A 509,892-nucleotide genomic window follows, 5' to 3' on the forward strand; every position below is an offset into this window, starting at 1 on the left:
ATATCCTGTGCAAATATTTGAATTAAATCATAAGGAACTTCGTTGGAATTTCAGCTTCTTGTGTTGCCAAGCCCGCATTTTGCCATTCTTCATCAGTAAATGCCCCCAGGTCTGTCTCCTGTGCCTGTATATCAACATGTTAAGCACTAGTGTGGAATCACGTTCTCCTGGATCCATTTTGGACCTAGTAGGCCCTGTGATGCACAATGAAAATACAGGCCTGTTTCTGTTGAACACCTTACAATGTCGAATTAGCGGGGCCTTGAAGAAATGTCTATTGTGCTTGAAACGCATTATGTTGCAAGGCTTGCTAAACTGACGGCCATCACAAGACACCACCGCATGCTAGCTTGCGAAATCCTCACTGCTAAAAGTACTAAAGTATGCACTTATGGTTCCTCTTTCTCCACATATAGATGTATCACAAGACATTCAGAGGACATTGTGCAAGCTTCTTGTCTATGATGCTAACCCTTATATGAAGCATCACGTGTGCTATATAGAAAAAAATCAATCATACGTCAATATCAAGAACCAATGAAATGTGTTAATGTGTCTGCTGTTTAATGCTATAAAAGATCATGCATTACCTCCTTGTGCAGACTGTTCGAGCTGGATTTAGGCTGCTCAGTCTCCATGTACATGTATTTCTTATTATGTCTTATTAGTTCTTATTAAAAGTTATCTAAGGAAGAGGGGCTGGTCTTGGTTTGTGTCCTGAATTGTCTGGATCTGAAATACTCTGACTTGGCTTCAACACTAGTAAGTGGTACAAGGATATCTTGTGTCCCTCCATTTCTGGTGTTTATGCATTCCAAATGTGGATTTAAGATATGTGAGGGAGCAAATAATGTTATGGGTCATGAGATCTCCTTATTTGTTTAGTCCAATGTTATCATATCCTTGTCCTAGCATAGTAACCATCTGCAATAGGGTTTCCATCCTAAGTTTAACGTGCTATCGCATGGCTTGTAGGGTTTTTCCAAAGCCCTCAGTACCGTGGTTGTGGGGGGAGATATGTAGGAACCTACCTCCCATATAAAAAGGGGAGTGGATGGGTCTTACCCATTGCCCATTTTTCAGCTGTGAAACGGGGATCGAAGCTTGAGGCAAACATTCAATTTTAACAAAGCACTCTAACTTTAGCCATTGAGCAATAAAAAATACATTACATAATTAGTTACACGGGCATCACTGATACATTGAGAACATAGTTTCGTATTCAATCCTGTTTTTAAATTGAGTTTAAATTTGACACGGTAACTTGTCATGTGTATCATTTATTGCAGAGGCTTTGTGGATGTCCCATTCAGAAAATGTTGGTTGTGTGGCTCAATGGCTGTTAAGAATCCATCCAGACTGCAAATGTTTTCACAAGTTTCACTAAAACTACAGCGCTGTGGCACTGACATTTCACATGCAGCACGATCATAAAAGCGACTTTGATTTTAAGTATGTTAGCTTCTTCAATAATTTTGGAGAAATGCATCTGCAGAGCACAATTCTTTGGCCATGAGCAGAAGCATCCAAGATTATCACGACGGTGTTGTATTCACAAAAATACCCTTTAACCTCTAAGGTTGTTCCATTAAGGGGTCTGTAAAAAGTTTCTAGCAGACACTGATCATACCTGTATGGAAAACCGTATTGAGATTCATTAAACTACAAATGCAATCTCCACATACAAAAATAATGATCCCAAAATACAAAATATATAGAATTACAGATGGGCTAATTGTAAATAAAAAGGATGTTTTCCCTGAGGGGTTCTGAATAATATCAAAATATGACAGATTTCATGTTCCGAATGGCCCCCATTTCCTCTATCACTTCTCTTATCAACTTTGCATCCGTAGAAAAGAAATTGGTGAATCATACAAAACATGGGCCCACCAGCTTCGGCCCTCGCCCTGTCTTACACCGGATGTCCCAACTCCTGTCCCCACTACTCTTTTGATATACCTACACCCTTGACTCAAATTAAAACAAAAAAAACCTATAGCAGGCATCGTGGCATTATTGCCCCCACCCCATCAGCATTACACCCCCAATCTAATCTCAAATATAAAAAAACGACCTGGTCCCCTGCCACCAACCATATCACCCTCAGCACTTACCTTCACCTTCCAAAATTATGAAAAAAATGGTAGCATCTCAACCCACCAATTCCACCTTACCTTTAGAGAAACTATCCCAAGCCGAAATACAAAAGAACTATTACTAGGTGTCCTGTCAATCTGTGCCTTCACTGCCGGCCAAAGTTATGCTTTCTTTCTGCTATCCGTGGAGCAGAGCAGGCCCTCCGCTGACATACTTGCAGACATCCATGGCAGCTTACATTTTCCTATCAGCCAGATCAGCAGAGAACTGCATCTCCCAGCAATTTGCAGCAGTTGGCAGCGGAGGAGTGCTACCCCTGCTGTCCTGCCTCCTTTGGGTCTTTGGAGACCAAAGAAAGGCGGAAGAAACAGGGTGAGACCGCCAGCCACCATTTTGTTCTGCTCTGCTGTCTGGAGACTCAGGCAAGTGCCTTCACTTATGACATAACAACAATGTAAAACAACTTTTATTAGCCGCTTCTGCGTTATAGCAGTAAATACAGGGATTCGGAATCAGATATTCAAGCTAGTGGCTCTTGATCAAAAGCAACATGCATAATCATGCAGTTGTCTTCATGTGTTGGTTTCCGAGACATGTTGAACATCAACGGCTTTTTCAGAACCATCAATGCAAATGCAATTTGTCCAACAAGAAAGTCGTTTTTTTATTTTATATATCAATTCTAAAAGTTCCGTTAGTAAGATATTTTTTTTTGAAAAATGTAATTACTTCAATTTATTTAGACTAAAATATGGGTGCAGATAAAAGGGGGCGGCGAGGAGAGGGCACGAGAGAAAGAAACGCGTATGGGAAAAAGAACAGTAGAGCATCTCAATGGGGTTGACCATAATTTAAATAGCTTTATATGCCCCATTGCGGCTTGGGCCTTCATGTATGGTTTAAAGGCAAAATTACAATCACTGTCATTTTATGTAAACATTGTCTCTTTTCTCCAAAGAAAAAAAAGATTGTTTAATATTTCAGTGATTCGTAACTTCAGTCTGTATTTCCTGACATCTTAAAACAACTACAGCAAGAGAAAAAAAACTTGTGAAGAACTACCAAATACATGACTCTGTAATGTGTGAGTAGGTGAAGCCCCTCAGTCATCTATCTATTCAAGGTGTTTTCAAACAAAATAGAATGCCACCGTCCATGTCAGATTCTATCAGGTCTGGTTACGGACACCTTTAGCCCCATTTAAGACCTTCTGTCATAAATTTTTCAAAAAGGTACATGAAGAAGCACAGAGCGTGAACTTTGGACCAGCCCTTTCAGCTATTGGCTTTTATGAGTTTTTCAAGGTTTGACGTTGCTTGGATGGGCAGTCCATCAAGGCGATGGTATTTCTTGGGTGGTTATACTGCCAGTTGTCATCCTGTTATGTTTTGGTGCTCGTGCTCGAGTAGTCCTGTAGTCCGACTATAGCCTATGTGTGTTCTTTGGAGTATTTACTTTCTTGACACAATTACATTTATCATTCTGGTATATGACTTGTTTTTATCGAGGGAGTGCGTGTGCTTGGATTCCTTTGACTTTCATAAAGGCAAAGTGCTATTCAGTAACTGGGATGGAGTGGGGTGGATGTTCATCACCTTTCCCTTACTTTTCTGCAGGAGTTTGTCACAATATGTAGATATCTGTCAATTGTGCAATACTCTTTTCCTCCATAGGGAGGGCACTGCTTTCTGCTTCTTCTCAATGTTCCACCATTTGTTTCTGCACAGCAGACATGGGAGTTAATGAGGATTTTCATCTCATTGTTATGGCACGCTTGGTCAATAAAAGTGCCTGACTGGTGGCCTTTGTTGTGTCCTTGGCTTTCCTGGGTTTAGGGTAGGCACCAATTTCAGTCTAGCAGTCACAGCTGAAATCATTGTCAACACCTCCTCCCAAAAAGGGTGCATACATCCATATCATATGCAAAAAGTCCACTGGTGAGTGCCAAACATCCAGGGCTCTGGTAAGGAGTAAGGTAGGTTCTGTGTAGGATTATAAACAGGATGAAGTCGAAACTTGTGCTTCAGGAGACTGTTTGGGAAAATACCAGAGATTACTACCATTCTCTATCATTCTAGGCACGTTCCTAATTCTCCTCGCACCAGTCCTTGAGTGCCTGTAGGACTGACCCAGTATGGCTGCTGTCACGGTCAAGTCATTTGATTAGCGGCTTTCTTTGTTCACAGAGGAGATACATGAGCATGTAGGCTTTCTTAATGGGTCATAGATAATTTTATGTCATGACCGGAGGCTCTTATTATGCATTCTTCTCTTACTTTATTTAGAACAGCAGCAGTCAAGAACCACAGTTCCCAAAAGGCTTAACAACAGGCTAGCCAATGGGAGCACAAAATTAGTCATGTATTGGACCAATAGGGAGCCACCACAGGCCATAGAGTACACCCTTGACTGCAAGCAGCCCTCTTTTCTTGCTGCTCGCAGTCAAGATAAGTACTCTCATTATTTCTCTTCATATCTGTGTTATTGCAATATTGGCTATTGTTAGTTATTTTTGTTAATATTTGACTTGGTGGTTTTTCATTAACGTGTTTCACTCCCAACGCTGTTTCCCGTTTCCAAGGCGTCCCACGCACCTCTCTGGATCCGTTTCCAAACGCTGTCCGCTCTATTGCATCCATCTTCTGAGGAATGCTTTGCAGCGCGCTTCACGCCCGTTCTACTTACCGCTCCGTGTCCTCAGGGCTTCCCTCGGAGCGTGTTCTGCTCTAATTATTGCCTTTTTGACCACGTCGCTTCTCTGTGGTCGTTCCACCCTAATTCAGGGGGCGCGGCCTCTCATCTCTTCCACGTTTCCTTTTCCCTGGTCTGTGGTGCTCATAGCCCCACCCCTCAGGGGAGTGTTTTCTCCTGCCTAGGAGTCTCTCCTAGTTAACCCTTTCCTAGCCAAGGGTTTTTTCCTCCAGTTTTTCCTTCAGTTTTTTCTCAGCGTTTTTACACTTTGGCACAGGGACTCTTCCCTAATAATTTCACAAAAAATATTATTTTTCCCCCTTTTTCGTTTTGGCTATATGGATTCAGATAGTTCTCCTGTCATGCCTGAATTAAATGAGGACGAGGAGGTTTTTAAGCAAGATTTGAATATTTTTATTCAGTCATCGGTAAAACATGCTTTACAAGCTTCCATGGAGAAAATATATGAAAATACTGTTAAATCCATGGTGTCCAATTCTCTGGCCCATTCTGCGGGGGAAAGCAGAACATGTAAGCAGTCTATAAATAGGCCTTCTAAAGGCGCTGAAATGAACAGTGAGGTTGCCTCACAACAGATTGAGGACTTGGTTCCTCTCAGGCCTCCTGCTAAGGAGGGGAATACATAAAAAAATCTTAACACTTCTTCTACCCTTCATTCCAAATGCAAATTGAAATAAAAAAATTCTGATGACGCGCCAAAAGAAATAGATATTTCTCATATTTTGGACACAGATGACATGGATGATTTAGATCATTCCGACATTCCTGATAATTTTTCAACCACCTCTCCTCCATCTAAACATCTCAAACTTTCTCTCACTGATGCTTCCTCCAATATTGTGGATTCCAATGGAGTTCCAATGTTTGACCCCACTCTGATCCATCACCCCAATTCCACCGAGTGGCTTCCTTCTGCTCATGTGGGACAATATATTTTGTCCTGTCTTCGTCTCCCTTTGGACAAGCAAACTCGTGCGAAACTTAGATCGGAGTGTCCAAGGCCTTCCCTAGCTTCCAAAATTACCGCCACCCCCTCTATTGATCAGTCCCTGATAACTTTCTTCACCAAATTTGGTAAGGATCCCCGTAAAGGGGTTGACAAGGCCTGGACGACTTGCCAGGACAAGCTTCTGGAAGTGGTGTGTCTTCTTGCCCGTATTTTCGATCTGGTGGAATCAGCCAGAGTGGATGATTCGTCTATCAACCCTTCAGACCTTTACCTCCGGATCCAAAGAGCTTTCTGTCTCCTAGCAAATGCCAACTCGGCGATCACCCACGAGAGAAGAAAAGGTCTTTTACTAAAGTTGGACCCTAAGCTGGCTATTCTAGCCTCCCTGGATCCCGGCATGCAGGCCGACGGAAAGCTTTTTGGTGATTCTTTCATCAAAGACCTCAGTCGTTATGTCTCTACTTTCTCTTCGCTTGACAAAGCACAACAATCCTTGAAAAAGGTATTGAATCAACGTGTTTTTGCACAGGCTGGTAGAGCAAGGAGCCGCTTTACCGGCCGCACTTACCGAAACCAAGGTACAAGAGGCTCCTTCAACTCTAACAACCAAGAGTACAAACCTCAATTCTACCCTCAAAGGAGCAGAGGCTTCTGCAATCGTGGACAACGTTATTCCAGATCCAATAATTCACAAGGTAAGCCGGTATTCTGGCCTTCCTGTGGGAGGGCGTTTACAATATTTCCTCCCAAAATGGCGGTTAATTTCCTCAGACCCTTGTATTCTAGACACTGTTCAGGGTTGTATCACATCAAACTTTATTCCCCTCATTTTCAGTCTTTTCCTCCTCCTTCTCCAAAATTCTCTCTTCTGATGTCCTCTCTCATTACTTCAGAGGTTCAGTCGCTCTTAGACAAAAATGCTATCCAACCCTCACCTCCCTATCCGTCGGGATTTACCAGTTCCCTCTTTCTGGTTCACAAAAAGAACAAGAAACTAAGGTCAGTAATCGATCTCAAATCATTCAACCACTTCATAGTATACCGCCATTTCAAAATGAAAACTATACTCCACCTCAGGGACATTTTACTTCAAAACGATTGGCTGGTCAGACCAGACCTTCAGGACGCTTATTTGACTATTCCTATTCATACTTCTCACAGGAAATTCTTACAATTCCAATGGCTCTCAAAAACATATCAGTTTTCCTCCCTTCCCTTCAGCCTTTCATCTGCTCCCTGGTATTTCACAAAACTGATGAAACCGGTAGTGGCTCATCTCAGATCTCTAGGTATCAGACTCAATCTACCTCGACGACATTCTCATCATGCATCAGAACATGTCTTCTCTCCTTTCACATCTCCACACCACAACTTCGCTCTTCATGGACCACGAAAAATCCATGGTTGTCCCTTCTCAACAAATAGAGTTTTTAGGATTTCAAATAGATTCTGTTTTAGCCACCCTCCATCTTCCTCCCTTAAAAGGTTTCTTCGATCAAAAAAGAGCTTTCTCTTACGCTCCGAAAATATCTAATTTCACTCAGATCCCTTGCAAGAGTGGAAGGTCTTCTTTCTTCCTCAATGCAGGCCATTTTTCCAGGCCCCCTTCAATACCGCGCTCTTCAACGCCTAAAAATCCTTCACCTTCGCAAAGGTCTTGCCTTTTCCGACCTCATATCTCTGGACGCAGAATCCCGGATGGAAATTCAATGGTGGATATCCCATTTAGATGTCTGGAACGGCAGATTTATCTTCCCCTCTGTGCCCGATCTTGTATTAGAATCAGAAGCAAGTCTGGGCTGGGCCGCCCATTGTGGTCCAATATCGACTGGTGGTATATGGTCCACAGAGGAGTCCAGATTACATATAAATTGTTTAGAGCTTCTTGCAGGTTCCTTTGCGATCCAAAGCTTTACAAAAAACAGGGCCCAGTGTTCTATTCTTCTTCGCATGGACAACATATCCGCAGTACTTTACTTAAACCATCTTGGAGGCACCAGATCCAGACCTCTGGCTCTGCTAGCCAAGAGCCTTTGGGAATTCTGTCTATCCCACAAATTTTCCCTTCTAGCAGAATATCTTCCAGGCTCCCAGAATTATATAGCGGATTGGCACTCCCGTCATCTCAAGGACACCAGCGATTGGAAACTGCATCCGTCAGTCTTTCCAAAACTTTTAAACAAATGGGGTCCCTTTCACACAGACCTCTTCGTGTCTCGACTCAATTCCCAGCTTCCGCTCTTTTTCAGTTGGCGTCCTGATCTTCTAGCTATGTCTACAGACGCTTTTCTTCAAGACTGGTCCCAGTCGCTCAACTATGCCTTTCCTCCTTTCATTTTCATCAACAGGGTTCTAGCCCAGGTCAGATGTCAAAAAGCTTCTCTGTTCATCGTGGTTCCCTTCTGGCAGTCCCAGGTTTGGTTAGCTCCTCTTCTCAAATTATTGACAGATTTTCCTCTACTTCTCCCAGTTTTCCCATCTCTCACTACTAGATCCATCCGGATCTCCCCACAATCTAATTCTCAACAATTCGTTAACCCTTTCAGCTTGGAGGGTCTCGGGATTGCCCAACAGACCTTTTCAATTTCGGCAGAAGCTTCAGAACTCATTAGTAACGCCTGGGCTCCTGGCACAAAGAATGCCTACAGATCTGTCTGGTCTCTTTGGTCAGGCTGGTGTGTGGGAAAATGTGCCAATCCCTTTTCAACAGATCTAAACTTAATCATTGACTTTTTAGCGGCCCAGGCAAGTTCAGGTAAGTCTTTTAGAACTATAAATCTCTATAGATCAGCTATTTCCATGCACCATTGTTATATTAATGGCAAACCAATTGGAGAACATCCTTTAATCTGTCGCTTTTTGAAGGGAGTAAAATTGTCAAAACCACCGGCTTCCAAATACTCTTATATTTGGGATGTATCCCTCGTATTGAATCTGTTTCTTGCTTGACCAGATAATTTGAGCCTTTCCTTGAAAATGCTTTCTGCTAAACTAACAATGTTGCTGTGTTTAATCTCTATTAAACGAGTCTCTGATGTTAAAGCTTTGGACGTTTCTTCACGACAATTCATGCCTACGGGTGTTTTATTTTAAATTTCCAAACGCACCAAAACCAATCTTCATTCGGTCTTCTACCCCTTTTTTCCTGACAAACCAAAACTCTCTGTGGGTCTCTGTTTAAAGAAATATGAGAAAAGAACTCTTAACTTAAGAATGTCCTCTTCCCACCAACTTCTAATTTCCTTTCGTAGGTCCCATAAACCAGTTTCTTCAGCCACGTTGGCCCGTTGGGTTAAATGGGTTATATCCTTAGCGGGTATAGATATTTCCACCTTTGATGCCCATTCTTCCAGGGGAGCCATGGCTTCTAAAGCTTTTTCTTTGGGCTCCAGTCTAGAGGACATTCTCAGGTCGGCCGATTGTTCTAATGATAATGTTTTTAAAACTTTTTACTGCAAACCTGTTAAAACTGCAACTTTTTTGGTAATTGACAAGCTTTAAACTTGCATAATAAGAGCCTCCGGTTTTGACATAAAATGCAGATTTTCCTAGTAAGTTATGATGGAAAGTGTTCATTTTATTAAAGACACGGAGGCGAGTATTATACGGCCTCTATATTTATTAATACGTATTTTTTCTTTCCCTCCCAGCGACTCCATCATGACCTCCTTCATCGGGATGATTCCAGTCTGTCTACAGCCTCTTCTTCCGACGTTGGACATCAATATTCTCCATTCCTGCTTCCTCAAGAACTTCGTTCTCCTCCAAGTTTTGCCTGGCTTATTTCCTGTGTTCAAGACTTTCTCTCCTTCACTTTCGCTTTGGCAATTATAGGACTGATTTTTCCTTTGTTTCATGACTCTGATCTGCTCACGCAAGAAAAGAGGGCTGCGTGCAGTCAAGGGTGTACTCTATGGCCTGTGGTGGCTTCCTATCGGTCCAATACATGACTACTGTTTTGCTCCCATTGGCTAGCCTGTTGCTAAGCCTTTTGGGAGCTATAGTTCTTAACTTACTAGGAAAATCTACATTCTAATCCCTAATCAAAGTAGCTGATATGCAATATTTAGCTGTGTATGTATGAATTTTATGTTGAAAAACAACAAAAGAGAACTCCCTATCATACCAAGTCTATCCCTTTACCTGCCTAAGGGGGTCACGCTATGGTGTTAAAACGACTCTCACCCACTGGGATTCCGAGTGGCATGTTGCATTCTAGTCTTGATGCCTAAGGTGTCTGAACAGGTTCAGTTTGGTAACCAAGGGAGTTCTTTGGTTATTACGTGGGATACTAGATTTAAAATAGTTGATTGTGTCCTGAGGGTTAATTTTATTTTCAAAGGTCAAAGGGCACCCTGACAAGAGTTGAAAACAGTTTGCGATACACCAAAGGGAAGGAAAGGTGAGCAAACCTTATATCAGTTCCTCCTCTTTGGAATATAGAGCCTTTTATGTTCACCACTTACAACAAACAGTTCATCTCCTTGCTCTTTTTCATAATAGTCTTCTTTGTGGGTACAGTCTGAGACTGCTAATGCAGTCTTTTCATTAAATAGGCTTTACTCCTAGCTTTCATACTGTTGTAGTCCTGGGAATGGCTTCTTTATTGTTTTTTCCTTCTAGCACAACTGAGTGCAACATACACAAAGTTGCATATGAATTACCAAATGCATCCTCTAACAAAATGTCACAACTACTGGTGTTGCTAATGCTTGTTTCAAGATGTAGTTTGCTTCAATGTCCTCTTTATATTTACATTTGCAAGTGTGTTATGTACAGTGTACAGTCCATTAAAGAAACTAAGATGGCTCCACAATTGATTTACATCCATGGGACATGGATATGAACTATACATTTATACAGTAGCTGTCCTGTCACAGGGCATCCCCCCTCCTATGACCACAACCCTTGGCTTCCTCTTCAATTACTTTATTAGGAAGTATCTTACATTTTGGATATTGCTTAAACTTATCTTGTTTCTCTTTAACCTTAAATTCAGCAGTCACAAGGGGTAGTCTGTCGCCTAAATGTCTATCACATTGTTAGAGTGTCAAAAAGCTCAATGATTAGGCACTACTTTGGACAACAGATGGATTATTTGGCTACTCAGTCAAAGGGATATGGTGGAATCATGTCCCTACATAACAAACTATATTCGGAGGCAAAATAATTCAGTCAGTTGCTATTTGTGCACCATTTTATGACATTAATAAACAGAAAAATAAGTTTCACATGTAGCATAATATAAATAAATGTGCTCTCTGCAATATCAAGGAATTTCTTAAAAACCACACACACACTTAAAAAAATTTTTTTTTTTTATTTGTGATAAAAAAGTGAGAATTACAATATTCTATTATTAAAAAAAGTATCTTCACGAGGCAGTTTTATCTGGAAATATATTCTTCCTGAGATACTCCATCCAGGCTTCTTTTGTTGAAAGGGCCATTGAATTCCATTCGAAAAGAGGAATCTGCAAGAGACCAAAGTTTGTTTAAGAGAATTTTACAGAATAACTGTTTGGAAACCATTTATTTTGGAACTATATGACATATTCCCTTGCAACCCGCATAATATGAAACTCACAATTAATATGGTCATTATAATTTTCGTCCTGATGTTAAAAGTAGGTCACCTACAAAACATGTATTATTTACTGACTGTAGCTTTTGCCAACAGCAAACAGAAAGCAAACAGGCTGCTGAAGGCATAGTCCAGCGATCACTGTATCCTGCATTGGCTCCCATTTCATACACATGGTGTGTGGATCTGTCTCCGAAGCGTTTAGATTCAGGAACTACTAAGCAGCAGAAAAGGAGGAATTCACAGAATACTTAGCATCCAGTGCTCCTAAAACAAGATTTACAGTGGAACACAGACATCACTAAGCCTCCTTGACACTCTAGGTAGATTGGATGATTATTCAAGGTCTAAATCAATAGAGGTGTTGTACGGTAAATGTAGGTACAGTGCAACACAACTATCACAGTAAATAAAGATATCAATCCTATATAATATCTGCAAAGCCCTAATGTGCAAAGAGTTTGGGACACACCTGAAATTGAAAGGCATGGCATAACGCAAAAAAGCAATAGATAAGTAAGCCCTGCCTGCCTAAGAGGAACTGTTTGCTCGCTATTTGTCCGAATCAACTGAGTTTTGGGGCACTCTTCCCATCCGTGATTTTAAAGCATTCTGGCTTTACATTCTGATTTTACAGTTTTTTTTTTTTCAAGTACCTGGTATGATTCTGAGGTATTAAAGAGCAAGTTACTTACCTTTGTTAATGCTTTTTTTAGTGAATAGTGTGAGCACAGATTTCTCACCCTATGAATAGTTCCCCAAGAGTCAAACTGGATCTCGAAATTAAAAAGCAGTACACCTGACTGCTCGTATTGAGATCCAAACAATGGAGTCTCTCCTCCTGTTTCGAGGGGTGATGTGAGGCAAAGAATGTAATAAGTGGGAAAGCCTGCCAGACACGGAAAGCAGAAATGCAGCTCGAGTTCTCAACACCAGCTTATATGAAAAATAAAAATGTATAAAGCAGCCGGGCCAAGAGTGCCTGAAGCTTACTTGTGTGCTGATGTTATCACGATGAGGAATACCGTATCCAGGGTCAAGAGACGTAGTGGGCAACTGTGCTTTGGCTCAAAATGGGGTGCACATTAGAAAAGGGAGAACCAAATTCAAGCCCCACTTGAGCATCACAGAGGACTTTGGCAGAAACATATGTTGTAAAACTTTAAGAAATCTCATCACAACAGGTTATTCATACAAAGAAGGCTGATCATGCAACTTTAAAAATGCTGAAACAGTTGACAAACAACCTTCAACAGCTTTGTTGGCATGCACCGTGGGATGTTGTTCTGCTCCCGTATATAGGGACGGAAGTACGGATACATATATGTCAGCATCCAAAGTGTAGGCTGTTACTGAAAGAAGTGGACTCTTTTTGGAAATATGAGAACACTCATCGCACATAATTGGAACTGCGCTGAATTATTCTAGATGAATGGTTGCTGCTTTGGCTAGGATGTACTTAATATCCAGAGCAAGCCGTGAGGAAGTCCTGTAATGGGACGAAACACGTGTCGGCTGAAGTCTTCAATCATTGGTTGAAAATATGCAAAGACCTAATAGCGTAAAATCTTCAATCATTATTTAAAATTGTGTATAAGCTGTTAGTTTGCTCTTATTGTTTGAAATCATGCAATTATATGAAGTTACAAAAATATGAATGTGAACATTTGTGCAGAGTATTTCTTTCTAAATTGACTTAGTAAACAAAAGAAAAAAATGATTTACACTATGATGTCTAAGAATTGATATTTCTTACCTATACCTTTTTGAAAATTCATAGACAAGCACCTGGCTTCCAGACCTCAAAAGGAGAATCAACGACCTCAGGAGGAAGATACAAGGAAACTAGCTGCCTCTGTTCAATCTCCAAGCATAGAGCTGCAGATTATGGGGGCCAGGTGCAGGACCCTGTCCTACTGTTGCAACTGTAGATCAGAGGTCTTCTAAGTGTGGGTGTGCTACCCCTGGGGTTGCATTAATGTAGTCCCAGGGAAGGGGGGCTCAAATGTGTCTGCAATTAGTTGTAAATTAATGTGGAGATGGGGTTCAAAGATGTTGCTAACCAGAATAATATATTGTATATTTTGTTATGTTTTTTTCTCCTCAAGGTAACTGCATGTAAAATAACGCACACTGAAAAATAAAATATATATATTTGCAAGTTAAACTAATCTGTTATACTCAGGTGTGTGTGTATATATATGTATATATGGAAAATGTCACTTACCCAGTGTACATCTGTTCGTGGCATTAGTCGCTGCAGATTCACATGCTGTGCACATCCCGCCATCTGGTGTTGGGCTCGGAGTGTTACAAGTTGTTTTTCTTCGAAGAAGTCTTTTCGAGTCACGAGACCGAGGGACTCCTGCCATTTCAACTCCATTGCGCATGGGCGTCGACTCCATCTTAGATTGTTTTCCCCGCAGAGGGTGAGGTAGGAGTTGTGTATGCTAGTAATTGTGCCCATGCAATGGAGTGAATGCGTATGTACATAATGAAGTTTTAAGTAATATATTTACAAATGTACAAATGTTTAAGATCTACTTCTAAACAGCTACAGACTCCCGGGGAGGCGGGTGGGCGCATGTGAATCTGCAGCGACTAATGCCACGAACAGATGTACACTGGGTAAGTGACATTTTCCGTTCGATGGCATGTGTAGCCGCAGATACACATGCTGTGCATAGACTAATAAGCAGTTATCTCCCCAAAAAGCGGTGGTTCAGCCTGTAGGAGTTGAAGTAGTTTGAAATAATGTTCTTAGTACAGCTTGACCTACTGTTGCCTGTTGTGCAGTTAACACATCTACACAGTAGTGCTTGGTAAATGTATGAGGCGTAGACCATGTTGCTGCCTTACATATTTCGTTCATTGGAATATTTCCCAGAAAGGCCATGGTAGCACCTTTCTTTCTGGTTGAGTGTGCCTTTGGTGTAATAGGCAGTTCTCTCTTAGCTTTAAGATAGCAGGTTTGAATGCACTTAACTATCCATCTAGCAATGCCTTGTTTTGAAATAGGATTTCCTGTATGAGGTTTTTGAAAGGCGATAAATAGTTGTTTTGTCTTTCGAATTAGTTTTGTTCTGTCAATGTAGTACATTAGTGCTCTTTTGATGTCTAATGTATGTAGTGCTCCTTCAGCTACAGAATCTGGCTGTGGGAAGAACACTGGTAATTCTACCGTTTGATTCAAGTGGAACGGTGAGATTACTTTTGGTAAAAATTTAGGATTGGTCCGTAGAACAACTTTATTTTTGTGTATTTGAATAAATGGTTCTTGAATGATAAATGCTTGAATCTCACTCACTCTTCTTAGAGATGTGATGGCAATTAAAAATGCAACTTTCCACGTTAAGTATTGCATTTCACAAGAGTGCATGGGCTCAAAAGGTGGACCCATGAGTCGTGTTAAGACAATGTTGAGGTTCCATGAAAGAACTGGTGGTGTTCTTGGTGGTATAATTCTCTTTAGGCCTTCCATAAATGCTTTTATGACTGGTATCCTAAATAATGAAGTTGAGTGCGTAATTTGCAGGTAAGCTGAAATTGCCGTAAAATGTATTTTAATGGAAGAGAAAGCTAGTTTAGATTTCTGCAAATGTAGTAAGTATCCTACTATCTCTTTTGCAGATGTGTGTAAAGGTTGAATTTGATTATTATGGCAGTAATAAACAAATCTTTTCCACTTATTTGCATAACAGTGTCTAGTGGTAGGTTTTCTAGCCTGTTCTATGACATCCATACATTCCTGTGTGAGGTCTAAGTGCCCGAATTCTAGGATTTCAGGAGCCAAATTGCTAGATTCAGCGATGCTGGATTTGGATGTCTGATCTGTTGTTTGTGTTGTGTTAACAGATCTGGTCTGTTTGGCAGTTTGATATGAGGTACTACTGAAAGGTCTAGTAGTGTTGTGTACCAAGGTTGCCTTGCCCATGTTGGTGCTATTAGTATGAGTTTGAGTTTGTTTTGACTCAACTTGTTTACTAGATATGGAAGAAGTGGGAGAGGGGGAAAAGCGTATGCAAATATCCCTGACCAGTTCATCCATAGTGCATTGCCCTGAGACTGATGTTGTGGGTACCTGGATGCGAAGTTTTGGCATTTTGAGTTTTCTTTTGTTGCAAATAGATCTATTTGTGGCGTTTCCCACATTTTGAAATAAGTGTTCAGTATTTGGGGGTGAATTTCCCATTCGTGGATCTGTTGGTGATCCCGAGAGAGATTGTCTGCTAACTGATTCTGAATCCCTGGAATAAATTGTGCTATTAGGCGAATGTGGTTGTGAATCGCCCAATGCCATATTTTTTGTGTTAGGAGACACAACTGTGTCGAGTGTGTTCCTCCTTGTTTGTTTAGGTAATACATTGTTGTCATGTTGTCTGTTTTGACAAGAGTGTATTTGTGGGTTAATATGGGTTGAAATGCTTTCAGAGCTAGAAACACCGCTAACAGTTCTAAGTGGTTTATATGAAACTGTTTTTGATGAATGTTCCATTGTCCTTGGATGCTGTGCTGATTGAGGTGTTCTCCCCACCCTGTCATGGATGCATCTGTTGTTATTACGCATTGTGGCGCTGGGTCTTGAAAAGGCCGCCCTTGGTTTAAATTTATACTGTTCCACCATTGAAGCGAGATGTATGTTTGGCGGTCTATCAACACCAGATCTAGAAGCTGACCCTGTGCTTGTGACCATTGTGATGCTAGGCACTGTTGTAAGGGCCGCATGTGCAACCTTGCGTTTGGGACAATGGCTATGCATGAGGACATCATGCCTAGGAGTTTCATTACTAATTTGACCTGTATCGTCTGGTTTGGATACATGGCTTGTATTACATTTTGGAATGTTTGGACTCTTTGTGGACTTGGAGTGGCAATCCCTTTTACTGTGTTGATTGTTGCTCCTAGGTATTGCTGTGTTTGACACGGCAGAAGGTGTGACTTTGAGTAATTGATTGAGAAACCTAGTTTGTGTAGGGTTTCTATGACGTCATTTGTGTGTCGTGAACACTGTTTTTGCGTGTTGGTTTTGATTAACCAATCGTCTAGGTAAGGGAACACATGTATTTGCTGCCTTCTGATATGTGCAGCTACTACTGCTAGACATTTTGTAAAAACTCTTGGTGCAGTTGTTATTCCGAATGGCAACACTTTGAATTGGTAATGTATCCCTTGGAATACAAACCTTAGGTCCTTTCTGTGTGAAGGATGTATTGGTATATGGAAATATGCATCCTTTAGATCCAGTGTTGTCATGTAGTCTTGTTGTTTGAGCAGTGGGATTACTTCTTGTAATGTAACCATGTGAAAGTGGTCTGATTTGATGTATGTATTTAATATTCTGAGATCTAGTATAGGTCTTAGAGTTTTGTCTTTTTTGGGTATTAGAAAGTACAGTGAGTAAACTCCTGTGTTTAGTTCTTGTTTTGGTACTAATTCTATTGCCTCTTTTTGGAGCAATGCTTGAACTTCTAATCCTAGAAGATTTATATGTTGTTTCGACATACTGTGTGTTTTCGGTGGGACTGTTGGAGGGAATTCTCGAAATTCTATGCAATAACCATACTGGATAATTGCTAGTACCCAAGTATCTGTTGTTATCTCCTCCCAATGTTTGTAAAATTGGCTTAATCTTCCCCCCACAGGTGTTATGTGATGGGGATGGGTGACTTGTGAGTCACTGCTTATTTTGAGGACTTTTGGGGCTTTGGAATTTTCCTCTACCTCTTTGGAATTGTCCCCCTCTATATTGCCCCCGAAAACTTCCCCGCTGATATTGGCTTTGGTAAGTGGGCCTTTTTTGTGATGTTGTGGTTTCTGTAGGTTGTCCTCGAAACCCTCCCCTAAAAGGTGTTTTGCGAAAGGTGCCTCTGCTCTGCGGGGAGTAGAGTGCGCCCATGGCTTTTGCCGTATCAGTGTCCTTCTTGAGTTTCTCAATAGCAGTGTCGACTTCCGGACCAAACAACTGCTGTTCATTAAATGGCATATTTAGCACGGCTTGTTGAATTTCTGGCTTGAAACCTGACGTGCGGAGCCATGTGTGCCTTCTTATTGTTATTGCAGTATTTACTGTCCTTGCAGCCGTATCTGCTGCATCCATTGAAGACCGTATCTGATTATTAGAGATACTTTGTCCTTCTTCCACCACTTGTTTTTTGGAACTCCTTGGGTAAATGTTCTATCAAATGTTGCATCTCATCCCAGTGCGCTCTGTCATATCTTGGCAAAAGCGCTTGTGAATTGGCAATGCGCCATTGGTTTGCTGCTTGTGCTGCAACCCTTTTGCCTGCAGCATCAAATTTGCGACTCTCTTTGTCTGGAGGTGGTGCGTCTCCCGAGGTATGAGAGTTTGCTCTCTTACAAGCTGCCCCGACAACTACTGAGTCTGGAGTTAACTGCGTTGTAATATAAACAGGATCTGTTGGCGGTGGCTTGTATTTTTTCTCCACTCTTGGAGTTATGGCTTGGCCTTTAACAGGATCTTGAAAGATTTATTTTGAATGTTTTTGCATTCCTGGGAGCATAGGTAGTCTTTGGTACTGGCTATGAGTGGAGGTTAGCGTGTTAAACAAGAAGTCATCCTCAATTGGTTCTGAATGCAAGGTGACGTTATGGAAAGCAGCTGTCCTTGCGATCACCTGTGTGTAAGATGTACTGTCCTCAGGAGGGGACGGCCTGGTAGGGTACGAGTCTGGGCTGTTGTCCGATACTGGAGCATCGTAAAGGTCCCATGCATCGGGATCATCTTGACTCATGGCAGTATGAGTCGGGGAGTGCATCAGTGGAGGAGTTGCTACTGGTGATGTGTGCACTGATGGTGGTGGAGAAGGTGGTGGAGTTGTTTTCTTTGCCACCTTTGCCTGTGGCTCCTTGTCCTTTTCGTGAAAGGCAAGTTTTCTTTTTATCTTAATTGGAGGAAGAGTGGTTATCTTCCCTGTGTCTTGATGAATGTTGAGCCTCCTTTGAGTATAGTCTGGCTCTACAGCTTGAAGTTCCTCTCCAAATCTATGTTTTTTCATTTGGGAGGCCAATCCTTGTTCCTCTGTATAGGAACCTGTTTTCGGCTCCGAGGCTGGATGTTTCGGAACCGAAACTTTTTCGGAGGTCTTTTTAGGCTCCGAAGAAACCTTTGTAATTTTCGGCATGGTGGTGTCTTGATGCCGAATTTTTTCGGTGCCGCTGTGACGGTGCCGAAATTTCTCAGAGCCGATGTCTCGGGTCCGAGATTGCTGTGTGGCGGTATCTCGACTGGAGTCGGATGACTTCGACACCAGCGTGCCCTTTTTCGGTGCCTTGGCTCAGTCACCGCTTGTTTGGGTTAAGCCATGGCCTGTTGGCGGTGGCGTCCCCTGGGTTTATGTTGACTTCTCGTGAGTCTTATGTTTCGACGTCTTACTCACGGTTTTTGGCGTTTCTTCGGCCTCGAGCTCTTCCGAGTCCGACTCTTGGATAGAGAAAGCTTCCTCTTCTTCCTCGAAACGCTCTTGTTCTGTCGGCGTCGACGCCATCTGCAGTCTTCTGGCTCTTCGGTCTCTTAACGTCTTTCTGGACCGAAACGCTCGACAGACCTCACAAGTATCTTCCTTGTGCTCTGGGGACAAGCACAAGTTATAGACCAGATGCTGATCTGTATACGGATACTTGTTATGGCATTTTGGACAGAAGCGGAATGGGGTCCGTTCCATCAGCCTTGAATTCACACGTGGCCGGGCCGACCAGGCCCCGACGGGGGATCGAAAAAACCCCGAAGGGCCACCGGAACTCTTCTAAACTCGGTGTTGATCTGTTGTAACTAACCCGATACCGAACGCAAACAATACCGATGTTTTTTCCGAGATTCTAACTAACTTTCTGACCCGAAACACGGAGCGAAAAGGAACACGTCCGAACCCGATGGCGGAAAAAAACCAATCTAAGATGGAGTCGACGCCCATGCGCAATGGAGTCGAAATGGGAGGAGTCCCTCGGTCTCGTGACTCGAAAAGACTTCTTCGAAGAAAAACAACTTGTAACACTCCGAGCCCAACACCAGATGGCGGGATGTGCACAGCATGTGTATCTGCAGCTACACATGCCATCGAACATATATATATATAAATATATATCTATATATATATATATATATATATATATATATAACTGAGGGTGGGTTGGAAGGGATAGGGGAGGGGATGTATGCAGAGTCACAGAATTAAACCCTGATTGGTGCAGTGAGGAATATATATAAATTATATTTTTAAATTGTATTACACAGTATAAAATTGGCTGCAGCAAAATGATGTTTAAGATAAAACAGGTTATTTACAAATATACATTTTAGTACTAAGTAACAAGTAATCATACTGTATCTACTGGAAATATTGTATAAGGGCCCATTAAAATTACACACTCCAGAGCTCTGCTGATTCAGCCCTTATTTTATCTCTTATGCCGCCCTGAAGCTTCAAGTAGCTCAATAACACCATAAGTAGGGCTGAGGGAAAGGAAGAAGAGCAGGGGATGGTGGGCAGGGCTTGTAAGGACACTGGAGAGCAGGAAAGGAAGTAAGGAGCGTGCAGGGGCTGAGCGAAGGAATGAGCTGGAAAAGGCAAAGACAGTGGGGTCAGCAAGGAGGAGTGAAACAAAAGAAAGACCAAAAAAGACTGACTGAAAAGAAAGGCTTCAAGAATCTAATATGGCATAAAAGGCGGCAGTAAGAGAGAAAATGCTCACATGAGCAAGGGTGAAAAAGGAAACAAATACAAAGGGGAGGGAAAGAGAGGAGAGTCACCATAAGTAAGCACTAATATGAAAGAGGAGGCAAGCAGAAAAAGAGAGCAAGAGGAAACAGCACAAGTGAGGGAATGAGAGAAACAGGCATTAGTGCAGCAGGTGCTGTGGGCTCTGGGGCCACGGTGTGAGTAGGCACTGGACCCTAGTTATGGCTGTCTTACTATGAAAAGGCATACAGGGCACATTTTCCTTGTTAGCATTAGTGCCCAGGTCACCCTTGCTGCACACTGAACAGGGCCCCAGCACTGGGAAGTATATATGTTTTTTTTTCTTTTCTGTCACCTTGTTTTTATTGTAAATTTTGAGACACATCTTAATTGTTACAGCATTAAACTTATAAGTCTGCTATCAATAGGGATAGCCATTAGTATTAACATTTTCACAAAGTTTTGAGCAGACATGTGTCAATATATTATTTCCTTCATTCGGTATCAACCACAGATAATATATCCTTGTTATTAATGACATCGTAACATACATGCAATTTCTTGTGATCTTAGTCCTCAGCAGTGCCTCTGGTAGACTTAAGTGCAAATACACAAAAATTAAAAACATATATAACTTCCAGACATAAAGGTTGGTCATCGAGAGGGGTAGCAGTGGTTGAGCCAAGAAGCGGCTCATCGTAAGGAGCAGCGGAGTGTCCTAGACAGATCACATTGGTAAACGGTAGACTGCACTATGTTTGGAAGAGGTGTAGTGCTCGTATACGGGTGGGGCACGCTTAGAGTGGCAACCCTTGTGAAAGGAAGTGGACCCCAAATAAAATCAAAGCCTTTCCTGGTCTCCTTCGTTATGTCTGTCATGCATTTCATTGTGAGTGCTTGCCAAAAGAGAGCATGCAACTGTGATATAGAAGGGGCCTCTGGTTTCTTCCAGGCTGCTGCTAACGCCATTTTGGCTGCCCCAGGCATAACCATAGAACAGAACGGTCACCAATGGTTTGGTTTTTAAGGTCTGGGGGACGGAGGCCTAGAAGCACTAATTCTGGAGTACACGGTATTGAGTATCCTAAGATTTCTTTAATTTGGGCTAATATTTCTATCCAGTACGGTCGGATTGTTAGACAGTCCTACCAATTGTGCTGGAAATCTCCGAAAAGGCCACATCCCCTCCAGCAATGATCCGATGTATTCAGAAATATTTTCCGTAGTTTTGTGGGGTATAAATACCAATTATAGAGCACCCTGTACTGTGCCTCTCGCGGGCCTATTGATCGATTGCATTTCATTATACCTGCCCATAATCTCTCCCATTGCCCCTCAGTAATCGGTTTCCCTAGGATGTGCTCCCAAAATGTAACATAGGTATGGGTGTGTGTGTAGTGGATTGTAGTAAGGCATAAAGGAAGGATATGGATCCTCGAGTGGTCCCCGCTTTTTTTAAACAAAGTTTCTATTGGTCGTAACTCTCTAGCTTCTTTTACTGATGGAGTAAGAACCCAATGTTTCAATTGATTATAATGATAGATCTCAGTGGGTGGTAAATGAAATCTGCAGTAAAAACTCTCAAACGTCAAAATCTCCCCTCTATCGAACATATCTGAAATAATTAGACATCCAGCCTCTCCCCATCCATCGAAGGGACCTTGGTGTAGTGCTGGTTAATAGGCCTCATTGTAGTGTATGGGTGTATAAGGTGATGGAAATGTTGTTAAGTTATTCATGTTGGTTACTTTGTCCAATACTTTCAGAGTGGTAGCTGCCGGGTTCTTAAATATGCATTTTTAGGGTAGTGTCCTTTGGGTTTCCATAGTACATCCCAGATTGTCCTCCCTACTACAGCCCAGTCCATGTGTAGCCGTTGTTTCTCAGAAGCTTTGAGGGACCATTCGGTTAGGATTCTTAATTGTGATGTTCTGTAGTAGTCTGCAAAGTCCGGTAGCGCTAATCCACCGGCCTCTCGTGGGCATGTCAATAGTCGATGTGACAGGCGAGCTCTACGACCCTGCCCAATGAAGTCTGTCACCATGGTGCATATGGCTGGTAGAAAATCTTTCTGTAACTCAATAGGAAGTGCCTGAAAGAAGTGCAAGATGCGCGGTAAAACCGTCAATTTAACTGCATGTATGCTTTCTATCCATCAGATATAGTGGGGACCAGCGTTTAAGATCTGTTTTAAGTTGTCTTAAAAGGGGAGGATAGTTTGCTTTATATAGGTCTGTAGTTTTGGGGGTAAGTTTTATGCCGAGATATGTGATTTCTCTGTTCGCAGTTTGGAAAGGAGATGACGCTGTTATATTTACCATTTCCATTTGAGGGACAGTTAGTTATATTGAGTGTGTAAGATTCATTGAGGTTCACCTTGAACCCTGCCACTGACTGAAAAAGTTGGAGTTCAGTTTGTAGGGCTTGGAGAGATGTTGCGTGGCTAGTAAGGGACAAGAGTACATCATCTGCGAAGAGGGAGAATTTACGTTCTGCGGACCTAAAAGGGAGCCCGCAGAGCAGAGAGTTTCCTCGTATTCTTGCTGCAAAAGGTTCTATGCTCAAGACAAACAGCAATGGGGATAAGGGGCATCCTTGCCTAGTGCCGCGTGATAGTCGGAAAAGCTCTGATGCTATCCCATTTACCAGTACTCTGGAGCTTGGAGAGACGTAATTGGCTCGAATCATATTTATAAATCGTTCACCAAATCCAAATTTGCGTAATGTCTGAAAGAGGAAACTCCAGTTGACTCGGTCAAAGGCCTTTTCTGCATCTAGGGCCAAAAATGAATTGGTATGGTTTTAATATTGGCCTTCTCGATTAAATGTATCACCCTCAGATTAGCATGGGTCTGCCTGCCCTTAATAAAAACCGGACTGGTCTGGATGTATTAATTCCGGCATGAGATCTTCAAGTCTGTTAGCCAAGAGTTTGGTACATAATCTAGCGTCTATATTCAGTAGAGTAATTGGCCTGTAGGAAGCACAGAGTTGTGGATCCTTCCCGGCTTTCGGGAGAACGAAGATCAGGGCCTCCTCCATTGTCAGAGTCACAGTCTGGGATTCTGCAATGTAATTATTTAAGTTTGTTAGGTGAGGGACCAAGGGCCAGATGTAGCAATTTCCGATTTTGTGAATCGGAAATTGTGAGTCAGTGCGACTCGCAATTTCCGATTCGCAAAATTGGATGCAGTACGGTGTCTCAGACACCGACTGCGAGTCGCTATGAGGTCGCAAAGACCCACCTCATTAATATTAATGAGGTGGGTCGCATTTTGCGACCCCATAGCGAGTCCTTGCACTCTCAGGCATGGTGGCCTGCTGAAGTCAGCAGACCTCCATGTCTGTGACTGCTTTTTAAATAAAGCAGTTTTTAAAATTTATTTTGCAGCCCGTTTTCCTTAAAGGAAAACGAGTTGCAAAATAAAAAAAAATAATGAAACCATTGGACCGCTGCCTGCTCTGAAAAACCCTTATTGGCAACATTCACAAAGGGGAAGGGGTCCCATGGGGACCCCTTACCTTTTGCGAATGGGTTACCACCAGTGTGACACTGGTGGTAACTGCAAATGCGCATTCGCAGTCACAAAGCAATTTAGCATAGCGATGCGAGTCGCAAATAGGAAGGGGACACCCCTTCCTATTTGCGAGTCGCATTCACAATTTGCGAGTCGGTACCGACCCGCAAATTGGGAATGTGCATCGCAAAAGGCATTTTGCATGGCGCAAACTGCGATTTTTGCAGTTTGCACCATACAAAATGCTTTCTACATCTGGCCCCAAGTCTACACTGAATGTCTTGTAGAAGTGTGCATTAAATCCATCCGGACCCGGGGATTTACGAAGTTTAAGAGTGTTTATTGCGGCTTGTACCTCCTCCTTGGTTATGTGCCCATTTAAGATATCATGATAAGCTGGGGGTACTTGAGGCAGGGATATGGTTTCTAAGTATGCCGTTTGAGCGTCAACATTCATACAGCAGTATAAAGCATTTTATAAAATTGTTTAAAGGTTTCCACCTTTTCTTATTCAGTGTGATGAGTTGCCCCCCCAAAGGTACCCTTATTTGGGTAATATATGTTTTCTCCTGTTTGGCCCTTAGTTGTCTCGCCAGCTGTGTGCCTATCTTTGTACCTTTTTCGTACGTAGTTCTTTTTAGTCGGAGAAGTGTTAACTCTGTTCTATTGGAATATATGGCTCTATGTTTACCTCTCAGGGCTGTTACTTTAGTTTGAAGAGGGAGAAATGGCGTGGCTTTGTGTTCTTTTTCTGTTTGCCTCAATTCCTCTTCTGAAGTTATGCATTATTTGGTCCTTTGTTGGAGCACAGTGGACATCAGAGATATACATTTACCCTGAAATACAGCCTTGAATGCGTCCCAATTTGTAGAATGGGATGTATCCAGATTGCTACTCAACTGAAAATATTCCCGGATTGCTTTGCGGATTTCGTCTCTAAGGAGACGGTCTTGTGTCAATATAGCTGGATGGTACCATTGGCATGTCCTCATCAAGGGGCCCCCATCTAGCAGTATCTCTAAAGGTGCATGATCTGAAACAGCTATGGGGTGAATGATAGCTTGTAAAATAGAGCAATTCAATTGTTGGCTGCGAAAGATATAGTCTATTCTCGAATATGTTCTGTGCGTATGAGAAAAAAATGTGTAATCCCGTGTTGTGGGGTAAAGCTCCCTCCAACAGACCTAGTTGATGGAAACTCGACTTGGTATTTTTTTTTTTTAAATGTACCAGCATGTGTCCGATGCAGGTGAGTGCTGTCATTGGTTATATCCCAAACCATATTAAAATCGCCCATCATAATAATGTCTCCTTCAACAAATCCCCCCAACAAAGATAGGAGAGAGGGTAAAAACTCTAACTGGCCTGTGTTTAGTGCATAAAGTGTTACAATAGTGCAGGTACGGCCCTCCAAGTTCCCTTTGACCATCAATATCCGCCCTTCCTTATCAGATTTACTACCTGTAGTTAGAAGTTTTATAGAATTATGGAATAGAAGCGCTGCCCTGTTATGCTTATTGGTAGCTGATGATTTTTAGATTAAGGGATACATTTTATGCCGTAGCCTATGGTGCCACTATATCTAGGCATCTATTGAGAATATATTTCCACATCTGTTGTCTCTTCGCAGGGGAATTCAAGCCATTTACATTCCAAGTTAGGGTATTAAGGACCATACTAAAATATACAGTAAAAGAGTGCAAAATATAACCCCTCCCAAACCGTTTCCGACCACTCAATTCCGCTACCCCCATTCCTCCCGCTGTCCCACTCCCTCCTCCCCACCTCTCTCCACCCATCACTCCCCGACCATCCAATGAACTGTATAAAACATAACAGAAAAAAACAACCATAACTTAGGGGTGTAGATCCCTTATGAACTTTCACGTCCATTGACATGATAAACTGAGTGAGCGTTTTGGCACTTAGCCACTGCTGTAACCTGCAAGTTCAGATGGTTTATTTACATCCGAGTTTATTGTCGGAGTGGTTCTTCATGTGCAGTATTTCAGCCATTCCGTTGAGAGCCAATTTAAGCTTGTTACGGTGCATAGTTCATACATGATTACATTGTTTTAGTTATTTATTATGTGATCCATTGGAGTAGAGTTCCACCAGCAGTTTATCTTTTATTGTCTTGTCTTTTCTTCTGCTGACTACGCCATTCTCCCAGTGATGTTTTGGCTGTTTGAGTCAATGGTAATCTGTCGATACAGTCTCCCATCTCCTATGGTGTTGTTCGGGATATTACCAGCACCAAGGTGGCTTCTTCAAAAGATGTACAGTGATGTTGCTTATTGTGAAATTCAAAGGCTATGCCAAAGGGATATGTCCATCGATATTTAAAACGATCCTTGTGCAGCGCCATTGTTATCGGTTTGTATTCAATATGTCACGTTAACGTGGCTGTTGCAAAGTCATTGTACAGGAAGCACGTTGCTCCTTGAAAGCTGATTGTTTCTTTTGTTCGCACAGCTCGAAGAATTTGTTCTTTTAGTTTAAAGGAGTGAAGTATCACAAGTATATCTCTCGGTTTCTTACTATTCCCGGGGTACTGAGATCCCACCCAATGTACTCTCTCTAGCCAGACCTCCTGTTGATCTCCTCCCAGCACCTTAGAGAACAGTCCAACTATGAATGTATCTAGATCCGGCCCCTTCACTCCTTCCTCCAGGCCCTTCAATCAAATGTTATCTCTCCAGGATCTATTTTCCAAATCTATACAATTAAGTAGAGCCATCTGTAATTGTGAATTCAGGTTATTCGAAGCCTGCTCCAAAGGTTGTAAACAATGTTCAATATCTTGGCATTTTGTCTCCAAATCTTTTGCAAGCTGGCCTACGGAGTCTATGTCTGTTTGGATAGAGAATAGGCGAGTGTTAATCTCTAATTTGAATGAATCGAATGAGGCAGCTATATCTAATCTAAGTTTGTCCCTCAGTTCAGATTTAAAGTCACGTAGTGAGGAGAGTAAGTCTTCTTTAGTGAGAGACATGGTTGCGTTTATTAGAGAGTCTCAGTCAGTCAATTTTGCTGTCATTGTAGGGAAGTAATTGGATAGTCGATTACCATGATTCTATTTGGTGCCATATAGACCGTTATTCCTCCGGTTTAGGGAAGATTATGCAAAGGAGCTACGATTAGCACAACGCCTTGCTTTCTCTCACAGTATTTAAAGGAACCCCTCTCCCACTGGTTTCTCTCCTCACTTGAGGTTCCTTCTCACATATTTATGACTTACTGCCCCTTTGGCAGCAGTGTAAATCTTGGAATCCACATCTTTAAGATGTGTTGTAGCGATTCATGGAGGCCGCCATGTTTAAGTCCGGCATCTCGTGGTTAGCTGTTTGGAAGTCCATGTTGACTTGTTTGTGGCCCCATCGTCCCTTTCCATTGTTCTCCATATCTGTCACTTCGCAAGTTTTGTGTTCTTTTTTAGCTTCTTTCCCTAGCTTGCAGCTACTTTCTCACCTTATTTGATCGCCATCATGGCAGGGCCTTTCTTTCCCCGCACGTGTTAATAACTTCAATATTTCTGTCTTAGTCTGTTTTATTTCTTGTTGCCCCTCTATGCTGAAGCACTTTTGTGGCCAATTATGTATCTATTGCTTCCCAGCTTCCAGCAAGCGAGCTCTCCGTATTGCGCTTTCCCACCTCCCCTCGCCACCTACAGCTGCTATCTCACCTCATACACCCACTGTTAGTCTCCGGCAGGACGGGACAGGGTCTCTCCTCGCTGGTGAGTGGCTTCATTACTTCGGCCTTGCTCTGCCTTGTGTCGTGGTACCTTCCTGCGTACCATTTTTGTCTGCTGGTGTGCCGGTTCAGCTTACGCAAGGGCTCCGGGCGTGTTCGCCAGCCACTTCGGGGTAGGCCGCTCAATCGTTGCCATTGTTTCTGGGTTGATTTTACTGATGCTCGCTTACTGGTTATAGCATATTGCTTCTGTCTTTTCGTCTGTCAGCTGATGCGAAAATCGTCCGATGTCATCGGATATGCCGCTATCTGCAGGTTTCAGTGGCAGAGCCACTGTGGATCATGTCCACACGGCCATGATGGCTGGCCACGCCCCAATGTATTTTTTTATTTTTATTTTATTTTAAAAACAAAGCAGCAGAAAGCCTTCTATGGGCATGAGGCCTATGAGTGTTAGCCCAGAGCTGACAGCCTGCTAGCAGGCATTATTGGTGCTGCAGGCCCAGAATTACGGCTGTTTTATTATCCTTCCTTGCTTGCATTAGTGGCCCAATGCATACCTGATGGGCTAGTGTTGCTTGAGACCTTGGAGAAATGGACGAAGGGAGATAAAAAATGTGGAGGAAGTGGGCACCCTTGGTGCAAAAGGAAACAAGGCAAAGGAGGGGCAACAAGTGGGAACTGATTTTTTCCCCAAAAGGAACAGAAAGCCTGTTTCAAGGCTGAAGTGATGGTCAGGTATGGTGTGGAAGAAGTCAAAGAAGAAGAGGACATAGCCTGCTTCTTAGGCCCGTATCCTTTAATAGTGCAGCAGATGTCATCACATTGAGACCGAGGAGCGCAGGGGCTCACAGCACCCCAATTATGGGAGTAGAGTTTTAGGTAAATTCTGGTTCTGTTTGATGCATTTGCTCTTTTATAAATCTCATATTTAGTGTGGATTATGAGCTGCAGAAGAGCATCTCTGAAATAATCTCATAATTCCCACCCTCTGCAATCAGGCCTATCCCTCCCACATCCCCATTCCTTGCCATAATGTTTTGGAAGGGGCATGACCTCAAAACATTTTGCTTATGGTGGGGCTTACAACAAAAACGTCTGAAGATCTTTGCTGTAGATCCTCCTGAAGTGACAGTTTGCTCAGAGGACAGATGTTTACGCCCAGACATTATGGATACCTCAACCTCCTGGCCCAATTCAGAGTCACTATGAGGACTTGAGCCTGGTCGGCCTTGATCTTCTTCCAAACTTTAGCCAAGAAAGCTTGAGGCAAGAAAGCATAAAGGAGCCCTGAGCTCCCCTCTAGACAGAATAAGTCTCAGAGACAGAGCCTGCCTGGGAACTTAAATGCGCTCAGTGGTGAAACAAATTGAGCAAGGATTCTGCATAATGCTGGAAAATGGCCTGCACCACCTACTGGTGTAATTGCCATTCTTGATCCTCTAGGCATCGCAAATGAGTTTGTCTGCCCTGGTGTTTAGAGATCCTCACCATGTGGTTCACAATCAGAAAAACACCCAAGCGAGTCAGCCACTTCGAGAGGAATAGAACCTCTTCGCCCAGTACCCAAGACCCTACTTTGCCCTGCTGATTGCAGTACCACATGACAATGCTGTCAGAGCATTTGCACTGATGGATGGTACAAAGGCCTTCAACGCCAAGCAGATCGCCTGCAACTCTAACAAACTGATACTAAGATGGTTTTCTGCTGCAGACCAGAGTGATCTGATCCCCCATCTTACCTAGATGGTCTCCTCAGCCCAGTAGTGATGCGTCATGACCACCCCGCAGCTTATCCAACAGCAAAGTAGGGTAAGGAGCTGGTCTAGCAGCTACCTAACGAACATCTTTCGCGTCCTTTGCAAAACCTGGATTGAATCCGAATGGTTCCCCTCGTGCTGTGACTAGTGGGCCTTAAGAGCCTACTGCAGAGGCCACATGTGTTCATCTAGTGTGGTTGTCTAACAAGATGCCGATAGTCGCAGAACCCGCAATGCCATCCTCACTGAGAGCCATGACAGGGGCTGAAAGATTGGGATCATAGCCTAAATGTCTGGGACTCTAAACCCTGGGGGACATACTGTTTTTTATTCAATTTATTTTATACATATTTCCTTGTGTTCAAACATGGCAGCAATCTTGTTTTTTTGTCCTGGCCAACAGGGGCGGCTCCTCTGTTAGTTTATTATTATTTTCTTCTAAATGAGCGGGCCACGGGGGTGACGAGTGTGCACTCCCCCTCAAAACGCATGTGTGTTTGGCCGGCAGTCTCGGGCCGGCCAAACACACATGCGCACAGGACTCTCTCCAGCCCGGCAACACAGCTGAAGGGTTAGAGAGAGCCTGCACAGGCTCCCAGTCTGTGATGGTTGACCTCAAACTTGAAACTTTATTACTGACTAACTCTGCTTATTTTTCGCTGGTCTATTGCCCACTTTAAACCACTTTTATATTCTTAAAAAGTTACTGGAAAAGATCAGCACATATGCTCTACAAAACAATATGCTAACAGTGCTGGGTAATTTTAATTTTTGCCTGGAATTGCTATCGGAAGGCAATGCTGGCCATTTAAAAATCAAGCATGAAAATTCTTAACCTGAATTTAATTAATTCTCTTACCACTCTTAAAACAGGTCACTCGCTTCATCCTATCTTTTTTTCTCTATGGAAACATTACTCTAGGTGTCTCTATTTAACCCCTTCGCTGCCAGGCCTTTTCCCCCTCCTGTGCCAGGCCTTTTTTTGCCTATTTGGGGCAGTTCGCGCTTAGGCCCTCATAACTTTTTGTCCACATAAGCTAACCAAGCCAAATTTGCGTCCTTTTTTTCCAACATCCTAGGGATTCTAGAGGTACCCAGACTTTGTGGGTTCCCTTGAAGGAGGCCAAGAAATTGGCCAAAATACAGTGAAAATTTCGTTTTTTTCAAAAAAATTGGAAAAAGTGGCTGCAGAAGAAGGCTTGTGGTTTTTCCCCTGAAAATGGCATCAACAAAGGGTTTGCGGTGCTAAACTCAGCAGCTTCCCAGCTTTCAGGAACAGGCAGACTTGAATCAGAAAACCCAATTTTTCAACACAATTTTGGCATTTTACTGGGACATACCCCATTTTTGCAATTTTTAGTGCTTTCAGCCTCCTTCCAGTCAGTGACAGAAAAGGCATGAAACCAATGCTGGATCCCAGAAACCTAAACATTTCTGAAAAGTAGACAACATTCTGAATTCAGCAAGGGGTCATTTGTGTAGATCCTACAAGGGTTTCCTACAGAAAATAACAACTGAAAAAGAAAAATATTGAAATTGAGGTGAAAAAAACATAAATGTTTCTCTACGTTTTACTCTGTAACTTTTCCCTGCAATGTCAGATTATCGAAAGCAATATACCGTTACGTCTGCTGGACTCCTCTGGTTGCGGGGATATATAGGGCTTGTAGGTTCATCAAGAACCCAAGGAACCCAGAGCCAATAAATAAGCTGCACCCTGACGTGCATTTTCATTCTATACCGGCTATACAGCAATTCATTTGCTGAAATATAAAGAGTAAAAAATTGCTATCAAGAAAACCTTTGTATTTCCAAAAAGGGCACAAGATAAGGTGTTGAGGAGCAGTGGTTATTTGCACATATCTGAATTCCGGGGTGACCAAACTAGCATGTGAATTACAGGGCATTTCTCAAATAGATGTCTTTTTTACACACTCTCCTATATTTGGAAGGAAAAAATGTAGAGAAAGACAAGGGGCAATAACACTTGTTTTGCTAATCTATGTTCCCCCAAGTCTCCCGATAAAAATGATACCTCACTTGTGTGGGTAGGCCTAGCGCCGGCGACAGGAAACACCCCAAAGCGCAACGTGGACACATCCAAATTTTTGGAAGAAAACAGGTGTTTTTTGCGAAGTGCCTACCTGTAGATTTTGGCCTCTAGCTCAGCCGGCACCTAGGGAAACCTACCAAACCTGTGCATTTCTGAAAACTAGAGACCTAGGGGAATCCAAGATGGGGTGACTTGCGGGGCTCGGACCAGGTTCTGTTACCCAGAATCCTTTGCAAACCTCAAAATTTGGGTAAATAAACACATGTTCCTCACATTTCTGTGGCAGAAAGTTCTGGAATCTGAGAGGAGCCACAAATTTCCTTCCACCCAGCGTTCCCCCAAGTCTCCCAATAAAAATGAGACCTCACTTGCGTGGGTAGGCCTAGCGCTGGCGACAGGAAACACCCCAAAGCGCAACGTGGACACGTCCAAAATTTTGGAAGAAAACAGAGGTGTTTTTTGCGAAGTGCCTACCTGTAGATTTTGGCCTCTAGCTCAGCCAGCACCTAGGGAAACCTACCAAACCTGTGCATTTCTGAAAACTAGAGACCTAGGGGAATCCAAGGAGGGGTGACTTGCGGGGCTCGGACCAGGTTCTGTTACCCAGAATCCTTTGCAAACCTCAAAATTTGGCTAAAAAAACACATGTTCCTCACATTTCTGTGGCAGAAAGTTCTGGAATTTGAGGGGAGCCACAAATTTCCTTCCACCCAGCGTTCCCCCAAGTCTCCCGATAAAAATGATACCTCACTTGCGTGGGTAGGCCTAGCGCCAGCGACAGGAAACACCCCAAAGCGCAACGTGGACACATCCAAAATTTTGGAAGAAAACAGAGGTGTTTTTTGCGAAGTGCCTACCTGTAGATTTTGGCCTCTAGCTCAGCCGGCACCTAGGGAAACCTACCAAACCTGTGCATTTCTGAAAACTAGAGACCTAGGGGAATCCAAGGAGGGGTGACTTGCGGGGCTCGGACCAGGTTCTGTTACCCAGAATCCTTTGCAAACCTCAAAATGTGGCTAAAAAACACATGTTCCTCACATTTCAGTGGCAGAAAGTTCTGGAATCTGAGAGGAGCCACAAATTTCCTTCCACCCAACGTTCCCCTAAGTCTCTCAATAAAAATGGTACCTCACTTCTGTGGGTAGGCCTAGCGCCCACGAAAGGAAATGGCCCAAAACACAACGTGGACAGAACATATTTTTTCACAGAAAACAGAGGTGTTTTTTGCAAAGTGCCTACCTGTGGAGTTTGGCCTCTAGCTCAGCCGGCCCCGGGAGGGGGGGACAGAAATGCCCTAAAATAAATTTGCCCCCCCCAGCCCCCCCCTCCCCCGGGAGCGACCCTTGCCTACGGGGTCGCTCCCCCTGCGTGACATTGGCGCCAAAAAACAAATCCCAGGTGCCTAGTGGTTTCTGCCCCCTTGGGGGCAGATTGACCTAAAATCGGCCAATCTGCCCCCAAGTGGGGCAGAAATGGCCTAAATACAATTTGCCCCCCAGGGGAGCGACCCTTGCCTGATGGGTCGCTCCCCATCTCGAAAAAACAAACAAAAAAAAACAAAAACAACAAAAAAAATTGCCCTGGTGCCCTGAGGGTTCTGCCCCACCCCTGGGGGAAGTTAGGCCTAATAATAGGCCGATCTGCCCCCGGGGGGGCCGAAATGGCCTAAAATAAATTCCCCAGCCCCCCCCCCCCCCGGGAGCGACCCTTGCCTACGGGGTCGCTCCCCCTGCGTGACATTGGCGCCACAAAACAAATCCCCGGTGCCTAGTGGTTTCTTCCCCCTTGGGGGCAGATTGACCTAAAATCGGCCAATCTGCCCCCAGGGGGGCAGAAATGGTCTAAATACAATTTGCCCCCCAGGGGAGCGACCCTTGCCTGATGGGTCGCTCCCCATCTCTAAAAAAAGAAACAACAACAAAAAAAAAAAAACACAAAAAAAATATTTGCCCTGGCGCCTAGAGGTTTCTGCCCCCCCCGGGGGCATATCGGCCTAATAATAGGCCGATCTGCCCCCAGGGGGGGCAGAAATGGCCTAAAATAAATTGCCCTCCACCCCAGGGAGCGACACTTGCCTAAGGGGTCGCTCCCTTTGCGTGAAATTCACGCAAAGAAAAAATTCCCTGGTGTCTAGTGGTTTCTACCCCCCTTGGGGGCAGATTGGCCTCATCAAAATAGGCCAATCTGCCCCCAAGGGGGGCAGAAATGGCCAAAATATAATTATCCCCCAAGGGGAGCGACCCTTGCCTAAGGGGTCGCTCCCCACCAAAAAAAAAAAAAAATGAAACATTAAAAAAAAAAAAAAAAAAAAAAGGTCCCTGGTGCCTAGAGGTTTCTGCCGAGGGGGGGCAGAAAAGGCCTTCCCGAAAATATGCCCCCCCTGGGAGCCACCCTTGCCCAAGGGGTCGCTCCCTTTTGTCAATAACAATAAAAAAAATCCCTGGTGTCTAGTGGGGTTTCAAAAGCCGGATTGCAAGCAATCCGGCTTTTGAAACCCTCGGAGAGACTTCAAAGGGAATTGAAAGAGAAATGCTTTTGCATTTCTTTTTCAATCGCGCTGGAAGCAGAGCTTCCAGCGCGACGAGGGAGGCCCCTGTGACTAATCAGCGCGCGCTGACGTCACAGGGGGGGGTGGGTGGGGTCGGGGGTGGAAGGGGAAGGTCTTCCCCTTCCATCCCCGACATGGGGGGGGAGGGGGGAGTGCACGGGGGGCGCGCTAGCGCGTCCCCAAGTTCCCCTGTGCCATGGACGAGATGATCTCGTCCAAGGCACAGGGGAACTGTAGCCTTGGACGAGATCATCTCGTCCAAGGCACAGAAGTGGTTAATTAGAATGGAGTGACCATCTAGCTGTCTGATTAAAATTCCATTAGATTGAAATGTTTAAAAAAAAATAACTCCACGTTATAAAAGATAGAAACTGGAATAAATGTTCACGTCATGTGTTCATCTGTCAGTTATATTTTAAAGATCCTCAAACATTGGTAAATTATCTTTGGTTGTTAGTGGCACAATTTAATGGTGGGCTGAGGGGTGAAATCGGGGTAGCTCCACTGTGTACGTATCTAAAAGACCAATGCTTTGCTGGTGAACAGATGATATCATGGGTGGTTTGTGAACTGGCATCTACACCGCCTTAGAACAAGAAAAAACATACATACTGGTAAAAGCTTAAGGATAAGCAGCCAAAGATTTTGGGAAGCAAGTAAAACAGATGAGTAAATGAGGGGCCTAAAGGAAAGATTCAAGGTTCAGGTTGGAAAGTTCCGGCCCTGATGTACAAGTTCCTTTCCTTTGCTAACGATATATCTGGTAGAGACATATTCTAGTTCCAAATTCCTTACCTTAGAATTTTCCCCCAGGTGTAAGTCTGGATCTGGAGATTTTTTCTTGAAGCAAAACCCTTGCGTGTCAGTAGGTGGCGTTGGTCGACTACGCGAGCGTTGTCATTGCCGTGATGATGTCGGGAGTAGTACATAGACCCCACCTCAGCACAATAACGTCAGTTTCTCTTAACGACTTTCCACACCAAAGCGCAGAGCCGAAAGAACACTGAAATTGGTGCACCAGAGCAAAGGTCATGAGTGGGAAATCCCTGTCCCAAGAAATCAGTTTGCAAGTGGGGAGGATGGGTGGGTCGGTAAGGAATCTGCAACTAGAATATGTCTCTACCAGATATATTGTTACAGAAGGTAAGTAACTTGTACATCGAATAGAGAATTCTAGTTGCAGATTCCTTACCTTAGAATAGATACCCAAGCAGTCCCATCCTCTGAGATGGGCTGCGAACCAAGATCATACTAGAAGGTCCTGCAGGCAAAGACCAAAGTAGCCGTCCCGAAGGACCTGACTGTCAAGGCAGTAATGTTTAGCAAACGTGTGCAGGGATGCCCACGCAGCTGCCTGGCAGATATCGAGGACAGGAACTCCGTGTGCTAACACAGTGGAAGTAACAGTTGCTCTGGTGGAACGAGTGCGCAAGCCCTCAGGGTGTTGCGACTTGGCCAAAGCGTAGCACATCTTAATGTGAAGTACCACCCATCGAGAGATGGTACGTTTTTGCACCGCCTTCCCTTTCTTCGTACCCAAATATCCAACAAAGAATCGTTTGTCCTCCCGGAAATCTTTAGTACGATTGAGATAGAACGCCAACGCTTTTTTTGGATCCAGATAGTGGAGTCTCTCCTCCTCATGAGAAGGATGTGGAGGTGTGTAAAAAGTAGGCAAGGTGATGGACTGGCCTACATGAAAAGGCGTAACAACCTTGGGAAGGAAGGAAGCCTTAGTGTGCAACACCACTTTGTCAGGGTGCACAGACACGTATAGGAGCTTTGAAGAAGGAGCCTGAAGCTTACTCACTGTGTGTTAAGAAGTGATGGCAAGAAAAACAGTCTTGAAAGTGAGTAGCCGTAAAGGGCAATTGTGCAGCAACTCAAATGGAGTACACATTAAGAAAGTAGGACAAGATTGAGGTCCCACTGAGGCATGATAAATGGAGTGGGAGGAAATAAATGGGTGAGACCTTTAAATAATCGACTGACAATAGGAGACTTAAAGAGTGAGGGCTGATCAGGTAACCTAAGAAAGGCCGAAATAGCTGATAAATACCCTTTAAGGGTGCCCAAAGCAGAGCCCTGCTGGGCTAAAGAAAGGAGGAACAAAAGAACCTCAGAAAGAGGAGCAGAGAGGGGATCAACAGTTGTTGGAACACTATGCTACAAATTTATGCCAATGACAGGCATATACCACTTAGGTGGTGGGATGTCTGGCTGCCCAGATAACGTCACTGACTTCGTGTGGAAGGTCAAAAGCCGTCAACTGCCGCCGTTCAATCTCCACGCATGAAGGCGGAGATCGGACAGGTTCAGGTGGAGAACTGTCCCCTGCTGCTGCAACAGAAGATCCTCCCGAAGAGGCAGTCTGAGTGGAGGATCGGTGGCCATGCTCAATAGCTCTGGATACCATATTCTCCATGCCCAGTCTAGAGCCACCAAAATAACTTGGGCCCGGTTGTTCCTGATCTTCTTGAGAACTCTGGACAGAAGTGGTATAGGCAGAAAGGCGGAAAAGAGGCCGGAGTTCCACTCGAGACAAAAAACGTCTCAGAGCGAGTGCCACCTTGGAAACTCCAACGTGCAAAACGGCTGACACTGCGCTTTCTCTGCTGAGTCAAACAGATCTAACCAAGGCTCTTTCCACTGCTGAAAAAGACCTTGCGTACCTCCAGATAGAGACACCATTCGTGATCAGCTATGCTTTGACAGTTGAGTTCATCTGCTTTGGTGTTCAGAGAGCCCGCCAGATGTTGAACCACCAAGGTAATGTCCTGATGTTCCACCCATGTCCAGAGGCGTAGTGCCTCCTGACAAAGAGTCCAGGACCCTACTACGCCCTGTTTGTTGCAGTACCGCATGGTGCTAGTGTTGTCTGTGAACACTTGCACTTTTGAAAGAGTGAAGAAATGCTTTCAACGCAAGCCTGATCGCCCAGAGCTCCAGAAGAGTGATAGGGAGCCCAGAGGCCTCTGATCTCCGCCTCTCCCATGTGGCCGCCCAATCCCAGAAGTGACGTATCTGTCACTATGGAGAGATCTGGCTGGGGAAGGGAGAGGGATCTGCCTTGAACCTAATGCAGATTTGAAAGCCACCAGTGCAGATCTTTTGCAGTCCTCTCAGAGATCTGGACCATGTCGGAGAGATTTCCCTGATGCTGTGCCCACTGGAACTTCAGGTCCCACTGCAGAGCCTGCATATACCATCTGGCAGATGTCACTAGCAGGATTCAGAAGGCCATGAGACCCAGCAGCATAAGAGTCAGTCTCACCAAAACCCAAGACAGAGGCTGAAAGATCGGAATCATAGCCTGAATGTCTTGGACTCGCTTTTCGGGAGGATAAGCCCAAAACTGCAACATGTCCAGAAGAGCTCAGATGAAAGGGAGCTTCTGATAGGGAGTCACGTGTGACTTCGGAACGATTATAGTGAACCCCAGGGTGTGCAGGAGGTTCGCCGTAGTCTGAAGGTGTTGGACGACTTTCTGGGGGGAGTCCGCCTTCAACAGCCAGTTGTCGAGGTACAGGAAGACTGAAACGCCCAACCTGCGCGGATGGGCTGCAACCACCACCATCACTTTCCTGAACACTGAGGGGCGCTGGTAAGGCCAAAGGGGAGCATGGTAAATTGAAAGTGCTCGTGACTTACCACAAATCGTGGGTAATGTCTGTGGGCAGGCAGGAGGGGAATGGGGAAATAAGCTTCAAGCAAGTCCAATGCTACCATCCAGTCTCCTGTGTCCAAGGCAGACAGGACCTGAACCAGGGTGAGCATTTTTTATTTCTCCTTCTTGAGGAAGTAATTGAGGTCCCAAAGGTCTAGGATAGGATGTAAGCCCTAGTCCTTTTGGGGCACCACAAATGTAGCGAGAATAACAACCACGACCTACTTCTGGCGCAGGGACCTTCTATATGGTTCACTTGGCCAAGAGAGCCAACTTCCTGACGGAGAAGTGCCAAATGATCCTCCGGGCGAAGGCTGACTGAGGGAGGTATGGCTGGTGGGGCAGATTCGAAGTGGTGGGAGTAGCCCCTTCCAACAATCTGCAAAACCCACCTGTCCATAGTGATGGATTCCCAGTGGGGCGGGTGATGGCGAATCCTGCTGCCAACTGGATCGGAGTGAGGGATGAACTAGGAGGGTTTGGAGGCTGCAGATGGGCTGGCCAGACCTCTGGTTCCCTGTCCCACAACCATGTGGGATTCTGCGTCCCCAGCCACGCAGCGGCTGAACAGCATGGGTGGCACGGTGGCTCGGATGGGGACGTGACAGGGAGCCCCTTCCTTGGCCATGAAAGGCTGACTGTTGGGGGTGAGGGGCAGTGGAAAGGCCGAGTGACTGAGCCGTAGCCCGGGAGTCCTTGAACCGCTCCAAAGCTGAGTCCGCCTTGTCTCCAAAGAGACGGGAGCCATCAAAGGGAATGTCCATAAGAGTCTGTTGGACATCCCCTGATGTACACAACCAGGTGTGGCAGCTCAAGGCCACCGTTGCCGCAACCAATCTACCTAGAGAGTTGGTGGTGTCCAGCACACATCTGATCGTGAACTTTGCCGCATCCCTCCCATCTGTGATAACCTGGGAGACGATAGCATGGGCCTCCACCGGTATCTGCAGCAGAGCCTGCGCGACCGTATCCCACAAACACTGGGTATACCGGTCCAAAAGGCTTGCGGGTTCACTGACTGCAGCGCGAGACTGGAAGAAGAAAACATCTTCTTCCCAAATTGTTCCAGCCTTTTTGATTCCTTTTCCAGGAGTGCGGAAGGGAATGACCAAGGAAGAGGAAGCCTGGATGACAAGGCTCTATAGCGAGGGGTGTTGGGACAGGAATTTAGGGTCGATCGGGGCGGGCTAATGGCGTGCAATAGTCCTGTTCACAGGACCCCTGTGTTGGGTCTGGACCAAGTACCCAACAGGACATCGGTGAGGGCTTCATTGAATGGTAGAAGGGGCTCAGATGTGGAAGCACCTGGCTGAAGAACCTCAGTCAGGAGATTTGACCTGACCTGAACAGTAGGCAGCTCAAGGCCAAGGACCTCAGCCACCCTATTGACCACCATAGAATAAGTCTCTCCCTCCGCCACAGCCACGGTAGGAGGAGGCAGCATGCCAGCATCTCAAGACATGTCCAAGAAACTGGCCTCGCTCAACTTCTGTGCCCAGTCCAATTTAGGGTCATCCTAGTATTCATAAGGGTCAAGGGACCTCGTCAATTCTTCCCCGAATTCGTACTCATAAATTTTTTTTAAAAAAGGGTCAGAATCCGACCTGGGGTAAACAGAAGACAGACAGCATCGGCCAATGCCATTCCGACTCAGAGTCATCAGGGATGAGGATTGGGTTGACGTTGATGATGGGCACCACCGACATCAGGAGCATCGACAATTGAACCGGCGCCGGCGAAGGTCTCAATGGTACAACCGGCACCAGTGTGGATCCGAGAACTAATCCAGAGGGGACCTCGGTGGCCAGAGCCGAAGCCGCCGGCACGGAACCCGAAGGCCCCTCTACCGAACCCCTTGGGTCCAAAGGCACCATTTTGGGGTCTGCCTGCCCAAAAATGCGGTGCATAGCCTCATAAAACTCTTTCAACTGGGCAGGGGTTGCTCTGGCTCCTGGAAACTCAGGGAAGCGTGGAGCGGACCCAGAAGCAGGCCCCAATGACGGAGGCCTTGAGCATCAATGCTCCTCCTGTGTTGCATCAGCCGATCAACGGGGTGAAGTCGAAGGGTGACGGGATCTCTGACTTCTTCTTACCTTGTCCCGAAGACTTTGAGGAAGAAGAATGGTGGTGGCCCTTCAAGCAGTCTCAATACCTTCCCCTCGAGCGAGACTGGGACCTAGGCGTAGTCAAGTGCCGGGCTGCCATGAGCTTGAGGGACTGCTTCCTCAAGGCCTTCGGATGTATGGCCCGGCACTCGGAGCACGACTTCAGGTCGTGGTCGCGCTCCAGGCACCACAAATAGAGCCGATGCAGATTCATCACCAATATCATGCGGTGACAGTCCTCACACGATTTGAAAACAGTCTTCGGGGACATCCTTGACCCACCAAAAACTCACCCAAAAACTTGACAAAAGGGTCAAAATTGGTCAAAAAGAGACCAGGGTAGGTCTCTCCTGATCAGCGCATAGCACGGAAAGAAAAGAACTGACGTCACTGCGCTGAGGCAGTGTCTATGTACTACTCCAGACATCATCACGGCGACTATGACGCTAACGACACCCGCAGAGTCGACCGACACCACCTAACTATACGCAAGGGTATTGCTCTAAGAAAAAAATCTCCGGATCCAGTAGACGCCTGGGGGAAAATTCTATGGTAAGGAATTTGCAACTAGAAGTCTCTATCAGATGAAATTTGGTCCCATTGTTAATGGCAAAGACGTTAGTGGTGTATATAAAAATATGCAGTCTAAAAAATATCAAGTGGTGGGTCCTCCACAGGCTCCCGATAGAAAAACAAATCACCTTCAAGCTATTCACCCACACGTACAAAGCCATACACAATGTCAAACCGGACTTCCTGAACCACTGTGTCTCCTTCCACACCCCCGCCAGATCCCTCCGCTCTGCCTAGCAAGCACTGGCCACCATGCCACGCATATGAAAAACCACCACAAGTGGAATGTCCTTCACCTACCTTGCTGCAAAGGGTTGGAACAACGTACCCCTGCACCTCAGGCAAAGCCCATCGCTCACCATCTTCAGGAAGAACCTCAATACGTGGTTCTTTGAATGAGGCTCTGTCTGTCCCCTCACCTCCCAGCACCTTGAGACCCTCATAGATGAGTAGTCGCACTCTACAAAAACTGATTGATTGATTGAAAGTGGCTAGTAGGACCCGTAGAGATGCTCGCCTGGACAGTGCAAAGTGTCTTAAGAATATGAATCTCCTAGACACCACTATGGCAGGACAGGCAGTCAGCGATCCAGATCAGGAAGAGGTATATACGGCACCCAGAGGTAAACAGTATCTTCAGGTAATATTAAAGGGAAGAAAAAGCAAATACGTGGAAACCCTTGAATAGGTCCAACTTACTGAAGGTATTTTCTTCTTGTAATGCACTGGAGATTACTACAAGGGAAAAAGATCAAGTGGCTTTCAGGGACTCTTCATCAGGGAGGGAGGTTACAAAAGGTAATTTTACTTCATTTGTATTTATTGATTTGGCAGTTAAAGCTGAAAACATGCTTAAGGTAAAAGGGTTGAGGATAGTGCTTGAAGTAGATGTGGTGATACCTCAGCCTAAGCTGCCTCTATTAGTAAATCATGCAGGCCTTAACTCGGAACAAGTAAATCTGGTAACTGGAGCGGAAGGCTTCTAGTCCAATCCTTGTTTTGTGGGATATAGGCAGGGCAGCCTAGAGGTAACAGTACTGGCTCACTCCAGAGAAGGAGTGGGAGAGGCGATCCCACTTCACAACAGATTTGCTCATCTAAACAGCGATCAGGAGAGCGTCTCCTTGTATGTCTGTGTTGGTGTGGGTGGGGAGGGGGGGGATTTGAAGGGCGGAGTTGGGATTAAGTGGATGCCTCTCCCGCCAGACTGGGTGTTTTCTCATGGAATATACATGGTTTGGAAAATTTAGTTACAACAACTGATCGTACTTGTATATATGAGGAGAATATGATTATATGTTTCCAGGAGACTTGGCTGGCGGGACGGCATTTACATACCTGCTGCCCAAACAGATTATATGTTTACACAGGCCTGATACGTCGTGGCATATAAAGGTTGTGAGGTGGTAAGAATCATGGGCAGTGAGCACTGGGGTCTGAAAACAACTCTTTCTTTTGTCCCATATGGATTTGGTGATCATGATGGAGGTGTCCTTCCCTAAACATTGGACTACCAGAATAAATTATAGATATATTGCGCAATTAACACAGTATTAGGTGACCAAGAAACTAGGGCTTGGTGGGGAGACGGGCAGTAATGATTTGGGCAAGTACTCTGAAACTATTATAGATGTAGTCAAATGCCTGACACCAATAAGTAGAAAGTGTAAGTTAGAGGTTAAGGAGGATAAAAGTTGTTGGTCATCTACACAGCCCTGGTTTGATAAGGAATGCTTAGAGATAAGTAAGAGGCTGAGGAGAGCTAGACTGAAGAGGTGTCTCCCAGAGGCCTCAAAGGAAAGTGAAAGGTAACATTTTTATAAAGGAGTATGCTGCTCTGGTCAGAATAAAGAAACAGGATTTATATTGCGCAAATTAGGATCTTCTGATTTGTACCATCCAGGCTAAAGATATGAATACATTTTGGAAGATAATCCAGATGGGGTGAAATTAGTCAGATGAATCCTTAAGGTGTATGGTCCCGCGAAGTGCTTGGGTGGTCCCTCTAAGTAACGTATACTAGGCGAGGGAGGTCACAGTGAGAGAAAGGTGGCCTAATCCAGGAGAGAAGCTACTGGAATTATTTTCCAAGCAATCTTTAGTGAAACTGATATCTTCCCTTAAACAAGGCAGCTGGACCGGAAAACCTATCCGCTATCACTAAAAAATCTAACCGTAAATGGTGGGCTACTTTTTTCTCCAAAGCATTTGTCTCTATAACAAAGACGTGTATCTCTCCGTCCAGTTTGAAAGGTGCAATGATCAAGCCTATACATAAAAAAGGAGATGAATGTTCGAAGTAATTTTCACTTGATAAGTTTGCTCAATGTAGGAGCTAAATTGTACTCCAAGGTAATATCAATGTCACTAAAGAATTGAATTGAGTGCAACAATAGACCAATGGAACAAGGACGTTTTCAACAAGGGCACTCTACGGCTGACCACTCCTTCTGTCTGTGGGCACTTGGGCAGAAGGCAGTAGAAACTACAGGGAATCTCCTTTGTTGCCTTGTAGATTTTAGCTCTGCATTTGAAATAGTGTACTCTAGTATTCTGTGGGATAAGCTCTGACATTTGGCAATTCCCAGAAGCTCACTTGCAATACTCTAGGAACTGCACTATCAGAACTGGGTGCAAGTAGAATTAGATCTATCTGGGGCACTGTCGAAAATAATTTCACTGGGTAATGGGCTGAGGCAGGGTTGTGTTTTGACCCCCACGTTTTTTTCAGTATATCTGGCAGATCTTTTCCGAGTCCTTGATAACACTAACTCATTCTCGCCGAAAATGGGGGCTAGACATACATCGTGCCTCCTTTACGCGGATGACCTGGTCATCTTAGAATTAACTAAGGAAGGCCTCCAGAGGAAACTGGAAAGTTTTAACAGGCACTCCATAGATAATGAACTAAAGGTTAAGCTCCAGAAAACGAAAAATAATTACCTTTAGGAAAAACATAAAACCATATAAGAGGCTATAGAGGCTATAGATGGAGGAGGTTGTAACCTCATAAATATCTAGGAATGGGGTTAACAATAAAATTAAGATGAGCCTTACACAAAGAAACTGTGGAGGCTGGTGCAGTATTCACTTTAGGAGGATTTAAGTAAGATTAGTTTGATTAGTAACATCTAAAAACATGTTTGGAGGTCCTATTTTGTCTCCGATTTTATCTGCTTATAATACTATGATGCCAGCTCAATGTTTATATGGGGCTGAACTGTTGACCTTAGGTACAGAGGTAAATTGGGAGAAGTGTGAGGGCAAATGCCTCAAAAAGCTGCTAGGGTTACCTAAAAGCACAATGTGCCCTGCGATAAGACTGTAAGGGGACCTGCAGTCTTGGAACTTCCTAGCCTATGAAGCAACCTTGTGCTTTTGGCATAAACTTTGAACCTCAGAAACCCAAAAGATTTCAGCCTTCTTCGTTGCTAGTGAAATTGCAATGAGTGAATTAAGATAGGCGGTGCAAGTCAGAAATAGATGAGTAAAACTTGCTGCAACACTAAAGGTGGGGAAATTCAGTGTCATGAGGCAGTGGTTTCCAACCTTCTAACTTCCCTGGACTTCCACTTTATCATTACTGGAACCTGGGGACCCCCACTGAATCATTATTGGAATTCAGGGACCCCCCTCCCCCAATGAGTCATTACTGCCAGCCAGGGCCCCCGGCCATAAACACTGCCTATGATTTGTAATGCAAAACAATACGTTAATTAAACACATACACAAATGATAACACATTTTATTTCATTTTCAAACAAATATAAATAAAGTAAAAAAAAAAAATTTAATAGGAAGGTTGGAGCTTTTCTAAATTCAAATAAACGCCCCTGAACTGCTCCCACAAATCAATCTGAGGATACTAATTTTTAGCCTTCACTTTCAAATTCCTTGACATTTCCAATACATTTAAAAATGTTTGATTGTACATTTAGCCACCTTATTTATACACATTTGATTAATCTGTTAGTATTATTTAATTTTCTAAGCAGTCACGGGCCCCCTGCGGAGGCTCTGCGGACCCCTAGGGGTACCCGAACCACAGGTTGGGAACCACTGTCATGGGGGATTCCCACTTCTTGAAGGGAGAACAGAAAGTGGCTTGTAGGAAAGAATCTAGAGTGGCGGACCTAAGATATGTTGTAAGGAAACCATAAGCCACCAGTGAGCTGGAGTTCTGCAATAACCACAGATGTACTGCTGTTTATCTGCATTTCCAATTCCCCAACTGCAGATGCTGTAACTTAAATTTCAGGTAGCCTTGAATCTTAAGGGTCTTAAAGTGTGAGGAGTTGAATGCAGGTTACAATCTAGATAGGAAATAAGTTACTTACCTATAACTGTAGTTCTCCAGTATTGGAAGCTTTCATAGATTCACATGCTTGAATACTTCCCTGTCGTCGAGATGGGAGTCCCCGGTGGAATGCGTAAGATATGCTTAAATGTATACCTACATTACATTCATTAGGCCTTAGTTTAGCAACCTATCACAGTCATTTTGTAAAATGGACCCAAACTCAAAACTCAACCAATCACACTGCACCACCCCTTAGAACCTCCTGTGAGGAACTGCCTTCCCTCAGATTTTCCGAGCATAAGTGCTGGAATAATAAAGAACAATTAGGAGAGAGAAGATGAGCTCATCAGGGGAGGCAGGTGGGCCACATGTGAATCTATGAAAGCTTCCAATACTGGAGAACTACAGTTAGAGGTATGTAACTTATTTCTTACTCCAGTATTGGAACTTTCATAGATTCACATGCTTGAATATGAATAGCAAGCAGTGACTAGCACATTTTCTGTATTTGTAAGAACACCTTCTACCATGTAAAAGATAGTATCAGCATTTAGATAACTGCATGTCGGAGAAATAAAGATATTTAAACATATCTATAGAAAAAAAGAAATATATATATATATATATATAAAAACATTTATTATACACAGAAGCTCACTATTATACAGAAAATGTGGTATTAAACAGTAGAAGCGGATGGCGGGAACAGAGAAATAGTTCACCTTCATCGGAACAAATGCCTAAGGAATGCTTGGCCAACCACTGCATTACGGAGCGTTTCAGCATCCAAACAATAATGCATTGTAAAAGCATGTGTCCTTCTCCACGTTGCAGCTCTGCAGATGTCTGGTAGAGACATGCCCGAGAACAGTGCACAAGAAGTGAAAACCGCTCTAGTTGAATGGGCACGCACTATCGTGCCCAAAGGTCGACCAACCTTTTGATGGCAAAAGGCTATCAGGTTCGAAATCCAATTGGAAATGGTCTGTTTAGTGACAGGATGCCCTCTTCTGGGCGCACTGAAGGTTACGAAGAGTTGGTTTGATTTCCTTATTGGCTTTGTTCTGTGTTAGTAGAACTTGAGACATCTTTTCAAGTCAAGAGAATGGAGCAATCTTTCTGCTTCAGTTTGAGGTTGTGGAAAGAAAGACTTCAGCACCACTGGCTCATTAATATGAAAGTCTGACGGTACTTTAGGGATAAATTTAGGGTTGGTATGCAGGATAACTCTATCCCCAATGAATTGTAGAAAAGGCTTTTGAATTGTAAATAGTTGTATTTTGCTGACTCTGTGAGCAGATGTTAGAGCTAAGAGGAGTGGTACTTTCCATGTGAGGTATTTAATGTCTGCTTTATGGATGGGTTCAAATGGTTCCTTCACCAGCTGACCCAAACCTGTATTAAGTTGCCAAGCTGGAGGAGGGGCTTTAACTGGAGGAAAAGATGGAAAAAAGACCCTTCATAAATTGTTTTATAAGTCTATGAGACCAGAGGGATGGTTCTTATGATATTCTTCTGTATCTAGAAATGGCTGCCAAGTGAACCTTGCTGGATTCATGGGCAAGACTTGAGCGTGCTAGATGAAGTAGGTAATGTAAGATTTGTTCCAGAGTGGAAGAAAGGGGGTGAATGTTCTTGGAGACGCACCACAAGCAGAAGCGTTTCCACTTTAATTGGTATGTCTTACTTGTGCTATCTGCATGCGCTTTAGCCAGGATGTTCTTACAGTCGTTAGGAATATCTAAGTGGCTGAACTCACTGAATTCAGTAAGGTGCCATGCAAATAAGTTGAGAGACCTGGGATCCGGGTATCTCACCTGGCCCTGATTGATGGTTAGCAAATCCAGAATCGGTGTGATCCTGATGGGTAGACACGACGACAGCAGCAGTAGCTCAGTGTACCATGGTTGACGTGGCCAGGCTGGAGAAATTAGGAGTATTTGACATGGCTCTGATTTGATTTTGCTGATCACTCGTGGGAGTAGAGGAATCGAGGGAAAAGTGTAAGCATAAATCCCTGACCATGCTATCGAAAAGGCATTTCCCCACAATTCTAGTTGGTGATGCCAGCTTGCATAAAATCGGCATTTTGTGTTCTGGGACATTGCAAACAGGCATATTCCATCCATCCAGCGTCTCCTGATTCAATTACCATTCGTGAGGAGATGTGCTTAATCTGCTCAGCAAATCTGCATTGGTGTTGTGTACTGCTGGGAGGTGCTCTGCCTTAATGTGCACCGAATGCTGAATGCACCAAGTCCAAATGGTCTGTGCTTCTTTAGATAGCAGATGCAACCGAGTTCCCCCCCCCCCCTTGCTTGTTGATGTAGTGCATGGTGGTCATATTGTCCGTTCGGATAAGCACTGAAGAGCCTTGGATTCTTGGAAGGAAGACCTGCAGAGCCAGGTACACTGCTCTGAGCTTGAGGAGGTTGATGTGAAGAGTAGTGTGAGAAGGGGGCCATTCGCCACTCACTTACAGGTCATGCAGACATGCACCCCATCCGTCCATTGAAGCGTCCGTTGTTATAGTTAGCGGAGAGACCTGGGTTAAGCAACCTAGGCCTCTGGGAATATTCCCGGGTGTTATCCACCAATTGAGGGAAGCTGACATACGTGGTGTTACATGTATTATGTCTTTGAAGGAGCCTTGTGTCTGCTTCCATTGCTTGACGAGCTCCTCCTGGAGCGGAAGCATACAAAGGCGACAGTGGGGAATAAGATTTATGCAAGACGACATCATCCCCAGTAGTGACTTGTAGCGTCAAAATGAAAGAGACTTTCTTTGTTGAATTCTCCCTGCTAGCTTGACGAGCTTGAGTTGTCTGTTCACTGCTGCATATGATTTTGTTTGGACCGTATCCAATATGGCGCCCAGGAAAATTATTCTTGTGGTTGGCTGAAGCTGAGACTTTTCTCGGTTGAGAGTGAGGCCCAATTGTCTGAAAAGTCGTAAGGTCGTCTTGAGAGAAAGGCATAGTGACTGGATGTCTGAGGCTTTCACTAATCAGTCGTCCAGGTATGGAAATATTTGATGTTGCTTGCGCCGTCTAAATATGCTGCAACAGGGGCTAGACACTTTGTAAAAATTCAGGGAGCGGGCTTGAGCCGAAAAGGTAGCACCTTGAATTGAAAGTGCCGGCCGGCTACCATAAATCTTAGGAACTTCCTGTGTTTCGGGTGAATAGGTATGTGGAAGTAGGCGTCCTGCAGGTCTAAGGAAGTCATGTAGTCAGCTCTGTTGAGAAGCTGCAAGACGTCCTTCAATCTCACCATGCAGAAGGACTGTTTTTTCAGATACTTGTTCAGCTCCCTTAGATCCAGGATGGGTCGCCATAGATGAGATTTTTTTCTGATTAGGAAGAATCGAGAATAGAAACCCTTTCCCTTTTGCGAATGGGGCACCTATTCTATCGCTCCTTTGGATAACTCCACCTCCTTTTCTAGGATGAGAAAATGGAGACGTGTTTGATGTACTTGGGAGGGAGGCGTCCACGGGGGCATACATGTAAATTCTAGAAGAGCACCGAAATGTATTATATCTAGGACCCACATGTCATTCGTTATCTGACGCCAACGATGAAGGTGGTGCTTTAGTGAGGAAGAAGAGGCAGCTGGCCACTGGAGCTTGTCATTGCCTGCGGGAGGGACCTTTGGCTTACCTCCCTGACTTTCCTCTGTGAGGAGTCCTGCTATATGCTGCTGCCGGCAGTTGTCTTTGGTGATATTGGGGTCTGGAGGGTAGGAAGTTATAGGAACAAGCTGGGTACCTGTATTGCTGGTAACCTCCACGAAAAGAAGACTGCCCTCTACATCTGGCACCTCGAAAGGGTGTTCGCTTATATTGCAGGGCGCCCAACGATCTGTCAGTATCTGTGTCTGCCTTGACTGCCTGGAGGGCGTTGTCGACATCATCGTCGACAAGGGCTTCTCCATCGTATGGAAGGTCCAGAATCTTCGTTTGGACCTCGGTCCGAAAGTTGGTGGCCTTAAGCCATCCTTGGCGCCTTAATATTGCTGATCCAGCCAATAGCCGAAAACCCATAGCGGCAATGTCTAACGCACAATCTCTTATTTCTGAGAATGTGCGCTGTCCTTCCAGTAGAATTTTCCTGGCTTCAGCCTTGCTAGAGTCTGGAAGGTCATCTAACGAGTGAGTGATGTCCGACCATAGCTGCCTATCGTACCTTTCCACGAGCACTAAGGAGTTCACTGCGCACACCACAATGGCAGTCATGGAGGAGAACCTTTTCCCGCTGTTATCAAGCCGCCTACCTTGCTTATCGGGAGGTGGGGTCAGAAGCGCAGAAGGGTTTCTCAAACGTCGTTGTGCCGCTTGGGAAATCACTGAATCAGGTTTCGGATGCCCTGACAGGCAGGCAGGAGCATCATCTGTTGCCTTGTACTTTTTATCCAGCTTAGGCAAGACCGCTGGCACCGTAGCAGGGTTACACATTATTTTCAAAACCTGATTCCACACATGGTCTATAATAGGGATAGCCCTGATATCCTTCCTATGAGGCTCCTTAAAATCATACAAGAAACAATCTTGCTGGGTCATTGGCATTTGCAGTTCAAATCGTACAGCCGCTTCCACCAATAAATTATGAAAAGTACCAATATCCTCTGGAGGGGACTCAACAGTAGCTGGCTCTGGGGAGGCAGGAGTTGGCAACACATAATCGTCCCATTCATCCTGTGCTGAAAGTACTTCCCCATCTTCATCTTCCTCATCTGACGAAGTATGGGCTTGCAGATTTTGTGGAGAAACCTGCGTTGGTAGGATGAACTTGCAGGAGTATTCAGGAGTATCGGAGTACTTGGTGCGGTAACCACTGGCTTGGGAACTACTGCAGGCTGTGGACGGAAGCGTTCTTTATAATCTGCTAGCATGGCTTGCAGGTCAGAAACCAGACCGGAGGATAGGCATACCATTCCCTGCTGCTGTAGAAGAGGGATTGGATCGCAGTAGTGCTGGTCATAATACAAGTCATGGTCAGAATATTCCTTGCATTTACATGATGCAATTGTGATGGGCTCCTAGCCACACCATATTCTCCGTCATCATCATCATCACCATCCAAGAAGCGTGATGTTAAAAGTCTTGACACCTTACTTGGTGATGTTATGGAAGGCGTTAGATGAGATTTGGATATCCTTTTGAGTGGCGTATGCTCCGACGACTGGTAAAGAGGCAATGAAGATGGTCTTTGCCTTTTTGTAGGCATCTTCTTGTCCGTCAACAGTAGAAGATCCGCTGAAGTCAATGAGAAAGAAGCCCCCAGAAGAATCGTCGACAGGAGCATCGACAACAAAAATACTATCGACGAGGACGTCGTCGGTGGAGGCATCGTCATCGGGACCATCGACATGAGATCAACCGTTGACAGAGGATCGTCAACGAGTAGAGTCCTAGTGACGCGATGGTTCGCCCTGTCGACGAGGATGAAAGCGTCATCGACGAGGATCCTGACATTGAAATAGTGTCTATAGTAGATGTCGACATTGAAATAGTGACTAAAGTAGATGTCACTGATGATACAGTCGTCGACGAGAACACCGTCGACGATGGTGCCATAGACGGTGCAGATTCTGGCTTCTTGAATTTATGTTTAGTTTTCAGATGCAGTGTATACGGCTCAGAAGAAACAAGTTACTTACCTGTAACTGTAGTTCTCCAGTATTGGAAGCTTTCATAGATTCACATGCTTGAATACTTCCCCATCTTCGAGTGGAATATAAAAACTAGGCCTGAAAATGTATGCACACAATACATGGACTAGGCCTCAATAGAATAACCCATCATCGTGGGTTTGTAAAATAGACCCAAACTCAAACTTGAATCAATCAGATTGCCATATCCCTTTAGAACCTCCTGTGAGGAGCTGCCTTCCCTCAGATTTTCCCAGCATGAGTGCTGTAATAACAAAAAAACACTGAGCAGAGAGAAGGTGAGCTCCCCCAGGGAGGCGGGCGGGCGAACCGCATGTGAATCTATGAACTCTTCCAATACTGGAGAACTACAGTTACAGGTAAGTAACTTATTTTTTACTCCAGTATTGGAACTTGCATAGACTCACATGCTTGAATAAGAGTAGCAAGCAGTAACTAATAAATTTTCTGTATAAACAAATACAGTCCATACCAATCATCAGGGAACGTGATCATTAGACAGTTAAATGCAAAGCAATAAAAGTAAACCTTTTTAAACATACATGAATATGCAAGAAAGGTATGTTAATACTGCACAGAAAATGTGATATTATATCAGAAGCAAATAGTGGGAAACAAACAGCTCACCTTATCTGAACAAATGTCTAAGAAATGCTTGACCCACTGCAGCATCAGAGTGTCTCAGCATCCAGGCAGTAATGCTTCGTGAAGGTGTGCGTTGTTCTCCATGTGGCTGCTCGGCAGATGTCTGGCAGAGATACCCCAGAGAAGAGTGCACAAGAAGTGGACACTGCTCGGGTAGAATGTGCACGAACCTTAGTGTCCAGAGGTCAACCAGATTTCTGATGGCAAAATGCTATGGCACTTGAAATCCATCTAGAAATGGTTTGTTTAGTAACAGGATGCCCTTTTCTGGGCACACTAAAAGCTACAAACAGTTGATTGGACTTCCTGATCGAGGATGTTCGCTGCAAATAAAATGTAAGGCATCGTTTGACATCCAAGGAATGCAGCGATATTTGTGCCCCAGTCTGAGGCCATGGAAAGAAAGTCTTTAGCACTACTGGATCATTAATGTGGAAGTCAGATGGTACTTTGGGAATAAACTTTAGGTTTGTCCGTAGGATGACTTTATCATCTGTAAACTTCATGAAAGGTTCCTGGATGGTAAAGGCTTGGATCTCGCTTACTCTTAGAGCAGATGTTAACGCTAAGAGGAGCGCTACCTTCCAGGTAAGATACTTAATGTATGTTTTATGAATAGGCTTGAATGGTTCCTTCATCAACTGACTCAGGACTGTATTCAGCTGCCAAGTTGGAGGAGGTCGTTTGGCTGAAGGAAAGGATCGGAACAAACCTTTAAAAAACTGCTTGATAAGCCGATGAGACCAGAGGGATGGTCCTTTGTATAGTCGTCTATATCTGGAGATAGCAGCTAGGTGAACCTTAATGGATGCATGCGCGAGACCACACCCCGCCAGATGGAGAAGGTACAGTAAGACCTGCTCTGGAGCAGATGTAAGTGGATGAATGTCATTTGTAGCTCACCATAAACAAAACCATTTCCATTTTAAGGTATACATTTTACTAGTGCTATTGGCATGTACTTTGGCTAAAATGGTGTGAAAGTCAATGGGAGTATTTAGATGACCAAATTAATTGAACTTAGGAGCCATGCACATAATCTGAGAGACTTGAGATCCGAATGTCTCACTTGGCCCTGGCTGATGGTGGTCCGGTATAGGTGCTAACCTGATGGGAGGACACGAAGACAGCAACAGACATTCTGTGTACCACGGTTGACGTGGCCAGTCTGGAGCAATTTGAATTATCTGGCAGGGCTCCGATTTGAACTTGCTGATGACCCATGGAAGAAGAGGTATCGGAGGAAAGGCGTAAGCATAAATCCCTGACCATGCTATCGAAAGAGCATTTCCCCATGACCCTGGTTGGTGATGCCAGCTTGCATAAAACCGGCATTTTGCGTTCTGAGACGTCGAGAAGAGGTCAAGGTTTGGTGTTTCCCACTTGCGAAATATTGCGTCCAGCGTTGTCTGGTTCAGTTCCAACTCGTGCGAGGATGTGCCGAGCCTGCTTAGTGAGTCTGCTGTGGTGTTGCTGACTCCCGGAAGATGCTCTGCTTGTATGTGCACCGAATTCTGAATGCTCCAGGTCCAGATGACTTGAGCCTCTGTGGACATCAAATGAGACTGAGTTCTGCCTTGTTTGTTTATGTAGTGCATGGTGGTTGTATTGTCCGTCCGGAGAAGCACTGATGAACCTCGGATTCTCTGCAGAAAAGCTTGCGGTGCAAGGTACACAGCTCTGAGCTCGAGGAGGATGATGTACAGGGTAGCATGGGAATGGGGCCACCTGCTGCTGAGTTGAAGATCTTGCAGACATACTCCCCATCCCTCCATCGAAGCATCCGTTGTGATTGTAAATAGAGGGACCTGAGCCAAGAATTCTAGACCCTCAGATGTTTGCCGGTGTTGACCACCAATGGAGGGAGTCAACCATCTTTGTCGTTATCTGAATGATGTCCCAGAAGGAATCTTGCATCTGCTTCCACTGTTTGTCGATATCTTCATGAAGAGGGCGCATCCGAAGGCAACAGTGTGGAACTAGATTGATACAGGAGGACATCATCCCCAGTAATGACTTGAACTTTCGAACTGAAAGAAACTTTTTTCTTCGAACTGTATCTGCTAGGGTCAGAAGCTTGAGTTGACGTTCCTCAGCTGGGAATGCCTTCACTAGAGTCATGTCCAATATAGCACCCAGAAATACTATTCTTCTGGTAGGCTGAAGCTGGGACTCGTCTCTGTTGAGAGTGAGACCTAATTGCCGGAAGAGACGTAATGTGGTCCTGAGACAGTGGCGTAGGGTAGAGATGTCTGGAGCCTTCAGCAACCAATCGTCCAGATATGAGAATATCTGGTGTTTGAAACGTCTCCGATATGCTACAACAGGGACTAAGCATTTTGTGAAAATCCGGGGAGCAGATTTGAGTCTAAAGGGTAGGACTCTGAATTGAAAGTGCCGGCCGGCTACCATGAATCTTAAAAAATTTCTGTGTTTGGGGTGAATGGGTATATGGAAGTAAGCATCTTGCAGATCTAGGGAAGCCATGAAATCGCCTCTGTTGAGAAGCTGCAAGACATCCTTCAATGTTACCACACAGAAGGATTGCCTCTTGAGATATATTTGTTGAGCTGCCTCAGATCCAGGATGGGCCTTCACAAACAAGACTTCTTTCTGATGAGGAAGAAGGGACTACCTCTATCGCTCCTTTGGATAACATGACCTCTATCTCCAGGATGAGAAGATGCAGATGTTGTTGATGCTCCCGGGAAGGTGGAGTCTCGGGAGGCATGCAAGTGAACTCCAGCAGGTGACCATAAGTGATGATATCTAGAACCCACTTGTCGCTTATGATCTGCCGCCAACTTTGCAGGTGACGAGTCAAGGAAGGAGAGGCGGCCGGCCCCTGGAGGCTCTCATTGCCTACGCGAGGCGTCCTTAGACTGTCTTCCAGACTTTCCTCTAGGAGAAGGCCTGTTGTATGCTGCTGCCGGAGGTTGCCTCTGGTGGTACTGGGGTCTGGATGATTGGTACTGGGAGGAGTAGGCTGGATAACTAAAAGATTGGTAGCCACCTCGAAAGGAAGAGTGCCCTCTAACCCTGGCTCCTTGAAAAGGAGTGCGTTTATACTGTAGCGACCCCAAAGACCTGGCAGTATTGGTATCCGCTTTAACTGCCTGAAGGGCATCGTCGACATGCTTGCCAAGCAGGTATTGGCCATCGTAAGGGAGGTCCAGGATCTTGGTTTGGACATCCGGTCTGAAATTTGTGGCCTTCAGCCATCCTTGACGTCTTGAGATGGCTGAACCAGCCAGTAGCCGAAACCCCACTGCTGCAATGCCAAGGGCCCAGTCAATCACCTCTGCAGACGTCCGATGACCTTCCATGAGGATCTTTCTTGCTTCCGGCTTGCTGGAATCTGGAAAATCATCAACAGAGTGCGAGATATCCGACCACAGCTGCCTGTCGTACCTGCCAGGGAATTTACGGCATGGACCACAATGGCAGAGATAGAAGAAACCCACTTTCCGATGTTGTCAAGGCTCCTTCCGTACTTGTCAGGAGGTGCCAATAGAGGTGCTGAAGGGATTCTGGAGCATCTCTGGGCAGCCTGAGAAACCACTGAGTCCGGTTTTGGGTGACCCACCAGACAAGCAGGAGCGTGCTCTGTTGCTTTATATTTTTTGTCCAGCTTTGGTAACACCGCTGGCACTGTCACTGGGTTCTTCATTATTTTAAGCCCTTGATTCCAGACATGGTCAATAATCGGTATTGCCCTGACCGATTTCCTGTGCGGCTCTTTGAAGTCATACAAAAAGCAGTCCTGCTGCGTAGATTGAATTTGCAGCTCAAACCTCGCCGCAGCTTTTTCCAAGAGGTTATGAAAAGAGCCAATATCCTCAGGAGGAGACGGTGCTGAACTAGGCTTCTTAAATTTGTGTAGAACTTTAGGAGGTGGAGTAGCCGGTTCAGAAGCAGTCTTTTTTGCTGCTTTTTTTTTGTGTTTCTGCACCTGCTTTCTTTTTCTGTGGAGAGCCATGACTCCTTGCAGAAGCCCCTGCTGTCTTTTGTGCTGTTTTTCTAGGTGGCTCTTCAATCTCAGAGCTTTCCTGTTTTCTCTTCACAGGTGTTTTAGGGGCAGAAATAGAAGAAGAGGCACTGTCCTCATCAGAGGCAGAGTGTTCAGTCTTACCTCATTGAAGCCACAACAGCAGGGGGCCCTCCCTGTCCTTCAGGGTCTTTGTAGAAAATGTTCTGAAGATTTTGCAGTCCTTAGTCTTGTGGCTGGGGTATAGGCAATAAATACACTCCTCGTGGATCCTACACATATAATCTTTTCTTTGAACATGAGGCACAGGACCTGAAAAAGCCTTTCCTTGGTGTCTCTGACATGGCAGCCAGTTTGAAGCACCAGAGAAGAAAAGAAATGTCCAAATGTCAAATGTCTTCTGAGAGAAAATGTTGAGCAGAGCTCAAAGGAGGCTCCTCAGCACAACATGCGGTGGAAAGTCTGAGGGAAGGCAGCTCCTCACAGGAGTTTCTAAAGGGGTGAGGCAATTTGATTGGTTCAAGTTTGAGTTTGGGTCTATGTTACAAAACTACTATAATTGGTTATTCTATTGAGGCCTAGTCCATGTATTGTGTGCACACATTTTCAGGCCTAGTTTTTATATTCCACTGGGGACTCCCATCTTGACGACGGGGAAGTATTCAAGCATGTGAATCTATGAAAGTTCCAATACTGGAGTAAATAGTCTTTAAGGATTTTTTTAGGGAATCTGACCCTTTTTGAATGCCAGTTTGCTTTTTCTCTGCAGGGCTGTGGATTTCTGAAGAGCTCTCAGATGACTTTTTTGAAACCTTTTTAGTTGGTTCCTGAATATCTGAGCCCTCATTTTACCTTTTGACAGGCGTTTTTGACAGATATAGAAGAAGCACTATCCTCATCAGAGGCTGAATGGCCAGCCTTACCTTTTTGAAGCCACAACGCTCTCTGTCCTTTAAAGTCTTTGTAGAAAACTTTCTACATATTTTGCAGTCCTTGGTCTGATGACTTGGGTATAAGCAGTAAATGCAATCCTCATGTGGATCATCCACATATAATCTCTTCTTCAAACAGGAGGCACAGGTTCTAAAATGGCCCTTTCTTGGTGTCCCTGACATGACAGCCAGTTTGAAGCACCAAAGAAGAGAAGAAACTTCAAATTCTAGGGAAAAAGCTTCTGAGATAAAAAAATTTGAGCATAGCTCAAAGTAGATTCCTCAGCACGACGTGCGGTGGAAAATCTGAGGGAAGGCAGTTTCTCACAGGAGGTTCTAAGGGGTGGGGCAGTGTGATTGATTGATTGATTGACTTTAGCATTTGGGTCTATTTTACAGAATGACTGTGATAGGTTGCTAAACTAAGGCCTAATGCATGTAATACATTTAAGCATATCTTACACATTCCACAGGGGACTCAGATCTCGAGGACGGGGAAGTATTCAAGCATGTGAATCTATGAAAGCTCCCATACTGGAGTAATAATTGTTCCTGTGACTTGTGGTCTTCACATTTTAATGTACACTTTTTACTTGATTGCTTGCATTTTTATAGAATGTGTTGTCAGTTTTTAAAACCACTTGTCTTAAAATACAATGTCAGTTATCGTAATAAGGTGCTGGTATTACTGATGAACATGGAGTTTTTATATGTTGCTTGTGCACTAGCAAAATGTTTTAAAATAGACTTGGACTAGAAGCGTTTTACGTTCATGTACTGTATAATCTGCCATGCCAGGCTTTTGTGGAAGGCACCTTCGATGTAGTAAATATGATTTTTTGTGTGTACCCCGATGTCCTTTTTGGGTGTATTGTGGGGTCCCGAAAGTAGAATGTACTACAAACTGTGTTAGGATTGGTGGTGGGGGTATTTTTAACCTAGTGGTTATTTGTATGTATGTGTTGTTTTATAGACATTTGTCTAAACAGTAATAATAAAGAAGTTTTGGCTGACTAACTTCAAAAGACCTAGTACATCAAACAACTGGTTTACAAGGGAGTGAGCTAATGCCAAATTGCACACCATGAAACTTGAACGAAAATGAAAGAACAGTCACAAACTAGATGCAAAAAATAATTATTCCGTTCAATTAAAAATGTGTAAGAACCTGAAAAAAGACAGTGGAAAAGTTACTTATACTTACCCTATAAGCATCTGTATGTAGTCCTATAGATTAATGCTCTGCATACTCCTGCCATCCAGTGTTAGGCTCGGATTTATGACAATTGTTTTTTCTTGAAATAAGCTTTTGAGTCACAAGGTGTATTGTGACTCCTTTGTTGTTCTACAGTGTGCATAGGCACAGACTCCATGTTAGATTATTTAAGCGCACAGTGGATGAGAATGTATTTGGAGTGTTGAGTGAGTCTAGCATGGTTCACCATGCATACCGTGCAGCGCCAACTGAAAAATAAAAGGAGACATCTACAATCACAAGCTTCTGGAGAGAAGTTTGGGCACATGTGAATCTACAGCTGCAAGCAGATGCTTACAAGATAATTCACATTTTCCAATCGTAGCATATGTGGATGTAGATACAGAGGCTCTGCGTAGACTGTAAAACACTGCCCTACATAAATAGTGGCTAGCGAGTAGATATACACAAAGCCCTCAAAATGTTCCAGCCAACCATAGCCTTCTGGCGGGCTTAGAAGTCCACACAGTAGTGCTTGCTAAAAGCATATGGTGTTGACCAGGTGTGGCTTCTTGTAAGGGGAGTGCTTGCAGCTCACTTACGGTGACGAAGAAGGTTACCTTCTTGGAAAGAACTGCAAGAGGAAGGCGTATAAAGGTTCAAAGGGAGGTCCTATGAGCCTTCATCAACACTAGAGCATACCAGTGACCTTCTGCTTGTGAAAACTGCCTCGCACAAGTAGAGCCTGGTGCACAGTGAGATGGAAATGCATAAGGCCATCATCCCAAGAAGCAACATCACACATCTGACCATGAAGTAATAATTGGGCTGAAAAAGAGGCAGTAATTGCTTAAATGCTAACACTCTGCTGTGGTGGTGGGTGGTTAGGCTTTTCCTGTAGCTGATTTCAACACAGATTGCAAAAAGGTCTGATCTGTTGAGGTTGAAGGTGGGACTTGGTAGCATTTATGGTGACTCCCAACCTGTGGAGCAGGAAAATTGCTGCCTGAGTTTGCTAGGGTTTGCTGTCTGTTGCCACTCTTGATCAGTCAATCATCGAGAACGGGAACGAGGCAAGTGCCCCCCATTCACAAATGTACATTATAACTCGATGGTACTGGGAGGTGGATGGGTATGTGTATGTTTAAGCAGCAGTCCGTGAAGTAGAGTGCTATCATGTAGTCGCCTTGTTGGAGCGGATGGATGATGTCCTGCAGGGATGTCAGATAGGCCTGTAAACAAATGCAACCAGTTGGAACATTCCCAAGGTACTAGATGGCCCTGAGGGAGCCATCATTTATGGAACTGAGGAGGTACACAGTACATACCTTTTCCCTGGTTGTGTAGAGGCACCTTCTCTATCAACCATGTTTGGAGGTGCGCTTGTACCTCTTCCGCATGCAGCCAGAGATGGTCTTGGCAGACGATGTGTCTGCGCGGTGGAAAGTTGGCAGGGGCTGTAAGAAGTTCTAGGCAGAAGCCATAGCAAAGCACCACTAAAACCCACTAGTCTGGATGTTATTTCTTCCCAGTGAGAGAGGAAATCTTGTATTCTCCCCTTGAAAGTAACAGATGAAGTGTTATTGTGGGGGGCAGGTGGTAAGGTTGGGTGAGTCACTGCTTAAAGGTGGAAGCTTCTTTACCACAGCCACCTCTAACCTTTCCCCTGTTTCCACTGTTCACATCCCTGGTGTAATTCCTGCCAACCTGCCGGTGGAAGGTGTGCTGCTGTCTTCGATTTGGAGTGGGGAATTAGCTTTGGCTCCTCCCCTGGGCTACTATTTGCGAAAAGTGCCTATTGTAGTTTTCAGTACATTCATGGACTTAGTGATTTCATTGTGCTTTCTTATTTTTCTAGCATCTTGTCAATATTGGGGCCAAACAGGTGCTCCCTGTTTAACGTGAGGACTTCAAGTTTGAACCCGGAGATGCAAGGTCAGTCGCGTCTTCTGAGAAGGATGCTAGTAATGTCCCTCGTAGCTGTGTCTGCAGTCAAGTGTGTAACGAATGTTAGCACTCCAAATGGTCTTGCCTTCAGACACTATGTTTTGCCCCCTTTTTCTGCACTCATCTGGGAGGTGTTTGATGAGTTCCTGTATTCCTTCCCACTGAAACCTGTTGTTCCTGAAGAGGTGTCTGTTAGAAGTGCTATGCACCAGTGTGTAGCTACCCCTTCTGATGTTACTTTACACACAGCATCTATTTGGCTTTTCTAATGGAGCAGAGGGACATCGCCTGTGTCATCGGTGAAGGCTCTTTGCATGGAATGTAAGCCAACAAAAAGTCTCGGGAACCTGGCTTTGGATGTAAATGGGAACACTGAGTGAGGGTCAACACTTTTCTTCTACCCTGGTAGTCACCACCTTACCATGCTCCTCAAAATTATCTGGGGCAGATTAAGCAATCCTTTAAGCATAGGTAGAAAATGGACCGTGCATTCAGACTTTGGAACAGTCTCTACCAAGAAGTTATCTTCCTCTTGCACTACTTTGTGGTGTCTACCTCTGGATGACCTCATGGTAGACAAGATGTGTTATTTGGCGGACATTACATAACTGGATATTGCTCCAATTCAGGATTTCCCTGGTGGTCATCACTGTAGTATTCCAAAGGGTCATCAGCTGCACCTGAGTCTAATTGCTGGACCCCACAGGTGACTCTGGTGGAGGAGACTATGAGCACAGTGGTGTTGATGGTGGCAAAAGAAGCAGTGGTGGGAAACGTGGGAGAAAGGTTAAGCCCCTGTGCTTCTTTAGCACTGGGTTCAAAGGGGGTCTTTTTTTAAGGCAAAGCTTCTCTTATGAGGAATTGTCTCTAACAGTAGAGCTGGTTCCACCAAGGTTTTCCCAGGGAAGAGACAGCTAAAGAGATGCTGCTGCCTGATGCAGAGTTAATTTAAACACCTAACTACAACTATAATTTCACATTAACCCTTGCATATAATCATTGGTAAAAAAACAAAGGCTAAAGTGACGATACTGTTAGATGGAAATGTCGGTGCAAACATAATATTTTAAGATTTAAAAAAACACTGACATTCCTCAGTTTTAGTTTACTGAGCTAAATAAGACTTGTGCCCCAATCATGGCCAGTGTTACCATTTCAAATTACTTTTCTGATGATATCAGTGATGTCACTGAACATGTCTTAAATGATGATAAGCAGAGATTGGTGGGGGTACACATTCTAGTTAGCTCAGTAAAGTAAGATATTATGACCATACTCTGCCTCAGCAGGCTGTCAGCCTTAGGCTGCACACAGCCTTCTACCATGCATGGCGTGGGGATAAGCGGAGGGCCTGACCAACAGGCGACCAACCCACCATTGTACACAGCCTTTGGATACACACTCAACCACCCCATGCTCAGTAAATTTCCCGTGTACACCCACTCCACATTGTTTGGTAATTCATTTTCCCAATCCCTCTGAAGTCCCATGAGATCGCAGCTACCTTTAAATTTATTATATTTTGAATTTTGGGTCCATGGGGTCCCTCTCGGACTCCCCACACCCGCAAATAGGGCCTGGGCTTTTCTTAACTATTTTGAGGACAGATTAGTTCCAGAGTCTGCAACAACATTTCTGTTCATGTAGCGGTCAGCCAAATAAAGCTTATGCTTCAAACAAGCCTAACCCAGCCATTCTGCCTCTAACACTGCCTAACATTTCCTATTGAAATTGCAGGAGGAAACTGTGTTTTGGGACCCCCCACCCCACAAACGCACTTTTTCTCAGCCTCAGCTTGATGCACCACTCCAAAACTTTACAGGAAGGAACTGAGGTAGATGAATTTTTTTTGGGAAAGTTTAGTGAAGTCAAACGGAGACAAAGTCCTGCATACTCCTGCCATAGTGTGTGGGGCCTGAACAGTTACCACGTTTTTCTTCAAAGAAGTACGAATCACAAGACAAGTTGTGACTCCACCCTTGGTACACAATGCACCAGGAACTCCCTCCACGTCAGATCATGCTCTGCTACTACTTCCTGGAGCCTTAGTGACTCCTTGAGTTGGAAGTGTTGCCCACTTACCACAAATCAAAGGTATGGTGATGTGCTTGGGTTAATCTGAATGTGAAAGTATGTGTTGTTCAGATTCAGTGCTGTCTAATGGATGAAGTACTAGGATCTGCTGGAGGCAGCCAACCTTTTGGGGGATGACAAAGTAAGCAGAGTAACCTCTTTGTTTTGTTTGTGCTAGTACTGGTCCAATGGCACCCTTTGAAACCCCTCCACCCTTTGAAACTCCTCCACTAGATGGTGGGAGTGGTCTGAGCTTATGATGTGGCAGTGGGGTGGGGGGGTCGGGTTTGGAGGGATAGTATGGAATTTAAGGCAATAGCCTTCGCCTACCATGTAAAAGCCCCACTGATCAGAGGCGAAGTGCTTCAGTCTTCCTGACAGGTGCAATGTAATTGGGGGAATGGGTGGAGTGTCACTGCTTGCAAGCGGAGGTGCCCCTAGTGAAGCCACTTCTCTGCCTCTACTACATCCATTTCCCCTTAAAAAAATCTTGGTTTGCTGGGGGTCCTTAAAGGACTGTTGGTACTGTTAATATGGGGGTCTGTGATGGTTTAGTACTCCGTGGTTTGTTGCCTACAAAAGGCAGATCTGGGATTATAGGACAACAAGGCAGACATGAAATTTGCAATGTCTGTGTCCTACTTGATTTTGGTGGAGTGTTTTGCCCACCTGGAGCCAAACAGATGCAAATGAGACATTCAGGAGGTGCTGTTGGACCTCAAGTCTAAACACTGATAGCCTGAGCAAGGCATGCATGCAGGAGATGCTGGTGTTGATCCTTCAAATGGGAGTATCTGCCACACTGAGGACACATCATAAGTTAACATTGCTCATGGTTTTACCTTCCACAACTAGCTCCTGTTCTCATTTTTATGAGCCTCCGGAAGTTCCTTCACCATCTTTATTCCCTCCCAGTGGTAGCAGTTATACCTAGAGAGAAGACCCACAGAAAAGGGAATGAGCCAATGGGTAGTTGGGCCAGGCGGTGCACGTTTCCCTACTGTCTCAATGCGCTTGGAGTCGTATCAGGTGGTGAGGCCTGCCCTGTTGCTTGTGCTCTTGCAAGCAATGTTTAATGTGGATTTTCAACCAGGAGTGCAGATTTTACCTAACTTGTTTTAGGCTGAGTACAGCTCATTTCCTTGTTGCTTTTTCACAACAGGGCAGTAGGTTTCTTTCTGTGCCTGTTGCCCTTGTGATAATACACACTCCGCAATCTTTTATTCATTTTACGTTATTTTGTAGGTTTTATACTATTCCTAGAGCTCACTTTTTCTCCCAATTTAACTTCCATTTCGAGCTGGACATAACTGGACATAACCCTCCGTCGTTGCTGCCATGGGACCACGGAGGAAACAACTCCCCCCATTGCTGGACACGAAGGCAGGGAACCCCCATTGGCTGTGTACGTCGGGGGCGAGGGGTCACTGCACATGAGCACAGGATCACTGCAGACATACATGTCACAATATTTTTTTTTTTATTATTGTGACATGCATATGTCGGGGACATGAGTGTTGAGAAAAATATATTCCCATGTATGTACCTATAGATATGGAACTTTAGTTCCAAATCTCTCCTCCATTATCTGAATCCCAGTAAGCTATTTATTCTTTCCTCTTACCAAGACACTTGCTCCTCTCATTCATGGGTTGACTCCACTCCTCCACATTACTATTCTAGCACTTCTCCAAGACTTCCCTGCTGACCTTTCTGACACCTATGCCAGCTGTGCAAACAAACCTTTCCAAACCAGGTTGTTAAGTTTAGCTCGGTCTCACAGTAAGTTCAGCGAGTCAGCAACCCAACCCCCATTTCCTTAGGGTCCACCTGTTGTCTGTTCACTTGTCTCTGCTCACACTGTAATATGTATAATGTTACTCTGTGGTCTTGAAATTGTGTATATGCAGCATTACTTTTTGCATACACTTGTCCATGTTGGGACTGTCCCCTCCTGGGGTTCTGCTGTGACAGCACTTTTAAGCATATATACCTGCCTGACTTAAATGTCTCAGGGCAGAAGATGCCAGCTTGTAAGACGTAACACTGGGATGTGTGTCAGCCTTCTGCCTTGGCTTGCCACACATCTGTTCCGGAGCCTTGCCTGGTGTTTGTGTTTTCTTTGCGTCACTCTGAGGAGGGTTGGAAAAGTAGTTTCCCTAACAATGAGTGGGTCAGACATGGATGGGGACACGCTGGTACACAACACATATCGAACACATACACAACTGTCATTATGGTGCCAGTATTCATTGGCAAACGTATGCTGGTGCCACAAGGACTGTACAATCATACTTGTCAACTGTGTCCATGTATGCACATTGCAAGGGAACCTGTACAGGTCATGTTGTGCATCGAATTGTGTGTGTGACTCAGTACGTGCATGTGCGATGCAATTGGCTGGGTGAGGTGAAAGGAGATGTAGTGGTTGTGTCAGTATGTGTGCCACATGCATATGGTGTGGATGTTGTGTATGTTGTGCTTTGTGCTGCTGCAACATTCAGGTGCATGTTGTTGTGTAGCGGTCACGGTCATGAAGTGTGTAGTTGTGCTTGTGTGTGCATGTGTTTGTGTATATGAGTTTGTAGTTGTTTCTGTGACGTGTGAAGATGCAGTGTCAATAGTGTATGTTGTGTCATGTATGCATGTCAATGTGTGTCTGCGGCATGTACGGGTTGTGCTGTAGTGGAATGGCAATGGATAATAGTGTGTATGGTGTGTGTGATGCATGGGGACACATATGTCAAGGGTAGAGAGAGTGTGTGTGACTTACCTGCATTCCATGGCCACTGGCCTTGTTTGATGTCCATTGGGTCCAGCGATGTCCTCACTCCGTCAGCAAACTGCCGGCAGTACACCACCTGTACAACTGTTACATCTAAATAGGGCCGGCGGGAACCCACCTGCCTGACGGCTAGGAAGAGCACTTGACGTGGTGGTCTGCGGCTCAACCACAGTACATTAAATACGGCGGAAGGGACGCTGTCAACCCGACAGTCCTTTTGGGCCCACCACCACGGCAGTTTAGCCCTACCACCACCAAGATCTCAGTCAGGCCAAGAGTCTCAAATACTTGCAGTGTCTGAAAACTGAACCTCGCTGCCATGCTGCATTATATATGTCACTCCCTAAGGATTATAAAAGATATAAGGGTGGTGGTAAACTGATAGTCTTAAACTGCTTTTATTGTGTTTCTCGTTTTATTTACTTACAGCTGCATTTTAACGGTATGTTTTGTTGTTGCACTTTTATGGCTATGCTTGCCGAATAAAGTATTTTTGACTGACTGACTGACTGCCCCACTGATATACATACCCTCAACTTGAACTCGGTGCTTCTTAACCTGATTGTTTTGGGCGGCCGCTGTATCACCACAAGTTAGACAGTATTGCCGTCCGATGGTGATGATTTGCCAGGGTAGAGTTCAAGGTGAGTATCCTCTTGGGAAGTAAGGAGGGAGTATTGTCTACTGAGTCCTCCCCTGGGTCTTCACCTTCCCTGGAGGGCTCATCACAGGGGTCTTGCGTGGAATAAGGGCTTCCTTCTTCAGAGTCGGTGTCCTATCGCTTGGGTGGAGGGGAACGTGGGTCTAGTGGTGGAGGTGTTGTAAGTAAGGGTGAAAACAAAGTTGGGCTGAGACACTGACATTTTGGTGGGGTTGGGTGGTAGGGTGCTGTCGATTTCAGGCTACTCTTTGATGGCCAGATGCTATTTCCTCAGGATATAGATCAGTCCTGAAGCTGGGGCATTGGCAAGAATCCTGTTGTGGCTGGATGTGTAAACAATTTAATCTGTCTTGCATCAAGGACCTCCTAAAGTTTCTCAAAGAGCGACTCCTCAGTTGTGTCCAATCTCAGTAGCTGAGGAGCTTTCTCCATCAATTTTTGGTTGGAGTATGACTTTTTGAAGTGCCAAGGCCAAAGCAGAATTCAAGATAGACATGGTTTATGATGCCTTTGGATGGGACCTTCATTGGTGTCAGCCCTGCCTCTGGAATCCAGAGCATCCCAGTTGGAGGAGCCAAATCCTAACGGTTTTTGCAGTTTTTGACTTTGCTCAGGGTTTGAAGCCACACTCCCTCAGGAGTGTATCTCTGACTCAGCTGGAGGGAGTTTTGTTGCGCAAGACTGGCTTTGTGGCACCTGTTGCAATATTGAGGTGCGAAGGAGTTTACCTGGTTTTCCGGCATGGGGCTGGCATCTGTTTCACCAGCGACTGAAGGAATTCTTGCTCCTCTTTGGTGTAGGAGACCTCTTATAACATGGCCTTTGGACTCTCTCTTTCATGGCCTGCTAGAATGCTAGAAGGCGCAGGCTAAGGTCTCGGTTCTGAAAACATCTGGGGTCTCTGATGACCATTGGTCCTGGATTTTGTGGTAAGCCCACATTCTTTCCCTCAGGTACAGGAGGGTCTTCCTGCAGCCACAGGTGCAACAGGCTTCGCAGGGGGTCCGGCGACAGGCCCAGGTTACAAAACACCATGCTGGTTGCTCTAGGGGTATTTGGTATTAAACCTTGGGCAGAACTCAAAAAGGATATTCATTCAGTACCCTTGCCCTATGGGACTTCAAGAAATGACCGCAAACACCAGAGGTTTGTCAAGGACTAAGGCCAAAGGCTGGGTGCGATGAAGCCCAATAGTCCTTGATCATCTGACCTGAGATCCCGGCATGGCAGGCAGATACTACTGACAGCACAACAACACTCTTGTCTAGGAAGGGGGGGGGGGGAGGAGCACCTGAACATCCAAGTCCGATGGCAGAAGAAAACAATCTAAGGTTGTGCAAGTGTCCTGGTGCATTGTGCATCAAGGATAAAGTTACGGCCAAAATGGCAAGTGACAAGGCAATTACCTGAGCACTGTCCTGCTTAAAAAAAAACAGAAACAGAGCCGACATTGGCAAGAAAAAAATGGCTAACAGCGGGTGACCCATTCACACATACTGCCCATAGTCATGGAGGCTGACCCAACTTTTAATTTACGGTCAATTTACCTAACAACAAAACAAGGCTAATGCAAACCCTTTCTCACCTATACATGATTATGCATTTTCTTTCAGAAAACATGATACTGGCACACGGCAAAAGCTGTCTCTGGGCTAGACCCCAAAACAAAAATGAATGATTAGATTGTAGTGATGGATGGGCGGCAGACTTACGAGTGGTGACAATAGCTTGGAATGCAAACCAGTGGGTGCTCAACATAGGCAGTTGTGTAATACTCATTTTTTCTTTGACAGAACCTTGATTTATTTCCAATGCTTCCTTGGTAACTCTTATTCATGAACTTAATGTTAAAATGCATTTCTATGCTGACAAAGCTTTTTCCAAGCACCTAAAAAAATGTCAGGGGCTGCAGACCTCAACCTGCACAATTGTATTTTTCACACAAATCAGTTTACGTTTGGATCTGAACTGTGTTTATAGCCAGTGACATGTTTCATGGCAGTAAAGCAAGCTTGAAGCCATCCAATGCTATACCCATGCTTCATAGCTTTCCCAAGCGAGTGGAAAAAGCAGTCCTTTCCCAGCCTTTGCAATAAGTGTATCATGCTGTGGCAGGGAGCAAAGATTTATTCCTTCTACTGTTTCAAAGGTGATGCGCCGTCCCACCATCTGCCAAATATCCCAGCTACTGGAATTTCACTGCTGAAGGAGCTTAGCCCAATAGTAGAAAGCAGGAAATGCTCTAAATGTGACACAAAATATGTTAAACCAATACGTGTCACTGCAATGTGTTTAACAAAGATCATTCAAGTGAGTCGGCACCAAATCTTGGACTCCTTTTGCTTAAAGTGGGATAGTATGGATGGTGGAAAAGGCCACGCTGTTACTTGCACCCGCAATCAAAACTTGGACTGCGAAGAAAGATGTATACCCAGTCTGTATTGTACTGCAACACTTACATAGCAGTTTCAAGCCCTATGTGAAGCCCTAAGGCACTTGTCTAAATGGGCAGCCAGCAACGCTCAGTAGGGTGTGGGTTTGGAAGAGTGTTGCTTCTGATCCAGTGTGGGAAGTGTTTCAATGTCATGCGTGATGACCGCAGAGGTGCAGTTATTGTTTTGTGGGGTGCAGCGCTTATCAGAGTGATAGCTGAAAAAGTGAGGGACAGACACACAGTTTATGGTTTTCAGTAAGCTGGCAGATTTGAGCAGCTCTGCAGGTCCCTCTATGTTATTTATTATTAAATCATGGTCTGCTTAACTGGTTACTGCACTGGGTTGTCCAATCTGATATTGTGTTTTAAGTTTATGGTCCAGAACCTCTGAAATTCAGGAATTGATGATAGATCTGGTAGGATGGGGAGTATGAGGCCAAGGAGCGAGTCTGAAGGGTGACTATCTTTAAACTGCTATAAAGCTGAATCTGTCATCTCCAAAAAAACTGGAGGCACCTTCAGGAGAAACACTTTCACATCCCCAGAGCAACCAGTTGCATGCATCCAGGTGTGATGACGAATCACCACACCATTGAAGGAAGATATATTTATCTCTTACTATGGTGGCTGGGTCATGTGTTAGGGTGCAATGTCTGTGTTCCCAGTCATGTAACTGTCTAGCTTTCTAAATGTTTACATCAATTACATGGAGACATTGTCATAGAAGGCTTAGCATTGTGCTGTCTGTATTTTAGCACATTGGACTGAACAATTTTGTTGTGGAGTGCCTTAAAAGGGCAGACTATTATACATGTGGAAGTGTTGTCTTTTTGTGGCTCTAAGCATGCTCTGTTATAGTGGCCTAGTGGCCTTTTTTCTTTTTTATCTCTTGATATTCTCAATTTCTGTTGTATTATGTTGAGTTGCATTCTCATTGTATTGATGTTATCATTAATCTATGAGATGTATTTTTTGTGGTTAAACTTGGTGTGGTCTTTATCTGTTATTTTTGGTCTTGAGAAGTAGATATCGAGTTGAAGAAGGTGTGTATGTCTTGACACTTCATAATCATTGGAGTTCTTTCAAGATGGGGAGTTGTTTTTGGAGGTCTGGTTTTTATCCATTGTCTGTATGAACGTTTATTGTTGTTGTGGCTAAAGTGTTGTTGTTACTAGAAGTGTTGATCCTCAAGGTAAAGGTGCTGTGGCCGCTCCAACATACAGGGGAGTTGTTGGTTACTGTGGCCTGTCATCAGGGGACAAATATGACATGAAGGGCATATCCAGGAGAGTGGGTTGGGCAAGAAGAAATTTGTTGGCAGCTGAAGGCTGATTCTTCCAGTCAAAGCATTTGCTGATGTATTCTCGAATGCATATGTTTTGGTGGTTCATATGGTCATGGTTACTGTATCTAGTAAGAAATCTTTTAAGTCTCCACTGCTGGGCGGTGGGCTATCTATATTAAGGGGAAAGAACAGAGAATGAGAACTGGTGTGGAGATATCTTGTCAACAAGGGTTCATAGTAGCCCATGGTGAGGTTTTTGAAGCATATTATTTTTACTGATTTTCTTTTGTTTTCTTTTTTAATAAATCATGGCCAGTTTTCTTCCAATTTTACCAAAACGATTTTCGTTGATGATGTTAAACTCAGGTGGAATGGCTTCATGGCATGTGGGTGCAGAGTCTTCGCTGAGCCATGGATCTGTAATGAGGTGATGTCTGATGTGGTTTATGAGATTAGATCTTATAATTTCCTGGGGATTTTGTCAAGGATCTTGTGTTCAAGAGTAACCATTTTAGTTGTGTCTCTTTTCTCTTGATGCAAGGGTGCTTTTGGGGTGGGGGCAGGTCTGTGGTGTAGTTTGGTTGCAGCTTGGAGTGGACAGAAGATTGTTGGGTTAGAGAATTTTGAGGTTTGAAAGGTGTGTGTGTGTATTTGTAGGCATTTTGTGGAAGGTAGTGATGTTGTACTGTCTAGTAGCTTGAATGGGATTTGGAGGCGTCTGGGAACAAGGTGCGGTCAGGGAACCTATATATCATACGTTTGCTCCTTCCCCCGAGTTGAATTTTTTTCCTGCCATGTGACATTATGTATGTCAGTTGTTTGGGTTGTGGTTTTACAGTTAACATGTTGTTTTTGATAGGCTGTATGCTGTAGGCCTGATGGTTTGTTTTGCTGTTGATGAGGCTTCGTGGGCGATGTGGGTGGTTCAGTAGCAGTTATGTTCACCTTGTGAACGTAGATGTGAGGTGTGTGCATTTGGGATAGATGGTCTAGGGGTTAGTGGTAGATATACATTTTGCAAATGAGTAATTAATTGTTTCGGGGTTTGAAGGTGGATATGCAGAGTTTTGAGCCCTAGGCCCTTAGAGGTAGCACCCTTAATCTGACACACTTTAAATTTACCTAGTCACCCAGAATGAACACCCTGGAGTGTTTACAAAGGAGGAGAGCCCCAAGTGATCAGATGACCTGAACCAATGGGAACTCCATACCCTAGAACCCAAGGGAACCCAAGCCCTAGGACCGAGAACCAATAGGATCTTTAATTCCAGAAGGCAATAGAAACCCTAGGATTTACAATCAATAAAAATCCTAAGCTCAAGAGCCAATAGAAGCCTTAAGCTCTAGAGTAAATAGAAACTCTCAGGCTAACAGTCTATGGAAACACTTGCACTAAGCCCTACAAACCAACAAAACCCCTTGGATAAACAACCAATAGAAACAACAATCCTAAACCCTTGAAGCAAACAGAATGCCTCAGACCAACAGCTAACAAAACATTAGCCACACAACCAACAGAAACTTTGACTAACGACCAAAAGAAACCCTCAGACCAACAACCAAAAGAAACTCCAAGCCCTAGAGCCAATAAAAGCCCTAGCGGTCACACTAAACTTTATTAAAAATAAAAAATAAAAAAAACCTGAACATAATCGTTTTGTGACATTATCAATAAAATGCAAAACAGAGATTCAACACACTACCACCCAAAAGTGGCACCACATTGAGCAAATTTCTCTCTTCAACGACATTTTTGGTGTCCAATGAAATGTAATCAGAAATCTTTAAAGGGGTGAGGGGCAACTAGCATATGCAAACTTTGACTAATAAACTTGAAGCAGAGTACAAGAAACATTGACACACTGAGGTTGGCATCACAACACAAGGCTACAGACTGGATTTCACAACAAATGAGGGATGATTTTATTTGAATGGTGACTTTTTATTTACTCCACAGCTGACTATAGGGGGTTGTAAGCATGAGGTGGGAACTGCCATGGTGGGATTTAATGGAGAGATATGCTCTGAAATGACCCTTGTGAAAGAAATGTCTACATTTAAGAACTGTGATATCTTCAGAGTACAAGGAATCTAAAGAAATCAAACCAATAGTTCTATAGCATCAGTTAACCCGTATAGGGCATCTATGCACTTTCTTAAGAGAGGCAATTTAAACAAATGAGTCTTTAGAAGAAACAAACAAATGCATGTGTCTGGCACAGATTCTCTAGCAAGGCATTCCACAGAAGGCCGACAGAGACTCAGAAGCATCTAATTTAATAAAAGACGGCAAAACTTTCTGTTGCTTTCTAAACTGAAATCGACCTAGGTTTACAACGCAAACCTCTAAAGAAAGTAAACTGTTGAAAAATAAATTTGGACTACTTACCTGAACTACACGATAGCCAAGAATTTCAAGATGTCTTTTTTTCAGGAGGTATTCTCCTTTCAGGTGACTAGAGTTTTTGCAGAATGATTTTGTATCAAGAAACTCTAACGCAATTCTATTAGGAAAAAAAAGAAAACACGTGGTAACACCTGTACATCATGCTGCTATGTTATCGAGAAATCATATGCCCAATAACGTAATTGCACATTATCTGCACTTCATTTGACAAGCACTGGCAAAGAAAATAAGTCTGGGTTTAATGTGCTGACAGAAGGAGAAACAGTGATAGAACATTACTTCAAATTCTTAACATAATTCTAGCTGTACACTTATTCACCATTTCAGGTGTAATTCGACTTTTTAAAGTAAATAACTATTTGCTTATTTAAAAGTAAAAACAAACGAAATAATGCACAACGTGCATTTAAAAAGATAATAATGTAGGCTAAGTTTAAGTTACCTTGATTAACAGACAAATATAATAAACTTAAAATAACGGAATAAATTAATAAAACTTCAGAAGCATTAACATAAGATTTGCATTAATCTGTCACCATGGTTTCCTGTTTTATTAATTTAATATTAGCATAAGTCAGTATCTAACGGAGTTATTATTAGTGTGGGACTGCCGGAGTTAAAGAAAATGCCATTTAAATGTTAGCGGTCGCTCTGCTGGTAGGCAGAAATGGATTAGAAGTAATTTTTACCCAAATTAATGACGTTATTGTAGGAGTTGTGGTTAACTGTAATTGGCAACAGGTGCAATGACTATCAGTTTATACTGTAAATGTCTAAGCAGACCATTTAGCCTTGCTGTTTCTCATTTTAAAATTGTTTAAAAAGCTTTTTTTTAGCAATTTATCCGGCCTATGACACCAGGTTGTACATTTAGCTCAAATCACTAGGTTTCCAGCTGGACCTTAAAAAGCGCCCTGCTTTAATAATATCACCTCAAGAATTTGGAGCACATTTGTATCATTTACGGAGCCCCACTGTAACATCAAGCATCAGAGGCTGTGTTACAGACAATGTCCCGGGGCGTAACCAATGTTTAGCCCCTTTTTTTGCACCTTAAATCCTCCCCAGAGAACATTGGTATCATAGCAAGGGCCACAGGTTCTCGTGCAGACCCTTCTGTAACCTCGACCAAGTGGGGAGGGTCGGAGGGTGAGGGGCTGGGCGCAGGGGGGTGGGGGGGGGGGGGGCTATTGTTCCTTCACGATGAGGGAGGTGGACCAAAGTTAATAAGGGGATGCCTTTGACACTGTGGAAAATTTAGAGGCAGAAACCGGGGCGAAGCAGGCCGTTGGGAGGTGCACGGAGTGTATGCCACATAAGTGGTGTAGAATGCACCGCCCGAAGGTGCGCCAAGGAAGCAGGCGCAGAGGGCCCAGGGACTCCAGAACATCCTCCTACAAGTGGGTGCAGTCACACACTGCAAATGCTCTCCGCCCCCTAGGCTATTTCTGTAATATATTCTGTAATGATTACATACAGTTATATCGTTAGAATTATTTTGTAACCTTAATTAGGTAAAGAAACAGTTAATATACATAAGTTATTGAAATGCCAGTTCTCCCAATGTCATAAGACCCAGCTGTGCAAATGTGACTGGTTTTGTTATTGGTTTATGTCATCCTGTCACACTGTTATCTTGCTCTTTTCTATATACTTTGATATAATGTATTTGTCCAGCTGGTGACACTCTAACATAAGCAATCTGCATCCTGTAAAGCATTCCAGCCAAGACACCCCATCATCCCTATTCCATAGGCAATGGCATCACCTTTACCCCTTTATCAACACCCGGGGTGGGGATTCCCTTCTTAACTAAACCACTGGAGAATCAACGTTTCCTGTCACCTACCTTACACAATATTTTAGGGCTACAACAAAAGAATGGTAGCAAGGCATGGCTTGCCACTGTCAACCCAAAAGTTGGACTAAATTAATTAGGTCTCGGTGGTGTAGGAAATGCAGATTAGACAGAGGTCTCTTCTGCTCTGTGGACGTTACACCATTCTGGTTTTGTGATACCAGAAGCCAGATATATGGGACGATTCAGCTGTGTTTGGCAAGAGGTTATTTGTCTCTTACTAGGAGCATCAGTGTTCAGTGAAAAACTGAAAGAAACAGTGAAAGAGACACAGCGACAGCGTACCTGAAGTCTCTAATGTTGCCATTATCACCTTTCAGAGAGTGAAACAGAGACCCAGAGAAAAAGAAAAAGTGTTTGAGAGATTAAAAGTGATTGAAACAACCTGGAAGAGGGATATTACACAAATGGCAAGGAAGACAGAGTGTACATGCAATGATTGACAATGTCACTCATATGCAGATGTAAATAAAAGTTTAAATTAAGGAAGACATTAAAACAAGGTTTCAAAAACACTCTTGCCTATGTTTCACCTGCGTTAGATTAAGGGTAGGACAGCTCTCTTATACTAAACTCAAGCCTAATGTTTTCAAAACCGTGTTCTAAGGAATAAAAAGGTAATCTAAGATTTTGTGTTGGCTAATAGGTAATGTAGTTTGTAATGTCCTCTATGCACATACATATCTTTCCTGAGGTTCAGTGGAGACAAAGGTGGACAGAAAGGTATATGCAGAATCCTACTGTAGCTACGAAATGTTGACTCGCTTCCAAGGTTGATCTCTCTAGGACATGTACTACCTTTCAATTGCAGGATCCTCGAAATCTTCAAAGGTTAAAGGAGAAATGATAGAGGCCGCATAACGCACTGGTTATCACTAATCTTGATCAATTCCTGTTCAACGTTTCCACGACCCAGTACTTTTACAATGGCGTATAGCCATAACCCAGAAACGGGCACCAAAGTCCTTACCAGAGCAGTCCCATGCCCTGGGCAAACAGAGTACTGTAACAAGAAAGCAAGGGACACTGAGAAACGCAGACAATGGTAAGTAAATGAGGGATTATATGCATGTCTATCATAATCGTTCTAGTCCCAAAATATCAGGCAAATACACAAGTCGATTCATAGAAGCAATTTGCAGAAAAGTAATGACAAAAGAGCTTTGCCTCTTGCACAACCACTAATTATATTTCTCCACAAGACCAATACACTTCAGCACAAAGAAATGCCCAACCCATTATTAAAAGAAGCAGATAAAGCATTCTGTGTCTCGGCAAATAAACAAATAACAGTATTTGCAGCACAGAGTGTGACACCCAAAAGCACTAGGATAACACAAACGATGGTAGACCGTTAGGTGGAAACATACAAAGAAATTAGTCTGTTGGGATTACAGACTCAGGGGTTTTGGCCTCATCTTTCAAATTCAAGAAAAAATAATCAAAAGCTGAAATGAAAACCAAAAAAGAAGGCTAATGGGCAGTGGAGGACATGGGTATGACTGAAGGGAAAGACTGTAAGTGTAGTGACGACTGAAGGCTTTCTCCAATAACTCAAAATCATATTCCAAACAATCTTTTGCCCAAAAAGAGGATTTGCCCCTGCAGGCAGAGTAGTATCCCAAATCCATTGAATCCCATTTACAATTATAGTATATCTTATCTTTTATTAAGTACTTGATCCATCTAAGCATTCTTGCTTTGGGGCCTGTGACAGCTGAAAATCAACAGATGGCAGCTGTGATATTTAGAACGCAACGGTTCCACTGCAGGGATAAACATGTCTTTGCGTAAGAATTCTGGCAACACTATCAGCTGATGAGGTATTTTCAGTTGCCATTGAAGATAAAAAATAAAGAACAGACAGATCACTTGTAAAAGCTTGGACAACGTCACCCCTGCTTTTTCAGTTTATCTAACACTCTCTAGTAGATCAATTAAGTATTGTTGGATAGGTATCCCGTTTGTTGATCTCTGGAACAAAAAAATCCTTCTTAGCTGGAATTTCCGTAGCTTTTGAGGCGAAACAAAGCATTCTGCGAAGCTTCTGCATATGCAAAGTTCCCTTTGGCTCGACCTCTTGCTCATTAGTTATCACTTACTGAGGAAGACTGAGAGGACCAAAAGAATGAGAAAGAAACCAAACAGCCGTCAACTAGGCCTGACCAGGATTGCGTTCATTGTTGATTCCCCCAAATCCTTAATTTGACTAGGACAAAGACTTGTAGATGCCTCTATTTTAGCTCTGTAATGGTACCTGTGCCCTTCCTGAACAGGACAAGAAGAGGATTTCGATGGAGAAGGCTGCCTAGGACAATAATGATTTTCAAATGCACAAGAAATTAATACATATCAAAAAGCACATCAAGTGAACAGATAGGCTAGCTTCCATTAAACACTAAATAAATAGTTTGCCTTTCAATTTCTTATAGTTGTTTGATCTGTTAAACTGACAGCATTACTGCAATATTTTGCAATTTTTATGCATTTTTATTATTATAAGCATAGAGTTCTTTTAAATAAATCAAAGCATGTGCTATCATGGTAGAAGACAACTAATAGCATCCAAAATAGCGGAAAAGCATGTTAAACTAATTTCTGGCTTCTTAGAAGAACATAAGCTCTTACATCCCACTCAGATGGGTTTCAGAGCTCAACATAGTACAGAAACCGCCCTTTTGGCAGTGACCGAAGAAATTCGATAACGACTAGATACTGGTGGGTACGCAGCAATTATTTTATTAGACTTAAGTGCAGCATTTGACACAGTCGATCATAAAATCCTTCTTCAAAGAATTACTCAAGTGGGATTTGAAGGTACTATTTTTAACTGGCTTTCTTCCTTCTTAGAAGGTAGGTCATTTCAGGTTTTGGATAGCTCTTTTTTTTCCTGATATCCATTCCTTTAGCTGTGGGGTTCCTCAGGGCTCCTCTCTAAGCCCCACTCTTTTTAACATCTATATGTATCCCTTGGCTAAAATTGGGGAACCCTATGGTCTCTCTCTGATATCTTATGGTGATGATACCCAGTTGGTCTATTCTTTTAGCACCAATGTAAACTCTGATCAAGAAGCGGTATCCTCCCTCCTTACAGGCATCACTAACTGGATATCAGATAGTAAGCTCAAGCTAAATGATTAAAAAACTGAAGTAATGTTGGTGGGGAATTATTCCCTTCTTAAATCTCCCATCTCAATTCCAGAAGAATTTAAAAGAATTCCTCCCCCCAAAGGAAACCATAAAAATCCTAGGAGTATGGCTGGACTTCCGTCTATCGATGGAACAGGATGCAAAAGAATTAGCAGCTCTTGCTTCAATCTTCTAAGATTGCTTATAAATATTTTCAAATCTCTCCCCTTTCTCTCCAAAAGACTTATTATTCAAGCCCTCATATTATCCCGTCTAGACTATGGGAACGTGCTGTTCCTGAATTCTCCCATCTGTGTATTAAGGAGACTACAGATAGTGCAGAATGCGGCAGCCCGGCTACTCATGGCCATCCCCAGAACTGCATCGGCCAAATCAGCCTTAGTCTCCCTCCATTGGCTTCCTATCCAGCAAAGGATTAATTTTAAAGCTTTGTGTATGGTACATTTTCATGATAGGGGACCTTCTTTTATCAGGCGCATGATCACACCCTAAACCCCCCAGAGATCTTTTAGATCCTCATCTGCTCCTCTAATTAATCCCTGTCGTGTTAAAAAAACAAGATGGGGAGGTAGGACCTTCACATTCAAAGCAGCAAATCTATGGAATTCCTTCCCCCTATAACTCTGAATGGACAATACTGAACTCTCTTTTCGAGGTAAATTGAAGACTCTACTCTTTCCAGCATAAATTCTCACTGTGATGCCTTCGTCCTCTTTCAGCGCTGGGAGGCCTACAGGTAGCCATGTGCTTTATAAATCTATTAAACTAAACTAAACCTAATGCAGGAGTGATAGAGAAAGGGAGAGTATCTGATATTGCCAAGCCACGTTTTGTTCACAAGTACCATAAGTTTAAAGCCGTGCAATATAGATATCAAAAACACTGCATGTTATGGCCATCTATAGCAGACGATATTGCAACAGAAATTAAATATGGAAAAACCTTCAGAGATGTAGCTGTGTTTCAAGGACACATTAGTCTTGCAAAATCTTTTGAAGAAGGCCCACTATTAGACCAATGAAGTGAACAAAAAATGATGAATGGGTGGAATGCCTAAATTAATCTCAACCACTGGTCTTTACTCAGGGCTTCTTCCCAGTCTATCGTTTTTTCTGCCCTCCGTCCCACTTCAGATTAGAGCCAACTATACGTAAACCAGCTTTGTTCCTGCTCCAAGCGGAATTCAAACAAATTGAGACAGGTTTCACCCTAGTTGGGACTCTTCGGTCAGGCACAGCTTGGTTCCTGTGGCACAGTGAGCACGGGTCCCTTGTCTGGGTATACCCTTCACACTTGGTAGTTGCACAGAAGTAAACAAAATAGTGTTGAGTGCAATGCTTGAATTAATCTCTGGGCCCTGGTCATGCTTCAATCGATGAGTCCGCCCTAACTGCAAAACCATGTCCTCTCTGAACCGGAACACAAGCAACCACTGGGTTTAACAAAAGTGTAACAATTGTGAACATAGGACATTGTCTTGCATGATGGAAAAATCATGATATTTTGCTGAGGAAAAGAAGAATAAACGGGTTTCTGCTGTGAACATTTCAAAGTTACCAGCAGATACGATGGAATTTTGTTTAATCTTTATGTACTTTAGAACCCTAAAATTATTTCAGGATAGTTTACGTATCTCAAGTAAAGGCATATACTGAATGCTATTAGCACTTGCAATTACTAGAGTAAGGCAACTCGTTGGTGACAAAGGCAAAACAGAAGATTTTCACAACATTCAAATATTAATTCAATTGCTTTTTTTTGCTAGGCTGTTATTAGATGAAGTTCCCATGGATGTGATTTAGTTTGTCATTTTTCTCACATTATCTTGTTAAAGTTGTTTGTATTTTCTTATTTAGCAGTTCATTAACTGCACGGTATTCAAGTACAAAACAAAGTGTGCATGATGCGAGCATAATTGCCACCGCTCAATTAAGTGTCATTTTAGTCAAGACTTGCACACCCCGTTTCAGATCACAATAACAAATAAAAACTAAAGTAGGCAGAAGTTAGATGCTTTCTTCATTGCTATGGCCCTTTTGTATGTCTGGCTTAGAGACAGCTTAGCTATTTCAGCAGCCTCATGTAATGTAAATATTCATAAATAAAAAAGACATATGAATATACATACATATGGGGGCTTTTAGTCAGCTCTAGTCATTCACATTTTGCTTCTGCCCAACATGGAATACACCATGGGGCTGGGGGTCAGCCCACTTCAGCCATTTGCTCTCTTGCACTGAGTCATGGCGTTGTGTTTGATCACATGTGCACATCTATCTAGGCCCTAGTCCCAGCTGCATCCTCACCCTCCTTGTGACTACTAGCCTTTTTTTTTTTTACCTGTGACCACTACTGTGAAATGCAGTGTCTTAACCAGAAAGGCATATAGCATATTACACAATGTTAATGAATAAACAAAACACCCAAACTGTTTTCCACCACCTTCACGGTATCCTCCTTGCGGTGCTTGCAAAGAAGCTGAGTTACCAAACTAACAGCATTCATCAAATCACCATCACCTGCCATTCTGCACACAAACGCAACTGACACCAACAAATTCCAATTTTACGGTCTTGGTGCCTACTTTAGCACTGAGACCCGTCTCTCCTCCACATACCTAACATAATCAAAGAAATGTTACTAGATGGTTTCAACATCAATGTCTCTTCCTCTCCCAGTCTCTTATGCACCTCAAATAACAATACTATGGTGGCTTGAACCCTTTAATCTCCACTTCGTCCTAGAGCTTGCTTCCTCCTAAACTCATCTCCATGTAAACATACGCACCACCAACCTTTCAGACGAAGATGACTGGCACAATCATTTTAACGTAATATGGCGATTTTAAAATGAATTAAAATGTATTCATTGGAAAAATATGGTCAGTTCTCCTCATCAGACTTTATTTAACAGCTTAGTCTTTAATTGCTCACTGAATACTTCTTTGTGGGACCAGTTGTGAACTGAAGAGAAACCTTGGGATTTTTCCTGAGATGTTACAACCAATTGGCGACTGGCCGTGCACTCTCCTCAGCCACACCTAAAATTCAGTTCAATATTATGTGATACAAGAATCTTTTCTTGGAATGATTTATTTTGTGAAGATACGATTAAATGCATCTGCTAGAAAACATTTAGGGCCAGATGTAGGAAAGAAGCAAATTGCAAGTCGCAATTTGCTATGCAGAAAGGTGTCTCAGACACCTTCTGCAACTCGCAATGGGGTCGCAAAGACCCACCTCATTCATATTAATGAGGTGGGTCGCAGTTTGCGACCCCATTGTGAGTATGGGCACTCACGGGGATGGTGGCCTGCTGGAGACAGCAGACCACCATGTCTGTGACTGCTTTTTAATAAAGCAGTTTTTTTTTTTCCATCTGCAGCCCGTTTTCCTTAAAGGAAAACGAGCTGCACTTGGGAAAAAATACCGAAACCTTTAGTTTCGGGTTTTTTCAGAGCAGGCAGTGGTCCATTGGACCACTGCCTGCTCTGAAAAAAAATATTTTTTTTCCATTCACAAAGGGGAAGGGGTCCCGTTTGCGACTGGGTTACCATCCACTTCAAGTGGATGGTAACTGCGATTTCATTTGCGACCGCGTAGCATAGCGTTGCGAGTCGCAAATAGGAATTTTCCTATTTGCGAGTCGGAAATGCATTTTGCAAGTCGGATCCGACTCGCAAAATGCATTTCTGCATCGCGGAGAGGCTTTTGCGCCTCGCAAACGGCGTTTTTTGCCATTTGCGAGGCGCAAATCCTTTCCTACATCTGGCCCCATGTACCCCACGATTTTCACAGACACTTTGATATAGGGAATATCTGTTTAGCCATTTATCTCTTCATAGGTTACTATAAATTGCACCACTGCCATGTCAGAAACAGCACAGATTAAATATTACGTGAGACAAAATAAACAACTAAGATACTCCAGACTGTATTTTAATGAAATCAGCACTTGCTGAATGTATACCAGTAGATGATTGTGTTGGGTCTTACTTTCCATGTGTCCCTGCACCACCAGGTGCATGATGCTCCTTGGAATCTTGTTCTGTCACCTGGAGTTCTGGCATGACCGTTACACAAGCTGAAAGCAGAGGCCGACCAGAGTAGTCCCATACTCCTGATGGGATATCCTGATCTATGTACCTGTAACCTATAACTACAACTGATACTCTTAATTGTATCCTGATTAATTAATAAAGAACCAACCTGCCTGTTTGTAATGAAGAGTGCAGATTGATTACTGCACACCAGGGACTTTGATATGGATAACCTTCTTTTGCCAAAGAAGTCATCTGAGCCGGGGCTTTACACCAAAAGTAATTTGAATGTGCAGGATAGAGACGGTCACTTATTATCTATTGTGCTAAGAGCTGCAAGTGATTAGGTAGAACAAGCCCTCTAGCAACATAATTTATACAGTGTGCATAAGTAAGCAATGAACAACACAAACCATTTAATGTTTCAGCACCTCAAGCTCACCTAAGGACAAGTTGATAAGCAGTTAGGAGCCCATTAGGTTGTGCCAATGTTGAAAGTGGATCACAACACATCCCTTAATAAACTGTAGGGCTTGTACAGCCCTCCAGTTCAGACAGTTTGCAACAGAAAACCTCATTTCATACCTTCACGACATATAAATATAGATATATGAGTCATTCCACATGGATGCAAGGGACAAGTCTTGAATGAACCGAGGACAAAATTCTGTACTTGGTGATTGTATCAGGAAGACCGTAGCATAAGCAAATTGGGTCTTATGGGGCAGGAGGAGGGCACCCAGGGAAGATGGTAGCAGTCCTAGGTCTTGTCACAAAAGAAAATGTTACTTAACCTGTAAGCACCTTTTCAGAGCATCTAATGCTGTAGATCCACATGCTCTGCATACTCCTGCCGTCTAGTGTTGGACTTGGACTTTCCAACTTATGCTCATGGATACTGGCTAAACCTTATATTTTGTTTGCGCTCAGAGAGCGAAGGTAAAAGTGGACTGCACAGTAAGACCACTTTTGATCTGCCATGTGCATTTTAAGTTGTTAGGGACTAAGTAACAACGTACCATCATTGCCAGCTTCCAGAGAGGAGTGTGGGCGCATATGAATGTACAGCACTACTTGCTATGCACAGATGCATGCAGGGTAACATTTTCCATTTATAGCATGTGTACGCTCAATATTGTAACGCACACTGGCAAAAAGCAAAAACATGTTTGGTCTCAAAAAGCACACCTTGCCATAGTAGTACCTAGCATTGAACAAAACTACTTTGTGTTCTGATATGCTCTGTGTGAAAGAGTAGGTTGTGATTATTCACAGGGAAGCCAGATGATACATGAATAGAGAGAAAGAATTAGAATAAAAACAAAAGGTCTTGGTTAACGGCAGACCTAATTAGGGGCCCAATTCTTAAAGTCACAAAAGTACACCTATAGTATGCGTCTTTGGATTACTCCAGATTTACTTATTTAATGAATTCCCAAGACTTTACAGAGGTAGACCAGGGAGTCACAATCCTAGAAAATATATGTGAACTGTATTTTAACACGAGCAAATATGCATGTTGAAATTTGCTCATGATAAAATCTGTTGAGTATTTACAAGTTTACTTCCCTCCAACCACTTTTTTCCCCAACCCTGGAGGAAGTTTTACTGTTGACTATTGTCAGGAGTAAATTTCCACCCTTTCTCAGTATGGGAAAAGATTACAGAAGAGCTGGTGAAAACCTTTAAAACATGCAAGTTAGTATGTTTGCACACTGGTACCTTCAGCCGCAGTATGTAGATCTGCGGAAAGGTGGGAAAATATGGAAATTGCTAGTATCCAAGCATTATAGGAAAGGCTATTATCGGAGCTCTTAATATAATGAGTTTGATGTCATAATTTGTTGCCGCACTACATGGCACCAAATGGACAAGTAGATTTTGTTTTACAAGACAAGCAGATTTATGAAGCAACCTGTCTCATCAACAAGTAGATATTTTATTCTATTCCCCTGTCATTGGTATCATCAAAGCCTCATTTGAAAAATAAGCCAAAATTGATGTCTGCAATGAATGTCGAAAGTTTAGACCCCATACAACAAAAAGGAATTTATATCCAATAGTCATCAACATTCAGCAATGAACTGGCATCAAAATAATGACAGTGTGCAGTGTGTCTCAGTGGGCAAAGAAAAACCACAACCAAAGGTACCAGAGGGAAAGTAACTGATGTAACAAAACTCTCTGTTTATAAAATTCAGCAAACAGATTCAAATAATATGCCAATATCACAATGTAGTTAGGTTGTTACTATGTATGTCAACCCTCAATGCAATACTGGTGTCTCATCAGTACAAGGAGGATGATGGGACATATAGGCCAGAAGTAAAGGGTAATACTGGTCCAAGAGTCGGGTGACACATGCAACAGTAATCCCCCATGCCATTTGTAAAGCATATATATACTAATTTCAAGGGTAGCGATAAGCCTTGACGAGTGGATGAACTCCAAAATAGAGGTGATGTGGCTGGGTAGGAGGGAGCCATCCCCTCTTTTTCAGAAAATTGCATAAGTTGGGACAGTGAGGGAAGGATTCCCACCACTGCCTGTGAGGATGCACTGACTGTAAAGCAGTTTACATTCAAGCAGGTGCTAGCGGGCAGTCGAAGAACATTTTTGGAATATTGTTCTTAACAGAGTCTGGTCAACCATAGCCTGCTTGGGGGGGGGGGGGGGACACTAGTATTTCCACACGGTTAGGCTTTGAAAAGGTTTGCAGTGCTGACCAGGTGGCTGCCTTGGAGATATAGATGCTGTCTGGTAGCTCCTCCCTAACGTATGGGAGGTGCGGTAAGTTCATGTGTAGCCTTGGTGTACGTATTAATGAACTTGAAATCCACCTTAAAATGTCTGCATTATTAATGGCATGAACTTTCTGGGATTTAGCAGAAGTTACAAAGAGCTGATTAGTTTTGTGGCAAGGCTTAGTCCTTTTAATATAATACACAAGTGGCCGCTTGGCACCCGAAATATGCAACCCCCCCAGATTGTAGAAATAATACAGGTATCTCAACTGTCAGGTTAACGTGGAAAGGTGAGACTACCTTGGGCAGGAACTTTGGATTAGTCCTAAGCACTGTCCTGGCCTTGTGCACTTGAATGAATGGTTTCTGAATGACGAGTGCTTGCAACTCAGTGAGCCACCCGAGTGATGTTATGGCCATTTGAAAGGCTACCTTCCAGGAAAGAAACTGTAGGTTATTAGAAAGGCTACCTTCCAGTAAAGAAACTGTAGGCTATTAGAAAGGCTACCTTCCAGGAAAGAAACTGCAGGAAACAAGAGTGGAGGGGTTCAAAAAGCCCCATCTCTAATTCCTATGGGCATTACCCATTTACGTCCCTCTGTGAATGCCTTACAGGGATCCTGAAAAGGGAAATTTGTATAGGTTTATGAAAGATCAGCCCTATGGCAGGTGTAAAATATAGCAAATGTTGTTTACCTTGACTTTGAAGGGGTTGAGATGCAGTAGTGGCAAATTTCCTGGACATGGCAGCATAACATGCACATGTCATGAGCATATGTGCCTTATGTAATATCGTCACACACAGGGAGATTCAGGTAGCCATATACTATGACCTCAGGTGCCAGATTGCGCCTTGGGATCGGGGTGCCCAATTTAGCCATGTTGTTGTGTGAGAAGGTCTGACCTGATCTGGAGCTTCTCGTGGGAACTGATGGGCATCTCCAGGTCCATAGAGTATTAGGGCTGTTGGGCCGAAATTGAAGCCATTAAGACGAAGGTCACAGACACCTGAATCAGCTTCCTCACCATGCACAAGATGAGTGGAAGAGGAGGAAAAGCATACATGAATATCGCCGACTAGTTCATCCATAGTGCATTGCTTATGGACTGTGGGTACCTGGAGGTGAAGCTTAGGCATTTCACGCTATCAAGGGTGGTGATGAAGTCAATGACAGGGGTTCCCCACAGCTGGAAGAACATGTGGAGGACTTGTGGGTGCAGCATCCTTCGTAATCTTCAAAATCATTATCCACCCCAAGTAGGTGTTCTGCTAAACGCAGCTGGGGGAAGTAGAACTCTTCCCTCCCTGGGTTATATATATAATGCATGTCTGTAATACTGTCTGACTTTATGAGGACTACTTTGCCATACAATGGCTTGTATATAGATTTGAGGACTAGGCAGATGGCCAGCAGCTCCTGGTAGCTGATGTGTTGACCTTGGTGGTAAGGGATCCAAGTACCATGCATTATTATGATTTAGAGATGTTTACTCCACCCAGTGAGTGATGTGTCGTGGTAATGGTCATCTGCAGAAGAGGGTTTAAGAAAGGCCTGCTAAGTAACGGGGTGTTCCTGTTCCACCACTGCAGAGTGCGCTGAATGCTGGCCTTTAGCAATCCTAGCTGTTCTCGCTAACCTCTGCTTGTGACCACTGCCTTGTGAGAGATTATTGGAGCAGGAACATGTGTAACACTGTGTGTTGCACAACTGTAATGCAGGATGCCATCATACCCAAGTGCTTCATTACAGTTTTTACAGTTAGTGGAAGAGTGGACTGAAAAAGACTTAGCATCTACTGAAATGCCACCACTATCTGCTGGTGGGGATATGCTTTCCCAGTAACAATATGTAACATAAGGCCCTGTAAGAGCTGGATCTTCTGGTGCTGGAGGTGAGACTTCTTTCCACTGATGGTGAACCCTCAGTTGTGGAGTACAGTTAGAGACACAAGAGTTTATGCTAGGTATTGTCGCCTGCTTCTTCTCTTGATTAGCCAGTTATCGGGATATGGAAAGGTGTGGATGCCCTCTCTGAAGATGAGTGGCTGCCGTTTCCAGGAGCATGGTAAAGACCTTGGCAGTCATAGTGACTCCGAAGGGTAGAACTTTGAATACATAGTGTTGTAAAATTACCATGAACTGAAGGTACTGATGTGTGGAGGATGTGGGTATAGAATCAGGTAGGCTTGAGGGCTAATGCCATCATGTAGTTGGAATAGGGACGACTTCCTGCAATGCTGTCATGTGAAAATGCACCGCTATAATATACCTATCCAGTGGCCTTAGGTCCAGGAAGCCTTCCTTCTTCGGGATGAGGAAGTGCAGCAAGTACACGGCTTTATCCCATTGCTGTTGAGCTATGACCTGTATTGAGCGGATATGATGGAGCGCTTGAACCCCTTCCATACAGAGAGTGAAGTGGTCTTGACTGAGGATGTAGAGGTATTGTTTAATGAGGGAGGAATGGAATTCTAAGCTCCAGCTATGCTGAACAACTGCTATGCCTCAGTGGTCTGAGGCGATATCCTCCTAGCGTGGATGGAAATCCTTCTTTAGTCTCCACCTAATAGGTGCTGTGTGATTGGGGAGGGGATTGGGGCGGGTGTGGGGTATATGGGAACATAGGCATGTCAGTGGTGGGAACAGGCTCTTTGGCTCCTTTGCCACAGCACCCTCTACCTCTGTCCTTGCCACCCCTTCAATATCCTCTGCATGGGACTTGTGATAGGACCATGGTTGGCACTGGTAGGTTTACATCTGGCTTGGGAATGTGATCTTAGTTCCGTCCCTTATTTGGTGCCTACAAAAGGTGCTCCCAGGAGGACCTTTCGTCCTTCTTTACCATTTCCAAAACCTCCACCACTTGGAGCCCAAAGAGATATTCCCTGTTGAACTGGATGTTGAGGAGGTGTTCTTGAACATTTGGCGTAAACAATGAGATGCAAAGCCATGTGTGGCAGTGTAGCAGGATGCTAGTGTTTGCGCTGTGAGAGGGGGTATTCACTGCACCAAGTGCTAAGGGGATGTTCCCAGTACAAATAATTTTTCCCTCAGCGATTAGATCTGAGGTCGTCTTTTTGTTGTGTACCACAAGCAAATCTGGAGGGCCGTGGCCGCTAACTTAGAGGGGGTTGTTGAGAGAAGAGTTCAATTTCTTCTTGAGCCATTGCATGGCCATCGTTGTCCTAACTGGGTCTTAGAAGTTGTCTGGTGCCAACTTCAGCATGCCCATAGGCATTGAGGGAAATGAATGGTATAGTTTGTCTTAGAGAGGGTCTCAACACAAAAGTTGCACTCCTCCTATAAGATTTGCACACATGTTGGTTCACCCACTGAATGTTAGCAAGATATGTGGTGGTAATCGTTTGGTACAGATGGCTTAGCCGGGCATTGTTCTAGATCTGGGTCATCTGCAGAGGTAATAAAGCAATCACCACAAGAGTCATCCCTGTCCCCTGGGACAACGGGGTGGTTGTAAGGGTCTCTCTCCCATAAGGACTGCCTGGGTCAGTGCACTAACCTGCAAGAAGGTTGTAGTCGATAGTATCTGCATGGTGGTGATGGAGGTGGTGGGGATTACATGGGTATGGGATGTAGGATACGTAGCATTGTCCTTGCCGTTTTCGGACACTGGATGTTGTGGTGCATCAAAGATGAGCTCCTCATTGATGGTTAGCCTTACTTTAATAGGGATAGTGGGCAATGGTTGATGACTTTCCTGGAGGCATCTTAGCAGTAATCCTGCCAACCTCTGGATGTATGAAGAGATTTGCATGGCGCCCAGCTGTTACACCAGTCTTTCCAGGATGGGGGCCTTGGATTCTTCCAATATCAGTGGCAATGGGATCCTCAACTTAGCACTCTGCTCTCAGCATCGATTTAGACTCCAAAATATGAGGCTTGGTGCCCTTCGGATTGTGGCGGGGACAGGAGTCTATGACTGTTGAGGCTCGACACCCTTGCCTGGGAGCTTGCTTGGGTCAAAAGCCTTCTCTCAATGCCGACTGAAGCCAAAGGGCAGTGGCGGGCTGGAGGCTGGGATTTTCTTTCTGCTCTGCTTGAGACTTGATGCCCAATTCCTGAAGAAGTGGTCAACTTCAGTGTGGGGGCCACTTAACTGAGCTGGGTTTCATCTTCTTGCTTGGCAATACACACACCCCTTGGTGGCTTCTTGGTTTGGGGTAAAGCAGGTGTTGATGCCTTGGGCACCTCATCTTGATGACGGTCCTCGAGGGCTTCCAAGGAAGATGTCTCGGGGCTGGAAGTAGGTCGGGCTATTGGGATACAAGAGAGACATGCCTCTTGCTACGCTTAGCATGCTTGGGGCTTTGAGGATGGCTGCTGATACATTTTCAAGTGTACCCAATGCTGTTCACTTTGGTATATCAAAGTCTTCTTGCACCAAAAGGTGAGGGAGAACTCATAGGTCTTGTAGTCAGGGGAGAGGTTGCAAACACTGTTCTGCCCAGGGGTACTTCATGTTGCCCTCCAGACAAAATTGGAAGGATGCATGTTCCATCAACCACCTCTCAGTCTGCACGCTCCGGTGCAAGCTCCAAAGAGATAAATGAAGATTCACTCAAGTCGAAGAAAGCAACCAGGGTGTTGTGGTGAAGCGGTCTGTGGAGGTAGAGTAGTGTCTCAGTTGGGAGAACTGTTGAATGCACACCAACTGTGCTGTGATTGTTATTAGAGTGGAGCATTTAGACCCAAAAATGCCACAAGAGACATCGGTGTCCAAGTCATAGCTTGACAAGTTCAAACCAGATGGCAAAAAAAACACAATCTAAGGTGGGGTGGGTACCCATGCACTTTGTGGAGTAAGGGAGGAGTCACAACATATCCCATGACTAAAAGCTTCTTTAAAGAAAAAAAACGTAATATCTCAGCACAACACTATATGGTCTTAGTATGCAGAGCATGTGTGTCTACAGCCACACCTGCTGCTCACATTAATTCTCAAAGCAAATAAAATTGGGGTTAACTATAACCAGGATAAAAATGTTTGGAGTGAAACAAAGAAGAATAAATGGGAAGAGTAAACCTTTAATTTAGAAGTTAACAGCAGAGAAATGGCTGTTTTTCTCAAAATGGAAAGTTACCATCTTTAAGAGGGTACTTATGTTTTGTAAAACATACTAGTCCACGGTCCAGAGGATACATTAGAGCCTGTTAATAACACAATGCCCAATATGCATTAATAGAAAAAACAAAACGTTGTTGGAATTGCTTCTGCTACTAAAACATTTTTCCTGGTTAGAGTCTTTTTTCAGATATTATAGTTTCTTGTCATTCCTTTTCACCTTTGATCCCCCATATAGACTTTTGTAACACTATGTTCAAATGCCTGCACAAATGTCCTTTGCTGCCTTTCTTAGTATTGTACTCTGTACCCAGACTCACAACAAGCTCTTGACATTCCAAGGACTGGCTTCCACTCTCAAATCACTGGTGGCTCATATACACCAGGACTTTACTTTTGGGGACAGAGGCTTTTTCATTCTTAGATTCTGACCCAGAACAAGACAGAGAAAGGCAGAAAAAGGGGATGAATGAGTTAGAGAAAAAAGGAAAACCTATGACAAAGGGAAAAGGCAGTGATAACATGGAACTTGCAAGATTGCCTGACAGAGTGTCTGATTGTGGGTAAAAGAGGCATAAGGTGGATTTGAGGTTAGAGAGACTCAGTATTCGGCAAACCCGACATATGGCAATGTCGGAGGTTGATTTTTGAGAGGGTCTTCGTGCCACAGCTTTAATTAATTAATTTATTTATTTTTCAAATTAAGCACTGCCTAAATACCAGGTGCTCTCTTTCCACTTAACCCTCCTCACTCAATGATCACAAAACTACACGCATCTGATGGCATGTATACCAGATTAAGACTCTGGCTCAACATGAAATGCCAGGAAAACTTGATTTTCTGTGCCACAGCTTCAGACTGCGGTGTTATTTCCTTCCTCCTTTGAGACTTGCACCAACCTCCGCCGCGCTCAGCCAAAGGCCTGTGCACAGCATGGGGTTGGGTGGTTAGGTGGGTTCGCTGCGGGTCTGGCTGCCAGCCAAGTCTTTTGAGCATCTTTCGCTGCACATGGGTGAAGGCCATGCATGGTGCAAGGGTGGATGTTTATACGGGGGTGGCCTCAGGGCCTGGCTTCAGGCCTCTTTGGCTGTGCACAGGGGTGATTGAATTAACGTAAAGTAATGGAAATTACTATACATTAAAAAAACAAATCACAGAAATTCACTACATGGACGTTATAGTTAGGCTCACATTTTAAAAGTACAAAGCCACAGAAATTCACCAGTTATAGCGCGACTCCTGCAACAGCGAGTGCTCTGATTGGCTGGCTGTTGGAATATTAGAAATTAAATTGCCACCATTTCTGTTTACTGTGTAAAACTGGAGGTGTGGAAATGAAGTAAAAAAGCTATATAAGGAGGGCAGTAGAAAGGCATGCTGTTCCCCTAGATTTAGAGAGGAGGTGTCTAAGGAATAACTACTGTGAATATAATAAACGTATACTGTTTGTAACTATTTTTTTTTTTATCTTGCAGGACTCTTGCAGGATTGTGAATAGTAAAAATAAGTATATGATTTCTCAATACACAATATTAGTAGGAATGGATACTGTGATGACTGTTTTTGAAAGAAAGTGTGTGAGAGATAAGAACTGTGATGAATAGATGGTTAATTATTATTATTTTTTTAAATTACGATCTTGCGGTATGGTGAGAAGTAGAAAGGAGTAGGTGATCTGTGAATATACTGTGGTATGCACACTTGCTACTGTGGGAAGGAGTCTTTCTGGAGATGGTCTACTATTTACATCCATCAGCTTGGTAAGAGTTGCGAGTACAGTCTCTTGCCACATCCTACTATGCACACCCATTATCAGAGAGAGAGGTGTTAGCAGACAGGACAGTCCCTTGACAGAGTATATTATGCACACTTATCATCCAAGAGAGGTCTCAGCGGAGAGCTGAATTCTTTCCTGCAAACATTACAGATAACCTACTTCGCAGAAACTTTCTTGCCACCTGGCCTCATGACAAACAACTGCCACACTAAGAATTCCTTGGGTGGCTGAGATGACTGAGCGGGTGCAGAAGCCCCTGGCTGTTCATCAGAATCTGATAAATAAATTTTTCTACTGAAAGGAGAACAAGCCAAATATGCCTACTCTCACCAAAAAGACATTTTTCTACTGAAAGGAGAACAAGCCAAATATGCCTACTCTCACCAAAGCCCAAAAGTGAAATGATGCAAAAAGGATGGAATCTTCTTCTAAATAAAGACATCCATATGAACCATTCACAATCCTTCCTTAGGGTGTACTTCCTCTCTCAAGTGTCTCACGGGTGACTCGCGAGACCATAATTCCTTTATATATTCTATAGAAAAATACATAATACATTTTTCTACCTGCATCAACATATCTAATGTTCTATTTTGTTCAAAATTACTGTAAAACACTGTAATTAACTTACTTCTAAATGTAGTATCTCTCGAATGGTTCGCAAGAGCCAAACAGGAAATACAGCCCCATCGGATTGCGTGCTGGGGACTGGGCAACCGGCTCCCACAAGCGTTTTGTGAGAGCCATCACTTCTAAAGTAACTAAATATCCTGTAGTGAGGCCCTCTTGGACCTAAGTTGGTTTCCCATCTTTAGCTTTGTTTTACATTTCATATTGTACACGCTTTAGCAGCAGTGCTTTTCAGCACCAACATTTTACACCCTTAGCTTGCATATTATCATTCTCGGAATACACTGTACAAGTTGCTTGTTTTAGTTAGCCGTTTCCCGACACATAATCAGTACATTCTGTTCAAGGCTAGTAACACAGCACACAATATCTTAATGCTTGCGTGGCCTGTTCCAGGCAGCTTCTAATATGTAGGCATTTCATTGCATCAGAGCTGTGCCTCAAACAGTGTGGCTTTGATGATATAAATTATGCACTGACCTGGAAGGAGCAGAGGGGCACTCCAGCCACAACTGCCCTGGTACAAATGCGGTGTTGGGCATACAGCACTGCTGGATCTAATCAGCTTCCCAAAAGAATTACAATGCATATGACAGGATGGCTCCTGACGCTGTTCCCCAGGTATGGCAGCCTCGGCGAACCTCTTAAATCGGGCAGTGGGTTCACCCACTATGCTCTCAATATAGACGTAGGAACATCTAAAAATGATTTGCCATGCTTGGTTTGCTCTCTCACTTTACCATGTTCACAATGCTGGTTACTTTGATTTTCTCACTGCCCTTGTGTTCAATGTAAGGTCTACCCACAATGGCGTCTACATCTGTAGACTTAGGATCAGTAGAAACCTTGAATTTGCAAAAACACACTAACTGTAACACCAGGAACTGCATTTATCAAATCACTTGTCCTTGTGGTCTCTGGTACATAGGGATGACAACCAGACCAGTTAAGATCTGAATTAAAGGCCACCGCAGCACCATCAGTTGCCAACGGGCTGCTTCCAAGTTGAGTACCCATTTTATTGAGAAAATGCATACTCCTGATCACCTACGCTGGGTCATTCTTGAAACTATAACTAACCAGTTCACTAAAACAAAAATTGTTGGATGAGGAGCAGAGGTGGGTCTTTAGACACACATCAGAGGACTGAACAATGATATCCCCCCGGATAAATGTTTTTACTTAACAATGGGACACGGTTTTCCTTTTAAAGGAATGTTGGGATACCACCCAACCTACCCTTTCCTTTTTTATATACTTTTCATAGTAGATATTTTAAGACACAGCTAACTCCATGAAACGACTCTGACTGGGTGCCATTATTATTCTCCTATTGATGTTGGCTTGTCCTGACCATCCTTCGAATGTTATCTATGATACAGTTACACTTTTTAGGGGCACTTTCTTTATCTATGTTGCCACTTTTTTATTTCTATACCAATTTTGTATGGAAATAAACATATCTATATTAATGTGTGTCTAGCTAATCAGTATCTCCATTACTGATTTTTTTCCAATTATTGCCATGGGTTCAATCAGTCATAATTTCGTACCTGATTTAACATTTAAATCACACCTACATACTGACCGGGACCCTGTAAGGCAGTCCCAAGTGGGTTTAGTTGTTTATTAGTCAATTATAGTGCTCGCTTAACAGCTAGCACGGAACTCTTTAAGGCAGCCCCATGTGGGTTCTTTCATTTTGTCAGCCAATCATAAGTGCTCCTTCACCGCTAATGCTGTATCCAATCATTGTGCTCTCCTGCTTCAATGGAGACGTCTTAACAGATGCTGCACCGCTTCCCAAGTTACGTCCGGTTTCACAGCCAGTGGGAAGGTCCAAGAACCACAGCTTACATGGCAACAAATAAGTAGGACTCTAAGGGGCCCCCTTTTAAAAAAAAAAATTACTTTAGAGAACATCTCTGATGCTCTCTTGCAAACACAATTAGACGTGGCATGAGCCACGTCCACCTTGGTGAATGTACCCTATTCCATGGACAAATATTTGTTAATTCACAGTGATGTAGCCTTGGTGCTTATTTTGCAAGCTCACCTTACCTTTACTCCTTGGAGCATGTTCACCGATTGTTAACAGATTTATCAGATTTATCACCCGTAGGCTTTTATACTATACGAGCACCACCATGTGCACTGTTTCCTGCATTGATAATTCACAGCGATGCAGCCTCAGTGCTTATTTTAAGGGCTCAACTTACCTTTACATGTTTGCTGACTTATTTATTACCCATATGCCTCAACACTATACAGGCGCCACCATGTGCACAATTTCCTTCATTGCTAGTGGGAGCCGCCAGGTGGGAGAAAGCATTTGCGGGACCTGTGACAATGTGATCGCAGGGTCACAACTATTAGTGCTGAGAGCATTTAAATCAACATGAAATATTTGCATAATACATTTCAATCAACATGAAATATTTGTATAGTACATTGGATATGTGTTGTTTGAGCAGCGCTGCTGTCCTTGTAGCACAAAGCTGACAGGCTCACATATGTTCTTTGGGTGCAGTAGTCCCTCCTTCTGAATAATTATCTCAGTAACTATGAGTTATGGACAACCTTGACTCACACATAGACTATTACCATCCACATGACCAATTACACAGTTCACAGCATGTCCTCTTGAATACTCGGGCCAACATTCAGCTGTTAGCCTCAATTGTTTACGCAGTTTCCGTTTTGCTATATCTTGGAAGCCACCTTGGCTATTTACGTACGCTTTGTCCCCTTTGTTTGTTTATATTATTTTTCAAGTTTTTCAGGAGATGAACAGCCCGTGATTTGGAAAAAGGCTGGTTCCTTACTCTAGGAGGAAAAGACTACTGCTGTATGTTACTGATGCACTCTACCACACAACACTTAATTATTCTACCACATGACAATTATTCTTCTTGTAATGTGAAAGCAATAGTTTGGCATTTTTTCACTTGCAAATGTGCTCACCATCTGTGTGCATGTGGACGCCACTTGTGAATGACATGGGTAAGGTCCACTTAATGAATGTATTTGTTAGACCTGGTATCCTTGGTGTGGTCCCCCTATCTTTTTCACCTCTGCTTCCCAGGTTTTGACTGTGCTGGACTCTGTGTTTGCTGTTTTAAGTACTCTCAGCACTTTACCACTGCTGAACAGTGATACAGTGCAAGTGCTCCCTGTGTAAAATGTATGTGTGATTGGTTTATCCATGATTGGCATATTTGATTTACTAGTAAATCCCTAGTAAAGTGCACTAGAGGTACCCAGGGCCTGTAAATCAAATGCTAGAAGTGGGCCTGCAGCACTGGTTGTGCCACCCACCTGCGTGGCCCTGTAAACATGGCTCAGACCTGCCACTGCAGTGTCTGTGTGTGCAGTTTTAAACTGCCAGTTCGACCTGGCAAGTGTACCTATCCTAAAAGTGAAATAATGCCAAATTCGGATTTCACTGTTGCAAGGCCTATCCCTCTCATACGTTAGCAGGGGGGCTGCCTTTAAATACATTTTAAGTGCAAATTTCCTTTGGAAGCAGATAGAAATATGGAGTTTGGTGCCTCTGAAATCACAATTCAAAAATACATATTTGGTAAAGTTGGTTTTTGAATTGTTAGTTTGAAAATGCGCCTTTTAGAAAGTGGGCATTTTCCTGCTTACACCATTCTGTGTCTCTGCCTGTTTGTGGATTCCTGTCTGGGTTAGACTGACAGTTGGGCTGTTTGTGAATCCCCTCTGGACAGTGAGGCAAAGGGAGCTGGGGAGTAGCCTGCATATCCTGGTGGGCCATCTGAGCTAGAGTGGAGGGAGGAGTGGTCACTTACACCTGAATGGGCTGTACCTGCCCTCACACAATGCAGTTGCCAACCCCCTGGTGTGTGTCTGGGGCCTGGCCAAGGCAGGATCTTGTACACAACAGAGGCTTTTCTTTAAAGTTTGCCTACTTCAAAGGCAGAAAGGGGTATAAGTTGTGGACCCAAACCCCGAGACTTTAGATTTCTGTGAGATCACACTTGGATTCAAGAGGAACCTCTGCAAAAGAAGAGCTGAAGAAAAGTGCTGCCCCTGCCTTTGACTGTGCTTTGTTGGGCTATCCTGCAGTCGCGGCTTCTGCCTGTGAAAGGGGACAAAGACTGGACCTTGTTGTGCATTTCTGCTTGAGAAGAATCTTCAAAGGCTTGAATTTGACTTGCCTCCTGGTTAGAAGTCTCAGGGCCATCAAAGGCTTCCTCTGTCAGCACCTGGACTTTCTGCTGAGACTCCTGCCCTACCAAGTGGTATGCTATCCAGTTCCTGGACCCTTGAAAGGTGAAGCTGGCAGGACAAGATCTGAAATCCACGCACAGAACACTGTGCGGGGAAATTTTCGATGCACCATCTGCAACCCGGCTGTTAAATGACGCACCTCCGGCTTCGCGGCTCAAATCAACCCTCCACCTACATCGCTGCTGGGAGATCAATGCATCGCAGCTGGAGAAACTACGTGCAACACCTTGCAGCTGCTGAGAACAACGCAAACCCCACGCAGCACGTTTTTTTTACACCGTGTGACCAGATTTATCACGCATCGTCCCTGGGTGTCAAGAGTATCGTGAACCTGCATGGATCCGAGGTACCCCGTCCGGAAATCGACGCATCACCCTCTTGCAAGGTAGAAAAACAACGCATTGCTGACCTGAATGGAGAAGAAACGACACACGGCCTCACTTGTGAGTAAGGAATCAATGCATCTCTGACTTTTCCTGCGTACGCTCGCCTGTGCGGCTTTATTTTTGGCGCAAACTGGGTACTTTGTGTAAAATCAACGTTTTCCATTGTTTTCTATTGAGTAAGACTCCTATTCTTTGGAAAATTCATATCTTGACTTGTGTATGTTGGATTTTTGTCGTTTTGGTCTTGTTTGATTGAGATAAATATTGCCTATTTTTCTGAACTGGTGTTGTGTCCATTTTGTAGTGTTTTCACAGTATTACTGTGTGTGTTGGTACAAATACTTTACACATAGCTTCCGGGTTAAGCCTTTCTGCTCATGCAGAGCTACCAAGGGGTTGAGTGGGGGTTAATCAGGTGTGTTTCTCCTTTGCCCTGACTAGAGTGAGGGTCCTTGCTTGGACAGGGGGCAACCTGACTGCCAACCAAAGACCCCATTTCTAACAGCATTTAATTATCATGTTTTTGTTTGTGTTACTTTTTCAGGTTACCTGACATAGGGAGTCCATACACTAGTATAAGTGACACAAGGTTGTAAAGTATCCCCAGTTTGAGAGTAATCTTACTCTTAAGTGAACACTAGGTTATTTTGTGACCTTTTGGTCCTGAGGAAACACAACCTAATCCATAGGGACTACTGTGGTGTGAAACATATTGACCAACTCTATGAGGTATCTCTATACACAGATTTTTTAAAGAGAACGTTGGCACATTATTTCGTAGTCTTCTCCCCTTTTTGTTTTCAATCTTGACATAGGTACTCTTGTTTACAGCAAAAGGTTACTATAGTACGTATAGTCAATTTTAGCCTCACACTTTCCAGTCCCACACCATATCACACGTTAGGGTTGACATTATTCCTTGAGTTCCGGTTGCCACCATTCAAAAAGATCTCGGGCAAAGAGCCCCCTTTAGGACCGGTAGGGCATTGAAGTGCCGGCCCGACGAGGCACAAGCCTGATGATGAAGCATGCCACCTTTGGGTGGTTGACGGCTCTTGCTTTTAATTAGCGGTGTGCCTTCTCCTAATTGGGTTTGAGGAACACAATTTACGAAACAGTGTACTCAGAAGTTGTATACTTTGATTTGTTTCATCTGCCTAATTATCACAGGTCATTCTCTCTATTCAAGACTATGATTGTTTCAATAAATATAATCAAAACATATCTTGCATCTCTCGTGTTTCACCTGGGGATGCACAAGAAACAGAACGAAAGGGTAAGATCTGTTTCCACAACATCCTTGGGAGTCAAAGTGTCATGTTCAGGTTGCCACAATCAAATCCCACCCCAGTACAGTTAGGGGTGTAGGTGAGCCACAGTGAGCTAGCCAGGAATTGCGATGAAAGCTCCTGATGGTGTGAACGGACGTAGTCCCCCATATTAGGAAGTTCTGTAGTCCTAACACGCAGTCCTATTATCTTAGCAGGAACCATTTAACATGGCATCACCCACGTTCATAGGTCTGGTACTTATTTTAAAGGTCTCCTGAGTAGCTTTGCTTGTGTGCCCAAGGTGTCATATTCACCTTAAAACTGAGACTTCTGTGGTGTTAAGGATTAAATCCTCCTCAGCATTATAGGAAGTACCTATACTGGTCTATAGGTTGTTCAAGCCTGAACCTTTGAAAGGATACCCCAACTTAATACTTCCCTCTCTGAATTCCATATATTAAAATGGGAAATCCAAATGAAATTCCAGTTAACTGCAGGCATGCTGTTACAGCACTCTTATTGGGTACCTATTGAGGGTGGAAATGTTACCCTAGTGGTTGAGGTAGGATGCACACAAAACTGAAGTATTTTTCTCATGGGCCACTTTTCCTGTGAACTATGCTAATACAAATACATTTTACACATACCCAGCAGCCAACAAACCAGGCCAGTACAGACCATATTATGATTTGGAAATACTGTTAACATTCCAGGAAGATTGCAATTGGCTCCTAGGCACCTTGCCACATGTTTTAGAAAATGTTAGATTGGGTTCCCGCAGTAATGACAGGGCCACATGGTCAGTTCTAGCTGGCTACACACGATATCCTAACATACACAACTTATCAGTGGGCAATTTGCACCCTTTACATAATAATTCTGTTAGACAAACGCAGTTTGTTATGCGTACATTAACAGCTGCCCCAGCATGGGCTGCACAAGCTGTCCAGCCACAATTGGCCATGCCTCAGATTAACCGAGTAACTATCAATGCTATCATGTGTAAAGTACACACCAGATGGGAGGAAATTCCGTTCTGAATTGCTCAAACAACAAACCAGCTCGTGCTTCCCATATGGGACCCTAAGATAAACGTAGAATTATCACCATGTGATTGCCACTTGGAATGGTACCATAGACCACTGTGCACACTGGGTACAGTCTTTGCTGCAAAATATACTATAACTCACGGTACACCATCACTTGCTGTCTTACCAGATGTGCTAAAACAGATTCAATTTGAATATGGGGCTGCCCCTGCCCTAGACTTGGGGATGACATTAATAGGCAAGTTTGCCATAGTGTTCTAAATTATTTTTGGAAACATTAAGGGAGAAGCAGCAGCACTAGCAATTCACTAACACTTCGTGCAGGTTCCGTTGATAGACAAGGAGCGTGAATCATCAAAAAGATATTGGGGAAACCTATACATCTATAGGTTGAGATAATTTGGGGGCCAGACCAAACAAGCCACAGCTTAAAGGTAGTTCTGACAGGGACAAAACCAAGCAAGCACCAGAGTCTTCTAAGAAACACTAGGATAAACAAAGAAACAAAAAAGAAAAAACAAAGTCACAGGGAGAGTCTCCGCAACTTCCACAACAAAAGCCTCAACTGAAAAAGAAAGTTGTTGCAGGAATTTAGGCAAAATATACTTCACATACTGAGAAAGTAACTTCAGAAGAGCAGTGACTCTGCTAGACAGCGTGGCAGAGGTCACAATAGTTCACCAGAATCTTCAAGAGTTTCTGGATGCGAAAGCAACTAACAACGACATAGAAGTCAAAACCCCAGGTCTCCCCTCCTGACAGACTGTACAAATTGTACATACTGATTGAGGGTGACAAAGTGCTCAATTAAAGGAATATTCTGGGAAACTAACACTTACCTATGCCATTCTCTTGGCTGAAAGGGATCGGCCACCAGCGTTTGTTAGAGCACTCCCACAAGGGGAAGACGTAATATTACCATCTTTCTCGGCCCTTGTTCCTGCAGAAGTAAAACAAGTCGAGGCTGCAGAATGGGCCCTTGCACAAGCCCCTGCACTATACCGAAACCATGTGGACTGGGATAAGGATTGGCCTTATGTAATATCCATAAGGTCCAGCCCACAAGTGCAACCAAAATACCCAATTGATCATGAAGCAAAAGCTCCAGTGAGGGTAATTCTCTCACAGCTCGAGTACCAGGGAGTAATTGAACCCTGCATATCTCCAATGAATAACACTTTGTTGCCAGTAGCTAAACCGGAACAGACTTAGATTAGAAACATGTAAACAGTCACACATGTACATTTGCAATACAAACTTCACACAGTACGGCATTAATGAACAATATTGCTCAGAAACAATACAAAACAGTGGATATTTCTAACTGGATTTTCTGCCAAAACATAGTGCCTGAAAGCAGGGATCCAACTGCTTTTTTGTGCTGAGCTTCACTAAACCATTTTTGCCGGCTACATCAAGGGTATAAGTACAGTCCAGGACTGCTGCGGCCCACATAACATCAATATTGCATGATATTAATCCATGAGCATTGTCCAGTAGTGATGATTTATATCTCACGGATGATGAGTTAAACACACACCTAGCCAGGGTAGATCACATTGTTTTGGAATTTGCTGAATATGGCAACAAATTCCATTTCAGAAAAGCTAAAATTGCTTTTCTCAGCACCTTGTTTTCAGGATACAAGTTATCAAATGAGGAAAAGAGCCTTGCACCATTTCTAATAGAAGCGTGGCCAATTATGACCATCAAACACTATTAAAAAAAACAACACTTTTTATTAGGCTATTTCAATTTTGGCAGTACATACATTTCAGATTACGCACAACACATCTTATTTTCATATGACTGAATTTGCCCAGATTTAATTCGTCCAGACCTCTCAAGTAAACATTCGACACCAGAACATACACAAATTCTCAGATCACTACACACTAACATGCTTGCAGCATGGCACTTACATACATGTGTCAATAAAAAATAAAAAAATTGGGAATAATACTGTGTGCCATTGGCTTCACCTCTGTCACATTTAATGAATGTGACACAGGTACCAACTGCATATGAATTGCATCTGCATTCTAATACAGAAATTTGTTTTGCATCCACTGAAAAAATAGTGACTGAAGTACAGATGGCTGTCATAACTGAAAGACCACTGGCTCAAGGAAAACAAATAATTATTGTTACTCCTGTCCCAGCCTCAGAGGCTGTCACAAAAGCAAGCGTCGCAAACGTGAAAGCCTTACATCCTAGATGGATACAATGGACCACTTCCCTAAGGGCCATTAACGTAGACTATGTTTTTGACCCACACTGCACACAGAAGAATTTCTCCAATATGAACGAGAATACCCAATGCCCACTAACTTATTGCCTTTTGAACAGTATAAATATATAATATATACTCACGGTTCAGCTCAGCCTGCTATAAGCACCAATACTCTGTGGCTTGAGCAGCTATAAATGGAATAATGAGGGACAGAGAGCTCCACTGCACAACTGGCTGAATTCCCCACTCTTATAGTGTGTGATTCGTATTATTGTGTCCAGTCTTTCAATAAAAACTTGCATTACTGGTGACTAAATGGATGGAGAGACTCAAAAGGGAATACTATAAAGCATCAAGTGCCTTGGGGAAAGGTGGCAGAACTCAAAGACAGACTGCCACAGGCTCATGTAATTCCTTCACTGAGTCAGCATCATGTTGGAATACACACTGTAGGAAATTCACTGGCTGCTGAAGCAGCTAAAGCTGCAGTTAAGACTGCTACAGTAGCTACGATTATTTGTTCTTCTACAAGAGTACATAAAGAAATAATGGGTGCTATTATAGCTTCAGACAATGGAACTCCTTTACCAAAAGCATATCCAGTAAAATATTCCTACCACTTAAGTGCCCAAAACGTTCCTTTAGCTACCATTACGAGGGTGGGTGATCGAGTGATATTCCACAAAAACCGCATGCTAGAATAAATGAAAGGGTGTAGCATCTGCTCACGCTGGTATGGCAGGCACAGTCTCCCTGTTAAAAACGCTATTGGTGGCACAGTCTGCACAAAAACACAAGCAGTATGTCCTTAGTTGTGACATTTACCCAAAAATTAAAAAGCTCCACCATTGTATGCCCCCCACAGACACCCCTCATAGTTTCAAGCAAGCCACTACTATGCGTGTACCTAGACCACCGTGGCCCACTAAATTCGGATGGTGCATTTAAATACATTCTACTTGCTGTAGATTTTTGCTCCAGATTCCTCTGGGTGTGGCCACAGCGATCAGTTGACACTCGCACTGTTATTAAAGATTTGTGAGTCTTCCTCTAAACATATGCAGTACCTGCATTCCACTTGCACCAGGGCCCTGCTTTTGTCTCAAAGGCTTACAGGGACACCATGGGAACACTGGGTGTAGCTGTGCATTATTCCTTTCCATATCATCCTTCGGGAAATTCGACTGTGGAGAGGAAAGAACAAGGCTGAAAAAAATCTTTAACAGCAAGAGTATTATGGTCATGTTGTACTTCGAGCCATCACATGAAAGGAATCCAGAGAGCATTAGAAAATCTGCCTAGATGATCTCTGGGTGGTCGGGCCCCATGTGAAGTCCTGTTCGGTATCCAGATGTATGTCCCAGATTCGTGATGGTCCCAGCATATACACCTTTTGACATAAATGAACATTTCGTGGTCTTACAGGAACTCCAAGACTTCGGAGATGAGCGTTCACTTGCTCAGTGGCATAACATGTTTCAAGGTGCAACTAGCACCTTCTGGCTGGATTTCAAAGGCTGGGGATCCGGTTTGAGGAAAGATTGTGGTGAAGAAAGAATTTGGCACATTGTGCATCGGTTCCAGACCTAAACATTCAAGGTAAAAGAACTGATTTTGACACTGCCTGGTGGTTGTAAAGACAAATGCTTTGTCTCAATTGCTCAAGTAAAATTGCATCATGCACCCAATCCGTCACAGAAGGCTGCGAGGATGCTTGTGTAGCTCCCACCCCCCTCTCACTACCCTACACAAATAGATCTTCAAATATTAAAGAACACCAATATTGTTCCTCCCTGGCAGGGGGGGGGTGGCGAATGAACTTTTGTTGATTCCTGTTACCGCTGCACATTCAAGAAATACATCAGATGTAAGTCTACGGTTCTCTACTACTACTCGGGTCAATATTGTTGTTTATAATGAAACACCTATGGAGGCATCTACTAGTTCTCTTTCACCTATTGAGGCCCCTGTCTTCACGCAGACGGCTTCTGGTTACTGTGTCTACGTTAACATTGTTCTCTTCTGCTTCTTCTCACACTTCAATTCATGGTGTATGTGATTCCATTCACTGGTTAAAACACACTCATATGACCCGTCCGTGGCCCTATTTGTGGATTATAATTGCCTTACCTTTTCTACTGTTGTGGTTTGGATTTGTGACTGTTTTCTTCTTGCTTATAAATGTCCATCAGCTCACAGAATGCTCTGCTGTAGAACTAGTATTTGAGGTGTTGAAGCCTCAGTCATCTCCTCACAAACTGCAAAGAGGCCGGTCTCTTGTGGACATTTCCGACTGTTCCAGGTCCTGATGAAAAAGTTTGGGGAATGTCCTGTATGATATTTTTGATCCTACAGAGACTATAAAAATTACTTATGTTTTTAAAATTGCTATGGATGATGTGATAACCCCAGGTGTAATCTCTGATGAACGTGACATTAAAACAGTTTCTTCAATGCTAAGCTTGAATATTATAATGTATTTGAAAGTGAGGATAGGTATATTGATTTTGCTAATTCCAATTAAATGTTTTGTTTCATCACTACGCACACCTTCACCTATATAGAGCTAGTACCCCCCATACAGTTTTTTATCATACACAATGGGAACATTGCCTAACTACACCAGTGGGAAGTTCCAAAAACATATTTAGATAAATTCACATAATTTTCTGTGCACAATACTTCAGATCCTGTGTCTTATTTAAATTAACACCTTGAAAAGCAAGGAAAAATATGCTAACCCACACAAAATTAATGTATTTAAATGTGTTTGTTTCCTAACTAACAGGCTATGAATATTGGAAAAATAAATTTTATTTAAAGTGTGTCTGGGAAGCAAAAATCTGGCAAGCATGGCTACTTACACTACAGATGATTTTTCTGAATGACAGTGCAGCAGACCAGGTCTAGCAAAAATTAAATAAATGAGTGTGCCCAGTATTCCCTCAATTGCATGTCTTGAAAATTTGCAACATTCAGTAAATTACACTGAAGAACAGCTCAATTGTATGGTATGGAATGATATATTTAACTGTACTCTTTCAGGTCCCAACATGTGGTTATTGTGGCCAGTAGACACAAATGGTTATCATGCACGCATTTAAACTCCTTGCAGGGTTTTGAAGCAAACAGACTGGACCTCTGTTATATTCAGTCACAGCACTAAGGGTGGTCACAACTTATAGCGTGGGAAGGTTATGTCATCAGTAGTTGCAACATTCCACTTTATCTGCAGTAAAAGAGCACCTCTCTCCCCTCTCCAATGAGATGGATTTGCAAGATGTCTTGATAGGTCACCACATTCTAAAAGATTATTTTATGCTATTTACAATGAAACTTGGACGCTTTCACGAATTGAAGCTGCTGCCCGTTTAAGGCAAATAGATCAGGTTAATTTGGAAAAGGCATTGGCTGTTGATAATGGAATTAATACATTGTCAACTTGTATTTACACACTACATAGTATTGTATCTTCTGAAACTGATAATATACAGTATAACATGCCTTTTTTTTACAACATGGGCAAGTTAACTTAAATCTGTAATGCAGTTAAGTTGGACATTACAAGCCTTGAAATCGAACAGCATGCCCTGGAAGCATATGAACACAACAGAGTTGTTGATTCATTTCAATATGACACGTAAACAACAAATAGTGGCACAGAAAGAAGCAACATATACAATGCTGAACACAGAAAAAATGGAGAAGTTGCCTTTTACAGTAGCTGAAACACCATCAGCAGTATGGCTAATACATGGAGTTTTCTCACTATCAGTTTCAATGTTTCAGTTCACATCATGCTTGAAACATTTTCCAGTAAGCAGATATGAAGCTTTAGGGGAGCATTATACATGAGGCTTGGGAATTACCTTTCGATTACAGATATGTAAGTGGGGACAAAGAGTTTTTTCTCAGTGGAAACAAATGCAAAACTTCTCTAAGCCACTTCATAACACGTAAACAGTTGACATTGCACATAGCCTAAAATGCATCCGTGGTTGATTTTGCAGGTTACTTGAAGGGAGTACCAGTTTCTTTGATTCGCTCAGTGTTTCAGTTACTTTTGAATGGAAGTTATTCGATCCTGAATGATCAAGGCTGTTGTGGGATGAGAGCAGATGTCCCCTACGTGGTATCTGTTCTCAAACACTGACCTACTGTAATAACGTACTCTTTCATCCTGCACGTGAGATTAGGGTAGCTAGTTTGTAGTTTCCATTCGTACCTTTAATGGTATTTCGACAAGCTGAACAGGCAGAAAGCACTATTGCTTCACAAAAGCATGAGCTTACACCTGCCGGTGAAACGTTTGAATTACAAGTTGCAAGGCCATCCTCTGAAATACAAGCCTTGTTAAACAACAACTTTACTCAGCATTTTGGTGATTTGTGAGTCACAGCTTTAATGTGTCTACAACTGTGGGTGTTGTGCACTTTTTAAAGCAGTTCGGTCTGGTTTGGTCAGCACGTTCCAGACTATTATCGGAGTGATTCAATTTTTTATTTTCAAGTGTATTTGGAGGCATACGACTTGTGTCATTCCAGATTGGTGTTATTGTGGTTATACTTCTGCTGCTTCGTAATGGATGTCCCACCTCGAGGCCACATGGCGATGGAACTACCACAAGTCCAGCTGTATTATGAACACATGATACAGTACTTTGCTGTATGTTTTCTAGAAGAACTAAATGTAAACTGGTCTTTGACTTTCTGGACAGTATGGTTATATTGTGAGTAGTCTGTGTTCCGCTGTCTTTGGTGCCCTTTTGAGTGTGTAATGCAATTGGTACACTCTAGAACATGGTTCCACTGATGTACCCGTTGAGGATTCATTTTCGGCGGTGTCCTATAAGACTGCCATTGCTTCAGGATGCCCTTAGTGAGCCATTGTATAATGATATGGATGCTGCAGCCCCAGGATTCTGTACTTCTAGCTTTCCTACTCGACTACAGTACAGGATGCTACTACCCAGGCAGTGGCTGAGGATACTGACCATGTGTGTTCCTTTGGCTTGCTCACCGAGGCCATTGAGGTTCTGTCATCTGTGGAAGCTGGATCAACTCTGGATTTCATCGACAATATGGATGACATTTTGGAAGCCTCCACTAAATTTGGCCCTTGTTTTAAGTAAATTGTTTCCTCGTTTCTAACTTCATTTATATATTTAATATTTTACACGTTTTAGCTGCAGTGCTTTTTAGCAGTGACATTTTACACACTTTGCTTGCCTGATATCTGTTTAACATTCACACATATTTCAGAAAGACTTTGCTAGCTGAACAATAACAATAAAAAAATATTTTTACAAAATGTCTGAACACAGCATATATTATAAAATCATTCTACCATACATACACTCACAAAAATAAAAACATTTTTTTTTTTTAAAACCTCACTGAAAAAAGCAAAGGTTAAAGTAACGGTATAGATAGATGTAATATGAAAATGTTTTTGTTAAAAAAAAAAAACTTATACATTCACTGAAAAAAACCCAATGGTTAAAATAACGTTATAGTTAGGTGAATTTCTCAGTGACAATGTTAACATTTTGAACTAAAACACCCACAGAAACTTAGCTATAGTTAGCAGCACTAACTATAACTTGAGCCCCTGCTGTAAACTGCTTATGACCTCACTCATGACATGTTCTATGATGTTCTATGGCATCATTTATGACATCACTGATGATATAGAGATCAATATGTGTGAAAGTGACGTTTGGATGATGTCATCAGTGATGTCAAATGATGTCTGAACATGTCATGGGTGAGGGAATAAGCAGTGCATGACGGGGGTGCAGGTTAAAGTGAGTGCTACTAACTATAACTGCTGAATTTCTGTGTTTTTTAGTTCAAAATGTTAACTTTGTCACTGAGAAATTCAGCTAACTTTTATGTTACATTAACCTTTGGTATTTTTCAGTGAATTTTTTTTTTTTTTTTTTAAACAAAAATAGATATTTTTATTGCATCTAAGTTACTTTAACCTTTGTTTGTTTCAGTGAACATATGTGTGTGTCTATGAATTATATCACCCTGTAAGCATCTGTATGTTGCACGTAGTGCTGTAGATTAACATGCTCTGCATACTTCTGTCATCTAATGTTGGGCTTGAACGATTGCAACTGTTTTTTCTTCTAAGAAGTCTTTCGAGTCACAAGGTATCGGTGACTCATCCTCTGGTCATGGATGCACATTGGGGACGGACCCCATCGTCAGATTGTTTTTCGTCCAAAGGATGAGAGAAGGTATGAAGTAGTGAGTAGAACAAGAATAATGACCATGCATGTAGAAAAAGCTTAATATGAAAGTGAAAGATATCTGTAACAAACAGTTACTTCTGGGTGTGGGGTGTTGGCGCATGTGAATCTACAGCACTAAATGCAATGAAAAGATCCTTACAGGGTAACACGGTCAGTTCATAGCATGTGTGGCTGAAGACGCACATGCTCTGCACCGACTGAAAAGCAGTACTCCCCTACGTGGTAGCTATCTGGTAGATGGTGCAGAAGTCTGAAAAAGGATCTGGAGGACAGTTTGACCAACCGTAGTTTGCTGCCTTGCAAGAATGTCCTCACAGTAGCATTTTGTAAAATGTGTGTGTATTGGACCACGTGGCAACTTTACAAATATCCAATAAGGGTGTGTTCCTCAGAAAAACCATAGTAGCACTCTGTTTGTGGTGATTGCCCCGTGACAGGAAGGTAGTGTAGCTTTAGTGTAACAGGTGTAGACGCATTTAACAATCCACCTGGCAATCCCTTCCTTAGTAATGACCTGACCTTCATGAGGCTGTGAAAAGGCTACACATAATTGCTGCGTTTTACAGAAATACATATGAGCACGCTTGACATCAAGTGTGCTGAGTGCTCTGTCAGCTACAGAGTTGGGTCGAGGAAAAAAGACTGGGAGCTTGACTGTCTGATTAAGGGGGAGTGGGGAGACCCTCTTGGCTAAGAATTTAGGATAGGCTCTAAGAATCACCCGGTCATTGTGGACCTGAAAAAAAGAGTTCCAGCAATGTGAGGGCCAATAGTTCACTGATGCACTCAAGAGACGTGATGGCTACCTGGAAGGCACCTTTCCAAGAAAAACTGCAAAGGGTATGAATGCAGTGGCTCGAAAGGTGGCCCCTTAGGTGTGGCAACATTAAGACTCCAGACCAGAGCTGGAAGTACCCTTTGTAAAATGTCACGTTTAAGGCCTACATAAATGCTTTAATTACCACAATTCGGAAGAGAAGAATGTTCACTGTTCTGCACATATGCAGCAAAAGCAGCTGAACTGATGTGTAGGCTGACTGGGACTTTTTAAGGTGTTGGAGGTTATAAATAACGTCTTGTACTGTAAGTGCAGGAAGGTTTATGTGGTTTGGAGTACAATAGAAAGCAAACCACTTCCACTTAGCAACATAACAGGTGAGTCTAGCGGGCTACTAACTTCTCTGACTATGTCCATGCACTCTGGAGTTAGACCAAAATAACCAAACTCTAGAGCCTCAGGAGCCAAATCACCAGGTTGAGCTCCATGGGGTCTGGGTGTCCGTATTCGCCATGGTTTTGTGTGAGGAGGTCCAGCCTATTGTGGAGCAACTCTTGAGAAACAATGGATGTTTCAAGAAGGGTTGATAATCGTGGCATTCTGGCCCTTAGTGAAGCCATCAGAATGAGGGTGAGTGATGCTTGCCTCAGTGTCCTCACCACGCATATGGCATTAGTGGGATAGGAGGAAAGGCGTACACGCCAAAACCCCATACCAGTTCATCCATTGAACATTGGTCTGGACATTTCCCTGGACTACGGTGTGGAAACTGAAGATTGAGAATGTTATGTTTTCGTGTGTGGTAAAAAGGTCTTTTCGTGGGGTGCCCCACAGCCAAAAGTACGGGAGTAGAGCTTGTAGGTTGAGTTCCCATTTGTGGACTTGTGGAGCTCTTCAATGTCATTGTCAACTCCCAGAAGAAACTCTGCTAGGAGATGAACATGATGATGGATGGCCCAGCGCAGGATGCACTGCGCCTCGGCCAACAGTTGAGGGAACTGTGTGTCTCCTTGCTTTTAAAAATAGAAAATAGCGGTCATGTTGTCTGTGGCATAATGGCAACCTTACCTTAAGTCTGCTGGAGTAAGGCTTTGAGGGGTAGATGAATGGCTAACAGTTCCAAGTGGTTGATGTGTAGCCCTTGGTGATGAGGGGGCCACAGGCTCTGGACTGTCATATTGTTGAGGTGTGCTCACCAGACGACTGGAGGTGTATTTTGGCCACCTCTGGAACTGGATCTGTACCTCCTCTGCAGCAGGTTTTTGCTGTGCACCACTACAGGGAATGATGGGGGCTGGAAATGTCAACACTAAATCAGCCAGCTATTGATCACTGGTCTGCAAGGCTCTCCTGAAGCAAATGCATATGGAGTCTAGCGTGGGGCACTATAGGAATACTTAAGTCTATCATTCCCATAAAGAGCATTACCATGAGGACTTGAAGTGGACGGAGTGGATGAAAAAGAGGTAGAAGCTGTTGGGAAGCCTGTAACATTAGAGCTCTGCGGAAATCTTTAACCAGAACTGTGTTTAGGACTGACCCTAGGAAGGGTTTGACTTAGAGATGTTCCAAATGTGATTCTAAGGTGCTGACAGTGAAGCCTAGGTTGTGGAGGAGGGAAAGTGCAGGCTGCAGTGGGCTAGGCATTCTTGTCTGCTTGCGTGCCTGATCATCCAGTCGTCTAGCTAGAGGAAGATGTAATTTCCTCCCCTTTGGAGGTGAGTAGCTACCACCACTCACACTTGATGAAGACCATTGGGGCCATGCGGATGTCAACTGGCAGTGCTGACCACCTACCATGAAACATAGGTAGCAACGATGAGCTATATAAATTGGGATGTGAAAGTAGGAGTGCTTCAGGTCTAGTTTGGCCATGAGGTCGCCTTGCTGCAGCAGAGGAACAATATCCTGTAGAGTGACCATGTGGAAATGTTATGACAGGATGTATCTGTTGAGAGGCCAGAGGTCGAGGATTGGTCTGGGAGAGCCATCCTTCTTGGGAATGAGGAAGAATAGGGAATTGCCCTGGTTTTGACAGGGCACTGGCTCTATGGCTCCTTAGAGTAAGAGCACCTGAACTTCTTTGTGTAGTAGCAAGAAATGTTCTGGGCCAAAGGTAGGAGTACGAGGTGGAATGTTTGGCAAAGTTGAAATGCACTCCTTGTGGTCGCCGTGCTTGATGATGAATAGAAACCATTGGTCTGTAATGATTTCCTCCCGATGGGGAAGAAACCCTTTAAGTCTACCTCTGACAGGTGTAGTGTGATCGGTTTTGAGGCAAGTCAGTTTCTGGAGATAGTCTCCCTTACCAGGAGTGCCTCTGCCTCTGCTTTTGGAGCCACTGAAACTAAATGAGTCCCATGCTAAACTTCTGCCACCCTATTGTTGATAACCCTGGTGCTGCCAATGGCAGGACTGGGTTTGTTCTGGGGAAGTGGCTTAGACCCACCTCTTGCCTCCTGTTTCCATAAGGAGCCCCAGCCAGAAGCAACCTTGAGGGGACCCATCACCTTGGCTGTTTTCATACCCTTAACTGTTTCAAGCATGATATCAACCTGTAGTCCTAATAGGTGTTTCCCTTCAAGCAGCAGTATGACAAGGTGCTGTTCCAGCTTGAAACCACACACACAAACCCAACAGTTGGCGCTGGAGGATGACACCGGTTTTCAACCCTCTGGCTGCTATATACACTGAATCCAAGGTACAACTAATGGTAGTGTTGGAGAAGACTTTCCCCCTCCTCAACAAGTTCTTTCTCCTTCTTTCAGATGCAGGAGTTACCCCTCCATCTCTAACCAGTCAGCTCTATCATATCGGGAGAGGAGACCTATGGAATAGGTGAAGCATTAGTGCTTGGCCGCACTGACCATTACTCTATTTCCTTAGGCATTTATTTACTTATTCTCCTTGTCAGGAAGCAGAGCATCACCCTGTGGTCCTGCTACTTACCCCACATATTATATCAGTAATGACATCTTCTATGAAATCATACATAATATAACTGCAATAAAATTATTGATGAGCAGACTGTCGATGGCAGGGGCGCGAATTATAGTTACGTTACGGCACAAGTTATAGTTTCTTGAGATAAGTATAGCTGTTGAAAAAAAAAAATATATATATATATATGTATATATATGTATGGAAAATGTCACTTACCCAGTGTACATCTGTTCGTGGCATGAGACGCTGCAGATTCACATGCTTTGCACATCCTGCCATCTAGTGTTGGGCTCGGAGTGTTACAAGTTGTTTTTCTTCGAAGAAGTCTTTTCGAGTCACGAGATCGAGGGACTCCTCCCCTTTCGGCTCCATTGCGCATGGGCGTCGACTCCATGTTAGATTGTTTTCCCCGCAGAGGGTGAGGTAGGAGTTGTGTATTACAGTAATAGTGCCCATGCAATGGAGTAAACATGTATGTACATGATGTAGTTTAAGGTTATATATTTACAAATTTACAAATGTTCAAGATTAACTTCGAAACGGCTACAGGCTCCCGGGGAGGCGGGTGGGCACATGTGAATCTGCAGCGTCTCATGCCACGAACAGATGTACACTGGGTAAGTGACATTTTCCGTTCGATGGCATGTGTAGCTGCAGATACACATGCTTTGCATAGACTAGTAAGCAGTTATCTCCCCAAAAGCGGCGGTTCAGCCTGTAGGAGTTGAAGTTGTTTGAAACAAAGTTCGTAGTACTGCCTGGCCTACTGTGGCTTGTTGTGCTGTTAGCACATCAACACAATAGTGTTTGGTAAACGTATGAGGCGTAGACCATGTGGCTGCCTTACATATTTTAGTCATTGGAATGTTTCCTAGAAAGGCCATAGTAGCACCCTTCTTTCTAGTTGAGTGTGCTTTTGGTGTAATAGGCAGTTGTCTTTTTGCTTTAAGATAACAGGTTTGAATACATTTAACTATCCATCTAGCAATGCCTTGTTTGGAAATTGGATTTCCTAAATAAGGTTGTTGGAAAGCAACAAGTAATTGTTTTGTTTTCCGAATTTGTTTGGTTCTGTCAATGTAGTACATTAACGCTCTTTTAATGTCTAATGTATGTAGTGCTCTTTCAGCTACAGAATCTGGTTGTGGGAAGAACAATGGTAGTTCTACTGTTTGATTCAAGTGGAACGGTGATATGACTTTTGGTAAGAATTTTGGATTTGTCCGTAGAACTACTTTATGCTTGTGTATTTGAATAAATGGTTCTTGTATGGTAAATGCTTGGATTTCACTTACTCTTCTTAGAGATGTGATGGCAATTAGAAATGCAACTTTCCATGTTAAATATTGCATTTCACATGAGTGCATGGGCTCAAAAGGTGGCCCCATGAGTCGTGTTAAGACAATGTTGAGGTTCCATGAAGGAACTGGTGGTGTTCTTGGTGGTATAATTCTTTTTAGGCCTTCCATAAAGGCTTTAATGACTGGTATTCTAAACAGTGAAGTTGAGTGGGTAATTTTCAGGTAAGCTGAAATTGCGGTAAGATGCATCTTAATGGATGAAAAAGCTAGTTTTGACTTTTGCAAATGTAGCAAGTAGCTTACGATGTCTTTAGCAGATGCGTGTAAAGGTTGAATTTGATTATTATGGCAATAATAAACAAACCTTTTCCACTTATTTGCATAGCAATGTCTAGTGGTTGGTTTCCTAGCTTGTTTTATGACTTCCATACATTCTTGTGTAAGGTCTAAGTGTCCAAACTCTAAGACCTCAGGAGCCAAATTGCTAGATTCAGCGATGCTGGATTGGAGTGTCTGATCTGTTGATTGTGTTGAGTTAACAGATCTGGTCTGTTTGGTAGTTTGGTATGAGGTACTACTGAGAGGTCTAGTAGTGTTGTGTACCAAGTTTGTCTTGCCCAAGTTGGTGCTATGAGTATGAGTTTGAGTTTGTTTTGACTCAACTTGTTTACTAGATATGGAAGGAGTGGGAGAGGGGGAAAAGCGTATGCAAATATCCCTGACCAACTCATCCATAATGCATTGCCCAGAGACTGATCTTGTGGGTACCTGGATGCGAAGTTTTGGCATTTTGCGTTTTCTTTTGTTGCAAATAGGTCTATTTGCGGTGTCCCCCAATTTTGGAAGTACGTATGTAGTACTTGGGGGTGAATCTCCCATTCGTGGATCTGTTGGTGATCCCGAGAGAGATTGTCTGCTAACTGATTCTGAATCCCTGGAATGAACTGTGCTATTAGGCGAATGTGGTTGTGTATCGCCCAATGCCATATTTTTTGTGTCAGGAGACATAACTGTGTTGAGTGTCCCTCCCTGTTTGTTTAGGTAATACATCGTTGTCATGTTGTCTGTTTTGACAAGAATGTGTTTGTGGCTTATTATTGGTTGAAATGCTTTTAACGCTAGAAATACTGCCAATAGTTCTAGGTGATTTATGTGAAACTGTTTTTGCCGAGAGTTCCATTGTCCCTGAATGCTGTGTTGATTGATGTGTGCTCCCCACCCTATCATGGAGGCATCTGTAGTTATTACGAATTGAGGCACTGGGTCTTGAAAAGGCCGCCCTTGGTTTAGATTTATATTGTTCCACCATTGAAGCGAGGTGTATGTTTGGCGGTCTATCAACACTAGATCTAGAAGTTGACCCTGTGCCTGTGACCATTGTGATGCTAGGCACTGTTGTAAGGGCCGCATGTGCAATCTTGCGTTTAGGACATCATGCCTAGGAGTTTCATTACTATTTTGACTTGTATCCTTTGGTTTGGATACATGACCTGTATTACATTGTGAAATGCTTGTACTCTTTGTGGACTTGGAGTGGCAATCGCTCTTGCTGTGTCGATTGTTGCCCCTAAGTATTGCTCTGTCTGACACGGCTGAAGGTGTGACTTTGTGTAGTTGATTGAGAAACCTAGTTTGTGTAGGATTTCTATGACGTAGTTTGTGTGTTGTGAACACTGTTCTAGTGTGTTGGTTTTGATTAACCAATCGTCTAGGTACGGGAACACATGTATTTGCTGCCTTCTGATATGCTCAGCTACTACTGCCAGGCATTTTGTAAAAACTCTTGGCGCAGTAGTTATTCCGAATGGCAACACTTTGAATTGGTAGTGTACCCCTTGGAATACAAATCTTAGGTACTTTCTGTGTGAAGGATGTATTGGTATATGGAAATATGCATCTTTTAGGTCTAGTGTTGTCATGTAGTCTTGTTGTCTGAGCAGTGGGATTACGCCTTGTAATGTCACCATGTGAAAGTGGTCTGATTTGATGTAGGTATTTAATGTTCTCAGATCTAATATAGGTCTCAGTGTTTTGTCCTTTTTGGGTATGAGAAAGTACAGAGAGTAAACTCCTGTTCCTTTCTGTTGAATTGGTACTAATTCTATTGCTCCTTTTTGTAGCAATGCTTGGACCTCTAGTCCTAGAAGATCTATGTGTTGTTTCGACATATTGTGTGTTTTCAGTGGGACGTTTGGAGGGAATTTGACAAATTCTATGCAATAACCATGCTGGATAATTGCCAGTACCCAAGTGTCTGTTGTTATCTCCTCCCAATGTTTGTAAAAATTGCTTAGTCTCCCCCCCACAGGTGTTATGTGTTGAGGATTTGTGACTTGGAAGTCACTGCTTATTTTGAGGAGTTTTGGGGCTTTGGAACTTCCCGCTATTTTTTTGGAATTGTCCCCCTCTATATTGTCCCCGAAAACTTCCCCGCTGATATTGGCTTTGATAAGTGGGCCTTGCTTGTGAGGTTGTGGGTTCTGTAGGTTGACCTCGAAACCCCTCTCTAAATTGTGTTTTGCGAAATGTGCCTCTGCTCTGTGGGGAGTAGAGTGCGCCCATGGCTTTTGCCGTATCAGTGTCTTTTTTAAGTTTCTCGATAGCAGTGTCCACCTCCGGCCCAAACAACTGCTGTCCATTAAAAGGCATATTCAGCACGGCTTGTTGTATTTCCGGCTTGAATCCTGACGTACGCAACCATGCGTGTCTCCTTATTGTTACTGCAGTATTTACTGTTCTTGCGGCTGTATCTGCTGCATCCATAGCTGACCGTATCTGATTATTTGAGATACTTTGTCCTTCCTCCACCACTTGTTGTGCCCTTTTCTGGAACTCTTTGGGTAAGTGTTCTATGAAATGCTGCATTTCGTCCCAATGAGCCCTATCATATCTTGCCAGAAGTGCTTGTGAGTTGGCAATGCGCCATTGGTTTGCTGCTTGTGCTGCAACCATTTTCCCTGCAGCGTCGAATTTGCGACTCTCCTTGTCTGGAGGTGGTGCGTCTCCCGAGGTGTGAGTTTGCTCTCTTGCGAGCTGCCCCTACAACCACAGAGTCTGGTGTTAATTGCTGCGTAATATACACAGGGTCTGTTGGCGGTGGCTTGTACTTTTTCTCCACCCTTGGAGTTATGGCCCTGCCTTTCACAGGCTCCTGAAATACCTGTTTGGAGTGTTTTAGCATTCCAGGTAGCATAGGTAAGCTCTGGTATTGGCTATGAGTGGAGGATAGTGTATTAAACAAAAAGTCATCCTCAATCGGTTCTGCATGCAAGGTGACGTTATGAAAAGCAGCTGCCCTTGAGACCACCTGCGTGTAGGATGTACTGTCCTCAGGTGGCGACGGTCTCGCTGGGTAACAGTCTGGGCTGTTATCTGATACCGGCGCATCATAAAGGTCCCATGCGTCGGGATCATCTTGACTCATTGCAGTATGAGTCGGGGATTGCATCAGTGGTGGAGTGGCTACCGGTGATGTGTGCATTGATGGTGGTGGAGATGGTGGCGGAGTTGTTTGTCTTGCCACCTTTGCCTGTGGCTTCTTGTCCTTTTCTTGAAAGGCAAGTCTTCTTTTCATTTTAATTGGGGCAAGAGTGCTTATTTTCCCTGTGTCCTTTTGAATGTGGAGCCTCCTTTGAGTGTAGTCTGGCTCCATTGATTCTAGTTCTTGTACGAACTTATGTCCTTGCATTTGGGAGGACAATCCCTGTTCCTCTGTGTAGGAACCTGTTTTAGGTTCAGAGGCTGGATGTTTCGGAATCGAAACCTTTTCGGTCGCCCTTTTGGGCTCCGACGAAACTTTCTTTATTTTCGGGGTCGTGGTCTCTCGGTGCCGACCCGTTTCAGTGCCACTGTCTCGGTGCCGAACTTGCTCGGAGCCGCTGTCTCGGGCCCGAGATTGCTGTGTGCCGGTATCTCGACCTGAGTCGGATGACTTTGACACAAGCGTGCCCTTTTTTCGGTTCTGATGATCGGTCACCTATTTCTCGGGTTAAGCCATGGTCTGTTGGCGGTGGCGTCCCCTGGGCTTTTGTGGTCTTCTCGTGAGTTTTATGTTTCAACGTCTTACTCACGGTTTTAGGCGTTTCTTCGGGATCGAGCTCGTCCGAGTCTGACTCCTGGATGGAGAAGGTTTCTTCTTCCTCCTCCAAATGCCTTTGTCCTGTCGGCGCCGACGCCACCTGCAGTCTTCTCGCTCTTCTGTCCCTTAATGTCTTCCTCGACCGAAAAGCTCGACAGGCTTCACAAGTATCTTCTCTGTGCTCTGGAGACAAACACAAGTTACAGACCAGGTGCTGATCTGTATACGGATACTTGTTGTGACATTTTGGGCAGAAGCGGAATGGGGTCCGTTCCATCAGCCTTGAAGAGACACGTGGCCGGGCCGACCAGGCCCCGACGGGGATCGAAAAAACCCCAAAGGGCCACCGGAGCTCTTCAAAAGTCGGTGTCGATCTGTTGTAACTAACCCGATACCGAACGCAAACAATACCGACGATTTTTCTGAGATTCTAACTAACTTTCCGACCCGAAACACGGAGCAAAAAGGAACACGTCCGAACCCGATGGCAGAAAAAAAAAACAATCTAACATGGAGTCGACTCCCATGCGCAATGGAGCCAAAAGGGGAGGAGTCCCTCGATCTCGTGACTCGAAAAGACTTCTTCGAAGAAAAACAACTTGTAACACTCCGAGCCCAACACTAGATGGTGGGATGTGCAAAGCATGTGTATCTGCAGCTACACATGCTATCGAACATATATATATATATATATATATACACACACACACACACACACAAAGGTTGAAGTAATGTTATAGATAAGCGAAATTTTCAGTAATAATGTAACATTTAAAACTCTAAATAACACTGAGATTCACCAGTTATAGTTGCAGTTATCTCAAGTAACACTCCCCGACATGCACAGTTTTTTCATCAATACTTTCACTGCAAATACTGCAGTGATATTATCAATAATGTCATAGAAGATGTCATGAGTGATGTAATGTATCGGGTAATTAGCAGTGCATGTCTAATTTTACTTAACTCTAATATATTTTTTTCAGTGAATTTCTAGGAGTTTTTAAAAAAATTGTAAGTAATATTTAATTACCATACTTAAGTCCAACCCCTCTACCAGGCCCCATTGGCTAACCCCATTAAGGCAGCCAACCCTACATTGCGCAGGGCCTTTGTTCGTCCATGGTGACTGCGCAGGGCCTGGCCACATGGGGCAAACATGGGTTTCCCTGCCTACACAGCTGAGGGCAGGGAAACCTCTATGTTCCTGGGGGGGCCTCCTCGGAGCATAGCTAGTGAGCCGACCCTGGGGGATGGGATTCCCAGGGCTGCAGGCGGCCCTGAACGGGCAGCTGCATGCCCCCCTCCCCTTAAAAGAAGACATTGGGACCGGTGGATGGGAACCCCAAGGATAGCTGTGTGTTCCCCTCATCCCCCTAAAAAAAAGACATTGGGCTCCTAGGGATTGGGTCCCCGGGGTTGAAATCGGTCTGCAGAGGGAGGCCACGTGCAGCCCTCCTCCCCCCAAAAAACATTAATGCCTTGTCCACCAAGGTCGTGGCCCACCGCACGCAAGTGCTGGAGACCGCGCGTTTCTTTTTTTAAAAAATTGGTGCACATTTATTTTTTGTTTTTAAAACGTTTTTGGACACAGGCGGGGTCCCAACCGCCAGGCCTAGGGAGGTCAGGGTATCCCTACCCTGCCCCCTTATGTCCGTTTTTTTTTCGGATTGGGACTTTATACCAAATCACAAAGAGCTCTCTTTCTGGACCAAGATCTAGCTTTCTGCCAAATTTGGTGTAAATCCATTCTGCGATTTAGGCTGTAGCTGTGTCTAAAGTTCCTATGGAAAAATTAATGGTGATAACCTGTTTTGGGGCTCCTTTTTGTGTCAGCCTCCGCTTCACGATCACCCCAAAATTTCCATGCACAAACTAGTAAAAAAGTAGCACTTTTTTGCAAAGTTTTGTGGAGATTCGTCAAACTGCACCAACGTTCTTCACAACACAAAAAATGAATTTCCTATGGAAACTCTATCCTAACTATAACTACACAGTGGAGACCGCCACTTGGTAATAATGATATATATAAGAGTTTATTTTAAATGACTACCCTGTGTCTTTTGTACTTAACACTGATTGAAAGGAAATGTAATCAAGTTGCAATTTATTCAAATTGCGGATCTCTTACAATTTTTTTTTAAATGTTACATTTGCTCAGGCTGTGCCTGATTTATATAAGTTTAATGGAGTATGTTAAGTGTCAACAAATCAGGTCTTGAGATGTGTCTGACATTCATAATGTATGGTTCAGACTTATGATGTGTCTTGTCATATTTTGCCCACTGTGCCACTCGGACGAAGCCAGGCATATAAATATCAATCTTAGTCCTGCTCCAATATGCACAGTCCAACCCTAACTGAGAAGCCAGTGGACAAAAAACAACAGACTGGCTTGGAGCCCAGGTGATCACTAGTTGCTGAAATAAATGCACGCATCCGGTACATAAATGTGTTGCAGTAGCAGTCTTTTGTGTCATGGGCATGCCCAAATATTGGCCAAATGCTTGTTGCGCCACAGATCACAGGATATACCTCACTGATGGGGTTTAAGTCAGCCTAAACCGGCCTGGGGGCTGCTGGTGTTCCCCCTTCTGGAGGGGACCTGGACTGTCAGGTAGTGCTGGGCTGTTCTTACTGGAGCAAGATCAAAGCTATATTGCAAATGGCTGGTCTCTGTGTCTAGAGTGGCACATTGGACCAGGATCAGGGAAGATTTACATATCACTGGTTATTGTCCACAGAGGTGTTTGGATGAAAAACAACAGACTGGAACTCAGCCTTCAGCAACAGTCAGTGGCTGAGATTAATTCAAGCATTCAATCAAGCTTTTTGTTTAAGGATCAAATGTCTGTTAACATTATCTTTCTCAGCCAAGGTATGATGGGACTGCATCTAATGTAGTTTCAAAGTTAAGCATCTCTGAAGCCATTCAGAGGCATGTTGTACAATTTACTTTACCCTGGTTGACAGAATGTTATCAATATAGATCAAAGATATATAAAGTACTACATTTTGTTCCAAACCATGGCTAACAAACAAGGACAGATTCCAAGAAACTTATCTTCATTGTGATGTCAAGAAATAGTGCGTTTGACACTAAACTGATGAAACGCGAAACTCATATCATTCTCAAACCTGTATAAAATGTTCTTCTCTTTGCTCTGGTACCAATAACTTGATAACTTTGAGGCGCAAGATTCATAGGGATAAAAAGCAATTGTATCTGCACATCAGGACTGGGAAAAACACAGCAATTTGACTATGGATGAAAAACATATTTTTCATTGTGCGAAAATGTAGATGAGTTTCAATACTGTTAAAGCTCAGTGAGAATGTTTTACCTTCTGTATTATTAAATGAACATATGACCATATAACAGTTTAATTCCCAAAACATTCTACAGGAAATAATGTTTTTTTTGACCTACCAGATTGTTTTTTCTCAAGTAGAACAAGCTGCAACTATAACATTGTCTCAATACAAAGGTTTGCTATTTTTCTTGGATGTTAAATTTTTTTTCATATATTTTTTACTTCACACCCATGCCTTTGCTGTAAATGACGGGTATTACTTTTACAAATGTATAAGCCTTCAATCTACTGAATTGTAAAGGAAAGAAGGTAGGGTTGACCATATGGGATTTGATCATGGGAGCTGCAAATCACAGTCTACTTTAGTGGTCAGCGTTCAACTCATTGAGCCTTCTTGCTGAAAATTGTAGTAATGTTCACAACATGCCTCTGAAAAAGCTGCTGGGTTGTCAGAGTTTAGCACTGTCCCCATGTGAAATTGCCTGCGCCCATCCTTTAGCAAGAAAAGGGAAGCAAGCAGGGTTGAAATGTAGCAACTCAGCCTTTTAAGTTAATAACAGGGTGTCTTACAAAGAAACAGTTTGTAAGTGTGATAGTGCACAGGTATACATGACTGAATGATTTGCAGCTTTAATATTATTGATTTTAAAAGGCCTACACAGAAAATCGAGAACTGGAAGGGGAAACAAGCCATTGGGATAGCAGAAAATCACAGGTGAGAATAATTATGAGGCAGTCCCTACAATGGATTCAATATGGGCAACATCCAAATAACAAACGAACCCTTCTTGAAACACAGAAGAATGTTGCTGGAGTTTGACATGTTAAACCATATTAAGTGAATAAGACAGTTAGTGAAAGATTGTCTTATTCACTTGTGCCATTTTAAATGCTTTGCAAAGAGTGAATGAATGTTTATGATGGTATTGAGAGCTGGGAGGAAAATCCATATTTTAAAGTAGAACTGAGGCCTCGTAATGGTAACTGGTATGATAGCAAACCTCAGGTTCACAAAGTGTCTACTATACATTAGGGCCTGCACAGAATTTTACATACAAAAATTGGCATATGTTTAATAATTTTCCGTAATGGAATTGACGCACAATTAAAGAGATTACGCCACGTTGTGTAATAAGAGTGTGGTTCGAGGAGGAACTGTAATGAGAGATGTGCCATTCTGGTAATTTTTGAGTGTGAGCAGCAGTGTTTTTAACACGAGTGGTAGTTCCATTAATACTTGCCATCGTCAAATATTTCAGGGAGATTTATTTTTACTAGAGTGATCCATTTGTGTCACTTTTTAGTGCAGAACTACAAATTTGAATGCAAGCAGCAGTGTTCTGAATGCAGCTGGCAGTTTCTTTAAGGCAAGCAGTCGTCAAACATTTCAGGTAGAATTTTAACCTGAGAGGATGGTTCGGGCAGATTCTGACCGCAAAAGTATAAATCCAAACATGAGTAGCAGTATTTTGGATATAAGCAACCAGAAATCATCTTGAAATTATATTATTGAGTTTAATTGTTACCCAAAATAATTGTTCGGGAAATTTAAAGTGAGAGATTCATTTTGCTTAATTTTGCAGTAGTTTTGCGTAATTACACTACAGCAAAGTACACAAGTTTTGCACACCACTAATATAGGTACTGTAGAACGTACTTTATATGAAACCATCCATTGCTTTACATGCGCAGCTCCAGTTTCATGGATGTAGATAAATAGCTTTATTTGGGTTTTACATTAGTCTAGATTATATATTTATTGCATTTTTCGCATGCTACAAGTAGTTCTTATGGCACTTCATAAATATAACTAAAGAACGATCTTTTTCTCTGCTCTAATGTGTATACCAGGTATGTTGACCGCTGTACGACTCACTCAACACTTGAGCGTAAATATTTTTTGCACTCAATAAGGCACCCCGCACAGATCATTTTACAGTGTCTTTCCACAGTGCGACACCGTGGGTGCACAGACTGGAGGTTGTCTTATTTTTTGTCCTTAGCTAACTGCTTAAAATAAGAAAAAAACAACTTAATACAGAAGTAAAACTGTCTATTAACCTGGTTTACAAGACGTTTTAGCAAGTTATCATTTAATGGAGAACAATACTTGAACAAGCATGGAAACAAAATATGAACCTTTGGGCGTCTGGTGGAAGATCTCTGCTCGTAATAGATCGACTATCTGGTCCCCAATTTGTTTTTACTAAATCAGCCAAAAGTGTATTTCTGTCCATGTATGGCAGGGGTTTTTTGTTTCTATCGAGAACACACTCAAAATCTGCAGGAAAAAAGAATGAATACAGTTTAGCCTAAATTTAAATAACAAACTATTATAAAACATTTAGCTATACCATAAAACTGTTTTTAATCTAAAACATTTTTAGGAAGGACAACAGAAACATGAATCAGTTCTGGGCCAGTCATTCATCCATGCATGCCCTTGCTTATCTATCCATTCACCCAACCACTTGCTCGTTCCTGCATTCAATCACTGACCCATACACAAATAGCTGCCATGATTTCAGGTTGCTTATGTCTGACATTTTCATAATTTCAATGTAATTATCAGTGTCATTTCAAAGACTACGAGCGACACTATCTCGCAAGCAAAATCAAGCAATGAAGACGAGGGAAACCTATGAATATCAGAATTCAAACCCATTTGAGCAACAAAGTCTAAGATCCTAAAATTGCTGCAAAGCACCAGAATTGGAAGGGCACTGCGAGACCCGACTGTACCAAACAGGATGTGAGAGGCCATCCTGCCTGGGAATGAGCCTCATGCTCCATAACGCCCATTGCTGCCAAGTTTTCAGATTGCCTATATGTGACATTTCAATGGTTTCAGTGTACCTATGAGTGGTATTCAACTGCCAAACGTGTCACACTTAAAAGTGACACTTTCTCATGAGCTAAACCGAACAATGAAGTGCACGTAAAGACATGAACATTAGCAATTAGACCCTTCAGAGAATTTAGAAGTTCTAAAAGTATCTTAGCCCCGCTCCCACACTCTCACAGACAACGCCCCTATTGCACAGATCAGCTTGCTGGACTCACCTTTGCTATCAAGGTAAGTCCTCCGCGCAGTGCCTGACTGAGGCAGAGAGCTTCTTTGGCCCGTGTTCTTGTACAGGCAGGCAAGGGAACTTGTCAGCAGAGCTTCTGTAGTCTGTAAGTGGCTGCACCTCGCAATCTCAGCTTTAGTACTCAGCGTTTATTTTCAGTACGAAACAACTTGCCCCATTATATATTGCCCCCGTCTTATTCCAACAATTAGAAGCAGAGACTCAACATGGACTTTGTTGTCCCTACAAGCATTACGGTATAGTTCAATCATGCTTTATTTAGCCCTGTCTTTTGTATACTGATGAGGTGTACAGCTTATTTGCCATTTAGAGTGTCAAATGGTATTATCACATTATGCTGGTCTTTAGAATGATAAGGTTTTATGCTATCAAATGCTGGCACGAATACTACAGATTTATATCGCTTCCTTTGGGTGTCCATGACGTCTCACACTGACTCTCAGGCTGCGTTTCTGGTTGATGCACACTTCTCTGGCACCACACGGGGGGCCGAGTTGGCAGGAGTTTGCTGAATTGATAATGTTTTGCGGGCAGCACGTGTCGACAAGACTCGAGCAGCTGTTTTCTTTCGATTCATTCCGGCAGCCCCGGGGCGGCAGCGATGACTTCCTGGGGGCCAGGCCAGCAGGATTCTGAATGAAAATTAAAAACATCTTGTTGCCAGTCAATGACGCTGACCTTGTGTCACACAGTGCACTGCCAATGAGGATGGGGTCACGACGTGTGGGCTAGAGTTGCTGGCCCTACTCACTGAGCACCACCAGGGACCGAACTGGTGGCACAGTCAGGGGCACCGGACACAGAGAGGGTCTAGTTAAATGCATCCAACAACAACGAAAGCCAAGCAGTGAGCAGAGCTCTCAGCACTGATAATCATTGGATTTAATGTACCTGAGACTAGACAGTGACGGTCTGGCAGAGCGAGGGTTACCGCGGGCCTGCGTCATGAGAGGCTGTAGACACAAAACTCGACTCCGACGGCCACGTCCGTGGTCCAGTCTCGAACGGCATCACGATGAGAGGCTGCTGCACCAGTTAACTCTTGCACTGCAGCGGCCGCGGTCCAACTGTGGCCTGACTCGAGCGGACCCCTATGTGAGATGCACCATCTTGGCCGGCGGTGCGAGATTCACCCCGCCAAGCTTTACGAAACTGATAACTGCTGCTAGCTAATGTCGTGCCGCGGGCGGCCCGCACTATATAACGAGCCCTGTCTCAGCCCTGGCAATGTGGGACACATTGTTTCAGTCTCCGTAATGCCATCGTGTCACGTGAATGCCGAATGGAGCTCGGGAGCGCCGTTGAGCCATCTCCCAGGCCTGCAGCAGTCAGTCCCTGTCAGTCACTCTCTGTGGCTGCCAAGCAGCGCAGACGACACGCTGTTTTGTTTAATGTTAATTCTAGCACGCTGGCTCCACAGCTTCAGGAGGCCCTATAAATACGCAGCTTTGCATTTTATTGCAGTGATGAGGAGCACCACACTGAAATGCGTTAGTCTAACGCAAGATGCGTTGAACTTGGCAGAGCTGTACACAACCCCACATACTTCACCAATCAGTGACGAGGCACTTCCGCTTGTAAAACAACAAAAAGGCTATGTGACTGCTTATTTTTCCTCTCACAAAATATGCAAAGGGCACTGAATGGACAGCACCAGGCCACTCTGTAGGATTAAACATCTTTGAACCTTAAACATATTCAACCCCCTCCCTGCTGCTCCAACCCTGAAATTCTCCACTGATGTTGCCGACTGGCGAACACGAAATGAAAGAATGCAAATGCATGCTGGTGAGATGGACCGATTACAAATCAGAGCTACATTCAAGAGAACGCTTTCACAATTTCAACTCTTGGATGGACAATAAAAAGCAGAACCTTAGTGACACCGATCTTCATCTAGGCCCATGACATCTGACCCTTCAGACTACAACCTGCGATCTTTCTTATATAAAGAAATACATCATGGGTGTCTACGTTTTTACAACAATGTGCTTACTCATGATTGTGCTAAATAACAAATTCATGTATAAGAAGTTGTCTGTTTACTATTCTCAAAGTATCTGAATCCGATCATTAAAAACAATGTTATGACCAAGGAGGATAGAAAGAAATTCCATAATATAAGATACTGTTTCCCTAATCAATTATTCATCACAAAAGTATTCCACAACATATGATCAAAAGGATTTCCAATTGGTATCAAGATGAAAACAATGAAAGGCAACCCACGGAAAGTCTCAATACTTTTTGTTAAAGACACTCACCCACTCTGTTTGTGACATGCTTCATCATCAAGTCTCATCCTGGGAACTATAAATTAGGATGGGCTCAACCATATTCCAGGGAGCATAGGAGATATTTTCCTACTGGGGTCTTCTGAAAAATGCAAATACCTTTGTAACACCCAAGTATCCCTTTACTAATGGTTGCCCATGGTATAGAGAAAAACAGACGTAGTGGGGTATAATGACCCTAACCCTTTCTGGTGTTGACACGTTTCAGCATTTTATTATAGGCTACTATGGGTCCCTGGCTTTCGTCAGGCCTAAAAATATTATTCTTTTATCTGAGACCTATTGTCTCAGGAAAAAAACCCATAAAACTTAAAGCTTTCAATGTGTCTACTCACCCTGTACTTCTAGCTTTTATGAATATTTCAAATTGTGGGAAAAGCACCATGTGACATATGAAGAGGGGCTTGCTCCTATAGTCACCCAGTCATCAAGGGTGCCATGTTGCCCTTCAATTCCTATATGCATCCCGGTCTCTTTTTGTCTGCCCTACAAGGAGAGACCATTGTGCCTATAGGTGGGCAAAGCTCTATCTAACAGCACGGAAACAGTTGTTGGTCTGGAAGCACCAAGAAGAGGAGGAGCCAAGGTGTACAAGTACTGTGGGGATGGGGAAAGGGCTTGAACTGGAAGACTTACCCGATTTGGAGTGCCTGGTGAACGAGACCTAAGCTATCTATGAACTATATAAACAGTCTGTTCGAAATTGAAATACATTGCTCTTTACATTACGTGACTATGGTTACTTGTAAATGTCATATTTTCCTACTCTTACTAAATCTGCTTAGTAGATGCAGGCATCCCAGGCAAGACGTGAAGACCCCTGGTACCTCAGAGGGGAAGTAATGTCATTTTCTGAAGGTCGCTTGAGCCATGATGTTACCAAGGCACCTAGATGTGTTCTCCCTCGCCTCAAATAGCTTGCCTACACTGCAGAGGTTAGGGTGATCCATTTGCTGATTCTTTGTGGCTCACACATTATTTAATCAATAAATGAAGTTCCAGACTCAGATGACAATTTTAAATCAGAGTTTTCCTCCACATCTGCGTTGCCATTTTATGCAGGTCTCCATTTCCTACCAAGTTCACGTTCTTTTCCCCACTCGTAAAAAAATGTCACTATTTCAAGAATTACACAAAAGGTAAGATGTTGTAGTACACTCATCGTGTGGAATGTGTTGCTTTTCTGTCTCTTTTAGAGTGAATGACAAATCTATTCCAGTCAGCTATGAGAACAGTCTCACAGCATATTAACCCCTTTTCAGTGACAGTCAACTTGAATTATAATGTAAAAAGTTTACTGTGCTTGGTTGGAGAGAGACTTAACTCTGGAGTTACCAATTATGCCACAATCAGTTTTCCAACAAGTGATAAACTACAACTGGTGAAAATTTTTCTCAGCTTGTACTTCACACTACTCCACGCTTAGGCACTGTGAACTATCAGGCTAGGCCGGGATACACTGGGCAGCGGATTTATCAGTTGACATCTTTTCATTGCCTGAGTACCTTTTTAACCACGTCTTAGAAAAGTAAATCACCCTAAAACAACAGTGATCTCTTCTTATTTTCTGGAGGCACAGTGTCAATTCCATCAGTGGTCATCTGAAGCATGGTCGGTCAGAACTCACCTATGGTATAATAATAGGGCGTCATCACAGATATCCTTGCATAGTTCATTCCTCCTAGCAGCTCTCCCAGCAGTTGGCTCACTTGATGCTGCACTGCACTGAGGCTGCCATTACCTGTTCAAAATAAAGCAGAGTACTACTGACTCAAAGAAAATATATCTAGTTTAAGGGCACATTTCAATTCTGTATAAAACAAACGATGGGAGCAGATTTCAAAGACCGCTCAAGGAATAAGACGTCAACACAGGAGCAGGTGTCAATGTTGAATTTTTGCCCCTCTGACTTCCTGCCCGTTCACAATACTAAAATGTCAATCTACATTTCCAACCTGATGATATAATTATAAGAGTTTACAATGTCACTTTTCCAATTCATATTCTACCACAAAACACTGAAATATATTCCTATTTTGTGTTATAGTATTAGTACAAGTATAAAAATAGTTCTGAAAATTAAATGTACAAATATTTTTATATTTTTACAAAAAACAGCAATGTAAATATGTTAGGCAAACCAGGCTCACTGTCAATAAATCACTAAAATCCCAGATTGGGGCATATGTCCTTTAAACATGCTTTCTCAGGAGCAACTGGTCTGCAAAACACTTGTTCAAATAATTTAAGATGAACTCTAGGTGACTGACTGTTTTTTACGGCTTAAAAAAAAATCATGACAATCCCAGTTTTCGCTTACAGACACAATTTTTAAGGATACACAAAGAATTCTTAGATTTCAGTCCAGATTGCTGAGGAATGAGGACATATCAATTTTAAACATCTCCATGGAAGTCAAGAAATTGAACATGAGGTTTAAAGCACTGGCATGCCACAAGATACTGCATTTACTGTGTTTCTCCTGAAACCCTGCATTATCATATGTACAGACACCACGCCAAGCCGCTTTTACTGTCAAGATTGTAAGCAGCGTTAGGAATAAAAAGACAACTATACAACATATCTCCTGATTCACAACTTCAGAAGCCCAGGACTACCGTTCCCAAAAATCCAAACAATAAATTCTTTAAACTGTCGAGACACACAACCTGGAGGAAAACAAAAAATGACTAACTTTGAGTCTGACTAATTTCTTAACTTACACCTTCTTGCATTGTGATGAGCAAGACTGTCCTCGTTTTAACTGGGGGATTATTACAACAAGCATTTATGGCCTCTCTTGTTTGTTAAGGCTTCTTCCATCTGATTGCCTTTTCTTACACCAACTACTACTAGAGGGCCCGGTATGTCAGTAAAGGCAGGCCATTTTCAAATAGCCCAGATAGGCTTTGATTGGGGGCAGATCCAGTCATCTGCAAAGCAGATTAAAAAGACTGACCTACTTTATACGAGAGGTTAGACATGCTTCCTGGTCCCTAGCTAAAGTGGTCGTATTTCAACCTCCTGCACATTAATATACTCTAACTGCTTTGAAGACTCATATGTGACAGTATGAAAAGACTAGATGTTTTACCTTAGCACGTCCTAACATGCAATCCATTTGTATAATACTCTAGAACACATCTTCGCCCTTCAGAAGGCCACCGTTTTATTGTCTTGGATTACACTATCATTATTGTAACAGAGGACAGGTGCTACAACTTGACACATACTACATGGACGAAGCATTCACATGCCATGATGCCTATGTGGCTGTAGTGCCTTAGTGTTATGAACCGTTCGCTGTATTGCCTTGCCTGCAGTGTTAATAGTTTGCAGATTTGGTTTATTTCAGAACAATAGCTATATTTACATTTGTGCAGCATATTACAAATGGTCAACAGTGCCCTAGCTACTGGCTGGTATAAAGTGCATTATGGAGCTGTGAATGGTATTATTCTGTACTTAATTTGTATACAAACATAAGCATTAAAAATCTCCCACGCATTAGCAAAACTCCATCAACGGCTTATGGCATCCACATTTGAGCTTTTAGGGAGGATGACAGGAGTAAAACTGTTACTCTCAATCACTTACGTCCATTTGGCTTTTCTGGCAAATTGATAGCCACTCTAAAGAATGCCCAGATGAGAGCCTACAAAAGGATACTCAAGATCCCCAGACCAAAAAGGCATGCAGGGATACGTTTGGAACTAGATATGATATGCATGGATGTGATGTGTAAAATGGATATGATAACGTTTTATCAAAGTGTCAGCAGGGCAGAGGCATGAAGCCTCAGGGGGGCTTTGCAAGTCATTTAAAAAAATAAAACAAGTAGTTGGGCCATCTATCTGACAAAGGCCGAGGAACAGTTCAATCTGGCCCCTTCCTATTCTACAGACCCTGCTATCACGAAAGTGGAATTGAAGAAAAAACTGAAAGAGCTTGGCATGCAAGCTTCTAGAGCCAAAGATATTTTAATTGTTAGGGGTAATCATGGAGCTGGTGGTTTGTATGAATCGTATGCAACCACTAAAGGCAAGCCCTATCTAAAAGCACCTCTAGGAGAGCGAGCGTTCCAGAACATCCTGCAGATGTGCCTTTTAACCTTACCTGCCTGGGATTATCGGTGGAAGTGGAAAATTGCACAAGGGCACATGCATGAATGCACTCTGTGTAAATACCATACTAAATCGATAAAACATCTTGTATGCTTGTTGCGCTTGCTTGGCGTCTGAACGGCGCCTCCTGTTAAAACCTCTCTTCTTGAAACAGGGGGTGAGAACATGTAACGAAACTCTAAGCCTTATCTTTACCGCAGTTGTCCCCATGGAACTTGCCCGTTTTGGAAGATTCTTTCACAAGCTATGTTTAGCCTTACGCCAGGCAAGGAGTCAAACTAGCAAGGGTACCCGTGGAGGGAAGGGGGCCCTTAAAGAAACGCCTTTGACAAGATAGCTCCTGCCACCCAAGCCATCCCTCTCTGTCACCCAACGGCCCTAGATGACGAGCTGAGAGAGGCCCTTTATGCACAGCAGTTCCCTGGCTAGTGCGTATCTTGTTGCGCTGGTTCCGGGGAATGTTGGAAACAGGTCTGGGTCAACAGCCGAACAATTAGTTGGTGCCCGCAGAAGGTTGTATTACGGGTACTTGTGTAACAGCTTGTGTTTAACATCTGGGGACCCCAGGGTGGGGGGGATTTTCTGGGCTTTATAGTATTTTACTGTATTTATATAGAAGGTGCTGTGGTTAGGCATCAGCTTTGGCACCTGAAGGGTATTTCTTGCTGTTTATTTTATATTTTTCACTTTCATTATTTTAGTATGTTGTAATTATTTTAATAAATCAGGCAGTAAAGATTAATTCATTCATTCACTCAAATATAAGCTCGTAACTTGTTCTGTTCAAAATATCAATCAAAGGATTCAATAAAGAGCAGGCACATGCTCAACACTAAACTTTGCAGGGGAAATCCCCTCAATTACTCATCTAAATCAAAGAAGCACAAATAGTCTAAAATGGGAGCCAGGACGCACCCTTATTTGGCCCCAGATATACATCGAACTATACTGACAAGCCCAGCCCTACATCATCATTTGGTTTCCAATCTATCCACATGGACAGCAATTATCAATGTAAGCAAAAATGATGGGCTATCAAACTTATTCAACTGGAACCACAGAGGTTCAGTGGAACACTATCATGAAGATTAGGAACACTCTGGCAAAGACCCACAGATTTCCCAGCAACTGTAAGGGCTGCTACATTATTCACTGTGGGCATCAGTCAATGAAAGCCATCCAAGGTCTTCAAGGGCCAATAGGAACGTTCGGGCAATCGTGAAGGTGCTGAAGTATGTTCCATGTCAGTGGTTCTCAAACTTTTGACTTCTTTGGTCCCCCTCTTTATCATTATTGGAACCTGGGGACCTCCATAGAATCATTACTGGAATCCGCCCCCCTCCCAAAGGGGAATGATTTGAACCGCAAAACAATACACAAGAAATACAGAAACAAGCATTCCATCAAACACATTTTATGTAATTTGCAAACAAATATAAATAAAAAATTACAATTTTAATAGGCAGGTTGGAGCTTTTCTAAATTCTATTGAAGCCACACATCATTCATACTATATTCTGTTTGATGCACCTGCACCGAACACACAAATCAATCTGAGGATACTAAGTACATTTTTGGCCTCCAATTTCAAATTCCTTGACATTTACAGTATGTTTTAAAATGTTCAAATGTACATGAAGCCCCTTATTTATGAACACTTTATTAATATTATTTAATTTAGTCATGTGCCCCCTGAGGAGGCTCCGTGGACCCCCAACTGATCCCTGGGCCACATGTTGGGAACCACTGTGCTATGAGAACACATTCCTCAGAGACCTCTGCATCACTATCAAAAGGTAATTCAGAGTTTCTAAGTAAGTGTTTTTTGTAGGGATTCAGAGACCTTTTCAAGTCTTCTCGGAGTATCACCATCTTGGGTGTGGACATAAATAGTAGCATCGGCAATGCTGATCACCTTTTTTAGTAGTGCTTTAAAGCCATACTTGATAAACCATCAGGTTATTTATGAACTAATACTCCTATTTTAGAACCAGAATACTACCCCAAACCAATAGTTCCCACCTTTGCTCATAGCAAAGCACCCCCCACACTCACAAATTAAAGAAGACACTCATCATAAAATAAAGTAGCTGGTCACTCTACTGCACGTATTACCTCACACATCTCTTACTTCTCCATCTCCATCCCTCAACTAACCTCAAAAGGGCAACATCATCTTCTCCTTGGATTAAGTCAAGCATCAGATCTGAAAAAATAAAGAACTGTATCTTGACCTAAACCCAATTTTTATTATCTCAAACTGACTATCTTACTCACAAGTCCAACTAACAAGAAGAGGAGAGGAAGTAAAGTTGCTAGAACTCTTTCCCAGGGAGAGCAGTAAGAAGCCAATTATGAAACAGTTCATAGTGCACGCCAATACACGTTCTCTCAGAAAGGCTGTGTCAGATACCAGAGCCATGGGGGCAAGCAGGAGCAACTGGGACCCAGGCTTGGAGGCTGCAGTAGTTTGCCTCCTTGTCCCATCTTACTGTGGCTCTGGAATTTGGGAAAGTACTACACCTTCAGCACTTGACTTTATGGTAGCTATGGCAAACTGTTGCAGGCTTCTCAGGGGGGTTATTATGGAGGTAAATGTGGCTCAGCAGACACCCTGCACTATAACGTGACTCTCCAGCCCAGTGTTTACCTTTTAAAAAAGAAAGGTACTTTATTACACAGTAAAACTTAATAAGTTCTTTATTGCAGATTAATTAAAATCAACGCAACTGTAAACAACAAATAAAACCATCTGAGAGCCACTGATACAAGGAACCCGGTATCAACAGTCAATCATTAAAAACAAATAAATCAGCGCGAGCAGGGGGCAGCTTCAAAGTGCGTAACAGAGAGTCACTGTTGCATGCACCGTCGGCTATTCCAATACGCTAAAGAGCAGAGTTATCTGCTAGTCAGGGACATACTGGTTCACCAAATGAATGATGAAAAAACTATTATACCCTGGGAGCTGGGCCTATGCTACAAGACTTATTAACTGCATTAGGGCCCACTTTCAAGCGAACAGGTAACCCTGTGGGTTCACCATCATCGCTAAAAGACTTTGGGCCTGATTACAACTTTGGTGGAGGGGGTTAATCGGTCCAAAATGTGACGGATATCCTGCCCGCCGTATTACGAGTCCATTATGTCCTATGGAACTCGTAATACAGTGGGCAGGATATCCATCACATTTGGGACGGATTAACCCCCTCCGCCTAAGTTGTAATCAGGCTCTTTATGAACATCTAGCTCTTATTTGAAGATATACCACAGTGATTGAGCTCTAAACTGCAGTTAAAAATGTGCAGATTAACTTTAAAAAGTTGCTGTCTGACTGTCAAAACGTATGTTACCCTCCATGACCCACGTTCACTAAAGTCCCAGTGGTGCTTTAAAAGTAATATAACCACAAGCTGATATGTTTTAAGAATATAAGTGCAAGGTCTGCACTATAAACAGTATTGCATACGGGTTGAATTAAGATGTTGAGAGCAGCTTACTCACTTGCACTATGAATTTTGTGGCCCAGCAGGCAAGCTGAATGTTATGGCCATTTAAAGGTGCCAGTACAGCAGACCGACATGAGTTACTCTGAAGTGCCCTCAGTAAGGGACATATCAGCCGCTGTCTCAAGCGAGAAACCATTGGGCAAATAAACAGGAAATTAAGTACACTTTCTTCTAGGAGGCGCCCAGGCGACAGTTAGGTCTGACCAAGTTTGCTTCCAACTCTGGACTTGGTCCTTCGAAGGGAAATTGCCCAAACAAAATAAAAAAGAGTGTTGAACAGACGCAGTTTTATGATTAACAAGATACTGTTGTGGACACCAAGATCTGTAGGACTGAAAAACAGTTGTGCAGTGCCTCTTCTCAGCCAGGAGTGTTTTGGTGATGTCCTATTGTGCTGTTTTGAAGCCTTGTTAGTGATTTTTTTTAAATTAAGTAAAATCAATTTGTGAGCCCCATGCGCTGCCCAACTTTAGGGTGGCTAGTGTTCCTTGAATTACCAAAGGCCATGACATTTTTTGACTGGATGTAGGCTCCATCTCCAACCAGCACTGGGCAGCCAGTGAATCGCTGATTGCCAATCTGAGCTCCCTACAGAAGTTTAATATTGCTCCGTTCCTGAAAGCAGCTTGATCACAAATGCCAAACTCCTGTCTCACCTGTGCTTGTGAGGAGTGTGGGGGGGCACAAAAAATAAAGTTAAACAGAGAGGATTGAAGCTGGTTTAGAGTGGATGCATCTTGGCCTTTCAGTAACTCTGAACCATAAGTGTGGGACGGAGAAATTTGGCCCTGATAACCTGAAGCAGGTAATCCTGGGATGTGACTCTAAGCTTCTTCTGCAGTAATCCAATTGCAAAGCGTAGTTTCCGGGCCAACGCTCTCCTATGAGGTAAAGGATCATTACAGAATAATTTTGCATCTAAAAACACTCCCAGGTATTTATAGGCTTTAACCTGCTCCAGCTGCTTTTCAGCCACTTTCCATCTAAATTTGTTGTTGAGAACACGCGGGCAGGCTTAAAAACAGATGACATATTTTTATAATTGAGTTCCAGGCCCTGAGATTTAGTGTACACCGCCAGCTTGGTTATTAATCGCTGTAAGCCGATCGGGGCCGATTGGGGTCTGACTTAGTAGCACTATATCATCAGCATATTGTAGACAGCTCACTGGTTCCCCACCTAGCTTGGGAGGATCACACATAACATTGGACAAAAAAGGCGACTAGATCAGTTGTAGAGATAGTAAATAAAAACGGTGCAAGGACACATACTTGCTTGAGGCCAATGTGTGTTGCAATCTTCCAGGTGACCCTACCATCCTTGCTGATTTTGACTTGTGCTTAGGTGTCGGACTGCAGATTCACCACAACCTCCAACAACTTGGATGGAACTCCTAGCGTGGCCATCTTAGTCCACAAAAGATATCTCGGGACCCTATCAAATGCCGCTTTCAGGCCCACAAAGCAGAATTAAAGGTTGTCTCGTTTATTTACAGTTTTTTCGGCAAAGAAAGTTACTGCTAGGAGATTGATCAGTGTATTCAAGCCTGCCCTAAATCCTGTCTGGGTTTCAGAGATGATGTTTTAGGCTTTCTCACAGACTTAGATAGATCTCTTAATAAAATGGAGATGAAGATTTTGGCCTCTACATCAATAAGAGCGATTCATCTATAGTTCGCAGGATCAGTCCTGGTGACAGCTTTAAAAATGGGATGCAGGATGCTGCCTCTACAAGATGGGATGTAATTGGTGGAATATGCCAAATTAAACAGGGGCGTAAAATAGCTGGCCCAAAAATGTTTGATCATGTTTAACAGGGCATTTGGAATTCTGTTTGGACCAGGGGCCGAATCTGATCTCTATTTTTTTTCAAGTCAACTGTACTTGAGATTCCTTCAGCCATGCACCTTCTATAGAGGTCAACAGGGGTGCTACCACAGTGGGGCCACCGGCATTTGTAACAACCAGCTGTGTCATATTTGTTGTTGGGGGCCCCCCCCAATACATAGCTGTGATATGATTTAGCCAGTCTGCTTCTCAAACGCCTGCTGTGTATTGTGCAAACCTGTTGTTTGCCAGTGTGTTAATGTCAGCCCAAAAGGACTTGCTGTTTTTCGATCGGTATGACTGGAGGAGATATAACTGTTTTGCAGACCAGTCGGCTTTCCTATAACTTATCCTTAGGTTTGCGACTTTCTTTCTCACTGCTTGGCTATTTAACTTAACGGCTGTTTTCCGTAATTTACTAATCCCGCTGTTTAACTCATTTTTTTTTTCGAGGAGAGTAACTTTGAGAAGCAAACAATCCATTTTTTTTCTTTATTAAAATGTTGACCAGTGTTTGCTAAAAAAGTTCGCTATGAGAGCGGAGGACAAAATTTCCCACCACAGAAGCAATGGTGGCCCATAAATGATGTTCCATTGAGAAATAAAAGCGGAGATAAAAGACATAATAGCTAACACTCAGTCTCCTTGCCAAACAAGACACCACAGATTGTAAGTGCTCGGTGTCATGAACAGATAATTTGCATGAGGGGCTCTAGGCGGGGAAAGCGATAACTCCACGTGTTAAGGGAAATGGTCGCTCTCCACTCTAGCGGTTATGCTGTAATTCAACATCCATAAATGTGTAATCTATAATTGAACTGGATTTAGAATAAATCGTAGTGAAGGCTGCTGGTTAATCTTGCTGAATGCGCCCATTGAGTATGGAAAGACCTATGTTTGCGAGGGCCGGGGCACTTGCTGTCCCATGGTGGTTGACGCCTACAGAAGATGTAATAGTTGGTAGAATATTTCAAATGAGCTCATTTGGTAGTTCGTACTTGTCAGTGAATCAGTTTGTAATAAATGCATGTTTAAGTCCTCTGACAGCAGTAGATAGGCTTGGGATAAGTATACTGTAATGATTTGAGTAGTGCAATCAGAGCGTCAACCTTCCCCCACTTAGCTCTTATTTGGATGGATTTATACTTTACGTATTAACAGGCTGAAAACTCTGTCTGCCATTAAGGATGACGGATCGGTAAGTTTAACGCATTGTGCCCATGTTATGTCCAAGTCGATTTGTTCCTGCAGCCACTGGAGATAAGATCCAATGTAAATAGACAGAACACCCGAGGCTCTACCTGCTTTAGTGCGTTTTTTTTGCCCCAAGACGATGTTCCTTAAAGCCAATGACTGGAGTCGGCCATTGAGTCCAGGTTTCCTGGAAGAGGAGGATGTCAAAACTTTGTAGATAAGAAATGTCAGTAAAACTCAATACATCACGCTATCATATAAGGAGTGGGAGTCCTACCGTCCTTCACCAGGGTAGGTCTGGGGTCAGTGGCTGGGTTATTTCGAGGTGCTATAGGGCAGAGCTAGCAGTGTTAGACATGGAATGTGTCCGGGGTAACGTCAAGGGCAGCTTTACTTCAAGCACTGTAGTCTGCAAGGCACACGATTGGCAAGTACAGAGGCTAGTCATCATACCATACAGACACACTCAGACAAGTGCTACGGCTGCCACAGCATGGCCAAAAGGAAGACCTGCTTGTACAAACTTCAGCATTGCTGCAAATCATCCAATTCTGCAACAGTGGCTGTTTCAAAATAAGGAGCACACCAGTGAGGCTCTACACATGTCTGCTGGACGGAACCACAATAAGGGTCCAAACCAGCCTTCAGCTTCTCCTGCAGGGATGGCTTGCTCCATTCCCCCTTCTTCCAGCCAGGACACCTCAGGTGTTCTAGGGCAGAGAATCTGCTTTTGCTTCAGATTTCATTTTACGTAATGACCCCTCAGCTCATGGAAAGCTGGCTGTCAGGCAGACACAGCTCTGGGTACTCTGTGAAGCATCCCCTCATTTGTCAAAAAGAACTTGCAAAACAAATAGGTAAACAGCTCCCACTTTTATACAAGAAAGGAAGTCAGGGGATGTGCATTCTTTGCAATTTCAGAACAGGTTTGGGTCTGTTCTCCTTTCATGTGCCCTTCTCAGGCTGCCTTCCAGACTCCAATTTTGTCCTGAGTGTTGCTGCTCAGAGGTGGGTCATGTCCAGACTGGGGCAGCCACAAAAGAATCCTCAACTGACAGTGATCAGGAGGGGGGGGGGGGGGGGGGGGAGTCAAAAGGAGACACCATTCTAAAGGACCTTTCATATTCCGACAACAGGAACAGCAGCACCACCTTTTAGCACAACCATCCACTAAATGGCAGATTCAGAAAGACTACTCAGCAGCACTCTGAAAAGGAAGGAAGAAGTATGTTGCCTCTTTCTTTCTCCACTTCATTGTCTAGGTTCCTTCCGATCAGGCTCAGGAATGTCAGTAATACACTTCCACTGTCTGGGAGGGGAACCTCACCTCTATCTTGTCCACATGAACTGGTCAGGGTTTTCCAACATGGAATTCGCAGGCCTGTGTCACACTGGTTTAGTAGAGCACACAAGAACTGCGTACATCCACGTGGCTGGGATCTTTGTGCAATGATCCGGGCTGATCTGCAGCAGCTGAACCTTATACTAGTGGGTCAGTGGGCCTCCAATCCTGTGGCATAGGTAAAAGGTCTGGTCACACTAGGATTTCCAAAAACATGGTGTGCTGCTATCACAGGCCTACACGTATCAACCCGTGACAGGGACAGTAAGCATCTGCCATTGTGGAGAGTGTATTTGGTGCACCCCTCCAGGGACAGACTCTTGTCAAAGGGTCGGCCTAGATATTTGTGCACACATTAGAGTAGCTGGAGCCTGGGGTCAAAATCTAAAATTGGGCATGAAGGGCAAGTGACATGACTGTACATCATACACTGGATATTCTCTTCTCAAAAGATGGGGTCACACATGCGAACACACACATACACACACACTCATACACTTGTTCTGCTCCTATGACTGAGCCAGTCCCTCATCCTCCCCTTCTCTCAGTCTTCCAATTTTTCCTTCATACCTGATCAAACTCAGATGCTTCCGCTGATTAGATGAGATGACAGATGGCCATGTAGAAGCAGATGCCAAAAGAAGTAAGTACCAGGAAGGAGGGGGCATAAAGGAAAATAGTAGTGTAGGAGGAAGATGAAGTGTGAAGAGGAAAGGGTGAAGCAGGTGGGAAGACAATGTGTATGGAGGATATGAGAAGAGTGAAGAGTAGTGAGAAAGAAAGAAGATGGGAAACAGACAACAGCACAGAAAAGCAACAACCACGTCACACATGGATTACCAGATTATTCAGCCTCTAGCTTTGACCCAATGCCAAGTGACTATGATTCACCTTAGACAGGGAGCTACCCTCAAGGAATACACAGCCGAGAAAATCAAGATGAACTGAAGGGTCTATCTACTAATTAAATGGAAACCATTAAATCCCCACCACTTGCCCCGAAAGCAACTTTCGTAAGTAAGAAGATGGCAAACCCATTTCTGGCCAGCTTGATTGCACAAATTGCTGTATTTAAAAATCTCCACAGAAGTGGGTACGTCAGCCACTGTGCTACTGAAAGACACCATGCGGCGAGAAACCTGAAAGTATAATAAGGACCCCCATTGGATTCCAGGAGTGAAAGTAGGCAGCAATAGGAGAAATAAAACTAATCTAAGGAATTCTTGCACTTCCTTTTCCAACAGGTTCTGGCTTAGGCAGTATACAATCCAGGATAATCTTACCAAATGGTGACAATCGCTCTCCTAATGGTGGCACAAAGGAGATAAAGCAAGAAGACAATACCAGCAATGAAATTTCACTTTACACAGCTGACGAGAAACCCTCTGGAGAAGAAGAGGAGATATCCAAAAAATGAATATTAAGGTCAGAAGTCGCCTTTGAAGCTATAGGATTGGCAAAAGGAAGGAGATTAGTGTGAAAAGGTGCTACCATCTGTGATAAAACAGACAGAGTAATGCATCAAAAGTTAAGGTTAACCCATTGAAGGATAACAATTGATAATTTCATGTAAAGGGGCCCAACTTTTTAGCGAGATCCAATGTGTAAAAAAGAAATCGAGTGGAGCTGAAAGCTAAGGTAGAGATTTTGGGTAATGCGCTTTTCAAATATTCCAAAAGGATGAACAATATAGAAGAAGAAAATAAGTTACTTACCTGTAATTGTAGTTCTCCAGTATCTGTACCTTTAATAGATTCACACGCTTGAATCATTCACCATTGTCAAAGTGGGAGTCCCACGGTACTATAGATAGAAGTAGAGAAAAAACGTAATTATAAGTTAATGTTATAGGCCTTCACTTTAGCAGCCTAAAACCATCATTTAAAAAGAACCAAAGTCCAGCCAGTCAGGTGACAGCACCCTTTAGAACCCTCACCATATAGGCTCCATTCCTTCAGATGTTTTACCACAAGTGAGACATAAATTTAGTCTAGCAATAAGGGGAGCCTCTAAGGGGAGGAGAGTGGGTCGCATGTGAATCTATGAAAGATACCAATACTGGAGAACTACAGTTACTGGTAAGTAATTTGGACTGTTCTCCAGTATTGGATCTTTCATAGATTCAGATAATAGTTACCATTTTCAAATAACAACATTACCATGTTAAAGCGGATGCTTGAATAGGTTCAAGTAAAAGGTCTCACCTTATTGGAATAGATTGGGTAGCACTGCTTGTCCCACCACCGCATCACACTTATCAGAGGATTCGAGGCAATATTGTTGCATAATAGTGTGTCTCCTGGACCATGTTCCTGCCCGGCAGATCTGTTGGCCAGGCACACCAGGGAAGAGAGCTGTAGTGGTAGAAACAGCTTGGTAGAATGCACTGTGACCTTGCATGACTAAGGGTTTCCTGGTTGTGTCTGAGAGAACTGGATGGTTGTGGCGATCCATCTGGCTACGGTCTGTTTCGATACTGGGAAGCCTCTCTGTGGTGTCCCATAAGCCACAAACAGGTGGTTAGTTTTGCGCAGTAGTTTTGTTCTATGCAAATAGATTTTAATACATCTCTTTATGTCCAGTGTATGTGAAGATTTTTCTGCTGAAGTCTGTGGATTGGAGGAAAAAAAGTCTTCAGTACGACAGGTTTGTTCAGGTGGAAGTCTAACAGGGCTTTTGGTATGAAATGTTGGTTAGATCGTAGAGCTATGGTGTTTTGGGAAAATTGCAGGAATAGTTCTGCTCTCATGAACGCCTGGATTTCACTTAGACATCTCGCAGAGGTCAATGCTAGTAGTATTGCTGTCTTCCATGTAAGGTATTTCAAGTCTGTTTTATGGATTGGCTCAAATTGAGCTTTTATTAATTGACTCAGTATGGCATTGAAATACCAAGCATGGGGAGGTTGCGAATGGGAGGAAACACTGAAAAGTCCTTTGAGGAATTGTTTGCTTATCTAGATGACTGGTACTTTACTTTTCCTCCGGAATCGAGATATCGCTGCTAAATGTACTTAGATGGGTGAGTGGGTTAGTCCGGATGGATAAGGTACTTACCTGTAAATCCTAGTTCTCTTCCAGGGGTATCCTCATCAAAGTCATAAACATTGAATATTCCCGCCCTTCTGCGGGGACCCCGGAGCATATATAAAATACACACATATTATACATGTGTAAAACAGCAATGCAGGCTATAATGTTAAAACAGGCTAAAATGCTTTATTTCTATGATTTTTTTTTTTTTTTTTTTTTAATATTATAAAATTACAATAGAGAATAAATATCTACCCAAGCCCCCAAAACTTGGCTTAGGGAAGTAAGCAGCAGTAAACTCTAGAGAAAAAGAGAAAAAACTGCATTGAAAAACAATGGAGCATTCTTAGCCAATAGGCTGCATGCAGGTTAACACAGGAGAACCATAAAAACTTTGGCACCGTGCCTTTAAGACCCTGAGCACCTCCAGTATCCCACCATGCCTCAGGGGTGAAGGAAAGGTGACAGTTGGTTCACAGTTAGGTCAGTTCTTTTTTCCGGCTTCTTCTGAGAGGATCCTGGAGCATTGAGAAAAAGCGTAGAGAAATATCCCTGACCAGTCGATCAACAGGGCATTCCCTCGAGATCCCGGACGGTAGAACCTGGATGCGAAGTCTGGGCATTTCTTGTTTACTTCGTCTGCGAAGAGGTCCAGTTGAGGCCGACCCCATTGAGCGAAGATGTATTCTGCGACTTCGCCGTGTAGGACCCAATCGTGAGCATCCTCTAGGTGTCTGCTCAGAAAATCTGCTTCCACGTTTTGTTGACCTGGCAGGTGAACCGCTGTAAGTGACATTCCTCTGGCCAGAAGCCAATGCCATATCGCTTGGGACTCTCGAGATAGGGGTAGGGATCTCGTTCCCCCCTGTTTGTTCAAATAATACATCGTGGTTGTATTGTCCGTTTGTATTAGGAGAGCTTTCCCCTGAATTAGTGGTATGAAAGACTTGAGAGCCAGATGGACCGCTCTGAGTTCTAGCAGATTGATGTGGTACTGCTTTTCCTTGTCTGACCACAGGCCCTGAGCTTGAAGGGGACCCAGATGAGCCCCCCATCCCTGAAGAGACGCATCCGTTACCAGAGTGTCGGATGGAACTACCTGGTGAAACGGAGCACCCACTGACAGGTGAGGTCTGTGCATCCACCATCTCAATGACTGAAGTGCTACTGCCGGTAGTCGCACTCTGTTCTCCCAGCGACCTGTCCTTTGGCTCCAGTTGTTCTCTAATGCCTCTTGGAGGGGCCTCATGTGGAGTCTGGCATTTGGGACAATAAAAATGCATGATGCCATGGAGCCCAGCAGCGATGTCACCTGACGTGCCGTAGGTGCGTTGGCTCTCAACAGGTCCTGACACTTCCTGTCTATTGAGGATAGTCGTTCCTCCGAAGGATACACTCTTTGGAGTTCTGTGTTTATGATAGCTCCCAGGTAGTGAAGGTTCTGTGTTGGAATCAAGGTTGACTTTTGGTAATTGACCTGAAGACCTAGAGACTCGCAAACTCCGAGCACAATGTCCCGATGGCTTCTCACCTGCTCCGGAGAAGAAGCCTTCAGTAACCAGTCGTCTAGGTATGGATATATGAATATCTTGTTTTCGAAGATGCGCCGCTACCACTGCCATACATTTCGAGAAGACGTGTGGGGCAGATTTCAGGCCAAATGGCAGAACTCTGAACTGGTAATGCTGTAACGCTACTTGGAAGCGCAGGAATTTTTGATGTTTTGGAGCTATTGGGATGTGAAAATATGCATCCTGCAGGTCGATGGTGCACATCCAGTCTCCCTGATGTAGCTGAGGGAAAATCTGGTGAAGCACTAGCATCCTGAACTTCTGTTTCCTTATGTATTTGTTCAGCAGCCGTAGGTCCAGAATTGGCCTGAAAACGCCCCCTCGACCCTTCTTCGCCACCAGAAAGTAACGGGAGTAAACCCCCTTTCCTCTGTGCGCAGGTGGAACCTTTTCTATGGCATTCTTTTGTAGGAGGGCGAGAGCCTCTTTGCGCAGCAGGCTGAGATGAGATGGATTGCTTTTGGTTGGTGGCAAGTGTGGTGGAGGCTGTTTGAAAAGAAGAGAGTAGCCATGTTCGACAATATTGAGCACCCATTTGTCTCTTGTGATAGAGTGCCACTCGTGAAGATAAGCTGTAATACTTCCCCCCCACCGGAGTGGTGTACAGTGTCGAGGGAAGCGAGATCTCATTGTTTGGTGGGTGCTTTCGGAGTGGACTGCTGAGGTCTACTTGACCCTCGCTCCCTTGTGTTCCTTCGCTGAAAAAGAGGGCGTCCCTGTCGTTGCTGTGACCTTTGGGACCAGTGAGGGGTTTGAACCCTCTGCTGGAAAGGGCGCCTGTCATAAGGCCTGTACCTCCGCCTGAAATCTTTCTTTCTTTCCAGGCCCACTGCCCTCATGGTATCCACCTCGGTCTTCATGCGGGCCATTTCCTCGTCTGCCTGGGCACCAAATAGAGAGTTCCCGGCGAATGGGAGATTCAGGATGCATTGTTGTGCTTCCTGCTTTAAGCCAGTAAGCCTCAGCCAGGAAGACCTCCTTGCACAGATTCCATGCGCGTACCCATGCGCAGCTAAATCCGCCCCATCTGCTGCCGCGCTGATAACCTGGTTGGATACCAGGCATCCTTCTTGCAGGATCTCTTGGAAATCTTATCTGTCCTCTCTTGGCAATTTCTCTGTGAATCTATTGAGAGAGTCCCACAGAGAACGATCATACCTGCCCAGGAGTGCAGAAGCACTGGAGACTTTCATTGCCGAAGCTGCCGTCCCGCATATCTTTCTCCCCAGAGAGTCTAGATGCCTGCTCTCTTTATCCGGGGGGACCGTGGATGATGATGCCACCGAGTGGGTCTTTCGGGCTGCGGCTAATATTACCGAGTCCGGTGGCGGATCCTTCCTTAGGAACAGAGGGTCCTGTTCCGGAGCCTTGTATTTTTTGAGAATCCTAGCCGGGGCAGATTTGAGCGAGGCTGGGGCCAGAAAAGTGTCCATGGTTGGCTGCAACAAACCAGGCACTAGAGGCAGCAGCTTTTTTGATGTTGATCTCTGTTGTAGAGTCTCAAAGATGACCGACGAGGAGGTAGATGGCTCTGGAACTTCTATGTTTAGTTTCTGCGCTCCTCTTAGCAGCACCTCGTTAAACGTGGTAATGTCATCCACCGGTGAGACTCTAGCAGGTGGTGAATCTGTTAGGGTGGGTGAATAACGCCTGACAGATGATCCTGACGACGACCAAGAGGGTGATCTTCTTCGTGAACGAGACCTGGATCGTCGTTGAGAACGAGACCTGCTGCGAGATGCTGTAGCAGAGCGCCCAGGCCTCGCGGCCGGTTGACGAGGAGCAGAACGAGCCCGTCCTGCCCTTGCTGTCGGTGATGGCGTTCTTGGCAGGGAGGCAGTAGGCGAGTACATTCGCGAATATTGCGAATCTGGGGAGGCCGCTGGTCTGTTAAGGCTTTCCAGCTATCTTGGAGATAGATTGATGGGCGAGACATGCCCAGATGATGCCGCTCTTGACCGAGAAGAGTCGCTCGGTATGGAGACCACTGGAGATGGCGCGGCCTTGTCTGGCGTGGGGCGATGTTCTACTCCCTGCGGGACAGGTAAAACCTGTGTCGACGTCGATGGTTGTGTCGACGTCGAAGGGCGCCCCACCGGTTGCTCATGCCTCGACGTTGAGTGTCTCGACGTTGAGTGTCTCGACGTCGAACGGCGATCTTTGGACCTCGACCTGCTCGCCGTCATGTGCCTCGACGTGGAGCGGTGGGAAACCGACAGCGGATGTCTCTCATGCCGTCGTGGCGATTTCGACGTCGTGTCTCTTGACGTTGGGGGGCGCACAGCCTTTGGCGGCGACCGGGCATGCCGGCGATGGCTCGACGTCGATCGGTGGGCTGCCGTCGACGGAGACCTGCCCCTGCGATGGTGTTCCCTCGACGCCGTCTCCTTCGACGTCAGGTGTCTCGCCGTCGACGGCGATCTATGCCAGTGAGACGGTGGTAGCGACGACGTCGACGGGGAACAAACAGGTACTTTCCTACCTGCTGAAGTCGACCTAGCCATTCTCTCCTGAGAATGGCCTGCTGGTTGTCTGGGAAGTGAAGAGGACGATGTTTTCTGCCTCTCCTGAAGCCCATGCAGCCTGATCTTTTCTCTGTCTTTCAGAGTCCTCTTTGACATATTCTTGCAGTGCTTACAAGTGTCAGGACAGTGACTCTGAGGCAGGCACACTATACACAGAGAGTCTGGGTCTGACTGAGCCTTCTTCTTCCCACAAGCAGGGCATTTGACAAAAAGTGAAGGCATTTTTCTGTCAGGAAAAAACTGCCAAGCTCAGACAAAGATGTTATCTGTCGAATGAAAAAGGAAAAAACGCTTTTTCAAAGGATTTTTCTGAGAAAAAACTCAGAAAAACTGAGAGCTCAATGCTCCAAGATCCTCTCAGAAGAAGCCGGAAAATAGAACTGACCTAACTGTGAACCAACTGTCACCTTTCCTTCACCCCTGAAGCATGGTGGGATACTGGAGGTGCTCAGGGTCTTAAAGGCACGGTGCCAAAGTTTTTATGGTTCTCCTGTGTTAACCTGCATGCAGCCTATTGGCTAAGAATGCTCAATTGTTTTTCAATGCAGTTTTTTCTCTTTTTCTCTAGAGTTTACTGCTGCTTACTTCCCTAAGCCCAGTTTTGGGGGCTTGGGTAGATATTTATTCTCTATTGTAATTTTATAATATAAAAAAAAAAAAAAAAAAAAAAACTTCATAGAAATAAAGCATTTTAGCCTGTTTTAACATTATAGCCTGCATTGCTGTTTTACACATGTATAATATGTGTGTATTTTATATATGCTCCGGGGTCCCCGCACAAGGGCGGGAATATTCAATGTTTATGACTATTGATGAGGATCCCCTGGAAGAGAATTAGCCAGTTGAAGATCTGCTCTGGGGTGGAAGTAATGGGATGAACACCAAAGACAGAAACATTTCCTTTCAAGCTTGTATGCCTTATTAGTGGAATCAGCTCTAGCTTTGGAGAGGACTTCCCTGCAGTCTTCTGGAATGTCTAACTGAGCGAAATCACAGAACTCAGGAACCAGGCAGACAAGTGTATCGATGTTGGGTTGGGATGACGCAACTGGGCATTGTTCATGGTAAGTAAAGTTGGCATTGGTGTTAGTTGTATGTGGTCATGTTCTGAGACGAGGAGGAGTTACGTGAACCAGACCTGCCTGTGCCACTTGTGAGCAATGAGGATCATTCGACAATGTTCTCTTTTCAGTTTGTTGAGGAGCCCTGGAATTACTTGGATTGGGAGAAAAGTGTATGCAAATATTTTTGACCATCTTATTGAAAACATATTCCCCTACGTCCTTGATTGGTGATGGAAGCTTGCAAAGTATTGGCATGTCCGAATGATGTTGGTCGCAAACAGGCTGATGTTCAATATCCCCAAAGGTCGAAGATAGCATCCAAAGTCTATTGATCCAGTTCCCACTCATGGCATCTGGAGGTTGTCCTTCTGAGTGTGTCTGTTAATACATTGGTCGCTCCAGGAACATGCTCTGGCAGTGAGCTCCAGCAAGTTGATGTGCATCTCCTTTTCTATGCTGATCCGTTTCCCACTGACAGTGAGGTCCTGAAGGTGAGCGCCGCAACCCTCTAAGGAGGAGTCTGTTGTAATTACAAAGTCTGAAAACTGGGGGAGGATGTGAGACCTTGGTCAATGTTGCCAGTCTGAGCCACCATTTCATCGACTTTCTCCTGGTTAAAGTAATCTGAATGACATCATCGATCGACCCTTTGACCTGTTGCCACTGCTTATCTTGTTCCTCTAGTAGAGGACGCATGTGAAGTTGGCAATAGGGTATCAGAGGAATACAAGAGGGCTGCATCCCTAGGAGTGATGTGTAGAGTATCACAGAACAAGACTTTCTTGAGCCCCAGCAAGCAACTTGAGCAACGTCTTTGAGCCAGTTGATGTATTCTGTTCTCGTGTTGTTGGGATGTGAATGCTTTGTTTTGTATGGTGTCCAGAAGAGCTCCCAAGAAATTCAAAGTTGTTAGGTTTTGTTTGAGCTTCTGAAGGTCTAAAATAGAGCACCCGTCTCCAGACTTTTTCCATACCAGCAAGAAATGGGAGAAGAACTCCGTTTCCCTGAGTCCTCGGGACCTCTTCTATTGGATCCTTCACCAGCATGGAGGAAATATCTAGCAGAAGTTGCTTGAGATGAGGAGTTGATGTATTCTGTTCTGGGGTTGTTGGGATGTGAATGCTTTGTTTTGTATGGTGTCCAGAAGAGCTCTCAGGAAATTCAAAGTTGTTGTGGGATTGAGACATGATTTCTTTATGTTGACTGTGATACCTAGTGACCTGAACAGTGAGAGGCAAAGGGAAGTATGACTTTTTTTTAGCTTGTTGAGATGTGGCCACCTTTATAAACCAGTCATCCAGGCACAGGAATACCTGGATTCCTTTGTGCCACAAATTAGCTGCATATACGGGGTGCTGATTTGAGACCAAAGGGGAGGACTCTGAATTGGCAGTGGGTGCCAGACACTTTGAATCTCAGTTTTTTTCAGCGCTTTTGATAAACTGTGATGTGGAAGTACACATCCTGGAGGTCTAAAGACATCATACGATCCCCGTGACAGAAAAGTTGTAAACTATCCTGTAGGGTGACCATGCAAAAGGACGTTTTATTTGGTATTTTTTGAGCTTCCGAAGAACTAAGATAGGGCACCAGTTTCCTGACTTTTTCCATACCAGCAAGAAATGGGAGTAGAACCCGGTTTCCCCACGTCTTCAGGACCTCTTCTAATTGATCCTTCACCAGCATGGAGGAACTATCCAGCAGAAGTTGCTTGAGATGAGGAGGCAGTGCCCCTTTTGGTGAAACATTTGGGGGCTTGGTGATAAACTCCAGGGTGTGTCCTCGAGACACAACGTCCAGAACCCATCTGTATGTAGTTATTTTGGGCCATTGAAAATGGGATTTGCGGCCCACCAAGTTGATTGCTGTTTGGGGGAAGCAACCGGCACCATGAAAAGCTCACTGTTTCTTGGCACAATCTCTTCCTCTTGAGGATGGTTTTCCTCTTGTAGATTGTTTGTATGCCGCTGTAGGTGGCTGACAACAGTGTTGCGTGTATTATGGATGATAATGGCCTTGAAATGTTAACTACAGTTTGAAAGGTTGATATCCTCCTCAAAAGGAGAAAGAACCTCTTCCTCTTGCTCCTCGAAAGGGCTATCTACGGATCTACAGGGTGCCCAGGGACTTGGCGGTTTCCGTATCTGACTTGATTTCTAGAAGCACAGAAGTGGATATGACCACTGTAGACAAGGAGGTCCTTTCCATTATAGAGTATGTTCAGGATCTTGCTTTGGACTTCAGGCCCAGCTAGTTGTCAAAACCCTGTAGAGGAGACATCAATAGCGCAGTCTATAATTTCCACCACTGCTCTCTCTCCTTCATGGAGAATTTTCTTAGCTTCCAGCTTTGCATCTTCTGGCAGAAGGTCTAGGTATTGACTCATGTCAGACCATATTTGCCTGTCATAACGCCCTAGTATTGCTAGGGAATTGGCTGCTTTAACTGTAGTGGCTGCCATGGTAGAAGAACGCTTGCTGATGTTGTCCAGTCGGCGCCCCTCTTTATCAAGTGGTGTAGTGATAGGGCTTGATGGATTTTTTGAGTGTCGCTGACCTGCCTATGTTATGGCAGAATCCGGATTGGGATGGCCAACTAACCAAGCTGGGAATCATCCAGAGCCTTGTAATTCTTGTTGTGTCTGAACAACACAGCTGCCACTGTTGCTGGATTTTGCACTGCCTTTAATCCCTCTTCCGTTATAAAATCGACTATAGATATAGCTCTAATGTTTTTTTTTGACTCCTTGAAATCATAAGAAGCAGCCAGATTGTTTGGTGGTTAGGGGAAGCTGAAAACCTTTAGCTGCTCTTTCCATATTATTATGAAAGCCACCAATGTTGTCTGGTGGCGAGTCCACTGGTGGAGGCATAGGTGGTAATGGCGTTGAGCTTAAGTAGTCACACCACTCATTGGGAATAGAAGTAGTGTCTCTAATTTTCCCTTCTTCTCTGTCCTTGTCTGAGGAAGGTTGGTCATCCTCTGGAGGCTCTGCTACGGTACTTGCCAGTGTGGGTAGAGGAGTTACTGGTAATGGCAGAGTACGCAGTCGGGCAAGGGGTGTACTAATTTTCAGAGGCATGGTGGATGCAGACAGAGGTATTGAGGATGCCGGATCAGGAAACCTCTTGTAATAGTCCTGAAGCACATGTTGGAGATTGTTTACCAAATCCAATGGCATCTAGACTGATTGTCCTTGTTCCTGCGAGTCATTGGTGGAGTACACTTTGTTGTAATGCTGTTGTTCATTTGAGTAATATTGATCGTCATAATATTGATCCTCATTGTCCTCTTGGCACTTGACGTGGATTTCTAAGGGGCTATGTGAGACCCCAAAAGGTCACATCGTCACAAATGTGAGGGAGTAAAGGGCAGAACCTTACTAGGAGAGGTATGTACTAGCAGGATTGCCTCTGCAGGAGATGTCATCTTAACAGAAAGAATAGATGCAGAAATTAATGATGAGATTGGCATTGTCAGAGAGAGTGCAGTCACTGGTATTTTTAATGATGTCGTTGATGGGTCCCTCGTCGACAGTTGTCTGGTCATCGTCGGTGCTGTTGTTGTCTTCAACAGTTTGAGTGTCGTCAATGATGTCTTGGCAACTTTTATGAAGGCTCTCCCTGTCAACAGAGCCATAGTTGGGAGGATTTTAGAGGTAATGTTGGTTGTAGCAACCACAGCTGACGACAAAATCAGCATGGGAGACATTGCAGAGGAGAAAGTGGATGTGGCCATTGTAGACAAGGAGTTTGTGTTCTGGGTGAAGTCAATATATAACTCTTTGTCAGGGTCATCAGAGTGTTACCTCTTTTTGCCACATGTCCTACATGGCCTGAAGAATCATCTTTGGTTGTTTCTCACATCGTAGAGCAGAGAAAGTCTGGACCAGTAGAAATAACTCTGACCTGAAGAGAACCTTTTCAAAATGATCAAGGTGTGGAAAAAACTGAGCAAAGCTCAGTGTTATTCCCATCATCTGACGTGTGGTAGAAAATCTGAAGGACTAGAGCCTCTGTGGTGAGAGTTCTAAAGGGTGCTGTTGTCTGATTGGCTAGACTTTGGTTCTTTTTAAATGATGTTAATAAGTTGTTAAAGTGAAGGCCTTTAACATTAACTTCTACGTACGTTTTTTTTTCTACTGCTATCTATGGTACCGTGGGAATCCCACTTTGAACACGGGGAATGATTTAAGCATGTGAATCTATGAAAGATCCCATAATGGAGAATGCGCTGATTCACTAGGGATGAAATCTAGAGAAAGCAAATCCTAGGTGAACTGCAACATGCTGCAGCTCTTGGAAAAAAGGAAGATCTTAAGAATTGGAATTACCACTCTAATCTTGTACAGTCCGAGGTTTGGGAGGAATAAAAGTGATTAGTATGTATAGATGGATTTTTAAATGATTTATTAATTATTTAGGTCACGTGGAAACCTTGAGAGGAAGAAAATAAACCTGAAAATACAAAAGCTTTGCTCCTGGACTATATCAAAGTCGATGCACTCCATATTAAATCTTGATAAAAAATAATTTCAGAGCTCCTAGAGACACTGGCCCTCATAATCAGCAAAAAGAGCAACTTGGGGTAGGGGAGGGGATTTTGGTGGATGGAAATGGGGATGGGAAGGTGACAGAAAAGGAAACATAAGCTGCAGGCATGGATATGGTGTTTGTTAATCTTTGCGGAAGGGCAAGATGGCAGGCTTAATATTCACCTTAGATGGCAAGTACATTTGTCAAGGCAAATAGGCTAAAAGCAACTGTGTATCTTCAAGTGATACATTTACCTTATAGGTCAATAAGTATTTTTCACGAAATCTCCAGGATTCAGAGACCAGTTGTTTGGAGGCCACACCTGACTGGCTATTATTATCACAATGGCACAATATAAAAGTTTTCCAACATGACAAAAAAAAAAAAGCGTTCTGGCCAATGATGCAGATTTCTTACAGCAATATTCTTCTTATGGTGACACGTTATTAAAGCCCCTTCAAAGATTATCCTTTCTCTCAGTACAAATTATTGATCACCTTGGCATCTCAGGCTCTTCTGTACATTACTGGCAGTTATTAAGATGGTCTTCAAGTTATTACAAGGCTGCTTGGGTTAAAATCAAGTATTGCTTTTTGAGTTTGATTCAGAGCTTTATAATATCTGCCACATACTGTGGTCTATGTACCCAGGGATATCTGACTTTACATGCATATGTTTACAATCCTCAGATAAATCACAGATAGATTGATTTTATTTATTAGTTTGTACTGTATGGAGGCATCAATACCACATCTATTATTTCCTATCACATCCTGGTTGTAATAGCAGGTTTATAGTTAGCCAATGGCCGAGGTAGGGTTTTCAATACCATGTGGATGGGTTGAACTATTAAGTGAAAACAGCTTCTTGCCATTTTATCATAACGCACATCAAAGAATATCTGAACAAGTGAAGGGACTGCCAATATCATGATTAATTGTGATTAAGGCAACCTTATAGGAAGGTAAATCCAAAGGACTGTTTATTTGAGACTGGAGCAGTTTTAGTGGTAGGCATAAGGTTACATTGAGGAATGCAACAGAACCTTACATTTATCCACAGTAGGAAAAAACGATTTCGTAATCTCAATACCTTTTTCCCCCAATCCATTTCACAGTGTCTGACCCTGTGTTATTTCAATGTTTTGTCAATTTTTATGGCGGCATCTGCAGAGGATGGACAAACCTACACGATAGGCAGGAAGACACTGTTGTTCTAGTTGATTAGATGTGGGCTGGGCATCACCTGCTAAAAAAACAAATCAGTCAAAATGCCCCAGCAGCTTTTTTGTACTCATTCATCAACTCCATTTTCATTGGGAACTGTGCAAGCACTTTATATATGCAGTGATATGCCCCCTCAGTCTGCAATGGACTGCTTAATTAACAAGTTACTTACCTTCGGTGATGCCTTATCTGGTACAGATAGGATCTAGCAGCAGATTGCTTCCCTTAGAATTCTCTCCAGGCGCTTGCCTGGACCTGGAAATTTTTACACAGCAGTGCAATGCAGAATCAGCATGAGTGCCGAACAGGGGGGTGCCATTGAAGGGCATGTCTTCCACGGTGGACCGGACAGCCTCTGAAAAGCTAGAGAGGCGTAGCCAGGCATGATGGCACAGTGCTACAGAGTGAGCCATGCCTTGGCACACTGAGTCAGTGATATCCATACCACATCTTATGACAAACCTAGCTGCCTCTCACCCACCCTGCAGTGCCTGGGCGAGTTTGCTCCAGGTCTCCTCTGGAAGCAAAGGTAACATCTGAATCCCACAATGCATGGGAAAAGAGGCCCAGAATGCAAACACTGTTTATCGACCACAGGGCCAACCTGGCTAAGGAGAAAATGTTTTACCCACAAGTTTCCAGCCATCTGAACTCTGTCTAAAGGAATGTTAGGGAGGACGTTTGGGTCAGAAGAGGCCGGTCCCCAGGGGAGGGCCGGTGCCTATGAGCTATGGATCGGTCCTCAGGGGCCCCCCTTAGAAGGCTTAGCCCAGGCCCCTAATAAAAGATCAAGTAGTGCTTCGCTATGTGGGAGTACAGGCTCAATAACTGTTTGGCCTTGCTTAAGCACTGTTATCAACGGGTCAGTGGTCACCTCCACAAAGGGGAGTTGCAAATCTAGGACCGCAGCTGCCTACCTCTGCGAAGGAGAAGCGCACCTCTGTCCCAAGGCTGGGGGGTGGGAGGGAAGGAGGTCTGAAGCCGGCTCGGACTCAAGGACACTAGCCTCACTAAACTTCATCAGCCAACTACCCTCCAAAGGAGGCTGGACAGTCTCATCCATGGGGTTGCTAAACCTCAGCTCCTCTCCTTCACTTTTAAAAGCCTGTTTCCCTGAAGGAAAAACAACTAAGGGATTGATCAAAAGGAGGAGGGAAGATGTCTGAGCTGGGCAGCACCAGTAGTGCCGCACCGGACTCAATCTGGCGTCAGTGCATGGTCGTCTCAGCGTAGGAGAGGGTGATCAGTTTGGCATCGACCGGGACCGCCGATGGCTGATCGAACTCCGGCGTTGCATGTGAGAACCCCGAAGGGCTGTGCACCTGAGTCAGTACAAATCCAAGTATGGATCCAGAGGCCTATCAGATGTCACGGGCGAGCCCGCCAGTGTGGAGTCAGGTAGGATACCCCTCACCTCTTTGGTGCTATAAAGCACTCTGGTAGGGGCCCGAAGATGACATGAAGGGATTTGTAATAATCCCACATCTGGGCCAGTCACCCCAGCTCCAGAGAAAGCAGGGAGGCGCGGTGTGGACTCATGCGCCGACTCCTCAACCAGAGGCTGGGAAATGGGGTGGGAAATGCAGGACTTACTTGACATAGGGGAATGCTGCAGCTTAGACCACCTGTGTTTTGAAGTCTGGCCCTTCGATGTCAAAGGTGACATACGATCGCTGGCACAGCTCCTGGGACAAACTTGTGACCGCTACCTCGACTGAAGCAAGATAGACGACAATGCGGGGCCACCACTAGATGTGCCGCCAAGATCTTCATACGTTGTTCTGCAATGCCTTCTGAGAAGGACAACAGGAGCCGCAATTCCCGCAGTCGTTGTGTTTCCCAAGGCACCAAATACAAACAGTATGAGGGTCCGTGGCTGACATCTGCCTGCTACAGGACCCACAAGGTTCGAACCCCATGGACATGAGAAAAAAACGGGGCGCACTGTTCCTTAGACAAAAAGATTTTTTGTCAAGACAGGCCGAAGGGCCTGAGGAACTCCAGATCTGTGTTGTGGCGCAGAAAGGAAGGAACTGAAGCCAGCACGTCTAAGAGGGGATTATATGGACTCAGTCGACGTCACATCCGGTGGACGACGTCGCTACGGAGTCGCACAACACCCTCTTCCGACACGTAGAGGTACTGCTGGGGAAAAAAAAATCCTGATCCAGACTGGCACCTGGGGGAGAATTCTAAGGTAAGGAATCTACAGCTAGATGTCACTATCAGTTTTTGTACATTCAAATTGTTTAATTAAAAATATGTTTCTAATTGATTCAACATTATTGCATGGTATGGAAAGGAATTATTCTCCTACTACAAATTAATGGTATTCGCAAACAGACATCACTGAGGATAAATCCAGAGAAACTGGGTGTAAAAATTGTCAATGAGCATTGGAAGAATTGTTTGAATACAGAATATTTTTGAGACAAAGAATTTTGAAGAAAGCAAGTCTTCTGAAGAAATTCAAAACGGACTTCAGATTTCACTTTAAGTTTCTGAAATTGAGCCAATTTACACATAAAGCTTTAACCCCTTCTGTGCCCAGGACGTAATGGTTACGTCCTGAGGCACAGTGCTGCTGTGCCCAGGACGTAACCATTACGTCCTGTGCACAGAGCCCAGAGGGAGCGCTAGCGCTCCCTCTGTGGGGTTCCCCCCCCACCCCCCCAAGTCAGGGATGGAAGAGGAAGCCCTTCACCTCCCACCCCTGACCCCCCCAACCCTGACCCCCCCAACCCCCCCTGTGATGTCAGCGCGCGAGCTGATTAGTCACAGGGTCTCCCCCATGGGGGAGGCCCGAGGGGCTTCAAAGGGAAGGAAATGTATTTCCTTCCCTTTGAAGTCTCTCACAGGGTTTCAAAAGCCAGATTGCTTGCAATCCGGCTTTTGAAACCCCACTAGACACCAGGGATTTTTTTTTTCTGAAACTGTCAAAAGGGAGCGACCCCTTGGGCAAGGGTCGCTCCCAGGGGGGACATTTTTTTGGGAAGGCCTTGGGGCAGAAACCTCTAGGCACCAGGGATCTTTTTTTTTTTTTGTGATGTTTTCTTTTTTTTTTCAGGTGGGGCATTATATATTTAGGCCATTTCTGCCTATTTTGATGAGGCCAATCTGCCCCAAGGGGGGCAGAAACCAGTAGACAACAGGGAGTTTTTTTTTTTTTTGCGTCAATTTCACGCAACAGGAGCGACCCCTTGGGCATTTTTTTGGGAAGGCCTTTTCTGCCCCCCCTGGGGGCAGATCGGCCTATTATTAGACCAATCAAACCTCTAGGCACCAGGGATCATTTCTTTTTTTTTTCTTTTTGTTATGTTTTCTTTAGGTCGGGAGCGACCCCTTAGGCAAGGGTCGCTCCCCTAGGGGGCAAATTATATTTAGGCCATTTCTGCCCCCCTTGGGGGCAGATTGGCCTATTTTGATGAGGCCAATCTGCCCCCAAGGGGGGCGGAAACTATTAGACACCAGGGAGTTTTTTTTTTTTTTGCGTGAATTTCACACAAGGGGAGCGACCCCTTAGGCAAGGGTCGCTCCCTGGGGGAGGGGGGAATTATTTTAGGCCATTTCTTCCTCTCTGGGGGGTAGATCAGCCTATTGGGGGTAGAACCCACTAGGCACCAGGGATTTTTTTTGTTTGTTTTGTTTTACAGATGGGGAGCGACCCCTTGGACAAGGGTCGCTCCCCTGGAGGGGCAAATTGTATTTAGGCCATTTCTGCCTGCTTTGGGGGCAGATCGGCCGATTTTAGGTCACTCTGCCCCCAAGGGGGCCAGAAACCACTAGGCACCAGGGATCTCTTTTTTGCGCCGTCACGCAAGGGGAGCGACCTTGTAGGCAAGGGTCGCTCCCCGGGGGGTGGGGGGCAAATTTATTTTAGGCCATCTCTGCCCCCCCAGGGGGGGCAGAAACCTCTAGGCGCCAGGGCAAATTTTTTTTGTGTGTTTTTTGTTGTTGTTTTTTTAGAGATGGGGAGCGACCCATCAGGCAAGGGTCACTCCCCTGGGGGGCAAATTGTATTTAGACCATTTCTGCACCCCTTGGGGGCAGATTGGCCGATTTTAGGTCAATCTGCCCCCAAGGGGGCAGAAACCACTAGGCACCGGGGATTTGTTTTTTGGCGCCAATGTCACGCAGGGGGAGCGACCCCCCCCCAGGGCCGGCTGAGCTAAAGGCCAAAATCCACAGGTAGGCACTTTGCAAAAATAACCTCTGTTTTCTGTGAAAAAATATGTTGTGTCCACGTTGTGTTTTGGGCCATTTCCTTTCGTGGGCGCTAGGCCTACCCACACAAGTGAGGTACCATTTTTATCGAGAGACTTAGGGGAACGCTGGGTGGAAGGAAATTTGTGGCTCCTCTCAGATTCCAGAACTTTCTGTCACCGAAATGGAAGGAAAAAGTGTTTTTTGGCCACATTTTGATGTTTGCAAAGGATTCTGGGTAACAGAACCTGTTCAGAGCCCCGCAAGTCACCCCATCTTGGATTCCCCTAGGTCTCTAGTTTTCAAAAATGCGCTGGTTTGCTAGGTTTCCCCAGGTGCCGGCTTAGCTAGAGGCCAAAATCCACAGGTAGGCACTGTTTTCTATGAAAAAATGGGATGTGTCCACGTGGCGCTTTGGGGCGTTTCCTGTCGCCGGCGCTAGGCCTACCCACACAAGTGAGGTATCATTTTTATCGGGAGACTTGGGGGAACGCTGGGTGAAAGGAAATTTGTGGCTCCTCTTGGATTCCAGAACTTTCTGCCACAGAAATGTGAGGGACGTGTTTTTTTAGCCAAATTTTGAGGTTTGCAAAGGATTCTGGGTAACAGAACCCTGGTCCGAGCCCCACAAGTCACTCCATCTTGGATTCCCCTAGGTCTCTAGTTTTTTTCAGAAATGCACAGGTTTGGTAGGTTTCCCTAGGTGCCGGCTGATCTAGAGGCCAAAATCTACAGGTAGGCACTTTGCAAAAAACACCTCTGTTTTCTTTAAAAATTTTTGATGTGTCCACGTTGCGCTTTGGGGCGTTTCCTGTCAGGGGCGCTAGGCCTACCCACACAAGTGAGGTATCATTTTTATCGGGAGACTTGGGGGAACATAGAATAGCAAAACAAGTGTTATTACCCCTTGTCTTTCTCTACATTTTTCCCTTCCAAATGTAAGACAGTGTTTAAAAAAGACGTCTATTTGAGAAATGCCCTGTAATTCACATGCTACTATGGGCACCCCGGAATTCAGAGATGTGCAAATAACCACTGCTTCTCAACACCTTATCTTGTGCCCATTTTGGAAATACATAGGTTTTCCTGATAGCTATTTTTTACTCTTTATATTTCAGCAAATGAATTGCTGTATACCCGGCATAGAATGAAAACCCACTGCAGGGTGCAGGTCATTTATTGGCTCTGGGTACCTACAGTTCTTGATGAACTTACAAGCCCTATATATCCCCGCAACCAGAAGAGTCCAGCAGACGTAACGGTATATTGCTTTCGAAAATCTGACATTGCAGGAAAAAGTTACAGAGTAAAACGTAGAGAAAAATTGATGTTTTTTTCACCTCAATTTCAATATTTTTATTTTTCAGTTGTTATTTTCTGTAGGAAACCCTTGTAGGATCTACACAAATTACCCCTTGCTGAATTCAGAATTTTGTCTACTTTTCAGAAATGTTGCGGTTTCTGGGATCCAGCGTTGGTTTCATGCCCATTTTTGTCACTGACTGGAAGGAGGCTGAAAGCACAAAAAATCATTAAAATGGGGTATGTCCCAGTAAAATGCCAAAATTGTGTCAAACAATTGGGTTTTCTGATTCAAGTCTGCCTGTTCCTGAAAGCAGGGCAGCTGGTGATTTTAGCACCGCAAACCCTTTGTTGATGCCCTTTTCAGGGAAAAAAACACAAGCCTTCTTCTGCAGCCCCTTTTTCCAATTTGTTTGAAAAAAAACGAACTTTTCACTGTATTTTGGCTAATTTCTTGGTCTCCTTCTGGGGAACCCACAAAGTCTGGGTACCTCTAGAATCCCTAGGATGTTGGAAAAAAAGGACGCAAATTTGGCATGGGTAGCTTGTGTGAACAAAAAGTTATGAGGGCCTAAGCGCGAACTGCTCCAAATAGCCAAAAAAAGGTTTGGCACAGGAGGGGGAAAAGGCCTGGCAGCGAAGGGGTTAAAACCTGATTTTTTTATTTATTTATTTTTTTAACACCAAGGGCATCTGCATTTCAGTCTGGATCTTCATGATCTATGGGATTCTTTAGATCCTTTACAGTCTCAGAAGGATGCAATGGAGGAGGACTTTTCCTAGTAAGTCATATTCAATCTATCAGGAATTTGTAAAGCGCACTACTCAGCCGTGAGGGTCTCAAGGAGCTGAGGAGGGGGGGAGAAAAAGGGGGGCATGAGTGCTGCTACTGCTCGAACAGATAGGTCTTGAGAAGTTTCCTGAAGGTAAGGCGGTCTTTGGTCTGGCGCAGGTGGGTGGGAAGAGCGTTCCAAGTTTTGGCGGCGAGGTGTGAGAATGATCTACCACCGGTTGTAGTTCTACAGACGCGTGGGACGGTTGCGAGGGCGGCAGAGCAGAAATGTCAGGTCGGGCGTAGAAGGAGAGCCGTCTGTTGAGGTATTATGGTCCGGCGTTGTGCAGTGCTTTGTGAGTGTGGGTGAGGAGTTTGAATGAGATTCTCTTGTTGACTGGGAGCCAGTGCATGTTTCTCAGGTGGTCTGGGATGTGGCAGTGGATGTCCAGGATGAGGCGTGCAGAGGCATTCTGGATGCATTGCAGCCTCTTCTGGAGTTTGGCTGTGGTTCCTGCGTAGAGGGCATTGCGGTAGTCCAGTTTGCTGCTTATGAGAGCTTGGTTGACTGTTCTTCTGGTTTTGGTGGGTATCCATTTGTAGATCTTCTCGGAGCATGCGGAGGGTGTTGAAGCAGGAGGAGGAGATGACATTGACTTGCTGGGTCATGGATAACGAGGAGTCCAAGATGAAACCTAGGCTGCGTGCATGGTCGGTGGGAGTTGGAGCTGCTCCGAGAGTGGCAGGCCACCAGGAGTCATCCCATGCGGAGGGAGTGGAGCTGAAGATGAGGACTTCTTCAGTCTTGTCGTAATTGAGTTTGAGGCAGCTGCTCTTCATCCATTCAGCGATTGCCTTCACTCCTTTGTGGAGGTAGGTCTTGGCAGAGTCCTTGATGAGGGAGAGGATCAGCTGGGTGTTGTCGGCATATGAAATTATGTTGAGGTTGTGGGATCGGGCAATGTTAGCAAGCGGGCCATGTAGACGCTAAAGAGGGTTGGGCTGAGGGATGAACCCTGGGGTACGCTGCAGATGATTTTGGTGGCCTCCGAGTGGAATGGGGGGAGGCTGACTCTCTGGGTTCTGCCGGTGAGATAGGAGGTGACCCAGTCCAGGCCTCTGTCGCAGATTCCTGCATTGCTGAGGTGTGAGCGTAGGGTGTGGTTGCAGACTGTGTCAAACGCGGCTGAGAGGTCCAGGAGAATGAGGGCCGCAGTTTCGCCATTGCCCAGTATGGTTCTGATGTCGTCAGTGGAGGCGATGAGGGCAGTTTCGGTACTGTGGTTGCTGCGGAATCCGGATTGGGAAGAGTCTAGGGTGCAGTTCTCCTCGAGGAAGCAGGTTAGTTGTCTGTTGACAGCCTTCTCTATGACTTTTGCCGGGAAGGGGAGCAGGAAGATAGGCCAGAAGTTCTTCCGGTCCTTTGGGTCCACCTTGGGTTTTCAGAGGAGGGCGTTGATCTCAGCGTGTTTCCAGCTCTACGGAAAGGTGGCGGACTCGAAGAAGCTGTTGATGATCTTCCGTAGTTGGGGTGCGATGACGGAGCTTGCTTTGCTGAGGATGTGGTGAGGGCAGGGTTCAGATGGAGAGCTAAAGTGGATGGTGTTCATGATTTCGATGGCGTCGTCGTTGACGGGGATCCATAAGAGCAGGAGGTTGGTCGGAGGTGAATCTGTGGTGTTGGTGGTTGCTGGGGGGAGGGAGGGGGATCTGGGTGCTGAAGCTGTTGTGGATGTCGGCAATCTTGCTGTGGAAGTAGGAGGCCTGGGAGTTGCAGAGGTCTTGGGATGGCGGGATGTCGTTGGCATTGGAGCTGGGATTGGAGAGTTCCTTCACAATGTTGAAGAGCTCCTTGTGGCTGTGTGCGTTGTTGATTCGGTCTATGAAGGTGGTTGTCTTGGCGGTTTGGATGAGTTGGTGGTGTCTGCGGATGCTGTTTATGAAGGCTGTGTGGTTGCACAGAGTCTGATCTTGGCGCCACTGTCTTTCAAGTCTTCGGCAGGTTTGCTTAGGTTCGTGGAGGTCAGCGGTAAACCAGAAGGCCTTTCTGTTGGTGCGTCTGTTGGAGGGATCCGTGACTGGGACGAGAGTATTGGCACAGGTGTTGACCCATTGCCTGAAGTTGCGAGCAGCTGCATCAGTGTTGGTGTTGTCGATGGGTGGGTTCCTGGAGAGGGTCGCGATAAGTTGGTCTTCGGTGACCTTGTTCGAACTGTAGTGGGGGATCCGTTGTGGGTGGTGGTGTGTTGTGGGTTTCTTGAAGGAGAAGTGGATGCACCGGTGGTCTGTCCAGTGGAGTTCGGTAGTGTGGCTGAAGGAGACGTGATTGCTGGCAGAAAAAATAGGGTCGGTATTGATATAAATGGTAGGGTATGGATGCATTTGTGCCAGTTGATGCATTCAGTCCCTCTTCCTCCAAATTTAAGAAGGATACATTATTTTTTATGCTTCAGGTTCTATTGCCAATGCTCTTGTGAGTAATCAAAGACACTGAACTTAATAGCAGAAAGGCATGTATCCCCACCTACAAATAAAATTGCATTGGGAGAGTCTGGCTATTTGTGCATGACAGCTTTTGAGGTGGAATGAGCAACTTACCTTTCTGCTGCGATTGATGAAACAATTATAACACACTAATGAAAAATCTTTATCATACACAGTAAAAAAAAAAAATAAGACTCTGAAATATTTGAGGCAGACAGTGAAGCTTGAAGAGCTGTAACACTTAATGTTTCAGAAGGTACAAGGTTAGAGAGTTTAAATTCAAACTTTCCTAACAAAAATACTCAAGCTCAAGTCAGTCTGGCTACCTTATTTATTAGAAATTAAGTGTTTTACCACAATTTAGTATTGTATTTATATGAAAAGGCTGTTTTGTTTCCTCTGGGGGAAAGATTGTCTAGACATTTTACTAGATTAGGGGCAAATATTCCCCACAGTTTACAGCAATGGTTCTTAACCTGTGGACCAGGGACACCAGGGGGGTCCATAGCGTTTAATCTGGGCCTGCTTAGAAAAGGAAATAATAATAAATTAACAAAGTGTGTATAAATAAAGAAGCAAAATTGAAAATTGAAAACTTTAAATAAAACGTTCAATAAATGTGAAGGCACTTGAAATTTGGTGTTAAAAATTAAGTTAGTGTCCTCAGACTGATTTGTGGAAGCAGTGCAAATACTGCACTAGGGCCGCTGCGGCGCAACTTGTCAGGAACGCGGCAGCCCGCGGGGAAAGCCGCGGCTCGGATTCAGGGTCGCGGCACTAGGCGCGGGCCATTTCTCTGGCCGCCAGTTCCAGGGTAGGCGCAGCAGGATAGGAGACCCCGAGTCGGGTATCAATCCTTGCCGCGCTCAACGAGTTCAGCGCGCGCAGCATGTTTACCTGATTAAACACATCAGGGATTCCCTGGAAACCCTCCTTGCCACCACTTCACTTTTTACACGGCCAAAAGCCATATGTCTGCACATGGCTCATCTTTATGCATGCTTTTCCCCTTCCCAGCATGCTGTTCACTTACTCTCTTCCCTGCATGCATTATTTCCCTTTTCTTAGGAGCATGTTTTCTATTCTAGTTATGATCTTTTCCCCAAACCAAGATGGTGGTTTTACTACTTCCTGTTCTCCACTTCCTGTCTAGGAGTATATAAGGGTAATCTATCTTTCTTCTCATTGCGTTGCAACACTCCTGTGGTGGTAGTCACGCTCCGGCTGGTTTCCTCTTGTGGCGCCAGTTGTTCTTGATCTGTCTTCCGTCTCCAGAATTCCTGAATTCCAGAATCTTAAGTCCTAACGTCCTTGTGTCCTCCTTCTGTTTCAGGGAATTCCTGTTGGAGGTTTTTTACCCTTTTGGGGTTTTTCCTCTGGGACTCCTTCTGGAGGGCACGGACTGTAGTGGCTTAATATTGTCAAACAGCACCGTGGCTACCGGAAGGGGTTGCCCCTACCTCGGCCAGAGCAGGACTTGCAGGAACCGGGGCCGCTCACCACCTCTCTCCAACCTCGACGGTAAGCCCAGGGTGAATCGCGACAGAATTTGGCAAAGCCCCAACCTTCCCATTAAAATGAAAAATATAATTATTTCATATTTGTTTGTGAATTAAATAAAATAATTAATCATTTGTGTATTTGTTTGATGAATGTTTCTGTATTTTTGGGAGTACTCGTATTCCAATAATGATTCAGTGGGGGTTCCCGGACCCCAATCACGCCCCAAATGCTGATCACCTCTTTATGAAGAGGTAATGTTTCAATATTTTGTATAATCCTAAAGCTTAAAAATGTAGGCTCCCTAAATGTTACTACATCCATATAGACACAAAATAGTAGGCACTGCAATTTGAAGGAAACGTTAATGCATTTAAATGCTCACGCTAAGACTCTTACTTGGTAGCATTTAAAGACATAAACCATATTTTTAGAATGTATCTTTTAATTGCATCATGTGTTATGAAACTGCCATGAATGGCTGAAGGTATAAGGCAAGACATGGACTCTCTTGGCAGCTGTGTTAGCCTTTAAGACAGACAAGTTTAACTTTATTTTTTATTTTACATGGCTGTAGTTATCCTTCATATCTTTTCCTGTACAATCACACCAGTGGAAATTTGGATACAGAAGGTAAGTACTGCAACAAAAGTAAGCTTAAGTATCCAAATCGGAAAAGATCCCAGGATTGCCTGTGTTAGTTACCCACCTTGACGCAGTTGCTGCTGGCAGTAGCGATCATGAAACCAGGGAATCTGAAACTCTGGGCACTCCAAGCAGACAGCTCTGTTGAGCTCCATCAAGCGCAATCGTATCTTCATGTTTAAGCTTAATGGCAGGGCTGAATTTGGATAAAATATAAAATAATTATTATGGTCAGTTAAATGATAGTTTAATTTCCTCAAACTCTCTCTGCAAAAATATACATTTAAGCAGTATAATTATTATTGCAGGAAAACTAAATGAGATGCTCTATCTTCAACACGTTTTTTTAAAGTTAGAGTGCTACTCTTGTATACTTGCAAACTTGCAAGTAAACTCTATTCCATTTTTATATCTAGTTGGTTTAATGCTAATAAAATTAAATGTCATTTTTCTTCAGTCTGAGAGCAAAAACAGTGTTGTGGTGTTAGTAAATGTCCTGATGGATTAAAAGCAAATGGTTGCTGCAAACCAAAGTGAGAGTCAGTTTCTGGATCCCACTCACCAACCTTATTTAGGTGCAAAAATTCACCCTTCAAAAGGAGAAAAACATTTAATTCATAGAATGAGACACTATGGGATTTTGACTTTGTTAATGTAGTTACACATTCAATTTCGCATGGGTGAAGGCAAAGGGTAAGGTGGTGGTGGTTCACTTATGTTTGCTCATAGTTCTCTGCCCTGAATATATTCAGACATTTATTGTTACATGGTCTTTAATCCCAGAATCCAAGGCAGAACCATGCAATGACCATAAAACAAGACACAAGAAGGATTACCAACTTAGTTGAAATCACAATTGGGAGATCCATGCTAAAGCCAGAATAAGGACACATTTCATTTAAAAGGAAAACAAACCTAATAGCAAATGGCAGAGTCATTCAGACCTCACAAAACTTTAGTTTGAGAGCTGGACCTCTGCATATGTGACAGTACAAAGGACAAAGTGTTGCCAGACACTGGATAACACAACATATAATCTGCAACTTTGCAATCTGCAAAAACCTTCATAGCTGCATTTTTCTCTAGTTGCACATCTTTATAATTTTACAGTTGTATTGGAGGTATATTTGTATTCTTTGTGCAGCAGATTCATCTTGGCACATCAGTAGTCTATTGTGTCTTGCTTAATCGTTACTGGGTCAGGAGAGTAGAGGTCAAAGCATCAATCCATTTGACCTCTAAGTGGAAGACAAAAGGTGGACTTCAGCACTGAGTGGCAATAGAAAGAATCCTGTTCACCTTCCTCATCAGAATAGTTCACCCTGACTCCATGCTACTGTGAGCTGCCGAACCCTAACATGATTAGGTGAAGAAATTGAGAAACATAAGAACATAGAAAACTTGCAAAATAACATATTAACCTGGTTCTGGAGGCTATTGCAAACACAAGTTGCATCTTTTCCTTCAACTTAAAATTAAACACAATATTTAAATAAAAACTAAAAACAGGCTTGACTTTATGGGCTAAATTCAAGACAGACATGGCAAAAAAATAATTTAAACACATACTTTCAAGCTGAGTGTCCAACTTGGCTAGGAAGTTGATGTGAAATATTTCCTTGATTAGCTCCTCTGGGAAGTACTCTGCAACTGCCAAGGAGTAACCAAGCAGAACCAGGAGATGAGGATCAAGTGAACCTTGAAAATGAAATAAATAAAAAACAGGATACCCAAACATTATACATGTCTTTAAATACTGCAATTGTATTGGTAAAACGATTAAACAGGTCACCTCAGCACTATCCATTGGCACTGATAAAAACATATGCAAGCTGCGCTGTAGACAGGTGCTTTCATTCTTGAACCACACTGCAATCTTCAATATCATCTCCAGATATTTCCTTAGCTTACAGCTGTGGCTAGAACTGTGATCAGTTTAAAAAAAAAAAGATTTGATGAGTCACTAATATACTATTCTTCATAGATTCACATGTATGTTAAAATCATTCCACAACCTTACGTAACCCCTCCCCATCCCATAACGAAGGGAAAGTAATTCAAATAATTTATTGTCTGCAGGTTAAAGCAATAAGGCGATTAGTACCACCCCCTCAAACATAGGGTGTTCTCCCTTGCGGTCCTATAATAGGTGTGGCTTGCAAATGGTGCTATCTGACTGGCTAAGCACTGTCCTATCCATGCTGATACAAAGGCCAAGATTATCCCAAAATGCTTTCGAAATAAAGCCCAGCGTGCCATTAAACTTTAACAAATTATAAAAATTACTACAATCTAAAACTCATTGGAATGCAAGATGCCATTAGAGACGTTTGTGTTTAAGAAACAATGACAGAATTATATAACTTGGCTGGTACTTTCTTAAGCACACTTCCTCGGATTTCCAGCTTCTCTCACTGTCTCACTATTTCCTTTTTAATTCCTTTCACTAGGGCGTCCGACTCCTAATAAGAAAGTGTACTTGCATTGCCCTTAAAAGAAAAACTGCAGCAGCACTTTGAGTTGCTATTCCATATTTGTCCAATAATGTAAGTAGTGGTGGCAGACAGGCATGTCCTCTTTGGGCCATCTTTATCCATGAAATTAGATTCGTTCAATACATGCAGCAGAGAAATCCACCTTCATGAAGCACTTGCTGCACTTAATCCTCTACTGGGTCAATATAAATCAGTCTTGCACTCCAATAGGAGATTTCTGCAAGGTACATTCTCTATTTATTTATTTCTTCCTCACCTCTTCTTACTCCTTCAGCTTCTACCCTGGTTTTTCTGCCAACACTGTGACCCACCATTTCCTCTTGGGCAAAGCTCTAATTTTGGGGCATAATGCTCCTACATAAATTATTTGTTGTATCCAAAATGTAAACTCATGGCGGGACCTCAAATTTGAGGGCCACATAGGACGAAGAACCTTTAGGTCTGACAGAGACTTTGATTAGCCGCTACACTCTAGTCATTAAAAGCATTCGAAACATTTACAATACTCTATTATTTCTCTACACTATGTTGGTCCTTTAGTTTTTGTTAATCATTTTTTAGTTTTTTTAGGTTTGGTTGTGTTATTCCAGGCTAAGGTCAGTCAGGTACAACCATCTTGAGCATCACAATATTTGGTTATTTTCAGCTTTTCTCCTCTTTCCATCCTTAGAGGAAATGGGGATTTGGGGGAAGGCAGGGGTTTATAGGTTTAGAAGTAATGAAGTTTCACTCAAGCTTGAGAAACAGGTCTGCATTACCCCACAACCTCTAAAGCTTTTACTTGGTAGCAGTATCTGACTTTCAGAGTGTACAGTGAATTAAATGTTTTATTTCAGTCTATCATTAAACCGATCTACCACTATGCACAAGAGGGAAGATGGTGGTTCCTGAGAGAGTATGGTGAAGAAAGGAAACAATGAAGACTGACTCCACTTTAGTATGAGCTCTGACCCATACCTGCCTCGGTCCAAGTTAGTCACTTAAGAAAAATGCTAAAACAATGTCTGAAAACCAGATGAGCTGTATGTTGAGTGGAAAATCATTATAGGTGATGCTACTGCTTGAAATAAAGTTGTACTCTTGAGTTTATCGATTCCATAAACTCCTACATTAAGTGAGAGTAAACTGAAAAAAAACTCAAGGGCGAGCTCCGTCGTTAACATATTATGGGTCATGGCATGGAATTATTTCAAATGCTCTATATGATGTATCATTAATGTATTCCAATGCCTATTCGGACCTCATGTATTTTTCTCAAAGGAGTGATGATATATTGTATAAAATATTTATGCAACACCATAGCCAAACATTGTACAGAAATAGCATAATGAGCTGTTCAGAGCAGGAAAGATTTCACCTTACCCCCATGCAGATACTGTTAATAATTGTAAACATGTGAATTCAAAATCACAACAATCATGTTCAGAATTATGGAACAGTCATTTTTAGGTTGAGTGCGCAAGCGCTCTGATGTGCTGTAATCTATCTGGGCTTTTAACCATGCCCATCACTATTACTCGTTCATGGGCTTGCCTTTCAAAAACCATTTATCATTGGTAAATGCTTTAAGTTTGGGGCAGTTTTGTAACCACCTTGGCCATCGACCATGTTACATGGATAATTGCACTTTTGCCCATACGTCTGACTGCAAGCAAACTTCTTTTTTCCTTTTGTGTCTCTCCTTCGCTATCATACTCTTGGCGGCCACAGAGCATTGAATCAGCTTCCTTGTGTCAACTGTTTTACTTTTCATTGTCAATTTATGGAAGAAAAGTCCAGTTAGGAATTTTCCACATGAATAGCTCTAACTCGAGCAAATGTGAGACCCATTCCATTGCACAAATTTTATCTATCCCCCAGGGGAGGTGGTGGTTCCTGGGGCAGTGGGGAGGCTGTCGGGCTCCCCCCCCGATACACAAATAAAGCATTTTGCCCTGGGGAAGTGGTGGTCCTCATGGGCCACATCCCCAGAGTTTTCCGAGATTTAAAAAGAAAAATGCTTTTTAACCCTGGGTGGCTGCCTCTGGGTCCCAAGCACCATAGCTAAAGTGTCGGGCGACTCTGGCCCCTTTTCTTATTTTTTTATTTTTATTTTTCACTTTTTTTCTGGGACTCGGCTGAAGTCAAGTCCCAAGATGGCAGCCAACACTTCCTTGTTTAAGTGTTGGTAGCCAAGCATGGGGACAATTGGATCCGTGTCCCTAGATATCTATCTTTTTAGGGTCGAGCCTGCTTTGCATGCGCTCGCGCATGTGTAAAGCAGGGAGACTCTTTAGTATTTAGAAAAGGGCTCCGAGCCCTGTCAACTTCACGTCAGTGCTTTTTATTGGTTCGTGGGCTTCCCTAATTAAATCGGCTTGCTTTCATTAGTCAAAGGCAAGCATATGTCATGCCTTTTCCAGTGGCAAGCCCTCCTCGAACGCAGCGACCAAGTACAGAAAACATGCGAGGCTCGCTGTTTTCCATCAGGCTCGTGGACTTTTTTTTAAAACTAATTTACGAGCCTGATCTCGCTTGGCAGAAGTCGAGCGCTTTACCTACTTGATTTCACTTTTTTGGGTTACGTGCATAAATGCACTTTTGCCCGATAGGTGAAAAGTCGGGTTAGGAGTTTACAACGCGATCGGCTCTAACACGAGCAAACGCGATACCCGATGCATTGTAAATGCTTGTTTTAAACTATAATTTCTCCTAAACCACTGAACGGATTTACACCAAATCAGGAAATGCCTGCTTTCTGGACAAAGCGCTAGCTTTCTGCCAAATTTGGTGTAATTCTGTCCAGTAGTGTGGGCTACAGTCATGTTCAAAATCCCTATGGGAAAATGAATGGGGAAAATTAGTTTTACTGCCCCCTCTTTTCTTGGCCCCCACTTGAGGGATCACTCCGAAACTTTCAAAACAGCAGCTAAACTGAGCAAAGTATACATTTTGAAACTTTCGTGAAGACGCTGCATGTGGCGTCAAAGCTACTGGCCAAACAAAAAACACTCTTCCTATGGAAACTAGGTCCTAACTATAACTACCTACTGGATATGCTATTTACACTGTAAGCATCTGTTGACGGCATCTACTGTTGGCCTCGGACATTCACAAGTAGATAGACATGCTTATCATACGACTGTATAGCAGTACCTTCCAAGCTGTGGTGGATAGCTTGTGGATGCAACAGATGTGTAGAATAATGTCCTTAACCGGGTTCCAGATTGAGCCTCTGAAGGGGTTGCAGGTGGAATTTGGTGGCATATATATATATATATATATATATATATATATATTATATATCTATAGTAAAGCCCAATGGATGAACTAAGCACACCGCTACTTGCCTGTGCGTGAGGCACTGCAGCCTGCTGCTGCTCTTGAACAGCCAGTCATCAAGGTAGGAAAAGATGTGGATTCCCTCCTGTCGAGATGCACCGCCACCTCTGCCAGATACTTTGTAAACACTACTCAGGCTGTTCTGATATGATGTAGCAGTTGAGGGGCCTATGTTGCAGTGGTACGGCCTCTATGGCCACCATTTGTAGAAGTGTACGCCGCTTCTTCGAAGAGAGCTGCTTGTAGCTCAGCCTCGGTGACCATGGTCGTGCTGTGCAACAGCTAGTACCTATGTGTCGGATGTGATTTCCTGCCAATGGTGGAGGAAATAGTGTAATGTACACTGAACGTTGATGTAGGATTGGGGAGGATGCAGGGCATGTCACTGTTTGTCTCTTGTTGGAGCCCCTTTAGCCTCTATCCCCATTATTCCCTCTATAGCACCCCTCTACTCTATTCTCTGCTGACTTGATGGTGGTAATCCTTCTACTGCCTCTGGTATGAATCGGGTTGCTCAGGAGGGGTAGTTTCGCCCCCCCCTTGGTTGGTGCCTCCAAAAAGAGCACCTAAATGATGCGTCTGGAAACCTCCCAAGGATTTCGCTGTTTCCACATCATTTTTTATCTTTTCAAGCATCTCTTAAACCTGTGGCAGTGAAAAGGTGCTCCCCTTTAAATGAGAGGTTGATGAGATGCTGCTGCACCTCAGGTTTAAAAAAAGGAGAGAAAGGGGGGCGTGGCTTGGGGCGTCAAGATGGCGGTCAAACTCAGAGTGCTCTGGACCCCTCCGTCATCCGCCCGTAAAAGCCCCAACTTTCATCTGAGATGATCGCCCCACTCCACCCCCTCCCACCGGAGGTGCAGCGAAGGAGATGCCTGTGGTAGCTGGAAGACCCGGAGGGCAGCAGGGGCATTGGCCACAGGTTCGGGCCAGCCCATGACACCTGGTTGGGGCACAGGCCAGAGGAGGCAGTTCCTGCACAAGCGGTCCTGACCATAAGTGGCAGCCCGGAGAGAAGAGTAAGCCCGGTGGACATGGAGAGCGGGGAAGGTGCCCTGGCGAAAGAGACAACTGGTGGAGCAGGAGCACAGGCAGCGTGCTCCGCCTGAAGCCTGAGGTGGGTGGAGGCGCACCATAGGCCCGTCAGCCTGAAGAGATCAGCCTAGGCCACGACGGTGGGAGTGTCTGCCAGGCCCGGGTTTCTCTGGGCCCCTGGAGAAACGGCGGGGCAGCAGTGCACGCGGCCCAGGTACCAGGAGGTCGGATGGAGTGAGGAAGGCCTGGAAGAGGTGGCGGACCCCAGAGGCAATCCAATTGAGGAGGCCTTGCGTAAAACGACTGGTGCACCACCGTCTGAAGCATGAGGTGAGCGGGGGCACGGCTGGGGCTGGCGCAGGCCAGGGAGAAGGGCTTGGTTGCAGTAGATTTTGGGATCTGGTGTCAGCAGCGGAGCAGTGCCTGCTGAGGCCTGGAGGTCAGCAGACCTCCAGGGCCCTGGAGCAGAGGAGCGAGGCCTGGGTCCCCCTCCCATGAGGGGAACGCGGAGAAGCAGTCAAGGTCTGGGCGGGGCTGTGAGATGGGCACGGGCTGCAGCAGAAACCCCACTGACTGGTGCCTGGAGTGAGGTGTGACTGGGGGACCCTTGGACAACCAGGCCCTTCTCGAGCCCAGAACGAGAACCTGGATTTGGATTGTGGCAGGTAGCGATCCGAACCAATGGCAAGAGGTGCCGGACTGAGATGGAGTGTGCCCACGCCTGAAAGAGTTGGCAGGCAGGGAGACTGCCTGGAGGAGGTGAAAGAGCCAACCCACCCTGCTGAGATACCACAGGCGCGCAGAAGAGAGATAGGTGTGACCGAAGGTGAGGCTGAGAATCGGACCGCACACCGTGTGGACAGGGTTGCCCGATAAACAGACCGGAGTGATCAAGAGAGATACTGAGATTTGGACGACCCCTGGCAAAATAATCTATGTGAGGGGTGAAGTGTTGGGGAGCCAGGTGGCTAACCCTGGCGCTTGGCCTACACCCTCGAGAAGTTGATGGTCTTCAAGTAAAAGAGAAGAGGGGTTGTTGGAGTGTTTTTGATCCCCTATCAGCCCTACTATGGGGAAGGATAAAGATGGTAAACAACCCCTGCATCGCAACAGCGCATTGACCAATATGCCACCCACTCAAACCCCCAGGGGTGCGGTGCCTCGACCTCTGGGACTCCGGCAGTGGAGGGACTGGACTCTATCCTCCAAGCGATTCAATCCTCGCAACAAGCAGTTGAGATCAAAATTGGCAAAGTCCGTGAGGATGTTGGCCTGTTCCGGCAGGTCCTCTGGACGGCACTAGGCCATATCAAGGAAGCAGAAGACCGCGTCTCCACAATTGAGGATGAAATAATAGACTTTAAATCCAAGGTAGCTCAGTTGCTGACACGCACAGGAGAACTCCATCAGAGCCAAAGATGCTGAAACCGTTCCCGGCGTAACAATTTGCGATTTGTAGGATTTCCAGAATACGCTGAGGAGAACCGGGCAGCCGAGTTCTTGGAGGTGTGGCTCTGAATTTGGCTGATGGCGTCAAAACTGTCCCCTTGGTTTGCGATTGAGCGAGCCCACAGATCACTGGCGCCCAAACCTCTGCCAGGTGGGCAAAGGAGACCGATCATTGTCAGATTCTTGCATTTCAGAGATCGAGATACCATCCTCAGAGAAGCGAGAAAGCAATCTAATGTCCAGTGGGAGAACCACAAAATCCTGATCTTTCCAGATTACACAAGGGAGGTACAGAACAAACGGCTCTTGTACGAAGCTTTTAAGCAGAAACTGAGAGCAATGCAACTGTCATATATGCTGCTATTCCCTGAACGCCTCAAGATCCTTCTTTTTTGATACACCAGAAACTGCATGGGATTGGCTCACTGAAGAGCACCAGGTTGCCAGATGGGAGCCCCCCCTTGATTAGAGGGGCTCTCGGTCACTCAGACGGTATGACTCCTTGAGTGTGAAGCGTAGGTGGGGACGCACAAGGTCTCGCCGCAGGGAACAAAGTACAGAGCCAAGACTATCCGAGACTGGCCCTGAGGGACCCCTGACTCATTTGAAACCAATTGAAAAAGCCCGCTTGGAGAAGGAGCAGGACTTGATGATGCCAGAGGATGACCGCCTTAGCCAAACTCCCTCTCTAACCTGAAACAGCACAAACGTTGCTCCTGAGAAGCTACGAGGTGCTGAGGGGAGAATTCAAGGCCACTATCAGAAGTGGGATAGGTGCATCTATGGAGGGGTCCATCACTCCACACCTAATACAGACACTTTTGTTTGGGGGTCTCTGTTATGTTCTTTGGTGACAGATGCTTCAGGGATGGAAGTATGGAGTAGGGGGCAGCTGGGGGTTTGAGGGAACTGGTTTTAAAGTTTTGTTCTTGCTGTGTTTTAGCTATGTTAAAATTTTCCACATGGTCACATCACGCCCCTAGATCCACATCACGAGCATGACCCTCTGGGGGGGGGGGGACTTCCCATCCATGCCCACCCCCCTCTCTGGGACGCCCACACGCACAAAGTCCTAAAGGCATACACATACTGTTTCCTTACACGCTTCTGGGCTTCTTAACAAGGCCCTATTGTGGAACATTGATGGACTCCTAGACAAGATTAAGAGATCTGTGGTTTTTGGCGCCCTTCGCTGCTTTGCCCCCTCAGTAATATTGCTCCAGGAAACGCACCTTTTGGGCGCACACTGCCCAATGCTATCACACGGTGGCTATAATAAAATATACCATGAGGGTTTCACTAGAGGCTCTAGGGGAGTGGCAATTCTTATACACCGCTCAGCACCCATTGTGATCACTGCAACCAAGAGAGACCCACAGGGCTGTTACATTGCTGTATCAGGCATGCTCAGCGGCCAATCAGTTAACCTCCTGAGTGTACCCCCCCCCCCCGGGTCCCTCACACACTTTCTAGTGACCCTCCAAGAGATGGTGGTGCAACTTTCCCCAGGCTTGACACTCCTGGGTGGTGACTTCAACGCTGACCTGAGCCCAGAGATTGACACCACCAGAACACCCTCGGTGACCCGGACTGCCCAGGCCAAGCAGCTATTCAATTGATCAGAAGGGTTGGATCTCTGACGTGTAGCGGGTTTGGCACCCCAGAATGCGGCAAAACATGCATACATCAGTGGCGCATCACACGCATGCAAGAATAGACTTCCTCTTCATGCCAGCTTCTGATGTCCTTTGGGTCGGGCATGCAGAGATACTCCTGTATGGAATTTCAGATCACGCACCACTTCTGGTGCAGATGAATGACCCTGGCAAGGCTCAGCACCCTATGTGGCGACTAAATGCCTTGTACCTTCAAAATGCAACCTATGTCCAGGCCCAGAGAAAAGAAGTCACACACTATTTTGCGCACAATACTGGCTCTGTGCACTCGGCAGGTATACCGTGGGCTGCCTGCAAAGCCACCCTCCGAGGGCATACCAGGCATCTCCTCCGGGTGTGGAAACGGGCGAAGAACCAGCAGGTGGCAAACCTTGAGGCCTAGGCACTACGTCTTGAAATGCAACTCTCCTCTACTAATCACGCGGCCACCACCAGGCACAGATTGATTTGAGAGGAAATCCATCATCTCACACTTTAATCCGCCAAGCACATGTGGCATGCCTCAGTGGCGTGCATATATGGATGGGCGATAAGAAGGGTAAGCTACTGCACTGGCTGGCATCCTGGCCCTTTCTTGGTAGAATTGTCCCTGAAATAATTGACAACTCCAGTGTCCATTGCAAACCGCTCCACGATATTGCTCAGGGGTTTGTCAAGTACTATGCCGGACTTTATGCAGAACAGATGCAGCCCCTATCGGAGCTGGAGGCTCCCCTGTTGTGCGATATATCCTTTCCTAGCATCTCGGTTACAGGGAGAGAGGAATATGCAAGCCTATAGCTTTGGAGGACATTGGGGAGGCGGTGATGGCCTTGGCCATGGGCAAAACCCCAGGCCCAGACAGATTTCCGGCAGAGCTCTACCGCAAGTGCAGTGACCTCTTGGCCCCCCCACCTGTTGAACATGTATGCTGAAGCCGAGCGGACCGGGAGCTTACCCCTGGACCTCGATCGGGCCACCATTGTAGTGATACCGAAGTCCCAGACGCCCTCGACTTCCTGTGCAGCCTACTGCCCCATCTCACTCCTTAACACTAAAATACTAATTCTTTCCACAATACTGGCTAGTAGCTTGAAAAAGGTACTGCCCTCCCTGCTCCATCCGAACCAATGTGAATTCATGCTGGGTAGACTTATCAGGCACTGCCTTAGGCGGCTTCATGCAACGTTGGCCCATCGCCAATCTTCACCCCGCATCTAGCGCTACTCCTCATAGACTTTGAGACAGCATTTGATACAGTGAACTGGTCGTATCTCTCCCAAGTGCTCATAAAGGCGGGGACTGGCCCTAGGTTTTGAGGGCTAGTGCAACTTCTCTACTCTAACCGGACTGCTCGAGTGCAGGTCAACGGGTGATCTCGGCCCCCTTCCACATCCGTCATGGAACCAGTCAGAAATGCCCACTGTCCCTGCTTCTTTTTGCCCTAGCGATTGATCCACTAGCGAAGATCATAAGGGATGACCTGAGAAAACACAAATGATGGATGGATTGCGGAACCAATCAAAATTTCACCCCCTGTCACAGATCTGGGTTTAATCCATCAATTCTTTTGCTCACCATGCCACCCCAATTTGGACCCAGACATATGCAAATCAGTCTTGACCCTGTTCCCCTGGGGAACAGTCCAACCCGAACTGCCAGGCCAGGTCCTCCCTGGACCGGAACCAAGCATCCTGGGACCAGTTTCAGGGGATCAGCCTTCATCAGCCAGGCTAGCCTGAATCCAGTAGTACAGTGAGCCCAGGACCCACGTCTGGGCATACCCGGTGCACTTATGGTGACAAAAGCAAACAAACACAAATGATGGACGGAATGTGGAACCAATCAAACATTCATCCCAGTCACAGATCTGTGTTTAATCCATCAATTCTTTTGCTCAACATGCCACCCCAGTTTGGACTCAGCCGTATGCAAATCAGTCTTGACCCTGATCCCCATGGGAACAATCCAGACTGAACATAAGGGGAGACCCGATCATCAGGGGGTGGGCTTGGCCAACAGGATGGGAAGACCGCATCACTTTGTATGCAGATGACATACTCCTTTATCTATCTGCCCCAGCCAGTAGTGAGCCCCGGTGTCTGTAGTTCAGGGAAGATCTCAAAAGGTGGCAGGCCCTACCCCTTAATGTCCTGGGAAGAACTGCGCTGTATAAAATGATGATCCTACCCTGCTTTCTTTATCTTCTCCAGAACTACCCCTACCAGCTCCCCAATGGATGGTTTTGTGAAATGGTTGCAATAGTGCGACAATTTTTATGGCATACCTCCCACCCAAGACTCCACTTCACACTTGCCAAAGGGATGTCCGGGGGTGGGAGGGACTTGGAATGTCCAATTTATATCTTTATTATCTGGCTATGCAGCTCCTCGTGATTAATGATTGGCTGGTGGGCGGGTGGTCAGACCCAGCATATCTTTGGCTTCCCCAAACTGTTTGAATTGCTGTATGATGCCCCCTCCCGCGAGAGATTTCTGAAATGACAAGAATGGTATTTATAGGATGCAGGGCAGCACAGAGGGACAGGGTGGTGGTCAAGCCTCACCCAGCAAACCCCACTGTGGCGGGGAGCGTGGCGTCTCTGCACTGGAGGGGTTCCACAAGTGGGAAAATATAGGTATTTCCCTGCTGGGGGGATGTCTGGAGGGGTTCACACATGCTGTCCTTGCAAGAACTTCAGGAGCAGTATTCACTCTCCAAAACCCAATTTTATAAATACTTGCAGCTGCGGCATGCATTGGGAGCCCACTTCCAGGCTGGTACGGTCCTCCCTGAATTTAGTCCACTGGAGGCGAAAATCCTGATGGGTGGCTTGGGCAGATGTGGGGTGTCCCAGATTGATCGTACCTTGGTTACCAACACAGCAAAGCCGTTAGCGAGCCTCCCGAAGGGATGGGAGGATTGGCTGGGTCCGTTGGAGGAGGAGGATTGGCGCGATGCTTTGATGGTGCCCAAGGGTCTAACTATAACTACCCGCCTCTGGCTGGTGCAGACATATTATTTGCATACTGCATACCTTACCCCTGACAGATGAATAGAGCTGGTCTCCCACCGCATGCTAACTGTCCCAGCTGCTCTTGTCCCAACACAGACTTTTATCATATGGTGTGGGCCTGTCCACGCATAGCGGCATACTGGCGAGGAGCTCTCTAGGGTGCTGGCAATATGCGTTGAAATGGCCCGCTACCAGTCCTTTTGGGTGTCCTAGAAGGAATAGGAAATAGCAGGGCGGATTGTACCTTCCCGGGGATGGCATGTCTGGTGGCCAAGTGTGACACAGCCACCAACTGGAACGCAGAGGCAGCGCCAACGCTTGCCCGAGGGAGGCAAGGAGTGGACTGGTGTGCCCAGTAGGGGAAATTAGTATGAGACATGAGGGTGCCCACATACGTATAACAAAGTGTGGGGGAAATAGAGAGGGACAATGTGATGTTCATTAAGGAGTAGTCCTAAAATATGGTATGTCTAAGCTAATGTATCCGCAGACAAACTAATGTATTAGTGATATGCTCGATTGAAGCCCACTGGGAAAACTGCAATTGTATAATGTTATGGGCCTGTGGTGCAGATGTGACCTGTTGTTATCACGTTGACGCAATGAAAATCAATAAAATGGTTTATCAAAAAATAAAGGAGAGGAAGAGCAAGGCTTGGCGTTTAAGTATGATGCTGGTGTTGATTCCTCTGGAGGCTTTACCAACTGCATCCAACGCACAACAGATGTTGGCAGAGGAGACTATTTTGGTCTCTGACCCATTCTCTTCTCCTCTCTTCCAGAGTTGTTCCAGGAGATGTTTAAGGAGTTTCTCTATCTTCTCCCATTGTGCCCTATCATGTCTTGATAGGCGAACAACCAAAATGGTTATACAGCAATAAGTAGCTGCCCCCACCACCACACTCTTGCCCAAACCAAATATATTTTTACTCTCCTTATCTGGAGGAGGGGCATTGCCAGTTCCTAGGGTTGAAACATGCTTGTGGGCAGTGTGGTCAAGCACAGAGTCTGGAGAGACAGGTCACCTAATATATGCAGGATCACTGGGGGAGGGTTTGAATTTGTTTTCCACCCTGGTGTGACTACTTTGGCCTTGACAGCCTCTCTAAAATTCTCAAGGGAAGACTTCTGAATCCTCTTCAGCACAGGGAGGAAGGAGGCTGAGCATTTTCATTTTGAGGAAACTGTCTTCCTCTTGTACTACATGCATGTCCCCTTTTTGATATACAGCTCAGCTGCTGAATCACCTCAAGATACATAGCTGTCATCAGCAGATGAAGATCTTAATGGATATTGGTCTAGGTTAGGGTTTTCTGGGGGATCTATGTTGTAGTCAGCCCATGGGGGTCATCAGTGGGCCCCTCCCTTATTGGCTGGTCATAAGGCTTATAAGGTTCGTAGGGACTGCCCTGAGGACAGCATGGGTTGGAAAACCCCTGCGGAGTGTCTGGCACAGACAGAGGTGGATGGGTGGGTAGTGAGCGTGCAGGGAGAGTGGAAGGAGTATATGAAAGAGGGGCAGGGATGGTTTCAGCATCTCGGTGACTCTTAGGGAGAGGTTCTTGGGAAGAAGACATAAAAACGGGCTCTTCCCTGAAACTAAGATTCCACTTGTGAGGTACTAGCTCGGAAGTGGGTGGGTGCGTGAATGAGATCTCACCAGAGAGCGGATGAATGAAGAGGTGTAGTTGCCTAGAGTCCAATTCTTGTTGCAGTCTCTCCAATATTGGGGCCTCAAAGTCGTCACTGGAGGGCGGAGACAGACTTGTGTTCATCCTTCTTCCTGGGACCTCAGTGAGGTTTTGAAGTGAATTACTGCTTCAGTGACCAAGCAAGTCTCAGCATCAGTAGTGACTTGGGTGCCGATGAAGGCGTTGATGATAGCACCAGCCTGTGGGTGCCGATCATGTTACCAACATCGCAAAAAGTATTCAAAGGCTGAAGCACACCACCGGAACTGTGAACATCTTTGATCGTGTTCGAACAGAGGACTAAAGAAAGCTCTATCAAGACGCTAAATTGCCACATACAACCACTCCACTATTTGAACATGCCCAATTCTCAAGTAGTCCGATATTATCCTACAACACTATACCATTACAATATTTGTATGAGAATATTTATTTTGAACATGTGCCAAATCTTTGCTACTGTGGTGTTTTAAGCCATTCTCTGTAAAAACAAGTATTCGTACCCTATTAACTTTTGTATTTATGTATGTACTGTCAACAGGTTCTCATCACAGCCTCACTCCATCATGAAGCGCTCAGACGTCGACTTGATGTGTGCTAAGCAAAACCGCAAATAAGTAATCAATTCCCCTCAGGTTAAAGATCGCTCCGAGGGAGGTGGGTTGAAAATGTCAGTGGATTACTGGGACACATAATTCTACTGCTTGCTTTTGGAGACGCAGTGGAGGCGCAACATCAGCATTCACTTTACCAGGGTGTACCATCACACAGGTCCCAAGGGGCTCAGGTTAGTTTGCTTTGATATGGGACTTTAACTTTTCCCTACAGAGCGAGATCTCAAAAAGAGTTTAGATTGTAAATTGACCACATTAGTTATTTTTAGGTTTCCCATGTGCAAAGGAAGTGCCCTATCATTTTTTTAAAACCATAAAAAAAAACTAAAATGTTTCCTGCATGGTCTGCTTTCTCCAAGGCCTAGCTTTTACGTCACAGCAATAACAGGGCATAAAGATTGCTATCCTCCGACGTCCGTATTTGTTCTCCATTTAAAATTCGACATGCGAACTGTAAACAAAAAACAAGATGACCCCACAATACCACTTGGTACGAGCATAATTGTGCCCCTTCCGTAAATTACTTACTGGGAGGTAGTGCCTGTATGGATTTGTCTGGGAATCCGACTATAGTCGTTGAGTTTGGGCCCACAGGAGCAGCAGGACGGGCAGGATGGAGGAGTGCGTAGGGACAACAGAAAACGCAGCAGAAGGAAAGGGGTGCGGGGAGAAACCAACATCTTCGCTCTTAGTGCCGCAAAGCAAAACAGGTCCGGTTCGGTATCAGTCTGACTGCATCATCATCGCCTCTCCACCAGGAGGTGGAAGGGGGCAGAGGGAACGTAAAGGGTTCAACCTGCAGCAAAATCAGTACTGGAGCATTCCACCGTCCCCTACCAGCTTTAGGGAGGTACTGACAAAGAGATGGGACTAATCCGACACACGCCCCTAAGGTGTGCACTATGTAGTGTCGCTGGCCAGTGACGTAACCGGCCAGCCGACACTGTGAGATATGGGGGTGTTTGGGGTTATGCAATTTACTGTTTGTGGAATACCCGGATGTTCCGAGGGATTCCACCTCTTTGCGTGTTGTGTGTGGTTTGCTCCGTGGCCTCCGGCCTGGAGCTATAAAAATAAAGAGAGGCGTGGTCTGTGAGGGAGTCGCTGCGCTACGAGCACAGGGACACCGTGCTTTTGGGAGTTGTCACAACGAAGGCCCAACCTGACCACGCCGGCCTTTGTGAATATTCCGGAGTTGCGTGAGTTATTCCTTGCTCATACGCACCTCTCGCTCATCGTGTGTTGTAGCTCTTATAAAAGCTACAACACAACAAATTGGCGACGAGGGTGTGTGGACCCTCGCCCCTGGCTGTGCTCCGCAGCGGCCACGTGCACGACGCGGTGCTCGCGCGGCGGAGGTACGGTCTCAAGTAAAAAAAAAAAAAAAAAAAAAAGACAAACAAATAGAGCGCCGCCCGCCTAACACGTGGTGCTCGTGCCGGCTCTATTTGTGTTATAATCATCGCGTCAGGAGACAGAGCGGCGGCCCTGCATGACATCGTGCTCGTACCGGCTCTGATCATCATTCTAAAGGGATGTAAGTGTGGAACTTAGATCACGACTGCAATGGCAGCATTTGCCAAGGACCAGAGACCCCCCTCTAAGCTTTAATAAGGATTTTTTTTTGTTGTTGGTTGTCAAAAAATAATAAAAATAAAATAAAAGAGGAAATTTTAAAAAAAGCAGACTACAACAAGGTTTTTTTTTCTCCTCATCTCTGTGCAGATAGGGGAGTGTTGGAGGCACAGAAGAACACAACTGTGCTCACCACAAACACAAATACATCTGGTGCCTACATGGTAGGATTAAACCCAACTAGCCACAATGTCCCCAATACCTCCGGTCGAACCATTCATTGTAGAAGGAGCACCGTCTGCCCAGGCTCCAAAGTGGAAAGAGTGGGTAGAAAGAGTACTCCTATTTTTTGAGGCCACCAAAGTAGAAGATGACCAGAAGCGTGCGTTACTGATCCACATAGGAGGTAAAGACATATACAAGATATCAAAAAACCTAGTGGAGAATGAACCCAAAACATATGCTACACTGATAGCGGCGCTTAACAGACATTTTGAACCTATGGTCAACACGGACTATGAAAGGTTCATATTTAGACAAGCGAGGCAACAAATGGAAGAGTCAATAGATGCTTTCCACCTAAGGCTAAGAGAATTAGCAAGCACATGCAGATTCACTGATGAGCCTGAAGAGGTCAGAGGACAGCTAATCCAAGGGTGTGCGTCCCTTAGGCTTAGGGAGCGGATTCTCGAGGAATCTGGAAAATCTTTACAGGATATTCTGGAGCTGGGCCGCACTCAGGAGCTGTAGAGAGCCAGAGCTTCGCACATGGAAGCAGCCCTACAGCGTCCCATTAAAGAAGAGGTGACCAATGCGGTCACGGCACCTAGTAGTCGACCCCGACAAATGGGGAATAAGGCACGAACAAGGCAGTGTGGATATTGTGGTGGGGTGCCGCACAGGGCATCAGAGTGCCCAGCTCGGGGAAAAGTGTGTTCCAACTGCGGAAAGTTGAATCACTTCGCAAAGGTTTGCAGATCGAAAAACACTCGAAGTGCATCTGTCAACGTTGCACTCGAAGAAACGCCTCCCGAGAAGTCGGAGCGGGGAAGTGATATGGATGATGACGAAGCCGTAATTCATGTTGTACACTCTCTATTTGCCGTCCGGTCTACCAGCCATTGTCAGTCACAGCTTCCAAAGTGCCAGATCCTCATGGGCCAGCATGAAATTGTCGCAGTGGTAAATTTACTGGCTGCCGAGGAACACTGCGGGATGTCACCAACTCCAGCACTGACCAAGGCGAATGTCTAGGTATATGCTTATGGGCAAAGCACCCCTTTAGCTCTGAGAGGCATGTTCCAGACAATTATCACCCATGGATCACAATCCACACCTGCTAAAGTCTATGTGACGGAGGGAGGAACTGGTATGCTGTTAGGCTGCAAGGCTGCAGAGCAATTAGCAATTGTGACATTTGCGTTTAGCATTCACGAAGAGTCCATGGCCGAGTTGGTCGCCCGATATGATGGGGTATTCAATGGCATTGGGTGTCTAAAAGGCCGAGAGATTAAACTACATATTGATCACACCGTGCAACCGGTAGCCCTCCGCCATCGACGAGTGGCGTTCCACCTTCGACCAAAAGTGGAAAGAGAGTTGGCTAATTTGGAGAAAGCGGGAATCATTGATAAGGTATCTGGGCCCACTCCTTGGGTATCTCGGATTGTCGTAGCGAGGAAACCCAAACAGCCTGGTGAGGTGCGGATATGTGTGGACATGCACCTCCCCAATGCTGCCATAAAAAGAGAAAGACATTTGACTCCTACAATTGATGACATATTGGGAGAACTCAGTGGCTCTAGGTGGTTTTCAAAACTGGACCTCCGATCTGGATACCACCAACTGGTGCTAGCCAAGTAATCCCGTTATATCACGACTTTCTCCACACATGTGGGGCTCCGAAGATATAAACGTTTGAGTTTTGGAATGTACATGCAGAGGTGCAGAGGTGTTCCAGAATGTAATTCAGAAGCTGTTGGTTGGTTTGCCTGGAATTATCAATGTCAGTGATGACATTTTTGTCCATGCTCCTACCATTGCGGAGCATCACTCCAGGTTACAGAAGGTACTCCAGCGAATTCAGGATTCTGGACTTACCCTGCACCGTCAAAAGTGTGAGTTTCTAAGGGACAGAATACAATTCTTTGGATATACGTTTTCCGCCAGTGGGGTAGCACCTGATCCAGCCAAGGTGGACGACATCAAGAAAGCTCTTCCTCCTACAAACATCACTGAGGTGAGGAGTTTCCTAGGGATGGTGAACTATTGTGGCAGATTTATGAAAGATTTGTCTAACCTTACGCAGCCTTTAAGAACTCTCACCAAAGCTTCTGAGCCATGGCGATGGGGGTTCTACCGAGCAGATTGCTTTTGATAATATCAAAGATGCTTTGTCCAGCGAAACTGTTTTGAGATATTTCGATCCTAAGAAAGACACCAAAATTGCCGTGGACGCTGGGCCAAAGGGCCTAGGTGTAGTGTTACTACAGGATCAGGGAGAAGGAATGTGGTCTCCCGTTGCGTATGCCAGCCGGTCACTCACTGAAACGGAACAACGTTACTCACAGATCGAAAAGGAAGCGATCGCTGTGCACTGGGGTTGTAAGCATTTTCAGATCTACGTGTACGGCCGCCCGTTTGTGGTAACCACTGACCATAAACCGTTGCTTCCTCTATTCAATGGGACTGCTTCCAAGCCACCTCCAAGAATTGAGAAGTGGATGTTGCAATTGCAGGACTATCCGTGCAATTTAGAGTATCGCCCAGGATCTGAGAATCCGGCAGACTATTTGTCGAGGCATCCTAGAGCTGCCTCTGCTATAGAGGTTGAGGAAGTGCAGGAAACCGAACAGTATGTCAGATATGTCACCGATCGGTCCCGGCCCATGCCAATGACCATGGACGAAATTGTGCAAGCGACCACGAGTGATGAATGCTTGCAGAAGATTCTGGTGGCCATGCAAAATAATCAATGGACCTTTGCTGAACACTGAGTCTCAACGGATCATTGGGAGTCTGTACAATGTTAGGGATGAACTCACCACTGATGCTAAAGGGTGCCTCCTGAGGGGAAGTCGGTTGGTTATTCCCTCCTCCCTCACCTCCAAAGCTGACGAGTTAGCCCATAATGGCCACCAAGGGATGGTCAAAACCAAGAGCCGTCTCCGGTCAAAAGTGTGGTTTCCTCTTATGGATGAGCAAGTTGAGAGCCTGGTGAGATCTTGCAGGTGGTGTCAGGAAACGGGTGAGTCGAGTAGGCCTGTTCCACTCGAAACTGAACCTTCCCCGAATGGTCCTTGGGTCTCCGCTAGTTTGGATTTTGGCAGTTTGCCTGACGGACGCCACACTATGGTCATCATTGATGATTTCTCGAAGTACCCAGAAGTAGAGATCATCACTGCCCTCACTGCTGAAGTGGTGATTTCAGGTATCGAGAAAACCATGGCCACTCATGGTCTAATAGCTGAGATAAAAACAGACAATGGACCACCTTTTCAAAGTAAGGAATTGGCTGAATATCTGAAGATTACAGGGACCCGTCATCGCCGAATCACCCCGCGTTGGCCCCAAGCTAATGGTGAGGTAGAAAGATTTATGCGGACTTTAAACAAGGTGATTAGAATTGCCCTAGCTGGGGGTCAGGCTGTGGAATACGCAATTTTCTCATTTCTACGGAACTATAGGCAGACTCCCCATTCCACCACGAATCGAGCGCCTAGTCACATGGCATTTGGGAGAGCGTCTGTGGATGCTATTCCTCATCATCCTTCTTGGAGTCCTCCTGCCTTGACTCCACATCTTGTTCAGGAGAAGAGGCGGATGTCTAATCAGCGAGTGAGCCGTACTTGACGAGCGGTTTTGTCCGATCTCAAAGTGGGCGACCTGGTATTGCTTAAGCAGTCCCTGCCTGGCAGTAAATTTCGTATGCCTTTTGGTTCCGTTCCGTGGAAGACTGTTAAAAGAAATGGGTCTGCCGTTGTTGCCCAGCGTGGAACTGACACAGTGACTCGTAATATTTCTTTGTTTAAGAAGTTTCACTCATCGGAAAGCAATGGCGATTAAGCGGTTGGGGACACTGACGATGTTGTGCCGTTGTCTCCAGGACCTGCTGTTGAGAGTTCATTGTGTGATTCCGGTGATGCGTGAAGTGGTGTTCCAGGTTTGACCCAGTTGGAGCAGCCGATGGATGGACCCGCCCCGGAGTCATTGTCCCAACGCTCTGGGTCTGCCAGATATGGTCTGCGTAGCAATCCTTGTCTACCAATCCGCCTACGTGATCACCTGTGTGACTGATTGCTAAATGTGTTATGTCTTGTTTTCAGTTCTTGTATTTTGTGGAGGAATGTAGTGTCGCTGGCCAGTGACGTAACCGGCCAGCCGACATTCTGTGAGATATGGGGGTGTTTGGGGTTATGCAATTTACTGTTTGTGGAATCCCCGGATGTTCCGAGGGATTCCACCTCTTTGCGTGTTGTGTGTGGTTTGCTCCGTGGCCTCCGGCCCGGAGCTATAAAAATAAAGAGAGGCGTGGTCTGTGAGGGAGCCGCTGCGCTACGAGCACAGGGACACCGTGCTGTCGGGCGTTGTCACAACAAAGGCCCAACCTGACCACGCCAGCCTTTGTGAATATACCGGAGTCGCGTGAGTTATTCCTTGCTCATAAGCACCTCTCACTCATCGTGTGTTGTAGCTATTATAAGAGCTACAACACAACACTCTAGAGGGAACACTATTTCAATACAATCATTTGTAATGCAATCATGTGTCGCTTTTTTAAAAGAGTTCTCGGTGTTGTAGATACCATGTTTTTTCACTTGTGTGGGTTTTTTTGTATGCAGACGTGGTCCGCCAGATGTAAATATAAAGAGTGTTGTGCCGCGCTGCAACAATTAAAGGAGCTGTAATGCCTCATGCACTCACACAGGGAGTGTGGCGCAAGAAATAGAGCTGGCGAGTTTGGAACCATGGTTCTGGGTTCAAGCCATGGCCTCGGCAAAACATCACCTAATCTCTCCTGCCTATAAAAAATTAATATGTCCTTGTCTAATGTAGCTGGTATTCACGTAAAGCATTGAAACTTAAAAAAAGTAATTACATTAAAAACAAGCGTGCAACCACGGGGACCACACACAGGCACACTTGACTCCAGGAGCAAATGTGACCAAGTTAGCCTAATTTACACCCTTGTTTGAAGCAAAGGAAAACGGAAGCTTAGCAGAACACAAGCATGAAAGGAATAAGAAAAAAAGTCCCCTAAAGAAGTTTTCAGCAGGACAAAGCGTAAATTATACAGTAGTTGATCCCTGCTCCCAAAAAGAAAAAGGCGGGACAAAGGGGCATTGACCACTACTAGCAAGGAAAGATTTTTAAATGACACAAAAAAGAGCATATAAATTCGCTTTAGCCCATAATAAATATAGCATACTAAAGTATACCAGAGGTTGTACGCTTACGCTCTACCTAAAAAGGTCCTTGGGGGCAACGCGAAACAGTTTGCGAGAGAGTGGAGAAAGAGAGGAAAGTAACACAAGAAGGGCAGGGTAAGAAGGACACAATGGAGGCAAGAAGGTGCACAGGGCAGGGGGGAGAAGCTTGGCAGTGAGAAGGAAATAAGCATGCACATAAGAAAAGGCAAAACAGGACAGAAGCAAACGAGGGAGACAAACACAGAGTACAGGGTACAGGAGTTTGGTTGATGAGAAGAGGACACGAGGGCAGAAGTTGAGGCACAGAGCAACCTGGAATGAGGGAGAAGTACACAAAGGCTAGAGAAACAAGGATGGTGTGGAGTTAGGGAGTCTGGTGGCAGGGAAAAGCACACAAGAAAAGGCGCACGAGGGCAAAAGCAATAAATATCTCATTGGTAATTGGTGGAGAACGACAGGCACATGAAGTAGAAAGCTAGAAAACGCTAACACTCTTGAAATGAAGAAGCCATTACTGTTCACTTACTACAACTTGTTCTAGTATTGTTCTGTGGATAAGATCTTAAATCAACTTTGTGGGGAGGTAAACTTCTAGGCTCCAAAAATCTTTCGCTGTAGACTTTATCTTGGCAGCAAAATTAATTTAAGTTGAGTGTTGTCCTCACAGGAGACGGATTCCTTAGTGCTAAGGTATCTTTAGAACCAGCCAGCTATTAGGCATCTTGCAACCTTATCGGAAAAATATAACTAAGGACAAACTTACTTGTGTGTTTAATTTTGGAACAAGATATGTGTACGTGTTATGTCATTTTATTTGTGCCGGTGTGTATTAGTTCTGGGCTAAAGGCTTGGGGCGGAGTGCAAAAGTCTTTGGGGAAGAAGCACCCCTTAAAGGGCCAATTCATTGGCATTTTGACAGTGATTCTTCTGGCTCTGATGAAACAACCTCCTCGGTCAGGTTAATTACAGCCGGTGGCCAGTGAGTGCCCAGATGACAGACCCTATGTATAGTTTATGCCTCTGCAACCCTCACCTTCAATTTCCATCTGCATCAGAGTCTGGGTTTCAAGAATTAACAGACTTCACATTTCAGTGGGCAGACATTGGAAAATATATACTTCCCCCTTCTTGTTAAACATTTTGCATGATTAGGAAACACTGGGAGTAATGTTGTTCTGTTCGGCTCAGGAAGAGTAATTAAGAAGCAGAAAATGGACACCTGACATTATATGAAATAAAAATGGAAACATCAGAAAAGAAACCAAAAAAAAAAAAAATCAAGCCTTGCCAATAAAGAGGGTTTTAAGAAAAAAATAAAACCAAAAAGAAACTACAAACTCTTTGAAAATCACAAACGTGAGAATACCTATACAAAAACTTCTGGAGGCTAATTTAGAATGATTCAGGGTCGTTTTTTGATAGTGGAAAGAACACAACTGGAAAAGTCTGGATAAGTTAATTTCAAGGTTTCCAATATAATGAAACTGCATTGTCCCCATTACGTATAATATTTTAATTTTTTTTTTAACTCTGTATTCCAAAAGCAATTGAACGTCTATCAGTGCTTTATAATATAGTTTTACAAACCAAAAGAGATGGACAACCATGGGAGTGCAGACACAGGCAGCCATCTTGAACTGATATGAAAGTACACTTACAAACTTGACAGCCGCCGGAAGTGCACACTTGTGATGCAGAGAACTGTAAGCTGCGGAAACAGCCCGGAAGCCCAACCTGAGGAGCCGGTAGGCCTTGCAAAGTTGAGAGCTAGTGAGTAATAAATAACTACATACATAAATAAATAGCAAGCAAAAATGTGTAATGGATGCCCCCCAAACTCCTGTCACTGAACAAGACTATTTATTTTCTGGATGACACTGTTTCAGCAGAACGCCATCACTTATGGAGAAGGAAGCCAATGGCTCATGTCAGCTGACCCACTGCTCCCATTATGTATGCTGTGGTGGACGCAAGCAAAACATGAATTACGGCTGGTACGGATAAATGGGTGAAGAAGCTTGACTGAAAGCCTCTAAGGACAAATATATACATTTTTATTTAGTAAAATCAAAAGTCAGACCTAAAAATGCACCTTGAGACTAACTGTTAGACTCTATTGCATCATACTTACTCAGGTAAGGAGTGAACTTCTGAATGCACACCTCGAAGAATTCATCACCTTGAGGAGGATCATAATTTAGGACACAGTAACTGAGAAGAATGGCATACATTGAAGAATGATGGATCTGGACACAAAAATGAAATAAATGACATTCTATTAGCACACATACTTAGTAATATCTAAATATTCTGAAGCACTTTTAACAGTTTTTCACTAAGCAACAAGGAAATGTCATTTTTTGAGATTTTAATAACTGTGCATGATTATCAATAAAATGTACGATTTCTATAGTAAATTCTGTAAATGGCATTTCCTCTAGGAGCTGCCTGTGTTTTTATGCCAACTAGGGAACTCGGGCACAGGGAGAAAACATGACACACCAGGGAATTTAGTTAAGTGGAGAAGACACTCGCAGATCCTGGTTTCACAGTAAACCACATACATCCTCATTATGAGGTCTATAATTGTCGATAGGACCGTAACCGGTCTACCAGCCATATCAGGCATTATGGGGTCCACAAAATTAGAGGGGACCTGTCAGGTTTCTTCAGGAGATTTTAGCTGCTGTGAAAGCAGTCCAAATCCCTGGGGAAATATCAGGGAAGTATAATGAGAAATTATTCATGTAATTGGACGTGGGGTTACTGATTTCCCCCAGTAAATCTTTAGAGCTCAGGGGGCTGTGGGTGTTCAATTCTTAATCCTTGTTAAATACCCACCAGAGTTAAAGCCCCCCCCCCCCCAATTCTAATAAGTCCAGGGGTAGAGAATTAACAACCAATGCACTGGGGCACTCATTACAATACATCTATCACAACTACTGTACCGTAAGGCGGCTTACTGCTTCAACTCTTTTTTACTTGAACAGCCAAAACAGGTAAAGGGGTTGAAATTTACATAACATGCTGAGTCAACTACTGTTAAAATCACGTTTTGCAGTCGTCTCCCACAATTACATTTTATAACACTGACTAGATTAAAAGCAAGAGAATGCACCTGCCTTGAACAGAGCCATTCCTGTAAACTAGTAGATTCAGACATTTGCCTAGTATACCTTGCAAAGGGGTAGCATTAAGTAACAATGCTATGTTAGGTTATCTTGTAAGTCATTAACCCAGTAAACTCTCTTTGCATCTAATTACGTCTTACTTCCAATGTCTTTCTGAGTCTCATCATATTTTCCAGTGTCTTGCAATGCCATCCTGTATTTTCCAGTCTTCTTGTCCCATCGTTCTATATCTTCCCATTTGTCAGTGTTTTTCTGTCTCCCCCAATATAACAATATTTTCTATGCGATTACTTCCAATGACCATGCCTTTTGTGTCCTTCAGTGTTCCACGGTCTTTCTTTAACTCCCAATGTCTCCTCTTGTCTTCACATGATTTCGCATGTTGTCTCATGTCTTGAAGCCCTTATCACCCAATGTTTTCTGTGCTTCTCAGTATCTTCACATGCTCATCTCACTACATCCATGTCATACTGTATCTCAACGTCTCGCTGCACTTTCATATGTAAAGTTTATGAAAGACACTTACAGGCTGCTCTTCTGGAACACCTTCCTCTGTCTTTTTAATAGAAAGACTGAGCTTTATGCTGGGAATTGTTTTAGTCTTGTGTATTTTGCTTCTACCCTTGATATTGATTTTCTTAACTTCGTGCTAAAGTGACTTCTCTCAGTCGAAAGGCCTCACGTAAGCACTCCCAGGGAATACTACACTGACTATTTAGCCATACTCCTGCTTCAATAAACATTTAAGACATGTGAGGTACTGGACTACTATATTCTCAAACATTCTTGACCCTTATTTTATTTTCTAGTATCACCTTTGTCGATTGTTCTGGAAAGCTTTTCATCGTGCCCTAGGAACCACCAATCTGCTGGGAGAGGAGTTTGGCCTGCAGCTTGAAGCTTAGAAACCAAGGTGTTTGAAAGCCTAGGTGACAAAGGAAAATTATCACAGGGAACTTAGGCGAGATTATTATCCACCTTCTTTATAAGCATCCAGTCTGGCAAACCACTCTGAGAAATGGGCCAATAACTAATCCCGACCATAGGTCCCCTAACTTCTAGATATCCCTGCTGATTATAAAAAGGTGATACCATTATAATTTCTTTAGCAACACTAACAAACCAAAGTTGAGAATACGGCAGCAGTGGCCAGTCCTTTAGGGCAGAAGGGCCATGTCCCCCCACATTTTGGCCAACATAAAGAAAAACTGTCAAGCAAAACAAATGTCAGCCTTACAAACACTTTATTTTCACGTCAGGCAGCCAGGAGCCAGGCGTGCTAAATGTGAAGGCACTAGAGCTGAACTTTGACAGGCTGAAGATGTCACAGCCCTGTAGGCGTGAGCACTTCAGTCTGGCAATGCATCTCAAGGCCCTTCTTCTCGTGACAAGGGGGAAGCATCACTGATAGCCAAGTACCTGGGTGCTTCAGTTTTTAAGCCCTGAAGTGTCCGGGACTGAGCGTCTATCAGTGCCGCCCCGTCACAGGTGGGGTGGGGTCAGTAGTCTCTCTGACCCAATCCCACTCTGTGATGAGGTAGGGGATGCTGCCTCCTTTCCTTATTAGCTGACCCAAGGTTAGCCAATGAGAGGAGACAGCAGTCCCAACCCTTCTGGGACCACTGAGGCTTCCGTCCCCTAGATGGTACACAATGTAAGTGTTATGTTTTTTAATGTTGGTGCATGCATGATGTATGTATGAATATATGTGTATTTGTGAGTGTGTGCTGTCAAATGGCGTGCACTTGTGAATGGCAGACACGTGTGCGTGCTTGTGAGTGTGCATGTAGATGGGTGAGTGTATGAGTGTGTGTGTGTGTGGCCCGAGTGCCCCTCCCTCCCACTGGAAAACAACCTATACAGATCCTCTCATTGAGAGGAATGAGTTATGTAAAACGGATAACAGTGTTACATTGTTTTAATGGTCAAAAGGCAGACATTGCACTGCGTCAGAAAACACATTTACCATCTAAAGAAACAGATAACCACAACTGGGTGGGGACGGTAATTGGTAGCAGCTAAATACATTAAGGGGACACTACCTACGTACCCAACACCAACCCTTCAAGTAATTGCGGCGTGTCTATACTAAGAAGAAAAACTACCATTTACGTCTGCCTGTATGTGGACAGACCGTGTGGAGAGATCATTATTTGTGAAAATTAAGATCGCAGGCCAATATTAGATGATAGGTTCAGTATACCTCCCCAATACCCAAAAATAAGATTTTCAGTGACCTTACATAGAGCCGTAACTGAATTTGGCAAAACTAGAACATTTGTTGGTGAGGACTGGAAGCTGGCACTGGATACTAGCCTCAACAAGACTGGTCCAACAGACTTGAGTAATGCAGTAGATAGGGTGCTGATACATTACATATTTGCAGATCATAATCTGGTACATGCCTGGAGGGCGGGACATCCTGTAGAAGGAGAATATACAACCATTCCCTCAATACAAAGCATCCCGTCCCGCACAGGCTGTTTTCTAATAGGAGGCTCCCCACTGCATATATATACGCTGCCAAGGTTCTCGTGGGCCGGATTTCTGATCATTCACTGGTTAAAATCGGGCTGCCACAATATAAAACCCCGGAAAAAGCATACATTAAAAACACATATTTTCTAATATAAAGAACTGAACACTCAGTGTGTCGCGTTTGCATAGACGGCAGTGAGAACGACGTAGAAAGGGCAGATAATGCAAAATTTGGTGATACCAAGGAAACATTCAGTAGCAGAATGTTGTAGACTGGAGTAGTCTATTAGGGTACTGTGCAATGATTATCAATGAAACCCCACAATAGCTCTTTGGAGAAAACTAGAGGCAGAAAAACTAGACAGTACGGCTTTCTTCACTACAAATGAAGAGAAATCTTTCATTTGATTAAAAAAGGTGCTATGAAAGAGGTGAGTAGACAGTAAGCATGCTGACATTCCAACTGAGCCAGAGGGAAACACACCTAGCTAGCCCGGTTCCAGAGGGACCATTTAGCACCCCTACTATTCCCGAATGATATATTTGACCATTTGCAACCTTTTATGAACATGTATATAACTTCCAGCACATGCATTAAGGGCAAGTAGAAAGGGGATTACCCACATCAATAAAAGAAGGCTGAACCCTCTTAAAAGGTAAAATACTATAAATGAGAAACGTAGCAATATCAGGGCTGCCATCTTGTAAATCACCTGGGGAAGATTGATTGCCTGGGTAGTTTTACAAGACTGTCTTTAAAGAGGCAGACACTATGTGGCACCATGACTATTTCAAATAAAACAATAGAAATCCTGTTACTAAAAAAGTCAAAGACCAAGTGCAGTGTGGAAGTAAAAGGCAAACCTCTCTCCTCAAAGTTGATATCAAGATATTAGCTAAGATATTGGCAACAAGGCTGCGTATTACAGATCAGCCACAAGTACGCTTTGTCTCTCTGTGTTCCTCCAAAAACCATCTCCGAGCACTGGAACACCTTCTGTGGGAGTCTAGGAACTTGGGAGAAGAACTACTTGTTATCTCGCTAGAGGCTGGGAAAGGCTTGACCGGGTAAAGTGGGAGTATCTCTTTAGAATACTAGATAGGTTTGCAATGTTCCAGAAATTAATCACAATTCTCAAATGTCTATACCACATTCTGATGGCTGGGCTAAATTGATGGGAATTCTTGTTGTATGCTATTCACATCAGAAGGGGAATAAGAAAGGGTTTCCCCTTATTGCTACTTATGTTCCTTTAGCATTAGAGAAACTATTTGTAGGCCATTACTTTGACCGCATCCATTAAAAGGCGTTTATATAATTTAAAATCTTATAATATGCAGATTATATCTTGATAACCGAGATTCTTCGCACTTCAGACATCTGCCTCATCGTTCACCAGTTCCTACTGTCAGAGATGAGACTGGTTTGATTGATCAGAGCTCCAAGGCGATATCATGGAGCTTTAAAGTATCTATCTATCTATCTATCTATCTATCTATCTATCTATCTATCTATCTATATACATTCCAATTGAAATCTTCACTCATGATGCTTTTTGAAAATCCAGCAGTGTCAGTTGTGCAGCCACTGAGCAAACCATCTTATACTACCTGAGGAAGGCGGAAGCTGAAACGTTGTAATAGAAATATATTTTTGTTCTTTGGTGAGATCATCTGTTTGCGTCACTTCTTTCTTGGATATCTATCTATATAAATAAATATATAAATATATATATATATATATATATATATATATATATATATATATATACACACACACACACACATATATATATATATATCTGTAAAAAAAATATTTAACAAAGGGGAAATGTAGTGTCTTGAGAGTTAGAGATGACTGGACCCTTTTGGTTCCCCCTGGACTCTGTAGAACTGTGACGCAAGTGTTTGGGTGTGGTAAGTATATTTCATGTTTAAAATGTTGATTTCACACTTACACGCAGAGGAATAAAGATGTGAAAGACCGAGCTCCATGTGTGGCGTATTCATTTATGATTACCCAGGCTGGGGAGGAAGCTACAGCATCTTCCTTACATTTCTGTGATGGAAACTTCCAGAATCAGCATGAATCCACAAAATTCCTACTACCCAGCATTAGCCCACCTGGGCCGAGAAAAACGCTGCTCCACCTTTGTGAATGGGCTTAATGCCCTCGACAGGAACAGGTCAAACCAAGGACAATTGGAGCCCTTGCATGGAGACTCCTATTGACCTCGGTTGGATCTTTTCCTGTCGGCAGCACTAGGCTCAACCACACAAGCGTAGCAGCGTTTTTATCAGCACAAGTGGGGCAATGCTGGGTGGTGGGAATATTGTGGATTCCTGTGGATTCTGAGTGTTTCCATCACAGAAATATAGGGAAAATGTGTGATTTCAGGCAAGGTTTGAGGTTTGCAAGGCATTGTGGGTAGGAAAATCTCAGTGGATTCACAAAAGGCACATGACCCTGGAATCCCCTAGTAGTTTACTTTTCAAAAATATCTGTGGTTGGTAGGTTTCCATAGTTGGCAGTGGAGCATGGCCCCAAATCCCGCAGCTACCCCTAGTTTAGCTCAATGTTTGGGTTTTGCAGGGCATTGTGCATAAGAAAATGGTGTGGGACGCATGCAAAGCACACCACACTGGACTCCCCCAGACGTTTAGTTTTTAGAACTGTCTGGGTCTGATAGGTTTTTCCAGGTGGCAGCCTACATAAGCCCAAAAGGAGCAGCTGTTCACCATTGCAAGTGGGAAGATACGGGGACTTAACCAAAGTCTTGTGGCCCATTTGTAAAAACAAAACCCGAAAGAATCAAAGGTCTTCTTGTTTGCAATTGTGATGGGATGCTTTAGTCCGCAGGGGAGTAAAAAGACTGTTGAAGTTTTAGGGGTGAGGGTGGGGCCTGATTTTAGGCTGGGAAAGGCCCATCCCATTAATTTATTAAAAATATATATTGCTGCCATACAGAGGGCTTTCTGCCCTTTTGGGAGGAGGAATGGGGGTGTGCAGAAAGACTATTGACCCATTTACTTGGGGTGAGGGTATAGCCCTGCTCATGCTGGGTAGACCCCCAGCCCTATGTTAAAAACAAAAAATCACTGGCTACTAGTAGGCTTTCTGCCCCCTGGGGTAGGGGGCAGACCAAGGGTAATTATCCCAATCGCCCAAAAAAAGAAAAAGAAGTAATCCATGGTGTCTAGAGGGCTTTTTGCCCCCTCCGCCCTCCCCCATCCTCCTTGGTGCAGAGATAGGGGTAAATTTATACCATCCACCCCCGGGTGGGGCAGAAAGATGAAATGTTTTCCTGTGGTTGGTGGAGCACCAGCCCTTGCCTAAATGGTTGCTTCCCCACGTCCCTAGGGCCTAGTGGGTGGATCCCTGCTTGGGTATGGCCCTGTTGCAGAAATCACCAAGCAGGGATCCACTGAGGAATGGTACTATTGGGGCTTCTCCCTATTCCAATGACACCTCTCTTGTCTAAATTGTTGCTCGGGGCTGAGAAACCCCACTGAGCACCAGTGCAGTGAAACTGAAATGAGCTGATGAACTCACTTCACTTTCGTTTTCTATGTTATTATGTCAGCACACCATGCATGCTGATTGTCATCTCAATGGGAAAAACAGCCTTAGGTTCTGGGGAATCTCTTCCACAGCTCCCGAGGCTGATTTGGCAAATGGAAATCCCTCTGGTGCCCACACCAGAGGGATTTCCTGTCTTCGGTGCTAGGACAGCACAGTGCAGTCCTGAGCACACAAGGATTTCCCCGCACGCAAGTAGTTAAACAGCTTACCTTGGATAGCTTGAAATCAAGGTTGATAATTAACATGGTGTAAGCACACACTGAGTCAGGTGGACTAAGGTTGTCTCACATGGATCTTTATCATTTAGCACAGCACCTCTCCCAGTTAATATAACTTAACCCAGCGATTAAAGACCGCACACTATGGATTGACAGTGAGCGTTATCTTAGGTTCAGAGAAGGGGGTGGCTGATCTTTATAAATACAAACCACTCAGTAAGCAGATCCATGACCCAACAATTTCATCTATACAATTTAACCGAAAGGTTGCTCACAAGTTAATGGAGGTGGCCCAGTGGCTGAATAGGATAGCACCAATGTGAAATAATGCAGGACTCCCTATCGGGGACTCACCACTGATGTGGACATCCTGGCAATTGGCAGGTACTGAATCCATACAACACTTTATCCCAAACACTAATATGAAACCCTTTCAGTCGCTGAGAGATAAATTTGGCCTTAGAAATAATCAGCAGTTGAGAAACATGAAACTTGCACATGCACTTCGCAGCCACCTAGGGTATGGGACATTCATTGCACTGAACGCACCTCTCAGAACGTATTTGGAGAAACAGTGTAAACTAGGGGGTGCTGTATCAGGCTTGTAAGAGTTATTGATAGACTGTATTTATTCAGCCCTGATACAGGAAACAATTCCGAACCTTTGGCATACGTTTGAATGTGCCTACACCCAAAAGGGATGGACTACACACCATTATCTTCACATGACAGTTTGCTTAAGTATGCTAAAGTTTTCATATTTAAACACTACACAATTGGTTCTACTCCATCAAGGCTATATAAAAGTAATTGTTGTCACATAATAATTGGTTGTGATTCCGCAACTTAGTGAAAAAGGATGAATGCATGTCGTTTGACTCTAACTATAAATGATCCTTTTCGACTAGGACCTTTCGGTACGACAGGAGTTGTGAGAGAAAAGCATGAGACAATATTTACTGACATGTATATGTATGTTTCATTTGAAAATGATAATAAAAAACATATACTGCCAAAAAAAACGCCCAGTCCTTAAAGGCTCCTGATGACTTCCACTACCCATGATGTCTTGTACTGACAGGTGCCTCAGTCAGTTTTTTATAAGTGAAATATGATTCATTTTTGGGAGTTTTTAACCAGATATTCAAAATAAGGGGCTTGGAAAGAAGGATGGTCATTTATGATTTCAATAAGATTCTAATGAGGCAGAAGCAGGAAAATAAGTGAGTAACCGTTTTGTCTGCAGTGTAGAACTTTCCTTGGCAGTTCAAAGTTAAAATAGAGTAGCAAGTCGAAAAGTGTCACAACTTTGTGGCTCCTACGGTGTAAACTGTAACTAATAAAAATAACCAACTGAACTTTGAATAGTTTGTGCCAAAAAGGTTACTCAAAAAGTCAGCTTTTGCATTAGAGTCACTACAATGTCTTGAGAAAGTTTGGATGGATTTCCAATAGGAGCCTTACATATGCCTAAAAGGAGGACATTTCTCAGGCAGGCTGTAGTGTCTGCTTTTGTCTATTGGAATGGGCTCTATGTCTTCCTGTCATGGGTTTACTGGTCAATTACACAGGCCTATGCAGACTACAGCCAATGAGAGATGTCTGTTTTGAAGTGGTCTTGCCCTGACTAACTTGGCTGCAGTTGATACAGAGTTGGCTAGCTTAACATAAGGTCCTCGTTTTACTTAACGTCTAACGTCAAAAGTGTGTACTCAACTCTCTATTGAAGAAAAAGTGTTGCTGAAGAAAAATGGAAGAGCAATGGCCTGGTTAATAAGGAATTCAGATACTACTTTCAGGAAAAAAGAAGGCTCAGCTATCATCCTATCTTATTTGCAGGAAGCACAGCTTAAGGTTCAATGGCTCAAAGAGCTTGGAGTTCACTAATCATACAAGCTGAAGTGAAAGTGGCTAGAAAGGAAGCCTTCTAATAGCAATGCTGCAGAGAAACAGTGAGACTGTTCAAAGAGTGTACCTATTAAATATGATCACACCAAACTGCACTCCTAAGGAGGAGAGGGCATCCTTATGGGACGAAATACTTTCTTCAGACCTTCTACAAAGTTTTTAATGACTGAAACTTTGAAGGATGTTAGATTTGGACCTGTATTAGCAACAACTCTCAATAATTCCACGGGTATGAAAAGAATTAGAGGAAAGCATAAAGTAACATCCTAGACCAGTCAAAAGAGCTTTGCCAAACAAACCTGGTTGTAGATATTGTTTTGAGATATTGTGAAGAGAACTATTTTAAAATACCACCATCTGCAAACATTTGATGAAGATTATCATTGTCTATAAGGCATTATTTTTTTGAGCTCAGGAAATCTGTTGGTTGTTTTAAGATTCCTGACAAGTGAATTGATTTTACTGCTACCACCCTGGCTAAAATCCACATCACAATCTTTTGCAAGTTGAGCAACAGAGATTATGATCTTGTGCCCTCTTTTGTTTGTTCAGGTAGTATATGGCTTTTTGGTATCTGTCTGAATAAGAATCTTTATTGTAATCCGACAGTAGCAAAGCTTGGACAGCTAGGTTGACTACTGTTTCTTCTTCTAAGCGGTTGACATGGTGAGAATTCCCCTCCGACTAACAAACCTTGCATAGAAAAAGCCCTGAAATTAATGCTCCATCCTGAAGGTCAAGAATCTGCCACAATCATTTAAATTGGAGGTTACACCTGCTACAGGACAATTTGGAGCAAGAAGGCCCTTTTAAAGCACCACAAAAGAGATGGTTTTACAGATGCAGAGTTTGTCAGCCTATCTTTTCCCCTGAAACCAGTGATCTTCCAGATACTGCTGGAGAGGTATGATATGTAGTTCCACATTTAGGACAATGGAAATGTAGGAAGCCATGGACCAGAAAGAGATATGTCAGGCTGACAGATCTGAGGTATTCAGGAGAATATATGTCTTCCAGATTCATGACTTATGAAGGAAACAACTTTCTTTGTACTGTCTCCAATGCTGCTGCCAGACAAGATAGAACTAGGACGGTGGACATTACAAACTAGATTTTTATCTGTAGACCTAGACTGAGCAATAGAGCCCTTGCTGTTTGAAATGCAGGTTCTGCCTTTTATGAGCCTTTATCAGCCAGTCATCTAGGTGAGGAGGGATGACTATTACTTGAAGTCAAAGGTGGGTTGCTACTAGTGAAATGCATTTCAACACAATTCCAGGAGGATTTCATACCAAACCGGAGCACTACATATGTGTAGTGATATTCCTACTACAACCTTAGGTAGTTTCTGAGTTTCATTTTTCTAATAAAGCTAAGTGGAAGTAGGAGCCTTGTAGATCTACACTGGGCATCAAATCACTCTGCCTGAGCAGAAAGAAAATCTGATGAAGAGCAGCATACATTTTTTCCCCCTTCGATCCACTTGTTGGCCAAACAGATTCAATTTTGCTCAAAAGTCCTGCTTTGGACCTTTTTCTTTAGAAAATGTCTTTCCCCTGTGTAGGAAAAGGACTTCTTCATTTGCACGCGTCCGTAGCAGTAACAAGGTCTTTCTTCTCAGACTGACCAGCTGAAGCCACATTGTATGCTTTGGTGAAATAGGTAGTGGAGTTGCCTTGAAACGTAGAGTGTAGCCATGTTTCACACTAGTCACAACAACCCTTACTTTAGAGGTCTCTTCCCACCCTTCCAAATGTCAAGATACTGTTCAGCCCAACCCCCTCCTACTAGAATACCCAATGGGTGGAAGGTATTAAGCTACTGACAGCTTTTAGAGGGAGGACCCTCCGAGGTGCTGTCAGGTTTAGTCTGAGTGATTTTATCTTTAGAACCTCTTTGCTGATAGGACCCGGGTGCTGGTGGTGTTGAGGTTGTAGCTGATAGGACTAGAGAGAAAAATGGATAATCTAAAGGGCAGTAATGACAGACTCAGTGCTTGCACTGAGATTTGAAGAATTTTTTTGTCTCCGTGATCCACAGTCATAAGAGTCTCTGCCTCATTTGTCACCCTAACCATATCCTCCTATGTACGCTGATCAAATGAAGAGAAACCCGAGAATGGGAGGTTGAGAATTTTCAGTTGTGTATCAGGCTTCAGAATACTGAGGTGCAAAAAGGATGCACGTTGAAAGGTGATACAAGGATAGTGCCCTGATGCTGCTAACTCTGACTAACTTATGGCCGCTTTAATAACCTGTTTGGATACCAGTGAACCTTGATGTACCAGCTCTTCAAAGTCCTGAGTACAATGTCTTGAAAGGTCTTTGGCAAACGGCTTGGGACTATCCCAGATTTCCTAGCTATATCCTCCTAGGAGGGAAGTTTCACTGCCTGACTTAAGTACTGTAGCTGCTGTTCAAACATCTTATGAGCAATATCCATTTTTTTGTTCTCCCTATCAGGGTGTGTGAAAGTTTCTAGGGTAGAGACCTGGTTTCTCCCAACAGCTGGCACTATGACAGAATCCAGCCTGGGGCTTTTATCAGGAAGTCCAGATCTTGTTGAGGTGGTTTATATTGCTTCAGCAGATACAGAGTTCTTGCTTTACCAGTGGGAGCTGTAAGGAATTTCTCCTCTGCCAAATCGAGGAACCCAGTACCAGTGGGAGCAGGGGTATTGGTGATGCCCTGGGCTGAAGGAGTTTCATAATTGCAAACACTGAAGTTTGAGGGGCCTCCATGGGAATATTCAATTTTAAGGCTCCTCTCACCAGCACATTGTGAAAAATAGCCTGACAGACTCTTGATGGCAAGCATGCAGGAAATGTAAAAGTGGAAGAAAACCCTGAATCCCTGTCACATGAATGCGACCAAGCAAGTGACAATGAAGGAGATCTGGGTCACCTGCTTCTTGTAAGTGAAAAGTTGGAACCCCTCGAAGAAAATTAAAAAGTGTAAGAGGAAGAACATGACTACCAAGAGATTTTTAAGTTGACAGAGGCAGTTTCTCTAATGTTGATATATATATTGGGCATGAAACAGGTTTTGGAGAAGGGCGATTAAGTGGCTGCAGCAATGTCTGCAGTGGAACCTCTTCAGGGATGATAACACAAGGAGGCACAAAAAGCATGAAGAATTGCCTCTGCAGGTTTCTTTGAGAGTCTCATGCTCAGGAGTTAAGGCAGTAATTGGAAAGGAGGCACGTCAGTGGCAGCACTCTTAATGAATGTTGTAAAGGTGTGGAATTGACAGACTAGATCAACAGGAAAGGAGAAGCAATTGAGCATCTGGAATGCTTCTTTTTCAAGGAAGACGATGTGGTGTGCTCTAATGTTGAAGACTTGTTGGAGCACTGGTCAAGCCGGTTTTTGACAGTGAGCATGTTGGGTCTTAGGCTTTCGGTGGGGACTAAGAATGTCGTCCATGAGAATGACAATAGTGTCTATTGTTTTTCCACCCTTTTCTGTTCTTTTCTACTAGTATCTCTCAGCTGTAGTTTCCTTTAATTTTGCAGACTGTTGCAATTGACACAGATTATTCCATGGAGTACTGATCAGCTTGTTTTTTCTTTATCTTCAGACCCAAATTCTCCAATTTGCACACAGTACTAGCCGCTCTCCCGCTTGAAGAGTTCACTTTTTTTTTTTTGCGAAATTCACAATCCTTGGCAAAGTGAGAGGAAAGTAGATATGCTACACAATTGGTGTGGCTCTGAAGCAGTCTTCCTTCTCCTAGAGGAGGGGCACTTAAAAATAGAGAAGGCATTCTGACAGGAAACAAAAGCTGAAAAAAGGGGGAAAATGCTTTTCTTGGCTTGTCAAATCAGAAATATGTGAAGTAAAAGCAAAAAAGAATTTGGAGCGTATTTACCCAGAAAAATCAGATGCGGTAACCCCCAGTGTGTCCCAGGATCTGACACGCATGAGACAGAAACTGCGAGGCAACTGCCGGTACAAGATGTAATGGCAACTGCAAGCCCCTGGAGCATTAAAGGGGCAGGGTGTTTTTTTTGTTTTAAAGTGTTCTAATGCAAGCCTATCAGGCTGCACTTTTCATCATTATTCAAATGTTAGCAGCAGCTGAGGTTATGGATGCTGCAATGTAGTTTTGGAAAAGGTTTCTGGCACAGCTAGCAGTCTAAAATTCAGAATATCTTGCTAGGTATAGGCCTTTGAATGTTGCTCCACAATATTTGAACATGTTGGACTATGCACCTACTGTGTGGATATCTGAACAAATATATATAGCAATGAAGTGTTCAGGGATCATTACACTCAACAGGGTAACTATTGTAAAACTTATAGCAATGGAAGTCCTACAATGAAGAAAATTGTTAGAACAGTCATTGCTAGAAACAATAGGGGTCCAGTTGAAGGTAAGGTGGCATATCGTGTTTCCTGGTGCTGCTCTAGAAAACCTTACTTGCGAACGCCCCATAAGCTGAATTGTTTTAAGAATTCTCGTTCGCCTTGGAGGTAGGTGGTGATGTGTTTTGCATGGCTTCGTGCCAAAGTTATAAGAGCTGGAGTGGCCGGTACTAAGCGTACAGAAATTTTCTGGAGATGTTAATTTTGCAATTTTGAAGCCCTGTAGTAGGGGTGTTCTGCTAATTAGGTGATAAGAAGTTAAAAATATATCTTAAGCAGAACAGTACCTGAAGTTATCCCTGGTGTATGTACTTATACTAGAGGGTGTCACATTTTTCCCCCACAGACTAGTCTGGAAAACAGTGCCAAACATTCCATCTTTATCAATAGTTCAATGATCTAGTGAGGGATGGGAGTGATCATTCACTGCAGCAGTTCCCAACCTGTGGTCCCCGGACCCCCCTAGGGGTCCCTGACATATTCCCATGGGGTCTGCAGACCTGAGTTGGCAGGAAGGCACTTCTCCAACTGGGGCCTCTCTCTGCATGTTTTAAGATTTATTACTTCCTTTGTGCAACAGTTTTAAACACACTGGAAAGTTCTTTGTACATCCAGCAGCTTTCGGATAACTCTGGTGATTAATGTACCTGCTGAAGAGAGATGGTAGATTTGTCTAGTGGCAATTTTAAATCATCTAAGGATAGCGCAAATAATCAATATGGCATCTGCAAACCATGTGTATCATGCAAAGAACAGTACTTTATGTGCATAGCACAGTGGGTTACTGCTTTAGTCACAGAGATCCATTTATTACTGTGCAGTTCATAAGTAACAATCATAATCTAGCACATTGATCTATGAACTACCATGAAAGTGCTGCACGCAAACTGCATGGCACAAATTAGACAGTTATGTTTTTTTCCCAGTCTTTCATCATCCGTATGCTGCTAAAAAGGTTTGCAGGCTTAGAAATACATTCTTATTATTAATGTCAATGTAGCCACTGTGTTATGTTCCGAATCATGAGATTGTGCTTTTCCAGACCAAGCACTTTTAGAAAATGCCTACCAATATGGATGACATGTGAATCCTATACCTTGTAGTCCCCTGTAGAGTGCCCCAACACCTAGCACTGGCATGAGAAGTGCTATAAAACAAATGAATTACCTGTGAAAGAGGCTATGGAGGGATGAGAGGCCCTTATTGTTTTACTTCCTTTCCCCACCACATAATTATGTGAAAAAGCTTTCTCAGATCTTATGTGCCTAAAACATAAAAGCAGAAATCACTTGGAAAATGTAGAATCTAACCCAATGAGTCAGCGTTCCTAAATAAAACCAAACATTGAAAAGTTAGTCGCCGAGATGCAGTGCCAACCTTTCCATGAAAAAGTTTTTGATTTTTGCATATTTTTTCAATATAAAATAGGTATATATTTATTATTTGAATATTTGTTTAGTGTGTACTTGTTTTTATTTTTTTTGTGAATTACTGTTTTAATGTTGTAAATTTAAAATCGTACACATTTCTTGGGGGTCCCTGGCTTCCAGAAGTGATTCAGTGGGGGTACTCAGGAGTCAAAAGAGTGGGAACCACAGATTTACTGGTACCAGTGCTGTTTGAAGTTGGCTCTGGTATACAGTTTCAACTTACCTTTTTATTGACCTAATTCATATTAAAGAAACAGGAAAAAGACAAACACATGAGGTGTGATCACAAGACAAACACATTGACAGTGTGGCTAAGGGTTCTGTTCCTTCTCTATGCTTCCACAAATTAGTGCATTAGGTTTACAAAATGAACTTGGTCTAAAATTCTATTACAGTAGCCTCTACAGATGGAGAATAGAATGTTGGTATTGCTTGGTTTGATCTTGAGTGCAGCTAAATTTGCAGATATCTTAAGTAGCTTCCTCGAGTTACCTCTGTAAATAATAGTGTTTCTCTTTCAAATAGTACTTTTCTGTTGCATAAATATATTAAGACTTGTGAATAAATGGTGAAATATAGTGCTGGGGCTTCTCTAGAGGAGGTTATTTGCAGTCACAAATTACAGGCTTTCTTGGTGTTAGCAGGCTCAGGCTCTTTGTATTCCAGTATGTGTCAGTCCAGGAAATTCTGCAGCAAATCTTGAGAAGCCATCTTTAAAGAATGTAAGCTTTATAAGAAGCATTTCAATGTATTACTAAATTGTAGACCTGAACTAAACGTTCACAGTCACCTGTGCCATAGAACCTTAATCAAGGACATACAATCAATTTGGATCAGCCAGATCCCTAGACTGGATAAAGCGCCGAACTGGTTAATAAAAATGCACCCAAATTGTGCGCTGAGATTTTTCAGCCTCTCTATAGTTCTATAGCAAAAGGAAGAGCCCCCATTTAAGAGTGGGCGCTATGGAAAGGCACTATGCAAAAAAGATCTTTAGTATGGTGTGGGGGGACATTCATAGGAGTTAAATTCATCCCCTATCAGCAAAGAGGATTTAGAACCCACATTAGAATGGGGCGTCAAATCATGTGGTTCCCTAGCACAAAACTATATCCTAGATGACCACATTTATAGTTGCTTTGCTTTTTGGTTGGCTAGGGTATGCACCTAAGTCAGGCAGAACCCACCCAGTCTAGTAATGGAAAGGGAGTTACACGTCCAAGATAACCCATGCTGACCCCTCTTGGGAGCTTGGCACGAGCAGTAAGGCCTATCCCACAGGTAATGTGTAAAGCACTTGCACAACACACACAACACACGTGATGCACTATCCCCACCACAAAGGAAACACAACACCAAGTTATATAAAAATAAACTATATTTTACACAGCATCATTAGACCAAACACAACATGTCAGTAATATCTTTCTACCCAAGCAGTTGTCAGAACACTACGCAGTACTAATACTCTGCAGAAATCAGCAGCAGTCACATATAACACACAGGTTATTTATTATTCTGCAACATAAGCAGTGGTCAGGACAACATTGCTAGAAAAATGCACTTGTCATAAAATCATAAATGCCCATGCCAGGAACCTTAGAAAACATATGGCAAGTCACAAAAACATATCAGCCTAGCATGCCCACAAAAGGAACACTAGCAACACATATGGCAAGTCATAGGAAGCATAACATCATAAATGCACAGACCATGATAGAATCAAAAATGCCCCAATGAACATGTGTCACCAAAAGTACCTGGTTTGTATATGAAAGGCACCTCCCATGCCACGAGGAAAGATCAGGGCCCCCCGGCGCTCCTCTGCGCTAAATGGGGCTCCTCTGCACCCACCCTACAATGAAAAGAGAATGAGGGCCTGATGTGTGTGGGGGGAGTGTGTGTGTGTGTGTGTGTGTGTGTGTTTACAACACAGGGAGGTCAGCACCCTCCAGCCGAACGGGGAGACCTCTCATGGTCCCCTCCCGTGGTGGGAGTGCAACCGGCAGCCGCCCGCGTCCTTGCCACTTGGGGCTTCTTCCTCAGTGGCGATGTGGTCGCACTCGATCCAAGAGCACCAGAAGTGGATGCCTGCTTGTGCCCCAGGAGCACCTTTTGATGGCCTCCTGTATCCCGGGTGCCCCACCAGGAACGCTTCTGCTCCCGCCTTCATCTTTCCCATGCCCAGGGGGCACGTTACAGAGCACATTTGCAATGCGCTCACTTGGAACGCCAGGTCGCGGCGATAATCTTTTGCAGCGACGAAGCTCTCTAAAGGCGCCCTACCAAATAGAGAAAATCGCTCTCCGGGCGCTGGAGCCACTAAACAAGGCGTTTTAGGATAAATAAGTAAAGCGCTCCCCAGGTGCTATGACACAAAAATGAAAAGCGCTCTCCATGTGCTATGACACAAAAGTGAAAAGCGCTCCTCATGTGCTTCAGCAATGGAGTTCCAGAGGTTGCAAAGGACAGGAGCCACAGGCACCCAGCCTCTGGGGACACAAAGGCATTGAGCACTGGCCAGTAGGGCCCAGAAGCTGGCCAGAACAAAGGGGTTGCAGACAGTGGCAGTTCCTCCAAGTGACCAAGCAGGTCACTGGTCAGCACAGCAGCAGCAGTCCAAGGCGGTTCCTGGTGAGTCCCTCCAGCATTCTGTGTCCAGGTATAAGCATGTTTAACGTCCAGAGTGTCTCCAAAGTGTACCAAATTGTGGGGGGAAAATACCCTGTACTTATACTCAGTTTTGCAATGGTTTAACAAAGGAGGGGAGAGGAGGTTCCAACCAGTTACAACTGGTTCTGGGAGTGTGCCTCTCTCCTCCAGCACAGGCTCCAAACATCAGTTTGGGGGTAAACGAGCCCTTTGTGTGGGGATAGGGTACAGCCTTTACAGATGCATGAGTGCCCGCCTCCCCCTTCTCTCAGCCCAGGAAGACCATTCAAAATGCAGATGCACCACTGTGACACCTCCACCCTCCCTGTGTACAGGCGGTCTGAAAAGTATGCACAATGCCCAATTGTAACTCAGCCCAGACGCGGATTGGCGTCAAGCTGCAAAACACCAGAGTTATAAGCACAGAGAAATGCTCACTTTCTAGAAGTGTCATTTCTGTAATGATAAAAAATCCACCTACACAAGTAAGCAGCATTTCTTACTACCATTACAACCATACTAAACATGCCTAAGCTACCCCTCATAAATCAGACAATACCCCTTAGACATAAGGCAGGGCATTTCCAATGCAATCCTATGAGAAGGCAGCACTCACAGCAGTGAGAAACAAAATAGGCTGTTTGTCACTACCAGGGCAGGCCACACAACCGGGCACATGTCCTGCCTTCTACATACATAGCACCCTGCCTGAAGGGCTAGCTAGGGCCTACCTTGTAGTAAAAGGGGAGTTCTGGGCCTGGCAAGTAAATGTTCATGCCATGTCCCTGTGGCAGTACCCTGCGCTAGCAGCCCTCAGACACATTTGAAAGGCTATTTCTGTGGGTAGCGCAAGCAGAGCTGCAGGCCCACAAGTAGCATTTACTTACAGGCCCTGGGTATAGGGCTACCACTGTACAAAGACTTACAGATGAATTAAATGTGCCAATTAGGTATAGGCCAATCATACCAACTTTAGAAGGGAGAGCACCTGCACTTTAGCACTGATCAGCAGTGATAAAGTGCTCAGAGTCCTCGAGCCAACAGAGAGAGGTCAGAAAAAAATACGAGGAAGGAGGCAAAAAGTCTGGGGATGAACCCGCAAAAAGGGCCAGGTCCAATAGAGAATCAATGGGGTAAACTTGAGAAGCTTAGTATCACTAACTTATTACCAGGTTTGATTATGGAACCTGGAATTAAGTTCATCTGTGCATCAGGTGATGTTATCACGTTCTTGAAAAGGACAGCAGCAGTGCATATTGGCACCCCAGCTTCATATCTATCTAACTCCGTGGTTCTTAACCTTTTGACTTCTATGGACCCCCACTTTATCATTATTGGAACCCAGGGACACCCACTGATCTATTTTTGGAAACCAGGAACCCTCCACTGAGTCATCACTGGAAGTCGTGGACAAAACAATACACAAAAATACAGAAACAAGCATTCATCAAACACATACACAAATGATAACACATTTACTTTGCAAACAAATATAACAAGCATTTACAATGCAACGGGTCTCGCGTTTGCTCATGTTAGAGCTGATCGCGTTGTAAACTCCTAACCCGACTTTTCACCTATCAGGCAAAAGTGCATTTATGTACATAACCCGAAAAAGTGAAATTAACTATGTAAAGCGCTCGACTTCTGCCAAGCGAGATCGCGCTCGTAAATTAGAGAAAAAGAAGTCCACGAGCCCGATGGAAAACAGCGAGCCTCACATGTTTTCTGTACTTGGTCGCTGCGCTCGAGGACGTATGCGTGCCTTCGACTAATGAAAGCAAGCAGATTTTATTAGGCAGGCCCACGAACCAATAAAAAACACTGACGTGAAGTTGACAGGGCTCCGAGCCCTTTTCTAAATACAAAAGCGCCTTGCTGCGATACGCATGCGCGAGCGCATGCAACACAGGCTCGACCCTAAAAATATGTATGTGTGTGTATATATATATATATATATATATATATATATATATATATTTTTTTTTTTTAATAGGAAGGTTGAACTTTTCTAAATTCAATTGAAGCCACACATAGTCCATACTACATTCTATTTGATGCACCTGCACTATTCCCACAAATCAATTTGAGGATACTAATTTAATTTTTAGCCTCCAATTTTAAATTCCTTGACATTTACAGTACGTTTTAAAATTTTCAATTGTATATTTAGCCACTTTATGTATATATACTTTATTAATCTGGTAATATTTAATTTTCTAAGCAGTATCATCCTAATCATCTTTATGATGGCTTGTGAATAAACCCCCTGCTGAGGGCCTACTGCATTTAAATCTGTCTGAAAGCACTTTATAGGACTAGCCTGCTGATTTTGGAAATAAATCCCAGATATTAATAGCCTGGAGAGTTTATGCTTCAAAAAAGCTCATTCCCTTCAGCACTCCTAGGTTTAATAAATATTTGTTAGTTTTTGTTTGTTCAGTTAATAATATTAAAGTGGGGGCGTGGCCAAGCAACATGGCCGGCGGGACGCGCTCCTAGTGAGCTCGGCTTCCCGGCTGAATCCTTTGGTCATCCTGAGGAGCCTGAGGCGAACGGTGCCCCACCCCTGCTGTGGGACGGCGCACTGAGTGGTACGTAGCAGAACAGCCCCCTTTTGGAGGTCGCAGAGGTGGGTGCCAAGGCCATGTCTGCGGGCCTCTCCTGGGCCACATGCGAGGTGGCTGCCGGGCCCCGAGGGCTTCTATGGTGGCGGTGTGCAGGTGGTGTGGGCCACGCTGCCAATCTGGTCTGCCCAGGCTGGTGGTGGGCCTGCTGCTTGCGTGGCCCCCGGTCCACAGTGGAGGTCTCCGGGCCTTGGAAAGGGCGGCGGCATCGTACGAGGGTGCTGGTAGGATCGTCTGGGCCCGCCCTGGAGAGCCGTGCTGGGGCCTGATGGGGTGAGGCTGATGGTCGGCGCACACTGAAGCTGGTGCAAGCGCGGCAGCCCGAGCCTAGATTGTTTTTGTGACTTTTTGATCCTCTTGGCCCTGGACTCACCGAAAGTGTTTCTCTCTTGTTGGGGGGTACCTAAGACCTCTGCTTTGATAACACTGCGCAGTAGCAGTGTACAGTGGTGCCCTACAGCGGGAGGAGCAGTGGATCCTGTCCTTGCTGTGCCTTGTGCTCCGGACACTTTGCCATCTCATTGCAACAGTTGAAAATGGGACACAGTTTTGATCTGGGAACGCAGTGACTTGGTGCGGCATAGGCAGACAGAAGCGTCACAAGCTAACACCATGGAGCAATAAACCACTCCGGTGCCCTTGCCACAACGTCTGGCTAGACTGGAGGGGAGCTGAGATGGTTTGAGCGTGCGGGTGAATCCTGAGGAGCCTATGCTAGCGGAGCTTCTTGCAGCCATCCAGAGCTCTAGGGTGGCCCTGGAGGGCAAGATCGAAACGGTGGCAGTAGAAGTTAACCTACTCCGGTCGGACCTTAGGAAGGTGTCTGACAAGGTCAAAGTGGCAGAGGACTCTATTGTGGAGCTGCAAACAGAGGTGGGGGTCCTGCGGAAACAAATGGTACAGGCCAACACCACAGTCGGACGGCTGGAGGACACAGAGGGGAGGTCCCTGCGGAATAATGTCAGACTGCTGGGTATCCCGGAGCGTGCAGAGGGGTCCGCAGCAGAAACTTTTGTGAAGCATTGGATCAGAGATGTATTGCAACGGACCAGGCTATCCAGGGTATTTGTAGTGGAGCGTGCCCATAGGGCCTTTGTTGCACCTCCCCGGCCTGGCGCACCGCCGAGGGTTATCATTGCCCGTCTTCTGAACTATAAAGACCTGGACTGTGTGTTGCGGGCTGCCCGGGAAACAGACAGGGCAATATTTTGAACTGCAAAATATCCACCTATCCTGATTACACGAACAAGGTGCAGAGTTCTCGAAAGGGATTCATGGAGGTGAAGGCAAAGCTCCGTGCCATGAACATCGATTTATGTTCCTGTATCTGGCGCGCTTAAAGGTGCTTTCAGGTGGGAGGTCAAACTTTTTCGAGCATCCAGAAAGCGGATGGTCCAGATTAGAGGACTCGTGACGATGGTCAGCTGAAGGATACCGGAACTTGCGGGTCGGCTACAGACTCTACTCGTAGAGTTGAGATACAACAGGATGGGACAATGGCGGTGGTGCCTGCTGGATTGCCTGGGGGTTTGAATGTGGAGCTGGAGCGGGGAGCTGAGAGGGTCTCCGCACAAGTCTGATTATGTACTTAATGATCCAGGATCGCTGTTGCACCCTTGCTTGTGGGGCTTGTGTCAAAGTGGGAGAACCTCTCTGGAGGAGAGATGGGGCTAGAATATGGATAAGGTCCTGATGGGGCCTCACCTAAGCACTGGAATATATTGGACATCGGGGGTGGACTTATGACAATAGTGAGCTACGTTGGGTGGTATTCAGGCAATTTGTAGATTGATGCCGGGGTGGGGGGGGGGTCACTCAACAGCTGTGGTAGGACTTCAGATCTGGTGAGTTGGGATTTAGGCTGTTGTCCTGGCAGCATCTGTAGCATGGATTCATAGTATGGTTTGTTACGGTGTGTATATCCGGGGTGAGGGGTCGAGGGGTTTGACTGGCAAAGTTAGTCAATATTTAAAGTTATTCCAACAGTGCAGGTATAATGGCGAGATATGCAATGTGTACCTTTCCTTGTCTTCCCATGGTGGGGTGGGAGGTAAGGGGTGGCGATAAAGTGGGAGGGATGGAAGCTCAGTACCATTATGGGTTGTCAGATTAATATGTTGACGTGGAATGTCTTTGGGTTGAAGAGATACACCAAGCGCCAGAGGGTACACTCCTTTTTAACGAGACATAAGGTTCATATTGCCTGTCTTCAGGGAACGCAGATGACCGAGGAGGAAGCACAAAAACTGTCCAAGAAGTGGCGGGATCAAATGTTCTCATCCTCCTTCTTCTCTTATGTGAGGGGTGTGTCTATATGGGTGGCTCCAGGGGTTCCATTCACCCATGTGTATAGTGAAGTAGATGTCGAGGGTAGATATGGTCTAGTTGAAGGTATGTTCAATGGATCACCTATCATTATCCTTTACACTTATGCACCTAATACTGATGATCACTCCTTTTATACCAAAATATCAGAGATCTTGGGCTAGGCCTATTGTTTGGGTGGGGGATTATAACTGTATATTGAATGGGGAACTGGATCGCCTCCCGCCGAAGCTGGGGATTAAGCCTTTGATGGGAAAATCTCTTGTGGAAGTGATGATTCATTTAGGGTTATGGGACAGTTGGAGGGAGCTGCACCCGAGGGCAGGGAATACACTTGTCATTCCAGAACACATAATACACATACTCGATTAAATAGGTTTCTTCTGGGCGGTCTTAACAGCTCGCAGGTGCTGGATGTTACACATCTGGGTAGGTTCTTGTCCAGTGCTGATGCAATTGTAATGGGGGGCAGCTGCCACCAGTTTGGCACATAGTTGGTGTTTGCCTGCGGATTTTCTCACTGATGTGGGGTGTCGGGAGAGGGTGGGTGAGGCCATCAAAGGTTACATGGATTTGAATTGGAACACAACAACGTCTAGGGCTCTGGAGTGGGAGGCTATGAAGCCTGTAGTGCGGGGGTGTATAGGTACGGCGTGCAGGGTACGTAGACAATGGAGCAGGAACTTACAGATCTGGGGGAAAATTAGGGGATTTGCAGCAGCAGTTACCAGACACGAGAATGGCTGAAAGGGAGGAACTCCGGTTATACAAGGAGGTTAACAGTTTCTGGGATACCCTGAGTCGGGTCACACTTAGAGCATGCAGACAGCAACTGCATCGGGAGGGTGATAAATCTGGCAAACGTTTGGCGTGGATTCTGAAACGGGAGGTGGAGGCTCCTTCTATTGTGCACATTAGGAATACTAGTGATGAAATGCTCATGAAGCGCACAGTGATTCTGCAGGTTTTGGCGGAGCATCTGCAAGGGGTATCAAGGGCTGGTGCTGCACCCCCAGAGGATGGCGTTGGGGGGGAGGGGTTCTTGAAGCAGATACGGCTTCCGTGATTGGAATTAGAGAGAAGGGATGCTTTGGAGAGACTGCGATTACTGTGGAGGAGGTGAATGAGGCAGTTGCTGTTATGACCAAGTCTAGTTCCCCGGGTGGTGATGGTTTCCCTGTTGAGTTGTATCAGAAGTTTTCCTGGTCTCTGAGGGAGAGGCTCCGGAAGGTGTGCGAGGAAGACCGAGTGCGTAGCATGTTGGCAGAAACTATGCGTCAGGGCATTGTTTGTTTGATGCTCAAGCCGGGAGGGGATCCTGGTGACCCTTCCTCGTATTGCCCGCTTACCATGTTGAATAGCGATGTCAAGATACTTTGTAAGATTTTGGCCACTCGTCTCTGCGGGGTGATTCGGGGTTTGGTGCACGAGGATCAATGTGGGTTTGTTCCTGTTCGCAGCACGTCCTACAACTGGCGTCCTTTGGCACATGTTCTGCATGAGACTGAAGGTGAGGAAACTGAATTGGCGCTAGTGTCGTTGGATCTGAAGAAAGCCTTTGACACGGTTGAGTGGGGCTATGACTATCTTTTAGAGCTTTTGCAGGGCATGGGGTTTGGCCCCGGTTTCTGTGCTTGGGTGGGGTTACTGTATACTGCCCCCACTGCACAAGTACGTGTGGGGGAGAGCTATCGAACTCCTGGGAGATCGGTAGGAGCATGAGACAGGGATGCCCGCTTTCACCTCTCCTCTTTGCTCTGGCGGTGGAGCCACTAGCCATCTGTCTTTGAGAGGAGCTGGGACAGTGGGGTATCCAGGTGGGGCAGACCAAACATGTGGTTTCCTGTATGCGGATGATACATTGGTTTCTCTTCTGGAACCCAGTGTCTCAGTGCCGATGCTGCTACAGAAGTAGGATGATTTTGGGGTCGTCTCTGGTCTCAAGGTAAATAGGAAAAAAATCACTCCTGTTCCCCTTGGGGTCTCTTAGCGGTGTTCCACAGGCTGATTTACCTAGGGCAGGATTGTGCCCAGGTGGAAGTTGAGAGTTTACGGTATCTGGGCATATGGGTTATTCATACTTTGGCTGTGCATGATAAGCATAATGTTGAGCGAGTAGTTGCCAGCCTGGAACGTTCTGTATCGTTCTGGAACAGATTACCTCTTTCGGTAATGGGCAGGGCCGCTGTGGCAAAGATGGTGTTCTTGTCTCGGTGTCTATACCTGGTCCAGAACTCTCTGTATACGTTGGCTGCTCAGCTGTTCCGTCTCTGCCGGTGTTGCAGAGGGATCTTGAGGGGGAGGGTTGCCGATTACTAATGTTAGACAATATTATTACGCAGCACATTTGCAATATGCTGTCAAGTGGATCGCGGATACCGAAAACTGGGAGAAGAGATTGTTTGCAGTAATGTTGGATGGGCTGACATTGGTGCATATATTGATGTCGGGGGAGGGGGGTCGATCTGACCCCTCCGCTCCCTACTTGATCAAGACCACTGGTGGGATCTGGGAGCAGGCAGTTAAACATGTGCTCCACCTCGCCCCTTTAGACAGAGAGCTGAGAATATGGGATTTAGCACCCTTTCGGGACATGGAAAAGTTGATGTCTGTGGAGGCTTGGAGATTGGGAGGATGTGAGGTGGCTGGGGATCTCTACCCCAATGGAGAGTTCATTTCTTTTACTGAAGCTAAGGATTTGGTTGGTCTGGGCCCTGGTCAATTCTTGCAATACACAAAAAAGGAAAGTGTGGCATGTGAGATTTGGAGTGGTTTTCCGGTAGCCCCTAGGGCCTCTGCGGTGCTGAACAGATTGATTAACTGGGGTAAGGGGACACACTTGATCCCCCAGTTTAATAAAGCACTTCGGGAGGATCAACCAGGTGTGATAAGTGTGGGGCGCAGGGCGTGGGAGTATGACCTGGGGGAACCCATAGCAAATGCTGATTGGGATTTGGCTTTGTCTCTGGTGCGTACAGTGTCAAGTAATAATACGTTTAAGTTATTCCACTTTAACTTTGTACACAGAACATATCTCACACCCAGTTGACTAAACAAGATTGAACCGAGACGAAGAGCGGGATGTCCTAGGTGTGGTACACTTGGTGCTTCCTGCTTGGACTTGCAGGACGGTATAGGACTTCTGGCAGGAAGTGGCAGCGAAAGTTGAGGAGGTTTATGGACCGGGGTTGGAGGCAACGCCGATGACCTGTCTCTTGGGAGTGGTGCAGAGACCACATGGCCGGAGTATTCCATATAAACCGGCACAGCTAGCGCTGGTGTTGGCTAGGCACAGGGTAGCAATTGGTTGGGTGAGCACCCCGGAAGAACAAGTTACTTACCTTCGTTAACGAGGTATCTGGTAGAAACTCTATCTAGCTGCAGATTCCTTACCTTAGAATTCCCTGGCGTCAGCTTCGAATCCAGAATTGTTCTGCTGAGCAGTACCCTGCGCGCGCCGTTGGGGCGTTGTCGTTCGGATCCGCGTGCGTCGACCAGCTCCGCGTGCGTCGTCAGCATCGTTGGAGCCGTCTATGACTTCACGGTTGTCTGTATAGACACCATCTTGGCGCGCGTACGTCAGTTTTTTTCCCACAACTTTCCACGCCAGAAGCGCAGAGTCATGGAAGAACCAACAGATATGGATTTTATCTCTCTTATTTGACTGTTTGAAGTAAAAATTCTTACATACCTTTAAGAAAGGCTAAAATGCCAAGAACATTTATATATATATTTGTATAAAAATATCCGCAGAGCGGGGAGGCTCGGATGGGTGTAAGGAACCTGCAGCTAGATAGAGTCTCTACCTGATACCTCGTTACCGAAGGTAAGTAAGTTGTTCATCTGATAGAGACTTCTGGCTGCAGCTTCCTTACCTTAGAATAGATACCCAATCTATAACCCATGGTGGTGGGTCTGAAGGAGATTTTTACACTAGGAAGTCCTGCAAAACAGAACTGACAAAATGCCCCTCTCTTCTCACCTGACTATCCAAGGCAGTAGTGTTTCGCAAACGTGTGCAAGGAAGCCCAAGTTGCAGCCTGACAGATGTCCACCACCGGTACGCCACGTGCTAACGCAGTGGTTGCAGCTTTCCCCCCTCGTAGAATGAGCTCTCAAGCCCTCGGGAGGCTGCTTCTTTGCAAAGCATAGCAGATCTTTACACAGAGAATGACCCAGCAAGAAATGCATTGTTTTTGTACCACCCGACCCTTCTTTGCACCAACGTACCCCACAAAGAGTTGGTCGTCCAACTGGCACTCTTTAGTACGGTTAAGGAAGAACGATAACGCTCTTTTTGGGTCCAGCCAATGGAGACGCTCCTCTTCCTTAGAGGGATGCGGTGATGCAAAGAAGGTGGGCAGGGTGATATTTTGACCCAGATGGAAAGGGGAGGAAAGACGCACCTGTTCTGAGAACCACTTTTTCAGGAAAGATTGTGAGATACGGCGGTTTTGATGACAAAGCCTGTAGCTCACTCACTCTTCTGGCAGATGTAATTGACACCAAAAAGGCTGTCTTAATAGTGAGCAGCTGAAGAGGACAGTTATGCAACGGCTCGAAGGGAGCACACATAAGGAAGGTAAGAACCAGATTAAGATCCCACTGGGGCATAACGAAAGGCACAGGTGGGAACAAATGCACAAGCCCTTTCAAAAACCTCTGCACTATAGGTGATTTAAACAGAAATGGTTGATCGGGCAACTGAAGAAAAGCAGATAAGGCTGCAAGGTAGCCCTTGAGAGTCCCTAAGGAGGAACCCTGTTGTACGAGAGACAATATAAGCAAAAGGATGTTAGACAGAGAAGAAGAAAGAGGATCAGTAGACCTCTCTGTACAATATGAAACAAAACGTTTCCAACAGCAGGCGTAGATCGACTTAGTAGGGGGACGCCTGGCTGCCAGAATGACATCACAGACCTCGGGAGGGAGGTCATAAACCATCAACTGTCGCCGCCCAGTCTCCACGCATGAAGGCGGAGAGTTGGCAGGTTCTGGTGGAGAACCTTCCCTTGCTGCTGCGACAGAGGATCCTCCCGAAGAGGCAGCCAGATTGGAGGACTGATGCTCATTTTGAGAAGCTCTGGATACCAAACCTTCCGTGCCCAATCCAGAGCCACTAAGATTACTTGGGCCCGGTCATTCTTGATCTTCTTGAGAACTCTGGGCAGAAGTGGTATAGGCGGAAAAGCGTACAGGAGGCCTGAACTCCACTCGCGACGAAAAGCGTAGCCTATCGATAGCAAAACTGCTGACATTGCGCGTTCTCTGCGGAGGCGAACAGGTCTAACCAAGGCTCTCCCCACTGCTGAAAGAGTCCTTGCGCCACCTCCGGATGGAGACACCATTCGTGATCCTCTAAGCATTTTCGGCTGACCTCGTCTGCCCTGGCGTTCAGAGAACCTGCCAGGTGTTGAACCACCAGGGTCATGCCCTGCTGTTCCAGCCATGTCCAGAGACGTAAAGCCTCTTGACAAAGGGTCCACAACCCCACACCGACCTGCTTGTTGCAGTACCACATTGCGGTAGTGTTGTCCGTGAACACCTGCACCACCTTCCCTTTCACAACAGGAAGAAATGCTTTTAATGCTAGCCGGATCGCCCGAAGCTCCAGCAAGTTGATGTGGAGCCCAGATTCCGCCTGAGACCAGTGACCTCTGATCTTCACCTCCGCAGATGGCCACCCCATCCCAGAAGTGACGCATCTGTCACTACTGTGAGATCTGGTTGGGGAAGGGAGAGGAGTCTGCCTTTGACCCAATCGCTGTTCACTAACCACCACTGCAGATCCTTTGTAGTCCCCTCCGAGATCTGAACCACGTCGGTAAGATTTCCCTGATGCTGTGCCCATTGGAACTTCAGGTCCCAATGCAGAGCCCTCATGCGCCATCTGGCATGCTTGACCAATAAGATGCAGGAAGCCACGAGTTCCAACAGCCTCAGAGTCTGTCTCACCGAAATCCAGGATAGAGGCCGAAATGTCAGTATCATAACCTGAATATCCTGGACCCGCTGTTTGGGAGGATAAGCCCGATACTGCACTGTGTCCAGAATAGCTCCAATGAAAGTGAGCTTCTGAGAGGGAGTCAGGTGTGACTTCGGCACATTTATAGTGAACCCCAGCGAATGCAGGAGGTCCGTCGTCGTCTGGAGGTGGGTGACGAGAGCCTGGGGCGTAGAAGCCTTCAGCAGCCAATCGTCTAGGTAGGGGAAGACTGAAATCCCTGACCTGCGCAGATGAGCTGCCACCACCGCCATCACCTTTGTGAACACCCGAGGGGCACTGGTGAGACCGAAAGGGAGCACAGTAAACTGAACGTGACCGTGGCCCACCTTGAACCGCAGGTAACGCCTGTGGGCTGGCAGGATAGGAATGTGGAAATACGCATCCTGCAAATCCAACGCTACCATCCAGTCTCCTTGGTCTAGGGCAGACAAAAGCTGAGCAAAGTGAGCATCTTGAATTTCTCCTTCTTGAGGAAGAGCTTGACGTCCCTTAAATTCAAGATAGGGCGAAGGCCTTTGTTCTTTTTGGGAATCAGAAAGTAGCGGGAATAACAACCACTGCCTACTTCTGACATCGGGACTCTTTCTATGGCTCCCTTGGCCAAGAGAGCCGTAACTTCCTCACGGAGCAAAGCCAGATGGTTCTCCATCAGCCATTCATTTGTCGGAGGAATACAAGGAGGGAAAGACTTGAAGGGAAGGGAGTAGCCCTTCCGTATGATCTGCAGGACCCACTTGTCCATTGTGATGGAAAGCCAGTGAGGGAGATGAAAATGAATCCTCCCTCCAACTGGATGGACATGATCCTGCAGAACCATACTAGGAGGGTTTGGGCGCAGTGGTGGAGGGCTGTGTGGCGACCGACCTCTGGCCAGACCCTCTGGGTCTAATGGTACCACGACCACGTCCTCTTCCGGGATGCTGTGAAGCCTTAGGACAGTGGCTGAACTGGGGCTGGCGTGGTACCACGCCCCCTTCCGAAGCCTTGAAAGGGGTGAAAGACAGACTGCTGTCGTGCTGGCACTGAAAGGCCCAAGGATCTGGCCGTGGCTCAAGAATCCTTGAACCTCTCAAGCGCAGAGTCTGCCTTTTCGCCAAAAAGGAGAGAGCCATCAAAGGGCATGTCCATCAAGCTGGACTGGACATCCCCTGAAAAACCAGAAGAACGTAGCCAGGCGTGGTGACGAAGGGCCAATGACGATGAAATCGCTCTGCCCAGCGAGTCGGTCGTGTCCAAACCACACCGGATCATAAACTTGGCTGCATCTCTCCCATCCATGACAGCATGGGTGAGAGCGTCCCACATGCCCTCCGGGACCTGGGGCAGCACCTGTGCCACCGTATCCCATAAAGTATGGTAATAACGGCCCAATAGGCAAGAGGTGTTTACGGACCTCAATGTCAGGCTTGTGGAAGAAAACATCTTCTTCCCAAGCTGATCCAGCCTCTTGGATTCCCTATCCAAGGGAGCGGAAGGGAAGGCACCACAGGAAGTAGAGGCTTGGACAACCAAGCTCTCAGGAGTGGGGTGTTGTGTCAGGAAACTAGGGTCACTCGGATCGGGTCTATGGCGGCGGCCGACCGTTCTATTCACAGGAGCCCCTGTGCAGGGTTTGGACCATGTACCCAGAAGGACGTCTGTAAGGGACTCATTGAAGGGCAACATCGGCTCTGATGTTGTCACCCCCGGCTGAAGCACTTCTGTCAGGATATTCATCCTGACTGCCACCGTAGGCAAATCTAGGTCCAAGACCTCAGCTGCCCTACGCACCACCATAGCAAAAGAAGCACATTAGGAGGTGAGAGCATACCAGTATCTGGAGACGTATCCAGTCCACTGGCCTCCCCTAGATCCTCATACCAGTCCTGTTGTAAACCACATTCTACAGGGTCCTCAGACCCCTCCCATTCCTCTTCTGAGTCTGGCTGATCTAAATAATGCTCAGACAATGATCTGGGCCAAATTGGCTCCATCGAAGTCGGAGTCGACGTCATACGACGTCACTCCGGATCATCCAGAATAAGGATGGGTCTGCCACCGGTAGGTGCCGGTGGCGGAATCGTCGACGTCTTACCCGGCGCCGAAGGAGGTCGACTGTGAGGGACCGGCGCCGGTAGAGATCCAGTATCTAATCCTGGGGTCCCCAATGGTGCGGAGGCCGAAGCCGCCGGCGTCGAATCCGAGGGGGCCCCTGCTGACCCCGCAGGGCCTGAAGACCCACCAGAGGGTGCAGCCCGCTCAAAAACGAGACGCATGGCCTCGTAAAATTCTTTTATTTGAGCAGGGGTCGATCCGGTCCCGGGAAAGGGGGGAACACGCGGAGTCGACCCTGGCGACGGCACTGCGGAACTGCGCTCGGAACGTCGACGTTCCCTAGATGCCTCATCGGCCAACGGGCTAAGCGAAGACGGAGTCCGCTTGGACTTCTTCTTCTTCTTGTGCCTCTTACCTTCGGATGACCTCAAATGTGAGGAAGAGGACTTGGGGCTCGGGGAGCGGTGCCGCGCCAACTGAAGACGAATGTCAGGCCGCAAGAAGCTTGAGGGATCTCTCCCTCAAGGCCTTTGGCTCCATGGCCCGACAGTCAGAGCACGAGGTAAAATCGTGGTCCTTCTCCAGGCACCAAAGACAAACACGGTGCGGGTCCGTCACCGACATGGTGCGATGACACGCACCACACGGCTTGAACCCTGTCTTTCTCGAAGACATGACTTCAAACAGTCATTAAAAGCCTCGACAAACCGTCGAAGAAGGGTAGCTTTTTCCGGAACTGCGCTTAACTGGCGCGGAAGGAAAAGAACTGACGTACACGCGCAGAGACGGCGTCTATAAAGACAACCATGACATCATAGACAGCTCCAACGACGCTGCTGATGCACGCGGAGCTGGTCGACGCACGCAGATCCGAACGACGCCGCCCCGACGGCACACGCAGGGTACTGCTCAGCAGAAAAATTCCAGATTCGAAGCTGACGCCAGGGAATTCTAAGGTAAGAAAGCTGCAGCTAGAAGTCTCTATCAGATTCCATTGATTTCCAGTTGGATACGGGACTTAATGGAATGGGGTACAGCCGAGGAACAACAAATGCGCCTGACACGATGGGGATGAGAGGGCACCCACTGATGTGGCAGCTTGGGGAACCTTACTGGAACGATTTACTGGTGTGGAGGGACTTAAGCTCTGCAGTCAGTACAGAGGATGGGGGGGGGGGGGGGGAATACACATTGAACCTACTGAGCAGGTGACGACCAACCATGGTTTCGACATGTTTCTGTTTTACACAAGCTATATAATGTCTGGTCTCATGAGGATCTTGGCTGGGATGGGCGGGCTGGAGGGCAATTCTATTGCAGTGGTTGCGACTGTCTCTTGGCTTGGACTTCATTGAATAATACCCTTTGGTACTGTGTTATAATGATACTGTCATGTCTTGCAATAACCTGCACTGCATTGTATGTTTATTGTTGATTATAATTTTCAAACTCAATAAAACAGTTAAAAAAAATAATAATGAAGTGAAATTTGTGTGTGTTGTTTGTCCGTTGAAGGTAGGTTGATCTACTCTTAAGACTTGGTAAGGACTGGATGAAGGGGAGCTATGTCTTAATATGCAAAACCATCCAATCTTAAGATGGCTGTACTTTAGTTTTCACATCACTATACACAGAGCAGCTTCAGTGTTTAGTTCAAACAGTCTTGCTACACATTTCTGTGGATGCAGATACCTTTAACTGCAATTGTAACTGGATCAGGATTAACTGTTTTCTTTTTTTAAATCAGGCCAACTGTCTGACACAGGTTTCAGCTTGGCACAAAAGACATCTGAGTGGATAGATTCAGAATGCACATGTAGTTAGCGAATCAGTCAGTGTCAAGTGCCTTTGATAGGTTGACTTAGCTAAGGACTTCACACTTATCCCATTTAGTCCCTGCATGATAGTGGTTCATGTCTCATGGGGGCATGAGAGCTCACTTTCACAGGTTTGAGGTACAAGCCTGGAGGCCTCCACTTTCTTGTAAATGGGTCCATGATGATTTTTAAACGGCTTTGTTGAGTTGTAGTTACTCTGGTTGTGAGAACATAGTAATGGGGGGCAGAGAGAGCAACTGGATCCAGCATACAAGCTCCTTAAATGTACATGTACACAAGTGGAATAGTCAGTTCCTAAAACAATCAGAAAAGGAAACAGAACAGGCAGTAGGTCGGATGGGTCCGAGAAAGCAGATAAGGGGAATCTGATTGCTCAAAAGCAAGAGCCCTCACACACCCAGATGGGTGTAATTGTTCATCATTGGCAGCTCCTCATTGGGCTGGCACTACAATGCCCAACGGGCCCCATGAAGGGCTCTTTGCTGGAGGTCTTTTAAAATAAGATGCCTTGATGAAGTGTAAGTGGAGATGCTGTGTGTTTAGAATGGTGTAAGTGTGGTATAAAAATAACTAAGAGAGACCATGAAAGTTTTATTACGTGGGACCTCTTGTATTAAATTAAAACGAAAGGTGGCTGTGTTAGAGACAATGATCCGGTACAACTCACAGGAAAGTGAGAACGTCGGCCAACATATTTCATTCCAGGTAATGTCTCTGCAGATCTGGGCACATCGTCTGGATCATGTAACCCAATTTACCAATAATTGGGTTATAGTAGTTGTAATTAGCAACAATACCTAATCTCAAAACGTCACCCTCAAAGTGCAGGTTATGATACCTAAAATACGATCTGCAATGGAAAAGAGACAGAGAGTGAGAGTTGAGAACAAGGAGGGTATTTAGTAGGTCATACCCCATTGTCATATAGCAATGCATTAGGCGATTGTAGAAAATCCATGCCGTAGGTGAAATCATGCTTGTCAGTGAGGGTGCAAATACATATAAGAACAAACAAACAGACAAGTAAGCAGGAGGTAAGGGTGATCGATAGAGATCATTTGCGATAGCACAGTTTCAACTTCTCCCCGGTAGTTATGAACCTGAATCAGGCCAAGTGTGGGAAATCTGCACCTTCCACCTCATATCTTGAGCATCTGTCATCGGGGCGAACTCGTAATTTACGCAGGCTCACCGGTGTGTAATATAATCGATGAAGAAACTTATAATGTATAATGCGCAATCTACTACTCGAGGCAATGCGCCCAGTTTGTTGACAGCAGTACAGCCGTTGAGCTCGTCAGGGTGGCGTTCAATTCTTTGTCCCAACCATCCTGGGTCTTAGTGTCGCCCCTATTTGTTCCTGTTGCACCGCCCAATGTAGGATTGACACTAAATGACTTGGCCCTTTTGAGGTGAGCAATGTATGTAGTGTGTTAAACGTAGGGGGCTCTTTGGGTAAATCAGGCGTGATAGCTTTTACACCTTGTTGTAAGCAGATGAAAAGAAAGACGTCTAGAGGGGTCTGTGGCTTTGCAGCTAGCAATGTATCACAGTCCACAAATTGTCCCTCTCTATAAAGGTTGCCCCATGCGCGAACCCCGGCCTCTGTCAGCATATTATGACATGCGACTGGGAGGACGGTTTAGTAATGGATTGCCATAGCAGGAGAATAAAGCATTTGCTTACCTGCTCGTTTGCCCAGTCTGCACCACGCTACTTGTCTACACGCAGCAGTGGAGTCGGGGAGTGCAGTACGGTGTGTCCTGGGGCTTAGGTAAGCTGGGGATGAGATCAGGGCCATATACTCTTGTTCAATTGCTAGATGTGGCATGTATTTGGGGGGCCGGGGGGCTGTAACAACAGATAGCACAGTGAGTCTGAGCACATCCATAATATAATTCCATGTCAGGGGCTTCAAAACCTCCCCATTCAAAAGGCTGGGAGAGCATTTCCCATTTCAGCCGCAGTTGTTTGCCTGCCCCGGCCAGTCGAATCAGTTGTGTCTTGAGGATAATAAACAAATTGTGTCCCGGTGAGTGTGGCATTTAAGGAATAGATATAGCAGTGTCGGCAGAATGACCCTCTTCATGAGTGAGATGCGACCTGCCAGTGACAGAGGCAAGGAGACCCCGCAAATTACGCTATCTGTGATGTTTGTCAATGCAGTGCCATAAGTAGCGTGGAGCAGTTTGCTCCTATCTTGCAATATCTCTATTACTAAGTACCTGAGGCACAACTAGGGCCATTTCAAGGGATTTTTTTAAAAAATCTCTGTGTATTGGTGGTTAATGGAAAAACGTTAGATTTCTCCTAGTTAATCGTGCAGCACTGCAATGAGGCTGTCCTTAGGGTCTCTAAGTGTGATGTCATCCGCATAAAAGGATATTAAAATATGTCTGGTGCGGTTTCAGATCACTCCATCATGAGCGTGAATAAAATGGGCGACAGTGGGCACCCCTGTCGCGTTCCCCGATTGGTGTGGAACGGAGCCGATCTCAATCTGGCCACCTGTATCCGAGCAATGGGGTTGGTATAAAGCACGGTAAGCAATGACATAAATGCAGGCGGAAACCCCATCCGTACGAGTATGACCATCAAATAGTCCCACTCCAGTGAATCAAAAGCCTTTGTGGCATCAACAAAAATGGCTGTACCTGAGAGGTCCGGGTCAATACTCTGCAATGATGTAAATAGTATTCGTAAATTATGAGAAGTAGCTCTTCCGGAGATGAAACCTGATTGGTCTGACCTCACCAAAAAGGGCATTAAAAGGCCTAGGCGGTTGTCCAAAACGTTTGCTAATATTTCAACATCACGGTTGATGAGGGCCAGTGGTGAGTATGAGTCACAGCTGTTAGCTGGTTTGTTGGGTTTAAGAAGGGTGATGATCACAGCTTCTCGCACGGAAAGCGGAAGCATCCTATCTCGTTTTACCTCAAAGTAGACTGCCACCAGAATCAGAACTATAGTATTTATGGACGTTTCGTAAAAATCCACTGGAAGGCCATACGGCCCCGGGGCTTTACCGGACTGCAGCTGCATTATGGCTTCCCTGATCTCGTCCCCCTCAATATACGCAGACAAGTACTCTTCCTGCGCATCATACTGCCTAATGCAATGTCCTCCAAGTAAGCATCTACATCCATTGCTTGTTGCCTGGTCGAGGTGTAGAGCAGTGTGTAATATGCCTTAAACCCTGGATTATGTCAGTAGCGTCTTGCATGAGGGTGCCATTAGCATCATTTATTTAAAAAATAGCATGCACAGAGTGTTGTGCTTGCATCATGGTCGCCAGAGCACAACCGGGGGTGGTCTCCTCCCCCCGTACGCTTGAGACCGTGCATATTTGCTGCGATTTAGAACTTCCCGTTCAGCAGTTTCCTGATATAAATGAGTGACACTGCGCACCCATGGGACAGTAGCGCAGGAGAGGAACCAATAGTCGAGTCTGGACCAACTAGGACAATGTCCCTTCCCCTCTTTGGGGGTAGAGCCAGTGCCAACCGTCTAGGAGCACATGTCCCAAAAGAATAAGTTACTTACCTTCGATAATGCTTTTTCTGGTGGATACAGTAACTACCTGTGGATTCCTCACCTAAAGAATTCTCCCTTCGCGCCAGCCTCGACGGAAATTTCTTCTAACTCTGCACGTCGACGATGACGTCACAATCGCCCGACTCCACGCGGCGCCGTATGATGTCATCCAGGCAATAAGAAGCCCTTGTCGACGTGCAGACGTCAGTTATCACCATTTTTTACGTGCCATAGAGGCGAACAGGTTAAACCTAAAGAGTACATATTCATCCAGAATGAATGAAAATAGAACGTTTATTATAAAACACATTACAAATAATAGTAATGAATGCTCAATACGAGAGAGAAATATATATATGTATATATATAAACCAAGTCCAAAATGTCCACTTGAACTATCCTAATTTGCCAAGGAAATGTATATATAGGTATCACAACTATATACATGAATCAGCTATATACATATATACAAGACCAAGGATGCGCACCCAAAGAGTTCTCGGTTTGACCAGTCAGGCAACGGGGAGGTGGGTGGGACCGTGAGGAATCCACAGGTAGTTACTGTATCCACCAGAAAAAGCGTTACCGAAGGTAAGTAACTTATTCTTCTGATGGATACACCTACCTGTGGATTCATCACCTAAAGAATAGAGTCCCCTAAGCAGTATAACCTGCGGCGGTGGGTGCCCGAATAGTCAAACCAAGAAATCTTGCAGCACCGAGCTAGCAAAATGGCCATCCCCCCTAACCTCAGAATCCAAACAGTAATGCTTGGCAAAAGTATGGAGGGACGCCCAGGTCGCTGCCCTGCAGATGTCAGCCACAGGAACACCTCTAGCCAAAGCTGACAAAGCTGCTTTGGCCCTGGTGGAATGGGCACGAAGCCCCACAGGTGGATCTCTCTTCGCCAAAGAATAGCAGACCTTAATACATAGAATGACCCACCTGGATAGAGTTCTCTTGTGGACCGCTCTACCTTTCCTCTTCTCCACGTATCCAACGAAGAGCTGTTCATCCTGTCTGAACTCTTTCGTCCTGGTGACGTAGAAGCTCAGTGCTCTTCGTGGATCCAGCCGGTGGAGCCTCTCTTCCTCCTTGGATGGGTGAGGTGGAGGGTAAAATGTAGAGAGAGTAATTGGCTGCCCCAGGTGAAAGGGTGTAACAACCTTCGGTAGGAAAGCCGCCTTGGTCCTCAACACCACTTTGTCCTTAAAGAAAGAAAGGTATGGGGGTGCTACAGTGAGAGCCTGAAGCTCGCTAACCCTTCTGGCAGATGTTATGGCCACCAGGAAAACAGTTTTGAGTACTAAGAACCGTAAAGAGCAAGAGTGCATTGGCTCAAACGGAGTCCCCATAAGAAACGTTAAGACTAAGTTAAGGTCCCACTGAGGCATAACGAATGTGTAGGTGGAAACGTATTAGTGAGCCCCTTTAGGAACTTTAAAACAATTGGTGATTTAAAGAATGATGGTTGATCAGGAAGGCACAGAAAAGCATATAGAGCAGACAAATAACCTTTGACAGTGGCAATCGCACAACCTTTCTGTGCCAGATGGAGTGCAAATGACAAAATGTCAGATAAACCAGCTTTTAAAGGATCTAAACTGTTCTCTCCACACCAGCATGCAAATTTAGACCAACGATTAGCATAGATTGACTTGGTGGAATGTCCACCACATCTGGAGGGAGAGAAAAGGAACTCAGATTGCCCCGTTCAATCTCCAGTCATGAAGATGCAGGCTCTGGAGGTGGGGGTGTAGTATCTGCCCCTGCGACTGCGAGAGGAGGTCCACCCTGCAAGGGAGACGGAGCGGAATGCACTGAGAGAGTTGGAGTAGGTCCGAATACCACACCCTTCTCTGCCAATCCGGAGCTATTAGGATGACTTGAGCTCTGTCTTGGCGGATCTTCCTGAGAACTCGAGGAATCAAGGGTATGGGGGGAAACGCGTAAAGCAACTGACCCTTCCAGGACATCTGAAACGCGTCCCCCAAAGCTCCTTGCACCAGATACTGGAGGCTGCAAAACAGCGGGCACTGCGCATTCTCTTGAGTTGCAAACAGATCTATTTGTGGATATCCCCACATCCGGAAGATATACAGAACTAGATCTGGATGAAGACGCCACTCATGGTCGACTGAGCTGCGTCGACTGAGAATGTCCGCACGCACGTTCAGGACTCCGGCCAAATGATGTGCAACTAAGCAGATCTTGTGCTCCTGAAGCCAGGACCAGAGACAAAGAGCTTCTCTGCAGAGAAGATACAACCCCACTCCTCCCTGTTTGTTTATATACTACATCGCGGTCGTGTTGTCCGTTAGAACTTGGATTGACTGACCGCAAATGGAAGGGAGGAGTGCCTTGAGAGCCAGACGTACTGCCCGCAACTCTAACAGATTGATGTGTAACCTCTGTTCCCCTGGAGACCAAAGGCCCTTGATGTCCAGGTCCCCCAGATGAGCTCCCCACCCTAGAGTGGAAGCATCTGTTACCATTGTGGCCACTGGTGGTGTTAGCGAGAACGGCCTTCCTTGAGACAGGTTGTCGACCGCTGCACACCATTGAAGATCCACTGCAGTGTCTCTGGAGATCTTTATGGAGTCCTCGAGATCCCCTTTGTTCTGAAACCACTGCCTGCGGATGCACCACTGAAGAGCCCTCATGTGCCAGCGTGCATGAGTGACCAACAGTATGCAAGAAGCGAACAGACCGAGCAGACGAAGGACCTTGAGGACTGGAACTGCAGCTCCATTTTGAAACATTGGAATCAACGCCTGAATGTCCTGGACCCGCTGGGATGGAGGAAAGGCCCGATTCAATGTTGTGTCCAATACTGCCCCTATGAACAGGAGGCGTTGAGAGGGCTTCAGGTGAGATTTGGGTACATTGACTGAGAAGCCCAGGTCGTACAACAATTGAGTCGTCGACTGGAGATGGCACCGCACGAGCTCTGGAGTTTTAGCTTTGATCAACCAATCGTCCCGATAGGGAAACATAGCTATCCCCCTTCTTCTGAGCTCTGCCGCTACCACCGCCATCACCTTTGTGAAGACTCGAGGTGCTGAAGTAAGACCAAAAGGGAGGACCGCAAACTGATAATGCTGCGATCCCACCACAAACCGGAGATACTTCCTGTGCAATTTGAGAATCGGAATATGAAAATACGCGTCCTGCAAATCGACCGACACCATCCAGTCTCCTTCGTTCAACGCCAAAAGAACCTGTGAGAGGGTCAGCATTTTGAATTTTTCCTGCTTGAGGAACCAATTCAAAATCCTCAAGTCCAAAATCGGTCTCAACCAAACATCCTTTTTGGGAATTAGGAAGTATCTTGAATAACAACCCTGACCCCTCTCTTGCTCGGGAACCAACTCTATCGCACCTTTTGCCAATAGGGATAATACTTCCTGCTGTAATAGGAGAAGATGGACTTCCCAACATAAGGATGGGCGGGGAGGGAAGGTAGGAGGGAATTCCCAATAGGGAAGAGCGTACCCCTTCTTCACAATGTCGATGACCCAGGAGTCCGATGCTATAACCTCCCACATCGGAAGAAAATGGGCAAGTCTCCCCACTACCGGAGACAAGTGGACAGGGAGTGGAGGCGGACTACGGCTGCTTTCCTTGCTGCACGCCTCCCGAGGAAGAGGCAGAGTGCTGCAAGGTGGCTCCTCTCGTACGGACTCTGCCCCTGCCCCTGAAGGGTCTGTATGGCAGGGTAGAAGCAGATTGTTGTGGTCCTTGCAATCTTCCACGAAAGGAAGAACCACGTCCAAATCCTTTAAATCTCAGAAAACCCCTAAAGGAGGATGAGGCTGAAGACTGGAGTCCTAAAGATCTTGCAGTAGCTCTGCTCTCCTTAAAACGCTCCAGGGCAGAGTCAGCCTTTGTGCCAAAGAGCCTCTCTCCATCAAAGGGAAGATCAAGAAGTGTTGCCTGCACGTCCGACGAGAAGCCAGATGACCGCAGCCAAGACTGCCGTCTAGAAACTATGGTCGTGCCCATAGCTCTAGCCACCGAGTCTGAAGTGTCCAATCCCGACTGGATCACCTGAGTCGCTGCCGCCTGAGCATCCGCCAACAGCTGCAACATCTCCTGCGACAAATCAAGGTGGCCCTTCGCTTCTTCCATAAGGGCATGGATGTAACGCCCCAGTATGCAAGTTGCATTGGAAGATTTTAAGGCCGTACTGAAAGATGAAAATTTCTTTTTTGCAGTATGGTCCATCTTTGATTCCCTGTCCGCAGGTGTCCCAGGAAATGAGCCAGGAGAGGATCTGGACGAACAAGAGGCTTGCACCACTAGACTCTCCGGAGTTGGCTGTCTAGAGAGAAACACCGGCTCACCAGGCACCGTCCTATAGCGACGAGCCACCGCTCTGTTGAACGCAGCGGTGGACACAGGTTTCATCCAGATGTCCTTAATGGGGTCCAGCAGTGCCTCATTGAAGGGCAAAAGAGGCTCAGCAGAAGCAGAAGCCGGGTGCAAAACCTCTGTTAATAAATTTCTTTTGACTTCTGCAGAAGGAAGGGGAAGGTCCAAAAAGTCTGCAGCCTTCCGAATGACTGTGTGGAATGAAGCCGCTTCCTCAGTGATCTCACCAGGGGAAGCTAGATCCCATTCCGGGGTAGTGTCCAAGCCACTGGCTGCATCCAGTCCCTGGAAGTCACCAGAGGGCTCCAAAACTTCACCTTCCTCCAGGTGTTGTCTCGCATACTCTTCCTCCTCCAAAAGTCGATGAGCCAGACGTCTTGATCTAAGCCTTGACTCCAGACCTGGCGTCGATAAGGTGTCGGCCGACGCCGAAGATCTTCGTCGGCGCCGAACTTCAGATCCGTCCGAAGCCGGGAGCTCTGGCTCCACAGGATTCTTAACCGTCGATCGGATCCGAGGGAATCCAACGGCGCTTCAGGTGCAGCAGATAAAAATGGGGTGAAAGGTGTCGATTTATAAGACGCCGGAACGCCCAAATTGTAAGCCAGAGGGCCAGACGGACCTGCTTGACTTCCACCCGGCGTCATGGAAGTAAAAATGTTAAACATTGCGTTTAAGAATGCTGCAGGATCCGTTCCCGGATTCGGGAAAGCCGGGTATTGCTGCTGCTGCACCGGCGCCTGCATAGATGCTGAGGAAGGTCCAGGTAACTCCTGGCCAGGAGAACCTTCTGGCCTCTGGGAGGCTCGACCTCAAAAACTGACCCAGGTGACGTCGGGGTCGTAGGAGGCAGAGGGGCGACGGTCGGGCTAATCTCCCACGTCAGACGGCACCGAGCTGATGGAGAAGCCGATCTTGACCTAGACCGTCCCTTGCTCGATCGGCACCGAGATCCGTGACGGCGCCGAGAGTCACTATGATGGTGATGAGACCTCGAGGATCTCGAAGAAGACTCCCTCCGATGACGCCTCTCCTTCTTTTTCTTGGATCAAGCCAAGAACAATTTCCCCTCCCTCTCTTTAAGTGCCTTAGGGTTCATGCGCTGACAAGAGGCGCATGACTCGACCTCATGGTCGGAACTAAGGCACCAGAGGCAATTCTCATGGGGGTCGGTAACCTACATCCGACCCCCGCACTGGTTACATCGTTTAAAGCCGGATTTTCTTGGCTGCGACATCGTAACCGTCATTGGAAACAGTAGCTCCCTGTGAGCCTCAAAGAATTAACCGTTAATCGGGCACGGAAAAAAGGGAACTGACGTCTGCACGTCGACGAGGGCTTCTTATTGCCTGGATGACGTCATACAGCGTCGCGTGGAGTCGGGCGATTGTGATGTCATCGTCGACGTGCAGAGCTAGAAGAAATTTTCGTCGAGGCTGGCGCGAGGGGAAAATTCTTTAGGTGAGGAATTCACAGGTAGGTGTATCCATCAGAATTATATTGCAGAGATGTCGGGCTACCATACCGTGGGAAATAGAATAAATAGAAGAGGTAGTCATTCTATCTAGAGCAACATTAAGAGTTAAACTGAAGTCGCCTCCCCAAAGTGTATGTGTGGAGAGGATATCTGTTACTTGATTCCATAGCCTATCGAAGAAGGAAGGATCATCTGTGTTGGGGCCTTAGCATTTGACAACAGTGATGGAGGACTGGGCCTATTTGTCCCAAATAATAGTGTACTGCCCCTGTGGATCATTCCAGGCCCCCTGGGGTATATACGGTGTGCCTTTATGCACCAAGATGGCTATGCCCCAGAGTCTGAGTAAGTAGCAAACTAGCAGTAAAAGGCCCAGCACGTGGCAAACAACATGTATGTGCTGGCATTAAAATGAGTCCCCTGCAATAGTGCCAGATGAATATGATGCCTATCTAGATATGCAATAATTTGTTGTATCTTACGTGGGTCGCCACGGCCACTGAAATTCCATGTGAGACAATTAAGTCCTTCATTGGAGGAGTTAGCTTTGCTGTCAGCCACGTCTGTCATAGCCCACAATAAGGTATCATGACCCATTGGCAGGGTCAGAGGCAGGGGTACGGGTCCAGCCTGTTACGCCGGTGGGATATGAGTGCTGCAAGGAAGCTCATGCAGAAGGTCAAACATTTCAGCTCCATCCTACCCACAACCCACACTGACGGCCCATACCCGCCAGCAATCATCCAAACCTCATACTCCCAAATTAAACAAAGGTAAAGAAAGTAAATAAATCATAAATTCTGTAATTCCAATCATAAGATCTGACAAACATTGAATTTAGCTCTACAAAAACAAGTAGAATCAGGTAACAGAGGGGTATCCTCTGGGGGGGGGCGAGGGGTCATCTACAGAGCCGTGCAGCAGACCCTCGTCTAAGCGAGGGTTTCTGGGGGGATCCATAGACTTCCCTGGGACACTTGGTGTGAATAGTCTCCATATTTTACCAATGCGGCAGGCACAGATCTCATCTTGAAGCCTAATGATCTGTGTTACAATCATGTGTCTAGAGCGTCAGTTCGTTCTGTGGGTCTGGACAGGCTCTGTAGCTCGTGCACATGAGCAACTTGATGTGGATGATGGCCGCCGCTCTAGGATAGGGATAACTGATATTCTCTGATCATTCTGATTACAACATGGGTGATGAGGGCCTCGAGCATGGTGAATCCTGGTACGCCAGCGAGGCACCTCTCTTTAGATATTCTCCAGCTTGTTGTGGGGAAGTGGAAATGTGGTCCTTGGCCTGATGGTTAACATGCAGCCGTGCCGGACATAGCGTCACATATAGTATGTTAGCCTGTCACAGCTTCTGTTTTGATGCCAGCAAATTTCTTGCAGGTCTCTTGTACCACAATTGTGAAATCCGGGTATATGGACACCGTGTTGCCCTCAAATTGCAGTGTTCGCATTTCACAAGCTAATCGCAAGGTGACCTCTCTGTCCTGGTAGTTCAGGAGCCGAGCGATGATTGTACGGGAAGGGGGGAGCCCCCAGCAGAGGTCTAGTTGTCAGTGACCTATAAGCTCTTTCGACTATCAATAAGTTGGTGAATGAGTCTGAACCAAATAACATGGTAAGGAGGCCGTCCACTAATATCTCCATGCTGCCTGTATCAGTGGACTCCGGTACGCACAATATGCACAACTTATTCCTTCTAGACCTGGCCTCAAAGTGTTCATTCTTATTCGATATGATCCGCAGGGCTTTCTCCACGTTCAAAAGTTGTTCGCTTCCAGTACTCACTGTGTCTTCTACTGCTGAGAGTCTGATCTGCCTCCATGAGGCATCCAGCCTGCTTCTCCAGCTTGTTCATGAGAGCATCCATCCTAGCATGCATGTTGTCCATCTTATTGTCAACAGAGGTCAAGCTTTGTTGCCTGGCCAACAGGAATAGTCTTCATATCCCCCACATCTTTGACCTCTCCTGGTGCGTTTTGGTCCAAAGTATCCTGATCTGAGACGCCTCCCTGTGCCCAAGCAGACCATTGTGCATCAAATTGGAGTTCTATTTGGCAGCCATCTGTTTTACGCTTTTTGTCTTGAAGCAATGGCGGTTGTCTAAAGGATGACGGATATCCCACTCAGTCAGATGGTATTGTGGCGGTAGCCCCATATAGTCATCAAGTTCCACTGTGCCGAAAGGTATTTAGGAGTCAATGTTGAAGCTCCTCCGTCATTCTGGTTCTTGCCACACCTCTACAAGAGGACCACAAGAAGAACCAACCAGGGTCGAACTGCGATCAGTATAAATGGATCTATAGGTTAGGCAAAGTGCATCTCAGGAAGGAGGGGCCAGACATACATGTTCCGCTAGTACCCCAGTGGACGCAAAGGTGTCCAATGCATATCAGGTTGATTATCCACTGTAAATGTTCGTCAGAGCAGCGTTCTTTGGCAGCATGCAGGGCTCAGTAGTGTCTCTCCTATCTGGGCAGGTGTCTCAACTGCTGTGGTAAAGGTTATGCCTTAGGATGCATGTATATTAGGCCAAAAGCTGTTGATGCAGTATGTGGCCACCAAAACCAGATGTAGTGAACACAGGAGCTCCGCAGATACTTCTGTCGCTGCACCAGTAGGCTATTTGTCCTCCTTGGTACTGCTGCAGCCCCCGCTACGCACAAGGAGCAGATCACAGTTGCGGCACAGCTGAGGGCAGCCGAAGGCCCGAGCACCCGCGGCAGCCCCACCCATGCCCCTAGACATCCAGCCCACAGTGCCCCACCAGCCAGCCCCAGAAAGAACTCATTAGCCTACTCTCAGGTCCCGACTGCGACGCAGCCACCAGCAGAGTGCACAGATGTAGGCAGAGCATGCACTCAAAATGCCTTAATCTGTCTTGCTGGTCAGCGTTGTCCCTGGAACAACCCCAGCGCAGGGTCCCGTCACTGCAGCCACAGGCCTCACCGCCGCTCCTGGCAGCAGCCAATCACTCACCCTCCACCGGCCCATCTCTGATCATTGGTCGGTGTTTCTTTCCTGGGCTGGCTCCTTCGACCGTGGCTTGTCCAAATGTTAGCTAGGGAGCAGCGCTGGCCGTAGGTCACTGTCCGCTGCACAAGGGAGGCAGCCAGCCAGCCAGCCCGTACTATGGTCCATTCGCCATCTTGGATCTAACACACCATGGGCCACAGCAGAGCCCAAGCCTTTATTAAACTAATTTAGCAGCGATCAATAACAGCAATCTTCCTCTTGCGACGCCCAGGGGTCACAGAGACCAGATTGAGGATTATTAATAGGCTCCCAGAGCAGGCTTATTCAGGATTTATGTCCCAGACTGCCGAAGCCTAACAGCAGCTCTCTGGCGCCCCTTCCTGAGATTGGGTATGGTTGCTAATTATCACTACTATAACCCCAATCATTGGGTATTGGTGCTAATTACCATTACTATAACCCCAATCTAGTAGATTAGGTTACATGGTTCTGACGAATTACCCATATCACGCACAAAACATGTTGACTGACATTCTCACTTTCCTGTGAGCTCTACCAGATCATTGTCTTCAACACAGCCACCATTTGTTTTTATTTATAACAAGAGGTATCACGTATTAAGATGTTCAGGGTCTCTCTTAGGTATTTTTATACCACACTTATACCAATTTACACACACACAGCACCTCCACTTACACTTAATCATGGTGTCTTATTTTAAAAGACATTCGGCATAGAGCCCTTCAAGGGGCCTGTTGGGCATTGCAGCTCCGGCCCAAAGATGAAGCATGACACCCATCTGGATGTGTGAGGGCTTTTGTTTCTGAGCAATTAGATCCCCATGATATGCTTGCTCAGACCCATCCTGACCTCCTGCCTGTTCTGTTATCTTTCTGATTCTTTTGGGAACTTCATACACCACTTTTATACATGTACTCTGGTTGTGATCCAAGATTTACATGCTAGTCTCCATTGCATAAGGATCACTCCAGTGCAGGCAAAGAAGATTAAAAAGGGACATTAGTGACTAATGGTTACTGGCAGAGTGTTAACTCATGCTCTTCTTTGAAGAAGTAGAAGATGGTGAGGAGGGCTTCACTGTTATTTGATCCATCTCTCGCCAATGCAGTCTCAATGTGAATTATCAACTCGTGCTCTCACAGCAAGGGTTCGGAGCAGACTTAAATCACAAAACTTCAGCATGTCACAGTTCAGATATTGTCAATTTAGACCTAGACCAACCAAGTAAGATAATAATCAATCTTGAAGTTTTTTTTCTCCAAATACCAGAGATATCAGGGAAAGTAGCTATTGGTTTTAAGTTTGGCTGATGCACTCTTTCCATGATTTCTAATTTTGTGCTAGGACACAGATCTTAAAAGCATAGAGACTCAAGTCCATGCCCTGCTTACATCTTCTGCAAAGTATTTGACTGTTAAGGAAGGTGCCAAAAAAAACAATTCAGGTTCCCAGATGGCTTTTGAAATGAGGGTCACTCTCCATAATTTCCTAGGCATACTGAATCTCCAAGGTGATGGACACCAGAAGCTACTGGTGTGGGAGCAAATAATCCACTCCTATCAAGGGCATTAATTAGTGAGTTTGTGTAAAACTCATGTTGTTCTACTCTTGCCTCCTTTCATTATGGTATTTCTCCAAGAATGGAATGGTAATTATGATCACTATGGCACATGAACACAGATCAGGTACTTCTACTTGGCAGCATAAGTAGTTAGGATGGGGGGTGCACTACGGAAACCATTATTTGCCTTTTTGCTGCTACTTCCTGAAGGGAAAGGGGTTGGTCACTTTGAGTTTTAATTTTATTTCTGTAAATTAGGGGCATTGTCCCAAGCACAAGGCCAGCAAGAGTGGGTAATCTTTTGATGTCCCTTCTTCTGAGTTTTCAGCCGCAGTCCAAATCGAAATCTGCATCGATACTTTTATGTCTGAATGAGCTCTAGAGGATCCAAGTGAGAGCTTCCCTCTTTTCTCTTTAAAGAGAAAGCGACAGTTGGCCACTCCGGAATATTTCAAAGGATTGCTACCTTTTTCAGATGTTCTTCCGGTCTCCTGGTCTGTTTCGTAGTCATGCTGTTCTTTAATGCAAGCTATTTCTTCATTCAGAGTTTCCCAAGTTGGTTAGTTTTACAAAGGATTCTGGTGTAAGTCTCCTCAGTCGGTGTTGGACACTGGAACTGTTACCAGAACGGCTCTCCTCCTGTGGAGTCCTTTATAAGATACAGTGGATGGTATCATCAGGTCTCGCTATTAAGATGGCCTTCAAAAACTTTGAAACCATTGGTAGGTTAGATCTGCTGATGCATAATAAACCACTTGGGTACTATCCTTGCTACTCTTCCACCTACTTTCAGGTACCGTCCTCGACTCACATTGTCATATTTTGCTTGGGTATTGAACAGGAGTTGCCTGTAGTTCTGACCATTTTTATAAAAATGGTCAGGAAATGTAACAGCCAGAGCAATAAAACTGATATGGCTAATGAATATTACTGGTAAGAATTAAGCTGTAAAAGAAGCAAATGGGAATGATTGACTAGGATGGCTGTTTTTCATGTCTCAATGGTGGGTTATGAGAGAACAATGAAAAGAAAAAAAGGATAAGGGCAGTGGAATAGTTCAGGGTTCATGGAATACCTATAGAAGTTTCATCAAGACTCTGTGACCAAGATATTACAAATATTTTGGTTGCCTTTTAGATAACCTTATAGCAATAAACTAGTTTTTCTAAAGAACAAGCTACTTTCTTTTAGTAATACTCTTTCTAGTGCATACAGTACGTAACAGCAGATTCCTCACCTTTAGAATATCCAGAGGCACCAGACTGGATATGGAGAATTCTTTACAAGGCTCCTGAGTGATGAAAGATGCCTCTGTGGTGACTCAGTACAACCCCGGAAGTAACAGACCAGAACTGCATATAGGCAAGACCCCTGTATATTGACGTTTCTTAATCTTTTGTCCATCCGCACCTTCAGACGTGGAGCACTCAAACAAACTGTCAGTAAATATTGCACCAAAACCTAACTTGGGGCCTTATTATGATGGTCCAAAGTAGACTCCACAGAATGGGGAGGTTGAAGGGCAGTGAAGAATCTGCAGTTAGCTATCGACCAGAAATAACATTACCAAAGGTAACTACCTTGTTCTTCTGTTGGATACTTCTAATTCCTCACATTTAGAATAGAAATAAAAACACTAATACCTCCCAAATGTGAATGGTTTGAGGAGTGGGTCTCAAGTTAGGTGTCTTGCAGTACCAAGTGGACAAAGGGGATCTCCTTGCGGATCACACTGTCAAGGCAGTGGTGCTTTGTGAATGTGTGCAATGATGTGCCAGTCGCTGCATGATAGATTTCTAGCACTAGCGCTTCCTCTCACCATACTGTTGTAGCGGCCTTGGCCCAGGCCTTCAGAGATTTCTTCTTGGCCAGCGCATAACAAATTTTGGTGCAAAGGTCTATTTATCTTTATACGGTACTCTTGTTCATCACCTTATATTTTCTCCAGAGAATCCTACAAAGACCAGATATCCACTAAATTGTCTTCTGTGTGGTCAATGGAAGAAGTCAAAGCAGTTTTAGGGTTGAGCAGATGGAGCAGCTCCCTCTTTGGAAGAGTGATTGGAGTACGAAGTCTGACCACGTCTTTGGCACCAAATTTTCTGGGAAGAAGGAGGTGTAGGTGCAACTGCACTTATAGTGCCTGCTGTTCACTCAGGCAACCTGCAGAGTAGATAGCAACCTGAACAAGAATTGGCACTGCCAACTGGTCTCAGCAATCCCCAATGTATTGGCATTGGTGTTGTAAGTGTCAATCAGCCATGATTGGCTATAGTCCCTCCAACAATTAACCTTTGGACTGTTTCAAGTTGCTCAAAAACTGGGAGGATATGAAACAGTAAATGATTATGTAATGTAAAAATTAATTGTGCAGATACACATATAGATAAAAGGTAGAAAGACAGATATTGAGAGAGATAAAAGATAGATAGATGAAAGATAAATAGATGATAGATGAAAGAGACCGATATAGACAGGATAAATAAGATATATATAATAGATAAGAGAGATACATAGATTTGAGGAATACAATGGATATAAATATATATAGAAAGATACAACAGATAAGACAGATACAATACATAAGACAGATATGGTAAACAGTGAAGGACAGCCAGGTGTACAGACAGGTAGAAAAGCACACTGATAGGTAGATAAGCAGGTTGATAAGCAGGTCGAAAGATAAACATGTATATAGACAGATAGGCAGTTAAATAGTTAGACAGGCAGGTAAAAAGACAGACATGTAGCTAGACAGACAAACAGAAAGACAGACCGGGAGACAGACAGACAGATAAGCAGACAGACAGGTAATTAGGTAGACAGGAAGGATGCATAGATAGATGCATTAAAGAGTGATAAAAGATGGATAAAGAATAGACAGATTTGATATATAGATAATGTATGTGCCAACTCACCTATCAACGAACAACCCTTCCAAAGTAGGTGTTGAACACAGCGGGGAGAAGATGAATTGGCCGTGGTTGAGGAGAAGAAAAAGCAAGATCTCAACAGGATGTGTGTGGTGGTTGTATGTTACAATATCGAGATCAATATTATCGACCTGCACCTTCATGAAGTTCACAATACGGCCTACCACTATATTGTAAACCAGTAAGCATGTGTGAGGAAGTATAGATTTGTCATTTTAACCTCCACCTAAATAAATTGACAATAGAGTGTTAGTTATTAATGTGGCCTAGCCATTGGTTCTCAAAATTTGACTTCTGTGGACCACCACTTTATCATTACTGGAATCCGGGACCACCACTGAATCAGTATTTGGAATCTAGAGACACCCCCAATGAGTCATTACTGAAAGCTGGGGACCTAATCTGTTAATATTATTTCATTTCCTAAGCAGTCACGGACCCCTTGAAGAGCCTTTGCGGACCCCCAGGAGTCCCTGGGCCACAGGTTGGGAACCTCTGGTCTACGTCAAACAGCGCCCATGTGGGAAAGTCTAAGCGAAGAATGGAAAGGACACACCAGGATTCAAAGTGTATTTTGAAAGAAACTAGAAGAGCAAGAGGTCAGAACTTCGGGACTTTGCACATTAAATGCTATGAATGTTCCCTTTGGAGTCCAATAACTTTTCATTTCCATAAGATTGTATGGAATGTTCTTGCAGTGGTGTCAGCTAGACCCCGCTACTGCTGCATTAACCCCTTAGGTGTGCGTGACGGCCAATGGGCGTCACATGCACACCCTCTCTGGTGCACCTGACTGCCACTGGCCGTCACCAGGGAGGGCATTAAAAAAAATACTCTGGTGCAAAGCAACCCAGGGGCTGAAAAATAATTTTTTAAAAGGCAATTTAAAAAAAAAAAACGCAATGAAACTGACTGGGACATATATATATGTAAAGAGCGAGAGAGAGATCACTTTTTAATATGTGTGGTTTCCCTGGGGGCCGCGATCCACCTCCAGGGAAACAACACATGCATTAAAAAAAAAAAAAAGTTCTCTCTCCATATATATATATATATATATATATATATATATATATATATATATATATATATATATATAGGGAGAGAGAGAGAGAAAATCTAACAGGCAGCAATAAAAAAATGTTAAGTTAACTCTTGTGATTATATTCCTGCTAGAGAGAGTGAGATCAGACTTTTGTCTAGTGGCAGTTTTGACACCATAAATGAACGCAGAAGTTTTATATGCCTGCTGCAAATAAAAGAGTTGTCATTTATGTGACTAGCTGAGTGGATTAGTAAAGCCAGTTGTTACATCCGTTTAACAACAAATTAAATGTATGTGTGAGAGGGGCTATGGAGAGATGATGGGCAATTTTGCAAGCGTGTAGTGAGGGAATGCAAGAAGAAGGTCATAAGGGAGCACCAAAAATGACTTTCACACTGTGCGCCACCAGCGCTAAAGGTTGTGATGATGGGTATGTGGCAAGTGTCTTTGGAGAACCTGTTAATTGTGGGAAGAAGACAACATAAGGTGACTACCGTTATTTACTGTTACACACAACACACACACAAACACACCACCACCAACAGTTTGCAAACAGCATATCTGCTTTCTAAGAAGGACAGTGTTTTAGAAGGATGGTTTTAGCCACTAGCAGAGATGGCGTCTCATTGAATGACTGCTGCTCAAGCCTTTACTGAAGTTATGGAGGACAACTCTGAGGCAGGATCAGAGACTGAGATAGCAGCTACTGAGACAGCATCTGAAAGAGAGGACAGTGGAGCAGAATCCCATCTGACAACTCCTCTTCTAGCAATTCTGAGGGAGGCAATGATGGTGGTTTTGCTGCCCCTTCTCAAACACAGTCTGTGCAACGGGAGTATAGTAGCAGGTTAGAGCAACCCAGAGAGCAGACAGTTATGGCAGCAAGCAAAGACGTAATGCTCTCTTGGCAGCCCCTAATTTAGTTCAGCCTTAAAGTCTGCATTTCACTGGTGACGCTGGATGTAAAGTCAATACGGCCAACTTTTTGCCAATTGACTACGTCCATCTCTTTTTGGATGTTGACTTCCTTGAACAAGCTGTGTAGCAAACAAATCTGTGTGCCGAACAATCTCTGAGGGAGCATAGAGGCCCTCTAGGGCCCTGTTGTAGGGCACGCCAAGGGACTCCCACTTAGTTGGAGGAGTTGTAAATATTTTTGGGCTTTATGCTCAAAACAGGGATAGTGCAGAAACCAACCTTGCGTTCCCCCAAGTCACCTGAGAAAACGCTACCTCACTTATGTTGGTGGGTCAAGTGCCCATGACAGGGAAGGGCCTAAAACACATTGTAGGGCATCAAAATTATCTATTAAAAAAACAACCTGGTTTTGTAAGGGGGCACCTGGTCCCAGGCTCAGCGGCCAACATTTCTGAAAACGAGACACCCGGGGGAGTCAAGGGAGGTGTGGCTTGTGTGGATTCCCCAAAGTTTTCTTACCCAAATACCCTGAAAAGTGAAAAGTGTGAACAAAAACCCTTTTTCCTTCCATTTCTGTGATGTAAACTACAGGAATGTGCAGGAATTCACAAATTTCTTACCACCCAGCGTTCCCCCCCACTTGTCTCAATAAAAAGGATACCCACTTGTGTGGCAGGACCTAGTGCCTGCACCAGCAATGGATCACATCCCAGATGAACAGTAGTCCTCATGCAAGGCCTACTGAAAACTAGACCCTTCTATTGACCATTGTGTGATCCATCTTGTCGCAGACACTATGCCCAGGCACACCAGTGGGGTACCGTTTTTATTGGGACAAGTTAAGGAACAAGTGATACCTCCCTGGACTTCCCTTCGTGTCTACTTTTCACAAATGTATGGGTTTGGCAGGTTTCCCTACATGGTTGCCGATCCCGGGACTAATTAGTACACCCAACATAGTTATAATTTTCCCACAATAAGTATTAGGCCCTTCCCGGTCGTTGGCACTTGATCCCACCAACACAAGTGAGACATGGTTTTTCTGGGGAGACTTGGGGGAATGCTGGGTGGTAAGAAACTTGTGACTGCCTGCAGATTCCCGAACTTTTCATCACAGAAATATGAGGAAATGTTTTTTTTAGTCAAACTTTGAGGTTGAGGGCCAGTTTTTGGTGAAAAAATGTGCTGTGTCCATGTTGTGTTTTGGGCAGTTTACTGTCACAGTCAATAGGTCTACCCAAACAACTGAGGTACCATTTTTATTAGGAGACCTTGGGGAATGCCAGATAGAAGGAAGTTTGAGGCTCCCCGTAGATTCTAGAACTTTCCATCTCAGAAATGTAATGAAAATGTGTTTTTTTTAGTTAAAGGTCGAGGTTTGCAAGGGACTGGGTAAAAAAATAATGTGAGAACCACATAAGCCAGCTCACCCTGGATACACCTAGGTGTCTAGTTTTAAAAAATGTATAGGTTGTCTAGGTTTCCCTTGGTGTCAGCTGAGCTAGAGTCCAACATCTCGAGCTACCCACATTGGAAAAAAAAGGTTCAGTTTCCAGTGAAAAAATACGATGTGTCCATGTTGTGTTTTGGGCACTTTCCTGTCCCAGGCACTAGGTCTACCCACACAAGAGAGGTACCATTTGTATCAGGAGACTTGTGGGAGCACTGAATAGTAGAACACTTGTTATTATCTACTCAATTTTGCTGCATTTGTGCCTTTCAGTGTAAGGTGTGTATAAGAAAGATGACATTTTGAGAAATGTCCTCCAAATCATATGCTAGTATGAGTAACCACATATTCAGAGATGTAGAAATGACCACTCCTCCTGAACTCTATGTCTTGTACCCATTTCAGATATATATATGTTTCTTTGATACCCATTTTTCACTCTGCCTATTCTGCTATAGGAATTGGCCTATACTCTGTCCACTGTACCATGCAGCTCAGTTTTTGGCTCTGGGTACCTTGGGTTCTTGGAGAGCCTACAAATCAGATATATCCCTGCAACCACAAGGATCTAGTGGACGTAATGGTAAACTGCTTTTGTCAATTGGTCATTGTGACAAAAGTTACAGATGAAAACGTTGTTGCAAATTCCCATTTTTTCCTACTCATTTTCAATATTTCTTTACTTCAACAGTACTTTTCTCTGGCAAAACCTTGAAGGAACTACATATATAATTTCTTGCTGAATTCAGAATGCGGTCTTCTTTTCAGAAATCTATAGCTTTTCTGGATCACCCATGGGTTTCACACTGGTTTCTACCACAAACTGTAAGTAGGTTGAAAGCACCAAAAATAGGGAAAATAGGCTACCTCTCAGAGCAATGCCAAAACTGTGGTACACAATTAGGTTTTTGGATTCAGCTCTGCATGTTTCTGAAAGCTGGGAAGATGGGGACTGACACTCTTAGGGGGAAAAAAAGCAAACAATTTTACCTGGAGCACTTTTTCCCTCTTTTTCCTAAAAAAACTCAAACGTTTACTATATTTATTCTATTTTCTCAGTGCCCTCCAGGGGAATCCAGAAACCCGGGGAACCTTACAACCTGCAGAATGTTCGAAAAAAGGACACAAATTTTGTATGGATACCGTATATGGACAACATAAAGAGCCGTAAGCGCAAACTACCCTAAATAGTCAAAAGGGCTCAGCACTAGGAGGAGGTGGGGGGGTCAATTCTCTTTTTCTCAGAAGCAATTAAAATAACTGCAAACAAAACACACAACTTAAGAGAAAACCATTAAAGCTTAAATTAAAATGTGGTTACAAACTATGCATGAATGGGGCTCCTCATGCGTAATTGTTCTGTGAGACTGTGGTTTTCCCTGAAGAATGGCAAAGTTGCTGGGTCCTGGGAGGGATTTACAATGCTAACTCAAGTGCAGCCAACTCATGTGTACCTTTGTAGATAAACGCATAACTGTAATTTAAATCACAATGTAGCCACTCATTACAGGAGCAAGGAAAGCTCCAATTCATTTATTAGAGTAAAACGTTCCCAATAGCAGCTTTCATTATGTTTTATTTCTATGTACTTATTGGCTTGCAGCAGCAGTGAAGGTCATGACGTGCGAGGGGGCGTGGCCTGCTGAGCAGCGAGATGGCCGCTCTTTGAGTGTGCTCCGCCGGCCGGATTGAAATCCTTTAATGATCCTTAACATCGGGGCGAGCCCAAACTGCCAAAACCTGTATTAATGTGCGGAGGATGATGCGATGCAGATGGCGGCATGTGAATCGTTTTATTTTATTGCCTGCATGGACTTGGGGGATAGTGCGGTCTGAAAGCGGAACCGGCGGCGTCGTCTGACGGAGCTTCTGGTGGAGGAGCCTGGGCTTGGGCTGGGAGCGTGTGCCAGCGGCGGAACTAGAGCGGTGGCGAAGCCGGGGCGCGGAAGGTCCCGGCATTGTCGGGCTGTCCCGGGGATCTCGCCGGAGCTGTGAAGCTGGAGCGGCCCCGGGCTGCCTGGGAGGTAGGCTCGCGGAGCCGCGCTGCTGGCGGTGGCTCTAAGCGCGGGACGCCGTTAGAGAGTGCAGACGACGCCTACAAGATCAGGGACCCTAGATGGCGGCAAGAAGGGTGACATTTGGACTGCGCTCCGGCGGACGGAGACGCTGGGCCTGGGGAGGGGGTCGATGAGGCGGACTTTAGAGGTGGCAACCGCCATTTTGGGGCCAAAAATGCCGAAAACAGAATGAGGTGGTGTACTGCCATTTGATGGAGTTTGTTTTGACCAATGACTTTGTGTTTCACCACTGCGCATATTAGTTGCTCAATGTTCAGTTTAGCCGCCTATGGGCTTTGACATTGCATTAGTCATTACATTCTGTATTCTGCCTATTGGCTTTGACATGGCATTAGCCATTACTTTCTGTATTCAGTTGAGCCGCCTATGGGCTTTGACATTGCATTAGCCATTACATTCTGTATTCTGCCTATTGGCTTTGACATGCTGTATCCAGTCTAGCCGCCTATTGGCTTTGACATTGCATGCCTATTGACTTTGACATGATGTATTCAATTTAGCTGCCTATTGACTTTGACATGCTATTAGATATTCTGCCTATTGGCTTTGACATGATATCATATATTACATTTAGTATTCAGCTCCGCTGCCTATTGGCTTTGACATGATATCATATATTACATTTTGTATTCAGCTATACATTGCATTTTGTATTCAGCTCAGCTGCCTATTGGCTTTGACATTGCATTTGATATCTAGGTTAGCTGCCTATTGCCTTTAACGTGGAGTTAGACATTGCAGTTGAGAATCCAAGCTGTATTTTTCCAAGCTGTGTTTTTGAACCAAGATGTTTTTTTCACAGTAGACTAGACCTGATAAGAGAGGGTACATGGTGTTGTTCTCTCTGCTTGAGCTTGGGAACAGGAGTAGTCTTGGAGACCTGGCCAGTCTCCAAAAGGCTTGCTCAGTTTCCCAGGTCTGAGAGGAGGGGGCACACCTTTGTAACGAATGACACAGGCTGCAGAGATTCAGATTCGAACCTGCCGGACCTCGTGCTGGAGCTTGGCGCCAGCTGCCAGCAATCCCGTGTGGGTAGATGAATCTCTTTCTCGCGGCTGACAGGGGTCATCAGCTTGCAGACCTTAGAAAGATGAAGCTGTAGATAGTTTCCCACACGGTGAAGTATTTGTTTTGCTTTGCATTCAATATCTTATAAATATAACCTGCTGTGTATATTGCAAACTGATATATTTTGTTTGATTAACGCGGACTTGAAAGCTACTAATTCGTCATACATAAAAATTGGGGTTGGGGAAGAATTAACAACAATAAAAGTCTTCTTTGACCTCAGAAGTGCATTTCTGGTGTGTTATGTTAGTGCTTAGAAACTAAATAAGAGGAAAGCACTACAATTGGTACCAGAAGTGGGGTCGGTCATTAAGAGGTGATTAAGAGGGTGTTGACGAGTTGGTAGATTTCTAAGTGCACACTTTAAAAGTGTAATTGTTTTTGTTGTTTGGAGAATTACAGAAATTGTTTTTTTGGAGAATCACAGTAGCACGGCAGACCATGTCTGAGAATGCATGTGTTGGTAAACTGCCCGATGGTGCTAAGAAAAACTGTGAATTGTTTTCTGTTTGGAGAATTACAGAAGCACAGCAGACCATTTTTGAAAATGCATGTGTAGCTAAAATGCCTGATAGTGTTTTGAGAAATAATTTCTGTTGTACATATGTAGAAAAAGTGTCTTTTGGAAGTAATGATGACAGAAAGGTCTGGATACCTTTATCTGCTTACAGAGAAATGCAGGAGAAATGTAGGAAGTTGGAACATGAAAATAGGAATTTACGTGAGCAAATTAGCCCGACTGAAAGTTATAAAAAGGCTGTTTTTGAAGAATCTTTCTTGTCCCATTCCAGTAATGAGGGGGTTAAGACAGCTCCGAGCTGCACTGAGTTTTCGTGTGAGCCAGGGTTTTTGGCAGACAAAATGCATTCCTTAACTGATAACACAGACGAGAGAGACCAGAATGTGATTTACGAGTTACCGTTGCAAAATGCACAAGTAAAACCAAAGATTTTAGAGAAAGAGCCGACTTTCATTAGCTTGTTTGATTTTTGGAAAAAGAATAGCCCTCATTTGAGAGAAATCCTAACACTTTTGTATATGGTCACTGTGAAAAATTATATGCAGCTGCGCGCTTGTGATTTGGCAAATGAAATAATGCAGACTTTAGGTTTCTGCGCAGTGCAAGAAGGAAATACTTATGTACATGTAACTCAAGAACAAGGAAAGAAAATAGTGCCCCTAGCTAGAATCATACAATGGATTTGGTACTTGCAAGACAGGGCTAGAGTACCACAGGTAAAAGAGTCAACAATGAAGTTGAGTGCACCATTTGAATTCGTGTCTACTGAAGATAAAAAGCATGTTTGTTTTACTAATGATTCATTGACTGAAATGTTGTTTTCTGGCACCGTAGAAGGAACAGCGTTGTATAATGTGTGTCAGATTTTAAAGCAAGAGCTACGTGAGATGTGTCATTTTTATGCTGATTTTTGGTTCATTGCTAATGTTTTAGCACCTAACTGGTTCAATTACCTTGCAGATGTTAATGAGAAAAATTCAGAGAGAGAAGTGTACACCCAGAATTCTGCCTTAGTGGGGATGGCTAAGTGGGTGCCCCAGAAATGTGAACAGCTGAGAGAAAAAGCCACTTACAGGTGGGCAGAGATGAGAGAGATGCACATTCCCCTAGATTTGATAAAAACTGTGCAGCACGCACAAAAGCAATCTGTCATGCAAGCAGTCACAGAGCAGTTGGGGGGAGGAAAGTTACCAGAACAGAAATGGCAAATTGATCAGGTTTTAGGGAGAGTGATTGTTGCAAATTACCAAGGAAAAATCGAAATTATGCTGACACCTAGAAAATAATCTGATTCATTCATACAAATTGGAGACAGAATGGCCCAACTTGGCAAAAATGCAGTGAATGGAGGTTTGGTAAAGAATGAGTCTGCCCCAGCCCTTCTGACAGTGCAAGAAAAGGGAAGCTGTGGCGCAGCAGATAAAAACCCCAGTGCTGATGTGTGGTCTGAAGCCCCAAGTGACCCTCCAGAACCTGCAGAAAATATAACAAAGGGCCCCAAAAACGTCCTGCTGATTATAAAACAGGGAAAGAAAGAGAATGGGTGCAGTTTAAATGAAAAATGTTATTTGCAAGAAAAGTCATACTTGTTTCTTTTGCAGATCCTACCACGTTTCGCCACTGTCCCTGAGTGTGCTGTGTGGTCCCCTTTCCAGTGTGTGCGTGTGGGGTCGGGGAAGGGACCGAACCCCCAACCTGAACCTGGCTGAGTAAAGTGCCAGCACCATGGATCCATTTTGCGCAAACTGCGCCTTCAGTTCAAGTTCAACTTGTTTGATTGCATTCTTCCACTGGAACTAAGCTGTGTTTTTTTTTTTTTTTCCTTCTCGTATGGAACTCTGACTTTTGCTTACCTTCCAGCAAACCTTTCAGGTGGACCGTGCACCTTTACATGAGCAGAACTCATGCCACATCAAATTGCTAACACTGTTGAATTAGAGACTCACTCAGAGTATAAAAATTGCCCAGTCTTTTCTGTATAGATGTATCTGATGTGAAAGGTTATGAAATCAATGTGTTAATTCACTTCTATTGCTTTACAGGGATTGTTTTGATCATTCAAATGTGACTTGCTGATAATGTTTTTTTTGTGCTGATGTTTTTTTTGTTTTTGTTTGAAACAGGAGATATGTGAAACAAAAATTAATTGGTCAAAGGGCGGAATGTACTGCCATTTGATGGAGTTTGTTTTGACCAATGACTTTGTGTTTCACCACTGCGCATATTAGTTGCTCAATGTTCAGTTTAGCCGCCTATGGGCTTTGACATTGCATTAGTCATTACATTCTGTATTCTGCCTATTGGCTTTGACATGGCATTAGCCATTACTTTCTGTATTCAGTTGAGCCGCCTATGGGCTTTGACATTGCATTAGCCATTACATTCTGTATTCTGCCTATTGGCTTTGACATGCTGTATCCAGTCTAGCCGCCTATTGGCTTTGACATTGCATGCCTATTGACTTTGACATGATGTATTCAATTTAGCTGCCTATTGACTTTGACATGCTATTAGATATTCTGCCTATTGGCTTTGACATGATATCATATATTACATTTAGTATTCAGCTCCGCTGCCTATTGGCTTTGACATGATATCATATATTACATTTTGTATTCAGCTATACATTGCATTTTGTATTCAGCTCAGCTGCCTATTGGCTTTGACATGGCACTAGACATTGCATTTGATATCTAGGTTAGCTGCCTATTGCCTTTAACGTGGAGTTAGACATTGCAGTTGAGAATCCAAGCTGTATTTTTCCAAGCTGTGTTTTTGAACCAAGATGTTTTTCTCACAGTAGACTAGACCTGATAAGAGAGGGTACATGGTGTTTTTCTCTCTGCTTGAGCTTGGGAACAGGAGTAGTCTTGGAGACCTGGCCAGTCTCCAAAAGGCTTGCTCAGTTTCCCAGGTCTGAGAGGAGAGGGCACACCTTTGTAACGAATGACACAGGCTGCAGAGATTCAGATTCGAATCTGCCGGACCTCGTGCTGGAGCTTGGCGCCAGCTGCCAGCAATCCCGTGTGGGTAGATGAATCTCTTTCTCGCGGCTGACAGGGGTCATCAGCTTGCAGACCTTAGAAAGATGAAGCTGTAGATAGTTTCCCACACGGTGAAGTATTTGTTTTGCTTTGCATTCAATATCTTATAAATATAACCTGCTGTGTATATTGCAAACTGATATATTTTGTTTGATTAACACGGACTTGAAAGCTACTAATTCGTCATACATAAAAATTGGGGTTGGGGAAGAATTAACAACAATAAAAGTCTTCTTTGACCTCAGAAGTGCACTTCTGGTGTGTTATGTTAGTGCTTAGAAACTAAATAAGAGGAAAGCACTACAGGTGGCGCGGGGACTGGAGAGAAGCTGAGCACCGGCACGGAATCCCGTAAATGCTGAGGGCGCCCTGTGTAGGAGTTGGGAGCGTTTGAAAAAGGTGGAAGTGTTTGATCTACCCTGAGACATGAATAGAGCGCTCCGAAGATGCAGAGGTGAGGCGCCTGGGGGCATGTGAGCAGACACAACTGGGCAAAAGGTGGAAAGTTGATAGAAGGGACAGGAGCTGCGAGGACCTGTCCGATTGCCTCGTGTGTGCGGTGGTGCGAACGTGGGGTCCCCCTTCCGTCGACCTGCGCTGGTGAACGACATAATGGACATTGGCTTGCACCCTGGCAACAGTTTGGGTTAGTTGCGGAGAGTCAATTTAAAGGAACCCAGTGGAGGTACAAGCGGCGACATAGCGACTTGTTAAAACTAAATCAGTCAGCGCGGGCGCGGCGAGGGAGGCAGGAGTGCCCAACTGTGGCTACGTGGGAACGGAGGTGGCTGTGGAACTCAGCTAATAACTAGTGGCAGTGGTAGGTGGATCTCTCTGTGCCATGGGAAAGCACGATGCTAAACAGCCGAAGCTGAACTTTGATCATAAGCGCTCCACGCGCCAGGGAGAGTTGGAGCAAGGGCCCCAGGCGGCAGAGGGGCGCGACCTGGCCGCAGACGACCAGGGCGAAGATATGAGCACGTTGATGCTTGAGATGCGCTCCAGCCTCCGTAATATAGATACTAAACTAGACAATCTCGCCAGTCAGTTAGACTCTGTAAAAACCCAGGTGGCCACACACGAGACGAGGTTGGACACGCTTGAGACCCGCCAGTCAGAATGTCATGAGTTTCAAGTAGAAACAAGGGACCAGCTCCTGCACATGGACAAATTATTAGGAATAATCCATGCAAAGAATGAAGACTTGGAGGCACGGTCCCGGCGCAATAATCTACGCATCACAGGAATTCCGGAGACCACTGCCATAAATAAAATGGAAACATATACCCCTGAACTCCTACGCGAACTGTTTGATCCCAGCCTCTCGGTGGTGTTTGCGGTGGAAAGGGCGCATAAGTCGTTGGGTCAGAAGCCCCCCGTGGGTGCGCCGCCCCGACCCATAATTGCGAGAATCCTGAACTACCAAGACAGAGATTTGATCCTTAAGATGGCAAGAGAGAGAGGATCCATCACACACAAAGGAAATAACATCTCCTTTTACCCTGACTTCACCCCGGCGGTCCAGGCTGCCCGCCGGGAGTTTCTGCCTGCAAAACGGCTTCTCCTGCAGGCGCAGGTCCCGTACTCTCTCCTCTACCCGGCTAAATTGAAAGTGTCCTTCGAGGGGTCTGCCCACATATTCACGGATGCAAAGGAGGCGTTGAAATTCGCTAAACATGTGGGGCGCAAATCCGCACAACGCTCCAGGGACAATGTGAGGTCAGAGAACAGCAGGCTCAGCGACAATGAGTAAACGTCCATCCTACTTAATATCCCCTGTGGGGAACTGCTCCTAGTTAAAAGTGACTTCTACCTGCTAGAGATGGAGATGCACTTGTGTTTCTTGTTGTTCAATTTTGCTATCTGCTATTCTAGATAGATTTGATTACTAGGTTTTGTGCGGTGAGGATCCCCTGCAGATCTTCCGGCCACCCCGTTTCATGCGGGGGAAAAGCCGGCATTGCCACACCCCCTCGGGAATGTTCCCTTGCTTATTAAAATGTCTCTTTGGGGATAGGAATGGGAAGGTTAATCTACGACCCGGTTGGGGGGTTGGAATGGGTGGGGGGAGGTTGGTTTGGGCTGTTAGCTTGTTGTTTATTGCCAATATCTATTATATGCTACCTGTGTGGTGTCCTGAACGTACAGCCTGGTTATTGTCAACATGTCTTACTAAACTTTACAAGATGTTTGTGAGAAATGCCAAGAACGGATAAAGCCTTGAACTGTCTCACCTGGAATGTTAGGGGGCTCAACGACCACAGGAAGACTAGGTTGGTACATGCATATTTGGTGCGACATAGGGTGGATGTCTGCCTATTGCAGGAAACGCACTTGAACACCGCCCCTGCCCAAAGGCTGCGTCACACTAGATGGGTCATGTTTACTCAGCTATTTACTCCAACTATGCCCGTGGGGTGGCGATACTCATAAGACGCGGACTGGACTGGCGTGAGGGTGCAGTTCAATGTGACCCAGAGGGGAGATATGTTTGGGTACAGGGTATTGTGTGCGGTGTTTCGGTTGTATTCGTGGCTGTGTATGGGCCTAACACAGATTCTCCAGGGTTCTTCCATAAGCTCTGGGGGCAGGTGAAAACCACTTGATGCGATACAATTGTATGGGGAGGTGATTTCAATGCCGTACTTGATGACAATGTAGATAGAAAGGGGGCAGCTCGCACATTGAACCCGTTGGCGGGTTCCACCCTACGAGAGATAATGCTGGATGGCGCGCTGGTTGATGTATGGCGAGGTAGACACGGGGACCTGAGGGAGGGCACCTGTATATCGTCCTATAGAGGCGCGTGGTCCCGTCTTGACTTCTGCCTTGTGTCGCGAGATGTTGCACTGTGGACGTCGCAGGTAGAGCACATGCCTCGTACATTGTCCGACCATGCGCCCTGTATGTTGAGGTTGCTGCTCCCCGGGGGTCCTCCCCCGGCATTCTCTTGGCGACTCCCACCCCAGGCACTACTTGATGTCGCATTCAGGGAGGAGATACGGATCGACATTGCGGACTACTTTGAGCGTAATGCGGGGTCGGTGGACACGGAGGCGACTCTGTGGGAGGCCTTCAAGGTCGTTATTAGAGGCCAATGTATAGCCCGGCAGGCGGGGGTATTGAAGGCGATACGGAGCACTCTGGTAGCACTTGAAGCCGATATAAAACGACTCAAACGCACTTTTTTGGAGGATGGGAAGTCAGAGGCGGCGGGGCTGTTGAAAACTAAATTACTGGAATATGAAGAGGAGGCATGGAGGGAGGTCAAGTTTCTAGGGAAATATGGGGAGGCGAGGCGCTACGGCGAAGGAGGGAGACCGGGGAAGGTCCTAGCAAATATGGTTAGACCGCCGCGTCATGCGACATATATTCATGAACTGCGCACAACTGATGGCGAACTGCTTCATGACAAGGAGAACATTGTAGGAGCATTCTCCAAGTTCTATTCTCGTTTATACACTAACACTCAAGATGAATGTCTGGAAGGGCTTATATCCTACCTAGATTCCATTGCATTGGTATGGCTCAATAATAACCACAGAGAATATATGGATCTTCCAATAGACGCCGGTGATGTGGCACAAGTTATCAGGAGCCTGCCGCCTGATAAGGCGCCGGGACCTGATGGGCTTACAACAGCCTTTTATAAGGCATACGTAGATGAGCTGTCTCCCCGGTTGCTGGCTGTGTACGAGGAGGCCCTAGAGAGAGGGGTGTTGCCTGCCACTATGCGCGAAGCAATGATTATCACGCTGTTGAAACCGGATAAACCTGCTGACGATCTAAATTCATATCGGCCCTTATCTCTGATTAATGTAGATGTGAAAATCTTGTCCAAACTACTTGCGAATCGAGTGCAGCCAATGCTGTCGATGGTCGCACTCCCAGACCAATCCGGTTTTATACCAGGAAGGGCGACCTCCCACAACCTGCGAACAATCTTCGCTACATTACATTACCTGCACCCCGAAGTTAAAGCTGCCGCGGTATTTTTAGATGCAACTAAGGCCTTTGACACTATTGAATGGCCATATTTATTCCATATACTAAAAAGGATGGGTTTCAGCGCGCTGCTGCTTAGAAAAATTTGCCTGCTTTACACTTTACCTACAGCCAGAGTGCGGGTGAATGGTCTGGTATCTGCACCGTTCCCTGTCTTGCGGGGTACTAGGCAGGGTTGTCCTCTCTCCCCGCTGCTATTTGCCATAGCTATGGAGCCGTTGGCAGCGAGGATTAGGCAACATCATACCGCAAGAGGTATAGGATTCAGCTCTAGAAACCTTCTAATATCACTATACGCGGACGATGTGACTATCTCACAAATCCTGCGGACAACTTGGATCCCATCCTGCAGGAATTTGTTCGCTTTGAGGGGTTCGCGGGCATCTCCATCAACTGGTCTAAATCGGTAATCTTTCCCCTCACGGACGGCACTGCGGAGGTGCGCACTGAATACCCCCTGCGCTGGGAGGCGGAAAAAGTCAAATATCTGGGGATTTGAATTAGCCGGGATCTTCAGGAGATTTGGGGCCTCAACTTTGGCAGGGCTATGGTGTGGCTGAGCGAGAAAGTGAAATCATGGGCCTCCCTGCCCCTATCACTAACTGGGCGGATCGCGTTGACAAAAATGATAGTGTTACCCAAATTCCTTTATCTATTCGTAAATATACCTATACCGCTTACAGCACACTTCTTTGCCACTCTGAGGTCATACCTGGTTGAGCTGTTGTGGGCGGGTGGACAGGCCAGGGTAGCGTGGGACACGCTGGTGCTGCCACTGCGGCAGGGAGGTTTAGGGGCCCCAGATATTAAACTGTATGCCCTCTGTGCTCAGGCTCAGTTCCTACATTTTTGGATCCACCCTGTCCCTTTCCAGCCGCACGTGGGGGTGGAGCGGGATATGGTGGCGCCCATTCCACTTGGAGTGGCGATATGCGCTAAAGCAAAGCGCCCAAGAGAAGATGTAGATACGGCTAGGATGCTGCAGTGGGTATGGGAGGAGTTGCGTAGGAGGGCCGGAGTCCCGCTGGTGTATGCTCCATCGCTGCCTCTGCTGCATAACCCGATGCTGCCTTGTGTGGCTGATGGAACAGCTGGCCACCTGATTGACAAGATGAATCTCCGCACCTTTGCTGACCTTTTTCCCAATGGCAAGTTTATGCCTCCCCCTGCGCTGGAGGAGGGGGGTGAGGTGCCCTTTTCCGAATTATTCCTATACCATAAACTACGTGCGGTGTGCCGGACACTGTGCGAGGGGTTCCCTGACTCGCCGCCGATCTTTACAGCTTTGGAGGCGGTGGTGGGTTCCCCTTCTCCCCGTAAACTAGTAACTCGTATTTATCGCCATATGCAAAACATGACACCGGAGGTAGCGCCTAAATCTATGTTGTATTGGAACGAGGAGCTGCAGCCTGGGATTTCTGAGGAGCAGTGGGAGTTCTGCTGTGGGCAGCTTGCTGAGCTTTCGCCAAATTACAAGCTGCGTTTAATACATTTTAAATACCTACATAGGTTCTACAGAACCCCCATCAGCCTGAAAAGAATGAGGCTTGGAGAGACGGATGAATGCTGGCGATGTGGGTCGGCCTTGGCCTCTTTTTTACAGATAGCGTGGTCCTGCCCGAGGTTGAAAGATTATTGGTCTCAGGTTTTTGCATCGGTAAACCAGATAGTGGGCCGCTCGGATGTCCCTTCCCCCCTGCTTGGGCTACTAGGATATGTCAGAGATACTCCGCCAGAAATACGCAGGCTGCATGCATTACTTTTGCTGTTTGCTAAGAGACGGGTGGCGATTCATTGGGGTAGGCCGAGGGTGCCTGCGGTGAGGGATTGGCTGGCGGATGTAACTTACGGGCATACACAGCTAACCACATTCTGGGAATTAATGGCAGCTGCATCTAGACCTCGCGACATCTGGGATCCGTTTGTGAGCTGGGCCCGGGAACAACAGAGCCAGGAATAAGAAGGAGATACCATGAGTGAATGTTCCCTGGGAGGGAGGTGTCGTTGGGGCTATATCACACTCCTCGCTTCTCACATCATGGAGGAAATGACCTTAACACTAGCATGACCCTGACCGATACCCCTGTTTTATTTCGCGGCCGCCCTCTCTGGGCACTAAGGTAGAATGTTATGACCCTTTTGAGCCCCTGTGCCCAGTTTAGGTACTTGCAATCTCAATTGATATGACATGTTGACTATGGTAATAGGTTTCTTTTTATAGGACACCTAATTGCATACTATATGTAACACACTAACAATGATATCTGGCAAGTTTGTTTGTTGTATTTACTATAAGGTAAAATGCTTAATAAATAAAAATAAAAAAATAAAAGGTCATGACGTGCGAGGACTGTAGTATATCGTGCAGGTATGAGCTGTTTGGAACAGAATGCACTGTACTGTTGGCTAAGCTAACAGACTTGTATCTCCTCGGTGTTATGAGCTAAGGGGGCTGCAGGAAAGTACCGGAAGGGGGCCAGCCTCTGCAACACAATTTGTTCTTTAAAGCAGGAGTTTACAGCTTAGAAGCCAGGACCAGTAAACATGCTGCCTTGAGTGAAGTGCTGTAAATGCGAAATCCACTAAAAACTGCTTTTACCTCAAGTGGACACAGCTATAAAACAAGAGCAGCCCTCTTCAAACAAAGTACAGAGGATTCATACCACTTTACACAAATGTGGAGAGAAAACCAAAGCAGTTCTGGTCAGAAACAGACGGGCAGAAGGGCTGGGAGCAAACAGCCACGGTCTTCTGGCTCACCAGCCTTGTAGCTGGTGGCAGTAGAAAAGAGAACAACAAGATTTATACGCTTGTATACAGAAATGCAGCAGCTGAGCAGGACTGATCATATCAATTGCTTTTTGAGAAAAACCAAAGTAGTTCATGAAAAGATGTTAACATTGTGACCAGGGTATTTATACCATACTTGGTCCCTGCTCTCCAAGAGGGATAAACACACCAAAAGGCATAATAAATGCATGCAATGGACAAATGGGAAGAAACAATAGGAGAGCAACATCGGAGCCACCAAATGGGAAGCCTATGGGCGGGCTGAAGCCCACAAAGTATTTAACAACATGTCTTACAAAGATAGCGCAAGCGCAGTCTACCCGAAACCTAAACACTGTCTTGAGCATAAGTAGTGGCAGTAAACAGTGGTGTAACGGATCAAAAGGAATGCACTTAAGGAATAAGTTTGGCTCCCATTGTGAATGCATTTAAATAGAGAGGGTTAATCAGATAAACATAAAAAGGGCTGACAGATAACCTTTAACCCTTCCCACTGCAAGGCCTCACTGGGACACCAGTAGAACAAACAATATACATCTAAAACGTCTCACTTGCCGAATGTCGGTATGATGATCGCCATGAAAGGCAACAAATTTCTCCCCATGCCCATGCATAGATTGATTTTGACAAACGGTGCAGGGCTGCAGGAAAGATAGTAGCTACTGAGGCCAGTAGGTCAACCACATGTTACTGCCACCACTCAATCTCCACATATGAAAGTGTAGGTTGCAGAGACTCAGGACACTCCCCTGTTGCTGAGCCAGGTGGTCGGTCCTCACAAAGTAGTTGCCAGACCAGAGTTTCAAGTGCTAATGCCCAGGGGCTCTGGGTTTCATGCCCACGTGGCCCTGTCTAGGGTGGTTAAAATGACTGTCTCGGGCTGTGCTGATTTTCCTCAAAACTTGGCACAAGAGAAGTAGTAGTCAGTAAGCATAGAGGAAACACATGCCCATCACAGTTGATTAATCTCCCAGTGATTTGCAGGCGAAAACTCCAGTGTGAAGTAGTTTTGACACTGTGTATTCTACATGGTGGCAACGAGATCCAACTAGGGAGTCCTCACTGATCAAAGACAACCTTTACCACCTTCTTCTGGAGATGTCACTTGTGATCTGCCAGCCATCATCTTAGCTCGTCTGCTCTGGCATTTCGAGGGCTTGCTAAATAGTTGGCAATCCAAAATTATCTACTGCTATTTGGCCATCTCCAGAGACAAAAGGCCTTCTGGTAAAGGACCCTGGGCCCAATCTGCTGCCTCGTTGCAGTATCATATATGCCCTGAAGGATTGTATAAAGTTCTGAAGACTGATGTGGTGCTGGTTCACAGCCAGACACAACAGGCCTCTGATTACCACCCCCCTCGAGGTATCTCACTGTCTCTTCCCCAACCCTGCAGTTCTGAATCTGTCACAACCGTAAAATCTAGGTGGGGAAGGGAGTGTGGCCTGCCACAAATCAGGCTGTTACTTGTCTGCCACCGTAGAAGATCCTCAGAGGTCTTCCAGAACAACCAGCTTCTTGCTGGCCATGTCCCATACAAAATATGTGTACTTGACAAGAAAGCACACCATTTTCAAGGAACATGAAGTGAGCCTTATGAATGACAATAATGGCTCAAAAGAAGCTCAACAAGGTTAAAGGATCTCAATTAATACATTTGCATTAGTTTCAACAGTTTGGCAACTGTAACACTAGCACTTCTAATGCCTTTCACCCTACTACTGTGAAAGAGGCACGTTCTTCTACTGGCAGCACAGGTGGGGAATCCAGCTGTGTCTCTGGAGTTGTATCTAGCCCACTAGCCTTTCCCAAAATCCAGACATAGCCCATTATCATTATAGTGAAGCAGAAGAAGGTTGTCTGTCTCTTCATCATGTGTGTTACAGGAAACATTATGCATACTTTGAACTGCATCAGAGTCGGATCCAAACATGGCCTCTAGCTTCTAACAGTACTGGACTGAGGTAGAGGTCGATGTTTATAGTCTGTCTACATATTGACTGGCTGAGGTTTGTAATCTTATAGTGCAACACAGGCCTGGAGCTGGCAGATGATAGTTCTGGGTGGGAGACTGGTATAGGAGGTGGGTTATGGGCTGGCATTAGTGGAACCTGCATCAACACTGTCATAAAAGGGGCTATCATGGTCCCAGAGACATGAGTGGAAGCCTGAACCAGCAATGAAACTGGAATGGGAACAGGTCACAAGAAGTTAGTTTGCCACAAGGTGACGCCTAAGAGCAGAAGTCCAACTTAAGCCACATGAGGCCAGAAGCAGCTGGAAGTTGTAGTATAGACTTGTTGAAGGCTGCTATTTAATGTTGGGTAGATGACATCCTTGGAAATTCTGGACATGCAGAGAAAAAACAACTGTTTGGTATAATCCTTTGATTGATGCCCTTTTGCCTTCTCAACTGAGTTTGAATGGAGAGATGGGGTCAGGACTCATTTTGCTTTCTTGTGCTTAAGGCATGTTTGACTTCAACTTACCAGAAGAATTTGAGCAGGGAAAGGAACTTGCCTGGGACCATCTTCTACAACTAGATTGCGAGTGGCACTGTAACTTGGAGCTAGGGTGTTTTTTTATGTTTCAAATTTTCTTATATTCAGAGATGTAGTGTTTGCATTCTGCTATCAGATCCCCATCAAGGACATGAGAGAAAATATATTGTACAATATCAATCGGTTTCCAAAGGCCAAGAACCAAAGACAAGTCTTGCGTGTACATGACAGACTTTTGTTTCCTGTAGTTACTGCACAGCTTAAACCCTGTTGTTTTTTGAGGAAACATCTTCCCCTGCACTGTAAGGAAAATTTTGGAGCTACTGTAAAAATGACAATGCTTTCAACAGAGCTCCAGAAACGTAGTTGAAGGGCATAGAAAGAAAATGAATTACATCAGCACAAGGGTGGTACTTTTATGTGTCTCTGCACCGTCTATCACCATGCAGGAACTAAGCTGAAGAACTCTATGGATTCAGTATGGTGACTAGGAATATTCTAAAGGTGAGGAATAAGTGGTTAAAAGTATCCAACAGAAATAAAACATACTTTCTGTGCAAAAAGCCCATATGTCTCCATGATATAAGAATTTTCAAATTACATGTATGTGCAAAGATTGATTTTCCATTGGCTAAACCAAATCTGTAATACCTTTTGCAGCATAAAAAAACAAGCATTTGCAATGTATGGGGCTCGCGTTTGCTTGAGCTAGAGCCATTAGCATTGTAAACTCCTAACCGGACTTTTCTTGCCACATAAATTGAAAATGAAAATAAAACAGTTTCACATAACTGGACTTTTCTTGCCATATAAACTGCAAAGTAAAAGTTTCACATAAGCAAGCTGACCTGCACCATCAGTGCAAAGCAGACACACAAAGGGAAATAAAAGTTCACTCGTAGTGAAACCTATCGGTAAAAGTGCAATTATCCATGTAAAAAAGAGAAAAAGTAGTCCAGAACTGGACCGAAAACGTGGAGCCTTGTATGTTTTCAGTACTTGGTTGCTGCGCTCGAAGAGGGCTAAACACCAGAAAAGGCATGACGTATGCATGCCTTTCACTAATGAAAGCAGGCAGATTTTAAAAGGCAAGCTCACAAACCAATGAAAGAAACTGAAGTGACATGGGCGTGGTTTGGAGCCCAAAGAGAGATTACAACACGGGACTGAGCACTTTGCGCTCGCCCCTAAAAAAAAAAAAAAAAAAAATCAACAATGTAATAACTTGCAGCATATAAAGATCTGCAAATTTATGATACATTAAGTAAATATAGCAAATTAGCGTTTTGCAGAATTAACAAAAACAACAAGACACCTTCTCAATACTTATTTCAATTATTTTGCGGGAAATAAATCCACTAGATGAGTATTCCGTGGATTACGTTTTTATCCAAAAAAGTGAACGCTTTTAACATTTGTTTGCAAAAAAGAAAAATATACAAATCTACCTTTGTAGTAGAATTTTCCAATAATTTTTTTTTCTGCAGAGCTCACAGACTGACAAGTGAATCTGAACAAGGAGTAGAAATCTGAAGGTCATTCTATGACAGTGCTGTCTATGCATTTTGCTCCAACCAGAGATACATTTATACATCTAGATCCATATTTTACAGGATACAATATATTTTCCACTTTCCAAAGTTTAAAACATACCTGGTCAATATGCTCCAGCGTCACAGTCGCTATTCGGTCCAGGAGAGGAATGCACAAGTTATTAGATCTGGTGAGAAACAAGGACACTTCCACCACATTCTTCCACGTAATTTGGTCAAGCAGACGTTGAAACGTTAGCAATGTTTCTTTCAGAAGTATTTCTTCAAGCCAATCTCCAGATACATACTTCAGTTCTTCTATGAGCAGGTCCAAGTTGTCTATTTTCTTAACTCGCTCATAAGCACAGTTGTTCAATCTTTGCAGAAGCTTACCATACTCTCCAGATGTGTTCTGTCGTTGGGGATGATCATGTCGAACCCATTTAATGATCGCTGTGGCAAAGGCGTTTAAATCACTTAGGTTACTCTGTGGCAAAACCGTGTGTACCTTGGAAACGACTGCTTCATCCACACGTGAAGAAGGAAGCAGAGAAAGGACACGCACCAGCATAGACACATCACTGGGAACAAAATTAATCTCCAAGTGCCTGGAAGCAAAATAAGTCTTTCAGTATATATCCTTGTACATTAATGAAACAAAATACAATACAATATTGTCTGCAACAACAATACCACTACCTGTGTACAAATTAGTGCTATAGTGTTAGTGCGTGAAATTGGAAAATGCATACTGATTACATCACAAGGCACAGCAATAACCCTTTGTTGACCCAACGTAGATGAGGTACATGATCTAAACACCTGAATGTCCACATCTACAAAATATCACTTGTATACTCTTGGACAGACTGATATATCTAGTTGAACATTTTACATTCCTCAAGGTTAGCACTGTCAACTTCCTCCACACACACGGCCATTCACATAGATTCTGTGCAATAAATTGGCCGGGAAATGCAAAGACACCACAGGGCTAAAAGATTTTAGGTATGGCCACTTACAGAGACATTTCTCCCTCTGACATTTATCAACAGGGAGGACGTGCAGACTTCAAGATTTAAGTAATGTATGAAGCAATACAAGCAATGCTTCCGGCCTCAAGAAAACATAAGGGGGTTCTCCTTGGATGATGCAATGACACTTCAAGCACCGTCCCACACACAAAGGACCATCACAGCAAATCTTGCTAGAGTCCTTGGGCTCCAACGTGGGCAGCTCCCATTTTTTCCAAACATAACCATTACTGCAGAGAACAAGAGCAAACTGAATATTCGTCCAAATGCAACATTCCCTCCCAACCAGCACTCTTACTGTGAAAAGTAATTTCATAAAGAGGAGAGAACACAGATCAGCTCGCATGCAAATTCCCCTTCCCCTCGGCTTCTGCCACTGACATAGGTTTAGGTTGAAGCAGGGAGTCTAACCATCTGAAAAACCAAAGCTGCTGCAGTTAGGGAAGTGCAAAAACAACAAGGTGATGGATGGAATGCTTGAACTAATCTCAGCCACTGGCAACTGCTTGGGGCCACATCCCAATGCATCGTTTTTCTGCCCACTATGCCACCCCAGTTTGGACCCAGCCACAATTGGTCCCATGACCACTATGCTACTGGATTCAAGCTCACCTTTCTGATGAGGGGTGATACCCCGAAACTGGTCCCTTGATGCTCGTTTCCTGCCCAGGGAGAGACTGGCCTGGCAGTTCGGGCTGGACTGTTCCCATAGGGAGCAGGGTCAAGACTGATCTTCATATGGGTGGGTCCAATCTGGAATGGCATGGTGAGCAAAGAAATGATGGATTTAGGCCCAGATCTGTGAATCAGGATGAATGTTTGACACCGTTCAGCACTCCGCACATCATCTGTTCTTTTTGGATTTGTTGTCCTAAGTGGGAAGAATATCCCCAAAGGTGGGTTCTGTGCTCGCTATACCGCCGTCTTCAAGCTTGCTTGGTTGATGAGGGGAGGATACCCCAAAACCGGTCCCAGGATGCTTGTTTCCGGTCCAGGGAGGACTTGGCCTGGCAGTTTGGGCTGGACTTTTCCAATGGGCAGCAGGGTCAAGACAGATTTGCATTTGGCTGGGCCCAAACTGGAAGGGCATGGCAAGCAAAAAAACGATGCATTTAGGCCAAGATCTGTGACTGGGGGTGAATGTTTGACATTGTTCAGCATTCTGTCCATAATCTGTTCTTTTTGCATTTTATTCTTCTTTGTTCTTTTTGAAGTGAGGGAAGTGGCTCATGGCTTACCCTTGGATCCTCCACAATGTCTGAGCACTCGGTTGTCACAGATGCTAGGACCTACATGAAACACTGACTGGCATGTCTGCTGAAAAACTACAGCGCAGTTGAGAGACTTCCATATTGCGAACAGGGGTGTCAGAGCACCACAGAAATTAGAAAAGCCTTCCTTTAATTCTCGCCACAGCCATTTTGTTTTGGCCACAGCCTTTTGCGTAAACCTCAAACTGTCAGTCCATGCTCTGTCATCATGTCAACCAGCTCTGGTGCTACCAAGCCCCAATGGCCATAGTATTATGGAGTCGGCAGACAGACTGCATCTGCCCGCTTCCCAGTCAGGACCAGGAATGGCATGTGGCATGGAGGAAAGATGGCTGAGGGCACAATGAACAGTTTCACCAACGTGGAGACATTCACCCACCCCACAGGGCCTCAGGTTTGTCCCAGAAGTCAGGATGATACAAGATGTTCAAGCGTGGGCTGGACTCTAGTGAAAAGTGGCCTCCATCTCAGCCCCCCTTTTCAAGAAATTAGAGGCCGTCCAGTTTAGAGAAAAAAAACAGTTATGTTTACCAAGACCTGCATCACTAAAGAATTTTCCTTGGGTGTTGAGACCTACTGTTCATCGTATGATGAATGATCCATTCATAGCTGGATGATAAGGAAACCCAATTTTTTTTATTCTGTGTTATTTGACTATTGCCATTGCCAAAATAAACATGCTACTGCTGACCATCCTAACAGAAAAGGATTGTTTTGAAAGCTTTTCTGTAAGCCAACAAAGCTTTAATTATCTTTGTTTCCAGTGGCTGCTCGTTCTGTAGTTTGACTACCAGAAAACAGAAAGAGTGCCCCCCCTTTTTGAGCTTTCTTCTCTGCAGGGTGATCAAAGAGAAAAGGCAATGCCCTGACACATAATAGTGTCTCAACAGGTATAATTTAAAAACATAATTTACAGTGTAATGAATAACAAAACCAACCACCGGACAGCATTAATAGTGAACAGCGCAAGTGAAACACAACCAAGGCAAAACATTATGATAAATGGCATATAGGCTAGACAAATAAATAGATCTGACTCTAATACACAGGATGAATGTCATATAAATCAATTAAAATACATGTAATAGATCAAAAGAAGCCAAATTCAGCCATATCAGATGTCAACGCTTTGACCCCAGATAATTTCAGGGTCATCATCAGGACTGTAGATAATGGAAAATGCAGTGCTGGTAAAAGTGAGAGAAAAAAGAGATAGGGAATAGAATAGAAGGAATAGAGCTGGGCGAAATAAGTACTAAAAGAGAGGGATCTCCAAGTTGCGCCAACCTGGTATATAATCCAAGGAGGTTCAGATGGTGACGAGGGATCAATCCCACGTTCACAGTTAATCAATGAATATTACAGGGGGCATCAGATATGTATAAAGGACAACAAATGGCTCTATGGAGAGCACATCATCCTAATGACCTAAATGGAGAGCGGGAACTATTATCCACATTATGCCAAACACCTCAAAGGTCACCAAGGTGGCTCTGGCTCTATATTTGAGGAGGCCACATCGGGGGGCCAAAGGAGAGCCAGACCTGGACCCCGACTCGGACTCAGCTAGTAAAGTTAGCTTGTTTTCCAATCAATCGGCGTCAAGCTTTAACTGTGAAGTCAACTGCTGTAAAACCCAGGATATGGGTTTGGCATTTAAGCAGCTATTTTCTCTGTTTAGTGGTGGGGTTGGTAGGGGTCCAAAAGATGTTCTTCCTGGGCTGATGAATGACTCCATCCCCACCCCCCTGGCACACAGTTCCCTCTTGGCCATGCAACTTGATTTAACCCATACTTCTATGCGAGACCCTACAACACAGTCCCTTGCACATGTCATCGTAAATGGGCCTCCCACAGCCGGCACAAGACCAGGTGAGACTACAACCAGACCCTCTGCCTCAGGAGCATAGAGACAAGGCTGGCTCTGGCATCCTCTCAGAAACTTTGCTCTTCCAGATTTTAAGTGAACTGAAAACCCTGAAAATCTCGCCAGAAGAAGCACATCAGAGAACGGAATTACAGTTAAATTTAATTTGTAGCAATATACACCAACTCAACTCTCGCATTAAGGAGGTAGAGCAGTGATTTTCTGATCTGGAGAATGATCGCACTTCCCTAGAGCCATCAATTGTAAAATGTCAAGCAGATCTTTTGGACCTGCAGATCCGGTTAGACAACGCTGAGACCCGTTCACGCAGATTTAATCTGAGATTTACAGGAGTCTCTGAAGGACGTGAAAATGGGCAGATTGTTACAGACTTAATCACCGATCTTAACACACAACATGTTCTCTCAGAGCCAAACGATAAACATCTAGATTTCTTTATCATGCAGGCTCATCGGGTCCCTGCAGTATAGTCTCCTAATGCAAAATACTCTCAAACTATTCTAGTTAACTTCGATGACTTTTGCATCTAGGAACGCATGCATCTTGCAGCAGGCGATCAAGAGTAAAATACATCAGATCCCTGGTGACTTTGCTTTAAAACTTTTCTCAGATATGTCTGCTGCTGTTCGTCGGAGGAGAGAATTGAAGGGGATAATCCCTGTATTTCATAAAGCCGGTGCTCTGGCAGGACTTGTGCAACAATCTAAACTCAAAGTTTTTTTTCAGGGATACTCAAATATAGTTCATACAGTTGATGCTGCTAAGACTCTTGTGTGCTCAATTCAAAATGCAGATCGGCCAGGGTGAAGAAAAAACAAAAAAAAGCGGGAGGCACACAGTGTACCCAGATGGGTGACTTCTATAGAAATGATTCTTTGTTCTAGGTATAACATAACGCACCACCTTGGTACTAATATCCCAAGCCCTTGGCTGTCTATGGCGATTAGGGGGTCATGTCAAGGCGCCAGATTAGGGAAGAGGGGGCTCGGGTGGCTGGTGGTCTCGGATTGTCCAGATGGGAGGGCCCCAGGTGTCGGCCACCAAGGGGGGTGGGATTTAGGGGGCGGTGGAGGCACTAAGGGGGTACAAGATCCTTTTATACCAAACAAGAGTTTAGTTATGTACAATCAGGGGTGACTAAGCTTATGATGCCAATGATAGCACCTAATGCTGGCCAAGGCCAAAGCTCTTTGGCTGGTCTAGTCTATTTTTCAGGCAATCTATAACAAGAATCTAATCCCTTTACTAAGAATTGTCTCCTGGAATGTGAATGGGTTAAATAACAGGAGGAAGAAGGGTGCAATCGAAGAGCAAATAAATGCATTAAACCCCTCTGTAATTCTATTACAAGAAACCCATATTCCGGCAAACAAAAACAGGCTTTATTATGTTTAAAAGATCTGTAGATTTTAAGGTGGTTGCCGCAGCCCCTGCCGCTCACAGAGGTGCTGCAGTTTTTCTAGCCAGAGATCTCAGGGCTCGGGTTCTTGATTTTCTTACTGATCCTGATGGATGGTGGTGCTGGGCTCACTGTCAAGTTTCTAAGGAAAGATGTACCTTTGTGAGTTTTTTGCCCCTTTGACAGATGATCTTGGTCCATATGTGGAACTGTTTCAATCCCTTTTACAGCTTCCAGGCAAAACTATCATCGGTGGGGATTTTAACTTTCTTTAGGATCCATATATGGATACTTCTGTTAAGGGTAAAAAACAACAAACCGAAAGCTGCAAAAATCTTTAAAGATAACAACAAAGTTCTGTTGCTATGTGACCCTTGGAGAGAAAATGCCCCAAATAAGAGAGCATATACATGTGTCTCTAGCCAATTTAAAAGCACCCCCCGAATTGATTTCTTTTTGATTTCTAAAACAATGCGTTTTAAGAACCAATCTATATTGCATTCAGGTCTCTCCGACCATGCTACCCTTATTTTGGAAACGTTTTTTTCACTGGAACGTTGCACATTTCTACCTAGGAGGAGGGTGTTCAATCAGCAACTTCTCCAAGAGGAGGGGTGGGTCCAGGTCTCTAGAGTTGAAATTAGGAAATTTTTCAAATGTAATCGGGGTTCTTCAACTCCATCTATGGTTTGGGATGCGTTTAGGGCATTGTTAGGGGCATGGTAATTGCCAAGGAGGTGGCAGATAAGAGAGACAACAAGGTTGGGCTCTGGAAGCAGTAGTTCAGAGGAATTAGGATACTTATCTCCGATCTCCTACGGATAATAACAGAAAATCCTTTGAGCTCGCTAAATGGCACTGTCCAATGGTTTTGTGTAGGAAGGTACATTGTTGGGAATGGCAAGATACTGTAGACAATGGATACCTAATGTTTCACTTATCTCCAAACCACTGATGCAAATTACTACTAAAGACACTCCGTCGCCATTTCCATGGACGACGGAGCATTAACAATGTTTCAGAGAAATTTAGCAAGCACTGTATAATCCCCCTAATTTAGGAATATTCTAAAGATTTTCAACTTTTGGACACAAACAGGATGGTTGCACGTTAGCTGTATCAAAACAACAATATGGATACAGAAAGAGACACTGTGCTTACTTCTCTACCACACTTGATAAGGTGGCCAAAGGGCACTTGGCTTGCCTGGGTGCAGTTGCAGGAGAGGAGAGGCCACTGCACTCAAACGGGCCGAAATTGTGACATAAGGACACCCAGCACACCTGCATGCACCTCATTCTGAAGACAGTTTGCTTTATATGACGCAAACTCAACAATTAACAAATGTGAGATTGACAATTCACAGATGCAGCACACTCAAACCAGCGACCCTGCCGCCAACACCCGAAGGGGATGTGGAAACACCACACAATTGTGTATTGGTAAATGAAAAGCAGACCAAGGGTCACTTAGATTTACAAGACACCGAAATTAAGGACAGAGACAGGGACCTGTGGGTGAATAGATTTTGTTTTAAATGAAAGGATGGTACCACCTCGGCAGCTTGCACGGTTACTGCTTTACATAATAAAGTGGAGACATTTGGATTGGTTGAATTATCTGCACAAGCAGCCGAACTGACAGCCCTGCCAAGGGCTTGCAACTGAGCGCTGAATTGACTGTAAACCTCTACAGTGATGGTCAGTACGCATTCGGAGTAGCGCATAATTTTGGAAAACTATGGGCAGAAAGAGGTTTCCTAACATTTTAAGGAACAAAACTACAACATGGCATGTTGATTGTGAAATTGTTAAATGCACTGTCATTACCAAGAAGGGACAACATAATTAAATATAATGCCCATAAGAAGATTGTAGATGATCTACGGATATGAAAAGCATTCGCAGATGCAGTAGTCAATGAAACTGTTCAAAGTCGGACTTCATTGACCTATGTTGCTAGACCAGTGTTCACAGATCAGAAGGATAGTGGATATGGCTTTAGCAATAGCGGAACAGCATATTCACAAACGCAAGCCAGAAAGGAGGAACTGCCAAGGTGCCAGAAACATGGAGCTCTCGTAAATGGGTATGAGAAAGGTTAGAATGGTTACAGGTTTATGCGGCCAGACAGATAATTGTACCCTATTACATTGATAATGCAAGGACCATCACACTTGGGTCAGGATGATAAAGTAAACAGCATGAAACCACTTAGGGAAATATGCAGGGGTTGTGGAATTCCAAAAGCCCGACGCACATAAGATATTGTTTGGGGTCAAGGACAACAGGTTTTCGTGTTTATTTTGTCCTTAGGACAAGTAGGCCCAACCCCCAGCAGCACAAAGCCTTTGGCTGCCAATTTACAGTACCACATTATGGATCATAGAAGGGCATTGTCTGCAGTTAAGGTAATATTTGGGTCCATATGTAAACGCTGTTCAACCTTGCTTGTACGGTTCATAAATGCACAGCCTTTATTATTAGCGTGATCGCTCTAAGGAAATGTTGTAAGCTCCGACTGCACTGCTGAGAGTAGATCTATTATAAAAATGTGTACATATGTTTGCAAAGTTTGATAATATAAAGCTACTTATAAGTCTCCCAGAATGCTCTCTCATCAGATGCAAATATACGAAAGCATGGTTGATTCTTTGTTTTCAAAATAAAAGGTTCACAAGAAAAGGCAACTAGGAAAAAGGTTTTGCTAAACTAATGTGACATTTTTAGTACCATTTCTTTGAAGCATCATTTAGAAAAATGTGTTGATGCAAGCTAAAGTATTCATACTGGAAAATCAGTGTAATAATTTTTAAGAGGTTTGTGAGAAACATGAAAATAAACAAGCATTGGCAAAGCCAATAGGTCCAACACTGGTGATCAGTCTTTTGGTTTTGTCAATGCTTGTTTTATTTTGACGTGATTTTAGTATACCTTTATTGATGTAGGAGCTGCAAGGCCCACATCAATATAAAAAACATTGGCAAAAATAAAATAAAAACTTTGGTCTCAAAAAGCACACATTGCACAATAGTCCCAGGCACAGAAAAAACTACTTTGTGTGCAGAGATACTCCTTGTGAAAAAACAGATATTGTCACTCACAGTGAAGCCAGCTGATAGATAATTAGATAGAATTTTTTTTAAGACAAAAATGTTCTTGATTAACCTCAGACCCACTTACGGGCCCAATTTTTAAGGAAAGTCACTAAAGTGCACCCTTGGCATATGTCCTTGCATTACTACATACTTATGGCTCTCATGAATTTGGAAAAAGTTACAGAAGTAGGCCAGAACTTCTCGAAATATCTGTGAACTGCATTCTAGCACAAGCAAATATGCATGTGTTTATTTGCTCATGCGAATATCTGTTGAGCATTTACAAGTTTACTTTTCTCCAACCACTTTTTTCCCAAACCTGGAAGAGGCTTTACTTCTGCCCTTTTCAGGGGTAAATTTCCAGACTTCCTCAGTATGGGAAAAGGTCGGAGAGGAACTGGTGAAACCCACCCTAAAACATGCAAGTTAGTAGATTTGCACTTATTCAAAAGGGCATTCCATCTCTGGAACTATTGCTCACCGCTACTTCCAGCCCCAGTATGTGATCTGTGAAGAGGTGGCAAAAGAAGGTAATTGCTAGTATTCAAACCGTACTATAGTATGAGCCAAGGGATAAACAGGGTATTTATCAGAGCATTTATATAATGAAATTGCTGCCATAATTTGTTGCCGCACTAACTGGCACCAAAGGGACAAGTGGATTATTTTACAGGACAAGTAAATTTATGACGCAGCCTGTCCCATGGACAAGTAGATATTTTGTTAAATTCCACACCCCTGAAAGATAGCAAATAGGGTTTGCAAAAACTGTATGGTATGCTCGCAACATACTGCAAGCAAAGGAATACCGATCCCAACAGGGCATTTTGCACTCGCGGAGGTAACATTTGAACACCTCCAAATGGATTTAGTTTAATTGCATCCCACCAACAAGTATCAATACATTTTGACTGTAGTGTGCTTCTTTAGTAAATGGATTGAGGGATATCAAACAAAGATAAGTGATGCACTGACAACAGCAAAATGCTTCCTGAAACAGCTTTTCCCTCGCTTTGGACTGCCACATTATTTTCTAGTGACAATAGGGTGCATTTCGTCAATAAGGTGAAGCAGTTGGTGAGCAAGGCAATGAGCATTACCAAAAGTTTCACTGTGTTTATCTCCCCCAGGCAGTGGGTGCCATAGAATGAAGAAATGGTATCCTCAAAGCAAAAATAGCAAAAATATGTGCAGAGTCCACTTTGACATTGGTAGATGCTCTGCTCTTTTCGCTTAGGAGTATGTGAACAACACAAGACTTAGTGACTCTGCCAAGTTAATAACTGGGCGACCAATGGCCTGCTGGGGGGTTCTAAAGGCTGTGCTAACAATGCAAATAACAATGCCCTTTTCAGAGAATATTGTGTTGAGCTGCCCAAACATATTTCTGCTATTAACAAACAGGTTAAAGATGTCCTGCCATTGCAAAGACCTGGACACAATCTGCAGCCCGGTGAATGGTTAATGGTAAAGAACTTCCAGAGGTCTAACTGTTTGCAGCCCTGGTGGAAGGGACAAGTACAAGTGTTGCTTGTTACACAGACGGGTGTAGAGTGCTCTGGCTACAAAAACTGGATTCATGCAACACATGTGAAAAGAGCACCTCTGCCCCAAACCTTGCCACCACCTGCAGAGAAAGAGCAGTTCATCACCTGTGCACCTACAACACCACCACAGACCATAAAATATCCAGGACCTCGCTGCAACCTCCGATCAAGTCCCCTATCAAGTCCATCTTCTAACCCAGCCAACGGATGTTTAGTATCGGGTCCAGAGCTGACAAGTACTGGTGACCTCTCACCGCCTAGTGATGGTGAAGGGGATGACTTATCACCCTAGCAATCCTAGCGACCATGCTCCCACTGTGCAGTCTACCAGGGGCGCCTACAAACTACTTCCAACTAGCACATAAGCGCTTCTTCAGAGGGGTTATAGCCTGCTATCCTATACATTCGACAAATGCATTGTGGACTGCCTACCCAATATCTATAATAAACTGGATATGCACCAAGCCGCCGAACTTTAAAAGGATACTAAGTCGATTTAGATCCACCAACTCAAGCCATTGCCTCTACAATGAAGGGCATCAAGGACTAGGATACCCCACTTGCGATGACAATGCGTACTGTGACTCCATATATTTTGATGAGGAAAATATGACCATGACTGTGCTATATAAAGGGAAAATAAGAGTCACAAAGAAAGGAGAGTACTCTACAACATGTCACTATAACAATGAACAAAACAGATTTGATTTATAATTGTGCAGGGACGCTTCACAGAAAGCCTAATTTAATAGCATGTGATAATAAGACAAACTGTAAATACCAGCTGTAACTCTGAACTATTGAGGAGTGGGTCCCTTGTATGCGCCCTTCCAGAGTTTCCTTACTATCCAATGTACCTATTTAAACATTTACAGTGCCACAGAGGACAGGCTTTGGAAATGGTACTTACCTATGGAGTACTGTGCACTGATATACACCCACACATTAAGCTATAGGACAGTCACTGAGGAATTCTGTGATGAGGTAACATACTTGGAAGTAAACAATTATAGTAATAGAAAAATACCTCAATATATTTTGCCATACATACTGTCCTTAGGGGATGGGCGAAGCCAAAAGTGAAAAGAGTACAGAATATGTTGGATATAAATTATACATTTTTTCCAGCTCCACTACCGCCGCTCTCCAGAGAATCACCTCCGCCATGGAAAGCATGCAAGCATATGCGGAACACACTAGATATCCCACTCACTTCCTCTTGGCCCATTAAGTTGGGACAAGCGTCCCTGTGAAAGATAAGTGCATATGGTAATAAGAAATGAAGAACAAAACATAACACACATACAGGAAATAGCTAACAATTTACATGGCATGATAAGTGGAAACTGGGTTTGGGGACAATCATTATGAGGTTGGGGCTTGTTAATAAAAGACAGTGGGCCAGATGTATGCAGCCTGTTTGCATTTCTTGACAATCTGAACCAGTATTTTGGGCCGTTAAGAAATGCAAACTGGGCTTTTCTAATGTACAAGGCCCTTTAAGGAATCACAAATTGTGATTTCTTCCCTGTAGAATAGGAATAGGAAATACAAAAAGGGAATTCCTATTTGCATTTCTTATTCTGATGTACTATCCATTTCTAAAATGCGATTTGGGCATTTTGGAGATGCAGTTACCACCAACTTGGAGTTGGTGCTAACCAGGTGCAATTAAAAGAAAGCACTGCATGGTGTTTTTTTTCTTTTAATTGCAATAGGGCACATACATGCCCCATAGGCGTATGGGTGCTCTACAGGTGCTACACTATTTTTAAGTGTACCAAGGGGAGCCTTTTTCCCATTGCCATCCCTGGTTTTGCATTTCCTAAACAGCAATTTCTTAAAAAGAAATTGCTGTTTAGAAAATGCAAAACCGGCCCATTGACTCAAGTGCAATGGGATTTCTTAATACTAATTTCCTAATAGAGATTACTACTTTGTACAGTATCTTTGTACATAGCATTTTGCATTTCTTAAATAGCGATTTCTATGAAGTTGCTATTTAAGAAATGCAGAATTGCATTTTCCTACATCTGGCTCAGTGTTACTAATGATAGCCCAAATACTTTGTTGTAACCTCATACAGGCTTTGCCGGCATATGTGTATATGCTTGCATTCCCTGATCCCAGTCAGGAACAGTAATGATTTCTAACACCTTCCTGATGCAGGATAAGGTGATAGCCGAAATGATGGACAGACATGAGAAAATGGGGGGAGGGAACAAAATGTGGAACAAATGGAGGTTTGCGAAAGCATATGTGGGTAGCGTTCAACTGTTTGCACGCACTGATGATTCAGCTTATTCCATACATTACAATGGGAACCATTTTGTATAAATATTTGCGAGCTGGTTGCATCCTGCACATTGTGCTATGAAGCTCCGGGAGCCACATCTCTCCAGTTCAAATTTGCAATAAACTGCCTCCACGACCGAGCCTGTTTGTTGTCTCCTTATTTACAGTACTTGATTTGTGCATTCACAGTTGCATCATGGGTGAAGTAAAAATGGATGAAGTTAATTAGGAATCAACATACCATGATTGCCGTGGGACCACAGACAACTTAAGGATCTGCTTGGGGGAATTCAGACCTGGACCAATTCCTGTCCCCCTTAGTTTCCGATAGGAAACTCTGCTTCCTTTCGAATCACTAGGTTAGTTAAGCTTCAGCAGGTTAGTTAACCTAGCTACAACTGCGTATTTTACATCTGGTTTTGATGCAAATGTATCCAATTGCTTCCCCTGAACTACTGGAAAACTGAAGTCCAGTCTATTATTCTTTCTCGACTGGACTATGGGTAACTAGTTTTATTTTTATATGCTACAGTAACTAATTTTGTAGTCGCAAATTCTTCAGAATTTTCCCTTTTCTTCTGCAATATGCTTCTATGCTTACCAATCTTGTATTCTTTAAAAGCCATTTCTTTTTGCCGAGGGTGAGGGTGGGGGGGGTCCGACGACTGAAGCATGAAGTCAAATTCAAGGAACAGAAGAGGAGGTTGTTTTCTTTCATATTTTGAGCCAAAATATTGAAACCAACTTCCTTTAGCCATCCATAAACAAGCCACTTTTCTTATTTCCGCAACACTAGGTTTTACCCTGGGTAAGCACTTTCATGCTTTGTTAAACAGTTTTGTAACTTTTGCAACAATGTACTCTACAAACTTCATGTTCATTGGTGAATCGAACAACTCTAAAAGTGAAAACTAGCTTTACCAATGCTACTATCAGACACTGTCCTTTAAATATCTTAGGATATCAGGGGTCAAAGCAGGAAAAATAAGTTATCCTGGAGAAATCAATTTTCAATAGAACCTAGAAATGAACGGAGCCTCTTGGGATCCTAAGAAAAGCTACAGAGAACGCATGGCCTCAACTTTATAAAAATTAAATGACACTAAATGGTTGTATGACACAACAATTTAAAATGCAGCAATACAACATGTATGTCTTTACCACACATGCCTTTACCATGCATTTCCATTAGATAACATTAAATTAGTCTTTACAACGCTACAGTTACCATGATAATGTTTTTCTTCCACATTACACCAAAAATAGGTTTCTTAAAAAACAGGTAAATACTTGCATTAATATATATATACAATTTAGATTTAAATGAAACAAATATAAACTGAAATGCGCAGTGCAACACAAAAAAAACACAATGCACTGAAACACATCTAAACAACACACCACAACCCTACACCACTTAAACCTATGCAAGTCTATGCAGGACAATGCAACCATGTATAACACAAAGCAATGCATATCTATGCAACACTACTAAACATAATACAAGGCATAACACAACACCACGCATCACAAATGTTAACGCAGATCATAACAAATACTGCGTATCTCATCCAAGTCCTATTTTGACATTATGCAAATTATCACCACACACAACACTAATTTACATGTAACTATGAAACCTTTCTCGGTTTCCTCAACCCAGAGCCTGACAAACACTGGAAGTTCAAAAAAATATATTGACAAACTTCTCACAATAATAGTAAGTATCTACAGTGAACAACTCTGTAGAAAATATCCTTTACATACATGTTTTATCAAAAATAGAGGATTAATCTTCAAAACACCAGGGGGAGGAGCCAAAATGGCGGCCGGCACGGTCGCTTGATCTGAGCGCTCCGTCCCCGGCTAGCTCGAAACATCCTGGAAGGCGCCCCCGTGTCCTGGTTGCGACGGCCGGGACGGCGGCTCGACCGGGGGAGACGGGGCGCCCGATTTGAGCTGCAAGCGCCCCTTGGTGCGCGGGCAAGTCGGGGCTGGGACTTGCGAGCTCGCGCCGGGTGCGGCGCCGAGAAGGAGGAGCTGCGTCTGCGGCCCCGATCGCGCCCTTGCCTGGCGCGGCTGCCCCCGCTTCCGGGCTTGCTCGTGGCCGGGGGGGGCTGAAGAGCCGCGGCCAAAACGGACCGCGCGGTAGATTTTGCTGGGCGCCCCGGGGCGTGTGAAGCTGGTGCCGGCCTGAGGGGCTGGGGCGCCATTTTGAATTTCGCCGCTTTCACATGTTGCAGAGGAACGGAGAAGGGGCACTCCAGCCCGGCAACGAAGACGCACAGCGGCGGCGGCCCAGCGGGCTGCGGGGGACACCAGTGCAGAGTCAAAGGAACGAGGTGAGGAGGGCACCTGAGGAGGGGAGGAACACCAAAACTAAGCTGTGGGGAAAACCTCTTGGAATGCCAGACAACCCCCCCTCACCCCACCTCTTCATTAACACAAGAGTGCAAGATTGATGTGGTCCGTGTGCTCGGACTAATCAACCAGCACAGACTGGACGGCTGGGGCGGACCGTGGGCACGTGGCCTGCCCTGGACTCCCCTGCAGTGACTGTCCCTAGCTGCACGAAGCCCATCTGTGGCACCTGGCGTCCTGATCTGCGGTCCCTCCCGCGCGCCGCCACTTCTCCCGGCCCCTAAGCACTCCTCCCCTCTATCTGAGGGAGCCTCTGGCACCAAGCCCTGCCATCACACAGGAGGAGGCGAGTGTTCCATCCCAGCTTCTACACCCTCCGCACACTCCGGTGGGCCCGGAGGACAGCCCCACAAGAACTCAACGCCGGAATAGCGAATCAATTAATGACTGCAGCATTTGTCATTGAATACCCAGGCCACAATAAGCCTGAATAAGACTAAACTGTCCCTTGGCCTGGCTGGCCAATTTCACGCTCTTAACGCCAGATGTGTACTCCATGCCCAGGCCACTCAGTAAAAGTTTAAAACAACGAATCAGGAAGATTAAAAGTGCGAAATCACTGCAGATTGGGAGGTAATCTCAGAATAACCAAAATGGCCGGCAGAGCCAAATCAACCAAGAACCCAGACCGAACCACTCAAGTGATAACGCCTACCAACCAACAATCTAGCCCATCCCTACAGTCACTGGAAAACACACTTCTTGCGCACTCTGCTCAGTTCGAGAAAGTATTGCAAGCAATACTGGACACTAAGTCATCTTTGGAAGGCAGAATCGATGCAGTTGCGCAAGACTTGAACCTATTACGAGTGGATCATCGAAGCCTAGCTGAAAAAGTGAAAACAACTGAAGCTGAAATAGCCAACCTAACTCCAATAGCGCAAGGGAACCAAAAACAGATTCAGCGCATGGATGAGGAGTTGAAGATACTTTGGAGAAGATCGGAGAAAATGGAGAGCAGGGCGCGCCACAACAACGTGAGGTTTCTGGGCTTTCCAGAAAGTATGCACCCACCGGAATCAGAAATTTCCCTAGAGCAGTAGCTAATCAAGGAGGTGTTAAATGGGGCTCCGTCCAAGTTTTTCTCAGTCGAAAGGGCTTACAGAATCCCGGGCAGACCTCCGGCCCCCGGCCAGTCCCCCAGGCCATTGATTGCTAGGTTTTTGAACTACAGAGATCGAGACGCAATATTGCAACAATTCCGCAGTAAGGGCCCATTTAAGTATGAAGACTCGAACATTAACGCTTACCCAGACTTTACGCAAGAGGTGCAGAACCAACGCAATTCTTTTGTCAAAATCAAGCAACGCCTACGGGAACATAATATAAAATATGCCTTGCTCTTCCCAGCCAAGCTAAGGGTTGTGATGGAGGACCGTACCCATATATTCACCAACCCTGAAGATGCCTGGACATGGCTGCATGCCAAGGGCCTTGCGCACCCCCGGGAGGACGATGGGGGGGGGACGAGAAATGGCAAAAACCTGCTGCAAGGAAGCGATCCAAAAGGCGCACCAGAGGCCAGCCCAATGACTGGCAAGCAGCAGAAGAAAGAGCAAAAGTGCTAAAAGAGATGCCGTTAAACATGCAAAGTCACAGTACAACTACTAGAGGTCTTCCAGAGCTGGGATCGGACTCAGACACAGCCAGCTCCGCATCCACGATAACATGAGAACTAGGCGGGCCGAAGGTCACCCCAAGAACCGCTGACGAACTTTAAACTATTCGTACAGGCTCAGAGAGACTACCAGTGATGATGCTTGTAACTTGAAAATCCGCAGTGACTTTACGGCACCGACGTGACGCGGGGACAAAGTGCCTTCAACAATATGCATCTTTGATATAAACACTAAGCTAAGTGATTGGGGGCATAAGAGGGTGGTATGTGATGGGTGGGCAGGGCCAGAGGGAACAGACTTATGCCAAGGGGGGGCGCCTGACGATATTGGCAGACTAAGTCTGCGGCACGATGTGAGCCCCTTACAAGAGCCACATCTGTACGATATGAGAATCCCACTATGCAAATCCAACTGGATAAGAGTTATTTAACACATTTTTAAGTTGTGTAGTTTCACTGTAGTTGTAAGTAGTGTAGGGGGTTTAATTAGGGGGGTGGGGATCAACAGTTTAGTAGAAATGCAAGGACCGGAATTACTTAATGCACGAAATATGTACCTGCACCCGCTATATTTAAATATCAGCTACAGAAAGGCAGAGACCAGGCGGGCCAACTCTAAAGCCCAGACCCTCAACACAGCAACACATCCCCAGAACCCCATATGATGTCTTCCCGAAATAATACTAAAAACCAGTATATTATATTAACATGGAATATCAGGGGTCTTGGGGCGCTGAGCAAACGGGCTAGAGTGTACGCTCGACTTAAAAGACTAGGGGTGTATATCGCTATCTTGCAAGAGACGCACATGTTAGAGGGGGACCTACGCGACCTGCGCACGAAGTGGGGAGGCCAGTTGATAGGCACAACATACTCGGCCTTTGCGAGGGGGGTGTTGGTCTGGATAGCGGCAGGAGTTCCATTCCTCTTGTCATCACACAAGATAGACCAGGGAGGGAGGTACGTAGTAGTGGAGGGCAGACTAGACGGCAGACAAATGGCGGTGGTTGGGGTATACGCTCCAAACAGTGGCATCACGGGCTTTCTCACCACTCTCACCCCAACGTTGCTGTCCCACCCCATGCCCCTAGCCATCTGGGGCGGTGATTTTAATAGTACCCCATCAGCAGCACTGGACAGAACCAGTGCCTACCCGAGCGCACCAACTAATAGGAAGCCCATAGGTCCCCTGCAAGAATGGGCAAACGTTATGGGACTTCATGACGTATGGCGACTAGGCCATCCAGAGCAAAAAGAATATTCATTTTACTCGGTACCACATAGCACCCACACTAGAATAGACATAGTATGGGGTACTCGCGAAATAGGGGCACTGGTCACTGAATCTGAATACTTAGCAAAGACGATCTCGGATCATGCGCCTCTGAGAGTAACACTGAATTGGGGTAGGACACGCCAGGCAATCCCCACTTGGAGATTCCAGGCAGAGGCTCTACAAGATCAAGCATTCGCCGCAACATTGGGGAAATCTATAGGCCAATATTGGGAAATAAACGCTATGTCTGCAACAACTCGGGTGATAGAATGGGATGCCCATAAGGTAGTAGCACGCGGAGTATGTATGTCCACTACGTGGGGAGTGAGACGCTCTTTACAGGCGGAAATTAGCAAACTAGAGAAGGAGCTAAGGATTGCGGAAAAAGCGGTAGCACTAGGGGAAATCTCTAGCACTGTCCTCAAAGAAAAGCGCTCAAAACATAATGATGCAGATAGCAGGCTCCGCTGTCACGACTACAACTATTACTTAACTAGGTTGCAAATGGAAGGAGATAGATCAAGTAGAATGCTAGCATGGCTACTCCGCGAAGATCGACAGCAAGCTCCGATAGGTGCCATCCGGGTGGGCGCGCATAAGATGGCTACAACACAAGTAGAAATAAACGAGACGTTTAGGAATTACTACTCAAATTTATACACTAAACGCACCTCATGCACAGTTACACAACTTGAGGCTTTTCTGGCGGACTCCCTCCTACCCCAATTATCACAAACAGATAGAGATGCAATCGAAACCCCCATAACAACAGAAGAAATAGAACTAGCCCTTGCACAGCTGCCCAGGAACAAAGCGCCGGGCGCAGATGGCCTCCCCTCGGAATATTATAAAGCCTATCTACCCAGCCTGAAATCCCATTTGCTAGGAGTGTTCCAAGAGGCGTGGACTAAAGAAAGCTTACCTATATCTCAAAGGGAAGCTATGATAGTGGTACTCCCTAAACAGGGCCGAGACCATACGGATGTTAAATCTTATAGACCATTATCGCTGTTAAATACAGACTGCAAAATATTAGGAAAAATATTAGCTAATAGATTAGCTCCTCTCATGTACTCATTGATTCACGCAGATCAAAATGGCTTCATCCCAAAGCGTAACACCTTCCTAAATATTCGCAGATTGCTGAGTATAATAGGAGACACCCCCAAGATTGCACAAGAGGAAATGGCGCTCTCACTAGACATAGAAAAGGCCTTTGATACGCTGGAATGGGACTTCCTGATGGCCACGATGGCCCGCATGGGAATAGGCCCTAATTACATCAGTTGGGTCCGGACATTGTATTCTAATCCAAGTGCGAGGGTGAAGTCGGGCGGGATGATTTCTGATAGTTTCCCGATCTCCAGGGGGACACGGCAGGGATGTCCCCTATCCCCGCTATTGTTTGCCATAGCAATGGAACCGTTAGCGGCAAAAATAAGCCTCATGGACACGAATGGGGAATTATTAGGAATGGGTTATATCACATGGTCTCATTATATGCAGATGATGCTTTGATATATATCAGGAATGGTTGTGCAGTTATCCCATCTGTAATATCTTTATTGGCTGAATTTGGTGGCCTGTCTGGCCTTGTGGTAAACTGGGAGAAGTCCTGTGTGTTCCCCCTGGCAAAAAGGGCCCCCAACAATCAAGACCCCCCAGAGGTAGGGCACCTAAAGTGGTGCCCGACAACATTTAAATATCTTGGGATAAATATATATCATGTCACAGAAGACTTAAGAGACGGGAATTTGGGGAGGGCGCTAATTTCCATAAAAGGCTCCCTACAATTTTGGAACAAGCTCCCGCTCTCGCCACCCGGTAAGGTGGCGATTGCCAATATGTTGATTCTACCCAGGCTCCTATATTATTTTGCGGCCCTGCCGATAACTATTCCCAAAAGTTTCTTCGGCAATTTAAATACAGCACTACTGCAGCTCATTTGGGGTGGTGGCAGATCACGAGTGGCGCTAACCACATGGCAATGCCCGCTGGATAATGGTGGCCTGGGAGCTCCGAATTTTGAAAGATACTATGCAGCCGCACAACTTCAGTGGGTCCAATATTGGATCCACAGACCAGAGCAAGCAGAACCCAGGAGTCTAGAGCCTCGGCGGAACGGGACCCCCCTCATAAATTGGCTGACATCTAAGCCCCCCAAAGCGGTACTGGTCAACCCTTTGCTTGCAGTCGCGCATGCGTGTTGGGCTAAATATGTGCAAAAAGGAGCGGATAAGCTTCCTTACTCCCCACACATACGGCTAAATTATCTATTGGCGGGGACTGCAGCTGGAATGCAAGCTGCAAAGCTGTGGAGTGAAGCAGGAATACAGACAATAGGAGATTGCTTCGAAGACGGCAAATTAATGACGTTCAAGGCTCTTCAGGCCCTTACGGAGATAAATCCGGGTCAGTTCCTGACATACCACGCCGTATGTCACGAAATCAGAAAAATATGGGGGGTGGGCACTTCTGAACCAGAGATCTTCCCAGTGCTCCACCAGCTTCTACAACACAGTGATCAAACAAAAATAATATCCAATCTATACAGAATCCTCAACAAGACCCCCGATCCACAGGCAGGGAAAGCATGGGGTAGATAGAATGCAGTACTCCCCACCCCGATTCCACAGGCAGACTGGCCAAAGGCCTTGTCCCACATCCGAGGCGTGTCAAGGAATCCCAGATTTAGATATACCCAATTCAACTACACGCATCAAACATATCTTTCCCCAGCCAGAATAAAGCGCATGTTCCCCGATTCAGTACCAGTATGCCCAAGAAGCAAAACACCGTCAGTACCCTTCTACCATATGGTATGGGATTGCCCTATTATACAAACGGCTTGGGCGGAGGTGGTAAAGGAAGTATCTGAGCCAACGGGACTTGCACTGATAGTAGACCCTGGGTCCTGCCTGCTGGGATTGAGAAAGAGGCCAAAAAAACAAAGACACCTGCACAAATTTATAGACTTGGCCTTCTTAATGTACAAAAGTTTAATAGCAATACACTGGAAAGACCCCAAGGCTCCCGATTTGAAATCCTGGTACTTTCTAATAATACGTTGGGCTCACACTGAATACCAGGTACTAAAAAGAATGGTGCGCGAAGGGCGACAACACACAGGATGCTCCACTTGGGAGAATCTGGTAACAAAATTGGAGGCCAAAAACAATGAGATGCCTCCTTGAATGGGGTACATATACTCGCAATAACCACAACATAAATCTTCCTGCATCCCCCGCTACGGAAACAAAGCCCATAGGGCACCCAGGCACCACAGCGCATGCACATCATCTCTTTCCCTCTCTGTAGTAATAATAATCCATCAAATCTTCGTCACCACAGCACCAGCGACGCATGAAGAGCAGAAAACCAGGGTTGCTATCTGCACATACTAATCCGGATGGTGCCCTCATTAGGCAGCCAGGGAACTCACGCACGCAAAACAAGGCCCACACTGGTCACGAGCGAATGCCTATATTAAATAAATAATAAAGGATAAACCCATGGAGGGTGCAGTCAGAAATGATACTGTAAAAATAGAAGTGTTCCGTGATGTGTACATTGGGGGGGTTTGTGATTGTTAAATGTTCTAGATATTAGTTATTGTACTGGTTTATCCTGTGGTTGCAAATTGAACAATTTGTACTATAATTTTGAAATATAAAATCAATAAAAAATATTTTACAACAAAAAAAAATAATCTTCAATACACCATAAAAACTGATAACCAACAGTTTGTGTTCAGTGGGACAGGTCTAACGGAGAGGAGGAGACTAGACAGAGAATCATTCCAAAACTGCCATCAACCTACTTGTGTAAGTATTCCAAACAATTAATATACAACTCTTGACATTTCCTATATCAATAATTACATACAGCCTCATTACGGGTTTGGCGGTCCCACTACGGGCCGCCAAACTCGCAGTAGCATCCCCCGTCTGACCGGTGGGAACATTGCAATAGAGCGTTCCCGCCAGTCAGACCAGCAGGGCGAGATAAAGAGATACCACTCAGCTCCCTTAAAGGAGCTGGATGCTATCTCGCAACACAGAGCGGGCTGACCAGTAAAGCAGACAGTGCTGGGCAGAGGGGCCCCTCTGCTGCCCATGCCATGTGCAGTTCAGGGCCCTCCCTGTGGCTCCCAGCACACCCTCACCGCCAGCCTTTCCATGTCGGTGAAACCTGGCAATGAGGGAAGTTGAAATCAACTTGGCAGAGTAGAACTCTGACCGCTGTCATGCCGTCGGTAACCATGGCAGGTCTGCCCACCAGCTTTGTGATTGGGCAGTCAGGCCGCCCAGAGTGCGGCGGTCCGACCGTCAACGTGAGTGTGGCGGTTCTCAGACTGCCACAATCTTAGTGAGGCCCTTAATTTTAAACACACCTTCCTTCATCTGCTTCATCCCAATTATTTTAAGGAAACAAATTGAAGTACATCAGAGGCCTGGCTTACATCATCCTACCCACCAAAAAAAAGTAACAAAATGAGGAGCTGCTGACAATACCCAATAGCTCAAGGAAGAAATGGGTCCAAAAAAGTTTGGGAACCACGGTATCCATTATTTCCTCATTTAGTGCTAAACCAAGGATATGCCAAAGAAAAAACAGCCAAAATCTACCTTAAGTAAACTAAAAAAAAAAAAAAAACACACAGGTAAGAACATTTCCCTGATTAAACAACCATTACATTTTTTTTTATTTTACAGCAACAGATTAAGCAAATACTTTTCTAGCAGCACACTGTTCAAAAAACATTATTTTCTAAAAACTTCAACTATATTTTTGCATGTTTTTTTCTCAATACAAATGCAGAGAAACATTTGGTCAACAAAAACCGAAACCTCATCATAAAGTGAGAAACAAATCTTCAAAACAGCAGACGACACATTTATCAAACAACAAGTAATTACAATTCAGACCAAACCAAATTAAATAAATCTCTTTTGGTTCCAGGAAACACTTTTTTACTCAGCAAGTAATCAATTACATTTTCACACAACCAGGGTAAAGCGACTAATAAATATTTTTTTTAACCCATGGGTGTAGTGAAATGTTTTGTTACATAAAAACATATAAATTTAATTACTTAACAAATCACTAATACAATCTTTTTTGTAGAAAACAGAAAACTGAGACACTGTCTATGTTCTGTCACACCATGGAAACTGACTGCTAAAGTTCAATGATTACTTTTATTGTAAGAAGAGATTAACTGAGCCCAGGAGTCACTAGCAGCGTGTCCCATTGCAGAGGCAGAGTGGTTAAACTAGGTGATATGGCTGAAAGAACCATCGAATATAACCAGCCTGCAATGAAGATTGAGATTAGAGAAAATGTGCAGCACATTAACCACCAGCTGCCACCTCCAGCGAACCCTGTGGCTCAGTTTTGAAGGAGGTAGCCCAGAACATCCCTAAGCATGTTGGGAGTAGTATGCCCACAATCCCTAATTTGAGAAGAATGATGCAATGAAAAAAAAAAGATGAGTAACTCCATAAACCTACTCAGATTAACATTTCACAAGAGTTGAGACCTACAATGATGAACCTTCTTAAGGTATATTAACCTTCAGTACCGTCCATAACACAGTAAGCCATCAGAACAAACAATACTCAACATATACAGAATTTTTATTAGTTGTAAAAGCAAAAACAATAAACAAAAGGCCTAGTAAAAATAATAATTGATCTTATTTTTTATCACAGATGATAAACACCTAATGAAATGTACCCAAAGACCTAAACTCTTAAGATTTTTCTTTCACTTTTCCCACAAATATTGGGGAAAAATTAAAAAGATATCCTTAGTGGATGACATGGTAAGTAGTAGGCTACAATATAAACTTAAGAAACTAACAGTGTTGTGTTTTGTACCTCCTGAATGTGTGGATGAATTATACTCCTCAATTATACATTTCAATTTTTTTGTACCCAAAATGAAGATAAATTGGCAATTCTACATTACTTTGAAGACACATGGATTGGCCATCTTAGCAGGTCGGGTCAAATAGGGAAACAACATTTCCCAATTAAGTGGTGGAATTGTTACTCCACCTGTTTAGATGGAGGTTCAAAAACCAGCATAATTCCTTTAACCACAGTATTGGCAAATCTCACTAAAACAAATACCATTTCCTGGAACTTTTGAAAAAAAGAACAATTTCTAGGAAATTACAATGGCACAGCCAATGTCCCGTACTCTGAATCTACAAGTATCGAAAGTAAGTAAGAAATGTATGAGAGACTATTGGCCAGAATTCAGCAATTTTCTTCGATGGACGCTTCAGACTACCTCGACAGTCTTGCATTCATTCTACATTATTAAAATTAACAAGATACATCAGTGACTACTCTGTTTTACCATAATAGATTCATTCAAGTAGCATTTAAAACAATATATATATATATATATATATATATATATATATATATATATATATATATTAATCCTACCTGCAGTTGTCTTATCTCTTGAACTTTTGGTTATCGTATTCGAACAAACAGTAAACAATAATTCAAACCTTTGGCCACTTTTTCTTAAAAGTATCCCAAAAATGCCATAATCCAAGAAAAAAGGCCAGAAAATAAAAATGTTTATTAAAAAAATAGAATGAGAGCTTCTTATGAAAAAATAAAAACTACATCCAAATATGATCCATATCTACTTTTTCCCCCAGATTAAGTTTTTCCACAACTCTTTGAGCATCTTAAAAAAATGAAAAAAGGCTTTTTAATAAAATAGGTTTAAAAAGATGAACAATCTTTTTCTAAAATTTACTTAAATCTATATTGAAGAAAAACCAACTGTCCCGATGTGCGCATATGTAAATAATCTATATGTGGGATGTACAACTAGTTAAATAAATACTGAACATACTATAATTTTTTTTAACTTTACAACTACCCTCCCTCGTTCCATCTTTCCATCCAATAAAGATGCTAACCTATAAATGCGAAAAACCAAATTAGATTGTTCACACTTGAGTGCAGCTCCTCCATCTGTCCTTGACAGAGACGATCCACTGACTATAGAAACAGACCCAAAAATATAAAAAGAACATTTGTTATTCCAATGAAATCAGACAAAAAAAATACTGTAAAAATATTTTTAAAACTGTATTAATTTTAAAAAATTCTAACAATTTTACAAAACTTAAATTATGTAACTTGTTCAACAAATATTTTTATTTTGAACTAAATACATTAAAGAAAACATTTTTTTTAAATTGTATTTAGAATTTTTAAATTTCATAAGTAAACCGAGTTTTATTATAAAGTTTTAAAACATATTACTAAATATATATTTTATTACTGGAGTATTAATACACTTACCCACCCATTACCCTATCCCGCTCCTAAAAATGAATTTGCATATTTTTAATATAGTTGAACATCTAGTTCAAAACTCTACAGAGCAATTATGTTTTAGACTGATTCTCTATTTTAATCAATATCTTAATATTAATACACTTCCCCATACATAACTCCTATGTCCCTAACATCCCACTCTTAAAACTTGTTTTTCATATTTTTAGATTATATGCAACTATAAAATTATATTTCTACATCCCTTAACATATTTATTTAAAATTACTATTCGTCAATGCACTTTCCCACTCATAATCCTTTTAACCCTTATTTCCCACAGCTAAAAAACAATTGATCTATTTTTAATATATTATTTCAATTTCAACTCATAAAAAACGTATAACTATTTTAGTTTTTCTTTATAAATCACTAAACATACTTACCACTACTTACCTATATATACCATTAGGCGTTTTAAAGCCATGTGGTGTAAAGGCATATGAGTGGTAAATGAGTGTGCGGTAAAGGTACATCTGTTGTAAAGACTACATGGTAATGGTATTGGATGGTTAAGACTGCATTGTAAAGGCTGTTTTCCCATGCAACAGATGTCGTAAAATGAGCTGGGGTATTATTTATGCATTTCCTGAAGTCCAATAACCATTTTAATCATTTTTTCTTTTGCTACACACCTTCACTTTTTACTCCACTCGTGCTACATTCTCTCTTTATCATTCTACATAGAAACAAAATTTATATAGAAGAATGTTTAGGTTTAGTTTATTTTTTAGGAAGAGAGGTTAACTCAGGAACTTTTGGTGAGATGAAAAATGGCATCTGCCAAGGCCGAACATTAAACATAACATATTGTTGGTGCTAATCCCACCGCTGTATTACGACTCACACAGTGAAGACAAAAAAAAAAAACAGCCAAAAATCCAAAACTGCCAGGACACTGGAGGACAGAAAAGAGGCGGTCCCAACATCAGCACCGCCAGCCAGACAAAAATCCACCCACTAGATTACAAGCCACAAATCACCACAGCAGTTCTTCCATGGCAGAAAACCATTGGTGGTGTGAACCGTGGCGGTCAGAACTCATCAGTCAGAACACCACAATGAATTGGATTGTCTTAATACCCCACACCAGAGACATCCACACACCAGACGCACCTACTCACTGCACTATATAACACACCCCTACAAAACCCACAATTCTTTGCTCACTAAACGTCGTTCAGATACTCCGAGAAACCAATAACAGATATAGCACAAAAACACCATAGGCACACATACACATCTCACTCAGCACAACTATCACAATACACACATCACTAGCACACACAATCAGCAACGACCGTCTCCAACACACATCGCAGCACCCACACCTCACCAATTACCTAACACTGCACCCTTGCACTCAACACCCCCACACACTGTCTACACAACCACTACCATGTCCCCACAAAAACACCCATGGTTCTATGATGACGAGTTGATGGTCATGATGGATGAAATTGTCAGGGTACAGCCACACCTGCTTGAGGCACATGTGCAACAAACATCTATTGCCAGGAAAATGAAGTAGCGGCATAGGATAGTTGACAGGGTCAATTCTGTAAACAGTCATCCACGCACAATGGACATCAGGAAGAAGTGGAACGACCTACGGGGGAAGGTTTGTTCCATGGCATTCAGCCACCATAAGACTGGTGGTTGCCCTCCACCTCCTCCCCCACAGTTCACATCATGGGAGAAGAAGGTCTTTGACATACCGCATCCTGAGGGCCTGACAGGAATACCGGGGGGGACTGGAGTCTGGTAAGTACCCAAAATATTTATGTCACACAATTTGCATGCTTCTCCCCCACCCAACTCCATCCTATTTACCTACTGTAGCCACTACACCTCTCACCTAATCACTTAAAGCCCCTCGCTGCCATGGCACCTCTCCACTCAGCCTAACTTCCCTCACAGCCCTTGGAAATGCCACGTTAACTACAGGCTGATCAGATTACTACGACTCCCAGAATGCACTAACCCATCAGTGTGAAAACTTGTATTGTGCACATCACATCACTTGTCATGCATATGTAACTAATGTACTAGCTACACTATCCAGGTTGTTCTAGTGAGGAACAGTGCATGGCAATGACAGCAATGCAATGGCACACTCACATTAGCAACCAAAGCAAAACACAGCTTCAGCTGAGTGACCATTCCCAATGGTCACAGATCAAATATACCAAACCATAAATAGACAGACCTTGGTTGGAAAGTAAGATGGCAGAGTTGATCCACATGCACATCTATTTACAAGGACACCATGGTGCATTGTCCAGCTTTAATGTGTGACATCTAACAAGCCTGACTAATCATTATGTAACAGAGCTGAACAGTCATGTCCTATATCTGACATAATCAGATTGCATCTGCACAAAAACCTGTACCCGATTAGTATGACAGCTCTTAACATGGAGTAAGGAAAACAAGTCACAGAGTCGTATGTATAACTAAGGTATGCTGTGCAGCATCTGTCAATGTAATTGCAGGGAATCATGTTAATCCACTGTCTGCATCTCACAAAAAAGCTACCAAACACACATTCTAACCTGAATTCTGTGTCTCACTCCCTCCACAGGTAACCCTGCCATTGCCACCATGGAGAGAATACCTGAGACTGTCAGTCCCCCTCAGGATGAAGGCGTCTGTGAGGATAACACGCTTGGATGTCTGTACACTGACGAACAACCTGGCCCGTCTGGGAAACCTGGTCAGTCAACGACTCTCAGACTCACCCTGCCCACAACAGCTCCTCCCAGCACAGTTGCATCCACATCACAGGCAATCATTCGCCCCAAACCTGTGTCCCAAGGACTGTACAATCTATTGTGTGCCCCACAGTACAGGGAACCAAGTCTAACCTTGAAACCCTTACAATGATTGACCTCCAACCACTGTGAGTGAGCACACTGTGCCAGGGGCCCAAGCATGTGAGGGTAGGGTGCATAGAAGGGATGGTGTGGGCTAGAGGGTGGGGCCTAAAAGGGACACAACTGACCAGGAAACCATCTCCCAAGTGTTGGGGGCTTACCAAAGTTCCCAAGACAGGATGGCCAAATCATCACCATGTTGGGGGAAAATCAAAGGCTGCAGAGGGAACACCACCTGGAAGTCATGCAGCAGCAGCAGGCACAAAATGCACACATGGCTACCATTGCAGGGGTGTTGAGGGACATCAATACCACCCTGATTGGTTTCTCCACATACCATCAGACCCCTTCCACTAGCAATTTAACAGCTGCTGCCCCTTCAACATCTGCAGCAGCTAGTGGAATGGAGGTCCTGCCAGGTAAACCTCATGCCTCAGACACCCCTCCCTCTGTAGCTGAAGAAACCCCTGTAAACGTGGACGTCTACTCAGACATCCAGCTGGAGCAGATGCCAAGACCAAACCCACTGCCAGGAAGTGAACCTCTCCTGATTTGTCACCCTTGTGTGCCACAGATACACCCTGCTGACTGTTCACAAACCTAACTCCATTTCTCCATGGTACAAGGACAGTGGACTTGTGTAACCAACTGGTGTAGCAGCTACCCTGATGAATACATCAACCATGACTTCACTCATCACTTGTATTTTAATTTGTGCACTTCTATTGTCACTGATAGTATTTTGATATGCACAATAAATCACAATTAAACACAGCTAATGGGTACATGTCCTTTATAAAACATGTACAAAAGCCATGCTTGCCAACTGTGGTCTGGTCATGCCCCTCTGTATCAAACAGCCAGTGTAATAGTCAGACGGAGGTACCCTCAGCAAGAGACACATTACAACAGAAATGTCACAGGACAAATCCAGGTCAACAGAATGGTACAGTCAGTATTCCAGTCTGCAAATAGAGCATGACAGAGAGTAGCATCAGGATATAAGCCATAGTGTCATAAAATGCACATATACAGGTTATAGAAGTCAGGCTCATGATATACTTCCAACACATATAGATACTCTATACTACTGTCGTAGTTTGGACTCTTGCTCTGAGCAAGACTGCTGGTCTCAGGATGACAGTACTTTCGTTTGTAGGTGACTAAGTTTCTTCCTACAACTAGTTGTAACTGTTGTCCAAACCTTACCGGCTTACTAGCAGTACCTCACCAGAAACACAATAGTAAAAGGTGATTTGTAGCAGTCACTTACGCATGGACTCAAAGTAAGATCTCTCAGGGTTGTCGTGGTTAAACGGAAATTACCCTTTTCTCACAGATTTATCATGTCTCATACAAACAAAGGCAATAACACAGATGCAGTGAAGTTATAATAGTTTTTATTCAACATAACTGCAATTTGTGATAAGTTGCATGAACTGCAATGATTAGGATAATGAATATACCAAGCAACAGTATTGTGAAGAGGAGAGTCATTGTTATAAAGACCCCCACCATTATGCAATCTATGAAAGAAATGTATGTATATGTAAGAAATGGAATAAGCCCTAATACCCTAAGGAGAGTAGGTCTAACCTTTTACCTAAAAAGGAGAGCTGGGTTCGTTAAACCTAATCTGCCAAAACTGTGTCCATGAGAGGAGCCCACAACCCTTGTTACCTTGGAATGAGGTCTCTATCTCAGACTCCGCAGGGACACAAAGACTGGGTCAGTGTCAAGTTGACTGCAGCATCGGTATCAGCGATGGTGGCGATGCCCTCTGGTCGGAATCCCTCTGATTATCTGTCTAAAAGTGTGTTGTATTTATACAGATCTACAAGGTCCCCTGACATAAGTGTTATTCATAACAATAGATAACCGGCATGCTTGGGACAGCAATTAATATCAACAATCCCTCGAAAGTATAGAGAGGGAAAATCCCTAAGTGTGAATGCCTACTGTATGTTTGTCTTTCATGCTTGATCTTGACGCCTTGGCGCAGTGACACTGATAATAGAACCCATACCAAGTGGCCTAACTATAAACAAGGCCGCCATCTTAACGGAAATAAATAATTAAATGGACTAAGACAGAGCGAGCTAAGTAGGTTAAAAGTCACTGGGTGACGGGGCACGAGTTTACAAGCCTACGGCTAAGCTAACTCCTGTTATCCCGTTAAAACAAACTAGGATTCATTACACCCTCCCCATTGCCGTAACAGGTATGATGAAGGTAAAGAAACCTAATCGCTAAAACGCTGCTACTGAACTAAAAGCCACAAAAAAAAAACGAAAACCCAAGCTAAAAAAAATGTACTTAATGACAAAAAAATAAATGCTGTGTGTTAAAATTTGTTTAAAAAACATTCAGAGATGTTAATATCAACTATGACAAGTATACCAAACTTTTAGTATAATCGCTTGTTTTTAGAACCGGGAACTGGCAAGCAAATTCATCAAATTATGTGCTATATGCAGGATCTTGAAGAATGTCATCGAAGTCACCATTCAAGGATCTTAAAAATGAGTCAACATTGTCTGAAGTGAAATCGAGAGCTGGACGGACAAACGGATCCACAGAGCAGAAGTGAGCCATATTCATCTGTGTATCGACACTCGCTGTAGCGTCCTCATCCATGTTAGATCGTATAACAGAAGGCTCATAGGTGGCCTCACGGAGCAACCTCAGACTCAAGGGCCATGACTGTGTATGAACCATCATCGGGGACATCAGCAGTTCGTGGTCCACAGGAGATGTTGGTGCAACAGCAAGACAGACCATAGGCAGATGTTCAAAGAGACACCATAGGCAGCGGAACACCGGTTGTACACAGCAGAGTAGAGGCCGGAATGACAATGACCAGTCAAATTCCAGTTCCACCAGTAAAGGTGTACCGAAGATCCAAACCATGCGTTCACGGCACAGCGGGGTTGACGGGAGCGGCTCCATTGCTCTGTGTCGCTGGAAAAAAACAACCACCGCGAATCAGAAAAAATAGCAGTAGTAGTCAGCCAATTAAAGCCAAAATTATTGGAAAGCCACCAAACACACTGGAAAAGAGAGAATGGATGGCTGATGGGATGACTCCGAAGACAGTCTGGAAGATGGACACAAAACCAGACCCGACAGCCTTAAAGAAATGAACAATCCCAGTTGTGCTTGAAGCATTGAATATTCTCGATACCAACTCTCCAAAGTGTTTGGGGAAATCGATATTTAAAAGGGATTGTATCTCGGCTGATGATCTCGCAATCTGGAGAGCATACGTCTCTTTTGCGGATGTCAAGGCGACCTGTTTTTGAAACAATAGCGCCTTCAGTCTGCTCAACTTGTCATAGTTCACATTAATAGTATCAATGTGGGGCCACATTTCAGATACTTGTATCTCTCGTGTGGGGGGAAACAAAACATGGCCACAACACGTAACGACCTTCGTGACTGAGATTGCGTAGGCAATTCCAGGTCGCAAGCCGCAACAGCTGGCATCGCTCAGTAGAACATAACTCCCATTAGAAAGTACATGAAACACTGAACGAATCAAGGGGACGGGAGTACCCTTCAGAAAACAGGCCAAATTCGCGACCCCCGCATTGCAAAGACCGTGAAGAGACACCTGTTTGCATATCATGGAATGACAAACAGTAGTCTCACATTCACTTCCGCTAAGAAAGACCTCTTGTTCGCCGTTCAGACATCGATACTCAAAGGGCAACTCCCACTCTTCCTTAATAAAGCTATCTCCTAGCCGCTCATATCGTCCCACTGCAAGATGTTTCATGCAGTTCGAGAAACGAAAGGTTGAAAACGGTAAATTAATAATGCCATGTAAGAGCCAGATAGTTGAAGGACTCTCTGCTACCGTGAAGGGCACCTTATCTAATTTTTCTACTTGAAGCAAGGTGAACCGAGCCTCCCTTTTAGCCATTGTCTCTTGTTCCCTGGAAAAATTAAAAGCAGCGAATAGTTCACTCCCATTAATGTATTTCCATGGAATGTGGCCACTTCTCAGTGTCTGCAATGCCCAACCCAGCTGCATAATGGAATGTAGCTGTGTTTGCCCATGATATAACCGGGACAAATCAGTCTGAGTGATATCAATCGCAGATGACACTATATTCGACAGTGAATAAATCCAGTTGGACAGCGTGTTCATACCATTGTCGACAACAGCCAATGTTTTTTCCAAATTTTCCTAATCAAGTTGCCGTAAACGTGCAGCAGCCTCAATTTGAGAAAGTTTCCAAATTTCATTATACATAGCATATAAAAACCGTTTCGAGCGTTGTTTCCTAGGACCTAATAGGAAATCTTGTAATTCTATATTGTCAGAGTGTTCAGGTGTTGTTTAACCGCTGTTAAAGTGTTTGTCTGCACCCATTGCTGGCACAGCTTACCCACACTGTATGTTGTGATTATACCAGTATGTTGACCTGATAGAAAGCGAGGGTCTGGCCTATGAATGGAAAAACCCCCTGAAGAGTTAAAAAAACGCCTTTGACACTCTTCAGTGTCGGTGGGCCATACCAACCATCCCCCGGGACGGGAAAGTGAAGAATTATAAGCACCAGCCTTAACCAGTGCATCTAGCCTGTCCTCTGAAACATTAAGAAAGTGTTGCCAATCTCTAAATGTTGTCGGTGTAGGAATATTGGGCGTGTTTAGATCTTTAATCTTTGCTAACCCCAGACATGATGTCTGCTCAACAGTGTCATTCAAAAAAATCATTTGCACAGGAATTAAGCAAGCTCGAAACAAAGCCTCCCTACCCTGTATTTGCCAATCTTGTGTTCCCCATACACTCTTCAAATCGATAGTGTTCTACCAATATTCATAACCTTCAATCGAGAGTCGGGAAACAAAGGGATCTGAATAAATCAGCTTTGTATCTGTTAGCAAGAGTTTTCTAAAGTGTGTTGTAGGTAATTTAAAATAATATGATTCAGCTTTCTTCGTATCATGCCCAGAAAAGTATGTGAATTTGTCACTGTAATACTTTGGACTCCCCACCCGTGGTGTTGAACAGTGTTCCCATTGTGTGTAGTTAAAGAGAGGCCTATATCTAGTTGCACGGTGCAAGTAGTGATGTCCCCAATTATTATAGCAGAACATTTCACCATAATTGATTGTATAATCATATACATCAGTGGTTCCCAAACTGTGCGCCGCGGCTCCCTGGTGCGCCGTCAAAACTAGCCAGGGGCGCCTCACACAGTCTGGAAACCACTCGGAGGTGCTTTGAATCGGTAGCTTTTCCTCGTGGTATTGGAAAAAACACCCTGCATTAATTATTCTGACCAGCGGAGGGCGCCAAAGTACCATTAATAATATCCCTATGACAAAAGAACAAAAATAGTTTCCAATAAATGGTTTTCAGCAACGTGAAGGAGAGAATAAAGAAGACAAACGGTAAATAGTGTAGGTACAGGTACAGGCTGGGATTACGTTCCCCCACCCGCCAAAAAAAGTAACATAACGGGGAGCCGTGGCCAACACAGCCAATAGGTCAAAGGAGCCGGGGATCAAAAAAGTTTGGGAACCACTGATATACATCATCACTTCCAAAAGCGGAGTAGTCCTTCATTTCAGTTAGCATGGAATCAACTGTTTGGACATCCCAATCATCAGAGACAACATTAGGTGTAATAACATCAGACATAGAAATCTTGAACACGTATGGTATTTGAATTATCTCTGTAGGCCCGTATATATCGAACAGAACTTTGTCCCAAACAATCCCATCAGGAATTGGAATAGCTGTAATATTGACAGGGGACAAATCACGTCGGACCTTATGTGATGAATGATGTGGTGTTAAAATTACATCAACAGGCTCCACTGAGGAGCGATCAGCAAGATAGTGACCATTAATTAGTAAAAAGAAAACAGTCACAAAACCAATCCATAAAAATAATGCAATAAATGTCAAACAGAACCAGAGATAGTTCCATGGATATATCAAATAGTTCTTCTTAAGCCATCAATAGAATTTGCTACCTCTGGAAAGTTTGTCAGTCTCAGTTGAGGATGAATCTGAAGAAAAATCATCAATGCCTACAAAATAGCCAGAGGAAGTTTCCGCAAACACAGGACCCATCGAATTCTCATCCACTGCTCGTGGAAGTTCTTGATAGACGACGTTACCAGTCGTGGAAGTGTTTGTGTAAAATACAGCCAAATCCTGTAGCTGGGTGTTCTCCGAAGTTGTTACTGGAACCAACAAAAGTTCATTTTCCGCCCTCCCCATGGTTGAGGAAGTGTCTGGAACAGCAGCTGACATAGTTGCATAGTCAGTAGTAGTGATGGTCATCCTACTATGTAGAGGGATGTCCTGTTGGGTAGTGAGAGGGGAATCGGGAACTACCCAAGGGACCTCCTGGTCTACTGTGAAGAATCGGCCACATGGTGTAATTTGATGTCATCAATGGAGATGAATCTGTTTGATTTGGAACCAGACAACGGTGGAAGGATGACAGTCCTGGTGCCTTTTATCCCCAAGACTGGTACAGGTGCTCTGTATGCTGGACCAAACTCTTTTTTCACAGCGATCTTCTCACGAACCAGATCCCCAACGTTAGGAATCCAGCCAGTCGAAGTTTTCGCCAAGTCCCTTATTCCCAAGGTGGCAGCACTTGCAGATGATTTATCATCACGGAATTGTTGAAGCTCCTGTAAAACAGCGAGACGTTCTTTTATGTCAAATGGTGTTTCTGCTGCCACCACACCAGGGGCATCAAGATCGGGGACATACATAGCTGTCCCAAAGAGAACCTCATATGGAGACTTTCCCCCCAAGGACCGTCTTGGCAGGTTATTCAGTGCTTTCTGGACCCCCATATAGGTGATGTAACCAACTGCGGCCTGAACCTAATACTCTAGCTGTTAAGGACTGCTTTAGATCACGATTCCGCCTCTCCACGACCGAATTTCCCTCTGGATGGTATGGTGAGGAGTAATGGAGTTCAACACCCATCGTCCTCATGGTGTCCCTGAAAGCCTTAGAGGCAAATGCAGGGCCCTGGTCCGAATGGAATGCTGCAACCGCATATGTACCGATAAAGATCAGCAAATCTTTTATAACAGTCCGGGCGTCAGCCGACCGCTGTGGCCATACCCACAGGAATCTAGAACAGGAATCTACAGCCACTAAAATGTATTTGTATGCACCATCAGGTTGCAAGGGACCACAATGGTCCAGGTACACACAATGGAGTGGCTTGTCTGAAACTAAGAGATGTCTGCGGAGGGCGTTTGATATTTGAGCCCTTAATCTGCTCACAAATGTCACAGCAAAGGACATACTGTTTAGTCCGTCTGCATAGACCAGGCCACCAGTACCGTTGTTGTAGAATGGTGATAGTGGCCTGTATACCAGCATGTGCAGAAGCGACACCCTCATGTGCAGCTGTAATCAGTCCCAATCTTTGGTCTTCATTTGGGATCACTCGATCACCAACATCAGGAATCGTTGCAAAAGCAACATTCTGTGCACTGATATGATAGGTATAGTTCGTTGGGTATCCTTTCGGAAGAGTTTTGCCTGCAGCCGAGGCTTTAACGGCAATTAGTATTTCATTATCCAACTTAGTCCGAGAACGAGTCACTGCAGCCACAGAAGCCGTAGCTACTGATGCTTTGGCTGTTTCGTCAGCCAATGTATTACCGGCAACATGTATTCCTACACGTTGGTGCCCTAAAGTATGAACTACATGGACACATGGCAGCTTATCCTTAAGATCAGCCACCCTTCCGCACAAAATTTTGTGTTTAATGGTGTTCCCTTTAGAATCTCTAAACCCGTTCAGTTTCCAATGATTGAGGTATTCATTGTATGACTGGACGCAGTAATACGAATCACAGACGATCAAAGTCTGTGTTCCTGGCTCTGAATGTTCGAGCGCTAGAAGAAGAGCCTTAAGCTCGGTCAACTGGGCTGTGCAGTCCCCTAAGGTCTGAGTGTAGGTATTATGAGGATGGAAGACTCCGTCTTCCATTACCCCGCACACGGCTGCGCAAGCTGCAGAGTATTGATGTTTAGTACCCACAGCCGGTTGTGCCGATCCGTCAGTATAAATGATTGTATCATAACTGTCTATTGGCAATATGTGTAAGGGAGCGGGGTATTCCTGTTCATACTGGAGAAATTCTTGCGTCTGAAGTCTTGGATCAAACACATAATCAACATCAGTGGCGGTCAGAGACGTTGCCCATTGAATCCAGCGTGGATGTAATGCCTTAGCATTTGGAACGCTCGCTTTAGTGACAGCCTCTAAGGCCGGTACCGGGGAGACAACAATAATGCGCTTCCCCTGGGCAAGTGGCCTCTCCTTTATGACGGCCATCTGAACTGCTGTCAGAATTTTTTCAGTAGGAGCAAAACGTTTCTCTGCATTGGAGTACAAATGTGATTTGTATAATATCGGCACCGTGTCACCCTCATTAAAGGTGACATAGGTAAATCCAAGGGCACCAGCTATTATTCTGATGACCAAATTTGTTTTATTTTCACGTGTGTACAAGTGTCTAGCCTCCAGCATGTCTCGTATGTCCTGAAGGATGTGTGTGTGTTCAATTGTCCAACGTCTGCTAGAAAAATTGGGCTGAATTAAGTCATAAAGTGGCTTGACGCGTTCAGCATAATCTGGAATGTATGTTCTGCCAAAATTAAAGAAACCCAGTAATGACTGTAATTTCTTAAGCGTGTTCGGAGGCTGTAGCTGTGCACATTTTTCTAGAAAGTGCGGGGCCAGGCTCTTCCCCTCGTTTGATAGTTCATATCCCAGGAACAATACACTAAGATAAGCTATCTTGCTTTTCTTAAAGTTATATTTATATCCGAAGGCAGCAAATCCCAGAATTATCCGATCGACCCTTGCAAGATGAATGTCAAGGGGGTCATCCGTGAGATAGATATCATCCACAGAGGATAATGCCTCGGAATCAAGCTTGTGCAAGATTGATGTTACACGGGCCGAAAACAGCCCTGGGCTGTTTTTATAGCCTTGCGGTAAACGACAAAAGCGTTTCTAAGAGCCAAAGGAAAATGCACTTAAGTCCCTACTTTCATGTGCTAAATTCTGGCAGAAAAACCCATTCGATATATCCAATGTAGTTTTATATTTTTTACGCACTATATTATTGATCAGCGCTGTGCTGTGTGAATTTTGTATAGCATATGTGCGTGTATGACTATTCAAGTGTCTATAATCAACCACTATTCTATATGAATGATCTGGTTTCGCAACGGGAAATAGTGGATAATACAGGGCTCAATTACTCCCTGGTATTCAAGTTGTGACAGTATCTCAGTCACTGGAGTTTGCGCTTCATGTTTAACAGGGTATTGTGGCTGCGGGTGCGGTGTAGACCGAACGGGAATAACATGACAAGGAGAGTCCTTGTCCCAACCTACATGATTACGGTATAACGCAGGTGCCTGCGCTAAAGCCCATTCAGCAGCATAGGCATTTTTGTCTGCCTCCGGAACAAGATCGGAGAAAGAAGGCAAAATGACATCTTCCCCATGTGGGAGCTTGCGGACATGTTCAGGTGGGCCAGTCTCTTTCGGCCAAGAGGATATCACTAGTAAGTTCATCCCAGAATATTACACTAATAATGCGTTCCACGTCCCCCTCTATCTGAATTGTTAAATCATAAACCCGATCAGGTGGGAGAACGCGGCCATCCGCCGTCTCAACTGCGATGTAATCGCTAGTTGCTGTCGCATCCAGATGATCTTTCAGACTCTGGCGACATATCGTGACCTCTGCCGCGCTGTCCAACATAGTCACTGCCCACCTCTTGTTCCTCAACAGTGTTCTCAATACTACTGGCATTTTTAACGGTCAGTGCTGCCACTTTCTTCTTTTTAAATTGTGGCTTTTGCTGAGGAGTCTTTTCTTCTTTTTTAATAGTAGACTGCGGCGAGTCTTTCTTTTCTTCCACGTATTCCGGATGTCGATCTTGACGGCCCCCTCTCTCGCTACGTCTATCCGGTGAGTCCTGAAAGGAACGAGAAGGACGTGAATCAGTATATCTATCTGGAGTTCTAATGTTATCCCTATTGCTGATATTATACCTCCTTTCGGAGTACTCCGGATGTGGAGAATCAGCTCTTTTATTTCTCCCGTCTTTGAAATCTTTTTGTTTGTCCCAGCGCTTCTTAGAGCTCTCTTGTGCTTGCTTTGTACCTTCCTTGTGGGCGGTACTTGGTATGTCCAATTTTTTAGGTTTGGCTCCCAATCCATCCCATCCTATACTAGTATAGGTATCGGAGATTATTTTCGGTAGCTGTCTCTCTTGTTCCACATGTGGAGTTTCCCGGAGACGCTGGCGTATCGCCAGTGCCACGCTTCCCCTTTAATATTACTTAGTATGATCGAGGAGACGGCGTCAAAGTTACGCATCAATTTCATCCCCAGATCTAGGGCCGGTGCAGCCCCATGTTCATTTTGTATTTGTTTTAACACTTCCGGTAAATTGGCAAGTGTAGGGGTACCATGTGTGGTAGTATAAACGGCAGCGAAGACTGTACCCCAAGTGGCCCATTCATCCACCGAGGGAACCATCCCGAACGGCAAGCACATAGTGAGCAATCTATGTTTTTCCTGTGGCCCCGTATGGGGGAACACAGCTTCCAGCTGATTTATTTTCTGAGCAATCCAGAATGGTATTTTTTCTCGTTCCGTGGGTACTTTACCCATAATGGTATGCACTGTTTGTGGATTAATCCCAGTAGCCAATTGATATCCACCAGCTACTGGCGGTGCTGGACGCGCTGGTGTAGTGTTCAATGTTCGCATTACGAACTGAACCAATCGTCTATATAATGCCACTAATTCATTATATAATATTCTTAAATCTGCAATCGGCATAGTCTGTATGCCCGGGTGAGGCGTATATGTGGCAAACATGGGCCATGTAGGCCCTTCATTACTTAAAGGACCTAGCCCCACCCGTCGTAGTACATGTGGTAGGGCGCCTTCAAACCAGTTCTGATGCTCTTAATATGTGAGCGATATTTCATGATACTGGTATGCTTCGTATCTTACTGGTACATCCGCAATGTCATAAGTGTGAAATGTGTGCGTTCGTTGGTCAGCCTCAGGAAAGGCAACCCAACAGTAAAATGTTTCTGTTTGGTAAGCTTCAGTCGCTTCTATAATCAGAGTAACTTCCCGCCCTCTTCTGTAAGGCCATGCGCTAATAAATGTTGTGTAAGTGCATGTCTAGCATTCGCAGGAATGTCTATGGTATTAGCCATAGTCGGTTAGAGAAACCGAACACCAAAATAGGCGAAGTTTTTCCTTTTGTTAGTTCGAGCTCGAACAACCTATTGCCTAATTAGGTGTTACCTGTTTGGCTGAGGAGGATTCTCCCAAAGACCACGGAAGTCTCCGTATGATGGTACTAATGGTACCTGTCATTTGTGAGACAGTGATAGTCAGGGTAACCGTAAATTAGTGCCTAAACACCATCTTTGGTGGCGCCATGTCGTAGTTTGGACTCTTGCTCTGAGCAAGACTGCTGGTCTCAGGATGACAGTACTTTCGTTTGTAAGTGACTAAGTTTCTTCCTACAACTAGTTGTAACTGTTGTCCAAACCTTACCGGCTTACTAGCAGTACCTCACCAGAAACACAATAGTAAAAGGTGATTTGTAGCAGTCGCTTACGCATGGACTCAAAGTAAGATCTCTCAGGGTTGTCGTGGTTAAACGGAAATTACCCTTTTCTCACAGATTTATCAGGTCTCATACAAACAAAGGCAATAACACAGATGCAGTGAAGTTATAATAGTTTTTATTCAACATGACTGCAATTTGTGATAAGTTGCATGAACTGCAATGATTAGGATAATGAATATACCAAGCAACAGTATTGTGAAGAGGAGAGTCATTGTTATAAAGACCCCCACCATTATGCAATCTATGAAAGAAATGTATGTATATGTAAGAAATGGAATAAGCCCTAATACCCTAAGGAGAGTAGGTCTAACCTTTTACCTAAAAAGGAGAGCTGGGTTCGTTAAACCTAATCTGCCAAAACTGTGTCCATGAGAGGAGCCCACAACCCTCGTTACCTTGGAATGAGGTCTCTATCTCAGACTCGGCAGGGACACGAAGACTGGGTCAGCGTCAAGTTGACTGCAGCATCGGTATCAGCGATGGTGGCGATGCCCTCTGGTCGGAATCCCTCTGATTATCTGTCTAAAAGTGTGTTGTATTTATACAGATCTACAAGGTCCCCTGACATAAGTGTTATTCATAACAATAGATAAACGGCATGCTTGGGACGGCAATTAATATCAACAATCCCTCGAAAGTATAGAGAGGGAAAATCCCTAAGTGTGAATGCCTAGTGTAGGTTTGTCTTTCATGCTTGATCTTGACGCCTTGGCGCAGTGACACTGATAATAGAACCCATAACAAGTGGCCTAACTATAAACAAGGCCACCATCTTAACGGAAATAAATAATTAAATGGACTAAGACAGAGCAAGCTAAGTAGGTTAAAAGTCACTGGGTGACGGGGGCACGAGTTTACAAGCCTACGGCTAAGCTAACTCCTGGTATCCCGTTAAAACAAACTAGGATTCACTACACTACCAGGTAGAGGCTCCTCACATACCCATACTACAGCTACAAATTCACATATCCCATGGGACACACCAAGAACATGACAGAGGAACCCGGTACTTAATACATACACTAACACAGGTTCCATACCTGTAGGATTGTCACTCGCCTGTGTCAGTATAGTTAAGTTACATGCACCTTGGACAGTAAAGTCAGAACATAAACACAGCGGGGTCCCATGGCCATCACAAAGTACTCCACCCATTGTGAAGCGAGAGGCCATGATCCAACCTTCACACATGTGCCACAAACTTCACCTGAGGCATTATAAACCATTTCACATCCTCCTCAACCACACAGGTAAAAGAAAAGGACCAAGCATTTACCAATCCAACTGTATGAAGTCGAAACTATCAAGGTACCACCCCACTGAAACTAAACTCATTTTATCAGGTACCTGTCAGGTACTCCTCTCGGCAATTACCAATGGCTACTGACACTGAGCCAAACAGGATATAGCTAAATCAGTGAGTGGAAGGAAATGAGGATAGGAGATTGCACTTTGGCGGGTGAGTAGAGGAGGGCTCATTCAGATAGGTCCAGGCACCTGGATCTTGCATTCAGGAGCCCAAATGTTCGCTCGATCACACGCCTTGTTCTCCCGTGGGACTCATAACAGAGTTCCCCTGGCGAGGTTGGGTACCTCACTGGTGTCAACAGCCAAGGACGGCTTGGATAGCCTGAGTCACTTGTAGACTCAATGGTTGAACAACTCAAAAATGTATGTGGGACTGGCTATATTGTGATGACAAGAGACATAACTTACAAACACACGCTACAATGGAAACTTACCAACCAGCCAGGCCCTTTCTGTTTGGAGCCATGCCATTAGCTGTGGGTCATTGCTGTTCCTCATGATGTAGGAATCATGCACAGATCCTGGATACTTGGCTGTGACTTGAGAGATGTACTGGTCTGCCAGACACACCACCTGAACGTTGATTGAGTGGTAGTTCTTCCTGTTCCTATACACCTGTTTATTGCCACTGGGAGGGACCAAGGCTACATGGGTGCCATCAATGGTTCCTACCGCATAAGTAATGTGTCCCATCTCATAAAAGTCTGCCTTTACACAGGCCAAATCTGCTCGGTGTGGAAACCCAATGTAGCTGTCCAGGTGTCTCAACAATGCACACAGTACATCCTTCAAAACCTGACTGAACATGGGCTGAGTCATCCCTACTGTTAAGACCACTGTATTCTAAAAGGAGCCTGTGTCAAGGAAGTGTAGCACTGACAAGACTTGAAGGATGGGAGGTATGCCATAGGGTTTGCACATTGCATGCATCAGATCTGGCTCCAACTGAGCACAAAGATCCATGATGGTATGTCGATTAAGAGGATATTGTCTGGATGACATGCCTTTCCTCCATGGTGTCCAGATCTACTAGTGCACGGTACACTGGTGGTAGTCTCACTCTCCTCATGGCTGGATAACTATGTTGGGAGGAGTGAAAATACTATGAGTTATGCAGTATGCACGCATCATGTACACAATTACCTCACACCTAACATCTGTAGAGGATGCCTAGCACATCTGACATATACAATACAGCCCATAGATAAGCACCAATTTCACCCTTCTTGGGGCACATTGGCAACTAGGAAAATGGGATTGTACATATGAATCTAATGTTAGAGTATATGTGTGTAAGACTTAGCTGTCCTACACTAGTCAAACATATGTTTTGGAATCAAACAATATCTTCCCGTGGACTATGATCCTCTGAGTAGCTGTACATAGTTATCACCATATCTACTCACTCAATACAGCTTTTACTTCAAATTTGCACAATATGTTACACAAACATGATGGCACTACATACAGATATACAGTATTTTAGAGGAGTAAGTGAATGATGCGGATTAGTAAACACTTCAAACTATGAAATGTGCCCAAAATGGCAGACGCCTGACCTACTGTACTGACAGGTGGAAGTGACCTAAGTCCGCCGACAGATGTCGTCATGGTGGTAGACAGTCGCAACCGTCGTGTAACTTGCCAATGGTAAACATTGCTACTTTTGGGGGGACTTGGGTCAATGGCAATTTCTGCCGGCGGGGACGGTCATGTATGTGGCGACCGTGACCACCATCTTCTGCACTACTGCTCACTCGACTCCTGACGCTGTTGCCAGCAAGACCTTCATGGTGCGAGCTACTGTTTACTGCCTCTGGGAGCCATCATTTGTTTTCATAAATCTGTTTATTGACATTTTATCATTACATTGCTTCTTGTTTTGATACTTGTTTCGTTTTAACATAGTATGATGCGCAGTGTTTACAACATTGAGTATTGGTTGGTAAATTGATAACACAATGATGCAGCATATACTTGCAGTTGTTCAAGTGTTTATCTCGATCGCTGTGCTACTTGTTGTTTTCATCCTGCATTGTTTTTATTGTCTAATGTGCTATACATTTGTTACTCTGTTCCGTGGGCGCAGCCTGAGTGGCCATTAGTATATTTAGCGTCCGTCAGTCAGCGCGTCATTTGACAGCACTCGCTGGCGTAACATTGTTTCAGTCACAAATGTTCAACTGAGGTGTCTTTGTTAAGGAGGCAGACATTTTGAACTTTATATAGATTAACCTTTGAATAAAGAAGAGGAAAAAAAAAAAAAAACAGTAATATTTGCGGTATCAGACACTTGTACAATTATTTTGCATGTGATTGTGGGGATCATATTACAACAGATCGGTTTGCTGGTCTAAGGGCTGGGCCAGTTGTCAAGTCTGGTGTGTGCAGTTTTCCCGCCTCTCAGTGCCATAGTGTATCTCTCCAATTTTCACATTCAGTCCCCCCATACAGTGCACTATCTCACCAACAGACACTTGTTCGTGTTAGTCCAATCCCTCCTCTACTGGACACACTCCCATGTTACGCAGCTGCAGCAACAGCCCTTACCTGCAGGTGGAAATCGGGAACTGTCGCAGCCCCAGGACCTCCTCCCGCCTCAGTGCTGTGCCCTCTGCCCCTACCCACCTCTCGAGAGCACCTCCAGGCCTGTATCAGCGGAGGATCTGGAGATTTCCACCTGCGGGTCATTAAACGCTTTGCCACAATGAGCCCTAGGTCTATAAAGCGCACCTCCGCTCTGCGTTGTTTGCTTCTAGGGAATAGTCCCAGGATGCACGCCTCCCATGTGAAGGGCATTCGTTGTGCTAGACAGTCAGATAAATTGTCAATTACCACCCTCCAGTAGGAGCCCAAGCTAGGGCAGGACCACACCATGTGTAACAAGTCTGCTCCAATCTTGCGGCATCGGGGACAGGCCGAGTCTTCGCGGGCAAAGTATCTGTTCACACGGGCTGGCGTAAGGTAGGCTCTGTGCACTATATAGTATTGAATTAAGCGAAATCGAGAGTTGCGAGGTACGTTAAGGTGGCTCGAAAGAGCAGACCTCCATCGCGCTATCGCGATTGAATCCCCAGTGTACACTTTCCATGTCACGCGTAGTGTTTCGTTCTCAGGGCATCTGCCAGCCAGCTAATCAGGTGTTGACCACGACCCACCACCTGCAGGAACTGAACTAGTGAGTAGGAGGAGCCACTGAGATGTCTCCCCACCCGGACCCCAGAGCCCTCACAAAGGAGCAGTATAATAGAAATTGGCCAGGTGGTAATCCCATCTCCTGGAGCCTAGCAAACTGTAGCAGTTGGGTTTCTTCGTAGAGATCACCCAGTGTGTACAACTCTATTTCGTGCCATGTGCGTAACTCGGAGTCTGACGTGACTCTGGGGCCCCTTGGTGTGCCCGATAACGCCAGGACAGGTGCATAGGGGATCACCGATCTTGTGAGGCGGAGTGATCTGCGGAAACATTTGTGGGCCACTCTAAGAAACAGTTGCCACGGGTCTGCGCATGTGTGAGTGGGTGAAATACATGCTGTATCTGCTGGAGCGACCATGGTCCTCTCTCCGGCGCTGTATCTGCGAGTTGTGTGTCCGCCAGCCACCTGGATATCCACTGAAGCTGGGCTGCCAGGTAATAGTGTTCTAGATTGAGGACCGCTAGTCCGCCCCTGTCGGGTGGTAAGTACAGCTTTTTTAGGGCAACTCTGCAACGACCGTCTCCAGTGTCCTGAAGAAGCCGGGGGGATCGTAGTGTGGGAGATTAGAGAAGAAATACAAGAGTGGCGGCAGAACCACCATTTTAAGGAGTGCTATCCTGCCCGCCACCGACAGCGGCAATGTCCTCCAAAACGCCATTTGAGACTTGACTGAGGACAAAGCTCTTGCAAGGTTGTCCTCGAATATATCTTCCTCGAGTGGTAGATTCGGATACCCAAGTATCTGAATGTGCATGGTTGCCATGGAACAGGACTCCCGATCCGGTTAAGTCCCGGATCCGAAAGACCTGGGTCGAATGGGAAGAGGCATGGCTTAGACCAGTTGACCCTGAGGCCGGATATCGGGCCAAAATGTTGTAGGAGCGAGCCAGCCCCTGGTGGGGTCTGCGTGACATCTCTAAAGTATAGTAGGAGGTCGTCAGCGTACAGCGACACTATGTGTAGATTATCCCCTAGAGGAATTCCCCAGTTACTCCCCTCTCTGCGCAAGGCCGCTGCTAGAGGTTCCTAGCAAGTGAGAATAGCAACGGTGAGAGAGGGCAACCTTGTCTCGTACCCCTGCACACCCGGATCGGCTCCGATATCTCGGGTCCCAGCCTCACCCGGACCAGCAGTCTGGTGTATAATGGTTTAACTAGACGAGTAAAGGATGGTCCCATGCCAAATTGATGTAACACTTTGAACAGGTAGGGCCACTCCAGGGAGTCGAAGGCCTTTTCCAGATCTAGAACAAGGCAGCCGGCTCGTGGCCAATCACGCCTTGCATATTGCATGAACCGGAATAATCTTCTGATATTGTGGGAGTTGTCCCTAGCTGGTACAAACCTGTTTTGGTCGGGATGTATTAGACCCGGCATGCTCGGCGCAAGGCGTGTTGCCAACACACTGGTTAATATTTTATAATCGGTGTTTAGCATTGCTGAGGGTCTATACAAGCCCATATCCACTGGATCCCTCCCAGGCTTGGGAAGGGAGACCAGTAGCGCCTCCCTTTGAGTGGCCGATAAGTGGCCCTCCTGCTCGGCCACCTCATATACATAAAGCAACTTGGGTGCCAGCTGTATCACGAAGGCCATGTAAAAGTCAACTGGCAACCCGTCTGGGCCCGGCGTTTTGCCAGATGCAAGTTCACGGATACTAGATCTGATCTCTTCAAGGTCGAGAGGTGTTTCAAGCGCCTCAATCTGATCGTCCTCTAAGTGTGGGAGCTCCACTCCAACAAGAAATTCAGCGCTGGAATCACACCCAGGAGGCGCCCTTGAAGCGTAGAGTGCCTCATAATGTCTTGTGAATTCGGCCTGTATCTCCACAGGTGTATATGTCAGTTCCCCTGTCTGTGAGCGAATTTCCACTATCGGTTTCCTCTCACAGTCCCGACGGATCAGCCAGGCCAAGAGCTTGCCTGCCTTGTCGGCTGATGCATGAGTTTTCGCAGAGTGTACAGTGTAATATAGACATCGCAGACGCTCTTCTAGCAGTGCCCGTTCCACCCGGGTCAGATCGCGTTCAACAGAGCAGCGATTACACTGAGCTCCCAGGCAGTGCCCCCAGATGAAAACCTTGAATGCATCCCACTGTATCAAACCCGACGAGGCCATGCCTTCGTTTTGCTCAAAGAATTCTGGAATTATAGCACTCAATGACGCTCTGAAAGCAGCGTCTTCAAGTAGCTCCGGCATCAGTCTCCATGTGGGGACAGCTGGACAGGGAGATCCCCAGCATAAGCGCGCAATCAGCGGGTTATGGTCCGAATGTGTGCGCCCCAGATAATCTGAGTTCACCACCACCGGGGCGAAGCTTGCAGTGCAAAGTATTCTGTCTAGGCACACATGCAGGGAGTGTGGGGTAGAGTAGAAGGAGTAGACCCTGTCCACCCTATGTCGTTGCCGCCACACGTCCACCAAGTGCCATTGTTGGATCCAGTTTACCAGACTGCTCGAGGCAGCTACCACCGATGTGTGCAGCGGGGGAAAGGAGCGGTAGAATTCCACACCGAGCATGCTGTTGAGCATGCTGTTGAAGTCTACCCCCAGCAGCCACGGAAGGACACTCCAGCACGCCAGGTGCTGAGACAGTTTGTGTAGAAAGGCAGTCTGGTCTGTGTTTGGGGCATATATAGAGCCTAATACAACCGTGCGACCTGCCACCCTTCCCTTAACTAGCACAAATCTACCCTGTGGGTCTACAACCTGCTCCTCCGCTGCAAAGGGAGTACCAGCTCTAATCCAAATTAGTGTACCTCTGGCGTATGCTGAGTGACCGGTCGCGTACAATTGCCCTCCCTAGCGCTGGGGCAGCCGGGGAATCTCAGGGCCTGTTAGGTGTATCTCCTGTAAAAACGCCATGTGGGTTAAATGTATTTTGAGGTAGGAGTAAATAGCATATCACCGCCTGGGGGTGTGAATGCCTCTTACATTCCAGGTAATTGCTGTGTATGTAGCCATATCAAGGGCACCGAGTCCTCTTTCAATTCTACCCGCCCCTCCGCTCAGCGCCACACTGTCAGTCTTCCATTCCCAATTAATAGTCAGGGGTTCAATAGGTGTCCACCATCAAAAACTAAACATAACTAATGCCATCAGAGCAGATAGACAACAGGTCACCGCCCAAACACAACAACAAAAACAGTAACGTGCAATCGCACATCTATACATTATGTGCCTCCACTGGTAGGAGCATGGGGGTAGTCCAAACTCGCAGAGGAGTAATTCAACCACAGGCAGTTTTATCCGGCTGTAGCAGATAACTGAGAGAATAGAGGGGAACATAGGGGGGATCTCACTGTATCCAATCACAAGGAAGCGCAGCAGGCGAGGCAGGGCACCACAACATCCAGTGCGCACATAGCTCCATGGAGTCCGACGTATGTATTCCACAGTCAGGTTCGCTGCTTGCTCGTCTCTTAGGCCGCACCCGTGCAGTATCGCTAGATGGGCAGTTCCTACGGTGTATAGTCTCTCAACATTGTTCAGGGATCCTTTAAAAGAGTTAGTCTGCGGTGGCCAGCGTCACAGGGGGCCCCCCGGTGAGGCCTGACTCCGATAGGTGATCCGGTGTGAGAGGACGGTCACTGGCCGGCTGCAAGAGTTCTGTGTCTGACCCCGATCCGGGGGGGATGCACTTAACGCTGCAGCAGTGTGGATTGCTTCCCTTCTCTCCTGAATTAGCTGTTCCAGGTCCAGGGCACATTTCGTTGGTCCTATGTGAGTTGTATTTCTTCTTCGGTCTCGTCTAGGTCGACTGCGCTTGGCTCGGGGTGTCGGCCCAGCTCGTTCCAGTGCGCCACCAGAGGACAGTCCCGATGACTCGAGCCACTCCCATGCTGTCTCGGGTGTGGGGAAGAAGTGCATTTTGTTTTCCGCCACGACTCGTAGCTTGGCGGGAAATAGCAAAGAATAAGTTAGGCTGAGGGATCGTAGCTTACGCTTCAGAGGGAGGTAGGAGGCCCGATCCCTTTGTACCGCTAAGGTATAGTCTGGGAATAGCAAGATCTGCACGTCGTCCACTCGGGGAGGCGAGGCGGCCCTCACTGTTCGTAGTATAATGTCTCTGTTTGCGTAGTGGAGGAGACGTATGATGAATGGGCGCGGAGCACTCCCCGGCGGTCTCGACCGTGTCGGAATTCGGTGGGCACGTTCCACAGAGAAGAAGGGGGTAAGCACTCCCTCTGGTACCAGCCCCCGCAGCCAACTCTCTGAGTAAGTTGCCGGATCCCGGCCTTCGGTGCCTTCTGGCAGGTTCACTACACAGATGTTGTTTCTTCTGGAGCGGCCCTCTGCGTCTTCCACTCGGCGTTCCAGCTCCGTCACCCTGGCCTGTATGTCTTCCATTTCTGTTTTCAGCTGGGAGGTCACAGGTGTTCGTTCATTTACTTTGGCCTCGATTTCACTGGTTTTGTCTGTTAGCTTGCGGTGGTCCGCATGTAGCAGGACAAGGTCACTCGCCACCTTGTCTATCTTGGCTTCCAACGACGTGCGGGCACGCTCGAGTGAGTCTCCAATGCGTTCTACTGCAGCAAGCACTGCATCTAGTTTTTGGCTGTCTTGGATTATCGAGTCCTGTGTTTTCCCGGTTCCAACACCAGCGCTCAAGTGCCTTGTTCCGGCCATGTTCCAGGTCTTGGGGGGCTTCCGTCCAGTCCCAGATCGCTACTCACCGCCTTATCAGCCACTGCGTGTGCTCCGCGCTATAGTTCGGTTTCAGTTGGAGCAGCGGGGGGCAGGAGGGCAGCTCGTCACCAGATCCACGCAGCTCGGCACCAAGCTACACCACCGGTGGTCACCCCTGGTTCCACGGTGTGGATCTCCCTTTATGGTCGGTCCAGTAGAGGATTACACCTGGTGCCGTCTCCTACGCAGCGCTCCACGCGTCTCCGACCACCAGCCGGCTCTGTAATCCTAGTGCTGACCCTGCTCGCTTAAGTGCCCATGATGGTCGAAGGGCCGGGCCCGCTTGTCCGGGGGTAGTAGGTCGCCTACCCGCAACAGCACGAGCAGCCCGGCCAAACAGTTCCCCTCTTCCGGTCCTCCCCCACTTACTTCTGTCTTTGGAGTTCTCTGTGGTTACCTTGAGTTCCCAGCAGGCTGGCAGGATTCAGCGCCAATGTAGGCATAGGTCCGCCGACCCTCGCAGGCCCAGCAGAGGTCCAGAGCATCTCCCCTCCGCAGCTCCCCCATCGTTTCTTGACACGAAGTCCTGGCTATTGAAGGGGCATTGCCCCCCCACCGCCGCAGCCAGAGGCGTTAGAAGAGGCCCTCCGGGCTCCACCAGCCACCCCAAGGGCCCACAAGCACCACCCAGGCCCACCACCAGTCCCAGCGCAGGGCCCGCGCGGGCTGCGCGCTCACCTAGTTGTCCTGCCGCCGGGAGGGGGGGCCGCCCCTCTCACCCAGGGTGATATCGCCGGCAAGTGGGGGGAGAATCCGGGATGCCCCGGCTCCGATGCACGGCTCCTGACGCACCGGCCGCTCCTTTTTTTACGGCCGTACCGCCTCGCGGCCTAGTCCTCAGGCCCGGTCACTCGGGCCTCACCAGCCCTCTAGAGGGCCCACAAGAATCACCCGGGCCCACGGCCAGTCCCGGTGTTGTTCTGCTGCTGGGTGAGGGGGGAGAGGGGGTGCCGTCTCTCACCAGGGCGCGATCGCCGACCAGTGAGGGGGAAATCCAAGGTACCGCGGCTCCGGTGTACGGCTCCGGTGTATGGCTCCAACCGCACCGGCCGCTCCTCCTCCTGTGGGTTCACCTCCTCGGGCCCGGTTCGCGAGGCCAGGGCACAGGTCTGCCACCGCAGATCACCTGGAGTCTGCTCCCAGCACACACGGGTCCCGGAGTCCTCCCAGCTCCGACCTGGTCCATAGGGGAGCAATGTCTCTCTCTCCCCCACCCCCCGGCCATTCCACCCAAGAGATGTCAGATGAGCAGAGTGCGGCGCGGAGCTCTAACAGCTCGCGTCCACCATGTTTGGTGGCTTGGCCACACCCCGCCTCTGGGAGCCATAATGCCACGTCCTGCAGGTGATAGGGCTTCACCCCGGAAGAGCTTGAAAGGCTAGTGGAGGGGGTCCTACCACTGTATGGACAGCTATATGGGGCACCAGAAGAGTAGGCGAGTCCAATGTCCTACCTATGTGTTGTAGGTGTTTAGTGTGGCATTGCATCGGGCATGTGAACTTGTGAGGTGTTGATGCATACAGCTGGCATAATGTGAAGGCGTGTGTGCAGAGACAATGGCTATATGAGCCTACTTGCTGTGACTGATGTGTACTGACCATTCTATTGGTATGGCGCATGTGTACATGACCTTCTCCTTTTGTCTCAGTCATCCATGCAGGTGAACGCCCATCAGAAAAAGGGGATTTGGCATGTCATCGCCAGGCAAGTGTGGACCGTGGGGGTCCACAGCCAGCGGAGCACCCATTGCAGAAAGCGGTGGGAGGACCCGAGGCTTTGGGCCCCGAAGACCGCTGAGGCCCAGCTGGGGATGTCCTCCGAACAAGGGAGGGGTGCCCGTCGGACCCTAACCACTACCCCCAATGGACCATATTTTGGCAGTGGCCTACCCGAGGTGGATGGGAGTTTGAGGGCAGCACAGCAGCCACAAGGGGGTAAGTTCTGGCTGACTTCAGGTACTTTACTCTGGTATTTATGTGTTTGCTGTCACACTTTTGCAGCTGTGACACTGTAGTAGGTGCTACATGTATGTTGACTACTTGGAATACATAGTACTCAAGTTGCCTGACTAAAAGATGGAGATCTGGCCTTAGATATTCATTGACACAAATGATCTAAACGTATACATGCGCAACCCTATGACTGCATGTGGAGATGCACAATTGACAGCGCCACATGTGACTCTTCCGAGCCATAAATATGTATGTAAGCTGCTGTAACATCCTACCCATCTAGTATTTCTAGGTCCATTTTCCTGAATATATGTATATGTAGCTCTAAGGTGTCAGACCACTCCCAGCTCTAAAGATCAGTTGTATTTGCTGCATAGTGCCTGAACTATTTCGTACAGGGCCTAGTTACCTTTTGTCCTGGTACAGCTATTGACTCCATTTGAGGATGGCATCTCATTCAGTGAATAGGTATGGACAGTATTGGACTGTTCATATGGCTTTGTGGAGGTGTCCCTATTGTCCTTTCATATTCATACTACAGGGTATGTGAAGGTTGTAACGGAAGGACACCCACCTATGGGTGTCTGCTTATGTCTATTTGCCCTAACCATGCATTTCCATGCCATTAGAATGTGGGCAAATCACTTTTATCCCAATGCCTTTGTTTTAGAGGCGGTAAGTGGTTAGGCTGTTCTACCCTTTGAAAATGTGCAACGTCCATGATATATGTGCCAATGCCCTACCAATAATAGTGCAACATATGGTATTAGCTACCTACATCATTACACAATGGTTACTTGGGGGCATATCTTGTTAAGTGGGTCAATCATTGATACCTTTAGCCTAGCTGATGGCCAGTTTGGACAGAATTGTTTTCGGCTCACCTCATATTTCAAGATGTCATGGTTTAGCTGTACTACTAATTCTCATACAGGTGTTGCTGTTGTGGATATGTTGTTATTGCAATGGCAGTCATGTAGGTCCATGTGCACCTCACGTGTACATGTCTTTTCATTAGGATGTGTGTTGTCTTGATTTAGCTACTGGAAATCACATGCCAGAAATGGTGTGAGTGATTCTGGTGTACTCATGTTGTCATGTCGTGGCTCTGTATCTGCATGTCAGTTGGCATGTTATGTGCCCTATTAGGAATTAGTACACTGTCCTTTGTTTAGGTGTTGTAACTATGCTCTCTCTTTGATTGTCAGTGGATGTCTCATGTGTGCTAGGTAGGCCACTGTAGCTGTACATGCATTTATGGTGTGATATGGAGTATCTGTGAATAGTGACTGCAGCTATTCCTCTACGATTTCGTAAATGTAGTGACCTAGCTGTTCTCCAGACATGGAATGTAAAATTGTGATGGCACCTGTATGGGACTGCCACATGCTTTGTCTTCATCAGTGATTGCTGCCATTGTGTCATGTATGTACAGAGGGATCAGCTAGGCATGTGACTGGAATGGCAAGTGATGTGTCATTTGTGAAGAGACTTGTCTTTACTTGCATGGAACATGACATTGTCATGGACTGGTCAGGTGTACATTCGGAATAATCATGATATGGTGTTATCATCCAACTGAATTTCCTAAAGGTGATAAAATAATGGAAAATTATTACCTGGATTAAGACAATATATTAGCTTTAGCCAGGGCATGATGAACATGCTGACATAGATTTACACGTGATTAGATGGGATGCTCCGGTTGTGTTACCTTACATGGATTATGAGGTGGGTGAGAGAAATGTTAAATGGGGTAGATAGAAGTAATAGGTTTTGACATAATATAGGATTTGTGGGTTTCAACAAGGGATTACCTTGCCTGGAAATGTATACCTACAGTTGTTATGAAGTAATGTGTGTATGTGAAGAATGTGATGACCCTCTCTATCTCTACCTCCCTTTTTCTCTGTTTGTATGCATCAGCATAGGCAGGTGAAGGAGGCGGGGCATAGGTGAGGGGGGATGGCGTTGGCCGCAAGACCCGGAGTGCTGATACCACCAACAGCAAAGAACCCAGTGGTCCGGAGGGCGCCACAGGGGAGACTGGATCCAGCACATCTTCAGAATCCTCCTCCAGTGGATACTCCTTGGCGGCGGCAAACGCATCTGGGGCCAACCCAGCACCATCTTTGTCTGCCACTCCCCTTTCTACCACCGCCTTCCCTGTAGCACCCCACCCAGTTATCCGTGCCTGCTCACCCGAGAGGGTGGGCATCTCCTTTGCCACAGGCACCACTGCCCCTGTCAGCCCTGCTGCCCTCAGTGAGGAGGCTATTGACCTCCTTTGGTCGATCTCTGTGGGTCAGTCGACCATCGTGAATGCCATCCAGGGACTGGCAACTCAGATACAACAGAGTAATGCGTTTCTGGAGGGCATTCACAGTACACTGGCTGGCCTACAGAGATAATTTCAGGCTCTGGCCTCCGCACTGACGGCAGCCAATCACCCTTTGTCTTCTGCCCCCTTTACACCTTCCTCTTCCTAATCCCAAACCCTTCTTCCCCAACCCAGCCACAGCACACAAACAGATAGGCATGCATCCACCTAAACATCCAAGAGTAGTGCTGACAAACACAAGCACCACAAAACCCACCACAGGCATGCACACAAGCAACATACACCTGCAGACATCTACAGTCACTACCTGCCCTGACACCCCCACCCCCACCACTCCCAGCATCACATACACAACACCTGACACACCTGCAGTCACCACACCACCATTCACCGATACAGCCACACCACCTATCCTACCGACAAATCAGCACAATAGCAGACCCTCAGCTATCCAGTCCAGTCACCACATCCGCAGACACTACAACAGATACGCCTACATGCAGAACATCCACCATGCCTGCAGTCACCACCCCAACAGACACTCACCCATTCAGCAGGGCATCTCCCAGCACCTCCACCCCTCTCAAGACACAATCGCCCACACTCACCCACCCAACAGACACCCAGCACACGTAAGCATACCTCGCACACACATGCACCCAAGACATCCACCAAAACACCTCTTGACAACCTCTCCCTTTTGCCATGACTGTCCCTGTGTCTAAGACAGCTTTCCTCTCCGAGTTAAACCTTTTTCCTACTCCTCTGCCACGCTGTGTGACCCCAAAGCGCTGTGTCCCTCCCCATGTCCTGCCCTTCCACCTCCACCACCTCCCATGCAAGTATCCATGCCTCTTCCCCCCCCCCCCCCAAGAAGTCTTCCCCTCCCAAGGGTTCCCAACCCTCCCCTAAGCCTCGACCTAAGCCCCCCACTGAAAAACCCCAGCCCAAAGATCACCCTCCCAACCCTAAGCACAACCCCCCTAGACCTCCTCCACACCCTAATCCCTGAGGTGCCTTCCGCCCCCTTGATTCCCCTACCTGTGGAGATTACATGGCAGTCAGGAGTCAAGTTAGGGGCAGATACAAGTGCCATATGTACAACTTGCACTTGTAAAATATGGACTGGCCTATGGCCTTTATCTTTGTCTATTATGAAGTATACATATCTTTATCTGCTATTTACATATATATCACGGCCAAGCTGTTGTTGGTTCAAAGGTTACAGCTTTGTCCAGCTATTATTTTCTATGGGGGCTTTTGGTCTTGGCTCATTTTGTTTGTGTGTGTGTGTGTGCAAGTTATGTGTGAGTGGTGGTTGTGCTACCAGTTGTGTATGGGGGGCATGTGAGGTTGTCTGCAGTGCATTTGTCTCCCAGTGATGGTTGTGTATTCTGTGATGGGCATGTGTATGTTGGGGACATGTTGTTGTGTTGGTATTGTGTGGTGTTTGTGTAGATGTGTTATTTGCAGTATTACGTGCCTGTACTTGCACTGTGTGCTTGAGTGTGTGTGGAGATTGGTACGTCAGATCCGTTGTCATTTGTGTTTGCGGGGTATGATGTATGCCTCATTGTTTGGATGTGTGATTGTGTGTGTTCGTTCTCTGGTGTTGGTACGTTGTGTTGTATGTATGATTAGTCAGGTGGTGGTGTATATTGTGTGTGCTTGACGATACTTTGGTGGTGTTGCGGTTTAGATGTGTAATTTGGTGGTGTTGTGTGTTGATTGATTTGTGTGCCTGTGCTGGGTATCTGGGGGTTGGTCTGCGGTGTGTGTGTGTGTGTGTGTGTGTGTGTGTGTGCTGCTGTAGTGTGAGTACTATGTATATGCATGTGGGTATGAGGCTGTCGGCTAGTTTGTGTGTGTCAGTGTGATGTTACGTGTGTGTGTGTGTTGTATTCACCCATTCCCGACTGGTATGTTGTGTGTGAGTAGGTACTTTGACAATTTACAACAGTGACAGGTGTACTCACGGTTTTGGTCGTCGAAATTGGTTCTGAAGTTGTTGGGCATGCAGGAGCAGCAGTAAGATGTCTAGTTCTGGTTCCATGGTGGCCCCGGACGGGTATGGCTTTCTGAAGGGGAGTGTCTCCTTTTTAACAGTTTTCTACCAGGGTTTCCATGATAGTGCGGCCGCGGTGGAAACCTTGGCGTTGTGCAGCCTCGTAATATGTCAGACGGAAACGTGGTCTCCGCTGGCCTGCAGGAGGCTACCGTCGAATGTGGCAGCCTGACCACAATGGCGGTGGTTTGGCTGTATTCTGTTGGGAATACCTCCATGGTCATAATTTGGCAGCCTTCTCCACCAGGCTGTTGACGGTATGAAAGCCACCATGGCAGTTCTGAGACTACCAAACTTGTAATGACCCATACATGTTCCAAAAAAGAAAATAGTAAATTGCATTTAGTAAATATACTTTAAACCAGGATTTTCAAAGTGCAGGGACCAAAATCCAAATTAAAAAGGCACTGTCCACCTTCAGCCCCCTAGAAGAGTATGCCTTTATGAAAGTATAAATGCTCATGTCACTAACCCTCAAAATAGGGTGTGTTGTAGCATTTCGAATTTGCTGCAGCCTTAGTCTAAAGTTCTGGGACACAAATGTCCACTGAATGGTATGCAGGAGTGCTGCCCTTCCCTGAATGTCGAAAGGCTGATGTATTTATTATCCAGACTTATTTTGACCCAGTTAATCGAGTGAGGGTACTTAGGCCTAGGCCTCACATGGTGAATGCAAGGTTCAGGACTTCTGCTTTGATCTGGAGGGGCGCACCAAGCGTGTCCTCATAGTGGAAAGAGGACTGCTTCCCCCATCCCAGATTTAGCACATAAAGCAATGGTGGCAGCATGCTGCGGTTTGTGACCTTACAGCCAACCAGTGTGGCCTACTCTCACCTTGTGTCAATTTCTGCATCAATGTGAAACCCAGAACCTTATACTGGCATCCAGTGTGTACGCAAGTGTAGTACACATGTAGTACATGTGCAAAATAGGATTCTCGGTGTGCATGAGTCTGAGTACTCAAGTTAGTGGAATTGCTGGTTTAGCATGGCACAAGATGGAGGATGAGGATAGCTTCACTAGACACTGGAAGTGTGATGCCTATGTTTCTGTGGGTGGAGATGCAGACACTGAAGTGTGGATGACAGAGAGTATCTTCAGAAATTCTATCAAAACATTATTAGCAAGGAGCTGGTTATTAGTTCATCTTGAGCACTGCCACTTGGTTGATGGTAGTGGTGAGGGGCAGGACTGAAGTTTGTTGTTCAAGGCAAGGATGTTTGTCTCTCATAAATTACTGCTTCAGAAAGGCTGATGTAAGCCAGGTGCAGCAACATCACACTTCATTGTGTCCATGCTGTGAGTGCTCCTGCTTGGAAACAGTCCAAATGTCACCTGGTGGGGAGAAGCACCACTTTGCACAAAAGCTTTGTCTGGAAAGCAGCCTGAGAAGGAAAGCTGAAAGAGAACCACCTTAAACCAGTTCTGAAGTTTGAGTCACAAATCCAGATGCCCTGTGAAAAAATGATATATAAAGGTGAGATCCAAACAAGCGCACTTTGTTCCAGTTCCAAGGCCTTCATGACCAAGGAATGAAGAGCTAAGCGTTGTGCTCAAAGGACTTCTGGTTGGCCAGGGGTGATGTCTGCCTGACAATCAGTCTCCTAGAGGTGATGTGGTATCACCTCACATGTGCACCTTGCCGGAAAGCTGTGGGTCTACATAGTCATTTCATGCCAATCTCTAGTGTTCAGTTAATAAAAAACATAATTTACATACAAACAGTGTTGATTAACAAGAATGATCCAGTGACTAAAACTTCTTAAAAACTATTTAACCAATAGCTAATAATCGAGGTCCATTCCGAGATGGAAGAGAGGGAGAAGGGTCGTTCTAATGGGACCTTGTGTATATAAATTCCAGGTGCTGTGCAAGACATTAACTCAATATAAATCCAAGAAAAACACTTGGTTATGACAGCCCTAGGATTTAAGCCACATAGATTAAAAGTGCTTAGGAAGAAGGGGGAATAAAATCCAAGTGCTAAATGTTTAAAGTGCATAGTGAGAAAGTAACAAGTAATACAAAGAAAAACCCTGATTAAGTCTAAGAACCTTGGGTTGCAACATAATGCATAGAAGCCTGTCTGCTAAGTGACGGGAGGAGGTTGCTCTGGCCCTGCGGGAGACAAGCTCTTCAAATGGAGAAACCCAGAATGTCTCTGGTTTAAGGGGCACAAATAGCAAGTGTACTGCTTGAGATAGTGAAGCCAAAAAAACCTGTGCTGCATTGGGTCTTCTGGTCTCTCCATTGTTACAGTCGAGAACAACATCCAAAAGACTTCTCAAACCTGTGTCCCACCACCTCACCCCCCTGCTGCTAAGCCCAATCATTTGGTGCTTCCAATGGCATGACACGCTGTGACTTCACTGTAGGAGAGTTGAACAGCCCAGGAAGGCTGCAATTGGCAGGACCACACAACCATCGACACTGGCTCAAGGGTGCCTGGAACTGCCTTGAAGTGTGATTGGTGTGCATCAGACAAAAGTCGGCCACAACTTCCAAAGCCACAGAGATTGCCACAAAGGCCCACAAAGAGGCAGTCGTCTGTTCATCGTGGTAGCCACACACCAAAAACACGGGATGCACCTAAACTACGTTGCAACTGTTACAGGAAAAGAATGCAGCTAATGTGGGCCTGTGTCTGCAGTCAGGTCTGAGCTGCTGCAACACGCTGAAGCAAGCACAAAGGATTTGAGGTGGTTTCTGCCCACTTCAACAAAAAGGTGTAAAGAAGTAAACTGGGAGGAAATTGTGTGTAATGTAATATGCACCAGAGACTAATTTATGCCTCTGCCAAAGATTAGTTAGGCATTAAAAAAAAGAAAAAGGTCACCCAGGTGGGAGAGCAGAGGGAAATTGATGTTGCAGTGCCCACAGGGAAGTCAATATCAGGATTTCTGCTCTGCATTCAAGATTGAGTACTATTATGTACTGCTGTGTGATTAAAAGTACTCTCTTTTTCAAAAAGAAAAGCACTGGGTTAATGTGCCTGTTGGTTGAGTACGGAGTTCTGAGCTCTTGCCCTCTACAACAAACTCCCAGAGAAGCTTGTGACGGCTAACAAGTATGTTAATATATCTACTGGACAACACAACTGCCCTGCACAGAACAGCTTCAGGAGTAACAACTGTGTTAGATGTTGAAAATAATGAAAGAAAGCCACCAAAAAGGTATAATGACAACATAAGGAGCACATTTCAAACATTTATGAAAATAAAGTCAGACAGAGGAAACCATTTAAAGGAATCCTTCTCAGTATCTTTACAGGGTAGATAACTGGCCAACGGGATTCACCCTAAGACCAAAATATTTTTATTAAGGGACTACAAAGCTTTGTCATGGGGATAGCAAGTCTTTAAATACAACAGACCAATTCAACGTGTAAAGCATCTGATTAGACGGTCTACAGTTCAGTCATATCAATCTTATCAATAAAGTTCTACACATTGCAGCAGAGCAAGCTCCACGTTACTTTAAATTTCCACTGACTTTCCCCACACCAGAATAGGACAACTGGGGTTAGCCGGGCCTGCTACCGCCAAACCGAGATACAGAAATAGCACGCATCTGGTTGTGAAGATCTCCAACATCCTGGGAAGTAGCATGGTAAGAAAGCATGTGTATGTCTACTGCCCCAGGTTGTTCTGGAAACAGTGGTAAAGGCAACCCCCGCATATATGATAAACAGGGTACACTCACTCCACTGGTCAAAAGAACAAGCAGCGGAGTACAAAAATGTTTCATCCCTGATTCTTGCCAGGTACTGAGGAACTAAATATATACGTTTATAGTTTTAGCTGTAGCCATAACATGAATAACATCAACACCAATTATAATAACAATAAAATCCATGATTATAAAACCTTAAAATGATAAATACAGACACATTCCTGTGCCTATGTGCAGAAGTTCTTAGCTACAAAATACAACTTCAATAAAATACAGGCAACATTTCATGGTTCCTTCGTCATCATTAACCACACAGAACGTATAAAAGACGAGACTGATGAAACGATCACAGTGTTATCCATTTATAAAACCTAATGCTAAAGCGTTGGCAAAAATGTTATGCCATATTCCTAAAATAACAGGAGAAGCAGTTGTCACCCTGGCCATTAAGGTTTGGTGTAAAAAATATAAGGTGCAATGTAGTGTCTTCCCCTTCCAGGAAATAATTGCAGAGATTGCTATTTACAAGATTTGTATTCCACTTTGCACCATAAGCTCCAGGGGAAGGGTCCCAAGCCTGAATTTTTATATAAAAAGTGTGTTGTGCTTCCAGCTGCCGCATGTCATGGTAGGGCTTGCCCCCAAACAATTTTTGCTGAAAGCGTAGTTTGAGGTTATGGGGAGGGGTTTGGTGGTATTATACATGTTACAGAGCTTGCATGACCATTATGTCTCTGGCTGTTCTGGCAGTATCAGTCCCAATTGAGGCAAGATTGTTCCATACGTTACTGAGTCCCAACTCCTTCAAGTGTCTTGCCCAGGAAAGACCACTGTTTAAGTTGTTTAAATCGAGCAGTGCTCTTACATATAAGCTAGTGAGATGGTTCCTATTTAGTTATAACCAATATATTACAGCAATTACAAGTGAACTGTTGTAGTACCTAGGGCAAGGCGCAATGGGTTCTGGCCCCAAACCTCAGCGCCATACAGTGCTGCTGATATTACATTTTACCTACAAACCTGTAGAAATAATATTTCAACAAAGGAGACCCAAGGATCACGGAGTATCTGGGATAACAAAATACACACTGGTCTCTAGTAACACTACTTTAGACGCCAAGAACCAAATGGCGGATAAAATGTATTCAAAGGAATTTATTAAAAACAATTTCAAGACACATGGTGGCACAGTGAATATTGACCCAAAATAAACCTGCTCTACTTAGAGGGGATACATTCTACTTAGAGGGGATACATTCTTTGTCATGGGGTCTTTTTTGTTTTTAATACCCTGTGGTCTCTGAGTAGTAGTTTTTCAAAAGTGAGAACCTCAATAGATAGGCTGGCTGTGAATAAAGAAAATTTGGAGGCAGGTTGTAAGCCAGTTACATCAGAACTAGAATAGGAGTTGCCATCTCTAAAAAAGACTTTCAAACGATTTTTTTCTAAAAAGAAAAAATCTCAAAAGTTCACATTGGGCCCAGCTCCAAAATAGTGACTATGGAAACAATACTCAACTCTAACTTACCTCACACAATCTCAAGTACAGAAGTCACCTTACTCAGGTCATGTCCTACAGAATGCACCAATTGTTTCGAACTCCACAGTGAACCTCTGAGATATATATATATATATATTTTTAGAAAGATCCACCTGAAAGCACTTTTTGAAGATGACAACTCCCATTATAGTTCTGATTTAACTGGATTGGTATTGGGTAGGTTCTTGTTTTTTTTATCATTTCTAAGTTGTCCTAGATCATGTCCAGCACCTGTGTAATCGCCATTTCCTTGGAGCAGTGTCCTGGTGGAATGTATGAGTCTGATCAACCTTATTTATATGGCATCCAATGGAACTTTGCGCAGGTAATTGCTCTACCCTGAAATGTAGTTTGGTTGAGATAAACACAGTCCTGCCTCATAGGTCAACCTCTGGCTGCTCTTTTACAGGAATATGGAATTCCGTGAAACCGTCTAACGTCACCTCCATAAAGATCAATGTCTACTAAAATCAACATACTTCTGTTAACTTTATAAACAATTGCCACAGGAGATCATACTTTTTGTATTCAGGCCTGCAAAATTCAGGAGAGGATGAAAATATCATTAGGATTTTGATCAAAGTTCTCCTCTCAGCCATGTCTCTTGACATTACACAAGGTCATACTGCTGTAAAAACAACAAAAACAACAACAACAAAAAAAACTTTGGGGTTGATTTAAAGTTACAGTTTCCAGGTCAGCGGGCAGCTGACACCAAGGTGTCAGAGAGGATTCACTGTTACTGGAATTAATTGGTTAATCTATCTTTATCGTTCTTCTGTTCTTGTTCTTAGTAAAAAAAACATTTGTCTGGCCTCCTACTATAGCTTTCCAAAAACCTGCTAACACTTCCCAAATGCTGTATGGTAATTGCAAGACTTGGGTTCATTTTTCCAGAAGTAAGAAGATGCGACAGGCTTCCATGTTCATCAGTTTCACTAGTTGGTGAATGATGACAGAATACTTCTAAGCTCATCATTCACTTGTCATCCACGTTGTTAATTATGTGTCATCAGAGTAGAATTCTACTTTAGTTTGATACTTTTTTCATAATCTTCCAGTGGGTTAGGATCTACGGTCTTTACATCACGTTCAGTTATATTGGTATTGCATGAAATAAACTGAGTAACCATGAGCTGCTCAGAGGGCTAAATGAGTGGTTATATGGTAAGCGATTCATAAAATCAAGGTAGGAGTGTGTCTAGAGAATTATCAAATGTTGCCCAGCTTAGTTCAGTTGAGGATGCCCTTGTAGCAGGAGAATCTGATTTTTCAAATGATCAAGGAAGCTTCTAACAGGTTAAACACTATGGGGGTCATTCCGACCTCAGCGGGGAAACCCGCCGAGATCGACGCGGACGGTCAACAGAAGACCGCCAGTGCGCAGAAACCCCGCCAGCCACATAATAAACATCCAGCTGGGCAGGCGGGCAAGAACAGTGTTTCCAGCAGCCGGCCCAGCTGGATGCAGGGCCTGAACAAATCGGGCAGTGAAATGGCCGATGGGGCTGTGCCTGGGGGCCCCAAGTCACTCATTCCGCCAGCCTTTCCCTGGCAGTGTAAACCGCCAGGGAAAGGCTGGTGGAATCAGACTCATTACCTGGCGGGCAGCGCTGCCTGAAGCGCTGCCCAGTCAGATCAGAAACGCTGCCACTGCCAGGCTGCCTGGTGGCGGAAGCATGGCGGTGGCAGCGTTTCAAATGTGGCAGTTCAGCCACGTTCATTATATGGTGGTCTGGACCGCCATGCAGTTGGGTGCAATTACCGCCAGCATGGCGGTCCAGACCACCATGTTCATAATGAGGGCCTATGTTCCTGTATATAGCAGGGGCCCGAGGCCAATTGGGAAATTAGATCAAATCATCTGCGATCAGAGTCAGACGGATGTAAGATGGGGTGATTTTTGCTGGCAGGTAGACCCTGCAGTTTCGTCCAGGCCTGTGATTTGGTTGGATAATACAAAGTCAGTCTTCTTCATGCTGCATGCAGGCCCTGTGAGCTAAATGAAGAGACTCAAAATGAAAAACTATGTTGGTTCCCTCCAAGTTCTCCTCATTTTTTCCTGCCTTTTTCGAGGGTTCCTGATAGAGCACTTAATGAGAACAGTCTATTTTTCAACTTTCTTCCCAATTGTTTTTGTCCCATTTGCTGGATTACTTAGTTCAGCTGTGTGCATGTGACATTTTGGCTTCTTGCAGCCTTTTGTGTCTGATTCCATGTCCCTTTTGTTATTGTTCATAGAAGGTGAAGTGATTTTGTTGCTCCTTGGAGAATGTAGCCAGGGACGACTCTGCCTCTAGTGTAAGTCCACATAGTTTCTGAAACGCCAATGTTGCGATACATTGGTCTAAAAGATACATTTACTGCAGCTTCATTTACAACTGGGACACTTAGAAATATAAAAATCTGAGTATGTGTATGAGCTGCTCATGTACTTAACTTTATTATCTTGTTTTTGAGTTCCTGTTACAGCCAATCCTTCTGCTGGTTTAATAATGTGGAGTTGAGGTCTTAGAGGCACTTGGACGCTGGGAGAGTATAGTCAAACACAAAGGGAGAGCTTATTCGGGGAGGGGTACCAATGGATTAGTGGAAGAGCTCATCTAAAATGTTCTATTCACAGAGTTCACCACAGGGTCTCCCGGAGCACTTGTGAGCAGTCTCTCATCCAAAATACTTGGGCCTGCACCAGGGGTAACTGGAGCTGTTACTGCTGCTTCCTAAACATCTTGCATTTATATAATTGTAACTTGACTCATCTGCCTAACCAACAACATGGCAGCGCTCAATGAATTTTAAGCTTTCCACAAACCTCGGACTCTATGTAGAAGTTAACTTAGAGTTTGTTGTGCTTATAGTGGTTTATATGGTTGTACCCGGGTGATGAGCCCTGGGTTGCCTGTGTTCCTGTACAAGGAGAACCTGGCTTGGCAGCTTGGGCTGGACTGTTCCCAGTGGAACAGGGTCAAGACTGGTTTGCATATAGCTGGGTCCAAACTGAGGTGGCAAGGTGCGCAAAGTAACAGCGGATTGGGATGCAACATCAAGTAATTACCAGTGGCTGTGAATAATTCAAGCACTGCATCCATCATTTTTTGTATGCTTTATCACATTTTTCTTATCCAACAATACTAATAATCAAACCCACCAAACTAACAATCTGTTGGAGCTGAATAACCAGGCTAGCAAGAAACCTCCCTCAAGGCACTCTCTGAACAATGAATGATGATTCAAACACTGAAGCAATCCCACCATTAATAGGCAGTGATGCAATGGAGAGACAGAAATATGTCAGAGCCGCAGAGTTCTAAGGTGCTTGTGGATCTACTGCCTGAAACTCTCTTAAGCTAGACCTAAAATATAACAGAACACAGCTTAGCACTTTCAAAACTGTTTACCTGATTAAAGTGCTCCTTAGGCGAGTGTACAGCTCTGGGTTTTGACAGTGCAACACCACTAACGACTGCGTAATCCGTGCCAACTCAACAGGTCGGTAATTATCCAAATGCTTGAGAAGGACTGAAGCTATTCTGAAGAAAAAAAACATTGTTTTAGCTTGAGATTAAGATAGAGAATATGCAAATTGCCTTACCAATTAGCCAATATAACCTGCATTTACAATTACACTTGAAATTTTAATGGATGGTGAAGAGATGCAGCAGTACACAACTTTGCATCTGGCTACAAACGCCATTAGCAGTTTGGAATGTTAATGTTATCTATTCAGAGCCAACGCATTTAGTGGCTGGTCATAATATTCCACTGACTTAACACTATGTGGCTCACTATGAGTTTGGAGTACGGTGGGGAGGTTGTCGCCATACAGTCTACCTACCCACCAGCCCCATTAAGAGTTTCCCACTAGGTCAGCAGGCGAAAACCTGAGTTTTCACCCAATGGCCTGAGGGGAAACAGCTTAGAGCATGGTCTCTGGCTCATAATCGAGCCAGCGGCAATGCTGTAGAGAGCAGGTGCACTAGCACCCTCGCAATGTTCACTGTCTGCAAAGCAGACAGTGACCATTGCAAAGGTTCTGGCCAGGAGGGCCCCTGCACCCGTTCTCCGCCAGAATGTTTATTGCAGTAGTACCGCCATGATACTGCCAGCTGAGAAGCCACCACCTCCAGACCGCTGGGATCTCTGATCCTGGCAAAGCTGGCGGTCCGACAGCCAGGGTTGCTCGGACTCCTTCCACGAGACTGGCGGTCTAGTGCCCGCCAGACTTATAATGAGGCCCTATGTCTTTGGTGATGTCCAAAGTATTGTACACATACAGCTAGGACATATATATATATATATATATATATGAACATTAGCAGCAGTTACTCCAGTGCTGCAAGAAGTTTAACACCAGAGACTTGAAGCTGATATAGAACTCCCAGCCCCCTCCTGCTAAAGACAGACCTCCCAAGTTAACTTTCCGCACAGCTCTTCACACATCACAAGCTCATTTCACTTATATTTTTTTCAAGACTTATTCATGGTAAACCAAAAGCTAAAGTATTAGAGTCTGGTACAGCAATGAAGATTAAGTTACTTACCTTCGGTAAAGCATTATTTGTTAGAGACTTATTCTAGTTGCAGATTCCTTACCTTAGAATTTCCCCCAGATGTCAGCCTGGATTCAGAGTTTTTTTTTTTCTTTTAGCAGTATCCCTGCGCGCCGTCAGGTGGAATTGGACGGCTCCGCATCAGTAGTCAGCATCGTGCTCGCTGGATATGAAGTCGCAGGACCTATATAGGCACCACCTAGCACGCTGACGTCCGTTTCATTTCACTACTTTACACACCAGATGTGTGTAGCCATGAAGAACACTGACCACTGGTGTGTCAGAACAAGGGCCCTGAAAGGGAAGTCCTTCTCCCTAGAAATTAGTTTGCTGAGCAGGGAGGATGGGTGGGTCAGTAAGGAGTCTGCAACCTGATTATGGATCTACCAGATAATGCTTTACCAAAGGTAAGTAACATGTTCATTTGATAGAGACTTCTAGTTGCAGATTGCTTACCTTAAAAAAGCTGCTCAATCAGTACTATCTCCCCAGAGAAGGGTCAGCAAACCAAGATCATACTAGGAAGTCCTGCAGGACTGAACAGACAAAGTACCTGTCCCTTCGGACCTAACTGTCCAAGCAGTAGTGTTTGGTGAACGTGTGCGGGAATGCCCACGTTGCTGCCTGACTGCTTCTTTGCAAATAAGTAGCACATTTTAATGCAGAGGATGACCTATCTGGAGATGGTCCTCTTCTGCACTGCCTGACCTTTCTTCGCACCCACATAACCCACAAAGACTTGATCATCCACTCTGAACTCTTTGCTACGATCAAGGTAGAACGCCTACGCACTTTTTTGGGTTCAGGTAGTGGAGTCTCTCTTCCTTAGAAGGATTTGGGGTGGGGGGCGTAAAAGGTAGGCAAGGTGATGGGTTGGCCTACGTGAAAGGGCGTGACCACTTTTGGCAAAAACGAAGGCCTGGTACGAAGCACCACGTTATCAGAATGGATGGAAATGAAGGTGGGCTTTGAAGAAAGGGCCTACAGCTCACTCACCCTGCGGGCAGAAGTGATGGAAAGGAAGGCAGTTTTTAGAGTGAGAAGCCTGAGTGGACAGTTCTGAAACGGCTCGAAAAGAGAAAACATCAGAAAAGTAAGTACAAGGTTCAAATCCAATTGGGGCATTCTGAACGGAGAAGAAGGAAACATATGGGTAAGACCTTTCAGGAATCTACCAACAATAGGAGATTTAAACAATGAGAGTTGGTTAGGTAATTTCAGGAAAGCAGAGATAGCAAGCGAGTAGCCCTGGAGGGTGCCCAAAGCAGAGTCTTGCTGGGCTAGTGTTCGATTAAATAAGAGAACCTCTGATACAAGGGCAGAGAAGGGGTCAACAGACTTGCCTGTGCACCACAACAAACTTGTTCCAACGACAGGCGTATATTGTTTTGGTGGAGGGACGCCTGGCTGCCAAGATAAGGTTACATAGTTCAGGCAGAAGGTCAAAAGCTGTAAACTGCCACCGCTCAATCACAAAGCAAGAAGACAGAGACTGGACAGGCTTGGGTGGAGAACTGTCCCCTGCTGCTGTGACAGAAGATCCACCCGAAGGGGCAGTCTGATCAGAAGATCGATTGCCATGCTCAATAGCTTGACATACCAGACTCTTCGTGTCCAGTCTGGAGCCACAAGGATTACTTGGGCCTGATCATTCTTGAAAACTCCGGGCTAAAGTGGTATTGGTGGAAAGGTGGAACGGAGGCCTGAGTTTCACTTAAGAGGAAACGCCTTGCAGAACGAGTGCTGCCTTGGAAAATTAAACACGCAAAACATCTGACATTGTGCGTTTTCTGCAGCGGCGAACGGATCTAACCAAGGTTCTCCCAACCACTGAAAGAGACCCTGTGCCTCCTCCGGATAGAGACGCCATTCGTGATTGACCAGGCATTGACAGCTGAGTTTGTCTGCTCTGGCGTTCAGAGAGCCCACCAGGTGTTCAACCATGTGGGAAATGCCCTGATGTTCCAGCCATGTCCAGAGGCGCAGAGCCTCCTGATAAAGGGTCCACAACACCACCCTGCCCTGCTTGTTACAATGCCACCTGCACCACTTTCCCTTTGAGATAGGGAAGGAATGCTTTCACTGCTAGCCTGATCGCCCTGAGCTCCACAAGACTGATATGGAGCCCGGATTCTGCCAGAGACCAGATGCACCTAATCTCCGACTCCCCCATTTGGCCACCCCAACCCAGGAGTGACGCAACTGTTACTACTGTCAGATCTGGTTGGGGAAAGGAGAGGGATGTGCCTCTGACCCAACTGCGGTTCAAAAGCCACCACTGCAGATCTTACGCAGTTCCATCCGAGATGTGGACCATGTCAGAGAGATTGCCCTAATGCTGCGCCCACTGGAACTTCAGGCCCCACTGCAGAACTTGCATTTGCCATCTGGCACGAGTCACCAGCAGGATGCAGGGGGCCATGAGGCTCAGCAGCCTCAGAGTCATTCTTGCCAAAATCCAGGATAAAGGCTGAAACATCAGTATCATAGCCTGGCTATCCTGGACTCAACGCTTGGGATGATTAGCTGAAACTGCACCTTGTCAAGAACAGGTCCGATGAAATGGAGTGTCTGAGAGGGAGTCAGGTGTTACTTGGTATGTTTATAGTAACCCCCAGCAAATGCCGGAAGTCCGTCCTAGTCTAGAGGTGGGAGACGAGGGCCTGGGGCGAGCCCAGCTTCAACAGCCAGTCGTTGAGATATGGAAAGACTGAAACCCCTGATCTGCACAGATGTGCTGCGACCACCGCCATCACCTTGGTGAACACCCGAGGGGCGCTGGTAATTCCAAAGTGGAGCACAGTGAACTTAAAGTGCTCATGGCCCACCGTGAAACACGAGTAAAGTCTGCGGGCAGGAAGGATGGCAATATGCAAGTCAACATCCTGCAAGTCCAACGCTACCATCAGGTCTCTTGGGTCCAGGGCAAAAAGGTACTGAGCCAGAGTGAGCATTTTAAACTTCTACTTCTTGAGGAAGAGATTAAAGCAATTAGGGTCTAGGCTAGGGCAAAGACCCTTGTATTTTTTGGGCACCAGAAAGGTAGTAGGAATAACAACCACAACCTACTTCTGGCACAGGGACCCCTCTCCAAGGCTCCTTTGGCCAAGAGAGCCGTAACCTCCTCAGGAAGAAGTGCCAAGTGATCCTCTGTCATCTGATCGTAGGATGGTGGCATGGATGGAGGGGTTAATGTCGAAGGGGAGGGAGTAGCCCCTTTGGACTATCTGCAAAACCAATCTGTCTGACATGGATTGCCAGCGGAGCAGGTGATGGCAAATCCTGCCTCCGATTGGTAACTGGTGGGGTATCATCAGACTAGAAGGTTTGAAGGCAGCTGCTGGGGCAGTTGGGGAGGTGGGACATGGATGGACTGGCCGGAATGCCAGCTCCCTGAGCCACAAGGACGGTGGATCCCACAAGGTGGGACGCCCCTTCCATAGCTACGAAAGGCGTGTAAAGCAGCCTAAGGTGGACAAAGGGCCGCTGCAAGGCCCAGGGACCTGCCAGTAGCACGAGAATCCTTAAAGTGCTTGAGCGCCAAATCTGTTGGTCTCCGCAGAGACGGGTGCCATTGAAGATCAAAAAACAACTAGGGGGTTGCTCTTCTTCAGATCATCGCGAGGCTGGCGCAGAAACAAATGAACTGTCAGCACGCCAGAGTGGTGCCAATAAAGGACCCGCAATGTCCTATCCAGCGCAGACGATGCCGAAGACTGACACAGAGCTGATCAATGCCACTTAATGGCGTGAAGGGGTACTGCTTGAGAAAAATCTCCGGATCTAGACTGACACCTATTCTAAGGTAAGGAATCTGCATCTAAATGTCTTCAGATAGCACTTTTTTGCCCTCATCTGACTAGCAGCCCCAAAACAAAGTACTCTTATTTAAGGAGGGGCGCTGAGGATTGCTAAATTCCAAAAAGGATGGTTTCACATCTGGTTAAAGACATGTAAGTATCACAAGGGTGTACAGCACGATTCACCAGTGAGTAGCTCGTGAGCTACTATTAGGTCTCCAGAGACCTATAAGTAGCTCACCTGTATGCAGGCCAACTTATTAAATTTGAAGCTATTGCTAGGTTGAATTAATCTATGTAGACATAAATTGAGAATATGTATTTGAGACAAAAATGGGTTTATATTCAGAACTCAAAAGCTGATATTTGAAGAAAAATAGCTGAATCTCCAAATAAAATCTAAGCTTATATTTAAGTGATAAATCACAAAGCAGTTGGGAGATTATTTTTTTCCACAAATGTTATTACATCGCTACCAAAGGCAATGCAACTATGGTGGTTATGTATTATCCAGGTCATTCCATATGACTTGTGATGGGCTGAGGTGACTGTAGGTAGTAACCGTGCACATGGTGCCCACTAATGTATTCTTATCTGATATGGCCACTATTGCAATGCTGATAATAGTAGCTCTCAATGTGATTAATTGAAGATAAGTAGATCTAATTACAGAAAAGGTTGGAGACACCTGATGTAGGGGAAAATCTCACCTGGGTGGAAGGGAAAATACGACCAGCTCAAAAAGGAAGAATTTCGTGGAAGGTATGACAAAATAAGGCATCAGACTGAGTCACTAATAAGTGACCCGACTATATTTTAAAGAAGGTACATAATATTGTTTGACACATGTTCCAGCAAAACCAAATATAAGAGCAAGGATTTGCAAAGTCAATACGTCCACGTTTGATGTGCTATGGCATTCACCGCTGATGCAGCAAAAGTGGTTCACTATTGACTTGAGATCATGATTTCAACAATGTATGGATGAAAGATTCAGCCAACAAAAGCAAACAAATCATCAAAACATCATGTATAACCAACCAGAAACAGATGGTTACGGATACATTTCTTAACATGTATGCTATGGAGTGGCATTCAAGTGCTCTCAAAGATGAGTGCCATCAGTTTTATTACCCTACATTAATGTACTGGGATAACCCTTGTGATCGCTTACTACAACATTCAGCACATTGGGGGCGTGAGATAAGGGAAGAAACAAGCAGCAGTGGACAGAGGGCTATTTTGCAACGTATTTCCTCATGCATTTCAATGCTAGCCTCTAAGAGGAGGCGGAAGGAAACATTTAAATAGCCAGTAGTATTTACCATCTGGGCTGAGCCAAGATGTAAATGACAAAGTCCCAAGCCAATGGTTGTGTGAGGCTGGTCTACGGAAGTCAACGTATGAAAGCGGCAGACCCTAAAGTCAGTATTTATATGGTTAGTAGAGGCTAGTCTGACAGCTGTACTGCCAACACTACAGGCCTAAAAATGGACAAAGTAAACAAAGCCTCAAATCTCATGACAGAACATTACGCAAAGGAACAACAGCCATGTTGACACGGGAGCTGACCTGTCTACCACAGAAGCCTTCATGGGCTTTGGTTTATGTGTTGACGTGTACATCCTGACAAGGGTGGCTGGCTGAATGAACACCAATTTTCTTGGAGCAGAAATAAAGTGCAGGTTTAGTTCTCTATATTTCAGCTCTTAATTTCATGTTTTCTTCCTTCTGAAGGGACACATAACTACACTCATCTGGTCTTCACTATGGTTCATTGTCAAAGTGAACGGGTAATGAAATTATTACCTCATCTTTCAAGCATGAGGTCGTTCAGGATGAATGTTAATTAGCTAGGATTGAAACCCACCAAAATAAATGATCATTTTTGCTACCACTGGCCTTTATCTACTACAAGGTAACAACAGACATCAGGAGACAGGTACATGCCATCACTCTCAAGAGATGAATGAATCCATTTGCCTCTGCTCACAAGTACAGACATTGGTTTGGACTGCTCTGTATCTTAATTGGGTGAGATTCAATGAATATTCCTTCTTGTATATCCATCTATTTTGTACCAGGGACTATCACAGTTTCCAATTACTTGATCAGAGAATGGACAGTACGAAGAAAATTTGTATTGTTACACTACTAGTCATGTAATAGAACTACTCTTTTTACTGGAACAACTGTTACCATGTTATATGTTTTATTACATGACAAAACTTATTTTGTAATCTCAAGTATTAATGACTAATGTATATAAAAATTAAAATGTTTTGACGTTTTAATTTGTGTTTATCATTCTGAAAGTACTCCTCAGACGCTTTAAAGGCCTACAGTAAGTAATAACCTGGATCTGACTGACTGACTGATTAGTTGATCCTCTGACCAGGCTACTCACTACACCTGTACTGTTCCTCTAACCACTGCCCAGATATTGTGGATGTTTTGTAGATGCTCACCAGGACTTTGCGTAGTTGGCTGTGTAGTGCCAACAGGAAGAGTCACCCAGACTGAGCCACAGGCTCACCAAACTCCATTTTAACCAGCAGACTTCCTCTCAGACAATTGCAGTGCTGAACAACTGCCCAGGCCCAACTCCGTTTGCATTATGTCAATGTACCACAATGTTGTCTATAACCAATGTATGACAATCCATTGTGAAAAGGAATATGCCAGCAGCTACTACAAAATAAGGGCTGGCTTAAAAAAAAAGCATTCTTAATATCCCGTTTGACTTATAATTGTATAAGGTATGGCAGTAACAGAATGATAACGGTCTTATAGCAGTAGAGCACCCGCCTAAGGCCCCCTCCCCACACCCTGTCAAGGGAAAAGGCAGATACTGCACATGCTGCATCAATGGCCATGAACCCAGGCAATCAGTAGTGTCCCAGCTTAATAGGGTCCTGAAAAAATGGTCCCCACATTAACAGAGGGTAGGGAGCCAAGAACAATCAGACTCTGAGATGCTGCTGTGCTGAGGCCAGCTGATCCTCAATGCAGCTTACCTGTTTCCCATAGCTGGTTGATGGACCTCTCCTGCTCACTCCCTGTATCGCCCCAGGATTGTTCTCAGCCTAAGATGGGAGCAGATGCCTGATATTACTGCAAACCCGGCAGGAAACTTGAGCTCTTCTGGTCCCTGATGTCCCCTCCCCCCCCGCCCACCCACAATGTGTTTAGGTCAAACCTTCTAGTGTTGGGCTAAAACATGTTCCGCTCAGTAGTCCTGTTGGACCTTTGGATCTGGCCCCTTTTGCAGAGATATACCTAAGCTTTTTGCCTCATTTCTCCTTTTTTCTGACCTGTTTTGGTTGCCTTTAGGACTCTGGGCACTTTACCACTGCTAACCAGTGGTAAAGTGCATTTGCTTTCTGTCTAAAATGTATTGGTGATTGATTTATCCATGACTGGCATATCTGATTTATTTGTAAGTGTGTGCCCAGGGTCGGTAAATCAAATGATACTAGTGGGCCTGCAGCACTGATTGTGCCACCCACATGAGTAGCCCTGCAAACAGGTCTCAGGCCTGCCACTGCACCCACTTGCCAGGCCCAAACCTTCCCTTTTACTACAGGTAAGTCACCCCCTATAGTAGGTCCAAAGCAGCCCCATGGACAGGATGCAGTGTATTTCAAAGGAAGGATATGTTCTGATGTGTTTTACATATCCTGGTAGTGAAATATTACTAATACTACTATTAGGTTTTCATTACTGCAAGGCCTATCTCTCCCTAAGGGTAACATGGGTATTGCCTTGCAATATCTTTTAAGTGTAATTTCACATTGGGAACAGATAGAGATATGCTGTTTTGGGTATCTAAACTCACAATTTAAAAATACATCTTTTAGTGAAGTTGTTTTTAAGATTGTACGTTTGAAAATGCCACTTTTAGAAAGTGGACATTTCCTTGCATAACCATTCTGTGCTTCTGCCTGTCTGCTGAATACACATTTGGGTCAGGATGACAGTTTGGCTGTTTGTGAAATCACTCTAGATAGTCACACAAATGGAGCTGAGGTTTGCCTTGCATTTCCTGATGGGTCTTCATGAGCTAGAGTGGTGGGCGAGGAGGACACTTGCACCTGAATAGGGCTGTGCCTGTCCTCACACAAAGCAGTCTCCAACCCCCTGGAGTGTGTCTGGGGCCAGGGCAGGGAAAGGCAGAGTCTTGTGCACTACAAAGACTTTTCTTTGAAATTTGCCTACTTCAAAGACAGAAACTGGTATAAGAGCTGGATGCTGTCGGAGGGACTGCCAGTCTGCCTGTTGCTTTGCCGTGCTGGCCTGCAGCTTGCTGCCTCTGTCCTGGGAGTGAAAGGACTAGACTTGACTTTCTACATCCTGCTTTCCAAGGTTCTCCAAGGGCTTAAACTGAGCTTGCCTCCTGCTAAGAAGTTTCAGGGCCATCAAAGACTTCACCTACCAGCATGTGGGCTCTCTTGCCGAGAGTCCTGACTTGCCCATTGGTGCCAAATCCAGTTCCTGGGCCCTTCGATGTGAGCTCTGGTGCAATTAAGAAGAAACCAAACACAGACTCCATAGTGACATCGGAAATGGCCATGCTGTCCGACTCCACACTGATGCCTGCACCAGAGCTGTGGTCCCCAATGAGTGCAACAACCATGACCTACAACACAGGCTTCATGCCAACACAACACCTCCAAAGTCCTGCCACAGCCTGAATCCTGTGTCGCCGACGTCCGTGACACCCGACTACGCTGCAGCACCGGTGGCCCCATGTTGTGATTGTGACACAGCAAAGTCAACACCTTGCATCTTGACCTGCTGGATTCATCGACCCCGCTGGGTCATAAGGAACCGATGCCTCGCCAACAACACAGCATCATCTCCCTTGCAACCGTAAGGAACAAACGCCTCACCTCCCCTGCCTAGCAGTAAGGAACAGATGCCTCACCTCCTCAGTAGCAGTTAGGAACCGACGCCGCACCGGTTCTAGACGTCACACCTCCCAAACCCAGTGCAGCATCTTTGCTTCTCATAGTTTAAGGTACTGTACATTGGATCCGTGTGACACCGTGACTGGCCCGCACTCCCTCGCGAGTGGCGTCGGACTGTTGGGAACAACTCCGTCAAGACACCGTGACAGCCCCAGTTGGAGCTACTGTGTTTTTAAGTGTTTTACTAAGATTTATTCTTTGAAAATGTGTATCTTTACTTGTGTATGTTGGATTTTTGTCTTTTTGGTCATGTTTTACTCACTTAAATATACTGTGTTAGAGTGTGTGTGGGAGGTGTGTGTGGGAGGTGTGTGTGGGAGGTGTGTGTGGGAGGTGTGTGTGTGTGTGTAAAAATACTTTACGCATTGCCTTTGAGATAAGCAAGACTGCTCGTGCCAAGCTACCAAGGGGGTAAGCAGGGGTTATCTTATCTGTGACTAGAATGAGGAACTCTACTTGGGCAGGGTACAAACCACTGCCAACTAGAAACCCCATTTCCAACAAGCCCACATTAACGCTCCTGACCCGGAAGTGGGAGGAGGTTCTACTGAAGTCAGAACACAATAATAAGGGAACTGGGAGTGTGTCTAGGTCCAGCATGTAAGCTCCTTAAATGCACATGTATAAAAGTGGAGTATGCAGTTCCTGAAAGAATTGGAACTGGAAACGGAACAGGCAGTAGGTCGGGATGAGCCTTAGAAAGCAGATGGGGGGGTCTGATTCCTCAGAAGCAAGAGCCCTCACACACACAGATGGGAGTCAGGCTTCATCATCGGACAGCTCATCGTTGGTCCGGCGCTGCAATGTCCAATGGGCCCCTCAAGGGGACTCTCTGCCAGAGGTCTTTTAAAATAAGATGCCATGATGAAGTGTAAGTGGAGGTGCTGTGTGTGTATATTGGTGTATGTGTGGTGTAAAAATAAATTAGAGAGACCCTAAAAGCTTTAATACGTGGGACCTCTTTTTTTTTTTTTTTTAAATAACAAAAGTGTGGCTGTGTTGGAGCTTTTGAATGAAAGACACTGCACAACGTTTAGGAAACGAATTACAACTAAAAACGTAAATAGTCTGGATGAGTAGCTGACCTCCCCCCTTGTAACAGCGGCTCCACATTAGGGCAGAACCAAGTAAGAGCCTAACAACTTTAATGGCCTCACCTGTTTTAATAAAAGCCTAGGAAAACCCCATGGAGCAGTCAAGAAAATGATTAAGAAGTAGAAGATGTAGGGCATTAAGGTACCGTCTAGATTATGAGGTCTTCCTAAAGTGCATGACTGAGTAAACACCAGATTCAAAGAGGCTACCAAGGGCCCAATGAGAACTTTGAAGGAGATACAATTGTCATCGCCCAAACTCGTCGAAGGTGCATATCACAATATTGAAATCACTGCACCCATCTGAACTGTATAGCATGGTAGAATGTAGGACCCCATTACTCTAGACAGCTTAGCTTCAATTTGATCTAAATTGCACACAAACAACATTAAATTCCTAAAGCCACCTGACAAAAATGGTTCATGATATGACAAAACTAAAATGAAATTACTGGCCTGAATATTAAGCATTTGCTTTAATACAAACCAAACACTGCACATCATCTAAGAATACCATGTTACAGGGATGTTTCCATCAGCCTGGACAGCAGAATTTGTAAGGGTACACGTATTAGAATGGCATAATACACAAACAAGTTCCTTCAAATATTCTTTCTGCGCTCTACAACAAGGCTGAAACAGGAGTGTCAGTTCATCTGTCATCATGACAGCAAACCAAGCTCACAGCAAAAGCTACAAGGACGACTAAGGAGCAAGGCTGTAAATTTTGTTCAATGTCTCATTCAACTGAAAATTTGAGGCGATTTACTATTACTATTCATCAATGGCCCTTAAGAAACTTAATAGCTTGAACAATTTTGTAAAGAACTGTGAAATAATTTCAAATCTATGGGTAGATGGGAGTAAACCATCCTAAGGGATTCACAACAGTAACTGCTATTGAAGGTGCTCTCACCTAATATGAACTCACGAGGGTCTAATTATGGCATTTCAGTTTCAGGTTTGTGAGTACGGCGCGCAGCTAAGTGCATAAAAAAGGAGTCACTCAGAACAAAAGGTATACAAATTCAAGGAGTCGTGAACTATCTGAAGGCCTTGTACCTTTACATGACACCAGGGTCAAATGTTACATACTAAAAACCCCTGCCTTCCCACCTACAGTGTTCTCAAAAAATCCGTTCTGCGATCATAGCTTTTACTGGCGCTGCCAACACTGTGAATAATAAGTAGAAGATACACATATTTGTCTGTCAAAATAAGGGGCATTCTTCAAATAGTAGCTACTGTTAGAACGTGCGCCTTTGTGTAAAGGGTGAGGAAAGAAAATCGGTGCTATAGGTAGGGATTGATTTCACTGGAAATAAACTATAAAACACGTATTTTCAAGGTTTCAAATCATTCGGGAACGCATATGGATGATAACTTTTAACAGATGAGGCTAAAAAAATGTTCCTTTTATCGTTATCTAGAAAATAGCATGCACAGGAATTTCAGATGGATGTGTAAGTTAATGCGTAAAAACATCAGAGTGTAATGCTAAATGTTCAGCCACACTCAAGAGTGCCATGAAAACAATATCTCGATTAGGCCCAAGGGTTCTGAGCTTGAAACCTATTTTCGCTGTAATTGACACGTTATTGAAAACTTCTGCTGAAATTATCAAGAGTGTGCCAGGCGTTTGCCACAATAACATACACAGTTCTTATTTATATGACCATTATCAGTTTTTAATTTAATTGGCAAGGTGAGATTACGTTCATAATGTAATCAAAGTTAAAAATTCGGTGCGATTTAGTAACAGACTCTGGGCGATGAGAAAGGAGCATTATTTAACAATGACGTTTGAACAAATCGATTCACGTAAAAAAAAGCCTTTTAAATATTTTAGTACCTTTCTACATTAGGGTGAAAAGAACCTGGAAGGCGGGTTTCACTTTGCATCCATGTAGTCCTGAACCGAGGTGTTTAACAAATCACAACTTCCTTAAATCATACTGTAAATTAGAAACCTATACATGATGATTAAATTAAATCCAAAACGGAAAACACGTTTCTGCGTAGTGTTCTGTTACGTGCTATCATCAGAATAGAACTGTGCAATAAGGGGGTGCCTGGTGTTAAAATGGAGTTTCCAGTCAAAGTTGATGCTCGTTTTCTATTGTGAATGTGTTTCAAAACCTATTCCACCATATTTCAACTAGGGGTGCTGGGGCTATAGCACATTTCCACGCTTGAGTGATCAGCAGTTTTGCTGTCACCAGTTGATGGTTTATGGAATCCGATGCAATACTGGAAAAAGCCTTTTATTTTTATTTTTTTAGAGTTATTCTTTATAAACCCACGCACACATACATATATTTCCAAGCCACTCACCAGACATCCTTGTGTAGGTATGCCCCTCCCAGCAGCTTAGTCTCAGGCCTGGAGAACCCACAACAGAGATACAAAGAGGTGTGAGCTTTATGTAAGTCATCAATCCAACGAAATGTGATCAAGGAAGACAAAAGGCTCGGCCTCACCCAAAGGGCACCCATCAAGGGAGACAAAAACCTCGGCCTCATCCAAAGGACCTTATTCAGCTTGCATAACAGAATAAACAGAAATCTGCAATATCATCTCTACCATCTACCAAAGGGCAGCCCATCAGGAAGTCTAATAAGCAGCTCCTTTCTAACAAGGTTGCCTCTGAATTTCTTAAGGAAGCCCTGTCACCATCCTCACCTCAGTGTTTGGACCTCTCCCCTCTGGTCACATCGATGCAGGCAATACACTCCCACTGTCCGGTGAAGCTGTCCCCTCCCTCCATCTTGTGCCATGGCAAAAGAAAGTGTAGGAGGCTGGCTCTCTATGTAGAACACAAAAATGTTTAGCATCGTGCAAAGAGCAACCCCACCTTGGTTTACAGAGGTAAGAACTAGACCACCTAATGCTCGAATTCTTGTGGTGACTTGGTTGAGCACTTAGGCCAATCTTAAGTATTTGTTGTAGTCACAGTATCAATAAATGTGGCCACACACTCAAAAGAATAACTCAATACCAATTTACAAAAATAATGAAGATTTTTATAGATTTTTAAGACCAAGATCATCACAATCGGGTAAGTACTTTTTAAGTTATGACTTTTCAAAGTTTAGCCGAAAATGTCTTTTTGTGCGTAATTATGCATCGCAGGAATCAATGGGAGAAACCTTTAAAATCAGGCACTACATTTACCCATGTCTCCTTCAGTTTTTAGGTTAAAGTCACCGAGCGGTCCTGTGTGCCAGCCTGAGAAGTTTGGTTGGTTCCCGGATCAAGCAGGAGCAACTGCTAAAAGTCTTGGAGCTGGTGCAGGACAAGCGAGGGGGACCACTAGGAAATGCACTGCACAGGCTCACTTCAAGGCGAGTCCGGTGGGTCCTCTTGGAGTGTAGAGGTTGCATGGGGCGTAGGACCCTTAGAGCACAGCTGGTTCTCCGGTGCAGTGGCCATGGAGGCCGGGTGAAGAGCCGAGAGTGGTGTGCAAAGGTGCCCTTGGAACCAAAAGGCAAGTCATCTGGAGGGTGGTTTGCAGGCCAGCAAGGCCACTCTGGGGGATAGTTCTTGGGTGTCCTGAAGGCTTCTGGTCCTCAGAGAGTCTGGAGTGGACTTTTCTTCTGGGTGTCCGACGTTGAGGGTCCGGTACCCCTGACTATTGCACGGTTCCACCACTGAAGGTCGCAGTGCCACCAAACGTTGCACACTTGCAAAGTTTGTCCTCTGGGTCCATCAGGTGGAATTTGGTCCACCTGCTGTGTCTGGTTCCTTGGGCAGTGGCTGGTCAGGAACCTGGACTTCACTGGTTTCTGCTTCTTGCTTGCAGGGAGTGATGCCTTCACTCTAGATGGCGGTCCTTGGCAATTTTTAGAAGGTTGTAAGTCCTTTGGGGTTTCTTCGAGTCCGTTTGATGTCCAGTCCACCTCTCAGTGGCGTTTGTCGCATCCTGGGTGCAGCAGGCAGGGTTTGTCACTTTTTCCTTGGTGCAGCAGGACTTCAGTTCTCAAGCCTTGGGTCGAATAGGATATGGTGGTCTGGGGATGGCCTCTAAATACTGCATTTAGAGGGCTTTTAAGGGAGTAACTAGTAGTGGCCTATGGACCATGAAACTTAGGGTGGCCACAACCACAATGTGACCACTTCCTGCTACTGCTGACAGGTCACATACCTATACCTGATAGGCTATTTTCCTACCATGCAATATGGAGGAAAATGAAATGGAGAGGACACCTCGCCTGCAACACCTTCGGGGTTGCGCAGGTGGGGGGTGGCCACTCCACCTAGTCTTTGTGCATTTTCGCACTGTTGCTCCTGACAAAAGTGGGAGTTTGCAATGCGGGTGGCCATCTGCTGCTAGCAGCAGGGCCGGGGGTCGAGTTTCAAGGGCAGCAAGCCCTTTGAAGCTCACAGGCAGGGCAGTGCACATTCCTCGGGTGGGAGGTGTAACACCTCTGCCCAGGAAGGGCTTTGTTTTCTGGTTCCAGAGAGCAAAGGCCCTTACCTAAGGGATCCAGAACCTTGTCTGGTGGTGGCAGGCTGGTTAGGACCGACCAGCAACCATGCCAGGGTTAGTCAACTTTGGCAGGGGTCGCCTCTAAGGTGGCCCCTGGGTAATTTTCGGAATAAATCCGATACTGGTACCAGTTTGGATTTATTGTTCCAAGTTGTTTGATACCAAACAACCCAGGGTTCAGTGTGGCCATCATGTAGCTGTGAAACTCGTACTGACCAGTGTCCAGCACATGCATTTAAATGGCTGCTATGTACACTTACTATGTCCCAGGTTTGGCAAGGACACAGTAGTGGCATGCTGCATGCTGCATGCTGCTCATGCACCTATGCCCACACATGAAGTATAGTGCACCCTGCGCCTCAGGGCTGGAAGGCCTGTCAGAGGGATGGCTTACCTATATTGCATGCAGTGTGTAGTGGGCAAGTCACACATGCTGTTTGCCATGTCATGTTTGCATTGGGAGTGCAGACTGCACTTGGACGCAGACTCCCTGAGGGTGGTAAAATCTGTGCTGCTGGCCTCAGGGGCATACCCTTAGTACCCCATGCCCTCGGTACCTAAGTACCATTTACAATGGGCTTATAATGGCAGCTAAAGGTGTTGCCAATTGTGCCAATGCATCACAACAGTATTGGGAAATAGATCTGGCCCGGGGAACCTGTTTAGCAGGGGCCCAGAGCACTTACAACTTTGAAACCACATCATATACCAGGCAAAACGTGGGGCGCTAACCATGTTAACATGGGCACTTTCCTACAGAAAGACATTCAAAATGGAACCCACTGCGCTTTGTAATTAATAACATGAGCCAAATCTCAGGAGGATTATCAGAAGACATTCTCTCTGCATTCGCAGAATCCCACTTTCAATGTTACCAGTATGACAACACATATGGGCAAATAATGTAAAGATGTTGCGGTTGCTGCTTTCTTTGAGTGCAGCTTAGAACTCTCAATGTTTCCCAATATACAAGTCCAGCTATTACTTTTCACCTCAAACCCCTGAGCTGACCTGGCAGGAGCAGTGGCCTAACAGGAGACAATTTGTCTACTTCCAATGCCTATTAAAATACCTAACATAGTACCATCTTCACATAAAAATAATGTTTCTTTTTGCAGACTTGCATCCTCAAAGTCCACAGTATCTAAAAAAGTGCACTATTTGCCCAAGACGAGGCAAGAAAACAGACTTTACTTAAAACGTGTGACTGTTGTCTTCTTCCAACTGACCCTCTACTTTTCCATCCTCTGCATACCTCCTCTCACTCCACACAACCTATTCTAAGTCACATGCAAGTTTGCAGAAGTGTGATGATGGAGATTAAGGAAACTTGCCCACTAATCATCCAACAATACCTAATCTGCTCTAGTTCATCTATTAACCCAACCAACCATCAGCATGAGCTCATATTCCTTGCCCCCTCCCCAAAATAACGATCACACCCATCTCCTATAACAATCTACCACAAAGAAACTTGAGTGAATACAAAGAATGGTTTCCTTGAGTACACAAGACTTTTCCCCATTGCCAATAATGGCCAATAAGACTGGACTAACCACTAACCTTAGCTTAGGGAGCAGTGTGCTGTCTGGCATAAAGCCCTTCATTGTCTCATCCACGGTGGTAAGCACTATATAAATGCAATAACTGTACAATACAAAATGTGTAGGTATCTATATAACATGACAAAGCCAAGAACAACACAGCACTGTAAAGCAAGAATCGGGACAGAAAGGAATGGTTCAATCTAGTTTATATAGAAAGGGGAAGACAGTCCTTAACCACAAAGATGGAAGAGATGATGGCACTCGCAATGGGTTGATTTTTTTTTTTTAATTGATTTTTTAAAAATATTTCCTGAAACACAGTAGCAGGTGGGGAAGCCTACTGTGTGGGGAGTGGGGGATGGAGCCCCAAAACAGGTGAGAGGTAGATGGAGGGAAAAACTTGTTGAGGAATGTTTCCAACTCCAGTGATAACTTAGAAGGCTTTATGCCTAATCAACAACACTGTGCAGTCTAGTATGTACTTTGCACAACACAAAGCTTTGACAATCATAAATAACTACTGAAACCAATAAGTATTGTATTTGCAGAAACGGCCACTGATCTCCACTTGGTGCATTCAAAAGAGAAACTGATTAGCATTTGCGAAAAATGAAAACAGTCCAAGTAGTTATAAACAATAAGCATGTGAACCTGCTTATTTGGAAGGCTTGCAGTTAAAAGTAAGAGGAAAAGAAAGAAGGTCACAGATTTCTCGAGAAGTCCAACTTTGGTCATGATATCTCTGATTGATGCTCTACCTGTTGATTTCTCACCTTACAAATCTCCCCCAGACCCAGAGTTGATCTGGAAAAGTTGAAATTGTCCTCCTGCACTGGTAGGAGGTGCCATGGGTCAACTCTAACCTGGTGCCTCCGCAGTTGGGACAACATGGAGGCATATTTGGGGCCAACACAATGCTCAGACATCAGTTCCTCTCCATTTTTCACACCCTTAAAGGAATAGAAGAGATTGATGAAAGTGCCAGAACTGCAGTGCAGAAACACCTGAAACATAACACTCCTTGGAAATGGGAGGCTGGTGGATCAGTGAGGAGTCTGTAGGTAGATAAAGAATCCAGCAGAAGTATCAATACCTAAGGTAAGTAACTCATTCTTTCAATGATCACTTCTACCTATTGATTGCTCACCTCCTGAATCAATATCAAAGCAATGCACCCCATACGGAGTTCTGAGGAGAAGATCAATCAAGAACAGAGTCCTACTTAAGCAACCACCCCTGCAAGATCAGGGTGGAAGAAGTGTGGTGATAAACTGAATCAGGCCTTCACAACACTCCAACTCACATCCTGCCAAGGATAGTGGAAAATAACTGGTCTTGCCCCATCAAGACGGGTTCAGTATCAAAGAAAAACAGCCAACATATAGAAACGGACAGGTGCCCACCTCATCATCATTATTTATTTCATCATTACATGTTTTTTTTTTTTTATAAATGATGCAGCTGAACAGTGACATAATCCATCCCTCCTAGGGATCAGCATATACAGCAGTCAATAAGGGTGCAATAAAAACAATGCAGATTTGAGTAGTGCACCCCACCTCTTCTATTGCCTTATGACATGACGCAGACACCGAATTAGGAAGAAATTACTACAAAGAAGCACTAATACATCAGTCAGAAAGATACAAAGGTGGAACATTGACTAAACCTGCATCTTTGAAAAACAGATTAAAAACAGAACAACAATGAGGATACTGTGTGGCTCAAAACACCACAAACCTTCAGAAACTAGGACCAAATCAGGCCCCATTAGGAATCATAAAATTAGATAAAATAAAACAACTAAATAAGTGAAAAGATGCCCTAGCACGCTTTCCAGCGTAGACAACATGAGGCAAACATCAATATGAAGATTCTCTGATGGGAAAAAGCCTCCCCCTTTGGCATCCCAGTGGCCACCACCCAGTACTACTGTACACTGCCTCAATAGATGGGTATTGCCAAAAGGATGATGATCAGCACTTTTAAAGCACAGTACATGAACCCATACAGTGTCCACCCTAACACGCTGAGAAGAAAAGCAGGTGAAACATATTTTTGAAGGAATTAACCTTCCCAAAAAGAGGTAAGCCGCCACAATGGAAAGGAAGGACAAGAGACGAGAGAAGCAGTCAAACTGTGTGCACCCCCACCCCCAAAGTTACACTTATTGTAATAAAAGTATAAACCTTGCTTTATAAACAGAAAAAGGTAGAAACCATGTAGTCAGGATCAAGGTCCTTCAGAAAAGGGAAAGTTCTGCCAAAAGGTCTCCAAACAGAACAGAAAGGGCTGCACAGTTGACAACATTGTCAACAAATGCTAAGCAAGCACCAAAAGGAAGCCCTCTGAAGTACCGAAGACATCCTTCTAGATGCAGGCATACAACCGCACAATGGTGGAGGTCAGGGCAGATCTACTTAAGACACTGCTGCAACTAGAAAACAAGCTCAGACAATTGAAAGTTAACGTCTATACTAACACCGAGGGATGCCATCAATTAACTGCTCCTACAGAGGCACACACCCGCTTAACAGAACAACTAAGATGCCTAAACTTGAAAGCATGCCAGGCTAGCATGCATGCTTAAGGGAACAAATCAGGTCATCTGTTAGCACGGCTCCTGTGCAGCTCATTCCCAATATCTCCTATCACAGCAATCAAACGGGCCCCCACATGTTTACTCACAAATTACACAGACATACATGAAGCCCTCACCACATATTATCAAGCTTTATATAACCCTCCTTCTGTGGTAAGGACATGGAGCGTACATACCTTCCTCCAGGTGGTCAAATTACCATCCCTGGGACCCCTAATCAGAGAAGGCCTTAATGTACCCATCACGACGCAGGAAATACGTAGCATGGTCAAAGATGCAACCACAGACAAAACCCCCAGTCTTCAAGGGCTCCCCATAGAATTCTATAAAGCAAACATACCTATGTTAGCTCCTAAGCTTCTAGACTGCACTACAACAGGGCAGACTTCCACCTTCTCTCAGAGTCTCTATTGGTATCTCTTCCCAAACTTGGGAAAGACCCACTGAAACTGACCTCATATTGTCCACTCTGCATGCTTGGGTCTGAATACCAAATATTAAACAAAACCATTGCCTCTAGCCTCCTAGAACACATGCCCACATTAGTCCATATAGACCAAAATGGCTCTATCCCTGGCAGAATCACCACACTCAATATTAGAAGATTGAACAGTCATGAAACATGCCCCAGGGCAGTGAATATTTGATGCATGTATGGTACTAGATCTAGAAAAAGTGTTTGATATGCAGGACTGGGAATACGTTTTCTACTCTTACAAGACTGGATATCACAGGCCGGCTGCAAAACCTTACACGTCCCTTATTTGTAGATCCCCACGACCCAGGTGAAGATTGGGCAATGCATTGCTCCTTCATTTCTGGAGAGTAGGGGTACCCGCCAAGGCTGCCCCTGTCCCCTCTCCTCTTTGCCCTACCTATGGAGCCACTTGCTCACAGGTTTCATCAGCAGGTTGGGGATTGGGAGAGTATGATACACACGGCCTCTTTATATGCTAACGACATTCTGATCTACATCTGTGATATTAGACGTGGAATCAATTATATAACAACGATCCTTTTTGAATTTCGAGCTGTATTAGGACTGGGAGTTAACTTGGCCAAATAATGTCTGTTTCCCCCCTACTCCAGGACTGTCCACCGCAGAATTTCCTAGTGGACTCTCAGGCATTTCGCTGGAAGCCTCATACCTTTAATTACCTGGAGATAAATACCTATCATGACACTCAGGACTTGATAGATGGTAACCTTACTAGAGCCACCACGTCCATATACTCTCAGATAACCATCTGGGGCACTCTCCCACTTACAGGCCAGGGCAGGACTGTATTGTCCAACATGGTTATGCTTACATGATTAGTATAGAACCTCCCTGTTCATATCCTCAGAAACGTCTTCCACAAGAGATAGGCTGCACTGTTTTTGTTCAGATGTACCGCATCAAGTAGATCTAGCACACTGCCACAAGTGATGCCTGTGGAACAATCATAACAAAGATTGCTTCATTGTTGTTGTTTGATTCTACCTCGGAGGTATCTGGCTCGGTTTTACATCAATGTTACACTTTTGTTAACACCAGCCTGTCTATAGATATGTTAAATCCAACTCACCCACCAGAAAACACCATTCCAGGAACTTGGGTTATTGGTACTATTCTGTTCTTTCCACTATGATAAATAAGCACATTAAACACCACACCAACTATGGAGCCATTTCGTTTTGAATAGTTAAGACCTTGGTTATTTTGACCACTGGACAGCACCAACCCGATGATAATACCTAGTCTGCCAGAACCATATTCTAACATTGCTTTGATTACAAAGCGATTTGCTTGAGTTCCCCAGGATTGGAAAATACTGGTATAACATGCTAATCCGTCAAGTGATTTTAACTGTGAAACAGCTCTCTTAGCTATTTCCCCATTGAACAAGACACAGGTGTTTTATCTTTGTTTCTGTACTTGATGATGGACTTACTTGATCCCAGTTGCACTTGAGTACTTCCTATATTTCATAATATCTCCTTCAGCCTTGAGAAACCCCAAGGCTAATGGACCAATAAGGGGTGTGTTGGCTGCCTCTACATCTGTCTACTTGAGGATCACTATGTACGATGAAATGATGGAAAAAATCTAACTGTGAATTAAAATTGAGACAACACACAAGAAGCGGCATTCATATTTACTAGAGTGCAGAATATCTGGATAATGCAATAAAGAAAATACTTAAAACATTTGGGAGAACGCACTCACCCCAGTTATAAACTTTATTATAGAGGCATGGAAGGTCCAAACCTCGAGTAGTGATCCACCCACAACAAAAAGTGTACCATAAAAATTGGAACAAAGCATTGATATATCCTAGGAAGTTGTCAAGAAATTCAAAATTTCAGAATGTACAACACAATAGATTACACAGGGCCTACCTCACACCAGAATCCCTACACAAAATGTTTGGTTCCTCTTCAGATTACCCCACTGCCGGAGCCCCACAGCTAATATAATTCACATGTTCTGGTCCTGCCCAGTGGCAGAGCACTTCTGGAAGGACACAGCTGAAGCCATCAGAGAATTAACAGAACAGACGGACATATACACCATTCAAGGCATTATCCTTGGCCTCTTTAAACACCCAAAAAGAGCAAAAGTAACCAACCTTTACATTGATCTTGCTTTTCTGATTAGTCGGAGAGCCAGTGCCATGCACTGGAAATTACACACTCTCCCAGGCCTATGCCACTGGTGCGCAGCGTTATTGAAACAGGGTTAAGCCGAAACTGTGGTGCTTAAACGGGAAGAAGTATGAGGACTACATAGAGCCCCCACTGCAGCAGGGTGGGAGATGTATATGTAAGCGCTGCAGACCTACAAAGAAAAATAAACACACACACACATACAGACCCAACACACCACCCCTCCCCCCCCAACCTGTCTCGGACTACCCCATGCCACTGTACACAATTCCTGCCAGATAAGGTTATTGGTGGATGCAGCTACTCAAGTGCAAAGCCATATTAAATTGCGACCACTATATTGGATGTTAGTAATAACTTACCAATTATACATGTTTTATTTTGATTTCATTTTTGACTTCCAGGTTTATTTAATGTTTCAGTTTAAAACCGAAACGAAGACTCCTGCCTCACCCACTATGAATATAACTATATGTGATACAAATGTATTGAAATAATGACTCATGTAACGGATAATCCCAAATGTAACGCTGACCAATATAAAAGCTTTAAAAACTCAATAAAATTGGTTCCAAAAAAAAGGAGACATATACAGCCTAAGATTTGGTCAGGCTTGCTGGTAATACCCGTCAGGTCAAAACCCTGTCAAGTTTTTTAACCTCCCATGCCACCTATGGGACATAAGCATGGCAGATTTGAAGCTCCAAGACTAAATAGTGGCATATCTTTATGCAATGCCATCCAAATCCACGGAGGCATGATTACCAAAGAGGTGGGAACAACTAAAGGAAACATCCAGTACTATTGTGTTACTGGGATCACACCCAATAGATCCCCCTTAGTCCTAAAAGGATGTATACCTTTTTTGGCGAAAGGAAGAACTGGCAGTTATGCCCTGCAATACAGGGAGTGTTCGGATTCAGACAAACCTGCCAGAGAATCTCATATCTGCAGGTGATGATAAAGCAGATCCTTGGACTTGTATTCCCAAATCAGTATACAATGTTAGGTATTTTACTACTGAATTATTATTTTCCATTATCAGTCTACAAATCACGTCAGAAAGATCCAGATTATGCGAAACCAAATCAGCAAATAATATGCTAGTCAGGGTAATGCTAGGTAAACTCTGATCATATTTCAACACACATTCTTATCATATTAGCCTATTCCCTATCAAAGGGTCTGATTTAGAAGTCGGTGGAGGGATAACTGTCATAAACGTGAAGGATATCTGCTCTGCCATATTACGATTCCCATAGGACAGAATGGGGTCATAATACGGCAGATGGGGTATCCCCCTCCGCCGACATATAAATCAGGCCCAAAGTATTTTTTAATATTGTTAGCACTATAAATTATATGACCATACAAGTTTATTAAGCCTTATTTATGCAAAGCATAGTTTACATAAAAATGTATGTGGTCATTGGTCAGCAGTCAGAATTTAGCCCTTCAGCCTTTCCTTCCAGCAACCAGCCCACCTGTTTAACCACTCCCTTGCACCAGTACCTTATTTACCTTTATCAGTAATAAAGTTTTATAACGCATGGAGGAGTCACATGTCACAAAACATGAAGATTCTAAAATTAATAGATATCACTTGAGCATATACTGTAAACACTTACACTATTGCGATTATTTCACTTATCTAGGCTGTATGCCTATTACATGTAAACTTAAAGTTACATTTATATGCAATGAAGCCTACCTTGCAAATAAATATTCATCATAGCCAGATCCAAGTTCTGCCACATAAAGGCACATTTGTGTGAAAATCTCCAGGAATTTGCAAGGAGGGCAGCCACCAACAAAGTATGCCTAAACACAGCCACAAAAGAGCCCACATATCAAGCACCGAGTCCCCTGTGTCAAGAACTAATCTAAGAAGCAGTTTAGTGGTCCCAAACCATCCTTAAGACTGCTGTGTCCTCTCATGTGGTCAGATTAAAAGGGGAATCAACAGGCATGAAGTGGTGCATGTCCCCAATTATACCTTATTAGGCCATTATTTTTTTTTTTACAATCTCAATCCACGGAGACTCTGTCAGATGAGGATGAGGGAAAAGAGCCTATAGCAAGTCCTGAAAAAAAAAGAAAAAAAAAAAAAAGCCCACAACCCCCTCCCAGGAGGCAGCGGGTGAGAGGAACAAGTTACTTACCTTCGGTAACGCTTTTTCTGGTGGATACAATAGCTACCTCTGGATTCCTCACCTTATGAATTCATCCTTGCGCCAGCATCCGATGGAAAGTTCTCTTCCTAGTGCTCCACTTCGACGAGGACGTCGCAATAGCACGGCTCCACGCGACTCCGTCGGACGTCACTGTGCCAATAAGAGGCCCTTGTCAGAGTGCTGACGTCAGTTTCACCCATTTTTTTACATGCCTTTGAGGCGAACAGGTGCAAACCGACTTCCGCAACAACTCCAATCAACACATATATACATAAAACACCCATGATGCAACATATTCAAAAGCTATCTATATATAGCTTTTGCTACATACATACACACATACATACATACACACACACACACACACACACACACACACACACACACACACACACACACAGGGAAAAATATCAATATATACATATATCTATACAATCACATATCCTAGTCCAATCAGACAGGCAGCGGGGAGGCGGGCGGGACTGTGAGGAATCCACAGGTAGCTATTGTATCCACCAGAAAAAGCGTTACCGAAGGTAAGTAACTTGTTCTTCTGATGGATACAAATTACCTGTGGATTCCTCACCTTATGAATAGAGTCCCAAAGCAGTACCGCACTCGGAGGTAGATGCCTGTCTGATTACACCAAGAAATCCTGTAAAACAGATCACGCAAAGTGGCCGTCCCTCTGAACCTCACTATCCAAGCAGTAATGCTTAGCAAAAGTGTGGAGGGATGCCCAAGTTGCCGCCTTACAAATATCCACCACCTGGACTCCCCTTGCTAGTGCCGAAGTGGCCGACTTAGCCCTGGTGGAGTGAGCCCTGATTCCGTCAGGAGGAACTTTCTTTGCCAGTGAGTAGCAAACTTTTATACAAAGAATGACCCACCTGGAGATTGTTCTTTAATGGACTGACCTGCCCTTCCGCTGACCAACATACCCCACGAACAGCTGATCCTCAAGGCGAAAGTCTTTCGTCCTCTCAATATAAAAACTGAGAGCCCTTCTAGGTTCCAATCGGTGGAGTCTCTCTTCCTCTTTAGAGGGGTGGGGAGGAGGGTAGAAAGAGGGAAGGGTAATAGTCTGTCCCATATGAAAAGGAGTGACAACTTTTGGCAGAAAAGCCGCCGTGGTTTTCAGTACCACTTTATCAGGGAAAAATAAGGTAAAGGGGGCTTTTACGGAAAGGGCTTGAAGCTCCCCAACCCTCCTAGCAGAGGTTATAGCAATAAGGAATACAATCTTAAGAACCAAATACCTCAAAGGACATGAATGCATGGGCTCGAACGGTGAACCCATCAGAAATGTTAACACAAGGTTTAAATTCCACTGAGGCATCTGAAAAGGCGTAGGGGGAAACTTATTAAGTAAGCCCTTAATAAACCTATTTACAATCGGAGATTTGAATAAAGAAGGCTGATCCGGGAGACAAAGAAAAGCCGATAGAGCAGCCAAATAACCTTTCACTGTAGCTACTGAACAGCCTTTCTTTGCCAAATCAAGGGCAAATAACAAAACATCAGAAAGGTGGGCCTTCAAGGGATCTTTCTGCTTCTCTCCACACCAACTAACAAATTTAGTCCACCTATTGGCATAAATGGATTTAGTGGAGTGTCGCCTGGACGATAGAATAACATCCACTATATCCGGTGGGAGAGAAAAATAACTCAGGTTGCCCCGTTCAATCTCCAGGCATGTAGGTGGAAGCTCTGGCGGTGGGGGTGTAGAACCCACACTTTGGACTGCGAGAGGAGGTATGCCCTGAGCAGGAGACGGAGCGGAGGGCATTTTGAGAGTTGTAGTAGGTCTGTGTCCCACACCCTTCTCGACCAATCTGGTGCCACCAAGATGACTTGGGCCCTGTCTTGGCGAATCTTCCTCAGAACCCGAGGAATCAAGGGTGTGGGGGGAAATGCGTAAAACAACTGGCCGTCCCAAGGCATTTGAAATGCGTCCTCCAACGCTCCTTGCAACGGATACTAGAGATTGCAGAACAACGGGCAGTGCGCATTCTCCCAAGTGGCGAATATATCTACTTGCGGAGACCCCCACATCTCGAACATGTACCGGACTAGATCCGGATGGAGCCGCCAACTTGTGATCGGCCAAGAAGCGGCGATTGAGACTGTCCGCATGCACATTCAGAGCCCTGGCCAAATGATTTGATGTCAAGCAAATCTGATGGTCCTGAATCCAGGACGAGAGCCGCAGAACCTCTCTGCAGAGAAGGTACGACCCTACTCCTCCCTGCTTGGTTAAGTACCACATCGCGGTAGTGTTGTCCGTGAGGACTTGAACCGACTGACCGCAAAGGGAAGGAAGGCCTTGAGAGCCAGACATATCACCGGCAGTTCCAACAGATTGATATGAAACATCTGTTCCACCGGAGACCAATGACCCTTGATCTCCAAGTCCCCCAGATGAGCACCCCACCCTAGAGTGGAGGCATCCGTTACAACTTTGACCACTGGAGGTGGTAGTGAGAACAGCCTTCCTTGGGAAAGGTTGACGTCCACTGCCCACCATTGGAGATCCGCTGCAGTGTCCCTAGAGATCCTTATCGAATCCTCGATATCCTCTTTGTGCTGAAACCACTGCCTGCAGAGGCACCACTGAAGAGCCCTCATATGCCAGCGCGCATGAGTGACCAACAGAATGCAAGAAGCGAACAGACCAAGCAGGCGTAAGACCTTGAGGACCGGAACAACCGCTCCATTCCGAAACATTGGAATTAGCGCCTGAATGTGCCGAATCCGCTGAGGCGGAGGGTAGGCCCGATACAATGTTGTATCCAGTACTGCCCCTATGAACAGGAGGCGTTGAGAGGGCTCCAGGTGAGACTTGGGCACGTTTACCGAAAACCCCAGGTCGAACAACAACTGGGTTGTCACCTGCAGGTGATGTAGCACCAACTCCGGAGACTTGGCTTTGATCAACCACTCGTCCAGGTAAGGAAATACCGCTATTCCTTTCCGCCTGAGATGTGCTTCAACCACCAACATCACCTTTGTGAAGACTCGAGGTGCTGAAGTAGGTCCATATGGAAGGACCGCAAACTGGTAGTGTTGCGACCCCACTACAAACCGGAGATACTTCCTGTGCGACTTGAGTATAGGGATGTGAAAGTACGCATCCTGCAAGTTGACAGACGCCGTCCAAACCCCTTTGTTCAACGCCAGAAGTACCTGTGCCAGACTCAGCATTTTGAATTTCTCCTGCTTGAGGAACCAATTCAAAATCTTCAGGTCTAGGATCGGCCTCAGACGACCGTCCTTCTTGGGGATCAGGAAGTATCTTGATTAACAACCCTGCTCCGGAACCAACTCTATAGCACCCTTCGATAACCTGGTCAGAACCTCCTGTTGCAACAACAAAAGATGGTCCTCCAAAACGAGGGACGAGGTGGGAAGGGAGGAGGGAACTCCTGACAGTGGAGAGCATATCCTTTTTCCACGATAGACAACACCCACGAGTCTGCTGTTATCAACTCCCCCTTGCGGGGAAAAAGATGAAGCCTTTCCCCTACAGGAGAGGCATGCTTGATAAAGTGGGGAAAACTAGGGCTGCTTTCCCTGCTGTTGTCCCCTAGAGGAAGAGGATGACGAAGAAGGGTGTTGCTGGACTGCCCCTCTAAGTCTAGCCCTCCCACACCCTCTAAAGGGTCGATAAGACGGGTTGGCAGGCTGTTGGGCCGCGAACTGGGGCCTCCAGAACACCGCCCCATGACCAAACCCTCTGAAACTGCAAAAGGACCTATACAGAGCAGCAGAGGTAGCTTGTAAACCTAAGGACTTTGCAGTCTCTCGGCTCTCCTAAAAAACGCTCTAAGGCAGAGTCAGCTTTCTCTCCAAACAGCCGTTCACCGTCAAAGGGCAAATCAAGTAAGGTGGTCTGTACGTCCGAGGAGAATCCGGAGGACCTCAGCCACGCATGCCCGCTTGTAGCCACAGATGTCCCCATCGCTCTAGCAATCGAGTCAGTGGTATTAAGGCCAGATTGTATAATCTGTTGCGCTGCCGCCTGCGCATCCAAGAAGAGTGTTCGAAAAGTCTTTTGCGCCTCCTGTGGCAGATCCCCAACCATAGCCTTGGCTGAATCAATAAGGGCATGGACATACCTGCTCAGCACACAGGTTGCCTTCACAGTCTTAAGCGCCATGCTGCACGACGAAAAGATCTTCTTTGAAGACTGCTTCATTCGTTTGGACTCCCTGTCAGATGGGGCCACAGGGAACGAACCAGGGGCAGACTTTGTGGAGCAAGACACTTGAACCACTAGACAGTGTTGGATGACGTGAGAGAAACCCAGGGTCCTCGGGCACACCCCTATGTCTCCTTGCCACCGCTCTATTAACAGCTGGAGCCGAAACTGGCTTCCTCCACCAGTCCATAATAGGCACCAACAATGCTTCGTTGAAGGGCAGCAAAGGATCAAGTGATGATGTAGAAGGATGCAGCACCTCCGTCAGCAGATTTGTCTTTACCTCTGCTGCAGATAAAGGCAGGTCCAAATAGTCTGCTGCCTTTCTGATGACCGAGTGGAAGGACGCTGCTTCCTCTGTAAACTCCCCCGGAGATGAAATGTCCCATTCCGGGGAAGAATCCAATCCACTGGACGATCCCAATCCTTGGAATTCCTCCGAAGGCTCCATAAGCTCCCCCTCTTCTAATTGCCGGTATTCTTCTTCTTCAAGAAGACGCAAGGCTTCGCTCCGAGACCTCAAGCGGGATTCTAATCTCAGCATCGACATCGACTCCATCGACGATGAATCCCGACCCGGCACAGAAGATGCATGGATCCGAATATCACTCGGACCCGGCGCCAACACGGACTCCAACGGCGCATCCTTCGGAGTCGGCTGGCACGCAGGTAATATTGCCGGGTGGCCAGGGGAGAACATCAGCGTCGGCTCACGCGGAGACGGAAACGGCGCCACTGATGTAGATGGGGCTTCATACCTCGAGGAGACACCATAGACGTTGACCCAGCCCCCTCAACCGGGAAGAACGGCATTAACGGCTTCGACTGATATGGAGCCGGGGAGCCCAAAGAAAAAGCTAATGGCCCCATGGGACCCGCCGGCGCACCAGCAGGGGCCATACCCTGGAAAACAGCATACATGGCATTTAAGAATGCCGACGGATCTGCTCCCGGAGCCTGGAAGGCAGGATAACGCTGTTCTTGATCCTGCTGCTGCACATCAGGATCTTGCGGCGCTGGAGAAACCTGAGAGCCATGAGGAGCCACCTCATATACTGACGACGTCAGAGACACTTCTGGGCTTTGGGGCTTTGGGGCTGTGGAATCACAGTAGGGCTCACTTCCCAATTACTCCGACGTTGAGTTGGAGACCTCGACCTCAATCGGCTCCGTGTCGATCGGCGCCGTGACCCATGACGGCGCCGAGAATCATGCAGACGCCTCTTCTTATGCCTCCTGGAAGAGGTGTGAGAGGAAGCCCTCTTGTGGTCTTTCTTCTTAGCCTTCGCTAAGAAAAGCTTGGCCTCTCTTTCCTTAATTGCCTTGGGATTCGTACTCTGGCACGAGCCACACCCCTCAACATCGTGCTCAAAGTTAAGGCACCAAAGGCAGTTCTCATGTGGATCCGTGACCGGCATCCCACCTCAACTCACTACAAGGCTTGAAATCCAATTTTCTCAGAGGAGACATTGTAACGAGCAAGAATACACACTATCCAACGAGCCAGGAAAAAACCGTTGTCGTCGAAGGCACGGAAAAAAGGAAACTGGCGTCAGCACGCCGACGAGGACCTCTTATTGGCACGGTGACATCAGACGGAGTCACGTGGAGCCGTGCTATTGTAACGTCCTCGTCGACGTGGAGAGCTAGGAAGAGAACTTTCTGTGGGATGCTGGCACAAGGATAATTCATAAGGTGAGGAATCCACAGGTAGTTTGCATCCATCAGAAGATGGAAATTTTCAGGTCATCTGGCATCCAGGCAAAGACACTAGACAGCTTGTGCAGAAGCTGGTCTAACTCAGGAGGACATTGTAACATCTAGCAGCGTCTCATTGAAGGAAGGGCAATGAAGGCTCTGCTGTTAAAGAATGCCGACTCAAGGATTTAGGTCATAACGTTTGCTGCAAAAGGAGAAAGCAACTCAAGGACCTCCATTGCTATGCATAAGAGCCTTAACAGAAAGAAAAACCTCCAAAACGACCACCAAGGAACAAAAAGGTGCAACCTCAAAAGAAGCAGCAAAGTCACTAGTGTTCTAGAGACCCAAAAATGGGCCACTACTTCGAGTCCCAATAAAGATGAAGTGAGTTCACACCGCTAATGATCTCCTGGGCATGAAAACCAGAAGTCTGAATACACTCCACTGAAGGCCCAAGACTTGCCAGTCCTCAGCAATTCAGAAAATAGAACAGGAACGGATGCTGCAACAAAAGTTAAAGTCTCTGGTGGCTAACGAAGGTTGCTTAAGTCAGAACAGCATCAGCAGACTGCCTGTGCATTCACCATCGGCCTCTATGCTCCAAAGGACCCCACAAGTGCCTTGAGGCCTTTCTGGTAAGATGGACTGCCTGCAGCTCCAAAATATTTGTGTGTTTATGCCAAGCAGACCAAGGACTCTCATCGTAATGTCACCTAGATAAGCAACCATGAGGCATCAGTTAACTATGGAAGTCCACAGATGCAGAAGACTGAAGGGATGACCCAGCTCAGATTGGAGGAGCACATCCACTGTTGGAGTTTCAGAAGTACAAAACCGAAATCTGCAACTGGGCTGGGACACTCCCTTCAAGCTGGAGCCACTACATCTCTATGTACCACTGAATGGCTCTCATCTGCCAGCTGGTCTACTGCACCAATAGGATGCATGAGGCTATGAGGCTTAAGAGGTGTAGGACTTGCAGAACCAGGGTTAGTGTTTGAGCCAAAAAAACAACAACTTAGAAATCGAGAATATATTTATTAACCACAAAGGAAAAAGGGCCTTTATAAGATCATGTTTAGCACGGACCATCAGCCTCAGTGTTGGGGCGGGAAACGCCTTCTGGGTGGTGATCACAAAGCGCAGGTCATGAAGAATATTCATCCTGTGACCAGTCCAGGAGGTCCTACCTTCACCAGGCAGTCGTCCAAGCACATAAATACATGGACTCCTGACATCCACAGTAAGGTCACCACCATGGCTTATCACATTTGTGAACACACGTGGTGCAGTAGTGAACTGCTTGTTATGAGCGCCCCATGGGAAACATAAGAATTCTCTGAGCAGGTAGGATCAGTAGATGGGGGTAGGCATCTTTAGGGTCCAGGGCCACAAGCCAATCCCACGCGTTGAGGGCCAACAAAACCTGTTTCAGAGACAGCATCTTGAACTTCTCGTGCTGAATGAAAATGATCAAAATATGAAGGTTCAGTGTGGGTCTCAGACCTCAGCCCTTCTAAGGGATTAAAAAGAGAAATAAAATCAAGCGCCTCTTTCCTCCATGGGCATTAGCTCTATGACCCCATTGTTAAGCAGGGTAAGAAGGTCCACCTCTAAAATCAAAAGCCAGAGAGAATATCCTGGTGAAAGAGGAGGCCCTGAGAACAGGACAGAAAGGGTAGGTGAATGATCCAGTGATCTATCATGAGCGTCTCCCAATTGGTGGAGAAACTGAAAATCTCCTTCTTACTCCATCATCACTGAAAGATGGAGCTGCTGCGGTCAATGATTGCAGAACTACAGATTCACCTCTGCCCTGAATGAAATGGTGTATTTGTTGAGGCTTTTGGGTCAGCTGCGAAGGTTGGAGTTTCTGGAACTGGTAAGCCCTGAAGTTGCCTCAAACTTTTCTCTATTGCTGGTGGAAAGGTTTCACCGGGGAGGCTAGACCAAGTGAGTAGGCAATGGCGCAGCTATTTTTGAAGCATGCAAAGGAGGAGTCTGCCTTCTCACCATCGAAAGGTTTGTTCTTGCTTGGACATCTCATGAGAAGCCAGTAGAAAGCATCCAAGTGTATAACTGATCCACATTGACCGCAGTGTTCATGGATCAAGCAGTTTGGCCAAAGAATTAAAAATTCATATGCTGAATCTGTTTACTAGCATTTAAACCATTATTGATCAGAACTGAAAAAGGCTTTTTCATGTGGTCAGGTAAACTGATATCAGACTGTTTTGTTAACTCCCACAGGACTTGATAATAGTGGCCCAGAAGGCATGTGGCCTTCACAGTGGAAAGCTGAACAAAGGAAAGGCTTTCAACCAAACCGAACCCTGCCTTCCAGACTCTCAGCCCAGAGAAGCCATAGGAAAGGCTTTGAGGATCAGCTTTGCAGAGGAAAATTGGACCACTAGGCTTTCGCGTGAGGGCAAAAATAATAATTCCCCAAAGCAGCCAGTAAAAGATGCAATAGTGCCTTGTTGATAGGTAGCAAAGGTTCTGATGTTGTGGAGAAAAGCTCCAAGATTTCTCAAAATATTAGATTTAACCTCAGCTGTAGGCAAAGTCAATTTTTTGACAACCAATTTTATTGAATTTAGAAGACAGAGCACCACACAGCATCTGCCATAGTAATGTACAAAAAGTGTCTCATAGGCAAAGTCAAATTTAGCACCTCTGATGATTTGCATACCACCTACATTGACTAAGACATACTTTGAAGTAGTTCCAGTGCATAACTTATCACCTCTGAGGATGTACCCAGGTCATTTGTGTTTTATAAATCCAAGAAGAGGTTAATGGCCATGTTGTAAGATGCAAGGAAATTATCCATCTCCTAGTCATCATCCTCTTTATATCATAATCCTGGTTGGGCATGACTAACGCATCCGAGTCAAACCTGAAGCTTTCCTACAAGCAGGCAAATATGTGGGTCCTAGGGAGATATGCCAAAGGTTTATCATCAAAACAGCTCCAAACGTTTTCTTTTGCCTCTCAAATAATGCCCTTTTAGCTGGGGACATTGTTACCTATTACACTGGAATTTGATTAAAAAATCAAAGATCGACAAAATTGAGAGTGGAGCTCCAGATCCACCTTGGAATCTGTGGAAAGAAAGGAACTGATGTCAGTGTGCAGGGATGGTGCTTATTTGCAAGACCCACTCCATCAATCCCAGGTCAGGGCAATGCAAAGCCACATGGTACCGCCTCATGGTGCCCAAGAGCACTGTTGAAGAAAAGTGTATGGATCCAGTCTGGCACCTGGGGAGTACTCTAAGGTAAGGAAACTGCAGTTAGAAGAATCCATCAGAAAACAGGATTTTTTAGGGGGCTGGTCTTAAAGCAGTGTAATGAATAAAGCACTGATAGTCACACACAGATGAACAATAAAGATATATCAAATATTCAGAGTTCAGTAACCTGATAAAGGCAGTATATCTGCAACCCTGGGCATCCTCCACATGCACACTGAACTCATTCCTGACTTGCAATATACAGATGAAGACCTGCAAAGATCTGGCAAAGAAAACTAGGTTTTTCTACTGTTTCTTGTATGCATTTTGTATTACATTTATTGCCTGTGTTTTCACTGATCATGGTTGTGTACTGTATTTACTGTTCTTGCTCCAACACTAAGTGGCAAGGAAAACATGCTTTTATGAGAAGATTCTATGTCTACTATACAGTAATACCGAAAAAACAACAATCAAATACATTAAAAAATGTTACTTTTGAATTAGTTGAAGATTTCTACATTCCATTTCTTCCATCGTGGTAACAACAGCAAGAGCTTGATAATGGCTGAGTTCATCTGCAATCAACAGGACTCCTGATTCAAGTCTAGAAATAATGCAAGAGAAAATGTGTCAACATTAAAGCACCACAGAACAAACATACAGCCACTTTCATCCTTCCCCAAACTGTATCCTCTCTGTGTGTATATGGATCAACCGTCACACAACACATTTTTTTATTCTCCAATTATACCTTTCTATTTTGAATGACAATAAATAATTTTAATACCGATTTTACAGCAACAAAAAGTGACCCACAAGTGCATTTAACAAGCACAAATCGACCCACAAACTTACATGAAGGCTATTGTATATAACAGTAGCCCCTTTCTCTTTTTTCCTCTTAGCATTCACTTTCTGTGAGCATAAAGAGGACGAGGCATCCTTCCTTGAACACCCAAAGCCCAACGGACAGCATTTTAGAAATGCAGCACCGCTGACATGCCAAAAACCTCTAAAACTCTTGTCATGCAAGAACTTTAAAGCAGTTCCTAAGCAAAGGGGAATACGAAATCCCTTTAGTCTATATGCTGCAGTTCAGAAGGGTAGCAGGTGAAATGGAACCAAACAACACTGAAGATATTGGACATGAGGAATGCAAACGCTGCACACAGAGAACTTTGAGTGACCAGATGTTTAATGAAAAATTCGATTACAACTATAGTTGTTGAGGTAAAATAAGTGAAGACTGTACAACACAGTAAGCTTGAATCTGGTGGCATAGTGAGCACGGGACCCACGTCTGGGCATACCCTTCCCACTTGGGGCAACAACTGCAAAAATAACACTGGTTCACTGCACCAATGGATTCAAGCTAGCCTAGCTGATGAAGGGTGATACCCTGAAACCGGTCCTAGGATGGTTGTTTCTGGTCCAGGGAGGACCTGGCTTGGCATTTCCGGGTGGACTGGTTCCCATGAGGAACATGGTCAAGACTGATTTGCATATGGCTAAGTCCAAACTGGGGTGGCGTGGTGAGCAAAAAAAAAAACAGATCTTTGTGTCTGGGGGTGAATGTTTGCATTGTTCAGCATTCCGTCCATCATCTGTTCTTTTTGCATCTGTTAGTTTTGGGGACATGTCTAAGTCCTGGTACACAATAATTAAACAATGGGAAAGTCAGTAGATCGTATGTTTCTATGGTGAGCGAATCGGATCTGCTTAAATTGTACAAACATAAAACTCACTAGCTTTGACAATTTTTGTTTGTCCTGCAGCACTGGGGAGTAAGCACAAACAGAAGACTTTGAGAATGGATAAAATGGAAAATAAAGCAACCTTTTTTTTCTGTAGCATCTGTTTCTCTGATACTTTTGGCAGTGCTCATCCCTCATAGCTACTGGGTCACTCACTGGCTGATCTCAGATGTAAAATAGTTCCTTGTGCACTCCAATGGAACCAAAGGACTCACCTATCTAAACAGTCAAACAAAAAAGCACTAACACAGCCAACAGATCTCACCTTTAGGATCTATGCATTGCTAAAAAAATAAAAAAAATAAAAAAAAATCTAAAGGAGCACTGACACAGCTGCATTATTTTAAAGGTTTGTGCATGCTCATTAAGCATGCATGTCTACAAAAGCAGGTGACATTTTATTTTTTAATTTAACGATCTGAGATGGATCATTAAAAAAGAAAAATGAAAATGAAGTACCAATTTGTTACCTGGGCCAAACCCCCTTTCAGCCCCCCAAAAAATATGTATAGAAATATATATATATATATATATATATATATATATATATTTTAAATGGTGGCTGTGGGGGACAATGGGAGCAAAAGGAAGTGTGCAGGTGGAGTGGAAATGCAGCACACGAGGGACAGCAACACAGAGGGCAGAGAAAGATTAATGAGTGAGAAAAACAAAAAGGAACACAGGGGAGACACGGTCTTTGGAGAGGTGAAAAACACATGAGTGTTCTCAACACAAGGGAGACAGCAGCACTGTGCGAAGGGCAGGTGATTGGCAGGGTGGAGAACATTAAGGAGAGAGCTGAAAACACTTGCACTCTCATGAAGTGCTTAAAAAAAACAGAAAAAAATTATTCCTAAAAGTGAGCAGTGGAAGGACAGAAGCTAGCCATCTTTAAAAAAAATTACAATTTTTTTTAAAAAAATCAGCATCTGTCTCTGGCTTTTGAGAATGTGTGTTTGGAAATGCAAACACAAGGATGGCGGTCTGCTTTTCCTTGCAGCCCCCCCCCCCCCCACAAACCCCTTACTTGCATTCACAGACAATCACATGGGTCACAAACTGTGACATGCCTAATTAATAATCATTAGACAGGTCATTTTGCAACCCTGTAAATTGACAATTTTGCGATGTAACAAGGGCATATCTCAAATTACTTTCCTGGTCGCAACCCAGTTGGTGTGCAATTTGCACATCCCTGGTTTGCGAATGGGGATGGGACGGGGCCCTATGCCCTTCCAAGTTAAAACCAAACTGCTTCCTTTTAGCTATGTGTAGCTATGAGAGAAAGGTAGACCATGATGAGATGTGCATCATCTTCAAAAGGCAAACACTGGTTGTGGCTAAAGCTACCTGATTGACCTTTATTTTCCCTGTGACACTAATTCAGAGTTTGAAATAATTACTGTGCTGTCCCTTGTTTCTCGAGACACGGGATGTTGTTCCATTTAAGGCAATCTTTTAATAGGTGCATTTTGATGCACTTTTTTTTTATTGGTTTCTGAGTGGTGTATGTTGTACTGCTATTTTACAAATAACTTACAATTCTTGGCCCTTTTAGCTACTTTGCAGGCAATGCACAGTACTGCAGCATGGTTTATTCCGCTTCTCCTCAAGCCGGACCACTGTCTCCTCGAATGATAATGATGTGCCAGGAATAAATGTCAGCTCTGAAATCGAGCATGTAATCTATGGTAGTAAAAATAGAATAATTTACTTGCATTTCAAGAGGAGGAGCTGAAATGGCTTCTAGTGGGAGAACAATCCTAATTTAGGATGACATTAATATATTGAGGTATCAATAAAAGAGCAACCACTGAAATATTTATTCAGCGCTGCATTCAACCCTCAGGGTGACTTGGAGCTAAAAAGGCAGTGAGCTGGAAGCTTAAACGGGAGGAAAAAGAAGCGGTAAGGAATGAAGGGGGGGGCCGAGAGAAAGGGCGTTATCAAAACAGGAGGGTCTTAAGGGCCTTTCGGAGTACCCGGGAGCTTTGCATACACATGATGTAGTGGAAGGGCATTCCAGACTTAAATCATCAAATGAAAAACCTCCGCTTTGCGCATATTTAAGAGAAAGAACCTGCAGCTAATAACAAGTCAGACCACAACTATCTGACAGGCATGTCGAAAGAAAAACCTTCTCTTAGGCAGGATAGGGCGAGGCCACCACTTAACCTATTCCTTTTAAAAACAGCACAACCCACTTAGATCTTAACATTTCAAATGTAAAAGTGGCTGAGCCTTATGTGTACTTCAGAGATGCTACCTCTCAGGAAAACCATTAAACAGTTACACAGTATTCGCGCTTGCATCGGCTTCACTCTCTTCAGAAATACATGCAGCAAGTAAACTTAAAGTAAAAAAAAAGGCTCTTACAATTAAATTTAAGCAGTTCAAAACTGTGCCTTTCAGGGACTTATTTTTTTGTTCTAAATCATTATAATGAAAATGACACAAACGTAAAGCAGTCGGATGTTACTCTGATTATTTCCCAACCAAGACTTCATACTGCGTTTGAACCAAAATGCACACCTTCACAATCAAAAAGGTACAGGACAAAAGAAGGGAAAAACTAATCGGAACTAAATGCGGGATAATCGGAATACAAGACAGATTCTGCTTGCAAAGTTTACACAGGAAACTCAGACAGGTTAGTTGTATACAAATAACAGGAGAATTTGACAAGAAACTGATTGCTACAGATCTTCAATTTGCAACAAGCATTTTCTCAAATGTAATCTCGCACGATATTCTGGGTCTCCCAACAAGCATCTCAATTAAATTGATCGATTTATAAAAGTATGTGCAGGTTTAATATCACTACGGTTATATTTTATATTGAAATATTTTAAAAACACACGCTAGAGCATATGTGTGTGAATTGGTTACGGGGTATGAATTACATCTTCCATTGACCAAATTTTGTATTATTAGTGGCGCGTTCTGAAATACAACCACCATGAACTTCTAAAGGACATTATTAGTGCGCTGAAAAAGTGTTCAAGATTTGCTTTATACTGTCATGGAAAATGAGTAAACTTTTAAACCATAGATCCCACATAGCTTTGATATCCTAGACAAATTGAGCCCTGCTGTACAAACCCATAAGGTAATTCTAAGATAACAGCATGTAATAACCAAGCAGTCACTTAGTCTAGCACCCCAGTATACTTCTACAGTGATACAACATGTTACAACTGAACTTACTTTTCCCTTGCCTCTTGACCTGCAATAGGCCCAAGTGCAGCAAACAGCTTGACGAAGCTCACAGAATCCGTACAGGTGTCCATCATTTCAGTCAGTCTTTGTCTTGCCAGCAGCCGAAACTCACAGTTATTAAATTGTAGAGACTGATACAGTCCAAGGATCATGCTGAAGTTTTCCACATCAAGTTCGCCAATGTTTCGAATAAAAACCAAATTGCATTTATCCAACAGTGGGCGGTAAGTGCATTTCACATTTCGAAGAAACTGCACAACCCTTCGCGGATCATTCAAGCGTTCTGGTTCCAGCACATCCAATGCATCAACAAGAGACTCTACCTTTTCTATTAATTGATCACGAAACTGGAGAGAGATGACTGCAGATATGCTGTTCATAAGGTTGGTCAAGGCCCTGTAAAATCAAAGCGAGATAGCGTTTCATTCTGAAATCATTAAAACAGCTTCCTGAAGCATAAACAATTAGAATGTGGAAAACATGCAGTGTCTGACAACAATGTCTTACAATGAAGTGCAGATGAAGGGAGATATATTAATACTAATGCAATAGAATCTGCAAGGTGATCAGTCTCATTTTTGGGGGGGATGTATTTATTTTTAGATGCAAATACTCTGGTTTTGAAAGATAAAGTTCTTTACCTTTTCAATGGTTCTTCAGCATGAAAACCTTTCATAAATAGGACATACACGACGGTCGGCGTAGAACCCACCGCCTAATACAATTACAGGATTCACTTGTTTGGGACTCGGACAACTCAGTCCATCGAGACTACAGAAGAGACCCATGTGGCACAACTATTGCTACACAAGAATAGACTGTTTCTTATCCTGACTGGAAAATTGCACATATTTTGTGTGAAGAAACTGTACAATATTGATCATTTATGCTGAATAAATCAGTTATGTTTTCTCATAGCTGCCAAAATTTCAGATTGCTTATGTGTGACATTTTCATATTTTCAATGTAATTATGAGTGACATTTGAATGACTACGACTGACACTTTATAACGAGCAAAATCAAGCAATGAAGACAAGGGAAACACATAAATATCAGAAATTACACTCATTTGAGCAACAAGATCTTAAAACTGCTGCAAAGCACCAGAATTGGAAGGGCACTGCGAGACCCGCCTGTACCAAACAGGATGTGAGAGGCCATACTGCCTGGGAATGAGCCTCATGCTCCATAACGCCCATTGCTGCCAAGTTTTCAGATTGCCTATATGGGACATTTCAATGGTTTCAGTGTACCTATGAGTGGTATTCAACTGCCAAACGTGTCACACTTAAAAGTGACACTTTCTCATGAGCTAAACCGAACAATGAAGTGCACGTAAAGACATGAACATTAGCAATTAGACTCTTCAGAGAATTTAGAAGTTCTAAAAGTATCTTAGCCCCGCTCCCACACTCTCACAGACAACGCCCCTATTGCACAGATCAGCTTGCTGGACTCACCTTTGCTATCAAGGTAAGTCCTCCCCGCGGTGCCTGACTGAGGCAGAGAGCTTCTTTGGCCCGTGTTCTTGTACAGGCAGGCAAGGGAACTTGTCAGCAGAGCTTCTGTAGTCTGTAAGTGGCTGCACCTCGCAATCTCAGCTTTAGTACTTAGCGTTTATTTTCAGTACGAAACAACTTGCCCCATTATATATTGCCCCCGTCTTATTCCAGCAATTAGAAGCAGACACTCACCATGGTCTTGGTTGTGCCTACAAGCATTACGATATAACTCAGTCATGCTTCATTTAGCCCCGTCTTTTGTATACTGATGCGGCATACAGCTTATTTGCCATTCAGAGTGTAAAATGGAATTATCGCATTATGATGTTCTTTAGAATTATAGGTTTTATGCCACCAAATGGAGCCACGAATGCTACAGATTTATATTGCTTCCGTTGGGTGTCCATGACGTCTCACACTGACTCTTAGGCTGCGTTTCTGGTTGCTGCACCTTTCTCTGCAACACACAGGAGGCCAGAATTACCAAATTTGCTAAATTAAAAATATCTTAAGGGTAGCATGTATCAACAAGACTCAAGCAGCTGGAGTGGGGGGGTGGGGGGGGGTGTCTGGCAACAGGAAGAATGGCTGTCTGAGAGAAGAGCTCCATGCGCCGCTGAGTGCCTCGGGATGGCGGCAGGGCCAACGAGGTACTGGCGGCACACCTCCTTCCTCCCCACCTCCCCCCAACGATTGGGCGAGCCCCCACGAGACAGAAAGGAACATTGGAGGGGATTAAGGGCCAGATGTAGCAAATTCCCATTTTGCTAATCGGATGCAGAACGGTGTCTCAGACACCGTCTGCGATTCGCTATGGGGTCGCAAAGACCCACCTCATTAATATTAATGAGGTGGGTCGCATTTTGCAACCCATAGCAAGTCCCTGCACTCACAGGGGTGGTGGCCTGCTGAAGACAGCAGACCTCCATATCTGTGACTGCTTTTTAAATAAAGCAGTTTTTTATTTTATTTTGCAGCCCGTTTTCCTTAAAGGAAAACGAGTTGCAAAATAAAAAAAATAACAAAACCATTTGGTTTCGGTTTTTCAGAGTAGGCAGTGGTCCATTGGACCACTGCGTGCTCTGAAAAACCCTTTTTGGCAACATTCACAAAGTGGAAGGGGTCCCATGGGGACCCCTTCTCTTTTGCGAATGTGTTACCACCAGTGTGACACTGGTGGTAACTGCTAATTGCTTTGCGACCGCAGTCGCAAAGCAATTTAGCATAGCGATGCGAGTCACAAATAGGAAGGGGACACCCCTTCCTATCTGCGAGCCACATTCACAATTTGCGAGTCGGTACCGACTCGCAAATTGTGAATGAGCATCGCAAACGGCATTTTGCATGGCGCAAACTGCGATTTGTGCAGTTTGCAAAATGCAAAATGTTTGCTACATCTGGCCCTAGGTTCCCTAGCTGACTACATGGTCCCTGGGCCGATGTCTGGGCCTGCAGCGCAGTTAGGAGCCGCGGGATCAATTTCCAGCATCCTGCCGAAGGTGGCCGTCGAGGAACCACTGGAGAGGCCCGATGGTCGACGGAGCTAAGGAGTTGCTGGGGGTACACCTCCCTCCTCCACACCTCCCCTGGACAACTGAGACAAGCCCTCACCAGCCAGTGAGAATCGCTGGAGGGACCAACGTGTGGGCCTGCTGCACAGTGAGGAGCCACAGGCTCAATTTCTAGTGTTCCGCCGAACACTGCTGAAGAAGAGCCGCCGGCCCTAGGACTGCTACCCTTGGCCCCCGGCACACCGCCAGGAGTGGCGGCTCCACGGCCCTGCACACTGGATGGTGGGGCACAGAGCATAAAGGGGGGCACCACCACCCCCCCCCCAGTTGGCTGGCTGACTCTGCACTAAGACATCGCTGATTCTGCCCGGGACCCGGAGCACTTTGGTCACCCTCCTCCCCCCTAATGTGATGGGAACTACAACCTCATTTGGGCTACTGGGATACCCATAAGCCTTCACTGGGTCCGAGGACTCCAGCCAGAATAAAATAACATACACCCCCTCGTCTGGAAGAGCCAATATCCTATGGGAGGGTAATTCACTCCCCCCACGCCTGCCGCTCCAAGCACGCAAGCCTCGCACTCAGGGCCTGCCACTGCCACAGTCGCTACAATGCCTCTAATGACCTAGTGACTCTGCATCGCATCTCATCGTTCCATCTCACCTCCCTCCACCTGCACTGCAACAGGAGTACAGCTGTGAAATAACTGTTACACTGGTGCGAGTGGGGGGAGGGGGAGGGCACAGCTGTGAAGTCTTGGGGAACTGGGTTGACCAACCTCTTCATCTTCACTGGTGCTGCAAACAGCATCATGATTTCCACCAGTAAAGCATCAGGCAAGACCATTCATCCACTGCTTTTTTAAGAAGCTATTTCGCAGCCACGACTCATGGCCTCCTCTCAAGCACCTATTGGCTCACCAGGTACACACTTGGATATCACTATGGAGCGCATACTACAGGAAATTGTCTCAGTGGGCCGTCGCCTGGAAGCCATGGACTCTAAGATCACAGACTTGGCCAAAGACTCCAAATCGATTCGGATGGACAAAGCTGGTTTGCAAGACAGGGTCACTGAACTCGACCACCGCCTCACAGATGTTGAGGGCAAACTTGATACCATGCCAGACAGAGACCAAGTACTGCAGTTTCTCCGAAACAAGTTCACAGATCTAGAAGATACGAGCCAGAGGTATAATGTATGCTTTTTTGGGAACTGAAGGAGAGCACAGACCTCAGAGCTTTCCTCCGGGACTTTCTCCCTGAACTCACAGACTTTGTCTTCTCCCACACATTAGAATTCCAACTGGCCCACAGGATCAGCCCCCTCATAAAGACACCTCTGGGAAACTGCACCCCATCATACCATGCTTCTATAGGCACGAACAATGCGCCAGCTACTACCAACTACCTATGCTCACAGCCCATATGCCTACGAGAGACATGAAATATGCGTAGCAGCAGATTTTGTGCGAGAAACCAATGAGATCTGGAAAGCATTCCTGGCCCTTTGATCTGAATTCAGAAATTTGGATGTCAAATGTGGCCTCTGAGTCAGCCCGAATGCGCATAACGAAGAAGGGCAGGTCCAGGAATTTCTTCGACCCAACCAAACTGAGTTCATATCTGGATAGCTTTACAGCCCAACCCATGGAACACGTACCCACAGAACTGATGGCGAGCTACTCCACTGCGGACGCCTCTCCCTCACTAACAACCCTCAGCGACCATCAAATCAATCCTATGTCACAGAAATGGGGCAGGACCTTCAAACGCACACCAAGGTCACAAGATGGGAGAAACACTGGCCTTCAGGGTGTGGTGGCTCTTATTCAGGACCAGTGCAGGGACTAATCGAGATCCCCTCCGAAGCCGCCATCCCCAGTTGACTGAACCACAGGCGAATACGAGGGCCATTGCCGAACAGCTTGAGAACCCTCAGGGCACTCACACAACGGACGGCTAAGTATCTCGCTTTTATCTTACCGCTGCTGTTGCAAATGTCATCTTGCATGGTCTCTTCTGCTTCTGGTTTTAGGGCCTGTTTGTGGTTGCCCTGCTAATGATTACTGCATAATGCATAACGGTTAAGCACTGAGGTATCACATGTGCCATATGTTTACGTGATTTTGTTCTACTGGATTTACCTTGTCAGAAGCTGGACTTTCTGTGTCCATGTCCAACTCGGCAGGTGGTTGTAACAGACCCTCTCAACACAGCTCCGCGGACTATTAGAAGTCCTCTGCCACTGAGACACAATGGATCACTATGTGACCATGACACACCCCACTTCCGCCATTTCCTTTCCCTTTTCCATCCATCATTGCCCACTCTCCTTTTCCACTCACCACCGCCCATTCTCATCTCCTTCATTCCTGCATAAATCCCAATCCAAGCTTGGCGCCTCGGTCTGAGCTAATCCCAACTCTCATGCCCCATGTATATGAATACCTTTAATGGCCATCCGAGGATGTCTGACCAATACAGATGATGGCTGCTCTCTTAGGCTCACCCAGTAGATTATGGGCCCCCTGGCCTTTCTATCCCAGATTGGTGATAGCACTACGCACCCATCCCCCCTCAGGCCCAAGCGAGCGTCTGAGGGGTAAGTGGGGTCTTTATACTTTACACACACCAATGTCCATACAATGCCACTGCTGGATGCAACTGGAGTGCCCCCACAATGTCTTTGTACCAATATACTATCACCAGTCCTATGGTCGGGAGGTAGGGATGCTTGGCCAACCCATTTTTGCCCATGTCACCTCTCCCTTAAGTGACCCGGAGGTCCTAATGCAGGCTTGGATACCCTAAACCCCGCAAGGGCACCCCCTCCCACGTCCCCCACCCTGCCAGATGTGGATAACTGCTCCTATCTCCCCGCTCCATCCCCATCCTGTCCCCCCCCCACCCCCTCTCAATGCTGCTTCTGATCCATCCCAGTTGCTTTCTTCATTGGCCCTCCACAACCCACCACCCCCCCCCTCCCAGGGCGCCCCCAGCTCACAGGCTGTGCAGGATTAGACCTGCGGATCAACATTATCTGGCCCTCACAAGGTATTCTCCCTTGGTTCCAAACCAGCTTCAGAACAACTCTTTTTCCCTGTCCATGCTCCCTTTTTTTGTTCTTTCTTCTTTTTCCCTTCCTTCCCTCTCTCTTTGTCTCCTTTCTTCCCCTCTATTTCTCTTTCCTTCTCTCTTACTGGTCTGACTCTCCCTACGCGACCATGGGAATACCATCCCCTATCCTCCCATCCCCCTCCTCCTCTTCGTACTGATCTCTGTTGACACTGCTTCCACTCTGAGCACCATAGTACCTGTAGCAGCTACTCCACTCCCTATGGCACGAATGTCCACTACAGGATTGGGTACCACTCTCCCATTGATGATCATATCATGGAATGTTAATAGCCTCACACACTATATCAAAAGGAATAAAGTCCTGTCCTATTTGCAATCCAAAAGAGCAGACATTTCCCTCTTTCATGAAATACACCTCTGCCCTCTGGAATCGTAGAAGCTATGCTGCGACTGGGTAGATCGGGTGTTCTATAGCGACTGCCCACCACGCTATCAGGGGGCTTTGGCTCAGTCCAGAAATGTGGGGTTGCAATTCTCCTCCGCAGATCCTTACAACTCAAAGTCCTAAGACCTGGTCCGATGCGGAAGGCCGTTACATTCTTACTAAACTCAGACTTAATGTGAGTTAGTTCCATCTATGCCCCAACGGGCTCCAAACGCCGCTTCTTTGTCCTTCTAAATAGTCTCCTGGCAGAGATTGGAGCCTCCCAATAACAGCTGGGTGGGGACTGAAATTTGGCCCGTGATGCTGTTCTTGATCACACGGGTAGGCTAGACATAAGTAACAATGCAGACAGAGCGCTGTTAGGGACATACTATCGGATCATGGCCTGGTAGACCACTGTCGCCTATCACACCCAACTGACCGTGAATACACCTTTCTATCACCAGTCCACGGAACACAATCCAGGTTGGACTATTTTCTCACCACACACAGACTGGTTGCCCTGGTCAGGGAGTCCCAGATTCTAAAGGCGCTTAATCGGACCACTCCCCTGTCCTACTTACACTGGACTTGGGTTTGTCACCCCAGGGCGCAAACCATGGCCCTTGAACTCTTCGCAGTAACGCGTTCCACAGGGTAAGGACCAGCTACGCTTCCACATTGCTACCTATTTGGTCAACAACAAAGGATCGTTTTCCTCCCCCCAGGTTTTGTGGGCAGCTGCGAAGACAGCAATAAGAGGTCAGCTAAGGAGAGAAGCTGCCATCAACAATGCCCAAAGACGTTCCTGTCAACGCCCCTGGAGGAATCAACAGCAACATCTACCCGCAGATATACTGCGGCCCCCTATCCTCTCATACGCTGCCACCCTTAACAGGCAAAAATGGAATTCAATACCCTGTACACCTCCCAGGCGGATTATGTGCAACAGTGCATTAAAGGGAGACACTTTGAGCAAGGGAAAAAGGCAGGCTGCCTCTTGGCAGCCCAATTACGCCAGCAGGAAGCAGCGCTAGCTATCCCGGCCACACAGACCCGAATGGTACAATCCTCACTTGTTCTCAAGCAATAGCCTGCTAGAATTCAGGTACTTTTATCAGGCCCTATACATCCCTGAGACAGAGGTAGATAACATCCGGCTTGCAACGTTCTTCAAGAACGCTCGCGTACCTAGTCTTACTGAAAAGGGCAGAGGACTGTTAGGGAGGGAAAAAAGCAAAAAGCAAGGAGGAGATAATGCAGGCAATTTCCAAACTAACTTACCACAATGCTCTGGGCGAAGATGGATTCCCAGCGTAATTCTACAAATGACTGGGAGCAGAAACAGTGGATTCACTCAATGAGTCCTTCCGAGGAGTGGAAAACACGGGTTCTTTGAGCCACATCTATAATAGGGCGTCCATAGCAGTCCTATCAAAACCTTGGAAGGACACTCTATTGTGCAGTAGCTACCGCCCCATCTCCCTCCTCAATGGAGATACCAAGATATTGGCAAGGATTTTGGCGGCTCATCTTAAGTCCCTTATTCATCATACTCAGGTGGGATTTGTGTCCGGGCAGTCCTCCAGAAACCATCTCCATACCTTGGCACATACCCTTTGGATCGCCGAGGACCTGCGAGATGAGGCCCTCGCCCTCTCCCTGGATCCTGAAAAAGCATTAGACAGAATAGTGTGGTGGCACCTTTTTGAGACCCTGAGACGTTTTGGATTGGGAGAGGAGTTCTTAAACAAGATTCGCTGGTTATATGAATCCCCCACTGCACAGGTCATTTGTGGAGGATTCCTTTCAGACAAAATTTTCATCAAGCGTGGAACCAGACACGGCTGCCCACTATCGCCATTGCTATTCCTCCTGGCTGTCAAACCCCTAGCAGCTCCTATTCACCAGTCGCCTCTCATTGCCGGAATCCCTATCCCGGGCTTTGCTCCACAATCTATCTTTATGCTGACGATATATTATTCACACTTACAGACCTTAACCACTCCCTCCCGGCATTGCGAGCTATCTTAGCTGAATATGAGGTACTGTGGGATTACAAAATAAACAGGGATAAAAGTGAAGCGCTCCCTCTGTCCCCAGTGACCACATGTACTGTAATAGCGGATCTCCTGATTTACTGGAAACAGTAACGCTTTAAGTATCTGGGGCTCTTCATTAATAGAGGCCTGGGCCTTGGCAGACAACCTGGAACCACTGCTTACCCGCACAAAGCAGGACTTTGAAAAGTGGTCCCACATGGGTTTATCTCTGTGGGGGGAGAGTACAGGCGGTCCATATGGTGATCTTGCCACAGTATACCTATGTCCTTGGAACGTTGCCACTCCAGGTCCCCCCTCCCTATGCTCCGAGGGGTGGACAGATGCATACGCACCTTCGTCTGGGAGGGGGGAGGGGGGGGGGAGTGGGGGGTCTCATGGTGTCAATGAGACCACAGTAATCCAAAGCTAAATTCATAGCTCTTTGTGAGTGCGGCGGACTAGGATTTCCCTCTGTGGGGCATTATGCATTGGCTCTGCACCTTTCCCAACTCGCCTATATGCTTCCTGGAGCACTAGGACCCACCAATGTGGGTAGTGACTGAACGCACGCTGTTAAAGAGTTCCTGGGGACTTAGTTTGCTTTACGGCACCAGGAATACCTTGCTCCGACCAGGTGACCCAATGATACAAGCCATGTTGAAGCTCACTGCTTGTTAGGAGTAGACCCCTGGATTCACACCCATGCGCATACTGGGGTAATGCCGAATTGTTATTTGGTGGAGGGACGGCGATTGATGTGCATTTTGCATACTGGCCAGCTCTTGGTTAATGGGGGTGTTAAGTCATTTACAGTCCTACAGGACAAATGTGGCCTCTCAGGACATCAATCATGGTGCTACCTGCAGCTCCAATACTACCTTAATTGTCCTATGGGGACCCACTCGTGGGCGCTCTAACACCCTCCTGTGCTTTCCTACCTCGAGTTCTGAGGCATCTTCCGGGGAGTAATGTCGGGCATACATAACCTGCTGAACCGACACTTATTCTTCCTAGCCCTTCTAACCAATCTCCAAACTAAATGGCAAGCTAGACAGCAGGTGGAATATGAGATGGAAGACTGGACTGACCTGTTAGAAACGTGAGACCGGGGGGCAAGGGAGGCTAGGATGAAATTCTGCCTTTTTAAGACTCTACATGACTGGTATTGGACACCCCACAAGCTTACAGCTGCAGGACTCCTGCCTCATGCAAACTTCTGGCATTGCCCCCACTCACTGCAATCTGCTCTACATACTATACAATTGTCCAACTATCCAACCAACCCCTGATCATCCTGTATGACAGAGGCAAGGTCAGGGGCCTCTCTCGCCTGCAAATCCCCCTATTGCACACAGCGCTGGCTACAGCTAAACCATGTATCCTCAGACACTGGTGCGCAAACACCCCCTCCCCACATGTTGAATGGCTCACGGCAATGTACCAAACAGCCTCTCACTAACGAGTAATATTTGGCCTGCAGGACAGGGCAGACGTCTTTCTTCAAACCTGGGCCCCTTTTCTTCATGACACTGATTGCTGATTGCAATCCTCTCGGCCCCGCCTGCACCTCCCTCTCCCTCCCTCTCCCCCTGCCATTGAAGTTGCGCCTGTGTATACCATACCGCTCAAAAGCTATCCCCTCCTGCCCTCCCTCCCCCACTTTCTTCCCCTCCCACCCACATCATCCCCCACCCTCTGGTTACCCTTTTCTTCTCTTCTTTCCTTTCCCCCCTTTCTTCTTTCCTTCTCCTCTCCCTCTCTCTCCTTCCTTTCGTCCCACTTTCTTTGTCCCTTTCTCTCTTTGCCTCCATAACTCACTTCTCCACTCTTCTTGGCATTGGAAGCGAGCAACTTGTGATTTGTCATATTTTATGCTAAATCCACCCCCTCAGCATCACTATTGCCTCATCCCTGCCTCCCCACCCCCTACCATTGACCTAGGATACACAAAGGTTTACCACCAGGCCAGCAAACTAGCAGTATTTCTATTTTATAAGGTACGAATTCTGCTTCAGCCCTTTTGCACTGCCCCCACTTGTGTCCGAAACCAGTACTGTAATGGGGTTTTAACTTTTCCGTCTGACACCTGCTCAGGACCCCGGATGTATTTATCCATTGATATTTTTGGGTGCAAGCGTCCTGGAGGGTTGTGCTCCCTTCATTACTTATTAAATCTGTTATTATGATGCTTCAATTAAACAATAAATAATTGCAAAAAAAATAAAAAAAGACTCAATGCCTTATTTTGATTAATTCTGGCAGCCCCGCCAGGGTGGCAGTGATGACTTCCTGGGGGGCCGCGCCAGCAGGATTCTGAATTAAAATGAAAAAAACACCCTGGTGCCAGTCAATGATGCAGACCTGGTCTAGGCTGGTAAGCACACAGTGCACTGTCAATGAGGCTAGGGTTATGCAGTGTGGACTAGAGTTACTAGCCCTACTCACCGACACCCAGCCAGAACCGAACTGGTGGCCCAGTCTGGGGCACCGGACACTGTGAGGGAGAGTTTAGTTACATGCATCCAAAGGCAGAGTTTAGTTACGTGCATCCAACAACAAAACCCAAGCAGAGCAGAGCTCTCAGCAGTGATAATCAGGATGCTCTAAAATTAAATATAATTAGGATTTACATTAACTGAGACTAGACAGTGGCAGTCTGGCAGAGTGACCGGTGCCACTGGGCCAGCATCATCAGAGGCAGCAGGCACAAAACTCAACTCTGGCAGCCACTGCTGCAGTCCAGTCTTGCACGGCATCATGATGAGAGGCTGCAGGCACCAGTTAACTCTCTCGCTGGCACTGCAATGGCCGCGGTCCAACTCTAGCCGGACTCAAGCAGCACCCTGATGAGAGGAGGAAGATTATACACACCATCCTGGCCGGTGGTGCGAGCAGCGGCGAGCTCCACTCCAGCCAAATGTTTAAGAAACAGATAACTGCTGCCCACTTGTGTCGTGCCGCGGGCAGCCGGCCTTATATAATGAGCCCTGTCTCAGCATTGGGCAAATGTGGGATACATTGTGGCAGGCTCCGTAAAGCCATCAAGTCACGTAAATGCAGAATGAAGCCCATGAGTGCAGCTGAGCCAGCCCACAAGCCTGCAGCAGTCAGATCGCACGCTGCTATGCTTAATGTTAATTATAACGCGCTGGCTTGACAGCTTCAGGAGGCCCTATAAATGTGCAACTTAGCATTTTTGTGCAGTGATGAGGACCACGACACTGAAATGCGTTAGTCTAACGCATAATGCGTGATGCGTGATACTTTGGCAGGGCTGTTTTCCACAGGTATGACTGGATTCCTTTAAAGTACCTTTACAATTCTCAGTGAAAGTGAAGTTTAGTGAGTACAAGTACTGCAGTGGCAAATTCTTCTCTAGTAGAGGGAGCCAGGGACAATTCAGGAGATTTACTGCTTTGCTGATGGTAAGAAGCATTTTACAAAAGGTCAAAGCTTAAAAAAGTGCCAAAGTACCTTACAAAATCGACTTTACGAAACAAGCAAGAAATAATTGAAGTCATATCGAAAGGACTACAGGACCCCCTAGTATCGTCATCAATCCCTTCAGAATAATGTCAAACATAATTACAGAATGTTCTACAACCTTCCACCAATTCTTTAAAACTTGATAAAAAGCTCTGTTTGGAAAGGGTCAAACCACGACAGTGGGAGCGTTGCAGGGTTTCACCCATAAATAGTTCTACAAACTTCCACAGAAGATTCCCCAGTTCAACAGCAATGACAGGTCCGACCAATCTTCTTTCTAGTATTCCCAAAGAGACTCCAGAAAAATCTTGTTACTAATCACAGATTGATATGTTCTGCACAGTTGACTGAAACGCTGGGTATTGTTAAACTTGTCCCTCTCTGCAGGATTATCCCTAAACCTTTTGCCTTCACCACTCCAATTTTTGGGGAAATTCGTTTTGCTGGCATTTGGACTCTGGGCACCTTACCACTGCTAACCGGTGTTAAATCGCTTAATCTAGCTCTCTAAAACATGGTAAAATTGGCTTAAACCCGATTGGCATTTTTAATTTACTTCCAATTCCCTGCTAAAGTGGTATACCATATACCTAGCGCGGGTAATCTAAATGCTAATTTTGAGCATGCAGCACTTACTGTGCCACCCACTCAAGTAGCCCCTTGAAACATGTCTCAGGTCCACCACTGCAACATGCTGGTAGCTTTTAACTGACAATTACACTTTGTAAAACAACCCAATTGCAAAGCTCTAAACTTCCCAAGTACTTTTAGGTTTTACATGTCCTGGTAGTGAAAACGTCCGATTTGTTTTTCACTACTATGAGGCCTATTTCTCCCATACGGTAACAGTGGGTTACTTTATTATATTTAATAAGTGCCAACTGTTGATTAGGACAAGGTAAGAAATTCATGGTTGGTGACTTAGAAATTGTAATTTAAAATCCTCTGGTAAAGTCAGATTTTAAGTCACAATTTTGAAAATACCCCTTTTAGAAAGTTGCCATTTTCCTGCCACAGCTATTCTGTGCGTGAACCTTGTTCCTGCGTCACATGACTGAGTGTAGCTGTCAGTTTATTCTTCCCAGACAGCCACAGAATAGCAGGATTAGATGTGCCTGAGTGGTCCATCACTGGTGAGATGGGGGACTGAGGAGCTGGCCACAGCCGTATTTGCAAATCAACAGGCTGTGCCCTGCTGTCACACAAAGAACACAAAGCACTACATCATTATTCTTGTAGTCTGACTGGAACAAGAGGAGACAGGAAACTCCACACATTTCAAAAGGGAAATCTCTAGAAACTTCTCCTACTTCAAAGAAGGTACCAGGTATAAAAATAGGAACCTCAGGCCCACTTTTCAGTTCAGTTTCTGGAACTGCTGAATACCTCTCAGAGAACTGCCTGCTGCTGTGATCTGCTGTATACTTCAGAAGGCTGCTTTTCTGCATCTGGGAGGACTGCTCTGCTGCCTGAAGCCAGCCTTGAACCCTCTGAGGCCTGTCCCTGAGCCCGTTTCGATTTCTTTAATCAAGGGCTACTAAGATGACTCCAAAGGCTAGTTGGCTAGCCTCCTGATGAGAGCTTCAGGGACAGAAAAGGGACTCCAAAGGCTCCAAATATCTTGAACCTGCACGAGGACCCAGCCTTAGTGAGTCTTGACCTTAAAAGTGTGCCTCTCCAGTCATGGACCCTTAAAAGTGGTGCTACAGGTGCCCACTCAGACAGAATCCCAAACTTGGGACTTTGAACATTTTTGGCTAAAAGGTGTTCTGAGAGCCGAGAGGACACGGGGACCTACCTGCTCGATCTGCCCAAGATGCAGTGCTGATCAGCCATCCTTTGCAGCAGCTCCCGCTATGTTCTTCTCTGGAGCAGCAAATCCTGTTCAGCAGCTCTTCGAAGAAAGGGTATCTGGCCTCATGGAGCCCGCATCGGCTACAGCCTGCATCCTCGTCCCACTGGAGATTTTCTATTTCCAAAAAAGAAACTAAGTCCGAATGCAGAGATCTTCATCACAACTTTGCCCTGCGGCTTCCCAACGACAGCTCCTCCTCGGACACTACCGGCAGCCTTGTCCCGCTGAACTTCACCTTACCAGAATACTTTTCTCAGAATTTCTTTTAAGTCCGCATGTGAGCGCCAACCGGGCACAACCCACCTCTTGAATCCAACCATCTCTGCATCATGGTCAGCCACATTTTTCCATTTTCACCCAGTTTCATTTTAATCACATATCCGCTGTAGGTAGTTTAATCTTTTAGGTGCTAGTTTTTACCTTAAAATTCATCACTCCGGTTTTACCGATTGAAATTTTGTTGGTTTGGTATCAAATAATTTATTAAACTGTACGCTACTGTTCTACATTTTCGTGTGTTTTCACTTTATTACTGTTTCCGTGCTGCATACATATTTTATTTGTTATATATTTTCTCTAAGTTAAGTCTGATATCTTTTGTGCCAAGCTACCTAAGAGTTTAACACAGGTTAATGTAGTGACTTTTGTGGTTCACTCTGGCAGGGACTGTGGCTACTGCTTGAGCAAGGTTAACACACCCACTCAACCAACAACCAATTTCTCATAGTAATCAATATTGGAATGAAAATATTAATGAAAAAAAGGGCGGCCAGGCCATGCATGCAACATCCCTGCTGGCAGCGAGCCACACTCTGCCCACGCTTTTTGGACGTGCGCAGCTCAGGCTTCACCGAAGGGCCTAGCCTGTGGCAGTCTCTTCATCCAACCACTTGCAAGCAGCCAACTCCATACCAAGGTAGACTTACTGACTTTTCCAAAGAATCACAACACAAAAATGTAAAAAGTGACCCTTTTGTCCTCTTTCTCCAAAAATAACCACCATTTTTTAATCTAGAGCACACTTCCGTAATTCACACAATGTAATGTATAATAGTGATTACAATAAAAATATTTTATAAACTTATTTTAAAAAAACAAATGTGTCTGAGTCTTTCTTTTAACATTGTTTTTATTATTGCAATTTATGAGCTGAAAAAATGTAAAAAGAAAGCCTTACTTTTTTTTTTTTTAAATAAATGCAACATGTCTGCGTTTTTCTTTGTACAATTTTCGGCCCCGAAAAATGCCCCGTAAAAATCGACCACAAGAGGCCCTTGCAATCCCACTGAAGAGCACACAGCCAGTGTTGTGAACATGGGAAACTCTCCTGGTAAACTCTCCTGGTAAAATCTCCTGGGGTCATGTTTTTAATGACCCAGGAGGCTTAATGGGGCTGTCTGCTTCCCTTCCTGCAGTCCTCCAACAACAATGGAAAAAAAATCTTGATGGTGCCCCTATCTCTCTGGGCATTATGGGGCACTCCATGCTGGAGCGGTGAATAAGAAATTAGTAGCTCCTGCTGCTCATTTATTATTCAGTTTGGTTTTTGCAGTGCCTAATTTGTAAATAAAAAGGTGCTGGTGCCCAAAGCCCTCCTCTTAAACATGCGGCTGCTGCAATTTAATGTACAAACACGGAATACTGAGGCAGCGTAATCCTGAAGCCATCTGGGGCCTCTTCAATCCATACAAAGTCACTCCCTGCCCCTTCAGCTCACTCTTGCAGGTTTCTGCTTTCTCTCACTGTGACGCTGTTTCGTTTTTCTTTTTCTTCGTCTTTCCCAAACGTGTCCTTTGCTCCCAGCAAATGCTTGAGGCAGAAGACTAAGCGCCAGCCCTAAAAAATAAGTACCGGTGCTCAGCACCAGAAACAACAAGCACAAATTAAGCACTGCCTATCTGGGACACTTGTTTTTAACAAATAATTGGGGAGGAGGGCGCACAGCCTCCCTCCTAGAGCCTTTACAGCCCTGGCAACCGCTTTATTTTTAAATATGAGGGGAGGGGGGCGAAGCTCCCATGCCCAAGCCTCCTTGGGCCCTGGAAGCCACATCCCCAGAGCCAGAGATGGGTACCCCAGTGCTATGGCACCATTTATCGTCAGTCCCGTTAGTGATTGTTTTGGAGCCACCCCCTTGCATACTTAAGGGTTATGGCAATCTTATCCTAGTGTCAATAAATGCAGATGGCACCTTTGTAAAATTTGGCCTTTTTTTTTTATCATGCACAATTAAAGAGAAACTCAACATACTCCCGCCTATAAAATCAACTATTTCCACACTGCCGGAGTTCCCACTCTGGTGGCAAACTGATCAGGTTCAGTACTTGGGCATTAAATTACAAGATTGTGATGTGGTGATACGAGATAAGTGTAGTCATACTATAGATGAACCAGCTACTCAGAATGACTGCTGGATAGAACTCAAAAGAACTGCATTTGTCCATAGATGGTAGAATTGTACCAATTAAAACATACACTGATTAAATCATTCTATTATTCATTGTGTTTTTTAAACACATTCAAGTAGCTTGGAATGAACTAGCAATGAGGCCTACCAAAGTAGGGATACACTGATTCTGTCTCACGCAAGACAGGAACTGATAGCTGACTTATAGCTCTACTGCATTGCTCATGTACACTTTGTTTATCTAAGCATAAGCCCCTTCACCTATGCCCCTCTCAATGCCAGAAAGAAAACTGAGGAGGGTACATTACAAATCGCACTCATGGGTAAAGCATATATGTAAATGGGTAAATCAATGATTGCAAGTATAAACCTGGCTTGCCATAGCTTAACTAAGATAGCCGGAATGCCACCCAATAGAGTTCACACCTCTAACAGCACTGATCACAGACCCGAACGGCAGGCGCATGGTGTACCAGCTATTCCACATCAGTCTGTCACTGCTGCCGACAAGGGATGGGAAGTTTAAGGAGATATGAGAGCATGAACTGCAACGTCCGCTCACAGATAAAATCTGGTATTACTGCTGCTAACATACGAATCTCATAGCCAAGAATCACAAACAAACTCATGCACTTTAAATTCCTCAGACATGCCTACACTTCTCTGAGTGCATTAGCCAAATGTTATCCCTCCAGATCCTCACAATGCCCTAAGTGCCATACGGCGGAGTCCGATTTTGTGCACCTGAAGTGGACGTGTGCTTGGGAGGGGGAATTCCGGAAGGAGGTTTTCTCTCTACTGTATGGCATGATAGGAACCACCCTGGATTCGGATCTGCTTTTTGCTAGGCTGTGATATGTGTGGGAGGTGCCACAAGACATGCACATATTTACTTTGCTGGCGATCCTACAGGCTAAGCGGGAGATGGCTATATATAGGGGCAGTCGTCGGGTCCCGACCACACAAACTTGGCTTACTGGCATGACTTGTTGGACACTAGTAGCAAAATCTATGCGAAAACGTTGCCACACTGTTCCAGAGCCAAAGATAAGAGGGGCCCACTCAAAAACTACTTACTGCAACAGGGTTCACAAGACCCTATCTAGAGCACACTAGCTTTACTGAACCATCATTATATGCACCACATGCCCTTTTCTGGGTTGGTATAGCTAACTGCCCTCATCAAATCTGTGAGCTGACAATTTTTGGCCCAGTCCAAAACATGCATGTACCAGCATCGACAAAAAAACTAAAATCGCCGGAAGGTTAAGGCTGTACTCACCAATGATCCCTCAAGCTGATTATCCTACATTTGATGGCTATGGAAATACAGTAAAACTTGAGCTGGACCAGTTAGGATTGTCCTGGCTGGGTAACTTTCCCAAGATTTCACAATTCATTTAATAAGATCAAGGATGTGCTGTGTACATTACACTCATGAAAAGACATCATTTTGGTCCATTAACAAATGTGGAAGGCCTTAGGTGTAAACATCTGCAAGAAAACAGGCTTTTTGCCCCTTTTTGGACTATTAGCTGCTGGTTTTCGACTTGAGAGTGCACTGAGACTTGCTGTTCGGACCACAGCGACTGTGTTCTTTCCCTTTTCTAAAGTATATATTGAATTGGATACCCCCAATTGGCATGTGCTGACTTACTTGTAAGTCCATAGTATAAGGTACCAAGGGCATGTAAGGCTGGCTGTCCATGCAAGAGCTGCAGCACTGGTTGTGCCACTCTGTTAAAAAGTGAAAACATGACTTTCAGCTGCCACTGATGGAGGGTGATACCCTGAAACCAGTCCCAGGATGCATGATTCCGGTCCAGAGAGAACCTGGCCTTGCAGTTTGGGCTTCGACTGCTCTCATGGAGAACTGGGTCAAGATTGATTTGCATATGGCTGGGTCCAAACTGGAGTGGCATGGTGAGCAAAAGAATTGATGGATTAAACCCAGATTTGTGACTGGGGTGAATGTTTGATTCGTTCTGCATTCTGTCCTTCATTTGTGTCTGTTTGCTAAGTAGCACGTTGGCATATTATAGATCCATAAATAACTAAATAAGCCTTAGCTTGCTACCCATGTTAACTCAACTAAGTGCCCAGATCCGGATACAAAGACTTGGGTTCTGTACTGGTAATATCTAGGGTACTCATCTGCCATGCATGCTGCAGAAAGCCATATTCAACTTAACCTGCTTCCACTGGCAAGGAAGGTGAGTGTCTCAATACTAACATGTCAAATGGAATTCAAACTGTTGATGCCATACCATTATTGCAACAAAATACATTCCTATACTACATATGATCCTATTAATTGTCCAGCATACCATCTCTTCTCATGTCTGTAAAAAAGGTGTTGCGCTTTAAACAATGCTGCTTTGTTTGTAGGTTCACCGTTGTCAATGTGTTCCATTAAAGAAGCAATAACAACAACAAAAAAGCCAAGGGCTGCAGATGAACCATAACACATGCAACACTTAAAAAAAAAAGTGAAGGCAGTAAGCAGTATGTGCCTGACTGTTTTAGTTGAAGACATAGGGAATTCAGGTACTGGCTTAATCGTGGAGTAAGCTACAGGCATTGTGAATGGCACAGCTGTATGTTCAATAAACAACAGGCATATTATAAGTTTAATTTTGTGTGTTCCTTTTAGGAATTAGTACTTGTACATTGGTTTAACAAATCTATAGCATTTACCAGGTCTTTCTGCTATTACAATATTGGAAGCCTACTTTGCTACTAGGATCTCAAATTATTTGCACAACTCTATTTAAAATTATTTCTCACTTTCTAGAAAGCAAATACTACCTAGTTCTTCAAAGCTAATTTGGACAAGGTCACCAGTTCTGTATTTCTGCACATATCATTAACTTCGTCCTCTGGTGATGTTTACTATGGCTATTTGTAAATTTATTTGCAGCCCTTGAGGCAAAGCACATGCCGTAGAAATCTGTATAAATACCTCAAATCCTGAAGAGAGTCCAGATTTCTTCGTGCCAGGTCTGCTATTTGTCCCATCAGAGGACTAGTATACATGTACTGTTCACTTAAACACACTGAAAATTTAGACAGTGCGGTTGGGTTAAACCTATTTCACACAATCAAGAAAAAGAAGAAATGCGAAGATAAATTGAACATTTATCACATTTGGGAATGTTTAAATCTTACTAAAAAGCAATGCATTGCTAAATAAGTACTAAAGGCTGTAACAACAAAAAACAACACAAAAATAATTCAGATTAGGAATTTAACACATAAGAAAATGTAATCATTTAAACATACTGCTGATAACGTTTTTCATATGTCCTACAGTGTTCGGCAAAAAAAATATATATATATATTTTGCCTGCTCACAAACAAAATCGCACATGAGTTGCATCATCTGAGCATTCATAACTGGGCCTCAAGTGGCTGCTGAGCACATCCATCATGGTCCCTAGAACCTCCGATGAAAGTGGTCTCTTAAGTAACCAGTTATCCTTTTATTTTCCATCCCTATCTTTACTTGTACAGTTTCTGATGGAGCCAAAATAGCAGTCTTGGACAAAGTGAACAGGATATTGCTCATGGAGTTGTAGTCAATAAGTATAGCTTTTCAGCAGCATGGTGTAAAAATTCATTAAAACTGTATTTTTGTATGCTGCAGTATGTAAGTTATGCTTAAAATCTGACTCAAAATCATGTAGCACCGCCGCTAAACAGTCAAAACACAATAAACTTTCAAAAAGTATATTCAATTTCAGAGTTGCAGGAGGGTATGGCAGAGACAAGAAGCATCTGTGTAATCGTTGATGAAATAATGTTTTCCAACAGTGGTGTCCATACAATAAGAATAGCATAAAATGACTATCAAAGGGCTGTATACACATTGATAAAAGTGACTATTTCGATCTATTTAATTTCAAATGTGGGTCCAATAGGTTTTTGACAGAAGATACGCTGGCTAGAATGTTCTGAATTGGCAGAGTGTTAAAAGGGTTTTAAAAAGTGGAAAATTATAATAAACATGTCTCTGCCAGGGCAACGAAAGTTGTTCTGTTAGTGCATGCCTCATAATTGTTCTCCTGCAAAAGGCACTGCCCAGATATTAAGATCAAAAATTGACCTTTCTGAACAATATAAATATCCAAAGAGCTGGAAACTAAACTTCTGGTTCCTAATAGTCCACGTCTCAAAAGTTTAATGTTGGGAATATGTCTTCTTTTTGGTATGTTAACCCTAACAGCATTACATGCTCTCATTAACCACGCAAGTGGAAACTGCTGCAATGAGAACAAAGCATGTACTCTTACTTTAGTGTCTGAAATAAACTACAAACATTTAAATGTTCTTGCTTTTTTCCCCCCATCAGTTTTCTCTTAAAAGATTTCACAAAATATTATGATAGGCCCTGCAAAGTTCGCTTGAAGCTTCAGGACTTAAAAAAATATCACTGGTGTAAACTACCATAAGATAAAACTACAATAGTTGCGTCCAACTTTTTTTCTATTACATCATCTCACAAATTTTGATGTAGTGGAATAACAATTTCATATGGCAAGCTGCACCAAAAAGTTCTGAAGTGTTTTTCTCGAGGATGCTTTCTTCTTCAGTAACTTGTGCTTTCAGAGACCAGTAACATACTACAGTCCAGGTACCTAAGCCAAAAACATTGACACATAAAGCACAAATGTTCTTACCTTTGCAATCGTCTCCACCCTTCAATGACCAGCTGCTCAACTAGAGAATCATGAGGCACAACATTGAATCTATAAATAAAAATAAAGAAAGAAGGAGTGAAAATAGAATAACTTAGCAAGAAAAAGTGACGGACACTAAATGAAAGTAGTGGATCTGTTTCTAAAATACATCTGCAAAAAATGCACTTTATTTAGGTTGTGAAGTATTATGCTTTAAAGTGAGATTGTTATTGAGGCCCTGATTTATAGTTTGGCGGACGGGTGACAGAGTATCCATCTGCCAACCTCTAATCAGGATCTCACTAATCATCTCACTATCAAGCATAATAAGTCACAACCTAAATAAAGTGCATTTTTACAGGTACATTTTAGAAAGTGGTCTACTCATACCATTTTACCTAAAATATCCCTCAGTTGGTCAACATTTCAGAAGGGGTTGAATTTGTAGTTTCCCTATTACAGTTTATCAAACATGTTATTTAACTCAAAATAGCGATTGTTATTTAAAATACAAAGATGCAAATCAAGAACATATTGTCAAGGATTGACTTCTTTAAAAAAAAACTAAACTGTGTGACAATATTTGGAAAAATCTGAAATTACCCATCCCCTGAATTGTAGTTTAGTCTTTTCGTCAGGATATTAATCAATTCATTCATGTAGTAGTGCATTTTTACTGCAGTGTAGTTGTTACACAGTCCATTATGAGATTCAGAAATCCACAAACCTTTTTCACTACAAATAACTTTTTGTCAACAGACCAGTTCCGGATCCCTGTTTAATTAAAATTAAATTAAATCAGACATTTAAGCAGAGTAAAAGGTTGAACATTTACCACATGTTTCATATATGAATATACAAGAAGCTTTAAAATGATCAGTGTATGAACTGTAGTTATTGACATAGCCACCCAGTAGTTGAAAACTGCATAGATGAGGATTAGTTTCAGAGACCACCAGCTTTTGTCCATGCCCGATACAGCAGCTGAAAAAGCCAACATGGGGTTAGCTATCATACACAGATATACATTTCTTTGGAGAGGGATAGTTTGATTGTAGCTATATAACACATTTGTAAACCCCATCTAGGTTTTGCATTTAAGTCTGGAAATCGAATATTAGGACACCTAAAAGGCAAGAAACAATGAATTGTGTAATTGACAGTTCCCAAACTTGACAGGGATGCTGGACCCTTCATAATGAAACTCCAAAATGTCTAGCTAAATTTGCAAAACTGGGGGAAAAAGCAAGAGGAATGATTAAATATTGAAGGGTTTAACTAGCAGATTTATGATGTCATGTTACTGCAAAAATTGTTAGCAGACTCTACTTTGGAATATTGCGGCCAGTCCAGTTGCTTTTTGTTTTTATTAAAAAGGATGGTTCATACAAAATTCTTCATCTTATATACATATTAACAAATCATCAAATAAAAAAATACAAGAGTGTTTTCTTGTGGAGATATACAGGTACTGTGAATGGTTAACTAAATCTGGTGACACTGCATTAAATACCATACATAAAAACTGTTGATTTCTGAAACGGAAGAGTGCAGAGATTTTTCAAGATCAAAATTGTGCTAAATTTGTAAACTCAGGAAACATCTAAATATAGTCAGATTAGCAATAAATATTAAGTTAAGTAGTGCTGAAAAGACCTCCTACTCTGAATTGGTTTTTTTTCCAAAATGAGGAATCATTCAATTTTAGAGAACCATTCACTTCAAGATGAAGAAATTCCCCTTTCTGTGTGGTTAAGAGACAGCCACAAATGCGCTCAAGGGATTGATTTAACTCCAACTCAAACTATCTTGCTGCAGAAAGACGATGCCAATACCCAGAGATAATTTAACTGATTGCCTTCCCACAAAACATGGTGCCAACTCCCCAGTGCTTGAAAGTATTAAGCACATTGATTTGCACTAATTTCAAATATTCTGAATACATGTCCTGGATTTAAATATAGTGAGTAAACTAAATAATACAGGAGGGAACATGTACTTGCAATGACAGGTCGATTAGGCATGCAATAGTTTAATTTGATCCACTTTAAAAATAAAAATTTGCACTGATTCTTTACTACAGGTCCACAAAATAGATTCATTTCCAAAAACCAAATGAACACTGCATCATGGCCACAAAGCCTCACTGCACGGAACATTGAAGGATTAAGTTCAAAATGACTCCTCAATTGGAGATATATGGAAGAATCACTCAATGCTTTTTCCTTACTTTCTCCACTAACTTGGAGATGGGAAGGAATCCATTTCGGACAGCTAAATGCCAGTTCTAGAGTCCGCTTGTTCTCCTGCTTGGGAAGAGGCACTACCAACTTTAATTGAGGTTTCACAAGTCATCAAGCTTCCACAGTATTATGATCAGTTGCATTAATAACTTATATAAAAATAAAAGATTCTTAACCCAATTCTTCCATAACACCTACTGGTACCATCTTTTACTGTTTAGATCTGTAAAATGACATCTAACAAAAACAAGTAAAATTTCACAATGATTAAACCCTGATAACAAAGAAAACATAATGAAAAATTAAGTCACTAGTGTACAATAAACGTTCTTGCACAAAACCAGTACGAAAATGGGCATTTTATTTCCAAACCATCACAATATTCCTATCAATTAACTAAAAACTGAATGACACGTAAGAAATACATTTCATATCTATAATATCTCAAAACAATTAGCCACTTTACACCTACAAAAAAAGCGCAGACTGGAACTTGAGGTCTAGACATATTAGGATAGGTTATGACCAGCCTATTAATCCATCCTTAAATAGTTTTCAATTTTCAACTTTCAATGTCATGAATTGAATGAACTTGCCTATTATACAGGTTGACAGCCCCTATAACAGAAGCAAGTACTCCACAAGTAACCAAGGTGCAACCAACCTTGTCGAAAATCACTCAAATAAATGTGTTTATTACTTGATATAGCCTATGACAGATGCACAGAATGATTGATTGCACCACACCGTAAGAGAGGCAGCATCTTTTTGTCACATCAAGTTTACAACGTCAAAATGTAATACAGACACAAAAAAAAATCTACGTCGTAAAAATCTACATCTTTAACTTAGCTGTGAGTTTTGGGTACCAGTATGTAGATTAGTAGATACAATGGTCTTACATAGTAGAGATGGCAATAACCTGGCATTTCTTAAGTTAAGGTTGTTCCAGGTCAGTCTCCTAAGAGACAGCTCTAATTTTAGTTTTCATTAGATCTGTTTATTGGCACTTAGTCATTTCAGCCAGCTCAGGATGAGCATTTAGCCGATACAGTTTAAAGTTTCTTCAAGTAAACAAACTATTGCCAAAATTTCCAATCCACTAAAATCTCAATCTTATTGGCTGCTTTTAGTGTGCCGTTATGTGCCTTAAATAACATAAAATGCGTTGGTTTGAAAGACTGGGCTTTGTGGTTCTGAGAACCTCAAGGTGAATCCAGGGTTGGGGGGAGGGGATCAGATATTCTTAACGTTAGGTAATTTGAAAACACATACAGGAAACCACTGGAGCAATCTAAGCCAACAGGGTAATCTTGGTTTCATTTTAGTTATATAGCCTCACCTATATTTTTATGTTCCTGGAAATCTTAAATAGACCAATTGAGACTGTAGTAACAGACTTTAACTGCAAGTGTTACATATAATAGAGGGTGAGCCTATAAAATGGTCAATAGCCCAAACACAAGTATTAGCAAAGCCAAAAGGTCTGGCTTTAACATGGTAACATATGCGAACTCTGGCATGCAGAAAAGTACTTCCATGTAATAGCACATTCAATCCAGAAGTATTGGCTTTGCAAATGCTTGGTAGTGGTGAGTACTGGTGGTACGGCTATTGGTGGATTAGTCATGCTTTTGGTGGTAGAGGTGTGGGTCTGTTGGTATGGTTAGCATTGGTGTGGTAGCGTAATGGTAGTAGTAGTAGTAGTAGTAGTAGTTGTAGTAGTTGTAGTAGTGGCAGTGATGCTGCAAGTAGTATTGGTGATGGCACAGGTGACAATAGTGGTTGTGTGGTATTAGAATTGCAGGTGGTGTTATATTGGCAGTGGTCTGCTGGTGGGAGTGTGGTTTTGAGACTGGTGGTGGGCTTCTTTGTCGCTGGGTATGGTATTGGTAGCATTGTGTCCTTTTTTGCTGGAAATGATAGTGGCACTGGTGTTACAGGTGATGTGGCACTGGTATTTTTTTGGCTTTCTTGCATGCATTAGATACAGAGTTGAAAGAAAATGTGATAGTTGAGCGTGCCTGTTAGGTGTAAAATCGTTTCTAATACATTACAATGTAGGCCCTCCACAAAAGGCATAATGATACACCAGACAGCCAATAGCATGAGAGAGAAAGCCTCAACTTTGCAGAGCAAAACCACAGCACAACTTTATATACTGTAAGCTTCACTTACAATCACCCAAACATGGGAATTTAAGCAAAGCAAAGCAAAGAAGGAGCTACTTTATAACAATTTTAGAAGAGGTGTAACAAAAGTCTAAATTTATGGTAAATAATTCGGTATTGGCTCTCTACAAAAAATACTAATAAACTGGAGCAGAAAAGGGGGAAGCTCCCAGCAGAATGGTAATAAAATGGGTTTAATGGAATTTGGAACAAGTAAGTAAGACAGAGCACCACAGCCCCATTAACCTACAGGATGCACTAAGATGGCGGCTTGGTACCGAGTTGGAAAACCGTGAGCGTAAATGGCAACAAAGGGCAAAAAAAACACATAAAGGAGGCAATGTGAGTTCAGTGTAGCAATCTTTAATGGACATCAGCAACCTAACATTTCCAGCACAAATTACATACACAAATTGAAGAGCAATTAAGGTGGCAAATACAATTTAGAGTTGATGATCGGGTATTGCACAAACATGATGATCAGCAAAAGAAACACTTCATGTAAACAGGAGGTATTCTTTCATGACAAAAATATTACATTCAGATATGCACCTTCAAGTATTCGTTAGCTACAGTCTCATGACAAGGTTCCTTGGACTGGTTTTAAACTCAGGGTGTAGTGGGCAGGCCTGGAGAGGAGGCAGCAGGGGGTTGAAGTGATAGGGGCCAAGAAGATGGTGAGACAGGAATCTTGATGGCGTACAATAATGTAGTTTGGTATGCACTTAAAAAAAAAGTATGGAGTGGGACACATGGATGCAATGTGCGTACGTTCACTACTTGATAACATGCTTCAATGTCAATAGTACGAATTAACTTTTCCATACACACTTAAGAGTCGAACAATGCTTCCATATTTTTAACAAGGGAGGTAAAGATCAGGCTTTCACAATAGAGGTGGTGAGGTGACTGGAACAGAAGGAATAAAGTAGGGTTTCTTTTTGTTAAGATACAGCACAGCAGATCTTGCCCATCCAGCTTTCAACTGCAATTAGACAGTCAAAAATATGAGAATGAAGTTTTGAAGACAAAATAGAGAAAAACAAGATCCATTGAGTGTTATCAGTAGAGATAAAATAGAAGAAACCAAAATAATTGATGATGTCGCTAAATACAAACTAAGGTAGTGCTGAGAGAGAGAGAGCATGGAAGAGATCCTAAAACGCATCCTTGGGGGAGGGTGTGGGCGGAGTCCAAGAGGAGGTGCAGTCAGTGGAGATCGCTTATCTTTCCACTCCACTGGGAAAAGGAGGTCAAATAGATACGAGGAAAACAAATGTAGACTTGTGTTGCTGACGCCAATGGTTTGGAGGAAGAAGAGCAAGAGGTGGTGACCTACCTGGTCACAAGCTACAGACTGGTTTGAAGGAAGGAAGGCAGGCAGACAATTGTCAAATGTGGTGTGCATAGGATAATAAGTTGGTGACCTAGGAGAGTGCAGTTTCCATTGGAAGAAAGGCACAGAACTCCTAAAGCAATTAAGATGGTTGCAAAAGAGAAATGTAATAAATAGGTTGAGGAATAGGATTGAGTGTCACTGGATGATAGTTTTTTAAATTTATTTTATTGCATTTGTAAAGAACCGATACAAAGGGAGAAGCTTAGGCAACGCACTGCAAGGCAAGAACAATCTTCAGCAGGACTCACAAATGACAGTAGAGCTTGAGGCCAGCTGCTGTACCATGTCCAATTCCACTCTCAAAAAATACATAATGGAGGGTTAGAAGAGGAAAAGCGGGCTAGGAATTTGAAGGTGTGATAACGGCAGCGCTGTCTGGATCCTCAAATAGTGCACAGAGTGTGGTGACCCTGTGCAGCAACCTCCCAAGGACATGCAGGCATTGGGCACAACCTCATCTGTTGCCCGAGCAGTGGGGGCAATGTCTTCACTGTTCCTCCCAACTTGTGCACCCATGTACATTTCCAGAGGGGACCAAATGTCCTTAGGGCGTGATCTCATTGGCATCAGCTCTCAGTAAGCCAATACACTGCATCTCTAAGCCAAACATCCTTATCAGGGAGACAGCGACATCCCCAGTGCATCGCTACCTGCCTCTTAGCCAACAACAGCAGGAGCGCAGTCAGCATCCGTTGCTCCAAGAGGGATCTCCTTAACATTTCAAAGCAATGCAACTAAGGGGGCATCTGTTCTAGTTGCAGCCCATGCATAGCCACTCTCGACTGGTAGTATGTAAATGTGCACAGTACAGAGGCATCATGTCCCTGTAGGGCCTGTTCAGGGGTAATGAAGGAACTCTCTGGGTAGACATCTCCCAGGGTAGGGAGGTGTAGTTTGTGCAATCTAGTGTCTGTGTCAGCATCATGCGTGATGGGTAGTGCGGGTGGCCTATATAGGGAATGGAGGGACAGAAGAAGTCATCTATATCGGCCTTCTTCCTCGGCTCGTTCGACGCCCACAGCATGCATCCCACCCTATTCGGTCGAGACCTAGGATGTCTTGGAGACAGGAACATTGCCATTCGAAGCGTGCACGGGCGGCATAATCATGTTCAGGTGCTGTATAGGCCATGAGCTAAAATGGGTATTGCCAATTGTGCGCGAAGTGCACCTGTGCACTAAAATAAAAGAGGTCCATATCCAGCGCAGCCAGTCCACCCTGCTCAAATGGGAGCGTGATGATCTCCCAAGCAATTCTGTACGGTTTGTCAGACCATGTCAGCGCCACCAAGAGTGAGCGCAGACGGCACCTGAAACATAGTGGCAACAGAAGCAGGAGATTAAGAAACAAATAAAGACATTTGGGTAAAACAACCATCTTAGCCAATGCTAGTATCCCAGCCATGGAGAGTGGGAGCTTCTTCCAAGCATTCACCTGCTCCTCCAGCCAATCTATCAAGTGGCCATACCTGAGGCACTACAGAGTGTAAAATCCAAGATACTTGATTGGTTCTATCGCCCACCGAAGGGGGAACCCTGAGGTCACTATCTGATTTGCAACTGTAAGGGAGAAGATCATTGTTTTAGCCCACTTGATGGACATTCCAGAAGTCCTCCGAATCTAATGAGTTCTTAATTCAAAGGATCAAAGTTACCGTGGGGGTGTTTAACATATAAGGTGACATCATCTGCATACAGCACCACTCAGGCGTGTAGGCCAAGCCGCGGTAAGAGTGGTGATGTCGAAGGCCAGCCGCTAGTGGTTCCAGAGACAGAGAAACAGGGTAATCAGGCCATTCATGCAGAGACGGGCCACAGGTACCGCATAGAGGAGGCAAACCAGTTTGATTAACTTACAGCTAATACCAAGCAGAGCCAGGAGGGTGAAAATGTATGGCCATTCAAGCGAATCAAATGCTTTTGTGGCATCCAAGAAAAATCGCAGCCGCACTGAGGCTGGGCTCGATGGTGATCAGAAGTGCAAAAAAGGTTTGAAGGTTGTGGAAGTGATCAGGATGCACACTGATAAGAATGCAGGAGCAATGGTAGAAGACTGCAGGCAATCAACTTGGCAAGGATTTTATTATCCATGTTAATCATGGATAACAGTCTGTAGGTTTCACATTTCTGTGGGTTCTTCCAGGGTTTTAAAATGGTAACAATGAGCGATTCACTTAGGGAGGGGGGCAGCACACCCCTTTCCAAGGACTCCTCATACATGGCGAGTAGGTGCGAAGTCAGAAGGGAAGCATATTCTTTATAAAATGCAGCAGTGGGCCCATACAGACCCTGGGCTTTATCTCCCGGTATTGCACTGATCAACTGCAGGTTCATCTAGGTACCTGTGATGTCCATCACTAATCCATAGCAGTTGTAATGAATCAAAAACGGAGACCCGATCCAGAGAAACCAACTCCAGAGTCGCCTGGTAGACTGAGGAATAAAAATCAGTAATTTCTAAATGCACTGCCTCAATGCTGGCAACCACTGTGTCTTCCTCAGTTCTCAGTTCCACAATATAGTTGTTAGCCCAAGGCTTTTGTAACATATTAGTGAGAGTTCTGCCTGCCCTGTGGCCTTCACTATAGCGCTGGGCATGGATCTCTATGTCCAAATAGTGTGCCTCCCTCTACACGGCTTACTCAAATTCATTAAGTTTGCTGCGGACAGAAACGAGTGTAGAGTTATTTTGTTCAGCAATGAACCGCACCAACAGATCTTCGACTCAAGGCGCAGTATGTCCCCGTGCAGTGTTCACAGCACCCAGGCTTGTTTTGCTATGCACACCCCACGGAAGACATTCTTGAGCGCCTTCCAGAGGGCAGAACACAAGTCAACCGAGCCAGCATTCAGTGCAAAGTATTCTACAATTGCTGCCCAGACCTCCTCTCGGAACCCCTGATCCCGTAAAGCGGGTAGGTGCCACATAAAGGCACAGAATTTGAAATCAGGAGGCGAGAACTTTAGCAACACCAGGGCGTGATTGAAAAGTGTGCGTGACATATGTAGGACCTCACTTGCCCAATCAGCGACATCTCGCGAGTCTAACCAGTAATCAATATGCAAGCAAGCTGAGCAGGCGTTATACATGTACCCTCTTCACTGACACCATGACAGGCCCTCCACAGGTCAACAAGGTCATTATCAGTCATAAGGGAGCGCAGAAAGGAGGCAACACTAGGGCGAGGTCCAGAGACCTGTCCGCCTGAGGGTCAAGAACAACATTGAAGTCCCCACCCCATAGTATAACCCCAGGCCCAAGAGTGCCCGCCCACCAGACTCCATGGATATAAGTTTAAGCAGGTGGCCTAGTAGTGACCTGGAGACTATTACACAGCAGCCGTGTTTGTCACATAGGGAGCCGCAGGTATGCCAGGGAAGGCCCTTACAAGGGAGTACTGCAATCCCTTGTGCATAATTTGAGTAGTGCACTATGTATTTCTCCCCTATCCAGCTTGCTTTTAGACAGCCTAGTGTGGCTTCTGGCAGATGCAGTTCTTGTATAAGGCAAATTTCCGTGCTGTGCTGCTGCAGGTAACCAAAGACAAGGTGGGCTTTGCATCGGTCATTCTATCCACTGATATTCCATGTCACACATGTCAATGGTGTCATAACCATCTGCACGTGTACAGCACTGAATGAATTATAGCTCACCCCTGGGGGTTTGGGCAATATTTTGTGTGCTCTGAGTGGGGAGAGGGAGTGGAGTGAAGAGAGAGAATAGGAAAAAGATGCATAACAATCAGGAACAAAAACCCAACATTTACCCCACCCATCACCCACTTCAGTCCCCCAACTGGACCGAATACAACCACTCATCCCAAACAAGGTCCAAAATACCAAAAAGATAATACAATCAGGAAATCATCCCAGAGGAGCAAGCCAGAGTCCCTGTACATTCCCAGCCACAGAAGAGCTGACTGACCTGAGGGAGAGAGGAACGACAATCCACGCCTACCAGCTAGCTAGTAAACAAGTCGTATCAAGACACACAACCAACTGCCCGGGTGACTATGAATGGCATTACGCATTTCACAGATTGTCCTTTAGCTCATCTAAGGAAGCAGTGGCATGCAATCAAAAACTAAACAGTGTGCAATAAAAGATGAATCTCAATCATTCTCATGGAGGTGTCCTTTCTCTGCATTATTGGATTCAGCCTGCGATCAAATTGTTGGCTGAAGGATGCCTTTAAACAACCAGGGAGACTTCCCAGAGGGGCGGGTCAGAGCACCGACACACCCCCAGCTACAAAGAAGCTGGGTGGCCCGAGGCTAATTAGAGTGAGAATCTACACCGCCAGCTCATAGGCTAGCTGTAAATGAACAAATCAAAGATCCAACAGCCCCAGATCTGCTAACAGCCTGAAATATCTCAAGGTATCATCAGCAGACCAAGCCAGTGAGGCGGCGGCAGCATACAATCAAGCAATGGACAGTGTGCACTGATTGTGGTGAACTTAATCGTGCTCTCGGAGAGATCCCATCTCAGCATTATTAGATTCTGCCTGTGTTCTGGTCGTCATTAAGGAAACGTGGCAGTCACCTTACGGCGAGTAAAGTACGTTTTCTTTTCTGTGTGGAATGTAAGTAGTTTGGCTGGGTACAACAGAGAGTACTTGGCATCTGTCTTTAGAAGGGAGCGCTTAACAGGCATAAAGTCTCTTCTGGCTGTCTGGACAGCCACCGTAAAGCCTGGGTAGAAAGAGAGAGTTAAACCTTGGTAAGTGAGGGTTTGTTGTTTTCTGGCAAGCCTCAGCCTGTCTCTCTGTCTCTATAATTTAGTAGATCAACATTATGGGATGGGCTTGAGTGCCAGGCGGGGGGGCGGGAGCCCAGAGATCTATGCGACCTTATGGATGACCTCTAAGACTTTTTCATTCTCCAGCATTTTCCCGCTCACCGTCATCTTCAATCGTTGATGTGCGGCTTTCAAGTTGAGAAACGTGCCCTCCCTGACAATCAACACGTCCCTTAAGCTGATCCAACCGGTCAGTCATTAGATCAATCTTGGTGTTAATGGCAGTTTGACTGCATTTCAGTTTAAGGAACATTGCCCAGATGTCTGGCTCCCAAGGGCTGCTATAGCTGCTTCCCGGGCCTGATTGACGATCCTCTATTGAAGCTTCCATTGTGGCCATCAGCCGGCACTGGCCAAAGGTGAGTTTAGACTCCTTTGCATCAGATTTTCACATCCTTTAGGTAGTAAGGGTCAGCTGAGGAGTTATGGTGACTGTAATGTAGGCTACAAGTGGAGGGGCGCTCTGTATTCTGTAGCACAGCCGGGTCCAGCCACACCCCTAAAAGGCCACTCCAGGGGAGCACAAGCAGAGTGCAGCTACAGAACAATCCATGCCACAGATGTGCACCCAGTGTGATATTCCCCTTACAGGGGTCGATTTTCTAGAGTAGCATGAAGCAGGCTCGCCACTCTTTATTAGCCCTTGTAGGAGGGGCAGAAGCAGGGCAGCAGTCATTTATTCAGGCATTCAATGTTGCAGACACAGTATCTGCTCTGGGGAGCAAGAAGTAGACACATCATCCTATTAAGCAACTAGAACTATTATTGTCTCAGTTATTGGGTTTGGCATTAGATAAAAGAGGCAGCTGGGGCAAGCAGCATGTACATATTGCATCAGTTTGGGCTACAATCTAGGCCCCAACCCTTATGTGCAACGCAGCTCCCTTGCGAGGGTGGGGGGAATTAGTGCAAGTGTACAGCTTCCAGGTCGCTGGCCGCACAGCCCCCGATGGTATGTAGTGTTTAGGAACGTGGGAAGTGTGAGGGCAGACGCAAGATGTAGGCTCAAACAAAATCCGGCTCACGGTTCTCAAAGAGCCCAGGTTCTACCTGTGGGTGGGGTGGGTCAACCACACCGCGGCCACCAGAGCGTATGGATGCAGGAAGACGAAGACAGCAGTGCTGCAGGTTAGGCAATTATCAAGCTGCAAGAGCCCTCAGGAATCATGCACATGCCTCACTCGACCTCAGCGTGCCCCTGGTTGTTCCTGTTCCTCCTCCTGTTCCTGTTCCTCCTCCTCCTCCTGTTCCTCCTCCTCCTCCTGTTCCTCCTCCTGTTCCTGTTCCTCCTCCTCCTCCTGTTCCTCCTCCTGTTCCTGTTCCTCCTCCTGTTCCTGTTCCTCCTCCTCCTCCTGTTCCTCCTCCTGTTCCTGTTCCTCCTCCTCCTCCTGTTCCTCCTCCTGTTCCTGTTCCTCCTCCTCCTCCTGTTGTTCCTCCTGTTCCTGTTCCTCCTCCTCCTCCTGTTGTTCCTCCTCCTCCTCCTCCTGTTCCTCCTCCTGTTCCTCCTCCTCCTCCTGTTCCTCCTCCTCCTCCTCCTGTTGTTCCTCCTCCTGTTCCTCCTCCTCCTCCTCCTGTTCCTCCTCCTCCTCCTCCTGTTGTTCCTCCTCCTGTTCCTCCTCCTCCTGTTGTTCCTCCTCCTGTTCCTCCTCCTCCTCCTCCTCCTCCTCCTCCTCCTCCTCCTCCTCCTCCTCCTCCAGTTAGCAAGGTGGTGATATGTACACGGCTGACTGAAATAGGGAAAGTGGTTGAAAAGTGAAGTTAGGCACAGAAATACTTCAGAGAAGAAGTATGGATCTATTAGTTTGAAGCTGAGCATATGGGGCGATGACCCACCACGCATATACAACAATTTGTGGCTATCATTAGGCCTTGGGGTAGATAAGCGGAACATACCTCAAAAGCGTGGGCGGTAGTATCTCCAACTTTACAAGACTGGAAGCATGATATGGATTGGTGCATGCTTGCAGAAAAGACGATTTATCAAAGCAGGGGATGCCCCAAGAAGTGGGAGAAAATATAGACCTCATCGAGGGCCTACAGAGGAGATATGGGTGGATGGGGGGAGCCAGAAACTGTCACTCAAACGAAGGACATACCCTGCAGGGCCAGTGCCACAGTATCTAATGCCCGCAAGTGCTAACGTTGATGGTATTACCTCAAGGAAACTTTGTCATGCCTGCCATTATTTCTTGTTTTTGGATTTCAATTTGCGTTTAAACAAATAAAAAGTAGATTTTTAAAATAAAAAAAAAACAATAAAAACTCAGCAACTTTGATAGTCAATTCATTAATATTGTATCTGATAAGTCCAGCAGAACAGTGGAGCTAAAGCAAAAAAAAAAAAAAAAAAAAAGGGTATTGATTTTGTTTGAGGCAGTGTATGAATTGGGGAACAAAAAATGTGAGATGACAAAAAAGGGCCACATGAATGCCTCGAATTTGTAAGCCTTCATGCCAGGCTGGGATACTATTTTAATTACCGATGACAGCAGCAAAGGTCTAGGTTCATTTGGAAAGAGGGAGGGGAGGAACTACTACGGGGGCTCTAAGAGATACTCAGCTAACTCCTCCTCCTCCCTCTCAATTACATAATAACTGTCAGTTTGTCAGTTAAAAAAAAAAAAAAAAAAAATCAGGAATGTTCTGTGGGGTGGAGTGTTCATAGTAAGACTGGATCGTAAGTCCTGAGGTGCGATTTTGACAAATAAATAGCTTTGATTCAGTGCCAACAAGTATTAGGTAATAGGTTGTGGAATTACAGGGCTATACATTTTTCATGAAATACATTGCTGGTGCCAGGAACAATGTGGCCGACCATTTATCAATACTGGTAACTTGTGAGACTGGAAATTAAGGAGAAAGATTTAAGGAGGCATTCTGGATTGATAGGATTATGTGTTTTAGCACCTGGGAGGGCTGTTCTGGAGGAAGAGTGGAGAAAAAAAATTTGAGTTAGATAATTGTTTGTGGAGCGGAATTGCACATTAGAGAAGGATGGCCAGAGACGAAGATGGAGGTGGAAAATATAAGGCCTTATTAAACTATGGAGGATGCACAAAGTGGTGGCTCTTTTTTCAGGGGGGTGAAACTGGTTACACTGTTGAGTCTCAGAGGCAGGATTATGAACTTTGCTTGGAGAGGGCATTCAGGAGTAGTGAAAACAAAAGAACATGTAAGGGAGGGCTCTGCACGCTTGAGACCTAAAGAAGGAAATATGTGTGAGGGTGTGTGCAGAATGTTTGGCAAGTGACCAAGTGTACAAAACTAGGGTGGCCAGAAGTTTGTGTAGGGGGCATACCTTTCAGTGATGTTATGAGATTTCTGTAAGATTTATTTACAAGGTTTTCCTTAAGTGTTGCTGTGTGGGACACAGTGGGTGTCACTGTGTACAAGAGAAGGGGAGTTTTAAAAGGTGTAACTGTAACGCCTACTAAACCATTCACAGTATAACAGATGATTGAAGTGTTCAACAAAACAATTAAGAAGGGCTCACAACTAGCTATCGTCAATGGGTTAGAATGGACGGAGGTGGTTTAGAATTGCCTGTCAGCCTACCAACTTTCATTGCATAAGTCTGGCAAAAAGTCCCCTGAATTGTTTAAAAGTCATAAATCTAACTCGAAATAGGATCTTAGTTGGATTAAGTGGAATAAACAATGGGTGAAGGTCTTGGTGAATGATGGTTGGAGGAAAGTGGATAATAAAAACTAGAGGAGAGCAAAACGTAATTTGATAGGAAGAAGGCTGTTAAAAACAAAAAAAAGTGGGTGTGTGGGGGAGGGCTGGTTATCAGCTTACAATTAAAGTATCAGTTAGGGCAAGAGCTTGATCCAAGTTCATAGAAATCAGAATTGTGTCCAAGAGTGCTCTGGAGACAAGAGATGGGAGGGTTTGTAATAGGAAAAGCGTTCTTGCACATGGAAAAACCCAGGAAAATGTTTCAAACCAAGTGTGCAATCAGGATAATAGAGGTCCTAATTAAAGTCAAAGCAGGAAGGAGAGCTCTGGTTGTGGTACTGTGTGTAGTAATGGACGACCTTTCTTTGTTAGAGAGAAGAGGGTATGTAGAAAGCCTATGCTGCTTAAAGTATATGGGCCCAATTTAGAGTTTAACAGGTGAGTTAGCACGTCACAAAGGTGTCAGATGTACCGTCTATCATATTCAAGTACATTACCGCCTATGGCACTTGTAATACAGTGGATAAAATATCTGTCAGCTTTGAATGAGTCAGTGGAGGAAATGAATTAAAGACACATGACTGGGCTTGCCAGGCTCTGTGCCTTATTTTACACCAGGTTTCAGCGATGTAACGTAAAGTCAGACAGTAGTTATGAAAATAATCTGTGATTAAGGATGATGCAATCCTCAGGTAGAAAGTGGACGTTGAGGTTTATTTAGTGCTGAGCTAGATCAAGTGATGTTTGTAAAGTTTTGAGATATTTATTGTGTGAGAGTTGTCTTGGTGCAGTGCCATGCTGTGGTAGAGGAAACATGTGGTCATGGATGTTCAAAATGCTGAAATACATCCCCTGCTTTAGGTAGTGCAAGCTGGATATACAGAATGGATAGCATCAGTGACCGTATCCTTACGGAAATGAATGTGGTATACAGAGTAATTATGTAGCAAGTTATTTTCTGAGACTGCACCAGAAGAGTGTTAGTACATTTTACTTGTACACATGTGGTGGTGGTGGATGGTGGTCTGTCTCCGTTGATGCGTATGGGAGATTGGTAAATTTAAAAGCTAGCAATTGCCCTTACACGACAAGTAGGGTGCTTAGGTTACTTACCTGGATGGAATGAACACAATGCCAGGCATTTTCACAGACTGCCCTGTCAAGGACACCCTAAACCTGTTGGCTTTAAAAGAGATTTCAGGACAGGAACACTGGATGCTGAAATGCTGAATTTCTTGGCCTTTATACTGTTACTGCTTATGACCCTGCCTGTCCTCGTGAGGAGAGCTTCTTTAAGAGAGGGAACAAGGGGGAGAAGAAGCTCAACCCTAGATACCACCCCCGCAATGGCAAAGAAAGTGGCAGTGATCACCTTATACCTCGGTTTTCACGGATACGCTGATGAGGGTGTGCTTTCATCTGCTAGACCTTGATCACCTGGGTGTCCCCCTTTTAATTTCTTGTTTTCCTCATTCCCTAGTCACACACTAAAAACACTTTTAGATCTTTACCCAGTAGACCTTTCATATGCCAGGTATCCTGTGCAAAATCACAAATGAGAGTACGGGGGTTCTTGTAACGTGAGCCGGTCGTAGTGTATCAATTGTGACACTAGACCACTCGTATACCTCGACTAGAGGTGAAATGTGGGTGAGTGGTACAGTGGTGTATGGTCTGAGGGGGGGATTTCCTTTACGGACTAGGTGGTCTCACACACTATATAGTGTCATGCTTCATCATATGACCACCTAGCCCCACCCAGGTAGGACAGTGCCACCTGGGCGGACTCAACCTCACTGTTAAAGGAACAGGAGGGAGTGCGTAAATTAATTTAATTTCTGGAAAATGGGATCCAGCTATGCTAGGGAAATAAAAACACCTACTCAGATACCCGGGTAAATTTAATAAAGGGTTCTGTGTGGTGTGATTAAAAAGGAAAGGGGAACCGGTGTGAGAGCAATGACTCACAAGGTCACCTATCTAAAAGGAGTAGCCGACATGTTTCTGCCCTTGTACTTGAGCTATGGAGGGTCTCTGGGCATTCATCAGGGTGTTGGATCCCTGTTGCAATTGCTTCTTAAGCGCTGCAGAAATAATCACATTAGAAAGGGGTAGAGGAAGGGCCTACCTTAACCAAGGAAATACCTGGGGAGGACCTATAGTAAATAAGATAAAATAAGATAAAAACAGACCAAATATAGATAGTGAAAAGATAATACATAGCAAACCACAACACACGTGACACAATTCATGCATGCCGCAGGAGTACTGGTTACAATTTATAAATCGCGTTGCATCAATGCTAGCTATGCAAGGCGCACAATAGGTATGGGAAGACAATTTCTTGCCCTAACACTCGAGGCTAGTGGCCTCTGGTATCCTGGAGAGGGAGCATCCCCTTATAGTCAGACTCTAGGGTTCAAGGGAAAAGGCAGAAGGGAAGGACAACAATGAAGGTAGATGGAGAAATACAAAGGAGGAGAAAAGGAGGATCTTAAGTGAGTGGAATGGAAGGGGAATAAGAGGGAGAAAACATACTGGAGGCAGGGAGAGGTAGAAAAAAAGGGAAGAAAAAAGAGGGGGGGTAAAATAAAAAAAGGAAATCAGAAGAAGAGGTGAAGAAAAGTCGAGAGTGGGGGAAGAAGTGGGAGAAATGGAGAAAGGAAAAAGGAAAAAGGAGACGGAGAGAGAGGAGAAAAGAAAAGGAAGCAGAAAGAAAAAGAAAGAGAAAGAAAAAGAAAGAGAAAAAGAAAGCGAGGAAAACGGAGGGGGGAAGGAAGAAAAAAAGGAAAAAGGGGCATAAGAGGAACAGAGGAAAAGCAGGGGAGGGGAATGGTGGAGGGGAAGGGTGGGTAATGGAGGAAGTGGGAGTTGGTGGGGGAAGAAAGAGAGGAAGGGGGAAGGGACAGGGGGAAGGGGGAAAGGGATAGGGAGGAAAACTAATAGGGGAACAAAAAAAGGGGGGGGTTGGGGTTCGGGAATGGGGAACAAGGGAGAACACTGGGGAGACAGAAGAGGGAGGGAGATGACAAATGGGCACAAAAGGAGGTAGAAGACAGGAGAAGGGGGTAGAGGGGGCTAGAGAGGCTAAACCGAGACAGAAAAAGGAGAAGAAGGCAGTGTTGGACAGACAGTGAGAGAGGAAGGGGGAGGTAGCAAGAACATGTAGGAAAAGGAGAAAGGAAAGGGGAAGAGCGGAAGGAGAAGGGGGGGGAGAAGGGGGGTTCTAGGGTTGAATAGAGAACCAAGGTATCTCGTCATTTAGTCCAACCGTGTCGGTGTGCAACTTCCAAATCCAGCGTTGCTCAGCCCTAAACAGTTTTTCAGACATGTTAGGGGTCGAAGGAGAAAAATGTTCCAGGACCGTCCATAACATGTCATCTGGGGAGTGATTTTTTTGTAGGAAGTGGCTTGTGAGTTTTGTTGCATCACGCTTGCACCTAATCGTGCTTCTGTGCTCACAGATTCTGATGCTAACCTTTCTCGTAGTCATCCCCACATATTTAAGTGGACACAGGTATGTGATTAGATAGACTACGTTTTTGCTGTTGCAATTCGTAAGTGATTTTTGCGTACTAAAATACTTTGGAAGTACACTTTCGGGGTGCCTTTTTGAAGCTGAACTGGACCTGTGAAAATTTCAGTGACGTGTATAATTGCATCCTTTACACTAAATATTGTATGCAGAGATGCTGACTAGTGAGTCCCTTCTACTTGCTGTAGTGTAGTCTGCAGGTATACTTTCTTTGGGAGTCCTGGTGCAATGACTGTTTATTATTTACAAACTACTCATTTTTGTAATCCTATAAATTTGGTTAGAGCCCATTTTCTTCTTTTTGTAAATACACTTTTATTTGTTTACACTGCAGTTATTTTCATTCACTCCAAACAATGGAGCATCATTGCTTTGAACTGCGCAACAGCACACAGGAATTAAAAATATGTTAAGGATTATTTTGCCATAGAGATTTATGGATTGGTTTTGATGTCTGATAAACACTCATTTATAACGCTGATTTAATTGCTGAATTGTAACACTATTAGCCTTGTTTTGTTGGCATACAGTTTTCTCCTAGACACCTCCTTCCCAGGTGGGGCTGTAAGATGTCATTTTTTTTAAACATAAAATCTAAATACCTGTAAATACACTGTACACACATTAAGCAGTTAGGAAAGCAAAAATGAAGCATATTTTTTGTAATTCTGAAGTGTGATGGCAAAAAAGGCCAGATTTAGAGTTTGGTGTGATAGATACCCTGTCTGCGGAAGTATAAGATGGGATTTATATTTCAGCGGACGGGACATTTGTCATCGCTGTGAAGGAGTAACCCCTCTGCCAAACTCTAAATCAGGCCCAAAGACTTTAACAGAATAAAAACGGAGACACTTTACTACGTTATGCACAAGTTATAAATATTCACTGAAATCCTGTTTCCATACATTATCCTTTCTGTAAAATACAGTTTTATCTGTAAACTGTATGCCTGTGCAAATTTAGTGCAATTTCAACTGAAAATGTGCTGTCAGTAAATGACTCCCCCCCACGATGATTTAGTTACATTAAAAAAAGGTGACCACCTTATGTCCACTAAAGCTAAGTGGGTCGTGAAAGTCTGCTCTAAAAATTACGTTAGGGTTCTTTGAAGTTTGGCAAGCACTGCTCTACACAGAGAATGGTCACCTTCTGAGGGACCAGTAACATCAGACATGTTAAGACTGTAATTAGGCAACAGGAAAGCAATGTTTGCAGAACTTTATCATCAGAATCAACTCTGACCAGTCTTCTTGCCTCGCCAAGCTTATGTAAACCATTCTAAAGTGTTGGAATTCTCTAGCAGAAGAAAGATAGTGACCTTAAGTAGGAGTTTTTTTTTTAGTTGACTGCTCAATTATTTTCAAGCCTTTCTTGTCTCATTTTTGTAAGATACTCATGAAAATGCAATTTTGAGGTAAACAAACCTACCTTCTGTTAGCAAGGATTACAGCAGACTAGACAACCAAGACCAGACACAGAAATGTACTAAGAGGCACCACAGTTAATTAGGACATGCACCTAGAACAGAAACCATAACAGCAACCAGTGGCTTGAGCTGGAACACAATCAAATCTGAGTACAGTTTCCAGGATTAGCTTCCCACATGTCTGTATATTTTCACGTTTAGTCACACCAACATGGCTTGAAAGACCCGCTGCGAGTGATGGCATCAAGGATTGCCAGACACCATGAAATAACCTTGGGCTTTTGTAACAGGTTTCTAGTTTCATCAGAAAAGCATGGTCAGAAGTTGCAGTGAAAGACCTGGGTCCACATGGAGGAGATATTACTGTTGTGTACAGGACAAGATCTGTTTCCTTTGATGTAGATGTAGTGCACATCTTAACTTCCAGATCTGGCAGGTGCAGGATTGGCTTATCCCACAGTTAATTCATGTGGGTCAGCAATCTGAACTGTCCACATACTTATTAATTGTATACCTGTGGGGGAACATTCGAGGATTTGTAGACTCCCCAGGGGTGTCCAATTATCTATTATCTACCCTTCTGGGATCTAGGTACAACAGACTATAGAATGTGAACTTGGTTCTGAAGCTCCTGGAGTCCTGGCAGGCTAATACATTTTTATGTAGATGAGAATTTCACGTGAGTTGGTGATGTTCAAGAGAATGTCAGACAACATGGCATTGGATATATCTTTTAGGATCTTTACCCCAAAAGCAGTTATGTTTAAGATGTTTAGAAAAATTAAGTTTAATATTAGGGTAGTCAGTACCCAGCTTTCCTAAAATTGCACCTTGTGCGATGATTTATGGCCTATGAGGACATGACTGGTGAGTTGAGACCGTTGGATGCAATTGTTGCATTCACTTTCATTGAAAAAAAAAAAAACCTTAACAACAGGTTTCACCTCCTAGAATCACATGTTGAGTCCACTGAATTATAAGCGGAGCAGGCACTGATACTTCATGTTTTGCCACACAATTAAAGAGGGGATATGGCCTCTAAAGTCTTTGCTTTGAGAAGCCACTTGAAAAGAACTTGAATGCAGCTGACTGGTCCTCACAGTAACACTTAAAATGGTTTATTTTAAGCTGGTGCATTGTTAGTGGTCAGTAGCTGTACAACTGCATAATCAGTGCCTCAGGTCCTGACACAGAATTTAAATTTTCCTGACTACTGTGAAAGTTTCAATTTCATTAAGGACTCTGAGGTGAGGATTTTCCCACCTGACACCTCACGGAGGGAGATGCAACCTAGGAAATACAAGCACTGAACAAAGAATGGTAAATTTTCTTGAAGTATCTGAAAGGAATTATGGCATTTTAAAGTTGATACGCTTGAAGAGGATGTGTTCTCAAGCCTGTCTTTTTCCACTAGTATCATGGTGGATTAGCAGATGGATGATGTCCCATGAAAGAAAGAGGAAGTGCTTTTTCTTAGAGACTGTGTTACATAAATGTCGGAGATAAGATTGGTGGAATTATGTTTGCTTCAGGGGTTTATGGGAATTCCAGCATTTGTGCTATGGTATTGTGTTTTGGGCTGCTGAGCAAATAAATGGAGAACGCAATGCATAATCCTCATCTGTGTTTCCTTAAAATAAATATAACACCTTTTCCTTCACAATGGTCAGGAAATGTTACATTTTACACCTCTTCTAACTCAGATTTGTTTATAGAGGAAGCAATATGTATAAAAGATTTTAGAAAAACCTAGCCTCTGAAAGAAAAATAAACTGTTCTTTGTGAAGGAAATTGCAGGTGAAGATATTGTCAAAACCAGAGCAACAGATGACATAGCAAAAAACAAGGTACCAGCAAAGAAGAAGATACCTAGGGATAATGGGTTTCACATTGAAATCTACAAAATAGCCAAGAAATTGCCAATCCCAATATTAACTACATTTCAATCAGAAACAGGGCAAATAAAGGGGGGAAATACGCCCAAGCAAAAATATATGGTGTTCCTAAGCAATATAGAAACTTGTTAAAATGTGCTAACTACAGACCCATCTTCCCAATGAACTCTGACAAAAAAATATGAACACAAATACTAGCTAATGGACAGAAACATGCACGATCCCAATGTTTTTTTTGTTGTTTTTTTTTTTAAACCAGGACTGTCGTCCTCTAATCATCTGCAGTTGCCATCACATCTTTATTGGTTTGTGGCACTAAAGATAAGCTCATAGTTTCTCTCAATGACAAAACAATATTCGGCTATGTCAAATGGCAGTACTTACTTCATATCGTAGACAGGGAGGGGGCAGGCGGAGGGGTTAGGTGCAGCTTTTAAGGATAAAGTGAAGTGGCTCTATACTTACAGGTGTCTGTCAATTGCAGTGGATTTCTATCCCCCATTTTCAAATATGTGGAGCACAGCGGGGTTGCCCCATCATCACTGCTATTCAGCCTAGCATTAGAGTCACTTGCTATAGGCATTCCTAAGGCTATAAAAAATATACAGAGTATACACACGGTTATGGGGAACAAAAGGCTTTATAATATGAAGATGATATTCTGGTTACCTTCTACTTCCAAACCTGCACTTGGAGATGTCTGAAGAATTCTCTGACTAATTGAATCTAACTTGATTCAAAGTGCGAGACCTTGCAGGTGACCTTAGAAATGACAAAGGTTGCACTTAGAACTGCACCATTTAAATGGAAACTGATATGTCTTAAACATCTTTGTAAACATTTAAGTTAAGTATTAGAAGGTATGGTTAAAGCCAATTGTATCCCTCTAATAGATATCATGACGAAAGATTTGTGGTGTTGGTCTCCACAGCATTTATCATTATGGGGCATAATTCAACATAAACATCATGTCCAGGCTGACCCACTTGTTTAGAATGATCATTTTGAAATTACCAGCACCAACACTGGAGGTGAACAACAGAGCAAATAAAACGTTCCTGTAATGGAATGCCAGGCCTCAAATTAGCTATCCAAATTTCAAGGGCCACTGGCGCGGGAGATCTGTGCCTTCCCCAGATGGGAATGTACTGCCTAGCAAATCAGCTTGATCACACAATTATCAGGTTGAAGACATGTAGAGAAATCTAGAGTTGGGTGACCTTGCAAAAATCTATAATGCTGTCTGTAGAAGACATAATTCTTTATTCAAAATGCCCACAGTTGACCCTACAACACAATCCAAAACTGCAGTCCTGACAATAAAACTAGTCCAGAGCCCAAAAGATATTGAAAGGACCTTGTGATTTACATACTGAATAATAATTATGGAGGACAATATATACTTATATAGAGAAAGAAAACTGGCTGGTCTATTTGGAAAGAGAAGGAGATACAGCAGATTGAGAATCTGCTAGACAAGTGTAGGCATGAATCATTTCAAATAATCGAATAGGAAATCAAATTATCAAATGCCCAGTCATGGAGATGCCAACAACTTTCTTATTTCACTAGGCAGATGCTAGTCTGATTGCATCTCACAAGCAGCCCTTTGCTATTATCGTCATACATGGAAAGTTCAGAGGAGCCATGTCTGGGCATGAATAACCATTTCTAGATTCAGTCTTCTCTAAACAGATTAACAAAGAGCTGAATATTTGGTGGGACTCTCTTCTATCAGTACATATGGAGAAGGAGGATAGTAATACATAAATGACAGAACATGACTAAACACATAAGAGAACCTAGGCTGAAATTTGGTTACTTCAAATTACTCTGCAGATGGCACTGAACATCCCATTGGATGCATACTACTCATGTAGTGCCAGTTGCTAAGAGCAGTACAATGTGAGTGAAAATATATATTGTGACATTGTCCATGTTATATGGGAATGGCACATTTTACCCATATATCTGATTGTGATCTGAAAGACTGTACAAAAGGAAACGGATATAAAAATGCTAAACTTGCCATATTAAAAAGACAGATTTGCACACATGTAGTGAAATATTTGTTTTTGACCACTGACTTTGTGTTGCACCACTTTACACCTGGATTAGCTGTCTAGTGTTCACCAGTTGCTGACTACATTTTGTATTCAGTTTAGCTGCCTATTGACTTTATGGTAGCATTAGACACTGCCATCTTAAATCTGCTCGTATTTTTCTACATTGTAAGCTGTGCTTGTGTTTGTGCTATTTCTCACCAAAGAGCTAGGACATATCACCGAAGAGCTAGTACATAATATGGAGGAGTTAGTCAGTCAGCATGATAAGGACAGCAGGGAACAGCTTAGGCTTGGACAACTGGCCAGTTCCAACCGGTTTCTTTCAACCCTGACCTAAACTAGCCAACATGTTTGAATTACAAAATTAGGTTTTTTTCTCCAGAAAGCTCCTTTTGTTTTTTTAAGATATAAAAAGACCCAGTGCGACAATGAGTGAGTGGCCTCAATCAGGATTCTTGACATCAGATGCCTGGTATCTGTCCCATGAGGGTGGAGATCTTTCTTGCAATCGAACGGGGTCATCGTCTTGCTGGCATGAGAAAGATGAAGAGCTTGGCAGGCCCTATGGTAATGAATTTTTACTTCATTATTTGCTTTGCATTATAGTATAATATAAATACATATATTTGCTGTGTACATTGCAGTAGAAAATCATTTTGGTATATTTTCCTTTTGTTGCTGTGACTATTTTTAAACGTGTGCTTTCAACATGCTAATCTCCTTTTAGGAACCTTGTGGTGAAATAATAATAAATGTCTTCTTTGAACTGAGAAGTGCATTCCAGAGATTCTTGTCAACTCAACACAAAATCAAGCTGGGTTAAGAGATTAATATCTACAGCACTGGCAATAGCAAAAGAGGGCATGTTACAGCGCTGGAAAATAGACAAAATACCACTGTATCAAAGCTAGTAGACAGATATGTATGAAAGGGTGGAGTCTGAGAAAATAATTCATAAAATGAATGACCGACTGCAACAATTTGAAGAGATGTGGGACAGATTCCTGAAATAAAGTAATAAGCATCATATTTAGGAAAATCCCAAATGTGTGGATTACCATACTATGCAGGCCACCACAATGACCAGGTCACAAAGTTGTTAATGTCATTGCTGATTAACAACGGGTCTTAACTGACATATTGAGGGAAGGTGGTATCCATTATCCAGAAGGGAATGACCAGGAAAACGGTTGAAGGAATATACAGCTGTATAGGATACTGTGTTGTTGTGTAAGAAGTAGAACGTTTCAGGAGAAAAAATGGACTGCCTAGGAATGTAGTACTTTGCAAATCTCAACCAAAAACCACACGTGATATTGTAGGCTGTTGGAGGGTTGATAAATCAAATTCTGGTAATGGAATGTTACTCACATCTTCTGTGTATTAGTGGGGATCAGCGCATATTGTGGGTATGAAAATATTTTATCATAGCAATATAGCACATATGTCTACAGTATTTTGTAGCACAAACCAACCAAAATGCACCAGAGCGCTGTGCATGGTCAAAGACAAGCTTAAAGTCAGCAGGTAATAGAAAAGGAAGCAGAGTTGTCTTAAGTTAATACATTGTGATGTAGTGCTCTTTAAAAATGTGGGACTTCAACTCTTTCCTAAACTGAAGCAGTGTTGGGGTGGTCCTGATTGTTCTGGAATGTTCCAGATCCTAGGTGCTAGATGGAACAGGCCTGTTGTCTTGTTTTCTTTTAGTTTCTTTGGTATGGACTGGTACCAATTTGATGTATATGAAAAAAGGAAATAAAGCATTGATATACAAAAACAAAAAAGAGGCTATTTTAAAAGTAGCCAATAAATCATCCCAAGTATACAGAGAGGCACAGCAATACACCCTCTGGCTCCCCCTTGTTTCTCAAAGTAGAGGAAGGAATGTTGAAGACAAAAATTGAAATTAAACTACTTTCAAGATTGGGAGGAATTAATTCAGTATACATTGTTATATCTAATAATATAGAATGTTAGGCATATCTAGCCTCATGATGTTTAGAAAGATTGTTGGATAAAGCTATCCAGGTAATCAAGAAATTAGAAATCTTCTGGGTGAAGATGTTAATGCCCATTTAACGAGGTTCCTCTTGCGGGGTCTCCAAAAGCACAAGATTGGTAGGTATACAAGGGATAAACAGGTCAGACTCTTATAGGAGAGGTTATTGACGCACTGATGGTTGTATAGTGAAGAGGCGAAATGAAAGATAGAGTAATGCATAAATGTTTGTCTGGGAGTGCAAGGTCAATAACATACTACATATGAGCACCAACACTGGATAGAGCTTGGTGCTTGTAGTTTATTCCCAGGGCACAGAGTGGCAATCAAATGTTAACAATAGAGAGGAAAATAAATGGTTTTGAGATAACCCAAATGAAGGCAAAGTTGACCAAAATAGATACACACAAGAAAAGGCAGATAAAACAAATACCCACTCATTTTAAATGTTTCTTTAAACAATTCTTTTGCGATTAGATGGTTTGTTTAAATTCATTTGATTTACTTTTTGCTTGAAGGGCAACTACCAAGGTCACTGTGCCTGCACCAATGGGGTATATTCAAGCTCCGTGTCATAACCTGCATGGTGTACATTCGTGCACTGTGACATAACATGGCAATGAATATCTACTATCTGATCTAAAGACGAAACCTCTTTCGAAGGGCTCTTCAGAATGCTGTGAAGTGGAGAACAAAGTTAGTACATATAGTAATAGGAAAATAAGCAAAAATGGTATAGCGAGGGCTGCCATATGGGAGAGAAAACAAAGAAATGATGAAATATACATTGAATGGTGGAAAACAAAATCATACAGTGACGTCAAGACATAGAAAGGAGGTCCTATAACAAATTAAATTTTAAAAAGCTCACTTTTAAGAAGCAGTTGTGAGAGGTTTGAAGCACTTTCACTCATGCCTGAACATTTAAAGTGAATTCCATATAAATTAAAATCAATATTAGTTGTAGAACAAAGATCTCTGTATGTACCTCAGAATGTTGTATAGTATGTCCACAACGGCTTCATCGTCCATAAAATCAATCTTATTCTCAGCTAAAATGCGAAGGGTAAGAAACTCTGGGTGAGTCCTGACATAATCAACATTTCTCAGCAGCTTGGGCTTTTCCTTCTGAAACTGCCACAGCTTCTTCACAGCACAACCTACATGCTTCACTGAGAGTTTGGCCTTCTTCTTCCCTACAAGTTCAAAGATATGGTCTTCCGTGGCACAATTCTTAATTTCATCCAGGAGCTGGTCACTGCTTATTGTACGAAATTGGCCTAATCTCAGGGAGAGGAAGTGAACTTGCCTTAATCTAAGCATTTTGTTGTCACTGTAAAGTCTTCTCCTTCATACACTCCTGAAATGTAAATGTTTTTTTTCATTTGAAGGTGCTGTACAAAGCGGCAGAGAAAAACATCTTTGAAGAGTGAGAAGTTTGTCGTCCACATTCCGACAACTATGCTTAGACGCAAAGAAGCCACATTAGTTTATCTGAAACAAAAGCAAATATAGCAAAAGTACATATTTAGAAAATTAACTCATAATATTTCACTTAACTGCTCTCTGTACTTTATACAAGAAGAAAAAACGCATACAAAACAAAACTATTCAACAAGTGAAAAAAACTGTTTGGTAATTTGTGCACTTTTCGTAATACTACATAGTTTTAACAGTTTCTATTTTATTTTATTTTTTAAAAGGCCATCAGAAAAAAGCATTCCCCAGGACCCAGTACATGCCATCTATCGAGCCCTCTCATACTTTTCAGTCCCGATACAAACACAACCGTATTAGCTTAATTTGAAAAGAGTGCAAATTGTATTTTATTTGAGCTTTGCAGCACTTGCTCTATCCACTGACTAAGGAGCAAATACTGAGAGCTGCAACATTCAAGTTCAGGACCCCAGAAGGGTAAAACTTTCAAACATGTATGCTTTTGGTTATATTCACCCGAACGCAGGATTCAAAAAGGCAATTATATTCCCTCTGAAAAGTCTGCTACTTCCCATCTACACCATGGTTACCGTTAAGTGCCTATCACAAAAGATCCCGCTTTCCTGGTGTAGCATCTTCCCCATCCTGGGTACCCACCAATGACGAGGCCACACATGGAACTATAAATCACACTTCTTTATTCTTGTGTGTATGCCTGTGAACTTCCACCTTGTAAGTCCAGCTTTTATTACTACATTACATTCTAGCGATTATTTCACACTGACATGAAGTCTGCTGGGAGGCAGAAAGGTTCTGTTCTAAATCATGTAAGACACCACATCTCCCCATCTGTTAAATATTTTTTTTTTTCAGAAACTCATTAGTCATGCACATATATTTAGAAACATGCACAACCTACTTATCACTGCTCTCCCAAACACCAAAGTCACAGGACTTTCACCAGTGGTCGAGTGAGGTGTAGAACGATAAGCTTGTAGAGTAGAATTCAATACTACTTTCAAATTGAGCTTGTTAAGAGATGCAAGCTGACCTGTTTTATTTATTGCACACATAAAACGCTCAACAAGTCCATGGTCTGTGGGCATAAAGGTGCGATCTTTTGATGCTTTATATTCAGATGCTCCAACATTTCTTTAAATTCTTTACTGTTGAAGGGAGAATCAGACTTTAAAATGGCTGGTATGCCCCATGCTGCAAAGATGCCATCAAGTTTTTTGATTAATCGTTCATGAATCATGGATGAAAGATCCTAAACCAAAGAAACAGGGACGTGGAATTCCTATCACCTGATGCCCGACTTATTGTTTGGGGTCAAGGGCAACAAGTGGTCATGTTTATTTTGTCCTTGGGACAAGTAGGCCCAACCCACGGCAGCAGAAACCCTTTGGCTGCCAGTTTACAGAGATGGGAACTGTCTGCAGTTGGGGTAATGTGTGTGTCCATGTGTTAATGCTGTTCGAACTTGTATTTATGGTTCATTAATGAGAAGCCTTCATTATTAGTAAGAGTGCCGTAAATAAAAGTTTTAAGGTCACACTGCACTACTGACAGTGGTTCCAGTAAAAAATTAAAAAATAAAAATAAAGTGTACACACGTTTGAAAAGTTTAACAATATGAGGCTAAGTATTATGCTCCCAGAATGCTCTCTGATTAGATGCAGCTGTTTGCAGGAGCTTGTAAGCAAGAGTGAGGATTCTTTGCTTTCAAAATAAAATATTCAAAATAAAATTAAAGTAGGAAAAAAACGTTTTGCTACTATGATATTTTAGGTGCTATTTCTTTTAAGCATCATTTAGTAAAATGTGTTGATGCATGCTAGTATTTCCCAGAAATATTCCAAATGGAAAATCAGTGTAACCATTTTCAACATGAGTATGGGAAGCCTGAAAACAAGCAAGCACTGGTAAAGTGAACAGATTGGACATTTTTTCGGAGTCTTCTGGTTTTGTCAATGCATGTCTTGGTTTTTGTAACACGTTATTGTTGTGGGAGCTGCCAGACCCTCACCATTGTAACAAACACTGGCCCAAAAAAAAAAATGAAGGTTTTGGTCTCAAAAAGCACACATTGCCACCAGTGGGGTAACAAAGCCCAGGGGGTGTCAGATCCATGTTTTTTTGCAGGGGGGCCCCCTCCAGTTTCGTTACACCACTGATTGCCACAGTAGTTCCTAGCACTGAACAAAACTACTTTGTGTGCCACTATGCTCCACGTGGAAGAGCAAAATGAGACCGCTCACAGTAAAGCCAGCTAATCAAGAGCGAGAAATAGAAGTTTAATAAAAACGAAATGTCTTTGTAAACACCAGACCTAATTTAGGGACCTAATTCTTAAAGAAACTCACAAACGTGCACCCGTGGTATATGTCTTTTAAATTAGTGGCTTTTATGAATTCACTAGAACTTACAGAAGTACACCAGGAAATTGTATTCCTAGAAAATATTTGTGAACAGCATTTTAGCACAAGCAAATAGTCATGTATAGGTTTAATCATGTGAAAATCTATAGAGCGCTTACAAGTTCACTTCCCCCTCTCCCCCAACCAATTTTGTCCCAACCTTGGAAAAACTTCTACTTCTGACATTGTTAGGAGTCAATTTCCAACCTTTCTCATTATGGGTAAAGATTAGAGGAGAGCTGGTGAAAATCCTTAACACAAGCAAGTTAGTTAGGTTTGCAGACTCATAGGCATTCCAGCCCTGGAACTAATGCTTACTGCTTCCTCTAGCCCCGGTATGTAAGATCTGCGTAAAGGTGGCAATATAAGGAAATTGCTATTGTAGGTATTGAAAAAGCAAGTATTCAAGCCCTACTATTGTAGGAGCCCTGGCATAATCGGAAAGCTATTATCAGAGCTCTTACATAATGAAATTGAGGCTATAATTTGCTGCCGAACTACATGGCACTAAAGGGACAAATAGATTACTTTACAGGACAAGTAGATTTTAAGAAGCAACCTGTCCCATGGACAAGCAGTTATGTTAATAAATTCCAAACCGCTGGGAAACCTTGAGTATTCATCTACACTGACCATTAAATGATGTCCATTATCAAGTGGAACAAAGAAATCAATGGCTATTCTCGCCCAAGCATGTTTATAGAGTTCTGACATGTTTATAGTATGTTGAATCACTTTGGTTGGCAGACAACTGCATGTGTGACAGGCCTTGAGTTCATTTTCAACTCTTATCTAAATATGGAAACCAAACACAGTCTAAGAGCTCTTTGTGTGGCAACAGTACCCAGATGTCCTTTGTGAGCCACTGCAATTACCTATTTTTCCAGACTCTCCAGAATAAGGATCATCGATCCTCGCAATATAACTGAGTTATGGACAAGTCATCTTTGACATTTTTGCTATTCACTATCATTACTGAGAGGCTGAATGTGTTTGTTCAACAACTGATGTGTAATTATGTCTTAACTTCAGCAGGTCACTATGACGACTCGTGGCAGCAACAATCTGGGCTAACGATACAGCAGCTTTTGTATTTGACTTGACAATGCAATCGATGAAGGCCCCAGCAGTCTTGGATGGAGTACCTTGTATGGGCACTCTCAAAAAGTAGTCAGCAGGATTCTGATCCTTTCCTGGATGATGCACAATTGTATAATCATACTCTTGCTATCTCAGTCCCCACTGTTGAATTTGAGGAGGAATCTTGGCTTTGGGATTGCTAAAGCTGGTCAGCAAAGCTTGTTGATCAGTCAACAAAGAAAATGGATTTCCATACAGGAACACATGTTAATCTTCTCAAGCCCAAACCACAACCAACTTTCTTTTTTAGGCTGCGATTAAGCACGTTCTGTTTGAGACAAATGTGTACTAGCATAGGCCACAACATGCCATCTAGCATTTGGGTGTCCACTGTGCAAGTATTGCACCTAACCCGACCAGGCTAGCGTCGAATACAATCTCTGTATGAAGCTTTAAATTAAAGTACACCATTTCCGTTGCATGTTCAATGGCATGTTGTATTCTCTTGAAACCTTTCTCACATTCTTTTGACCACTGAAACAAAATGTTTGTCTTTGTCAACGTTCGTAATGGAGCACTAATAGTGGTTACTTTTTGTATGTATCTTGAATAGTAACTGACCATTCCAAGAAAAGAACGTACCATTGAAACATCTTGTAAGCGTTCAGCATTCGTCAAAGCTTGTACTTTTTCAGAATCAGGTGTCATGCCTCCATCGGAAAAGATATGCATAAAGAATTTCAATTTTGTCTTACTGAACTCACTTGTCAGTATTCAATGTCAAATGGGCATCACTGAGTAATTGACATACCTGTGTGATAGCTCGATCGTGCGCCATATGTGTAGCTCCGAAGACTAATATATGTCATTGCTATAACTGAATGCATTCACAACAGGTTGTATGACATGTCAAGTGTCATCTTGGAAAAGTTCTGAAGCAGGCGACACAACAAAACTAAGGGCCTCATTCTGACTTTGGCGGGCGGCGGAGGCCGCCCGCCAAAGTACCACCGTCAGAACACCGCTGCGTGGTCAAAAGACCGCCGCGGTAATTCTGAGTTTCCCGCTGGGCTGGCGGGCGACCGCCAGAAGGCCGCCCGCCAGCCCAGCGGGAAACCCCCTTCCATGAGGATGCCGGCTCCGAATGGAGCCAGCGGAGTGGAAAGGGTGCGACGGGTGCAGTTGCACCCGTCGTGATTTTCAGTGTCTGCTATGCAGACACTGAAAATCTTGGTGGGGCCCTGTTAGGGGGCCCCTGCAGTGCCCATGCCATTGGCACGGGCACTGCAGGGGCCCCCACGACACCCGTTACCGCCAACCAGGTTCTGGCGGTCAAAACCGCGAGAACCAGGCTGGCGGTAAGGGGGTCGGAATCCCCATGGCGGCGCTGCCTGCAGCGCCGCCATGGAGGATTCCTCAGGCCAGGGCAAAACCGGCGGGAAAACGCTGGTTTCCCTTTTCTGACCGCGGCTTTAACGCCGCGGTCAGAATAGGCCTGGATGACCGCCAGGGTCGTAAGGACCCCCTAAGTCTCTTCAAATCTAACAAACCAGCATGAATAGAAAAGGTTGTATTATACCTGCAACTTTCTTCAAGTTCCAACTGATGATAACCTTCATTGAAATCAAGTCAAGAGAAGTCTCTGGCACATTTTCATTGTGTTATCAACTCAGCAATGTGTGTACCTGGATGTCATTCTCGTTCAATTCCTTTGTTGCCTGGCGCAGGTCAACACATATGTGCACAGCTACTTCACGCTCCTTTTTGGGCACGACTACTATGGGAGAAACCCATGGTGCTGGACCATTGGAACGTTCAATTATTTCATGCTTAAGTAATGCTTCAAGTTCTTTTTCAACAGCTTCTTGTAAATCAAAAGCAACTTGTCTATGTCTCGGAGCAATAGAATGAACATACTCATTAATATGCAGCTTTACCATCATTGCCTTTAACTTTCCTAAACCATGAAACAATGAAGGGAACTGATGAAGCCTACGTATATGTAACTGTTTATGGGAGTGGCTGAAGTTGAGGGTGGAGCTCTGTCAGATGCTCTTGACTGTCCCTAGGCAGATAATGGTTCAGACTCCAGGTTATCCAGGACAGTCTTTGAAGTTTTTACCTTCTTCTTGGTTTCCATCAGAGCCCGTCACTCATGGAGACCTCTAGAGCTGTTGTGAGCCATCACCTGGTAGCTTTGATGATGTGTCGCTTCAGCTTCAGGTTCAGTAAGCACAATCCCAGTGCTTCTTCTTGGGTCTCCTTGACCAGTGCTGAGGTGATAATGCTCCACTTACAAAGACTCAAGTAAGAGTAATAGCAGTATGCTTCCTTTTTACTTGCCCTGTCAGAAGCCTGGTTGATTCTGCCTTCAGCAATAATGCTCCATAAAATGTATAACTTTATTTTCCATGGCAGTGTGGTACCTTTCCGTACGATCTTAGTCGTAGCTTCTTGATCAACATTACATTGACTTCTCAGTGAGGCTTTCTTTCCATTCACACGCTACACACAGGCTGGAGCTATGCTTTGACTCCACATATGCCAACCATTGAATCTGCACTTCGATGAAGTCATGTGACACACACAACAAGTTTGCTTGAACAACGGCAAACTCTTTAAGAGAGCAATTTCTTCTTTGGGTTACTTGTCACCTATCTCATCGCCAGTTGTAGCGTCTTCCCCAACGTGTACCCGCCAATAACTAGGCCACACACAGAGCTGTAAGTCACGCGTCTTAATTCCTATGTGTGTACCTGTGAACTTCCACATTCTAAACCAGTGGTTTCCAACCTTTTGACTTCTGAGGACCCCCACTTTATTATTACTTGAACCCTGGGACCCCCACCGAATCATTATAGGAATCTGGGGACCCTCCCCCCGTTGACTCATAACTGAAAGCTGGGGACCCAATCTGTTAATAATATTTAATTTTCTAAGCAGTTGGGGACCCCTAGAGGAGGCTTTGCGGACCCCCAGGGATCCCTGCACCACAGGCTGGTAACCACTGTTCTAAACCAAGCTTTCATTACATCACATTTTAGTGATTTGCCATACTAATACTGGAGTCTCCTGGGAGCCATAAAGGTTTGTTACTAAATCAGGCAAGACACTACACCTAGTACCATTGGAAGAAATTCATCCCTTACCCCGCTAAACAGACCCTATTAGCTTTACAAATAACACTCTACAGATACACTACGGAGGCAACGGTGATTTTTTAACAGCTGCTTTCAAACTCTGGAATGGTCTACATTTCTGTAGAAAGACGTTTATGTAATGTTGTTTTGGCAGCAGATGTCTTGGATTATGTTTTTGCAGCCTGTATGTTTTAACATTCTACCCTCGAACGCTCCCTTTCAATTTCTCAATATTTTGCTCCCTTTTAATATAGATCTTTAAAATCATATAACCAACTTATGCACAGGAAAACATTTGTAAAGGCTTGCTTTGAGGCACCATGAGTTGGGAACAGAATGTCCTTATTTTCATACATCTACAATAGTCCAGTTACACACAAACACACACACGCGTTGCGAGTGTCTGCTGCTTCAAACGAATAACCACGTTTTTTTACTATGATGTGGTGGAAACAGTTGTGCACACCACAAAAGCAAAGGTGATAGACACTTGGGACATCCATTTACATAGGAGGGTCACTGGTTTCTATTCTCAAAGTGGTTTTCTGTTTAACCAGCTCAAACTGCTAACATGAGACATTGCATGAAATTGCATTTTAAACAATATATTTCAGTAATGAGATTCATTTACAAGAGAAAGACTCAACCCATACTATAGATAAGCTGAAATCTACATGTGTTTGTTGTAAACATTTGAGGGGCTGTGGAACATGTAAAATAAGCTTTTGCAGACAAGCTGATTTGACAACAGAAAGGAAAGAACAGAGCTCAAGCCCTTTCCAACACTTTGGAGTAATGATCCCATAACAAACTTATTAAAAGTATGGAGAAACATGTTCCTCTTGTGATTGGATAGTGGCATTAAGGATTCTTTTTGATTTACACATGCACAGTTTTAATTTGTGGTTGTCCACAATAAACAAAAAAATAAAAAGATCATGCTTTATATAAACAACATAGTAGATAGGGCTGATCTAGACTGTGTGTACAGTGCTTTGCCCTACACTTGGTCTAAAATAAGAATTGAGGAGACTGAATTAAAGTTTCTTCTTCAATTTGTGGTCGACTGTGCTCCAGAAAACACAGACATAACCAAGGAGCCCTCCTCTTGGGTGGAGGTGTATGGTTGACTTACTAGGACTGTCCGATACAAAAGGCGTGGAGGATCCCTATGCTTTTTCTCCAGTTTGAGTTCCATGTGGATAATCTGAATATACTTGTATAATAATAATTACTATACCCTTGTTTTCATTAACACACACTAACATCTCATACCATTTTCCACTAGCCTGTCGTATGTATACAGGGTGATCAGATTAGAAACGCGTGAGATCAGTTTCAGTGGGGTAGGAGTTGAAGAAAACCAGATACCAATGATCTGATAAGCTTAGGGTTACTGGAAAGTCTTTTCACAGTTTCACAAATAAAGGAACCAAGATGTGAGCAGCTCGATGGCTGAAGGTGAGAGGTTGCTAAGTGACTTTAATTCCAATAAAAGATAAGACCAGAGCAATGCGAGTATGTCAAAGCAGAAAAAGTATCTGAAAAGAAAGGAGAATAGGGTTACTATTCTGGAACAAAGTGGGAATGGTTTATTTCCAAGCAGGGGGCATTAAAAAAAGGGGGTGAGAATCTGGCAAAACGGACTATCAGTCCAATTTAACAGTAGTGGAAAGGATTCACAAGTGAAAGGGATGTGAGCAAGAAGGGAGGAAGGAACATGGATCATCTACCACAAAAGCATTTCTGATTGATTTTTATTTCTAAAGTAACTAATGGTCAATCACTCCATAAATGAGGTTAAATAAGGGCTGAAGGTTTAAGGAGTGTAAATAAATCCACCTATAGAAAGCAAAACCGGCATCTGCAGTAAAGCTGGGCAGAGAAGATCATATTGAAAACCCTGATTTAGCATTTTCCTATTGTAGTGAAGGCCTAGTGTGACACCTCAAGAACACAGATAAAGCACCAACACCTTTTCACAGTGCCACACTCGGAGCGTAATGTGCCCACAACATAAACATGTGCCTAGTAGCCCTAGGAGTGAGAAGGATCACAGAAATACACCTTCTGTTCTGTGTGTTGGAACTCAAACTTTGGAACCAGCGCCCATTAGCCTTTAGTTTGACTACCTGTCACAAGTACTTTACGAAAGGTCTTCGTTTTCCGGAGTTTGAGTGTTTTTTTTTTATTTTGTGCATATTTTCTGCTTTTTGCGGGCTCTGTTGTATTTTCCTACCCTTCTTGATCTTCAGCACAAGGATAGCTTGTAGTCACAGTGCTTACATAAAATACAAAATAAATAAATACACCTATAGCTGTTATTTGACTTCCATTTTCACCTGTGTGAGATAAGTCTGTTCTCATCACCTTGCACGTCTGAACTTCCATCCACGCTGCAATGTCTGCTTGAATACTATGTTGGTGATGGCTCTGTCTACCATTCAAAGAGCTGATGAAACCTATCAGCAAACGTCTTTTGAGACTGACTAGTATCTGTGAAGTTGACAACCTATTCAGAGCTAGGCTGTTGGCTGAAAAAAACCTAAATAGGACTTGATGATTTCCACCTTCATGACATTGCTAATAACAACTAAACAATCTGCATGGTAATTAAATGTTTATTGTTGGGAGTGACAGAGTCTAGTGAACGAAAGAACTGTCTACGTACAATCTGTACTATGGATAAGAACTTCTGTGAGGCAATGGGGTTTGAACCCCAGCCACAGACAAACTGCTTTCAAGAGGGAGAGGGCAAAGGAAGGAGACTCTTAAAGAAAGAGGAGCCCGGCGACCCGGACTGCCTTCTGGGCCCCGGAACAGGTGGGGCCTACTGCAGAATGCCTCAGAGGTGTTAATCGAGCCGAACAGACAAGATCAAAATCCTTGGGCCCCATCAGATCGCGCGGTCGCAGCGCAATTAATGCATACCCACCAACACCAGCCGTGGGACCAGCAGCCAGGCCGGAGCGGTGGCGGACCTACTACCGGGACGCCGCGCCCCTGAACTCACGCCTCAGCGAGCCTGAGCTGGTGGCCATCCGACGAAGCACCGACGACTCGGCTTTCCCAGGGGGAGGAGTGGACTTACGTCCATTGCGTTCCAAATAAAAGACTGCGACCACACAAACCTGCTCGCCACAAAAAAGCCCTGCTGAGACACGACCTGGAACACCCCAAGAAATTATAAAACTGACCCCTGTCTCTTGCGCCAAAATGGGGAAAGACAAGGCAAACAAACAACCCCCGGCCTCCCAGCAAAAGATCGACCAGTTCACGACGCCGGCGGGTTCCCGGGGAGGAGGAGACACGGCTGGTGGAGGTCCCGCGCTGGACGGAGTGAATGCCATCCTCCATGCAATCCAATCATCGCAAGTAGCCGTAGAGACCAAAATCGGGGAAGTACGAGAGGACATGGGCCTTATACGACAAGACCTCAGAAATGCGGTGAGTCGAATCACCGATGTGGAAGCCCGTGTCTCCCAGACTGAAGACGAACTATCCGATCTCAGAACCAAGGTGGGCCAGCTACAAACTCGAACCAGTGAGCTGCACCACCGCGCAGAGGATGCGGAAAACCGATCAAGGCGCAACAACCTGCGCTTTGTTGGATTCCCTGAGGGCGTGGAGGAAGATAAGGCCTCTGAATTTCGGGACCAGTGGATCAAGACCTGGATGCCGGATCAAATTCTTTCAACTTGGTTCGCAGTTGAACGCGCACACAGGGCCCTTGCCCCGCGCCCCCCAGCGGGTGGCCCTAAACGCCCGATGATTGCACGCTTCTTTAACTTTAAAGACCGAGACAATATCCTTAAAGAAGCCAGACACACCGAAGACCTCCAATGGGAGAATCCTTAATCTTCCCAGACTACACCTGTGAAGTTCAGACCCGCCGCCGATCATAGGAGCAGGTAAAGCAAAAGCTCAGAGCAATGCAGCTCTCATACATGCTCCTCTTCCCCGCGAGACTTAAGGTCCTCATGGCCGGAAAAGCGTACTTTTCGAATCTCCTGAGAATGCGTGGGACTGGCTAACGGAGGAAGGCCTCGGAGCCCAGAGGGGTCCCCTGAAACCAGTCGGGGGGACCTCCCACGAGGGCCCCCCCCCCTTGGGGAAACCCTGGAGGAGCCAGAGGCGCACCAGATCCCGAAGAGGGAGGCAGAAAGACTCAGGCACTCCCACCAACGACTGGACGGCTCGAGCCTCCGATACACAGACCGAGATAACCCCGGCCAGACCCCCGGGACACAACACAAGCCACGGATGATAACCGCCTGAGCCAGTCCCCGGTGCTTGGCTGATCTGAACCGTTGGGTCCCCACTGGGATACACTAGGAGATCCTGGGCGCCGGCGCGGCCCGTGGACCCTGGAGAAGACACTGCGGTTGGCGCTACTACTCCTCAGCGCATGCCGCGCGAAACTTGAACCATGCCTGCTAAATTGCAATTGATCCGACTAAATGGAGGGGTCCACCACTCCACCCCAACGACAGTCCTGGCTGTTAGGTTCTGGTTGGGTATTTGGGCGACAGATGCTTCCAGGGAGGGAGTATGGGGAGGGGGGTGGTTGGGGGGTAAAGAGTTTAAAACGGGTTTAGATAGTAAAATGTTGATTAGTTTTCTTTATTACCCTAATATTTCATTGTTATGTTTAAAACAGTCGTCCCGGGGTCCACAGACAGGCACTCAAAACCATATAACACCCATGCAACCCACGCCCGGCCCTCACTGACCCAGATTATTTCATGGAATGTAAATGGCCTACTAGATAAGATCAAGAGATCCGCAGTATTCAAAACTCTCTGCAGATGCTCCCCCTCAGTGGTCCTACTACAGGAAACCCACCTCCTTGGGACCAAGTGCCCCATGCTCGCACGAGGAGGGTACGACAGGGTGTTTCATGCAGGCTTCTCTAGAGGATCCAGGGGGGTGGCCATTCTGCTCCACCGCTCGCTACCCATGGTGGTTACAGCCACACAATCCGACCCCCAGGGCAGATTTGTAGTAGTTAAGGGGATTCTTCACGGGTCACCGATAAACCTTGTATGTGTGTACGGGCCTCCGGCAGGACTTGACGCATTCTTACTTTCGCTCCGCCACGTGGCAGCGGGTCTCCCCCAGGGTATCACCATGCTGGGAGGGGACTTCAACGCCGTCCTCAACCCCAGTCTGGATGTATCCGGCTAGTAGATCCACCCGGGCCTCGAGTCTTAACAGCTGGGCTGAGAGCCTCGGCCTGTGCGAGGTATGGAGAATCTGGCATCCTAGGGAACGCCGCTACACATACCTCGGCTGCCCACTCGACACAGTCCAGAATTGACCTTATATTTATGCCCGCCCTAGACATCACCAGCGTTACGGGTTCGGAGATCATGCTCAAGTGCGCGTCCGGCTGGGCGGTACGGACCCCACTAGACGCCCGATGTGGCGCCTGAACGCATGGTTCCTACAGGACAACGACTATACCCAGGAAATCAGGAACCAACTCACCCAATATTTCGAGCTGAACATGGGATCGGTCCGATCTCCAGGTACAATATGGGCAGCCTACAAGGCTACTCTCAGAGGACAAGCCAAATACCTCCTGCGTTCACGCGAGCGTGCCAGAGATTCACAACTGGTTGAGTTGGAGGCCAAGGCGCTAACCCTGGAACGCCAACAAGCGACCTCAACGTCGGCCTCTATTCTGAGACAGCTCACTATGGTTAGAGAAGAAATTAAACACATAGCACTAGAATCAGCAAAACATATCTGGAGGGCCTCAGCAGCACGAATATATGGCTGGGGGGACAAAAACGGGAAAATCCTACACTGGCTGGCCACCCGCCCTCTAGCCAACAGGGTCATACCTGAAATTGCGGAGGATTCAGGTTCGCTTTCCAAAACACCCATTGAAATCGCGCAAAGGTTCGCTTCCTACTACACGCGCCTATACGCAGAACATCCTCGACCCATTGCTGAGAGAGAGTCCCCCCTCCTAAATGACATAACTCTCCCTAGAATTCCCCTTGCGATAAGGAATAGACTAGATGAATCTATCGGCCTCGCGGAGGTCACAAACGCGATCGCCAGCCTGATGGCCGGATGGATTCCCTGCGGAGCTATACAACAGATGCAGCGACATTCTGGGTCCCCACTTGCTCAATATGTACGAAGAAGCCAAAAGGCAGGGTTGCTTCCCCACTGAGATCGACCAAGCCACAATTGTAGTGATCCCCAAGACCCAACCCCGTCGCGACACTGCTCGGCATACCGGCCCATCTCACTTCTGAATACAGAGATCAAAGTGCTGTCCGTGATCCTTGCATCCAGACTGAGGGAGGTGATGCCCACCCTGGTTCACCCTGACCAATGCGGCTTTATGCCTACCCGCAGTACCCGACATTGCATTAGACGATTACATCTGGCATTAGCACATCGCAAGACCTTGTCACACACCCCCCTGGCGCTACTCCTGCTCGACTTTGAAAAAGCCTTTGACACGGTGGATTGGTCCTTCCTAGATCAAGTGCTGCAAGGAAATGGGCTTGGGCCTAAATTCCGAGGCCTGGTGAGGCTCCTCTATTCTAACCCGACGGCCCGGGTACAAGTGAATGGAGTGGTCTCCGACTCGTTTCCCATTGGTCGTGGCACCCGACAAGGATGCCCGCTATCCCCACTGCTCTTCGCACTAACAATAGAGCCCCTGGCGATACTGCTACGAGAAGACCCTTTGATCGAGGGTTGGCCCTGGCCCGCCTGCCCAGAGGACCGAATAGCGCTATACGCAGACGACGTCCTACTGTACATTTCCAACCCTGCTAAAAGCGGTCCCCGCGTCCTACAAATTCTGAGCCTCTTCGCAGAGGCCTCGGGTCTGATTCTAAACCCCAATAAGTCCCTTTTGGTCCCCCTACATCGTTCCCGGGACTGTGTGGACTGGCAGCGCAACATCCTAGTGCGAAGGAACAGTTTTAAGTATTTGGGAATACATATCTCACTACTCCCTGAGCTGACATGGGAGCTCAACATGACGCCGCTAACTAAAAGAATTAGAACTGACCTACAGCGCTGGAGGACTCTCCCCTTAAACCTGCTTGGCAGAATAGCACTCTACAAGATGATGATCCTCCCCAGAGTCCTATATTTATTGCAAAACTTCCCACACCCCATCCCTAAGAAATGGTTTAGAGAGATGGACTCACTGGCGCGTCAATTCATGTGGAACGACACCCGCCCACGCCTAGCGCTCAAAACCTGTCAAAGATGTTTACGACGGGGGACTGGGCATGTCCAACATCCATTATTATCTCCGTGCGATGCACCTGCTCGTGATCAATGACTGGGTGGGGGGCGGGTGGTCGGACCCGGCGTATCGGTTGGAACTCCGATCGCTGGGCTACTCGTGGATCTTTGATACCCTATACGGGGGCCCGATCTCCCGGGACATCCCAGAAGTGACAAAAGTGATTTTATTGGGTTGGCGAGTGGCCCAGAAACTGTCAGGGTGGTGGGGGCGCCTTACCCAGCGGACCCCACTATGGCATGGGAAGCACCTAACGGAAGTGGTGAACCTGGAGGGTTTCCAGAAATGGGACAATATAGGCATCTCCACTCTGGGCGATGTTTGGGAAGGGTCACATATGCGATCATTTGGGGACCTCCAGAGACTCTTCTCCCTAAATAAGACACAATTTCATAAGTATCTCCAGCTCCGCCACGCCCTACTAGTACATATGCAGGTAGGAGATAACATACCCGAATATAGCCCCATGGAAGTGAAGGTACTGATGGGGAATCTGGGTAGGGGAGGTGTTTCCCAGATATACCGTACTTTGATCGCTCACACTGCCTGCTCCCTAGGGGGGCTCCGCCAGAGATGGGAGGGATGGGTGGGCCCTATGGAAGAGATGGATTGGAGCGAAGCACTGATGGCCCCCCGTACCCTAACAATGGCCTCCCGCTTCCGGTTAATACAGACCTTTTACCTCCACACAGCCTACCTCACTCCCTCCAAACTACACCAGGTGGGCCTCCAACCCACAGCGGAGTGCCCGCGATGCATGAACCCCGCAGCGGACTTCTTTCACATGGTATGGACGTGTCCAGTCATAGTGACCTACTGGGGAGCGGTCCTACAGGAGATCTCGGGAGCCCTACAGGAAAACATAGAAAGGGACCCACTGCCCCTCCTATTGGGGATCATGGGAGACATTGGGCTGAGAAGATCAGACCGAACCTTCCTTGGGGTGGCATGCCTGGTGGCTAAGAGGGATATAATGGCGGATTGGAAAACCAGAGGTGCCCCAGCACTGGCTAAATGGAGGCGGGGGATGGACTGGTGTGCACAACGTGAAAAACTGGTATACGAGGCCAGAGGATGCCCGAATAAATATGACAGGATATGGGGGAAGTGGGAGGCCGCAGCAGATGCCTAGGTAGTGTTTGACCTTACTTATATTGTGTTGCCTGGGATCTGGGAATCGGGACTGACTAATGTTAGGCGCCACGTTGGCTCCTTGTTAAAATGTTTGTACCATTGACCAATTTTTTTTTCCCGAAAATTAATAAAATGTCTTTATCAAAAATAAAAAAGGAAGGAAACTCTTTATCACATTTGGTGTTGGGAAATGGACTATAAGAAGGATAGCTTGAGACCCCCAAAATTATCAACTGTCCAGCAGTCAGTCGGGCTGTTTGAGGAAGAGAAGCTCTGAAAGACTTCTGTCTGTGACCAGGACTGGGGGCCAAGACCTGCTATTCTCCCCATGGGTGAGGGGACATCAACCAGGAATTCCAAGCCCATCTGCCCCTGAACCTGCAGCACCAGCGCCTGCCTGCTTGCCAAGACCAGGGTGTGTAGCTTGTGATTAAGAGGGGTGCGTTGGAGGGAGGGGGGTCCAATGAGGAATCCTGTCAAGTGGATTCCTTTTGCGAGGTGTGAGGAGATGGCTGCTGCGCCAATCAAGTTGCTGGCAGTTTGAAAGAAAATGTTGGCAACAATGGTCTGCCAGATGAGGGCTGCCATGAAGATCACAGTGCCGAATGGGTCACCATAAAGTGATCATTGCTGTGCTGATTGGGGTGGAGACCCTGTGCATTGAGGGACCGGCAACTAAGTGTGCCGGGAAGGGCCGCCATGAATGAATCTGCTGCTCCAATTGGGTCGGAGCCCATGTGCATTAGAGATACTGTGACCCTGTATGCCAGAGGGTCATTGGGACCAGCAAGAAGTAGCACATGATCAGGATCATTGCTGAAAGAGTGATGCCACCATGGTTACACCCACACAACTACACAGGACAAAGAGTATTAAGGCCATCACACTACCCTCCCTCCACAAAGTGGGACAGACCAAAGACTGACCCTGCCAGCAGGACTCGCAAAGAATCTTCGATCGCAGAGGTTGCATGACTGCTCATAAGGAATTCTAGGACTGCCGAGCACAGCCCGTCTGGGTCACGTGCAGTGAACTCCCCTGAACCAGCCACTGCTGTTCCAGGGCCAGCAGAAAGTGGACTCAACAACTCTGGTCTCTCAAACCCTGTAGGTGTGGGTAAGACTGATTTCGGACCAGTCAGTTCAGCAGGCCTTGCTTACTGGATAGTGCTTCGGCACAGGAACACTGACTTTAATACAGAGTAGGAGTGGACTCTTGACACACACTACTTAGGGATCTTTAGTAAACACAAAGGATGATGGACAGAGTGCTGAAAGTTACACTTAGGGCAACTTTAGCAACACAAAATGCTAAAGTCATCCTAAGTGGACAGGGTATGCCCAGACATAGGTCTCTTGTCACTGTGCCACTGGATTCAGGCTGGCCTGGCTGATGCGGAGTGATACTCCGAAACTGGTCCCAGGATGCTTGTTTTGGGTCCATAGAGGACCTGGCCTGGCAGTTCGGTCTGGACTGTTCCCATGGGGAACTGGGTCAAGACACTTTTGCATATGGCTGGGTCCAAATTGGGGTGGCATGGTGGGCAAACAAATGATGGATTAAACCCAGATCTGTGACTGAGGGTGAGTGTTTGAAAGGTTTCAGCACTCCGGCCATCATCCTGGTGTTACTAGTGGGGATCACCTTGGATGGTGCATATAAGAAATGAGGAATAACCACTATTGCTAGAGGAAAGCGGGAGTCGGACACAGTGAACCACCTAAGAAACACTAGAACCCTGACCTCAGGGGGACAGAGTAGCTCTCTATGAATGTTGTATTTCCCTTTATGTTAACAGGGGTAAAATAAAAATGCATCTTTTGTTATAAGATGATTTGGCTGGACAATAATTTATGGCTGCTACTGTGCAAAATTTGAGTTGTGAGTCTATGTCTAATCCCCTTTATCCAAACCCATCCCCCCCAAACCAGGGAAGCCTTGAACTGCTCAGACGACACTATTCCCGAGAGTCACTGTTGAAGGGGTACTTGGCTCAGATGCTCAGAATCCACAGTAAGTGAGGCCCAGGGACATCAGGAGCAAAAAGCAGGAAACTCCACGGTTGGACCCAGTTGCTCCTGCTGGTCCTGTGTTCCTCTGAACAGGGTTCTAACACAGGGATATACAGTTTTCATCCAGAGACTGAACAAACAGCTTTCACCTTGATAGTTTAACATCTTTCTTACACACTGGCCCTTCACAGGGTGTCACAAAGTCCACAGTGCAACATGGTTTTCTATTATCTACACCTGACATGCAATCTCCATCCTTCGCTGAAAAATATATGTATGTATTTATTTATTTTTAAACTTTGGACATGGCTACTCTGTAACCCATGCATGGCCTTTTAAACACCAGATTGGTGTATTCAGGAAGTTGTGTTACCTTTGTAGATAGAGACTACACATCCCAACATAAACAGTGGTCTGGCTAAAGACCACAGAGGAAACTACTAGCAGTTTGCACCAGGTTTGAGTTACAAAACGGATGCAAACCAGCACAAAAGTTCTCTTGGGATTTACTTTCCAGCACAAATTCAGATTTGCATTGGAAAGTAGCCCTAAATTAACACAAACTAGTACTTTGTGCAATGCGGGCTACTTTGTCTCAATGTAGTGGTCGATGGGTGGAAGGTGTGCACTGTTATGCAACTACGCATAGATTTTGACGCAAAGCCCTACCTTCTAAAAAGGTATACAAGACTTTGTGGCAAAAAATAAACGCCTTCTTTAGGAAGGCGTAAAGTTTTAGAAATTTTAAAAAAAACTTCACATTTTACTGGTGTACTGTACAGTGCAGCATGCATGTAATGTGGGGAAATTGATACACTATGGTTAAGCATAGTATTTTGTACTTAACTGCTTCTGTGCCACGGACGTAACAGTTGCGTCCTGCGGCACAGTGCTCGTGTGCCCAGGACGTAACCATTACGTCCTGGGCACAGAGCCCAGAGGGAGCGCTAGCGCTCCCTTGGTGTTCTTCCCTCCCACCCCCCAAAGGCAGGGATCAGCTTCCAGCACGATCGGAAGAGAAATGCTCAGCATTTCTCTTCCGATCACCTGGAGGAGGCCTGAGAGGCTTCAAAGGGAAGGAAAGGAATTTCCTTCCCTTTGAAGTCTCTCTGAGCATTTTAGCAGCCAGATTGCGATGCGATCCGGCTGCTAAAATTCCCACAAGACACCAGGGATTTATTTTTTATAAGAAATTGGGATAAGGGGAGTGACCCCTTGGGCAAGGGTCGCTCCCCAGGGAGGCATTTTCTTTGAAGGCCTTTTCTGCCATTATTAGGCCGATCTGCCCCCAAGGGGGGCAGAAACCTCTAGGCGCCAGGGATCTTTTTTTTTTTTCTTTTTTTTTTAAAGAGGTGGGGAGCTACCCCTTAGGCAAGGGTCACTTCCCTAGGGGGCAAATTATATTTAGGCCATTTCTGCCCCCCTTGGTGGTAGATTGGCCTACTTTTATGAAACCAATCTGCCCCCAAGGGGGATAGAAACCACTGGACACCAGGGAGTTTTTTTTTTTTACATGAATTTCACGCAAGGGGAGCGACCCCTTAGGCAAGGGTTGTTCCTCTGGGCGGGGGGGCAAATTTATTTTAGGTCACTTCTGCCCCCCTTGGGGGTAGAACAGCCTATTTTTATTAGGCCGATCTGCCTCCAAGGAAGGCAGAAACCACTAGGCATCGGGGATTTTTTTGTTGTTGTTGTTTTACAGATGGGGAGCGACCCCTGGAGGGGCAAATTGTACTTAGGCCAGATCAGACGATTTTTGCTACGCCAATCTACCCCCAAGGGGGGACAAAAACCACTAGACACCAGGGATCTTTATTTTTTTTGCGTCAATTTCACGCAAGGGGAGCAACCCCTTAGGCAAGGGTCGTTCCCCGGGGAGGTGGGGGCAAATTTATTTTTAAGGCCATTTCTCCTCCCCTTGGGGGCAGCTCGGCCTATTTCTATTAGGCCGATCTGTCCCCCGGGCAGGGGGGGGGGCAGAAACCACTTAGGCACCAGGGATTGGTGTGTGTGTGTATGTGTGTGTGTTTTGTTTGGGGGGGGCAGCCCCTTGGGCAAGGGTCACTCCGCATGGGGGCACATTACTGTTGGCCATATCTGCCCCCTTTGGGGGCAGATTGGCTTATTTTTGGAAGGCCCATTTGCCCCCAAGGGGGGCAGAAAGCCCACCAGAGAACAGGGAAGATTTGTTTTCAAAATAAAAGGGTGGGGGTATGGCCATACCCCCACCCCAAATAAATGGGGACAAAGTTGTTCTGCACACCAGTGGGCAGATGGGGCAATTACCCCAGATCCCCACACTGGGGGGGGGGGGGGGGCAGAAAGTCTACTAGATGCCAGGGAATAAAAAATAAAATAAAAAAAATAGTGGGGTGGTGGCTACCAACCAGTATGGGCCTGGTTATGCCCCCACCCCAACTGAAGAGTGTAACAGTCTTTCCGCTCTCCCCCGCTCACTAAAACATCTTATCCCACGGCAAGCAGGAGGATAATTGATTATTTTTTTTTATTTTTTTACATTTGGGCCATGAGAGCTTGGCTAACCCTCAAAATCGTCCCACTTGGAATGGTGAGGGCTGCACTTTATGGACTTTGGGACGCTGCCATGTCGAAAAATCCACCAGACCTAGACACTTCTGAAAACTAAACATCTGGGTGATTCCAGGGTGGTGTGCTTCACAGGCAACCCGCACCATTTTTTTACCCACAATGCCCTGCAAACCTCCAACTTTGCTGGAAATCACACATTTTTGTGATGGAACCTTCCAGAATCTGCAGGAATCAACAAAATTCCTCCCACTCAGCACTGTCTCATCTATACTGATAAAAATTCTGCTGCACTTGTCAGCACAAAAATGTTTTTTTCTCAAACTGCCCTTTTGGACCCACTTTGGTTCCCCCTCAATTTCAACATGTTTTTGGCTCTTCCCTGTCACAAGCACTTGGCCCACCTACACAAGTGAGGTACCATTTTTTAATCGGGAGACTTGGGGGGGAACGCTGGGTGGAAGGAAATTTGTGGCTCCTCTCAGATTCCAGAACTTTCTGTCACCGAAATGTGAAGAAAATGTGCTCTTCTGGCCAAATTGTCTGGTTTGCAAAGGATTCTGGGTAACAGAACCTGGTCAGAGCCCCCACAAGTCACACCATCTTGGATTCCCCTAGGTGTCTAGTTTTCAGAAATGCGCAGGGTTGCTAGGTTTCCCCAGGTGCCGACTGAGCTAGAGGCCAAAATCCACAGCTAGGCACTTTGTATAAAACCCCTCTGTTTTCTTTTTGAAAATGTGATGTGTCCATTTTGTGTTTCCTGTCGCGGGCGCTAGGTCTACCCACGCAAGTGTGGTACCATTTTTATCGGGAGACTTGGGGGAAACACAGAATAGCAAAACAAGTGTTATTGCCCCTTGTCTTTCTCTACATTTCTTCCTTCCAAATGTAAGACAGTGTGTAAAAAAGAAGTCTATTTGATAAATACCCTGTTATTCACATGCTAGTATGGGGACCCCAGACTTCAGAGATGTGCAAATAACCACTGCTTCTCAACACCTTATCTTGTGGCCATTTTGGAAATACAAAGGTTTTCTTGATACCTATTTTTCACTTTTTATATTTCAGCAAATGAATTGCTGTATACCCGGTATAGAATGAAAACCCATTGCAAGGTGCAGCTCATTTATTGGCTCTGGGTAACTAGGGTTCTTGATGAACCTACAAGCCCTATATATCCCCGCAACCGGAAGGGTCCAGCTGACGTAACGGTATATTGCTTTAAAAAAATCTGACATCGCAGGAAAAAGTTACAGAGTAAAACGTTGAGAAAAATGGCTGGTTTTTTTCACCTCAATTTCAATATTTTGTTTTATTTCAGCTGTTATTTTCTGTAGGAAATCCTTGTAGGATCTACACAAGTTACCACTTGCTGAACTCAGAATTGTGTCTACTTTTCAGAAATGTTTAGCTTTCTGGGATCCAGCATTGGTTTCACAACCATTTCGGTCACTAACTGGAAGGAGGCTAAAAGCACAAAAAAAATAGTAAAAATGGGGTATGTCCCAGTAAAATGCCATAATTGTGTTGAAAAATTGGGTTTTTTGATTCAAAGTCTGCTTGTTCCTGAAAGCTGGGAAGATGGTGATTTTAGCACCGCAACCCCTTTGTTGATGCCATTTTCAGGGGAAAAACCACAAGCCTTCTTCTGCAGCCCTTTTTTCCAATGTATTTTTAAACAAACGAATTTTTGGCTGAATTTTGGCTAATTTCCTGGTCTCCTTCAGGGGAACCCACAAAGTCTGGGTACCTCTAGAATCCCTAGGATGTTGGAAAAAAAGGACGCAAATTTGGGGTGGGTAGCTTATGTGGAGAAAAAGTTATGAGGGCCTAAGTGCAAACTGCCCCAAATAGCCAAAAAAGGCTCGGCACAGGAGGGGAAAAGGCCTGGCAGCGAAGGGGTTAAAGGTACTACAACCTTGCTTGCCATCATGCACACACTCTGGCACAACAGTGCATTGGTGTTTAATTTGGCGCAAGACACCTAAAGAGCATCAGCACGGGGAGAGAGAAACAGTGCTATATAAGTGAAAAGGTATGGCACTGTTCTGCTCTCTCCTTCACATGCAATGTGGCAGCTCTGATTGTTGAGCTGTGTAAATCTGCCCTCAAGACAATCTGCCACCACAAAATACATGATCACTTGGAATCTCTCTACTTTTTGCAAACTGTTTATCATTTCACCTCTTTGCTGGTCCACCCACAATCTCAATGTTAAGGGGCTCTCGACCTTTAGGGTCTACAGTATGGAATTCAGAAACACCAGAGAATCTGCAAAGGCTAGACTTTCAGAAGGGTCTCAATATTAGGTTCACCAAAAAAGTCCCAGGTCAGGCATCAAGCCCCCAGGAGCACGGAAAAGCCAAAAGCCATGCTACCTACATAAGCCGTGTCCAACCACTCCAATCTCAAGGCCGCCTAATAAAAGTACATTGAGGCACCCACAGCTGCCACCTTAAAAACAGTAGACACCAGTCTTCTTGCCAGTACTCTCCAAACAGAAAGCTCATCAGCCTGGCACAATCTGTGCGTCCAAATCGAGAGCCTGCACTCACCAGATGTTTTTGGAGGGCCTTATGTTCAAGTCAGGAACCTGTCAATCTCTGAGGAACGGTTTAAACGTGCCCACACACCATGCTGTTGCAGCCTTTTTGTTGAACCTGCTGAAATACTGCATGTCGCCAAAGACGAGCAAGATCCAGCCATGACATTGCTCAGACTTTGCTCTAGAAGTGGGCCCTGTAGTTTTTCTTATATGGTAACAGAAGGAGTTTGAATGCTGGAGAAGGGGGTAACTCCGCTATGTGAGGAGCTGTTGGTCAAACCCTCCTACCTATACTACTGGCAGAAGTGAAAGGTGCAATTTTAAAGGTCAAAGAGCCATATTTACAAACTTTTTTCCATAGACACAGAACTGGTAAAACCGTTTGATACATCTGGCCCTAAGAGAATTGAGAACAGAAGAGAAATGTTGCACCATTTGTAATGTGCAGCCACAGTGGTTGGGGTGTCGGTGCAGTCCTGGCTCGTATGGTTTTCTGTGTAGAATTGTTTATTGAGAAAAGGTATAGGCATGGAGGAAAGAAAACAGAGGGTGTATTGTTTGAACAGAATAGGCAGGTAGCAGAGAGAACAGTATGTGAACTGAGGGTGCAGTGTGTGTATGAAGAGGATTAGGAGCAGAAACTGATCAAATTGTATATAACAAGTGGATAAGCAGACCATACTTTTCTCCCATATGCAATGCTCCCCGGTGTATATTCAGTATTGGATTAAGTCACCTGGACTCTACAAGAATTTTGTGAACATGGCTCCCATGATGTGTACAGTAATGCAGACATGACAAGATTAGGTCTCACTGATGAGTTGGCAACATGCAACAGTCCAGTCTTGTGCTGCCAAGTATCGCGCTGAAATAAAACTACACACTTTCGAGGAAGCACTGTATTCATGTTGAAGGGACTGATGGCTACGTGTGACCAAGGATTCCATAAAGTATTTGACAGCAGGCTGTGTTGTGTGACTGCTAGTTTTGCTTTTAACGGTGTAAATATCTGTTAAAACAATCTAGAATACAAAATGAGACTAGGAAAAAAAAAAAAAGGACTCGACAGAAGGTCATCTAATACCTATGGTGGTCGCATACTGCAATCCCAGCTCAGCTGATTGACGGCTTAATTGTTCCAAGATCAATAAAATAAGTACCAGTAAATCGTGAGTGAATACCTTTTCACAGCACCATGTAAAGGGGAACACATGGAATTAAGAGGTCTTTTTTAAGCAAGATGTTGTGTAATCAGATGAATATATATTTAATTGAGTTCTGTGGCTGGCTTGGTTTTATACACAAACAAGCATTGGCAAATGCAATATGTCTCACACATGCAATTTGTCTCACACATGCAATTGTGTTTTAGCCATGTTGTACACCAGTGTGGCTACTGTTCAGCATGGCTAAAAGTAAGAGGTGCAGAGTGTGGTGGGGTGGAGTAGATTGAAATGGGGTAGACTGGAGTAAAATGGAAAAGGGTAGATTAGGGTAGAGTAGACTGGAGTAAAGAACCTTTGAGTGGGGGATCTTAGTAGATTAGCATGATAGACTGGAGAGGGGTTGATTGAAATGGGGTAGATTGGGGTGAAGCAGTGTGGGGTAGATAGCAGTGGGGTATGGTAGATTGAAATGGGGAAGATTACGTTTGGGTGGGATTGACTGGAGTGGAGTGAAGTAAAGTGGAGTAGATTGCGTTTGGGTGGGACAGACTGGAGGAGAGCGAAGTAGATTGGAGTGGGGTGTATTGGAAAATGTTAGTTTGGGGTGGGGTAAGGTAGACTGGAGAGGGGAGGATGTGTGTGAAGTGGGATAGATTGGACTGGAGTGGGGTAGATTTGCGTGGCATCTGGTAGTATGGAGTAAAGTGGAGTGAGGTAGAGTGGAGTGAGGTAGATTGGAGTGAGGTAGATTGGGGTTGAGTGGAGTTGGAGAGACTGGAGCGGAGTCCAGACTGGAGTGGAGTGAGATAGACTGGGGAAGAGTGTAGTGTAGTGGGGTAGGGTAGATTAGGGTGAAGTGGGGTAGCCTGGGTGGCTTAGAGTAGGGTAGATTAAAAAGGGGTGATTGGAGCTGGGTAGTTTGGAGTGAAGTCGGGTGGAGTAGAGTGGGGCAAAGTAAATTGGAGTAGGGTGGAGTGGAGTAGACTGGGGTGAAATGGGAAAGATGATGGGGTGAAATATATTGAGGAAGACTGGAGCTGAGTGGGGGTAGAATGCGGAAGAGTGATGTGCAGCAGATTAGGGTAGATTGGAGTGTGATAGATTGGAGTACAGTGGGGTAGATTGTAGTGGAAAGCAGAAGATTGGAGTTGGGTGGAGCGTGGCAGGACAGATTGGAGTGAGGTGGATTGTGTTAGATTGGACTGTGATGGGGTAAGTTTGAGTGGCATGTGGCAGATTAGAGTGAAGTGAGCTAAATAGGGTAGAGTGCACTGTAGTGTGGTAGATCGGGGGCGAGTGCAGTGAGGTACATTGGGCAGAGTGGACTAGAGTGTGGCAGATTGGAGGGCAGTAAGGTGGAGTGGAGTTAGACTGGAGTGGAAGGAGATAGATTGGGGAAGAGTTGATTATGGTGGGGTCAATTAAAGCAGAGTGGGGTTGGGTCGATCGGAGGAGAGCGGGGGTGGGTTGATTGGAGGACAGCGGGGGGTTGATCAGAGATGGGGGGTGATCAGAGCAGAGCGGAGGGGGTTGATCAGAGGACAGTGGAGGGGGTTGATCAGAGCAGAGAGAGGGGGTGTAGTGATATTTGTGTTTTGACCACTGACTCCATGTCGTCCCACTTTGCACTTGGCTTAGCTGTCCACTGTCACATTAGAGGTCACAAGTTACAGACTCCATTTTGTATTCAGCTTAGCCTTAGCAAAACATTTGTTCTTTCTCACGAAAGGGCTAGGACATAACGTGGAGGAGTCAGTCAGTCAGCAAGATAAGGATGTACTAGAATGATGTTTATGGGACAGCAGGGAACGGTTTCGTTTTGGGAGAGACACCTTGGGAAACTGACCAGTTCCAACGTGTTTCTTTCAAAACTGACCAAAAGTAGGCAGCATTTATTTGTTATTTTTTGCAGAGCGGGAGGGGTTTTCTAGAAATCTCCTTCCTGGCATGTTTAAGGTATATAAGAGAACAAGGTCGACAGTGGGAAATTCAGAGACCTCAATCAGGATTGAGACATCGAATGCTTGCTATATTTCCCATGAGGGTAGATCTATCTTTCTCGTTGCATTCGAACCGGTGTCAACGACTTGCTGGCATGAGAAAGATGAAGGAGCAACTGTGTCCCATGGTGATGAATTTTTACTAAGTATTTGCTTTGCATTGTGAATGAATATATATGTCAATATAGGAATTTGTATCTTTGCATGTATATATTTGTTGTTTATAGATTGAAGATTCTTTGTACATGTTCACAATTTATTGTTGCACATTTTAAAAAGGTGCCCTTTCGGTTGTACTGACCTTCCTTCATGAGTCTTGCAAAGTGATTTAATAAATGTCTTCTTCAGACTAAGAAGGTGTTATAAAGTTCTAAGTGTATGTTTAAAAGTGAAAATATGTTTAGCAAGAAAACAAAAAACATCTGCTTCTAAAAACATGTGTGAACAGAGTGTTTTTCAAATTCCTGGATGGTGCTGGGCACCCTACGATGTATTAGCTAATGAATTTTCACATTTGGCTGGTTTATCGGAGAGTTGGGATGAATTTCTGAATGAAGCAGAAAACAGCAGATATTTTGTCTTGCTTAAGAAAAGTACCGGTTGAAGGGAATGATCTTTCAGTTCTTGGCAGACGGGGGTGGATACTTTTGTCTCTCTACAGAAACATGCAAACAGTTATAAAGGGTGAATGAACAGTTAAAAAAGCAGCTTGTTGACTCAAAAAATATTGCAATCATGCTGTCTTGTCAGAATAACTTATCGCAAGAAAAGGTAGATACGTATCAAACCATTGCAGAACGTGCTGCAATCAAGGTAGCTCAAAACAAATATTGTAAACGTAGAGGAAGAATAAATCAGAAAAAGGTTCATTTAGTCATTGCTAATGCTGGTTTGGACTGGTGCTCAGATTGGTCTTGGGATACTAACATTTGGCCCAGCAGTGATTTTTCAAACTCTAGTGATGAGGAGAGTAATATTTAGACAAAAATTGCAGCACACACCACAAAATCCAGCAGGGATTGAAATTAATTCCTTAGAAGATTGCACACAGCAAGAAGTCAATGATATCATATATAGATTTAAGCAACGGGCGGAAGAGTCAGTACTTATCTGGATGGTGCGATTGTTAGATTGTGGCGCTTCGGGCGTAACGCTTGATAGAGGGGACTCTTCTAAATTCTGAACTCTAAGCACAGACCCCCCCTTATACAAGAACAGTTGAAAAGTTTTCAGGGTCCACACCAAATTACTATGCTGCAGTTAGCCTCTGAGGGGTGCAATCATAAGTACCCTACAGAATCATATTGGCTGCCTAATGATAAGCCCTGGTACACCTTAAGGGATGCAATGCAGAGACTTAAAGAGGAATGTATGAAAACTGCCATTTTCCTAAACAATGCACACCATCTGTTAGCTGGACCATTCGCTGTCTCACTGCGCAACAGAATTATTCGCCTTGCTCCGCCAGTCTACAAACAAGTAATCATGACTCTCCTAATTAATCAGACAGGACAGGCTTTTTTTTTTTTATCGGTTTTTTTTTTACTGAAAAATTACATACCAACATATAAATCAACACAGTGCAGGTTACAGCAGAGCAAGACGTCACAGACATATGATGATGCCCAAAGGGCGCATACAGCAATGCTTCATCGGGGAAGACATCACCACATCCCCAATCCCATCCTCAATCCCAGAAGCCGGTCCCACATCCTAATGAGACCAGACCACTGATAACAATCAAGTGGAGAGAGATCAACTCCACATTCGGTCGTCACAAGTGCAAAGAGGGAGAGTGTGCTTCCCTGTCCCCTACTGCCCCATTGCTACTCACAGAGCTTGCGTCCTCATCATTGAACCGTTCCAGGAGTGCACAACAAGCAGCCACATCAGTAAGCACCCTCTCATCGCTACGTGTTATGTGCATGTGTTGCTCCTCCGCCGCCCCCCACTCCAGCAGATCCCGCAGCCAGGCAGAAATCGCAGGGGGCCGCGCGCTCATCCAGCCAATTGCTACTCTACGCTTGGCCAATACTAACGCTAACTGTACCATCCTGTAGACAACTCCTCTACCCCGCTGCCTGCGCACCACACCCAGGAGACAAGACAACAGAGTGGACTCCAATTCAAGCTCAGAAGCCTCAGTGATAGCTGCCATCACCTCCTGCCAGAATACATGTACAGCTCTACAGGACCATGCCATTTGCAGGAATGAACCACCAAGCTCACCACATCTAGGACAACAGGCCCCTCGACATGGGTCTATTTTATTTAGTTTCCTGGGTGTGATATATGTCCTGTGCACAAAGTTGAAATTCAGCAATTTAATCCTATGATTACATGAAACCATTTGGACCAACGATAAGGCTGCATCCCAATCAGCATCCTCAATAGGCAGCCCCAAATCAGCTTCCCACGCCTTACGTCCCGCACTAATCACAGCTGGTTGATCCTCCTGTAGTGCCCTGTAGAACCAAGCAATCAAGTGCGTATCCTCGCCCCAAGACCATTCAAAATCGAAGAGGCCATGGGGGCCAAGGGGAAACCATCCCAGATTTCGCTGTCACCCTCTCAAGTTTCGCATATTGCAGAAACTAGCCAGAGCCCAACTCAAACAAATCCTGAGCCTCAGAAAATGAAAGAAATTCACCATTAGGGTACCGATCACCGACCACCTCACAACCACCCAATCGTCAGGCCTCCATCAACATTGCCCTTGCCATATCCCAAAACGGAGACAGATCCCATATCCTTAATTCCCGATCAAAGGGAGCCCGCCAGAGGACCTGCTTCACCACCTGTTCCCAAATCCCAGCAGTAGTTCTCACCAGATGAGGCGCAGCGAGCTCTGATCTGCCCCCAGACATGAGAATGTGCGCCAAAGACCACCCATCGCACATACCAGCATACAATCTCTTTTCCCAAATATCAACCTCTGACCACCATTTCGCTGCACATTGTAGCTGCACTGCATAATAATAATATCCGATGTTGGGGATCCCCAGACCAGAGCCCCCCCTCCCCCCCCAGGTAACTCTGCAGCACAGACAGCGCCACCCTACTTCACCTGCCCACCCATACTAGGGAAATCAACAGGCTACTCAAGCGTCAAAAAAGCCGAGCAGGCAGCGGGTAGAAGGAGTTCTGTACCAGATAAAGGCACCGGGGCAAAAACACCATCTTTGCTACTGCAGCCCGACCCATAACAGAGAGGGGCAACTTATCCCAAAAAGTAACCGAGCGCTCCAGGCCCGCCACTACTCGCTCAGTATTGTGATTATTAAACACATCCACAGAGTTAGCGACCCAGATACCCGGGTACCGAAAACACTCTACCTCCCAGCGCAACCCCACCCCAGGGAGCCCGACTGGAGGAACTCCAACAAGAGAACCAAAAGGAAACAGAAGTGATTTTTTCATATTGATCTTGAGACCAGAAACAGCCCCAAATACAGTCATCTTCTGCAACAGCTCCGGCACCTACACGCGAAGATCCCACACATAGACCAATGCATCATCCACATACATGGAAATTACGTGTACGGCCCAACCCACCGGGATCCCCCACTGCACCATCTCTTCACGAAGCCAAATCACCAAAGGCTCCACAGCCAGGGCAAACAGGAGAGCAGAGAGTAGGCACCCCTGTCGTGTACCCCTACCAGTCTCCCAGACAGCCGATGTCTCTCCCCATACACGCACATGCGCTATCGGGGCAGTGTACAATAGTCAAACCCAGGTGCAAAAGCCGGAGCCAAAATCCATGACCTGCAACACCTCCAATAAATATTCACACTCCACTGTGTCAAACGCTTTCTCCAAGTCGAGAGACACCAGTGGCAATTCCGACTCCATTCCCTTAGTCTTATGCAGAACATGCGCTAATCGACGCAGATTAAAGGACGTACTACAACCTGGCATAAACCCACATTGGTCTTCATGCACCAGACCCCGAATCACTCCTCTGAGTCGAGTGGCCAAGATCTTACAGAGTATCTTAACATCCCAGTTCAACATGGTTAGGGGCCGATACGAAGAGGGATCCGCAACATTCCCCCCCCCCCCCGGGGCTTGAGCAATAAACACACTATACCTTGTCGCATGGTGTCGGGTAACCTACCACACCCCCTAAATGTGGAGAAAAAAAGCCTGATACAGCTCCACAGGAAAACCGTCACTACCAGGGGATTTGGATTTAGCCAATGCCATCACTGCCTCTCCCACCTCCTCTACAGTGATCGGGAGTTCAAGCACATCCCTACTCTCTGGGTCCAGCCTCGGCAACCACAACTGCTGCAGAAACTGCTCCGCACCCCCTTCGGATGACACAGTGCTAGCTCTAGGTACCCTTTGAAAGTGGGACATCAATTCCCGTAGAATGTCCCCACGCCCCGTGAGAAGTACTCCCTCGGTATCCCCTACACCCAGTATTGGCAGAGCCTCCACCTCCCATTTCAGGATCCACGCTAGGAGTTTACCTGTTTTGTCACCTTCTCGATGCAACCGCTGCCTATACCCTCTCAGAGTTGTTCTGCTTAGTGTGTCCCAACATGTGTTCACCTCCTTGTGCAACCTAGGCCGTAAGATCCTGCTCCAGCTGTCTGCGCACCCCACCCACCATGCTTGTGCACTCTCCCTGAATGACTGGCTTCATAGCCTCCCATTCCAAGCCACAAGACGCGGTTGTGTTACAATTTATGTCCAGATACAGTTTTATGGCAGCACCTACTCGTTCCAGACATCCCTGATCAGTCAAGTCCGAGGCCATATGCCAACCTCGAGCCGTGGGTGGGGCTGTCTCTCCCCACTGCAACTAAAACCGAACTGGCGCGTGATCTGACAGAAACCAACCCAGATGAGTAACCTCCAGGACCTGCGAGCTGTCGAGGCCACCCAACAGCAACCTGTCCAGTTGAGAGTAAGTATCATGTGTTCTAGAATGACAGGTATATTCCTTACCGTTATGGTGCCGTTACCTCCAACCATCCCAAAGACCCAAGTGCACCATCACATCTCTAAGAGATTGTACCATTAATGGTTTGGTTCCTATCTTCGGCGGGTGTCGATCCAACTCCCCATTTATCACACAATTATAGTCCCCCGCCCAGATCAAGGGCTTATCCAGGCTGTCCCCCATGATCTCAGGTACTCTGGGGTAGAAGGAGGAATCATCTGTGTTGGGAGCATATACATTAAGGATCACAATGAGTAGAAAATCCAACATGCCCTCCACCAGAACATAGTGACTCTCCACATCCTCCTCGCTGTACACATGGGTAAAGGGAATCCCGGGGGCCACCCAAACAAATACCCCCCATGTACAGGAAGAAAAGGAGGACGAAAACATCTGTCCTTGCCACTTCTTAGCTAATTTTCCCGTCACTCATGTGAGTCTCCTGGAGACAAGCATTATGAATCTTATGCCTACGAAGGAACGAGTGCACTCTAAAGTGTTTTGTATAACTTTTCAAGCCGCGAATATTCCAAGTCAGCATATTAATGAGGCGACACATGGCAGTAGTAATTGATGCCCCCACCCAAAGGGCACAACCCACTGTACGCTACCCCCATGATGAAACAGAAAAGGACAGCCTGCACACCCCGCTCCAATACCTGCATTGTTGAATAAACTGTAAACATGAATATGATACCCCACCACCCCTGTCCAACCCCAGAAATACAGTAAAACAACCAGAACAGACCATACTGTAAGTCCAGTCTGTAAATGGTGCGAGGACCGCAACCTAAACCCCACCCTACCACAACAAATGGCCTACCACTACTGTGGAGTGACCACTCCCCCCCGGCATCAAACACGAAACTCTCAGAACCCCCCTGAACCTGAGAACCAAGCACCAATAGACCCAGAGGCCAGCCCCCACCCAGTCCTGCAACACCTCCTCAGGACCAACGACTAACAGCACACAACTAGATTAACAGTCAGGTCATCTCGGCATCCCCGCCCGCCTCCAAGTTCTGCTCTGAAGCTGTGCACCCATCCGAATCAGCAAACACCACCGCCATTGTCCCATCCCGCTGCATCTCAACCCTGTGGCAAGACTCCGCAAGGCACCCAGAACCATGTGATCTCCAATCCGGGCCTTCTGAGCCAGAGACCCGTCGGGCGATGCCTCCAGACCCCTTCCGTCTACCGGGGGCCACCTTGTCCCACATCTCCAGCCAACGCCACATCTCCTCAGGGCGCTCAAAAAAGTGTGCTTTGCCACCGACAAGACCTTCAAACGTGCCGGATGCAGGAGCATGTATCTGATGTTCATGGCTCAGAGCTTCACCTTGACCTCTTGACCTCCATAAATCCTTTACAAGAGTTCTGCACCTTATTAGTGTAATCAGGATAAATTGAGATCCTGCAGCTCTCCTACTGTGCCTTATCCGACTCTCGTGCAGAATACAGTCCCGGTCCTTGTAATTAAGCAAGTGTACAATGATGGCCCTAGACGGGGCACCAGGCCGCGGAGGCGCAACAAGGGCCCGATGGGCAAGCTCCACCACAAAGACTCTAGATAGCCCAGCCGGCTGCAACACGTCCTTGATCCAGTTCTCCACAAAGGATTCCGTAGCAGATCTGGAAAGCCCAGCAACCTGATATTGTTCAACCGGGACCTCCCTTCCACGTCCTCCAGCCGCGCCTCCAGCCATCCCACCGTAGATGTGGCCTGTGCCATTTGCGTCCGCAGTACCCCCACCTCCGACTGAAGCACCGCAATAGAACCCTCCGCACCTTCACCTTGTCAGATATCTTCCGCAGGTCTGCTCTTGTCAAATTGACCTCCACCGCAACTGTCTCTATTTTGCCCTCCAGTGCCACCAGGGACCCCTGAATGGCTGCAAGTAGCTCCGCTTGCGATGGCTCGCCAGCACTCAATGGCGTGTCCGCTACATCTCCACTCACCTCCGATCTAGCCGTTCGCTGCGGGAGAGCCACAGGGGTGGTATTCTGTTCCACAGTGTTACCCTGTGAAGTATCTGTCCATTTGTGACGCCCCATGCTGCTCCACACAGGCCCCAAATGCAACTGTCCGCCCCAAGCAGAGTATTGACAGCGAAGCTCCACCAAAACAGTATTCGTAGCACTCCACTCCTTGAAAGTCCAGTGCCCAGCCAAACAAGAAGATCAAATGGCCGCTAGTCTCGCCAGCAGTTGCGAAGCAAACCGCTAACTCTGACATACAGGGTCAGAATAGGGACCAAAGCACAGCAGAAGTCATGGATAGTGAAAACACAGAGACGCCAAGACACCTCTACCAGGATTGCCAGGAAGACCTCCAGGAGCCTTCGCCGCAATGCTCGCTGCCCATCAGCGTGGCTTTGCAGGCCCAAACACGCAGGATGGAGGCTCGTCATTCCAGGGCTTCAGGAGGGACACAGCTGCACACCTTCCCGCACGGAGGGCAGCCCCCTGAGCCCGCAGCTACCCAGGTCCAATAGGTGCAGCAGCACAACGATCCTACCGGCCCACAAGCCAGCCTGGATGCAAGGCCAGAAGGCAGGCCCCTCATCCCGGCCTCGTTCCTCACGTCGCCGTCACAGCATATAGGCCGCTTCCAGCCGCGGATCAACAGACCCCTCCATTACGGGCCGCGGATGGCAACCTCTTGCGCGCTCAGAGGGGGACGGGGCATCAACATCCTTCCGCCCCCCCAGGACCACTCTGCGCAATCCCAAAAGGATTAGGGCCTCGCAGCCCACACCGATCTAGTGCGGCCTGGCAGGACCGCACGAGCGCCGCCGTTGTAACAGTGCCATCGGTGCCTGAGAATGGGCTCCGGACACGCCCACAACCACCAGACACCCTCCCGATCCAGAAACTCGCCTCCCCCAGCCCTGGGGAGCCTCAAGATCGCTGCAGGATTTCGCCGGGGATGGGAGCGCACTAGAAGGGCGTCCCGTCGGCCATGTTCCTTGGCCACGCCCCCAGGACGGGGTTTGAAAGACATGCTAGAGGCTGTCAGAGACTTAGGAGATTTAGGACAATGGGATAAACCCAAGAGAGCTTCAAGTTCTGAGGGTCGCACAGATAACAACAGGTGTCCAGGAGAGACATGTTTATGGAGTTACTAAAAGATGGGGTCAAGAAAGAGCAGACTGATGGGATAGATACCAAAAGCTTGTGGGAGATGTACCATAAAAGGGGTCTGGATCGTAAAAAAGGCAGCAGAAAGGTGAACAAGCAAGATAACAGCGTGAAACGCAGAGCCAGTCACAGTTATCAGGGGAAGGAAAAGGGAGAGAAATGTTAGAAGCATAGACATTTACATAAGTTTGCAGATTTAGCATACGTAATGTATAAAAGACTGATAGCTATGAATTGGAAAGCGCATAGAGCACCAGATTTGAAAGCAAGTCGTGCCCTGACTCTGCGCTGGACCCGCACAGAATACCAGGTATTATGAAAATTATCAGAGAAGGGCCAACTACACACAGGATGCAAAACTTGGGAAACATTAGTAAGTAAACTAGAGGCTAAAAACGATGAGCGACCACCATGAACCGGACAATATCATAGAACCAGGAATAAGATAGACCCTGACCACTTTTAACATCACACAGGAGATAGAAGCACAAGCGCTATTAATACACAAGCAAGAGCAGACTCACACCGATTCCACAACCAGCGGAGGAGATGCAGAGTAATAAGTGCGGGGAGGCAGGCAAATTCGTGACATGCCAGGGGAGAGTACACCCATACCCATAAGCTGTTAGATACTACAGGGAAAAGTACAGGAGTAAATAACAAGAGTCATGAATCACAATACAGTCGCAACATACACCACAACAGATACCAATCCAGGAGCCCCTACCATCACAAACATAATATGTAACATGAGGGAAGAATGTTGTCAAGTTGTTGAAGTGTTGAATTGTTACATAATGCAAGTATTATATCGCAAGACTCAGCTGTCCACCTCAGTAGATATATATACTGAGAGATGTCATTAGACCTAAGTTGTTTTTGAATGTAATATGTTATTGCGGATCAATCAAATCCTACTATTGAACGAACAGAATTATTGTATCAATGATCTGCATCGACAATTTAATAAAACGTTTAAAAAAATTAAAAAAAAGAGGAGAGAAATGTTTCATCACGAGAGAGGGAGGAAACAGTGACTGGTAAACTTTTGAGAACAGGGACAGAATCGAGCCTGGTCACAAATATGAAAGCATATATCCAGACCTCACTTGGGCAAAAGTTGACAAGTTTAAATCAGACAAAAAAACTGGCCAAGCTCCAGTACAAAGTTGGGCTCGTCGAGATAACAGACCTCATGTTGATTTAGAAACACAAAAATGTGCATAAAGTTTGAGCCTTAGTTGAAACCGGGACGGAGGCCTCTTTGATTTATGGAAACCCTAAGAAGTTTAACAGACCGCCTTATACCATCACAGGGTTGAGGGGAAGGCAGACCCCCACTGTGCAACCTACAGTACAAATTAAAATAGGGAGAACACTAAAAAGAGAATATACTGTGCTGATTGTGCCTCTTTTAGAATACATACTGGAAATTGACATTTTGAAAGGAATTACTTTGTATCTAGATGATGATTGTTATCAATTTGGAACAAAAAGATATATTTCAGGGGTGGCCATGAGAGTGGGTCATTTAAAAATTCCTCCAGTGAAGGTGCCCCTGGCAACAAAAGTAATTCATTTGAAACAGTACCACATTCCATGAGGGCATGATGAAATAAGTGAAACCATGAAAGACATGATTGAGGCTGGTGAGATAGCTCCAACTACTACTGAATGGAACAATCCCCTCTGGCCGGTTAAACGACCTGACGGGTGGTACAGAATGACAACTGAGTACCGCGAGCTGAATAAACATACACCCCCTTTGAGAGCCGCGGTCCCAGATACCATCACTTTGATTGAACAAATACAGAAACATACAGGAACATGGTATGCCAACACTGATATTGCTAATGCGTTCTCCTCTATACCCTTGGTGCCAGAATATTCGGAACAATTCTCATTTTCACACGATAGAAGGCAGTTTTGTATGTTATCTTTGCCCATGGGTTAGTCACATAGTCCCACTATCTGTCACTGGCTGGTAGCAGAGCACCTAAATGAAGTATCTGTCATTCCAGGTGTGCAACTGACCCATTACATTGTTGATGTGATGATTCAGGGAGAGACAAAAGAACAGGTGCAGATTCAGTTGGAGAGAGTGGTGGAACTTTTGCAGAGTAAGGGGTGGATGATTAACACAGATAAAACGCAAGGACCATCTCAAAATGTGAAATTTCTAGGCATTCAGTGGAATCAGGGACACAAAGAGGTGTTACTGCAAGTGAAGCAAAAGATTCTTGAGTTTGCCACACACCGCACTAAGCAGGAGACACCGATTTATTGGATTGTTTGTTTTTTGGAGATAACACGTCCCTCATTTGAGTCAGATTTTGGCCCCTCTGTACAAAGTGACAAGAAAGAAACATGAGTTTGAATGGGGTAAAGAGCAGCAGTGTGCTTTTGATTTTGCAAAGGAAGCAGTTCAACAGGTTTAAGACTTGTGGCCAGTGCAGGAGGGAGACACTGAGTTAAATGTAACTGTTCAGGGGCAATATGCAAATTAGAGTATGTGGCAAAAACAAGGAAGGATGAGGGTGCCCCTGGAGTTCTGGACTAGAAAACTACCTGACTCTGGGGAGCGCTATACTCCTTTTGAAAAACAGCTTTTGGGCCATTACTGGGCTCTCGTGGATACTAAGCAAATAACACTAGGTCATAATGTAATTCTGAGACCTGAAATACCAATCATGCAGTGGGTGATGAGTTCACCTAAATCTCACCGTATAGGACATGCACAAGAGGCTAGTATCATACGCTGGAAATGGTACATACAAGACAGGGCTCGAGTAGGACCGATATGAACAGGTGTCACAAGCCCCTGTACATGGTGAGGAGAGGGTGCAGGAGGTACCACAGGTAAAAGAGTCACCAGTGAGATGGGGTACACCATTCAAGTCCTTGTCCCCTGAGGATAGGAAGCATGTATGGTTTACTGATGGTTCATCCAAATACATGGGTACCAAAAGACATTGGAAAGCAGTGTCATATAATCCAGTCACCAAAACGTTGTTGACCACTACAGGAGAAGGGAAAAGTAGCCAATATGCAGAGTTGTACACTGTATATCAGGCTCTAAAGCAAGAGCTGCCTGGAACTTGTCATATTTACATTGATTCTTGGTTGACTGCCAATAGGTTAGACACTTGGCTTCCCACATGGCATGCTCATAACTAGTCCATCCACTCAAAGGAGGTGTGGGCAAAGAGTTGTGACAAGAAATATAGGAAATGCTAGCACAGTTACTGTATATCACGTGGATGCTCATTGTCCCATTGACTCATTAGAATGCTGGTTCAATTCCCTTGCAGATGACAAAGCTAAAATTTCAGAAACAGAAGTGGCAACACAGGATTCTGACTTGGTGGGGGTGGCTAAATGGGCACATTAAAAATTTAGACACCTGGGAGAAAAAGCCACTTACAGGTGGGCAGAGATTAGGGGGATGCACATTCCCCTATAATTGGTAAAAACTGTGATTTTGCAATATCCTATTTGTCAGCACACACACACACAACAGAGATCTGTTTCGAAACCGTCAAGGGTCAATTGAGGAGAGGAAAGTTACCAGGACAGATATGGCAAATTGATTACATTGGACCACTACCAATTAGACGCGGGTGTCACTACGCCTGCATCGTAGTGGGCACTTACTCTGGGTACCCGATTGCTGTCCCTTGCAAACGTGCCACTCAGCACAACACTTCAAAGACAAATTGGTGCAGGACTACTGTTCTCAGCACAATATCAAGTGGAATTATCACATCCGTTATTATCCACAAGCCTCAGGACAAATTGAGAGAGGAATGGCTTACTGAAAGCCCAATTGCGAAAAATATCTGATGGAACTTTGAAAAACTGGAGAGAGCATTTAAATGAAGCCCTCCAGATTCTGAATAACAGGCCATTAACAAATGCTGAAACACCCCTGATGCAAATGTTAACTCCAGCCTTGCAAATACAACCACATGTGGCCACCAATACCATCACGTACTGGAAAATAAAACCTGGAGCTTAAGCTCCTTACAGAGCCACACCCGAATCTGCAGGTCTTGACGTATATGCTTTACAAGCTTACAGACTGAAAATTGCACTGTGTGAGACAGGTGTTGGAGTACAGATTCCCTCGGAGCATTTCAGATTGATTGCTCCCAGATCTGGGTTGGCCCTCAAAGGTATTCAGATTTTAGGGGGAGGGATTAATGCAGATTACAAAGGAGAAATAAAAGTCATTTTATTGAATATGGGAGAAGCTGATTTATTCATACAGATCGGAGACAGAATTGCCAACTTGTCATAATTCCAGTGTATGGGGGATTGGTGAGAAAGGGGAGTGCCCCAGCCCTTCTAACTTTACGTGGGGAGGGAGGTTTTGGTTCAACTGACAAAAGCCCTAATGCTAAAGTGTTGGTGGAATCCACAAATGGCCCTCCAGAACCTGCAGAAATTATAACAAAGGGTCCCAATAATGTTCTGCTGATCATGAAACCAGGAAAAGAAAAATGGAAACATATCCCAGCTGATAAATGTTATTTGCGTGAATGATCATACTTGTTTCTTTTACAGATCATACTACAGCTTGCCTTTGCCGTTGAGTGTGCTGTGTGGTCTCCTTTTGGGCATGTGGGGAAGACCTAACACCCCGAATTTCAACATGATTGATTGACCACATCACGCAACACCTTTACTACATCTAACAACAATATTTGGATTCATTTGGCACAAACAGTGCTCAACAGATCCAACTTCTGCATGGGTGCCATGAGAAGCACTGTGGAGACTTTATCAACCTGTTTAATCACCATACCAACACCAACAAGCATTTTGTTAGAAATGTTCAATGCCACTATCCAGGATAAAGATGTGCAAGAACATGATGTGGAAAGCCACGTCAGTCCCTATGAGTATTGCAGGGACTATCAGGAAACAACTGAGGAGAAGTGGGACAATCTCACTCAGATAATGACATACATTACTACCGGCGACGTGTGTTACTACATGTCCTGCAATTCCCATGACGTTGAAAAATGCATTCAATTGCGTTTAGCAAAGAAAACCAACTTCTCAAAACATACCGTGGCTTGCCATCATCTAGTGACTGCTGCTAGTCACATTAAACATTAATTAATTTGCCAGTTGGCCGGTTGTTCTTGTGTGGGAACCTCACTTTTATCTACATTCCAGCTAACATAACAGGCGGACTGTGTACTTTTACACGCCTGGGACTCATGAAGTTTTCATCTAACTCTATACATACTTGTTATCCTAGAGACACTATGCAATTACGTGAAGCCTGTGATTCAGATATTTAATTATTATCCCAATCAGAGTATCTAAGCTTAAGTCTTTCTATTGAAGGCGTGCCTGGTTTAGCTGTATATAATACCAGAATGAACAATAAGTTAGCATGTCTAATGTTTAAAAACATTAACCATACTTCTATTGCTTTATCTGAATTTGTATTAGATGTGCGTGGTACTGGAAAAGCTGCATTACAAAACAGGGCTGCCATAGACTACCTGTTGCTAAAACACAATCATGGTTGTACTGAATTTGAAGGCATGCGTTGTTTTAACCTTTCAGACCACTCTAAATCTATCCTGGCCCACATTGATACACTACATACATTAGCGAAAGGGGTAAAACAGGATATGGATCAGGAATGGTGGGACTGCTTGTTTTAGTGGTTACCTGACTTTGGACAATTACACAAAGTTTTGGGTGGAATTTTTGTGGTATTAGCTGTTATTATAGCATTATGTTGCTGTGTACAACGTATTCCTAATTTGTTTGCAATGTTTAGACCAAATAAAAGGTGATTTTAAACCTACAGGGTATACAGGCCATTGGTCAAAGGGCAGAGTGTAGTGTTTTGACCAGTGACTCCATGTCGCACCACTTTGCACTTGGCTTAGCTGTCCACCGTCACAAGTTACAGACTCCATTTTGTATTCAGCTTAGCCTTAGCTTCACTGCTACGTTAAAGGTGTGAGTATTTTTCCGTACAAAACATGTTATGCAACATGTTTTCTATTCTGGTGTCTGGGTGTTCTTTCTCACCAAAGGGCTAGGACATGACGTGACAGAGTCAGTCAGTCAGCAAGATAAGAATGTACTAGAATGATGTTTATGATACAGCAGGGAACGGTTTCGTTTTGGGAGAGACATCTTGGGAAACTGGCCAGTTCCAACGTGTTTCTTTCAAAACTGACCTAAAGTAGCCAGCTTTTTTTTTTTTTTTTTTAAACACTTTTCGTGGAGCACAGGGGGTTTTCTAGAAATCTCCTTCCTGGATTGCTTAAGGTATATAAGAGACCCAGGTCGATAGTGGGAGATTCAGAGACCTCAATCAGGATTGAGATGTCGAATGTCTGATATATTTCCCGTGAGGGTAGATCTCTCTTTCTCGTTGCAGTTGAACCGGGGTCAACGACTTGCTGGCATGAGAAGGATGAAGGAGCAACTCTGCCCCATGGTGATTAATGTTTACTAATTATTTGCTTTGTATTGTGAATGAATATATAAGTCACTATAGGAATTTGTATCTTTGCATGTATATAGTTGTTGTTTATAGATTGAAGATTCTTTGTACATGTTCACACTTTATTGTTGCACATTTTAAAGGTGCCCATTTGGTTGTACTGACCTTCCTTCACGAGTCTTGCGAAGTGATTTAATAAATGTCTTCTTTAGACTAAGAAGCACATTCCAGAGATTCTTTTTGACTCTTTTCAGTGTGTGTATTTTAGCTCAGTCAGCAGTAAAGCAAGACAGGGGGGTTGATCAGAGCAGGGGGGAGGGGGGGGGGTGTTGATCAGAGCAGAACGGGGGGGGTTGATCAGAGCAGAGAAAGGGGGTTGATTGGAGTGGGGTAGATCAGGGCAGAGTGGGGTAGACTGGTGTTGGGTAGTTCGAGGTGGGGTAGGGTATGGTAGACTGGAGTGGGGTGGATTGGGTTACACCGGGCTGGAGTGGAGTAGATTTGAGTGCCATGTGGTAGATAGAGTGAAGTGGGAGTGAGGTAGATTAGGATGGGGTGTGGTAGACTGGGTGGATTGAGTGGGTAGATTGGGGTGGAGCTGAATAGATTGGAATGGAGGGAGATAGACTGGGTAAGAGTGGAGTGGGATAGACTGGAATGGAGTGTATTGGGGTAGATTAGAGTATGGTAGATTGCAGGGGGTTAGAGTGGACCGAAGTGCAGTGGGGTGGATTTGAGTGGAGTGTGGTAGAGTGGAGATGGTTAGACTGGATTGAGCATAGTAGACTGGAGAGGAGTAGGGTAGAATGGAGTGGAGTAGAGAATAGAGTGGAAATGAGTTGGATAGATTGCAGTGGAGTTTGAAGTGGGGTAAATTGGAATGGAGTAAACTAGACTGCGGTAGATTGGAGTGGATTCACATAGATTGTAGCCGAGGTAGTTAGACTGCGGTACACTGGAGTGGGATGGATTGGGGTAGACTTGTGTAGATGGGAGCAGAGTGGGGTACATTTGAGTTGAGTTGAGTTGACTGGGGTGGGGTGGGGTTGACTGGGTTAGATTTAGCAGTGGGGTAGAAGGAGTGGAGTAGACGGGAGTGAGGCGGAGTGGAGTGGGGTAGACTGGATGATAGTGGAGTCTATTGGGGAAGACTGGGTTGGAGTGGGGTGGACTGGGTTAGAGTGGGGTAGACTGTAATGAAGTGGAGTAGATTGGGGTACGAGGGAGTGCAGTGGGATAGACTGGAGTTGGGTAGATCAGAGTAAAGTATATTGGAGCATAGTTAGTGGAAGAGTGGAGAGCAGTAGATTGGGGTAGACTGGGTGCGGTAGACTGGAGCAGAAAGGAGTAGAGTGGAGTGTGGTAGATTAGAGTGGAGATGGGTAGGGTGGAGTGAGGTAGGAGGGGAGTGGGATGCACTGGATGTATTATGGTGGGGTAGACTAGTGTGAAGTGGTAGACTGGAGTGAAGTGGGTGTAGATTGGAGTGAGGTGGATTGGATGGGATGCACGAGTGGGGTAGATTGTGGTGGAGTGGGGTAGAACAGAGTTGAGAGGAGTTCGACAGATTGCAGTGAGGTTTGGAGTGGAGTAAATTGAAATGCTGTGTGGTAAACTGGACTGGGATACATTGGAGTGGGGTGGATTGGGCTAGATTGGAGTGCGGTACATTTGAGTGGAGTAGATTGAGGTGAAGTGTGGTAGATTGATTTGGAGTGGGGCACATTGGAGTGATGTAGACTGTAGTGGAGTGGGGGAGGTTACACCATAGTGGAGTGTTTTGCGGTAGATTGGGATAGAGTGAGGTAGATTTGGGTTGGAGTGGGCTAGATTTGGGTTAAGATTGGATGGGCTGAAATGGGACAGACCACCTGAGGACTCCCACTGAAACATTACTGAAGGCCGGGGACTCCCAAGCAATTTGTACGATTTAAATTTCAAACATTAAAACAGTAATTCACAAAAAATACACACCAAACAAATACTCGCATTACTAAAAGATTTAGGGCCCGATTACAACTTTGGAGGAAGGTGTTAATCCGTCCCAAATGTGACGGATATACCACCAGCCGTATTACGGGTCCATTATATCCTATGGAACTCGTAATACGGCTGGTGGTATATCCGTCACATTTGGGACAGATTAACACCTCTTCCAAAGTTGTAATCAGGCCCTTAATTATTTTAGACTGGGAAAATAATATGCAAAAACTAAATTTTTTAATGGGAAGGTTGGCGCTGCATCTCGACGACTTACTTTTCAATAATTGGTGGTTTTATTTAGGACAGCTGAATCCTTGGGTCAGATTTTACACTTCCCAACTGATTTCTTTTTTCATTTTTTAGGTACACAAGATCTGAGAAAGTGTTTTCACATAAATATGTGGTGGGGAAAGGAAGTAAAACCATAAGGGTCTCTCATTTCTCCATGGACTATCACATGTAATTGATGTGTTTTATAGCACCTCTCATACCAGTGAAGGGGGTCGAAGCACTTTACAGGGGACTACAAGGTGTAAGATTCACATGTCATCCACACTGGTAGACATTTTCTAAGAGTGCTTGGTCTAGAGAAGCACAAACTCAGGATTTAGAACATAATACAGAGGTAAGCGTTGAATTTAATAATCAGAATGTATTTATATGCAAGCAAACCTTTTTTAGCAACATAAGGAAATAAAAAAACTGGGGGAAAAAAACATAACTTTCTAATGTGTGACATGCAGTTTGCATGCAGCTCCATGAAGGCAGTTCATAGCTCACTGTGCTAGATTACGATTGTAAATTGTGAACTGCACAGTAACAAAAGAATCTCTGTGTCAAAAGCAGCAACCCACTGTGCTATGCACATAAAATACTATTCTTTGCATGATACACATTCATTGCAGCAGGCTTATTAACCATCTGCACTACCTTAGATGAGTCAAAACTGCAACTAGACAAAATTACCAGCTCTCTCCAGTAGGTACATTAATCACCAGAGTTATCTTGATTTTATATTTGCCCAAAATATGTTGGATGTACAAGGAACTTTGCAGTGCTTTTAAAACTGCTGCACAAAAAAAGAAACACATATAAAAACATGCACATATTTCTGTCAGGGGCCCCAGCTGGATAAGTGCCTTCCTGCCAGCGCAGACCTGTGGACCCCCTGGGAATGCGTCACAGAACCCTGTGGGAGGGGGGGAGGGGGAGGGGGTGTCAGACCACAGGTTGGGAACCACTGGGGTGGTGTTATAGAAAGCTGGCTCTCTATAGGGTGCACTAAAAAGAAGTACACTGTGCAGAGTCCAGTGGATCCTCAATTGGTTTGCAGAGGCAAAAGTAGATAGGACTAATGCTCAATTCTGTGGTAGTGTGGGCGAGCAGTTAGGCTTATCAGAGGGTAGTGCTAAGCATTTGCCGCACTCAGAGGCAATAAATGAGACACACTCAAACAATTAAGCTGAGACCTATTTAGAACAATAACAATAATACTTCTTTTTATATATGTTTCAAACCCAAGTATTTTGTAATCAGGTAAGTTTTCAAGCATGAACACTTTGCAAAATCAACAGTGCAATTCTTAGAGTTCTTCAATATTAACCTATGGAGGAAAAAAATGTTCAGCAAACACACGGTTAACAACGACCTGCAGGCCGAATCTCAGACAGCAAAGCTAAGTACTGGACACTGATCAGGGCCACATCAACAGGTCACACCAGATGGCACTAAGGTGGCCGGGTGAAGGCAAGCGTCTGGTGCCCAGTGGTTCTCAATGGGAGTTGGTCCTCATGACAAACACGCTGTAGGCTCTGGTGAGGAAGCCAGTCAGGGGCAACAAGCAGGCAGGTAGGTAGTAGACTTGGGGTGCTCAGGGAAGTAGGTGCACCTTTGGTCCTTTTCTCCAGGGCCCAGGGGCGACTGATGCAGGGGTATCCTTGCGTGTCGGGTTTTCTCGTCCCGGAGCACTCACGGTCAGGGGGTCCTGTGTGTTGAGGCTGCAGGCATCGTCAGAGAGGCCGGCAGGGATAGACTCTATTTGGACTCAAGCTCGGAGGAGCCGGGGGATGTCGCTGGCACCAGTGACCCACCTCAGATAGGGTCGTGGGTGACAGGTGCAGTGGCTGTTAGTGGTGTTGGGTTTCCTCCCCCTACAAGGCTGCAGGAAAGGGGCTTACGTGCAGAGACTGCAGGCCACTTGGGTGAATCCAAGATGGGTGATTGGTGAGACCACACTGGACTCGGTCTCTGGACAGCTGAGGAACCTTGTTGACACTGTTGGTTGGCTTCACCTCAGGTAGTGGACGTGGGGTGCAGTGGTCACTTCGAATGTTGGATCTTTGCAGTTCTAGAGACTGCAGAGTCCTTTCTTGAGGCTTTGTTGCAGAGAAGGTCTGTTGCTCACGGAAGACTTGAATCTTTATAGAAGGCACGACAAGCTTGCTTTTTGGGCAGAGTCCTTTGAGGTCAGCAGCTAGTCCGGCATAGTCTGCTACTTTTTCTTTTGCTCTTCTACATGTGTGTCTCTTCTGTGTCCTTGTCTTTGTAGGTCATCAGGATCTGAGTTCTAGAGCTCAGGGACCTACCTAAATACTCAATTTAGGGCCGTTACGGGGAGTGCCAGGTGGTAGCCCTTTAGGGTGACTACATCTTTACTATGACCACTTCTGTTAAGCAGTGGGTATAACCCTAACCTTAGGGGCCCAAATCTTCCAAACAAGATGAAGAGATTTGAAAAGTGGTGTCCATTTCAGCTCGTCCACCTTAGGGGTGGGACTGGCATGAAGTGGGCACCCTGACCAATCGGCCTAATTTTCCTGCCTGTGTTGCCGCCAAAATTGGGGTCAGAACAGGGGGGGGGGGGGGTTTATGTCTGACATCTATAGAGACCTGGGTCTAATTACAAAGGCAACTAGGCCTTTGAAGCTCTCTGCCCTGGAATGTCTATCCTACCCGGGTCAGTTGATAACACCTCCACCCAGGGAAGGATTTTGACTCAGGCCCTCGAGAGCCCTGGCTCTCACCTTGGGGAGCAGAAACACATCTGTGATGGCTGAACTAGTCAGGACCAGTCAGTTGACACACTAGTAGCTGGTAGGTTTTTCAGGGGCACCTCCAAGGTGCCCTCTGGGTGCATTTATTAACATATCCATCACTGGAATCAGTGTGGGTTATTATTTTGAAAAGTTTCGATACCAAACATCCTAGGGTTCAGAGACGCCATCATGTAGCTGGGGAACTCCTAATGGCAAGTGTTCAGTTCATGCGCCTAAAATGGCTTCCCTGTTCACTTACTATGTCTCAGAATCAACAGAGACATAGCAGGAACATATCTGCTCATGGATATCTGCCATCACATGTGTCCTGATGCACCTTGCCCTGATGCACCACACGGGGTGTGTGACAGGTCGTGTTTTCAAATTTACCTACACCAACACACAAATCTGTGATGGCAGCACTGTGTGGGTTTTGTGAGGGGTCCCTGGGGGTGGCACAATTGGTGTAGCAGCCCTCTGAGATCTTCCTTAGTACCACAGGCACCAGGGGTACCATTTACTAGGGTCCTACAGTGGGAGCTAAAGTGTGTTTGCCAATTGTGGACAAAGAGCTCTGGCACTGGGGTCGTAGTTAGCAGGGACCAGTGCACTTCTAGTCAATATCACATCAGAAAACGGGCAAAAAGCAGCAGTTAACCATCCCCAAAAGGGTGCTTTCCTTCAGAGGTAGACTGGCCTGGAGTAGAATATAGCAAAGTGAAGGGGAGTGGGGCATATTGGCGTACACTGGAGTGGGATAGACTGGAGTGGAGTAGATTGGAGTTGGGTAGATCGGAGTAGAGTGGAGTGAGACATATTGGGGTAGACTGGAGCAGAGTTTGGGAAGGAGTGGAGTGCAGTGGATCTGGGTAGATTAGGGTACACAGGAGCAGAGTGGGGTACAGTGGAGTTGGGTAGATTGGGATAGAGTGAGGTAGAGTGAAGTGGGGTAGGTAGAGTGTAGTGGGTTAGATTGGACTGGAGTGGAATAGGGTAGACTGGTGTGGAGTTGGGTAGATTGGATAGCTGTGGAGTGTATAGGAGTAGATTGGGTGAGGGTGGGCTAGACTGGAATAGAGTGTAGTGAGATCTATTGGGGTAGACTGGAGTGGAGTTTGGGGAAGATGGGAGTGCAGTAGAGTGAGGTAGACTGGAGTAGAGTTGGGCAGATTGGAGTGGAAAATAAGAGTGTAGTGGGGTACATTGGAGTGAAATGGTGTAGATTGGAGTGGAGAGGGGTAGGGTGGAGTGGGATGAACTGCATGGATTATGGTGGGGTAGATTGGAGTGGGTGGATTGGGGTTGAGTGGGTTAGGTTGGACTGAAGTGGGGTTTGATTTGAGTGGCATGTAGTAGAATAGAGACAAGTGGAGTGAGGTAGATTAGGTAAAGTGGAATGGAGTGGGGTAGAGTTGAGTGAAGTTGACTGGGTAGAGTGGGAGACTTCAGTGACATGGGGTAGATTGGAGTGGAGCAAATTATAGCATGGCGCAGTGGAATGGGATAAGTAGTGTGGAGGGGAAGGGGGTAGAGAGAAGTGTTGTGTTGTGTCGTGCAGTGAGTGGCATAGATTGGAGTGGAGTTGAGTGGCATGTCGTAGAATGTATTAGATGGAAGGGGTGTAAAGCGGAGTGGCATGTCATAGAGTGGAGTAAAATGTCGTAGAATGGAGCGACGTAGTATAAACTGGAAGGACAAAGCGGAGTGTCATAGTGTGGAGTACGCATGGTGTGATACTGCACTGCCACTACAGAAACACATTTCAGGTGAAATGACCATTACATTTGTACCGAAATACCGTTTTACTGAACATAAAAGATAATTTCTATAAATGTCATGACCTAGTGAATTGATGTGTTTTAATCGTATTCAGATATTTGTTTTCACCCCACTTCAGAATTTTTTAAAAAAATGTGCTCCATTTGTTCTATGAAACATCAGCAAAATTATTTTTGGTGTGGTAGAAAAAAAAAGGAAGAACGTTCCTCTGTCTTATACGGGTACTCACTAAGATTATAATATACATTCTCCCACTCTAAAGTCAGAGAAAGAAAAATAAACGCCAATCTCCCAGGAAGAGAGAGTCTGACATTTGACCTGTTTTGGGGTGCACTGCAAATAGGACAAGATAAGAATAAGATTTAAAGGCCTGTTTACGGAAAGAGAGTTTGTGGAAGACTACAGTAAACAAAGTTTGGGCAAGGGAGAGACAAACTCAAGGTCGACACAGTGGATAGCCTCAAGCAAATAAAGCCAGCAAATAGAAAGCCTGAAAACGTCAATTACAGTCCATAAAGCCAATGGTAAGTAGCCGGCAGAATGCATTCCTAGGACAGTTTTCTGAATAGCCCCAAGATTACATCAGTACGACCTAAAAATTAAGCAGCCTGGGAGAAATAAATCTATATGCTCAAAGCAGAACTACCAATGACAGTATACCAGAAACTGAACGACAGAGCTTAGATCACAAGATGTTTTAATTTAAAATGAAGGGAAACTAAACAGCAGCATCGGCTTAAAAGAAGACAGCTCTTACGCTGCTGCCGAAACATGCATGACCTGAGTAAAAATGAATAAGCACGATTCATCAAGGAAATTCAGCAACTTACCTTTAAGTACGCACATCCACATAGTAAACATCTAGAAAGTGAGAAAACGGTGCGCCACCAACACATGTACATAGACTACCGGTCCATGAAGAGGCTGTCAAGTCTCCCGTTCTTCCTTAAACTAATGTCTTTACGCCATGATGTTAGCACTTCCGGGTCGCCTAACAACCAGTCCCACGCCTGAACGAGCTCTGGGCGTGATCTGAGAGGGGAGGTGCTGCTAAGGTTAAGGTGACCCAGCTTTTATCACATTGAAGCACATCTGCCGATCGTAATGGGCAGCACAGAATTCCCAAGCGCAATTGACTGTCAGGCAAACACGTGCCTCTGTCCGAACCAACCCCTGAAGATCGTCTGGTACTGTCCAGTTTTTAGTGGTTTGGGCTTTGCGAGCAGCTTTGCGAGCATGAGAGGGTTTCAAACTGTGGAAGACTTTGTTAAGGACTTGGAGCAGGGCTGTTATCCAGAATACGCCGTGGAGGTCATTTGAGGACTTCTTTCCAGAACTCCCTGTTGAGAATTAGGCCATTTTAAACGTTGTCATTCGGCAGTACAATGAGCGTCATTAGTGTGACCATAGACGTCATTTTGGGGTCGCCAGGGATCGACCCCCTGGCTTGCCCCTTGCGACTCCCGGCCTCGAAAGGGACAAAATCAGTGCCAGGAATACAGAGGCTGCTTACCCTTATGGATATCAGTTGTGACTCCACTGTCTTTGTTTTCTGCCACTTTTTACTATACTGATAGTGAATAACAACATATTATTAGTGTAATAAAAACGTGGTACATTTTGCAGCAGTATGCCTTTCCATGGCAGCTGAAGTAAGTAAAAATGTATTTAAATGTATGTTGTGTGCATGCTTGTGGGTGAGAGTTTATGTGAGAGAGTGTGTGTCTACGTGTGAATTTGTGTTTGTGTGTGTATCAGTGCGAGTGAGTGAAAGTGGAATCAAAGGGCGCACAATGTCATTTGCGCTACAACTGACATTCTGGTGAAAGAGAAATTTACTAGCTATTGAGAAGGAAAGTTTCAATTCTATTAAGGACAGGGATGCGCGGATTATGCTCATCTTTCTTCACTCTTTATTATGACAGCAAGTTCAAAGTTCATTAAGAAAACGGAAAAAACTACATTGCCGATGGGACAAACGTTCCCATGACAACCATAGTCCAATCAACGCTGGTTTTGACTCTGAGTATAAGTATCCCCTGCTGCTTCCTGACGTCCTCGACTTCACTGTAGAGAGAATTCAGAATTCTCAGGTTGTTGTCGCCTCAACCTATGAGAATAACATCATAAATTCAACAAAGGAAGAGTCGAGTCCAGAATAACTGAACAATTAAAATAATCAAAGTTTGATTGTATAACAAAGTTCTCCAAGTCATAATCATAAATCATAATCATAAACATTTATAAAGCGCGCTACTCACCCGTGCGGGTCTCAAGGCGCTAGGGGGAAGGGGTTACTGCTGCTCGAAGAGCCAGTTCTTGAGTTGCCTCCGGAATGTGTGGTGGTCCTGGGTGGTCCTGAGGTTGGTGGGGAGGGAATTCCATGTCTTGGCCGCCAGGTAGGAGAAGGATTTCCCACCTGCCGTGGTGCGGCGTATGCGAGGGACGGCGGCGAGAGTGAGGTTGGCGGAGCGAAGTTGACGGGTGGGTGTGCAGAAACTGAGGCGGCGGTTGAGGTATTCGGGTCCCCTGTTGTGGAGGGCTTTGTGTGCGTGGGTGAGGAGTCGGAAGGTGATCCTTTTGTTGACGGGAAGCCAGTGCAGGTGTCTCAGGTGGGCGGAGATGTGGCTGTTGCGGGGTATGTCAAGGATGAGGCGGGCGGAGGCGTTTTGAATTCGTTGCAGACGTTTCTGGAGTTTAGCGGTGGTTCCTGCGTATAGGGTGTTGCCGTAGTCCAGGCGGCTCGTGACGAGGGCGTGGGTCACGGTCTTTCTGGTGTCGGCGGGGAGCCAACGGAAGATCTTTCGGAGCATGCAGAGGGTGAGGAAGCAGTAGGATGATACGGCGTTGACTTGTTTGGTCATGGTGAGAAGTGGGTCCAGGATGAAACCGAGGTTGCGTACATGGTCTGAGGGGGTTGGTGCGGTGCCAAGGGCCGTGGGACACCAGGAGTCGTCCCAGGCGGTCGGTGTGTTTCCGAGGATGAGGACTTCCGTTTTGTCGGAGTTCAGATTCAGGCGGTTGAGTTTCATCCAGTCTGCGACGTCTTTCATTCCATCTTGCAGGTTGGTCTTGGTGCTGGTGGGGTCTTTGGTGAGGGAAAGTATCAGCTGGTTGTCATCGGCGTAGGAGGTGATGTTGATGTTGTGTTTGCGTACGATGTCGGCGAGGGGGCTCATGTAGATATTGAAGAGAGTCGGGCTGAAGGAGGAGCCCTGTGAGACGACGCAGATGATCTCGGTAGGGTCTGAGCGGAAAGGTGGGAGGTAGACTCTTTGGGAGCGGTTGGAGAGGAAGGAGGTGATCCAGTCCGGGGCCTGTCCTTGGATCCCGGTGGAGCGGAGGCAGGATATTAGGGTTCGGTGGCAGACGGTGTCGAAGGCAGCCGAGAGGTCGAGGAGGATGAGGGCGACTGTTTCTCCGTTGTCCATCAGAGTTCTGATGTAGTCTGTGACTGAGATGAGGGCGGTTTCTGTGCTGTGATTGGCTCGGAATCCGGACTGAGAGGGATCGAGTAGGTTGTTGTCTTCAAGGAAGTTGGTAAGTTGCTTGTTGACGGTCTTCTCTATGACTTTGGCAGGGAAGCGGAGGAGCGAGATGGGGCGGAAGTTCTTCAGGTCGCTGGGGTCCGCCGTAGGTTTCTTCAGTAGGGCATTGACTTCTGCGTGTTTCCAGCTCTCGGGGAAGGTGGCAGAAGCAAATGAGCTGTTGATGATGGTCTGGAGATGCGGGGCGATGATGTCGTCGGCTTTGTTGAAGATGAAGTGTTGGCAGGGGTCCGAGGGGGCACCGGAGTGGATGGAGTTCATGGTGGCTTTGGTCTCTTCCGTGTTGATGTGAGTCCAGGCGTTGAGGGTGATGGCTGGGGTTGTAGGTTCTGTGGTGGTTGGCTGGGTCTGGTGTCCGAAGCTGTCGTGTAGGTCGGTGATCTTACGATAGAAGAAGGTGGCGAGGGAGTTGCAGAGGTCTTGTGAGGGCGTGATGGCGTTGGCGTTAGGGTTGGAGAGCTCTTTGACAATGTTGAAGAGTTCTTTGCTGTTGTGAGTGTTCTTGTCCAGTCTGTCTGTGAAGGAATTTCTTTTGGTGGCGCGGATCAGTTGGTGGTGTTTGCGGGTAGCGTTCTTGAGGGCAGCCATGTTGTCTGCGGTGTGGTCCTTGCGCCAGGCTTTCTCGAGGGTGCAGCAGTTTTTTTTAGATTCCTTGAGGGTGTCTGTGAACCAGAGAGGTTTTTTGGTGTTGGTCTGTCTTGTGAGGCGTCTGAGGGGAGCGAGGTTGCCTGCGCAGTTGGTGATCCAATGCGTGAGGCTGAGGGCTGCGTCGTTGGGGTCGGTGGAGAAGGTGGGTTGGTTGTCGCTGAGAGTGGAGAGAAGCTGTTCCGCGGGGATTTGGTTCCAATGTCGGCGTGGGATGGGTTGTGTGCGGAGGTGGCGAGTCTCGCGTTGGAAGGTGAAGTGGACACATCTGTGGTCGGTCCAGTGTATAGCGGAGGAGTGGCTGAAGGATACGTGGTTGCTGGCGGAGAAGATGGGGTCGAGCGTGTGTCCGGCGATGTGGGTGGGGGTGTTCACCAGTTGCTTGAGACCGAGGTTGTCGAGGTTGTCGAGCAGGGCGGTGGTGTTGGGGTTGTTGTTCTGTTCCAGGTGGAAGTTGAGGTCACCGAGGAGGATGTAGTCCGGCGAGGCAAGGGCGTGCGGGGAGATGAAGTCAGTGATAGAGTCGCTGAAGAGGGCGCGTGGTCCAGGGGGTCTGTAGATGAGAGTTCCTCTGAGGGTGGTCCTGGGGTCGGTGTGGATCTGGAAGTGCAGGTGTTCGGCGGCGAGGGGGTGTCTTCGGTGGAGGTGGTGACGTTGATGGAGTCCTTGAAGACGATGGCGATTCCTCCCCCTACTTGGTTGGTGCGGTCTCTCCTGGAGATCTTGTAGCCGTCGGGGATGGCTATGGCGATGTCGGGGGCGGAAGAGGTGTTCATCCAGGTCTCAGTGATGAAGGCGACGTCCGGTGCGGTGGAGTCCAGGAGGTCCCATAGTTCAACGGCGTGCTTGTGGACGGATCGAGCGTTGATCAGGATGCATTTGAGGTGGTTGTTGGCGCGTGGGCTGGCAGGCGTGTTGGTTTCGCGGTGGAAGGTGAGTTTGCAGGTGTGACATGCGAAGGGTCCGTGGGTACGTTTCGGGTTGGCGTGGAAGCAGGTGCTGGCACGCCCCGGGTTGAGGGCGTGGAGGGTGATGGGGTCGTATTGGTGCTGCGGGGTTTGGGAGTGCTGGGGGCCAGGGGTCGTGGCGCTGGGCGCGGACGGGCGCAGACGGGCTTGCTTTTGGCGTGCCTTTGGCGTGCCTTTGGCGCGCCAGCGGCCGCCATAAGAGGAAGGAGGGGGGGAGGAGGGGTCGGCGGGGGGCTGGAGGGGGGTGACGAATGGGAGCAGGGGGGGGCGGGGCCGAGCAGGAGGTGGCGGCGGGAAAGCGGAGGGTGGGGTGGTCAGTTAGAGGGGAGGGGAGAAAAGATAGGGGAGGGGGGGTTAAAGGTGGAGGGGAGTAAGGATGAAGGATAGGGGAGGGGGGTTACAGAGGTGGAGGGGAGTAAGGGAGGACAGAGAGAAGAGTCAGGAACAGAAGAACAGAAGAGAGAGGAGTCAAGAACAGAAGAGAGAAGAGTCAAGAACAGAAGAACAGAAGAGAGAAGAGCCAAGAATAAGGGTAAAGAAGAGGAGGAGAGAAGAGTCAAGGAAGAGGAGTCAGGCAGAAGAGGAGAGACCTGAGAAGCAGAGGATACGAAGAACACAGATGAAGAACACAGAAGAAGGACAAAGAAGAAGAGAGAACACGCAGGACGGAGTGCAGGGAAGAAAGAACAACACAGATGAAGAAAGAAGAAAGCACACGCAGGTCGCGGTGCAGAGGAGAGAGAAGAAACACAGATGAAGAACCAGATGAAGAACACAGAAGAAGAGAGAACACGCAGGTCGGGGTGCAGAGGAGAAGAGAAAGGAGAACACAGGTGAAGGAACACAGACAAGAACACAGAAGCAGATCAAAGATGAAGAAAGAAGCAGAAAGAGAACGCGGTGAGGAAGAGGAGCGGTGGCTGAGGAAGAGCAGAACACGCAGCAAGAGGGCTGCAGAAGAGGAGCAGAGAGCGAAGGGAAGAAGGACAGCAGAGGTGCAGAGAGAGGTAGGAGGAGAGAGCGGAAGGCAGAAGACAGAGGTACAGGAGAAGAGAGGTGAGTAGCGCGGGGCTGGGCGAGGGGCTGGGCGGGGGGAGTACTTACTTGTTTTTTAGCAGGTCTTGCTGGGAGGTGTCAGGAGCCTGGGCTGGTGGAGCTGCAGCGGCAGGGGGAGCGACCTACCCTCGGGTCAAGGGTCGCTAAGTCTGTCGCGCAGCGGCCGCCATAAGAGGGAGGAGGGGGGAGGAGGGGTCAGCTGGGGACGGGGGCAGGAGGGGGATGACGAATGGGAGCAGGGGCGTGGGGCCGAGCAGGAGGTGGCGGCGGGAAAGCGGAGGGTGGGGGGGTCAGTTAGAGGGGAGGGGAGAAAAGATAGGGGACGGAGGGTTAAAGGTGGAGGGGAGTAAGGAAGAAGGATAGGGGAGGGGGGGTTACAGAGGTGGAGGGGAGTAAGGGAGGACAGAGAGAAGAGTCAGGAACAGAAGAACAGAGGAGAGAGGAGTCAAGAACAGAAGATAGAAGAGTCAAGAACAGAAGAGAGAAGAGCCAAGAAGAAGGGTAAAGAAGAGGAGGAGAGAAGAGTCAAGGAAGAGGAGTCAGGCAGAAGAGGAGAGACCTGAGAAGCAGAGGATACGAAGAGCACAGATGAAGAACATAGAAGAAGGACAAAGAAGAAGAGAGAACACGCAGGACGGGGTGCAGGGAAGAAAGAACAACACAGATGAAGAAAGAAGAAAGCACACGCAGGTCGCGGTGCAGAGGAGAGAGATGAAACACAGATGAAGAACCAGATGAAGAACACAGAAGAAGGACAGAAGAAGAGAGAACACGCAGGTCGGGGTGCAGAGGAGAAGAGAAAGGAGAACACAGGTGAAGGAACACAGAGAAGAACACAGAAGAAGATCAAAGATGAAGAAAGAAGCAGGAAGAGAACGCGGTGAGGAAGAGGAGCGGGGCTGAGGAAGAGCAGAACACGCAGCAAGAGGGCTGCAGAAGAGGAGCAGAGAGCGAAGAGAAGAAGGACAGCAGAGGTGCGGAGAGAGGTAGGAGAGAGCGGAAGGCAGAAGACAGAGGTACAGGAGAAGAGAGGTGAGTAGCGCAGGGCTGGGCGGGGGGAGTACTTACTTGTTTTTTAGCAGGTCTTGCTGGGAGGTGTCAGGAGCCTGGGCTGGTGGAGCTGCAGCGGCAAGGGGAGCGACCTACCCTCGGGTCAAGGGTCGCTAACTGTCGCGCAGCAGCTGCCATAAGATGGAGGAGGGGTCAGCTGGGGGCAGGGGGCGGGAGGGGGGCAACGAATGGGAGCGGGGGGGCTGGGCTGAGCAGGAGGTGGCAGCGGGAAAGCGGAGGGTGGGGTGGTCAGTTAGGGGGGAGGGGAGAAAAGATAGGGAAGGGGGGGTTAAAGGTGGAGGGGAGTAAGGAAGAAGGATAGGGGAGGGGGGGTTACAGAGGTGGAGGGGAGTAAGGGAGGACAGAGAGAAGAGTCAGGAACAGAAGAACAGAGGAGAGAGGAGTCAAGAACAGAAGAGAGAAGAGTCAAGAACAGAAGAGAGAAGAGCCAAGAAGAAGGGTAAAGAAGAGGAGGAGAGAAGAGTCAAGGAAGAGGAGTCAGGCAGAAGAGGAGAGACCTGAGAAGCAGAGGATACGAAGAGCACAGATGAAGAACACAGAAGAAGGACAAAGAAGAAGAGAGAACACGCAGGACGGGGTGCAGGGAAGAAAGAACAACACAGATGAAGAAAGAAGAAAGCACACGCAGGTCGCGGTGCAGAGGAGAGAGAAGAAACACAGATGAAGAACCAGATGAAGAACACAGAAGAAGGACAGAAGAAGAGAGAACACGCAGGTCGGGGTGCAGAGGAGAAGAGAAAGGAGAACACAGGTGAAGGAACACAGAGAAGAACACAGAAGAAGATCAAAGATGAAGAAAGAAGCAGGAAGAGAACGCGGTGAGGAAGAGGAGCGGGGCTGAGGAAGAGCAGAACATGCAGCAAGAGGGCTGCAGAAGAGGAGCAGAGAGCGAAGGGAAGAAGGGAAGAAGGACAGCAGAGGTGTGGAGAGAGGTAGGAGGAGAGAGCGGAAGGCAGAAGACAGAGGTACAGGAGAAGAGAGGTGAGTAGCGCGGGGCTGGGCGGGGGGAGTACTTACTTGTTTTTTAGCAGATCTTGCTGGGAGGTGTCAGGAGCCTGGGCTGGTAGAGCTGTAGCGGCAGGGGGAGCGACCTACCCTCGGGTCAAGGGTCGCTAACTCTGTCGCGCAGCGGCCACCATAAGAGGGGGGGGGAAGAGGAGTGAGCTGGGGCGGGGGCGGGAGGGGGCGACGAATGGGAGCAGGGGGGGCGGGCCGAGCAGGAGGTGGCGGCGGGAAAGCGGAGGGTGGGGGGTCAGTTAGAGGGGAGGGGAGAAAAGATAGTGGAGGGGGGGTTAAAGGTGGAGGGGAGTAAGGAAGAAGGATAGGGGAGGGGGGGTTACAGAGGTGGAGGGGAGTAAGGGAGGACAGAGAGAAGAGTCAGGAACAGAAGAACAGAGGAGAGAGGAGTCAAGAACAGAAGAACAGAAGAGAGAAGAGTCAAGAACAGAAGAACAGAAAAGAGAAGAGTCAAGAACAGAAGAGAGCCAAGAAGAAGGGTAAAGAAGAAGAGGAGAGAGGAGTCACAAACAGAAGAACAGAAGAGAGAAGAGCCAAGAAGAAGGGTAAAGAAGAGGAGGAGAGAAGAGTCAAGGAAGAGGAGTCAGGCAGAAGAGGAGAGACCTGAGAACCAGAGGAGACAAAGAGCACAGATGAAGAACACAGAAGAAGGACAAAGAAGAAGAGAGAACACGCAGGACGGGGTGCAGGGAAGAAAGAACAACACAGATGAAGAAAGAAGACAGCACACGCAGGTCGCGGTGCAGAGGAGAGAGAAGAAACACAGATGAAGAACCAGATGAAGAACACAGAAGAAGAGAGAACACGCAGGTCGGGGTGCAGAGGAGAAGAGAAAGGAGAACACAGGTGAAGGAACACAGAGAAGAACACAGAAGAAGATCAAAGATGAAGAAAGAAGCAGGAAGAGAACGCGGTGAGGAAGAGGAGCGGGGCTGAGGAAGAGCAGAACACGCAGCAAGAGGGCTGCAGAAGAGGAGCAGAGAGCAAAGGGAAGAAGGACAGCAGAGGTGCGGAGAGAGGTAGGAGGAGAGAGCGGAAGGCAGAAGACAGAGGTACAGGAGAAGAGAGGTGAGTAGCGCGGGGCTGGGCGGGGGGAGTACTTACTTGTTTTTTAGCAGGTCTTGCTGGGAGGTGTCAGGAGCCTGGGCTGGTGGAGCTGCAGCGGCAGGGGGAGCGACCTACCCTCGGGTCAAGGGTCGCTAACTCTGTCGCGCAGCGGCCGCCATAAGAGGGAGGAGGGGTGGAGGCGGGGGGGCGACGAATGGGAGTGGGGGGGGCGAGCAGGAGGTGGAACATACAAAGCATTAGCACATAAGCAAACCAAGTATTGAGAATTCCAATAACACGATTGTAAACATATATACTACCAGAAATCGGAGAAGCCTGCCACAGCTCCCGGGTGGGAGACACATTCCTTGTGTTGGGTGGGATAATCCTCGCCTCCGTGTCCTTAATAGAACTGAAACTTTCCTTCTCGATAGCTAGGAAATTTCTCATTCTATGACAGGACCGGAGGCGAGGATTATGCATGTTCAAAGCTTACTTACCACCAATGAGGTTGCTTCATGAAAAGGCTTAAAATAAAACATTTTAAAAGTAGATAGATTCAGACGACCAATCCGCGGCATTCATGAGATACTCTAATCGGCCACCTACCTGGATAGCCTTTGAGGCCATGGCACCCTTAATAGAGTGTGCCCCGAATACTCGTACATTGATACCTGCCTCCACCAAGATCCATCTGACCCATCTAGCTATGGAAGGGAAGGAGACTGCCTTAAAGGGTTTCTTTCTCGAAATCAACAATTGGCGTTCTCCGGGAGGCCGCAACTCGGCTGTCACTTCCTCATAAGTCTTAAGGCATCTTCCTACACAAAGTTTTGGTGCGTGAGGAAAGCTGGATAGTTTACCGACCTAATATTGCACTTAGTCCTCCTAGATACCGTGAAGGTGACCCCTTCCGGGGAAAAAAATCCCTTGCTGGGACATCTAGTGCCCTGACATCAGACACCCTCTTGTAGGAAATGAGGCACAGTAGAATCACTAATTTAGCTGACAGTTCCTTCCTAGAGAGGTACTGGTTGTCCTGCCACGAAGATAATAGGTGCAGGACCTGATTGACACCCCATAATTCCAAGTATCTAGGTTCTGGAGGTCTGGAAATTCTAATGGCCTTAAGCAATGGTCACACCCAAGGGTGTTCCCCGACTGGACAATTGTGGAGGGGGGGAGTGACCTGCCAATATTGCTGATCTAAAGGAGTTTATTTAGCAATAAGACAAACCTGTTTCCGCTAACTCAGTGAGGAAATTTATGATATCAGTAATTTGGGCACCCATGGTATCAATTTGTTTTCCCAAACACCAAAGAGCACATCGATGCCACGCAGACTTGTACCATTTGCAAGTTCCCGGGGCCCAGGCCTGTCTGATCAATCTCTCAGCTTCCTGTGAAAGTCGGCCATCCTCCCAACGAGCTCAGAAATTTTCCAAGCTACTAGTGCGAGGTGACCCTGAAGGGCCAGGGGATGGAAATGTCCCGTAGGATCCCTGAGAATTGACGGATAGATCAGGAGGAGGATGGGGAAATCACAAGAGAGCTCCAGCAGAGACAGGAACCACACCTGTGATCTCCAAAGTGGGGTTATCAGAACCACCATAGCTCCCTGATGACGTACCTAGGCCGACACCCTCGGGATCAGAAGGAACGGGGGAAACGCATACCCCAAGTGGGTCCCCCAGGCCTGCAGGAAAGCATCCACTGCCGTTGCACTCGGATCCGGGTGCCAATTGAAGTACATTGGTAACTGGCTGTTCCACCTGGACGCAAAGAGGTCCACAGAACAGGGACCCCAATGTTCCATGAGCGCCTGAAAAAACTACTCTGTCCAGCTGCCAGTCGCTGGAATCCCCCAGAAATGTGGAGATCCAGTCCACTAGAATGTTCTGAGAACCCAGAAGATACTCTGTCGTCACTGATACCTGGTGTTGGAGACAAAAATGGCAAAAATCTTTCACCAATTCTGCGAGGGCCTTTGAACGCGTGCCCCCTAGGCGATTTATGTACTGCGCCGCGGACACGTTGTCCATCCTCAGGACGACACAGGAAAACCTGTCCCGAGTCAAAGACCGGATTGCAAAAGAACCCGCAAGGAGTTCTAGGCAGTTTATGTGCAAGCTGAGTTCATGTGGAGTAACCGTCCCCGGAAGGAGACATCTCCGCATCGGGCTCCCCAGCCCTGACAGCTGGCGTCCGATTCTGATACAAGGTCCGGCGAGGCACCAAAGATGGCCCTGCCGTTCCATGCCTTCATGTATTCCACCACCAATGGAGTTCCGTTCTCACCTCCTGAGTAAGGGAGATGAGTTTGGAGTAGGTGAGACCCTGACGGAGATGATGTGCCTTCAGACGTTGAAGCGCACTGTAGCGAAGAGAGCCTGGAAAAATGGCCTGGATCGTGGATGAGAGAAGACCCACTACTCGGGCTAGTTGTCTGAGAGCAATTCTGTCACGTCTCAGTACATTTGTCAGTTCCTTCTTGATCTTGGAGATCTTCGAGGCCGGGAGGCTGAGGGAAGCTGACTGGGAGTCTATGCGAAAACCCAGAAAGATCATCAATTGTGATGGCAGAAGGTCTGATTTCTGTTGGTTTATCACAAACACCAGATCCTGAAGGAGCGCAATAGTTGTGGTTGCGTTGTGTAAGAGTTGCGACCGAGATTGGTCCATAAGAAGGATGTCGTCCAGATAAATTATTAGACGAATCCCCCATGACCGCAGGTATTCCACCACCCAGTTTGAGTAGTTTGGTGAAACACCATGGTGCCGAAGAGAGCCCGAAAGGGAGGGACGTAAATTCGAATACCTAACCCCTCCACAAGAATTGAAGAAATCTGCGATCGGGGGAAAAAATTGGGACCGTCAGGTAAGCATCCTTGAGGTCCAGACGGATCATCCAATCGCCTTGAAGAAGAAGGTCTCTGAGCATATGAAAGCCCTCCATCTTGAAGTGCCTGTAGACCACCCACTTGTGGAATTCTCTGAGGTTCATAACTGGGCGAAACCCTTTGTCCTTCTGTATGAGAAAGAGATTGCTCAGAAAACCCCTGGGGTGAAGGACAGATGGACAGATGGCCCCCTTCTGAAGAAGGTTGTGCACTTCTGAATCTATGAGAGCGGACTCCTATGTCGAGAAAGTCAGGCGTCTTGGTGACTGTTCCTGGGCCGGTGTTCCCCAGAATTCTATGCTGAGCCCTGATACCACCTGTAATACCCAAGAATCCAAAGTTATACCTTCCCAATTGTGCCTGAAAAAACGAAGTCTCCCTCCTATACACTGTGGGAAAGAAAGGGTAATCCTTACCAGAAGGGCCTCCTGGGGCGTTCACCCCTCTGCGCGTGTTCCTGTTGGTCCTAGCTTTCCCTCTACCCCGATTGGGGAAGAAAGCGCCTTGGCAACCATCCCACTAGCCGTTGTTTCTGTAGCCATAGGAGATGGGGCCTTGCTGGGAGAGGCGGCCAGAGGAGCGACCCCTACCTCATCTGGCCCTTTCCAAAACCTTGCCCGAGAAAATCTTTTTGATAGATGATTGTGCTTTATCTAACGCCAAAAAGGTGGCGACAAATTTACCCAATTCCCTAACAAAAGGGTCTTCAAATAAGTTGCCCTGGGCGTTCGCCCCTGCCTCTGAATTGGACAACTCCCCCAACTTGGGGTCAATTTTGATGAGTAAGGATCGGCGTCTCTCCGCCAAAATGGCGCAATTCCCATTGCCCAAAAGACAAACAGCCCTCTGGGCACACGCAGCCACGACATCCGTGGGCAGAGGAGTGTCCGTGCGTCTGGCGTGTTCGGCCAATTGAATAATTTGCATTAGGGGTCCTAACACATCTAGAAGCTTGTCCTGGCAAGCCCTCCAGGGCTGGTCAATGCCCTTCTTAGGGTCCTTGGTATATTTGGCAAAAAAAGTACACATTTTCGGATCTAAGTCCGGAGTGGCCGCCACCTTATCCGGTAAGGTAGGGCGCGAGCATTCAGCCTTAAGACGGGCCCTAATCTCCTTGTCTAGAGGTTGCCTGATCTTACTGGCTACATATTCAGCCACCTTCTGCTCCGGTCACCACTCCGAGGACCTGGGGTGGTAAATGCCCTCGGGTTCGAACATACCTGAGCCAGAGTCCTCAGTCTCCGGTGGATCTGGCGCGGTGGCCCCGGGGCGCCAGGGGCGACCGGAGTCTTGGTCCTCCTCAGAGGAAGTGTCCCCCTCCGAGTCCTCCTCCACCCATTTAGTTGACCCCCTATCAGGGTCCAATAAGTGTGCACCACGTCACCCGTCAGTCTTGGTAGCAATCCCTCCCGGCAGGGTAGGCGCTTAGGCGCGCGCGCACTCATAGAGCAAACTTCCGCGAGGCGCCAGAAGCTGTCCAGGTGCCCCACGTTGCGCTTGCGTGATTTCTTGGGAGGTGCAACCGACTTGGACAAAGGTCGAGCTCCCGTCTCCCCACTCATGCCAGTCCCCTTAGAAACTTTCTCAGCAAGCTGCGCCACACTCTCTTTAATGGGGGCCAGGGCCTGGGCATTAGCTTGAGTGAGCAAAATGTCTACCCCAGGGGTAGAGTGCGCTGTGAAGGGGCCTCCCCGGGGGATATGGTGGGAAATAAATCATTATCTTGAGTGGACTGCATAATCTGAAATAAGAGGACTCAGGTGCAACAGACAAAACGCCCTTCAGATATAAAGGGCAGCCTCCCCACGTATCTGTCGCTAAACAGTGCCAAAAGGACACCTAACGGGCTTCTGACACGCTCCCTAGATTACAGGTAGTTAACTCAGGCAGAATACCCTTACTGTAAAACGGTGCCTGTCCTGCCACAAAGGCGTATAGTGGGGGTTGGAGGGGTTGAAATAAGGCTAGGCTTATAAAAAAACCCTATCGCACACTTTTTCAACGATTGAGCGCACTCAAAACATTGGAAAACTCGCTGTAAAACCAGAGTGGCGCAAAAGAGCACCCTCTGGAGGAGCCGACGCATCACCGTGAGGTGAATCTGCGCTCGGGCTGAAACACCCTGCTGCGTGTAAAACGCGTCCTTAGCAACGGCTCTGAGGAAGAAACTAAGCACACACACCAGCGCGTCGATAACTCTGAACAACACGTAGGCAAAAACAGTTGAACAATTCAAGAGACAGAGAAGCGACTTATCTCTGTACCGGAGCAGTGAAGAAAGAGGGCGGCAGGAAGCGGCAGGGGATACTTATACTCAGAGTCGGAACCAGCATTGACTGGACTATGGTTGTCATGGGAACGTTTGTCCCATGGGCAATGTAGGTTTTTTCCGTTTTCTTAATGAACTTTGAACTTGCTGTCATAATAAAGAGTGAAGAAAGATGAACATAATCCTCGCCTCCGGTCCTGTCATAGAATTGATGTCCATGAGTGTGACTAATATGGCTATATCTTTCTGCCTTTTCTTTTCTAGTCCATTTATCACCTTTTCTGAGCTTAAACAGTTCGCTATTGTCAGCTTTAGATAGACAAAGTCATACAACATATAACTTAAGGGGTGCTACGCTTGTCAAAAGTAAAAAGCCATTCAATCATGTCTAGAGATTCTGGCAGAGAGCTACGAGTTTGTCCTTCAAAAACATGTTTCAATGATGCTCTGCTTTCTTTTTAACATAGTGCGTTTGTTTCTAGATAATTTAAAACTAATTTACGCATAGTTTGGACAGCCTGATATACTTTTCAAGTTATTTCTTCTGTGATTTGTTGTTTTAAGTTTATACTTCAGTTCACGCTTTTACTTGCAGTAGTGACAAATTAGCGGTCAACCTGTAGAAAGAGCAAAGGTGGGTGTACAGACTCACACCAACAAAATAGGGCTCAATGACGACATACCTTAGAACGTACTAAACGCTAGATGACACATGATCTCCACTCTTCACACACAATTTTTTGCACAATGTTTTGCATTTTTCTTGTGATGTTTTTACATAAGTACAGAGGGACCTCCCACCAAGGAGTGCATTTCTGAAGCTAGTTTCTTTTTCTCTATTTGTTTACATTTATACTCACGTTTATGGATTAGCCCTAATGAGATTGGTGTCTCACATGACACTCCAGATTGAGCGCATTGATGTACTCTGCAATTCCCCCACAAGCATAATGTGTTCAGCAGTTTCACAATCCCTTGATTTTTAAGGTGGAATTTCATTGTAGAAAATAATTTACTTCTATTTTTGATCTCTGATGTGAATCGAAGTTCTTCATCATTCCCTGATAACACAGGTGGTTGCGAGGCAGGAATGGACATTTCGCATCTAACATTGTCGCCGTGTATGGCCCAACTGATGCATATTGTGTATTATCATGAGACCGTAACCCACTTCAGCTGAAAGCAGCAAGGCGTGTTAAATACTGGTCCAGTAGCTGTTATCTTGGCAAGAAGAGCTGGGTTGAACGGGGCAGAGCAAATACACGGGCGGTTTGTGGACCCTTGAGGATGCAAGTAAAGGGACAGATGTTCCTAAACGCGACAGCGGGTTTGAGTTCACGCGACCAGGTCACTTAACCTCAGCCTTGGTCTTACAAATGTGTCTGTGTTTGTTTGGGGGCAGTTATACTATGAAGGGAGACATCATATGGTCAACAGTGTTTGACCACAGGACCAAACCTTCTCTCCCACCCCGTTGAGGCCTGACAGTATAGGCTTATGGGTAAGTCCCAATTACTTCTTTATGTTGTTTTGCATGCCATTTTATTCGATATGCCAGCAGCACTTCCTTTGCTCATTTTCTTTGGGACTTTTTAATCAGCATGGTTTGCAGTAACTATTAGGAACACAATTATTATCATCATCATCATCAGTACTTCTTTATTCAATCATATAACTGTAGATCATAAAAGAAAACATCCAAAAAATAATGCTTAAAAAACAGACCATATGTACAATTAAAACATTCATTATAAATCCTGTATTATATACCAATTAAACATAACAAATCATCAATTAATCATAAGAACTACTAAAACAACGGCATCTTGCGCTGAGCTATAACACCTTTTAAAAAACAGCCAACGGTAAAACAAACATCACAGTCATTCAGCTGTGAAGGAATAGCAGTGCTACCCTACATTTTGTGAATTTTCATTTTCGTAATAAAGGTTACAAATAGCGTTTTGTAAAACACATATAAAATTTACAAAAACAAAAAGTGCAGCAGTATTTGTAAGGCTTGCTCGTCACAGAGGCAGGCAGAAATGTCACCAGGAGAAAACTGCCTTTGTGGAAAAGACAACATCCAACGTATAGACCCCAACCTAAACCGGGTCAGTAACATTTGTTTGTACACAGTGGACATATAACAAATATGGCGCAGTCCCCATTGACATTTGAACCATGAACAATTCTCTAATAGTCGGCTTCATTACCTCATTAGCCTCCCAAGCTGCCTGTTTATGTTTTATAAAACAATCCAAACCCTGGCTTTATCCTTGTTAGATATTAAATGAGGGCTGTGAAACAAATGCGAGCGGCCCAAAACTGTTGTAGTAGCCTTAACGTATCTCAGCCATGAGATTGAGCAGGCAAGTTCACCAGAGAGGCAATCCTTGATAATCATCTTGTTAAGTGCAGCATCTTTAGTGGCCCAAATCGAGCACCAAAGCTCCAGGAGGGCTGCGTTAGTATTATCCCGTAAATAGTCTAGGCCCAACTCCTGATTTACGGAAAGGCGTGGTGTAGATGGCGGGACACTCAACAACCAGCGACAAAAACAGTTTTCTTCTACCTGAATACATGCTCCCACAGCCCCATGTCATAAGTCACAGCTGGTAAGCACTTCCTTTTATAAACTTCAAGTACAGGGGCAACCGGTTTTCTCCCAAAGTTGGCTAGGGGAAAATGTAATTCCCACTGAACGCAAGAAACAGGACATCCTGCCTTTCAAACAGGGAAGCCAATTACAAGCCTCAATCAATCAATCATAGATTTGTAGTGCACGGCTAATCACCGTAGGGTCTCAAGGTGATGTTTGTGAGCATGCTGCTGAGTCAAAGAGCCAGGTCTTGAGGTCCATCCTGAACTGCTTCAGTGATGCGATCTGCCTGAGCTTGAGTGGTAGCGTGTTACATGTCCGGGCTGCCAGCTAGGGGAAGGATCTTCCTCCTGCTGTGCTTTTCTGGATCTTGGGGATGGCTGCAAGGGCGAGCTGGGAGGAGCGGAGATGTCTGTTGTGCAAGTAGGGGGCGAAGCAGTGGTTGAGTTATGCAGGTCCTATGTTGTGCAGTACCTTGTAGGTGTGGATCACGAGTTTGTACGTGATGCGCTTGTTGACTGGGAGCCAGTGTAGATCTCTGAGGTGGGAGAAGATGCAGCTGTGTCGGGGGATGTCCAGCAGGAGTCTGGCTGCTGCATTCTGGACTCTTTGTAGTCTTGATTGAAGTTTCTTGGTGATGCCAGCATAGAGTGCGTTGCCATAGTCCACTTTGCTGGTGACGAGTGTGTTGGTGGCTGTCTTCCTCATGTCAGAGGGAAAAAGCATGATGAAGAGACGGCATTGACTTGACTCCTCTTGGCGTGATCAGTCCAGGATGATGCCCAGGTTACATGCGTGGTCCGTGGGTGCGTTTCCCAGAGCGGTGTGCCAACAGGAATTGTTCAGGGCAGAAGGGGTGGAGCTGATTACGAGGATCTTTGTCTTGTCCGAGTTGAGTTTGAGACCCATGGCCTCCATTCTGGCGGTGACTGCTCTCATCCCATTGTGGAAATATTTCTTGGCCTTAGCAGAGTCCTCGGACAGTGAGAGGATCAGTTGGGTGTTGTTGGCATAGGAGACTATGTTATTTGATGATCCTGGCAAGCAGGGCCATGTCTCATCACACTCCAGACCCAAATACTATATGCACTGAGCGGGTCTTAGTATTTTTAGGGCCGCATACCACAATACATGTTTTCGTGCAATTTGTCTCAATATCCAAAGCCTTCATGAATTCAACAAAGCTAGCTATCAGCTGCATGAGCCCATTTGCTGTTCTAGCCAGAATTACCACTTTGTCCACAGGAATGGCACTGTTGTTGATACGTCGAATGTCAGCTCCTACAGAGACAAAGGTTTTTTCTGAATTATTGATGTACAGGAGAAATAAAATTGGGGCGAGAACACACCCTTGACGCACACCACGATTTACTCTAAAGAGAGAGGTGCACTGGCCATTGGGCCTATGTCTATGTTTTGTCCTAAGATCCTGATGAAAAAGTCACAGAAGATTAACCAACTCAGTATCTAGGCCCATAGACAAAAGTATTTCCCACAACTTCTGCCTGTTAACACAATCAAACGCACTTGATAAATCCATGAATGCCAAATGGATGGGAGAATTTATAGTTGGCCATAAGAAGGTGAAGATTAAGGCACTGTTCTATTGTTCTGACCCCTTCCTAAAGCCATATTGCACCTGTGATAGGGTTTTATTTTCTTGCACCCAAGAAATCAAGCTCTACAACACAACCTGTCCTATTATTTTAGAAGAAGAATCTAATAAAGAAATTGGACGGTAGCACCTAGATTCCAGGGCATTGCTCTTTTTAAAAACTGGAATCACTATAAATGTTCACCAGGATGATGGAGGCCATGTACTTTAAAATTGGGGACCAAAACTCTGGAACCTTTAGAAACAGATCCAGCGGGATCCCATCTGGACCTGGGGCCTTACTCGGGAGACTTTCAAGGACAGTTTTTATCATCTCTTCTTCTGAAAAAGAAGGACTTAAGTTCAATGGCGAATTAATCTGAGAATCTACAACAGTTACGCTATTTGACCTATAGATGCTGGAAAACTGGTCAGTCCAGGCGGCAGGGGTAATGTGTGTGGTAACAGCGTTGGATGAATTACCTTTGGCTAAGCCTGCCTGGACCACCCACCAGAAAGCCTGAGTAATCCTATTTTTGGCACGCAGTCAAGATAGCTTTCCACTGCTCATCCTCAGTTTCAGCCTTCCGCTTCTTCAAGGCCAGAGCATAAGCCTTTTTACAGGCAGAAATTACAGCCTGGTCCCTGTGGATTTGCCTTAAGAGCTCGTCGCAAGGGAGCATTTGCTTTCCCACACTCCTTGTCAAACCATGAGTTAACAACTGGTAGACCTTTACCTTTCTTTATGGGTCTACCCAACATAGCCCTAATACAAGGTAGGAGTTCTACAAAACCAGATAATGAATTAGCCGCATCCCCACAATCCACTAAGCATAATGTTACCAGATCAGAGAATCACTTTGAACCTGGGCCATTATATGAGTATGGTTGGCAGAACGCCAGACCACCATTATGCCATTATCCCTAGTGCTTAATACCTGTCTAAAACCAGTCACTATTGTCTGAGCCTCCAGAGAAACTTCAACTCGTAGGGCTAGGGGATTGTGATCGCTATAAACAGATGGTTTCACCTCAGCCCCCCAAATCAATTCTTGCAAATTCTGTGAGCTGAACACGTAATCAATAATCAAGCTACACCCTTGCCCAGTAAACGCAGGAATCACTGAGCCAGCTATACCTATATCAGGACCAGCTAAATATTATCAACAGCAGAGCATATAAATGTCGCCACCTCAAGTCCATATCAGTCTGATCAACTTCCTGGCTAACAGGATCAAAAGGAGATATTGCTTGTAAAGACTTGGACCCCAGCTTTGTGTTAAATCCCCTTCTAATAAAAGATTGAATGGCACAACTATACACTGTGCTCCATCGGCTAAGGAACCAATTACAGAAGAAAGGCCCAAGAAGATCTAATTTTTCTTAGATACAAAATCATTATTGTTAAAATTCAACATAAAAAGTTTGAGCTTGGAACCCCAGCATACCTCAAACACCTGCACCCCCCATACCCGTTACCACTGGAGACATTTTGCACCCAATATTGACCTTGAACCAGGCCAATAAAACCCCTTTAGCTCGACCAGAGGGTAAGGGAGTAGCAAAAAGACTAACACTATTGAACCCATCAAGGGCTACATCAGACATGGCCCAGGTTTCTTGTATAAACGACTTCCATCCCTCAATCTATAACTTTGAAGCTAGACCAGCAACATTCCAACTAAGGAATTTCAGATTTGACACCTCATTTACAGGAGGTTGCCTACACTTTGGCAAATCTATGACAACGCCTGATGAGTTAACAACCCGGAAATCTAAATCATGGCACAAAACATCAAAGGGGGTTGGCAATGGGCGGTTAATCTCAGACATTGTGACAGAAGGACTCACCTCAGGCACTTGAGCACCCCTGCATGCAATTCCACTGACCCCAGAGATAAGAACCGTTGATGATTGTCAATCAATATCTTCCAGACCTGTTACAACTGAAAATTTGTTACTGAGAGGAAGAGAAGGGAGGAAGCCGATTCCATGCAGCCCTTGTGGGGACATGTTGAGAGGCTTGATTCTCAATTATACTAGTAGTATGAGCAAGCACTAGGTGTTTATAGAAGAAACCAAGAGATAGTATTCTGATCTGCTTAGTTCTAACCATACCAGCTCTAGCTAGGGCATGCACTTCCCTTGCAACACCGGGGACACAAAAATGTATAATTACAAGGTCACCCGGGACTTGCCTTGCCATAGGATCTATACATCCCATCTGTCGCCCAAACAAAATCTCTTTAAATAAATCCCACCTACAGCATACATTAGTATTTAGCCAAAAATGACTTTGTTTTTAAGTGCTGTAGTTGTTTCTACAATGTTTCCAATAAGGCCGGCCCATTTCCTAAGACAACATCATGAAGCAGGTGGCAGGTCAGTAACAGGAAGCCGTGATTGAGTACACTCTGGTAACCAATTTCTTTGTTGGCTAACCAACTGTAATGTATTATTATTAACAGGCTGTAAAGTTAACTCCTGTGGCTGATAATTATTAGCAGTTGTTGCAATCACCTGATAAACTGTACTGCTACCTGCCACATCCATCAAATTCGCTGGAAGTCAAACACTGGGTAGCTGAGTTAGAGGAATAGCAAGGGCCAGAGGCTGCTAATGTGGAGGTAGGCAAATCGGTTTCATTATACTGGGGCATCAATTTATGCGGGTATACTGGACCCTTCTCAGCCAAAGGTAACAAATTACCCAGGCTGGACACAATGGAGGCTAGATGAGTATAAATTGGCTGCAGCTTAAATTCCAAAAGTTCGCCGAGCCAATCCCTCAGAGGGGCCCAAAAGTCAGCATTTGGAGATGGCAATGATCCAAAGTCGGCTGGTTAATCTGACCACTTAGCCTGCGTAGATCTAGCTGACTTAGTTCTCAAGGCCTTCCTCTGCCTTTTCACTGTTGGGTCAGAATCTGGAGAGCAGACTGGAACAGACTAAATATCAATGACGTCAGCCCCTTCCTCTACCACAGTAAGTATCACCTGGGGCAACTTCAGCTAGCTCAGTCAGGCTGCCTTAAGTGAGGGGCACAGGATTGATTTCATCGAGAAGTGCAATGCCAGCAGAACCAGAATAACCTAAAACCGTGAGACTCAAGGCCTTACGGAGAGACAAAGTTTCAATATCCTCCACCACTAGTGAAAGTCACCGCTCCGCTAGTTTAATTTCATTAGAGAACCACGTCTACGGCCCGCACTAAAAAATTGTCATTAGATGACCGCAAGTGTGTTTGTGTGCCTGAGATGGAGCCAGTGTTATCCTTCCTTTTGCCCATAATAACAGAACTTTAAAAAAAACAGGAAAAATCACAAAGGGCACATGCAGTACCTTTACCCAAATTGAATATAAAAGTAAACATAAAACAAGATAAGATTTAAAAAACAGGCTTGCACCAGGCACTTACAAAGAAGAGTGGTCCACAAAAGAGAGTAGGCCCAGCCTGACCTCTCTCAGTCTATAACGGGCTAAGATGGGCCCAATTTGGCCTGGTCTTCGCCCGGACTAATCCTGTGCTACGGGTGGCTATGGCCTCCTTTATGTCCCTCACCTCCTGGCACAGCAAGCCACGTGGGCGGCTCCGACCGCGGTTGGTGCTAGGATGTGCAGGCAAACGCCCCAGCAAGGAAATGGCATCACGCGTTGCAGATGGCTTTGAGCTTCCTTATTCCCCGGCACCCCCTGGCGCAGTAAGATCGTGAGGGCGGCTCAGCGTCTGGGCCGGCGTCTGCAACCAATACCTATTCACTTGAGGTGAAAACTAGAGTATGATTAATTTCCAGGCCTCCAGTGGACTATAAGGCAGCGACCAGCACCTTGCCAAGTGGTCTCTGTTGTGAAGCATTAGTGGCTTATGCAAGGTTCATAACTTTTATTGGCCTACTGGGGATGAGATGGCAGGGACCTAGGCCCTTTATGTGCTGGCTTCATGATGGGTAGTGGTGGGTGCCGGACGGGTCGTAATTTATGGTGCTTACTTTTTCAAATATTTTGTCCTGATGATGACCCGTCTCTAATGAATATAGGCCCTCATATGACATTGGCGGTAAATCCTGCTTACCGCCATGTCGGCTGCCGCCAACATAATGCCGCCGCCGCGGATAACCGCCAACCATATCATAACACACACATACCAATCCGTCATTATACAGCCACACACACAAGTCCACCAGCCCAAGGGTCAGCGATAAACTGGCGTTAGCAAAACCCACACTGTTACGCCAACAGAACTACACCCACAGCATTATGACCCACGAATCACCACAGCGGACATTCAATGGTGGTAAACCATTCGCAGTACATACTGCCGCACTCAAAATACACACACACACAAACAAAACAACACTACATTGGTCAATTCAAGATACACACACCTGACACCCATACACACACCACACCCACACCACTATAAAACACCCACCCACACTACCCACAACCCTTTACAACTAGAAAGAATTGCCACCAGAGAGAGACACACACAACCAGAGCCACATAACAGCATCACCGATACACCATCCGCGCACCTTACATCACACACCCCAACACATCACCCCACACACCCTCACCCACGTCACTCACACTACACCCATGGCACCACAACTACACCCTAGACTCTCTGAGGAGGAGCTGAGGGTCATGGTGGAGGAAATCATCTGGGTAGAGACACAGCTATTTGTAGCACAGGTGCAGCAGATATCCATTGCTAGGGAGATGGAGCTATGGCAGAGAATCGTGGACAGGGTCAACGCCATGGGACAGCACCCCAGAACAAGGGACAAAATCAGGAAGAGGTGGAACGACCCACAGGGGAAGGTATGTTCCGCAGCAGCAAGACACCAACTAACTGTATAGAGGACTGGCGGTGTACCCTCACCTCCTCCCCATAACTAACAACATGGGAGGAGCAAGTCTTGGCAATCATGCATCCTGAGGGCCTGGCAGGAGGAGGACTGGACTCTGGTAAGTCAAATTTCTATTACTATCACTCCCCCCACCTGCATGCCATCACAAACCCCCACCGTACCCTCACTCCCATCACTTCACCACCTCCCACATACCCCACCATCACAACCGACTCATCCCAATATCAAGCCCCGCATGTAACACCAATGCATGGACATCCCTCACAGACCTGCATGGACAGCATTCACCACTGCATGCACACTAGAGAGAATCACCTAGCCCACCAAATAGCCACTCACTCAAAGGCACAAATCTACCAGGGCAACAACAACCATAGAGGGCAACACACCCTCACGCTGTCACACGCAGAAACAATAACACTGCGTTTACATCCCCACAGGTCCCCCAGCCAATGTCACCGGAGAAGAGGTGCCAACAGCATCCCCCACAGAAGAGGCCCACAGTGATGATAGCAGCTCTGGTCGCCTGGATCTGGATGACCAACCTGGTCCATCAGGGATCTCCAGGCAGTCGGTTACCCAGGCATACTCTCAAACCACCACAGAGCCTCCCCCCTCAGGAAACACCACCACAGCACCCACCCACCGGGCCCATACCTCTGTCCCCAGGACATGTCAATCAGCAGTGTGTCCACCACTACAGGGACCGAGGCACAGGACAACAAGTAAGCTGGGAGGACTGCTGTGCGACAGGGGGAGGACAGGCCCAGGGAACTGACTCTCCAGGAGGCACTCACCGCGATCCTGGGAGCATACCACCATTCCCAGGAGACGATGGGCCAGATACTGGACAAGTTGCAGTAGAACATGCGGCTGCAGGATCTGAATTGACCAGACTATCAATCTCAAAGAGAAAAGACTATTGAGGGTCCCTGGTATAATACGTAGCCCATCCAGGGAAATACTTGAGTACAAGAAAAGGAAATGAGCTACAACTAATATTCACTGTTGTCCACAATACAGAACAACCAAAAAATAATGATTACAGAAATACAGAAAATGATATTTATTACATATGTATGTACAACAACAACAGAACACAATGATCAAAATTAGATATATAAATATTTACATATTCACAAGGAAAGACAGACACTTACTTCTTTTAATATACACACACTCATATACAATGAATAGACAAAGACAAAGGGGGTCATTCTGACCTCGGCGGTAAAAGGCCCTTACCGCCGGTCAGAAGACCGCCATCATACCGCCGCGGCCGCGGTAAACCGCCACGGTCATTCTGACCTCCAACTGCCAAACCGCCGAAAACCCGACATCCACGGAAGGCCGCCTCATCAGCGGGCAGCGAAAAACTGGAGATGACCAAACCTCCACCGCCACGCCAACACAAACACGCCCATGCCATTACGACCCACAAATCCACGCGTCGGTCTTTCAACCGTGGTATTCCATTGGCGGTACACACCGCCGCGGTCAAAATACACACCCAGCTCCAAAACACAGCCACATTGGACAATTTGAAATACTCACACCTGATACACATACAAACAACACTCCCACACATCCAGGCAACTATAAAACACACACCCACATCACCCACAAACCCCCACAACTAGAAATTCGGAGAGAAGGCGATAGAGAGAGAGAGAGCACAGCTATCGAAAACCCCAACACACACAGGAACACAACATCATCAACCACACCACATCTACGCACACATCACCACACACCACCACTCACATCACCACAAACACCACCCCACACCTCATCCACACCACCCCATGGCACCCCAAAGACACCCCAGGTTTTCGGACCAAGAACTCAGGGTCATGGTGGAGGAAATAATAAGGGTAGAACCCCAGCTCTTCGGCACACAGGTGCAACACACCACAATAGCCAGGAAGGCGGAGCTATGGCAAAGGATCGTCGACAGGGTGAACGCTGTGGGACAGCATCCCAGAAACCGGGAAGACATCCGAAAGTGCTGGAACGACCTACGGGGGAAGGTACGGTCGATAGTCTCAAGACACAACATCGCTGTGCAGAAGACTGGCGGCGGACCACCACCCACTCCTCCCGAATTCACTGCATGGGAGCAAGAGGTCTTGAACATCCTGGATCCTGCGGGCCTCGCTGGAGTAGGCGGAGGAATGGACTCTGGTAAGTCTAATCTCAACTACTCCCCCCCCCCAACCACCAGCATGCCAACCCACACCCCCACCCTCACCCCCAACCCCCCAGCACACATCCTCCCTGCCAATGTCTCACCAGTACAACCCACCCAACCCAAAACCAAACCCTGAATGCCAACACAAACCATGGACACCCATCACCTATGCATGACCACTGCACATACCCATCCCCCCCCACAAACCACCCTCACAACTCCTCCCACAAGGGAATGCCAGCACTGGGGGACAAGGGCACCCACAAATCGCACGCCATGGAACACACAGAAGCAATAACCATACTCTTTTACCCCTGCAGGGCCCGAACGCCAACACACCGCCCAGGAGGGTCCAGATATGTCCATCCCACCCCCAGAACAGGCCCCCAGTGAGGACAGCAGCTCTGTCGACCTAGAACCTGATGACCAGCCCGGATCATCGGGGACCTCTGGACAGTCGGTTCCCCACACACAGACACAGGCCACAGCAGACCTAACCCCCTCTGGGAATATCAGCACAGCTCTTACCCAGCGGGCCCATGCCTCTGTCTCCAGGACAGGTCAATCAGCGGTGTGTCCGCCACTACAGGGCACCCAGGCTGACCCAAAACCCCAACAACAACAGGGACCTGGGGGCAGTGGTAGTGGGCACACCGTCCAGGGGACAGAGGCCCGGGGAAACAGGGCAACTGGGAGGGCTGCAGTGCGACAGGGGGGGGAGGACAGGCCCAGGGAACCGACTCTCCAAGAGGCCCTCACCACCATCATGGGAGCATACCACCGCTCCCAGGAGACGATGGCGACGGTACTGGCCAGGTTCCAGGAGATCCAGGCACAGCAGGAGGAACGGTACATGGGGTACAGAGAGGAGCTCAGGAACATCGTCCTGGCCCTCAACCTAATAGTCACCACATTGCGGGACCATGTGGCACCCCAAAGGGCCCCTGTCACCAGCCTGGACCAGGAACAGCCTACCACCTCCGCCGGCGCTAGTGGACCGGAGGCCCCCACACAACGACAGGCCACCAGAACCCCACCTCCTGCTGAAGATCAACCACCCCGCAAGAGGAACCTGAGATCACAAAGGAAGACAGAGTAGGATGCCAAGACCCCCGCCAGCATAAGATACCCCCTGATGTCATTCCACTGTCCCACATTGTCACCCTGTCCAACCTTGAACTGCCCCTGCTCCATCCTTCCACAGGCATATGGACAATGCACCTGTGCGACTGAGAACTGGACTCTGCCATGGACATTACTCCACCCCCACCCATCACCGTTTTACTATCATGGACCTATATGTAGCACTAAAAATAAATCACTAATTGCACTTAAAACACTCAGGAGTCTGCTTGTATTCTTAACAAATGTATTACACATAACGGTTCAAAAATGTTCAGTTACATTGTGATGACAACATACCAATGTCAATGTGCTTTACTCCATGGGCAAACAAAGCAGAAGTCACGCAGTGGGTCATACAGCTCTGAAAAGGGAAGGGAAAGTCACAATTCAGTTGAAAGGAACTGGGGGGAAACACAGAAAGTAGAGATGCAGGAGGCCTGAAGCTAATGTAAAATGGCGTGGGGGATTCTTACCTGTGTGCTACAGAAAATACTGTTGTATGACTGTGTCCCTGTTGTCCGTGTCGTCCCCGTCGTCTTCCTCCTCTTCACTCTCCACAGGCTCCACAGCTGCTACCACACCACCATCTGGACCATCCTCCTGCAGGAAAGGCACCTGGCGTCGCAATGCAAGATTGTGAAGCATACAGCATGCCACGATAATCTGGCACACCTTCTTTGGTGAGTACATTAGGGATCCCCCTGTCATATGCAGGCACCTAAACCTGGCCTTCTGGAGGCCGAAGGTCCTTTCTATGATCCTCCTAGATCGCCCATGGGCCTCATTGTACCGTTCCTCTGCCCTGGTCCGGGGATTCCTCACTGGGGTCAATAGCCAAGGCAGGTTGGGGTAACCAGAGTCACCAATTAGCCACACACAGTGTCTCTGTAGCTGTTCCATCACATAGGGGATGCTGCTATTTCGCATAACATACGCGTCATGCACTGACCCAGGGAACTTGGCATTTACATGGGAGATGTACTGGTCAGCCAAACAGACCACCTGCACATTCATAGAATGGTAATTTTTCCTGTTTCTGTACACCTGCTCATCGTCTTTTGGGGGTACTAAGGCCACATGGGTCCCATCAATGGCACCAATGATGTTGGGGATATGTCCAAGGGCATAGAAGTCACCCTTCACAGTGGCCAAATCACCCTCCTCTGGGAAAACAATGTAGCTCTGCATGTATTTCATCAGGGCTGACAACACTCTGGACAAAATCTTACAAAACATAGGCTGAGACATCCCTGATGACATGGCCACTGTTGTCTGAAAAGACCCACTTGACAAAAAATGGAGGACTGACAGAACCTGCACCAGAGGGGGAATTCCTGTGGGTTGGCGGATGGGGGACATCAGTGCTGGCTCCAGCTGGGCACACAGTTCATGTATAGTGGCTCGGTCAAGTCGGTATCGAAGTATTATATGACGTTCCTCCATTGTCGACAGGTCCACCAGCGGTCGGTACACGGGAGGATTCCTCCTTCTCCTCGCAAGTCCCAGCGGACGGTGCCTAGGAAGGACAACATGGAGCACAGAATCAAGCAACCCACAGGTACGTTCACCCAGCTTGCACAGTACACGAATCGCTATGCATTGAATGGCTTGTATGAGTGGCAATGCAAGGCCTAGGCCTGTGTGACGCAGTAGAAATTAAGCCATGTGGGCCCTTGAAATGGCGGCTGCCTGACCTGAGAAGTGTGACAGTGGGATGTGAGGTCAATGCGCTGGCGTGGCACACCGTGGCGGTAGGCGGTCGAAGACCGCGGCGCCAAGCCGCATTGGTTAACATTGAACCCTATGGGTTTCAGGAGCCAATGACGAGGTGCGCCGGCGGTCGCGGTACGCACTGCCGCGGTACGCACCGCCGCGGGCGTGACCGCCATTTCCTATCTGATTAATCACTCGAGACCTGATCATCCACAGGAGAGGACCTATACTGCAAGTGCTGCTGTGAACTCGGTCTGGAAGAGACAATGGCTGCTGCGACTGGGGAAAGGGCCCCTGCCTTCACTACAGAAGAGTTGGAGAAACTTGTGGATGGGGTCCTGCCCCAGTATGCGCTACTCTACGGTCCTCCAGACCAACAGGTAAGTACACTGTGTGCACGTTTGGGCTATGCCTGTGTTGAGTGGGGTGGAGATTAGATGGTGGGGTGGGGAGACAATGACGAGTGCAAGGCACGACAGATGAGAGCATGTGCCACATGGCAAGGTTGGGGAGGGGGGGCAATCACATCTATCATGCGGAAAATTGATGATATTTCCAATTCCACCTTGTACATGTCAAATAGGTCAGCGCCCATCAGAAGATCGACATTTGGCATGCCATGGGCAAAGGAAGTCCGGACCATGGGGGTCCACAACAGACGGGGCACCCACTGCCGCAAGAGGTGGGAGGACATCCGCCGCGGGACCAGGAAGACCGCAGAGTCACTGCTGGGGATGGCCTCCCAACCTAGGAGGGGTGCCAGTCGTACCCTGACCCCCCTGATGTCCCGGATCCTGGCGGTGGCCTACCCCGATTTGGATGGGCGCGTGAGGACATCACAGCAGACACAAGGGGGTGAGTACCAGCACATTCACCTATCTTTACGCGCAGTGGAGGTGCCTGGGTGGGGGAGGAGGGCTGTGGGTGACATTAGGCCAGGGCGCTTTCTGTAGTGTAGTCCTCTCCTTTAGCCATGTCCCTGTGCCCCCACCTCTGTAGGGTGACAAGTACAGCTATCCATGGTCCTGCATGACCCATGTGCGCGTTTGTTGTCCCTAGACCTGTTGGCCTAGTCACAAGTACTGAGTAGTGTACCCCGATAGCGCGGCTTAGTGCATGAGGCTCCTGTGTCTGTCCTCTCCGCCAATGGTGTTGACAATGCATGCACTCAACCTGTCTTTATTTCTCCCCCCACCCTTTTTCTTTGTCTTCTTGTGCATGTGTGCATTAGCATCATCAGGCGGAGGAGAATTGGCACCGGAGCACGAGGGAGCTGCAACTCACCAGGCCCCGGTGGCCCATGGCACAGACACCGAGGCCACCAGTGATACGGAGGGCGAGGGGAGCTTCACAACGGTGACCCGTGGTGACACCAGCGACACCGACACGTCCTTGGATGGGAGCTCCCTAGTGGTGGCGGCAACATCCGTGCCCCCCGCCTCTACAGGTACAGCCGCCACCCAGCGCACCAGCTCCGCCCTCCCAGCAGCCCCTCAGCCTTCGCTCCGTGCCCGCTCGCCCAAGAAGGCGGGCATCTCCTTCGCCCCAGGCACCTCAGGCCCTGCCCCTGTTACCCCTGCTGCCCTCAGTGAGGAGGTCATTGACCTCCTCAGGACCATCATTGTTGGGCAGTCTACCCTTTTGAATGCCATCCAGGGGGTAGAGAGGGAGGTGCATCGTAGCAATGCATACCTGGAGGGCATTCATTTGGGTCAGGCTGCCCATCAACGATCGTTCAATGCTCTGGCCTCAGCACTGACGGCAGCCATTGTCCCTGTTTCCAGCCTCCCTCTTCTAACTGCCTCCACCCTGTCTCTGTCTCCTGTTCCTCAGCCTATCCCATCCACACCATCAGACCAGCCTGCACACACCTCAACACCCAAGGGCAGCTCATCCAGACATAAGCACCACAGATCACACAAACATTCACACAAGCAACACCCAGATGCAGACACGCCAACAGCCACTACCACCTCTGTGTCCCCCACCTCCTCGTCTCCCTCCTCCCTCCCTGTGACGTCTCTACTCACACCTGCATGCACAACACCAACAGCCAGTACTTCCATCACCAGCACACCCTCCAGTATAGTCCGCACACGTGCAGTCACCACCCCCACTGCCATTTACACGTCCCCTGTGTCCTCTCCCACTGTGTCTGTCACCCCCTCTTCCAAGACACACAAACGCAGGCAGCCACCCACCCAACAGCCAACCACCTCACGACAGCCTCCAGCCCATGCACCTTCACCCAAGGACAGCACACCTGACTCTCCTACAACCACCTCCTCTTCCTCCACTCCCATAACCACTACACCTACCCTTTACCTTGGTCCTAAAAAACTTTACCTCTCCACTCTTGACCTCTTTCCCTCACCTGACCCACCCCCTCCATCTGCTAAGAGTCCCAAGAGCGCCTCAGCCACCACCAGCCCGGCTTCAAGGGTCACCGTAGTGCAGGGATTTTGGAGTCCCCCCTTTGCCAGCAGTGATACATCGGTCAGCAGCAAGGGGACAGCCAGCCCCCCCCCCGGAAAGAGGACCCGTAAAGTAAGGGGCCGCCGCGAGAAGACTGACACGGCTGCCCCCAAGGACCAAAGTTCTGCCACTTCACCTGCCACAACATCCAGGGGAGGCAAGGCCCAGAGAGCCACATCGAAGGAGGGCAAGGGCAGCAGGGCGGAGAAGTCAGCCAGCAGGAGCGCGGACCAGGAGGGCCCCACAAGCCCCATCCCGGGTGTGAGGGAGGACACCCAAGGGCCCAGGACACCGTCACCGAAGGGTCCAGCAACTGCACGGTCGGAGGGCGACTGAGCAGGGAGTCCTGGCCAGGTCTGACTCCCTTGACTTACAGAACAAGCACTGCTGAACAGGGCCCCGCCGTGCAGAAAGGCACCGCTGAACAGGGCCCCGCCGTGCAGAAAGGCACCGCTGAAAAGGGCCCCGCCGTGCAGAAAGGCACCGCTGAACAGGGCCCCGCCGTGCAGAAAGGCACCGCTGAACAGGGCCCCGCCGTGCAGAAAGGCACCGCTGAACAGGGCCCCGCCGTGCAGAAAGGCACAGCTGAACAGGGCCCCGCCAAGACAGGCACCGCTCCGCTGGGCTCCACCGTCTCAAGCACCGCTCCGCTGGGCCCTTCCTGTGAAGCACCGCTCCGCTGGGCCCCGCCGTCTCAAGCACTGCTCCGCTGGGCCCTTCCTGTCAAGCACCGCTCCGCTGGGCCCTTCATCTCAAGCACCGCTCCGCTGGGCCCCGCCATCTCAAGCACCGCTCCGCTGGGCCCTTCCTGTCAGGCACCGCTCCGCTGGGCCCCGCCGTCTCAAGCACCGCTCCTCTGGGCCCTTCCTGTCAAGCACTGCTCCGCTGGGCCCTTCATCTCAAGCACCGCTCCGCTGGGCCCTTCATCTCAAGCACCGCTCTGCTGGGCCCCGCCGTCTCAAGCACCGCTCCGCTGGGCCCTTCCTGTCAAGCACCGCTCCGCTGGGCCCTTCCTGTCAAGCACCGCTCCGCTGGGCCCTTCATCTCAAGCACCGCTCCGCTGGGCCCTTCATCTCAAGCACCGCTCCGCTGGGCCCCGCCGTCTGAAGCACCGCTCCGCTGGGCCCTTCCTGTCAAGCACCGCTCCGCTGGGCCCTTCATCTCAAGCACCGCTCCGCTGTGCCCTTCATCTCAAGCACCGCTCCGCTGTGCCCCGCCGTCTCAAGCACCGCTCCGCTGGGCCCTTCCTGTCAAGCACCGCTCCGCTGGGCCCCGCCGTCTCAAGCACCGCTCCGCTGGGCCCTTCCTGTCAAGCACCGCTCCGCTGGGCCCTTCCTGTCAAGCACCGCTCCGCTGGGCCCCACCGTCTCAAGCACCGCTCCGCTGGGTCCTTCCTGTCAAGCACCGCTCCGCTGGGCCCTTCCTGTCAAGCACCGCTCCGCTGGGCCCTTCATCTCAAGCACCGCTCCGCTGGGCCCTTCATCTCAAGCACCGCTCCGCTGGGCCCTTCCTGTCAAGCACCGCTCCGCTGGGCCCTTCCTGTCAAGCACCGCTCCGCTGGGCCCTTCATCTCAAGCACCGCTCCGCTGGGCCCTTCATCTCAAGCACCGCTCCGCTGGGCCCCTTCCTGTCAAGCACCGCTCCGCTGGGCCCTTCCTGTCAAGCACCGCTCTGCTGGGCCCTTCATCTCAAGCACCGCTCCGCTGGGCCCTTCATCTCAAGCACCGCTCCGCTGGGCCCTTCATCTCAAGCACCGCTCCGCTGGGCCCCGCCGTCTCAAGCACCGCTCCGCTGGGCCCTTCCTGTCAAGCACCGCTCCGCTGGGCCCTTCCTGTCAAGCACTGCTCCGCTGGGCCCCGCCGTCTCAAGCATCGCTCCGCTGGGCCCTTCATCTCAAGCACCGCTCCGCTGGGCCCCGCCGTCTCAAGCACCGCTCCGCTGGGCCCTTCCTGTCAAGCACCGCTCCACTGGGCCCTTAATCTCAAGCACCGCTCCGCTGGGCCCTTCATCTCAAGCACCGCTCCACTGGGCCCCGCCGTCTCAAGCACCGCTCCGCTGGGCCCTTCCTGTCAAGCACCGCTCCGCTGGGCCCTTCCTGTCAAGCACCGCTCCGCTGGGCCCCGCCGTCTCAAGCACCGCTCCGCTGGGCCCCGCCGTCTCAAGCACCGCTGGGCCCTTCATCTCAAGCACCGCTCCGCTGGGCCCTTCCTGTCAAGCACCGCTCCGCTGGTCCCTTCCTGTCAAGCACCGCTCCGCTGGGCCCTTCATCTCAAGCACCGCTCCGCTGGGCCCTTCATCTCAAGCACCGCTCCGCTGGGCCCCGCCGTCTCAAGCACCGCTCCGCTGGGCCCTTCCTGCCAAGCACCGCTCCGCTGGGCCCTTCATCTCAAGCACCGCTCCGCTGGGCCCTTCCTGTCAAGCACCGCTCCGCTGGGCCCCGCCGTCTCAAGCACCGCTCCGCTGGGCCCTTCCTGTCAAGCACCGCTCCGCTGGTCCCTTCCTGTCAAGCACCGCTCCGCTGGGCCCTTCATCACAAGCACCGCTCCGCTGGGCCCCGCCGTCTCAAGCACCGCTCCGCTGGGCCCTTCCTGTCAAGCACCGCTCCGCTGGGCCCTTCCTGTCAAGCATCGCTCCGCTGGGCCCCGCCGTCTCAAGAACCGCTGGCCCAATGACAGTGCCGGTTCGGTGTCGAGCTACTGTTCACGCTGCACTCGGCCCACCCTGCCTCCTCCATTGCCTGTGGAGACTGTTCTCCACTTGAGAGACTGTGGCTTTGCACTCCCCAGGATTGAACAGTGGGCAAGCCACCCACTGTAGAGACTTGAGAGACTGTGGCTTTGCACTCCCCAGGATTGAACAGTGGGCAAGCCACCCACTGTAGAGACTTGAGAGACTGTGGCTTTGCACTCCCCAGGATTGAACAGTGGGCAAGCCACCCACTTGGGAGACTTGAGAGACTGTGGCTTTGCACTCCCCAGGATTGAACAGTGGGCAAGCCACCCACTGTAGAGACTTGTGAGACTGTGGCTTTGCACTCCCCAGGATGGCACAGCGGGCATGGTGGCCCCTTCGTGGATCTGGCGTCGTGGACTCATGTGGCTGTGGTGCCCCCCCTTCCCTTCCCCCTGAGGTGCCTGTAGTTTTATCATCAGATGCCCCTGCAGTGTTCTCTCCAACGGACTCAGGTCTCCTGTGTGGGCTTTGCCCATGTGTTGATACACTTTGGCCCACGGACAGTTGAACTTTCAGTGACTGTGCTGGACTTATTGCCTCTATTTATCGGTTACGCAATGTTTAAACTTAAATTTTTTTTTTCATTTTCCTATTTTACCATGACTTCAATGAACCTATTTTATACATAAATTTAGTTTCTCACTTTAATTATATCTTTGCATTATTCCGGGGGGTTTGGGTGGTGTCACTTTGACTTGGTGCTCTGCATTGGTGTGTAGATAGTTGAGGGGTGGGTGTATTGCGTATGTGTGTGCCCGTAACCCTTCCTCCTCCCCCCTCCCCTGTGTCGTAGGTGCGGTACTCACCGTTGTCGTCTGCGCCGGAGTTCGTACTCGTGGTAGATGAGCAGGTAGACGAGAGCAGGTAGGATGTTCAATTCGGGCTCCATGCTGTCCTCCGTCCTCGTGGAGTGTATAGAGGTGAGCGTTTTCCCGTTCGTAGTCTGTTTCCGCTGTGTTTTTATCGCCGGTGCTCCCGCCCCGGAAAAGGTGGCGGATTGGTGAGTTGTGATAGGGTGGGCGGTACGTTGTCTGCCGCCTGCCTGTTGGCGGTGACCGCCGCGCTGTTTGTCTGTCCCGCCGTGGCGGTCGGAGTGTTAAAGTGGCAGGCTGTGTTGGCGGTTCCCGCCAGGGTCTGAATTCATTTTTTTTTACCGCCTGCCTGTTGGCGGGTTGGCCGCTGCTTTATCACCGACCGCCAGGGTTGGAATGACCCCCAAAGTGTCACACAAGACGAGACAAAAAAGATAATAGAAACATAACACTGACCCAAGGGTAGGCCGCTCCCCCTGCCGCTGCAGCTCCTCCAAGTTCCCGAGTTCCTGTGTTCCTGAGACCCACCTAACTGTAAGTACCCCCCTCCTCCCAGCCCCTCGCCCTGCCCCGCGCCACTCACCTTCTCTCCTGCTCCTGCTTCTTTTCCTCCTCTCTGTCTCTTCCTCCTCGCTCCCCCTCTGCAATCTTCTTCTGTGTTCTTCTGTTCTTCTCTTCTGTTCTTCTGTTCTTCCCTTCTGTTCTTCTGTGTTCTTCCGGTCTTCTGTGTTCTTCTTCTCTGTTCTTCTCGGTGCTTCTGTGTTCTTCTTCTGTGTTCTTCTGTGTTTTTCTGTGTTCTTCTGTGTTTTTCTCTGTTCTTCTCTGTTCTTCTCTGTTCTTCTGCTCTTCCGATCTTCTGTGCTTCTGTCTTCTGTTCTTCTGTTCTTCTGTCTTCTGCTCTTCCGGTCTTCTGTTCTTCTGTCTTCTGTTCTCCTGTCTTCGGCTCTTCTACCTCCTCCGTCTTCTTCCCCCGAGCCTGCCCTCCTGCTCCTTCCTCATCCCCCTCCCTCACTCGCCTCCCCCTCTCTCACCCCTAGCTAACCCGTTCGCTATCTACCTCCCTCACTCCTCCTATCTTCCTATCTCTCTAGCTCCCTATCTCACTATCTAACTCCCCCACTCTCCACCTCCTCCTACCTACCTATCTGTCTATCTATCTATTTCCCTATCTATTGACTTCTCTATCTATTTTCTCTATCTATTTCTCTATCTCTCCCCCCCTCCCGCCACCCCCTCTACTACCTATCTCCCTATCCTCTCACTCTACCTCTCTCCCTCACCCAACTCTACAACCCCCCCTCCCCTATCTTCACAACCCTACTCCTATCTCTCTCCCTAATCTCCAAACCTCCTAACACTCACCCTCCTCCACCCTAAACCCCCTCCCCCAGCTCCTCTCACTCTACCTGTCCCCCCCCTCCCTCGCGCTTTCCCGCCGCGACCTCCTGCACGCCCCCGCCCCCCAGCTCCCATTCGCCCCCAGCTGACCCCTCCCCCCCCCCTCCTACCTCTTATGGCGGCCGCTGCCAGAGGCAAGCCCGTCTGCGCCCGTCCGCGCCTGGCCCGCGCCCAGCGCCACGACCCCTGGTCCCCAGCTCCCCAAAGCCCCGCTGATCCGCTACGACCCCACCACCCTCCACGCCCTCAACCCAGGGCGCTCCAAAACCTGCTTCCTAGCTCACCCCAAACGCACCCATGGACCCTTCGCCTGCAACTCCTGCAAACGCATCTTCCACCACGCAACTACCACGACCACAAGCCCACGCGCCATCAACCACCTCAAGTGCATCCTGGTCAACGCTCGTTCCGTCCACAAGCACGCCGTTGAACTTTGGGACCTCCTGGACTCCACAGCCCCGGACGTCGCCTTCATCACGGAGACATGGATGAACGCCTCCTCTGCTCCAGACATCGCTACCCGCCATCCCCGAAGGCTACAAGATCTCCAGAAAAGACCGCACCAACCAAGTAGGAGGAGGTGTCGCCATCATCTTCAAAGACTCCATCAGCGTCACCACCTCCACCGAAGACCCCCCCCTCGCCGCTGAACACCTGCATTTTCAGATTCGCACCGACCCAAGGACCACCCTCAGAGGATCCCTCGTCTACCGTCCTCCCGGACCTCGCGCCTCTTTCAGCGACGCCATCGCCGACTTCATCTCCCCGCATGCCCTCGCCTCACCGGACTACATCCTCCTAGGCGACCTCAACTTCCATCTGGAACAAAACAACGACCCCAACACCACCACCCTGCTCGACAACCTCGCCAACCTCGGCCTCAAACAACTGGTGAACACCGCCACCCACATCGCCGGACACACGCTCGACCCTATCTTCTCCGCCAGCAAACACGTCTTCTTCAGCCACACCTCTGCCCTACACTGGACCGACCACAGCTGCGTCCACTTCACATTCCGACGCGAGACCTCCCACCTCCGCACTCAACCCATCCCTCGTCGACAGTGGAACAAGATCCCTGAAGAGCAACTCTTCTCCGCTCTCGCCGCCAACCAACCCACCCTCACCACCGACCCCAACGACGCAGCTCTCAACCTCACAAACTGGATCTCCAACTGCGCTGACAACCTTGCTCCCCTCAAACGCACGCATCGACAGACCAACACCAAAAAACCTCTCTGGTTCTCTGACACCCTCAAAGAATCAAAGAAAACTTGTCGTGCCCTTGAGAAGGCCTGGCGCAAGGACCACACCGCTGACAACATGACCGCCCTCAAGAACGCTACACGCGAACACCACCACCTGATCCGCACTGCCAAAAGGAACTTTTTCACCGACAGACTAGACAAAAACAGCCACAACAGCAGAGAACTCTTCAGCATCGTCAAAGAGTTCTCCAACCCCAGCGCCAGCGCCAACGCCGTCACGCCCTCACAGGATTTGTGCGAATCCCTCGCCACTTTCTTCCATCGCAAGATCAGCGACCTCCACGACAGCTTCGGACACCAGACCCAACCATACACCACTGAACCCGCTTCCCCGGACATCACCCTCAACAACTGGACCCACATCAACACGGAAGAAACCAAATCCATCATGAACTCTATCCACTCCGGCGCCCCTTCGGACCCCTGCCCGCACTTCATCTTTAACAAAGCCGACGACATCATCGCCCCGCACCTCCAGACCGTCATCAACTCTTCTTTTTCTTCTGCTACCTTCCCCGAATGCTGGAAGCACGCTGAAGTCAACGCCCTACTAAAGAAACCTACGGCTGACCCAAGCGACCTGAAAAACTTCCGCCCCATCTCTCTTCTACCTTTCCCAGCCAAGGTAATAGAAAAGACCGTCAACAAACAGCTGACCACCTTCCTGGAAGACAACAACCTGCTCGACCCTTCACAAACCGGATTCCGAACCAACCACAGCACGGAAACCGCCCTCATCTCAGTCACAGACGACATCAGAACCCTGATGGACAACGGTGAAACAGTCGCCCTCATTCTCCTCGACCTCTCGGCTGCCTTTGACACCGTCTGTCACCGCACCCTAATCACCCGCCTACGCTCCACCGGGATCCAAGGCCAGGCCCTGGACTGGATCGCCTCCTTCCTCGCTAACCGCTCCCAAAGAGTTTACCTCCCTCCGTTTCGCTCAGAACCCACCAAGATCATCTGCGGCGTACCTCAAGGCTCATCGCTCAGCCCGACACTCTTCAATGTCTACATGAGCCCCCTCGCCGACATCGTACGCAAGCACGACATCATCATCACCTCCTACGCCGACGACACCCAACTTGTACTCTCCCTCACCAAGGACCCCGCCAGCGCCAAGACCAACCTACAAGAGGGTATGAAGGACGTCGCAGATTGGATGAGGCTCAGCCGCCTAAAGCTGAACTCTGAAAAAACGGAAGTCCTCATCCTCGGCAACACCCCGTCCGCCTGGGACGACTCCTGGTGGCCCACGGCCCTCGGCACCGCACCGACCCCCGCAGACCACGCCCGCAACCTCGGCTTCATCTTGGACCCTCTTCTCACCATGACCAAGCAAGTCAACGCCGTGTCCTCCGCCTGCTTCCTCACTCTCCGCATGCTCCGCAAGATCTTCCGCTGGATCCCCGCCGACACCAGAAAAACCGTGACCCACGCCCTTGTCACGAGTCGCCTGGACTACGGCAACACCCTCTACGCCGGGACCACCGCCAAACTCCAAAACCGCCTGCAACGCATCCAAAACGCCTCGGCCCGCCTCATCCTCGACGTACCCCGCAACAGCCACATCTCCGCACACCTGAGACACCTGCATTGGCTCCCAGTCAGCAAAAGGATCACCTTCCGTCTTCTCACCCACGCACACAAAGCCCTCCACAACAAGGGACCGGAATACCTCAACAGACGCCTCAGCTTCTACGTCCCCACCCGCCCCCTCCGCTCCGCTGGCCTCGCACTTGCTGCCGTCCCTCGCACCCGCCGCTCCACGGCGGGTGGGAGATCTTTCTCCTTCCTGGCGGCCAAGACCTGGAACTCCCTCCCCACCAGCCTCAGGACCACCCAGGACCACTCCGCTTTCCGGAGACTCCTAAAGACTTGGCTGTTCGAGCAGCGATAACCCCCTCTTTCCCCCCTAGCGCCTTGAGACCCGCACGGGTGAGTAGCGCGCTTTATAAATGTTAATGATTTGATGATTTGATTTGAAAAAAAGAAGGTCCAAATTGGCCAAAATGCAATAAGATATAAACTAAATATATATTTTCTCTTTCTGGAGCTTTAATAATATTCGTAGTAATGGCATATTATAACTCAATTTTTGATTACGTCTCCGCCTAACTAATTCATAAAATAAATTTTATTACTTTAACCCTAAAGTTCATAATCCATTAAAACAACTGTAGGAACCAAGCCTACGTGCGTTTCGGCGGTAAACACCCAATTTGTAAAGCCGCCTTCATCAGGGCAGTTCCTTTTCAATATTTGATAACTAATGTCGCAGGTCTTTTAAGTTCTCGTCCTTCCTGCCCGAATCAATCCAGACAACAGTATTGATGCGTTCCCTCAGAAGGAGAGCGCAGAAGGGCTGAATCTCTAACTTCAACTTTTGATTGCAAGGGGCTCCTTATGTGGGTACACAACCAGATATGCAGACCTACCCCAAAATAGTCTTCAAGATAACAGAATTTCTAGGTAGATCATTCCCCACAACTTCCATCTTCTGATAAACCAATTTCTTTACAGTGAATGTAAATCATGGTCGCCCGATCTAAGACTATGAATCTCTCCTTGAGGACCTGGCAATATTTCTGGAAACCTCAGAAGCCTCAGTGGAAAATCTACACTCATTTCCAACATAATTGGATAACATGGCTGAGACCTCCAGAGAGGAATGACCACCGCTACTTTCTCTTTCCATCTGTGTATCATTCCTGTTACTCTGCCTATCATTCCAAATGGATGAAATGCATATGGGAGAAGGCCCCGCCAATCCTGAAGGAAAGCATCTACTCCCTTCACCTCTGGAGCTGGCCTCAAACTGGAGAACCTCTTCAACTGAGTATTCAGTCTGCAAAAAATCTATTTGAAGCAGACCCCATCATTTCTGTATTTGCCAGAAAACACTCTGATCTAGAATCCAGTCATTCAAATCACAGAAATTCCTTGATGACCAATCTTCCACCTGAACCCTCAGGCCTCTCTAAAGACAATACTCCCCAAAATTTCACCAAATCTGCTAAGCTCTTTGAATGTGGCCCTCCTATTTTGTTGACATATCTCACTCCTGAGACATAGTCCATCCTTAGCAGAACCGAGCACCTGAAAGTTTTGTCCACAAAACATTTTATATTAACAAACTGCTAATAACTAAACAATTGAAATGCAAATTATTTTCCTGATCTGTCCAAAGTTCTTTGTGATACACATCTTGCACCCCATCCTTCCAAGCTTGCATCCGATTCCACAATCAAATCCGGATTCTCTTCAAAACTTGCATGCTCATTCCAGGCTTAGGTGTTGCTTAACCACCATGTCAGTTCTTCCCTCGCTTCCAAAGTTAGACAAACTCCTTGTCATTAGCGCAAACCACTTCTTAGATGTTTCACTTACAGCCCCTATAATGCCCTAAAGTGCAAAGAGCCTGGGAAAATAGCCTGAATTGTAGAAGACAAAGGCCCCACAATTTGAGCAAACATCCTCAGTGAAACCAAACTTAACTTCAGAGTATTCCTTATCTCTTTCCTTATCTTCTTAAATTTTTCATTTAGAAGCTTAACAATTCTTCCACAGTAGTTACAACAAAACCCAGAAATCAAGTTTGTTGTTTCAGAGCAAATCCAATTTCTTTCTGTTAACCACAAAACCCAATCCTTCCAACACTTCTACTGGCCACTCCGTGTGTACTTTTTAAGATTCGCTGCCCTAATCCAGGATTAAAATATCACTCAAATAAATAACAATATGAATCCCACTCTCTCTCCGAAACCCTGCCACTTTTGTAAAGCACCACAGTGCTGAGGAAGGCCAAAAGGATGGCACACAAACTTCCAAACAAATCTAAAAAAACCTCTGATGTTCCTCCCAAATTGCATCCTTAATTTAACTGAGTCATCCAATCAAGTTGGCTACAACTGCCTGCATGCAATGCCCCTTCTGTAAAATATCCTTCAACAAATGGATGCCCTCCATTTTGAAATGATGGTAGACCACCCAATCGTTTAACTCTCGTAAGATTATCACTAGTCCCATTCCCTTGTGCTTTTTCTCCACAAGAAAACTGTTGCTTACAAAGCCTGTTGACTGATTGTCTTCCAACACCACTGCACCTTTTAAAATCAATTCCTTAATTTCTGTATCTATTAACCTCACCTGATCTGCAGTGAAAAAACATACCCTTTGGCAACCTTGTCTGAACCAGTTCCTCCACAAATTCTATTATAATGTTTCCAAAACTCAAGGATCTTTTGTTATTTGAACCCATCTGTGATAAAACTGGGCAAGTCTGCTGCCCAACTTTAAGGGGAAAACAGAAGGGTCTACACTTATCTGATCTTTTTGCTCCCCACGGATACTTCTTCCCCATGCTCTTTGCCTTTGTGGGTAGAAACTCCCTGACTGGCAGGACCCTTGACTTTGGAAGCTTTGAAAGCCTCTTGCAAAGGTGCCTGTAGTAGTTTTCTGACTCTGGCTGGGGAATTGATCCTGCGTTCTCCCGGCCATTCCCAAAAAAGTTCCTGGAACACTTTTTTAATATCTCTTTGTGACTTCTGAAGACAGCAAAAAGCCCCAACAAACTTCAAAAGATCCTTAATAAAAGAATAGGAAAATAATAAACCATTAGCAGACTTACCTTTCTCCTTACAATCTAGCTCCACTAGTTTTGGATCAATCTTATGCAGGAGACCTTTCCTCCTTTCAATGGAAAGAGCTGTATTTGCATTGCCTAAAAGGCACACTGCTGTTTGAACCCATTGACACAATTCATCCACATCATTTCTTTTATTATAAATGTAAGATTCTTCTGTCATGTTGAAATTTTTTGTTAAAGGGTCCACTACATTAAGAAGCCTGTCTTTGCAGTATCTTAAACCTTTGTCCAACTCTTTCTTAGGACCCCGTCAACCTTTACCGAGAGCGGCAATTATTTCAGGATCCAACTCTGGAGTAACTAAGACTCTATCTGTAATAGAAGGTCGCGGTCATTCAGACCTCAACCTGACTCTCACTTCTTTTGGGATTTCCTGTCTTATCCAAAACTTAACAAAATCAGCCACATGATCCAAAGGTGCCCCCTCTGGGGATAGTGGATGTTTTATCAAAAGTGGATCAAACATATATTGGACCAGCTGGTCTGTTGAAGCCACACCTTTGAATGAGCAATGTCTTTCACCTATGGCCATCAGAAACATTCACCTGAATGGTTTCCTGTTCGAAATCCTCAGACTCAAAGTCAGAAGAACAATTCAGACATCTGCACTGCCTGAGGATTTATCACAAGACACAGATCTAGACTTTTGACCCTTGGGCTTTCATTCTTTTACTTCTTCTGGGCCTTTATTATAACCCTTCATGTATGGCCTGGGCACCATTCTTATATGTCTGTCATCAAAGACACCATGTTCTGCTTCTGCAGATCTCTTCTTTTTCCTTGCCACTCCCATGGCAATATCCAAATGCTCTCTTTTTCTTACACCCTTTCTTTACATTGGATTCAGCCTCATTCGCTGACTAAAAACACTCCTCATCCAAAGCCTTTGTCTTACTAAGTAACATCTAAAATTTTCTGTCCATTCTATTAGACACTTCCACAGTAATCATTTTAATTGCTTTATTAAGCTTTTCTTCTAGACTCAACACCTGGGTACCTTTAGCCTGTTCCATTCTGGTATACACGTGATAAAAACAGCCTTCTTCAAAAGATGTCAAATAATTAAAACAACCTTTCGATAGATAACCAATAACCAAACAAGCCAATGTCCTCAAATCACCTCTCACTGAACCCTTGACACGATATACTCCTGAGCTTTCCACATGAAAAACAGCCTTCTTAGACTGGACGCTAAGCCTATTAGCTCAAAATTGTAAACACTCCAAATGTAAAGCATTTCTAAAAAATCATTCAGCAGTCTAGCTGTTGAGCCCAAAATGGCGACAGATGCGCGTATGTGCACCAGTACAAGCCTAATCAGTACAGGACTATATGTGTGGCTCTTCGGCCTACGCAAGTCCTCTCAGGCGTTCCTCTTCTGTGCCCCCACTATCACGTGAGCAATGGGGTGAGAGGGCAGCAGCAAACCCAACGCGGCCATCATGAACGCTGCATTAAATACAGGCTCTGAGCGCAAGGCTAAACCTTTAGAGACGCGCACTCGCCTCAAATTAATCAGCGAGCCGGAGACCACGAAACCCACCTCCACCAGCACTTGTCTCGGCTAAGCAAAGACAGGTTAAATTACTTTAACCTTTAAAAGTTAGTGACTGAAACAAGTAAATGATATATTGCGCTAAAATAAGCAAAAAAACTCTGAATGGCTCAGAAGTCAAGCATTCTCAGTAATTTAAACAGGCAAATTATCTGTTCACAAAACAAGATCTCAACATGTACACTGTGACAAAAGGAACAATCAATTTTTGTACAAAACTAACCAGACATACGTATAAGTAAGGATTCCTATACTTAAGTGGCATTCTCTAATTGGCATTATCTGTAATTGTAATCAATTGCACCCATTTAAAGGAGTAGGCCATGACAATCGGTTCTATACATGGTACAGCACCAGGTGTCCATGTAAGAGGAGCATAAAATATCTTCCTAAACCTATCATATTCCTATCCAGAAAAAAAAAAGATTTTGGGAGGGTTTGCTACCCAATCGGTCAAATGACTGCCTGTAAAATTAAGCTAAAGTCAGATGTTTCAGGGGGGGATCCCATTAAGGTAAATGTAGAATGAACAATTACAGTGGCCACCCCACCCTCACTGAAGTTCATGGAAGCAATGTGTTTGCCAGGAGGGTGACTGCGTGAAATAAGGGAGTTGACAGGTATGTGATAACCGAAATTAACAACTTTCTAGGTAGTACACTCATCTTGTACTTACCATGTATTTTGCAAACATGTGATGCTGATCGAATCCTTATGACCCAGATTCATATGGACTGTTTTACTGTTCGGCATAAGGTTAATGGCAATTAAATTGATGGGAACAAGAACGCCCGATCTTATAGACTGACTTTTTGTCTTTTAACAATAAGGTAAAGATATTAAGAACTGTAGCTCATTCTGTTCAAAATGCCCAAACATTATCTGGAGGAATTCCTGGAGTTCTTGCTACTCCGAACGGAGATGTATCAGGATGAACATTTTATAAACAGTTTGAAGTATAAAAAGTGTGAAGTACAAATACAAGTATGATAAATTATGGACTGGTTGGATGTGGTGGAGTTGCAACATTGGCACAGTTGGATGGGTTGGTGTTATATCCATTTACTCCAAGTTTTACTATCCTTGCATTTTAGTTTTCCAAAGTAAATTTTATTCCCTTTGGCCACACTGTGCTCTTGGGTGCTCCACATCTTGCAATGCTTGTACTCTAGGGTTGTGTGATTTACAGATAGACAGTTGATGAGCACTGTCTTTCTAAATAGGATGAACTGAAGCAGATCTTATCCCTGGCTTAAATCTACACCATTTAGTGAGTTGATTGTCGAGACAGCAGATGACCACACTGAAGTTACATAGTACATACACAATGTAGTTTAACTGCTCTAAATTATTGGCTTCCAGCACTTGTGAAACATTGTTAATGTAATTGTATATATGCACAATACCAAAAGTTCTGCAATTATCTTGGTTACTCAGGTTGTGAACGTGCCACAACAGAAACTTTACAACTAAAATTTGGAAAAAAGTGATAGCCCAAACTCACAGTCTTGTGAAGTTTTTTCTTCACTCTCTCCAGGGCCAGTTCTTTACAGTTACTATTTAAACTCTCAAGTCTATAAATTCTTGGGGCATATTGCATGATTAACTCTCAGAAGTGTGGCATAATTCCGTTCAACAATAATTTGCAGATGAAACTTTGATTCAATCTAGGTTTCCACCTTCTTAAACACTTCTGGTATGAAAGAAAGTTTCTTCTTCACTCTCTTCAGGCCCAGTTTTTTAGTTACTCAATAAACTCCATAAAGCCCATAAATTCTTAGAGCATAGAGAATGCTCAAACCTTAGACTCATATATTTACATTTACTTCTCCTGGGTATTTCTCTCACAAAGCAAATGATGTATCTAGGTTTCTTTTGTACTCTCCTTTCACTTGGAAATGAGCCTGGGATCTTTTGTAATAAATTGATTGAGTTTTTGGGTTGGCTACAACTGCCTGCAGCCCGTGTTCCTGGTTCCAGGAGTCAAAGGGCCAGATTTAGAGTAACGTGGCATCTGAGAATTGAACACTTTCTAGATTAAACTCTATGTACAGAGGAAACTGACAGCTTAAATCTGTCCCAAAACTATCCGTATATGGAGGGAATTTATCAAGTAGATTCTACTTTGTATTTAGGGTTGCCTCTAGAAAATGGAGAATTTCCAGTCTCCACCTAATTCTAAATTTAGACTGCCAGCGTGCAACCCTCTAGAAGGACCCGAAATTTAGTGTAATGGTTTTAACTAACTGAGCACTTTAATAAATTATTTACAACTTTGTAGAAAGACTTAGTTTAAATATTCTTAGGAACAAGATAGCTTCCTTACTACCCCTAGAAATCTTCCAAATTTTATTTTCAGATTCCACAGGCTGGTTTGTGAATCACCACAAGTCCTACGACTGCTCTAGTTCTTAATCTTTTTGTGTAATGTCTGTATGATGTTCTCTGAAGAAGATAGAGATTGGTGGTGCATAACATCTATATCAGAATGAAGTCTTCAAAACCTGTTGTAATTTGTGTGTATACATGTCACATCTGACTTCACGCTTATCTCACTATCTGTTTGACAGTCCTTGCCACTAAGTGAGTTTGATTTCTGTCCACAGTGCTGCCATCACTGGCATCTTGACCACAGACATAGCGGTTCACACTGAAATCTGGTCAAACACTATTTTCTGGCAACATTAGCTAAACATCGGCTTTGGATTACCATAATTGTTTGGAATGTATCTGTCCCTAACTTTCAAATGTTTTTTCCACCAGTGCTAAGTAGAGAAGTCATTGATGCACAGATGCATTCAAACCATATATTTTTTTTATGAAAGACACCTGGATGAAATATGAATATTGTTTGCAATGTTAGGTGGTGACTGTTAGAATAGCCAATGTTTGTATTTTTCGGTTGACTCTCCCCCTTAAAAAACATAAAATGTTTAACAATGTTGTGAACACGGGGGAAGAGCCAAGATGGTGGTGAGAATGGACACGTAATTGAAGCCCCATTAATCCTCCAAAATCTGTTTGGTCAGAAAATAAATCCAAGATGAACTGAAGAGTGATGAGGGAGGAAGATCGAGGCACAGATCAGTGAATTGATGTGACCCCTTGGCCGGCCAATGACGGAAAGTGGAGAAGGTGTGACAGGCCCGCACCGGCGGAGAAGATGAGCGTGGTGACCGCTGAGCCCAGGGGAAGAGACAGAGAGGTGGAGACCCTGGGTGACGGTGACAGAGGCTGAGAAGTGGGCATTGGTCCAGGGAAGGTGAGCAACAGAGGAGAAATAAACCAGCCTGCGACCCCGAGGGTGAGACGAGAGAGAGGCAGTGATCAGTGGCACCAGTGGACAAGCCAATCTTAACCTGCCCTGGGGCTGCAGTAGAGGAGGAGGCTGATCGTGACAAGCGGCCCTGGAGGAGTGAAGCTGGAAACGGCACAGATATCAGAGCGACCGAAGAGCCACCCGAGAGTGATACAGCTTCAGCGAGGCTGGGCCATGGGCCGCTGAGACTGGGGTGAAGCAGTGCGGCCTACATGGGTGCCTGGGAAGGCCTTCAAGGTGGGACAGGGCCACAGCGACAGAGAAGGCAATCGCGGTGACTGCTGGGCCCAGGGAAAGAGACAGTGAGGTGGAGACCCCCGGCGACGGTGGCAGAGGAGGAGAGTTGCTCACGGGCCGGGGGATGTGACCAACAGAGGAGAAATAAGTCAGCCCGCAGCCCCTGAGGGTGAGACGGAGGAGAGGCAGTGATCCGTGGTGACGGGGGATGGGCCGATCACAACCCGCCCTGGGCCGCAGTAGAGCAGGAGGCCGAATGAGATAAGTGGCACCGAAGAAGTGAAGTAGGAGATGACACAGACATCGGAGTGAACAATGGGCCGCCCAAGAGTGAGGCAGTTTCGGTGAAGCTGAGCTGCGGCACACGGGCACTGGGGCGAAGCAGTGCAACCTGTCTGGGGTGCTCGGACAGGCCTTGACAGAAGAAGACTGCGGATGGTGGTCCTTGCCACTTGACGGCAGAGGGGCTGCCAGAGAAGGAGTAAAGTGGAGTGGAGGCCCCTCCTCCCCCTAGGTACATTTATAAGATGGCTGCTGGCCTACAGAGAAAGGGGGATCAGAGGTGGGTGAAATATAGGTGGCCGGGCAGGGGTGCCCCAGGATTCCGACCCAGTGAGGAGATTGGGGCCGTAGAGCACCCGTGACAGAGCCAAAGAGAAGCATCACCTGGTGGGAGTGTCCATCCGACAAAGAAGCAGGTGGGGAAAGTCAGACCATTGGAAACCTGAGACCGGGAGAAAGTCACCTGCACCCGGGGCTGGCTGTTTCTGCCGACTGTCCCCATATTTTGTGGATGACGGCAGGGCACCGTAAGGTGTAGCTGGAACATGGGCCAGAACCCAGCGAAAGGCGCTACAATTACTGGCCAAGGCACCACGACACAAGAGAAAGATCAATGGATGCTGCTGCAGGGAAAACTGGACAAATATGCAAGCGTGGTGGTGCCCTCTCCAAATGATGGTGAACAACCAACCACCCACACAGACAGGACCTGACAATGCGACATTACTGCAAGTCATACAATCCTCTCACAAAGCCCTGGAAGGGGGCCTGGGTGAGGTGAAATCTGAAGTGACCCTCCTCAGACACAACCTCTAGAAACGCTGCAGAGAAGGTCACCACAGCAGAGACAGGCATCTTGGAACTCAAAGACACAGTTCAATCCCTCGGGAAAGATATAACAGAGATGCGCATAATATCGGGAGATGTAGTCTGGCAAGTGGAAGATGATGAAAACAGGAAGCAAAGAAACAATTTCTGATTCATGGGATTCCCAGAGGGCGTGGAAGGGGCGAATATGCCACGCTTCTTAATGAACTGGCTGAAACAAACATTTCCTCAGGATAAATTCTCTCCCTGCTTTATCAAACCACTGCTAGGGACCCCGCCAAGACCAATAATAGCAAAGTTCCTGAATTATCAAGTTAGAGACATTATCCTTGCAGAAGCTAGGAGAATGAAAGAGGTACGCCATGACAACTCCCTAATACAAATTTTCCCAGACTACACAAGGGAAGTCCAGTGCCAAAGACGCACCTTCAATGCTGTCAAGGCGAAACTATGTGCCCTTCGTCAGCAATATATGCTGCTATTCCCAGCCAAACTGAAGGTAATATATCAGGGCAAGAAGCATTTCTTCAAAACACCAGCAGAAGCATGGGAGTGGATAGAAGGATGGCTACTAAAGCTCCAGGGAGGAGAAATGAGAGCAGCAGAAACCCAGTCCCACCGAAAGCTTCCCTATCCAGAAGGAAAAAAAGAATATCCAATAGAAAAGAGGTGGCGACCATGGTACTGAAAGGGGCCAAGGAGAGGTGCCTGCCCCGATAGAGAGAGAGAGACACACCCTGTCCACCCACCAGCACGAAATGCAGGGAAAGCACAAAAACTCTCAGCAAAATATTGTCACCCTCCAAAGAGGTCGCAGACTCAGGGCATGAGGCCACGCTGCATCAGACTCAATAACAAACTTATAACACACTGGAAAAAAAACACACACACAAAGGTGCATGAAGGACAAAGCACAATATATTGAGAGCCCCAAATACCTAAGAGTTCCTAGTAAGAACTTGATCAGTCTAGGACCCTGAGCCGAAGGACCCAGGGGGGCGACACTCTAGCTGGCTGATCTAATCTATAAGTTATAAATGCTGAGGAATGGAGGGGGAGGACCAACAAACCTCTCTGCTCCCCCTGGTGAGTAGTTGTATGTTGGGGGATGTGTATGCTCATTGTGGGCATAGGAGGCTGACGTGGGGAGGGGAATACAATATGTTGACAGGGAAGGTTGGCACAACACAGAAAAGATTGCACCATTGGAACATACACATAGAGGAACAGGGAGATGAGGACAGATTTAGGATATTGTCCTGGAATATCAATGGGCTCGGTAGCAAGGTAAATCAGGGGCTATTAGCCGCATACATAAAAAGATGCAGACCGGATAACATTCTGCTCTAAGAAACCCATCTGCAAGACACGCAATGCTCCTCCAAAGGTAGAGGGGCCTACACACTGTTGGCACATGCCAGATTCACTACAGGCTCTCAGGGGTGGCAGTGCTGATAAGGAAGGCCACCACATTCATATCCCAAAAAACTTGGAGGGATCCCAACGGAACATACTTAGCAGTCCAGGACAAGTGGGGGAGGAGGGAGGTGTTGATTGGAAGTGTGTGCGCTCCACCCCGCCTCCAGCAACAGAAATATAGACTGGCAGAGATGCTAATAGAATTGAGTGCATCCCTCCATCTGATAGGTGGAAATTGTGATGATGTGATATATACAGGCAAGCATCGTTCAGGAACCACATAGATACGCCTGCGGGACACCCCGCTGACGGAATTTGTAAGAACTATGGGGTTAACGGACCTTTGGAGACGGTGCCACCCAGACACTATACAATACTCATACTTTCAGGGGCACATGAGGTCTTTTCTCTATTAGATTATGTCCTGGCCGTAGCCAGGACTGTGGGACAGACAGAGGCTGCGGAATATCGTGCCAGGAGACTATCAGACCACTCCCTCTATGGGTGGTGATCAGAGCTAGACCCCGACAAAAACAAGGAGGGTGGAAGATGAGCACATGGGATCTGAAGGATGAACAAGTAGCGCAAGAGATTAGGGTGAAACAGAACTGTACTTTAAAGAAAATAAGGATTCAGTTGAGTCAGCAATCATCTTATGGGAGGCGTATAAAGCTGTGCTTGGAGATAGGGCCAAAAACATAATCGGACATAAAAAGAAAGGAGAACACCATGAATTGGCAGCCATAGAATCCCAAATAGGCGTGCTAGAAAAGAGACTGGTGCGCAACGAAGAACCCCCCACTTTACGCAAACTTGCATTACTGCGTGGAGAGAACCAAGCACAGTCAAATGCAGAAGCAAAAGACCAGGCTCTAGTGACACAACATTGCCTCTATGAGGTGGGTGATAGGGCGGGCAAGCTTTTAGCGTGGTTGAGTAACCATGAGAGAGAAGCCCGCTTGGTATGAAAATTCAAGGGGCGCATGGGGAATGTCATGAGGCAGATCAGGGAATATATACAAAGATTCTACAGGAAGCTGTATAAAGAACGTAGACTCGCAGGTAACTCCCAAATCAGACGATATCTACAAGGGGTGGAAATCCCATGCTTATCTCCAGAGGACCGTGAATCCCTGGAAAGGTATTTGGACATGAAGTTAGGGATGTCTTGGGCAAACTGAATCCAGGCAGAACAAAGGGGCCCAACGGGATCCTAGCAGAATTCCTTAAGAGAAATGTTGACATTCTAGGGCAACACCTACTTAGTATGTTCAATGAGGCCAAGGCGCAGAGTGCCCTCCCCTGGGACTTACGGAGGGCCACTATAGTGGTGATCCCCAAAGCTGGGAATCCAATCTCTGACTGAGACTTATACAGACCAATCTCACTCATCAACAATGAGACAAAGAACTGATGACTATACTAGCTGTGGACGCCGAAAAGGCATTTGAAATGGTCCACTAGCAGTTCATGAATCACGTGCTGGAGAAGTTTGGGTTTGGGCCAAAATTCATGGCCTGGGTGACACTGCTCTATACAAACCTGATCGCTATAATCAGAGTCAACGGGATCATGTTCACGAGTTCCCCATAGAGAGGGGGACAAGGCAGGGCTGCCCCCTTTCACCACTGTTGTTTGCCCTTACCTTGGAACCCCTGGCTTGCATGGTCCGTGCCCACATGGTAATATTGGGATTCCAGATAAGACAAGGTGAGGGGGATGATGAAAGCATATTGCTCTATGCTGATGACATTCTCCTATATATTACCTGCCCAAGAGAGACACTTCCAAAGAGTCTGGAAATGCTTAGGCATTTTGGCTTTGTGGCAGCAATAGCATTAATTGGATGAAATGTATCCTTTATTGTGCAAGAGGTCGCATGGGACAACTGACCCTACCCAAAGCCCTCATGGTAGAGGAAGAGGGTTTTAAATATCTGGGGGTGTATGTAACCCAAGCCACTGAAAGGTTCTTAAGCCAGAACCTTCTCTCAGTTATGGGAGAATTGGGTGTAGATATGGAGAGCTGGGGAAAGCTACCACTGACACTGTTTGGAAGGGCATTGCTATACAAAATGATTACCCTCCCCAAGATACTATACATTCTCCAAAACACAGACACCACATTTGCCAAAATAGAGGGGGACAGCTGTAAGCTGCTGCAGGCGGGAAATCACCCAGGGTTTTCCCCCGAACATTTCAACTTAGTGCTTTCATGGGGGGAGTGGTCACTCTCCCAGACACAAGGGCTTACTACTGGGCAGAACATCTTATAGTCATCAATAATTGGCTCTACGCACTGAGAAATCACCCCACTTACTTATTGGAGAGGAGCCAATTTGAACACCACATACAGACGCATTATCTATATTATATTGTATTGTATTGTATTGTAATAGTATTTATATAGTACTTACTACCCCTGACGAGGCGTCAGCGTTTTTCGACAAGTAGCACGCTACTCCGGAACCCAAGAGGAATTAGTGGTGGATTAGTATAATGAAATATGAGTTCCGTTTTAGTATTTTTTTATGAGTTAATTTGAGCAGAGGATATTTGTTTATTAGTTGGATTGACTAGAGTAATGGAGGGATGGGGGGGGAGAATCCAGAAGTGTTAATTGGGAGTTTATAGTAATAGGTTGAGGCTTGGATGAGTAAAGGAGAGATGAAGGAGGGAAGAGTCTGTGGAACCGGTTAGGGAGATCATAGTAGTAGGAGGGGTTTTGGATGAATGAGGGAGAATATATTAGGGTTGTTTGGGAGCTCATGGTAGTAAGGTGAGTTTTGGGTGAGCTAGATGTGGAAGAGAAGGGAAGAGCTTGGGTTTGGGATGAGTCAGAGTGGGGATGGAGGATAGATTGATAGAGACATGACATATGGTGATGGGTAGACACAGTAAAGCTTACAAGAGAGTACATTTATATTATGTTCATTTATTTATAATTTTATTTATATACATTTACGTTTTTAAATCATTATTTTATTTTTCTTTCATCTATTCATTATTATTATTTATTTAATATTCTTTTTTCACTTTAATTTACTTATTTATAATTTGAGTTTTATTGATAGATTTTATTTTATTTATTTTTATTTATACACACACACATATATATATACAAATATATATATATATATATATATATATATATATATATATACGCACACACACACACACATATATATGTTCACCTACATATATATATACATATTTAATTCTGAGTAAATATACATTTTGTAAACAGATTTAAAGAGTATGTGTGTAATGTATTGTTATGACATAGTAGTGATACATATTTCCTAAAGAACTATACAAATCTAGAATATACACATATTCAGATTAATAATATTTATCAACATAGGCATACGCAGTCCATTGCTGTTTGAGTATGGTGGCTATGAAGGAAAGAGCAAACTCGTGAGTAGTCTTCTGAAGACAAGATAGTTATCCGTGGATCTTATATTTGGGGGTAATGAATTCCATAGTTTGGCTGCTTGAACAGAGAAGGTTGTACCACTTATAATCTTTTTCTTGTATGGTGGTGTTCTAAGGCGGGATGCCAATCTTGAGCGGAGGTTTCTTTGTATAAAGTATTTGGTTATTTTGTTTCTGATAAAAAGTAGTCTTGTTCCATATATAGCTTTGTGGGTGATACAAAGCAGCTTGAAGGTGGATCTTCTGGCAACAGGTAACCAGTGTAGTGCTCTCAAGGCAGGGGAGATGTGGGCTTGTGGCTTTACATGTAATAGTAACCTGACAGTGGAGTTTTGAATATGTTGAAATTTTCTCATAATAGATAAGAGATGATCCATGGTAGAGGCCTTTGGCATAATCCAGTTTGGATAGTACAAGAGAGATAGTAACCTGCACCTTGTGTGGGAATCTGAGGTGGGGGAAGATGTGTCGCAGAGTCTTCAAGGTGATGAAGTTTGTTATGCTAATTTTTCCACTTGGGCATTCATAGTTAACTTGGAGTACATGATAATTCCGAGGTTTTTAACTTCCTTGGATAATTGAGGAGGTGGTCCGAGATCGTCAGGCCAGGCGCACTGTGGGTCATACTTTTTCCAGTCACCACATACGAGTATTTCCATTTTGGAGGAATTTAGTTTGAGATGGCTCCAAGTCATCCACTGATCAACAGCTCTGAGGCAACTGAAGATTTGTGAGTTTTCAATGTCTTTGGGGCATTCCAATTTAAGTAGTATTTGTGTGTCATCTGCATAGTTGTAGCATTTGAGTTTAAAATCATTGATCAGTTCTGGCACTTATATCATGTAGATGTTGAAAAGCAAAGGTGAGATGATTGATCCTTGGGGGAACCCTGCTTTTGTGAGATAGGGTTTGGATGAGAAGGGGGGAGAATAGATCATATTAGTTCTGTTTTGAAGGTAGGATTTAATCCAGTCAAGAGCAGTCCCTTCTATGCTGACTTCGTGGAGTCTTTGAATTAGGGTGTCATGGTGAACCATATCAAAGACAGCCGAGAGGTCCAAGAGAAGTAGTGCAGCAACTCTATTGCGGTCAACTGTGTTTTTAAGATCATCCCAGATTGGTATGAGTGCTGATTCAGTGCCTCTTCCTGGGTGGAATCCAGTTTGGTAGTCTGAAAGTATGGAATTGTCTTCAATGAATGGTGTCATCTGGGTAAATGCTGCTTTTTCCATCAGTTTGCCCAGGAAAGGTCCATTTGTGATTGGTCTGTAGTTGTTGGAGTCCTGCGGGTCTAGGTTTGTTTTCTTTAATAATGTACATATGCATCCCTTTTTCAAGTCTTCAGGAAAATTTCTTGTAGTTAAAGAGTTGTTGATGATTCTTCTTACAGGTGTGGCAGCAGAAGAAGATAAAAGAATGTCTTGAAGATGTGTGGTGGACAAGGGTCAGAAGGGCATGCAGAAGACGTGCTTGCTTTGACCAAATCCATAAATTCACCTTGTGATATTTGTTTGAAAGACTATAGAGGCTGGGTTGGTTTATTTTTAGAGGGGATTTTAGGAAAGGGTTTGGCGCTGATGTTTTTTTTCTGCTTTAAATAGGAGTCCAATGTGTCTGCCTTGGTTGTCTAATGAGTTGCCAGTTTGTTTGTGAAATCTTGAGTAGTGGGATGACTTCCTTCCATGCATTTAGGTTTTCAAAATTGATTGAGAATTTTATAAAATTATTTGGTTGCAGATTTAGCATTTTGTATTCTGTCTGAATAGTAGCTTTTTGATTGATGATTTGCAAATTCTGTTAAATTTGTGTAGCTGCAGTTTGTCTTGAGTTTTGTTTGTTTTGAGCCAGGTCCGCTGCAGCCTTCTGATTTGTTGCTTTATCTTTTTACGTTCTGTGTTTCTCCAAGGTGTTGGTCTTCTTTTGTCCTGTTAAGTTTTTCCGAGTGGTATTAGGATAAAAACAGCTTCCTGTAGCCACTCATAAAGTTTTGAAACAGAATTAATTGTATCTAGATCTGGTTTGGCTATCAGTTGTGTTTCTAACTCATCAAAATTGAGTTTGCTCCATTGTCGATAGGTGCATGTATGTAAGTAGTTGTGGGGTGTGTTGATTTGTGGTGTTTTATGTCGAAAAGGTCTCAAATGGGGGTCTGACCATGTGATTGGCGTGATGCTATGAACGGTAACTAGTTTGGGCTTAGCAAAAGTGACATCTAGGATGTGTCCCGCGATGTGTATGGGATTGTGTACAGTCTGATGTAGATTCAATGCTACTAGGCCACTAGTGTTAGCTTTTGGATGGGGCATATTGGGTTTGTCAAACCAAATGTTTAGGTCCCCAAGAATGGATAGGTTTGAGTATTATGTAATAAGGTTTGAGACTGTATCTAGAAAAGAGTCCGTGAATGTTGAGTTGTTAGTTGGAGGTCTGTAAAGGAGGAGAAAGTTACAGTAGGACGTTGGAGTGGGTTGGCATCTGGTGAGGAGGGCTTCACAACTTTCTATGGAAATGTCTGTTTTACTGAGATTTATTGCTTGTTTGAATATTATTGCTAGTCCACATCCTCTCTTGCCTATACGGTTTTGTGTGATGGTTTGATAGCCCGGAGGAATGGCTTCATGCAACACTGGGGCCATGTCATCTCCCAACCATGATTCTGTTATGAATAGTAAGTCAGGTTGTGTGTCTGTGAGCAGGTCGTAAATGTGGTGCTTGTTTTTTTAAAGTGATCGAGCATTTATAAGCTGGCAGTTTAGAAAACGTGTTAGTGGTGGTGTTGTTTTGTTTAGGAGAAGGGTGAGCAGTATATTTTGAGCTTGTAGCAGGTGTGTTGCTAGTTGTGACAACTGTGTGAGGGTCACAATAGTCCTGTTTTTCAGTAGTGTTCCACTTCCAGCATGCTCAGGAGGCATTTTGTTGGGTCTGTGTGTGTCAGTGGTGGACTTGGTGGCTGAGAGAGACATGAAGAGTGTACATTTTTTTGTAGGTTAGCCGTATTATGTAATAGACAAGAGGATGCAAAGTTGTTATGAGTGGCATGTTGTTTATATTGTTTGTGTCTGTCTAGTGTGGAAGGAGTATGGGTTAGGGGTGGTGGTGGAGCATGTGGATCATAATGTAAGGCTCTAAATTGTACAATGAATGAGAAGCGGGTGAATGCATGTTGCTGTGTTGGGCTGCTTGTGGTAGATGTTTGTGAAGAGTGCGAAAGTAGGGGTAAAGATAGGTCAGGATCTCACCCACTCCCACCCTCATGTAGTCATGAGGGTGGGAGTGGGTAAGATGGAATGTATAATGAAAGTTTGTGTTATTTTGATGTGCTGATGTGTGTGGTCTGTATTGTTTTTTTGTGGAATAGTGAGAGGGGATATTGATGTAGTGGTTTTCTGTGAAGGATTTGTATTGGAGTTGGTGCTGGTGAGTGGTATTAGAGTATTATAGGGGGTGTTTTGTTTTGGTGATGAATGTATGATGTGTGTAAGAGGGGATGGATGTGTGTCAGGGGAGTTTGTTAGTTGTGATGACTGGAAGAGGTAATATGTGTGGTGGAGTGGAGTGTGAGGGTTGTATGGTTGTGTCTAATTGGTGAAAAGAGGGGAAGGGTGTATGTAGATGGTGTGTTGGAAGGCTGGGTTTAGGTATTGTCATGATGAAAGGGGGTATTTGTGGAGCAAATAGAGAATAGTGCTGTTCGTTTGTATGAACAGGGAGTGTGTACCTGGATGGCTGAAAGTAATGTATAATGTGGTTTTGTGTTGTATGGGCGATGGCAGGTTGTGTTAGTGGGAATGGACCGAGTTGTGTTTGCTGTGAGAATGAAGGTGTTTTACTGTTGTCGTTGTGGTGGATATGTGTATAGGTCTGGTATATGGGGTTTTGTGTTGGTTGATGAGACTTTGCAATCTGTATGAGATCAGTTTGTGATGCAGGGGTTGGATGTCTTTGCTGATAATATGTTTGCATGTTGATGGATGAGTAGGGAGTAAGGTCCTTTTTGGTAAATTGCAAATTGTGCAGCATCTCTGGCCCTAAGCTCTACCAGGCAACTGCCCTTGTCCTCTCCACCCTTAGCTGAGATGCCTGGGCTGAGACACCCTGAGCCCTAAGCTTAAATAGCCCGACTGGCCAATAGAAACCTTGACCTAACCCTAACCAACCAGATTGGTAACCCTAAATCTCCCAACCAATGGGAGACCCAACCCTATTCACCAATCATACCCCTAATCCTGACAAGCGATCACAAGCCTAACCCTAGGAGCCAATGGGAACCTCAACCCTACTACCAATCACAAACCCAACCCCAAAAACCAAGAGCCAATATAAATCTCAACCCTACTACCAATCACAAACCCAACCTTAAAAACCAAGAGCCAACAGAAATCTCAACCCTACTACCAATCGCAAACCCAACCCTAAAAACCAAGCGCCAACCCTACTACCAATCACAAACCCATCCCTAAAAACCAAGAGCCAATAGAAATCTCAATCCTACTACCAATCACCAACCCAACCCTAAAATCCAAGAGCCAATAGGAATATCAACCCTACTACCAATCACAAACCCAACCCTAAAAAACTAGGAGCCAATAGGAATCCCAAACCTAGTACCAATCACAAACCCAACCCTAGAAAAAACCAAGAGCCAATATGAATCTCAACCCTACTACCAATCGCAAACCCAACCCTAAAAAACCCAAGAGCCAACTGGAATCTTAACTCTACTACCAATCACAAACCAAACCCTAAAAAACCAGGAGCCAGTAGGAATCTCAACCCTAGTACCAGTCATAAACCCAACCCTAATCTCTAAGCCAATGGAAAGACCAACCCCAACAATCTATCACAACACCATATGCAACAACCAACAGAAACATATGAAAGTGCCACGTTAACTGAAGCCACAGTCCCTGTGGTAGGGGAGGAGGGAGGTGCTGCTTTATTCAGAATCTCCTTGGATACAGACAGGCTGAATCCATCCTTCCAAGCTAGCAGAGTCAACTTTCTAGGTAAGGGAGAGATTGAAAGAACACTGAAATACTGCTTGTCGCGCACTCAGAAATTTGGCTTTTTCAAGGCAAAACAGGTGATGCAGACAGTTCCTAAACACAATTTAAATCACAGAAACAGATTAAGCAGTCTCCTAAACATACTCTGGTTAGCCATGGAGGTGTATGTAGCCTTTTTCACTTTAAAAAGAAGGTGAGGGCTTTATACAGTCTTTTGCCACAAATTAGAAGGGAAATTTCAAACAGCCACGGCTAAAAAACAGCACTTTTAAAAGGCCAAGCTGCCAGAAAAACACAGAGTCTACAGTAAACAGGCACGGGTAGCAGTAGAAAATACTTTTAAACAAATAATAAGATTGCCCAGAAAAGTCGGGCTCCTTACCTAGGTCTTCTAGGAATCCTTGATCATTGGGCTGTATGAGGGCACAGGGAAAAAGCTGGGCTCACAAAATGGAGGTGGCTGTCTTGGGGTTCCCTCCACAAACTTAAGGGGCCAGGGCAGGTGTGGGAGGACGACTCAGGTAGCCTGAGACTCAGACAGCCAGCCGGCTAAACCCAGTCCCTGTGGGGGGGGCTTGGTGTAGCGGGAA

The 509,892-nt window shown here is 45.4% G+C and overlaps 1 protein-coding gene across 1 annotated transcript; it reads right to left on the bottom strand.

Moving 5' to 3' along the window:
* Positions 1-11,061: 11,061 nt before the first annotated feature.
* Positions 11,062-452,219, bottom strand: FASTKD1 (FAST kinase domains 1). The gene is made up of 15 exons (XM_069225290.1): positions 452,094-452,219; positions 404,113-404,618; positions 377,914-377,982; positions 376,197-376,322; positions 356,912-357,319; positions 352,444-352,554; positions 318,334-318,465; positions 254,518-255,004; positions 184,092-184,206; positions 161,250-161,378; positions 159,745-159,876; positions 124,454-124,567; positions 119,580-119,721; positions 70,268-70,382; positions 11,062-11,234 (listed from the first exon to the last, which is right to left on the bottom strand). Exons 2-15 carry the CDS (start codon positions 404,445-404,447, stop codon positions 11,136-11,138), a joined length of 2,514 nt encoding a protein of 837 aa, XP_069081391.1. The 5' UTR covers positions 404,448-404,618; positions 452,094-452,219; the 3' UTR covers positions 11,062-11,135.
* Positions 452,220-509,892: the final 57,673 nt, after the last annotated feature.

This window comes from Pleurodeles waltl, chromosome 3_1, assembly GCF_031143425.1.
Source record: "Pleurodeles waltl isolate 20211129_DDA chromosome 3_1, aPleWal1.hap1.20221129, whole genome shotgun sequence".
Lineage (NCBI taxonomy): Eukaryota > Metazoa > Chordata > Amphibia > Caudata > Salamandridae > Pleurodeles > Pleurodeles waltl.

Coding starts and splice junctions, on each gene's coding strand:
- FASTKD1 (XM_069225290.1), bottom strand. CDS start 404,447: ATGCTTAGATTAAGGCAAGTTCACTTCCTCTCCCTGAGATTAGGCCAA. Junction 159,877..161,249: donor GTTGGACACTCAGCTTGAAA/GTATGTGTTTAA, acceptor ATCCAAATTCAG/CCCTGCCATTAAGCTTAAAC. Junction 124,568..159,744: donor CCAGCAGCAACTGCGTCAAG/GTGGGTAACTAA, acceptor TATTTTGAACAG/GTAATGGCAGCCTCAGTGCA.